We start from the raw sequence: 505,007 nt of genomic DNA, 5'->3' as shown, positions 1-505,007 counted from the left end.
GTGGCATAGAGTGAAGTGGTGTAGAGTGGAGTGATGGTGAGGAGAGTGGAGTGAGGGTGAGGAGAGTGGAGGAGTGCGGGTACAGTGCAGTGGCATAGCGAGGAATGATGCAGTGTAGAGGCATAGAGTGTAGTCGTGTAGAGTGCATTGGCATAGAGTGGTGTAGAGTAGAATGGTGCACATTAGAGTGCAGTGGCGTACAGTGCTGTGGCAGAGAGTTCAGTGCCAGAGAGTCAGGTGGCAGAGTGCAGTGTTGCAGAGTAGGCTGTCGTAGAGTGAGGTGTGTATTGTAGAGTGGCGTAGAATGCATTGGCATGGAGTGCAGTGGTGTAGAGTGGTGCAAAGCAGAATGGCGGCGACAGCAGTGGCGTAAAGTGGTACAGAGTAGAGTAGAGTGGCATACAGTACAGGGACAGAGAGTCCAATGGCGTAGAGTGCAGTCGTGTAAAGTGTTGCAGAGTAGCGCATAATGGCACAGAGTGCAGTGATGCAGAGCAAAGTGCAGTAGCGCAGAGTGGAGAGAAGTGGTGGGGCACCGAATGCAGTGCCGCTGAGTGCAGTGGCATAGAGTTGATTGTTTCAGAATAGAGTGGAGTGGTGCATGGTAGAGTACAGTGCTGCAGAGTGGATTGGCTTAGAGTGGATGGACATAGAGTGCACTGGGGTAGAGTGGAGTGGTGCACAGAAGAGTGCATCTGTGTAGAGTGCAGCGGCAGAGAGTGCAGTGTTGCAGAGTAGAGTGGCGTAGAGTGCAATACGCAGAGTGAAGTGGTGTAAAGTGCAGAGGTGCGTAGTAGAGTAGTGTGGGGTAAAGAGCATTGGCATAGAGTAGTCTGGTGGAGGGTAAAGAGGCATAGAGTGAAGAGGCATAGAGTTTAGTGGTGCAGAGCAGAGTGCAGTGACAGTGTGGAGTGGCATGAGGTTGTGCAGAGTAGGGTGCAGTGGGGTAAAGTGGAGTATGCATGCAGTGGTAGTGCACTGACTGCCATTACAGACACCATATCTTCAATTGAAATGACCATTACATTTCATCAGATATAGAATTTTACTGATAAAAGTATACAGCACACAAATGATAATTTGTGGAAATGTCATCACTTCGTGCACTGATTTACTTTGATCATATTATAATATTTATTTCCACCACACCTTAGAATTACTAAAAAATGTGCTTCATTTGTGCTTTTCTAATTTTGATATATTTTGAAATATCTGCACAGTTCATTTACAGACATTTAACTCAGTGGCGGCTCCTCCGCTAAGGCGGAGGAGCGTCGCCCCACCACTTTCTGTAGTGGTCGAAAGGGAAAAAGAAAATGATAATAAAGTACTGTTATTATTTTATTTTTCCTCAGGGAGCCATATTAGGGTGGGGAGGGGCTGGATGAGGAGGAGGGCTGGAGGCAGAGTGGTAGGTGCACATAACTGCACATGACGCTTTGGCCAGCAGTGTTGGGCCGGGCAAACAGGCATGCGCACTTTTCATTTCTCCACCTGGCTGTATTGAACAGCCGGGAGGAGAAAATGCAAAGGGCCCTACTCCCTGTCTGAGTGCCCAAACAGGGCGCTCACACCAATAACGATGCTGCTGCCATGCTGTTGACAGCAGCATTGTGATTGGAGGTGAGTCTGGAAGCCTTGTGCCTCCGGGAGTCCGAGGAGGACAGAGGGAGAGAAGGAACCGTCTCTCCCAACTTAGAGGTAATTAAAAAAATATATTATTATTTATTTTTTAATACCTCCTCTGCCCTGCCACCGCCGTTGACAAGTGGCCGCCACTGATTTTACTGTTGTCATGCTCGAAAAAAATAACATTGTACAGCCTCCCTCAAGCACATCCCCAGTAGCAAGCATGAATGTCACATAAATTCTTTCACTTTCAAGTCAGAGAAAGAAAAGTAAACACCAAGCTACCTGGAAGAAAGAGCCTGGCATTTCATCTCTGTCTTTGATTGCACAGCAAATGTGACAAGATGAGAACAAGATATAAAGGCCCGTTTACAGAAATCCAGTACTGATGGAAGAATACAGTAAAAAGGATTTGGGGAACAGAAGGGATAAACAAAAGCTGGACAGCCAAAAACAAATAGAGCCAGCATACAGAAAGCAAGGAAATGTGAGTTACAAACCTCAAAGCCAATAGTAACCAATGGGTGGAATGCATTCCAAGGAAGCTTTCCAAATGTTCCTAACATGTTGTTAGCAAACCAGACAGCTGTGTTGTCTGGTAGGCTTCGACCTAAAAATAGTGTAAAATATTACTTTTTTAAAGGCAAATGATTAGAGGTGGGCGTAACTCGCGTAATTCAGTGTAGCATCATGACCCTGAATTTCCATTTTGCACTCAGGAATGCTAAATGCAACAGAACACAAATAGCAAGCATGTGCTTGCTAATATTCTGTTGGGGATGGATTTCCCCACAACTTACTACCAGCATTTAATGATATTTTCTCATTTAGAGAGGGTGCATTTTGGGCTAAGAAACAGTGCTTAATGCAACAGAACACAAATAGCGAAGGGCAAGCTAAATGTGCTCTCATGGTAGGATTCCCCCCCCCAAGTTACTCTTAATTACATGAGCAGGCGAAAATGCAGAATTATAGGTAATTCAGCATCTAAAGATGACACATAATTACCAAAAATATTTCAATTACTCTAGTGTAATCGAAATTCTACCTAGGCCTACAAATTATGCATACAGTGTATGAAAAGGCATAGGGTCAGAAATACTACTGTACTTTCAAGGGATACCAGAAAACCCAATCCTTTGAGCTCTGCAGCAGGTTGGCCACTCCAAGAAAACCTTGAGAAAATAGTGCTGAGACTCTATTTTCAGCAGGTTCCCTGAAAGATGTATATAATAAACAAGTCAATCAATCAATCAATCATAGCATTTGTAAAGTGCACTACTCACCCGTGAGGGTCTCAAGGCGCTCAGGGGGGGTGCTGCTACTGCTCGAGTAGCCATGTCTTGAGGTGTCTCCTAAAGGTTAGTAGGTCCTGTGTCTGTCGCAGGTGGATAGGAAGAGAGTTCCACGTCTTGGCGGCGAGGTGGGAGAACGATCTGCAACTGGCGGTTGTTCTGTGGATGCGTGGAACGGTGGCGAGGGCAAAGTCAACGGGGTGTAGAAGGAGAGCCATCTGTTGGGGTATTCTAGTCCAGTGTTGTGCAGTGCTTTGTGAGAGTGGGTGAGGAGCTTGAATGTGATTCTCTTGTTGACGTGGAGCCAGTGCAGGTCTCTTAGGTAGGCTTGGATGTGGCTGTGGTGGGGGATGTCCAGGATGCGGTGTGTGGTGGCGTTCTGTATACGTTGCAGTCTTTTCTGGAGCTTGGCCGTGGTTCCTGCATAGAGGGCGTTGCCGTAATCCAGTCCGCTGCTTACGAGGGCTTGGGTGACCGTCCTTCTGGTTCCAGTGGGGATCCATTTGTAGATCTTCCGAAGCATGCGGAGGGTGTTGAAGCAGGAGGAAGAGACAGCGTTGACTTACTGGATCATTGAGAGCGATGAGTCCAGGATGAACCCCAGGTTGCGTGCGTGGTCAGTGGGTGTTGGTGCGGTTCCCAGTGTGGCAGGCCACCAGGAGTCATCCCAGGTGGAGGGGGTGGAGCCGAGGATGAGGACCTAAGTTTTGTCAGAATTCAGTTTCAGGCAGCTGTTCTTCACCCATTCGGTGATGACCTTCATTCCTTCATGGAGGTTAGTTTTGGTGGTGGCGGGGTCCTTGGTGAGGGAGAGGATCAGCTGGGTGTCATCGCCGTATGAGACGATGTTGAGGTTGTGACATCGGACGATGTTTGCGAGCGGAGCCATGTAAACGTTAAAGAGGGTCAGGCTGAGGGACGACTCCTGGGGTAAGCCGGAGATGATCTTGGTGGCTTCAGAACAGAATGGAGGGAGGCGGACTCTCTGGGTTCTGCCGGTGAGGAAGGAGGTGATCCAGTCCAGGGCTCTGTTGCAGATCCCTGCGTCGTTGAGGCATGTGTGTAGGGTGTGGTGGCAGACGGTGTCGAAGGCGGGCGAAAGATCCAGGTGGATGAGGGCCGTGGTTTTGCCGTAGTCAAGTAGGGTCCTGATGTCGTCGGTGGCGGCAATGAGACTGGTTTCTGTGCTGTGGTTGCTGCGGAATCCGGATTGGGATGAGTCCAGAGTGTTGTTCTCCTCGAGGAAGCTGGTCAGTTGTTTGTTCACAATTTTCTCAACGACTTTTGCCGGGAAGGGGAGCAGGGAGATGGGCCGGAAGTTCTTGAGGTCCTTTGGGTCTGCCTTGGCTTTCTTGAGGAGGGCGTTGATCTCAGCGTGTCTCTAGCTCTCCGGGAAGGTGGCGGTCTTGAAGGAGCTGTTGATGATCTTCCTGAGTTGTGGTGTGATGATGGAGCTCACTTTGTTGAAGATGTGGTGAGGGTAGGGGTAGGATGGTGAGCCGGAGTGGATGGTGTTCATGATTTTGATTGTGTTGTCGTCATTGACATGGGTCCAGGAGAGCAGGAGGTTGGTGTGGCTGGGGGGCGGCGAGTCTGTTGTGTCTGTGGTTGACGGGGGTTCTGGGTATTGAAGCTGTCATGGATGTCTGCGATCTTGCGGTAGAAGAAGGTGGCTAGGGAGTCGCAGAGGTCTTGCAATGGCGGGATGTAGTTGACATCGGACCCGGGGTTGGAGAGTTCCTTCATGATGTTAAAGAGCTCCTTATAGCTGTGTGCGTTGTTGTCGATGCGTTCTTTGAAGGTGGTTCTTTTGGCGGTTCGGATGAGTTGGTGGTGTCTGCGGATGGCATTGTTGAAGGTTGTGTGGTTGTCCAGTGTCTGTTCTTGGCGCCACTTTTTCTCGAGTCTTCTGCATATTTGCTTGGATTCTTGGAGGTCAGCAGGGAACCAGAAGGCCTTTCTGTTGGTGCATCTGTTTGAAGGTTTCTTGACCGGGGTGAGAGTGTTGGCACAGTAGTCGATCCATTGCCTGAGGTGGCGGGTGGCTGTGTCAGTGTCAGTGGTGTTGATTGGTGGGTTCCGGGAGAGGGTGGTGATCAGCTGGTCTTTGGTGACCTTGTTCCATCTGCAGCGGGGAATCCTCTGTGGGTGGTGGTGCGTTGTGGGTTTCTCAAAGGTGAAGTGGTTGCAGCGGTGGTCGGTCCAGTGGAGTTCGATGGTGTGGATGAAGGAGACGTGTTTGCTGGCGGAGAAGATGAGGTCGAGCTTGTGTCCTGCGGAGTGGGTGGGTGCCGTCGTGAGCTGCTTGAGGCCGAGGTTGTCGAGGTTGTCGAGCAGGGTGGTGGCGTCGTAGTTGTTGTGTTCTCGAGGTGGAAGTTCAGGTCACTGAGGAGTATGTAGTCTGTGGATGCAAGGGCGTGCGTGCTGATGACGTCGGAGATGGAGCTGCTGTCAGGGTCCAGGGGGGTCTGTAAATGAGGGTCCCTCTAAAGGTGGTGTTTGGATCGGTGTGGATCTGGAAGTGCAGGTGTTCTGCGGCGCTGAAGGTGTCTTTGGTGCTGGTCGTGATTCTGAGGGTATTCCTGTGGATGATGGCGATGCCTCCTCCTGGTCTGTTGGTGAGGTCCCTATGGGTGATCTTGTAGCCCTCCGGGATGGCTATGGCGATGTCGTGCGCTGAGGAGGAGTTCATCCAGGTCTCGGTCAGGAAGGCGGCGTCTGGGGAGGCTGAGTCGAATAGGTTCCAGAGTTCGATGGACGTTTGTGGACGGAGCGGGTGTGAGTAGGATGCATCTGAGATGGTTGCGTCCTGCCTTGGCAGGTGGGTCTCTGGCATGGAGGCTGGTGAAGGTGCAGTTCCTGCAGGAGAAGGGTGCGCAGGTGAGCTGCGGGGTGGCATGATGGGAGGTGGATGAGCAGCCGGTGTTGAGTGCGTGGAGGGTGATGGTGTCGTAGCGGAGTCATGTGTCGCAGCAGTGGGGGGAGCGAGAACCAGTGGCCGAACCAAAAATTAGAGAGGGGGAGGAGAGGACAGCTGGGAGCGGGGGCGGAAAACAGTGCGAAAAAAGGGGGCAGGACTGCGTGGGCAGCAGCAGCAGGAATGCAGCTCGAGAGAGAGGAGGGAGGCGGGGCCGCAGGGGCAGCAGTGGCGGGGGAGAGAGAGGGGGAGAGTGAAAGTGAGAGAGAGCAGAGTGAGAGGAGAAAGAAACGAGGAAAGAGTGAAATGCAAAAGAAAAAGGAACACAAAAGGGACAGAACACAGAAGAAAAAGAGCAAAGCAGGAAAAAGGAGAAGAGAGGCAGAGGGCAGCCTAGTAGAAGAGAAGAGCTCTCCCACTAGACACCAGGAATGAGGCACAGGCAGAAGCCTGCGGCTGGAGGAGGGCCTCGAACTCCTGACAGAGGTCAGGAGTTCAGAGGAACAAGGGCTCTACCTGCCGGTGGAGCTACAGGAGGCAAAGCAGTTCACTGACCAGGTCTGACAAGTGATGCAGGCAACTCAGAAGATGTCTTTTGACATGGGCTATCATCTACCATAGCAACTATTTCCACATGTACATTTCAGTTCCTTTTATTGTAATGTCTAGTGTTAGTCAAGATCACCTGATTTTACCAAAATTATATATACAAGATATATTAATAGTGGCTTTCAGCCATCCCTCTTCATTCATTGGTCAACTGTTGTGTCATTCACACTCCCAATGCTTCTTACACCACTAGTGATGGCATTCTGCTCTTTGACAAGAGGACATCTTCACACAAATTAGTTCCCTTCAGTGCTAGGAACTATTGTGGCAATTTGTGCTTTTAGAGGCCAAAATAAAATATGTTTGCTTTTAGCTGATGGTTTTTTTTTAGGTCGAAGCCTACCAGACAGCACAGCTGTCTTGTTTGCTCTAGGCATAATGGGGACATTCAGAAAGTTTCCCTGGGATGCATTCTGCCTGTTGCTTACCATTGGCTTTTTTGTTTGTAATACACATTTTCTGTAGCCACACAGGTAGCCTCAAGAAAATCATTGTATGATTCATGTGTACATTCATATTAGGGTGGTGCCCCTTCAGACACAAGGCACAAGCTGGGACTTATATTTGCTAATATCTCTACTGTTACACACAATGTACCGGCAAAGCTGTATTACTTGATGTTCTAAAAAAAGTCCAGGTGCTGCAGGGGGGAGGGGTCTCCTGAAAAGTAACCAGGCACAACATTGATTGGCTGCTGTCAACTAGTTTTTAAAATGATTCTAGGTAATGTAGATAATGCAAATGGTGAAGTGGATATGTTAGTGATTCCGCAGATACTTCCAATTATGCCTGAAGCAGAAATGGGGAGAGAGTTTCCCAGATTATTATCTCAGGTCTACACTCCCCTTGGAAGATATTCTCTGGGTACATGAAAACCAAAACCTAAGCTGAAGTGTAGAGCAGAACTAAAATGTACCACTAGAGAGGATGGACACAATTGGGGAAAATCCTGAAAAATACATGAAAAATAGAAGCAGATAACCTATGAGGAGATATAAATAACAGGGAGAGTCTAATATAAAGGAATGATAGCAGTTTTACACTCTTTTTGGAACACTTAAATGTTTCTGGTAGTTAGGCCCAAGTTACCCACCGGTTAGTACAGGATTTTAGGAACCACAGTAGAGAGATAACATGCAATTCAAAACTCACATCACAATTTACTCAAGATTAATATTACCTGTAAGAAATATAAAAAAACAATGGCGTGGCAATTGATTTCTTTAGCCAAATGAATCAGAGACACATATTTGACTGAATTCTTTTATGCGGGCTCACACTTGGCGTTCGCTCGTTTGCCTCAAGGTTATAAGGATAGCTTGGTCATGTTTGCATCCAGAATCCTGGAGCTCTTACAAGCGGTCCCAGCAGTAATTTCAAACGTCAATGATATATACAAGAATGCTGATGATGCAGAAGAGCACCTGGTTATGGCAGATAGAATAGTTTAAATTCCTGCTGAAGCAGGATATAAAATCAGTTTTAGAAAATTAAAACCACATTTTCCTATGCAATTTTTTAGTGCATGAATTATTCAGGGAAGGGAAAGGGGTAGTGCCATACTTCCTGGAAAAATGTGTTACACTGTGAACATTAAGCATCCTTTGCAAACATTCATCCATGATAAGAATGTTGAACACCATGTGCATTACAGTACGTCAGAGAGAATATATAAGTTTACTGCACATGAAGGTACACACACTATAGAGAACGATGTTACTGATGCAGCTGTAAAAATGGCAGTAACTATATGTAGAGTGTCTGTAGGAACTAGGCCACAAACTAAAATTGAGCTAGATGTCTCATTAGCAAAACATCAAACGGTAACAAATCAGAACCAACTAAACACCTTTCCAGTCAGATAAACATATATGCTGGAACATAGTGTTGGCATTTAGAACCAATATTTCTTAAACTAGACTGAGAGGGTTCAATTAAGCAAGACAGCACATGAGGGACTGGCATCTGCTCATGATGGTACAACTGCAACACAGTTCGGCTACACAAAGCTTCTGCAAAGACACTGGTGGGTATTGCTGCCGAAGCAGACAAAAAAAGATGTATTTGTGAATGAATTAAAATATCCTCAATAGTCAGATATTTGCAGCCTTTCTAGGTGGTGTATTTAGATCATATTAACCCTTTCCTCCTGTCAAGCAATAGCAGTATATTTTTGTTGCAGTGTCCTCTTGCACCAGATTTATATTGGCCTAGACGCAACACACAGTGTGGCATTGCTGCCTCTTGTAGAGATGGTTAGAGTTTGAGAGGCAACCATTTCATCCTCTCAAGTAAAGGCTTATAATTCTTTTCAGGATGCTTATCCCTACTAGGATACAGAGAAGATATGTTTTGATTTACTACTTTGCATCCATGATGTCCATTTTAACAATGCTTCCCACAAAATCTATAGCAGCAAATAATGGAAACATTGCCCCACACAGTATGAGAGCAATGAAGCTTAATTTACCCACTTTGGTGTTATATGTGTATAACCTCCCGAATCACAGCGAAACCCATCAGGGACTCTAACCCCCCCAACCACAGCGCAACCCATCAGATGCTGTAACTTTCCCAACCTCAGCGCAACCCATCAAGTGCTATAACCTCCCCAACCACAGCTGAACCCATCAGGCTGATCTGTAAGACGTTACTTGTTTTTCTCACTTTACTTCTGGTCACACTGCGGGCACAAAATACCCCTTGCTATGCACTCCCTGGGAATTGTGATATCATAGAGTTACCATTGAAAAGCTTTACATTATGTGTACCCCCTTCACACACTTCTCCACAGAATCACAATTACAATTAGCACATATGTGACTGTCTTCTGTGCGCTCTGCAGAGAGGCCACGTTTTGAATGAGCATCTAATCTGAAAACAATCCACACCCTGAACACATCTAGAATCCTAGAGGTGACTATCTGCACACCATGCACTATAGGAGATATTGCATAAAAAACACAACAAGAAAAACACAACATATCTGAAAAAGAAATTAATTTCATCTTGCTGAAATATTCTCAAACAATGCTAAATATGTTTCTATGAAGTTTTTGGATATAATATTATTATGACTTACTATTTTTGCTGGAAGCTGACGTTTTGCCTATTGTCTTAGATACAAAACAATGAGACTTTATTTATTTACATGTGATAGATTATGCATTTTGGAATGATACAGTTTCACTTACCTGCATTTTGGGAACAGAACCTTGGCCGATATGGGATTCAGAATCCCCTTTTCGCATGCATTCTTTTGACTTCATGTTACTGAACACCACCCCCCAGCAGTCTACTTGGCTAGATTGTAAAACACCTACAGACATGCATACTATCTCAGTGGTTCCCAGCTTGTGGCCCGGGGCCCCCTAGAAATTCACAAAGCCTCCTCTGGGGGTCCACGACTGCTTAGAAAATTAATATTAATAGATTAATAAAGCATATGTAAATCAAGTGGCTAAATGTACAACTGAAAAATTTAAAATATACTGTAAATATCAAGGAATTTGAAATCAGAGGCTAAAACTTAAATTAGCATCCTCAGATTGATTTCTGGGAGCCGTGCAGGTGCATCAAACAGAATATGGTGTGGACGATGTGTGGCTTTAATTTAATTTAGAAAAGATTCAACCTTCCTATTGAAATCAAAATTTTTATTTATTATTTATATTTGTTTGCAAGATAAGTAAAATGTGTTATCATTTGTGTATGTGCTTGATGGAATACTTGTTTCAGTATTTTTTGTGTACTGTTTTGTGGATCAAATCATCAACACTGTTTAGGCCGAGGTCCCCGGCTTCCAGCAATGACTCAGTGAGAGGGATCCCCAGACTCCAATAATGATAAAGTGGGTGTCCTCAGAAGTCAAAAGGAGAAGAACCACTGAACTACTCAATTTATTTCTCAAAAGAACAATTCAGACTTTATTAAATGGTCCTGGTGTCAGGCTCTCAAAGATAAAGACGCAAAGGAATTGGAAGTGAATTAAACCTTTTTGATCTTGAAAGGCATGAGAGCTTGGCCCCATAGAGTCACATAAATGTGCTAGAATCTGCTTCCAATTGAAGGATTGTAGTCAATTAGAGCACAGACCAGAACTGAGGTACACTGCAATAACAATTACCACAGTTTGGTACAGAAGCTTTGTCAAACATGGACACAAAGACAAAAAAAAAACACATGTGCCAAACCATGGACATAAACACTGTCAAATGATGTGTGTGCCAATTTGAAGTTAGTATAGATGTGGACCTGATGAAAAACAACTATTGACTTTCCAACATATTTTCAACATTATCAGCAGCTGACAACAAAGAGTCTGAAATGTAAAGTATTTTGAAATAATGAACACAAAACAGCAACACACAAGTGTCAAGATTCAGGATAAGACACCATTCAAGTGAGTCATGCATCATATCCAGACCTGCCAACTCACACGGTGCCACCGTGTGACACACGATATCGACTCCCAATACATGGTCACTCGGTGAGGAGCCAATATCACACAGTGGCAGAGAAAATGAGCAAAAAAACACTATAAACAGTGGTTTTCAGCTTGTTTTGAGGGGTTTTCAACTGTGGAAGTCCATTAATGGGTGTGAAAACACCTCAGGACATCGGCAAAAGCCTCAGCAAGCTTCTGTTTGTTTTCTTTAGAGGAGCGGGCATGGCCAGGTTGAGAGCAAAAGTGCCTCTTAGGTACTTCTCGGCATGAGGCTCCGCCCCCTCCAAGGTTCCACCCACTTTTCATACAGTGTGATTTCTGTTGAAGTTGGCAGGCCTGCATGTCAAATAGAGGAGATAGAGAACAATGAAAATAACATCTTCCAGGGTGGGGTCTGAAGCACCCTGCCCCAGCCACCAGAGGATGGGTAATTGACTTCCAGGTCAGAGAGGGCAGAGCCTGATAAAAGATTAGTGAAGGCAGAAGACTCCCTTGCTTGATGTTACAGTTCACATCCGTAATTCCATTCCCACACCTTTCTTGTTTTTCCCTTTGACGGATTCCTCGTTTTCTCTTCTCCTACTTCATTGTACTGACCAATGTATTTGTTTTTGGGCAGATCCTAGTATTTTGACTTGCCTGCTTTTTATTTTACCTTACTTCAGTTATCCCCTGTGACCCAGTTTAATCATTTAGGAGCCTTTCCTCATTTGGTGTGGTTACTACGATTCATCTTTCCAGTGGAGTGGAGCGCTACTCATCATTGGTTCTCAGGCAAGTTTCCAGATTTGCCTGGGGACTAGTCACAACAATGCTTCACCTCACACCAGGTGAGCCACCTCAAGTATTTCTATAGTCTTTACCTGTTATTAGAACATTAGAATGTAGAGCGCTCCATTGAAGACAATGAATCAGTACATTGGAATGCTGAGCGCTCCATTGAAGACAATGAATAAGTACCTTGGAATGTTGAGCGCTCCATTGAAAACTATGAATTAGTACATTGGAATGCTGAGTGCTCCATTAAAGACAATGAATTAGTACATTGGAATGCTGAGCGCTCCATTGAAGACTATGAATTAGTACATTGGAATGCTGAGCACTCCATTGAAGACAATGAATTAGTACATTGGAATGCTGAGCGCTCCATTGAAGACAATGAATTAGTACATTGGAATGCTGAGCGCTCCATTGAAGACAATGAATTAGTACATTGGAATGTTGAGCGCTCCATTGAAGACAATGGATGAGCTCCGGGCTTCTAGTGGCTGCTAACATCCCGGAGCCCCAACATTCCAATGTTTGTTGTTTACAGCAACAGGTGTGAACAAAGACCTCACGGAGTCTGAGAGAATTGGCTCCATGAGGCCCTTCTTTTACTAATTATATCATTCTGCCCTGATGAGGACAAATGTTCTAATAGTTTTATAGCGCATCGAAGCTGGGATATACCTGCCATAAAAAGGTCAGCTCCCTTGTTAAAGGGGCCTTCAATGGCCGGTATAGCCCTCACCGGCAGGCTATAAAGCTATATGAGAACCCTTCTGTTTTCACAGTGAGTCGTATTGTGACTCTGTGAAGCAGTGCCAGTCTGTATCTGAGAGAGTCTATACCAGGTTTTCTATCAAGTAGGACCAGCGAAAAGGGAGAATTAAACTTGCATTTCCATTGGCCTGAGTTGCAAGGACTGTGGCAATAAGTTGTTCATGGACGTCATTTAGGGGGCACCAGGGGTCGCAGCTGCGACCCGTAGCTTGCCCTTTGCGACCACTGGCACTGCCTTTGCGACTCCTGGTCTCAGAGGTGACAATTCACTGCCAGGAACACAGGGGCAGCTGGTCCTTAGTGAATAATAACATATTATTCACTATTAGTGTAATAAAAAAGAGCCAATTAGCTTTAATATGCTCTTCCATGGCAGCTAGGGAAAGTAAAAATGCTTTGAAATGTATGGTGTATGCATGCCTGCAGGTGTGGTTGTGTTTATGGGAGAGAGTGTGTGTGTGTGTGAGTGTGAATTTGTGTGCATGTGTAAATATGTGTCTGTGAGTGAAAGTGGAGGTCAAAGGGCACGTGATGTCACTTCTGCTACCCCTGGCATTTTGGTGAATTGACGTCCATGAAGTTATTCCCCACTTATTGTATCAGGCACTTAATCAAGCAAAAAATGTGTACATCTGTTTTCCCTGGGGATTTTATGCAGTGAACTTGAGCACAGTTTCATGAGAGCTAAAATATTTTTAGTTCATATTGTATTGCACTGGAAGCATTTTCTAATAGTAATTTATCCAGTTTCCATCACCCAAGAGCATAAGTCCTCAAAAAAGTCCTGGAACATAGCTTGATACTTTTCAGTGTAATTTTATAAAATTGATCAAAGTTATATCTTCAAACACAAGCCATAGCAGTCTTGTACACAGTTTTGTGCCTATATTAACTGCAAACAAGCTGGAATTTCAAATTCATCATTCTAGACAAAGGGGGTCATTCTGACCCTGGCGGTCATGGACCGCCAGGGCCAACGACCGCGGGAGCACCGCCAACAGGCTGGCGGTGCTCCCATGGGCATTCTGACCGCGGCGGTACAGCCGCGGTCAGAAACGGAAAACCGGCGGTGTCCCGCCGGTTTCCCGCTGCCCTGGGGGATCCTCCATGGCGGCGCTGCAGGCAGTGCCGCCATGGGGATTCCGACCCCCTTACTGCCAGCCTGGCTCTGGCGGTTTTGACCGCCAGAACCTGGCTGGCGGTAACGGGTGTCGCGGGGCCCCCTAACAGGGCCCCACCAAGATTTTCACTGTCTGCCAAGCAGACACTGAAAATCGCGACGGGTGCAACTGCACCCATCGCACCCCTTCCACTCCGCCGGCTCCATTCGGAGCTGGCATCCTCATGGAAGGGGGTTTCCCGCTGGGCTGGCGGGCGGCCTTCTGGCGGTCGCCCGCCAGCCCAGCGGGAAACTCAGAATAACCGCGGCGGTCTTCTGACCGCGCAGCGGTATTCTGACGGCGGGACTTTGGCGGGCGGCCTCCGCCGCCCGCCAAAGTCAGAATGACCGCCAAAATCTATTCTGTGGAAACACAGCTTCTCTGCTGATAGGCACTGTTGTATGTAAGGAAGTCTAGATTTTCTATCCTGAACTCTATATCTATGTACCTATGTGGTACCTATATCTTCAATGGACTTTGATGAGTAGTTAGGAATAGTCAATCTATACTTCTCTATTTGCACTTAGCTTTCAATATTTTATATCTCAATGTTCTGTCCTTGATATTCTTGTACCACAGTATTGTTGGTGTCGATATTCAGTAGTAGAATTGATTTGGCTGTGGTACTGGGCCAGTGTGGCAATGCACAACCACCAATGTGGACAGTACACAGTCTCGCCTGTCTGCGGATCCCACCATTATCGAAGTTACTGATGCCTCTGCAGCCAGCTTTCTATCCTTGAATGACTCTCAGAGAAGTCACAGATGCTTCATCATCAGCTATGGCGGCTGGCTCTCTGCTCTTCACTGAAAGGGAAGCAGCGCTGCTTACCGCCGGGAACTTGGCAGCCCTGGGGAGTGCATGCTTCAGACGTGCTTGAGCTGAGTTTCTTTTAAGGAAGGAAAGCCTGGAAGCCCCTGCAAAGCATTGCTGCGGTCTGGAATGAGGCTTTCCTGGTGCCAAGAATGCACTATGCAACAGCATCCTGCCAATGAACTATAATTCCCAGCTGTATCGGAGCTCTTGCATAGTCTAGAAAGATGGTGACCAACTTGGCTACCTGGGTATGACGCCTACAACATGTTTGCTCGGAAATTGTAATACAATGTTACTGCGGCCAGGCCCTTGCTACATGGCTCTTGGATCCCCTCTGAGATAAACACTTGTTTCCGATGCCTAGTTTGTAAAAAAAACATAAGTGCCAAGGCCACACATTGCACATGTCATGCTGCCAATGATAGCAAAAACTACAGGTGGGTGAAAAATTCCACTCGGCCTGCAGAGTTTGCAGAGTTTTGCCCACTCCCCTTGGAGCGTAGAGTTCTGGCAAAACTCCGCCAACCACTGCGTGGCAGAGTTTTTTTCTTGTGTGCGGCTCACTAACATTAAGTAGGCAAGTGTGAGCGATAATTTGCATCCCCTAGTGTGATTTTCAGGTGCTAGATCGCCTCCTGGAGAGACTCCTCAGCAGGGGTGGTCGCAGCAGGACGAGACCGTTTGTGTTGAGAAACCTGCCGCAGTAGAAAATCAACTCGAGTGGCAGAAAGAAGCAGCGCACTCTGGCGCGTCGAGTGGGCCTGTTCATGTTGCACGGAACAAGCTCCAGACATTTCAAATTTAATTTTTTTTTAAAAACGTACCTGATCTGCTGCCGCGCTGCTCCTCTTTCTCCAGTCGCTGCAGGCACATGCTTCCAGCCTGCCCTGCCGCCAATCCTGATGCTGCTCAGAGCAGCGTTAGGATTGGCTGGGAGCGCCCAGCCAGGATGCTTCATGGCAGACTGGGAGCCTGTGCCTGCTCTCTCCAGCCCGGCAACACAGTGCCGGGCTGGAGAGAGCCTACTGTGCATGTGTGTTCGGCTATCCTGAGACGGGCGGCCAAACATATATGCGCACTGATTGGAGTGCACAGTGCACTCCCCTCATCCTCGTCATCCCCAATACCCCGCTCCTTTAACAGAGAAAACGATAATAGACATGGTTTATTATCGTTTCATTTGTTAAAGGATTTGTAGCACCTGCTGCTGGCGGAGGGGTGACACTCCTCCACCCTAACGGAGGAGCTGCCGCTGCCCCAAAGCTGTAAGAATGGCTTGGCCATAGGCAATAGTCGTTTTTAATAATTAATAATACCTTTTGTTGTGGTCCTCTCTAAATTAGACAGGCAGTGCCACCTTGTGGCAGACTGTCCCAAGCACCGGTGTTGACAATTTAGTGCTGGTGCCTAGCACCGGAAACCACCGGCTCAAATTAGGCACTTCTCATTCCCTTGTCATGTTGAGGGTGGAAACAAACCTTGAACTATTTTTAACATTTATATGAGCTCTTTTAAGACTCTGGCTGATACAGTTCAGTAAGGGTCATCGTACAATGGAACAGGAAGGATTCTTAGGTTGGACTACGTTGTTCATGCTATGTGTTAATGTCAAGTGTAAGGTATGAGAGTTCCGGTGCGTTTATATTAATTGCTAAATTAGGTAAACAGCAGGATTTTATCATTGCCAATTATCTTGCAGTGCTACTCGAGTCATGGAGAAAGTGGAATTCATCTTCTGCAGACAGTGCCTAGTGACAAAACTGGCCATAAAGCGAAGGCTTACAGGACATGTATTTATGGTAGTCATCGTTAAAATAATAGTTCTCAAGAAACTGAAGTTCAGAGTACACAGAGTTAGTTGCACAGAGATATTACTAAGGTCTGTCTATTCACCATTACAGTAAAGCACAGAACCCTTTGTGGTATGTTACTAAAGATATCCTTTGTCTTCAGATACCCACTCTACCCTGCAATCATCCTTGGCCAGCAGAAGTGATGAGTAGGAGTTGTGAAGTCTATTTTCTCTGTTTTCTCTCTTGACCCATTTCTCCTTGTTCGTTTCTACCTGTGGCCCAGTCCCTTTTCCCCTTACATTCTTGTGTACACGGTGACTGGTGGAAGTAGTGAGAGGCGGAACAGTGCATCGCTGCTGCTGGATTCCGAGCACACGGTTAGTGCATCCTGACAATGGTTAATTCATCCTGACAATGGTTAGTGCATCCTGACAATGGTTAGTGCATCCTGACAATGGTTAGTTCATCCTGGTTAATTCATCCTGACAATGGTTAATTCATCCTCACAATGGTTAGTTCACCCTGACAACAGTTAGTGCATCCTGACAACGGTTAATGCATCCTGACAACGTTAGTTCATCCTGACAACAGTTAGTGCATCCTGACAACGGTTAGTTCATCCTGACAACGGTTACTTCATCCAGACAACGGTTAGTGCATCCTGACAATGGTTAGTTCATCCTGACAACGGTTAGTGCATCCTGACAATGGTTAGTTCATCCTGACAACGGTTAATTCATCCTGACAACGGTTAGTGCATCCTGAGAACGGTTAGTTCATCCTGACAACGGTTAGTGCATCCTGACAACGGTTAGTTCATCCTGACAACGGTTAGTTCATCCTGACAACGGTTAGTGCATCCTGACAATGGTTAGTTCATCCTGACAACGGTTAGTGCATCCTGACAGTGGTTAGTTCATCCTGACAACGGTTAATTCATCCTGACAACGGTTAGTTCATCCTGACAATGGTTAGTTCATCCTGACAACGGTTAGTGCATCCTGACAATGGTTAATTCATCCTGACAATGGTTAGTGCATCCTGACAATGGTTAGTTCATCCTGACAACAGTTAGTGCATCCTGACTAGTTACAGTTAGTTGTCTTGAAAAATTCTCATACACCATGATCCTGTTAGGCTGGTACTTTCCTGCCTCTGTTAAATTCTGATATTTATTTTGAGGAGTGCCTGTTAAAGTATTTGGCACACAGTTTGGAAACCTTTCCCTTCGAAGGTCTTGAAACTGGGGGACAGGCCATCCTCTGGGGGCCTGAATTGGTCTGAAAGAAGGGGTGACGCCAGGCTCTGGCCAACATGAGCAATTATTATGTTCCTGGGCAACAGAGACAAACATCCTTACAGCAGTGCTGGACTTTTAGTGAAAAAAACAGAGTGGGAGTGAGTCACTATGTAATGGGCCATCGGTAATGTGGGTGTCAAAGTGGAGGGGGGAGGACTCCAACTAACCTTCAAAGTCCCACCCTCCATTTCTGATAAAGGAACACACTGTGGATTCTATTACAATTTTAGAGAGTCTAGGCTGCCCCAGCATGATGGCAATCAGGTATGTAACTGTATGTTTATAAGCGATCACTCAACATAACCGCAATGTTTTAAATGCTAAATAATGTTCAGAGCTGCTAATTTATAAAATAATTATGAGAGAATATATTTGTCATTCTGTGTGGCTGGTGGAGTAAGTGTTAGAACGGGGGCCTGGTGACGTAAGTGTTAGAACATGGCGAAGTGAATGCAGGTTTAAAATGCAGAGTTTACGGTTACATGCAGAGGAACAAAGATGACGTGTAATGCTTAGGCCCATATTTATACTTTTTTAGCACCGCATTTGCGTTGTTTTTTGACGTAAAATCAGCGCAGTCTTACAAAATACAATTGCATTTTGTAAGTTTGCGCCGATTTTGCGCCAAAAACTACGCAAATGCAGCACTAAAAAAGTATAAATATGGGCATTAGTTCTGTGTGTGGCGTATTCATTGGTGGTCAGCCAGGTTGGGGAGTACGCTACAACTAATGATGCGCTTGGGGATAAGTAACCAGAAGATCAACAGTGCTCTCCCCTAGAGTTTGCCGTGGTCCCAGCAAACTGCTTGTGCATGCCACGGTGCCTTCCTCGAAGTGCAGAATCGACCTTTGGCGTGTGTGGAGTGTGTGAAGCCTTTGAAGATAAAGAAAGCTTCACTGAGAAGTCTACCCATCATTGGCCAAGAAACTACTAGCAAGGCCATACAGAAAGGCAGCCACAAACACATACAGAAGAGAGCGCTGGCTGATAGAACAATTGATAGTCAAGCATACTGTTGTTACACTTACCAGAGCCTCAAGTGGAAGAGCTCTACGACCTCTGCGGTGCGCGAGGAGACCCAAGAAAGGTACAGGGGTTGTGCTTACAGAGCTGTCCAGTACCTGAAGTGGCACACCTTCAAAGGTCCTGGGTGGCGGCTCAGCACAACTCCAGAAATCTCCGAACAGTGAAGGGCTCCAATGGATACCAAGACAGTGGTTACAGTTCCTCAGGATTTGCAAGGTGCTCCAGAGGCCAGCGCATCACAAGACTTCAGAGACTGTGTGCATGAACAAATTCACCATGACCACCAGGTGGAGTTGGAGAGAGCTCAAGTTGCAGTGGCAGCCATTCCTGTGAATATTAGAATGCTGCCACCTTCCTGAAACCACCACCACCCTTCCATACTGCCAGAAAGCAAAAACAATTGGTGATGGATGGACTGCTTGGATAGAGACATTTGATGATTTCATTGATGCATTGGAAGAAACAGATAACAAAAGATTATCAAATACCTCAAGAATCTTGCTAGTGATGTTGTAAAAGAAGTCATAAAGAAAATACTGCAAGCTGATGAAGCTACGTACTGTCAAATTATAGAAGCCTTGAATCTCAAGTCAGTCCAATGCCAAATGTAGATTATGAAAGATACATCTTCAGTCAAGAACGACAAACAGTTGGTGAAACCATAAATAAATTTGTAGAGACTGGATACGCTCATAAAACACTGCAGACTCAATGAATTTAGGCCCATATTTATACTTTTTTAGCGCCGCATTTACATCATTTTTTTACACTAAAGCGGCACAAACTTGCAAAATACAATTGTATTTTGTAAGTTTGCGCCATTTTTGCGTCAAAAAGTGGCGCAAATGCGGCGCTCAAAAAGTATAAATATGGCCCTTAATGGCAATGCGTCTCAGAATTATTGCTGGATGCCTGTCCGATTCATTCAGATGACAAATGCAGAGAGAAAATCTGGGGGCCAGATTTACAAGAAACTGGTGCAGCGTGGTGCTGGTCCAAAAATAGGAGCAGTGTGCCAGTTTTGAAATGTAGTGATGCGACGTATAATAAGAATACGGCACACCCCTGCATTTCCCCTTGCGCTGGCACCAAATTAAGCAGCTTGTGCCAATGCAGGCATCCTTGCACCATAGTGTAGGGGTGTCTGCATTGGGAAGTGTTATTGTTTATGTGAAGAAAGGTATCCCTTCCTGCACATAATCCACAATGGCAATTTGGCACTTCTATGTGTGCTGCAAAATGCAGCACACATAGAAGTACAAAATAGTAATTTTTTAATGATTGTTTATGTGCAGGAAGGGCTTCCTTCCTGCACATATACAATCATTCATGGCCTTTTGCTCTTTCTATGTGAGCTGCAGAATGCAGTACACATGGAGAAAGCAAAAACTAGGAGGAATAAAAGTATTCTTTCTCGTTGTGCCATATTAACACCACCCCTGGGGTGGCATTTGTTTTTGGCGCAGCCACAGATTTTACAACTTCTGGTAAATCTGGGGCAGTGTCAAAAGCAATGGTTGGTGCAGAGGAACGCCCACAGCAACACCCATTGCACGCTCCTCTGACACAGAAAACTGCACTGGAGGGGCCCATATTTACAAGGAGGCGAAAAGCCACAAAAAGTGCTGTTACACCTCCTAGAAAATATGGAGAAGTGGTTAGCGCCACTGGAGCATCGCAAAAAGTGATGCTCCGGTGGCTCTAGGGCCTTGTAAATCTAGCCCTTAGTCTGGAGTGAGTTCTCATGGTTGCCAGAGCCGAAGAATGTGCTGATTGACAAGCTGCTGACATGTAGGCCTGAGGTGCCCAAAGTAAGTCAGTCATGAGCATGAAAAGCACAGAGCTGAAGAACACAACATGATGTCTCCAAAGGAAAAGAAGTTGTGCTTCAGATAGGGATTGTTGTTTCTACATGAAGGTAAATGTCCCATAAGTGGACAGATATGCAAAGGTTGTGGTAAATAGGACAATCTCGTACCAGTTTGTAAGGCGAAGGAAAAAGTAAGTGCGTCACGGCGAGAATCCAAGATGGACGACTGAACGTTCCAGAAGCGACACCCGAAGCATACCCACAAGGCCAAGTGACCACCTCAATTGAGACAAATCTACATCAAACTAAGTCGTTCATCATCTAAATCACTGTATAAAGGTTTGTCAGTATCAGTGTAAAGTGAAAGTGAAGAAGGTGATTGTTCAATGTCAATACTTACCTCAGAGAAATGTGCACATGTTGGACTGGCCGCATGTGAAGAAAAATAACAGTCAAAGAAAAGTCGGCATGAAAAAGCACCAAAGTCAACCAAACATTGTCAGGTTACACTGAAAGTAAATGGTTGTTCCATACTTTTCATCATCAACAGTGGAGCATAGATAAATATTATGCCCGAGGAGAAGTATAATGAACTATCTCCATTGCCACGATTGACGCCATTGAAAACCAAAGTGTACAAACAGGCTGCAATGACACCTTTGAAAAGTAAAGGTTCATTTGTAACGACTATGAAACATCAGAAAATAAAAGTACAAGTGCCCATTCACATACTTCAAGGTACCGTGTCAATTGCCTGTCTACTTAGTTTCAACACAGCTGCTGAGAAGGGAATGATCTCAGTGAACTACAACATGAATGCTCAGCACAAAATAGTAACTCAATTCCCTTCATTATTTTCTGTGTTACGAAAACTTAAGACTATGAAAGTACAATTGCATATTAATGAGGATGTTCATCCTGTTGCTCAGAGACACAAAAATATTGCATTTCACTTACAATAAGTTGTTGAAAAGGAGCTTGAATCATTACTTAAGCATGATATCATTGAGCGTTCTACTGGTCCGACACCTTGGGGTTCTCCCATAGTGGTAGTCTCCAAAAAGGACAGTGAATGAGCTGTACAGACCTGTGTAGATCTGCGTTAAGTGAACAAAACAATTGAAACAAAACGACAACCAGGTCCAAACACTGTTGATATAACCCAATTGAATGGTGCAAACGTCTTTGCTCGCCTTGATTTAAATAAAGGACATCATCTGTTGGAACTCAAGGCAAATTGCAGGCACATTACAACCTTTTCCACACATATTGGTCTGTTTTGGTACAAAAGACTAAGGGCCTGATTTAGATTGTGGCGGACAGGTTACTCCGCCACAATGGTGACAGATAGCCCGTCCGCCGAAATATAAATCCTATATGATTTAATGGGATTTATATGTTGGTGGACGGGCTATCGGCCATCGTTATGATGGAGTAACCCATCCGCCGAAATCTAAATCAGCCCCTACGTTTTGGTGTTTTGGCAGACATTTTTCAACATGTCTTTAGATGTGTCACACAGTCTGTTGTGAATGCCTTCAACTATAGCAGTGACATTCGTTTTTGGAGCTACACAGGAGCACGACAAAGCTCTCAGGCAAGCGTGTTGTTTACTTGCTGATGCAGGTTTACCTCTAAATGCTGAGAAATGTGAATTCAATAAGACAAAATTAAAATTCTTGTGCCATATCTTTTCTGATGGTGGCATCACATGAGATCCAGCCAAAGTGCAAGCATTAGCTACTGCTGGTCTGCCACAAGATGTTTCCATGTTACGTTCATTCCTTGGCATGGTCAGTTACTGTTCCAGATACATACGAGACTTTGCCACTGTGAGTGCTCTATTGAGCGAGTTAACGAAAAAGAATGTTTCATTTCACTGGTCACGTGAATGTGAGCAAAGTTTTAAGGGAATCAAACAAGTTATTGCAACTGAAATGGTATACTTTGATCCAAAGTTACACACAGAAGTTGTTGTTGATGCTAGTCCAATCGTGCTTAGGTGCAATCCTTGCACAGCACAGCAGACAACACAATGCTTGAAGGCATATTGTGGCGTATGCAAGCAAATGTTTGTCCCAGGCTGAAGGTGCTTATTCACAACCTGAAAAAGAAAGTTTAGAAGTGGTGTGCGTGTGTCAACGATTTCATGTCTTCCTGTACGGAACACCTTTTACCCTTGTGACAGATCATGAAGCACTGCTGACCATCTTTGGTAATCCAAAGGCCAAGATGCCTCCACGCATTGAACGTTGGGGTCTACGATTACAAAAATACAATTATATAATTGTGCATCATCCAGGAAAAGATCGAAATCCTACCAACTTCTTCTCCAGTGTGCCTATATAGTATCAAACTATCCCATTTAAGACAGCAGAGGCTTACGTAAACTTTATTGTAAAATCCAACACACAAGCTGCCTTTTAGTTAGAACTAATTGTCACTGCCATGAGTCACTATAATGACATGTTAAAGCTGAAAGGCATTATCACACACCAGTCATGGAACCAACATACTCAACCTCTTAACAGTAGTAGTGAATTCCAGAAGTATAAAAATGTCAGAGATGAACTGTCTGTGACAAAAGAAGGAATTATTCTGAGAGGTTCGAGAATTGTCATTCCGGAAAGTATGCAACAACAGGTAATTGAAGTGGCCCATGAAGGACATCGTGGAATCATTGCCGCTAAAAGAGCCCTGAGAGATAGTCTGTTTCCTGATCTCGATGAACATGTTAAATGAGAATTAAAGACATGTCATCTGTGCAATTGCCTGTCATTAAAAACCACTCAACACCCCTTAAGTATGTGAAGCAAGCTGGCTCTTTATATAGTAGACCAAAATGAGGTTCACTGTGCAAAAAGTCTTGGAAACCCCCAAAGGTATCACCGAGGCACAAATGATTCCCAAAATGCTCTCTTTTGTGGTAGTGTGGTCAAGCAGTTAGGCATTTCAAAGGGTAGTGCTAAGCATGTAAGGCACACACTCATGCAGCAAGCGAGACACACATCTCAATAAAGAAATCTGACACCAGTTTAGAACAATGACACACACTTTTATAAAAAACTTTGATACCAAAATCACCGGAGTCAGGTGAGCACTTTTCAAGATATAGATTTTTAGTTTTCAAAAGTTGACACTTAGTGGCATATTTACAATAACATGGCACAGCGTTGGGCCATAATTGGCAGTGCTATGCAGCATCACTTTAGGAACGCAGGGATGCGCCGTATTGTTTATGTGCAGGAAGGTGCGCATAAACAATCAATAATGGCAATTTGGCACTTCAATTTATGCTGCAGAACGCAGAAAACATAGAAAAAGCAAATCATCATTAATTAATCATTGTTTATGTGCACGAAGGGACACCTTCCTGCGCCTAAACAATCATTCATGGCGTTTTGCTCTTTCTATATGTGCTGCAGAATGTAGCACTCATAGAAAAAGCAAAACCAGGGAGGAATAATATGTACTTCCCCTTGTTGCGACATACTAACGCGAACCCTGGGGCGGCGTTAGTTTTTGGTGCTGCCACAGATTTATGAATTCTTGTAAATCTGGGGCAGCGTCAAAAGCAACGCGTGTTGCAGTGGAACGCTCACAGCAACACCCATCGCACGGCCCTCTGCTGCAGAAAACTGCATCGGAGGGGCCCATATTTCCAAGGAGGCATAACGCCACAAAAAGTGGCTTACGGCCGCCATGTAGATATGGTGCAGTGCACAGCATAACCGGAGCACCTCAAAAAGTGACGCTCCTGTGACGCTTGGAGCTTGTAAATATGCCCCCCAGTGCAATTTTTGGGTGCGGTAATGTTATTCAATCGGAGAAAAAGGCACTGCATTCGGACACTTCACAGCGACTTACGGGACTTTTCTCCAAGACTTAAGGTGAATATGGGGCAGGGTCCAAAGCCACACCAACAGGTCAGAGGTAAGTGACGGCGTCAGGTGACCAATTCGCTTCAATGGGAAACGGTCCTGTCTGAAAGTTGCTGCAGGCTGGGACTGGAAGGGCAGGCTGGGGAAACCTACAGGGGGGCTTGATTCCTGAGGTCCTCGGGCACCTGGGGACACTGTTGAACCACTTCTTCTCGGGCTCTGGGGCTCGGGTACAGTGGTGTCTTTTGGCGTTAGGTCCTGTACTGGAGTTACTCGCGGTTGCAGGGGGCCTGCAGAAAGAGGCTGGAGGTGGTGACTCAGTTCCAAAGGGTCTCAGGACTTAGTGGGCACCGTTGATTCCCCCAGACTCGGGCTGTGGGGCTCAGGTGCAGAGGTGCTTTGAGGCATCAGGTCAGGGACTTGCTCTGGGTCTTGGTCACATGGTGGAGAGGGGTTACATGACAGTCGGGCCACTCTCCTGAATGGCCTTGTGGAGTCTGATGTCCCTCAATGGTAGCTCTGCTTTGATGAGGTTGGAATCCATATTGGACCATCAACAAGCCTTGGTTGCTGTAAAGAGTCCAGTTCATCAGGTTTAGGTGCAGGGATCCTCCTGGTTGGGTCAGCATCTTGGGACTTCAGTGAAGTGGCAAGCTGACCTCCTGGGCTCCAAACAGTCTTCTCCTGGCACGTTGATCCCTCAAAGGGCCCAATGGCCAATGGGGCAGGGTACCGGACTTTACAAGCGGTGCCTGCAGATGTAGGGAAGCAGCTCCTCTGCTCCAACGGAGATTCTACTGGTAATTGGAGAAGCACTGGCAGCCCTCTGTGCTCCTTGGAGGCTACAGTGGCAGGACAGGTCAGTTGCAGTACAAGAGTCAGTTGCAGAAGGCAGTCTGGCAGGGTTGACACCAAGTTTGTTGTGCTTCTTGGACCTTGGGTCAGAGGGCTTCTTGCCCACTCCTTTGTTTGTGCCCAGCGAAGATCTGAGGTTCTGGTATCAGTGGGTCTCCTAAATACTCAATTTAGGGGGCGTTAAGGGGAGTGAAGGGTAGTAGCCAATAGGCTACTTAGCCTTGGCGTCACTAGACCCCCTACATTACCACTTCCTTTGGGGAGTGGGCATCACCCTGTCCCAGAGTTCCTAATTCCACCACACACAAGATGGCAGCATTTCTAAGGCTGTGTTCACTTCAGGCTAGTCACCATAGGAGAGTGTCCAGTCTGCAAATATAACAGACCTCCTGCATAGCTAATTTTCCCACCTGTCCATGTGCCAATTGGGCCCTGGGGCAGGGGGGTCAGCAACTCCCTTCTAAGGGATGTCAGATGTGCATACCAAAGGCGGTGGGCTTCTCTGAAGCCTTCTGACTTGGAATGCAGATTTGCAGGTCATCCTACTGGTAAGGGGGGTGGAACACCCCTGCCAGAGCAGGCTTTTATTCCTGACCTCCGGTGAACAAAGGTCCTCGCCCCTAGGGGTCAGCAACTTGTCAGCTGGTGGCAGGCTGTCTAGAACTCATTAGTGAGCCCACCAGCAGTTTCTAAGTTTTCAGCGGGCACCTCTAAATCAATCACTGGAATCAGTGATGGCTTATTAATATGAAATGTTTTATATCAAACTTCCCTATTGTCAGTGAAGCTATCAAGTAGTTGGGAAACTCGTATTGACCAGTGTCCAGCACATGTACTTAAAATGGCTTCCCTGCTCACTTATTATGTCTGAGAATCGACAAAGACATAGCAGGGGCATATCTGCTCATGCACACATGCTCTCGGCTTTAATATAATACACCCTGCCTTAAGGCTGTAAGGCTTGCTGTAGGGGTGTTTTACAAATATTAGAGGGAGTGTTTAGGTGGCATGGCACACAGGCTGTGCACCATGTCATGTTTTCCATTTTTGGAACAGCTTGTCATGCAGCCTGCAATACCAGTCTGCATGAGTTTGTTGCTGGGTCCCTTTGAGTGGAAGAAGTTGGGCTGCAAGTTAGGGACCTTTATAGTACCTATGCCCTAGATACCAAAGGTACAGTTTACTCTGGACTTACAGAGGAGCTAAAGGGCCTGGCTACTTGGGGATCAAGCTACCAGGTGTCTTGTTTTGGGGAAGGAACACTGGCACTGGGGACCTGGTTGGCAGGAACCCAGGGCACTTCAGTCAAAGTTGCATCAAAAACCAGGCAAAATGTAGGGGGGGGAGTTACTGGAACCTGAACCCAGCTTCCTACAATATGTCAGCGTTGCCAAAGCATGCATGGGAAAGAATTGTTATTGAGCTGTTTGGGCCAATTGACAATGGACATTACCTGATGGTGATTGTGGACGAATACTCTTGCTTTCCATTAACTGAAAATCTCTCGTCTATCACTCAGGAAAGCAACATGGGGAATTCCTTTGATTTTAAAATCTGATATTGGCCCACCTTTAAGTAGTCGAGAATTCAGAGATTCTCTCAATCTACTTACTTTAAAGCATCAGAAGAGCACAACTCTTTGGCCATAAGCTAATGGCCTCTGCCACCTCCAGACTGCCGGAATCCAAGATCCCGGCAGAGCTGGCGGTTCCCTGGTGGTCCAACCACCAGGGTTGCAATGTAGCATTCGGACCGCCTCATTCGCGGTAGTCCAGACCGCCACCGCAAGTGTGCCAGTCAATAGACCGCCACACTTGTAAGGAGGTCCTCTGTCTTTGCCCGATCCTGTTCAGCGCTCTGCTGCGTTTTGCCCGGTTTGCACCATTGAAATCCCAAAGACAAACCTTCAAGAAGCTACATAGAGGACCCCCTGTTGTTGAATATAATTGTACTGCACCGTTTGTGCAGCACCTCATATCGCTGACAAGGCCACAAAGCACTGTGCTTTGTTTTGGGTTCAGTTTTACAGATTAAAGTTTGCATGTTGAGGCACTTTTTTAAATTAAAATATACTTTGCTACCATATCATTGTCAGGATCTTAGAGAAAATGACCCCAGAGTGTACATCTGCTTCAGCCCAGGTGATCTCAGTGAGGTTTACAAACTGTGACCCTACCCCCATTCATGCAATATCTGTTTCAGGCACCGGTGCAACCAGCAATCACACACAGTGGGTCACAGTCCTCGCATCACACTAGAAAAATGCCTTTTGACGAGGCCATAGATGCAAAGAAAAGGTCAAAAATATTCAGAGAAACACAACGTATTATGAGTATTTTTTATGCAGGAAACACCACACTATTTGGCTATCAGGCGCAGAGGCTGAAGCCTGGGTGTTGTTTTTTTAAACACCTAATGCTTTCTTGAAACATCATTTGAAGTATTGAATATTTAAATCAATTTTCTTTAATTACAACAACCCTATTCAGTTTTTTTCAACATGTGGTCACCTTTTCTGTATTATTTGCTTAAAAACAAGAAATATTTGGTTAAACAGGTACAACGATCAGTGTTAACCATATTATTACATTCAACCAATCAGGACATTGTGTATTACACGAACAGGGAATCTGGTGTGAGGTTTATTTCCACTTGCTTCTCGGTTGGACCACATGAACCACATTTTTCATCATCAGTCAAGCGACTCTGGTCGATGCCTGATGACGTCATCAGGAGGGACACCAATATCAGAGTGCAAGAACATTTTCTCTGGAAATAAATGAGTGGGGAGAAAACCATTTTCTCTTACTAAATGTTATCATGCGACTGACATACCGGAGAATGAAAGCTCACAGCGCCACCACTGTTCTGAAGCTGGGCGTCTGATGTGGCATACTTGCCAACCCTGCTGATTTAGGAGATGGGGTACCAAACACTGAACCTGGAGATCTTTTTATTAATATTCCTACCTGTTTTGTGTAAGCCGCAGCTTCCACCTGCTAAGAAGGAGGCGGCGTGTGAGCACCTGAGGAATGACCACCAAGGGCCATATGTGTGGGTTTTTGGGGTAGGACAGCCCCCCAAGTCACTTTGCTGCACAGCCCTGCGTCAAAGACAAAGGGCATAAATGTGCCTTAGTTATGCAATATGGTGCATTCCTGTCCTTTTCCCCTGCTCTGGTGCCGATTTAGCAGTCTAGCGCCATGAAGGCACCCTTGCACCACGGTGCAAGGGTGCCTGTGTTGTCGACCTGATTGTTCTTGTGTAGGAAGGGGCACCTTCCTGCACAAAAACAATCCTGGGAGGGTTTTTCCTCTTCCTCTGTGTGCTGCAGAATGCAGCACACAGAGAAAGAGGGTAAAACGAGGAGAAATAAAGGTTTTTCTCCTTGTTGCACCTCCACTGGGGAGGCGTAAGGTTTTGGTGCATTCCCAGGGTTACAAACTGTTGTATGGGCGTGCATCAAAATCCATGTGTGTTGCATGAGAGCACCCACTGCAATGCCCACTGAATGCCCCTCTTGCGCACAGAAAGGCAACACAGCGATTTGTGCTGCCTTGCATTACTCCATAGCCACGTAAAGTGACTTTGCGTGGCCTCATACATATGATTTCAAGATTTGAGCCTCTGTTGTGTCACAAAAAGTGTGCAAAAGGGCTCACAAATATGCCCCCCAGTGTTTAACACAGACAGTATGGGGTTCTGTAATGTATGCCTGCACAGCGCGGAAGTTACTAACTGAGATCACCGCGGCACACAGGTATGTTTGCTGATGAAGACTTGTACGAGCCAGTGTAAAACTGGCCTCAGTGCACAAAGCTCACACACACATATATCATTATTTTTATTTCTCGCAGCATCAGTTGCCTCAGACGTTACCAAGTCTTCTCCTCTGATCCAGGTTCCATAGTGTGCAGTTTGAATTTCAATGTCATCATCGGAGCAAAGGTCGCACAATGTCATATTAGTGATTTTGTCATCAGGGTAACTAATGTTTTTAAAACTTTGAGCCTGACTAGAGTTTGGTGTACGGGTTACTCTGTGACAAACGTGACAGATATTCCTTCCGCTGTATTATGATTCCCTTAAGACATAATGGGATCGTGATATGGCGGACGGAATATCCGTCATGTTTGCAACAGAGTAACCTATCTGCCAAACTTTAAATCAGACCCTTTGTGTCCTACCTTTTTTGGTTCCAGAATGTTGGTGTGGGTGCAAGGGCCACCCTCCACACATGGCTGGCTTACACACGGCCACCACCAGTGACACGCCATACCAGGAGCCACCCCTTAAAAACACACTGGCATCAGCGACAGAATGTGAATCATTTTCAAACATGACTAAATATTAAAAGGGGCTGCAATATCAAAACAAGCATTTGCAATGCAACGGGTCTCGTGTTTGCTTGAGTTACAGCTGTTAGCACTGAAAATTCCTAACTGGACTTTTCTTGCCACACAAACTGAAAATAAAACGTAAAACAGTTGATATAAGCGAGCCGATTCAAAGCACCACGGCCGCCATGAGCGTGAGCACGAAGGAGAGACACGAAAGGAAAAAGAAATTCGCTCTCAGTCAAAGTTATCGTCAAAAGTGGAATTATCCATGTAACAGGGTCGATGGCCAAGGCGGTAACAAAACTGCCTCAAGAAGGGGCAAACATAAAGTATTTACCAATGAAAACAAAGAATTTTTGAAAGGCAAGCCAATGAACGAGTGATAGTGATGGGCGTGCGGTGGGCGTGGTTAAAAGCCCAGATACATCCCAACATGTTGGAAAAGCAGCGCTTGTGCGCTGCTATGCGCGACCTAAAAAGGGGAAGTAACGGCTCGAGCGTGAGCAGGGAGGTAAAAAGCATCTTGAATTATCAAGAAATTGGGATTTATTTTCCTTTTTTTAAACAGCACCTTTTTTTAATGTGGCGCAAAGCACTTTGTAAATTTGGTGCTGCGATTTTGGCCTCATTGGGCCACATTAGCGCCATAAAAAATGACACTAAGGTGGAACAAGGAGGCGGTAGGGGCTCTTAAATCACCCGTCTAGTGTTTTGAAGATCTGTCCCCTGCAAGCGGATTCATCGATGTAGAGTTTCATCTCCTGCTAAACTCCATCCTCAGTCCTTCATAAATGGATGCAGGAGGCCAGACCGTGGAGGGCTCCAAAACTGGGAACATGAAGAAAATGACAGAAGCCTCCAGTGTTCATGGAAAAATCCACACTGGAGAGATAAGAATGAAGACGAGGCATTGGCAAAGCCAATTGGTCTGGTTTTAGCCACATTTTGGCTTTGTCAATGCTCGTTTGTTCTGTCTTTTTTTTTTTTTACTGTATTGATGTAGGAAAGAAAGGCTGGGCCTTTGCTGCTATAAAAAACATATTGGCTAAACGCAAAAATATTTTTGGCCTCAAAAAGCACATATTGACATAGTTCCTGGCACTGAAGGGAATTACTTTGTGAGTGGAAATCCACCTTGTAAAAGAGCAGAATGCTGTCATTCACATTGAAGCTAGCCAATGACAGAAGAGGGGTGACTCACTGCCCCATGCTGTATGCTGTAGTGGGTGGAAGAAGAAATGTGACTGATACAGCAAAATACCAATGAATGGAGAGGGCTGGCTGAAAGCCCCTGTAAGTAAATGATGGCCCTCATTACGAGTTAGGGCGGATGGGATGGCTGCCACTGTAGTGGTGACCTCCCCGTCTTCCCCGTTATGACTTTCACGCTGGGCTGACAGGCGTATACCATGGTTCCCGCCGGTCAGCCCAGTGGGAAAGTGGCAGCAGCATTGTCGGCGGCTCTTAATCGAGCCGACAGTAGAGCTGCCGCCCGCAGGGGGTACCAGCGCCCTCGTAATGATAGTGTGCATTACGATGGTGCTGTGCAGGAGTACTCCTGTGGCCCCAGGCACCTGTTCTCTGCCAGCCTTTTCATGGCAGGGAAAGAGCCATGAAAAGGATGGGGGAGAACCGGGTTGTAATCAGCAGGGTGGCGCTGCGTGCATGGCCACCCTGTCTGATTGCAACTTGCCATCAACCCGTCGGGATCACCGATCGCAGCGGGGACGATGGTCCTTTGGCGGTAGTCGGACCACCACAGCAGCAGTGGTCCGACTGCCACCACTGGTCTGGCGGTCCTAGGAGCGCCAAACTCGTAATTAGGCACTATCTATGTATAATTGCAATAAAATCAAACGTTTTTGCCTAATGCAGGGCCTAAAAAAAATTAAAACTAAACAAGGCTGGACTCCTGAGCTCTACATGATGGGTGAAAGTTTTAATTGGGGAAAGCTGCATTCACACCAGAAATGTATTTTTGTGCACTCTAAATGCATTTACATAGCGCTTCATACCCCTGCCGGGGGGTCGAAGCACATCTGCAGCAGATGAGGGAATGAAGTAAACGACAAAAATATTACTGGTGTTAAGTGCAGCAGTGGCAGGTAATTTTGCATTTCTGTTCACTAATTTTGAAACAACATCTGCACAGATAAACAAGTGCAAAACGACATTTGCACGGACTCATTACCGAACAGCGACAAAGTACACGAGTGATTAGTGCAAAAATGACATTTGCGCCAACCACGTGCAAAAACAAGAATTAAAGCGAGTGAACAGAGCAAAATTCCATTTTGCACCACTCATTTGTAGAAAACGTTCGTGCAAAATTGCCTGTTATATGTCCTAACTGCTAACGCAGCCAGTAGAAACGCAGCATTCGTGGGAAGGTCTGTGGTCGAGGAGACGCGGCTGTGTTTACCTTGCACACGGCACACAGTGTGTATTGTGTCTGGAATGGCACGCACACATGTGCCAGTGACCTGTGGCATTCCTGCTGCCAGGCCTGCCCTCTCCTGTTGATTTATGGGGGTGCCTGTGTGGCCCTCCTTTCACACTCTCCCTGTGCAATGGATGTGCACAAACAAAGCCCGCACTGTCCTCCCCTGGAGATGCAAGGGGGCAGCGTGAGGGCATCCTGCCAACGGGCACCAGGGGGTGGGAGGGAAGCCTGGAGGACAGAGGGACAGCCAGCATCCTTGCCTATCAACTCCCAAAGGCCAGAAGGGCTGGGGCAGACTCAGGCCCACATTCCCTGCAGGCCGGTTCCTATCTGCGCAGCTCAGGGAGAGCATTGTTTACCATAGAAGGCATTCAAACAAATATATCCTTTAGTTTCGGCACCAGGAACCATGGAAGGATTTCCAGCACTCATGCCAAAACAGATTGTTCCTGTTCCTGTTGGAGCGCTCCCTATGCACTGAAAAGCTCTTATTTCTGGTCTATTGCAGTCATTTTATGCTATGACTAGGTGGCGCCAGTGCTTAATTTGTAAATAAAAACGTGCCGGTGCCCAAAGCCCTTCTCTTAAATATGCGGCTGCTGCAATTAAATGTGCGAACACGGAATACTGAGGCGCCGTAATCCTGAAGCCATCTCGGTCCTCTTCAATCCATTTACAGCCAATCCGTGCCCCTTCAGCTCACTGTTGCAGCTTTCTACTTTCTCCCTTTGTGACGCTCCGTCTTTCCCGTGTGTGCAATGACTGAGCAGAAAAATAAGTGCCTCAAAAATAAGTGCCGGAGCCTCGCACCGGAAACCACAAGCACAAATTAAGCACTGGGTGGCGCCCAAAGAGTGTGTCCTTTCCTTTCTTATCAGCCATGTTGGACACATTTCTATTTTTAACTGCCATACCTGTGTTACATTTCTGTATTCGTTTAAGAGACAAAGCGCAAATGGCACACAAATTGGCCAGCGTAAGTAACACCCACTGAGTTTTCATGTCACTTTTATATTAATGTAAACAAGCATTGGCAAAAGGCCATCAACCTCTTGACTTTTCAATGCTTGTTGTATCACGTGTTTAGCAAAGCCTTATTGTTATAGAAGCAACCGAGCCCTCATAGAAAATGGCTGAAAGAAAAAATATTATTTTGGTCTCAAAAAGCTTACATTGCTGTAGTCGTCCCTAGCACTTTAGGGAACTACTTTGTGTGTGCCTGAGCTCCTCGTGGAAGGGAAGAATGCCATCACTCGCAGTGAAGTTAGCCAATGGCGAAAGTGGGCCGAGCCACGGCCACATGCTGCAGTGGGCCCAGAAAATATAATGATGCAATAACAGACCCCATTGGCTTCGTTTTGTGCTCTGTTCTGAGGTTAGGTTGATTCCATAGACCTTTTTGGGAACAATAGACTGACATAACTTCCTCTCCTTGTTTGTAATGGGTGAAAAAACATACAAGTCTGACAGCAGTGGCACATGGCCTGAATGTATACAACTTAGGATATATGTTTTTGTCAATGTTAATCCATATTAATAAATAACAAGACATTAATTGACGTTAGGAACTGTATTCTTTATAAACTAAAATTGAAATGTCAAATTACACGGTGCTAATACAGAACAGTGTTCACTAGTTCCTTGGCTTCTAGGCACTTTCAGGTTCTCAGGTGAAGAACGAGGCCAGTATTTTGTGGTTTTCCAGCTAGGTCAACGTTGAATGTCACTGTAAGAATAACAGTGGTGTATCCATCATTAGTTCAGCAGGTGCAGTGGCAACGGTTATAGGTGTATCCTCGGCCCACCGAAACACAATTATGACTTTTTTTAACGAGGAGCGGGAAGGCCATTTTTCTCACTTGCATTAGGGTCCGCGCACTATTGTTATCGCACTGGTGATGGGTTTTGGCCCCTTCCATTACAGCTATGCGGGGAGTACCAGTCTTCCTTGGATCATGGCTGAAGGTGGTTTAGGGCCTGATTTAGAATTTGGTGGACAGGATGCTCGGTCACATTATACAAAGGATGTTCCGTCCGCCATATTTCAAGTGCCCGATATCCTATGGCCCATCTAATACGAGGTACAGGATATCATCACAACTGTGGCAGAGTAACCCATCCAACAAACTCTAAATGAGGCCCTTAGCCTCATGGCTCAGATCCTATAAAACATCTGAAGCAACATGAGGCTGAGATGACCATGAATGTACTGAATAGGAAGCAAGAGACATGCATAGAAATTCCTTTCCCCTCTTGTTGGACTGGACACATGAGGAAATTCTTGGAATGGATTATAGGCAATTACTGGGGGAGATGCAAGGCACTTGAATTCATACTTTAAGAGCACTTAAAACTGATTGCATTCACCCCTTCCCCTCCTCCGACCATAAGTCTGAATAAATCACACCGAAATCCTAAGAAAGTTTCTCTGGCTGCTACAGATTGTCCAAATAAATGTCAATTTTTCAGATGGTGTTTGATACCCTGGTATATCTTGTTTCCTTTTTGGAAGATAAGTGGAATGAGGCAAAGAGAGATAAAAGGATCTGCTCAGGATCACACCATTTGATCTACTGGGGAAGCTGAGATAAAACGACACCTAGACCAGGTGACCATATCATATTTTTAAATGAGAGTTAGTATCAGTGGCTTGAGCCACAAGTTGAACTGCTGGTTTTTCATGCTGATGCGAAAAATGAAAGGAAAAAGGCTCTCATGCTGCGTTATTGTCATGTTCCGGCCCAGGTCTCAGAAGGACCTGTGCAATAATCAATGCATGTTTCGCTCACATGTCATCGACAGGTAGGGTGGTATGTTATAGTGTTTGATTTTCTCTGCATAAATTGAATATAGAGATTTGAAAAAAAATGTTGCAAATCTTCTATCATATCTTCAGCAAAACAATGCTTGGGTACTTCATTAAAGAATTTGCCTTTTCCAAAACAAAAAAACAGAAGAGATACAAAATTAAAATCCATGTATTGATGAATTCCTGGGACTTTAGGATTTTGATCCCAGACATCTTTCTGGTTGCTATCTCAAATTTGCACTCAGACTGCACCTTCTTAGAAATGCCACCAAGAAACACACAGCAGTGCTTCAGATGATGTTGGAACGATGGTTGCTAGGGGTCTGGACCTCCAATGCACCCATGTGGACTCTGGCGGAGGATAGAGGCCATATTGATAAAGATGGGGTCCTCAGAATGGGACCATGCCAGCATCTACATTTCAAAGCTGTACGCATCCTCAACCCACCCATTCATCGTTCGCACACAGACCCTTTTAATGCTTCCAGCACTAAACAGACGTCATCATGCATGAGGTGAAGAGTTGGAGAGATGGACAGCTGTGGTCAACACAAACGCTCTCGAAAAAAAATATTTTTCACGTCTTCAAAAAATTTTCATGCTTGAGGCCCAGAATTTCAACTCAGCAGTAATTTACAAAAGTTTGTGCTTGTGATTAGTTCCTTCTCAAATGGTCACGAGATAGCCTTGGGGCTTCCTAATGTTCTGTTAGTGATGTACTGTGGCATCCGGATGAAGGATAGGAACAGTTATGAAACTGTGCCTAATCTAGCCACGCTAAAACCTATTTCTAAAACTTTATAATCTTTGTGAAAAATCATTAAATTAGAGTTCTGCAGGTTTTTTTTCAGCAAAACCTATTATTGGCATTGACATTTTTCCACAGAACCACTTTTTTTCCCCAAGAAAATTCCTCTGCAAAATTGTTTGTAGGCAGTGTTTGTCTTCATAGGGAGCTGGGTGAAGCACACAAACTTGGTACCCTTGTTCAGTGCTAAAGTTGTGCATTAGCATCTTGCAAGAGGGACAAGGGCAAACAGCAACAGTTTGGTAGATTGCAGGAGCAAGGGCTAGATATAAATGTTATTATTTTTATTCAGCTTGTACGTTGACCTCATTCTGGCAATGATAAGGAACATGATGTTTCGATCAGGACCCGTTTAAGGATTCTTCGTCGGGTTTACAGAGTCTCCTCCAGGTGGTTATCTTCGGCCTCGAGTGTAATGGGGTATGCCTGGCTTGGATCCAGGACACTGCTTGTAATTGTTGGGTTCCTACCAGGAACTAGGAGGTTTCAAATAATACACTCAGCCAAAGAGTAACAACAGCTGAGATATGGGTCTTCCCAAAGGCAGTAGGAAGAAAACAAACCTCTACCATATATCAGGGGTCCATGTGGGCTAAATCCATGACACGTTTTCAGGATACACATTGAGGGCCTGATTCACAGAGCTAACATACAGTTTTGAGTACATTTACACTTTTGAGTAAGTCTACTACTTTTCAGAAATCACAAACTGCACTTTTGTAGCAACTTACACTTTTGTAGTAAATTAAATGTGTAATTTACTCTTTGGTAGCAACTAACATTTTTGTAGTAACTTTCACTTTTGTAGTAAGTTCAGCATTACACAGGAAAACAACCACTAGTACTACAACACCCTCCCATTGGAAATTATGGAGATAGAAACTTAAAATAATACTCTGTAGGAAATAATGTTAAATTTAATTAGATTGGTAAAATAGTTACAAATATAAATACATGAAAATTAATATGAAAAATATACACCCAAAAAGCACATATTTATTATTTATGAAATATTTAATAACATATTTTAATTAAAAACATCATATTACGTTACATTATAATACATATATTTATATGAATTTTACTTAAGGCAAAATATCACTTATTTTATTTCAATGAATTAAAGTTTTAATTCAAAATTAATTTAATAGTGTTGTAGCATTTTTCTATTTTGTCCTTTTTTAAAGAAAATAAATAACATTTAGTTTACATTAATATTTAACATAAAAATATATTTAATATTTATTTTCGAGATAAATAATTTATTTTAAATTGTCCTTATACTTTCCCAACTGAAGGTTCCTCAGTTGAGTTGGACATCTCCACATGGTAAAGTATATGGATTTTCTTTTTTAATTATTCAACTCGAAAATAAATATTAAAACGATTTTTATGTTGAATATTAATACATTTTATATATGTATTTTAAATGTAGAACAAAACAGGAAAAATGCCAGAACACTAATATATTTATTCCAGCCGGAAGAAAAAATATTTTAATTGTTTAATGTGTTGATTGTTTCATTCTTAAAAGTGATGTAAAGCATTAATTAAAATATTCGTAATTATTTTTAACATAAGTTAATCTTACAGTATCTTTTAAATTAAAAATAGGTTATTACATATTTCATAATTTAATAATAAATATGTATTATTTTATAAACATATTAACATTAATTTATATTTATTTAAGTTTTTAACTATTTGAAATAATCTGATTGCATTAAACATTATTTCCTTGAGCCTTTATTTTAAGTCCCTACCTCTGTTATTTACTGTGGGAGGATGTTGCACTACAAGTGGTTGTCCATGTGTAGTGCTGGACTTACTACAACTTTGTACGTTTCTACAAAAGTGAAAATTATACAGTACAAGTAAGTTACTCAGAAAGAGTAAGCTAAATGTCTAAGGGCCTCATTTAGAACTCGGCAATCGGTTACTCTGTCACATTGGTGACGGATATCCTGTCTGTCAAAATCTAAATGGATTTAGATTTTGGCGGACGGGATATCCATCACTGTTGTGACGGAGTAAACCATCCGCAAAGTTCTAAATCAGGCCCTCGGTTACCATAAAAGTGTAAGTTACACGCATAAGATACTACAAAGTGTAAGTTACTACAAGAGTGTATGTCACCCATGTAAGTTACTACAAAAGTTAAGTTCTATTTAAATGCTTTTTATGTAAATGTATCTTATGTGGATATGCAGAAACTGGGGCATGGATCTGACCCTCCGGGACTTAAGGTGGATTCCCCTGCTCTAGACTGAGAGAGGGATGAAAGACCTAGTGATTCCATTTGGTAACAGGTCTGGAATCACTATAGGCTAGGCACAAGTTTGCAGATGGCGTCTTGGAAGGAATGGTCTACTCGAATCCATCTGTTCATCGAACTGAAGCGCACTGGAACTAGCAGGTGGCGTAGGCGTTCGCCTTGTTGTGAATGTACTCCAGGAGGCCGGCTGCCTGCTCCTCCAGCTTCTGTAGCTCATCTGTTTTTGTCGAAATTTCCTTCTCGTTGTTTTTAAACGTCTCCTCCAGTCCTAGGGGAAAAAAAAAAAAAAAAGTTACTGTAAGGGGTCTCCCTTCAGCTTCCCTGTGCCTTGGAATCTCTCTAATTCTCTGCATAGGGCTTCTTTGCATTATTTCCCATTATTTCTGTAAGCCCCCCTCTGTCCCCAATGATGAGGGTATTGTATGAAAATCAAAAAAACATTACAAAGAAAATAAAACAAAGAAAGGTTAAAATGAAGAAAAGCTAGAGGGGAGAAACGTATTTCTGAATCTGAGTTATTTTATTGCTGAATAGGTAAGAACATCCCTGAGGGGGTACACAATGTGTACAGAGTAACAAATGGAGGTGTTCTAAAATGTGGTAGTATTTCTTGGGATAAAAAGGAAAAAATTGTTTGTTAGAACATATTCACTGTTAATAGGAAAATGTTGGTTGTAGTATTGAGGAAACCATAACGTGTTGTTGTATTTTTTTTAAATTTTGGTATATGTAATTTTAAGGATGTATATGTATGTTTATTTACAACCCTGATTAAGTCCTCTTAACGACGAAACGTGTTGACTGGGCTGAATTTTTATGTTTTGGAGAATAAGACGAAATCCTTGGAATTTAGCATTATGGCTCCAGTGTTTTTAATGGACTGAAAGAAGAATCATCCATGGACTGTGCAAAATATCAGTCACTATGAACTGATATGAGCCCTGTTAATGTATGCAAGGGTGACAGGTCTGGGGAAGGCCAGCATATGAAGATCTACTAAAGTAGGGTGATCTGGTATTGCCCCAAGTTCTAACAACTAGTGGTGGGGTTCAAGCAAGAGCTTAAGTGGTATACTGGCCAAGGTACCAATGTGTGCTGTGTGTGCTTTATTCTACAACACAAACCTTACACATCTGACGCCTGTGTGGTGGTCTACATTTGTACTAGAGGAATTTGTACCACATGAATTAATACTGGAGGATGTGCCTCTATAGTACAAAGCCTTGGCCAGGCAGTGAAGACTTTCTTTTGTACCACAGCGCAAGGCTTAGGGTCATGCAGAACAGCCAGGTTTAGTGTGAGCGTAGACGTTGACGTCATCAGTGAATGACTCATGCTAAATCTAAAGCTGTACCTTTTTCTGTTTTTTAAACAGTTCAGTGCTACAATTTCTCACACTGTGTTGCACTGCCTGAAGGAAAGTAAACCAGGGCCTTAGATTAGGGTTGGGGATTTGGTGTTTAGGGTAAGAAATAGCATTAGTTTTAGGCTAAGAGTCATGTAATGTTTAAGGAAAGGGTTGCCCTAATTTAGGCTAGGATTGGGAATGGGCTTATTATTACAGCTCTGGTTAGTGTGAGGGTTAAGAATAGCATTACATTAGGTTTAGGGTCATGGGTAGGACAACGACTAGCGAAAGAGTATGGCTGTGTTTAAAGTTAAGGATATGGTTAAGATTTTGAATATGTTTAGGGTAATGTTTAAAATTTGGGTTAGGGTTCAGGTTAAGATTATGGCTAGTTAGGGTGAGTTTTAGGACTGTGTTGTCCCTCAGGGAGCCGAGACCAATGCTGTCGCACATCCAGAACCCTCGGAATGCGCACTGTCTGCATAGCCTTTCCATGGCGGTGCACCCCCATGGAAAGGCTGGTAGAAAGTGAAGTCGTGATCAGCGTGGTGGAGCCGTCATGGGCACCGCTGTGGCTGACCATGACTTCGACCACCGCCAACCTGTCAGGATCTATGATCCTGGCTGTAGTGGTGGTCTCCTGGCAGTCCGACCACCAGGATCATCATCTGACGGTTGGACTGCCAGGAGTGCGGCTGTCCGACCTCCACCCTGAGTTTGGCAGTCTGAAGACCACCAACCTCATAATGAGGTGCTAAGATTTGGGTTAGGCTTTGAGTTAAGATTAGGACTAGTTAGTGTGGGTTTGAGGGCTCTGTTTCACTTTTAAATATAAACGGTGATGGTTAATTTTTGTTTGCAGCTGTACAAACCTCCGATGGATTAATTTTGTAACATTTATTTAGACTTAGGGCCTAATTACAAGTTGCATGGACTGCCAAACTCGTGGTGGTGGTCGGACCACGGCAACCCTGGAGGTCTGAAAGTTGGATTACGATCCTGGTGGTTGGACCGCCAGGAGACCGCTTCCTCCGCTGAGATCAGGGATCCCAATGGGTTGGCGGCAGTCAAAGTCGTGGTCAGCCACGGTAGTGCCAAGTTTGGATCACGACTTTGCTTTATGGGGTCCCCCCCATGAAAAGGCTGGTGAAAAGGCAGTGCTGGGAGTATAGGCGGGCCCCTGCACTGTCCACGACAATGCCGCAGCACTGTTTCCACTGGGCTGACTGGGAGAAATGTTGACTTTTCCGCCAGTCAGCTCGGTGGAAACATCGCAATACGACGGTGGTGAGGCCACTGGCTTGACGGCTGCCTCCCCACCCCCGTGTTGGAGTTGTGGTGGTTCAGCCACCCAACTCGTAATCAGCCCCATAGTGATGACTTCTTTCAGAAACATTACTCAATATATATTTTGTGTTAAATTAAGTTTGTTTATGTTTGAGAAATGATGGCACTAGATCGTCTAAGGCCAACTGGGAAGGAATGGTGGGGTCTGTCTAGTAACGTTCTACTTGTCCATGACTATGACTACGTGATTGTCAATATTTTTATTGTATAGGTAGGGTAGGCAAGGAAGAAGAAGCTAGTGGCTAAAAAGAGTTAGTATGGTGCCTACTCTGCGTGGTAAGATTAGGACCTTTAAGGGGCAGCTTTCTTCTTTATCACTGCACTGGTCAGAGCTAAGATTCCATTTTATATAATGAATATTTTCTTTCTCTTTAAGTGTTTAACTAATTACAGTTTTTCTTTGAATGCATTCATTGAGTGTTAGATTTTCACAATATTTGGAACAAGGAGACGGGAGGTTTCGGAGGTAGAAAAATGTCACCAACTTCACACATGATAAAAAATGTATTTGATAAATCCTTTCAGTTTAGAACTACAACATAAATATTTATATATGAGTAAGCACTCTTTACATTACAATATGCTCTCATACAGTAAATATTTATCGGTGTGTACATAAAAAAGAATGATACAATATAAATATTACTGACTGGCTAGATAATTGATGTCATTAATATGTCATAATTTTGCATCCTTTGTAAGCAATGTTTACCCAGTTCAGTACATCAACCTTCTGGCTTTGTTTGAAGTTCTAATAGAATTGCGGGTTAAAAATTGTGCACAGCCATCACAACATTTTGCAAGCAGAATTACCATTTTGCACACTGTTTACTGAACTATTTGGTGGTTTTTAAAACAAGATGGATCAATCTGTTTAGGTCTACATATTTATAAAGTACATATTTCTAGTTTCCAGATAGATTAGATGCAGAGGTTAGAAACTGAAAAGTCAAGTGAGTTTCTGAAATCTACCAACCATCGAGCTTGTTCTTTGCATCATTGGCCTTCTTCAGGAGTTTTGTTGCCTCGTCCTTCACCTTCTTCATTCTCTCTATGGCACTGATGGACGTGCTGCCCTGGCTGTCGATTTTGTCTGTCAGTTCTGTGTATCTCTGGTTCACTTTCTCCATCTCCTAGACACCCGCGTGGAGGGACAAAAGGAGGGAAGAAAAGGAGAGGTGGAGTATTCCATCATTCATAGAACATCAATGGCACAGTGTGGTTCTAAGGACAAACAAGCTGTAAGTAACATTGTTTCATAATGTTTCATTTTACTCAACCTTTAACAATCTGAAAAAATTTTTAAACTTCAGAGGAATTTCAATATATGTTTGCTTTTATTTTGTATTTTATATATTTGTTTTATATTTTACTGAAGTAGGCAATTAGTGGCTGACTATGAGTCTGGAGGTGACCTGAGGTGGCGGTCTGGCGTCACAGCTGTGGCAGTCCGACTGCCACATTACAAGGTTGGTGGGCAGACCCGCCAACCTAACGCCGTCCCCGCCAGGATCCAAGATCCAAGATCCCGACGGGCTGACGGCGGTCCTAGATCTAATCAGCCAGGGAGGCGATGAATTCAGCGCCGCCCTGCTGATTACATCCTTGTTCTCTGCCACCCTTTTCATGGTTTCTCCACCATGAAAAGGCTGGCGGAGAACAAGTGCAGGGGCCCATGGGGGTCCCCTGCACTGCCCATGCCCCTGCAGTAGCAGGGCCGCCGGCTCAATTACGAGCCAGCGGCAATGCTGCAGCACCCTTACCACAGGGCTGACCGGCGGAACCCTTTGTTCCTGCCGGTCAGCCCAGTGGGAAAGTTGTAATGGGGCCGGTGGGGAGACCGCCAGCACCGCAGCGATCTGCTCGTCAGGAGTTTGAGGGACGGATGTTTCCGTCTGCCAAACTCATAATGACCCCCTAAATGGTTATATGGAAAAAAAAACATCTGAAAATAGGATAAGCACCTAAATAACAAGCTGTCACTACAAACTGGTCTTTGGTTCATTATTTTATGGAACACTACCCCCCAGAAACAACTCAGGGATGGATCCTGATTCTGCGATATGTTCTGTTTGGTCATCAATCACTGCTTCGCACTTTCTTTTACTAGAGGTCTCCAAAATGAATGTGGTGGTCCACAAGCTTATGGATGCTTGTAGGCATATTTCTATCACAGGGGTGTTGAGTGCAGGAAAGTGCCCCTTTTGGCATGGTTGTCCCCCCCCTCCCCACTTTATGCCTGATATTGATGCTAACTTTACTGAGTGTGTGCGGGGGTCCTGCTAACCAGGCCCCAGCAGCTGTGTTCTTTCCCTAAACTGTACCATTGCTTCAGTTGGCACACGTCTGGCACACAGCTCAGTAACCTGTAAAAGGTACCAGTGGTACCAAGAGCCCGGTGGCCAGGGAGGGTCCCTACGGGCTGCAGCGTGTATTATGCCACCCTAGGGGACCCCTCACCAAACACATGCGCACTGCTATTTCAGTTTGAGTGTGCTGGTGGGGAGAAAAAGGCGAAGTCGTCATGGCACCCCTCTCTGGGTACCATTCCCACAAACCACTGCCTGTGGCATAGGTAAGTCACCCCTCTAGCAGGCCTCACAGCCCTAAGGCAGGGTGCACTATTCCACAGGTGAGGGCGTAGCTGCATGAGTAATATCCCCTACAGTGTCTAAGTCCGTCCTTAGACATTGTAAGTGCAGTGTGGCCATATTGAGTACATGGGCTGGCAGTTTGTCATTACAAACTCCACTCCAGGATGGCTTCACTGAAGACTGAGAAGTTTGGCATCAAACTCCTCAGCTCAATAAACCCACACGGATGCCAGCATTGGATTTATTGAAAAATGCACACAGAGATGCCCGCTGTATTTCACCAACCCTTTAGTTCAGCACTGACCAGTCTGTGCCAGCCTGCTACTAACAGAGGAGTTTCTGACCTCATGAGGTGAGAGCCTTTGTGCTCTCTGGGGTCAGGAACAAAGCCTGCTCTGGGTGGAGGTGCTTCACACCTCCCCCCTGCAGGAACTGCAACACTCTGTGGTGAGCCTCAAAGGCTCCTGCCTCATGTTACACTGCCCCAGGGCACTCCAGCTAGTGGAAGATGCCCACCCCCTGGACCAAGCCCCACTTTTGGCATCAGGTCCGGTGGGAAAATTTGTGAACACCAGGAGGTGTGACCATTCCAGCTAGGGCCACCCCTAGGGTGCCCAGAGCTGAGGTGCACCCCTCCTGGGAGAATCCTCCATCTTGCTTTGGAGGATATTAGACAATAGGGTTAGCGATGTGCCCCGTCTCAAAAGGGAGTGGGCACAAGAAGAGCGTAGTCACCCTCAGGGACCGTAGCCATTGGCTACTGCCCTCTGACCCCTGTAACACCCCTAAATCTAGTTTGGGGGCTACCCTGAACCTTGCTCTTCAGATTCCTGGTGACCTAACAAGAAGAAGAAGGACTGAAGAGCCGCACCAGCAGAGAAGACTCCAGATGACAACTGACTTTGTCCCAGCCCTACCGGCCTGTCTAGACTCCTGCTACAAGAAGACAACTCATCCTGCAGGACCAGCGACCTCTACAAACCCCCAGAGAACTACCTACCCAAGGACCAAGATCTCCCAAGGGAAGTGGCCCTGTCCACAAAGAAACCTCCAAGAAGGACTCCAGAACCTCCCGGGCTCCTTGACACCTGCCCACTCTGCAAACGATGGCCACCGGTCCAGTGAAGGCCCCCAGGCGATTCTGACCTGAAGTCCAACCTGGGTTGACCCCCCCTGACCAACACAACGATGCCTGCAGCCTAAATCCAGAGGACCCCCTGACCACGACCGGCAACGGTGCAGATTTCCTGATGCCTAAAGGTACCCCTTCACCCGAGCCTTGTGGCCTAGGGAAGCCCACCTGACAGTCCAGCAACATCCAGTGGGCTTTCTACTTACCTGTTCAGCAGTTGGTTTTCTTCAGTCAAATCCTTGGACAAAGCCTGCAGCATCTTTGCGCTCATTGAAAAGCATTGGGCATTCGAGGCTGTGTTTGCAACCTGCACCAGGCCGCCCCTATGCCTCTGAGGATGTGTGTTTGGTGCTTACCTGTGGGCCACCCCATGCTGATCTAAACCCCCCAGGTCTGTGCCATAAAGTTGCAGGTACTTACCTGCAAACTGCTTCTTTCTGAGTGCCCCTTGTCTTCATAGGATTCCTTTGGGCACTCAACACCAACTTTGACCTTAGCACCTGGCCCGTGTTGCTGGTGGTGCACCTTTGGTGTTCTAAACTTTGCCCAGCGGACACCTTAACGCCCCAAGACTGGGATCATAAGTCAATCAGTTACCTGCAAATTGTGGTGTCATTTTTCCTCCCCTAGGAGTGCACTGCTTTCTATGAGAAATTGCACTGTGTCCACTTTTGAAACTGAAAAGTATTACCTGTTTTACCTGTGAATTCTAAACAGAGTGCATTTGCTACTTGAAAGTGATACATTCTTGAAACTGTACTTACCTGCAACAAAGATCCTTTTGTTTCTAGAAATGAAGTAACAATACATATTTTTTTGATACATAAAACATTGGTCTGGAGTTAAGTCATTGAGTGTGTGCTTCTTTTATTGTCTGTGTGTGTAGAACAAATGCTTTGCACTGCCCTCTGATACCCTAACTCCTCCACCACACTACCACAAAAGTGAGCATTAGTATTATCGACTTTAGCCTCTGTAAAGCCTCTGGGAACCCCTGGACTCTGTGCACACTATAGCTCATCTTGATATAGTATATACAGAGCCAGCTTCCTACATTCAGTAAAAGGAAAATATGTAGTAGAGACTCTCCGTGAAGAAAACTTGAAAGTTGTTCTAGACGAAACGTGGCAGCTTTTCCTGAGTACAAGATTTAAATAGAGTGTTTGTGAAGTAGCAGCTTTTTGCAATCTCCTTTCTTGATTTCCTTTTAAATTCTATTTTTCTTCACTACATTCATTTTGCAGTCCCTGTTACCAATAAAGTGTAGTTTTATTGTCCTGTTTTTTTATACTTGACTTGAAGTCATTGCTGGATTGTCCCAGCGAGGCAGGGCATCTGTTTTGACTTTGAGATGTGATTACAAATCTAAGCTCTTTGTGAACATTTATTAAAGGAACAACTACAAACTCGTTATCATACTTTTCTGAGTAAATTAACGTGCTAAACGTAAATGTAGAAGCAGAAGTGAGTCCCCAATATCTTTGGGTTTATGTTCTATAGCTGCTACTTGGGACAATTTCATATAAATTAATAAGCAGAGCAGCAGAATAGTTTTGTGGAATTATTATTTTTTGAAGGAGCTGGTCGTTGTTATCAATTTTTCTTTATTTATCAATGTATTTATAATTCAGTTACTTTAAGGTAAAACAATGTGCATGGTAGGTAGCTTCTTGCTGTTTAAGAAGTAGAAAAAAAAGTCTTTGGAAAATGTAACAGCATAAATATGTTGTCTCAGCCCTACAGAACTAGTTTCTTGATCTGCTGGCTGTAGAGAGCTGAGTGTGACCTGAATACCAATGATTCAAATGCTGGCAGGGCTGACTCAGCCTTCCATCCTCTGAGGTTGACAAAATGAGATTTGTTTGGCTGGGTATGTTAACCATTGCCCTTTGCAGTATCTAGATAACAAAAAAGGGTTTGGTGTGTTGTTGGTCCAGGAGATCCCCTGTGCCAGGTAAATAAACACGTGATCCAGTGAAATAGACCCCACCTTCTAAATGGACCACTTTTAATCCACCATTACAGGCTCTCAAGAATATTGTTTTTTATTTCTGAGTTTTCTATAATACAGTCATCTGGTGCAGTTAAGGTTCCAGTGGACTACAGTAAAGTTACCAAAACCCATGCAGAGTTATATGGCTAGACTCCAATAAAAAGATGGGCTGAGGTGGTCACCAAGGCAATAACATTGATGGACCAGACCAAACGATCAGGTGAGGATCTGGGAATTTGTTCACAGGAACGAAACAGTTTACTTTGTCAGCGGTAAGGAGAAGTTGGGTAAGTGAAATTTGGAAGGACACACTTCTGGCAGTTATTGATGGGAAGGAGTTTTTCGTGGGAGGATGCGAGATGAGAGGAACCCGGCGGGGTGCAGGGAAGGTGGGTCCCTGTAGAATGGAATCGTTCAGGTAGGAGGGGTGTCCTTTGAGGGTGCATGCTGGCTAAAGGTTTTGCAGGGAATTAGTTTGTAGGCTGACACTTGTGCTGGGGGAGGTAGTTTGTTGACTGGTAGCTTTCAGGGGCAGTTGTTGGGTGGTGCATTGTCAAGTTGAAGACCACTTCAGGTGGAGAATTTGAGGGACACCTCTGAGTGCTTAAAGCCAGAGAAGAGGAACAGTTCAGACATGGGGTGGGATGGATGGAGCCCATTGGCTGGTGCACGCTGGGAGCATCCAATGGTTGAGAAGGCGGGGCTGAAACTTTGTTATCTGGTGCCTGGAATGTGACAGGACCAGTGCAAGTCTATCATATCTTCTTAGACACTGTGTTGTACACATAGAACATAACTGCCCATTTTTACAAGACACAGATTTCGCTACAACCTGAATGAACAAGCTCGCCCTCTTACCTTGTCCAGCTTCCCCGCTGCAGAGAGCGCTTTGGTTGCTTTGTTTAGCGCCTCGGTGGCCTGCCGCCGGTTGGCTTCCATCTTGTTTCGCAAAGATGCCACCTCCCGCGACAGGTTGGATAACCTGTCCATCATCTCCATCTCCCTCCCTTCAATGGACTCGATCTTACTGAGAGACTGGTACACAGGTGAGGGAAGACAGGCAAGAGGGGAAGAAGGGAAGAAAGGGGGGGGGGAATCAAGAAGGCAAAGGAGAGGGGAAAGAGATGAGAGAGGAGATGAGATTTTATTCACCTAGTTTTGAGGTTTTATAAAGCACACACCAGACCCCATGAGCACCAAAATTCTGCACTATGGAAAACATTAGAGACACGTAAAATAGTGGACATAATCAAAATTCAGAAGAAACAAATTACCACAAACGAAAATAAGAAATAAAAGACTGCATGATAAGCAAAGTCAGAATACTAACTAGTAGTACAAAAAATGTATGATTTAAAACAACTCGTTTATGGGCCAGTTACAAACCTGGTTGTGGATACAGCGGTGAATTCTGGTAAATTGGTTACTGCACATGTTTTTGCTGTGCCGTATTACCAACCGAGCCTAACTGTCCCCATCAGCGAGCCTTCAAGTCAAGGTCCAGTCAACAGATATCAAGCACAAAGACCTGCACCCCAGTTTCCTGTGGGAGGGGCAACCAGCATAGAGCGTGATGACGTTCGTGAATGTGGCGCTCATTCAGCTGGTCACAGGGTTCTCAGTACCTGAGCCTGGGGCAGGTAGAGTGGCGCATACATGAATATAGTGCCAGTGATGCTGCTGACTGTAGCGTAACGGCCAGAGCTGCTGACTTTGGAGCTGGGGAACCAGGTTCGAGACTCGCGTCGGCATCACGGCCTGAGCTGCTGACTTTGGAGCTGGGTGAACCAGGTTCGAGTCTCGGCGTCACGGCCTGAGCTGCTGACTTTGGAGCTGGTGAACCAGGTTCGAGTCTCAGCATCATGGCCTGAGCTGCTGACTTTGGAGCTGGTGAACCAGGTTCGAGTCTCGGCGTTTGCATCACGGCCTGAGCTGCTGACTTTGGAACTGGGTGAACCAGGTTCGAGTCTCGGCGTCACGGCCTGAGCTGCTGACTTTGGAGCTGGGGAACCAGGTTCGAGTCTCGGCGTCGGTGTCACGGCCTGAGCTGCTGACTTTGGAGCTGGTGAACCAGGTTTGAGTCTCGGCGTTGGTGTCACGGATTGAGCTGCTGACTTTGGAGCTGGGTGAACCAGGTTTGAGTCTCTGCGTTGGCGTCACGGATTGAGCTGCCGACTTTGGAGCTGGGGAACCAGGTTCGAGTCTCGGCGTCGGCTCAACATCCTGTGATTCTGGGCAAATCATGTTATCTTCCTGTGCCTACAATCCAGTGTCTTGAGATCCTCACAGGTGATTTGCTGTGCTTTAGAATTCTCATAAATATTATTTATTTGGATTAATTTATAGACAGTCAAGGGGTCTTCAGGCCTGAGGCTTTGGTTTAGGCTGCAGGTCCAGGTGCATACACTGACAGCTCATCCAGCCATCCTTTGCATTCTTGTACTTGTAGTCCTGTGTATCCGATGATAAATGCAGATCATCACACACAAGAATACAAAGAAACAGTCCTGACCTGGATCAGCTCACCTTTGGTCCTGGGAAACCTGCGCCCCGTGGGAGACCCTCCCTACAGTTGAGGGTTGGGGAAGGAGATGGAAGAGGGATCTGGGACATTTTAGAAAGATTCAAAACTGTTCTCTCTACCCAGTGTGTACCCAGTGCTTAATTTGACCTGGTGGTTTCCGGGGCTCAGCTCCGGCACTTAACTGTCAACACCAGCATTTATTATGGTCTGCCACATGGTGGAGCTGTTCATCTAATTTTGGGATGAGCATACAACAGCTGTCTATTAATGAAATAAACATTAAATGACTACTACCTGCTGCCCAAGTAATTTTTATAGCTTTGGGGGTCTGGAATAGCCTGATTTGTCTCACGTGTAGGGTGTGATGGTTAGTGGTTGTGTTGGTTCTGTCATGGGTGGTGCAAGCTGTAGTTTCTTCCTGGCGAGTATCCTGGCACATACATTTTTTTTTTCTCCAAACTAATCAGTGGCTGTACCACTAACCATCTCCAATAATAGGCGCTCAAGGCTATTGTTTTGTTTGATGACGTGGCGTGGGGTATTGACATCTATTGTGACATCATTCACAGGATGGCCCCTTTAAAAGTTGGTGGCTACACCCTTGCACTAATCTGAACGGTGTCAACTCATGGAGAGGTGAGAAGCTCATAGATGAATGCTGGCAAATAGTGGAGCAATATTATGGAACAGTTAGAGACACCTAGAGCAATGGTTCTTAACTTTTTGACTTCCGTGGACCCCAACTTAGTCAATACTGGAACCCAGGGACCCCAACAGAAACATTATTGGACTCTGGCCCCCCCACTGAGTCAGTACTGGAAACCTGGGATCCTGGCCTAAGCATTTTCAATGATCTGAACTGCAAAATAATGCACAAAAAAAACAGAAACAAGCATGCATTAAACAAATACAAACGATGAGCCTCACATCGCCCATACTATTTTTTGTTTGATGCTCTTGCACAGCTCCCACGAATCAATCTGAGGGCACTAACCTAATTTTTAGCCTTCTGTTTTAAATTCCTTCACATTTACAGAATGTTTCAACATTTTGAATTGTACATTTTTCTTTTTTATTGATATACACTTTATTAATCTGTTGATATTATTTACTTTTTTAAGCAGGCACAGACCCCCTGTGAGACTGCCAAGTTTCCCAGGTCTATGTGTGAAGTGCTGTTTAAGTTCAGATTTTTTCCTCTGAATTCTGGGACTTGTAGTCCTGTTTTATAATGGAACAAATAAGGCTACAAGTCCCAGAATTCAAAGAAAAAAGCTAGACTGGAGCAGCACACCACGCATGGACCTGGAACACTTGGTAGGGCTGACCCCGAGGTGGATTTCCGCACACCCAGGGGGCCCCAGAACACAGGTTAAGAACGACTGACCTACAGACAGTGAACATTTTTATATGAGCAGGTGCTCCTGGGACATGAGCTGCTGCACGTACAAACATATAATGTGTAGTAAGGGGAGGTAGGGAGCACACTTTGGCAGCATTTCCAGCAACCCCAGATTACTTTTATTTGTTTTCTACTCTCTACCGATGAAGGGCTAAACCTAGAAACACGTGTCTAGATATATACAGCAATGTCCGCACCAACTTTGGTGAAAAACTACAGATAATTTCCAAGTAAGCGCTAACTGTGAACTGTATTTACCAGGATGCAAAGGGGCGAACTGTGCTGGGAAGTGAGGCTGTGTGCTCCCAACCCTCCTTCCTATATAATGTGTAGTGTCTAGTGGAGAGATTGCAGAAACCAGATAAAATGGACAGGAGGCATGGAAGAGCCATAGACAGTCCTAGACAGTACAGTGCACAGTCGGCTTTTCCATCACTTATGATTACAATACAAGCAGAGCTCTGAGGTTTGACGTGCATGCATGAGTGGCCGTTCCAGTCCAGGTCGTTGCTTTGCATTCTGGGATTTGAAGTCCTCTTTTATCACTTTATAAATTCAGCACTGCAAGTCACAGAATGCATAGGTAAACCTCGGCCAGGAGAGGCTACTCACTATGGACCCTGGACACTTAAGAACTCTGCTCTGGAGCGATGAAAGTCATTGCTCAAGACAGCAAGATTTCTGGGGTAAAGTGATGACGCCGAGAACAGATGGTTTCTCAGTCAGCAGATTCGACCCTATATCAGAGCTCCTGAAATGAACATTGACATTTATTTCTATCACTTTAGGACTTTGTCCCAAACATTCTTGAGGCAGCTCCAATTAATGTGCATTAGAGAAAACTATTTTTTGAATGAGAGAAAGTAAAAAATCATGAATTTAGCAAAGAAAGATCTGTCACTATACCACTCCAGTGTGGCAAGCCGGCCGAGATTCCGGGTGAATTACTCGCCCATTCCAGGTTTAGCTTTCCTTCTGGTACTTGCAGTTCTGGTTAGCCCATTATAAATGAGTGACTACAAGTCCCAGAATGCAATGGGGGGGGGGGGGGGCATTCCAAAAATGTGATGGCTCTTCAATCATCAAATCCAACTGGTTCTCAGGTCCTGCTAAACGTAATGAGCTAATATTATTTGGCAAATTAGAGAAAGACCGATTCCGGGTGAGTGCCTCACAAATAAGGTCTGGCAAAGCCGCCCCCCGCTGCCTCCCGCCCCCTCTCTCACACACACCCTTCTGTGTTTCCCACAATTTGAGCTCAGTTGACACAAAAAGATGAAAGGACGGATTAGGAACAAGAACATTTTCTCCACAGAGAGCGGCAAGAAGCAGGAAAGGGCCGGGGCGGAAACGGCCCAGCATGCCCATCCGGGCGGAATGAGCCTCCCACGCCCATTCATTCAGAGATACAGCTTTCCTCTGGAAAGCCGGGTGAAGGGCGCGCATTTTATCCACCCGTTGTTTTCTTTGTAGAAACTCGTTTTTCAGGTGCACACAAGCTCGTCCCAGGTAAGGCTCGACCCCTGGTGAGAAAGGCACCTTCGTCTGATTTTCCGAAGTCTGCAGTCCGCTTCCAAGGACGGATGTTCGACGCCTCGTCAGGGGTAGAAAGCGCTATATTAAGTACAGTTATCGACAGTGCTGGCAAGATAGGGAACATTTTCAGACAACCAATCGTAGAGAGCCCGTGGGGCCGAGCCACACACCTATCGCCTTTTAATAAACTTTTTCATGTGACAGAATTTTCTTTTCTGATGTAGAAAATCATTTCCCTACCCCCTTAACACGAGCTATGTGAGCCCTAATATTTTATATATATTTTATATATGTCCTCTTTGCCCTTTTACACATTTTCCTATCGAAACTTAGGCCATCATACTAGAGCGCCAGACTCGTGGATGGAGGTCGGACTGCAGCCAATGCTGCAGTCCGAACGCCACATTACAATCCTGGCGGTCGGGCTGCCAGGGAACCGCCATTTACGCCAGGATCAGAAAGCGGTAGGTGAAGGTCCTAATCTGCCAGGGCAGCGCTGCCCTGGGAATTACAACCTCATTCTCCACCAGCCATTTGGCATGGGAAGTTCAGGGGCCCCCCTGGCCAGCACCCTCGCAGTGTTCAGTCTGCTTTGCAGACGGTGAACATTGCGAGGATGCTGGTGCACCCTGCGGCCTACAGCATTGCCGCTGGCTCGATTACGAGCCGGAGACAATGCTGTAGGGTGTTTCCCGCTAGGCCAGCGGGCAAAATCTCAGGTTTCCGCCCGTTGACCTAGCGGGAAACTCTTAATGATCCCAGGGGGAGGTAGCCAGTATGGCGGCAACCTCCTCATCGGAAGTTCGGCGGACGGTGAAAACTGTCCACCAAACATAATCAGGCCCTTAGTACTGTGGAAAATCACAGTTCAGAAAGATTCTAAATGGTACGTGGTCCATTTTCTGGTCAGACCTGTGGAGATGCTAGTCTATTATGGAAGCTTAAAGCTCAGAGGCCAAACTTGTAAAGTTACTCCAGTGGTCCACAGTTTTAGTAATATGTGGGTTTTTCTCTTCTTTAGCCGTTCCCTTGCTTTGACCTGCACATTTTTGTTGGTGGGCGGGGGAAGCATTGATATAGCACATCTCTTATTTTTGAAAAAATATTTTTTTCACAGATTTCCTCTTGCCAGGGCCCTAGATTATTCCATGGTTTCTGTTCGACCTGACCCTTTTGGCAGGTTCATCCCCTGACTTTTTGCCTCCTTCCTCCTTTTTTTTCTGACCTCTCGCTGTTGGCTTTAGGACTCTGAGCACTTTATCACTGCTGATCAGTGCTAAAGTGCAGGTGCGCTCCTTTCTAAACTTGGTAAGATTGGCATATACCTAATTGGCATATTTAGTTTCCCTCTGCGTCCCTTGTACAGTGGTATCCCTATACCCAGGGCCTTTAAATTAAATGCTACTGGTGGGCCTGCAGCGCTGCTTGCACCACCCACTGAAGTAGCCTTTCAAACCTGTTTCAGGCCTGCTAGCGCAGGGTCTGCATGCGCAGTTTTCTGCCACAGGGGCCTGGCATCCAAATGTACTTGCCAGGCCCAGAACTCCCCTTTTACTACATGTAAGTCACCCCTAAGGTAGGCCCTAACTAGCCCTATGGGCAGGGTGCCATGTGTGTAGAAGGCAGGACATGTGCCTAGTAGCGTAGCCTGTCCTGGTAGTGACAAACAGCCTGTTTGGTTTCTCACTGCTGTGAGTGTTGTCTTCTCATAGGATTGCATTGGAAATGCCCTGCCTTATATGTAAGGGGTATTGTCTGATCTATGAGGGGTAGCGCAGGTATGGTTGGCATGATTGTAATGGTAGTATAATGGTAGTGGTATGGTAATGGTAGTGAGAAATGCTGCTTACTGGCACCAGCACCCTCGCAATGTTCACTGTCTGCACCGAAGACAGTGAACATTGCGAGGGTGCTGGGCAGGAGAAACCCTGCACTGCCCATGCCATGTGCATGGGCAGTGCAGGGGCCCCCCTGTGGCCCCCTGCACCTGTTCTCTGCCAGCCTTTTCATGGCGGAGAACCAGGTCGTAATCAGCAGGGCAGCGTTGCATGCAGCGCTGCCCTGGCTGATTCCGACCTCTGCCACCGTGATCCCGGCGGAGACGGCGGTACCCTGGCAGTCTGGCCTCCAGGGTCTTAATGTGGCAGTCGGAGTACCACAGCAGTGGCGGTCCTGACCGACACCAGCCACGTAATGAAACCCTATGTGTCATTGCTTGGCATTCGTTGCATTGATCTCCAAGTATTTGAGATTCTGGCCTTTCCACCTGTACTGATGTTCCTGTACGTCTTTTTTTGGATGTGTAAATCAGGATAAAAATAAAGGATACACATATACGGGCTTTGGGTCAGTTCTCATCATCCATTGTTCTGTTCAAGTGTCATTCACTTTTTACTTCTGCCCACCACAGCCTATAGCATGAGGCAAAGGATCAGCCAACTTCTGCCATTGGCTTCCTTCGCTGTGACTTTTGCTCTTGCACATGTGCCCATCTGCCTAGTAAGGGGTCCTTTTCTGTGTGAGGGCAGGAAGGCCAACCTCTGCTTTCATTTCTCCTGTCATTTCATGTTTTTTTTTTTTTGTGATGGGGCATTTATTTTCACTTTCTTTCTTTAGCAAACATATGCATATTTCCTTTAATTGGTAGCATTCTTTTTTTTACATTTACATTTTTCATGTCTTCTCCATATTCTTCCACAAAAAAAAAGAAATAAAAAAGTTGCAGCTTGTCCAGATATATTGACTTTGATGATACTTGTTCTACTTTGTATTTGGAAATTATTGAAAAGAAATAATCATAAACCTACACCAATAAGCCGCTGAAGCCCAGCTGAACCTTTGTGTGGCGAAACCATCTAGCATCAGAAAATTGAAAACCTTCTTGGAGAAACTGACTAAATGGTTGTATGGACTCTCTAAAAATGAATCTGGCACAATGGAATTCATCCTACTCAACGTAAAATACCCACTGTCTCAAGTACAAAAACAGCTACACTCTTTGCATCAAGTTGGCATCTCCTTTTCCTTGGAGCCACACATGAAATCTCTTGGCTTCATCAACAACCAAACTCTGAGACAGCATGACCACATTGCCCAGCTAACCAACTACATTTACTCAGAAAACTAAAGCCTTCAACCCCCCACTCAGACATCAGAAATGAACTACAGTCATTCATTCTCAATCACCTATAGCGATAAAATTCCATCCAAGCACGTCTCATCAAACCTCCCATCGCTTCTCCTAAAGCTTTACTCCATGATGCGTGAGTCAGGCGCCAAAAATCAGGCAAATCACTCCCGTCCTGAAACTACTCTGTTGTCTTCAAGTCAAAGCAAGGGTCAAATTTAAAATGGCAGATACAACCCACAAACTACCCACAAGGGTTTAGACATCTACTGGGAGGAAAAACTGCATCTGATGGGTGGAAAACATAATCCAAGGAACAGAGACAGGCTGACTATAGAATTCTCTAAAACTAAGAAAGAAAAAACTCAAGCCAGGCCTTATGCCTTGCCCCAGGACTATCGAACTCTGGCCCGGACACACATCAGACTTAACCCGGAACTCCTGACATTTCTTTAAGAACTGCAAGATGTCTTCAAAGTATTCTTCCCTAAGGTCCACCCATCAACCCTGCATTTAGTGATGCTGCTATGTTTATCCACCTCTAATGTGTTCTATCCTAATATGTCTTATGTATAGTGCTAAAATCTCTATCTTTGCTGCAAATCTGTTATTTTTAAGGCACACCGCTGCCTTAGGTCTAGGTCTATGCTGCTTGAAGTGTAAAAAGTTGGATGGAATGATTGAATTAATCACGTCCATGGTAGTTACTACGGCCACATCCCAGTCCATCATTATTTTGCACACCGTGCCACCTCACTTTGGACCCCAACATATGCAAATCATTCTTTGGGAACAGTCCATCTTGAACTGCCAGGCCAGGTCCTCTCTGAACCAGAAAGAACGAAACCTGTGACCCGTTTTGCTCTAGTTTGCGCTATCAGTCGGGTACAGCTAGGTTCCGGTGAGATGGTGTGCACCTGACCAACATCTGGGTATACCCATCACACTTACGGAGTCAGCACTGGAGTACACATTCCTACAAATAAATAAATACACCAACAAAACATCTTGGACTGTGTTGATTTAATTTGTAATGATTTAATGATTTTTAATGTATTCTGGTGGTGGACTGAGGACAATGTCGATGATATCATCTGTGTCAAGACTACGGGCCTGATTACGACCTTGACGGATATCCCATCAGCCGTATTACAAGTTCCATTATATCCTATGGAACTTGTAAAACGGCAGGCGGGATATCTGCCACGTTTGTGATGGAGTATCCAATCTGCTGAGGTCGTAATCAGGCCCTCAATTGTTTTATTTCTCCACCTGATGAATTTATACCTCTATCCTCAGTAAAATCTTAGAGCAATGAGAAATTGGACTAAGGCCAGTAGGAACAGCAGAAGCGAGATGGATAAACACTATCAGGTATCACAAACATAACTACTACGGCTGACCTCTGGTGTAGGTAAATAATTTTCTAACATAACCCCATCACTGAATTTGGGACGTATACCAAATATTTGCATAACTTTGGACAAATAATCCCATTTGACCTTGTCAAATGCACTTTCTGCATCCAATACCAGGGTGAGTGCATGGATTAAGTGTTCCATTTCCAGGTAAATCAGGATTAAATTGGTGCTCAATTTGCCTCTTTCTACTTTGCATCATGTGGATGCCGTCTTTAGATTTATATATCATGTGGTGCTCCATCATCGGGCCAGGTCCTCAGACATCTGCTTCATGTCTCTCCTGGATGAGCGAGTTAGGCCTGCAGTTATTGCAGCTGGTGGGATCCCTGCTGGGGCTTGGTATGTCGAGATCAATCCCATGCTATATTTTCATGGAATACCGCCATGTCCCTAAGATTCATGGAACATTCTTTTTTATTAAAAGCTATGACATCACCTCGGATATTTGATTCATCCCTCCTGCGAGAGCATCTTCTCCTGGTGCATTTCGCGAGGACACGTATTTCAAGACTGTTTGTTCCCGCTTCTGAAGGACTGTTTGAGCAAATCACTCAATTTGCAATAGTTTAAAAATTGCTAAGTTGTGAAGAAGTTTATTGCGATTCAGGGGTATGACCCCCCCACCCTTCCAGGACAATGGAAGTATCTCCTATTTCTACAAAGAGCCCATTTGTAATGGATTTCCATTTGGCATCAGTAGGCATGTAAGCAGAGCCTACCAGGAGACCACTGCCCTATTGGACCTTTCACTATTATTACCCCATTCATCTTTCAAAGTTTTACAAGTTCTGAAAGTTACTGACGTCTTGAAAAAACATGATGATTCCTCATTTCTGCCCTTTCCTTCAGCTGCTAATTGCACTGCTCGATTCGTTATCATTTATTCCAGTGGTTCCCAATTTGTGGTCCTGGGACCCCTGGGAGTCCGCAAAGCCTCCTCAGGGGCTCCACGACTGCTTAAAAAATAAAATAAGATTAAAAGATTAGGTCCCCAGCTTTCAGTACTGACTCGATGGGGGTGGAGGGGTCCCCAGATTCCTATAATGATTCAGTCTGGGTCCCCAGGATCCAGTAGATAACATGGTGGTCCACAGAAGTCAAAAGGTTGCGAACCACTGATCTATTCTTCTGCCTTCAAGCAAGTTGTAGGAGAGCAACAATCAGATTCCGCGATTTAGGATGGTGGGGGACATTTGAGGTAAGGAGTCATGTCTTTAACATAGATGGACATAGTTCTCAGGTGAAACATATGGCTCTTGAGTCCGCACTCATGTGCCCACATTTGCATAACTATTGCAAAGAAGTGGGAAAAAACGGCCACAGCACACAGAGAGTAATGTCCAACAATGAAACCAGCAAAGATATTGCTGGTGTGGTACTGTAGGTTCGGAGAGGAATTGTGTTGAAATGAGTCTCAAATCCGGTTTGTAGATGTTGTCTTTATTTGTAGATGCTTAGAAAGCATTAAATCATCGTGTAGATACAGCCAACACGTGTTTCGTCACACAGGTGACTTTATCAAGGCTGGGGCCGTTGGTTTTAGAGTAGGTAAGTGGTGGTGTATGGTGACGAAGTATCTCTGTACTTAATGAATAGGGCTGAGTTGGATGGTACAGAAATGTAATTAGAATGGCTGCGCCAAGCAGCTACAGGTACGTAGGTAAGAGGCTTGTTTGGTAATGAAGATTGGGGAGGCCCTGATAAGCCTGAAAAGTAACCAGTAAGAAGCGAAGCGGTGAGCACTCCAGTATTCGTACGAGCTCGTACGAAACACGTGTTGGCTGTATCTACACGATGATTTAATGCTTTCTAAGCATCTACAAATAAAGACAACATCTACAAACCGGATTTGAGACTCATTTCAACACAATTCCTCTCCGAACCTACAGTACCACACCAGCAATATCTTTGCTGGTTTCATTGTTGGACATTACTCTCTGTGTGCTGTGGCCGTTTTTTCCCATTGTCGTTCTAGGGTACTCCTAGTACCCAATTGGTGCCTACCGGGCAGTAAGGCACCTGGCCGATTTGCACCGGACTTCACTCATATTCAATTTATCTAAACTATCTGTTTACTGCCTGGAAGTGCGGCGCCTCTCACCCTTACTGCCCTTATTTCTTTTCTCATTGCAAAGAAGTGTTAGCACCAGAAGTGACTGACAGGTAATGATCAGCCGTGGAAGTGACCCGTGGATGCTGACCTACCAGACAGGAGAATCCAAGAGGCCCTTGTTTATAGGATAAAAGGCTTGAAAATGCCCACTACAAAAATTAAACAAGGGGTAACGAGCCTCAAATGAACTACAATAAGTCCCTTTCCAGGGTCTTTAAATAGAGAGTTGGGCTGTCTGAATGTCGTGGGGTAGGAGATGTCTGTGTGTCGATCAGGCATCCAGTGTCTCCTCTGATAACTTCAATGAGTCACCTAGTAGTGTACCAACCTCAGTTAGAGGCTGGGAGTGAATGAGGACAACAGAATCTACTCACAAGTTACAGTTACATTGGGTTGTCTGACTTTTTGTACCAAATTTACTAAATGGTACCCAAAATGGGGGACAACAGGAGGGCATGCTCCACTTGAAGGATGGTTTCATCCACAGCAGTGACTGCTTCAGACACGGGCACTGGAGGGAGAGCTATGCTATGAGAGGCGAGAAGCCACGGTACTGAGGCACAAATGACTGGAGGATGCCCCCCGACCCTGTTCATTGTCTGTGCTAAAGCACAATAAAAGGCATATTTAAGAGCCCCTAGCACCACCTTGTGCCATATCAGTGTCATTGTTTTTACGCTAATGTGACCCAACAAGGCCAAAATCCTTGCTCCATATTTACAAAGTGGCGCAATGCATGCACTGCGCCACCCTGTAACCATTTGCGCTACATAATGCCTGCATCAGGCATAATGTGTGCAAAGGGGGGTTCCCCCATTAGGGGGGCTGAAAAATGGCACAAGGAAATCAAACAGATTTTCTTGCATCCTTTTTTACAGTACTTTTAACGCCTGCTCAGAGCAGGCGTTAAAAGGGGGCTTCCGTTATTTATAATGGGCCCCTATGTACTCTGCAGGAGTAGCGCCAATATTGCGGCGCTACTCCTGCAGAGTACATCAATAGCATCACGAAAAATTACGCTATTGTCCCCTACCCTGTGCCATGCTGCACCGTATTTTAAATACGGCGCACATATGGTGGCGGTAGGGAAGCAGTAAAGGGTGCGAGAAAAGTGGTTTAAAACAAGCATTGGCAAAGTCAATAGGTTTTGCTTTTGCAAATTCTTCTGGGTTTGTCAATGTTTACTTAGACATGTTATATGTAATGTAAATTAGCACTTGTATAGCGCACTACTCACCCGTTAGGGTCTCAAGGCGCTGTACTCATACCGCTATGGAACCCCTCCTGGCTTTTCCCTGTGAGGCACCCACTCCTGAGCACCTCCAGGGTGAAGCCAGGCATCCAAGCGCTGTTGGGGCCGTTGTGGAGATTAAGCAAGCTATTGCCCAGAGTTGCAGAGTGGGACCCATGAATTAGATTAGGCACCGAGGCAAGAATTATCTGGTCAAGGGGAATTGAGCCCAAGACCTGCCGAAGCGGGACTTGAACCCTGGTCTTGAGCCAGATATCTGCTTCAGGGTCTGCCGCTCTAACCATTGAGCCACACTTCTCTATACAGCAGTACGATCTGCTGCACAACATGTCTTAAAGTTTTAAAAAAGCACTATGATGTGGCCTGCTTGATTGCATCACAGGGTGTTTCTTTTTTTTACTTTAAACCACAGCAGGTCACACTGCTTGTAACATATTTTTTTTGAAAATGGAAGTTTCCCTGTGTAGTGTAAGTGGTGCGCATGTAAAGCATTCCAATAACCTCGGGTCGACTTTGCGTTATATAAAAGCACCCCCAAAAGTAAATAAATAAAAAACATGTTACATAGCAACACTGTAACATGTTTTTAATTTAATTAATTTTTGGGGCGCTTGTTTTGTATAGCGAAAAACTCGAACAGAAGGTATTGGAGTGCTTTACATGAGCACCAATTACACTACACAGGGAAACGTTCATTTTTGAAAATTTGTTACATAGTAGCATGAGCTGCTGTGGCTTAAAGTAAAAAAATAATCCCTATGAAGAAGTCAACGCCAGTCGCTTCATAGCACTTTAAAAAAAAAACCTGCAGCCATATTGTATAGCAGCTAGCGCCGCTCTGCAACATGTTTTAACAATTAAAGTGTTCCTGTGTAATGCAAGTGGTGGTTATGTAAAGAACTCCAATACCCTTGGGTGGAGTTTGAGCTATCGATATAAAAGTGTCCACAAATGTAAGTTAGCACTTTGCACGCAACCGTATAACAAACGTTCCACACCTACCTCTCACATGCACGCTATTAACATCATTACCGCTTGTAAGGAACCATACAGTTTATTTGAAATTGTCATGAGCCTTTCTTCCTCGAGTGTAGTGATCAAGCTGGAAGTGACATTGCCTGATTTTATGATTAGTCACACCCTATATATATATATATATATATATATATATATATATATATATATATATATATATATATATATATATATATACACACACACACACAGAGGCCCCACTGACAGCGTTCATCATTTAGGAACAGGAGGATATGATAAGCAGATCGGCTACAGGTTCTCACAACATCAAGTAAGTGAGGGGGCTCCTTAAAATCGATCTTTCCCGCAACGTTTCCCACCGCTTTATGCCTATAGCATGGTAAACCCTGTTTATGAGGGGTTCTGAATGTGGTCACTTATTGAAAAAATGGGAGTCTTTGTAACTCTGGCCCGGGAACCTTTGTAACAGCTAATGAACGACGGGCTCCCCCTTCGTAAACAGTCTTCCCTGTTTTCTGTAAAATCGTCCACATGAGGTCTTCATATTGTGGCCCTTTACTGTGGTAAATAAGTAAATATGTGTAGTATTGGCCCGTGAGTACCCAAGACAACTGAAGGAGTGAGGGGCACGACGGTGAAGGGGGATAAAGATCTCCCAGTGTCTAGAAATTGAATGTGACTTATGGAGTGCTGGTCGTAATTGAAAAAAAAGGTACCTGCAAAAGGACAAGTAGCTGGCGGAAGGACACTGGCAGTGACCAGAAGCGGTACTTTGTCCAGACTCCAGATGACAGTGTGGATGGCAAAGCAGAGCAGGAAGTCAAAGCAGACGACGTGCTGTCAAATCAGAAGCCGGTATAATAGAGCATCGTTGGAATGAGCAAATGGTAAGTTCCGGCAAGTAAGGGCGGGTTCAAAGCCTCGTAAAAAAAAAAGTTTGGTTAAGAAAAGACTTTGCAAGCACAGCACACAAGCGCACACCCTGCATGCAAAACCTAAAAAACAAAGGGACAATGTGCAAAAATGTTTTTTGCCCCTGTTTTATGCATGGTATAAAAGTATTTTGAAGTTCTGCCCTGGTTTTCCACCAGATGTGAGATCAGTAACCACAAAACATGACGGAGCACAACTGCTGCAATGCCCCAAATCATGCAGACTCAAAATCATGCAGGCTCAAATCCTGCAGTACTTATAATCATGCAGGCTAAAATACTGCATACACCTGTTTTTCCCAATGTGCAAACCTCTAAATGGGACTTTAAATCTCTACATAAGTGTTGTTATTTGCTCCTTTTGGTGCTCTCTTGGTATCAATAATCAGTCATATAGACACAGGCTGTCCAAAACTAGAGTCGCTGTTGTGAAGTTTGTGTTGCAGTCCCAGGAGTCTCTTTCTTGGACCACTATGTCCTTGGAGATGACGTCTTAGATAAAGGCTGGCAGACTGGATGATGAGTTTAATATGATGGTTTTGGGGAAGGCAGATAAAGAAGGTTCATCACAACAGGTAACGTGGTCTCATCCAGCTGCTTTTTAGCAGCAAAAGCAGTTTTGTTGTTTGCTGATCCAGGCCTTTCAGTTGATCCAGGATACCAAAGCAGCGCATATTGTACCTTCTTGTTCTGTCCTCCACATCTGTTCTGGCTCCTCTGCTTCTCAAAGCCACTCCAGCCATTCCATCGCATCCTTTAGTCTGGCGATTCTGCTTTCAGCATCTGTCAATGTGGCAGACAACTGCTTCATGTGACTCCTTCTGACCCTGAAATCATCGTCCTGCTCTTGTGAAGTGTGATCAGTGTCTGAGTGGCCTGTTGCCCTTCTGTCCACTAATATGAAAGGAAGAGGGAATCCTAAATTTAGTCTGAGATTGTTAGACATGTCTGTGGCACCGGGAAGTGACCAACAAGTAGGTTGTCGAATGCTCTGTTGCATTTCATGATGATGACTTCTGTTGGCTAGCTGTACCTCTGGGGTCAAAAGATGAGGTTTTCACCTGAAATGTGGAAAAATTTGTGGGTAACTTCTTTCTCCTTCTCTTCTTCCTCTTTCTTCTTCTCCTCTCTCTCTTTCTTCTCCTCCTCTTGCTCCTTCTCATCCGGCTGCTCCTTCCCCTTTCCCTTCGCTTTCTCATTACTATTATTTTGTGTTCCGTGTGTTGTTATGTGCAGGGCATGGATTGCAAGGGGGGGTTCTGGTCCCACATTTAGGATGATAGTGAAATTGATTAACAATCAATGAAGGAAAATGGTCTCAAGAAACCTATCTTCCAATCAGCACCATAACACAGAAGGGACCCCAAGCGGCAACGGAGTTAAACTAATATCGACTCTTAAAAGTCACCCAAGCCCTTCCTCAGCTCTGAAGATACATGGAAGGCTACTCCTAGAAAGTTTTTCCCGCTCTTCTAAGTCACATGTTATGCATGACCAGTATCACAAGGGACATCCATGTGTACACAACCAGATGTGGCAATGAGTTGCACACTTCGAGGTGGGCCTACGCGTGTGGCATGGGCATATGATAAACGTGCTCACCCTGGTCCTTACCCCTGCACCTGAAGAGCCCGGGGGTGGAGAGTGGAGAAAGGGTGAGGGGAAAATCAACCTCATACTTCAGTTTTGTCTAATACGGCAACATACATGCACAGTAGGTCTACTGCCGTAGTCATCAAATGGCAACGTGCAAGGGAGGTGCATTTCTGTACTCATCAAAGACCTACATGCATGCACTGCATGTGCATTGCTGCATCCATTCCCACTGTATCTCATTATAAGAGTAAAAATTAAGTGCTACATATTGCAGGGATGTGCTTTTATTTATGCTCCATACAGCCGTGTGACTGGAGGGCCCAGGCACCGCTGGCACTGTGAGGGCCCCATTCCGCCCCCACCTGTATGCAGGGTGGAAAGAGCAATGGAGTTCTTGAACACCAGGTCAGTCTCCTGCCACGGGGTATCTAATGCACATTCTCATTAGTGAACACACAAAACATGCATGGTGCAGACAATATGCGCAGGACGGTAGCCAGTGCTTCATATAGTGGGTCCATGGTTACCACATTCTTTGGGGGGATGGAATGGGGGAACAAGGAGAGCTGCAAACATGAATCAAAGCAAACATTTTCATTTATTATTGTGTGCAAACCAGGCTCTGTAACAGCCTGGCCTTTATGGAGCCCCATGAAAAGAGTAATCAATGGGTACGAACAGCTTGCAAGGTACAGAGATAACAAACACATGGATCACAATGTTTTCCATCCAGTTAGACACTCAGAAGACGTGGTTGGACTGAAAACCACTGTCAAGGTATACAGCATCTTTTTAAAAGAGATAATCCTAGAAATGTGTAAAAGGACCAGCCTTTGCCCCACTAACTTCCCGAAGCTGATGAAGGCAATGTTGCAGATCCTCATGCATTTTACTCCTGAAAAAGTGAGGGAAACATTTTCCAACAGAAAGAAATTGCAACCTCTTTTTCAGCAAATCATTTCAAGCACAGTTTTGAGGGGTTTCATTCACTAATCTCTAAAGTTCCTGCATTAACTTGTAGGAACTTCAGATTGTTACACTAATTACAGCAACTTTTTAGAACATTATTCAAAGTATTGTCCAAAGTTGAGGCTTGCTTGCGAAAATCTTCTAAAAGAACTTCAATATCTTTTTTTAAAATAGGATTGATCATCGAATCATCCTGAAGTTATTGTTTTCAAATGTGCATTGTTTGTTAAATAATTAGGTTTGTTTAAGAAAGCACCCTTTTATGGAAAATGTTTAGCTAATAAAACCTTTACAAGAGATGGTACTACAAAGATTTGTTTGAATAAGAAACCATTTTGTTAGTGGTTTTAACACAAAAAATGTGTACAACTTAGGGGGGCGGCTCCTTCGCTATGGCGAAGGAGCGTCGCCCCCCTGACCAAGAGCCAGGAGGTGAAAAATGAAACAATAGTTCCACTGTTTCATTTACAGGGAGGGGTGGGGCTGGGCCACGGGAGGTGGGATGAGGGAGGAGTGTAGAGTGCACTAAGTGCGCATGTGTGTTTAGATGGCCTAAGACGGCCGTCCAGACACACATGTGCACTTAGGTTTCTCCAGCCCAGCTGTGTACACAGCCTGGCTGGAGAAACTGCACAGGCCACAGGGTTGTGTTTAGCATGTAAGCAGCGCCAAGATTGCTGGGGAGCCTGTGCTGGTGTCCCACGTAGATGAAAGAGGAGCGCGAGGCGGCAAGAGACGGCAGTAAGGTAAGTTTCCCCGTCTCCCCCCTCCGTCTCAGTCCCATTCCCCTCACCCCTCCCCTTGAGATTTGCGGTGGCCGCTGCTGGAACTTAGTAAATTCATTAAACAGTTTTCATGTACACACAATTTCAGATGGTGATAAAAAATATTGCAAAGCTTTGGTGATTCCACAATTAGGCATGGTGTTATGTTACACAGTTTGAGACAAATGGCCTCATTACGAGACTGGTAGCCTTGAGACCGCCAGCCTTGCGTTGGCTGTCAGGACCGCCGCTGCTGTGGTGGTCTGACTGCCACATTAAGACCCTGGTGGTCAGACTGCCAGGGTTCCGCTGTCTCCGCCGAGATCGGTGATCCTGAGGGGTTGACGGAGGGTGACCATCACAATCTGCTAGGGCAGTGGTGCATGCAGCACTGCCCTGCTGATTATGTCCTCGTTCTCCGCCAGCCTTTTCCTGGCGGGTTTACCGCCATGAAAAGGCTGTCGGAGAACAGGTGCCGGGGGTCACAGGAGGGCCCCTGCACTGCCCATTCACTTGGCATGGGCACTGCGGGGTCTCCCTGCCTAGCACCCTCGCAAGGTTCACGGTCTGCTGCACCCGGCAGGCAACAGCATTGCTGCCAGCTCGATTTTGAGCCGGAGACAATGCTGCTGTCTGATTCCCACTTGGCTGACAGGAGGAAACCTCAGCTTCGGCCCCTCAGCCTAGCGGGAAACTCCTAATAGGTCCAGCGGGGTGGATGCCACTACAGCAGCGATTTTGGTGGATGGGTTATCCGGTCCACCAAACTCTTAATTAGGCCCAAAGTGTGTCCAGCTGCCAGACATCTTGTCTCTCATGAACAAATTCCTAGTTGCTCGACCTCCTGATGCTATGGCTCTGCAAGGATATGTGTAAGGGGAAGCTTGCCCATCCTACCTCCGTAATACTGGTTTCCACACTCTTGATACTTTGTCTGGCCTTCTTCAGGGCTTTCTCCGCTGCTGTTGTTTTATTTTTTGCTACTTCCAGGCTTTTCTTGGTCTCTGAGATACTTCCTTCCACTGCTGTCGCTCTGTCCCTATAAAAGAAAATACATGTTTAATTTACAAAAAATACTCACAACCTCAATTATTCAGGAGCGGACAGGGTCTGTTAAACTCAGATGTTGTATGGCTAGGTGTAAAGTGTTAGCGGATCACTGCTCTTTGATTACACAGATCTCTTCAAGCTGAACTCTAAAACTGTGCAGCTGGGTGTGGGTCATCTGAGTCGTAAGAAAATGAGGCACCTGAGAAAAATTAAGGGGCATATTTATACTCTTTTTGGGCCGAATTTGCGTCATTTGTTTTACGCAAATTCAGCGCAAACTCAACTCAACTCAACTCATCTCCTTCTAAATATAGGAGTTTGCACCATTTTTGGGATAAGTGAATCTACCTTGCGTCAATGAGATGCAAGGTAGGCGTTCCCATCCAAAAAATGGAGCTATCCCCATAGCTCCATATTTATGCCTCCATGCTAAAATGACGCATGGGTGGGAGGCAGGGCTAAATAATGGTGCAAAGCTTGCTTAGCACCATTATTTAACACCTGGGTCAGACCAGGCATTAGGGGACCTGTGGAGCCATTTCCATGGTCAGACACCATAGAATGGGTCCACAGGTACCCTCCCCAAACCCCAGGTACACCCCCCACCCTCACCAGAGGGACACCAGAGGATAGGGGGCCCCATCCCAGGTAAGTCCAGGTAAGTATTTTTTTACATTGAGGGCCCTAACTTGGAGCCCCCTACATGGCACAGGGTGCAATGGCCATGTCCCCTGTGATGGCCATTGTGGTGGTGGGCATGACTCCTGTCTTTCCTAAGACAGGAGTCATGTTTATGGTGGTTGTGTGGCAGGAAATGGTGCTAGTCTGGTTAGAGGCATTTTGTTTTTTTTTGCATCTAACCAGGCTAGTATAATTTTTTGAGACACAAGCTCCTCCTTCCCTACCACCACCCCCATCTGGCTAGTGTAGTTTTTCAGGATGCTAGCCGGACCTTACCGCCGACTTGCACCATTTTCTTAGCATGATGCCCAGCATGTGTCTGAGAATGACGCAAGCCGGCGGTAAAGTTTTTGATGCAAAACTGCGTAAGTGCAGTTTTGCACTAAAAACTATAAGTATATGTCTAAGTTCCTTTGTTTAAGTCTTGTGGGTTAAGCCTTGTTTCACATAGGCCATTAGTATGAACAGAGCATGGCCTGTTACCCACCCTATGCTTTACATTTAGATCTAGGTTAGTTGAGTAAATGCAGACTCGGTGCTGGTGTCTATATTATTATTATAGGGAATGAGCGCTAGGTCAGGAAGCTAAACTTCATCGCGTATCGTGCCTCCAGGCAGTGTGGCCCAGAGCACACGCTGCTAGAGGCACGGAGCAGCGATCCTCTTCTATGTAGAGCGACAGGAAGAAGCATGGCGGCCATGTTGGAGCAATCAAAAACAGTGACCATAAAATGTTCTTTCTTCCTACCTCCCTCAAGTCCACATTGCTAATGCCACCCTTAAGCCACGTGCATCCTTGCTGCTTCAGTGTCCTTCCCATCGTTGTAGCATGCAGGAGCCACTCTTGTCCCCATTGCTGTTTCAGAAGTGAGGGACCTGGGCTGTCACTGCTCCACCCAGCATAGGTAGAGACCCACGTTTGGGATGGGGGCAGCAGTTATGGCTGGTGGCTGATCAGCCTGCGGCTCCAAGGTGATTTATGCTGTGCCGAGGCAGCTGCAGTGGTGCTCTTTGCTGTGTGTCTTTCTGTTTCAAACAGGCAGAATCTTTGACACTCCTTCCACAAAGTCAAAACATAGAGCTCGGGGTTAGAATAAATTATGTGTTTTAGTAAGACCTCATAGCATGAGCAGCATGAAAGAATATTTACAAATTCAGTCTCCTGAGTATTGGGGTTTCACCATAAACTTTAATTTATTGTATCATTTTGCCCTGCACTCTCCCAAAAGGATTTCAATTAACTGGCCAATCTATTTTGTAATAAAGTTGCTACTGTTTATTCTACCTTCAATAACTCTACGACACTCATTAATTCAACTACAGAAACAATGGAACCTATAGGGAACATGACCTCTTTTCAGCCTCTGGAGACTAATTCTGTTATGGCTTTATTAAAAACCGTCAAGTCGGGTTCTCCTACCGACCTTGTGCTACCGGATAAGTTATGTTTACTAAGTGCAACGTACACTCCTATTCTCATTGACTTGATAAATACCTCACTAGCCAGTGGTATGGCCCCAAGGCCTTGGAAACACGCTAAAGTATTACCGTTACTTAAAAACCTAATCTGGAAGTTTCTAATTGGGCTAATTTCTGCCCAAATCATTTCAAATTGTTTCAAATCCTTGGAAAGTACACTAATGTCCAGCTTTCTGTTTTTTTGGAATCCCACAATAAGCTCCATTCATGTCAATATCCTTTTTGACCTGAACATAGTACCAAAGCTGCGTTGTTAGGGGTTACTGAACACCTCAGGCCGGAGCTGGACTCGGGAGGCTCTGTGGCCCTTATTCTTTTGGGTGTAAGTGCTGCCTTGATACCAACCATATCCCATCAGGTGCTCCTCAAAAGAGTAGCGGAAGCAGGCGTTCACAGCACTGCTCTCTTATGGTTACAATCAGTGCTTAATTTGTAAATAAAAATGTGCCGGTGCACGAAGCCCTTCTCTTAAACACACAGCCGCTGCAATAAAATGTGTGAACATGGAATACTGAGGCAGCATAATCCTGAAGCCATCTCGGGCCTCTTCAATCCATATAAAGCCACTCCCTGCCCCTTCAGCTCACTCCTGCAGCTTTCTGCTTTCTCCCTTTGTGACGCTTTTTCGTTTTTCCCTTCATCCGTTTTTCCCCATATGTGTCTTTTGCTGGCAGCAAAGGCTTGAGGCAGAAGAATAAGCGCCGGCCCTCAAAAATAAGTGCTGGTGCTCAGCACCGGAAACAACAAGCACAAATTAAGCACCGGTTCCAATCTTCCTGAACGATCACTCTTACCAGCTAATAGCCAAACCTTAGGAACCATTGGTATACAGCTTGTCCTACTGAGTTCCCCAAGGCTCATCACTGAGCCCAACTCTATTTAACATTTATGTTAGTTCATTGGCAGACATAATGGAAAGCCGTGGACTGTCTCCTTACTCTTATGAAAATTATATTCCGATTGCCCTATCGCTTTCACCAATGGACAACAACTCTTATTCCAACTTGGTCTGTTGTTTCAAGGAAGAAGCGAACTGGATGGGTCGTAACTGCCTAAAGTTAACCAGTAGCAAGATGGAAGTCTTACTTTTAGGAAACCTACCCCAACTCTGGGGTCCTCATTGTTGGCCAGAAGAGCTAGATAATTGTCCCATTCCTAGGCAGGTGGTTTAAGGATCTATGGTTTTGGCTGGATGATAAATTGAATATGGAGCAGTGAATCACCAAGGTAGCTTCACGCGGTTTCGGCCTGCTCATATCCCTAAGAAAGATCCAATGGCTCGAACCTCCAGAGGCTCAAAAGACTGTTGTTCAGGCCCTGATAACTTCTAGACTGGTTTATGGCAATGTCCTATATCTGGGCGCTACTGACTCTTGCATGAAGTGATTGCAGATTGTGAAGAATGCAGCTACTCACTTACTTTGCCAAAACCTTCACAGCACCTCTGTCTCTGAATATGTCTGTGCGTTGCATTGGCTTCCTATAGCCAAACTAACCAAGTTTAAGGCGCTATGCCGTGTATTGAAGCCAAGCAGCAGATTGGGCCTATTTGTATTTGTTCCTTAATTCACCCCTGCATTGCCATGTGAGAGCTTCGGCCAGGAGGTGCCAATTTGGCCACTATTACTAGAATAAGACTAGAGAGACAGGGCGGGCGGTCCTTCTCCTTCCTGGGACACACACTATGGAACTCGCTACCTCTTGCACTTCAATTTTTTAATTCCTATCCCTGTGCAGGAAGATGCTTAAGGCCTGGCTCTGCTCGATTAAGTCTCGTCTACCATTGTCCTCGATCCGCTAGGAAGCCTCAGTGGGGTAGCCATGAGCTTTACAAACTGTATTGTATTGTATTTAACTTGTCTTGCTGAACCCCATTTCATTGCAGAGAAGCTGGGTGTTATTGCTCAGTAAACTAATGCATCCACTGCAGGAAACTCTCATGATCATAAAGGTAAACCCTGACAGGACCACTCAGTCTTTCATCCTTCTCGGGATGATGAATTGAGTATCAATGACCTGGGTAAGAATAAACAGCTGTTCTTCAGTGCTGGAGGGAATGTGTGCTTTACAAATACCTGTGTATAATTGTATGCACAGCTGCTGTCAAGTGCAGTGCTGACACTTTGCTGTGTGAGCACACTGTTCCAAGGGAAAGCAGTAGGATACACTTATGCATTCTCCCATTAATCCATCCATCCACCTATTCGCTCCTTCATCCAATTTTTCGTTGAGTGCTGAGATGAACAGGAGGAGTCCATGGTGGCTCAAGTTGATGGGAAGAGGTAGAGTTCAACTGAGTGTGGGGTGAAACATTCTTATTGGGTAATATTTCCGAACTCCTCTGATTGATGCCACAGATCAGATGGGGGCCCATTAAAAGTGTCCAAACTTCAGGAGTGTTTTCAGACTGAAGCCCAAAGCAGTCCAGAGTTCAGGGCCATGGACACCCAATGACCAGCAGCCATGTTTTTGTCATCTGCATATTTTTTGTTCGATGAGCCGCTGATTGGCAAATCATCCTTCCGAGCTGGCCTGTAATAGGGCGCTTCCAGAAGACCCTTAGGATTTTTAATTTATTTATGGATTCCACTGGGACCCAGTGGAGGTCTTTCCTAGAGGCTAAGGGGAAGTTTGGCTGCTTAATTTTGCAGTCTATGCAGACTGTAAACTATCTTTTTTGGAAGCCCTGCTTTGTAGTCAACCAATCAACCTGTTAAACTAGGGTGCTTGTCAATTCTACTTGATGAATGGATTGCACATTGCACAGGATCTTCCTGGACAAGTTCAACTGGAGGTTAAACAGCATTAGCTTGTGGGGGTGAAAAAAAGGTCTGTATTGATGAATATCCCCAGGATTTTTCCTAGGGTTGTGCAAAAGCTCCGTAATTTACTTTCGTGTAATGACATGAAATGTCGAAAAAATGACATGAAATTAGGCGTAATTATGTAAAATGCAAATCTGTCACTAAGCACTATATCTTAGAGTGAAATGTGTCTGGGCATCCATTTTAAATACAAGGACACATTTTCCGGTAAAAAGTAGTGAGAGTGACCAACATCCGTTTGCGTTATTATCACACACTTGCACTAAATTGTCTTTACTGCAAACAGCAGGTAATTATGAGAAGATGTGTAATGGCATAGTTTCAGGAATTTTCCATAACAACCATATGCAATTACCATATTTATCGGCGTATAACACGCACTTTTTCTCCCTGAAAATAGGGGGCAAATGATGTGTGCGTGTTATATGCCGATATAATGTTAAGGACCCATAGTACATACCGAAATTTAAGTTTATGAGGTGCGTGTTATACGCCGATGCGTGTTATACGCCGATAAATACGGTATTTCCTGACCCTGTCGTAACTGGGAAAGTCTAGCCGTAGTGGCCAAGCCATGTCCTCCCTACATATCGTGGCACTTTTGGGGCTTACTGGGAGGCATAATTTGAGCAACTAGATCTATGAAGCTATACTGGCCAGTGTGCCCATCATTCAGAAAATGCAATATGCCTCCCCCTGCCCAGGTGAACAGAAGCTCAGAAGTCATGGTTTTGGACCCCAAAACTGCATCTTCTCAATGAGTACAATTGTATTTATTCCAGCCCTGCCATCCTTACACTAATTTTCACCTCATGATCATGCAGGGAGAAGGGACGGGGACATGAAGTGGCATCTTAGCCAAGGAGGTTGGGACTTTGGATCACCTACACTTGCCAAAAATTACCACCTACCCCCATCCACAGCAAGAACAATAGGGGCAGCTCCTCCATTAGAGCCTAGAAGCGTCACTGCACTAAGTAAAACGTCCCGACACACTGCCCAAAGATGAAAAATAAAATGGTAATAAAGTTGATTTATTACCATTTTATTTTTCATCAACCTGTCCTGAACCGAGTGTCAAGACGAGACGGGCCAGCTGAGTGGGAGCAGCAGGGAGGAGTGGGGGCTGCATGTGCACTTAGGTTTAAATTGCGCATGTCATTTTGTCCGGCTGTCTTGTGACGGCCAGCCAGACATGGGCATTTTAAACCTCTCTAACCCAGCTGTCTTAGAAAGCTGGGTTGAGACAAAGCACAGGCCTCCTGTGCCCTTGGGAGCGCCAAGAGAGGCCACTCCCTCCAATCCTGGTGCTTCTCTCATGTTGGTTAATAGCATGAGAGCAGCACCAGGATTGGTTAAGGGAGTTGGCTGGGGCCCACGCTGGAGCCTGGACGAGAGGAGAAGAATACAGGAGCAGAGCGAAGAGGACGTATCGTGCAGCACACAAGGTAAGTGACTTTTTATTTTATTTATTTTATACCATTGCTGCCTTACATGTAGCACACAGGCATGCACTCACCCACCACCCATTTGTCCACCTCACCACTCCTGGTAGTTGCCAGCAGCCACTGAAGAAAAAAATCATGTGGAGCTACCTCACACCCTGGGGAGGTTTTAAATGGAGCCCGACAGTGCAGAGCGCACACGCATGAGCTGGACACCTGCTCTGGGCAAGGGTTTCCAGATAACTGTGTGATAGTGGTTCTTCACCTAGTCGCCACTGTGCGTCACACACCAGCACCTTGTGAGTTGGTAGGCCTGCCTATTCACTTACTTGGCAGCCACAGCCTGGTTCAGCAGCTCTTTGGCCACTGCCAAGCCCTCGGAGGTGCTGTTGAGGATCTTATCCACTTCGCTGAGGTTGCTGATGCTGTCCTTGATCTCCTTCACGAGCTTCGTGATGTCACCAGGACTGGCTGGTAGCTGGATGTTCAGGACCTGCCGAGCAACCAGCTCAATGCTCTCTGGATCCGCGCCTTCCTCTGCAGACGAACGAGACAAGAAAGGCATGAGTGTCGGAGGGTGCCATACAAGAATACGTATGGGCAACACAAAGCCTGAGTGCTGGCAGGTGATGGGAATAGCGAAGCATATGGAACAAGGGTAGAATAGTTAATGCATTGTATTGCTATTGGCTGATGGGTTGAACACATATTTATAGAATGTTCGGTGTTGCCCTTGACATATGATAGAATTTCTGGTGAATGATACAGCTCATGAGATGGATCAGTGCTGCTATGTGATCGATGCAAAAAGAACAGATAATGGACGGAATATTGAACAATGCAAACATTCACCCCCAGTCAGAGAATCTGGGCTTAAATCCATTGTTTTTTTGCTCGCCATGCCACCCAAGTTGTGAACCAGCCATATGCAAATCAGTCTTGACCCTGCTACTCATGGGAACAGTCCAGCCCGAACTGCCAGGCCAGGTCTTCCCTGAATCAGAAACAAGCATCCTGGGACCGGTTTCAGGGTATCACCCCTCATCAGCCAGGCTAGCTTGAATCCAGTGGCACAGTGAGCACGTGACCCACGTTTGGGCATACCCTGGCCACTTAGGGCTATGCTATGTGATGGGCAGCACACACGCTCTGTGTCAGTCATGGTGGGTGATAGAGAAAAGACGTGTGATATCGAAGTCGTGGTGAGATGAGGGGTAGAGCACACACAGATGAGGTATGGAAGCACTGATAGTGAAGGTGCAGAACACAAGGGGCAGATTCCACAAATTCCCTAGAAGTGCAGTGAGCATTTGCACCTATTTTTTCTGCCCTTACGTATTACAAGACGGGGAAATCTGTAATGCTTTCTTGACATTGTGCAGTTGTGAAATGTGCGCCTGTGCAATGCGGTGTTACAGAAGGGGCCGTGCAAGCGTCTGCAGTACTGTTTATGATACACAAGAGCCACAAAAAGTGGGTGCCGATGCCCACTGTGCCAGTGTGTACGTTTGTAATCTGCTCCCTGGTGGCTGTTGGTTCGGGATGCATTGCTGGTGAACAGAAGTGTTGATGGGCTTCTGAGGGCAACAGAGTTAGGCATTGAAAAGGGTGGCCCTCGTGGATATTGTGTGATGTTTATCAACTTGTCGTGTCTTAAGCACCTTGCAGGGCTCCGAACCTAATTTAAGTACAAATTACACTTCACATTCCTATAACATTCAGGGCCAGATGTACAAAGCCATTTTGCGTTTGCAAATCCTGCAATTTGGAAAGTCACACGGTTTATGACTATAAAATAATTTTTTCTATTTACTAAACCCATTTCGCGAGTGGAAAAAGCTTTTCCAAACTTCCAAAACGAAAGTCTGGTCTCAAAAGTTGGAGGGCAATTTGCTCCTATTGTCTGCTACCGTTCTTGTGCGGAGAGTGCTGCTGAATGTTTACAGCAGCAATGCTCGGGCAGAAGGGGTTACATCTGTGCAGTGAGACAGAAGAGGGGGAGAGGGAGAGGGAAGACACCATCTGAGGACTGAAGGTAGTGTCACTGTAAGGGATGCCAACACAACGATAATTGTCGAACAGGAAAATACTCTGACACAAATATTGAAATAGGGGGAAAATGCCGCCCTCCTGTGGCCACAATGCAGAGCACAAGTATTTATTTGGCCTGTTCGTTTCTTTCCCATTAGTTTAGGCGTGTGCCTTAAATAGTGAATCAACAAGCTCTGCAAAGCCAAAAGGTCTCGCCTTTGGGACCTACTGGCTTTGCCAATGGTTTTTTGTGATGCTGTACACCATGAGTACCCACAAACATTTTCCCAGGGGGCCAAAAAGTGTGTGCTGTGGTGCTGCTGAGGGCTACATTGATGTAAGAGGTTGGGGTCAGGGGACAGGTGGATGGAGGGTGGGTGTGGGTGCAGTGATGGACGTACATGGCGTGGACTTGTGCAGCTAATATGAGGTTTTTATTCTGTAGTGCCCTCTGAATTATGCCTCAGACACTAGAAGAGACAAAGATTTCACAATACTGTGCGATGCTGTATCTAAGTTGCTGTCCTTGTACCATACCAGGGGAAAACCTTTTCTGCCTCGCGTCACAACCTTTAGTGAATCAAGTGCGCAGAGAAAGTAAATTAGTTGTTGATTTGGAATGACGTAGAATCTTAGGCTCCCAGGATCCGTTTTCCTTTAGTTTCTCATCTGTAAACATTAGGAATGCTTGGAAACTGTCTCTGTTGAAGTAGCAAGTGCTATAAACGCACTTTGTTGAGACTTGCACTATAAGTGTTGCTGATAAAGGGAGCATATTGGGTGGTTCATCAAATAGTCGTTTGTAATCTCTGGCACATACTTCCTTCATGTCTCTTGATTATATCACTGGGTAGGTTTTGGATATTTGTGGAATGTGGTCCTGCACCGTTTTCAGCTGATCCTATTAAAACCTGTTATAATGTTTTGTTGAGATGTGAATTACAAATAACACCGTACATATGCTTCATCTTCGAAGACTCGTCGTTTTCAGCCCCAAAATGTTAACACTGAGTACTGAAGTAAAAGCTGAGAAGTGCCTGAGAGATATTTGATCAAAATGTATTTAAATCACAGTAGGCTGTTTCCTTCAGAACTAAGATAGTTGAAAAGGTGTGTACCAACACTACACAAAACCAGACCAGAATACCTCAACAGCTGGCTCTCCTTCTACACCCCAACCTGACAACTTCGCTCCGCTGACCTTGCCCTCGCCACTGCCCCACGCATCCACAGAACGTCTGCCGGTGGCAGATCGTTCTCCCATCTCGCCGCCAAGACGTGGAACACTCTTCCCACCCACCTGCGTCAGACCAAGGACCTCCTTACCTTCAGGAAACATCTCAAGAGATGGCTGTTCGAGCAGTAGCAGCCCCCCCCTTAGCGCCTTGAGACCCTCTCAACAAATACTCCGATTGATTGATTGATTACCAACAGGGGCTCATGCATGAATTGACATTTTGTAATTGGCATGCACCTGCTACGATGGAATAATTTTCAGAGCGGGGGCTGCCAATAATGTTGCATAACTCAAGTTATAGGGATTGTGAAAAATCCATGTGTCACTCAAAAAACAAGAGTAGCCAACGCACTCAGCAGGAGAGTGGTACAGATGTACTTTGTAGCCTGTGGAATATTTTGGATCACACTGCCTCAACTTATCACTAAAGCATGGTCTGGTAGCACACTGCCATTACAGACAATAATTTTCCATTGAAATGACCATTACATTACGTTACATTTGCACAGACATACAGTTTTACTGATAAAACTATACAGCACACACAAGATAATCTGTGAAAATCAGAATCTCCTAGTGTATTGATGTGTTTTGATTGTATTAAAATCTTTGTTTCCACCCTTCTTCAGAATTACAAAAAAATCCTGCTGGCCTAATTTTTATATATTCTGAAATATTTGTACAGTTAATTTACAGGCATTTAACTTTTGTCGATTGCTAGAAAAAAATTACATATAGCCTTTCCTTTCACACTTCCTATAACCAGCAAGATTGTCACAAGCATCTTTTTACTTTGCAGTCAGAGAAATAAAAGTAAACACCAAGCTCCCTTTAAAAAGAATAAACGGCAATTTGTTGGTAAGACAGAACCTGAAATTGGAATTCTGTCTTTGAATGCACAACTCATCTGACAAGATAAAAACAAAGCTTAATGGCCTCTTGATTGCTCATTTAACTTCAAGCACCCTTCTCTCCCCTCGTTCCAGAGCCTATGACCTGGGTGTGAAATTGGGGAAGAGGATTGTTTAAGGTGCACTATTGCTTAAGAGCACTAGCAAAAAATAAACAAGCTGGTAGAGAAAACATTGTTCCTCACAGGCCTGCGAGATTGATGAACTGGCAGTGGCAGAGATAATTACAATCAGTCAAGCAGAAAGATAGGTGACAGGACACCTTTTTAAAAAAATACAGCACGTTTACTGCTTTCTGAGCTAGCATACAAGGGAGTCAACTGAAAATGCATGTACAGTGTGGAGTGCCTCATGAAAAAGAAAAAAAGAGTTCCTATAAAGCGAGCACTCATAGAAGAATACAAGGTGCCAGTCGGAGAGGTGGTAAACAGGCTATGCTCCATGGGAGAGACAAAGACATGCTGGACAGCCTAAAACAAATAAAGCCAGCAAATAGAAAGCAAGCAAACGTGAATGACAAGACATAGAGCCAATGGTAAGCAATAAGAGGATTGCATTCCTTGGGTAGCTTTTAGCTTGTCCCCACAATATATCTTTGCAGCCAGACAGCTGAACTTATTGGTAGGTTCGACCTAAAAATTGCATTTTATGCTTGTAGAATAATCCTGCAGTAACATCATGTGAAAAGGTCCAAGACTGATGAAGGCGGATGGTGGATTGCTTTCTACTGCTCACTGTAATACATGTTTCTGATCGTCATTTTAAAGTTTGAGGTTCACCAAGCCCTTTCACTTTTAATATATACTATAGATACTTACAGAGGCTTTCCATGTGCTCTCTTCATCTATTGGTCTGCTGTAGTGCCATTCACATTAATGCTTATAATCGATATACATGTTTTAAAAAAAAAAAAAAAATCCCTTTATTTATTTTTAAATACACTGCAAATATACAGTGGTTGCATTGGCAATTGGGTGTTTTCCATGAAAGCCTACCAACCCTCCAAATCCCCAAATGCCCGATGTACAACCCCAGGTCTGTCTGATGCTCCCTGACAGCCACAATATATCTCTCCAACCTCAGGACCAGCGGATCAGCCTTGAATGTAGTGAAGAAACCCATGATGGAGAAACAAATGCAGATAAGAAATGATATCTTCCCTCTCATGGGATTTTCACTATAATTCTTTACATTTAGGACAGAAGAGACTGGCGTACCACAACGTGCTAGGAGGGACGGAGTGGCGTGCTCCACTTGATATTCTGCCTTGAATTCTGAATTTACACCACGGTCTCTAGAGCAAGTGTGAACTGGTTTCCAGGTGGCAGCACAATGAATCTCATTGATGGAAAAAATGACTTAGGAAGGTGTTTCATTTGAGTAAAATACAATCTAGGTTTTCATGGAATGGGACACTAAGGATCTTATTCCGACTGTGGTGGTCTTGAGACCTTCACATTCGCAGTAGTGGTCGCACCATCGACAAAGTGGTGGTCCGACTGCCATATTACGACTGTGGTGGAGCCGCCACGGTCAGACCGCCGGCACTGCCAGGTTGCTGCCGGTCGACAGTCTGGCTGTGCCGGCAGTCTTATTCTGCCAGGGATTACGAGCCCCCTCTCCACCGGCTTTTGCATGGTGTTTGTGCCACCATGCAACGGCTGGCGGATATGGGGTGCCAGGGGCCCTATGGGGGCCCCTGCACTGCCCATGTACTTGGCATTGGCAGTGCAGGGGGCCCCATGGACAGCCCTGTTGCGCTTTTCACTGCCTGAATTACAGGCAGTAAAAAGTGCAACGGGTGCTGTTTCACCCGACGCACCGCAACATTGCAGCCGGCTCGATTACAAGCCAGTGTCAATGTTGTGGCCTGTTTCACGCTGGGCCAGCTGGAAACTCGTAATAGGGCCGGCGGGCGGAAAACCGGAGTGGTGGTTTTCCGACCCAAAGAGTTTGGCGGGCGGCCTCTGCCATCCGCAAAACTCTTAATAAGGCCCTCAATATTCTGACAACATAAACATATGCAAGAGACTAAAGAGCATGTTGTAGTCCATTTAGAAACAGAGGCACCTCCATCTGGAGTTGCAGCAGGACCACTGTTTCTTTGAAGGTCTTGTATTTAAGCAATCCATATGTACTATCTCAGTACAATCTAAGTCATATCCGAGCGACATAATGTCTTTGTAAAAATTACTCTTGAGGCACTGTGGGATTAGCTAAAAATATAGGTAAGTAAACAGCTTGATTCAAAGAACATCTGATATAATTCTATGAAGAAATGAAGGGTAAAAGGGCAACTTGCACCTGTGATAAACCATGTATGGCTTTCCTATGAATATAGAATGAATTTCTCTAGCATTCCTAGTCAATGTTATAGCCATGAAAAGACAAAACTTACAAACCATATGCATGGCTTTGCAATGGGGGCAAATTTACTTAGCCAGAAGCAAGCCGTGCACACCTAGAAAAGCTTCATAAAGAGGAAATAGTTTAGGCAGGTATACTAAAAGTCTTTAAGTGCAGAACTGAAGAATTACCATAAATGGGGTTCTATAGTAATTATAGGCAAATCAAATGGAAAAGACTGGGATTGAAGGTTCGGCATTGCAAGCAGGATCATTTAGGATAGATGCTGCAGACGGTTTCCCACCATTAATGCATAATCTCCTCAATTGGAAGGTGTGTGCATCCTTTGTGGCATCTTTCTGGATATTTGTAGGGCTCTGGTAGTAAGACTAGATGTCAGGTTGCCAAAACCAATGAAATTGAGTTCTGGTGAACAGTTTTACTCCACAGCTTAGGTTAAAGGTCCTTTCTACATTGGAATTTCCATTATGGTCATTCTGAAAGCTGTAGAAGGTCTAGTGAGCAAAGTTGGTGGGGATGACTGAGGACAACCAAAATCATCTTAGTCCTGGCACTAATCATTCTCCACCCCACCCAAAAGGACAATGAAACTGGAGGAGAAGTGAAGAATGTTTTAATTAATCAAGAGGTCATTTTCCAATGAATTTCTCAAATCTAATTGCCCTGTAGGGAATTTTCCAATGAGCTTTGCAGTAGAACACTGCATGAAAAGTGTGTCCCGTATGCTTTGTCTGTCTCAGCAAACAAATCGATGTCTAGAAAACAAACCACACCCTTCAAGGACCGTGTTGATGACATCTGATTTAAAGACCCATTTGTTCTCTCCAGAGGCATCCTGCTAAGTGCCTGCTGGTCTGCTGTGGAATATTAGTCACTTTAAGGCCCAATGCCAGATGTTCTGTGTGAATGAGGGAATGATCTCATTCCTCCCTGTTCAATGAATGAATACGTTGCTGTTGTGTTGTCTGTCCAGAGGAGCAATATGGGCTGCATCTGTTTAAATATTTTTATAAGTAACATATTTTCTGCTAGTGACCAAGAGCCCTGGAATGTGGCATCACAAGTATGGGCTTCACCAGACTTTAAAAGATGCATCAGATAGGATCTTTACTTCTTGTTCTTGGAAAGATTATACTATCTCCATTCATGATGTGGGCTGTGTGTAACACTGCCACAAATGCTCTTGAGATTTCCAACTGTCAGTCTTGTCTTCCCTGTGTCCATGGTTTGATGGAACTGGTTTTTTAGTCATTCGTGTTTGAGCCTTGTATGATGTCAGATCCAAGAAATCATGAAAGTGCCAAACAAACTGATTCCAAACACGCATTTTAATGTTCTTGCTGTCAAAACATAATCAACAAGGAATCTACTTGTTCTCTGAAGGAGAGTTAATCTCTTCTCTAAATGAAATACGCTTTTCTGTTTCGGTCCTTCGAAAAGATACTTTCATTGATGTGTTTTGTTTTTTTTTTCTTTTTTAAATATATTTTTTATTGTGTTTCTAAAGTAGTATGACACAAAACAAGAGACAACTCCGACGCATCCGGCAGAGTAGCCAAAGGACAGGGTATAAAAATCACATCAAACATTAGAATCTGATGAGCAGACACATCGTGCCCAGTGGCGATAATACCAACAATACCTTGCCAATGCAAACAAAGTGTAGGCGAACAAGAGGCAAAAAGACCAATTATACATGTCCCATCAGCATCTGGAAACAAAGGGATAAGAAAGAATAGCCAGAGAAGAGAGAAAGAAAAGCAGGAAGATTGAAAGAAGTTCTCGCATCTATCACAGCCAATCCGAGCAAGTCGAGCGTATTCTCATGGTAATAAAGGGGGGAGAAGGGAGGGGATGGGGGGGCACCAAAGCAGGCAATGCTAAACACCAGTTGCCTACACACCATTCTGCTGCCCATGTTCAAGGATGGTCTGCAGAGGGGACCACACATCCTTTGGTCAAGAGATGGGCAGCATCAGCTCCCAGTAAGCTGCTAATTGCTCCTGGCAGTACACAGCATCCCGCAGCTAATCCTGGCAACGAGGGTCCTGCTTTCTATCCGAGCACATCGCCACTCTGCGCTTCACCAGCACCAAAAGCAACCCCACCAATCTCCTGTTCTCAGGGGGAATCTCCCTAATATAGCCCAAAACAGCAAGTGTAGGAGATCTCAGTAATTTGAGCCCAACCATATCCTCCAGCGCACTCAGCACGTCCATCCAGAATCCCACCAGCGCCCCACTGCCCCATGCAAGGTGCAGGAAATCCGCTTCCCGCGCCGCGCATCTATTGCATCGGTCATCAGACCGATCGCCCATCCTCTTGAGGCAGCACGGCGTGTAATGCAAGCGGTGCAGAAATTTAAAATGCAGTAAGCGTAACCTGTAATTGGGGGAGAGCTCCCGCATATGCTCACAGCAATATCTCCATACATCATCCATCAGGGTCTCCCCTACATCCAATTCCCACTGCGCTCTTGCCCTAAATTATGCCACGGGTGCTGTCGCTGCATACACACATGCAAGCTGGTAATAATGCTGCGGGGAGATGAGGAACTATACAGTAACTCCAAGACGCGACTTGCCGGAGGCGCTACAGGGAAAGTAGGGTACCTGGATTGCAGGAATTCCCTGATCTGAAGGTAAGTGAGCCGATACTGCATGGTATCGCATAGCGCGTGAAGTGCAGCTTTGGAAGAGATAAATAAGCTCTCAGGGTACTAGGAGCCCAGAGTCGTCAGCTGAAATTCCGACAGACGCCGTCCAACCGGCCACCTCCTAATATACGCAGGTGCACAACGTCTCTCACCAGCACCGAGGGCATGAATGGCACCCTGGCTCCAGCCCACTGCAGGAGCACCCGCCAGGCCCGCACCATGCATACCACGGTATTCACGCCCCACAGCTCAGAGCGAGGCTTATCATATAACACTCCAGACAGTCGGGCAGACCAAATCGAGTCCTGTTCCGGAGCCAAGTGCGGTAAATATTTTATGTGGTGTGTCCAGAAATTTGCATAATGGGCCTATGTGCAATTCTCACAGAGTTCCAAATCCGGAGCAGCCAATCCGCCCAGCTCGAACGGCAGCATGAGCATCTCCTACAATTTCCTGGGTTGCTTACCAGTCCAAACCAAGGAGATAAGTAAAGACCTAAGCTGGAAGTGAGCACAAGAGGGATGTTGGTAAACAGATAGAGAATTTTGGGCAGGACCACCAACTTCGCAATGGCTATACGGCCAGTCAGCAAGAGTGGTAAGGAGCGCCATCTCCTGACCTTGTCTTCCAGCCATCCAATGGCCCTATGTGTATTGGATGACCATAATTCATCTAGTTCCCTGCACACCCAAATGCCCAGATATCGGACCGTACCTTCGGCCCAGCTCAGAGGATATCTCGAACAATACTGCACCATGACAGCCGACAAAGGCAAGATGATGGACTTAGACCAGTTGATAGTAATCCCAGAATTCCGACCGAAACGTGCGATCGCATCTAGAAATAAATGGAGGTGGGCCCAGGGGTCCCGTACATATAGAGCAACATCATCAGCGTACATAGAAACCAAGATTGGGCGTTGTCTAAATGCCAGACCTCTATGATAATGATGCTGTCTCAACTGCGTGGCTAGTGGCTCCATCGCCACTGCAAAGAGGAGGGACGAGGGGGCAGCCCTGTCGGGTACCCCTAGACACCGCAAAAGGATCCGATGTCATCCCATTAATTCTCAACCGCGCCATTGGAGCTGAGTATAATAGACAAATTAATTGAATACATTTGGGACTCAAACCCATCCGTGCCAGTAGGCCAAACAAATATGGCCATTCTAGAGAGTCAAAAGCCTTAGTGGCGTCCAAAAAAACAACCGCAACTCAGTCCTCTGGAGGCACCATCTACGATATCACAAAGAAGGTGAGAAGATTATACAAGGTCGAGCGACCATTGCATGAAGCCTGATTGATCCGGGAGAACCAAAGACGGGAGAAGAGGCTGCAGACGCATCGCCAGAAGCTTCGCTAAGATCTTGTTATCCAGATTTATAAGTGACAGTGGCCTATATGAATCACAAGAGCACGAGTCCATACCCGGCTTCAGTATAGTACCTATAAGGGCCTCTCACATCGACGGCGGCAGGGTGCCACATTAAAGCGCCTCAGCACACACGTAATAAATGCGGGGCCAACAAATCCACATATTCCCTATAAAAGGCCGCCGTGAGCCCGTCACGGCCCAGAGCCTTATCCCCGGGCAGGCTGCGGATGACCTGTACTATGTCCGCAACAGGGACCGGCAAGTCCAAATATTGCCGGTGCATGTTCTCCAGCCACAGCAGGCTGATATCCTCAAAGTAATCTGTATAGGACTCCGTGCCCGGGCTTTCCGAGGTGGAATAAAGGGAAGCATAGAACTCAGTCAGCACATGCCTGACTTCGTCCACACCCGCCCGACAGTCGCCAGCGGAGTCCAATAGCTCCACAATATAATTTCCAGCTCACGGTCGATGCAGCATTTCCGCCAGCGTTCTACCAGTCCGCTCGCCCTCTCCATACCGTCGCACTTTAGCCTCTTTATCCAGAAAGCAGAGCGCCGCCTCCTCGTACTCCGACAGCCTCTCCCGGAACTCCGCCAGGAGAGCATTCGACATGCCGGCATATAGTTGTTTCTCTTGCGCAATGAGCTGGGCCTCCAAATCTGCCAACTCCCAATGTATCGCCCTGAGCACGCCATTCTGTTTAGCTTAACAAATCCCCCGGATCACCTTAAATGCCTCTCACAAGGCGCCAGCTGACAAAACCGAGCCCTTATTAATCGCAAACTACTCCTTTATAGCCGTCTGCACCTCCTCTCTGAAGACTGAGGCGGTCATTCTGACTCTGGCGGGCGGCGGTTGCCGCCCGCCAGGCGGGAACCTGCCATTTGGCCGCTACGCGGTCAAAAGACTGCTGCCGGCATTTCAACCTTCCCGCTGGGCCGGCGGGCGCTAACCATGTTAGCGCCCGCCGGCCCAGCAGGAAGGAGGCCTGCAACACAGAAGCCGGCTCCGAATGGAGCTGTCGGTGTTGCGGGCGTGCATCGGGTGCAGTTGCACCCGTCGCGCTTTTCACTGTCTGCTAAGCAGACAGTGAAAAGCTTCATGGGGCCCTGTTAGGGGGCCCCTGCACTGCCCATGCCAGTGGCATGGGCAGTGCAGGAGCCCCCAGGGGCCCCAGGACACCCGTTCCCGCCAGCCTCTTCCTGGCAGTGAAAACCGCCAGAAACAGGCTGGCGGGAAGGGGGTCAGAATCCCCAGGGCAGTGCTGCTTGCAGTGCTGCCCTGGCGGATTCGCCCGGCCGGGGGAAAAATGGCGGGAAACCGCCGGCCCCGGTTTTCTGACCGCGGCTTTACCGCCACGGTCAGAATGGGCTTGGAAGCACCGCCAGCCTGTTGGCGGTGCTCCGTCATTCGCGACCCTGGCGGTCTTGCATTACGCAGCAGTTGCCACAAGCAAATCACGCTGCGCGCCCCTGGGAATTCCCAGCTTTAGCAAAACTGGAGAATGATCCAACAATGTTCGAGGCATGTGTTCAATAGCCTCCGTCCAGAGCTCTGCGTCTCTGGTACCAAGCCATCTGTCAATCTGCAACCAGCTGCTATGGACTGTATTAATGCATGTTCCTTCACTATCAGCACCATGTTTTGCCCTCCATAGATCAACCACAGTGCCTTTTTTCATGATTCGAGTGAGCGCCCCGCGGCCGCCACATGTTGAGGTCGCGCCCGGCTCTCACGATCCGCCACCGCATCCAGAACCACGTTGAAGTCGCCACCCCATAATATAGACCTGAGCCCCAAGAAGCATATCAAGCACCACACCTCCTCAAATAACTGCGGGTCATCCACATTGGGACCGTATACGGACACCAGATGAAACGGTCTGTCATGCAGTGTACCATGCAGAAGGACATAACAACCTTGCAGGTCTATAACCACTTTCTCAGTACGCTATTGCAGACCCTTTCAAATCAAAATGGCAACCCCTCGTGCATAGCTCGAATACGCAGCCACATGACACTCCCCAATCCAGCCAGCTCTTAGCCTGTGTTTCATGGCATCTGTCAGGTGAATCTCTTGAAGCACACAAACATCCACCGCATGGCGCTGCATGTATGCAGAGAGCAATCGAATCTTTCGCCTGTCGTTCAGCCCCCGAACATTCCAGGTCATACAATTCACATATGCCACCCCGTTAGGAGCCATCATAGCAAACGCCTCAGCTGAACCACAGCCATTTCACACCTAGTCACAATGCAAACAGCGCTGAGGACAAGGAGATACAGAGATACAAAGGTAAAAAGAAAGCATAGAATGCAATAATCAACAAGACAACAATCACCCCCACCCACGCTGACCCCCTCAATTGAGCCAGCCCTGCAAACCCACCCAGACACATGTCCACCAACATAACAACAAACAACTTGATTGGACTCATCCAGTGGGGCGTCGGCGTGGCCATCTGCTAACCACCCTGATTGGGATGGGTGGGCAGAAGCTCTCACGGCGCCAGTTATACTTCAAGACAGGCTGCACCGGAAGTTGAGCCTCAGTCAAAACCCGACAAGCCCCAAATCGCAGTTCAGGACCACAGGCGTCCCCCAACAGCAAAAGATTTTCAATCATTATCGCTAAGAGTGTCGCCGCCACCACCAGCAGCCTGTGAGCAGTCCAGAGTCGCCTTTTTAGGGACAGTTTTAGCATACTTGATGGCCAGTTTCGGGTCAGTTAAAAAGTGCAGCTTTCCCTTGTGCTGCACTTGCAATTTGGCCGGATAGATGAGGGAATATTTGGCATACATCTGGCTCAAAGTGCATTTAGCCGGTAGGAACGCTCTGCAAGCCACCTGCACCCCAGGGGTGTAGTCCGGGAAGATACTCAGTTCATTGTTGTTATAAATCACGGGACGGCGCTCTCTACCTAACCTAATTATTGTGCCTCTATCCTTATAGTTCAATAAGCGCGCAATGACTGGGCACTCCGGGGTCCCAGGCGGCGGCCTCGGCCCAAGCGACCTGTGGGCCCTCTCCACCACCAGCACCTATGAGAGCTCGCCAGAGAAGAGCGCAGATAACATAGTCTCCACATAGTCCTCCATGCGCCCCATAGCTGTCAACTCCGGGAGACCCAAAATATGGATATTAGTGCGGCGGGAGCAGGCTTCAAGGTCCTCGTTCTTGTTCCGGATTACCTCCAACACGCCTTCCATTTGCAGTAACTTCTCCCCGTCTCCATGTTGACCGTCCTCCAGATCAGAGGTGCAAGATCGAGACCTGCTCGAGGTGAGTATCATGGCCATCCACCCGTTCTATTAAATGATCCATTTGTTCGGTCAAGTGATCTAACTTGGTGTCAATGCTGGCCAAACTGTGCTTAAGATCCAAGAATATAGCCTTCACTGAGGTTGACGGAGTGTCCTCCTCTTGCAGCAGATCATCCACTGACTGGCTGGCCTGACTGCATTTTTTTTCCCCTCAAATGTGAGCTTGGTTGCTTCTGATCCGCCTTCCCCATCTTCTCAAGAACTTACCCCAAAAAAGGGGGAGAGTGAGGGTGGAGAAAGCGCGTCGACCAAAAGATGCTTTTGAAGCACCCCCTTGCGCCCTAATCACCACCCTGCCATGGCCAGCAGCGTGAGTAGGGGGGGGGATGGGGGGGGCGCTCAGCCCTCCCACGCACCCACATGCGCGTACCTGCACACAGCGCTTCTCCCTGTCCACAAGCCCCCAGAGGTCACCGGCCCGCCCTGTCAGCCAAGGCCACAAGCCAGAAGTCAGGGGCAGAAAAAAGGAGGGGAGGCATTCATCTGTCGCCCACCTCGCCTCCCAAAATAGCCACCATGTGAGTAGGGGTCACCAGGAGCTGCAGCAATCCTGCGGCCCCCTCAGTCCGATCGGCCACTCCTACTTCAGGAAGATGGGGGGGGGGGGCACACAGCGCAATGGGCCTAGGACCTTCGTCCACACCGTGCAGGCAGAGCACACCACCTCAGGGCCCACACACCAGCCTCCAGTGCACCGGCTCACTCACCTGCGGGGCTCCGCGGCCCGGCCCGGCCGTCACCGCCGATCAGGCCCCGCAGGCCTCCAACGCCGGGGGTTCCAGCACGGCCCAGGGAATCCAGCCGCAGGGACTCCAGTCATCCCCCTGGGGGGGGCAGCCCTCTCCTCACACACCATCAGCGGGCACCCCCGCCGGGCACCAGGGCACGCCCAACCGTGGCCAGCACAAGCAGCGCAGGGGTGGGCGCCGCCTCTAGGCACCGAACACAGGCCCCGACATGCCAGCAGACGCCCCGCACCCCGAACGCCACCGCCGATCCAGCCCTGCAGGTATCCATAGGGGAGGCTCGGCGCGGCGACACAGCAAACAACCGCAGAGCCTCCGGCCTCCGTTCATGGAGGGGAGAGGGGGCAGCCCCGATCGCCACTCCTCCCGCAGGCCTCCTCGTCGCTCAGCACAATGAGCACCGCCGCGGCCAACGTGAAGTGCGCACGAGGTCAGGCACCCCTCTCATGGGCCACGCATGCCCAGTGCGGCTCCTACCGCTGAGCCGGCTCCATTTCTTCGGTCTGCGGCTCCCTACGGCTTCCCAGTGTGGAGCAAGTATAAAATACCGTCTCGGGCAGCCGATCCACCAGGATTGTGGACGGATTTATGCCCCTGCCCTGCAGAGCCTCACAACGTGACTGCCATCTTGCCCGACGGCCAGGCCACGCCCCCTTCATTGATGTGGCTGGTGATGACATTTCCCAATTCGCAAAAACGATCAGTTGAAGGAGTCGTGCAGTGTGACAGAGTCTTATAATCATTCTAACTTATTTCACCTCCACTGATAATAAGCATGCATGAAACTGTTGTGTTTCCGGATATCAGCAGTTTCCACTTCCCTGCACCTGGAGACAGCCCATCAAACAGACCTCTCCAAAAGTAGGACCTCAAAGTGGTGAAAAGGCATCCAGATTCAAAACCCCAGAATCCTCTGTGTGATGGAGGCATCTGAGTGTGGATGTAGAGGTCCTGAAGGTCTGTGAGCACAGCCACTCCACCGGGTAAATGGAAGGAGTTATCTCATGCAAGGCCAGCTTCAGGAATCTCACTATCTTGATAATTTTATTGGTAAACCTTAACTCCAGCATATGCATTATGATTCTAACTGAAGCTTTTTTCCTCTTTCTGCTGACAACATAAGACTTTTTCTGCTAAATTGCTTTCCAGGCGTGGTGGTGACTTCTTGTGGTAATGGTAGAACGTGAATTAGTTGTTACCAGTGCCAACATGAAGACATCTGTGTTGAGAAGGTGGTGCTTATATTTTGTTACTTATCTCTCTGGATACGACCTACCTGAGGGTCAGGTGAGAAACATATATTGCTAGGTCAAGAATCATTCATCAGTGGAAAACTAATTTTGAGAGCAGAAGAGGAATTCAAATCATTAAAAATTCTAAAACTTCTGGTGTTTCTCAAAAGTGGATGATATAACATGTTCAGCAGCCTTCCTGGCCATGTCCACATCACATACAAAAGATACATCTTCGGGCAAGAAGCCTATGTGGATCTTTCTAGCTCCTCATTTGTGGGGGGCAAAGGCTTAAGGGGTCCCCCGAACAGAGTTAAGGCCCACAGATGCAGTGTGACCTAATACAATAGTCTTCAAGTTGTTTGAAGAGGCTGATGTATGTGGCAAGATTCCAGAAACAAGGATGATAGTTCATAAGAGGCATGAGACAAGGACCCATTATTGGGACCTTGGCCAAGAAAGGTAAATAAGTGATGCTTTTACAGAGTTATACCCTTAATATCTCACCCTAAGTTCTCAAATCAGCTTCCAATTATTAGGGAAATAAAAAAAAACTACATAGGCAACAAAGAACCACCACGTAGCCCATAGGTGGGTGTCTATTTCAAGGTGTTGATTATCGTTACGCCCACATCTTTGTTATTTATAGAGGATAGCTCACTGATAACTGTGTATTAGTGTTCAATGGTGTTAACTGTGAATTAGTGTTCAGTAATGTATTTGAGAAGGTTTGGTAACATAGGGCCAGAAAGAAAAAAAAATGCTTTATTTAAAAAGCAGTCACAGACATGGAGGTCTGCTGACTTCAGCAGGCCACCATCCCTGTGAGCGCAGGGACTCGCTAAGGGGTCGCAAAATGCGACCCACCTCATTAATATTTATGAGGTGGGTCTTTGCGACCCCATAGCGAGTCGCAGACGGTGTCTGAGACACCGTTCTGCATCAGGATTTGCGATTCTGAAACTGCGAGTCGCACCGACTCGCAATTTCAGAATCGCAAATTCTGATCTTGCTACATCTGGCCCATAATACCCACAAATAATATCGTGTTTTTACACACCCCTAATGCCATTTTTAACAGAAACTTATGTTATTCTATTTATGAGGCTGAGTTGGCGTTTGTGAACTCATCATTTGAACTGTTACCACTTATTTCTAGCAACAAACTTTCAGATCACTGAGCTATCCGTCTGGCACAAACTCCAAAGACTGAGGTGTTTGTATAAATACCACAAGGGATTTATTTTTGGTGAAGTTACCATGAAAAAGAAACCTCTTTTTCAAGCAAGAAATTATTATTGAAATATTAAGCTAGTAAGTTAAATACTGCTTTTTTCTTTTCAATTGTTTGTAGTAATATGAAATTAAAATGCCTATTTTGTTCAGGAGGTGGGTATTGTTGAAGACGCTTTGCTGTGTTGAGAAGAATATTTGGTTTGCAGTTAGAGGGTCTTCAAGTTGTTGTCTGCAAAGTGCAGCTAACAATGGGCCCTGATTGCAATTCGAATGTTTAGGATATATTTTCATTTCACGAAGAGCGATGATGATTAAACAAAGAGTATTAATGAAGCTCAGTAGAGAGTCTTTATCTAAATGCATTGTGGCGTTTACAGGCTAAACAGCTGGGAAGGAAGTCCCACGGAGACTAGACATTCTTGTTGTGAAAATCATAATTTAGGGGACTGATGCAATTTCGAATAATTATATAATATATTTGCGGGCATGCCATCATCCCCGTGAAATATGTTTTTTAAACCACTGTTTGCTGTTCAATAAAACCAGCCAGTCATTAAATATTGTTATTTAATGTGCTTTAGTATGTAGAGTATGAATGTACCCTAGAAGGGCTGTAAGAGTAAATGGCGGTGCTATTCAGAAAAAAATACAATTATAAACATAAATCACATTAATTATGAAAAGGGAAAGAGAAAATAGTCAAATGTACACTCTTTGGGCCAGATGTGAGCAAAGGCTCATTCACTGTAGGTAAAACAAAAGAAGGACAAGTGTAGTGAAAAAGTTGAGTCACTGGAATTGTTTGCAGGAGGGGACAGGCCACAGTGTGTGAGCGAAAGGCTACCCTAGCACTTAATAATGTCACAAAGAGGTGCTCCTACCATTCAGGAAGTCTTTAATCTTCTTAATGAACTCTCGAAGCTTCTGGGTGGAGTCCTCCATGCGCCGCTTGGCATCCTGGGCACTGGTGAGTGTTGCCTCGCTCCGGCTCTTCGCTTCTCTGCCGATTCCTTTGATCGCTTGAATCTGGGGAGAAGCAACAGGAAAAAGTTTGTCGCAGTCACTGCTTAATTTCTAACAAAATAAATGCCAGGCCCCTTGTCAGAAGACCACTGCAGTTTGCACCACCCATTGCGCTACTAATGACAATATAGACTTTTTATACACGAAAAATAAATAATACCTTCCCCCAGGCTATTTTTATATCTTTGGGTGGCCGATATTAGTTATTTTTATTGTATATATAATTATTAAACAACGGTTGCTGTGTTCATTACAGAATTAGACAAACAGCACCACCATGTGGCCAGCTGTGATAAGTCCCAGTGTTGACAATTAAGTGCTTGTGGTGAGCACCGAAAACCACCAGCTCAAATTAAGCACTGATCGCAAGCCATCCTGTGTGTTAATGCAACACTAGTCTGAATGGATTTAAATGATAATGCCCTCTACTGAGGCAGGTGACAGTGGTTAATGGCCTCTATTGCAGGACTTAAGCATTTAATTTGACCGACCAGCAACTACAGATTCAGAGAGGATGCATAAGGAGGTGAAAATGTAATTTGCAAGATGTTGACACCTGGCTGAGGGTGATATGACCTGTGCCCCCTATCACACACCCTACAGGCAGATATACTTACCCTCTTTACTTGTCTGGTTCCTAGCTGTATTTGATTATGAATTAAACAACAAATTTCAATGTTTGGGCATTTGTCTGGTATATACTTGTTTTTTCTATTTTTATGTGTACTCTTTTGAGGTTGAAATCACAGAAGTGCTTAGACAGGGGGTCCCTGACTTCCATTAGTGACTCAGTGGCGGTCCCCGGATTCCCGTTAATTATTCAGTGGGGCATTCACGGAAGTTAAAAGGTTAAGAACCGCTGGCCTACTGTTTTTGGAGGAGAGGAAAAAGTTACTCCTCCCAATGTCCAAGAGACTGGGACTTGGTGTCGTGAAGCTCTAGCTACTCTATTTGAAATTAAATGTCTTGACTTTGCTGTGGCTGTTGCCAGATATACTGGTCTCATACAAAGAAAGTATTTTATTGTTTTATAATGAAACGAGTAATGCAATTATATTATAACCTGGGATGGTTGCCTTGTTTGGTATTTTTTTATTTATCCTTGTGGGCGGGTGAATGAAATTTTAAAATGTGGCAATGAAATAAAGAGGCTTTTTGCCTATTTACCAGGATGTATATTCAAAACAATAAAAAAATATGTATTTGTAACAATATGGTGTTTTAAACACTGTTTTGTATTTCCACAAGATTATTACCATACTAGTAAGGACTTATTAGGGTCCCTGGCTTCCAATAACGGTTCAGTGGCAGTGCTTAATTTGCAAATAAAAAGGTGCTGGTGCTCAAAGCCCTCCTTTTAAACACACAGCTGCTGCAATTAAATGTGTGAACATGGAATATTGAAGCAGCGTAATCCTGAAGCCATCGCAGGCCTCTTTAATCCATTTACAGCCACTCCATGCCCCTTCAGCTCACTCTTGCAGCTTCCTGCTTTCTACCATTGTGACGCGTATTCGTTTCTCTCCTCCTCCATCTTTCCCATATGTCTCTTTTGCTCACAGTAAATGCTTGAGGCAGAAAATATAGCATCGGCCCTAAAAAATAAGTGCCGGTGCTCAGCACCGGAAACAACAAGCACAAATTAAACACTGTTCAGTGGAGGTCTCGAGGTTCAACAAATGATTAAGTGGGGGCTGCAAAAGTCAAAAGGTTAAGAACCACTGGTTTAGTCAGTCTCCTCATCCCGCAAAAAGAAGTCATGCCTGGACAGTCATAAGTGGCTACTCGAAACTAAAACAAGCGCTATACTTATCTCACACATACCAGCTCCAGCTGTGTCGCCCGCCCTCCAATTCTTGTGGAAAAACAGGCTTGGCTGTAAACCGGCAACAGAAACGGCCACCTATGCGGCTCACACAAAGAGGACCTTATGCCAGAAATCTGCATTAGCCCTAAAATGGCGGAGGAAGGCAGTGTCTCCTTAAACCTCTGTTACAGGACTAAGGGATCTACACATGTAGGCAGACCGTCACTTCGTGTCTAGAGTATGACGACCTTATACTGAACTGTTGCTTCATAAAAGTTTTAAAAACATTTGAACAAAAACATCTTCTAACTAGTAACTTAGTGCAACAAGGTGTAGCTGGTTCTTGTGTCTAACATTGTGGATCGGCATAAGCCGGGGTTAGGCTGCTAGCCATAGTGGAATCATCCCCGCCACAGATCTGAGGCTATCCTGGCCCGCCAGGGAGCTCTCGACCTCACTCAGGCTGCACACAAGTAATTTGAAGGCTGCTAATTTGCACTTTAATCTTCTTTTAACACAGTGCTCACTGTGGACTAGTCAGAACCTTGAGCTAGGTGGCTAGTCGGAGCGTAAACAACAACTTTAAAACAATGAGCGATCTTGGTACCTTGTGGAACTTGACAAGTTTTAAACAGCGCGTAATGCACTTTAAAGTTGTTAACTGGCATGTTTGTGCTTGATTACTTTTTTCTTGTTTATCTAAATCTTTTCGCTTTTTTAAAATTTTAATTACTGTTCTTCATTTTGTACGACTTTAATTAATCGAAACTAATAAAGTTACTTACTTAACATCTCATGCAAGATGCCCCTATAAATTAATTTGCTGTGCACAATTCCGCCATCTAGTGGTTTAGATCATAAACATCAGTTTGTTCGTTTTGAAACCAAACAGTGACCTAGACCCACTGAAGCCTCGAAAGTTGAGGAGCCCTCAAATTAGCGTGGTAATTCGTCCAGAGTTGTATAGGGGTACCAAGTATGCACACGAGGTGTGTCAAGATTGCCAGATCTGAACCCTTGGCTCAAGCAGTGAGTACACACACTGCACTTGTAATATTAATGGGAAGTTGATGGGAAATGTCCCCAACAATGACTCCGGAACAACGATTACGCGAGCAACGCAAGGGTAACCACGCTTGCTGGAACACCGACTGCCTTTTTCTCTGCCTTAAGCACGCGTGTGCCGAACAACACACATGCGTGGTTAAGGCAGAGAAAAAGGCAGCGTGGATGGGGAGAGGACGCGGTCAGGTAAGTGGGGTTGGGGCAGTGTTGGGGGTAGTTTTTAGGGGTTGGGGTGGATTAAGGGCTTAGAGTGTGGGTGGGGAGATCGGAGTAGTTCTGTTTTTTAGGGGTGTGGTGGGGGGATTAGGGTAGTTTGGTTTTTAGGGTGAGGGGGATCGGGGTAGTTTGGTTTTTAGGGGCAGGGTTGGGGGGATCGGGATAGTGCTGTCTTTAAGGATGGGTATAAGGGTAGTTTTGTTTTGGGGGTGGGGGTTGGGGTAGTTTTGTTTTTAGGGGAGGGGTGGGGGGATCAGGGTAGTTTTGTTTTTAAGGGCAGGGTAGGGGGTCGAGTAGTTTTGTTTTTAGGGGCGGGGATCAGATAGTTTTGTTTTTGCGGGTGAGGGGGTCGGGGTAGTTCTGTTTTTAGGGGCGGGGTGGGGGTTGGGGTAGTTTTGTTTTTGGGGGTGGGGAGGTGTCAGGATAGTTTGGTTTTTGGGGGTGGGGTGGAGGGATCGGCGTAGTTTGGTTTTTGGGGGCGGGGTGGGTGATCGGGTAGTTTTGTTTTTGGGGCAGGGTGTCGGGGTAGTTTTGTTTTTGGGGCGAGGTGGGGGGTTGGATAGTTTTGGTTTTAGGGGTGGGATGGGGGATCGAGGTAGTTATGTTTTTAGGGGTGGGGTGTGAGTCGGGGTATTTTTGTTTTAGGGAGTGGGGGCAGGTAGTTTTGTTTTTGGGGTGGCGTAGATTTGTTTTTAGGGGCGGGGTGGTAGGGTCAGAGTAGTTCTGTTTTTAGGGGGAGATGGGGGGGTCAGGTAGTTTTGTTTTTCGGGCAGGGTCAGGGTAGTTCTGTTTTGAGGGGAAAGGTGGGGGGTCGGGTAGTTTTGTTTTTTGGTGGTGGGGGATCGGGTAGTTTTGTTTTTAGGGGTGGGGGATCGGGGTTGTGTTGTTTTTAGAGGCGGGGTGGGGGGATCGGGGTTGTTTTGTTTTTAGGGGCGAGTGGGGGGGTCGGTTGTTTTTAGGGATGGTGGGGGAGATCAGGAAATGATTTAGGGCTCAGGTTGGGTACGAGGTATCCGGGGTAGTTTTGTTTTTAGGGGTGGGGTTAGTTTAAGTATTAGGGGTGGGGTATTTCTAGGCCTTAGGGCAGGTGGGGGGTGGCATGATAGAACCATGCATGCCGATCCCACACATGCCTTGACGAGGCATGCTTTCACAACAAATAATTGTTGTAAAGGTATGCGTGGTAAAGGCATTCGTGGTAGCAACGCAGTTGTTGTTCCAACCGCATTGTTTAGGCATGCGTGGTTCCAGCATTCGATGTTCCATCATACATTCGAAGTTGATGCACCAGTGTTACCTTCACCTCCGCATCATTCCCTCCTATCTCTCTGTTCCCTCTCCTTCCTCCATGTGGACATCGGTCACCTACCTGCTGTGCCATGTCGGACAGTTCGGCCGCAGTGCTCTCCAGCTCTCTCGAAAGGTTGTGGCTCCTCTCTAGTGCCTTCAGGGAGACAGGCAGGGCACCCTGGCAGCTGTCTCCACCACATTTGCGCTTTCCAAAGTCATCCCTGCAGTTGGCTCCACCGCAGGGTGCAGTGTCGCAGCTCTGGTCCCCGGGGGCACCACAGATCTAGAGGCAATCACAAGCAAAAAACTCCAGAATTAAACTCAAAAAACCTCATCACTTATCTAAACACCAGGCACATCTCACATTTCTGGCTGGTTGTCTGACTTCCGCACCAAGATGCCACTTCACCATTCGACCAAGCCGAGACTCCCTTTACTAATGTTCTCAAGGTTTACTCCCATCAGTGACAGGACAGTTTGAAGGGCCAGAGATACACAGGGGTGCACGCGGAGAGCTTTGACCCTCAGGATGTTCTACTACCATTCTGTAGATGACTGTTCAGGCTTCATCTGGAGTAGAGTCTCAAGAGGCGGAGACCACATCTTCAGTGGCTGAAGGTAGATCCCAGTCCTAAAGATCTGAGGGCTTTTCTCCAAGGTTAGGCTACACTTGGCCATAAACTGGAGCAGAGCCCAAGGTGACCAGGAATGTTGTAGTGGGGTCAGGAAGACTGCTAGGAATGTAGACGGTCTGACCGCTAAGGAATAGCCCTTAACTGAGAAGTTCACTAGAGAGGAAGTGATACAGTTCACTCAGCTGCGCGACCAAGGGTTCAGCACATAAGAACCTCCACCTTCAGAGGAAGAAAGCTTTCTTTAGTGATGTTCAGCATCCCTTCATGGTTAGAAGGGAACATGGTGGGCAAGAAATGTGAATTACACTGAAAACTGAGGTCAGCATAGAAGGATCTGTGGTATGTATAGACTGGTCCAGATGTAAAGAAGAAAAGCACTGAACTCAAGGTACGTGGAGGACGGCAGGTCAGAAGAACATTTGACAATGTCCCAACATACTGTACTCTGATCTCTCATGTAATAAAGGTCAGAGAGTTCAGTACTCTTACATCTCATCTAATACAGGTCATTTAGCATTCTGTACTCTGACGTCTCAGGTAATACAGGACAAAGCATTCTGTAACCTGACGTCTCATGTAATATAGGTCATAGCATCCAGTACTCTGACGTCTCATGTAATGTAGGTCATAGCATTCTGTACTCTGATACCCTAAAACGGGTCCCAGGATGCTTGAATCCTGTCCAGTAAGGACCTGACTTGGCAGTTCGGGCTGGACTGCTCCCATGAACAACAGGGTCAAGACTGATTTGCATATGTCTGGGTCCGAACTGGGGTAACGTGGCAAGCAAAATAACAATGGATCAAACCCAGATCTGTGACTGGGGAGAGTGTTTGAAAAGTTTCAAAACTCTGTCCATCATTTTATTTTGTGACATAGCATTCTGTACTCTGACGACTCAGGTAATTCAGGACATAGCATTCTCTATCCTGACGTCCCGTGTAATATAGGTCATATCATTCAGTACTCTTACCTCTCATACAATATAGGTCATAGCATTCTGTACTCTGACGTCTCATGTAATAAAGGTCATGGAATTTTGTACCCACCTACCTTACATGATAAAGGTTATAGCAATCTCTAATCTGACGACTCATGGAATAAAAGTCATAGCATTCTGATGTCTCATGCAATAAAGGTCTTGTTTTACAAACATCTTTCGTCGAGTGCACAGGTCTTTCATCGAGTGCACATCTCTTTTATTGAGTCTATTTCTTTTTTATCACATCAAATGCACTTCTCTTTCATCATCACTGCACGACTGAGGTTCACCATTGCATTGACAAGCTCAAGGCATAGTATTGCACTCTTCACAAATTTGCATCTTCAGTGAGTGATAAATTCAATAACAACACTCACCCAAGCCACCAGCTGCACACACTTGCCAGTGGAAGCCATATTTCCCCCTGAGTTGTTCACTTTTGGTTTTCCTTGCAGACAAGCTCCCCTGCTCCATCTTACCTTCTCATTGATGGAGAAGACATTCAGTCCTTGGGTCTTCTTCTGCAGCTCCTTGAGGGACTTCCGCTGGGCTGCTGTGTTCATCCTGAAGGTGTCCAGCTTCTCCTTCAGCACACGCTCCGTCTCAAGGCGCATTCTCTTGGACTGTCCGACCGGGCTGTTGGGACCCAGGACGGAGTCGTTGGCCAGCCTCCAAGCTTCGTTGGACTCGAGGTAGGACTTGAGGATGCTGCTGCATGACTCTAAGTGGGAACAGGTAGAGATGTGCCAGTGTCAGTGGAGGCACGAGGTCGATCCACTTTCATGTCTCTCTGACTCCCTCACACAGAATCCAATATCAAACTGAGGGCAAGGGAGTGTCCATATTATGAGAAGTGTGTTTGGACAGTAGTGTCCACCACTGTAAGTGAAGAGATGATTTTTGTCTCTCTTACTAAAAAAGCTGAGGTTAACAAGGGTTCTGTTTCTATAAAGTTGTCTGAGAAAATGCCATATCTAAATAAAAGAGAATGAAACTTACTATTTACTATACTGCTTTTTAAAAAGGGAACTTTTTGGATAAAATAATGTGCTTAAATTGTGATAGGCAGTTTCTTCCACTAAAAGTGAGTGGAAACATGTCTCGTAACACATTATCTTGTGTTTTTTTTTAATAACAACCAAACATATCATGTGGATTGCTGAAAACATTGACATCCAAAGGAGCAAAGGTCTCAAGTTAGTGATCCCCAGGAGTCGCATGGACATACGTATGCATGAATGCACTGCATGCGTGAATCCCTTCGTACAAAGGGTCAGCCTGTGTCTGCAGCAGCACCCCAAGAATCATTTCAAAATCCACTCATACTTCATCACACAATCCATGCATCTCTTCATGGTACCTTAGTTTGCTTTTCTATTTCTTCAGGCACCTGCATCCCTCATAGACTACCTTTTCTCTGGTCATACACACAATCATCTCCCTTTTCCATCTTCCTACACCGGGCAGCTGACGCGAGTCCAAACCTGGACAATTTCTCTTTGACCCAGCATCAGACCCATCGACTATACGGCCATTTTATATTTAGACAGGTCGATCTAAAACTGCCATTGGGGATGTCAACATTACCTCTGCCCCTACAATCATAGTACAATATGTGTTCACTGCCTCCAAACCCTCTTCAAAAAGTATGATTAAAAAGTACCCTCCCTCGCCTGGCCGCAGGTTATCTTATCCGTTCTATAGTGACGAGCTGGACCTCTAGAAGTAGCCGATATATAGAACCATGGGTTACCTAAGCCTCAAACTGAGCTGCTTAGCAACCCCTCTTAAGCTGATAAGCGCATCACCCGATTTACATCTTCAACTGGGCTACGTTCAGCCACAGATCTGTCCTCATGCGTCAAAGAGAAATCAATGTATCACATAAAATAGTTCTGCATATTTTGGAGATGGTGACATCTAGAAATGGCTGCTTAGGAATGCCTCCATTCTGTCCTCTACTGGGCAGTGGTGCAGTATGTCTTTCCATTTCAAGTTGTAACTGAGGGGCGTGTTGAACTCTCAAATAAAAATAAAGCTTGGGCTGGGCCAAGTCAAATTCTGTTGGAGTTCAGTGCAGAGCTTCAACCTGGTACCTCCACCACGTTACCCAGTCTGAGGTGCCAGCGATTTCCTGGTTCCTCTGCCTCCTGCCCAGACCTTCTAACTCACCAACCAAACAACCTTCCACAATGGGCTGACTATTGTGACCTTGCCATTCCATTCTACCATTTTCATTGCCATATCCCAAGCTTTTGTGGCAAAGATCTGACACCCTTTCTCCATTAAGGAAATTAATTTGATCTCATCACTGATGTCCAACCTTTACTCAGAGTGAGGGTTCTTCTAGGGCAGTAGGCTCAGTTATTGTGACTGCCAAGTGAGCTGGAGAGTTTGCGGCCTGCAGACAGGGCACTACCATGCCCACTTCACAGGCTGATTGACACAACTTTACTAACAATATCGGTGGAGAATTACGTCCACAGAATAAAGTCCACAAAGCAGCTTCAACTTTCTGAAGTTACCCATCGACTTTCCATTGTAAGGCTGTAATTAAGATGTAAAGAAAACATAAAGAACATAATCTTGAGTAGAGCTTCTTTCCCCACACATCTTCCCTGATCCTTTCACAACTCTGGTGAGGCCCGCATGGAAAGACCCATGCCATTTTCTATCCCTAGGTATTCACATGGAGCATATGTTGTGCAAGAGAACATTCATACCAGCCCTGTAACGGAACAGGGTGGATTTTGACCAATTAATATTAAACCCAATAGGTACCTGGAATATAAGCAGATTTCTGGGTATTGTGAAGTAAGGATTCTAGAGAAGCATAAGGATGTTGCCTGCATGTCAGCATGTAAGGATATTCAGGTTTAAGTGCTATCCCACCAACAAAACACTAGATGGAGGGGGTTCGCCTAATGCAGGATGCTGGCAGTGCGGGTGCTATGACAAATATGATTGGAGATGGGGCAATCCTGCCTAACCACCGCAGCGGGACAGCCTAAAGAAGGTTAACCGAGAACAGAAGCGAATGTAAAACCCCATGTTCAGAAGAACTATAAGGCCCCGATTGCAAGTTGCATGGGTCCTGCAATTACCATGGCTGGAATCACTGATCCCATGCAGCAATTGCACCCCTGCACTGTGCATTATGGGACTTATTTACAAGAGGCCCGCGGCGCTGGAGCGTCACTTTTTCATACGCTCCGGTGGGTAGGCCTCTCAATCATATCTATGATGCAATGTAAAGCCGTCCTGAGTGGCTGTGCCGGGCCTCATAGATATGGAGTAAGGGAGGCAGTGCAAAGTGCTGCGTTGCCCTACTCTGCGCCAAGGAGGCGTTCCATGGGCGTTATGACCGGTGGTCCCACGCAACACCCATGGAATTTGATGCTGCCCCAGATTTACAAAGTCACATAAACCTGGGGCAGCGACAAAAACTTACGCATCCCAGAGCAGGCGTATCGAGCAGAAATTTTTTCATTTCTCCTAGTTTTTTCAACATCTCCAGGGATTGTTTTTGTGCAGGAAGGTGTCCCTTCCTGCTCAAAAGCAATCCTGCCAGCAACTCAGACACCCTTGCACCATGTTGCAAGGGTGCCTTTGTTGGCGCTAGGCACCAAATTGTGCAGTGGCTGAAAGGACAAGAGTGCATTGTATCTCACAGATACAGTGCATGCGTGTCCTTTTGGTTTGGCGCAGGGCAGCGCTGCAAGAATACCTGCAGATAGATTATTGGTCAATGCAAGGGGGAAGTACCTAGACTTCCGCGGTAATACAATGGCTAAAGTAATTCTATGCGTACGAATAATGTAACATCAATAGAAATTTTGTTTCTTTTGTTTAAAGAAATATATAATGCAATAAATATCTATTGATGTTACATTATTCGTACTCGTAGAATTACTTTAGCCATTGTATTACCGCGGAGGTCTAGGTTACTTCCCCCTTGCATTGACCAATAATCTATCTGCATTTACTACCCTGGTCATAAGGGTTAGAGGGTATTTGCCTCATTGTTTCTTGTAAGAATACCTGCAGCACCGCTCTACGCCAAACCTTTGTAAATGAGGCCCTGTGTGTGTTAATGTCCATACCGTAACCATGCTGACCCAGGAATACCGGGTACTTTCTGCATGGGCTTTTCACTCCCACTTCCCCGGGCAGGTGGTGAATGATAGTGGGGTGGTCAATGAGGGTCTTGGGGTGTGGGGTGAGAAAAGTGTGGGCAGGCAGCACAGACTCCAGGGCTGATGAGGTTTCATGGTCCCCTTGTGTTGGCAGATAGGGGCTAGGTGGGGGCTTGGCTAAGCCTGTGTCCACAGCCTCTTCCCCAGAGTATGAGGCCATTTTACAAGTGCAGAAATGCAACCACCAAAATCAGCTCCGGTGTTTACATACCCAGTATTTTCAGATGCGGGAACAACGTGACGCATTACATTGGGCGCTATTTATGGAGCATCAGTCAATGGAGTCAAACATCTCAGATGATAAAGGGCTCTTTAAAAATCACCATGGTCAACATAATTACTAAAGCGTTGCAGATCCCATCATGTTTATATTTGAGGCATGTATCAGGACTGGATAGAGTGGAGCACTGAAGAAATTGAGGACTGAAACTTAAGTATTGTGTGTGAATCTCAGTTGAGGGAATATCATGTATTCACATAGTAATGAAATACCAGCTGACAAGACTCTCTCCACCTTCACCCCAGGGAACAGCTGGAGCTGCTGAGGACCAAGATAACGAAATAGACATTGAAACAGTTTTACTGGCACCCCATCAGGACCCATCTCCTGGACCAGAACCAAGTCAGGTCTCTATCTGTTTAGAAAGTGAGTAACCACTTCACATATTACTTTACAACTGATCAGAAGAGTTGGATGGTAAGAACGCAAAAGAGGTGTTCATGTGTGTGTGAGAGATAATATATATATATATACATACAGAGAGAGAGAGACAGAGAGAGACAGAGAGAGAGAGAGAGAGAGAGAGAGAGAGAGAGAGACCTTGAAGGTGGCAGGGATGCTCTGTTGTACATCCTAATTCTGTTCCTCAAGGATGCGTGATGTCCAGGTGTGCGGTTCTGAACCAATGTTAGAGCTTTAGAATGGACGAGCACATTCACTTTAAGTCAAAGTCACACTTTTGAGACTGATGGGCAAGAGCTCAGGGACCAGGAAGAAGCTGGGCATGCTAGTGTTTCCATAACAAACCTCTCAATGACAATGTTCTGCAGGTGACACTCTACCTGTCATGCAACAATGACTCCACGCTCTTTAACATCCTTCATACCATTAAATCCAGAAGCCAGGATTGCCTCCAGCTGCTTCCTCAGGTTGGACACAGACGCGTTGAGTTTTCGAACTGCTCCCATTAGCACATCCAACCGGCCTCTCTGTGACTTGTCCTCTGATCTGATCTGGTTGAGACGCTTCTCCAAGGCATCCAGCTGCTTGCACAGTTGGGACATGTCTGCCCTGGTGAGCCGAGAGGGATTGAGAGAGGCTTTACAGGTCTGAAGACTTCAGACAACTCACAGACAGCATTTGAGAACTCCAATGTGTCCAATGGAACCATTACACAATTCACTCAAGGCAAACATGACAATACCAAATTACAAATACAACACTAGTTTGTCTGCAAACATTAAATGCAGCTCAGCCTTAAGTTCAGACATTTCACAACTGACAGCATTGACAGGTTAGATATAAGACTTAAAAATTGCTTCTTTAATGTGTTAGCATCTAAGAAATATGGGCAACCTGTGGGGAAAAATGCTCCGATCCCAGGTGCATATTTGGGGTCTTTGCATCCTTTCCAAGGACTGAGCTGTGGTCTAGTGGCTAGGTTGGTCAACTTATGAAGAGACTTGGGTTATAGTATCTTCTTCTGGACTAACCACACTTTTTGTGAATATGTGAAAATCAATTATTATCTCTGTAGTTCCCTTATCTCCCGAACCTTGAAAATATACAAAGCACTGATTATTTCCATTCAGCCTGGCAGTCCCTGTAGGTGATTCAGTTTACTGTGTTGTGATATTTAAATATATGTCTACATGGTTAGATGTTCAACCCAATGAAATGGGCAATGACAGCATGCTGAGTTAATGATGTGTACACTGTCAATTATCACTATTAATGTCTTGATATATTTAATAAGTAATTACATGATTTTTAAATAAGGAGAACAAAAAAGTAATGGGTGCATTACTTGTATTAAGCTCATGTCACGGGTTATCACTCTCGGCAGCAATGCCGTCCGTTATTTTTTGCAGTCTTAGGGCCTGACTTAGATTTCAGTGGACGGGTTACTCCGTCACAACGGTGATGGATATCCCTTCAGCCAAAATCTAAATCCCATTAAATCCTATGGGTTTAGATTTGGGTGGATGAGATATCAGTCACCGTTGTGACGGAGTAACACGTCCACCAATATCTAAATCAGGCCTTCTGTCTTGGTCCTTCTCCGACAGGAACAGTCCAGCCCAACAGCTAGACGAGGCCCCTTCTGGACAGGAACACAAGCAACCCCAGACCAGATTAAGACTATTTAGGCCACATCAGCGCAGTTTGCACTCAGGACATCTCATTGAGGAATTCAAAAAAGTGATGGTTGGATTGCTGGTATGAATTTCGTCCAGTGGTAATTACTCTACGCTGCAATAGAGTCCAGCTCTTTTTTTGATGAGGTCCAAGTAAGCAAAAGCTGGTCTGGAGTTACTTATGGTCGTGTTCAGGCTGTACTGCTCTTAATGGAGCAGGGTCAAGGCTGATCTGCATATAGCTGATTCTAGTCAGAAGTGGCATGATGGGAAAAAAAAAAGCAGCGGGATGCATTGTGGACCCAAAGTACCAGTAACTGAGAATAATTCAAGCATTCTGTCCATCACGTTTTGGTTTGAGTAACCTTTTGGCACTGCATGCCTTGAGGCGCTACACTGACTGCTACTTTTTTAAAGCACTATAAGTGACCAGTGTCCCTAATAGCCATTTTAAAAAGAATACATTTACTGCCCTTGGACAAATGGAAGGCCTAACTGGCCTTGTTGGGATTTGAACTAGTGACCAGCAGATAGCCGTGTCAGGACCAGGTCTTAACCACTGGTCCACCCTGCTAGATACAGCTGAAGATCTGAATTATTCTACCATGGTTAACCCTTGCAAAGACATCCATCAATACCCAAGGTAACTTGCCTGATCTCGTTCAGCAGTTTTGCCATCTGGTCCAGCATCAGAGTGCCCCGGCTGCGTCCATCTCCAATCAGCTGCTGGATCCTCCGTAGCTTGTCCTCCATGTCTCTGATACGGCTGTTGCTGATTTCTGGAGCTGGGCCGCCTGCCAGCAGGTCCGCCGCCCTCTGTTTCAGCAGGTCCAGCTGCCGCAGCAGCAGAGACACAATGGCATCCCAGTGGGCGAAGCAAGGGTGGCAAGCGGTGCAGGTGGGAAAGTTGTCCTGGAAGCCACGGTTGCATTGGTCACACCGCTGCCCTGTGAATCCTTCGTAGCATAGACAGCGTCCGGTCAGACGGTCACACTGCGGTGTCTCCGAACCGCGACTGTCACAGTTACAGGCTGAGAGACAAAGGGAAAGAGACTTAAGACCATGTGTCACAACCAGAGGAAGCACCATGGGTAGAATCTGACAACAATGTTCTAAGGCATTGTGGGTATTTCTAAAGGAATTGGAGGAGTTTCAGCTAATTCATGGGTTTCCAACCTTTTCTGTGATAAGAGCTACTTATGTTCAATGAAAATCATCCTGTGTTACTTATCTTAGTTTTGTAATCAGCCATGATTACACTACTGGCAACGCCATGCAAGATTGTCTGCAGTGTTCGCCTCAGAGCATCGGGCAGGGTTGCCAGCAGCAATGTAAAAATGTTTTATCAATCTGGAATGTCTCTGCATGGATAACACATAAGAGCCATAGTTGCAATGCCCCTGGTACCAAGGTAATAATATGAGTGATATGTTTCCCTGATACGACATGACTGATCACTCGTTTGGGCTTTAAATATATTTTGCATTTGTAATCATTTTTCACCAAACATCAGTTTCAGAAAATATACAGTTTCATTTCAAATGCATTGCTTTTTAGTTTTTATATACATATAGTAATCAAACCAAGCACAAGCTTCTAATTTAGTAGGCTGGGCTACACACAGGAGAGCTACTTACATGTAGATGGAGAGCTACAGTGGCTCACGAGCTACTCACTGGAGAAACCTCACCTAAGGCATTATGCACTCTATCTTGCAATGTTTTTATGAAGATATGCACAGGAATTTCTTTGGTACAGAGAGCTGTGCATGTCAGTACAGTATGTGAGCCACTGAGGTGTGTGTATAAGTTGGTCTGTCTCTGTGTACTCTATATTTTTCACTCCTTTTGAGTTTACTGTCAATATGAGAAAACTGATGGCACTGAAGCTCTGCCTAAAAGTAGTGCCCCGTTTGTTCCATAGCTTATATCCCAAGGGTCATCTATCTTTCTCTTGTCTTGTGTTGGGCGCCACAAGGGCTCCAGGACATCCAAGAGGGGGAAGCGCTAGTCCTAGCACATGCTATGCTAGAAAGCGGATAGTCTGGCACAGTGCTTAATTTGTAAATAAAAAGGTGCTGGTGTCCAAAGCCCTCCTCAAACACGCGGCTGCTGCAATGCTTGAGGCAGAAGAATAAGCCCCGGCCCTCAAAAATAAGTGCCAGTGCTCAGCACCGGAAACAACAAGCACAAATTAAGCACTGGTCTGGCACCGGCAGTGAAGAGGCAGGGGGCGAGGTCCCTCATTGACTTCCTCAGAAGCCAACACAACTTGGGTTGCTTAATGGATCCTTTTTGTTCACCAGGACCAAGGTGTGTACCCCACTGCTGACCTCATACAGAATGTCAATGTCTCTCTCTCTCTCTCTCTCTCTCTCTTTCTCTATCTCTCTCTCTACAGCTAGAGAGAGAAAGAGTCAAGAAATCGTGTGAAAACAGTGGTTGGTAAATGCAAGAGCTACTTTGCAGGTAGACCTCCACTGGAGTCTAAGAGACACAGATAGCCCTGGTCCTGCTTGTGAGTGATGGAATAATGAGAAGAAACCCTCGCTGAGAAGCTTCTAAGTAATCTTCATTTTTAACTTGCTAACTTGGCCATAACTGATTGGTTTCTCTGGTCTGTTATCCTATGATCAGATATTGTGAGATAACGTGTACCCACTTTTCTGCTGAACGTTTGCTTTTTCATCGGTACAGAGGCCATGCTATGTACTACTAACAACATAGGGTCTATGGTGTGCCACACAAAAATATCCACTCTTTATTTAAAGCACATCATGTACCAGACAAGGACCATCTTGAGGGTTTGGCAGAGCGGAAGGACCTCAGTAAACCAGCAGCCCCCCTGCCCAGCCAGACCTGCAGAATCCTCAAAATGTTGCGATTCAGGGCCAACATCTTGGACACTATTAGCAAAGCCTCCTCTGCAACAACCCTGGACCCAGCCGTCCATCCACTACAGGAATTCTGGTCACAGTGATGGTAGGCCATGCTGAACTGAGAGCAGGACTATTGTCATTCATGTTTTCTCCCCATCTCCACCATGTGAGGCAAGGGCTGAAACAGGCAGGAAAAATATTAAATGTCTCCCACATGCAGGTAAAAAGCTCTTTGTGCATCTGAACAATTTACATTTTCTAAAGAGAACACCCACTCCTGCACTGAGGCTTCAGGACTGAAGATTTTAGCAGTAGAAGTTGGTATATGTGGCCAGCTTCATGCCAGGGCAGCATATTATGTGAGCGTAGTGGGGGCTTCAGCTATGAAGATTATGTACCATATGATTTTAGTGACCGATTTTCAATGTGGTCCCCTTGGCTTTGAGAGATTGCTCTGTCGATCGTGTATGAGAAAGATTAAGACACTGAAACACAACTACTGCAGACCTTGTGAGGAGGGGGAGTGGCTTTGGCGGGGGCGGGGCTTTATGCTGAGAACTACTTTTGAGGCCTGTTGGCCCCCGTGCCCCTCCCCTATCAATCAATCAATCAATCAGGAAGTTTTAAAGCGCACTACTCACCTGTGAGGGTCTCAAGGCCTTCTTCCCCCTCCAATAAAACAAAAACGCAAAGTTTGCTGGGGTGCAGTTGATGTCCTGGGTTGTTTTTGCACCTTTAAACGGGCATCGGCTGCTTACAGCCTCCAAAGAGTAGCTGGAAATAAGCGCTTAATTTGAGCCAGTAGTTGCTGGTAGGGGGCACGGTACTTATTTTGCGTCAGGCATTTACTGACAGCAATAGGCACATGTGGGAAAGACATAGGAAGAGAAAGAAGGAAAAGCATCACAATGGGAGGAAGCAGAAAGCTGCAAGAGTGAGCTGAAGGGGCAGGGAGTGGCTGTAAATGGTTTGAAGAGGCCCGAGATGGCTTCAGGATAACGCTTACTCAGAATTCTCTGCTCACACATTTAATTGCAGCTGTCGCTTGATTCAGGGGAGAGCTTTGAGCACCAGCACATTTTTATATACAAATTAAGCTCTGCTGGAAATCCACACTTTTCAGAGGTTTCCAGCTCGTTTTTTCTGCCACTGTGTTCTTTTGGCTCCTCACCGGGTGACCATGTGAAGTGAGACAAAATTGTGTGACACACGATGGCATTGTGTGAGTTGGCAGGTCTACAACTGGTGTAACATTGTAATGCAATACACCCTCAGAGCTATGCTGCCAGTGATCAGGTTGGTGGGGAGCAGAAGGAAAGGGGTGGTCCCTGCTCTGTGCAGGCTCAGAGATGAAAGGGCTATGGAGGAGAGCAGACATTGCCGAGACCTGCTCCTGCCACGATGTGCTACAAGCAGCTCGACCAGGAGAGGGATTGTTTTAGGACTGGCTTGACAACGGAGGTCTCGGTGGCAGGACATACTAGGCCAGATTTATGAAGATGTGATACAGAGCAATGCAGCAAACAACCTGCTGTGCTGCGCCACAGGGAGAGGGTGGGGATGCGTCTTTTCTCCCAGCACAGGGGCACACAGTGCAGCCAACGCAGGCAGCATGGTGCAAGGATGCCTTCGTTTCAGGCAGGATCGTTTTTGTGTGGGAAGGGACACCGTCCTGCACAAGAACAATCCTTAGAAGCTTTTTCCTCTTTGTACGTGTGCTGCAGAATGGTAAAGAGGAAAAAACAAGGGAAAATAAAGTTATTTCTCCTCATTGCGGCCCCCTTAGGATGGCAAACATTTTTGATACATTCTCAGATGTACTACTGGTAGTATATCTGGAAATGCAGCAGAATCAGTGGCATAACAAAGGCCCCCACAGCCTCCAGAGTGTGGGGCCCTGAGCTCCAAGGGCACTCCTCAGTACAGTACCCTAGCCTGAGAGCTCCGGAGTGAGTCCAGAGTGGGGTCTTATCCATGTACTCTGCATGGGGGGGGGCACCCTCAAGTTTCGTAATGCCACTAGCCAAAATCCAGGGGTGCACGCACGCTCCACCCATGGAACACCTTCCCAGGGCAGAGTAAGGCAAGGCAGAGACTTGTGCTGCGTCGTGTTACTCCAGAGTTACTATGTGACGCATAGTAAATGTCTCTTAAGGGTTGTGTTGCCTTTGCGTCACCATGCATGGCGCAAGGGCAATGCAATACTTTTGTAAATCTGGCCCTTTTTTTCCAATTATTCAAATTATACGTAAAGCCCGCTTTAGTTTCACGCAGACAAGCATCACTTTCTTAACTCATGCTATTGATTATTTCTTGTATAATTTTGCCTTCCAGGAAGTGCTTCCATTGCAATGCACGGATAACTATTTTACATAGGAAAAAGTGCAGACAAGTTTCATGCTGTTTACTACCCTAAGGTATCTCCTTCATGCATTCTGTACAGAGTCCAATCTGGAATGCTCATTTTTCCCTACATTGGCAAAACCGTTAGGGTAGTCTTTATTACAGTAACTACACTATTATGCATAGGTCTCACAGAGTCGCAAGCACAAATACCACGTTCTAAGTGCAATTACTCACTACTATGACGTAGCAACAAAAGTTGTTTCCCTCTGTGCTACGTCATGAAGGAATTGCAGACTCTGAGAGCCCATCAGTGCAGCCTGGCTCTCGCCTCTGATGGGCGGCGAAGGGGATGAATGACAGGAGACCAGGAATTATTTTTATATATTTGGATGGTATGTGAGCGGGTGGGTGGAAGGGCACTACGTTTCATAAAGAAAAAAGGGGTGGTAAATGCAGAGGTAGGTGAGGGTGCGTGGCAGGACATGTATATTCTTTAACAGTGGGGAAGTAATTCGGGTGGCGAGGTGGGAGGGTGGCAGAAAGCCAGGTATTGTTTTCTTGGGTGGGAGTGATGTCCAGTGGGTATCAGGACACCAGGTGTTACATTGGGATTGAATATTTTAGTAACAGAAGTTGTTAGAGGTGGATACCTTTACATGTGGTCCCCCCATGACTCTGATACCCCTGCATAGCTGTTGAATGCAGGGGCATAGGATGTTGGGTGTCATACATATTATAAAATTGTAGATCGGTAACAGTAATTAAAGTGGACGCTTTTCGCCTCAGAGTTCTGAGTGACATCATAAACAACTCTAAATTAACTCTTGTTCTCTACTTGATGTCACTCAGAGCCCGTCTGTAAAAAACATCCCCTGTCTATAATTCTATATTTTACTTGCAGCAGCATTCATGAATGGACATTAAATCTAGGCCATTTAGCTTTACCAATGCTTGTTATAAACATTTACCGTAAAAAATATTGTTTAAATTGTTACAGTAATGGTTGGTTTCCTGTTTGACTGCACTTCTTGTTCTTGTTAGTGTTACTCTACAGAAAAAAAAACTTCAGTTCCTAAAATCTGATGAACTGGAGGCTGAATTAGTTTTAAAGTAAATATAAAAATACAACTGGTGAAATAAAACATGGTCAAGGTAGTCTTCCTTCTATTTCCACTGTGACCAGAGCATGCAGGAGGGGCCAAGGGTCCAGGGGACACTGCAGAGGTTTCCAGGAGGATGAAAAGCCATGGAGAGGGAGGGATTGGTGGTCTAGGCTAGTGTGCTGTGTATAGATGTGCTTGGAGAAGGCAGTGGATTTTTTTTTTTTTTTCTCACTGTGGATTGAAAGGATTGGAAACCAATAGGGTACAGGGCTGGGAGAGGAATGGTGGGGTATGTGGGGTCTTGGAAGAACATGGGACACAAAGAAGAGAGACCTCGCAAGGTCCACGGAAGGGACAGGCGTAGTGGTGGTCAAGGTAGCACATCAAGTAAAAAGAGACCCAGTGGAGGTTGCACCCTGAAAAGGACAGTGGATCAGTGCAACCAGCAGAAGAACAGCCCCGGCAAATCAATTTCCTCATGAAAGCCGCTCGTCAAATTGAATTCAAAGACCTACAAACTGACATTCATGACGAAAATATTGAGGAATTGGTTTGTCGTTTCATATTGACCATATTGAATAGGTAGAGGACTATTGATTCAAAGGCGAAGCAGAAACATTTATATATGTATGGGCTTACCTTGGCACGCCACACTCGGATCGCCCCAGTAGTTCTCCTGGCAGTGGTCGCAGACCCGACCTCCAAACCCAGGGCGACAGTGGCACTGTCCGGTGAACTAGAAGAGAAAAGGAAAAGAAATTTGAACATTCCGTTTATTGAACCGTAGAATATCTTTTTATGTATGTAAGTATGTATGTATGTAAGTGTTAGAAATGGGGTCTTTGGTTGGCAGTAAGGTTACCCCCTGTTCAAGCAAGGACCCTCACTCTAGTCAGGGTAAATGAGAATCACACTCAGTTAACCCCCAGTGACCCCCTTGGTAGCTTGGCACGAGCAGGCAGGCTTAATTTCAGAAGCAATGTGTAAAGTATTTGTACCAATACACACAGTAATACAGTGAAAACACGACAAAATGACACAACACAGGTTTAAAGAAATAGGTACTATTTATCTAAACAAAACAAGACCAAAATGAAAAAAATTCAACATACACATGTCGAGATATGGATTTTCAAAAGAATAAGAGTCTTAATCCTTAGAAAACAGTGAGAATGCTGTTGTTACACAAGGTACCTGGTTAGCGTAAAAAATAAGGTCGCACAGGCGAGCGTGCATCGGAAAAGTCAGCGATGCGTTGATTCCTTACTCGTAAGTAAGGCTGTCAGTCATTTCCTTCTCCGGTTGGGTCGGCGATGCATAGTTTTTCTCCCACGCAAGAGAGTGATGCATCGATTTCCGGATGGGGCACCTCGGATCCGGGCAGCCTTTGCGTCAATCTTTCATGCCCAGCGATGTTGCGTTGAAATCCGGTCACACGGTGTCAGAAAGCCACGCTGTGTGGGGTTTGCATCGTTATCAGCCTCCGTAAGCGTGTGTAGCGTGTCGTTTCTCAAGCCGCAATGCATCGATCTCCCAGCCGCAATGCAGGTGGAATGTCGATTTTAGCCACGAAGCCGGCGGTGCGTCGTTTATCAGCTGCATCGTTTATCAGCTGCGTTGCGGAAGGTGTGTTGAAAATTTCCCTGTACGGCATTCTGTGCGTGGATTTTCAGTTCTTGTCTGCCAACTTCACCTTTCAAGGACCCCAAAACTGGATAGGGCACCACTTGGCAGGGCAGGAGTCTCAGCAGAGAGTCAAGGTGCTGGCAGGGGAACTCTTTGATGGCCTTGAGACTTCAACAACAGGAGGCAAGCTCAGTTCAAGCCCTTGGAGATTCTTCTCAAGCAGGAATGCACAACAAAGTCAAGTCTTTGTCCCCTTTCACAGGCAGAAGCAGCAACTGCAGGATACCCCAAAAAAGCACAGTCTCAGGCAGGGTTAGCACTTCTCCTCAGCTCTTCTCCTTGGCAGAGGTTCCTCTTGATTCCAGAAGTGATCTAATTTTCAGTAGTTTTGGGTCCACTACTTATAATCTTTTCTGCCTTTCAAGTAGGCAAACTTCAAAGGAAATTCTCTCTTGTTTGTAAGATCCTGCCTTCCCCAAGCCAGGCCCCAGACACACACCAGGAGGCTGGAGACTGCATTGTGGGAGGGCAGGTACAGCCCTTCCAGGTGTGAGTGGCCACTACTCCACTCCCTCCCACCCCAGATGGCTCATCAGGATATGCAGGCCACACCCATGCTCCCTTTGTGTCACTGTTTAGAGAGAGGTGCAAACAGCCCAACTGTCAAACTGATCCGGACAGGGAATCCACAAACAGGCAGAGTCAAAGAATGGTTTAATCAAGAACATGCCTACTTTCTAAAAGTGGCATTTTCAAACACACAAGCTAAAAACAAACTTTACTAAAAGATGTATTTTTAAATTGTGAGTTCCAATACCCTAAACTCCATATTTCTATCTGCTCCCAAAGGGAATCTGTACTTTAATAATAGTTAAAAGCTGCCCCATGTTAACCTATGAGAGAGATAGGCCTTGCACAGTGAAAACCACATTTGGCAGTAGTTCACTATTAGGACATATAAAACATATTAGTATATGTCCTACCTTAAACATACACTGCACCCTGTCCATGGGGCTAGCTAAGGCCTACCTTAGGGGTGCCTTACATGTAAGAAAAGGGAAGGTTTACGCTTGGTAAGTGGGTACACTTGCCAAGTCGAATTGGCAGTTTAAAACTGCACTCACAGACACTGCAGTGGCAGGTCTGAGACATGTTTACGGGGCTACTCATGTGGGTGGCACAATCAGTGCTGCAGTACTAGTAGCATTTGATTTACAGGCCCTGGGCACCTCTAGTGCACTGTACTAGGGACTTACTAGTAAATCAAAATGCCAATGATGGAAAGCCAATTACACATACATTTTACATAGGAGCACTTGCACTTTAGCACTGGTTAGCAGTGGTAAAGTGCCCTGAGTATCAAAAACAGCAAAAACAGAGTCTGGCATACATCACATCAACAACCTGGGAAACAGAGGCAAAAAGTTAGGGGAGACCACGGCAAGGATGCCAAGTCTAACAGTAGGTATGTATGTATATAAGAATGTTGTATTTCTATAGTGCGAACGAAGCCAAAGGCAGCGGAGAACTGTACATGGTCAAAGACGAGCATAAAGTCTACGAGTGCTACAAGTTGCTAGTTTTTGGATGGTTAATGCATTGCAGTAAGAAAGCAGGTTATTGGTTGAGGGGGAGAGTACCCACCTCCAGTGATAATCACAGACCTTGTCAGGGTGAACGTTTAAAGTCACTAAATAAACCTGAGCTCAACCCACTGGTAGCTATGGTGAGAGCAGGCAGGCTTAACATACGGCAATGTGTAACGAAACAGTAGTAAAGTAAAAATGCAAAACACAAAAAATCCCAAAACGAATTACAAAAATCGAGAGAATTTAATGAGGGCTTCACAGCTTATAGGCAAACTGAGGGCTGACACTACGCAAGGCCTCCCCTCCCATCCATCCCCATCTGCTGAATCTGAAAGCTCTCACAGACCCATTATCAATAAGATAGGACGGGTCAGTGGGCGCGGACCTTCTGCAGATCTTGTGGGTATTTTAGCACAGGGCAAACACCGACACACTCTCGGCGCCGGTGTGTGCCCCACAGTGATTGCTAGTTTTGTTTTTTTGTATTTTATTTTTACGCAGGGTGCACCCCGTGCCCGGACCCCCTGCCGACTAGCATTTTGCCACCCCAACTACATGCAGTACTGTTTAATTAAGTGCTGTTTAATTAAGTGTTGCAGTGCAGGTGGCGTAAAGTCCATCAGCAAAAAAAAGTGGCGCGAAGAAGTTTGCATACTCGGCTGCAGTAGGCGCTCTGTAACCTGAGAGCCATTTGTTTCAATCCTGCAGGGTCAACTCATATTTTCAGAATTTTCTAAATTAATATTAAAAGTCAGTAATATTAACACCTATGAAAGGCAAGCAGACAATTCAGTTTGTGGTCTGCACTCTATATTTGGTCAGAACTTCCATTCAATGTTTTTATAGATACTCCTCAGTGAGAGAGTTATACATTTAATCTGCAGTCTCCACTCCAGGAATAATTGTAAGCAACTGAGAATGGAGAATTTCCAAGCCCACACCCAGCATGTGCAGGGATACGATGCAAAAAGTGCCAGTGGCGGTTATGGTGGCACCCAGGAGGAAGTACTAGTGAGACATATGGCAGCACCCTGCAGGAAGTGCCAGTGGGACATGTGGTGGCACCCTACAGGAAGTGTCAATGGGACATGTGGTGATATCCTACAGGAAGTGTCAGTGGGGCATGTGGTGGCACCCTACAGGAAGTGTCAATGGGACATGTGGTGATATCCTACAGGAAGTGTCAGTGGGGCATGTGGTGGCACCCTACAGGAAGTGTCAATGGGACATGTGGTGATATCCTACAGGAAGTGTCAGTGGGGCATGTTGTGGAACTATACAGGAAGTGTCAATGGGACATGTGGTGATATCCTACAGGAAGTGTCAGTGGGGCACGTGGTGGCACTCTACAGGAAGTGTCAGCGGGGCACGTGGTGGCACTCTACAGGAAGTGTCAATGGGACATGTGGTGATATCCTACAGGAAGTGTCAGTGGGGCACGTGGTGGCACTCTACAGGCAGTGTCAGCGGGGCATGTGGTGGCACTCTACAGGAAGTGTCAATGGGACATGTGGTGATATCCTACAGGAAGTGTCAGTGAGGCATGTGGTGGCACCCTACAGGAAGTGTCAGTGTGGCATGTGGTGGCACTCTACAGGAAGTGTCAGTGGGACATGTGGTGGCACCCTACAGGAAGTGTCAATGGGACATGTGGTGATATCCTACAGGAAGTGTCAGTGGGGCATGTGATGGCACTCTACAGGAAGTGTCAACGCCTTCACACGCCTCATCCTGGACATCCCCCACCACTGCCACATCACAGCCCACCTAAGAGACCTACACTGGCTCCCTGTCAACAAGAGAATCATGTTCAAACTCCTCACCCACGCTCACAAGGCACTGCACAACACTGGGCCAGAATACCTCAACAGACGGCTCTCCTTCTACACCCCAATCCGACAGCTTCCCTCCATCGCCCTCGCCCTCACCACCGTCCCACGCATCCACAGGACGACCACCGGTGGCAGATCGTTCTCCCACCTCGCCGCCAAGATGTGGAACACTCTTCCCACCCACCTGCGTCAGACACAGGACCTACTTACCTTCAGGAGACATCTCAAGACATGACTGTTCGAGCAGTAGCAACCCCCCCCCCCCTCAGCTCCTTGAGACTCTCACGGGTGAGTAGTGCGCTTTACAAATACTCTAATTGATTGAATGAGACATGTGGTGATATCCTACAGGAAGTGTCAGTAGGACATGTGGTGGCACTCTAGAGGAAGTGCAAGTGGGACATGTGGTGGCATTCTACAGGAAGTGTCAGTGGGGCATGTGGTGGCACTCTACAGGAAGTGAAATGGGACATGTGGTGATATTCTACAGGAAGTGCCAGTGGGATATGTGGAGGCATTATACAGGAAATGCCAGTGGACATGTTGTGGCACTCTACAAGAAGTGAAGTGGGACATGTGGTGGCACTCTACCGGAAGTGAAGAGGGACATTTGGTGGCATTCTACAGGAATTGCCAGTGGGCAATTGGTGTCATTCTACAGGAAATGCCAGTGGGACATGTGGTGGCATGCTACAGGAAGTGCCAGTGGGATATGTGGCAGCACTCTACAGGAAGTGAAGTGGGACATGTGGTGACACTCTTCTGGAAGTGCCAGTGGGACATGTGGTGGCACTCTGCAGGAATCACCAGAGCAAAATGTGGTTGCACTCTACGGAACGTGTCAATGGGATATATGGTGGCACTCTATGGGAAGTGCAGGTTGGACATGTGGTGGCATGTTACAGGAAATGCCTGTGGAACATGTGGTGGCATGCTACAGTAAGTGTCAATGGGACATGTAGTGGCATTCTACAAGAAGTGCCAGTACGGCACATAGTGGCACGCTACAGGAAGTGAACTGGGACATGTAGTGACATTCTACAGGAAGCGCTAGTGGGCATGTGGTGGCGTCCTACAGGAAGTGCCAGTGGGACATGTGGTGGAAGTCTACAGAAAGTGAAGCGGGACATGTGTGACATTCTACAGGAAGTGCCAGTGGGACATGTGGCGGCACTCTACACAAAGTGCCAGTGGAACAAGCGGTGGAACTCTACAGAAAGTGAAGTGGAAATATGGTGACATTATATTGGAAGTGCCGGTGGGACATGTGCTGACACTCTATGGGAAGTGCCAGTGCAAAATGTGTTGGCACTCTACAGAAAGTGTCAGTCGGACATGTGGTGGCACTCTACAGGAAGTGCTAGTTGGTCAAGCGGTGGCATTCTACAAGAAGTGCCAGTAGGGCACACTGTGGCATGCTACAGGAAGTGCCAGTGGGACATGTGGTGGCACTCTACAAGAAGTGCCAGTGGGACATGTGGTAGCACTCTACAGCAGTGGTTCCCAACCTGTGGTCTGGGGACCCCTGGGGGTCTGTGAAGCCTCCTTAGGGGGTCCGTGACTGCTCAGAAAATGAAATAATATTAACAGATTAGGTCCCACGCTTTCAGTAGTGACTTAGTGGAAGGTCCCCGGCTTCCAATAATGATTCAGTGGGGGTCCTCGGGTTCCAGTAATGATAAAGAGGGGGTCCACAGAAGTCAAAAGGATGGGAACCACTGCTCTACAGGAAGTGAAGTGGGACCTGTGGTGACATTCTACAGGAAGTGCCAGTGGGACATGTGGTGGCACTCTAAAGGAAGTTCCAGAGGGACATGTCGTGGCACTCTACAAGAAGTGCCAGTGGGGCATGTGGCGGCATTCTACAGGAATTTCCAGTGGGACGTGGCAGAATTCCTCAGGGAGTGAATTGGGACATGTGGTGTCATTCTACAGGAAGTGTCATTGGGACATGTGGTGGCAGTCTACAGGAAGTGCCAGTAGAATATGTGGTGGCACTCTACAGGAACTGCCAGTGGGACCTGTGGTGGCACTCTATAGGAAGTGTCAGTGGGACATGTGGTGGCACTCAACAGAAACTGCCAGTGGGACCCGTGGTGGCACTCCACGGGAAGTGCCAGTGGGATACCTGGTGGCGCCTTACTGTAAAATTGAAGGATGCCCAATGTGGATTTTACAAATTCCTTAGGAGGAGATGTGGCCTTCTTTACTATATATACATTAAAAAAAAAAAAAAAAACGTTGAGACCCTTTTAATCATGTAAGTGTTTGATACCAACTCTAATGAATAGAGAAAAAAATAAACCATGGGTGTTTGGTAATCCCACAGCGGCATCAGGTGAAAAGAAGGTAGAAAAAGGTGCTCGGCTTTCACGACTACAATTCTTGGCCATGCGCGAGAGCACTATAAGTGATACCAAGGCACATGAAAGGTGCCCCTTCACTCACCATGTTACAGTCTCTCCGCAGCGAATGCGTAGGGTTGCAGGAACACGGCTCACACCCAAGGATGGCTCCAAAGTTCCAGAAATTGGGGGCACACTGGTCACAGTTCTTCCCGACAACGTTGGCACGGCACGGGCAGTGCCCGGTCACCCTATCACAGTAGCAGGTATCGGTGGTGCAGTGGGAGGGGAGTGTGCCCTGCTCATTGCATGTACACCCTGTAGAAACAAAATTAAAATGAAATATTTGATATGGCCTTTCTCTGTCAGTCAAACCTCTACTTAGATGCATTTGGTATCACATATGAAGCCCCGGTGTATCCTGGTGCCAGAGGCGCCCTGCGGCTGACATTCTGCATTCATAGGAATGGTTCACTTCTTCAATGTGTCAAGCTCCAGAAGTCACCATCACTAAGGGGCAACCAATGCCAGATCTGTAACCCCTAAATCCCCGACAGGCACCGCCCATATCTACCACCATACACAAATTCAACCACATCTCAGAAATATCTAGAAGTATTGAGTCCTCTCAGTTGCAGAACTATAGAGTAAAACAATTTAAAGTAACCAAGATTAGGATAACTCAAAATTTCCTGAAATAAAGATGTATTTATACTTTTAAAGAAAGTTCAAAAGTTAGCATATATTCCTTGATGGGTCCTTGCAGAGTTAACCAGCTGGAAGCCATAAATATAAAATAAAAACATAAGGTTGTAATTGTTTGTGGCAAAAATGTCATTTTGAACACAAAAGAGATTCTTAAAGTCAGAGGGAAACACAGAGATCTGAAGGTACATAGGGTTAAACATAAACATGCTCTAACAATGTGGGAATTGTTTATGAAAAGGGGCAATTTTTGGCAAATACTGTTTGAAACATTTTTTGAAAGCGGGAAAGACCATTATATATAAGTGAATACAAACCGCTAGTAAACACTTAGACATGCAGCTCAGTTCTGTAGTGGATGCTTTTGGCTTTTCAGTGTTGAAGTACAAAGTTCATGTTAGTTAGTCGATGTATTTCACTCAATGTTTTCACAACTCATATTTTTGCAGCAGATATTTTAACATAGATCCAAGGTTATTTTGTAATCTGGAAAGGCTTGGAGACATTACTTGTCATATGATGGTGGAAAAAACGTACCCTACAGACCTCACAGGCCAAGGGACTGATTAAGATATTGGCAGACGAGTTTCTCTGTCACCACTGTGACGGATATCCCGCCTGTTGAAATCTAAGTTTTATTATATCCTATGGGATTTGGATTTCGGCAGACGGGATATCCGTCACAGTTGTGATGGAGTAACTCGTTCTCCATGAGCAAAATCAGGCCCCAAGAGTGACATAGCAATAGAGGGCTTCTTGAGACCTTGACACAGGTGCCAGGGGCCCTTGTTCCTGCAAGGACCATGCCCCTCCCAGCTGCTGCCCCTGTGTTCACAGTCTTCATGCACAGTTTGATACATGGTATAAGCAGCACCTCTCACCCCCTGTGGATGAGGGGTGTTGAGGCTTTACAGCTTTGTCTCGGCTTCAAACATTTCCTTCTTCTGTAAGAAGAAATTTCTCTTAAGGCCTCGTGCCGCAGGGGGGCCACCATGTCGTTGGAATTTTCCAGGCGCCTTCAGGACCAGAGCATCAGCAAACAACCGGGGAGCCATTTCTTCATTGATAACTTTAATTCCTTGACTGCCATTTTGAAAAATGCACTAACTACAAAGAGGAAAAAAAGGCTAGCTTGCCATTATGCACCGCCTTGAGACCCTCACAGGAGATTTGCTGCGCTTTATAAATACTGATTGATTGATTATGCAGTATCGTTTGTCATTATATACAGGATAGTGTTCCCCCAGTATGAGGATACTGCATGGCACCGGGGAGCTCCACCACTGTACACGAGGCCGCAGGCGGAATGATATTAGTAGGTCATGGAACTCCAAGGTGACTTGCAATACCTTATAAAGTCCTTAACTAGGCCACTCCTGTTTTTTCTTTGCATCCCATGTCTTGTAGTTGTGTTTTTAGGCTCATATAATCAGGACTACAAGACCCACAGGCTAAGCTAAGTCAAGGGCTGGAAGCACTGCTCAGTCCTGACCTGAGACCACCAGAGAGCAGTGGGAATGTTCTTGCTCCCAGGACACTCACATGTGGCCCAAACCATGCTGTGTATTTTGAAAGCTCCTCCGCTGTATTACAAAAGGGTCACTGTGGCCATGGCAGATTTGGAATAGACTGTCTTATGGGCAGGTGCCTGTGGCTGTAGGAGGTGGTGTGGCCCGTCCGCTAGAGTCAGCAGCTCCACAGGTCATTTTCTGTCTGTGAGCAGATGAGGGAGAGGCACAGAGAAGCGTGGCCTGTGGGTGGGCAGGAAAGCATGCACCAGCCTGAACAGCCTTCCCACTCTGTAATTCTACATGTGCTCCTGACATGGCGCTCACTCCTTTGGGTGCATTCATATAATCAAGGCCAGTTTTTGATTGTAATATTTTATTACTAGTGAGTGGTGAGGTCATTTTATTATTAGAACTGAAATCTGATGCTGGAATATGCCTATTGTAAGGAAATGCCATTTTTTGCGTGATCACCCAATTTTTGGACTGGTGCTGTTGGTCTTCCGACTCTGAAGGTGTATTGAGTCATGCCAAACAGGCCTCAGTGCCATTGCTCTGACCCTTGGAAAGGTATATATCTAATTGGTTCAGCCACAATTTGCATATGTTAACTTACTTATAAGTCCCTCATATATGGTACCAGGGTTACCCATGGCCCATAAGTTAAAGTGTCTCTCATGGGCTCCAGCACTCATTGTGCCACCACGAGTGTGACAAAGAAAATCATTACTCCCAGCCCGCTGTTGCTGACTGGCAGTGCAGTTTGTACACTACTAACTCGACTTTGCCATTTAAACTGAAAGGAAAGCTCAAACCTTCCTTTTAATATCTTAAGGCACCCCTAAGGCAGGGCTACTGAGCCCTAAAAGCAGGGTGCATTATATTATTGAAAATGGATGAATTTTAGTAACTTTACATGTCAGGGCAGTAAAGATTCAACGTTGTTTTTACTGTCGAAAGGCTAGGAGCCCTCTTGACAAGTACAGAGTTACTTTCTGCCAACTCAGCAGTGCTCACACATTGGACTAATAAAAATTATACTTCAAGGTATCAAAAGAATTGTTGCATTAAACCTGACTTGCTGTTCAAGTCAAATTTAATGTAACTTTTGCACACATGGCAACTTTAGAGAGTTGCCACTCTGTTGCCCAAAGTTGCGGTAACAGTTGCACACCAAATTTTGCCCTCGGGACAGCCTTCTGCCCTCCTGCAGAGAGGGGTGAACGACTCCAGGAAGAAACACTAAGGTCCTGCCAAGGGGAGAGTTGTGACATCCTCCTGGCGGGGTGGCCGAACAGTGTGAAGCCATCTTTGAAGGACAATTGGTAGTCACACACGAGAGGGGCTGCTCTTTTGTTTGTTGCAGACCGGCTGGCATCTCAGGCAGAGAAGGGGAAGCTGTTGCCAAACTGGAAGATTTCATGGGTGTGTAGCTCCCAGGTAGCCACAACTCTGGGATAGAACTGGGAGCTCCACACACCAAAAGAAGGGTTCAAAGTGAGGAGAATGGTGCAAATATCTAGGCTAACTAGATGCCACACTTTACAGGAAGTCGTCACTTGGTAGGGGGCCTGGGGGCCTATGAGCTAGTAGTCACTGCACCCCCAAAGATCAAGAAATGGGCATACAAGTGGTACCCCTGACACCCGGACCTCAGATCACATCTAACCTGGCAAGAGGACCGAAGAAGGACTACCCTGCCATTCCCTGGTCTCAGCAAAGAGAGGCTTCACGAAAGACTGGACTGTACCTGCTGTTCCTTGGGATAGCAAAGAGAGGTCTGTGCCTGTGGTGCCCTGTTCGAAAAAAAGTCGCCCCAAGCACAGGAGGAAACTCCAAGGGTCGGTTGGTGGACTCTCTGTTGCAGGGTCATAATAACTGAAGAAACCTGCATTAGTGAGTTGGTAGCCAAAAAACACCTGATCGCCGCTGACTACCGAAGTGCAGCCTGGGAGACTATGTCCCAACCAATCAAAAGTTGAACTTAAAGCTGCTGGACCCAGAAGAGTCATCAGCGTATAATTTGGTTATCCAGCCCGAATGTTACTTCAAATTAAAGTGAACCACTAGTTTTGTTGTAACCGCAGACCAGTAGACCAGTGGCAATTTGTGTTTGGCTAAAATTCACACAGACATCGAGGGACCAAGGGCCAAGGGATTTGTGGAACGAGGGATGGCCACAAGAAGAACCCTGAACTCAGCTCAGCATCCTCAGCATCCTTGAGCATCTGCAGCATCCTCTATCCCTTGCATCAGGACCACTCCAATGATTCCAGACCCTGGCACTGGACAGGAGACTACTTTACTTGAGAGGTAACTATTTTGTTGGACATTATTGGTTCCTGTGACTGGCTTCTTTCTGGGGCTGTTGGTAACCCTAAACCACAAGAGGTAGATTACGATGATTTATTGCACTGACTGAAACTCTGTGATTCATTTCTTCTTTAAAAAATCATATCTCTGGAACCATCTGGTGGATTTTTGTCTTTGCGTTGTCTATTTAAAGATAAAAAATATGACCTATTTTCATAAATTGGTGTTGGATTTTTGTTGTGTTGCGTTTTCTTCTTATCCAACTGTTTTCGTAGTTCTTAATGCTTTACACTTGCTTCTTTGACAAAGTGTGATTGCTCTGAGCCACAGCTGCCCAGGACTGAGATAAGGTTTTACAAACAAACCCGACTAGACTGGATTGGATATGGAATTGTGTCTTTTTTTACACTGTGAGGGCGCACCACCACATAATATAATAAACCACTTTCTTCACACTTGTAATAAGAAAAATAGCTAGAGTAGTACACGGAGAAATCAGTTGTCACTACATTACGTCTGATCATCTGTCCGGTTAGGCATTGATACCAGATGCTCTGGGGGTGAAGATTATAATGTGGGAGTGTTGGGGTCCTCGCTAATAATGCTCTGTACCCTTCCATGAGAGCGGTCTCTGGAACAGGCCTACAGACCCATCCTCAGCTTGTTTGACTCTGATATCCTTGATATCAAACAGCTGAGTAAAATACACTTCCCACCATTTATAGATGTAAACTATTGCCAAAATGCTCCACCATCCAGCTACACTCTTTTTCAGGCTTGACATTTTCCAGGAGCCCTGTGCTGCTTCTAACCAGCTGAAGAAACAGAAGAGTATTTAACTTTTGTTGGTGTAGGGGAGTTTACACCTCTACTTACACAGTGGAGGATCGCCACCGTATTTAGTGATCCCACATGCTTGGTTGGGATCGTTTGCAGAAAGTGCGCCTGCTATCATATCCTGGTAACCAGTCGCCATTTTTTTTTATTTTATCAAGAATCCATGGCACTGATAGACAGATATTTTTCTTCCTGCATGTGATGGCCATTGTTAAATTTCTGTGCTGGGGTCCTCTGTGCCTTCCATGTGAACCCAGTAAGCTGTCCTGAATGGGGCAGGCCTTCCGACAGTGTGACCCTGAGGCATTGTGGTTCATGGTTTTTGATGATGATGCAAGATGATGCTTTGCTGATAGAAGTGTCCAACACTCTAAAGGAGAGAACGGAAAAACAAGCTTGGTGGAGCAGATGAACCACCATTTTACAGGGGTTCTCTCATTGCACCGAGCACTAAAGGAACCCCAAGATCTTGCCTTCGGAATAAATAATTTTGCCCTTGGCAAACCATGGACTGAATACTGAGTTCAGTCTTCTTTCAACAGCTTCAAAGTTTGAGGTTGGGAAAGATAACCACGTTCCGTAAATTATGTTTCACCTCCTTCTTAATCACAGACTCAGTCAAGATTTAAGGCCTGATTGAGATCTTGGCGGATGAGTTACTCCCGCACAACGGTGACGGATATCCCGTCTGCCGAAATATAAATCCCATTATATCCGTTGGAATTTATATTTCGGTGGACATGGTATCTGTCGCGATGGAGTAACCTGTCAGCCAATATCTAAATTATGCCCAAAATCTCTCATGCTTGGGTCCCGTGCTGTGCCTCAAATGTGATCCCTCTTTTTATCACAGGCATCCAGAGGGATTAGCAAACAGAAAGCTTCATTAATATTAATCTTATGAATGCCACTTTTGCACTGTGACATATTAGTACATGCACTGCAGTGCAAAAACACTGAGGATCTCATCGCCAATGTTGTACAAAAACTGCATCGGTGATGTGACACAAGACTAGTGGATCCGGCTGTATATGTACTTTTAATGAAACTCTTTGGGGCAGGGTTACTAAGCCTTTGCAAAGTCACACAAAGTGACACAATGTGACTGAAAAAGTGGAGAGTTATTTACTTTCCAATACAAAGGCTTTTTTTGTGCTGGAATTGGGTCTTTTTATTTGTTCTGCTTTCTTTTAGGGGGTGCTACATGGGTGCTATTGCGACAGATCAGTGCAAGCGCTCATCATTTTTTATGCAAAATCTGATCGGCTACGCTAATCAGACTGAGCTTTGCATAAAAAGTAATGTCCCTTTCAAGCAGGTTCAAAGTTAGAAATATTTTTCAATTTTTCCAGACATTCAACATCTTGCACGTCTGCCGCGCTGTACAGCACACATCCATCAACATCTTGCACGTTTGCTGCGCTCTACAGCACACATCCATCAACATCTTGCATGCTTTCTGCGCTGTACTGTACACATCTATCAACATCTTGCATGCTTGCTGCGCTGTACAGCACACATCCATCAACATCTTGCATGCCTGCTGCGCTGTACAGCACACATCCATCAACATCCTGCATGCTTGCTGCGCTGTACAGCACACATCCATCAACATCATGCATGTCTGCTGCGCTCTACAGCACACATCCATCGACATCTTGCATGTCTGCTGCACTCTACAGCACACATCCATCAACATCTTGCATGTCTGCTGCACTGTACAGCACACATCTATCAACATCTTGCATGCTTGCTGGGCTGTACAACACATCCATCCACATCTTGCATGTCTGCTGCGTTGTACAGCACACATCCATCAACATCTTGCATATCTGCTGCGCTGTACGGCACACATCTATCAACATCTTGCATGCTTGCTGCGCTGTACCGCCCACATCCATCAACATCTCTTGCATGTCTGCTGCACTGTACAGCACACATCCATCAACATCTTGCATGTCTGCTGCGCTGTACAGCACACATCTATCAACATCTTGCATGTCTGCTGTGCTGTACAACACATCTATCAACATCTTGCATGTCTGCTGCACTGTACAGCACACATCCATTAATATCTTGCATGTCTGCTGCGCTGTACAACACATCCATCAACATCTTGCATGCCTGCTGAGCTGCACACATCTTTCAAAATCTTGCATGCTTGCTGCACTGTACAGCACACATCCATCAACATCTTGCATGTTTGCTGTGCTGAACAGCACGCATCCATCAACATCTTGCATGTCTGATGCGCTGTACAGCACACGTTCATCACATCTTGCACGTCTGCTGCGCTGTACAGCACACATCCATCGACATCTTGCATGTCTGCTGCGCTGTACAGCACAAGTCCATCGACCTCCATCGACATCTTGCATGTCTGCTACGCTGTACAGCACACATCAATCGACATCTTGAATGTCTGCTGCGCTGTACAGCACACGTCCATCGACATCTTGCATGCTTGCTGCGCTCTACAGCATACATCCATCGACACCTTGCATATCTGTTGTGCTGTACAGCACACATCCATCAACATCTTGCATGCTTGCTGCGCTGTACAGCACACATCCATCGACATCTTGCATGTTTGCTGCGCTGTAAAGCACACATCCATCAACATCTTGCATGTCTGCTGCACTGTACTGCACACATCCATCAACGTCTTGCATGCTTGCTGCGCTGTACAACACATCCATAATCATCTTGCATGTCTGCTGCGCTGCACAGCACACATCCATCAACGTCTTGCATGCTTGCTGTGCTGTAGAACACATCCATCATCATCATGCATGTCTGCTGCGCTGTACAGAACGCATCCATCAACATCGTGCATGTCTGAGGCGCTGTACAGCACACCAGTATAATCATTTTGCATGTTTGCTACGCTGTACAGCACACATCCATCAACATCTTGCACGTCTGCCGCATTGTACAGCACACATCCATCAACATCTTGCACATCTGCTGCACTGTACAGCACACATCCATCAACATCTTGCATGCTTGCTGCGCTGTACAACACATCTATCAACATCTTGCTAGTCTGCTGTGCTGTACAGCACACATCCATCAACATTTTGCACGTCTGCTGCATTGTGCAGCACACATCCATCAACATCTTGCACGTCTGCTGTGCTATACAGCACACAACCATCAACATCTTGCACGTCTGCTGCACTCTACAGAACACATTGAATGCGTGGAATGTTACAGAAACTAATTAGGTATAGAACTTTATACTGGAATACTACCTTTCCAGAACACATCCTATGCTAGACATTACGCATACAGCTTTGCACCATGATGCAAAGGTTGCACGTCGTGGTAGGCAGTGAGTTAGTATGCCAATGAAGAAGCAGGTCTAGCACAACACAGGACAGCAACTTCGGTTGTTGCTCTGTGTTGTGCAAAAAATGAGTAAATCTGCAATAAAGGAGATACCTCATCTCATTTCAGATTTGAACACCATCATTTATCTTTCAATGGTTTCTAAGATTGTTTTAAATAAAGTCTACTTACGTCGACAGTTACGCTGTAAGGCATTTCCATAGAAGCCCGGCTTGCACTCGCCGCAGTTTGGTCCATCGGTGTGGTAGAGGCACCTCAAGCACTGCCCACTCTGGGGGTCACAGGACTCGGGATCACTTGGATCGATATTATTATTACATTGGCAGGGCCGACATTCACCGCCATCCAGGTCTGGGGTTCCGAAGTAGCCAGGAGCACATCGGTCGCAGCGCGTACCTGTAGGAAGGAGGAGAGGGCAGGGATGATGACTTGACCCAGGGATGAAGGCCTGACCCCGGGACGAAGGCCTGACCAAAGGATGATGGTTTGACCTAAGAATGAAGTCTTGACCCAGGGATGAAAGCCTGACCCAGGGATGAAGGCTTGACCTAAGAATGAAGGCCTGACCCAGGGATGAAGGCTTGACCCAAGGATGAAGGGCTGACCGAGAGATGAAGGCTTGACCCAGGGATGAAGACTTGACCAAGGGATGAAGGTCTGACTTAGGGTTGAGGGTTGACCCCGAGACAAAGGCTTGACCCAGGGATGAAGGCTTGACACTGGTATGAAGTCTTGACCCAGGGATGAAGGCTTGACACTGGGATGAAGTTCTGACCCAGGGATGAAGGACTGACTGAGGGATTAAGGCTTGACCAAGGGATAAAGTCCTGACCCAGGGATGAAGGCGTGACCTGATGATGAAGGCCTGACCCAGGGATGAAGGCGTGACCCAGGGACGAAGACCTGACTCAGGGGTGAAGACGTGACTCAGGGATGAAGGCTTGACAGTGGGATAAAGGCCTGACCCAGGGATAGTGGCTTGACCTAAAGATGAAGGACTGACTGAGGGATTAAGGCTTGACCAAGGGATGAAGGCCTGACGCAGGGATGAAGGCGTGACCCAGGGATGAAGACGTGACCTAGGGATGAAGGCTTGACCTAAAGATGAAGGACTGACTGAGGGATTAAGGCTTGACAAAGGGATGAAGGCCTGACCCAGGGATGAAGCCCTGACCCGGGATTAAGGCGTGACCTAGCAATGAAGGCGTGACCTGGGGATGAAAACCTGACCCAGGGATGAAGGCCTGACCATGGGATGAAGGCCTGTCCCAGGGATGAAGGCTTGACCTAAGGATGAAGGACTGACTGAGGGATTAAGTCTTGACACAGGGATGAAGGCCTGACCCAAGGATGAAGACCTGGCCCAGGGAGGAAGGCGTGACCTAGGAATGAAGGCGTGACATAGGGTTGAAGACCTGACCCAGGGATGAAGACCTGACTCAGGAATGAAGGCGTGACCCAGGGATGAAGGCGTGACCCAGGGATGAAGGCGTGACCCAGGGATGAAGGCTTGACCATGGGGTGAAGGCTTGACCCAGGGATGAAGGCATGACCCAGGGATGAAGGCTTTACCACGGGGTAAAGGCTTGACTATGGGGTGAAGGCCTGACCAGGGACGAAGGCCTGACCCAGGGATGAAGGCATGATCCAGGGATAAAGTCTTGACCTAGGGATGAATGCTTGACCCTGGGATGAAAGTCTGACCCAGGGATGAAGACTTGACACAGGAATGAAATCTTGACCCAGGGATGAAGGCATGGCCCAGGGATGAAGGCTTGAACTAAGGATGAAAGCCTGATTGAGGGATGAAGGCTTGACCCAGGGATGAAGACTTCACCCAAGGATGAAGGCTTGACCCAGGGATGAAGACTTGACACAGGGATGAAGACTTGACACAGGGATGAAAGCCTGGCCCAGGGATGAAGTCCTGACACAGGGATAAAGACCTGACCCAGAGATGAAGGCTTGACCCAGGGATGAAGACCTGACACAGGGATGAAGGCTTAGCCCAGGGATGAAGGTTAACCCTGTGATTAAAGTCTGACCCAGGGATGAAGGGCTGGCCCAAGGATGCTCTACCAGGTGAAGATATTACCACTGAAGGTCCCACATACAAGAACCAGAACAGCCTTCAGTAAACAAAGTCACTGCATTAACTGTAGTGTAACTCCCCTGCTCTTGCAGCCATACTGTATGCCAGTTACTACAGGGTGATTCCAATGCAACCATGAATTATGGGAACAAAACACCTCGCTCCAACGTTTGCGTGCGCTGTACCCTATTTGCATTTAGTTTACTGACTGGGGTAAGCATGGGGAATAACTCATGCATGTTTTGCAAACATTATTACTATCCTGTTTTCATGGACAAGCACCACCAGTTATAACCGGTGGCATGTGGCTGCAAAGACACAGGAGATAAATCAGGCCAAAATGACATCTGCGCTGCTTTAGCACTAGTACACGGGTCTCAAAGACCCCAGTCTCTCTGCTTCTTGATTTAAAGGGCACAGTTCTGTCTTCGCTCTTTCTTGTCTGAATCAGTTAGTGGCATGAGGTTTGCATCATATCTGCCATGTTATCCTCTGAGGACATATTAGTGTTTATTAAACACCAACGTTAATAGTTTGACACATGTTGGTATATCTACCTCCTTCATTTGCGCTCCATCTTTCTCTTGCTTTCTCTCTGCATCTTTGTGACTCTTACTCTCTATGGCCCAGATCCAATCCTCTCTTTTACTCTCTATGGCCCAGATTTAAGAGGGCCTAGCGCCACATTAGCTTTATTATTTTTTAAGCTAATGTGGCCCAACGAGGCCAAAATTACTGCGCCATATTTACAAAGTGGCGTAATGCATGCATTGCAGAACTTTGTAACCCCTTGCGCCACATTATGCCTGCGCCAGGGATAATGTATGCAAGGGGCGCTCCCCTGTTAGGGGGACTGCAAAAATGACGCAGTGGATGTCATTTTTTGAGGCTACGTTTAACACCTGCACAGAGCAGGCATTAAAAGGGGGCACACCATTGCTTTCAATGGGGCTCTATGTACGTGCAAGATTAGCGCCAAAAACACAGTACATCAATACCGTAAAAAAAGTCAATGCTATTGCCCCTGCTCTGTGCCATGGTGCACCGTATATTAGATACGACGCACACATGGTGGCAGTAGGGGGGTGCTAAGGGGCGCATGAAAAGTGGCGCTCATTCTCACTCCACATTACCTCCCTTGTCTGGTGCTCATACCTGCACCTTTCGCCTCTGTCTCTTACCTGAATAGCCTGGCGCGCAGATGCACATGATCTGATTGGTGTGTCTATCAGCATGGCAGGAGCTGCCATGATAATTCCGGCTTCCGGGATAGCCAGGGCATGGGCACGGACGACACTGCTGGCCAGAGCCCAACACCGGGTCTCCGTAGTAACCATCCAAGCACCTAGAGGAAGGAAAAGACAGACAGGGTTGGTCAGGAGGCAGTCTGAGGGATGGCAGCCCCTCTTCACCTGTGCCAACCACTCAGCAGAGCTTGAAACCTGGCAGTAGACCGGTGTACTACTGAACCACCAAGGGGGTTCAGGGTGCCCAGAAAACCGCATGACCTGCAGCAGTCCAGAGTTAAAGTAGATAGAGTAAAACACACCCGTTCAACTCACAAACATGAAGTCATAAATAATATTATTAGCCCTGATGCCTCTGTGCCCCCCTTCTTCTTGGGGGGGATCTTCATATGCTAAAGTATAGGAAAAAGTAAAAAAGGTTATTAAACTTGAAGAAATGTAAACTATTGTTATGTCAATATGTTTATTCTAAATGAAGGACAAAATAAAATAAATGTTACAGCACTGTTAATTTAATTTTAATTTAACATTTATTTGTTTTGAATGGATTAAATTAAGTTAAAAGTATTTTTCTGGTGATAAATTAAAAGAAAATCCCACCTTAAAATACATTTCTTTTTGGATGAAAAATATTAAAAGTGATGCGCGGAGTTAATTTAAATTGATGTAATTATATTTTAACAAAATTAATTTTGTGTGAAAGTTCAAATTGAAAAAAGGTTATTAAAATATCTTAAATCAGAATATTAAAAAATGTATTATGTTAGCTATTTAGCACTAAATTAAAATTATTTATATTTTTAACTAGTTTAAATATTGTACTTTAACTGTGTTTCCTATCGGGTTTTGTTAAGTCCCTTCCTCCATTAGTTTCTATGGGAGGGTGTTGCAGTACCTGTGGTTGGCCATGTGTGGTGCTATACTCCACACATCTGAGCTGAAGTACATTTACCCCTGTTTTGGGTCACTTTGTCTGTAGTAACTTTAGAGGTGCAGCTTGTGAATAGCAATGGGCTTGCTCTTTTGGTGGTGGTGCATATCCCTCCGTAAACCCATCCTTACTCCTCCATAAACCCCTTTTACTCCTCCATAAACCCCTCCCATTTAGTAGTAAGTGTCACTCTTTTCCCAACCACTCCCACTGGTCCCTCCCACATTTATTACTAAGTGTTAAACTTTCATGTCTTAGGATCTCCCAATAGCAGAGACAGGAGAGGTGGGAGGTGGAGATTTAAACTCGCAGGTGTGCGAAATGTATTTTGTAGTAAGTAGAACAACTGTAGTAATATTATACTCACAAAAAAAAAGTAGTTTGTGAATCTGGCCATAAGTGTGAACCCTTCCCCCGCATTACACCCACCACAGACAGAGTGCACACATCCCACTGTGTTGTCTTGTCGAGTTATGACGTGCTATTGCAGTACACAATAATACATTGTTCACCGACCGCCGAAGGAGAAAACGTTGTTTAGACCCTGCCATAATTTGGCCATATTACCTGCAGTTTATATTCATGAACCCACAGCACAATCTTAGAAGCTTACACAACACTCACTTTTCGCAGTGACGGCCTGTCGTGTAGTCTCGACAGCCAATGCAGGCTCCAGTCCTCCGCTCGCACACCTCAGAGTGCCCGTTGCATTGGCATGGTCGGCAGTGTGGGAAGCCCCATTGCCCCGGCAGGCACTGGTCGCACTGGCGGCCAGTGGCGCTATGCTGGCACGGGCACTGGCCGGTAGAAGGGTTGCAGAATTTGGAGGCTGATCCCTGGGGGTGGCAGTTGCACTCTGCAGGTACAAGCAGAAGCATAAATTATGTCACAATCTGTCTTAAAACCCAAGCAGACATCATTGATCAAAGGAACATTCTAGAATTCTTAGACCCATATTTATACTTTTTTAGTGCCGCGTTTGCGTCATTTTTTGACACAAAAGCGGCGCACACTCACAAAATACAATTATATTGTGTAGGTTTGTGCAACTTTTGCGTCAAAAAATGACACAAATGCGGTGCTAAAAAACTATAAATATGGGACTTTGTATTTTTGTGATATTGCCCACACCTGCAAGCAATCACAGCTGTTAATTACTCTCGGAGCCCTCTTGCTCTGCCACTTACTTTTGCTGAGAGAAGTCCAATCAGTGAAAGAAAAGTAGAAACGCTTTATTGATGTTTCTGTACTTTTCTATGGCAGATTGGGCTTCTCCTCACCAATGCTAGGTGAGGATCCTAGGCAGCCATCCGTGAACGAGCTGCTCTTCAGGAGCAGCTGAGGGAGCGCTGAGGGCGAATAGTGCTGTGTTTTTACCCAAACATTCAGGGAAGATGCTGCTTGTGTTCCTTCAGTGCTCCATATTTGCCACCAGCACACAAAACTTGTATTTGAAAAGCGCACATTCACTCAGAAGGGTATCTTGGCACTATATAACAGATGTTTGTTGTTATCCAACTCAATGGTACTCATTTTATCGACCTCAGAAGGATAAGTGGACCTGTTGGGATCTGAACCTGTGACCATGAGGCCAAACTTCAGCAAAAGCAGCAACACAAGAAACAAATCCTGCTGGCTATCAGGCCTAGGACCTGCACCCACTCCCACCGATCATGCCAGAAACCTTGAAATCGTCATTGGCAACAAGCTCACCATGAAATCACAGATCAACACCATTTCCTCTGCTTGCTTCCTCACTTTGTGCATTAGTCTTAGTGGATGCATTAGTCCACGAAGCCACCAGACCCGTCTCACACGGGATGGGTGCTGGGCACTGCCAGCCACAGAATGCTCCCTTTTCAGGCATGCAAGTTCAATATAGCCTGCAAAGAGAGTATTCTGATTGGCCGGGTAGCTAATGGTAATTGGTGCTAATAGTAATTGTTGGAGTCAATAATAAAAACTGTTATTCTTTCTTTCTGATGGAAAGCCTCTTTAACAATCTGTCAAACTGAGAGTCAGACAGGTTTAGGCAGTGCTTAATTTGTAAATAAAAAGGTGGCGGTGCCCAAAGCCCTCCTCTTAAACACGCGACTGCTGCAATTAAATGTGCAAACACAGAATACCGAGGTGGCATAATCCTGAAGCCATCTCGGGCCTCTTTAATCCATTAATAGCCACTCCCTGCCCCTTCAGCCAACTCCTGCAGCTTCCTACTTTCTCCCTTCGTGACGCTTTTCCGTTTTTCCCTTACTCCGTCAATCCCATATGTGCCTTTTGCTCTCAGCAAATGCTTAAGGCAGAAGAATAAGCCCCGGCCCTCAAAAATAAGTGCTGGTGCTCAGCACCAGAAACAACAAGCACAAATTAAGCACTGGGTTTACGCTGTGACTGTGAGATTGCCTGACAGGCCACTGCCACCTGCAGGCCAGAAGAGCTGTGAGGAGATTTTCCCATGTTACAAGTAGGCGTTCCGTACGAATGTCATTTCTACCACCTTACTGCATCTAAATGAAGATTAGAAAATTGGAATGTTTTGAGCTCCATGGAAGACAATGAATTAGAACATTGGAATGTTGAGAGTTCCATTGAAGGCAATGGATTAAAACGTTAGATTGCTGAGAGCTCCATTGAAGACAATTAATTAGAACATTGGAATGCTGAGAGCTCCATTGAAGACAATGGATTAGAACATTGGATTGCTGAGAGCTCCATTGAAGACAATTAATTAGAACACTGGAGTGTTGAGAGCTCCACTGAAGACAATGGAGTAGCTCCGGGGTTATAATGACTGATGTGGTATAAGCCCGGAGCCCCAACTTTGTAATGTTTGAGGTTCTGTTTATCCCTTTTTAATTTAGAACATTCTACAGTTAGTGGCTCATCAAAGGCTCAAGGTGAGTGGATCTGAGTTTGGGTAGCACGGTGCTGTTAGCGCTTTAAATACTGTCTGATGATGCTGGTGGACTGTCAGGAGCTCGCCTTGTTTCCCTGAAGGCCGTTCTAGCGCAAGGATTTTAGGACTGCCAATAAAAGTACGTTTTAGTGCTCCAGTTGCCCTAGCAAAAGGCAATGTTGGAGGTAATTTGCTGCAACTGAGTGCCCTCTTGTGGCCATCTGTGGTAGAGACATAAGGCAGGTGGCCACAGTGGCCACAATGTTTTACCAGCCTCGCCCGTAGACCAGTCTGCCTTGGCGCTCTGCTGCATTGTGGGTACACACCAGATTACACACAGCCTCGTTCTCAAGATCAAGGCAAGAGGCGCACGCCCACAAGCTCAAGAAAAGATCAGTTTGAAGAACTCTCTTTCACACAACCATCAGAATCAGGTGTCATCCCGTGAATGATGTCACAAAATATCTCAAACCCCAAGCTGACGTCATCAAACGCCGCAGCATTCTGGGGTGAGTATGGGTGGCGTCTTTTAATGACTCAGGATTGAGGGGGAGAACCGTGTGTCTCTCTTCCCTGGCTCCCCTCTTTAAAGTAAAGGGGCGCACTGCTTTACAGCAACAGCACTGGCGTTAGCAAGAAACGCTTCTGGGTAACTGGTTTACAGCTGCCACCTTTGCAAGAGAAAAATACCGGTCATTTGTTGTTGTTTTTTACGAGTCTGCAAAGGACCGGACAAGGATCAAATGTAATTATTTGTAACATGACTTTTCTACTTTGGTTTATTTTCATTATTAGTCAGGGGTCGTTAACACTGCTCTAGAACAGATTTAAAAGGGTTTTCTATATATATTTGCTGTTTGAAGTTCGTAGAGATAAAAGCTAAAAATACCTCGGGTTCAGGTGATTTTTGGCTTATTTTTGTACCGGCCAGGTGGCAACTCTAAGCTGGTTGTGTAATAAGCCTCTATAATCAATCATAAACAGGCCGACTTGCAGAATTTTGCCCCCTGCTCAAGCTCTAAGGAACGCTCTAAATATTAAACATTGCTTGTAAAGGGGAGACATCTAGTGGTCATGTTGGGAAGCTCTCTCACTTTAGATACTTGGGTTTATAGCACACAGCACAAGTGTTACATACAGCATGTATCAATAAGCACTGGCACAACTAATAGCTTTATGTTTCATGTAGTACCCGCACAATCTAAATCATGCACCACAGAGGAACAGAACAATGCAACAAAAAGTTCCATACACACAGGACAACACGCATAGAGACAGCAGTACACAAACTGCAATATTAATACAAACACAGCATGTGCAGGGACAACACGTGCAGGCACCGAGGAGCAGAGAGACTATCTCACGCTCAGACACCTATGTACACAGCAACATGGATACAGGCCATTCGGAGCACAGACTGACGTACACACAGGCACATATATACAGGTGCCCATGCACACAGAGACCAACAACAATACCGACATCCAAGCACACACTGCAACATCAATTCAGTTACATAGAAGACATATAATGCACCGTGAAGAAACATACATGCATTGGGGCACATAGAAAGCAACACACATGCACATACCTGTGCACATAGGGCAGCAGGGCTACATGCAACCATGCATAGATGCCAAATGACATACATGAAGGTACACATGCAGCACACATAAATCTTTGCACAGAGACAACAACAGGCATTCACCAAAATGCACACACAGGAAAGTATTTAGCTCCCATGCTGAAAGGTCAACATACATACAATCGCACAGGCACACAGAAAACAAATATACAGCCATCCACACAGGCCTGCACACACCTGCTTTAGTAAAGCTCACTTTCTAACAATTTGAACTGATCTATCACTCAACGACAACATGAAAGTATCTGTGCACTTCTCTAGGGAGGAAGACAGGATCTTCCAAAAAAGTTGAGAGTCATCAGCATAAGTGACAAATACAATCCCTAAAGTGATTACTAACCTCCGGAGGCACGGGTGATAGTTCTGTGCCAGAAACACACTGTTGGCTCTCTCTGAACTCCAAACCTACTGAGGGTGATGACCTGGAAGCTGGATGCTGTTTCATCATTTTTGGAAGGTTTTCTACTCAAATGGTTGCAGGGACAGACCTTGGAGTTCTGGGTGGAATCAAAGCCACACAGTCTTTTCAAATATGTCCTCCAAAAGTTGATAAGCACCAGACACATTTCACCTGCTTTCAATAACAATCGAGGCCCACCGAGCATCCCACCAACACAGCTGTGATCACCCATACAACCACATTTAATTCCTAACTATCTGATCATTATCTCAATTAGCCAGAGTTGCACCACTCAGTAGGTGGGGGTGCAGGCCAGCTCCTAAATCGCAGGAGCATCTGTCTCAGGGTGTTGCAGTTCTCCTGGGGGTGGAGGCGTTTGCAGGTTTTGGTCTTGCCTGCGGGTCTACGGACTGCATAACAACAGTTGAATTGATTACCTATTTTTCTTTCTAGTGCATGGCCAAGACTGTGAATGCTATTGGTCCTTCTCACTCACCCTATTTTTTTTATAAGGCTGTGTGAGGGCAAATCACTTCTATCCACTCGCTCCCTAACACTGCAAACTTCATTTGGGGATTCTGGGTCCACACATGTACACAACTTGGCTCCATTTTCTGTTTGCACCGTCCATGAAACAGGAAGAGTCACAATGCGTCTTTTCCAATCCAATATGGTCTCACCTGCAAATACCTTGTACATGGGTATTCCTATCCATCATGGTGGATCACTTCCTGCTTCTTCTCAGTCTTCGTTTCCTGTTTCTCCCTATGTAAATAGCAGGATCCTTCAGCCATTGGTCTGCAAATACCCTGGTAACTTTGATGACGTTTTCCCCTCCAGGCTATGCTTGCTCCTTGTTTTTTCTATTTCTCCTGCCCGCAGACCATGGTTCTATTCAGGGAGCTCCTTTAGCTGTGTCTCTTGGGATCCTGCTCCAGCTGAATCCAGTTTTCATCTACTCCAGTCCGGGGTTTTGTGGGTGCCAGGTTCCTCCTCTACTTTCTCCTTGGATTCTCCTGCCTGCCTGGAGACTTTTTATGCTGCCTTGCTTTTCCCTCCATTCAGTGTCTCTCCAGAGAGAGACCCCTTCCAAGAGACACCCAGAAGGGTCACTCGACGAAGTGGCTACAGGAAGGAGCCATCCTATGTGTGGCAGCCCTGATGAGAGAAGGAGGACCGACCATTGCGTCCAGTAGTTGACAGTCGGTCCGGTCAAGGCTCCATGTGTGTCCTGGACTCCTCCAGACCCCTCACCAAGCTCACTGCAACCTCTCCCGCTCAGCTTCCCTGCATGGTTCTTACTTCTTCTCAGAAGAAACAGCAACTTCTGAGCTCAGACTAGTGCCAATACAGAGCTCCGTTTATTCCCAGTGGCGTAACAAAGACTCCTGCAGCCCCAGCGGTACGGGGAGGGGGGCCCAAACTCCATAGGCTCCCTCAGCACAGTACTCTGTGCACAGTCTGCAGGCCCCTGACTGGGTCCAGGGCAGGGGTGGCTCCTACTTAAGGGCGGGGGAGCGTCGCCCTCCCCGCCAGCAGCTGCAAATCCTTTAAAAGAAAAGGATAAAAAAAACTTTGCCTTATCTCCTTTGTTTATTATCCCTTTCTTTTAAAGGGGTGGAGCCACAGGCTGTGACGTGCACTGAGGGGGAGTGCTCAGCACTCCCCCTCAGAGCGCATGTATGTTTGGCCGGCTGTCTCGGGCCGGCCAAACTTACACGTGCAGTGTGCTCTCTGCAGCCCAGCAACACAGTTGCCGGGCTGCAGAGAGCCTGCACAGGCTCCCAGCCAATCCTGACGTTGCTTTGAGCAGCGTCAGGATTGGCCAGAGGGCAGGCTGGGATCCTGTGCCTGCGTGCAGCCAGCCAGCAGGGAAGAGGAGCGCGGCAGGGGATGGCATTGAAAAGGGAAGTGTTTTTTTTTTTAAATTTAATTTATTTTAAAGTTCATTACCACCTCCACCCTAACCCCTCCCTGCGCGCGCCCCGCCCCCTTCCACAACCCGTGAGCCGCTCCTGGTCCAGGGGGGAGGGGGCCCCCCTTGCAGTCCTTTGCAGGGGGGAGGGGTCTCTCAAGTTTCATTACGCCACTATTTCTACCCCGCAATACCTGAACTACAACTTCAAATATGAACATAAACAAATCTGCACCTCATTATCTCCCGGTGAAGGAAGACAAACAAGATTAAACCGGTGCCACATATTGTTTATGCTTCAGCTCCCTCTAGTGGCCAATCAATCAATCAATCATTTAAAAAAATGTATATAGCGCACTACTCACCCGTGAGGGTCTCAAGGCGCTGGTGGGGGGGGAAGATCACTGTTCGAATAGCCATGTCTTGAAGTTTTTTCTGAAGAGCAGGAGGTCTTGGGTCTTGCAGAGGTTGGTGGGGAGGGAGTTCCAGGCCTTGGGGGCGAAATAGGAGAAGGATCTGCCTCCTGTGGTGGTGTGTTGGATGCGGGGGACTGTGACGAGTGTGAGGTCGGCTGATCGAAGGTGGCGGGTGGGAGTGTGGAAGTTTACTCTTTCGTTGAGGTAGGTTGGGCTGGTGTTGTGGAGGGATTTGTGTGCGTAGATGAGGATTTTGAAGGTGATCCTTTTGTCTATGGGGAGCCAGTGAAGGGATTTGAGGTGTGGTGATATGTGTTCATGGCGGGGGAGGTCCATGATGAGGCGCGCTGCTGTGTTCTGGATTCTCTGGAGTTTGCGCTTTAGTTTGAGTGTGGTGCCGGCGTAGAGGGCGTTACCGTAGTCTAGCCTGCTGCTGATGAGTGCGTGCGTGATGGTCTTTTTGGTCTCTGTGGGAATCCATTTGAAGGTTTTTTTCAGCATGCGAGTGTGTTGAAACAGGAGGAGGAGACTGCATTGATTTGCTGGGTCATTGAGAGGGAGGGGTCCAGGATGATGCCAAGGTTGCGTGCGTGGTTTGCAGGGGTAGGTGCGGGGCATAGGGCGGTGGGCCACCAGGAGGTGTCCCATATGGTATTGTGGGGGCCGAAAATGATGATCTCGGTTTTGTTGGAGTTGAGTTTGAGGTGGTTAGTTGTCATCCAGGCGGAGGTGTCAAGGAGTGCAGCGTAGAGGTTGGTTTTGGCGGTAGTAGGGTTGCGGGTGAGGGAGAAGATGAGTTGGGTGTTGTCTGCGTAGGAGAGGATGGTGATTCCGTGTGGTTGGAGGATGTTGGCTAGTGGGATCATGTAAATGTTGAAGAGTGTGGGGCGGAGGGAGGATCCTTGGGGGACTCCACAGATGATTTTGGTGGCAGTGGATTGGAAGAGTGGGAGGCGGACTTTTTGGGTTCTATCGGTGAGGAAGGAGGTGAGCAAGTCTAGGGCTTTGGGTCAAATCCCAGAGTTGTGGAGGCGTGTACGAAGTGTTTGGTGGCAGACAGTGTCAAAGGCTGCGGAGAGGTCCAGGAGTATGAGTGCGACGGTCTCGCCCTTGTCGACTTTGGTTCTGATGTCGTCAGTGCATGCGATGAGGGCGGTTTCCGTACTATGGTTCTTGCGGAACCCAGATTGGGAGGGGTAGAGTGTTTGGTTTTCCTAGAGGAAGTGGGATAGACGGGCGTTCACTAGTTTCTCAGCAACCTTGGCGGGGAAAGGGAGGAGAGAGATGGGGCGGTAGTTGGAGAGGTCGCCTGGGTCGGCTTTGTTTTTTTTTAGGAGTGCAGTGACTTCCGCGTACTTCCAGGGGTCCGGGAAGGTGGCGGCGACGGCGAATGAGCTGTTGATTATGTCTCGAAGTTTGGGGCGATGGTTGGGCTGGCTTTGTTGTAGATCCGATGGGGGCAGGGGTCGGAGGGTGATCTAGAGTGGATGGAATTCATTGTTTTTTCAGTTTCTTCGTTGGTGGTTGGGGCCCAGGTGGTGAGTAGGCTGTGGGGGGTGTGAAGGCGGTCTGTCTTGGACGGGTGGGAGGTGTGTGTGGTGGGTGTATGTGGTATGAAGCTGTTGTGTATGTCCAGGATTTTGCTTTGTTAAGTGGTTTGAGAGGGAGTTGCAGAGGGTTTGTGTGTGCATGGGGCCTAGGTTGCTGGATTGGGTTTGGAGAGCTCTTTGATGACGGTAAAGAGTTCTTTGCTGTTTTGGGAGTTGTTGTCTATGCGTTCCTTGTAGTGTGCTCTTTTGGTGGTGTGTATGAGTTGGTGGTGGTTGGGAGTGGAGGTTTTGAGGGTGGAGAAGTTTGTGGTGGAGGGTTCTTGTCGCTAGGCTTTCTCCACTTTGCAGCATTTGTGCTTGGAATCTTGGAGTTCAACAGTGAACCATGGGGCGTTCTTGATGTTGCGGATGGTAATGTTTTTTCTGAGGGGGGCAAGTGAATCTGCGCAGGTGGTGATCCATTTTGTGAGGTTATGTGCCGCAGTGTTGGGGTCGTTGGTGTTGGGGGGGGTTCCGTGCCAGTTGGGAGTTCAGGCGTTTTGTGGGGATCTTGTCCCACATGTGGTAGGGGGTGGTGGGTTGGTGGTGGTATGTGGGGGGTTTGGCGAAGGAGAAGTGGACGCAGTGGTGGTCGGTCCAGTGGAGTTCGGTGGTGTGGGTGTAGGTTATGTGTTGGCTCGAAGTGAAGATTGCATCAAGTGTGTGTCCTGCTGAGTGAGTGGGTGCTGTGACCAGCTGCTTGAGTCCGAGGTTGGTGAGGTCGTCTAGGAGGAAGTTGTGGTCGTGGCGGTTCTCCAGGTGTAAGTTGAAATCGCTGAGGAGGATGTAGTCTGTGGAGATGAGGGCGTGCGGGCTGATGGTGTCAGCGAAGGTGTCACTGAAGGGGAGGTGTGGCCCTGGGGGTCTGTATACGAGTGTACCTCTGAGGGTGTTGTTGTTGTTCATGTGGATTAGGAAGTGCATGTGTTCTGCGTTGTTGAGGGTGTCGTGGGTGTTGGTTGTGACCTTGATGGTGTCTTTGTGCAGGATTGCGATGCCACCTCCTGGTTTGTTAAGGCGGTCTTTGTGTTGGAGTTTGTAGCCCTCAGGGGTGGCTGTAGCTATGTTGGGCTCCGATGAGTGGTTTGTCCAGGTTTCCGTGAGGAAGACGATGTCAGGTGAGTGTGATGTGAAGAGGTCCCAGAGTTCAATGGCATGTTTGTGTAGGGAGCGGGTGTTTAGGAGCAAGCAGTTGAGATGGTTGTGTGGGGTGTTGTTGTGTCGAGCGATTGTGTTGGAGTGAGTGCTCGTGGTGTCGCTGTGGGTCGTGGTGGTGTTGACGTGGGGTGTGTTCAGGTTATGGGTTTGTTTGTGGTGGGGACGATTGGTGGGTGCGGTGGCTGTGCGGGAGTTAGTTGCGTTGAGGTTGTAGTGTTTGGTGTTGGGGGTGCTCGGGTTGGTGTGGGGCGTGTGGGTGTTGGCGGGTGTGAGAGGTAGAGCAGGAGAATAGGCAGGCGTAGCAGGTGAAGGGAACCAGTGTGTGTGTGGGGCTGGTTTGGGTGGAGGCGGGCGTGGTGCTGGGTTGAGGGAGTGGAGTGTATGTGAGGAGTAGTGTTGTCTGTGGGGGTCTTGGCTAGAGGGGCCAGGGGGACTGGTGCTGGGCGTGGTCCAGGCGTGGACGGCCGCAGACGGGCACAGACCGGCTTGCCTCTGGTGCGCCTCTGGTGCACCAGCGGCGCGGTCGCACATAGACCGCCATTAAGAGGGGGAGGTTGTAGGGAGGAGCAGCTGGGAGGTGGGAGAGGAAAGCGAATGGGGGCACGAGGGGGGCGGGGCCGCAGGGACGCAGCAGCAGGGTAAAAAGGCACAAAATGGGCAGAGAAATACAGCGAAACAGACACAATAAGAACAAGGCACAATAAAAAAACGATATAAACAGTAAAGACAGGGCACAATAAAAGTGATGGAAACAGACACACTGGTACACAGTCTGATTAGCTATCTTCAGTACGTAGGCTTTTCATTTCCGCCAATACATAATCTACATTACACTTCAAACCATCTGCAAAAGCGATCCTCATCTTTCCTTCTCTGAGCACTGATTTCCACGAGCTTACAAGGGTGACTCTCACAGCCACCTCTCTATCCATCATTAAGAATTTCACCTTCCAAACTGTTGCGTTTCTCATATTTAGCATCCAACGCCCTGCCCTGAGAGTTTCACTACAGCTCTATCAGTCAGGGCTCCTCAGTCTCACTCACTGAAACTGACAGGTGATCTACAAGCATGACTGACTCTCTTTCCTCAGGTCTCACCCTATCACTCAGTGTTATGTTTTATTGATTTGCATAGCACACTAATCAGCTGAGAGGGTATCCTGGCGTGTGGGCATCGGTGTAGTTATGTGGTCTTCAGCTGCTTGTTGAACTCAGGAAGTGAGGAGGACGCTCTTTTGTGTTGAGGGAGTTCATTCCATATCTTGAATGCAATGTGGGAGAATAAGCGACCTCCAGTTTTGATTTTGTGGATGTGGGGAGTGTGTGCAAATGAGAGTGATGCACAGCATACTTGTCTGGTGGTTTTGTGAAAGTGAATGAGGCTGTTCAGCTATTCTGGTCCTGTGTTGTGTAGGGCTTTGTATGTGTGCGTGAGAAATCTGAATTGACTACACTTGTGAATGGGGATCCTGTGATGCATCCTGAGGTGTGGTGTGATGTGAGTGAGGTATGGGAGGTCGAGTATGAGTCTTGCAGCGGAGTTCTGGATGATCTGGAGGCTGTGAAGGCATTGTTTGGAGATTCTGGCATAGAGAGTGTTTCCCCAGTGCGGTCTGCTGGTGATGAGAGCTTGGTGTAGGGTGGGGGTGAAGGCGTTGATCGGACCAGGGTTCCTTGTGCTGGGTGCGGTACAGGCCTGGACGGTCGCCGACGGGCTTGCCTTTGGGTCACACATGGCGTGCCAGTGGTGTGCCCTCTGCACGTCCATGTGGCAGCTGTCATTAAGTAGGTCCTGGGAGGGGGTGAAGTGCAGGGTGCCATGGTGTCATTTCCTGTGCTGATGGGTGGTGGGAAATGACCCACACTGGACACCTCCTGAACAGATGTATGTTTTGAAAATCCCAAAATTTGTATCCATTCATTTCTACAAGAAATGTAACTCTTCTGACACACTACTACATGCCCAACACAGCTCTGACGCCAACACGTACATATGTATCAACTTCCCCAGTACAAACACCTGTCAGTGATGGTGCGGTATCCAAGAAGGCCGACAACAGGGTGGAGTAAATGTCTTCTATAAAGACACGCCACATTGCAAGTTAGCCCTAATAATGTTCTACCCACTTTAGATTGTCGTAAAGTTGCTCTTCCACTCCCTACACCAAAGACAACATGTTTTCATGTATTATGTTATCAATCTAAACTAATGGACAATTTTACTGTACATTTATTATTTTATGTCTGCAGTTTTCTACAGCCCGAATGTGACCTTAAGGAAGTAAAGTGCTGTACTTTGTAACAAAACAGGTTGCAAAGAACAACTTATCAAAAGAAATAAAACAAAAACACTAATTTGTAGACAGCAACGTCAAAGAGAAAGTCAATAAAAACATGTGAATCAAGAAAAATCAAAGAGTGGGGCTTTCATTGGGTACTATCTGACTTGTAGAGATACAGGTTCTATCAGCTAAGAGAGCGGTGAGTAAGGGCAGTGAGATGGAGGATAAAGCTAGTGGGCAGTAGGTACAGGGGATCCCGGGCAGAGGCAGGAGGTTCCTGAGAAGTGAAATGCCCAGGGGCATGTCAAGTCATCTAAACAGCTTAGCTTGGTGCCTTGTCTGGCACTAATGCCGGCCTTTGTGCCTCAATACGTTTGGGCAGAGGGTCTTCTTCTTGGGGAAAGTTCGCATGTGGATGGGTTTCAAACTAAATCCAGGTTTCTCATTGGCTAAATCCTAGTCTCTCTCCTCACATTGAGGATCTACGTGAGAGAAAACCTGGGTCGAAATGTTTTCCTGGTCCACTGCAAGTGATGACTTATCCGGTGGGTCCTGATTTCAGATCTTAGCGGGCAAAACAATGGACCTCAAGATGCTGACCGCCGTGTGGGAAGGAACACAAAGAAGGGGGTGGAGCCTTTCCTCTAATATAGGCTTGGCCTTGATCTGCCACAGGCCAATCAAGAATGAAAGAGAGAGGAAAACAGGAGGGTCAGAACATGTACTCGACTAGCTAACACAAGGGCTAGGTAGGATGTGAAGTCTTCATGCCCTACATAACAATTTTTATCCTAAGTCTAGAGGGACATACACTAGTGCCCTGATCCTGCCCTGATGAGAGTACATTCTTCTTTTCAGGAGAAGGAAATGGGGAGAGTGGGGGTAAATGATTCGGGAGGGGTGTATGCTGTCAACCTGGATCTTGACATGATGAGAATACCTTCCGCCTTCCAGTAGGAAGGACGCAGCCCAGGTAACTGTCACTTTAATGCTCAAGAGGAAACAGACCATATGGACACCTAGGGCCTGATTTAAAGTTTGGCAGATTGGGTGCTCTGTTCCAAACATAACAGAATATCCCGCCACCAAATCCTTTGTCCACAAGGTCTATTCTGAGTTGGGCGAAACATCAGTTGTATGCCGTAGGCCCTGCCATTGGAAAACCTACTATGACGGCCGATTTAGTATGGGTCTTAGGAGTTAACACATCAGACCATCCACTATATTTAGTACAGCTGGTGTGATGTCCTTTCTTCTGTCCTCTTTTGAACAACAACAAAGTTTGGTGTGAGGCTGCCTAGAAGACAGTTACCAGCACCACATTTTCATTGCCTTCACGGCTGCAGCTCCTGTGAATACACAGAAATCAATGCTGGGCTGCTGATGATCTCTGAATATGACAGTCCTCTGTCTGTCAGGGTGGCCGATGAACTGTCCTCTGTCACCCTTGACAGACGCACTAAATACCACCATATACTAAGGGTCTGATTTAGATCTTGGCGGAGGGGAATACTCTGTCACAAACGTGATGGATATCCTATGCGCCGTATTACGATCCCATTATAGCCTATGGAGATCGTAATATGGCAGACGGTATATCCGTCATATTTGTGGCGGAGTATTCCATCTGCCGAGATCTAATTCAGGCCCTTTCTCTCAAGCCATGAGAAGTTAAAAGAAGGAGTTGGGCCAAAAGTACTTTCCTCTAAGCCTGAGGATGCCAAGGTTAAAGCTTTTGTTCAAATCCAATGGTTTGTGACTAGAAAAAGCGAAGTCGTGTTTTTGTTTACTGATTCCCATCTGTGTTTGACAGCTAAGCGAAATTCCTTGACAGAGCCCAGCTGGGAAGGGAGGAGAACCGTAAAGTGATTTGTCTGGTGGTCAGACAACACATAGAGGCCTGTGTACAAATACACAGACAAAAATCAGAGATGCCCATATAGTGGCAGATACAACAATCAAAATATCCAGAAGGAATAGATATATGACCAACTATCTAAGCGAAAACCTCAATTTTTCACTGAAAAATATTTTCTTTATTTCCATTAAGCCAATTTAATCATAGTGTCCACAAATTACCTGTGCACCCAAAAATCTAATACACAAAATATATATAACAATAAAACTCTAATTATATACAAGTACTACATATAAAGAAATCAGCCAACACTTCAGTTCGAGCACTGTAGTACATAAGACATAGGCTGCTTAGCCATCCAGAGGCAAGCAGTCACAAAGAAAGGTAGTGGCAGTTGTCCAAGGAAAGTATCTAGCCTCAGTGAGAGGAAACGGTCTCTGGAAAATTGTCCGATACAGTCCACAGATTATTAAATCCAACAATTCGGGAATTCCAACAGTCACTCCTTAGAAGTTACAGTCAATGCGTTTCCGCCTTAACAAATCCGGCCTCCTCAGGACAATGGAAACAGTGCCTTAGGGCAGTAAATTCATAAACTGCAGAGGCGATAAATAAGTAGTATATCGCAACAAAACTCATACTATTTATAGACACCAACCCGGCCGACTTTTTTTCCGGGATTACAGCTTGTAGGCATCTTGATTGTTGTACTGTTCTTGTCCCTGATCCAGTGGGGTAATAGGAACTCCCCCTCCCTCTGTCTGTTACTCATATAGTGGCAGATAACAAGCCTAACACGCACAATGATGTGGAGTGACGCATACTTAGGTGTGTGAGTGTATAGATGAATGGGTTACGCGTGGTTGGATACATTGATGGCTTTGGTTGCTTACACCGCTAGGTTGAGGGAGTGGACATGCCGATAAAAAGTATTGAAAAACAATGATTTTGTGTTTATGATATTCACAATTTGACTTGTAGGTTCTATGTTGACACTTTACTACAGTCTATGTATCAATAACAGTTATAATCTACAGGTCACTGGTCTGTAATGTTTCTGTGAACTACATCAACACTTACGACTGCAGCCAAATGGGCCGAACCCATAGGTGCCTGGGGCACACTGGTCACAGCGGCGTCCAATGACATTGGGTTTACATTTGCACTGCCCACCCAAGCGATCACAGACAGCACTGGTGGATCCCTGCAGGTCGCACTGGCATGCTGCAAGAAATCAACATTACAACATATTTTCAGTATTCAGTACGTACCAAATTATGTTAGCTGCATATATGTACAAACAAATATCTGTTACAAAGAGCATGCACAAATGTGTTCAAACATTTGTCTTCCTATACATAAATAGCTGACAATTGCACAGGGTGTAGTAAAGTCTTGGCTTGGTGTTGGCAGATTCTGACTCCATTTTGTACACTAAGGCCCTGATTTATACTTTTTGACGCTAAACTGCGCTAACGTAGTTTAGCGTCAAAAAGTATACCGCCGGCTAGCGCCATCCCAAGACACCGACCGGGCATCATATTTATGGTATGACGTTAGCTGGCGGTAAGGCGCAGTTCGCGTCAAAATATTTGATGCTAACCGGGTGGGGACGGCATAGGGAAAACTGGAGGTTGTGCATCAAAGAATGGCGCTAGTCAGGTTAGAGTCAAGAAAATTTTAGTGCACAACCCCCATGGACATGACTCCTGTCTAAGTAAAGACAGGAGTCATGCCCCCTAGCCCAATGGCCATGTCAGGGGATTTGTGTCCCCTGGCATGGCCATTTGGCCCTGTGCCATGTAGGGGGGCCCAAGTTAGGCCCCCCTTTAGCACTTACATTTTTTTTGTATTTACTCACCTCTACTTACCTCTACTTACCTGGGATGGGGCCAGGGAAGGGCACCTGTGGGCTCTTTGCATGGTCTCTGACCATGGAAAAAGGCCCACAGGTCCCCTAACGCCTGCCCTGACCCAGGCATTAAATAATGGCGTTAAGCAAGCTTAGCGCCATTATTTAGGCCCGCCTCCCTCCCGTGCACCACTTTTGCATGGGAGGATAAATAAGACTAAACATTTCATTGAATTCCAACATACACCTGACGACCTGAGATGGGTTGTATTGGAACGCATTACAAACACTAGAGACTGTACCAAGAGACTCTTTGAGAAAGAACAACGCTGGGTGTTTAGGTTAGGAACACATCGGACTGGACTAAATGATGATATACCCTGGTTGGAATTTACTAATCGATAGTCACAGGGTTCGATCTTTTCACTATGGAGATTTCACAATCAATATATAGTTTTTTTTTTTTCTTTTTTTTTTTAATGGCAGCCTCCATTATACTTGGATCTACGAATATATAGAACCATTTCTGAGGTTCGACATCATTTTATGATTGTGTTACCACAACTGATTCTATTATGACTCCCTCTGTCGTCAATGGTTGCATAGTGCACCCTCCTACACTGTTTATGCCCCCTTGATGGCAACTTTCATTTCAGTATGATTGGGATATTTTCTATTTTCTATTATCTTTCTACAGACAGTCCTTTGGGATTACCATTTTGGGGGTACAGCTATTGGTTGCCACCCTTGTTTGACCACAGGTCACCCTCTGTATTGGTATTCCACTACAATATGGCTGCCATTTTTTTGTTACAAAAACATCTCTACAATATGGCTGCCACTATTTCCTATTCCTAACCCCATTACAAAATGGCCGCCACTCTTTTACTGTTAGGGAATTCCTTCAAGATGGCCGCCACTATTTCCTATTCCTAACCCCATTACAAAATGGCCGCCACTCTTTTACTCTTGGGGAATTCCTTCAAGATGGCCGCCGTTTTTCCCCAGTCCTCTTTCTAGCTTGATGCCCCACCACCATTTATAAACCCCTCTCCAGCTATGTCTCACTTTTTCTGGGACGCGGAGCAGGGGTAGGTTATCCACCCGGTGGCCACACCAGCGGGGTAAGTCCTATGTTACCTTTCTTCAAGGAGCAGAAGAGTAACTATCTATATTGTAGACCACTTTCTTTGCCCCTTCTTGATCCTTGGTGGGAGCTGTCATTAAACATTGGACACTACTATGACCCTGTGTCCTTATTATTAATAGTATTGATGTACATTATTGGACTGGCGATTATCTACACTATACACATTTTTTGGACATGTTTGACTCGTGATTTAAGATTATTTTGACAATTTGAATTGATCACAATATTCCACATAGTTATGGTGATTACCTGTGTCCTCATACTTAGGACTTTCTGCTATTGGACATGTTTGAGCCATAATTTAAGTTTGTCCTGAATAGTTTGAATGGATTTATAATCCTTGAGATATTTATACTTGTTATGTATGACATGTCATCTATATCTATACTTAGTTGACTATACAAGCCTGGACCACTGATGCTTATCGCTATCCCGATGGGGCCCATCCTGTAATACAAGGAGGGTAAGGATTCATCCTCTGAATTGAGAGGAGTCTGTTTGATTTATATTTCACCGTGTGAAACACTGCACATTAGGGTTTCTCACCGGAATGAGCTCACTGTGCACATGGTTATATTTGTATTTTGAGTCTGTTTTTTTGCTCTTTGTAGGTTTTTGTGGTACGAAGAAATCCCGTATTGGGTTATAACATGTGGATTAGGTACGTTTTTTGGTCCTGACGAATCACACCGATCTTAACAGACATTTATTGCGAGAAACATGTTGACCCCGATGATAGAAGTATAGTTAGTTCTGTACTCTAACTCTCCACATTACCCTAATTCAGGGACAGACAGTTTTTTTGTTTCTGAGGGTGGACTAGACATTACTTCTAATCCTTACCCACACTCTGTTTTTAATCATGACAGGGGTCTGGGTTGATTAAATACGATATTTCCAGACCTCTAGCCCTTTTTATTTTCACATACCCATATACAAATCCCACATACTAGCACTCAGCTACTGGCATTCTTTACACTCAAAAGATCTTCGGCAAAGAGCCCCCACGAGGGGCCCGTTAGGCATTGCAGTGCCGGCCTGACGAGGAGCAAAAGTCCGATGATGAAGCATGTCACCATTTGATGAGTGAGGGCTCTTGTTCTAATAAGAGCAGACTCAAAGACTCTATTACTTACTGTATACATTTATACTAGTCTATTGGCTGGAACTGTGTACTTTTGGTTTTTAGGATAAATAACCTGGGCCTTAGAGTCATTTTTTGCCTGGGAAGGCCTACCTTGCATCTCATTGACACAAGGTAGTTTCCACAGGCAAAAAATTACCTTAGCTCCAATATTTTGACACTAGACGGGTCTAGCATCAAAATATAAATATGGAGTTAAGTTTGCGCTGAAATAGCGTAAAAAAATGACGCTTTTTCAGTGCAAACAGAGTATAAATATGACCCCAAGTAGGCAGGATATTTGCAGTGCTGTTGCAGCCTGTGTAGTGGTACAACATAGCTTATCTCCTCAGAGACCATACTAAACTTGTACGCAGAGGATATATAAAACATACAATTATGACAGGTATGCCACATTGGACTCCATAATCAATATTCTGCCATGCTTGTCACATATGTGGGCATGAAATGGGCGGGTGCACTAGCCCATGGTTCTCAGCGTGTCCATTCTGGCTGTGGTTACTGAATGAAACAAAGGGCCTGATTTAGAGCTTGGTGGATGGGTTACTCCATCACAAACGTGACAGATATCCCGTCTGTCGTATTTCGATTCCAATAGGTTATAATGGGAACGTAATATGGACAACGGGATATCTGCCACGTTTGTGACAGAGTAACCCCATCCACCAAACTCTATATCAGGACTATAGTTGTTTGTTAGGAAAGTAACTAGTCTCTACTGAGCACCCATGGTGCTGTCCCAGTTTGACGTGAAACTTCCATCACATCAGGGTTGTTTCTGATGGAAGCGACGTGTGGCCACGGTGTTTAAGAGGTGAAAAGAATTGACTCCTGCAAATCTTGCGAATCACCCTTTAATCGCCAGAAGGCCAACACTCCCGTCAAGCAAACCACCAATGTATCTTGCTTCAGCGATTCCCTGTTCAATTCCCCGTTCAATTTTCCACAACTCCCTATGCCTTTGTTTTGTTTTGCTTTATCACCTCTGCTACATGAATACTGCCACACCAGATCCCTCGGTCCTGGCAGTGTAACAGAGACATTCATGATGTGAGAAAAATGTGAATCACTGGGATATATGTTGTGTCCTTCAAAACTGTACATCTGTCAATCCATGGCAAAACCAGACTAAGCTAGAAACTTCATCGGGAATGCCCCGGGTGACCCCTGAAGTCTGTATTCCATATGACTGCACATGGGTTGTTTGCAAATTCATAGAAAAACAATTTCATGGAATACCATTACTGAGAAGCTAATTCATCTAAACTGTTTAATGGAAATTTTCAGAATGAATTTCATTCACCTTTTCGTTGAAAGCAATTTATAGAATGTCTTTTTGTCAAAATTTACTCCTCAATGCTTACTTTTTAGGTATAAATGCAATGGCTGCAGGGCCTACTTTCAGAAACAGTTTTGTTGCAAATATTTATTTCAGTGCTTTTCTGCAGGGGACATTATTTCATATTTATATATTTAAAATTCTCAAACAATTACTCTGGATGCTTTTAATTCCCTGACCCATCACCACCCGTAAACACCATCTATCGGTGAACCCTCACAACTCCTAAACGCCATCAATCCCGACCCTTAAAATCCACCCCTCACCACAGCCAAACTACACCCATCCCTTGAACCCTAAAAAACGCTCACTGCCCTACAAACCAGCCATCGTTGACCCATAAGAACTCCTCAACACCCTAAACTACTCATCCCTGAACCCTAAAAAACTCTTCCTACATCTAAACTCCACTCATCCCTGAATTCTTAAAACCCCTTACCAGCCAAAACGCCAGCCCATCCGGAACCCTAAAAACTCTTCACTATCCCAGCCGCTACCCATAATGAAACCTTAAAAACCCTTACCAGTCCTAAACTCCACCCATCCATGAACCCTAAAACTACTCAACCCCTCAACCCCCGTACACTCTCCCATGCCTGAAACCTAAAAACACCTCACACACCTAACCAACCATCTGTGAACCCTAAAAACATCATATTATGCCCCAACTGCAATTACACCTTACCCGTAAAATCCCTCATCACCCCAAACATTGCCCATCCCTGAACCCTAAAACCCCACTATAGTTCTAAACTCCACCCAAGTTTAATTTAATTTTGGACTTTTCCTTAAAATTGTCTTTCCTTTAAAATGTCTCCTTTAATTTGTCAATTGTCAAGTTAAAACTGATAAATGCAACACTGCAGGAATGACCCGGCACCACTATCCCTGAGGCTGCAATCTCCTGTGCCAGCAACCAGGAGCACCAAACACCAAACACAAGCGGATTGTGATGCTGTTAAGGAATTGCCATGTAATTCGATGCAATGATTATCAGTTTTGACACAAATCAATACATAAATATACTAACAAGTTTATAAAATTAGACAAAGTAAAGCAAGGAAAACATTATTAAATTTCCAAAATATTAAAATACATGCATTATATAATGTATCATCCCTTGTAATTACTGTAAATTATTGTTGGACAAATTAACTATTTTTGATGTCATACAAGAAGCCGTAGGTTATGCCTTTCTCAACCATTATTAACAGAAGAGCCGTCTGCATCGGGCACAGTTCATATGGGTACTTACGAAGCGCCCCTTCATGAATGATGGCAGAGATGCTGCACACGAGTTTGATGCACATCTCGGCGAGCGCGGGCATGGTGGCCATCTTGAAGGAATCCAAGCACTTGTAGCGTTCCATCTCCTCCCGGTGGTGCACAGAGATAGGGTCATTCCCATGGAAACCTGGCAGTTCTGAAAACCTTGGCAGTAGGACCAGCTGCAAGAATAAAGGACAGAGGCTCCATGAAGGTGTTCATAACAAGGGAAGATGTAGAAGAATGGCAAACAAAAAACAGCAAATATTTAATATGAGACTCTAATGCCTAAAGATCCCATGCCCAAGTCCAGTGCAGGCGAGAGGCGTGTGCTGCAAAACACAGGTCTCGGATTTGTTGCAAAGTCAAGGACCCAAGCATGTGACCCAAAACCCAAGACCACACATTACTTTGAATTCAGCAACCCAGAGAGTCTGTGACATGACCTTTGCTTATTAAAACCAATTGTGGGAGTGAGCACGATATGCACAACACATAGGACATGATTTAGAGTTTGGCAGATGGGTTACTGCATCACAAACATGGCAGATACCCTGTCCGCTGTATTATGATCTCCATAGACTATTATAGGTTTGTATGCGGCACACAGGATATCCGTCACATTTTGCCAGACTCTAAATCAGGCCCATAAAGGGGTGAATTAGAGATGGAAACAAGACAGAAAGAAACACAAATGCAGAAATGACTTCAGGGCAACTGTGAACATTCAAAGAGATTCTCAAACACCAAGATGAAAATATAGGTCCATATCCATAATTCACTTATTACCAGATGCATTTCCATATAAATAGCGCAGGCTTCTGAAATATTTGTCGTTGTCTCCACTGTTACAATTATGTATTTACCAAATGTCTGAGCTCAAAGTGCATCCGCAGGCAGAGGGACAAGTAAGATAATGAGGGGAAATGCCACTGATAGCAAATGTTGTGGTACCTCAATGTTTGAATGAAATACTCAACAGAAGTATAAAGGATACCTATTAAAACACATCAATCCAAAGAAATTTAAGAACATAAAATTGAAGACCTCATAGGCAACACATACGGCATGTACAGTTATAATTCTGGTCTTTTGAGATATATTCAATGTTATTTTCAACGATATCCCTAAGACATTTATAATGTTTCAGGGAAGGAGCTGAGAAAAGTCTCCATTGCAAATAACTGGTAGTGGAGTACGAATTACAGAGGATTTCCTCTGCAAAAGTCCTACGTATTTTTTCAAAACTCTGCTTTGTCAAGTTTCTTATGGCTTAAAAAATATTGCCAGGAAACATCTCAAATAAGCCCAGGTTTTACAGCAAACAATTATTGCACAGCTCCTCTTTTCGAAGGAACACTTGCAGCTAGCAAATTTTATTAAAAACACTTATTTTATGCAACAAATGTTATTTGCAAGGGTCTGCAGGCTGGAAAACTTTGGAATCCTTTCCTGGCAAAAATGAAAATTTTACCCACCTGATTGGAACATCTGATTAATAGAGAGGGGTTAATTTGTGGGCAGTCATAATGAGGGAGATGAATATACCCTGGGTAATTTTTTTCAGATTCACAGGGTTGTTAGCTCCAACAACAAGTGACAACTCGTACATCCTTGTAACATTTTTTATAAAGTTTTGCTTCAGCGATTCCCTGTTCAGTGATAAGGGATCAAACGCTGTCTTGTATTATTTAGGCATTGGGTTATGTATTGATAACCCCTTCTCCTTAGGCACATTCCTTTTGTCCTGAAGATGATCCTAGCATTGGAGTAAGGGATCGAAATGTCATCGACTGCAGCACAGTTTCCGTTTATTCACATTTAGTAGCGATGAGCGTGAGCACTGGTGGAATGTGACCGCATCTCTTAAGTTTCCTTGTGTCACATGTTCAATGCCTGAGTAGCTTCTCTACTGTACATTGTATGTTCCTTCCCTGTGTGCGTGTGCTTCCCCACTACATTGTTTAGTTTGTCAATAAATGTGCCAATTTTTGCATCTTCAATTTTGTAAATAGTACATAGACTTCATTTGGTTTCTATTGTTATTTGCTGTTCATTGTTTTCCTTGAGGGACCTATGTCCCTTTATAGTATAATGAGGATTAGGGGCACACTAATCATTCCACAGGGACTACTGTCCATGGATTGGGCTTCTATCTAGCGAGAGTAGTAGCGCTGTTGTGGTAAATGGTTCGCAGCTCATAGATTGAGGGCTCGATTCTCAAAGAGCCTCTGCAGTCGTGGCAGATTCTCGGCACTCGTGGCAGAATCTCCAAAAAATTAGAATTTGCATTGCAAGGATTCAGCCACGACTGCAGAACCTCCACCACGAATGCGGATCCACCACCATGACTGTGGAGCTTCTATCACGACTGCGGAGTCTTTGCCATGACCGTGGACCCTTCGCCTCGACTGCCAAGCCTCCGACACGACTGCGTAGGCTCTTTGTGTCTCCGGCCCTGTGTTTCTGTCAGATGTAGGATGTGTTTTCTTGTATCATCGGTGTATAGTTTTGAAAGGATAAAGGTTAGGGACAGGTATCCTCTCTTGGTCGGAGGGAGTCAAAATATGGCTGTGAATCTGCAATGTATTGTCAAGGGAGGTTATGAGTGCTCTAACAACAAAACAAAGAGACCCCTGTAAGGTCTTTTCCTCAGTTTCAGAGGATACGGGGCCTTGCCACGTGGAACAAAGTCATTTACCAATGGGACGAGGGGCCATAATACTTCTGCACTCCACTTGCAATGGGCAGACACTCCCTTTTGGAGTTGATTCTTTAGGGGTAGTGGGGTCAAGATCTCAAGGTTTACTCCAGGAGGAGCTAGCTGTTAGAAGCTCAAAATGCAGTGTACTACAATTGACAGCACTTTAGAACTTGACTGTCCAGTGAGCTAATAGTACAAGGCACGTTATGATACCTAAACGTTTAGGTTTGGGCCAAAGACCCAAACCCAAATGTGATTATAGCTCCCTCACGTTAGGAGCCACAAGAGTTTGTAACACTGGGGCTCAGGGTTGTTGTGATTATGCTGTGAATGATTTAGCTTCACTCGGCTAAACTCGAAGAGCCTGGGACTCCTCTCTAAAACAGGAGTGTGAGCAACGGTGTACAGAGATACTGACACAGAGCTAAAGATATATTATATTGTAGCCTTATAGCCCTTCGTAGCAGGCTATACCAGCCATTAGAGGTCCGCTCCAGTGTTAAAGGCCTGAGCTAAAGGCGAGGCCTATTAACAAGTGAGCGGAACTTTAATGGCCGGTATAGCCCTCTATGAAGGGCTATAACGCTATTAGAACATTCCGCCACTAGAGGACAGAATGTTCTAATAAACGGAACAAAGGCCTCACGGGGCCCAAGGGGGCTGAACCGCACCGACCCCCTCAGACCACGCCCGCAACCTCGGCTTCATCTTGGACCCTCTTCTCACCATGACCAAACAAGTCAACACCGTGTCCTCCGCCTGCTTCCTCACCCTCCGCATGCTCCGCAAGATCTTCGGCTGGATCCCTGCCGACACTAGAAAAACCGTGACCCACGCCCTCGTCACGAGCCGCCTGGACTACGGCAACACCCTCTATGCTGGGACCACCGCTAAACTCCAAAAACGCCTGCAACGTATTCAAAACGCCTCGGCCCGCCTCATCCTCGACGTACCCCGCAACAGCCACATTTCCGCACACCTGAGACACCTGCATTGGCTCCCAGTCAGCAAAAGGATCACCTTCCGTCTCCTCACCCACGCACACAAAGCCCTCCACAACAAGGGACCAGAATACCTCAACCGTCGCCTCAGCTTCTACGCCCCCACCCGTCTCCTCCGTTCCTCTGGCCTCGCGCTCGCTGCCGTCCCTCGCATCCGCCGCTCCACGGCGGGTGGGAGGTCCTTCTCCTACCTGGCAACCAAGACCTGGAACACCCTCCCCACCAGCCTCAGGACCACCCAGGACCACTCCGCATTCCGGAGACTCCTCAAGGCCTGGCTTTTCGAGCAGCAGTAACCCCCTCTCTCCCCTAGCGCCTTGAGACCCGCACGGGTGAGTAGCGCGCTTTATAAATGTTAATGATTTGATTTGATTTGATTTGAAATCCTCTCAGGTTCCATGAGGCTTTTGTTTACAGGCGTTGCGGTGTGAAAAATATTGGAATGTTGTACTCCGGGCTTCTACCAGCCATTACAATACCAGAGCTAATCCAATGTCTCCAATGGCGCTCCCAACATTCCGATGTTCCAATAAAAGTAGGACCATCAAAAAAATAGGTTATCCCTAACTTTAAAAAATGGCTCCCAAAAACATATCACCTAAGCATCAGCATGCCCACCTTTGGGAATCCTTAGCCCTTCTCCTTCTGTCCTAGTAGCCAGACGGCTTGGCATTGGTGACCACTGTGGATCACTAGGACTTGACACTAGAGCCCTGAATCCCACTGGACCCTGAGTTTGAGATTGCATGCAAACTAGTGAGCCACCATCCACATTTGTCCCATAGATGCCCCTATTTAGTGCCTATATTTTGAAAACTACGTCTTGCAGCAGAGTAATAGCTGCAGCCACAGACGGCTTTGGTTTGCTACCACCAACAAGGTAGAACTCGTTTTGGTGAGGGGCAGGCATAGCATAATTACTTACGTGTCATTTTTATAGTTTCAGTGTGCTTATGAGAGACATTCAATGACTAAATGGGTGACAACTTCGAGTGACACTTTCTCGTGAGCAAAATCAAGCAATGGAGTCCATGAAAAAAGGTGCATATCAGAAATTACACCCATTTGCTCAACGAAGAATTCTACGAAGATCTTGAAACTGGTGCAAAGTACCTGATCTTTGCAGCAGGCACTTTAACCCTCTGTGCTACTTGATGCTGAGCTGCAACAGCCCCTTAACAAAACCCTGATCTCTCTCCAGCAGGAACATTACTCATCAGTTAACTTTGATGTTTTTTTGATTGTTGTCTGAAAACTGCCGGATACACAGGTAACTCTCCAGCAGGAGCTTTCATTCCTATGAGTTATGTCTGAGCACAGCACCTTCTCCCACAGCCCAGCCAAAGGTCTGGCTGAACCATAAGTAACAGAGGGTCTCTGTGGCAAAAGCAGTAACTCACTGAGCTATCTACATAACATACAGTTTTGTGATATTATGGTACACGTTCTTTGCAGCAGGAATATTACCGTGCTGCGCTTCTTCATGGTAAGCCAACTCAAAAACGCCACCAGACAAAACTCTGATCTCTCTCCAGCAGGTCTTTGACTTATTATGCCAGAGTCACTGTCTGTGCTGGGAAAAATGCCTGGCGCCTCGAGCTGGTGGTGCCAATGTCTGGAGTCTGGTCTAAAGAAGGCACCCTTACATTAGAACACTGGGTCAGAATTCCATGGTTTGTGCATTACATTTTTTTTGCTGGAAAGTATAAATCTGGATTCAAATCTAGACGATCCCGGTATCATTCTTCAATTCAGCAAAAAATAATTGAAAAATCAATTAACGGAATGGAGGGAAAGTGACAGAGCAAACAGAGAATGTAGGAAATCGACAGTAGCACTTTATATGACTGAAGCCATTTGAGACAATTCAAAACTATTTATTAATAGTTTTAAATACTCAAGAAATATTTTACTGAACTTGAATGCATTTTAGGACATTGCATTTCTTAGTGGCTTTGGAGTACAAATTTACTGAAGTGTCCCTGTGGGGATGATTTGCACAATCCACAATGCATTTTAATATATCTTGCAGATTTTATCATGATATTAGGAAATGTTTCTTAAAACCTCTATTTGTCATCAACAAATTATTTTATTGTGGAGAAGCTTTTAATTATTTATGTAAATTGGATACTAAAGGGCAATGTCATGCAGTACTAAAATTTATTTTATATGCTATAGAACAAAGGAAAAAATAATTCACCTAGAAACTCTCCGCTATGAGAATCAATAATGGCCACATTTGTTGAAATAAAAGATTTTAACTATTTATTATTAATGCTTAGTAAATATTTGATTGTATGGTATCTTAGTTTTTTGTTTTTTAAAGGAATTGTATATCTTTTATGGAGTAAAACCCGAATAAAGATTGATTTGATTGATTGATTGAGTCACACAGCAGGCGGCTGCTCTGCTGCTCAGATAGTGTCACTGTGATGTGGTTGGCACTGACAGCCAGGCACAAAGAAGACCGGCACCTAATGCTGCTCACACATGTGAAGTCCAAACGACTCCAGCTTTACATGTGAAACCCCTCCCACACATGCGTGTAGACAGCCAGTCCCAGAAGGCAAAAGGCCCCAGTAATTGGGGACTGAATTGAAGTTTTATGGGGGTGCCCGTAGGCATTCCTCCTTCATGGGTAAATGTAAAAAAGTCTTTGCCCCTGATTAGAATAGACGCTGCCCCAGAGTCAGCCCCACGTAGCCTGTTTGAGAGGGAAGTTGTGTCTCTCAAAAGTGAGCTTCACATTGTGTGACCCCTGACACCAGGGCCCGGCTCTGATGTCTAAAACATTTAGCGGCATATTTATGAGCCCCTTGCGCTGCTGGGGCATCACTTTTTGTGACACTCCGGTAGCGCTAACTACAAAATTATATCTATGAGGCACTGCAAAGCCACTTTGCGTGGCACTGAATAGCCTCATAGATACGGAGTAAGGCAAGGCAGCGTAAATCGCTACGCTTGCGTACTCTGCTTTAGGGAGGTGTTCCATGGACATTGCAGTGAGTGTTCTCATGCAACATGCGTGGATTATGACGCTTTCTCAGATTTACAAAACCATGTAAACCTGGGGATGTGCAAAAACCTTACGCCTCCCACAGGAGGCGTAACGAGGAGAAGTAACCTAACTTCTCTTTGTTTTCTCCTCTTTCCATGTGTACTGTATTCTGCAGCACACACGGGAAGAGGAACATACCTCTCAGGATTGTGTTTGTGCAGGAAGGTGTCCCTTCCTGCACTTAAACAATCCCACCAGCAACACAGGGATCCTTGTCCCATGGTGCAAGGGTGCCTGCATTGGCGCTCGCCTGCCAAAATGGGAAAAGACAGGAATACACTGTATAGTATATTTATAAATACGGTGCATTCCTGCCCTTTCACTTTGGCGTAGGGCAGTGCAGCAAGGCGATTTGCTGAGCTGCCCTACGGCAAGTCCCCATAAATGAGGACCTTACTGTTAAAGGGAGAACCACCAGCGTGGCCGTGGGATTTTGAGTTTATGTGGCAAAACGCATACCCGTCCAGAAAACATACAAAGTGTGGGTGGCACGGGTGCTCAAAGGCATGCAGAGGACTTTCATTCCTTATCAGTTCTTTTACAGCATTTTGGTTGCAGATCATTCCATCCAAAACTGGGAAAGAATTATACACGCCTTGTGGCATGATTCATGCAGGAATGTGACCTTTTATGGTGCATCAAAAAGCTTGTTCCACCTCAGCCTATATGATGCTTGACAGAGTCGGGGCATGTCACGTTCTGTCATTAATATACTGAGGCTCTGCACTGACAGAATGGGAGGTTAGTTGAAAGAAGCCATCTTGTCTTCTAGGCACTGTGGACATGTCATTGTTTGCAGTCTTGTGAACCCAGTTGTGGCTGCTGCCAGGAAGGGGTGGGGGCAGTGCACGGAGCGGGGGGTGGGGTAAAATAAATGAAAATAAACTTACCTGCCCCTCATGATCCACTGCTTCTGCTCCAGCGATTGCCCTGAGTGGGCAGAAATGCCGCTCAGGGAGGAAGTGGGGCACTGTGCTTGGTCTTCACCCGGATGTTAAATACAGCCGGGTGGAGAGTTTCTCAGCCCGCATGTCAGTTTGGCATGCCTCGGAGGGCCGGCCAAACTGACATGCGCACTTAAAAGCGCACCACTACTCCTCCTCCACTCGCTGACGTGGAAGAGGCTGGCCCCGCCCTGCCCTATGAAAGCATAATAATAAAGGGATAATCAAATACTTTCATTATCCCTTTGTTTTTCTGCTGTCAGCAGCGGGGAGATGCTCCTCCGCCATAGTGGGGGGGCCGTCCCTGTGTGAACCTGGTAGGTGCAGGGAATCGAAATGTTAGGCTATTGGTGGGTGACTTGCATATGATAGGGCGCCTCTCAAAGGGGACAGTGGTGTGCATAAAAAGTGGTGGAATGCAAACCAGAGCCAGTGCCATTGCAACGTTGTATTCGTAAAACCAATATAGCCACTGTTAAATATTTCAAAACCTAGATAACCCTTAGCAAGTAGTAAGTCGGAGATTTGATGGACTCGGGAAATACATTCCTGGAAAGTAAAGGCACCGCTCTGTAAATGATCCCTTGTAGTAATCATAGGGTAATAAATTGTTTTTTTTACACAACGCATGCTATTGCAGTTGTACAGCTAATTAAAGCAGCAAATAACATGATACAGTTGCATAGGCGATCGGCCCCAATGGAATTCTAATTTGTGACCTGCACTTGGAAACATATTTCTGCAGGAGATGCATAAACCCATTAAGCTACCTTGCAGGTGTTTGACTGTGATGATGATGACAAAAGGCTCTAAGAAGGATACCTACATTTGGTACATGTCGCTGGACTGGGTGACATAATCAGCTAGACCAAGAATGCACATGAAGAGTTGTGTTTCATAGTCGAAACTAGGAGCGGGCAACAAATTCCACTCAGTCGGCGGTGTTGGTGGAATTTGGCCAGTCCGCACTAAGCTTGTAACGGGGAGTTCCGTCAAAATACCACTAATCGCCACACTGCAGGGTGTTTTTTTTTTAGCACAGCTCACTATCATAAGTTGACGAGTGTGAGCGAGAATTGGCATCCCCTAGCATGATTTTCGGGCTCTTAGAAGGCACCTGACGAGATTTTCTCTTTGCGAACAGTAGCGGATGGTCGCAACCGTTTGCAGTGAAAAAGCTTCTGCTAGAGTAGAAAATCTACTTAAGCGGCAGCAAAATCTACTCGAGCAGCAGCGCCATCTGGCACGCCATGTGGTGCCTGATTTTTCAGTTCTGAACGAGCTCCCAGCACTAAAAATCAGAACGAGCAGTGCAATGTGATGATTTTCATCCGTTCACAGAACTCCGCGGAATGTCATGGTGTTTTCATGTAACTCCACGGAATTCCATGGAGTGAAACTCCGTGAGTTCCACCCACCGCTAGTGGAAACCCCTTCAATAAGGATTACTCTGCTGCCACAATATGTATGTTCACCTCTCCCAGCCACTGCCAGCCACTAGACACACATATTGGCACAGGCCTACTTACCGAATCGACTGAAATAAAAGCTGCCATGTGACGGTGCTGCACGCCAAAGCGCTGGAAGCGAATCGCAATCTCATACTGGTTACCGGGTTCGAAGCAGAAAGGCCGGGATAGGACGATGTACCTGGGAGAGGAGTGAGCAGAAGAGAGACAGCGAGAGAGAGAGACGGAGAGAGAGAAAAAGAGAGAGAGGGAGACGCAGACATAGAAAAAGGGAGAGAGACCAAGAGAGAGAGAGAGAGAGAGGAGGAGTGCAAAAAAAGAGAGAGAGGGAGGCGGAGAGAGAGAGAGGGAGAGACAGACATAGAAACAGGGAGAGAGACCAAGAGAGAGCAATAGAGAGACAGATAGAAAGAGACCGAGAGAGAGAGAAAGAGAGAAAGAGTAGGAGAGAGAGAAGGGGAGAGATGACATGTCACTTTACATAATACATTGTTACCAAGGAGTGGAGCATTACACAGCTACAGGAAATAACCATGGATCTCAACCAGGGGTAGCCAGGGGTATCTGTTGCTACCCCTGGGCTACCCTTTGCCACCCCTGGCTCTGCCATTACCCCTCTGCGTTCAGGGGTCATGCAGGCAGCAACCGGAAGGTAAACTAGGGATGTGGGTAGTATTCACCCCTTGTCCCTCCACTACGCGGTTTTTAGCAAACCTGAGGCTGTTGAGGGCTTCGGGTGAGACAAGTGGCCAAATGTGTGTTGTCACTGGGATAAGAGTGTGTGTGTGCTTCCTTAAGCTTCCACAGGCTTTTTGCTTAATTAATGTCCATGGAAATAACCCTAAATGTATGCTTAACTAATCAAGCTCCTTTAGGACACTGAATTAGCAGTGAGGCAACAGTTTTCTTTTGCTGCTTTTTAAAATGAATGTGACCTATACCACAATAGTGTATGACACACTTATGGAATATTTAAGGCAGCTCTCTGCATGGCTATGGCTGGCACTACAGTTTGGAATCCGATGCTGTGCTGCAGATAAACCCCAAATGTGAATATGGTTTTAAACCCACACAACCATGCCCTGAAGTTTGCACTGTTGCACTGTTATCTTGGGTTTTGATAGCTCATACTTGCAGGAGTGTTTGTGTGATGGCTCCTCTTGTGAAGTTGAACTCTCCCAACAATGGCAGCCCTAATGTTATTGCTTTCCCAGCATTCCTTACTCCCCTGACATCCTCCCCTCCCTGATGCATCTCATTCACAGTCTGGGATATGATCCAGACGCCCCCTTTCACACTTGCAGTAGGTACATCTATGCATGATTACTAGGAGCACTAGGGCCTAAAACTATTTAATTTCCAAACATCAGCTTTAGGTTTTAGTTGGCAGGAATCAGGGTTGGAGGGGCTGTAGTGGTTGTGGTTTTCGGACACAGTACCATGAACCCATCTGCGTTGAGTGTGTTTAAGTGAAGGAAAGGCCGGCAGTCTTTATGCACTGCAGGTGCTGATTGGATTTGGGATGCATGCATGGGGAGAACATGCTCCGTAGCAGAGCACCTGCAGAGCACCACTTTCCCCAGTAGACCACAAACCCTTGTGTGGCTAGAGACATGGCAGCCATCTTGGATCTTCAAGGCAGCCATCTTTTATCTTCAGGTAGAACACCTCTTATGGTGCCCTGTGTCTTAGGATGGCAATTGTGCTACAATGTTGCTGCAGCCAGGACCTTGCTACATGGATGATGAAGCTCAAGTGGCAATACCTCTTACTTTCTAAAGGAGTGTTAATTGACACTTGCATCACAAAGAAAGAAACTTTGAATTATTTCTTGCACATTCATTTTGAACTCAAGACATGCTATGCTATGAGTTCTTGTGAAGGAACTCTTCTTAAGAGGACTTTGCACACGTACATACATATTTATCTATGTTTTGTAAATGGTATCTATCTATCTATCTATCTATCTATCTATCTATCTATCTATCTATCTATCTATCTATCTATCTACTACCTACTGGCAGTCGCAAGCAGGTGGTTATAGTTAGGATCATGTTTCCATTGAAAAATAGTTTTTTGACTTGCCTATATCTTTGGCGCCGTTTGACAGATCTTCATGAAAATTTCCCCAAAAAGTGTGCAGGTAATTTTTGGTGCACATGGAAAGTTTTGGGGTGATCTGTAAAGCAGGGGCGGAGAAAAGGGGATGGGGGCTTAAATAAAAATGCATTTCCCATTTTAATTCCCATAGGGAATCTAGACACGACTATAGCCCAAACCGCTGGTCGGAATTTACACCAAATGTGACAGAATGTAGCTGTTGGTCCAGAAAGAGTGATGTTTGTTATTTGGTGTAAATCTGTTAAGTAGTTTTTGAGATATTCAAAGCAAAACAAATATTGATATCTAGAGGCGCAAAGGCTTCACAATTGTTCCTGATCTCATGCAGACATCTGATTGGCTGCCAACACGATAACCAAGAAGTGTTGGCAGCCATCTTGGGACTCGTCTTCAGCCCTGGGGACCATCACCTCACCGGGGCTATTGTTTCTAAATAAGGGGGACCAAGCACCCCTCCCACTGCCCTGGGGACCACCACCTTCCCAAGGCTGGAATAAAATAAGATTGGGGGTTCTTGCGGACCCCTGGCCCCAGGGACCACCACCTCACACCTTCGCCATGCATTGCGAATTACCTTAGAAATTTCAGCACTCATGACAACTTTTATAGCGTCAGTAAAAATATCAATGACACATTAGAAGTCAAATTGTTAAAGAAAAAACTGTGCCTGGTGAGGGCGTGAGTTATATTTACTTTACACTGCGAGTTATAGTCACGTAAAATAACTCTAACTATAACTGCCGAATTTTTCTGGTTTGTGCGAGCAAATTCGGAACCTAACTATAATGACCCTGTAAACTGTGTAACCTTTGTTTTTCACGAAAATTCCCCCAAAAAATTAGACGCTCAAGCGTGGGCCAAGAAAAAAGGGGTGGGGGTGGTCACAAAACACTTTTTTCCCTCTGCATCTTTACATAGGGATTTTGAACAGCAATAGTGCCCGAACCACTGGAAGGATTTACACCAAATTTGGCATAAAGTTAGGTCCTGGTCCAGAAAGTGAACTTTTTGTGATTTGGTGTGAATCTGTTCAGTGGTTTTCCTGTAATTAAGTGAAAAAACAAATTTGTAAATATAGGGACGTGGATCCGTCGCGACTCCTGCGCGGAGAGCCGCAGCTCAACGCACCAAAAGCAGTACTGTGATTGGCTGACAGCAAGCTGTGAAGAAAGTTACGTCTACCATTTTATGAAATGGTGCACGGTCCCGGGGGATGAAAATAGAGGAAGAAAACGATAGAAGGAGTCAGGGTAGAAGTACTCTGATCCCATAGGGGCACTGAATGGGTGAATGCATGACCCCTTTTTTGGTCAAAAAATGTAAAAGCTCAGTCGAGGCCCTCAGCACAACTCTCCCATGTAACGTTGCAACAGAGTTGCAAACCCTGCAGATAAAATGTTTTATTAAATATACATTTACACACTCATTCACAGCCTGAGTCAGTCACACACCCACTCACAGACGCACACAGAGCGTGGTACACCCAATCATACACTCATGCATCCATTCAAAGATACCGTAACACACACACACAGCAAGTCACAGACCAACTCACAGTCACACATCCACTCACAGACCCACACAGACAATTGTACACCCACACAGACACTTACACACCCACTCACATACCCACTCAAATACTCACACACTATTCACAGATCTAACCACACTCATGCACCCACTCACAGACCCACTGAAGCTCATACACCCACTCAAAGACCCACTCAGACTCTCATACACCCACTCAGACACACTGACATTCATATAGCCACTCACAGATGCACACAGACATTGGTACACCTACTCACAGATCCACTGACACTCATGCACCCACTCACAGACCCACTGACACTCATACACCCACTCAAAGACCCACTCAGACTCTCATACACCCACTCACAGACATAATGACAATCATATAGCCACTCATACATGCACAAATATACTGGTACACCCACTCAAAGACCCACTCACACACTCATGCACTCCCAGACCCAGTCACAACCTCATGCACCCACTCACAGACCCACTTAGATACTCATGCACCCACACACAAACCCAGTCAGGCCTTCATGCACCCACTCACAGACCTACTCAGACACTCATGCACCCACTCACAGACCCACTCAGACCATCACACACCCACTCACACACCTACTCAGACACTCACACACACTCTCAGACCCACTCACATCCTCATGCACTCGCTCACAGACTCACTCAGACACTGACACACTCACTCACAGATCCACTCAAACCATCACACATCCACTCACAGAACCACTCAGACTCTCATGCATCAACTCTCACACCCAGAGACATCCTCTAACACATATTCTCACACCCACAGAGACAGAACCAGTGTGTGGTTGGGTGTTTATGGGGGTTGGATGCATGGCTTGGCCTGCGGCCAGGCCCTGTGGCCAACCCTCGCCACACACAGCCAAAGGCTGGCCGTGAGCGGTGTGGGGTTGGGTGGTTATCGGGGGCTGGCTGCATGGCCTGGACGCAGGCCCTGCAGCTAACCCCACCAGACATGATCAAAGGCTGTGTGCAGCAGAAGTTGGATTAACGTATAGTAATTAAAATTACTTTACATTAAAAAAAATAGAAATTCACTGAATAAACCGAAGGTTACAGGGACGTTGTAGTAGGTTCTGAATTTACTCATACAAAACAATAGAAATTTAGCAGTTATAGTTAGAGTTATAACTATAACTCACACCCTAAGGTAACTATAACTTGCGCCCTTGCCATGCACAGCTAATTTCCCCGGATATTACAGCACTCATGACAACATCTATAACATAATTAAAAATATAGATGAAACATTAGCAGTCAAATTATTGAAGACAAAACTGTGCATGGCAGGAGCTAAAAGTTTAGAACCACAGAGGGTTAATGGTGTTCCTTGTTTTTGCAGCTCTACAAAGTCATGAGGAAACTATACTTAACTGGGCGAACAAGGAGTTTGCCCAGCACAACAGTGAAACAACGGACTTCCCATCCTCACAGGACCTCTGTGATAGACTCAACACTTACTTTCACCACAAAATCAAGACCATCTATGACAGTTTCAGCAAGGACAACCTACCTGCAGAACCCCATCTACCAAAACCCGACACCAACAAACCAACAATCACCACCTGGACCCCCCCTCACCACCGAAGATAATCTGAGAACAATGAGGTCCATACACTACGGAGCCCCCACGGACCCATGCCCCCACAACATTTTCAACAGATCTGCAGACACCATCGTCCCCAAGCTCTGCCTCGCCCTCAACCACTCACTAGCTGCTGCCACCTTCCCCGACAATTGGAAACACGCAGAGATCAGCCCCCTCCTCAAGAAACCCTCAGCAGACCCCACCGACCTCAAAAACTTCAGGCCCATCTCCCTACTCCCTTTTCCTGCGAAAGTCATCGAAAAAGCAGTCAACAGCCAACTCGCCACGTTTTTAGAAGACTACAACATCCTCAACATCTCCCAATCTGGATTCAGGAAAAACCACAGCACCGAAACAGCCCTCCTGGCCGCAACAGACGACATCCGCTTCCTGCTGGACAAGGGAGAGACGGCAGCACTCATCCTGCTAGATCTCTCGGCGGCCTTCGACACAGTCTCCCATTACACCCTGATACGAAGATTCCACGAAGCCGGCATCAGAGACAAGGTCCTCGACTGGATCCAATCCTTCCTCTTCAGCAGAACTCAACGAATGAGACTCACCCCCTTCCTCCCAGATCCCACACCCACCACCAGCAGAGTTCTCCAGGGATCTTCCCTCAGCCCCACGCTGTTTAAAGTCTACATGGGCCTGCTAGTCACCATCATCAGAAGCTACGGAATCAACATCATCTCCTACACCAAAAACACCCAACTCATCCTCTCCCTCTCCAACAAACCCGACAAGGCCAGACACAATTTCCACAAAGGCATATAAGCAGTTGCCAACTGGATGAGAAGCAGCTGCCTTCAACTCAACGCAAACAAGACAGAAGTACTCATCTTGGGCCCTCAACCAAGCGCGTCGAACAACTTCTGGTCCCCCTCGGAAACCCGCCCACCCCCATCAGCCAAGCCCGCAACCTCAGGATCATCCTGGACTCCAATCTGAGCATGAACCATCAAATCAACTCAGTCACCTCCACCTGCGTCTGCACCCTCTGCCTCCTCCGCAAGTCCTTCAAATAGATCCCCCTCGAACACATAAAGACTGTCACACACGCCCTCATCACCAGCAGACTGGACTATGGCAATGCACTCTATGCCGGTATCAAAAAGAAACTCGTCCGCAAACTACAAAACATCCAGAACGCCGCCGCCAGACTGGTGTGGAGACCTCTGACTCTGGTTTCTCTCTCACTCCATTCCCATTCCCTCCTTCTCCTGTTGACCCTCGTATATGAGCCTACATGGTTGTTGGTGGGATTGGTGAGACAAGGGAAAGGACACTGCTTTCATTGGATTAAGTGCACAAGATTAGTCCAAACCGGACACTAATATCCATGAGTGTGGGCAGCACTGAATAGCATGTGGAAAATACCTAATGAGCGTACACCATGCACAACCGTAGATGTTGCTGTGGAAGAGTTATGTAGCATGTAAATCCTACATGTAATTTGTGCCGTGCACACCTAGTGAGAGCTCAGTGCACAGGACCCCTTAGTTATGCTTTAGCTGAATCCCACTTTTGACTTGGATTGAACACAACCGTGAGCAGCTCTACACTTGGTGGATCAGGCTCATGCACTATTTAAACCTTCTTTGTGCTACACTTCAGTGACTCACACACAAGTTTGTGAACACTTTCAGGGGAAGTGGGTATCACTGTTGTTTGTAAAAGCCTCCCCTTCCCATCCACCTCAGGCAGTCCCCCACCCTGTCACAGTTCTGGAGGGACCTCAAGACCTGGCTATTCGACTGATCCTAACACCCCCCCCCCACCTCCAGTAGCGCCTTGAGATACCCATGGGTGAGTAGCCGCGCTTTACAAATCCCTGATTGATTGACTGATTGAAAGCCAATTTTCAGTACAGCAAACACTTAAAGTAAAGCAGCGGTCTGTGCACCTTTAAAGCCTGAAGGGTGCGGCTGTAAGCAAATGCATTAGAAAGTGTCACTGTTTTCTTGCAATAGTGCGTTAGGTAATATGTTGTCCCAGAGCACAACTGAAGCACTAACTGTGATCTCAGCCATCCGTAGGCGGCAGCACAATAAGGACTTTCTTGCAGAGTCAGCTACAGCATTAGTCATAACAAGTTAATGCATAAATTGATGTTTAACAAACAATGCTAAGATAATGCAACTTCACTGATGATTAATAGAAGTAAATCATATTCTGTGTGATGTATAATGTGACACATAATGCGTTAATCTGATATTCATGAAACAATGCTAAAGTAACATGATTCAACAATGTTTAAAATAAGACCAGCAACAACAATAGAGTATTTCTCCCTCCCCCTGCAATGACTCATGCAGTGTATCTGTTACCTGCCGCCTAAGCTGCTTTGGCACTAGACTTTTATAAACTTAGGGCCTCATTTATGAGGTTTTGGCGCAGGGCAGTGCCGCAAGGATTCTTGCTGCAGTGTCCTGCGTCAAAAGAAAAGGGTAGGAATGTGCAGTATCTATGAGATACAGCGTATTCTGGTCCTTTCGCCTTGCGCTGGCGCATAATGCGCTGCCATGCACCAACACAGGCACCCTTTCACCATGGTGCAAGGGTCTCTGCATTGCAGGGATAGTTGTTTTTGTGCAGGAAGGGGCACATTCCTGCACAAAAACAATCACGAGATGTGTGCTGCAGAGTGCAGCACACATAGAAAAAGGAAAAACGAGGTGAAATGAAGGTATTTCTGTTCATTTCCCCTCCCGAGGCGTAGACATTTGACACATTCCCAGGTTTACGAAATCTCATAAGTGTCCCCACGTAACACCCATGGCATGCCTCCCTATCACAGGGTGAGGGAATGCGGCGTCTTGCTCTGCGTTGCCTCCGTCCATATCTACAAGGCCATGAAAAGCCATGCAGGGTGGCTTTACGTGGCCTTGTAGATATGGCCATGCAGTGTGCGCTGCCAGATGTGACGTTGTGACGGCACACAGGAGCTTGTAAATAGACTCCTCAGAGAATAACCCCATTCGCTATTGTGGACAGCTTTATGTGCTTATATCTACTTCATCTCGGCTCCTCCGTGTTGACTTTTGTATGACGTTGCCTTTCATCGTGAAAGTAATACTGCTGCAGGGTAAACCTTCAGACCCCTTTGTTAAGTAAGATCATTTGACATAGATGCTGAAACCTGATTTGGTGACTTCGGCATTTGGCTCTCATATTGTCCACAATGTGTATGTATGCCTTTGTATTATCCAGGGGCGCCTCCTCCATGAGGTTGGAGGAGGATGCCCCCCGGCCAGTAGTGGCAGCTGCAAAACCTTTACAGGGAAACGAAACCAAACAGTGTTTGTTATCGTTTCCTTGTAAAGGGGCAGGGCCACGGGGGTGACGAGTGTGAGGGGGAGTGCTAAGCACTCCCCCTCAGATCCCCCTCAGAGCGCATGTGTGTTTGGCCAGCCGTCTCGGGCCAGCCAAACACACATGCGCACAGGGCACTCTCCAGCCCAGCAACACTGTTACTGGGCTGGAGAGAGCCTGAACAGGCTCCAGGTCTGCCTGGGAGCGCCCTGGCTCGGCGCTCCCAGCCAATACTCACGCTGCTTTGAGCAGCGTCAGGATTGGCCGCAGGTCAGGCTGGGAGCCTGCGCATGCAGCCAGCAGAGGTCCGGGCACAGCGCAGCAGTGCGTACTGGTAAGTTGTTTGTTTTTTAAAATTTTATTAATATTTCCCCCCCCCGTCTCCCCTCTGCGCGCCATACCGCCCCCTTCAACACCAGAGAGCTGCGACTGGTATTATCTCAGGTAAAGCCAATCCCTGCACACAGTGCTTTGTCATGTAGTCTACAGAATTCTACTCCGTTCACCTCTTGATAAAATACTGTACTTTCGTATGCAGAACCTTCATTTTCAATTCACGGATAACACTAGGCTCATCCTCTCCATGTCAGAGAAATCCCCCATGACCAGATCCAACTTTACCGAATGCATGATCCACGTATCAGAACGGATGAGAACCAACTGCGTGAAACTCAACACAGATAAGACTGAAGTGCTGATCTTTGGGGCCAAAATCTTCCCCTGGGACGTCACCTGGTGGCCATCAGAGCTCAGTCCTGCCCCATCACTCACCAACTGCGCACACAACAAGGGGATCATATTAGATGACAAACACAACATGGCCTCTCTGGTGAACCAGTCAGCTCGTTCTGCTTCCACATGCTACGCATCCTTTTCAAAATCTTCAGATGGATTCCCAAGAGCACAAGAGGCCCTAATCACCAGCACATTTGACGAAAACAATGCACTCTATGCCAGAATCCTTAACCACCTCCTCCACCATCTTCAGACCATCCAGAATGCTGCTGCTAGACCCGTCCTGGACCTCCCTCGGCTCACCCACATCACGCCGCATCTCAGAGATCTCCACTGGCTGCTGATACACAAAAGCTCCCTATTGAAACTCCTCACTCACAAAAAACTGGACCAGCAACCTCAACGGCCGCCTCCACTTCCACCAGCCCACCAGACACCTATGCTCTGCCTCACTCTCTCTCCCACACACTCTGCATCTGTAAAACCAGAGAAGGAGGCCTAGCCTTCTCATACCTCACATTCACAACATGGAATGACCTCCTGCTACACCCAAGGGCCTTCTCCTCGCTTCTGGAGTTTTGTAAGAAGCTAAAGATCAGACTCTTCAACCAAGACCCTGCAGACGACCTTCACACCTGCCCCAGCGCCTGGATGACTCTTGTGTGATTAGTCACTCTTTACAAAACCACAGAACGTATAACACAAAGGCATCTTCACTTCAGAGTTCTTTGTAAATTGTCAACAGTGCCTTCCACGATTATAAATGGACTTCCAGGGGTAATGCGCACAAAGAACACAACAGTTAATAGAATTGTTGAGCTAAAACACCTTGGCCACGGGGAATATCTCTATTGTTTATTATTTCTTAACCTGTCTGGCCATTTCCTGCCTAAACCACACACAAAGACATGGTTGAATTAAACCTTACAATATATCTCCCCTTTCTTTTTTACATTGAGTGTTGGCAGCAAATGCATTTGTGCTTCGGAGCTTGAAGTGTAGCGGTAGTGTGCTCCTGGAACTGCTTTACTGGAACTCAAAAAAATCATTACAGTTACCTCCAGCACCTCTCATGTTGTTGCAAAGTGAATACCATTTAATTCTCTATGACTCATGCATAAGCACACTATTAAATGGACCATTCCATCCCCTGCCATCAATGGCCGTCTTCCTCCACAACCTTATCCACTTAACCAACTACAATGGTTCAAGTCAGCAGTCAGGGTTCTTTATTTCAGGCTGCCCTTCTTTGTAAATTCTCTACATATTCAGGTGTTGTCAAACCCATCTTCTCACGTTTACAGGACAGTAAACACATAGGGGCATATGTACAATGCATTGGCATAGGGCAGTGCCGCAAGTCTTTTTTCTGCGCTGCCCTACGCCAATTCGAAAGGACAGAAGTGCACCGTATTTACAAGATATGGTCCATTGTTGGCCTTTCCTTCTGCGCTGGTGCACAATTTGCTGCCTAGCGCCAATGCAGGCACCCGTGCATCATGGTGCAATGGACTCGGGTTGTTGGCAAAATTGTTTTTGTGCAGGGGCACCTTCTTACACAAAAACAATCCCAAGAGGAGAATGCAGCACACATAGAAAGAAGAAACAAAGAGGACAACTAAAGATATTTCTCCTCGTTGCACCTGCCCTGTGGAGGCGTACAGTTTTGACGCATTCCCAGGTTTAAATATACGTATAAATCCTGGAATGCAACAAAATCCATGGGTGTTGTGTGGGAACACCCACTGCAAAGCCAATGGAATGCCTCCCTACCACAGTGTAACGCAACACAACGACTTGCGCTGCCTTGCCTTGCACCAGATGTACAAGGCCATTAAAAGCCACGCAAAGTGACTTTGCGTGGCCTCGAAGATATGGGTCTGCACTCTGCACCGCCGGAGCGTCAAAAAAAGTGATGCATCTGCAGCGCAAGGAGCTTGTAAATATGCCCCTTAGTTCTTTACTTCTCGAAAGAAAGATGTGCCAGATTAAGGTGGTACAAAATGCATTCAGATCACAACATAACAACAAAAAACGTAACATTCGGTCCAAGAAAGAAGCCTAAACACTGCTTTCTGGTGGGTGAAGTACCTGATGGCAATGTTGCTTCAGCCCTCTTCCGCCCCTAGAGTACATATAGTTCCACTGGTTCACCTCAATGGTGCATCATGTGTTCCCTATACTGGCCAGCGTGTGGCTTGGGTCTCCACTCTTACCTTTCAGTATGAGGCAGCTTCTCGCTGTACAACTGTTCGGAGGGCAGCACATTCCCGCAGCGGGCACTCATGGACAGCATCTGAGAAGCGACACTCACCAGGGCCTCCCAATCTTCAGTAGACTGCAGCAGGTGGGTGCAAGGGAAGAGACATGTCCATAAACATAGACTGGCGGCAGGTAAGAGACAGACATCAAACACAGTGCATGTCTTATCCCAAGGATCCAACCCACAATGCATAACAATATTGCATTTAATCAAAGACACACCAGGAGAGATGGGGAAAATGGTACAGCAGCTCAAATTCCCAACGTGATTGAATGCAGTGGTGTAACAAGGCATTTTAGTGAAACTAATGCTAGGAATGGAGACCAATATATAAGATCAGTAGTAATAATCAAAAGTTCTGTCCTCACCACACACTTTAGGAATTGAAAACTCAAACCTCTTTCTCTTGATTTTATAAAGGCATTGGATATTTGATGTTATTGAATTTACTTCTGTAATCTTTGTTTCAGCAGAGGTCACCTTGAAGGCACTTAAACTCTCCTCCAGTTCTCTGGTTTCAGCTCCTGACTTCCTATCCAGTTTTTATGTCTAGACCCACCCTTTACTTTCAGGTAACACATCACAGCACGCACTTGTTTTTGTCACTTTTGTTCCATGACAAGTTGATAAGAAGTTGTGGAGGGCAGCAACTTCAGGAAACAACAAGGCACCCTGATTCCAACCAGTTTGGAGTTTTCTGACCCCAGTGCAAACCTCTGTTTCAAATTCAGTGGTATCTACCTGAGAATATCTGTCACAAGTGAGCTGGGCAGTCTCAGGTCTTTTCTGTTTTTTTTCTCAACAGGGAAACCATGGCCCCATTCATAAAGGTAAACTTGGACCAAAAGTCTAAACCAACAGGTGAGTACACCTTGTCACACTCAAAAAAGTAAAGTCTAAACTTTAGAAAGCCTGTATCCTGGCATGGCCTCTGAAAGATGTGTTGCTTTCCCTCAAGCAGAGCATGGCATATGACATGTTTACCTTCCGATGCTTCTGCTGAACCTGCACAACTTTTTGTTGAGTCTCCTGTACTGGAACAGTGAAATATAGGTATATACCAACATTTCTATGCCCTCAAAAGACAGTTTCTGTTTCTTTCTGGTGAGGCACAGAGCCATGTTACTGAAGGTTCAGTAAGCTAGCTATGATAGGACGGGCAGGGGCCTCCAGTGGGGGGTGCACCATAAGGGATCTAAGGGGTTGTTTCAACCACAAGAAGGCACAAGAAAGCATCCACCCCAAACAGTTTTTCATAGTCATCAAGTTGTTCCCTGTTTGTGGATTTTGGAACTCCCAAAATGTGTATGTTATTCCTGCAGGAGTACATTCTGATTTGCGATGACATGGAGTACCTTTTCCATGTAGAGAAGGTCTTGCTTTTTGTGGACCGATTGTCTTTGGTTGCTGAGATTCTGTGCTCGGCCTCCATTAGTTTATCCTCCTACATCTCCAATTTACTGGAGATGGGGTCCATGCATGAAGTGAGGGGTTCTGGTATCTATTGACACCAGCCCTTTCTGCATCACTTTTAGTAATACCTTCATGTCCTCCTCTCCATCACCTGTGACTGGAAAACAGGCAGCATAAAAAAACTGCTTTATTTGAAATCAGTGAGAGATATGCTGGTCTCCAGACCCCAGCAGGCCACCATCCCTGTGAGTGCGGCCATTCCCAATTGGGTCGTAAATTGCGACCCACCTCATGAATATTGATGAGGTAGGTCTTTGCAGCCCCATTGGGATTCGCTAAATGTGTTTGAGACACATTTGTACATTTCATTTTGCGAGTCTCTAATTGCGAGTCGCAAAAAGTCAGAATTAGAAATTGCAAAATGAAATAGGCATACATCTGACCCTAGGTTGCTAAATCTACATTCAAAAGCTAGTTACTTCCTGTTAACGTTTCAATGTATGTTGGCGATGGTGAGCAAAATGTTTTAACAGATGACAGTAACTCTACCCGACTCCTACCTTCAAAGAAAGAGTTAAAGATGGACTGTTCCCTGGGTGCCAGTTTGTCTACCATTGGGCACAGCCTTAAGATAGCCATATCTCAGTTACACACAAACAGCATAAAGGCAGCAGTGATTTGCGACTTCATGTCGGTGCTTGACGGCTGCCCTGGAATTTCATAACATGACATTTATGGAGGCCCATTTGGTGTTTCTTGTCAAATCATAAAGAGTTACTTCCTGTAAGGTAACCTGATGGGGTAAGTTTTCCTGTCTGAGGACAGTGATTACATTATTATAATATAGTTGGAAGGGAACCAAGACAATAGACTTTGGTTAGAATAATCTTTCACAGCATACCTTGTCCATTGAACACTCACATAATGGTCTCATGGCATAGTTGTTAAAATATTTTAAATGCAGCAAAGCCAAATAATAAAAAAGGGATAACTGCAGTATGAAAAATCCCATGTATTATGTATTCTGTTTGTTCTCCCTCTTTACCTCTGGCTGGTACCGAATCATGATGTCGTACTCCATAGCGTAGGGAATGTTGCTGATGTGGAATAACAAGCCGGCTCCATCCTTGACGCGGGCGAACCCAAGGCCTGTCCATGTTATCCTCTGGCCCAGCTCATGCTCTTTGCGAATAATCTCCACATCTGGCTGCAAACACAAGTAGCAAGAAGCAAGTTAGCGTTAAGGGCCTGATTTAGATATTGATGGACGCGTCACTCCGTCACAACGGTGACAGATATCCCGTCTGCCGAAATCTAAATCCTGTTAAATCCTATGAGATTTCGATTTTGATGGACAGAATATCCGACACCGTTGGGATGGCGTAACCCGTCCGCCAATATCTAAATCAGGCACTAAGCCAGAAAAGGGTAAAGCTCCAGGACAGATGGTTTAAGGGTCATGGTTACTGGAGATTTGCTTTGGCGGACAAGTAAAGATAAATCAATGCAGCCACCTCAGGGTACTTGTAAACCAGGGGTGATGGTCGACACTCTCTAGGAGGCGCTCACTGCCTTTGAGGTCCCACAAGTTGGGGTGCCTGCCTAGTTTTATGGGACTCAATGCAGTATGGGTTTATCACACTGACTAGGGCACACCCAACCATTTTGCCTGTTATTGCCAGCGTGAGTAGACAGAGAACAGATACTCTGTGCACACCGTGGACAAAGTGGACATAGTATTTATCAAAGAATAGAGTCATATTTAAATATAGCTAAGAGAAGTGATAGGGACGCATCTGACATGCGTTAGTCTTTGAGAGGCGTCAGACTCCACCCCAAACCAGGGGAGCTACCTAGAATCGGAATGGGACCAGCCTGCACCTGCATACGGGGTCATTCCATTCAGAGTAATATATTTGAACCATTCGTGAGGCAAGGCACTTTCAAAACAACACAAATAATCAATTTTAGCAGATTTCTTACAAAACTGTTTCACAAAGAACGTGAGAACGGTTAGGGACTCTACAGTGCCTATTCACAAAGGTAAATTACACATGAGTAAATCTATGCACATAAGTTTACTCTCACACTTTTTGAGTAACTTTACTGCTTTTTGATATTCACCATTTACAGGTGTAAAGTTACTCCAGAGTGTAGACCGGGAGTGCAGCCTAATTTACCAGTGTTAGGTTACTACTTCTAGCTTTTCACACATAAGTGGAGATCTTCGCCACTGGGGCAGAGAGATCCCTATAGTAAAATATAGGGAAAAGTTTAAAAGTTTATTGAACTAAAACATAAATTAGCAAAAACAGATGTTAAATATTAATGTAAATTCAATTTAAATTGTGTATTTTAAAATCACAGTAAAATAAACACCTGCTACAGCATTAACTCAATGTTTTTTTTTTTTTTTAATACACTTAAAATAAAATTATTTTTCCTGAGATTTAAACAAAAAAAACTCAACACAAGTATAACATGTAGATTTCTTATTTCTTATGCAGTAAAAATTATGTGAATGTTATGTATGAAACTAATTTAAAATTATTTCTTTTTTTAATTTAAAATATTGTTATTTACATATTTTATAATTAACTAAAATGTACGTTTTTTAAATATATTATTTTGTTTACATTACATGTATTTTTATATAAAAATATGTTTAATTAATTCAACATTATTTCATATGAGTTTTTATTTTAAGTCCACGCCGCCACTATTTTCTATGGGAGGGTGTTGCAGCACCTGTGGTTGGCCATGTGTGGTGCTGGACTTATTCCAGCTCTGAACGGCGGTACATTTATATTTGTTTCGTCTGTTTCGTCTGTAGTACCTTTAGAAATACAGTTTGTGAATATCAATGGCCTTACTCTTTTGCGGGTGGGTACATGTCCCTCCCTAAACTCCGGTTAACCCCTCCCTACTCCTTCCTAAACCCTTCCCATTTATTCTCAGATATTCCCTATTTTCCAGCCACTCCCCCGGCACACATACATTTATTACTAAAATGTATACCTATGTATGTGAAGATCTAAGCACATAAAAGATAGGCGGGCGGAGCCCTAAATCTTCGCACATAGGTTAGTGAATAGCATTTTGTAGACTTAGTAGCACAATATGTGCCACAAAATGCAGTTTGTGGACAGACCCTTACCCCCTCCTCCTTAGCATTCTGCCAGACACCAATGGACGCAACAACTTTACCTTCTGCTGAAGCTGGCGAATGCGTCGCAGGGCTGCCCGCTGCTGAAGGACGCGGATAGTTCTGCGATGGCGCCGCAGCCTCGCTTTTCGTCCGTTCTGTATGGCATTGTAATACTCCAGGCAGTCTGTGGGTGACTCTGGTCGGGGGGATCCCTGTGAAGAAGAGAAGAGATTGATCATCAAGGGTGCCGCTGCCACTGAGTACAATGTGGCATCTATGCTGCAGCAGACTCCTGACACATACACTTAAGCTGGCATCATGCTCATTAAAAGGGACTTTGGATTTTCAGTATATAGAAACAATGTTAATGCCACCATGCAGAGATGAAAATGTATAACATACATCTTTTGGATGAAAGCTAAATCATGGCTCGCAGCAAGGCAAACAGTAATGAACCTGGTTTATTCCTAAAAAAACTGAGGCCTTCATTATGAGTTTGGCGGTTTTTGGGCCGGACTGCTGTGCTAAAACCTGCCACCAGACCGCTAGTGGTGGCGGTACAGTGACTGCTGCATTACGCGTCACCATGCGAAAACTGCCGTAAAACAGCCCGAAACTCAACACCTCCAGGCCAAACGAGGGCGTGAGAGAGGCTGTCCTACCACCAGCACCGCCACGACATCAAGACTCTCACTTCCATATTATGTGCAAACTTTTGTGCAAGGCGGTGAACCCGTGGTAGTTCGCACCGCCACGCACTGTCCAATAGGATCGCGTTGCTGCAATGGGGGACTGGGGCACATGACGATCATCGCCGGCAGTGACAGTCAGGTATGCAGAGACTGTTACCGCCGGCATCTCCCCCCTCCCACATGATCCTATCGCCGTGGGCTGCAGTGTGGCCCTGTTAGGTAGGTGGGACTACTGTCAGGGGGGAGGTGTGCCTGCTGAGCATGTGTGTAGGGGGTGTGTGTGTGTGTGTCTGTGCGGGTGTGTGTAGGTGTGGAGGGGCGAGTGGGGGCAACAGGAATGTATATTCCTGTCACCGGGTGCGTTACCGCCAGGGTTTTTGTGGCGGGGTGACCGCCACGAAATCCCTGGCAGTAAGCACGCTCGTAATATGGCCGGCGGTGTTTGGGCATGCCGCTGGGCTGGAGAAGGCCCACGCCGGCTGCAGCAGTCCACCCGCACTGGCGGGCCTGGTGGCGTTGTGGCTGTTTAGTGTTGGCCACACCGGCGTGCCCCAAATACGACAGTCTGCACCGCCAGCCCTGTGGCGGTGAGACTCCACTGTGTCTTTGGACCGCTGTGGTCATAATGAGGGTATGAGTGTCGCACAATGGTTGCCCTCACTGGTAAATATCATGACATATTGACATATCCCACAACCCTAGGCATGTATTTGTTTATAGATGCAGTCTTTATGCATCTAGATCAGAGTAACACGAAGAATAAATAAATAAATATATTCATATTGTGATTATATGATAATTAGTGCTGGTTTCTTTCGTAAGCCATTTGATTTCAGTAAATGAACGTACAGTATGTTCAACTTGCATGTCTACTTATGCACAGGGTGTGATGTGTGATAGGCCACTCATTAGTCAGTAGGATGGGATTTTGTTCCAGGTGAAGATTTTTTCCATTTTAAATTGCTTTTCAGAAGGCATGTTTTCCTTGCAGTAGTGAAAGGTTTTGACAGCTGTTTACAGTTCAGGAGAAATGGAATGCTGAACTGACAGATACTATCAAGTCAATAGAACATTCTTGTGTTCTGGTTAGTAAAGAAAACTTTGAAAAAAAGCACTTCATTAAGTGAAAGCATGCAGTTTTACACTTCAGTGGAATGGAATGTGAGCCAATAAAAGGAAATAAGGGAGTTTTGAGTACGGAATCCAGACTGAAGCCTTGCTTACAAGTATCCCGAAGGTGGTGTACTCTTTATTGCAACCAAAACACCCAATACCTAAGAGACTGGAATTTATTGGGTGTGGTAAATAGCACCTATTAAATGTTTTACCCCAAGAATTGGGAATAAGAAGGAGATTGTGGTGCTTTCTGCACCAAAGTTGCACTCTCCTTACATTTTCCTGACCTTTTTCGCCCATTTCTTTTGGTGAATTCATCTTAAAAATGTAACAGGTGAAAACTTTTGGGTTGCAGAATTTATTGTGCCCAGCAATTACCAAGGTCTATAAGATGGATTCAGTGTGCTTTACACACTAAGGCCCTCATTACAACCCTGGCGGATGGTGTTAAGTTGTCGGTAGCACCGCCAACAGGCTGGCGGTAATTACCGCCAAATTATGACATTGACGGTTTGGCACATGCCAAACCTCCAATGTACCACAGCGTCCGCCACGGCGGTAATGACCGCCAGGCTGGAGACAATGGTCTCCAGCCCGGCGGCCATCACTAGTCCGCCTGCAGGATCATAACCCCGCATACCGCCATGGATTTCGTGGTTTTTTAACTGCCAAGAAAACCATGGCGTTAGGCACTATCAGTGCCAGGGAATTCCTTCCCTGACACTGATAGGGGTCTCCCCTGCCCCTCTTCCCCTCCCCAGAGTCCACCCCCAACAGCCACGACCCCCCTACCACCCCGCAAAGGTGGTAGGGCCCCCTTCCCCAACCCGCCGACCTCCACGGACCCCCCCAGACATACCTCCCACCCCCCCAACTCACACACGCACACACCACTCACACACATACACGCGCACATACATGCACACATACATACAAGATACGTCCCCACTACACACATCACACCCCGGCATAGATACACGCACCCACACCCCCCCTCTAAACACTCACACTGACACCCCCATTCACGCCGACACCACACAACATTCCCCCACCCCCCTCCCCTGTCAGACGATCACCTTACCTGCCTCGGTGGTCGTCCGGGAGGGAAAGGGTTCCATGGGGGCTGCTCCGCCCCCAGCAACCCTTCACCAGAACACCGCCACGCCGAATACTGAAGTGTAATTCTGTAGGCTGTGTTCTGATGATGTGGTGGTGACGGAGGAGCAATCTCCACTGCACCGCCGACCGCCAGTATGGCTGCTGGCGGCTCTCCGACCAAAAAATGGCAGAGGGCCACCAACAGTCATAATATGGTTGGTGGAAGACCGCCAACACTTGCGGTCTTCGGTCCGGCGGGACCTCATCGGTCTTCGGTGAAGACCGCCGAGGTCATAATGAGGGCCTAAGTCTGTGCTCTGATCAGAATGGGGCAGTGCGCCTTCTCACAACAACTGACCTGTCCCCAGTGCAGGCAGGAGCAGTGCAATAGTGAAAGTTAGACCAGCTGCTCAAAGCCGCTGGCCTGCTTTTCACTGTGCAGGTGGCAAAACAGCCAGCATTTGAAAGTAGGACAGAAATCTCACCTCTACATCTGTGTAGTGAATGACTGCCCCCCGCCTGAAGGGGGATGACTTCGGGGGGGGGACTTGGGACCTTCTTAACCCCATCTGAGGGGCAAGCTGACTTTGCCCACCCTTTTGTGGTGCGCAGTCAGTGAGCTACCTGATAAGCTTATTTGACTCTTGGTCTATAATACGATGCAGGTGCAGTGTTTCCTCATTTGCATGGAGTCACTTCTTCATGCAAATGAGGGCATGCCCCCCTTGAGTTTCTGTTGCCATTCATATAGTGCAAGCTGTTTTACTGCGGCTTCTGTAACATTAAAGTGCTTCCTGGGGCTCAGAACGCAGGTGCACATGCCTGTGGTGCCCCCAGGGCAATTAGTGTAACACGGCCCCAGATTTGGTGGACTCCACACCCCCATGTAATGGATCCGTACACAAAAAGGGATTTGTACAGGGATCATGAAATAACAAGACACTCGTAATCGAAGCTGGAGGAATTTGGAAGAGTGGAACAATACAGGATTCAGGGAGATCTTTGGCTGATGACAGAATGCAGGGCATCAGGGAAACGCGAAAATCACAAGTGCAAGATTTTTGCGCCCTCTTGTTTGCTGAAGAGATTCCACATACTCATGCTCCTTTGCAAGGGCGATGACAGAACGAAAACCGGATAGCATCAATCAGGTAAAAATACTTTTTAAAGGGATCTCATCCTCACTGTTGGAAATGGCCTTTCTGCAGGGTCACCCCCAAACTTTTTGCCTTCCTCCTTCTCTTTTTCTGACCTAATTTGTACTGGCTTTAGAACTCTGCGCACTTTACCACTGCTTATCAGTGCTAAAGTGCATATGCTCTCTACTTAAAACATGGTGCCATTGGCTCATACCCAATTGGCTTATTTAATTTACTTGTAAGTCTCATGTGCCCAGGGCCTGTAAATTAAATGCTACTAGTGGACTGCAGCACTGGTTGTGCCACCCACTTAAGTACCCCCCTAACCATGTCTCAGGCCTGCCATTGCAAGGCCTGTGTATACAGTTTCACTGCCACTTCGACTTGGCATTCAACAGTTATTGCCAAGCCTTAAACTCTCCTTTTTCTACATATAAGTCACCCCTAAATAAGGCCCTAGGTAGCCCATAGGGCAGGGTGCTATGCAGGTAAAAGGCAGGACATGAACATTTATAGTTTATATGTCCTGGTAGTGTAAAACTCCTAAATTCGTTTTTACGCTGCTGTGAGGCCTGCTCCTTTCTTAGGCTAGCATTGGGGCTGCCCTCATATACCGTTTGAGTGGTAGATCCTGATCTGAAAGGAGTAACAAGGTCATATTTAGTAGGGCCAGAATGGTAATAGAAAGTCCTGCTTATTGGTGAAGTTGGATTTCATATTGCTATTCTAGAAATGCCACTTCTAGAAAGTGAGCATTTCTCTACACTCATATCCTTCTGTGCCTTTCAATCCACGTCTGGCTAGGTTTAGTTGACAGCTCCCTTGTGCATTCACTCAGACAACCCCAAACACAGGATGCTCAGTCACACTTGCACACACCTGCTTACTGAATGGGTCTTCCTGGGCTGGGAGGGTGGAGGGCCTGACACTTACATGTCAAAGGACAGTGGGCTGCTCTCACACAATGGACTGCCACACCCCCTACTGGGACCCTGGCAGACAGGATGGAACTGAAAGGGGAACCTGTGCACTTCTAAGCCACTCTTTCAAGTATCCCCCACTTCAAAGGCACATTTGGGTATTTAAGCAGGGTCCCTGACCCTACCAACTTAGACACTTCCTAGGAAAGAAACTCTGCACCAGAACCTGCAACCTGCCAAGCAGAACTGCCTGGCTGTCCAAAGGACTCACCTGACTGCTTTTCTGCAAAGGACTGCTGCCCTGCTGTTGCCTTGCTGCCTTGCTGTCTTCTGGCTTTGTTGAGAAGTGCTCTTCAAGGGTTTGGATAGAGCTTGCCTCCTGTTCCTTGAAGTCTCAGGGTCAAAAAGACTTCATCTCTGCAAAGAACTCCATGTGCGGCAAAAATTTGACGCACAGCCTTGCAAAAACGACACACAGCCTGCATCGCGGTGAGAAAATCATCGCACACCGAACCAGAACAACGCAGCCTGACTTCCCGATTGGAGATTGACACAGCGCCAGCATTGCGACCGGAACATCGACGCATGGCCCACTGGATCAACGCATAGCTGAGCCGGAACAACGCAGCCCGACTTCCTGGGAAGAATAGATGCACCGCCTGCCGTACAAAAGAAATTCCGCCCCATTGCCCACTGGATCGACGCAGCTCCTGTGACTTTGTTCTGCACCAGCAGGATTTCTCCACATCATCCCCAGGGTGTCTGAAAACCCCACAACCCGAAGAGGATTCAAGTCAGTGCGCCGGAAATCGACGCAAAGCTTTCCCTGCATGGAAAATCATTGAGGCATCGTCTATGTGCGCCCAGAGAAACCGACGCACACCTCCCCGTTTTCAACGCATGTCCTCCTCTGCGGTCCCTTGCGGTGAATCTGAAAGCAAACCAGGTACTTTGTTGCTTTTTAAGGACTAAAAATTCTTTATATCATTTTCTAAGTGATATCTCAATGTGTACTTATTGAATCTTGATTGTTATGACCTACATTTAACCAGATAAATATCCTATATTTTTCTAAACACTGTGTGGTGTATTTTTGTGGTGCTATACTGTGTTATTGCATGATTTATTGCACAAATACTTTACACATTGCCTTCTAAGTTAAGCCTGACTGCTCAGTGCCAAGCTACCAGAGGGTGGGCACAGGATAATTTGGATTGTGTGTGACTTACCCTGACTAAAGAGAGGGCCCTTGCTTGGACAGGGGGCAACCTGACTGCCAACCAAAGACTCAATTTCTAACACTCACTTTTTTATTGCAGGTATTAGTCAAAGTAGGACACATCTCAAATTCTCATTCTGCTATTGAATCGCAATTCTTGCTTTTATACATTTTAAAAAAACATTTTGCAGTTCAAAACGGCTGCATTCAGGGAATGAAACTGTTTACAACTGCAAAAATGCTTAGTACATCTGGCCCCAAGAGGCTACATTTGAAATTGATTTGTTTCTGGTCTTCTGAATGCTTGATTAGGGTGGAAACCTATTGTTCCAAAAACAAAATCCTGTAAAAAATCTAGAGCCCTAACAAGATCACAAAGGGAGGAATTTATATTTTTCGAAGAACACCAAATCTCAAAGTTATGCCAGTAACAAGAATAGGACGTGCTCAAGGATGTCTAGATTGGTGAATGATTGAAACCACTTCAGCTGAACAACCCTCAGCAATCAGATTTAGCCTTTCAACTCCAGGGTCCTAGCTGAAGTAGACTGAGGGCCATGTGAGGAGGAGGGGAGTTCTGAGGGAGTTCGGGCTGGACTGTTCCCATGAGGAACAGGGTCAAGACTGATTTGCATTTGGCTGGGTCCAAACTGGGGTGGCATGGTGAGCAAAAGAACAATAAGTTAAACCCAGATCTGTGACTGTGGGTGAATGTTTGAAAAGTTTCAGTACTCCGGCCATCATCCTTTTGTATTTCTAAAGTTGCTTTAAGTGGCAAGGGTATGCCCAGACATGGGTACTGAGCTTACTGTGCCACTGAATTCAAGTTAGCCTGGCTGATGAGGGGTGATACCTCCGAAACTGGTCCAGGATGCTTGTTTCTGGTACAGGGAGGACCTGGCTTGGCAGTTCGGGCTGGACTGCTCCCATGGGGAACAGGGTCAAGACTGATTTGCATATGGCTAAGTCCAAACTGGGGTAGCATGGTGAGCAAAAGAACAATGGATTAAACCCAGATCTGTGACTGGGGGTGAGTGTTTGAAAAGGTTCAGCACTCCGCTCACCATCCTTTTGAGGTGACCAATGAGGACAGACAGCTGTAAGACAATGACAAACCATGGATATCTGACCAGAAAGTGAATATCAAAAGCACTCCTGTGTGATCCTCATGAATCTGCTTTACGGATTTGGGGATCAGTTGAAAAGGAGGGAATGCAAACTGGTGCCCAAAAAACTAGGGAATGGAAATAGAATCTCTCACTTGGGCTGTTTGATCAGGTGTCAGATTGTAAAAATTCAGAAGCTAGGTGGTCTCTGCGAGGCAAAGTGGTTTAGCCAAGTGTGCCCGAACCTCTCCAAGATATCCAAAAACAGGGTTGGACTAAGACAGAGGGCTATCAGAGGGCAACTCAGATGGTTCAAAGCCCCATTTCACCCACTCAAGCCGGGAGATACACTGTGGTTAGAGAATAAAATATTTCTTTCACCCAAAGACAAATCTCCTGAGGCTGCCCCGGGCAGAGTTGGCACTCTTGTTCTTCCATGGTGATTTATATAGGGTCTGACAGCATGATTGTCAGTCTAATACAAACCAAAATGATGGATTAGAAACAGAGCAAACTGAAGGAGAGCTCTTTGTATGGCTGCCAACCTCGTTCACTTAGATGACATATTTTTCTGTGTTTCATTCGAAAGATCCTGAATCTACGAATCTCGCTCACCAATCCTGTTTTCTTGCATCGTACAACCCCTTTGGAGTGGGTGGAAGCCAACTGGAACCTCGGCTCAGGTTTTCTGTGACTAGTCTGCAGTGCAAGTCTCAGTGCACTTCTGGAGACACAGACACTTGAGTCTCATACTCCTGAGATATTGTCTTCCAAAACTAAAGCATATTTGATACTCAAGGCAGACGATGAAGTCAGGTCCAAAGAAGGATCACCAAACAGGCCATCAATTCATTCACTCTCAACCTTCTCTCACTGCGTGGTTAGAAGAGGCAAGAAAAAAACCGCTCTTTGTTTTCCACAAAAAATATGTTCCAGGGCTGTACGGAATCCTCCACCTATTTTTGGAGTGGATGAAGCCGATATTTCTTGAGGTTCAGGAGAAAACTGTGACTCTGAAGGGCTTCTAAAGGTGCTGGACTTTCTTGCATCCCTTGGAAAAGAAAAAGCAGTTAGACAGTCGCCCACGTAAGGGTACACCTGAATACCCAGAGAATGAATGTTATCCATCAGGCTCACCAGGAGGATTGATAACACTTTGGTGTGGATGACCGGTCAAAAGAATAACCTGGAACTGGAAATGTTGATCTAACACTTCTGAGAGTCTCTGTGAATGGGGGCATGAAAATAAGCATCATGCCCTATCTAAGAAAACTGAAACACCTGTGACTTTTCAAAGGAAGAAGGTTCTGAAGTACCATCATCCTGAATGATTGGACGGGGTATAAAGCGGTTTATCCCCTTTTGGTCTACCATGGGACAAAATTCTCCTGACACCTTCTGAACAAAAATAAAAAGGACTAAAAGCCCCGATAATTCTCTGGATCTCAAACAGGAATGATTTCTGATTTGTCAAACCCGTAGCCCCCTTAGGAATGGCCTCTTGTCTCCTTTCACATCATGGAAAGGGAGTAGCTGAAAAAGATTGAGTAGGACTGTCCAGAAAAGGAATTAAACATCCATGCCCTATGATGTCTAATGCCCAAAGTTCTGAGACATAGGACACCCAAGGGTCCAGAAACCACTGAGCCATGCCTCTCACTGGCAGATCTGGACAAATGTTGCCATAGTCATGCTTTGGGAGGGGCTAGGGTGGTTTAGGGGGAGGAAGGCTGGAACTTGCAAGTATTAGAGGCCTGGCCATCAGCACTATCTTGGAAGGGCTGGTTAGATAATTCTGTTCATTGTTTCTGGGCTAAAGACTGTTTTGCCTCAAAGGCATGACTCTTTTTGTCTCATACGGCTGAACCTGCACCATTATTGCTCTAACTGAGGCCCAAACCGATTGGATTCCTAGAAGAATAGGTGCCTAAGCAGAGACTTTGTGCTGTAACCACCTTCCAGGAATGCAACCATATGTGCCTTCTGGCAGCATTAGATGACTCTACATCTGATGTTGCTGCAGATAATGAATTATAACACACAAGTGAAAGGAAATACATCTGTTGCTCCAGAGGGCAATCTCCTGCTGCATTTGTCCGACTAGCAATTTAATGACTTAGCAGTGACCGTATTGTGTAGGTTCCCTAAGTGTTTGCCTAGGCACCAAAGTTAGAAGCCGAAAAGGAATGCTTAATAGCCATCCCCATCTTTCTTTAGAAATAACCGGGCCTTGAGATGATAACACAGCCATTACCGAATCAACTTTCATGACTGAATGGAATTCCTCAGCAACATTTCCCAAAGGGTAAGTCCGGCCTAGTAATGAATATGCGTAAGAATTGCATCTCCACCTCCTTCCTCTCATGTGCTAGTCCTTTCTGAAATGCACCATGAAGGACCAAGGATTTAATTTTTTTCCTTATGTACTGCATGCAGATGTCCTCCTCTTGCTCATGTTGATATGGACCGTGGAAGGACAAGTTATCCGTAAGATGCAGAAGACGCTTTGAAAGCTCAGCACCTTGAACAAAGTGATCCCTTACATTGTCATCGTCAAGATCAAATGTCATGTCCTCATTTGGATCCCTATAAGAGCTTGTGGGTCAGGAGAAGGGCCTGTGGGCTAAAAAGCAGCTATTACTGAGGACTCAGTAATTTTCTGAATCACCTGCATTGATTGGACAGCCTTTGGCACAGCAGCCTGCTTCTCCAAGGAAGCATCATTATGGGAATCCCAGTGAAGATCCACAACTGCACACACAGAACCAGTGCTGGAGAAAGATGCTGCAGTAACCAGCTAGAATTTCCTTTATTCAATGGCTATCGTGGGAGAGTTTTGTGGCCCTCTCAAACTCTTGTAAGACCTGCCATTACAAGGCCAGCCTTGCAGGAGAATGTGAGACCAAAAAAACCATCTCTGTCTTCACTGAAAATCTTCACAGGAGACAGGTGCCTGACAGCATGTCCTAATTGGCTGCTGTAGGGGACCAGGCAGTGGCGTAACGAAACTTGAGGGGGCCCCTACAAATTGCCTGGAGGGGGCCCCCTCCCCTCTGGACCAAGTCAGGGGCCTTCTGCCCATGCATAGTGTACTGTGCTTAGGGGGCTCCCTGGAGCTCGGGGGCCTCCCGCACTGTGGGGGCTGCGGGTGCCTTTGTTACGCCACTGGGATTGGGATCGAGCCACTCTGTATGTGACTTACTGTGCTTACCACACCAGGGTGAAATATAATTCCAGGATGCTAAAAAGAAAAGATAAAGGAGACCTCAAGGGAAATTCAAGAAAATAGCATACAATCAGTAATAAAGTAATACAACTATACATATAGCAGGAACTACAGAATAAAACATGAAGTGTTTGTGACTGCTTCCTGTCTTTGTATGCTTGGGGTGGCAGCAGGGATGGCTCAATGTTGGAAGAGGACTGGCTTCAGCCTGTGCATCGTGAGTGGCCCTAACCTGTCCAGCCTGGGAAGTTCAGACCCGCAGTTGGTTAGGATGAAAGAGATGTCTTCCCCTGCAATCACAAATTACCCTGCAACCACCATCTTGCAGGGATCCCCTGAGAATAAAATCACTTAGTGATTCAATGCCTTGATCTCTAGAGATGTGAGACACAGATGTGGTCACAACATCTTTTCTTAGAAGCTGGGAAAATAGTGAGGTTTGTCTGAGCTTTGCTAGTGGTGTCAGAGACCAGAGCCACAGTGAGTGCAAACATGCAACTTCATGCTGTGGTTTCTTCCGAAGCTGTGTAATCTTTTGGAGATTAAATATACTTGTTTTTACAGTTCATTTCTGGCTACAGGTTTTGTGGAGTAAAGAATATGGCCCTCATTCTGACCCTGGCGGTCGGCGGAGAGACGGCGGTCGGACCGCGAACAGACCGGCGGTATTAAAAATGGCATTCTGACCGCGGCGGTCCCCGCCGCGACCGACCGCTACTTCTCCACTCCGACCGCCGCGGCGGTCATGACCGCGGGGCTGGAGTTTGCGCACTCCGGCCCGGCGGTCGTCCCAAGACCGCCAAGGGTATTATGACCCTGCCTACCGCCGCGGTTTCTTGCGGGCGGGAACCGCCGTGCGAACCATGGCGGTAAGCACTATCGGGGCCAGGGAATTCCTTCCCTGGCACTGATAGGGGTCTCCCCCACCCCCCACTACCCACCCGAGTCCTCCCCCCACACCCTCCACCCCCCTGCCACCCCCCAGAGGTGGTACGAACCCCCTCCCCACCCCCACCCCGACATGCACATACATGTACCGCGACATGCACACACCCCCAACATGCACATATACACACCCCCTACACACACATACACAACGGGGACACATACCCGCACACATACATGCCGACATGCGCACCTGCCGAACAGCACACATTACCCATAGACACAGCAGCACCCCCCGCCCGCATACACGCACTCACACACCCCCTCTACACACTCACACGCACACCCCCATGCACGCCCACATCACACAACACCCCCCCACCCCCTCCCCTCACGGACGATCAACTTACCTTGTGCGTTGGTCCTCCGGGAGGCGACGGGAGCCATAGGGACGTGACCGCCAACAGAAGACCGCCAACAGAAGACCGCCACACAGAAATGTGGGTCGTAATTCTGTGGGCGGTGTTATGCTGGCGTGGCGGTGGAGGTTGACCAGTCTCCACTTTCCCGCCGACCGCCAGTGTGGCTGCTGGCGGTTTTCCGGCGGAACGCTCCCAGCGGTCAGAATGCGCACAGCGGCACACCGCCGCGGTCGGCGGTCTTCACCGCGGCGGTAACTCAGCGGTCTTGCGAAAAGACCGCCAAGGTCAGAATGAGGGCCTATGTGTTTATATTATTCAACATAATGGTCTAAAAGCCAGCTTTGGAAGGTTGGCAGGCTGGAACAGGGACCCAAAGATATGATCAAATCGATTTGCAAACAGGATTTACAAAGTGTGACTAATCACCCACGAGGGTATCTAGGCTCTGAGAATTCTCGCTGCTTTGGGTGTTCAGTTGAACAGCCAGGTCTTGAGTGAGTTCCTGAATTCCAGAAGAGAGGATGAGGTTCTAAGGTGAAGGGAGAGGTTGTTCTAGAACATTTAGGTGAGGTAGGTGAAGCAGCGTCCTCCATTATTACTTTGGTGGATGGAGGGGTGAGCAAGGGAGGTTGGGCACAGGTGTCTGGAGGGTTGGTGGAAGGTGACACAGTGGTTGATGAATACAGGTCCTTGATTGTGAAGAGGTTTGTAGGTGTAGATCAGCATCTCATATTGACATCTTTTCTGGATGGGGAGCCTGTGGAGCTTCTTAAGGTGGAGGGTAATGTGTGTCTGTATGGGGAGGTCGAGGGTGAGTCTGGCTGCTGAATTCTGAATGGTTTGAAGCCTCTTCAGGAGGTGCCTGGTGGTTCCTACGTAGAGGGTATTTCCGTAGTCCAACTGGCTGGTGTCCAGGACTTGAGTGACAGTTTGTCTGGTGTTCATGGGGAGCCTTTTGAAGATCTTGCGGAGTATGCAGAGGGTGAGGAAGCAGGTGTTGATCTGGCTCTTCATGGGGAACTTGCTGTCCAGGATGATGCTGAGGTTGCAGGCGTGGTCTATCGGGGTGCGTGAGGGTCCTAGTTTGGAGGGCCACTGGGAGTTGTTCCATGGAGAGGTGTTATTCCCCAAGATCAGCACTTCCGTTTTGTCTCTATTGAGTTATAGGCAATTGTCCTACATCCAGCCTGTGACACTTGTCATGCATCTGCGGAATGTGGCCATCTTGGTGGAGGGGTCCTCTGATAGCGAGAGGATGAGCTGGGTGTCATCTGTGAAGGATATGGTGTTGAGTCCATGTTTAGTCCATGGGTTCAGATGATGTTGGCCAAAGGGGTCAAGTAGATGTTGTACAGTGTAGGGCTGGTGGATGAGCCTTGAAGAATGCCACAGATGATGCTTTTAGGATCAGAGGTGAAAGGTGGCAGGCTGACTCTCTAGGTTCTTCCAGTGAGAAAGGAGATGATCCATTTGAGTGCTTCTCCTTGGATACTAATATGAGGAAGCCCCTTGATAAGGGTGTAGTGAGATACGGTGTTGAACTCTGCTGAGAGGTCCAGGAAGATTAGGGCTGCCGTTTCCCCCTGGTCAAGGAGGGTTCTGATGTCGTCAGTGGTGGCGATCAGGGTGGTTTTGGTGCTGTGGTTGGTGCAGAATCGGGACTGGGAGGAGTCCAGAAGATTGTTGTTCTCCAGGTGATCCATGAGTTGGCGGCTGATGGTCTTCTCCAAGTCTTTGGCGGGAAATGGGAGCAGGGAGATAGAGCGGTAATTCTTGGGTTTGTTGGGGTTGGCGGTCAGTGTCTTGAGAAGGGGTTTGACTTTTGCATGTTTCCATTCTTCGGGGGAGGTGGCCATGGTGATGGAGGTCTTGGTTATGGTCATGAGCTCATTGCTGATCATCTTGCTTCCGAGATTGAAAATGTGGTGGGGACAGGGGTCTGTGGGAGCTCCTGAATGGATGGTGTTCATGATGACTGTGGTATGTTGTGTGGTGAGATGGTCCCAGGTAGTGAACAGGTGGGTCAGGGTTTTCCTCCATGGGTGCGAGGAGGCTGAGGATGTCGGCGGCGGTGGGTTAGGGTTCGAAGTTGTTTTAGAAGGTGGAGATCTTGTTGTAGAACAAGTCCACCAGACAGTCGCAGAGTTCCTGGGAAGGGGTCATGATGTTTTTGGTGGCTGTGGGGTTGGATAACCCTGGAACAATGTTGAAGAGTTCTTTGCTGTGGTTGGCATTGGCTTTGATGCGGTTGGCTAGGGTGTTACTTTTTATCTTTTTCAGGACTTGGTTGTACTGGTTGAGGGAGGGCTTGAAGGTGGCTCGGTCTGTGGGCTCTTTGCTGATGTGGCATTTCCTTTCTAGTCACTTGCAGCTGGGTTTGGGGGTTCCCAGTTCAGTTGTGTACCAACCGGCCTGTCTGGTGGATCTCTTGAGTTTGGTGGGCTTGACAGGGGGGACTCTTTTGGCACTGTCTGTGCTCCAGGTGGAGATGTTCTTGACCGCCTGTTCTAGGTTGGTTGGGGTGTCAGGGTGGAAGGTGTTGAGGGTGTTGTTGCACTCCCTCTATGATGCTTTGCTCCAGCTACGGTGTGGGGTGCGGGGAGGTTTGGTAGAGGTGCTGGGGAGTGCTGAGATGGCGAAACTGACAATGGCGTGGTCTGTCCAGGTGAGCTCCGTGACATGGCTGTACCTGACTCTGTTGCTGGCCGTGAAGATGGGGTTGAGCGTATGTCCTGCGTTGTGCCTGAGGTTGGTGACTTGTTGGGTGAGGCTGATGCTGTTCATGCTTTTGAACAGGTTTGTGGTGTTGGTATCATTAAAGTCGCTGCAGTGAAAATTGAGGTCTCCAAGAAGGATGTAGCATTTGGAGTCAATGGTGAGCGTGGTGATGAATTCATGGATAGCATTGCAGAAGCAGGGGCGAGTTCCTGGGGCCTGTAGGAGAGGGTGTCTCTAAGGGTGGTTTTGCAGTTGGTTTGGAGTTGGAAATCGAGGTGTTCCATGATTGGGGTGGTATCATCTGCGGTGGTAGTGCAGTGGATGGTGTCTTTCCACCTTTGTGTTTGTTGATGGGGTGTCGGTGTGCCATTGTGTAGCCGTCTGGGCTTGCTTCAGCGATGTTGGTCGCAGATGCAGGGTTGAGCCAGGTTTCAGTAAGGAAGAGGATGTCAGCGGTGAGGGAGGTGATGGTGTCCCAGATGTCGGTGGCGGTCTTGCAGAGAGATTGTGCATTGAGTAGGAGGCAGTGGTGTTCTGATGTAGTCGTGGTCAGTATGGTGGTGGTTTTCAAGAGTGAGGGTCCTTCAGTGTTTCAGGAGACGAGGCAGTGCTGGCAGGAAAAAGGTACTACCGTAGATCTTGGCACGGTGCACCAGCAGTTGTGGTTGTGGAGTCTGGGGTCCAGGGCTCAGAGATTGGTGCCGGTGTATCTTCGAAGTGGTGGGACAGCAAGCATTCCAGGCGTGGATGGCCGGAGATGACTTACCTCTGGCACACTTTTGGGGGAGAGAAAAATAGCAGTAATGGTGGTGAAATGAAATGTTATTAAAGGCCACAGCCAGTAAATGACAGCAGCAGTGGACAAGAATTAAAGTAAAGGATTAGTGGATATTAATAACATCAAAGACAATAAAACAATGATTGACAACAGCAGAAAGAACTAAAGTAACAAGCTGAAAACAGATATTAACAACAGCAGAGACAATTAAACAAGGAATTGACAACAACAGAAAGTACGAATATCTGGCTTAGGGATAGCGATGCAGCAGGAGCAAGAAGCGGGGGCAGAGGCAGCAGGGGAGCTGGCACGAGGGAGTCACACAGATTGTAGCAGCAGATGCATTTACACTCTGAGCTGTCTTATTACATACATTAGTGTGTACATACTTGATGATTATTGGGTGGCCTTTAAGCGTGGTGGTCTTCTAATGACTCTAGCGCTGAACTTGCTCTAAACTCCCATCAAAGTGCACCCTAGTCCCAGACATGCTAGGCTTGTGCGCAGGAGCCATTCAGGGCTCACCAAACACAGGAATAGGACCCAATGTCCGTACGTCTGAGTCATGCTGGTTGCATTGTCTACCCAGGAACTGGAGGAATCAGGGCAGAAAATACTCTCAAGTATCCTGACCTTAGCAGCAGCCTCTCAATGCCAGGTTTGCTTCCTCCTCTGGAAGCTTACAAGGGGTACATGTCAGAAACTTTCCATAGCAGGAGCTGTGAAGGTTCTTCAAAGGACAGTCCACATGGCCCCCTTCCAAAATATCCAGAATCCCTTGTGCACCAAAGCACCACACATCCTTAATACCTTGCAGATCTACTGGGGTGCAAGACACATCTACCTCACCACCACTGGGCTCCTGAAGTCCCTCTTCTTCTCCTCTGTGTTACATGTCTACATCTGCCTGTTGAACCCACTTTTCCATACTCAGTCTCCAGGCCTTGTTCTTTATCTTCACCTTCCACCTCTGCTCCAGTTAGCACCCATCCACCGCCCATCCACCAGATGCCACTACATGCACCCATCCACCGCCCATGCACTAGATGCCACTACATGCACCTATCCACCACTCATCCACCAGATGCCACTACATGCACCCATCCACCGCCAATCCACCAGATGCCACTATATGCACCCATCCACCACCCATCCACTAGATGCCACTACATGCAACTATCCACCACTCCTCCACCAGATGCCACTACATGCACTCAGCCACGCTCCTCCACCAGATGCCAGTACATGCACCCATCCACCACTCACCCACCAGATGCCACTACATACACCCATCCACCGCTCCTCCACCAGAAGCCAATACATGCATCCGTCCACCACTCATCCACCAGATGCCACTACATGCACCCATTCACCGCCCATCCACCAGATGCCACTACATGCACCCATCCACCACATGCCACTACATGCACCCATCCACCCCCATCCACCAGATGCCACTACATGCATCTATCCACTGCCCATCCACCAGCTGCCACTACATGCACCCATCCACCGCTCCTCCACAGATGCCACCACAAGCACCCATCCACTGCCCATCCACCAGATGCCACTACATGCACCCGTCCACCGTTCCTCCACCATATGCCACTACATGCACCCATCCACTGCCTATCCACCAGATGCCACTACATGCACCCGTCCACCGCTCCTCCACCAGATGCCACTACAAGCACCCGTCCAGCACTCCTCCACCAGATACCACTCCGTGCACCGATCCACCATTCCTCCACCAGGTGCCACTACATGCACCCGTCCACCACTCCTCCACTCTTCCACCAGATGCCATTACATGCGCCCATCCACCAGATGCCACTGCATGCACCCATCCACCACTCCTCCACCAGATGCCACTACATGCACCTATCCACTGCTCATTCAGCAGATTCCACCACATGCACCCATCTACTACTCACCCACCAGATGCCACTACATGCACCCATCCACCGCCAACCACCAGATGCCACTACATGCACCCATCTACCACTCCTCCACCAGATGCCAGTACATGCACCCATCCACCAGTTGCCACTACATGCACCCATGCACCGCCCATCCACTAGATGCCACTGCATGAACCCATCCACCACGCATGCCCCTGCATGCACCCTTCCACCACTCCTCCACCAGATGCCACTACATGCACCTATCCACCGCCCATCCACCAGGTGCCATTACATACACCTGTCCACCACTCCTCCACCAGATGCCACTGCATGCACCCTTCCACCACTCCTCCACCAGATGCCACTACATGCACCGATCCACCGCCCAACCACCAGATGCCACTACATGCACCGATCCACCGCCCAACCACCAGATGCCACTACATGCACCCATCTACCACTCATCCACCAGATGTCACTACATGCACCTATCCATCCCTCATCCACCAGATGCCACTACATGCACCTATCCATCCCTCATCCACCAGATGCCACTACATGCACCCATGCACCGCCCATCCACCAGATGCCATTACATACACCTGTCCACCACTCCTCCACCAGATGCCCCTTCATGCACCCATCTACCACTCATCCACCAGATGACACTACATGCGCCCATCCACCGCCCAACCACCAGATGCCATTACATGCACCCATCTACCACTCATCCACCAGATGCCACTACATGCACCTATCCACCACTCATTCACCAGATGCCACTACATGCACCCATCCACCACTCCTCCACCAGATGCCCCTTTATGCTACCACTCATCCACCAGATGCCACTACATGCCTCAGTCCTACTTATCTCCACACCCTCTGTTTCCTTTGCACACTTGAATTACCTGCTCACATGACACATCTCACCACTGTCTAATTTCACAGAGTTACGAAACACTACTTAACCCTTCCAAGGGCTCAAAAACATAGTTGTCATAACAAAAAAATGTCTGTTTGTTTGTACGTATGTGGTATTTCTACAGCACAAACCTCGCCGGAGGGCAGTGGAGTGCTGAAGTGGGTTAAAGGCGTGCTTAAGTCAACGAATGATAGGAGAGGCAGCTGGCTGATGGACTGTTAATGCATTGTGATGTAGCACTCTTAAAAAAGTGAGTCTTCAAATCATTCTTAAATTGGAGCAGTTGTGACAAGAACCACCAGCGATATCATCATTGATGTCATAAATGATGTCATAGAACATTTCATGAGTGATGTAATATGTGAGATCATAAGCAGTGCATGGGGAAGCGCAAGTTATAGTTAGCTTTGGTAACTATAACTGGTGAATTTCTGTGTTTTTTTGTTCAAAATGTTGATGTTCGTGACATAATTCACCTAACTATAATGTTACTTTAACCTTTGGTTTCTGCAGTGAATTTATAGGGTTCAAAAAAACTGATCTTTTTCTCACACATAACGTTTAACCTTTTCTTTCAGTGAATTTCTAGTTTTAAAAAAAATGTAAATAATATTTTCTTACCATGCCTCGATATGCCTCAAACCCCACGTCTTATTAGGCCCTGGGGACCCAATCCCCAGGCCCTTTTTTTAAAGGGGAGGGGGGGCAAGGGGTCACTATCCCTGAGCCTTTTTAGGTCCTGGGGACCCCATCCAACAGGGCCTTTTAGTTATAAGAAGGGAGGGGGACACACGGGCCCCCTCTCTGAGCCCTAGTAGGCCCTTGGGACCCCATCCCCAGGGGCCTTTTTATATTAAAGGGGAGGAGGTGCTGTGTGGCCCCTACTCAACAAGCCTTATTAGACCCTGGGGACTCCATCCCCCAGGGCCATTATTTTTCAAATAAAGGGGAGGGGCCACATGGCCACTATCCCGAGCATTTTTAGGCACTGGGGATCCCATCACTCGTGGTCACTACTACAATTAAAAGGAAGGGGGACTATGTGAACACTCTCCCTGAAGCTTTTCTGGCCCCGGGTACACCATCGCCCAGGTCCTGTACTATTACAGGTGGGAGCCGTGGCGCCACATTTTTACTTTATGAGTGGGCTCCCGAGAGTCTTTAATGGCTCGAGGAGGGGGACCATGCGGTCTCCCACCCAAAATTGAATACGGCCCTGGGATGGACTCTCCTGGACTTATAACCAGTGCTTAATTTGTGCTTGTTGTTTCCGGTGCAGAGAACCAGCACTTATTTTGAGGGCTGGGGCTTATTCTTCTGCCTCAAGCATTTCCTGTGAGCAAAAGACACATATGAGAAAGACGGAGGAAGAGAGAAACGAAAAAGTGTCACAAAGGGAGGAAGCAGAAAGCTGCAAGAGTGAGCTGAAGGGGCAGGGAGTGGCTGTAAATGGATTGAAGAGGCAGGAGATGGCTTAAGGATTGCGCTGTCAGTGTTTGCACATTTAAATGCAGCCGCCGCGTTTTTCAGAGGAGAGCTTTGGGCACCGGCACATTTTTATTTACAAATTAAGCACTGCTTATAACTAAGCAATGCGGCCTGGCTGCCATTTTTTTTTCTTTTTTATCCCGTGGGATCACTGCAATTTTTGTAGACTTTTTTTTTCATTAGCCCGGGGTGGGAGGGTCCCCCTTATGGCGCCTAGGAGGTCAGGGTATCCCTACCCTGACCCCTTATATTACTTTTTTATTTTTTACGTCAGGACAGGGGACTATGTCTCTGAGTCCTGCAATGGCTGGCAGCAACATTTTCCTGATGCTGCTGGCAGCCAATCAGAGTGCTCGCTCCTACAGGAGTCTGACTCTCACAGAAGCAAGATGGCTTGGGGGAAATAAAGCTCGCTGGGCCAAACAGAACTCTCTATTTTTAAATTGGCCCTCCTGCAAGACTCTCTTGAGCCTATCACAGACCCAACAATCCAGATATACAAGTATTACGGATTTACACCAAATCACAAAAAGTGCACTCTGCAGACCAAGATCTAGCTTCCTGGTAAATTTGGTGTAATTATGTTGATGTTTTTGCTGTAGCCCTCCTTAAAAAAGTCCCCAAAAAATGCTTGGGGATTTTGTGTTTGGTACTCCCCATTTTATCTTGGCCAGCCTAACGGATCACCCTTAAACTTTACATGCGCAAACTAGTCAAAAAGTAGCACCTTTTGGAATGTTTTGTGGACATTCGTCAAACAGGGCCAATGTGATTAGCAACACAAAAGGCACTTTTCCTATGGAACAGCTGACCTAACTAGAACTAGCTGGTGGCAACCGCCCCTGGGCAGAGATGTTTTAATGCATAGTCAAAGTGGGCTCTGGCCCAGGGCCCCAGCCTTTCAGTGGGGACCTTGATAGAGACAGCTCTATTCTGCAGAGCCTTGTCCTGGTGACTTTGAATAATTCTTAAACAGATTGTTTTAAATAGCATTTTTCTTTCATTTATTTTTAATGTGGGTGATGTGTGAAAGTCCATTACAGATATTTTTCAGACAAATGTGTTTGTTTCATGAAACATCCACAAAAAACTTTCATATAGATAAAACAGGACCTCATGTGTTAGAATTGAGAGGGTGTTAAGGAGATGCTGTTTTCCAATATTGAAAACATACATTATCATTCCTGAATATTAGATACAAACACAATTAGAATTTGGACGAGTGTGCCTGTGCCCTGTAAGAAGGCATGAAAAAACTGAAACTGGATCATAAATTTAATACTGTTCTGAACAGGGCCCCCAAATACGTTTGGCCCAGGGCGCCCAAAATCCCTAAGATTTTCATGCTGCTGGGCGATATATATAATATTATTAGAAAGCAAAGGGTTGAGGGGAACTAAAGCTTTCTTTAAGCCAGACCTAAATAGGGCAGATTGCCCCACAAAAGATTCCACCTCGCTGGAGAATCGAAAAACAGGGCAGATTGGTTTATATTTCAATAAAACAATTCTCCCACCCCTACCTGAGTAGCTAAAACAAAATGCTGCCAACTGATACTAAAAGGGGTGGAAGCTTCAGTGGGGTGTTTGGGGTGTACCCCCCCACCCCCCAATAAATGTATTTTCTGATAAATAGTTGGGTACAGAAGCTTTCATTTGGTATTGTGGGATATCAGTCGGATTTTAGCAAGTATTTTTACATACATACAGACCACAAACGTGCACACCCAGTGTGAACGTCCTCAAAAAATTTGGTTATTTTACAGAATATTGTGTTTCTTTTTTAGTACTCCTACAAAACCGCCTTCCTCGAACTTTCCACTGCCCCTTAGACCTCACTCATGCACCCTGCCTGTCATACAATGCATTTAAACATTATATGCCAGCCTAATTGTCGGAAAATCTGAAGCTCACCCCCGCCAATCTTAGTGACCAAGCTATGCCCCTGGGTACTATGGGCCTGATTTACAAGCCCCGTGGCACAGGGCAAGCCCTGTGGCACAGCTGTGCCGCCCTGCACCACCAGGGAAGGGCAGAACTGCACTGTATCTACAAGAGACTGCGCATTCCTGTCCTTGTCCCCGGCTCTGGTGCACAAATTGCTGCCTAGCGCCAACGCAGACAGCCTTGCACCATGGTGCAAGGGGGCCTGCGTTGTGGGGCTGATTGCTTTAGTGCAGGAAGGGGCACCTTCCTGCACAAAAACAATCAAAGGAGGTGTTTTCCTCTGTGTATGTGTGCTGCAGGATGCAGCACACAGGGAGCAATACGGATATTTCTCCCAGTTGCGTCACTCTTACACCACCTCTGAGGTTGCATAGGAATCTGACGCATTCCCAGACTTGTAAATCTGGGAATGAGTCACGTTCCTCTCTGCTCCATGGATGTTGCATGGGACCACCCCAAACATCACCCGTGGAACACCCCTTTCATACCCCTTTCATGCAGTGTTATGCGTGAAAGGAGTCTATATTTACAAAGCCATGTAAAGCCACGCAAGGTTGCTTTGCGTGGCCTTGTAAATATGGACCGGCACACTGCGCCACCGGAGCGTAAAAACATTACACTCCGGTGGCGCAGTGTGCCGCGAGGGCCTTGTGAATGTGGCCCTAGATTACCCAGATATTTATTTCTCCTCCTTTTACAGAAGGCCCTGATTGGCGCACACCTCTAATTTCTTGAACTCTCAGTGCATCTCCGGACCCTCTTGCTAATATCTTTTGATTGACGGCCATATATTCATATTTTTCACTGTCTTAAATAGCTTGTATTGATATAGTTGAGTGTGTCACCTTTGAAATGGCAGCTGCTTCTTCCCAGGTCGCATCACCACCACCATCACGGATATTCTTGCGCGTCCAGGGACTATTTTATTATTTTCTAAAGAGCACGTTGTAGTGGTGTAATCGTCGACAGATGAACCAAGGAACCGAGGTGAGTACTAATTATTTTATTTAGATAGCCAGTACACCGAAAGGGAACAGGTCCGTACAGACGAACATCCTGGCTCAACTGCCGACAAGAGAATTCCAACGTCGTGGACATTGGAACTCCCTCGCGTCATTAGCCACACATTCCATTAAGGAATGTGCTCACACACAACACACGTCCACCCGAACGGCTTCCTGGCGCTAAATGCTGAGTAACACTATAATGAAAATATACTGCCTGAGAAGGAAATAAAAATATACCTTGGCTGTTGGCACTGTTTAGGTTGTGGTGTAGTGCAGTTCACGTGTGTCCTCGCTGGTGATGGGTAGAGGTGGGAGGTGGATCCGTCCTTGCTGGGGTAGTGTCACAGTTCCTGGTGGCAGTGTACCTTTCTCTCCTCTGGGCCAACCCCTGCACTGCCTGAAACTCCTGGGTGGACTGATGGACGAGCACAATGTGTCTTTATCCCTAGGTGGGGTCTCTCGTGCCCTCTCGGGCAGGTTATTGGGGTCCCCTCTGATCCCAGCTGCACCCTGCAGACTCCATGTGTTGCACCCACTAGTGGACACGGAGGTGGAGCAGTGCCAGGCCTGCGGGGGCGATGGCACTCTTCTATAGACTGCAGGGGCAGCTGACGTCACAATCCAAAGGATGGTCAGCCAATCAAGACCTCCAACTTCCAAGCAAGGGGTAGAAGTGACATCACAATACCCTAGGTAAGCAGCCAATCAAAGACCCCTGCACAAATGACCCTTTTGGGTTTCACTATCCGTGCACAGGAAGAAATGACATCACAATCTCCCAGGTAACCAACCAATCAGACTATTAAGAAATGACCGAAAGGTTCCAAATAGAAATGCATGATGAAAGGATGGAGAAGGGACTCCTAGCTCGGGAAATAAACATGGCGTGGCCCGGAGTCATATGGTAGCCATGGGGTAGCGCGGCATGTCATTCATCCGAATTGTGATTGTCACTGAATCGCATGCGCCCCTCAGTTTGTCTTACTCTGAAACAGGATACAGATTTTACCATCTTTTTTCTACTCTTACATTTTAAAGATACATTGAACCATACATTGCTAAAAAGTAGCCTCTGTGTTACCTTTTGTGAAAACCGTGCAATCACAACAAAACGCTGCCTCTCGGAACGGATGACGTCACTCCCAGAGTTCCATGTTAGTGGGTTTACCCAGTCCCCATTATGACACTTGAAAAGTTGGGGAAATGTGAAAGTGAAATTGCATTCTTGAAGGTTCTGAATACCCTTCCCTCTCTGCAATGAAGGTGGTGGTGGGGGGTGGGGGCTAAGTGGGGGGGAAGCCGACTGCAGGACAAAGGTCCTGAGGGCCGGTATTACACGGTGCTCATGAAGTGGTGCCCATAAAGATATTTGTGGAAATGGTGACAGATGGGAGTACCGCTATAGCCGTCTTCTCTGTTTGTGGCTATCATAGTTTGCTGGGCATGAGGTCATCAAAGCCCATGTCTTGTCTCATTGGCCTGGGGCAGGACTTCTACCGCACCACAGAGCTCTTGGCTACCACCAGTTCCGTCATTTTGAGAAGAGCAATATAGACATTTATGTGTTTATAATATCTTAGAAGGCTTACTCTTATCTTTCAGCCATCTGCCACCCACTGCCATGCATCATATGCATGCCAATAATTGAGTTCAAGTGCCCAGGTTGGATGCAAGACTCCACAAAGAGTGAGCGTGCAGAGACCATAGAGAGGGAGTTGCAGTGCGCACAGACGTATCTTGCACCTCTTCAGGGTCAGCTATCGCGCCTTTCGGAGAGAGCAGATAACTGAAAAACTAAAAGCTCAGCTTCAGAAATGTAACTTTTTTGCAATGCAAGTTAACACATATCGGGACATGTCATTGGAGTATGGCACGGAGTCTCGTGTAGCGTTCCCTTCTGATGAGCACTTAGATCCGTGTGTCATTAGTCATGTTGCTCAGACCAGGCACGCCTAGTTATAGCTTGTGTGTGACATTTTGGAAAGCGTCAGCCACTGATGAGATGTCTGAAGACCCACCTGAGTGGAGAAGGGAGCTTCACATGAGTGGAGAAGAGAGCTTCACCTGAGTGGAGAAGGGAGCTTCACATGAGTGGAGTAGGGAGCCCCACATGAGTGAAGAAGGGAGCCCAACATGAGTGGAGTAGGGAGCCCAACATGAGTGGAGTAGGGAGCTTCACATGAGTGGAGAAGAGAGCTTCATATGAGTGGAGTAGGGAGCTTCACATGAGTGGAGTAGGGAGCTTCACCTGAGTGGAGAAGGGAGCTTCACATGAGTGGAGAAGAGAGCTTCACCTGAGTGGAGAAGGGAGCTTCACATGAGTGGAGAAGGGAGCTTCACATGAGTGGAGAAGGGAGCCCCACATGAGTGAAGAAGGGAGCTTCACATGAGTGGAGAAGAGAGCTTCACATGAGTGGAGTAGGGAGCTTCACATGAGTGGAGTAGGGAGCTTCACATGAGTGGAGTAGGGAGCTTCACATGAGTGGAGAAGGGAGCTTCACATGAGTGGAGAAGGGAGCTTCACATGAGTGGAGAAGGGAGCTTCACATGAGTGGAGTAAGGAGCTTCACATGAGTGGAGAAGGGAGCTTCACATGAGTGGAGAAGGGAGCCCCACATGAGTGAAGAAGGGAGCCCAACATGAGTGAAGAAGGAAGTTACACACCAACAGCCTTAGTGGTGTTCCATCTGGTGGCAGTCGGAATTCAGATATAGTTTTGAGAACCATTTCACCCAACTGCAATAAGCTAATATATTACTAATTTATCTTTGGTGCTTGATGGCTTAATTGAGTAGGCGGGTGTCTATACATAAGCACACCTTCCCATGCTATTTGGTCTTCTTGGTAACAACAGTTGCAGGCAACCAGACAGTGAGCCCTGAACCTTCTCTACTTTTCCCTGATCCACCTGCTTTTGATCCTCCTATTCCACCTACTTTTACTTTGGAACAGAAAGTGCCAAAGCTGATGGGTTCATGGGGCAGGGCATAAAGAGGTGACTGTGCAGCCTTTCCCTGGTCTTCTCCAGTTAGACCATTCCATGGAACAGTGAGGTGAACTTGGCCACAATATTTTCAACTGTGCATAAACTAATAATGCAAACGGTACTAGTGGGAGCTCTCACAAAGTGTGGCAGCTCAGCAGTGACACTGTGCCCGGCTCTTCAACAAACTCTGCCTCAGCTTCTATGTGGCTATGAGCGACTCACCTTGTTGAGTACCACGGTGACGGTGCCCGATCTCTGGCATGTCTCATGGGCATACTGGGGAATGCGTCTATGCGGTTTCTCACTTCGATCCTGTTCACCGTTTACATTTATTGCAGCGTAGCCCTTCTTCTTGTGCCAAACTCAGACAGTCGTGGGAGCCAGAGAGCAACCAATTTCTAGCATTCTCTAGAGTGGTGGGTACTGATTCCTAAATGTGAGCAGTAACAGTTCTGAGGGCTGCATAACCTAATCTCTGCTGTCTTCCGGAACATTCAACTTTACCAGAGCTCACCATGATCCTCAATCACGTGTAGCAAGAATCCAAGGGATCACCTGGTCCTCATCGGGCCACCTCTTCAGGTGACCTTGCTGCACCTCTAAAGGTGACCTTGCTGCAGGTTCACCAGTCGCCAGGGATTTTGGGAGGCCACGTAGAAGTGAGTAGACCAGTGCTTAATTTGTGCATATTGTTCCCTGTGCTGAGCACCAGCACTTATTTTTGAGGGCCGGAGCTTATTTTTCTACTTCAAGCATTTGCTGCGAGCAAAAGACACATATGGGACAGACTGAGGAAGAGAAAAACGAAAAAGCGTCACAAAGGTAGAAAGCAGAAAGCTGCAAGAGTGAGCTGAAGGGGCAGGGAGTGGCTGTAAATGGATTAAAGAGGCCCGAGATGGCTTCAGGATTACGCTGCCTCGGTATTCCGTGCTCACACATTTAATTGCAGCAGCCGTGGGTTTAAGAGAAGAGATTTGGGCACCGGCACGTTTTTATTTACAAATTAAGCACTGGAGTAGACTGTCCCTTGCCTGGAAAGGCACCACAATAGTGATTCAGCGACACAATGGTCTGTGTCCTGAACCACTGTCCAGGGGTTAGAGTCACGGTTTACTACAAAACCTTGGGAGCCATGCATCTTTCTTAAAGGGGCCACAAGCACCTGGCACTCAACACACTTAGCAAGACTTTTTTCAAAGGGAGAAGTCTGACCGAGTCTATACTGTACCTTTTTTTTGTTTTGTAAGAAAACAGAGGTTTAGAGGCCGTAAATCTGCAGCAGAGAGAGGGGTGCTGTGTGCACAATGGTCCATTCACAGTGAAATGGATCTTTTTTTGGGTTGGGCGCGGGGGTGCGGCTCTCTGAACTCTCAGAGCTCAGGTAAAGGCCCCAGAGTGAAGCATTTCTTTATTCAGACACAAGATCCCACAGGCCCTAGCTCTGGCACGGAGACTCCCTGATGGTATCTACAGCACTGGGCACCTGCGAGGCCTCCATCTTTTGCTCTTCTGAGTCCTCTCCCTCTGCTTCCTCCTTTACCCTCACCCCATCTCTCTCCTCCTCCCTCTCTTACCTGTCCCTTCCTTCCCTCTTTACCGTCTGCCTTAAATCATCTCTTCTCTCTCTCCTCCACCACACACCTGTCTTCACTCTTCTCTCCTTACCTGACCTGTTTCCTCCCTCCCTCCCATCTTCCTCCTTTCTTCATTTCAGCTTTTCTTCATCTCTTTCTTCTTCCTTCTCTCCTCCCCCACACACCTGCCTTCACTCTTCTCTCCTTACCTGACTTGTTTCCTCCCTCCCTCCCATCTTCCTCCAGCCCACCCCTTCCCCCTTTCTTCCTTTCAGCTTTCCTTCATCTCTTTCTTCTCTCCTCTCCACACACCTGCCTTCACTCCACTCTCCTTACCTGACTTGTTTCCTTCCTCCCTTCCATCTTTCTCCTGCCCACCCCTTCCTCCTTTCTTCCTTCCAGCTTTCCTTCATCTCTTCCTTCTCTCCTCCCCCGCACACCTGCCTCCACTCTTCTCTCCTTACCTGACTTGTTTCCTTCCTCCATTCCTCCCTCCCTCCCAACTTCTTCCTTTCTTCCTTCCAGATTTCCTTCATCTCTTCCTTCTTTCCTCTCCCATACACTCCTCTCTCCTTATCTGACTTGTTTCCTTACTCCCTTACTCCCTCCCATATTCCTCCTGCCCACCCCATCCTCCTTTCAGCTTTCCGTCATCTCTTTCTTCTTCCTTCTTTCGTCCCCCACAATCATGCCTTCACTCTTCACTCCTTCCCTGACTTGTTTCCTTCCCCCTCCCTCCCATCCTCCTCCTTTCTTCCTTCCAGATTTCCTTCATCTCTTCCTTCTTTCCTCTCCCATACACTCCTCTCTCCTTACTTGACTTGTTTCCTTACTCCCTCCCATCTTCCTCCAGCCCACTTCTCCTTTCTTCCTTCCAGCTTTCCTTCATCTCTTCATTCTTCCTTCTTTCCTCTCCCATACATTCCTCTCTCCTTACCTGACTTTTTTCCTGCCTACCTTACTCCCTCCCATCTTCCTCCTGCCCACCCCTTCCTCCTTTCTTTGTTTCAGCTTTCCTTCATCTCTTTCTTCTTCCTTCTTTCCTCCTCACACACCTGCCTTCACTCCTCTCTCCTTACCTGACCTGTTTCCTCCCTCCCTCCCATCATCCTCCTGCCCACCCCTTCCTCCTTTCTTCCTTCCAGCTTTCCTTCATCTCTTTCTTTCTCCTTCTCTCCTCCCCACACACCTGCCTTCACTCTTCTCTCTTTACCTGACCTGTTTCCTCCCTCCCTCCCATCTTCCTCCTTTCTTCATTTCAGCTTTCCTTCATCTCTTTCTTCTTCCTTCTCTCCTCCCCCACACACCTGCCTTCACTCCACTCTCCTTACCTGACTTGTTTCCTTCCTCCCTTCCATCTTCCTCCTGCCCACCCCTTCCTCCTTTCTTCCTTCCAGCTTTCCTTCATCTCTTTCTTCTCTCCTCCCTCACACACCTGCCTTCACTCCTCTCTCCTTACCTGACTTGTTTCCTTTCTCCCTCCTCCCATCTTCCTCCTTTCTTCCTTCCAGCTTTCCTTCATCTCTTCCTTCTTCCTTCTTTCCTCCCCATACACTCTTCTCTTCTTACCTGACTTGTTTCCTTCCTCCCTCCCTCCCATCTTCCTCCTGCCCACCTCTTCCTCCTTTCTTCCTTCCAGCTTTCCTTTATCTTTTATTCTTTCCCTCTCCCTCAAACATTTCCTTTTACTTTCTTTTGTTCATTAGCTGAACTTTCTTCCTCTTTTCCTTTCATTGTCCTCTTTCTTTCATTCCATTTATTTCCATTCCTTTATCCAACCCCTCTCCCTCCATCCTTTAATTAATTTTGTTTTATTCCTCCCATCCATTCTATCCCTCTGTTATTCTGCCCACCTGCCTGTCTTTCTTCTTACCTTCTGTCTATATTCCTTCTTTCCATAGTTCCTCCCTCCCTTCCTTTCTCACTTTGTTTCCCACCCTTCCTTGCTGTCCCTATCTTCATCCCTGCGTACTTTACCATTTTACTTTACTCCTTTTGCATTTCCTCCCTTTCTTTCCCTTCCACCCTTACATATTCCTCGTTTACTTCATTTCCCATCCTTATTCCTCCTATTCCTTCTCCTTGCTCCTTTCTTGTTTACATTTCTTTTACACCTCCCTTCCTTTTTTTCCCTACTCCTCCCTTCCTTAATTTTACTCCTTCCTCCTTTCAATCCTCCCTTCTTTCTCCTCCTTTCCACTTTTGTTCCTTTCCATTCACTTTCTGTCCATCCCTTTATCCCCCTTCTCCTTTCTTAATTCATTCCCGTTCTTTGTTTCCCTTCCATCCTCCTTCCCTCGTTCACTTAATTTGGTCCCTCCCCCATCCTTTATTTCCCTCCATTATTCTGCCGCCGCCTTTCTTTCTTCTTCCTTCCCATCTTTCTTCCTCCTTTTGAGTATTTCTCATTTCCTTTTTTCTTTTCTCTCCAGCCTCCCTTCCTTCATCTTCCTTCATCCTTTCTTCCTTTCATTCCTTCCTTTTGCATTTCCTTCCAGTCCTTCGCCCCTTCCATATTCCTCTTTTATGTCCTTCCCCATCAATATCCCCTCATTCTCTTCCTTGCTCCTTTCCCTTCTTTTTCTTTCTTGCTCTTTTTTCCTTCCTTTACTTTATTTTTTCCTTCCTTTCTCTTCTCCTCCCTCCCTTAATTCTGCTCCTCCCCACACTTCAGTCCTCCCTTCTTTCTCTTCCTGTCCCCTTTTATCTTCCTCTATTCCTTTTGGTTCCTTTCATTGCATTCCTTTCCCTTCTCTCCTCCCTTGTTATTCAACCCTCCTTTTACTCCTTTATTTTCCCTTCCTTCCTTCTCTTTCTCTCTCCCTAATTTTTACTCCCACCCCCTCCCTCTTCCCTCACTCCAGTGCTCCCTCCTCCATCTCTTTCTTTCCAACCCTCCTACCTTTTTTGTACCATCTTTTCATTCACTCTTTTCTTCATTTCTATTTCTGGTACTTCCTAATGTCCCCTACTCTGTTCATTCCTTCATTTAACATTCCCTTTCATTAAGTCCTTTCCCGGATTTCGCCTTCTCTCCCAAAACCAACTGCTGTTTTCCCCTCTCATCCTCCTGCCTCACCCATTGGTTTTAAAGACTGAAAGGTATGCACCATTATTACAGACAAGCACTGGAAAAGTCGATAAGTCTGGCATTGGCTTTTTTGGTTTTGTCAATGCTTGTTTTGTTTTCTTTTCATTTTTGCAAAACGGCAGCTAAAAGCAAACAATTTTCGTCCCAAAAAGCATGAATTCCCATGGTAGCCCATGCTCTGAAATGAACTATTTTGTGTGCGGATGTGCTCCCTGTAAATGGGAGAGAATGCTGTCACTCAAAGTTGAATCTGCCAATTATATGAAGGACACAATTACAGACCAATGAATGAAGAGAGCTGGCTTTAAGCCCCTACAAGTATATTGTACTTATAATTTTAGTGAGATCACATGTTTTCAGCTCATGCCAAACCTAAAAAACACACTATCTCCTCGTAAAGTCAGTATTTTTGCCTCTGCCTAATGTAGCGGTAACAATGTCAAAGAGGTCCAGTTTTCCTGACGATCCGGCCATCACTAGAAGGCAATAAATTGCAATGTTGTTATCTGTTACTTATGCCTGTTTCTGATAAAACTATGAAACAATATGAGATGGGCACAAAGTTCTACTTGAACTGCGCTTTTTCATAAATTCAGGGCTTTTTGTCATTCTTAAGATCATACAATTCCCAGGTTCAACATTTTTTACTCCAGTGTAATTTAATGCACCCTTTCCCAATTGAGTACTTATCACATTACTTGTGGAAATAAGACTTAAACAGATTGAGTACCAACTAACACTCTCAAGAGATGATCCCCAGTTGGGCACATTTGAGGTGGACTGGGTACCACGCCCAACAATGTACAGACCGGTATAATAGGGAACCAGGTGAAACTTTGCCACATATTAAAACTTCGAGCACCCTCTATTCGCTGCCTGCCACTACCTGGTATTGCTAGACAGAAGTCTCTCTAATGAGCAGAGGGCAGCTGTGGAGTTTATGTGACCACTTAAGTGTGGATGCAGTCCCCAGAAACACCCACACACAGCAGCAGATCTCCTGGAGACCCCCAATGACCATGCGCACGCCTGTCACACGTGAAGCAGTCAAAACGTTTTCCAAATCAGGACTTTTTATCGGTAACCCCGATTTAGCATCCCTAACTGCTCCTGGAAGTGGGTATGCACTGATCTGAGTGATTTGCATGAAGCTGCCAATGCAAATCTTGTTTCACTCTTCAGCTGGTGATGAGGGGCAGCATCCCCATTGGAGGGATTTGTCACCTGCGAGTCCCCTATCACCCTGATTGGCTCCTGTCATGGGACAGTAGCTCCCCCCATAAGTAGGCCCGCCCCCACCAAGCGTACTCAGACAGAACAGCTTCTTACTGGTAGGTCCGGGTCTGTGATGGATAGGCCCCGCGCGTTCTCAGCCTCGTAGGTGTAGTAGTCCAGGGGCATGCAGAAGTAACCGGGACGAACGTCTTCACACTGGCGGCCAATGATGTGGGGTCTGCAGTCACACTGACCGCTCTCCATCGAGCACCTGAGGGGAGACAGACCAAGAGACTGAGGTGAGGCTTGGGGTGTACACACCTGTGCTTGTGGTCTCTGTACATACAACCAGCAGGGATAGGAGAAGCAATGAGAACAGAGCTTGAGTTCACTTTCTGGAAGAAGATATCACATAAGTGTACAACTAATTATTCAATTTTCTTGGAAGTCTAAGTGTTCCCATGCTTACAATTTTGGAAATAGAGGGGCTTGTGCTTAAAGTCCTTTTGCTTTTGCAAAACCTTCAATTCACAAAATGATAGGTTTTCCAGCCACCAAGGGCAAGTCTTAATGTACAAAGGGCACATTGTGAGCCAGAAATCAGTTTTCGACACACAAAATGTTCTTTGTGACTGACTGCTGTTCGGCACGAAGAGGCGTGTCATTAAAGGGGCGTCACCTTCCTCCTTCTGAATGATTATGGAATGAATCAGGGGCTTGAGTCTACACCTACCACCCAAAGCCACTGGCATGATATGAACTCCCTAAAGTCAATCGTATCTCATTCACAAAATGGAAGCTGTCCCTGAGGGGCAGCGCCCGCCTTGGGAATGCGCACATTTGGCTTTTGCTGGAACACACCTTGGTCCAAGGGACCGCTCCAACCGCGTGCTACCTTGATGTCATTCACTGAACGTCAACCTTTTTTTTAAAGCAGCCCCTATTCCGGTATGGTAAGGCAGTGGTCTTCAAATACCGTGCCACCCCCCTGTGTAAAAAAAATAAAAATAAAGCCCACCCTCAATTTTTCACATGTATTCTGTTTAAATGAGTCTAAACATATTTAAGCTTTGCAGTTAAGTTCTGTTACCCCTTTTACACACACCCCTGTCAGGATATACATTGCAAAAGCTGTTAGTGGTGCCCATTACAAAGTGGCCACAGCTGCTCATATTTTAACCACTTAAAACAAAGCATGATGCTTCTCAGGACCAGAGCCTGGCCTTCCCCAGTCCCCCCAGGATCACTTAAGACTGCCCAGGGGGGCCCACTCCTCAGTTTGAAGACCTCTGCGGTAGGGGGACCAGATGGCCCAGATTTCCCGAATAGTGGCATGTTTTTTAAGGACTGTCCCAACACATTTTAGTTAAATTAATATATGTCCTGGTTTTTCAGAGAAGGTGCGGTGAGTGAGCACTTTAATTACTTGCTCAGGTATCCAGGGCCCTCTCATCACACCAGGAACAGGAGCTGCTTCTTCTAAGAGTCACCTGATGTGCCACCCTTCACTCGCACAGCTCATCCAATGACGTCTTTTAGGGGTCGCAGCTGCAACCCCTGGCTTGCCCTTTGCGACCCCTGACATTGCCTCTGCGACCCCTGGCCTCAAAGATGGCAAATTCAGTGCCAGGGGCACAGTGGCATGATGTCAGTTGGGGCTCCACTCTCTTTCTTTTCTGTCAATTTTTTATTACACTAATAGTGAATAATAACATATTACACACTATTAGCGTAGTAAAAATGGGGTATAGTTTCACGGAATATGCCCTCATATGGCAGCTGAGCTAAGTAAAATATCCTTTTAAATGTATGTTGTCTCTGTGCTTGTGGGGGTGTGTTTATGTGACAGTGTGTGTGTAAGAGTAAATTTGTGTGTATGTGTAAGTATGTGTGTGTGAGTGAAAGTGGAGGTCAAAGGGCATGTGATGTCACTTCCGCTACCCCTGGCATTTTGATGAATTGACGTCCATGAACACATCTGGTTCTAACAGGGGAGAATCAGTGCCACATGCCCCCATCAGGCAAAGCTAAGCCTGGCCCTGGGGCTCATCACAACAAGGGATTTATTTCTGAATAGTTTCATCTGACAGAGGTTTTCACAATTCTATATATGAACTCTGAAAATGCCCCCTTCGCTTCTTTTTGAATCCCACTGTGAATTGAAAAGAAATTATCACAGGTCCCTGGCCACCCATCTGCCCTCACTAAAGCCCCGCCCCCGCAGAAAGAGACCCAGAAGCTTTCACAGTTCCCTCTTTCATGTGCTTTCTTCTACTTGGCATCCTATTTTACCATTATGATTAAGGCTCCCATTTTTCAGTTTTTACTGATTTTCGCAGATAAATTCAGACAGAAAACAAAGAGTTTCCTGTCTGTATTTATTTTTAGAAGTGGAAAAATACAGAAAATTGGGCTGCTTGTAAGTGAATCTCCATGCTGTCTTTTGTAAATTCCAGGCCAGCAGCTGAGCGGCCGGACAGCATAGGGCACTTGTTCCCAACCTGTGGTCCGGAGACCCCTGGGGGTCCGCAAAGCCTTCTCACGGGGTCCGTGACTGCTTAGAAAATTAAAACATATTAACAAATATTGACAAATTAGGTCCACAGCTTCCAGTAATGACTCAGGCGGGGGTCCCCGGATTCCAATGATGATTCAGTGGGGGGTCCCTGGGTTCCATTAATGTTAAAATGGGGGCCCACATAAATCAAAAGGTTGGGAACCACTGGCATAGGGAGTTCAAAAACAGGATAAGATCTCCTTAAATACAAGGAAATGTCATCATATATTTGTAGCATAATCAGTCCACTGGAATTATGCGATTCTTTGGCTGTGGCTTATTTTTCTGCATAATTATGGATTTGTCGCATTTGCCACATAATCTGTCAGATGCTCAATAATCTGCAGATTTTGACAAAAAAAAATCTTTTTCTAGCTCAAATGGACCGAAAATTCCCAAAAAGATGGCAACGTGTCAGCGTGCAGTGGAAGGCCCTACGCAAAGACTGAATGGGTCTTTTTGTTTCATATTTCTGTATTTGGTTGTAAAATTGCTACTAATGAGGTAGTATTACCATGTGAAAAATTACAAAATAATAAAGTAATATTATAAAAAAGTGCCGCATTATGCCACATAATTTGCCTTTTCTTGTTGCATAATTTAGTAAACCCTGCTGCATAATTTGGTGCTCCTGTGCTGCATAATTCCTGTGTCCCTGAGTATAATGCTAATATTTACTTGTGTGTTTTATTTTATTTGGCTGCTTACTTTGCTAAAACAAGATAGGCATTGAAGTGTAAGTGCATAATTATTAGTTAAATAAATGTGGAAATATACCATTTTACAACCTAGTTTACTCACAAAAATATAAACTAAACAAGGGCAAATATCAACAAGATGGGCAAAAAATAAATATGCCTAAAATACAGATAGAAATGTTAACAAAAATACCAGGAGACGGTGTGCCCTTATTATTATATAGAACTACGTGTCCCAGAATGCAAAGGAAACTAGACGAAATGAATTGCTTATATGTGATGTGGGCAACTTAAGATCTCCTTTTTTCCCTTGGTTGGTCAAAGTGTTTTGAAGTGGAACTAGGTGCTTAAACGCTAGTCTGGTTTTGTCTCTATCTGTAGACTTTTTTTATAAGTTTGTGAGATATGGCAGTCTAGTTCTACGTTGGTGGATGCTGAGTTCTAGTCATCCTTCTATGTCTATGCCCTCCAAGTCTTGGGTTCTGAAAATATGGCCACACTAAGTTAGGGAACCGGGGCTACATTAAACAAGCATTTGCAATGCAGTGGGTCTCATGTTTGCTCAAGTTAGAGCTATTGGTGTTGTAAATTCCTAACTGGACTTTTCTTGCCACATAAATTGAAAATGAAAAGTAAAACAGTTGACATAAGTTAGCCGATTCAAAGCGCCACGGCCTCCAGGAGCGCGAAGGAGCTACAAAAGGAAAAATAAGTTCGCTCGCAGTCAAATGTGTCGGCAGACATGCAATTATCCATGTAACAGGGTCAATGGCCAAGGCGGTAAGAAAACTGCCCCAAGGAGGGACAAACGTAAAGCATTACCAATGATAACAAAGGATTTTTGAAAGGCAAGCCCATGAACGAGTGATAGTGATGTCTGAGCGGTGGGTGTGGTTAAAAGCCCGCAGATAGATTACAACAAGCCAGAGCGCTCGCCACACGACCTAAAAATGTTGGCACTCCATGTGATGGACCAACAGAGGTCTGCTGTCCCTGGCAGGTCCTTTGGCAGGCCTCCCTGTATTTGTAGACACTCACAGGAAATGGCAGTAGGACTCCTACCTCATGAATAGTAATGAGGCAGGAATGTTGCAACTCCCTGCACAAGGACAGTTGCAGTGCAACTAATTAGTACGTCAGGTGCAGTGTAAAGTGAACGAGGGGTTGCAAACTAATTGGTGTCCTCAAGAAACATACACGTTGCAAACTCTACAGCTGTTAAAAATGTGCCTTTTCCATCTCTTCCTGATCTAATAATACAGATATTCCTTCTGTAGTTTGTTAGGGACTTTTAAACCAGAGTATCCACGGTTTGCTTTCAACCAAGATGTGTAAATCTCCTTTCACTTGTTGCAGTTTCTACTCATACCACCCAGTTGTAATCTTTTTCTATTCCTCGTAATCTACAGATGACTCTATAAAGTGTCCTATCTGTTTCTTGTAATCTATAGAGTACTGTGTGAAATGCCCTAACACAAGCCATGGTGTGAGCACTACATCAAAATGTGAAATAAATACAAAATAAAGACAGTGTCAAAAACAAAAATGTGGAAATCAATGGGATTCGTAGGAATCTACCGATGGGCACAAGGGCTCAGGGAGAGAGAGGCACGTGCGAGGGACTGAGGTTCCCCTGCTGGAAGGTATGTTTTAAACACCCTGCACCCCCATTCTTGCAACGTTGATAAACCGCCTTTAAAGTGGTTTCCCCATAGATGACCCATGTTCCTGAGCTCGCCCCCCACGACAGCAGCACCAACCTGCTGCCTCCTGCCTCTGTCCCCCGACCACGCTGCTGTTTGCGTGTTCGAGGCCCTCCTCCACCCGCAGGCATCCTCCTGCGCCTCATCCCTGGTGTCTAGTGGGCTCTGCCTAGCTCCACTTGACCCGTGTGCCGCTTCCGACGTCCTGTAAGTTGTTTTTCTGATTGTTTTTCCGATTTTTCTGCGCCTCGCCGCCGGCGCTTCTGCCCCCGTTGTGCCCCCCTGATTGCTGTCTCCCCGATTGTGTACTGTGCCATTACTGTATTTCATACTGTGTGTTTTTCTATTGTGATTGCCTTTAATTTTGCTCGTTTTTTGTGCTTTTTGCCCCTTGTGCGCTCCCCCAAGCGTTCCGATCCCTGCCGCTGCCTCCCTGCGGCCCCGCCCCCCTCGCGCCCCCATTCGCCGCTCCCTCCCGCCTCCCAGCTGCTCCTCCCTCCCCCCTCCCTTCTTAATGGCTGGCGCTGCGCGTCTGTGCAGCGGGCGCGCCAGAGGCAAGCCCGTCTGCGCCCGTCTGCGCCTGGACCGCGCCAGGCGCCACCCCCCCTGGTCCTCACGCCCCCCGCATCACCCGCGTCCGCTACTCAACCAACGAACTCCGCGCACTCAACCCCGGCCCCTCAGCAGAGTGCTTCCTTGCAACCCCGAAGCACACAAAAGGACCTTTCTCCTGCCGCACCTGCAACTTCTCCTACGACAGAACGGCGAAGCCAACAACAAGAACTCCCAACACCAACCACCTGAACTGCATCCTCATCAACACACGCTCCGCACGAAAACACGCCATCGAACTCTGGGACTTACTCGACACCACCGCCCCTGACGTGGCCTTCCTGACCTAAACCTGGTGGAACGACTCCTCGGCCCCGGACATCGCAATCGCCATACCGGAGGGATACAAAATCACCAGAAGAAATCGAACCAACGGAATCGGCGGCGGAATAGCCATCGCCCACAAATCTACCCTCAAAATCCACACCCACACGGACGACACCCTCAAGACAGCCGAACACCTCCACTTCCAGATCCACACGGACCCCAACACGACCCTCAGAGGAACCCTCATATACCGCCCTCCAGGACCAAGAGCCCCCTTCAGCGACACCGTCGCCGACCATGCGAGCACCCACGCCCTCGCGTCCCCAGACTACATCCTCCTGGGAGATCTAAACTACCACCTGGAAAATAACAACAACGTCAACACCGCATCTCTGACCTCCAACCTCCTCAACCTCGGACTCCGTCAACTGGTCAACACTCCCACCCACATCGCCGGACACACTCTTGACCCCCTCTTCACCTCAAGCAACCACATCTCTTTCAGCCACACCTCCGAACTCCACTGGACCGACCATCACTGCGTCCACTTCTCTTATACGAAAATCACCGAACACCACCGCATCCCTCGACCTCCTCACCGCCGCTGGGGAAAAATCACCCAAGACCAACTAACCAGCACCCTCGTCAAAGACCCTCCACCCGGCTCAACCGACCCAAGCACTGCCGCCATCAACCTCCATCAATGGATCCTCGACTGCGCCAACACCTTAGCCCCACTCAAGAAACCCACCGCCAACCAAGGAAAGAAAAAACCAGCCTGGTTCACAGACGAACTGACCGCCTCCAAAAGCCTCTGCCAGAAGCTCAAGAAGAAGTGGATCTTAGAGCGCACACCCGACAACCTCGCCTCCCTCAAAAATGCCAACCGTGAACACCACCAACGGATCCGAGTCGCCAAGCGCGCCCACTTCACTGAACGCATCAACAACAACGCCCACGTCTGCAAAGAACTCTTCGGCATCGTGAAGGAACTCTCAAACCCCAACGCCAACTCCAACGACATCCCGCCCTCCCAGAAACTCTGCGACGACCTCTCCACCTTCTTCCACCAGAAAATCACAACCATCCACGACAGCTTCAACGCCATTCCGCCGCCAGACCCCACCCCTGACATCTCCACAGACGCCTGCCGCCTCACCGCCTGGACCCACGTGGACGACACCGAAACAATAACAACCATGAACACCATCCACTCAGGCTCCCCCACGGACCCATGTCCTCATCACGTGTTCAACAAAGCCAACGCCATCATCGCCCCCAAACTCCGCGAGATCATCAACCTCTCCTTCGACTCCGCCACCTTCCCAGACAGCTGGAAACACGCAGAAATCCAACCCCTCCTCAAGAAACCCAAGGCTGACCCCAACGACCTCAAAAACTTCCGACCGATCTCTCTCCTCCCTTTTCCAGCAAAAGTCATCGAGAAGATCGTCAACACACAGCTCGCCCACTTCCTCGAAGACAACTCCATCCTAGACCCCTCTCAATCCGGTTTCAGACGAAACCACAGCACCGAGACTGCTCTCCTCACCGCCACAGATGACATCAGAACCCAAATGGACAACGGCGAAACCTCGGCCCTCATCCTCCTCGACCTATCAGCCGCTTTTGACACAGTCTGCCACCGCACCCTACTGACCCGCCTCCATGGAGCCGGCATCCAGGATAAAGCCCTAAACTGGATCTCATCCTTCCTCACCGACAGAACCCAGAGAGTCCGACTCTCCTCTTTCCGCTCCAAAGCCACCAACCTCATCTGCGGCGTCCCCCAAGGATCCTCCCTCAGCCCTACGTTGTTCAACGTCTACATGACCCCCCTCGCCAAACTGGCCCGCCAACATCACCTCAGCATCATCTCCTACGCCGACGACACCCAGCTCGTCCTCTCCCTGACCAAAGACCCGCTCACCGCCAAAACCAACCTCCACGAGGGACTAAAAGCCATCGCCGAGTGGATGAACGACAGCCGCCTGAAGCTCAACTCCGACAAGACGGAAGTCCTCATCCTCGGGCGCACCCCTTCGGCCTGGAACGACTCCTGGTGGCCCACCGGTTTCGGACCCCCACCCACCCCAGCCAGCCACGCAAGAAACCTCGGCTTCATCCTGGACTCAGCCCTCACCATGTCCAAACAGGTCAGCGCCGTCTCTTCTTCCTGCTTCAACACCCTTCGAATGCTCCGCAGAATTTTCAAGTGGATCCCAACAGGAACCAGAAAGACGGTGACCCAAGCCCTCGTCAGTAGCAGACTTGACTACGGCAACGCACTCTACACAGGCATCCCAACAAAAGACATCAAACGACTCCAGCGTATCCAAAATGCATCCGCCCGCCTGATCCTTGACATACCCCGCCGATGTCACATCTCTCCTCACCTGAAGGACCTCCACTGGCTCCCCGTGGACAAGAGGATCACCTTTAAACTCCTCACCCACGCTCACAAGGCTCTACACAACACCGGACCTACCTACCTCAACTCCAGACTCAACTTTTACGCCCCCACTCGTCAACTCCGCTCTGCCAATCTCGCCCTCGCCATCGTCCCCAGGATCCAGCGCAAGACCGCCGGCGGCAGATCCTTCTCCTTCCTCGCCGCCAAGACCTGGAACTCTCTCCCCACCTCACTGCGCCAGACCCAGGACCTCCTCGCCTTCAGGAGACTCCTCAAGACCTGGCTCTTCGACCGCTAACAGCTCACCACCCCCCATCCACCCCCCCCCCAGCGCCTCGAAACCCTGACGGGTACATAGTGCGCTTTACAAATGTTATGATTGATTGATTGATTGATGTTTGACCATGATATGACCTCTGCCTGTCACTAGGTTATATGTGGATGGTATTACCTTCCTGGCTCTTACTGGAGTTGGCTTTTTGTGGCCTTTAAAATAAATAAAACGAATTTAGATGTGGAAGGAGCCGCCAGTGCATCAGGCCCTAAGACTTTAGCTCGTCTTTGAGATTCCTTGTGGTCACCCCTGCATTTACCTGAGGGCAGATGTGCAGCCAGTCTTGAAGCACAGATGTTACATTAATGAACAAGTAGTTTTAGTGCCTTTTACGAGCATTGAGGAGTCTCACTTCCTGAGGGACTGAAGCCACAGTCTTCGATAGGGTGCCCACTAACCACCGGATGCCGGCAGAGGTAGGTAGCAGTGTTAGGCCAGACCATAAACTAACCCTGCAGTGGATACGTGCATCCCCACCCCCAATGTGGTGTAATGATTGTGGGAAACTATATAATGCAGTGGTTCCCAACTTGTGGTCCGGGGACCCCTGGGGGTCCGCGAAGCCCCCTCAGGGCGTCCGCGGCTGCTTAGCAAATTAAATAATATTAACAGATTAGGTCCCCAGTTTTCAGTAATGACTCAGTTGGGGGACCCTGGATTTGAATTATGATTCAGTAGGGGTCCCCGAGTTCCAGTAATGATAAAGTGGGGGTCCACAGAAGTCAAAAGGTTGGGAACCACTGAAGTGAGTTATTTAAGGCCATGCACCCTCTCTATCTGGTGGGGTCCAGACTGCCTCTGGGGGTTCCATCCTCTCAGTGATAGTCTGACGCCCAGTATTTAGCAGAAGAAACACCAGCGGTGACGTCACAGACCACATATGATAAGTAAACCACTGTACTTCAAAGCGCTACCTGGAGTTGTTTATACACAATTTCATAGCTTGCATATTTTGACCTTTGTGCGTCGTGTTTGGAATAAAAGTGCAAAGGAAGACCCCCCCCCAAATTTAAAGGGCTCTGATCCTACCTGTTGTGGTAAGCACCCCCAAAGTCACAGGCACATGGACGGCAGCCGGCGATGTCGTGGCTGAGTCCCCAGAACTCAGGCTGTTGGAGAAGAAAAGGCAACAATGTATGAGAGACTGAAAAACAACAACAGAAAGTGATGGGTGGAATCCATGGTTAATCCCAACCACGGTAGCTGCTGGTAGCCACACTCATGGCCACGCCCCGGGGCCACATGACATAGGTTGTTCCTTAGTGATAGGGCCCTACACAGCAGAAACATCTGTGGAGGAACTTATGTTCCCCAGTAAGGGGGTCCTGGCCTAACAGTTGGGGCAGGACTGTCCTCTGTGGGATGAAAGGCTACCTTGCGTATGGTTGCCCCTTGGTGTGACAGCACAGTGAGCAAAAAGCAGTGGATTGGAATAACACCCAGTGGTTAACATCAGTTCATGCATTCCATTTATCATCTCTTTGTTTTTCTTTTCTGGGTATTGAAGTGGTGTTACTGAATAAGGGGACAGGTGTTAGGGGCCCAGCCACTGCCCTATAGGTGGGCCCTGGGTTGGACAGCTGGGTGGCTTGGGGGGATGTGTGAAGAGTGTATTGTCTTGTTTCGTTGCGTGAAAGCTACCCCAAGGAAAATTTACTAAGGGGTGACCAGCTTAGGATGTGAAGGGCCGGAGCCAACATATAGATTTAATGCACGTAAATATGTCTTATCTGGATAGCCTGAGCCTCAGTCATTGACACAGTTTATTACTGAATGCACACAATGCAGGCAAGAAGGTTCTAACACCGACCTCCAATATACATCACGTCTACTCATTAGATAGGCCTTGCACCTTGCCCATTCTCCATTTTAGGCCCATTGAATTCAATAGAGTCTTTCACCCAGAATTAATAAGTGATTTTCTACAAAATTATTACAAATTTTACTCCACTCAAATCAGTGACACAGTTATAGAGCACCCCAACACCTCTCGGTCAGCCTCCGCTCCTGTGGTGCCTGCGGTGTTACAAGCACATCCCTTACACGGACACCACAAGCAGGCACACCTGGGACAGGAACACCTGCACGGAGCGGAAATTAATCAAAGATGCATCTGACTGGGTCTGGGCCCAGTTTCTGTCTTCTCAACTTCATGTATTTCTTGCAAAACATGCATAAATGCATAAAATACACATGGTCATGCCAGTTGACCTCTCTTGTGAAAACCAGGACGGTGTGCATGTGTGATTTGTGTGGTGTCACTCCCAAGTTAAACCCAAGTAGCATAGACACTCACTCAAAGAATGTGAAACAGTTACAAGACAGGTAAGTAATGTATGCAGTTACATATACAATGCTCGTGAGTTGTCAGTGTCAGCTTGTACCCATGTACGTAGGTGTACGCAAAGCACCATCTTCAGAAGTTCACGAGATCCCCCTCAAGCACGAAATGGGCCACAAGAGAGCATGCAGTGATCGACCAGGCAGGGTCGGTGACGCGCAGGCTCAAGGTGGTTGACGTGGTGAGTATGGAAGTGTTGGGGAGCCTGGAAAGGTAACCTAGAGTAAGGTCAACAAGCACCTAGGGGTGGGTGGTAAACTCCACTCAGCCGGCGGAGTTCACAAAGTTTTGCCACTCTGCTTGGAGCACGGTGTTCGGCAAAAACTCAGCCAACCAACACGTGGCAGAGTTTACTGGCGCCACCCCTACAAGTACCCACTTGTGTACCAAGAATGGTTCCTGGATCAACCCTCACAACTCTCCGACCGACTCTCACTGTTACTAAAGCCAAGAGAACAGAAACAATAGGATAGGAGATAGCTCACCACACACTGGTTGCAGAACCTTCCGGTCACAAAGCGCTTGCAGTAGCAGTCACCGCTGATGTGGTCACAGGGTGTGTTTCCTGTGACAATTCCTCGAGGATCACAACTGCAGGCTGTCGAAAGAGTAAACGAGAGTGAGAAGCTAAGCAGATGAAAGCACTTCTATTGCGCCCATGTTTGGAGGACCACACCGTCCTTCTGAGTGAACAATCAGATTATCTGTTAAGGGCCTTGAATGGATGGGGGTTTTATGAAAAGAGATGTCCCAGATATCTTCATGTAGGGGACCCATGAGCTTTATCACTTCTGGAGATATATTGGAAAGGGGTTGAACTCATTAGACAAAAGGTTATCAAGCCTGAAGCTCATTGGTAAGCTGAAATTATGTCTGGAGCTCTTTGGTAAGGTGGTATCATGTCTGGAGCATTTTGGTAAGGCACTAACATGTCCTGAGCTCTTCAGTAAGGTGTTTTCATGCCTGGAGCTCACTGGTAAGATGCTATCATGTCTGGAGCTTTTTGGTAAGGCACTAACATGTCCTGAGCTCTGCGGTAAGGTGCTCTCATGTCTGGAGCTCATTGGTCAGATGCTGTTGTGCCTGGAGCTCTTTAGTAAGGAGCTAACACGTCCTGAGCTCTTCGGTGAGGTGCTCTCACGTCTAGAGCTCATTGGTAAGATCCTACCATGTTTGGAGCTCTTTGGTAAGATGCTACCATGTCTGGAGCACTTTGGTAAGATCCTACCATGTCTGGAGCTCTTTGGTAAGATGCTACCATGTCTGGAGCACTTTGGTAAGATCCTACCATGTCTGGAGCTCTTTGGTAAGGTGCTACCATGTCTGGAGCTCTTCCATATCTGGAGCTCTTTGTTAAGGTGCTACCATGTCTGGAGCTCTTTGGTAAGGTGCTACCATTTCTGGAGCTCTCTGTTAAGGTGCTACCATGTCTGGAGCTCTTTGGTATGATGCTACCATGTCTGGAGCTCTTTGGTAAGATGCTACCATGTCTGGAGCACTTTAGCTTGGCTCTATCATGTTTGGAGCTCTTTGGTAAGGTGCTACCATATCTGGAGCTCTCTGTTAAGGTGCTACCATGTCTGGAGCTCTTTGGTAAGATGCTACCATGTCTGGAGCTCTTTGGTAAGATGCTACCATGTCTGGAGCACTTTAGTATGGCTCTATCATGTTTGGAGCTCTTTGGTAAGGTGCTACCATATCTGACGTTCTTTGCTAATGTGCTACAATGTCTGGAGCTCTTAAGGTAATACCATGTCTGGAGCTCTTTGGTAAGGTGCTACCATATGTGGATGTCTTTGGTATGGTGCTACCATTTCTGCAGTTCTTTGCTAAGGTGCTCTCATGTCTGGAGCTCATTGTTAAGATTCTACCATGTCTGGAGATTTTTGGTAAGATGCTATCATGTCTGGAGCTCTTTGGTGAGGTACAACGCTGTCTGGAGCTCTTTGGTATAGTTCTATCATGTCTGGAGCTCTTTAGTTAGGAGCTAACATGTCCTGAGCTCTTCTGTAAGGTGCTCTCGTGTCTGGAGCTCATTGGTAAGATCCTACCATGTCTGGAGCTCTTTGGTAAGGTGTTACCATGCCAGGAGCTCTTTAGTAAGGTGCTACCATTCCTGGAGCTCTTTGGTAAGGTGCTACCCTGTCTGGAGCTCCTTGGTAAGGTGCTACCATGTCTGGAGCTATTTGGTAAGGTGCTACCATGTTTGGAACTCGTTGGTAAGTTTCTACCACATCTGGAGCTCTTTATTAAGGTTCTACCATGTCTGGAGCTCCTTAGTAAGGTGCTATCATGCTGAGAACTCCTTTGATAAAGGCTATCATGACTAGAGTCCTCAAGGTGAGGCGTTGTCTTATCAGAGGTCATTACTAAGGTGCTATAATGCCGGAGCACATTGATAAGGTTCCATTTCTGGATCTCTTTTGAAAGGTGGCCTTGGCATGTCTGAGGTATTTTGGTACAGTGCCGTCACATCTGGAGTGCTTTCAAATCAAATCAAATCGAAATCAAACCAAATCAAATCAGGATTTATAGAGCACAACTACTAACTCGTAAGGATCTCAAGTCGCTGTAAGGTGCTATCTGTCCTGAGCCCTTGATTAAGGTGTTAACTTTCCTAAGGAATTTGGTAAGGTGCTATCATGCTTGGGGATCATCGGGTAAGGTGTAATCCAGTCTGGAGCTTGTTGGTAAGGTCCTGTCTTGTCTAGAGCACTTTAGAAAAGAGCAGTCCTGTCTGGAGCCCTGTGGTCAGGTGCTGTGATCTCTGGAGCTCTTTGATAAGATTCTATCATGTCTGGGTTCCATGGTAAGGTGGTTTTGGCATGTCTGAGCTGGGCTATTTTGGGACAATGCAATCACAGCTGCAACTCTTTGGTAAGGTGCTATCTCTCCTCAGCTCTTTGGTGAGGTGGGACTTTCTTGGGCTCCTTGGTGAGGTGATATAATTTCTGGAGCACTTTTGTGAGAAGGTGGTATCATGTTTAGAGCTCTTTTGTAAGGTTCCAAGATATCTAGAGCTCTTTGATAAGGCAAGATCACGTCTGGGGTTCTATCATGAATGCTGTTTGGTTGTTGTCTTTGTTTACTGTACTAGCAGATGTTTAAGGAAGGAAATCAAAAGCTGGCAACTGTGAGTGGCACTGCTCTGTGGTATGACCTGACCAGGTGTAGATTGTTCAAAACTGTAGGCCACAGCTGCCATACTTACGCTGGCACCCAGCGGGATCATTTCTGCTCAGGCCGTAGAAGTTCTCTTTGCAGCTGTCACAGCGCTCGCCTTTCACGTTCTCCTTGCACCGGCACTGCCCGGCGATCATGCCCAGGTTTACGTCAGTGTGGCTGTCACAAACACCCCCTTCCAGGGATCCAACCGGGTCACAGTCACATTCTGAAAAACGTAAAGGCAGCACATTTACTCCATGTCCTGGTATTTCAGCAGATTCTCTGGGCCTTACAAGGGTGTCCTGACGTTGGGACCCCAAGGCTCTTTGAACTAAGGTTAAAGTGACATTATAGTCAGGTGAAACTTCAGTTAAAATTTAACATTTTTTGATAACCATAAAAAGCAACATTTTAAGCTAAAAAAAAACTCTGAAATTCACAGGGCATGGTTAACTTGTAACTATAACTTGCATCCTCATCATGCACTGCTTATGACCTCACATGTTACATCACTCAAGACATGTTCAATGACATCATTGATTACCTCTGATAACATCTGAAATTACATAATTGATGACATCACTACGCATGGTGGGGACACACCTTATAGTTACTTGAGTTAACTATTCAGTGTTTTCTTTAGTTTGAAATGTTACGTTTTAACTGAAATCTTTACCTAACTACAAGAGAGAGAGTGTGTGTGTGTGTGTGTGTGTGTGTGTGTGCGTACGTGAATGTGATCAGGAGAAAGGAGCTGTGGACTCACGTATACACGCGTTCTCTGCCCGGATGTCCGCGCGGGGGTTCAGGTAGTAGAAAGGTTTGCACAACTCGCAGTTGCGGCCCATGGTGTTGTGCTGGCAGTTGTCGCACACCCCGCCGCTCACGCGCCCCGTTGCCAGGTACACGGCCATGTCGAAGTGGCAGCGGTGCGAGTGGTTGTTGCAGTTACACTCTGAAAGAGAACCCGAATGATCAAGGATTAGGAGCTTTCTATTGGGGAGCATCTTGACGTCATAGGTTAAAGAGATGTCCAAGGCCTAACACGCGCCACACTGCACCTTTCATAACGTCACTTGACGCTCACTTACACCTGCACTCAGTCTTGCGACGATCCAACACTCCATGTTACACTGGTTTATCATGACCATGCACAAGTCAAGGGACTGACTATTCATGAATGTAAAGTTTACTGAATGAATGCAACCATCAACCCTAAACTTGCTTCTGATGGCAGGCCTTGTGACCTACCTCCTCTGGTAATTTCCTCTTGACCCCTGGGTGTTTGGGTAGGGCGTGGCTCATCAGATACTGCTGTATTCAGGGCCACTGGAATTATGCGGCATTAGAGGGTCAAATTATATAGCAGGGCTGAGTAAATTACGCAGCAAGAAAAGGCAAATTATGCGGCATAATGCGGGGACATTTTGTAATAGTATTAATTCATTCTTTCATCATTTTTAAACTTGGTAACCCTGTCTGGGCATTGGTTGAACCTCATTAGTACACTTTTAATACCCAAATATAACAATAAGCAACAAAAAGGTGACCAGTCCAGCTTTGTGAAGGGCCTTTCACTGCGCATTAACCAGTGTTGCTGCATTTTTAATAACTGTTGAACCGTTTGAGCAAGAAACATTTGTTTGGGTTAAAATTGGCAAATTATGCGGCTAATGAAGGTTTATGATTGCAAATCTACACTTATGTGAGAATCGCCAAGGCCGCACAATCGCATAGTTCCGGGGGCGCTGCCTATACTCTCTACTTCCTGGTTCCTGTTACCCCTTTGACACTCAGCGTTTCTACAATTGGTTTGATAGCTCGGTTGGTTGAGAACCTGCTGTTAAGGTCTGTGTGGCACCTGAGGGTCAGAGGACCAGGGGTCAGGTAAATCAACTCACACTTTCATGCCTGCACTGTGAACTCTTAGTTGAGTTTGAGATCACAGACACTTCTAGGCAGTGCTTGAAATGGAAAAATTAAAGTGCTGGTACTCTGTGCCAGAGAAGTTGCTTGTTTGTGAGAAGTGCCGGTACCCTCAAATTAAAAGTATTACGTTTTTCTTGAGATGTGCCGGTACTCTCCCGCTCAAAATAAAAAAGTGCCGGTACTCAGTACCGGGCGGTACCGGCCCAATTACAGCACTGCTTCTAGGCTTCAAGGCGCTAGAGCTAAGCACTTTATAAAAGGGCCACACTGCACCATGCCCTTGTCCATCAGTTTCAGGAGTCTTAAGCATCGTGACGACTCCTGCACTGTGCTGTGACAGGCGTGATGGCACGTTTTTCAGATCTTCAGCGGCATGAGTGCCAGAGCCTGGCACAATGACAAACAATGCAATATCTAAAGATTACCAGGTCACCGGACGAGGGCGCTGCAACGTGTATTAGCTTCATTATCAAATCAAATCAAATCATTAATATTTATAAAGCGCGCTACTCACCCGTACGGGTCTCAAGGCGCTAGGGGAAAAAAGTGGTGGGGGTTACTGCTGCTCGAAGAGCCAGGTTTTTAGGAGTCTCCGGAATGCGGAGTGGTGCTGAGTGGTCCTGAGGCTGGTGGGGAGGGAGTTCCAGGTCTTGGCTGCCAGGAAGGAGAAGGACCTCCCACCCGTCGTTGAGCGGCGGATGCGAGGGACGGCAGCGAGCGCGAGGCCCGAGGAACGGAGGAGACGGGTGGGGGCGTAGAAGCTGAGGTGACGGTTGAGGTAATCCGGTCCCTTGTGTGCGTGGGTGAGAAGTCGGAAGGTGATCCTTTTGCTGACTGGGAGCCAATGCAGGTGTCTCCGGTGTGCGGAGATGTGGCTGTTGCGGGGTACGTTGAGGATGAGGCAGGCCGAGGCGTTTTGAATACGTTGCAGGCATTTTTGGAGCTTGGCGGTGGTCCCAGCATAGAGGGTGTTGCCGTAGTCCAGGCGGCTCGTGACGAGGGCGTGGGTCACGGTTTTTCTAGTGTCCAGCGGGGATCCAGCGGAAGATCTTGCGGAGCATGCGGAGGGTGAGGAAGCAGGCTGAGGACACGGCGTTGAATTGCTTGGTCATGGTGAGAAGAGGGTCCAAGATGAAGCCGAGGTTGCGGGTGTGGTTTGCGGGGGTCGGTGCGGTGCCGAGGGCCGTGGGCCACCAGGAGTCGTCCCAAGCGGACGGGGTGTTGCTGAGGATGAGGACTTCCGTTTTGTCAGAGTTCAGCTTTAGGCGGCTGAGCCTCATCCAATCTGCGACGTCCTTCATGCCCTCTTGTAGGTTGGTCTTGGCGCTGGTGGGGTCCTTGGTGAGGGAGAGTATAAGTTGGGTGTCGTCGGCGTAGGAGGTGATGATGATGTTGTGCTTGCGTACGATGTCGGCGAGGGGGCTCATGTAGACATTGAAGAGTGTCGGGCTGAGTGATGAGCCTTGAGGTACGCCGCAGATGATCTCGGTAGGGTCTGAGCGAAACGGAGGGAGGTAGACTCTTTGGGATCGGTTTGAGAGGAAGGAGGCGATCCAGTCCAGGGCCTGGCCTTGGATCCCGGTGGAGCTGAGGCGGGTGATTAGGGTGCGGTGGCAGACGGTGTCGAAGGCAGCCGAGAGGTCGAGGAGGATGAGGGCGACTGTTTCACCGTTGTCCATCAGGGTTCTGATGTCGTCTGTGACTGAGATGAGGGCGGTTTCAGTGCTGTGGTTGGTTCGGAATCTGGTTTGTGAAGGGTCGAGCAGGTTGTTGTCTTCCAGGAAGGTGGTCAGCTGTTTGTTAACGGCCTTCTCTATTACCTTGGCGGGGAAGGGGAGGAGCGAGATGGGGCGGAAGTTTTTCAGGTCGCTCGGGTCAGCTGTAGGTTTCTTTAGTAGTGCGTTGACTTCGGTGTGTTTCCAGAATTCGGGGAAGGTGGCAGAAGAAAAAGAGGAGTTGATGACGGCCTGGAGGTGCGGGGTGATGATGTCGTCGGCTTTATTGAAGATGAAGTGAGGGCAGGGGTCCGATGGAGCGCCGGAGTGGATCGAGTTCATGGTGGTTTTGGTTTCTTCGGTGTTGATGTGGGTCCAGTCGTTGAGGGTGATGGTCGGAGGTGTGGGTTCGGTGATGCTTGGTTGGGTCTGGTGTCCGAAGCTGTCGTGGAGGTCGCTGATCTTGCGATGGAAGAAGATGGCGAGGGAGTTGCACAGATCTTGTGAGGGCGTGACGGCGTTGGGGTTGGAGAACTCCTTGACGATGCAAAAAAGTTCTCTGCTGTTGTGGCTGTTTTTGTCCAGTCTGTAGGTAAAAAAGTTCCTTTTGGCAGCGCGGATCAGGTGGTGGTGTTCGCGGGTAGCGTTCTTGAGGGCGGTCATGTTGTCAGCGGTGTGGTCCTTGCGCCAGGCCTTCTCGAGGGCGCGACAAGTTTTCTTCGATTCTTTGAGGGTGTCAGAGAACCAGAGAGGTTTTTTGGTGTTGGCCTGTCGATGCGTGAGTTTGAGGGGAGCAAGGTTGTCTGCGCAGTTGGAGATCCAGTTTGTGAGGCTGAGGGCTGCGTCGTTGGGGTCGGTGGTGAGGGTGGGTTGGTTGGCGGCGAGTGCGGAGAAGAGTTGCTCTTCGGGGATTTTGTTCCACTGTCGACGAGGGATGGGTTGAGTGCGGAGGTGGCGGGTCTCGCGTCGGAATGTGAAATGTACACAGCTGTGGTCGGTCCAGTGTAGAGCGGAGGTGTGGCTGAAGAAGACGTGTTTGCTGGCGGAGAAGATGGGGTCAAGCGTGTGTCCGGCGATGTGGGTGGCGGTGTTCACCAGTTGCTTGAGGCCGAGGTTGGCGAGGTTGTCGAGCAGGGTGGTGGTGTTGGGGTCGTTGTTTTGTTCCAGATGGAAGTTGAGGTCGCCTAGGAGGATGTAGTCCGGCGAGGCGAGGGCGTGCGGGGAGATGAAGTCGGCGATGGTGTCGCTGAAAGGGGCGCGCGGTCCGGGAGGACGGTTGACGAGGGATCCTCTGAGGGTAGTCCTGGGGTCGGTGCGAATCTGAAAATGCAGGTGTTCAGCGGCGAGAGGGATGTCTTCGGTGGAGGTGGTGACGCTGATGGAGTCTTTGAAGACGATGGCGATACCTCCTCCTACTTGGTTGGTGCGGTCTTTTCTGGAGATCTTGTAGCCTTCGGGGATGGCGGTGGCGATGTCTGGAGCAGAGGAGGCGTTCATCCAGGTCTCCGTGATGAAGGCGATGTCCGGTGCTGTGGAGTCCAGGAGGTCCCAGAGTTCAACGGCGTGCTTGTGGACGGAACGAGCGTTGACCAGGATGCACTTGAGGTGGTTGATGGCGCGTGGGCTTGTGGTCGTGGTAGTTGCGTGGTGGAAGATGCGTTTGCAGGAGTTGCAGGCGAAGGGTCCATGGGTGCGTTTGGGGTGAGCTTGGAAGCAGGTGTTGGAGCGCCCTGAGTTGAGGGCGTCGAGGGTGGTGGGGTTTATGCGTTCTCTGTAAAACTTTATGTAACAAGGAGTTTGCTGGTGTTGTTTAAAGGAGCCCTCCAGTGAGGAGAAAACAGTCTAACCGCTTTTAAATCATATTTTCCCCATTAAAACACAAATTAGTTAATTATAAAAGAGGGTACCAAGTATTAGTCATGCCTGGGTAAACCCACATATGACGTCAGATCCTCCCGCTTGCCTTTTAAACAAAATATATTTCTGAAACTGCAGGTTGTAGTTTATTTTTTGCCACTGCTTTACGCAGAGTTAAACTTTCTTGATATCTTTTAAACAAAATACATTTCTCAAACTGCAGGTTGTAGTTTAGCTTTTGCCACTGCTTTACGCAGAGCTAAACTTTCTTGGTATCTTTTAAACAAAATACATTTCTCAAACTGCAGGTTGTAGTTTATTTTTTGCCACTGCTTTACGCAGAGCTAAACTTTCTTGGTATCTTTTAAACAAGATACATTTCCCAAACTGCAGGTTGTAGTTTATTTTTTGCCACTGCTTTACGCAGAGGTAAACTTTCTTGGTATCTTTTAAACAAAATACATTTCTCAAACTGCAGATTGTAGTTTTTTTTTTTTTACTGCTTTACGCAGAGTTAAACTTTGTTGGTATCTTTTAAACAAGATACACTTCTCAAGCAGGTTGTAGTTTTTTTTTTTTTTTTTACTGCTTTACTCAGAGTTAAACTTTGTTGGTGTCCCGCCAGACCTCACTTGTCATTTCCTAGCTCGGAGGGCGGTGCCGCGTGTCCAACACCTCAAGCGGTGCTATTAGCTGGTTTGGCAGCCAGACATCTTGCATTTGTTAGTAACAGTTGTGTCGCGCCCTGGGCCTTCCTACCCCAGGCTCCCCAGCTGAAATATAATTTCCTACAGGACTCTTTAATGAGTCTGACATTCATAAGACAGATGCCTCACTAGCATGCAGCAAGCGCTTAAAATGAACACGCGGGCCACTGATTGAAAATTAATTAACGAAAACTGGGGGAGTTCGGCCGGGGCTACAATTCCATCAACGCATATCCCCTCGTTTCCAAAATACACAACATTTTTGCCCTTCACATCATACCACTTGCACTGGAATGACCCAATGGTTTGCAATGTCGAGAAGGGAATTTGTACAGTTTATACACATCCCACACCCCACGCTCAGTCGCCTTAGGCCAACAAAGAACTGGAGTCCTTCAACTGCAGAGCCAGTGGTACACTCCACATTTTGTATTCCAAACACCACCCACACCCGCAATCTGACTTCCTTATCTTTCAAGCACGTTCCACACCCCACACTCCACCCGGCAATGTGCCTAGGTGTTCTCTGGTTGTTCCACCCCAGAGTCAACCCCGAACCAAGCCTGGCCATCCTCTCGTAGGTCCACCACAGAGTCCACTCCAAACCACACCTGACCATCCTCTGGTAGGTCCACCACAAAGCCAACCTTGAACCAATCCTGGCCATCCTCCGGTTGGTCCACCACAGAGTGCACCCCAAACCAAGCCTGTCCATCCTCTGGTAGGTCCACCAAAGAGTCCACCCCAAACCAAGCCTGGCCATCCTCCAGTAGGTCCACCACAGAGTCCGCCCCAAACCAAGCCTGGCCATCCTCCGGTAGGTCCACCACAAAGCCATCCACGATCCAGTCCTGGCTACCCTCTCATTGGTCCATCACAGAGTCCACTCTAAACCAATCCTAGCCATCCTCCAGTAGGTCCACCACAGAGGCCACCCCCAAACCAAGCCTGGCCATCCTCCGGTAGGTGCACCACAAAGTCCACCCCAAACCAAGTCTTGCCATCCTCCTGTAGGTTCACCACAAAGCCAACCTTGAACCAATCCTGGCTATCCTCTCGTTGGTCCATCACAGAGTCCACTCCGAACCAAGCCTGGCCATCCTCCAGTAGGTTCACTACAGAGTCCACCCCAAACCAAGCCTGGCCATCCTCCGGTAGGTCCACCACAGAGTCCACCCCAAACCAATCCTGGCCATCCTCCGATAGGTCAACCACAAAGTCCACCTCAAACCAATCCTGGCCATCCTCCAGTAGGTCCACCACAGAGTCAACCCCAAACAAAGCCTGGCCATCCTCCAGTAGGTCCACCACAGAGTCCACTCCGAACCAATCCTGGCCATCCTCAGGTAGGTCCACCACAAAGTCCACCTTAGACCAATCCTGGCTATCCTCTTGTTGGTCCACCACAGAGTCCACTCCGAACCAAGCCTGGCCATCCTCAGGTAGGTCCACCACAAAGTCCACCTTAGACCAATCCTGGCTATCCTCTTGTTGGTCCACCACAGAGTCCACCCCAAACCAAGCCTGGCCATCCTCCGGTAGGTCCACCACAGAGTCCACCCCAAACCAAGCCTGGCCATCCTCCGGTAGGTCAACCACAGAGTCCACCCCAAACCAAGCCTGGCCATCCTCTTGTAGGTCCACCACAAAGCCAACCTCGAAACAATCCTGGCTATCCTCTTGTTGGTCCATCACAGAGTCCACTCTGAACCAAGCCTGGCCATCCTCTGGTTGGTCCATCACAGAGTCCACCCCAAACCAAGCCTGGCCATCCTCCGGTTGGCCCACCACAGAGTCCACTCTGGACCAAGCCTGGCCATCCTCCGGTAGGTCCACCACAGAGTCCACCCCAAACCAAGCCTGGCCATCCTCTGGTAGGTCCACCACAAAGCCAACCTCCAATCAAGCCTGGCCATCCTCCGGTTGGTCCACCATAGAGTGCACCCCGAACCAAGCCTGACATCTCCTGGTTGGTCCACCACACACTCCACTTCAAGCTAAACCTAGATATTCTCTGTATTGTCCGCGAGATACAGAATTTGATTGTTAGTCAGCAGGACTCTACTTTCAAGGAACTACTCCTTCAACAGAACCTCCTCTTCCATCAAATCTTAGAGTGATAATGAAGCCAACCACGATCACCAAGTAGCGTCTGGTGATGTGTAAACCAAAATCCCAAATGGCACACGCCTACCAACAAACTGAAACTTTCTGTTCCTATTGCGCAATGCATCCATCCATACATCCAGCACCAGGCCCATCTAGAGGAAGATATTCCCATGTATAGCCTTCCCAGCTCCTACACACATTCCTCTGGTCTTCTAAAAGATAGATTACTGTAATGCGATCTTGTAATGCGATCTACCTTGAGACCAACAAGTCAACACTTGCAAAGTTGCAACCTGTGGAAAATACAATGTCAAGGCTTGTGCTGGACGTTCCCAAGCGGCATTCGGTGTCGAATGACTCTAATCGCTTCATGGGCTTCCGATAGAGAACTGTGTCCAGTTTAAGACAATATACACAGTACATTAAACATTCTATGCAGAAGGTGCAGCTGATATCAAAACGATGTTTAAATGGGTTATTCCCGCCAAAAATCTCCGTCCCGCGCACCAAAACTGGGTATCAGTCCCTAGAGTCTGGAAGAAGAAATGGGGAAAGAGGGCTTTTTCAGTTGCAGGGTGAAGGCCCTGGAGTACTCTTCCAGGCTATCTTACATCCTCGAAGTTTTAGGAAAGCCTTAAAAACTTGGCTGTTTACTCTATAAATTAGGCACAGTATTATTTGAAGCACTCTTTCAGTTCACTACGCTGCTTTGCAGTACTACAGCACCTAGATGCCCATGAGCCTTTGTACGCTCTTTAAATCTTGGTCATTTCATTTCATCTCAGGCTGAGACTGGTGCATTCAGATGCGAAACCTGTTGCTTATTCGCATCGATTCCACCAATCACTTCAACCGATCAATGGACGCATCCTTAACAACTGAACCTCAGTGCCACTGGACTGCAGATGTCACACTCAATATGCAACAACCCCTAGAGCAGTGTTTTTCTAACTTTTCAATTCCTCGCCCCCCCCCCCTCCCCAGCAGAAAGAAATTAATTATCGGGCCCCCTCAAAATTTTCCACAATTATTCTATTAAGTTGGCAATGTTTAATTATGGCTAGACTTATTTAGGTATTGTAGTTAAGTTCTGTTATCTTTTTAAAAAATATAATACATTTGTTTCTCCTTAAACTAAGCACTGTTATCTGCATAATGCTTCTTTTGGCCAGAGTCTGGTGCCCCCCCCGGGAATCTCTGAGGCCCCCCAGTTTGAAGACCCCTGCCCTAGAGGGACATCTTCTCATGCACAATGACCTAGAAGTGGCCACGACGAATCACCAACATGCTCCAGCACAGAAATCTTGTAAGGAGCCTTGCACGCACGCAAACCTCATCGTATGGCAACACGCAGCACGCGTACATCAGCGGCTCAATGTCATCTGGGCCTAAAAGACATTGCAAGGTTCTGCCACCAGTGTCCACCCACAAGCTCTAAGACACAATATCTGTGTCGTTTCTAGTGGTGGTGTCGTGTACCACACACCCATGAGTCCTGCCCATGCCCTTTGAACTTATGTGGCTGCCCTCCGCCCTGGCCAAGGACACCTGGCTGATGGCACTGTCTACAGCAGACCACGGCACTCTCTTACGTTTGCAGGTGTGTGGGTTATCCGGCTCTGCTGGCCTCCAGGGCAGGTCGTGGTAGAAATCTTTGCAGAGCTCGCAGTTTAGGCCTTTAGTGTGGTGTTTACACACACACCTGCCATGAATCTGGAAAAGAGACATCATCTTGTCAGACAGATAGCACACTTTTAATTACAGCTCACCCAACCTTCGCCCAGATGTGAGAATCACTTGTCTTGACAGAATTTAGCCAGAATTCACTGGCTTCTCCAGTGCTTAATTTGAGCCGGTGGTGTTGTTGCTCGGCACTTATTTGCCAACATCAGCACTTATGATGGTCTGCCACATGGTGGCGCTGTTTGTGTAATTTAGATATGAGCACAACAGCAGTTGTTTATTAATTCAATGTACATTAAAAATTACTAATACCTGGAGCCCAAGCCATTTGTATATGGTTTGAGGGCCCTGAATAGCCTGAATTATCACACTTGTAGGAGAGTAGTGGTTAGTAGTTGTGTCTGTACTGTCATTGGCAGCAGCAATGTGTGGTGCAAGCCGCAAATGGTCTCCTGATGAGGGCTCTGACACTTTTTTTTTTTTTAACAAATTAAGCACTGCTGGAGATATTTTGATATTTCTAGCCAGAGCGGTACATTTGATAGATTAGCAGACTGGGAGTAGATTCAGTCCCATGCGTGCCTGATATGCAAGTGACCGAACCCAGCCCTTCTGGCTTTGCCACTATTGATAATACCACTTGACTTTCCAGATTGAAGCAGTCCACACGGTGCCTGGCCTCTCTGAACCCAGGGGCTGTCATGAGGCTGCCGGGGAATGTCTGGGAGCTCGGTCGAGCTCACACTGTGAACGACTCTCAGGCACATTACACCTGATATTATAATCCGTTTATTTCTGACGAGTTGTTCCCAGTTATGTATTTAACCCCATTCTCTGAGTCATGCGCTTTTAATTAAACAAGCCCTTTCCGCACCCAAAATGTTCTCCCTGACATGGGGCGCTCGTACCTAAGGCGCGCAGGTCAACACACAAGGACTGGCCTATGGGGTTGAGGGGTTACAAAGGACTGGCCTATGGGGTGGGGGCTACAAAGGACTGACCCATGGGGTGGCGGATTACAAAGGACTGGTCTAAGGATGGGGGGGGGGGTGGGGGCTACAAAGGATTGGCCTATAAGTGGGGTGGGGGGCTACAAAGGACTGGCCTATGGGGTGGGGGGTTACAAAATGGCCTTGTGCCACCTGAACACCATATTTCATTTTCCAATCTTTGTAATTTCATGTTCTAGTTGAATCTGATGAGTCTGTGTTAATTGCAGTGTTTTCGCCATGCACTGAATCATTTCCTGCAGTTTATGTCTCCAAGAGCGGGACTTCCAGCTGCTGGGAACTATCCCGGCACTTGTCCTTCAAAAGCCGCTGTGGTTATAATTTATCCTTCTAACTCCAGCCTTAAAAAGTGTAGATTTACCCCAAAAGCAGGATTGCTGAAACACTTTTCAGAGAGGGGTGCTGCCATAAGTTTTACACAATTTATCTAAAAAAAATGTAATTTATAGATTTATAAAGCACAGAAAAGCAAAAGGCATCAAAGCGCTAAGCCGAAAAGTGGTAAATGTGTACTACGTAGCTGGTGTGCATTTTGGAACACACTGTCACAGATATATTTCCAATGCACAGTGTGATAGTACACTGTCATTTACAGAGAGCACATTTTTCATCGAATTGGTCACAAAATTTGCTAGCACATCTATATAGTGCACAAACGACATTGGCCCTCATTTTGACTTTGGCGGACAATTTCTCTGACGAGTGCTGGCAGCCGTCCGCCGTCTTTGTGGTGGAAAGTCGCCTGCTTTTGTGATGCCGGCCCACGGTGCAGAGGTGAGTGCATCTCCAGCACCGCCACACCAGCAGGGCTCCGCCCGCCGTATTACAAGCCGCAATACGGCTTGGCGGAGTCCTGCTGGCGTGGTGGTGCTGGCGATGCAAGACCGCCAGGAACCATCCCCCCGACGTACTCCTCGACAGAGAAGGTAAGTGGGTGTCCGAAAGGAGGGAAGGGAGCCCGTGTGTGTGGGTGTGTGTCTGCGGAGGGGAAGCGGGGTGGTGAATGCGTGCGTGAATGCGAATGAATGTGAATGTGTGTGTGTGCGTGTATGGGGATGTCTGTGTTGTTGAATGCGAGTGAGTGAGTGGGGGTGTCTATGTTGCTCAATGTGAGTGAGTAGGGGTGTCTGTGTTGAATGTGAGAGGGCAGGGGTGTCTGAGTGCATGTATGCATATGCTGAATAGGTGTGTACGTGAATGAATGCATGCATGCGTGACTGGGTGGGGGTGTTTGTGAGTGTGTGGATGGGTGGAGGGAGATGTGTGCATGTGTGGGGACATGTGTGCATGTGTGTGTGCCGGTGACAGGAATGGAGATTCTTGTCACCGGGTGCATGACTGCCAGGGTTTTTGTGGCGGGGTGACCGCCACGGAAAGCCTGGAGGTGCAGCCTCGTAAACCGGATGGCAGGCTGAGGCCTGCCGCCGGGCTGGAGGTGCAGCCGCACCGGCGGGCCAGGTGGGGTTGTGGATGCTTGGTGACTGCCAAGCCCCACAACTCGTAATGTGGTGGTCCTTACCACCGGCTCCGTGGCAGTAGGACAGCCACAACGAGGCTGGCGGTCAAGAGACCGCCAGCCTCGTAAAGAGGCCCATAGTGTGGAAATCAGGTTTACAGCAAATAATTATCATTTGCACCAATGTCTTGATTTGTTCTGATGCTATAAAAATATTGGTTTCTTTCACAATTTAGAATTACAAAAATGATTAATTTGTGCCTTCTTAACTGCTAATATATTATTAAACATGTATACAGCCCATTTGAGGGTATTTAAATGTTGTTTTAGAAAAAATTGACAAATTACGGCCTTTTCTTTCACGTTTCCTTTACTTCAGCAAGATTGCCAAATAGTTCACTTTACAAAATTCTCTCACTCTGTATTCAGAGAAAGAAAAGTAAACACCAATCTCCATGTTAGAGGAATAAGTAGGAATTTGGCTAAAAACAGCTGACCTCTGTCTTTGAATGCACAGCACACCAGGCAAGATGAAGACAAAATGTAAAGCCATCTTTATCGCTCATCACCTTCTGAACTCCAGCATGGTTATTTTGGGGGTGCTCCAGCACCTACAGCACCACTATTTCCAGTGCTCAAAGATGGGTAAAACTATATTATGCTTCTAACTCCAGTCCTATGATATTTGGAAAAAGTGTAAAGTTCCCCAAAGTCAGATTCAAGGCTAACTCACTATTCTAACTCGAGTTCCTGAATATTCGGGGGAAGTGTATACTTGCTAAAGTTACTTTTCTAAGTCTGTTGTAGAATATCCTGGCAAGGTTTCACATTCTGCACATATTGTAGGGTTTTCGTTGCACTAACAAGAATCCAGCCTCCCAGTGCCAAGACTGCCTCTAGTGCTCTGAAGATGTAACTGAAGGTAAAAATATAGAAATACTGTCTTACCATGCCCTCCACCCCGCCTGCCACGCCCTCGACAGGCGAGCATTCAGAGGCGTGGCCGTAGCAGAAGCAGCTGCCCCGCACCACCAGCTCGTACACCGAGTAGTAATACTTTTGGAGCACTTCCACCCGCTGGTCCAGCAGGTTGTCACCCAGCGTGTGCAGCTTGGTGAAGTTTATCCTCAGGTTGGTGATCTGGAGAAGCTCTGGTGTGAAGATGAGAGAAAGAGCCATGTTACTGTCCGGCAGAGGCAAAGCAGACCAAGGGTGAGCAGGAAGAGAGAGATACACAGATACATAAACATAGATAATAGATATACGGAACAATCACGGATAATCACTGAAGGTGTATTAAGTTAAAATTCTGCCTGTGACGTTTGCTGAAGTCTTACGGAGTTTGCGTACTGGTGGATGCTGCTGGGCCAGAGCGTATTCCAGAAGTAGAGTACTTACTACACGCCACAACTTTTTTGCAAAGTCAGTATGTCTGTTTTTTTGTTAGGGTAAGTGTTTGGTAATATCAACTATCCTAAAAAGTGATGTCATAATGAAGCAATATCTTGGGCGACAATATTATAGGGCCCTTTTGTTAAATAGACTGCATTAGCAGAGTTAAGCTTTACCTTCAAAGAAGAGCTTTATGGAAAGGAGTCAGAGATGATGTGTGTGTTGTAAGTGGTGAACTAAAAATGTGAGAGCATTAAAATATTGTGTTGTAGATACATTTGACAACTGAGTCATATTCCGACCCACCTGCATGCATGTCTTTGCATTGTGAGCAAAAAAAACAACAGCATGTTATCATGTCAGCAAATTAAAAGAAATGAACATGCTCGGGCTTTTAACGCTGGAGTGGGCCTTTAATGGCTGGTATAGCCTGCTGTAACGGGCCATGAGGCTGTATTGAACAATCCAAGTACTGCCTCATTTTTTTATTTTTATGCTGGGGCATAAGTGAAAAAAGTGAGCTTTTGCAAACCGCTTTGGTGATGACTTGCTATAATTTTGGGTTCACCATGTTCTCAACTCATTACTGGACCCGTTTAGACTGGAATCTCCCAGGAAGCAGCCCAGGGTACACACCTAGTGCGCATGCATGCACTTGCATGACATGCACCATACCACACACAAGTCGCGTCTCGCGGTGCGTGAAAGGGGTGGGGTGGTGCGGGGGGGGGGAAGAGGGAGGGAATAAACAATAAAGATTTAATTAATTAGAAACAACACTCACCTGCACGCTGCCACGCTTCTCCGCTCCTCCGTCTCCTCCTCTGCTGCAGGCAGGCACAGGCTGCCAGCCTGCCCTGCGGCCAATCCTAATGCTGCTCAGAGCAGCGTTAGGATTGGCTGGGAGCGCCCAGGGATACTGGGAGCCTGTTCTCTCCAGCCCGACCACTGCGTTGCTGGGCTAGGGAGAGCCTACTGTGCATGTGCATTTGGCCGGCCTGAGACGACTGGCCAAACACACATGCGCTCTGAGGAGAGTGCACAGTGCACTCCCCATCACTGCTCGTCACCCCCGTGGCTCCGCCCCTTTACAAGAAAACGATAATAAACTCAGTTTATTATCGTTTTCTTGTAAAGGTTTTGCAGCCGCCGCTGCTGGTGGGGGGTGGCGTTCGTCCGCCCTATCGGAGGAGCCGCCCCTGCCACACACGCATCTGACAGACTTTCACGGAGCTCGTCACCGCCTCGCGCAGAGGATTATGGCTGGTGATGAAGCCGCAATAGGTGGCAATACCACTACACCCCTTGATGAAGTAGGTCTTGTGAGACCTTGCTTGGCCACAATTCTAGTTGTGGCAGCAGCCCCCAGTGGCTCATTATTAGGCTTAATATGTAAGCACAACAAAAAACTGGGGTACCCTGTAGCCCCAGAACAAGGGTTATACAATACATATGAGAAGAATGTTTTGCCAGGAATTATAGAGAAAGAACACCTTGTAACTGTTAATGGGTCAATCACAATACATTCATATGATCCAAAGCAAAAAGAAGGTCAGGCATCAGTAAGACTGGTGAGAGTTGATTTATATTTCAGCAATCAAATGTGAGGATTGTACCCTGGTCATCCAGTGTAGGCAAACGTAGGTGCTCCGAGTGATGGCGCAATGCAAGTGCGATGCAGTGAGCCATGCAAAATAACAAAAAGTTGTGAGGAGTAAATGTTTACAAGATATACATTGGGTCATTCCCTGTGGTCTACCCATCTCTTTAATTGTAGGATTTCCAAACTCAAATGCCCATATCATTGGGTTTGGTATTGATGTATTCATGTAAGTGCTGTATAATCTCCATACAATGAGAAGGGCCACTGGAATTATGCAGCAGGAGAGCACCAAATTATATCGCAGGGTTGAACCAATTATCTGGTGTGAAAAGACAAGTTATGTGGCACAATGCAGCACATTTTTTGATATAATTACCTCATGATTTTGTAATTTGTACACTTGGTAATACTGTCTAGGCAGAGGTATCCCCTCATTAGTACCAAATAAAAAAATAAGCAACTGAAAAATGACCAGTTAATCTTTGCAAAGGGCCTTCTATATCACACTAACACATATCACAATGTTTTAGTAACTTTTGATCCACTTGAGCTATAAACAACATTTTTTGTTGAAATCTGCAGCTAACGTAGCAGTTGATGGATTGTGTGGCAAATGCGGCAAATCCGTATTTATGTGAAAACATCTGCAGAATTGCACAATACCAGTGGCCCTGACTATGGGTGATCTCTATGCAAAGGGCTTATAGTGGAATGTCCTGTCCTATGAGCATCACTTTGGGTACCTTAGTCGACTCAGGGATATTGGTGGTAGAGTGATCTTAAGAATGTGTGTAATTGTTAAATATAGTCAGTAGGTTTCTACAAGGTGAGGATATTTGTACCACCGCCATCAATGAGTAGTAACTGTTAGTTTTATATCAAATAAATTGCCAATGTGTGAATATACTCTCCGGTGCTGGTGAGGCAGGAATTCATACATACGCTGAAAATCTTTATGCCCTTGGGTTGCATAGCAAGGTTTCAATCTGAGTGAATGACAGTATGGTGTATATACCATTAACACATTGTAACTTATATCTTACTATCAATGTCCGACAACTAGTGTGTGCCAAGAGGGAGTGCCTACCACCCACTAGACCATTAGGTGTTCAATAATCTAAAGTTAGACTAGGTGTCAAGATGTATACGTGTGTCCAACCTTCACTAATCACGCGTGGAGTGTTACTGTTTGCTGGGCTGTGGTACGTGTATGTCACTATTGTGCATGTTTTTTAGAGTGCATGATACATAGAACTATTTACGTGCTAGCCATACACATCAAAAACTCCAGTATCAGTCCCAATGGTAAGGGTACAGGGTAGAAAGGGTTTTTCAGGTTTGTGGGTAAGGATACAGAGTTGTAAGGGTTTTTAAGGTTCGCGGGTGGGTAAGGATATGGGTAGAAAAGTGTTTTTAGGGTACAGGGATGTGTAAGGAATAGTAAAAGGTTTTTAGAGTTCATAAATGGGCTTAGGTACAGGGTAGTAAAGAGATTTATGGTTTAGGGAACTGGGTACTAAAGGTTGTTTTGGGTTCCAGAATGGGTAAATTGGTTTTAGGATTAAGTGATGGGTAAGGGTATGGATTATAAGGGTTTGTAGGGTGCATGGATGGGTAAAGGTATGGGTTAGTAAATGGTTTTTAGGGTTTTATTGTTTCAGGAATGGGTAAGGGTTACTGAGGAGATTTAAAGATTTAAATGAGTTAAATGATATGTGTGTGTGTATAGTCTAGTCAAAGGCGTTAGCTGAAACGCGTTGGTCTTGCCTTGTGATATTGCTGTGTTTTTTTTAATTTCTTGCAATTAATCCTGCTGTGTCGGGGATTTCCTGCCCTGTTGGAGTTCACGGATGTTGTGGAGTGGGTTGCAGCTGCAGTCGTTGGCGTTCCCTTTAAAGTTGTGGATTAGTGGAGATATATATATATATATATATATATATATATATATATATATATATATATATATATATATATTGGGGGTCTTGGAGGTTCCCCCCAAAAACAAATATATATGTGTGTGTACACATATATCACAATGAGTTGTAAAGACCTACAATTTAATATTACATGTTGTAAAGGTCAACATGTTGTATCACATACATAGTCAAGGAATGTGTGGTAAACGCATGTGTGGTAACAACTAAGATTCCTTTAAAGGCAACACCATGTCAACGTACCTTGGATTTCAGTGCTGTACGGATCATCGACCTTGATTGCCGGGTCCAGGACCTTGAAAATTACCTAGACACAAGGAAAAATATAAAATACTTCTTTATACAGGATAGCTGTCTCTCTAGATAATATGTGTCCAGGTGGGATCTGTTAGACAGATACATATCAGAATGTCAGGTTAACCACTGTCTGGTCACTTTCTTTCCATACAGATTAATTGTACCTACTTGTATCTTACATGAATACCCTGAAAATGCTTCTTGAATACTTCCTCTTAGACCTAGCTCTCACATCCTTGTTCTGGAAAGAGGTTGGAGGCAGACAAGGCAATGCTGGACAGGAGACACTAGGAAGTGCCTATGATGAATGAGGTGACAATAGTTTACAAAAAGCTCACAAACACTGATGGGATCTAGAATCCAAATGACTTAAGAATGACTTAAAGTTTGCACTGGTAGCAAACCAGATCAAACATTTTTGCTCCATTTTTTACTGCTTGCGTTGCAGGTATTTGAGCAAAATGGGTTTCGTCATGTCAAATGAAGACTTTTGTATCAGGCAATTGAGTTGGCTCTACTTTGGCTGTAGTATATAAAAAGGAGTGGAGAAAATACATTTTATTCACTTATATTACGTGTTGATAGTGCAGAATCTGGTACCAGGTGTTGTACATCTGAAATGGGAGTCAGACATCTGACAGGAAGATGTGTCTGCAATGCCTAAAAGTTGGGGAAATGTTAGTTACAAGCCAGAGAAGTAAGCAGGAAAGAGAAGAAGAAATACATCAAATTAGTTTCCATGTCTGGAAAACTGGAGTGTTTTCTATGGCGACTGAGTTTAGATGCCACAAAAGAGATCTGTACTAAAACTCAGACTGCAATAAGCTGTTGGTGGTGATATTATATTTTGGACCAATAAAACACATATACAATTTGTATAGTATATTTCCTTTTTAAAGTACAACAATTATTTCCATTAGGTGTATGTTTTATTTAAAGAAGGGACCACTTTGAAACAGACAGCAGATGTACTCCACCATCTGTGACCTCATGACGATACTCTGATAAAATGTGATAAACGTGAAACAATTCAGAAGATGCAGTCCCATTATTTTCAAAATATTACTTCTATGTACCCAGTGCTTTAAGTGTAATGAAAATGTCTCAGGGTCCTACAACGGGCACAGGGAGAGGGGCGTCCTTAAGAAACCTTTACAATGGGGTATAACATATAACTCATAGCACATGTGAAATAGAAGGGTGTGCTTCATAAATTCATAAATGGAGACTTACTGGACAGGGCACAGTGTTAAAAACCAGCAAAATATTTTAATGAACAGTTTATGTAACACCTTTAGCTTTGGCCACAAGCATTGAAAAAGCTGACAAAGTGAATAAAAGAATTAGTGCATCGAACCAACGGATGCCTCCCGTACTGGGTCTGCTAGGCTTGAGGAGAAAATTTTGAATACCTTGCATCAGGTCGACATACCCATTAAGCATACCCTCCACACTAGCACTACTTAAACAGTTGAAAAATGTATCTGTATGGGTCAAAAGAATCAACCTTAGGCCATCAGCGAGATGACACATGCTGGTTTTGTGGGGCGGATATGCCTGTCCATCTGGAGTAAGCCCCTAACTAAGAGGGCATTATGATCCCCCCACTCATTCATAACCACCTCCCCTTCAGAAAACTAAGGCACAAAAATTATGATTTACAAATATATATTCAATGACTGAACTCACACCCAGCCTCTCAAAGACAGTCTAATCAATGTATCTGCTCTAAAGTTGTTTATAATATCGACCGGCTCTAGTTTGGCGATATGAACTGCTAGCTCTTCACCCTTACCCTCTTTACCCAGGCCAGCAAGCTGATCCCTCAAATGGGGTTCCAATATCCACATTACTGTGTTGTATGTTTTATGTTTATTTTTTGTGCTTTTATGGTTGAACATTTGACCGAATAAAGATTATTGATTGATTGATTTATTGATTAAAAAATTAGTGAAAATGACTTGGTTATTCAATTGGAATGAAATAGTGCTTTAAACACTGGGAAACCAAAGAAGTGTGGCAGGGAGGCGGGCTGTTTTTAATTCCTTCAACCAGTAAATGATAGAAATTAAGGGTCTCAAAGCACACTGGTTCAGCGTCCATTTTATGGCTTTGTCAAGGCCCGGTCCAGGCAGGCCTAGCCCACGTAAAGCAGAGTACATGCTATTACTTTGACTTACACCATTACTTCAACTTCCATTATTTAGAAATACCATTCCTCTGACAACAATAGCCGGAATTTGACTTTTAAGGTGAGTAAATAAATAATTCAAAAGATAATTTAAATGAAAAAGAAATGAAAATGATCAAATAAATATTTTAAGATGAGTATTTGGGACAATATTAAAAAGTATTTAAAATAAATTGCTGGAAATTATTTGGGTGATCAATTAACTTTTTTTCTAAATAGAAAAATGTTTTTTTTTAAATCAAAAATATTTTATTATATTGATGTATTATGGAAAACATTCATCATGGGAAAGCACCTCCAACTTGTAGTTTAATTTAATTTAATCAATATTTATATAATTAAATATCTAAATGTTCTAAAGGTTATTGCTTCCTTTCAAATGTTATCTAATTTAGAGTAATATAATGAACGTAGTATGAATATAATGAAGTAGTCCCATTTCCCAATGAAGCTTTACCAGTTTTTGAACTGAATTAACCTGCATTGAAATTCATTTGATTAATGTAAATATAATTTAATATTTAACATGAGTTAAGTTTACGTCTAATATAAGCAGTAAGTAACTGTTTTGATCTAGTTAAACTAATAGAAATATAGTTTAATATTTGTTTGGTTTAAGAGCGCGAGTAGGGTTAGAGGTCAGGAGTGGGTCAGGACTACGGTTGGGTTTGGGGTAAGGTTATGGTGAAGGTTTGGTTTAGGATTAAGGTCTGGGTTAGGGTAGGAGACATGGGTTCCAAATAAGTAATGGCAGGTTGAAAAGACTGTTGAAGTAACGATATGTAGAACTGCTGGTGGCCAAAGTAACGACATACTTCTTTACAGAATAGTTTCTTCAGCTGAAACCTTTAGACTGAAAGGTGCAAAGACAGATTAAAGGAACAACATATATCTGGAAAGTATTGTCTATAAATCTGAGATTCATGAGAAGAGCCCAGGACGTATCATCTTGTGAGACTATAGGACTATATGCTAGTCATTCTCTTCTTCATGACATTTAGAATAAGGGGGGACATGCTCTTTGTTCACATCCATTTCATTGCCATGTCATTTTTTGTTTCTCAGCATTTTCTCATGGACTACAGTTTTATTATAGCCCATTTTGTTTGTTATTTGATTGTATGTAATATAACAAAATAATGTAGAATTATTATACTGTAGGGTAGGGTAGCAGTTAAGGGATAATCAGTTATGGGAGTAAACTGAATGAGGTAGGGGGTTAAGTGGAGGGGGAAGGAAGTACGGGCTCAGGATAAAGAGAAGAAGTAAAGGGGTAATTGTAGGAGGATAAGACACAAGGGGCCTGATTTAGATTTTGGTGGACAAGTTACTCCGTCACAACATTGACGGATATCCCATCTGCCGAAATCCCATAGGATATAATGGGATTTCAATTTCGGCGGGCGGGATATCCGTCACCGTTGTGACAGAGTAACTCGTCGGCCAATATCTAAATCAGGCCCTAAGTCTGTAAAGGTTGGAAAATAAGGTGCCTGACTCAAGACAAGAGGATAAGGTTAAGGGTGATTAAGGGGACAAGTGTAGGAGCGTAAGAGTCTAAATGGAAGAGAATAGGGGTAAGGGATTAAAGGTATGTGTAAAGTGATAAGGTTAAGGTTGATTAAGGGGACAAGTGTAAGAGGGTAAGAGTCTAAGTGGAAGGGAATAGGGGTAAGGGATTAAAGGTACGTGTAGAGTGGTAAGGTTAAGGGTAACAACTTAGAGGTCAGGGTAAGATGTTAAGTGGGGTAATAGGTTAAGGGCAAGGGGATAAGGGGCAGTGGCAAGAGGTTAAAAGGTATAAAATTAAGGAGCACGTGTAAGAAGTTAAGCACAAGGGGTTAGGGATAAAATTAATGATAAATGGTTACAGGTAAAGGGGCCGGATGGTATGAGGTTAAGGGGTTTAAGGTAAGGGGGTAAGTGTAAGACGTGATAATGAAATAATAAAAAATAGGGTTACCCGCAGAATGGCAAGAAAAGAGCTAAAAAGGTACAAGAAAACCATCGGCAACCAAACCAGAGCCAAGGAAGTGATATACTTCTATAATCAGGGTGTGTGATATTGGCAAAGTCAGTTCAGCTGACTTGTTTTCTTTTTAATTAGACACTTCCTAAAGTTGATGTTGACAAATTAACAAAAAATGTGGGTGAAAACCATGAAGGTAAGTATGTTTTGCCACATAAAAACATGCACAGCTTACTTATTATGGTAAAGTCATCTTCGCAGGGAATACCTCCCAAAACCTGCACACTCGCAAGCAGACTTGAATAAAAGGGACAAGGTTCAGCTTTACAAAACTTTGCCTGCAATATTTGAATTTTGCACAACCCTTCTCCAGAATTAAATAATAATGAATAAAAAGTGTATAATTATGTAGTATCTAGAGTTGCCTGACTTTCACACTCCAAGAGTGATACAATTATGTGATATCTAGAGTTGCCTGACTTTCTCACTCCAGGAGTGATACAGTTATGTGATATCTAGAGTTGCCTGACTTTCTCACTCCAGGAGCGAGGTGGGGACAGGAATACATTCCTATGGAGTGGAACCTGCATTGGTAGGACATGCTCTTCCAAAAGGTTCCTCACCTCCCCCTCGCTTGAGGGCTCAATGTCCGAATAGCGCTGATCACAGATGACGTCGTCGACCTTCCTTTGGGTCTGGATAGGGACTCCTGGGAACATCTTGGTGCAGTTGTATGAGAAGTACCTATACACTTTCCAGCTGCGGCCGAAGTCCACAGATCTTTCAATCAGCATCGCTGCAGGACGGAATGTCTGGAAAACAGAAGGGGACAGACGGTGGGCTGTCAAACAAATTACCTTCTTTGATACCTAGACCTTTCTGATTGGTCTAGTCTGTGTGTGTAATATTCAGTGGATGGTAATATCTTTACTTCTGTGAGGGTACTGGTTAGACATAGTCCCCCTTACTTCAAGGAAGCACACTACACTTCCAGGTCAGTTTGTGCTCATCCTTCTATTGCTAGTTTCTAGCGAGTTGTTTACATCATCAGTGCAAGAGAATTTAAACTACTTGACTGTGACCACAAGTCACTTGATTTCTTCATTATTCAAATTAACTCAACAACAATACTGTCTGCTGTACACTTGTAAGGGACATCTGGGTGAGTTATGAAAGCCCATAAAACACAAGGCCATTTTCTTCCTTTTTAAGTACCTTGGCGGGATACCTTTGAGGCCCTAAATTCACCTAGTTGGCTGGTAGAAGAACAATCCTCCCATGTAACCTAAGATTGGTAACCACTCTGTCTTATCATTTACTTTCTTATTTTTGTGTTTCACATGGTACCTAAATTTCACTTTGTGAATGTGATATAGAGACAAACATGGGAAGGAATAGTTTAGGGCACAAGGGAGGTTTTTAAAGGACATGTAGTGGTTGTTGAAGAATGGAAAAAGAGACAGATAAGGAGCAAGGAAGGGGAGAGGTCAAGCCTAAAATCAGAGAGTGTCAAGGAGAAGAAATTGGATATGGTGATAAGCACAGGAGAAGACCCATGAACTGAATTTAGAGTTGAGGGAGGGAGAGACAGCATCTGACAAGTACTCTCTATCTAATTTCCCTATATTCTCAAGGCTAGTGTGAGGTCAGAGACATGAGAGCATCTGTGGGGTAAAGGGACAGTCTCTGACACTGTCCGTAGGGGTGGCTAGACCTAGGGTGCCAGGACTGGAAACCTGACTAATAGTTGCCTGTGTGGTTACTTTGTTGATCTCAGTGGTTTAGGTCCCATAAGGGTTATGTGGGGAGATGGCCATGGCTATGTTGACCGTGCATTAATAACATTCTAGAAGATGCTGGGAGGCAGATGGGCACAGATGGCAGTAGCAGAAGATATGGAACTATTGTGCAGCTCACCTGTAGCCAAGATGCCGACCCCTAGAACTACAATTCTCCAGGACCTGAGTGAAATGACCTCCTGTCTAAACGCTGTGCAGGTCAGGTACCTGCCCTACATACCTGCCTGTGAAATGCCAGCATGGAATGAAATCCTTCCCAGATCAACTGGTTTTTCAGAGACAACAACCTGTCTGCCAATTTCCAGATTTTCATACAGGCCAGTTGGGCTTTGCCTATAAACTTCTCTCATCTTGTTAATATCTTTCTAGGGTACTGTGTATGGGCTGCATGACTTGGGTGTCATGGAACTTTCTCACTGGAGAACCTCATGCTTTAAAAGACACTTGTGATTTATGATTTTAGGAAGAGCAATTTTAGCTTCTAAAAAGGCAAGACAGCCACCCATGCACAATGCAACTTGGTAGATGGATAGCATGAAATACAGTAAAGGAACTTTAACCAGTTACAAAAAAATAAAGTACTAGAGCTGAGTGTCCTGCATCAGGCCACCTATCCAACGGTGGAAATGATCCTGGAATCAAATGCCTACTTAGAAATTACCTTAAACTTCATGATCAGGTGAGTAAAATGAAACTCTGCTTCCAGGTCAAGGCGCACGCTCACAGACTCCAGACCTGTAAAGGTGAATCACAGAGGCACTGAACGTTACTCACAGTTCAAGACAGGTACATGAATCCATCTGTGTAGAGATGCGGTTATGAATCTTGATCACCTCAAAACACATCCAACTTTGGGCCTATCATCTGTGTGCATTGCTGAGGCACTGGGGGGGGGGGTTCAATTTACTTTTGCTCTTGAAGATGTGTCATTTGCACATTTTGGCCCTCAGTACGCGCTGCCTTTTAATTGCGAAGGGATTGGTAACAGCAGTTAACACCCTATTGGTATTATAAGATCTTTACTTCCACAAGGAGATTTTGATTGCTAAAACATCAGAAATCTTTGTGAGAAATCAAGGGAAGAATGAGGAATTACTGGGAGAATCGGATGCAGAATTAATGATTCCCCCAGTAATTCCTCATTTCTTAAGGGATCCTCAGGGTGCAACTCTTACGGGACTGGATTTTCCTACCCGCAGGAATTATTGTACCCCAGTATCGCTAACACCAGGATGGGGAAATACTGGACCATATTCCAGGCAGCTCGTAATGAAGGCCTCAAAGTACTAGGTCAGGCTTCTCCAACAAGCAGCTCAGGAGCTACTGGTAGCTCTCCAGCTACCTGTAAGTAGCTTTCCTGTGTGCAGCCCGGGCTACTTAGGTGCAGATTTATGAGCAGCTTAAACCATGCTTCTACCATGCAATGTTGTATATGCGTGGTGCAAACCACTAAGCCATATTTTTGAAGCCACGCAAAGCCACTTTTTGTGGCATTGAATGGCATCAAAAATATGGAGTAAAGCAAGGCAGTGAAAAATGCTGCGTTTCCTTACTCTGCACCAGGGAGGCATTCCATGGGCACTGTGTGAGTGTTCCCAGGCACCAGCCATGGTTTTTGATGCATTTCCAGATTTACCAAACCAGGTAAACCTGGGGATATGCCTCCGAAGGAGAGGCGTAAAGAGTAGAAATATTTGTATTCCTCGTTGTTGCTTCCTCTCTCTATGTGAGCTGCATCTTGCATAGGGAGAGGACAGGAGTGCGTCGTATGCCGTAAATATGGTGCATTCCTGCCCTTTCCTAGTGACGCATTGCAGCGCAGAAAGATGACATTCTGTGCTGCATTTCGCCACTTTCCCATTACTATGGTGCTAAATTTGAAGCTTTTGCTTTGTTAAATTCATACATATATACCAAAAATACAAAGGATGTATTCAAGAATTAATTGTGTACATTTTCAAAACTCATATACAGATATTTGAAGAAAAATTAGTGAGTTTCCAGTTATTTGAGTGATAAATCAAGCAGCATTGGGAAGAATGATTGCTAATATTATAACTTTGGTGCAAGGGGCTTTGCATTTTTGGCTGTTATATGTCAATGCTGCGGGCAATCATGCCTGGAGCACTGAGGTGATCACATCTGGTAATCTTGCATAGTGTGGCCACTAATGTAATTTTTTCTGATGTAATATGTATTACACCACATATAATATTTGTTAGTAGCTCGGGTGATTTTTATTGAACCATAAGTAGACCTTATTACAGAAAAGTTTGGAGACACTCCTATAGGGGTGGCTCCTCCATTAAAGCGGAGGAGTGTTGCCCTACTTAAATGCCCCCCAAAAAAACCAGAGACGCAAAATAAAATGGTAAAGAAGTTAATTCGTTACGATTTTATTTTTCGCTGGCCCGTCCTGAACCGAGTGTCAGGACGTGGTGGGGCCTGCTGAGTGGCAGCATTGGTGGGCTGCCTGTGCACTAGTGTTTAATGTTCATGTCACTTTGGCTGGCCATCCTGTGACAACTCGCCTGACATGCGCACTATAAAACCACTCAACCCAGCTGTTTTAGACAGCTGGGTTGAGAGCCTGCACAGGCCTCCAGCATCCTCAAGAGCGCAGAGACTGGCCGCTCCCTCCAATACTGGCGCTTCTCTCATGCTGCTTAACAGCATACAACGATGGAGGAAGGGAGACAATCAACCCTTGGAGTATGTATCCAGGGCACCAAAAGTTTGGACTTCTGTCCACCAAACAAAAGAACAAACATTCTGTAGATTTATAGATGCTGTGATCCAGCCGTGGGCATGGGTGGGAGTTTTCAGAAGGAGAGATTTGTGGTGTGAAGGTGAATTCAAGAAAATTTACAGCAGTGAGGGTAATTAATTTCGTGCCATTGAGAAACTAGTAAACATACTATTGATGTTTAATAAGCTTTATTATGACTGAGTGAGATTAAAATTTTCCCACCAGGGTTTTTTTCCACTTTTTGAATTTTTTGAGGCATATTGACTTACCAAACGCTTGCTGTGGAAAATATTGCAAAAAGGTTTTAGCTCAGAATTTTAGGGCAAACCTGTGACAGCATTCCCCACAAGAAATTATTTTTGCAAAACATACTTTTAGCTCTTTTTTTTCTCTTGTTTATAGTTTCTTTTGTTCCAAAAATTTGCAAACTTTATCAAGGTAATGATGATTTCAAAATTAAAAACAACAACATACAAATGACATATCATTGAAACTCTTCCCAGGTTTGCTGTATGTCTGCAGCTCCCAGTGAAGAAAAGTCACTTCTTCTGATACTCACCGTTCTCCGCCTGCCACCAGGTCATCTCCCCATCCTGCCCCGTCAGGTAGATCACGTTCTCAATCCGGTGGCTGCCCTTGATTCCAGGCACCCGGGAGTCGCAGTAAAAGCATTTCTCTGAGTCCTGCAGTGCACAAGGAGACCTGGTGAGATGTCTGACCACTGAGGGCTAGAGTAATGACCAAAGATAAGTGCACATGTGCTTCCAAATTCACCACAGCAGTGAAAATGATGAATAGAATCCTAAAAGCAAAACCCTCAGGGCCAGATGTACAAAAGGTTTTAGTGGTCGCAAACAGTGAACAGGGCTGTTCGTGACCGCTAAATCGCTTTTTGCCTTGTACCAAGCCCATTTTCCGATTCGTTAACCTATTACTGAATCGCAAAATAGGCTTTGCGAATCGCATTTGGAAAGGGCGCATTAAGGGCGTCCCTTCCTAATTGCGAACGGGCAACGGTATGTATGAATGCTTTGTGACGCAATGACGTCACAAAATATTCATATTTTACCGACTCAAAGAAGGAGGTGGTAACCCATTTGCAAACGGAAAAGGGACCACCAAGGGACCCCTTCTCCTTAGTGAATGTGGGCATCAGCATTTTCCAAGAGCAGGCAGTGGTCCCATGGACCACCGCCCACTCTTAAAAAATTCAAAGAAAACTTTTCATTTTTATATTTGAAATGTATCCTGTTTTCCTTTAAGGAAAATGGGCTGCATCACACAAAAAATTGCTTTACTTAAAAAGCAGTCACCTGACCACAGCAGGCCACCAACACTGTGAAATTAGGTCGACCTCCATCATGACGTAGGCCTATTTGCGACCCATTGCGAATCGCAAACAGCACCTGAGAACCGTTGCACATCGCAGTTTGTGATTTCCTAATAGCAAATCGTTAAAATGTGCTATTAGGAAATCGCAAACCTGCAATGTCATCCATCTGGCCAATACTCCATTGTGTTCCTTCAGAAATTATTTTCACAAGTTTGTCACTGAAGCTACAAGTTTCTTCTTGTTTATCATCTATTGGGTTATGTTGATTAAAAAGTGGGTTTTTATATTTTTTATTTGATATTCTGTGTCCTCGTTCACTCCTTGAGGGTATGTTGACTCCAGCAATATAATCCACACAGCAAACTGGACAAGCGAACAACATTTCATGCTGTTTAGAATATTGGAGCAGAGGAGGTTGATCAGAGCCACCCAAGGGATACTAGGAAAGCACAACACAAAAGCCAAAACATGAAAGGAGAAAGCACTTTTGTAATGCGCAGCGCTGGGAAGGTTAGCTACGCTCTGGGCATTAGGCCCACGTAAGATCATTGTTTTCAGCACCAAAGTGTTACTGGCGCGGGTCTTTTTTTATTTAACTGCAACTGTCAAACCCTCAACTTTTTTTATCAAGCAGTTAGAAGTTTTCATCTGCTCATCCATTTAGGCCCATATGTACGAAGTCATTTAGCATTTCTTAAGGACCGAATCGCTAGTTTGGCCTGTTAAGAAATGCTATATAGGTTTTCCATATACACAGACGGCTCTGTGGCCTCGCAAATTGCGTTTTCTGGCCTGTAGAAATCGCATTTTGCGATTACCAAAATAGGAAGTTGCAAATAGGGATTTCCGATTTCCTAAGCGCATATATAAAGCATTTCCTAAATGTGAAATGGGCATTTAGGAAATGCTATTACCGTCGGATCCAAATCAATGGTAACCATGTGCAAATTCCAAAAAAGCACAACAATGCACTTATTCCAGTGCCTTGAATCGCACATAGCCCCGAGGGGATAGGAACGCTTTACAAAAGCACCACTTTTTTTACAACTTACATTTAAAGTGGGTCCTAGCCCTATGGGTAGTGAATGTTTTGCATTTCAAAAATTGTGATTTCTTAATAGGAAATGTGACTCCATAGGAATTGCTATTAGGAAATCAATTTTTTTACATTGCATTTTGCATTTCCTAAATAGCAATTTCTTATGATTCACTATTTAGGAAATGCAAAATGGAACTTTCGTACATATGGCCCTTAGTTTTTTTTCCCCACATGGTGAAAGGAGTGGTAGTAATTTACCTCCATTTTCATGATAACATTGTCCTCATCATCACCAATCCAGTATTAGGGACTATTTAGTGTCTCGCTTACTGGACTACATGGATCTAAGGCCCATATTTATACTTTTTAGCACCGCATTTGCGTCATTTTTTTTTTACACAAAAGCGGCGCAAACATGCACAATACATTTGTATTTTGTAAGTTTGCACCGTTTTTGCGTCAAAAAGCGGCGCTAAAAAAGTATAAATATGGGCCCAAGTGTCTATGAACCTGCCCTAACAATAGTTCACTTCAGGTATCAGAGCAGCTACCGGTACCTGACGCTGCACCTGAAATGACTTTATCCACTTGAAATGAAGGCCTGCAGGGTACAAAAAGTGTGCGTGGTACAATAATCCTGCCAGACTTCCTACTGGAGCCGGGCTCATTCTCTATGTCTGGAGATGGCACGCGAGGCTCCATGGCAGGGCGGGTCGACTACACACCAGTCCAGGCTTGCGGAGAAGCTCCTTCAATGTAATACCTTATTACTGCCTGCTCTACACCATGCTGGTGTGTAATTACATTCTCTTCACTTACCGTAACATGTCTTTGCCTAATCCTCAAAAGCCTCTTTGTCACACAATGGAAGGGTTCAGCCTCCTTGACTGTTTACACCACCCACAAAGCCGAAGAGACATTTCTCCGGCCTGTACTATACTCATGCCTTGCGGCTGGTGTAACGCACAGTGGTGGGACCCGGCTATGAACAGTGCAAGGATTTCCAGTAAGTAGTGAGTAAATATCTATTTAATAAGGAGGTCTCCCCCTTCTCCAAAGATGGCACTTGTTTGCCTTTTGCATTAATCTGTTGCCGCCACATGGTGGTGCCCTATCACTCCTGCCTTACCTTGTGGTCACCAAGTGGGGAAACCTGGCTCCACCTGATTTCACCTCCGCTCATAGAAACAGAAAGGCCAAAAAGGATTTCTTCTGAGTAAAGGTACAACACTTTCTAATTTACTCAAAATCAAAATGTTTCCACAGTGCCAAAAAGTATAATTTAGAAAGTTACATATTTCTCACATTATTTAATTATTACAGAAAGTTGCACTCAGGCCTTCTGCAGGGGCGTAGCTTGGTCCAGTAAGACTGAGGGGGGGTGAGCTTCAGATTTCACAACAATCACTCCGGCATAGGGGGCCTGATTACGACCCTGGCGGAGGGGATTACTCCCTCCCAGATGTGACGCATATGCGCCAGCCGTATTAAAAAGTTCCATTATACCCTATGGAACTTGTAATACGGCGGACGGGATATCCATCACATACGGGACAGAGTAATCCCCTCCGCAAAGGTCGTAATTAGGCCCAGAATGTTAAAATACATTATATGACAAACAGGCGTATGATGTTAAAATATGTAATATGACAAAGAGGCATATAATGTTTAAATACATTATAGGCAAGCAGGGCCCAAGAGAGAGGCTTTAGGGGCAGTGGAAAGGGAGAAGAATACGGATTGGTAGGGGTACTAAGTGAGAGAAAATACAATCTTTGGTAAAATAGACAACATTTTTGAGGACTTTCAGAAAAGGAGATTTAGAGTGTGTTTGCTTTTGTCTGTATGTATGGAGAAATGCCTTGTGAAATCCGTCAGACCCCTCATCATATCCGACTGAAAGCACATGCACCCAACTATTTACCAGAAAATAAATGTATTAGGAGGGTTTAACGCCCCACATACCCCCCACCCCGAACCTTTGTCCCTGGCCTTCTGGTAAGGAAGCTCCTTAGATCCACATACTACCTGATTGTGCTAGAGGAGAGTGGAACATTCCATCAAGCATCAGACAGGAAGTCCCGCCCAAAACAAGATGGTGGATTCCACAAGTAGAACTGAATGTTTAATAAAGTACATTTGACGCTGACCAGGGACTTTAAATATTTAGAAAAAAAGCATGGCAATTGCGAAGGTCAGATAGAAATGGAATTTTTGGCAGAGGGCTTCCTTTTGGAGGAGTTGTGGAGGGAAGAGTGCTCTTCTTGCCAGCTGTCTTGCAGGGAAGGGAGTGGGGCACTGGAGTATTGACATATGCCCTGAGGTAGGACGTGTACCAGCTTCTCGGACTATCCATCACTGTTCTTCAGATCTGCTTGGGGAGAAGGGGAGGCGAGGGAATGTGGCAGAGGGAACATATCAAGTGCAAGGAAGAATACTGCCTGTGGTTCTTTTAACTGGGTGAAATTACAGGACCATATACACACTTAAAATCTATATGCAGGGCCACTGGAATTATGCGGCAGGAGAGGGCCAAGTTATGTGGCAGGGTTAAGTAAATTATGCGGTAAGGAAAGGCAAATTATGTGGCATTATGGGGCACTTTTTGTGATAGTATTACTTCATTATTTTGTTATCTTGAAACTTATTACAACTGACTGGGCATTGGTTGCACTTCATTAGTACCAGTTTAACACCTAAATACAGCAATAAACTACAAAAGGAGACCAGCCAATCTTTGCAAAGGACCTTCCACTGCGCAGCAACACGTGTCACTGCATTATTAGTAACTTTTGAACCGTTAGAGCTAGAAACAAATTTTATTTTTCATTAAAACCTGCAAATTATGCAGCAGATGATGGATTAGGTGACAAATGCGGCAAATATACGATTATGCAAAAATTGGTGCAGCAGCACAATCGCATAATTTGAGTGGTCCTGCCTTTATGCGTCACTCTTTCGATATGTGTTCTTGTATCCATTTCCCTTTTTCTCTAAATGTGTTTTTTTACTACATCTGGGCGTTTTAGGGGAAATAGGTGTCCATCTTTGGTTCTTTACTCAGGTACAGCATTCAAAACGTTCCACCACTGAGCACCTTAATCACAGTGCACAGTAGAGTGTTCACGTGTGGGAGGCTTTACGTTGTCATGGACATGCCCACCACACCCTGTGGTGTCGTGACTTTAGACAATGGGTACAAGAGCCAAGCAGAAGAAAAATGTGTCTATCTGTGCCGTGACTAAGGGCCAGATGTAGGTATATTCCAATTTGCGACTTGCAAATTGCGAGACAGAATGACTCGCAATTTGCGAGTCGCAAATTGGAATGTTGGATGGTGTCCCTGACACCATCTGCGACTCTCAAGGGGGTAGCAAAGGCCCACCTCATGAATATTCATGAGGGGGGTCGCAATTTGCGACCCCCTTGCGAATGGCGGCCCTCACAGGGATGGTGGCCTTCTGCAGACAGCCGACCACCATGTCCGTGACTGCTTTTAAATGAAGCAGATTTTTTTCTTTTTGTAATGCAGCCCGCTTTCCTTAAAGAAAAACGAGATGCATTATAAAACTACAAAATGAAACATTTTTGTTTCATTTTTTCAGAGCAGGCAGTGGTCCACTAGGACCACTGCCTGCTCTGGAAAAATGTTTTTAATGCCATTCACAAAGGGGAAGGGGTCCTGTGGGGAACCCTTCCCTTTTGCGAATCGGTTAGCACCCATTTGAAATGGCTGCTAACTGCAATTGCTTTGCGACCGCGAATCCGGCATTGCACTGCGGCTCGCAATTAGGAAGGGGACTCCCTTTCCTAACTGCGACTCGCAAACCTGTTTTGCGATTCGGTAACCAGGTTACCGAATCGCAAAAGGGGTTTTGTGCATTGCCAAGTGCAGTTTGCATGTCGCAAACAACGAAATTTGCTGTTTGCGACGTGCAAACTGTTTGCTACATCTGGCCCTATGTCACAATATAGTGTAAATTCATAACAATGTTGGTTGATGCCCCCCCCCTCCCTACCCCACCACCCCTCCTCCCAACCCCTTGAGACCCTTACGGGTGAGTAGCGCGCTCTATAAATGTTTTTGATTGATTTTTTTTGATTGATTGTATATTTGAGTTCCGTCTTACGTGTTCCATTAGATTTTAATGTATGGCATGTCACGATAGAAGATGCTGTTGTGAGCATCGTGACAGCCAAAAATTTGACCTATTCTGGCATCAGCAGAAAACCCTATTTGGGCACAAACTGGAGTCTGTACCCGTGGTATTGGTAATTCCGAGTGTGGTATTGCTGCATTGGGTTACCACGTCTACAGTAGCCCCTATGCGGCCGTGCTGTGCTCCCACAGAAGTTGGGGTAATGTGATTGGCACAGGCAGCAGGCACTGTGCCCACTCAATGACAATGTTGGGGTTGTGGTGAATCATTCAGCTTGCCCCAGAGGGGTCCTGCTGTTATGATTGGCATCCATCGCCAGCTTCTAACTTCATTGTAGAAATGTTGCCATGGAGATGCTTCTGGACGAATTTTAATAATATTAATAATAATAATGTACAACATACGCTGCTTGCTTAGCAAACGAACAAAATCAATTATCTTTAGGTTCATCACAGATGCTACTGTTGCCAAGCTCGATAACACTCCATTAGTCGACTTCAGAGGGATGAAAGGCTGAGTTCTCTTTGCAGAACTGCAACTTAAAACAAAACCTGGATGTTAAACACCAGTCTCTGCAAGGAGGAGCTGGTCCGCCTAGATATCTAAGCCGATCCGTTAAACAAAAGTTGTACATGTATTTTTAAAGCATTTATGACGTTTTCATGATGCAAATTCTACCTGTCTGTTATCAAGTGCCTTCTGGCAACAAGTGGCACTAACCAGGTCTATGCCCATCTCTGGATATCTGTGTCCATTGGCCTGGCCCACGTGCTGCCCTTGGCACATAAGAATCAAGAAATTAGAAATAATGTAAATAAATACTTATAATCAGGTATTCCTTGACCTGTTAATATAACTGATTGAGTAACCGTTTCGCATTCCTAAATAGAACTGAGGTGCGCAAAAAACACATTTCCTGACAACAAAAGCCTGTGTGATTTGCCCCCCACACATGGAAATTATTTGCACGGTAAATACAGAAGTCTCTGGGTTTTCAACGCGAGCGCTTTTCCTATCATTGCCCGGTTTATAGGGTGGGCACTTCTTAAAGGCGCTGAACCCAGAATCTGGCAAGTTTAGGGGTATTCACCAACAATCTGCATGTAGTTCCATCTCGAAAACATTAATAATTCCATCCCGCCGGGGCAGCAGAGAACGTCGGATCAGTACGGAAACTGAGGGGAGAACTCAGTCCTCGCCCCCCAAAAACGTTACATGCCCAAGAAGTGGTTCCTTCAATGTGCAATCTCTGTTCCCTTGTTTGTTTTTTATGTTTCGGAGTAATGCATGTATGTATGTATATTTTACATACATTCACAGCAAAAACGGGATTAAATTCCTTCAAATGCCCCAAATGAAGGAATAACCCTGCGGGTCGAAATGTCTGTCTTTTTTAAACTTTGTGAGTCGGGCCCAGGCCCTTCCCTCTTTTTGTACGCGCCATCTTACATTCTTTGCTGGCCCTGGTGGTTCTTGGCACAATCTCCGGCCTCCTTCTCCCTTAGAATGATCCCTCCCGCCGCACAAACCCCCTTTGTACATTATTTCATCGCACCCCCGTTTTTGTTTCCAAGTTCCCCCAAGTTCTCATGTCGATCACTGCCTCCTCCCCTTCCGGACGTCTTGGGCGGGCGTCGCGCCAAAGGCCCTCGCACCACGTGAGCAGAGCATGGGATTTGTAAAGCTGCCTGGCGGGGGCTCACCGTCGCCCGTGGTAACGCTGGAGGGTGGGGAGGGAGGCGTCCAACTCAAGAGTCCACTGCTTGGGTCATTGATGGGGATTCAAGTGCACTGAAGCGGCTGTGGGACAGGGGCCCGATGCTTGCCGCCCAGTGGCCACCATCACACTGAGCCAGTTATGTTCTTGATTGCGGTAACAAACACCTGGTGGGCCAAGGCAGGCGTAAAACGAGGCCAGCCTTTGCCTTCTGTTCGACATGGCATGGCTCAGTAGCAACGCAGGCCTGTGCACATCCCTAAATTCTGTGTCGCCTCCTAATGTGTTCTCTAACTGCCAGTGGTGTAACAAAACGCGAGGGGGCCCTCCTGCAAGATATGCTGAAGGCCCACCCCCCCACATCAGTAGTGTTGCAGTATGGGTAAGCCTAGGGGCCCCCACACTACGGGGGCCTCTACTACACCCCTGCTTGCTGTCGCTTCACTTGTGCAGCACGCCACTCTGGTCATGTGACGTAAATGCCCAACACAACCTGTGGCAGGGGTTGCGTAAGGGGATTTGCAGCTCCTTTGCTAAGTCACAATGTTTGGGTGCCCTGTGTGATCCATCGCTCTGGTGTGAACCACCCCGACCATCGGCTCTGCCTTGTGCATTTTTAGATGCAACTTGACAAGAAGCCTCATTTAGAGTTTGGCGGAGTGGGAGCACCGATATGAATCACCCGAGCCCCAGCCCCAGCGAGCTAATGGATCCCCCACTCTATTTATAATTGGGGAACAGGTGGGTTAACGCAGCTGGCCCGACTGGCGTAAACCTCTGACCTGGTGGCAGGTCTAGTGTGCCATATTGATGCTGTATGCACTAGGACCCTTGTAGTTCTGGGCGGACTCTGAACAGGAACTACGTGATATGCGGGGGAGGCGTCAGGGTGTGGTTTTGGGAAGTATGACTAGTGGGCAGTGAGTGAGAGGGTGTTGGAGAATAGAGACACGCTCCACCGCTGCTCCTGTGTGTGGCGTAATCTGTCTGAATGCTCCAGGGCTGGGAAGACACTACACCCATCATCAGGAATCAGATGACAGGGATGGTCTTCTCACTGCCACTCATTTCCCCTGACCCTGTCTGCCACGTGTGGCATGCGCATATGTCCTACAAAAATGTAGGATGCCCTCCATGCTCAGGGAGAAAACTCCCTGTGTGTCGAGTGATTTATTTTTTGTTTAGTGAAAACTGCTTTGGGAGTTTGCTGTCTCCAAACAGTAAAAGATTACCTTGCAGGCACTTTAAACATGGGGCTGGTTTGGCAAGCATTGAGTGCTATGAGATTCGCCTCCACCTCTCCACCTCTCCCTCCACACCAAAGATGGGTCCCTACGTAGGGTGGACTGCCAAAAGTTTCGCAAATCTATAAACTCATGCCAGTGGCAGACAGTCAAGGAGTCACCTGCTGGGGACTGATCAATTCATTGTACATATCAAACGATTTAACAAATATTAAAAATGGAGACCGCCATGAAACTGACAGCTCAAATTTGGCCCTGCGCCCAAACCCTCCACGGGCAGCCATCCCCCCTTGTGCACGACCTCTGGATTTCGGGCTCTGCTCGGGACCTGCAGCCAACTATGCTAGCCAACCCCCGCTGCGTTTGGCTTACCGCTGTGCACAGCAGGAGGGCGGTCACTGGGCCTAGCCCCCGCAAACCACGCCACCGGAAGCCTTCTCCACATAGACACACAACCCACATTTTGTTAGTTTAAAAAAAAATTGTTTTGTTATTGCCGCAGTACTCCTGCGGAAGTGGTGCTAAAGATTTCCCCTGCAAGGTACCATAGTACCTCACAAGAGGACCGCGCTGGGTGCCACAGTAGTGTCACATTACCAGCAGCACAATTTTTTGTAACTTTTTGGCCCCGTGGCTGGGTGGGAGTTCTCTAGGGATCTCCCCAACATGTGCATGGGGGTCAGAGTGTTCCTACACTGTCCCCTTGTACTCTATTTTTTTTTTACATTTTCAAGACACAGGGACCGGGATCAGAGTCCTGTAATGGTGGCTGCAACATTCTTATATGAATTTCAGTCACCTAATGGGACCGGGAGAAAAAGCTCCATTGGTCAATTTAAGGGGCCTATTTTCACTACGGGGCAGACCATCCAGAAATACCTAACTTTGAATACCTTCAAGCACACCCAAGTCCCTCTTCAAACACAAATTTATTGAAAAAGGTTGAACATATTGACATCAAATAATGAAAAGCATGCTTTCTGAGTGAAGTTTTAACTTTCTGTCAGATTTGGTGTAATTTTGTTCAGCCCTTTTTTTCTGTATCAGGGAGCAACTTTTGCTTTTTGAATTAACACGTTAAATCAATGCTTTTGTACCTCCCTTTTTCTCTGCCCCATCTTGACAGATCAGCGCAAAACTTTCCAGGAAGAAGCTGAGGTGGATGAACTCTTTCTTGGAAGTTTTTGTGCAAATTTTTCAAATGGCTCCAATGTAATAAGCTAAACCAAAATGCTCTTTCTATGGAGATTCTGTCCTGACTAAAACTACACTGTGGCAACCGTCATTGTGTAATGAATAAATAATGATATGCATTGCATGCATCAATATAAATTATAAATATATATATAAAACAGTGCGTCTCGCGTTCTTTGGCAGCTATTTAAAGATCTTGATTAGCCTGCGTAGGGTGTGGAAGCAGGAGCAGCACATTGTGTTGACTTGCATGTCACGTTGATTCTATCATCCAGGATGATTCCCAGGTTTCTGCCATGGCCGATGGGTCCTGGTGTGGATCCTAGTCTGGCAGTCACCAGGTTGAGTCCCAGGGAGAGTTTTTGCTTCTGAAGACAAGCATTTCGATCTGGTTGGAGTTCAGATTCAGGCTGTTGGTGAAATTGTTCCTTGTGATAGAAGTCTTTTCTGACAGGGAGAAGGTTGGTTGGGTGTCGTTGGCGGAGGATATGATGGTTGTGCCATGGGATCTGATGATGTTGGTGAGCAAGTCATTGAGATGTTGAAGAAGTTGAACTCTATTAGACCTGTGCTTGGCAGCAAGGAAGGAGTGGGCATGAAGACCTATCGGCACCCTGCACTTGTTGACATTTCAGTCAACTCACGATTAAGTTATACAAACGAGCAACAAGACAGAATCCCCAATAACTCTTGCAGAGATGGAGCCTCGAGTCCCAATGGGCTTCGACAGTCATTATTTAAAACAAACACGGGACACAGGACTGACACCCTTCTCTCATTGTACCATCATATACTGATCACTCACAAACACATCTGCCATGCAGTTTTCTCATCAATAATTTCATTGCAAATGTTGCAGTGATATTATCAATGATGTCGTAGAAGACCTCACCTACCACGGTTGGATACAGACCTCACCTACCACAGTTAGATGAAGACCTCACCTACCACGGGTGGACACAGACCTCAGCTACCACAGTTGGATACAGACCTCACCTACCATAGTTGGATACAGACCTCACCTACAACAGTCGGATAAAGACCTCACCTACCACGGGTGGACACAGACCTCAGCTACCACAGTTGGATACAGACCTCACCTACCATAGTTGGATACAGACCTCACCTACAACAGTCGGATAAAGACCTCACCTACCACAGGTGGACACAGACCTCAGCTACCACAGTTGGATACAGACCTCACCTACCACAGTTGGATACGGACCTCACCTACAACAGTCGGATAAAGACCTCACCTACCACGGGTGGACACAGACCTCAGCTACCACAGTTGGATACAGACCTCACCTACCATAGTTGGATACAGACCTCACCTACAACAGTCGGATAAAGACCTCAGCTACCACAGGTGGACACAGACCTCAGCTACCACAGTTGGATACAGACCTCACCTACCACAGTTGGATACGGACCTCACCTACCACAGTTGGATACGGACCTCACCTACAACAGTCGGATAAAGACCTCACCTACCACAGTTGGATACGGACCTCACCTACCGCAGTTGGATACGGACCTCACCTACAACAGTCGGATAAAGACCTCACCTACCACAGTTGGATACGGACCTCACATACCACAGTTGGATATGGACCGCCCCTACCGCAGTTGGATAGAGTCCTCACACACCACAGTTGGATGCAGACTCCTGAGTGATGTAATATGTGATGGAATTAGCAGAGCATGATGAGGGTGTGAGCTACAGTTACCTTAGGGCGTGATTTACAGTTACTTCACACAACTATAACTGGTAAATTTCTGTGTTTCTTTAGTTTAAGGACTTATGTTGTTACTGAACATTTCACTTAACTATAACATTACTTTAACCTTTGTTTTTTTCAGTTGATTTCTATATTTTTTTTAAACAGAAAGTAATATTTTGTTACCATTCATAAAGCTAACCCCACCCCGCCTATGGCCAGGCCCTGCTACAAACCCCTTGCAGCCAGCCAACACCATGCTGCGAGGTTGACTGCAGGCAGCCAAGTCCACGATGCGCACAGTCGTGCGCAGCAGGGGGTTAGCCACAGGGCATGGCAGTGCACACTCATCGTGAGTGGCATGGGGTTGGCCGCAGGGCCTGACTTGCATGCAGGCTGAGTTCAACCCCCTGCATGCAGCCACTCCGAGGCAGCCAACCCCATGGTGTGCATGGCCTTTGGTTGTGCATGGGGTTGACCGCGGGCCTCGCTTGTAGCCTGCATCCATCTCCCCGCAAGCAGCCAACCCCATGCTACACACAGCCTTAGACCCTGCCCAAGGGGGCGTTAGCCATAGGGCTTAGCCTGCCACAAGGCCTTGTGGCCAGGCCCCAGCAGGCCTGGCGTGGAGTTGGTCTTGGGGCCCCATAGACGCCATCCCCTGGGTTCAAAACATATATATTAAGGGGAGGGGGCATGCAGACCCCCTATCCTGAGCCTTCTTGGGGACCGGGAACCCTAGAAACCAGAGTCAAAGTTCATGGGGAGTGGGGTGTGTGGCCAAACCACCCTGAATCTTAATAGGCCCCACAAATCACATCCCTTATGGCCAAATATAATAAAAAAGGACAGGGGGACACTCGCCACCCCTCCCCAAGCCACTTTTTGGCTCGGAGACCCCTGGGGGTACATAAAATTAAACAGGGGATGGTGGCATGTGGCCCCCTCCCCAAGCCTTCCTGCACCCCCAGGACCTCATCCACCGGGGCAGATTTAAAATATAGGTGGGTGCCCAGGTGCCACCATGTTGGGCGGTATGGGGGGAGCCCCAAGGCCCCCACAACCCCAGCTGGCTCCTCTCATGGGGCAGAAGCTGGCATTGCCCCCGACCGAAAGGAGCAGCAATGTAAGCTTGCTCCCTCTGGACGGGAGAAATATCTCTTCTGTGTTTCTCTGGGTGGTGAGGTCTATAACCACCTCTGGTGGATGAGATCTGTAGCTAGTCATGGTAGGTGACGGCTGGGTCCAGCCTTGGGGGTTATCCGGGAGGAGAGTTCTGTATCCAGCCCTGGTAAGTGAGGTGTGTGTCTAGTTCTGGTAGGTGAGGTCTCTATTCAGCCTTGGGGGGGAGGGTGTCTTGGGAGGTTAGGTCTGTATCCAGCCCTGGTAAGTGAGGTGTGTGTCTAGTTCTGGTAGGTGAGGTCTGTATTCAGCCTTGGGGGGGAGGGTGTCTTGGGAGGTTAGGTCTGTATCCAGCCCTGGTAAGTGAGGTGTGTGTCTAGTTCTGGTAGGTGAGGTCTGTATTGAGCCTTGGGGAGGAGGGTGCATTGGGAGGTTAGGTCTGTGTCCAGCCCTGGTAAGTGAGGTGTGTGTCTAGTTCTGGTAGGTGAGGTCTCTAATCAGCCTTGGGGGGGAGGGTGTCTTGGGAGGTTAGGTCTGTGTCCAGCCCTGGTAAGTGAGGTGTGTGTCTAGTTCTGGTAGTTGAGGTCTGTATTGAGCCTTGGGAAGGAGGGTGCATTGGGAGGTTAGGTCTGTGTCCAGCCCTGGTAAGTGAGGTGTGTGTCTAGTTCTGGTAGGTGAGGTCTCTATTCAGCCTTGGGGGGGAGGGTGTCTTGGGAGGTTAGGTCTGTGTCCAGCCCTGGTAAGTGAGGTGTGTGTCTAGTTCTGGTAGGTGAGGTCTGTATTGAGTGTTGGGGAGGAGGGTGCATTGGGAGGTTAGGTCTGTGTCCAGCCCTGGTAAGTGAGGTGTGTGTCTAGTTCTGGTAGGTGAGGTCTCTATTCAGCCTTGGGGGGGAGGGTGTCTTGGGAGGTTAGGTCTGTGTCCAGCCCTGGTAAGTGAGGTGTGTGTCTAGTTCTGGTAGGTGAGGTCTGTATTGAGTGTTGGGGAGGAGGGTGCATTGGGAGGTTAGGTCTGTGTCCAGCCCTGGTAAGTGAGGTGTGTGTCTAGTTCTGGTAGGTGAGGTCTCTATTCAGCCTTGGGGGGGAGGGTGTCTTGGGAGGTTAGGTCTGTGTCCAGCCCTGGTAAGTGAGGTGTGTGTCTAGTTCTGGTAGGTGAGGTCTGTATTGAGCCTTGGGGAGGAGGGTGCATTGGGAGGTTAGGTCTGTGTCCAGCCCTGGTAAGTGAGGTGTGTGTCTAGTTCTGGTAGGTGAGGTCTGTATTGAGCCTTGGGGAGGAGGGTGCATTGGGAGGTTAGGTCTGTGTCCAGCCCTGGTAAGTGAGGTGTGTGTCTAGTTCTGGTAGGTGAGGTCTGTATTGAGCCTTGGGGAGGAGGGTGCATTGGGAGGTTAGGTCTGTGTCCAGCCCTGGTAAGTGAGGTGTGTGTCTAGTTCTGGTAGGTGAGGTCTCTATTGAGCCTTGGGGGGGGGGGAGGGTGTCTTGGGAGGTTATGTCTGTGTCCAGCCCTGGTAAGTGAGGTGTGTGTGTCTAGTTCTGGTAGGTGAGGTCTGTATCCAGCCTTGGGGGGGGGGGGGGGTGAGGGGACGCTGCCGTGGGAGGTTAGGTTTGTATCCAGCCCTAGTAGGTGGAGACTGAATCTAGTCTTGGTTGGTGAGGTCTTTATCCAGCCGAGAGATGGGAGGTGATGTTTGTATCCATCCCTATCCCTGGTAGCTAAGGTCTGTATCTAGGCTTGGAGGACAGACCTGTATCCAGACCCAGTAAGGGAGGGCTGTGTCTGCCCTGGGGGGAGAGGGCCCTGCTTTGTATTCTGAATGCCTGGAAAGAGCTGAGCGCACAGCTCCTGGGAGGGAAAGATCCGCTCTGTGCGCTGTAGAATACACTCTGGGATTAAGGTATTATCAGAGATCAAAGGGGAATGCTTGCCGGTGCTTAACCCATTCACTGCCTCAGCCTGAATGAATCCTGTCTGGCTGCCCGGCCTGGTGTGCAGACACAACAGCACAGCGCCTTGTCTTTCAAAGCTTTGCGGCCATCACGCGTCAGTGATTCACCAGAGCCACTGAGGGCCAAGGTCATTATTCTTAAAGGAGGTTACCTTAATCTAAGCATTCATTTTTCACAGTGAAAATCTATTTCCGTGTCCAGAGACGTTTTTTTAGTCATGGGCAAAGTGGGCTCTGGCCCAGGCCCCCAGCTTTTCAGGGGGGCCCTAATAGAGCCAGCTCTGTCCTGCAGTCTTGCCCTGATGACTGAACAATTCTTAAACAAATTGTTTTAAATACCGTTTTACTTTAATTTCTGTTTAATGTGGGTGATGTGTGAAAGTCTATACAAGACATTTTGCAGACAAATGTTCTGTTTATGTTTCATGTAATATCCATAAAAAAGTTTATTTTAGATCAAAATAGGACCTCACATGAGAAATGCGAGGGAATCCCAGAGATTATTTGCAGTAATATTAATTAGTGAACTCCTCCTGTGTTACAATATTGAAAATACACCACAGCTGTGGTGGAGAAGCATCGCCCAACTGCTGAAAGCAGAAAAATAAAATAATAATAAAACTATTTTATTATCATTTTATTTTTTGCTTCCTCTGCCAGTCTGTTGAGTGTAGGGTGGAGCGGAGCCATCCTCTGCGTCAGCCGAGGGAGGAGGAGTTATCGGTGCACTCTAAGTGCGCATGTCAGTTTGGCTGGCCGTCTTAGGCTGGCTAAACCCACATGCGCACTTAGAACTCTCCACCTGGGCTGTGTTGCACAGACTGGTGGAAAACCAGTGCAGGCTCCCGGTCCCAAACTGAGCGTCATTTCAGTCCGCCTAGACCAATCCCAGCACTTCTCTCATGCCGGGTAATAGGATGAGAGAAGCATCTGGAATGTGTGGGGAGGGGAGCAAGCACAGAAGCACAGAGGCGGAGGGAGCAGAGGAACACCGAGGCGGCCGGTAAGTGTTTATTTCTTTATTATCATTACCGCCCCCATTCCTCACTTCCTCCCTCCCCTCTGCGCATGGTCCCACAAAGCGATACTGGCAGCAGCCGCCACTGAAACACACGGCACTATCCCTGAAAACTAGATGTGAGGACATTTAGGGGCATATTTATACTCTGTTTGCGCCGGATTTGCAGCATTTTTTTTTTTTTACACAAATGCGGCGCAAACTTAACTCCATATTTATATTTTTGCGCTAGACATGTCTAGCTCCAAAATATTGGAGATAAAATCATTTTTTGCCTGCGGAAAACTACCTTGTGTCAATAAGAGGCAAGGTAGGCGTTCTCAGGCAAAAAATGACTCTAAGACACTTGCGCCTTGTTTATCCTCCCGTGCAAAAATTGTGCACGGGAGGGACGCAGGCCTAAATAATGGCGCTATGGTTCCTTAGCGCCATTATTTAACGCCTGGGTCAGGGCAGGCGTTAGGGGACCTGTGGGCTCATTTCCATGGTAGAACACCATGGAATGAGTCCACAGGTGCCCTCCCCAGGTCCCAAGGACACCCCACCCCACCAGAGGGACAGCAGAGGATGGTGGACCCATCCCAGGTAAGTACAGGTAAGTAAAGGTAAGTATTTACCTTTTTTTTTTTAATGCCTTAGGGGGCCCAGATATGGGCCCACATACATGGCACAGGGTGCAATGGCCATGCCCAGGGGACCCTTGTCCCCTGTTTTGGCCATTGGGGTGGTGGGCATGACTCCTGCCTTTTCTAAGGCAGGAGTCATGTGGCATGGTAGGTTTAGCGCCATAAATTGACGCTAATCTGGTTAGAGTCATCTTTTTTTACTCTAACCAGCCTAGCGTCATTTTTAGGTGCTAAACACCCATCTCCCATACCCGGCTAACGTCAATATTTTTCACCCTAGCCCACCCTTTGCGCCGGATTGCGCCATTCCATTAACATGGCGCCCAGCTGGCATCCTGGAATGACGCAAGCCAGCGCTATACTTTTTGACGCAAACCTGCGTTAGCACAGGTTTGCGTCAAAAAGTATAAATTAGGGCCTTAGAGTTTGGACCAGTGTGCCTCTGCACTGTCAGTGACCTGGCCAAAGAGGGTATGAAAAACCTGAAATTGGATCATAAATTCAAAGCTGTTCTGAACAAGGAACCCCAAAACACTTTTTGCCCAGGGCCCCGAAAATCCTTAAGATGTCCCTGTCCGTGTCATTAACCTTGCTGCCCTGAGCCACCGACCCCCCCCCACACAGAAGAGACATTGGGTTCTATGGTCCCCAAATGTTTATTATTTTTTAATTCTGCCCCAGCTTCATTGTGTCCTGGTTTATTTAAATCAGAATACTCCTTAGCTTGTGACCCTTAAGTAACTTATTCAATTGCATTTCTATGTGCAGGCCGTTCAATGTCCCAAAACCACCGCTAAATACTTCGTTAAATTTGCTAACAAACTCATTTTTTCCTTCTTCTTTGTCATTCACCCTCAACACTTGCTTTTCAGCATGCGGATTAACTTCAATATGGAACCGTTTCTGGACACTACAACTTAAAACTGACCGTCATTACTTAGGTACATACGGGTTTATGTCACACATTCTGCACTTAAAATCAAATTTCAACATTTCTTAACCCATCGTTCTGATGGACAATTGGGGCTGTATGGCTGGACATAATACACCGAAAGATGCTAAATCGGGAGGGAAATCCACCGGTGAAATGGTTCCTGTCGCACTATCTCTGCAGGAGGGGAGAATCCACCAATTAAATGTTTACTGTCGCACAATATCTGCAGGAGACGAGAATCCACCAGTTAAATATTTCCTGTCGCACTATCTCCGCAGGAGCGGATAATCCACCAGTGAAATGTTTCCTGTTGCACTATCTCTGCAGGAGCGGATAATCCAGCAGTGAAATGTTTCCTGTTGCACTATCTCTGTAGGAGAGCAGAACCAACAGTGAAATGTTTCCTGTCACACTATCTCTACAGGAGAGGAGAATCCACCAGTGAAATGTTTCCGCTCGCACTATTTCTACAGTAGAGGCGAACCCACCAGTGAATATTTTCCGCTCGCACTATCTCTGTAGGAGAGGAGATTCCATCAATGAAATGTTTTCTGTCACACTATCTCTACAGAAGAGGAGAATCCACCAGAGAAATGTTTCCTGTTGCACTATCTCTACAGAAGAAGAAAATCCACCAGTGAAATGTTTCCTTTTACTCTAGCACTACAGGAGAGGAGAATCCACCAGGGAAATGCTTCCTGTCGCTCTCTCCCTACAGATCATGAGAATCCACCAGTGAAATGTTTCCTGTAGCACTATCTTTACAAGAGAGGAGAATACACCAGTGAAATGATTCCTTTTGCACTATCTTTACAGAAGAGGCAATCCACTGGTTAAATGTTTCCGCTCTCACTCTCTGCAGGAGAGGAGATTCCACTAGTGAAATGTTTCCTGTCACACTGTCTCAACAGAAGAAGAGAATCCACCAGTGAAATGTTTCCTGTCGCACTCTCTCTACAGGAGACAAGACTCCATCAGTTAAATATTTCCTGTTGCACTAGCTCTACAGGAGAGGAGAATCCACCAGTGAGATGTTTCCTGTCGCACTATCTCCACAGGAGAGGAGAATCTACCAGTGATATGTTTCCTGTTGCACTTTCTCTGCAGGAGAGGAGAATCCACCAGTGAAATGTTTCCTGTCACACTATCTCTACAGAAGAGGAGAATCCACCAGTGAAATGTTTCCTGTCGCACTATCTCTACAGGAGAGGAGACTCCATCAGTGAAATGTTTCCTGTTGCACTTGCTCTACAGGAGAAGAGAATCCACCAGTGAAATGTTTCTCGTCACACTATCTCTACAGGCAAGGAGAATCCACCAGTGAGACGTCACACCCTCTCTACAGAAGAAGAGAATCAACTAGTAAAATATTTCCTGCTACACTATCTCTACAGAAGAGGGGAATCCACCAGTGAAATGTTTCCTGCTACACTATCTCTACAGAAGAGGGGAATCCACCAGTGAAATGTTTCCTGCCGTACTATCTCTACAGAAGAGGGGAATCCACCAGTGAAATATTTCTTGCCGTACTATCTCTAAAGGAGAGGAGATTCCACTGGTTCATTCTTCTCTGGACTTTCAAAATGGTTTCCTGCCAGATGTTGTACCGGACAGAAATCACTTGTATAAATGTCTTTGGAGCCCTTGCGTACAATACCTGGAGGTGGCTGACAATACAGTACTCCTGGACGTCCTCAAGCCCACACGTGGATGTGGCACTGAGGCTCTGGGCCCGACCAATGAGAAGGTTCCCCGTCGCTGGGTAGCAGCTCCCATCTGTGCAGCCATGTTGCAGAAGGTCCGGGTCCTCTTGAAGATCCGGGTAGTCTTCGGTTGTGGATCCCAAAACATGAACTGGGAAGAAACCATAAAGGATGTTAGAATTAGGGAACATAATCAACCCTGTGCACACCTGAAGCAAGGGCTCCACCTGAAGCTACATAATTATTCTTTTGGTTAATATTGTTTTGGATCTTTGTAACAAAAAATGGGAACAATTTCCTGCAGCTGGTGCCACCACATTCTACAGATATTTCATGGTAAGGAAAAGACACACAATTTACAAATAAATTGAGTGGTCCTCCAACTAAACTCCTCTGTTGATTCCTGCGAGAGATAAAAATAGCCTGCCCTATAATGCATTTATTATTTATTCTTGTATTTGACATATTTCTATAGTGTGGACCTACCCACATTGCAAGAAAGCATTTTCCAGGCAACGTAGGTGAAAAAAGAACCATTACATAAGAACAGTTTGTAAAGGCAAAGGAAAGTCTGGGGGATGAGTTCAGGAGGTAAAGTTTAAAGATATTAAGTCTTCCAGAACGTGCGAAGATCCGGATTTTGCCTGATGTAGTCTGGAAGATTCTTGGAGGGAGGCACAAGAATGCCTGTTTTGCTGTTTTAGATTTCTTGGTTCTGAGAGTTTCTAGATTGAGGTGTCTCAATCCTCATGTCCTCGTGTGAACCGGTGCTTGTTCTTTGGATGGTGTGCATGTGTAGTGTGAATTGCTTTATGCATGATGCAAGCAATGGTGAACTCAAGTCTTGCTTCGAGTGGCAGCCCGTGAAGATGTTTCACAATGGGGAAGGTCTGGTTGGATTCTTTTGCCCCATCAATAGATGGAAAGCTGCATGTAGTATGGCACATGGGGTGCGTAGTAGGTTTTGAAGGGGTCTAGGATAGCATTTTCTCAATCCAGATTGGTTAGAACCTTTTCATGTACTGCAGATGTAAAGTCTGTATGATGGGTGTTGTTTTTAGCTTCCTGAGCAGAAGGAGTTGGTAGGAAGCAGACATTCTTGGTTTGGCAATGTGATAGTTTAAGATGATATTTTGGCCGATCATGAAACTGAACCACTTTGCTTGTGGTACCAATGATGGGTAGATGCCCAGTGGTTATACAGTGGTTTGCTTTTTTGTATTGACAGTGGGGAGTCTGGAGAGAATAGTAGCAGGAATTCAGGGTCAGATGTACAAAGCATTTTTGTAGTCGCAAACGCTCTGATGCACCTAAACCGACATTGCTGCCCATCTAATATGTAACTGCCACATGTCATCTAACATGAAACGACCAGCTGTCCATCTACCATGACATCGTCACCCGCCCTTCTAACATGACACTGCCACCCGTCCATCAAACACGACACTGCCACCCGTCCGTCTAACACGACACTGCCACCCGTCAATCAGACACGACACTGCCACCCGTCCGTCTAACACGACATTGCCACCTGTTCATCTAACACGACACTGCCACCCATCCATCAGTCCATCAAACATGACACTGCCACCCGTCCATCTAACACGACACTGCCACCTGCCCATCTAACACGACACTGCCACCCACCCATCTAACACTACACTGCCACCCGCCCATCTAACACGACACTGCCACCCATCCATCTAACACGACACTGCCACCTATCCATCTAACATGACACTGCCTCCCGCCCATCTCACAGGACACTGTCACCCATCCATATAACACAACACTGCCACCCGTCCATCTAACACAACACTGCCACCCGCCCATCTAACAAGACACTGCCACTTGTCCATTGACAATAACACTGCTATGCGTCCAACAAAAATGACACCACCACCCGTCCATCCAACACGACACCGCCACCCGTCCATCCAACAAGACACTGCCACCTGTCCATCTAACAAGACACTGCCGCCTGTCCATCAAACATGACACTGCCGCCTGTCCATCAAACATGACACTGCCACCCGTCCGTCTAACACGACACTGCCACCCGTCCGTCTAACACGACACTGCCACCCATCCGTCTAACACGACACTGCCAGCCGTCCGTCTAACACGACACTGCCAGCCGTCCGTCTAACACGACACTGCCAGCCGTCCGTCTAACACGACACTGCCACCCGTCCGTCTAACACGACACTGCCACCCGTCCGTCGAACACGACACTGCCAGCCGTCCGTCTAACACGACACTGCCAGCCGTCCGTCTAACACGACACTGCCAGCCGTCCGTCTAACATGACACTGCCACCCGTCCGTCTAACAAGACACTGCCACCCGTCCATCTAACACGACACTGCCAGCCGTCCGTCTAACATGACACTGCCACCCGTCCATCTAACACGACACTGCCACCCATCCGTCTGTCATGACACTGCTACCCGTCCATCAGTCCATCAAACACGACACTGCCACCCGCCCATCTAACATGACACTGCCACCCGCCCATCTAACATGACACTGCCACTGCCACCCGCCCATCTAACATGACACTGCCACCCGCCCATCTAACACGAAACTGCCATCCATCCATCTAACACGACACTGCCACCTGTCCATCTAACACGACACTGCCACCCGCCCATCTAACACGACACTGCCACCCGCCCATCTCACAGGACACTGTCACCCGTCCATCTAACAGGACACTGTCACCCGTCCATCTAACAAGACACTGCCACCTGTCCATTGACAATAACACTTCCACCCGTCCAACTAACACGACACTTTCACCCTTCCATCTAACAAGACACTGCCACCTGTCCATTGACAATAACACTGCCACCCGTCCATCTAACACGACACTGCCACGTGTACTTATAACACGACACTGCCCCGCGTCCATCTAACAGGACCTGCTGTGGTCCTCCTTCAACTAAGCTCAATACTCAACATTCACATCACTTATTGGGACACAACACAGAATTAGGGACACAATATCAAAAAGCTGTCATCATATGACGACTCAGACTCTGGCCTACAAGGAACAAGCACTGGCAGATGTACACCACACAAATGCTCCTACCATGATGCAACATAACATGACGTACCCTGACATACAATAACATGACATACCATAATATGACATGAAATGAGTATTTTCACTTTATCTACGGGTATTAACATCTGTACTTCAATGGAATAATGACAGAGAGTGGATGGCACAATACTGAGCTCTACTGGACAAGAAATGTTTGGCCCCAAACTCCACCAGCTCTCCTACAGAGGGCACCTCAGGTCATGCCAGCTCAGGCAGAGGGCGAGGGCTGGTGGTTCATGAGCAGGGATCTCCTCGGCAGCGGCAGTGCACTTTGCCATTTAACACAACAGTCAGCCCTGGCACTGGATGGCATGGGATGCCATGCGCGCCAGCGTGGGTTAGACTTAACTAGATAGTTCATTTCTTTGGGGAGAAAATGTGCACACATATTACTCTCCAGAAATTCGTACATTATGAGCTGATAAGAATTATGAAGTGATAAGATAACATCTAAAAAAGCAAGCTCTGGGTAACTTTCCACTCGTTCGGGGCCAGCTGGCTGCCAGCAGGAGTGCCCTCTCGGAGGAGTGCCTTGCTGTGCACACTCCCTCAGCAGGGCCTGGCATTCCGGGCATATTTGGCTGTGTGGAAGGGTTCCTCCCCTGTTGGCAGGCAGTGAGAGGAAACCCAGGGGCACCCTACACGTAAAGCGTAAGGACAGGGCGAGAATGAACCTACAAGCCAGTCCGACCATCGCCCAGTGACGTCTCTCATGCAGCCAATGAAAAGTTTCGAGTTATACCCTTGGCTGTGCCCACCGCAGCCTGGTCTCCACGCTTTCTGGGGCTGTGAATCTCCCCACTTCTGTGCACAGTTCATTGAAGGAGCATGTGTGCACAGATCCTTGATGCACAGATGTTTATGACACGGGCTGCTGAACCCCATGCCGGCTAAAACACCACAAGGCCTTCATGTAGGACTCTGATGCTAGAGATTAAAAGCAGTGGCGAAGCAAAACTTGAGGCTCCCCCATGACCCCCCGGAAAGTATATGGAGGGGCCCCCTCTGGACTTATTCTGGAGCTCTCTGGCCCGGTTACTTTGCTGAGGGGATCCACTGGATCTCTCCCCCATCCACATGGGAGCTGCAGGGGGGCTTTGTTACACCACTGATTAAATGTCATCACTTGGGATTTCCACGCATTCAGGCCCATATTCATGAGGATCTGGTGTAGCGCCGCGCTGTCGGTCTTCTTGCTGCACAAGGTCAAAAGGAAAGGGCAGGAATGCGCTGTATCTCTGCAATAGGGGACGTTCCTGTCCTTTTCCCTCTGCGCTGTTTTGGCTGCTAGCGCCAACGCAGGAACCTGCGTTGTAAGCAGGTGTGTTTTTGTACCGGACAAAACAATCCTGGGAGGCCTTGTCCTCTTTCTATGTGTGATACAGAATGCAGAAACAAGGAGAAATAAAGCTATGCCCGGGGTAGGTGTACGATTTTGGCTCATCCCCAGGTTGGCAAGGTCTTGTAAATCTGGGGATGAGTCAAACTCCATGAGTGTTGCGTGGGAGCACCCACCACACCCACGGAACGCCTCCCTGACGCAGAGTAAGGCAATGAATCAATTTGCGCTGCCGTACTCCGTATATATGAGGACATTTACAGCTAAGCAAAGTGGCTTTGCATAGTCTCATAAATGTGATTTCAACGCTTACGATGCCTTCGTGTCACAAAAAGTGATGCAAAAGCAGCGCAAGGGGCTTGTAAATATGGCCCTCATTATGACTTTGGCGGTCTCAAAGTGAGACCGCCAAAGCCATGGGTGCCAGAAGACCGCCAGTGCTGGTGGTCTTCTGCCCGCTATAATATGGTTACTGCTGGATTTACGCCACATTTAGGGTGGAAATCCGGCAGTAGCCATGCTGGCGGTCGAGGCGCCTGGGTGGTGCTACCACCTGCACCGCCCGCCAGTAGGATGCCACAAGCCGTATTTTGACCATACAGGCGCCCTAGCGGTGTCCTGCTGGCGGAGCACCCCTATATGTTCCCTGCCAGACGACCTCCTCGTCGGACAAGGTAAGACAGGTGTCCGACAGGGGAGGGGGGTGGGGTGTGTTGTGTGTGCGTGTCTGTGTGTGTGGTGTCTGCGTGTGAGTATGCATGTGAGTGAATGCGTGTATGAATGTCACATTGAGTGTGTGTCTGCATGTCAGTGTGTATGCATGTGAGTATGTGTGAGTAAATGCGTGAATGGATGAGTGTGAGTGAATGCGTGTATGGAACTGGTAGTGAATGGGTGAATGCGTGGTGCGTGTGGGTGTGCATGATTGCAGGGAGGGGGGTAAGGGGGGTGAGGGTTGGGGAGCGCTGTCACTCTTGGGTGGGGCTGTCACTCTATCATTTTCCTGTATGCCACTTGAAAGGACCAGGTGAATGTGGATGGTGAGAGAAGGGATGGGTGTTGCCATGCAGGGGGGGCTTACATACTTCTCCATGCCCTGGCAGAGGGTCGGCTGGGCATCAGGGCCAGGTTGAACTACAGACCATTCCAGATACGGTTTTACTGTCTGGGTTTTCCATCCAGTACATCCAGGTTCAGTGATCCTATACTGGGGGAATCTGGGAGTGGGAACACCGGCCATCAGTTGGTCCTGTATCGGAAAGTGGAGAGTTTTTATAATACTGCCACACTCTAAATCAGATCCTTAAGGGGTCCATTAGGATTTGGAGAAGCTAAATTAGTGTAGCATTAAATGTGTGGTGACTATGCCTCTTTAAAGTGGGGGGACCACCAGATTTCCTCTGGTGGCCACAGGTCCCATCACATAGAAAGGTTTGTCCAAGCTGCTCATCTGCCACAAGAGCACAAGGCGCAGAGACAGAGACCTATTTGGGGCGGGGAATCTAGCATTGATTTTTCCTGGCAAGGTCTGCCACACCAGGCACAGACCTCCCAGGAAGGGAATAGCAAACTGACCTAGAGGCACACAGAGAAACTTAGGCGCTGGAGGTAGGAGTTCAGGGGTTGCTGTAGCACCCCCAAAACAACCACGCTGGAGTTCAGAATGTGAATGAGCAATGAATTTGCCACAGATTTTTGTTTCTAGCTTGTCACATCTGTTGTGCTTCAAAGAGCTAGGTCAAATATCAGGCTATAAGCACTGACAAATTGCTGCTTAGTCTTTGAACATAGAAATTGGTGTTTTCTCTCTCTGACTGCAAAAATGAGAGGATTTTGTCAAGTTAGCTAGGTGACAATCTTGTTTTTTCATTTAATGTGGCAAGAAAAGTCCGGTTAGGAGTTTACATCGCTAATAGCTCTAACTCAACGTAATGCGAGACCCGTTGCATTGCAAATGCTTGTTTAAACATACTAATAATAAACTTACCCATAGTAACTTCACTTTGTGAATACCAAAAAGTAGTAAAGTTAGACTTTCGGTCTAAGTTAGACTATTAGTCTAACTTTTCCTTTGTGAATCAGGCCCAGTTTATCTGTTCAACAGCCATTTTCAGATGAGCAGAAATCCAGTAATCCTTATGCGTGGTAGGAACTGAAGTGCATACCTCATGGCAGTGGGTACCACAGGGTTTTTGTTTCACTGCTTGAAGTTTGGCAGCTTTTAAGATTGGCATTTCCGCATCCATACCAGTTTTATCACAAGGGCTGGCACTTGGGGGTACTGGCCAGCCGAGAGGATGCTGCAATAACCTGTGTTCTTCCCTATCCTGTGAATACCAGTGAGCTTGGCGAACGTCTTTGGACAGCCCTGGTCCTGTGATGTATGTGTGATGTTGCATGGTTGTGAGTGGAGGTAGATTCTGTCTCTGATCTCAATCAGTTATACTACATCAGTGGTCCCCAACCTTTTGGCTTCTGTAGACCCCCATTTTATCATTACTGGAACCCTGGGAACCCCACTGAATCATTATTGGAATCCGGGGACCCTACCCATTAAGTCATTACTGAAAGCTGGGGACCTAATCTGTTAATAATATTTAAGTTTCTAAGCAGTCACGGACCCCCCCTAGGAGGCTTCACTGACTTTCCTGAAAAAACTGTAGTTGTGTCGGAGTGCTCCAGCTAACGTGTTCTGTTTTGTCCCTCGAAAAAAACTACTTTTAGTGCACTTTTTCTCACTCTATTTCTCTTAAACTGTGGCAAATTTCTTGGACTTCACAAAGATCGCAAAATGCATTTTTCTGTCAAATATGAGGCATATTTAGAAGCCCCTAGCACCACCGCAGCATAACTTTTTGTGATGCTTTGTGCACTGCGCCATATTTACAAGGCGGCACTAAGCCTGTTTTTGTGGCTTAATGCGGCCTCGTAAATATGGGCCCCTCCGATGCAGTTTTCTGCGTCAGAGGGGCGTGCAATGTGTGTTGCTGTGGGCGTTCCACCGCAACACCCGTTGCTTTTGATGCTCCCCAGATTTACAAGGAAACGTAAATCTGAGGCAGCGCCAAAAACTAGCGCTACCCCAAGGATGAAGTTAGCATGGCGCTATGAAGAGAAATACTTTTATTTCTCCTCGTTTTTGCTTTTACAATGTGTGCTGCATTCTGCAGCACACATAGAAAGAGCAGAACACCATGAATGATTGCTTATGTGCAGGAAGGTTGCCCTTCCTGCACATAAACAATCATTCAATAATGACGCTTTGCTACTTCTATGCGTGCTGCATTCTGCAGCAGAGACAGAAGTGCCAAATCTCCATTGCAGTTTGTTTGTGTGCAGGAAGGGAGACCTTCCTGCACATAAACTATCATTCCCTGCAATGCAGACACCCTTGCACTATAGTGCGCGGGGCCTGCTTTGGCGCTAGGCAACGCTAGGGAACACACAGAGGTGCACCTTATTGTTCTAATATGGCGCATCCCTGCATTGCTGAAGTGAGGCGGCCCAGCGCTGCAGCACTTCTATGTAAATATGCCTCCTTGTTTTACAAGCGGACGCTCCAATTACATTATTATGTATGGTTATTATCATTATTATTAATAATATTACCGTTATCATTATTACCGTTATTATTATTACTGTTATTGTTGTTATTATTATTGTTATTATTATTATGCTAGATTCACTGTCAGTGGATGTTTTCTCGTACTATTTGGTTTGTAAAAAAAAAAATGGCAAAGTATCCAAAAACTTGACAAGACCGCACAAAAAGCACTTCGACGCTTCGTCAGGAGTAGTAAGCGCTATACAAATACAATTACATTTGAAAAAAAAAGATTTTGCATTTTAGCTCACCCCTAATTTGCATGTGCACGCCTGGTGTGATTATTACAGCTCCTTGTTCCAGCTTCTAGGCGCAGCTCAGTGGAGGAGGATCGGGCCTCGGGCACTGGGAAGCGAGGGCGTTGCCACGAGAGGGCATGGGTTTGGGTAGCGTCCCTCGGGTTGATGCCAGGGCCCGCCAGGAGCCAGCTGGTGCTCCACAGCCCATTATGGGCCCGCTGGCAGATGCAGCTGGCACAGCATCCTCACGGGGGAGGTCTCGTTTGTGTATGAGTGTTTTTACCAGTGCTTAATTTGTGCTTGTTGTTTCAGGTGTGGAGCACTGGTACTTATTTTTGAAGCCCGGTGCTTAGTTTTCTGTATCAGGCATTTACTGCGAGCAAAAGACATATGGGAAAGGTGTGGGAAGAGAAAAACAAAAAAGCGTTCAAAAGGAGAGAGCAGAAACCTGCAAGAGTGAGCTGAAGAGGCAGGGATTGGCTGTAAATGGATTAAAGAGGCCAGTGCTTAATTTGTAAATAAAAACGTGCAGGTGCCCAAATCCCTCCTCTTAAACACGCGGCTGCTGCAATTAAATGTGGGAACACGGAATACTGAGGAAGCGTAAACTAGAAGCCATCACGGGCCTCTTCAATCCATATAAAGCCACTCCCTGCCCCTTCAGCTCACTCTTGCAGCTTTCTACTTTTTCCCTTTGTGACGCTTTTTTGTTTTTCCCTTCTTCCGTCTTTCCCATATGTGTCTTTTGCTCGCAGCAAATGCTTGAGACAGAAGAATAAGCCCGGGCCCTCAAAAATAAGTCGGCCGCCACGGTCCGACCACCGACACCGGCAGGCTGCCGGCAGCCTGGCGGTCCCCGCAGTTGTAATCCGCCTGGGGATTACGAGTCCCCACACAGCCATGGAAAGGCTGGTGGAATGGGGGTTCTGGGGGCCCCTGGGGGCCCCTGCACTGCCCATGCACTTGGCATGAGCAGTGCAGGGGACCCCATGCACAGCCCCGTTGCGCATTCCACTGCCTGAATTACGGGAGGTGGAATGTGCGACGGGTGCTGCTGCACCTACCGCACTGCCACATTGAGCTGGCTCCATTAGCAGCGGGCGTCAATGTTATGGCCTTGTTCACCGCAGGGCCAGTGGGCGGAAACAGTGAACTCTTAATAGGGCCGGTGGTGTTCAGGCCGCACAGGCGACCTGATGGAGGAGCCGCCCGCCAAATTCGTAATGAGGCTCTATGTCCTTATGTTCCACCACGTTTATCCTGCCTGCCTTGTAAAACCCGAGCCCCTCTCTGTTCACTCCCTTCCCTGCCTTGTAGATCACTGCTAGCATCCTGCCACCTCTTCATACCCCACTGAGCAACAACGGTTTCCATACCCAGGCCACCCACTCCCATCCGTCTCTTATTGGCCACAAGTCCTTCTTATCAATTCTTATCAATTCCAGCCCCAAGATGCTTTCTCACAGGTGAATCAGGATCACATCTGGAGATGGCCTTTGTTCCTCCATTCCCAAAATGTTAGCATTAAGTGACCCCTCTGCGTCCTCCTTCACCATACCACCACACTGCCACTCTGTCAAAGTCCAGCTCTAATTGGTGTCCATGGCACCACCTTCTTGCCTGGGCCCTGGCCAATTTCATGAAGAAATTGATGCAAATACATCCCTCTTTCTTCCTACCGTCCATCCCTATTGGACCTGGCAATAAAACCAGCAGCATCAACACTGCATTGCAACTCCCGCCCCTGTGGCCACGCATCATCCAACATACAATCACTCCTACGTCTGCCCAAGTTCCTCAATTCTCTTTCCTTCAGATCCAGTCTAAAGCCCTTGATATCCACCCCTATCCGAAAGGAATGGGTGAAACATCATTTACTGCACCCCCCTCCCCCCACTGCCCTCGCTCAAACATATTCTCAAACACCCCCAGCTCCTGTCTGGCTGTCTCACACATCATCTGCATGAGCGAACAAGGCTCGCCCTTCTCCCTTTCTTTGTTGTGGCAACTTCCTGTGGCTCTCAACAGGCATATCGCTTCCACTCCTGATGTTCCTGTTCTCACTCTCCCCTCTGATCCACCTTCAATTTCCGTAAACAGATCTACTTCGCATCCCCTTTCACCAGAACTGCATCCCCCATACAGCTCAGATTCTCTGTATGCTCCTAAAAACATCACCAGGAATATCTCCCTGAAAGGTTTAATCTAAATACCATTGTTTCCTATAAGATTTAGATCTCTGCGGACGGGATATCCATCACCATTGTGTCAGAGTAACCCATCCGCCAATATCTAAATCAGGCCCTAAGATGTCCACTGTAACTGGCATACTAACCCCCCCACTCTTTCTTTTCTCCCTGGCCTAACCCTACAATTCTAACAGTGCCCCATCACCCCCAACTAGTACTCCCAGAAGCATCTCCACTAAAAGGCTGTGTCCACCAACTTTCCTGCTGTTGTTGCTGGTGCCAACCCTCTCTGTGCCTGGCTCATCAGGAAGTTAACCATGTCCTCCATCCTGCTCTTTAATCTGCTCTCACTCCTGTCCCAACCCCCAGCCCCTACTGGGTACCTGCGTCTATAAACACCCTCCATGTTTGGTGGTACTAAGTCCTCGTTGATGCTGCTAGTGAATACTCAACCAGTTGCCATGCCCTTACCATCGAATCTCCTCCACCCCGGTGGCACTGTCAGGTCTGCTTCGGAAGCCAGACCATGGAACCTCACCTACTGTGAATGAGATAACAAGTCAACCCCTCTGTTGTCATGTCCTGGAGTGTGTCCTGCCTGATACAAGATGTTCCATTGTAAGCATGGCAATACCAGCTCACACAACACACACTGACCATTCATTGATAACTTGTTCACAATCCGAACCCTTGCCTCATTCTTGACTAGAAAAGCCACCAGTTTGTCCTGCAGCTCTTCATCCCACAACCTCGCTACCAGTGCCACTGGAATGAACTCCAGAAATGCAATGCTATGCTGCGTTCTCTTCTATTCCTCTCGCCGCATCCCCACACACCAGTGTTCTTTACAGTGAAGCTAAAACCACCCGTGCTGGATGCGACAGAAAACAGCTCCATCATCTAGACTACTGCCACATCCTGCAACCACAAAGTCATAGCAGTGTGCTGTCCCAAAAATCTCAGCCATAACTGTCAGTCCATACTAACTCTGTGCTTCATTCACAAAAGGGCCCGCAGTCATGGCGGAGGCCCCACAGTTGCGGCAGGGCCCCCGCAGTTGTGGCAGGACCCCTCTTCTGCCTGCAAATGACCACCCCCCTCTGGGGTGGGCCAACTGCTTCTACCAGGGGGTCATTAATGCGCTGTGTACCATCAGCTGGCAACTGCCCACTCCTGGCATCAACCTGAGGGATGCTACCCATGCCGGCGCCCTCTCATAGTGAGGCCCTCGCTGCCCAGTGCCTCCACTGAGAGGTCCCCTGAAGCTGGCATGGGGAGCTGTAATAATCAAACAAATGTTGCATGAACATCAAGATGCAGTTTTGTCTGCCCCCTGCCTCTTCCAATGGTTCTCTCAGTCTCTTTAATTTGTCCATTGGCAGGCGTAAAGCCAACCACACTGAATCTAACCCAACATCTTGGAAGGTTATGCATAAGGTAGGATCCTTGGTCTTCCCTTCTGCCAACTGCATCCCAAAGTACCTTGTCAACTCCTTACAAGTCATCATCAGTCTCCCACACTCCTTAATTCCTGCCCTGCCCACCATCTAGATACTGCATCACTTGCTCAATTCTGAGATCTTCCTCACCACTCATTCTACAAGTATACTGAACTTCTCGAATGCTCAGCATGCCAGGGTGCAGACCATGAGCATGTCTTTGCCAATGAGTAGTTGTTTTTTAAATCAATATGACCAGGAGTTATATGTCTTGTGGCAGCTAGTATGCTGATTTAATGTCTGACTTTTCCATTTTATTCCACTTCCACCTCCATCGCTTCATCAGTGCTTGTGTATGACACCGATCATTTGTTCTGCTCAATGTATTCGCCACTGAGCCTACTTCTGGCCAAGACAGGTGGTAAAAGATGTTTAACACCAGGTGCTTGACCCCACATTTTAAACAATTGTGTCTAAACTTGGGCTGGTCCTGGTGGCATGAGCCTTTGTCTTGCATCCAGCAGGTTCCAAAGGGGTCTGGTGTCCCCACGTACCTCAATCGTATAGGACACTCTGGAAATAATTGTAATTGGTAGCAGTGCCCTCTGGCCTTGTGCAATGGTGGCAGTGGTCATGTGGCTATGTGACCTGCATTCCACATCCTAGTGTAACCATGCCAACCCACCAAAGCTAATACTGGCCTTTCGTAGGTCAGTTAATCTTTTAATAGCCTTAGTGTCTTTTCACAACTAATGCTTTTAGAATTTGTGCATATCACCAGCCAAATGGCTATTCATTGGGCCCCAGGCCCAGCTCTACCATGCTGTTGCACCGCCCTGCTTCCTCCCTGTTTTTCTGAGTACTTTCTTCTTAGTTTCCCCCATTTTCTGAGTGCTTTCTCCTGCTTTTCCCTAGTTTTTCACTGCTTCTCCTTCCTTTCTCCTCGTTTTCTGATTGCTTACTCCTGCTTTTCCCTCATTTTTTACTGCTTTCTCCTTAATTTCCCCCATTTTCTGAGTGCTTTCTTCTGCTTTCCCCCCATTTTTTTACTGCTTCCTCCTTCCCTTGCCCTTGTTTTCTTTGTGTTTCTTCCCCTTTTCCATGTTTTTCACTGCTTCTCCTTGTTTTTTTCTCATTTACTGCTCATGCCTGCTGCCTGTTTTCCCACCTCCCACCCACTGCCTCCCAGTGCCCCTCCCTCATCCTTCGGCCCACTTAACAGAGGCTGCAGTGCGGCCACACCGCCAGCACGCCAAAGGCTAACCTGTCTGCGCACATCTGTGCCTGGACCATGCCCAGTGCCAGGAACCCTAGTTCTTCCACCCTGTGCAGCTACACCGCCACAGACGTCCGAGCCCTGGACCCTGAGTGCATCAAGAACTGCTGCAATACATCTCCACACACCACCAGAGAACCGTTCTTCTGCAAGCACTGCCACTTTACCTGCAACACCGGAGCAACTAACAATGCAGGAGACACCACAAACACTACTGTGCCCACCACGCCAACCAAGACTGCCATAGCATAATTCCAGTTCATACTACTCAATGCACGATCGCTCAGCAAACACACCACAGAGATCTGGGACATGATCACATCCCTCATCCTGGATGTCATCTTTCTCAGAGAGAGAGAGCTGAACCCCCCTCTACACCAGACATCGCCACACCCGAAGGCTACAAGATAGGATACTGGGACCGATTCAACAAACACGGAGGTGGAATTGCCATCATCTACAAGGACATCATCCACGGCACAACCTCCTCAGACAACCCTACCCTGATAATGGGGCATCTGAATTTCCAACTTCACATAGACAGAAAAAGCATCATTAGAGACACCTTTGCATCATGCCCCAGCTTCAGTAATGACATCCCTCACCTCGTCGCCCCAATCCCCATTGACTATGAGCACCACATCTTTCTAAGACACCTTAACTTCCATCTCAACAACCCCCGATGACAGCAACATAACTGTCTTCCATGAAAGCATGGGCAACATTACCCTCCAACAACTTGTCACTGACCCAACCCACATTGTAGAACACACCCTCAAATCCATTTTTACGTCCAGCAACAGAGTCAAGTACAACCACATCTCACATCTCACCTGGACCAACCACTACAGTGACCACTTCACCATCTCAGGATCTACCAACACTGGCACCACACCGCACAGCTCCACAGTGGTACAACACTCTCAACTGTCATCTCCCATACACATCACCGACCCAGAACATGCTGCGAAGAACTTATCCCCATTGGTTATGGAATGCGCCAACACAATTGCCCCCGCCAAGCCAGCCAAACCCAAAGTACTGGCCCTAAGAGCCAACTGGTTCACCATAGAGCTGAAATCCTCCAAACGCAACTGCCGGCAACTAGCAAGGAAGTGGCATCCTAATGAAAAGACAGAATAACATACCACCTTCAGAACAGCACTTAACCAGTACCACTGCTTCCTGAGAGAAACAAAGAAGAACACTCTAGCAGATAGCATAGAAGTCAGCACAAACCACAGCAAGGAGCTCTGCTCTTCACCATTAAGAAGTTCTCCAACCCCGCAGCCACAGGGACCAACATCACCCTCTCCCAGGAACTGTGTGACACCCTGGCGGACTTCTTCCACAACAAGATCTCAGCCACTTACAAAAACTTCAAACCCCAACACCCCTACCACCAAAAGCATCAGCCTACTCATACCCACGTATGCAAATCCAGAACATCTGCTCACCCGTTGAGGCCCTTTTATAACTCAAGCCAAAACCATCTTCATGAACTCCGTACACTCAGGAGTACCCAAGGACCCATGTCCCCACCACATCTTCAACCTCGGTAGCAAGCCGATTGGTGACAAGCTCTAGAAAGTCCTGAACACCTCCATCATCATGGCCTCCTTTCCAGAGGACTGGAAACATGTTGAGGTGAGGCCCCTCCTGAAGAAACCATCCACTGACCCAGCACGTCTGAGGAACTACCGGCCCATTTCTCTGCTCTCCTTTCCAACAAAGGTTTTCAAAAAGGCAATCAACCAGAAACTCCCCAAAACTTGGAACACTACAACTTCCTGGACCCCTCTCAATCCAGATTCCGAGCTAACCACAGCACCAGTGACATCAGGGCCCTCCTAGACCACAGTGTAACAGCAGCGCTCAACCTCCTGGCCTGTCAGCTGCCTTCGACACGTCTCCCACCACATCTTGATCAACAGACTCCACCAAACCGTAATCCAGGGAGATGCCCTCAAATGGGTCGCATCATACCTCACAGGAAGAACCCAGAGAATACATCTCCCAACATTCATCTCAGAACCCAAGAAGATCATCTGCTGTGTCCCACAAAGATCATCCCTGAGCCCCACCCTCTTCAGCAGGTACATGGCCCCCTTGGCCAACACCATTAGATCGCACAGGCTCACTGTCATCTCTTATGCCAACGACACACAGCTCATCCTCTTGCTGTTGAAAGACACCTCCACCACCAGAGCCAACTTCCACAGATGTATGATAAATGTTGCAGATTGGACAACTGTCTCAAGCTCAACATGGAGAAGACGGAAGTCCTCATCATTGGGAACAACACCTCACCATGGAACGACACTTGGTGGCCTGCTGGATTCGGCCCTTCCACCTCCTGACAGACCACGCCTGCAACTTCGGCATCATCTTGGACAGCAAGTTACCTATGCATAAACAGGTAATTGAAGTCTTGACTGCCTAATTCCACACCCTACGCATGCTCCGTAAGATCTTCAGGTGGGTACCAATCACCATCAGAATGACCGTCACTGAATCCCTATTCACTAGCATGCTGAACTACCGTAACACTCCCTGCACGCCTCCTTAAGAGACTACAGACAATACAAAACTCAGCGGCAAGACTCATCCTTGACCTCTCCAGATAGACTCACATCACCGTACACCTCAAGAAGCTACACTGGCTTTCAGAACAGAAGAGATGCCAATTCAAGATGGTCACCCACCCATACAAAGCCCAGCACTGCACAACGAAGAACCAGCATACATCAACAAATGAATGACCTTCCACCAACTGACCAGACACCTGCAAACCCACTCCCTTTTCCTCGCAGACACCCCCCGCCCTCGGATCCACAATGCAACAGCAGAGGATGCTCCTTTTCTCACCTGGTGGTCAAAGCCTGGCACTACCTTCCCCTGCACCACAGGAACCCCACATCTCTCTAGGAATTCAGAAAAGGACTCAAGACATAGCTGTTCAAATGAACAGAGCACCCCAGCGCCTAGGGACACTCAAGGGTGATTTGCAGCGCATTTTAAATCTTGATTGATTGATTCTAGGGTGCTTAGCCAGGTCCCTCTCCTCCAATTTTCATCCTTCCTTGCACCTCATCTGCCTGTGCAATATCTTGAGCAATTCTATATATTCATTGGCCCTAATCTGCTTCATGCTCAAAAGGAATTGTCCCCAAGCATGTCTCCCACCACTGTGTATGGCAGCTTCACCACAGTCTCCTTCTCTTTCCTTGTCTCATGTCCTGTGGTGCCTGCTGACCTCATCATCTCTGGGGTTGTCTAACTTTTCCTGTCCCTTCTTCACCCTGCCATTGCTCCATGCTCCTCCATCTCTCATCTCAGCACCCAAGTCTACTTCTGCCCCACTTGTCCCTCATCTATGACTTACGTTGCCCTGGCTCTATGACTCCTTTTCACCAAGAGTTTTACCCAAGACATGAATAATGTTATCTGAAACTGCGTAGACTCCTCCCTGTTACAGGATCCGGGAATAGGTGCTTGGAGTAGCAGGAGCCTCCCGCCCTCTTGCAGAAGCGTGAAGTTGCCGTCCAAGGGTCTGTGTGTTAGCCTCTTGTTCCTCCAAGAGAAGTTGGTCAGTCCATGTAGTCGTCAAGGTTGTATCTGCCCTCAATGGTGTACTTTCCTTCCTTCTGCCTCTGGGAGTTCCATGGTTCCTTCCAGGCCCCACATTGTCCTTTGGCCATCCTCCCATTGTCTGCTCCCTGGTCACTATCTCCTCTGTGCGGCTCCATCGGGTCTCCTAGCAGACGCCTTTCACTCCCTTCTTCAGGGTCATCTCTGCTGTCTCTTGGGATGTTCCCACAGGTGTACCTACCAGCCATTGCCCCGCGACACTCACCACTTGCAAGAGGGGGGGTCACACCAGCTACCTGATTTCTCACATTCAGGCTACTTGCACTTTTCTGATCCCACTGCTCCTGGGGGAGTCCAGGCCTCTGGATCAAGGCCACTACATTTCTCTGCCTACATGGGGGGGGGGGGGGCAAAAAAAAAAAGACAGTACCCTCCCCTCTGCGTGCAATGTCACCAAAACATAACTGCATATTGTTAGAAAATGGAAGGCAGCTTATACCAATGGTGTGCAAGATGTTTAAACCCAAAAATGTATTTCCAAAAGTACTCTAAGACATGCAAGGACAAGTCAGGTCTCTACAGCATGCTGAATTGGGTTTTTTGCTGATGCAACATGAGTACGGAAAATGATATATTTTTCCATGTGATGTTTATTTGCACATTTTAGCTGAAAACAGTCCTGCGTAAAATGCACAAAAATGAATGAACACAGCTGGCCAGGGGTTGCAGGGGCGGTGCCAGGGGTACCAAAGGGCAAATCAGGTGGAGGTGCTGCCTCCTCTGTGACCTCTTATTGATGTCCATGCTCTCCTTCCTCTTGTAAATAAGCACAGGGGTGAGGACTGCTCCAAGAGACTTCATGGTCACACCAAGAGAACTTACAGTAAAGTGTCCATTATAAATGTACCAAATGAATCAATCCATCATGAAAACCACTAGTAAATCTGCCACCAAACGTCTTTCCAGATGCACCATTTCCTTGACCTTCATAGGTCCCTGTTCCTCATATGATTGGTTGACTGCAACATCATCTGCACCCTAGGAGCAGAGCTTAAAACTCCAGAGCAGGTGTAACAAATTTGTCAAGCTAGGCTTCACCTTCGAGAAACATGACCATGGAAAGCCTTCTCTGAAACCTTTGCTGGCACCCAGAAAAGCAAGATTTAACTTCCACAAATCAAATAAAGACTTCTGGGGAAAGTTCAGAGTTCCTACAGAATTTGACTCCCCTTCTATGGTCTGTCCAAAACTCTCAGGTCCAGTCAATCCACCCTGATTGACTGACACATGGTGAAATCAAGGGAGGAGGAACAACTCTACAAACCTAGAGAACAGCACTGAAATAAACTCAATCACTACTCAAGGTTCACACAAAGTACCACAAGTTTAGGAACATTCTGAAAACAGGACTCTTCAGGGAACAGCTCTATCAAGAATCCTGGTGGCCCAGTGCCGTTCCACCCTCTTCACAAGGGTTAAGGCCCACCAGGGAAGATAGTACACACCTGGCCAAAATATCTTCCCAAGCATCCCTCTTTCTGATCACACCATTCATCCACTGAGTGAGCCCCATCAACGTTTGCTATTTCATGGATCCTGGGAGCAGACCCGTATCATAGGAGCTGTAAAGGTTGAGTGCTGCACCCAGCACTTGTCTTCTAATCATGAGGTACTAGCACTTATCAGAACTGTAAAAATGTAGTGGTCGAGTACCAGCTCTTCTCAGAAGAGACGTAAAGATTCTGGGGGCAGAAGTGTCAGCACTTCTCAGACATGCAAACACTCAAGTGGAAGGGAACCAGCACTTCTCAGAGGAACTTAAAGAGTTGAGTGGCGCTGTCCAGCTTAACTCAGAAGAACTGTAAAGATTCTAGTGCTGCAGTGATAACACTTCTCAGAAGAACTGTAAATAGGTAAGCAGCATAGTGCCTGCAATTCTGAAAGAAATTAAAAGATTCTATAATACTAGCATGGGTCCGAAGAATTGTGAAGTTTACAGCCAGCACCACCAGCACCCCTCAGTAAAACTGTAATGAGATTAGTTGTGCAGATAAGGTACTTTTCAGTAGAACTCTGACTCATTTAGTGGGTTAGCAATGACACTGTTTGGCAGGATGCCAGCTGATACTTTATGACACCACATAGTAACACTTTATCAAGTTGTTTACTCTTGTATTGCCAACCTGATGATTCACTCCACTCTCTTCTCCATGCCTACTGTGAAACTTTCTACTGTTGTGGACTATTTTCACTCGAACTCTCTCTTTCTCTGCCACACATATTTAACTTATTTTAATTAGATTTCTTTGGACTTGGCCCCGTCTGCAGGGTCACCTCAGAGTTTTGCTTTCCTTTGCTGAACCTGTTTTTATTGGCTTTTAGGATTCTGTGCAATTTACGCATGCTAATCATTGGTAAAATGCTTTTGCTCACCCTTGAAAACATGGCAAAATTGATTTACACCCGATTGGATTATTTAATTTACTTACAAGTCCCTAACGTTTGTACTAAATACACCCATGATCTGTAACTTAAATGATACTAGTGGGCAGCAAGACTCACTGTGCCACCCACTGAAGTAGCCCTGTACAGCATGTCTCAGGCCTGGCACTGCAGCCTGTAGTGCAGTTTTAAACTACCATTTCGACTTGTCAACATAACATTTGTGCAAGGCCTACACCTTCCTTTTTGATACTTAAAAGTTAACCCTCTAGTAGGCCCTAAAGGCTCATAGGGCAGGGAACATGGTATTTAAAACGTAGGACATGTGTATTTAAGTTTTACATGTCCTGACAGTGAAAAACTCCTAAAGAAATGTTTCACATTAGCAAGGCTGTCTTTCTCATAAACCAACACTGGGTTACCGTATAACACTTAATAAATGATAACTTCAGTTTGGGAGCAGACAGAGACATTATTTTCCACTTATTTGAATTGTAATTTAAAATCCTCTTTAATGGTAAAGTCCATTTTTAAGTTACTATTCTGAAAATGCCCACACTTAGCAAGTTGACATTTTTCTGCCTAAAGCAAATGTGTCTTTCTGCCAGAATCCAGTGGCACATGGCTGTAATAGCCCTACCATGGAGTAATGTGTATTTCTTCCAGACATGGGGACAAAAGGGCCTTGGGTGTGGGGCAGTGTGCTCCTCTCCTGACTATGATGGCCTGGGGGAGTTGTACTGAGCACTCCCTGAGCTTCAAAAGGTAGCCTGAGGGCTGTGCAACCCCCTTCTTACTTCTGAAGGCTGCTTTCCCTTCCACTAACAAATGCAGCTCACACCTAGGCCTGTCTGACTTTGTGCCCCTAGACAGACTGAGCTAAACCCAGGAAAGGGGCAAGGTTAGACAAAGCAGATGTACCCTTCTCACCTACAGGCACTGGGTATAAGACTAGTACCAGAGAACCTCTCATCAGAACACCATTGGTTTGAGTAAGGTCCAGAAGGGCTACCCTGCTGCCTGAATAAATTAGATTGGATCTGTGTGCCTAGAACCCGGGATCCCAAGGAGTGTCTCCAAGGGTCAGTTGCCTGAGCTCTTTTAGCTATATCGACACAATAAGCTTTCAGAGGCCACCCCTCCAACTGTCCAACTGAGCAGCACTAACTGGACATGTGCTAGCCCTTCTGCTGGCCTCTGCTGGAGTGAATCCTGATCCCCAAGAGGTGCACTCCAGGCCCTGGTGCCTTGACTGACAGTTTATACTCTTCCTACTTATTACTGCAACTACAGGTGAAAATCAAGAGGTTTTGGGCTCCTCACAACCACGAGCGAACTGTTTGCATCAACAAATGACAGTCTGCATCATCCACAGACACAAAGCTCCTGTGACGACCTGCTCTTTGCATCAACTTCGACAGACCTCATCAGCAACGATTGCCACATCTCCCATCAATGCGAATTTCTAACTGTGACCGGCTCTACGCACCCAACAACGACCGCTGCATCCCCTATCAATGCAAAGCTCCAACAACAACCTGCGTCTCTCACCAATGATCATCTCGGAGCCCCTGCCAACGGGAAGCTCCAACTGAGGATCCTCTCATGGACTTGGACTTTGAGAAGGTAATCTCATCACTGGGACAAATCTGGTTACTCTATTTGACCCACGCTCCATCATGGTTGGCCTGAACTTGTTACTTTGACCCAGTCCAGTGCGACCAGGTACCTGCTAGAGGTGCTTTGTGCTTTTCTGGTGATATTGTCACCTCATAGTTTAAAAATGCATAACTTCGGTTCAACTTATTCGATTTTTGTTGTTTTGGTGTCACTTTATTCATTGAATTTCACTCTATGTTTCTAAATTGGTTTGGGATTTTTCTGGTGTTGTGTTTTCACTTTACTACTAGTAGAGTGCTGCAAAAATACTTTACGCATTGCCTCTATATTACGCTTGACTGCTTTTGTGCCAAGCTAGCAGAGGATCAAGCCCAGGATTATATAGTGACTTTTGTTGTTCACTCTGACAAGGAATTTGTTTATTATTTGAGTGGGTCTCTCATCCCTCTCAACTAATGCCCGATTTCTTACAGATTTAATTTGACATTTCTAGAGCACAGCACCTAAAGTGGACACAGTTCTGTCCACGTGCACACACAGCCACAGTAAATTCCACACCCAGACGGTTTACCTCTAACAATACTTGCCCATTATATACATTTATTTCATTTTACGTTTTGTAGGGCACTACTCTAGCAAACGCAGTGATGTCTGTTCACTTTCTAATAATGGTAGAGCTCCAGGTTTCAGTGCAACATAACTGTTCCTACTTTCACCAGGCAGCCTATTGTCCCTGCTGCCCCCTCAGAGTCAGACCTCCATGCGCCTCAGTCCTGCTGACCCAGCATCGAAGCACTGACCCAGAAACTGTCAGAACAGCAGTTCTTGCTGACTCCACTGCTGTGCAAAGCACAAGTAAGGACAACATGTTCATCAAAGGCATTCTTCCAGCAAGGCCTGCAATGCAGGACCTTCTCTCTCTTTTTGTCTACTGTTGTCTCTGGAAGCCTGCTAGGGTTGAGACCAGTGCTTAATTTGTAAATAAAAACGTGCCGGTGCCCAAAACCCTCCTCTTAAACACGCGGCTGCTGCAATTAAATGTGGGAACACGGAATAGTGATGCAGGGTAATCCTGAAGCCATCTCAGGCCTCTTTAATCCATTTACAACCACTCCCTGACCCTTTAACTCACTCTTGCAGCTTTCTGCTTTCTCCCATTGTGACGCTTTTACGTTTTTCTCTTCCTCCGTCTTTCCCAAGTGTGTCTTTTGCTCACAATAAATACTTGAGGCAGAAGAATAAATGCCGGCCTTCAAAAGTAAGTGCTGGGGCTCAGCACCGGAAACAACCAGCACAAATTAAGCACTGGTTGAGACAGTCACTTTCCTCTCCTTCTAATTTTTAACATTTATTAGGTACTCATCAAGAATGTATTGGATCCCAGCGCCCACAAGAATCACAGAGCGAGACCAAGAAAAATTAGAGTTTTTAATATTTGCACACAGGGGTTCTTGCCTCCTACATTCACCCTGATGTAAAAGTCTTCAGCTTCCCACGGTGGAGCTCTTACAAGGTATTTATGACTGGTAACACATGTAACCCTGGTAAGGGTGACAATTCTAGTGTTGGCAAGGTAGTAACTGTCCGAGGAGTAATAGAGGCATCCTTGTGAGTCTGCCAGTTTTATTTAGTGTGAACTGCTTTTGCTGCAAAATTGTGTTGTTTGAAAGAAGGATTTGGGTACCTCTAGCTTTCTTTACTTCTTTGTGCATTCTGGTGTACAACAGATGTCTGTGTGTCCGGTAGGGCAGGAGGTCTGGATCAGCATCACTGAAGCGCCTGTGATGCAGTGGCGGCCGGCAGCTTTAGGAGGGAGGGGGCGGGCGGGGCACACACACACACACACACACACGTACATCCATTAACAACATTCATACCATTCAAACATGCACGCACGCACCAAACATTCGATTTGTAACATCACACACATACACACACACACTTACCTTCGGCCTCCAGGTCCCAGGAGGGTTGGGACTGCTGCCTTCCCTCACTGGCTGACCTAAGGGAAGGCAGCAGTCCCAGCCTCGTCACAGAGTGGGATGGGGTCAGTGAGACTGCTGACCCCATCCCACTCTGTGAGAAAGTGTCACTGATTGACACTCGCCCTGGGCGCTTCAGGGCTTAAACTGAAGCTCCCAGGGAGAGTGTCAATTGGTGATGCTTCCCTCGTCACCCAGGGGTGGGCCTCGAGGCATCTTTGCTGGGCTGCGGAGGTCACGCCCATAGGAGCTGTGACCTCCTCAGCCCAGCAAAGTTCAGCTCAGGCAGCCAGGAGTCTGCGCAAATCATGCATGTCTGCTCCTGGCTGCCTGACCTGAACATGAAGAGTGTCTGTCAGGCTGACCTTTGTTCTTCATGGGGGGCAAAAGATGGGGGGGCGTGGCCCCTCCGCCCTAAAGGACGGGCCGCCACTGCTGTGATGTCATCAATTGAATGCGGATGCTGAGATGCAGGGAATGTGGTCCAGTCGGATGTAGGAGACCAGAGACATAGGACAGAGGCGTGAAGCAGAGAAGATGCCGAAAGGTAGCCATTGATGTTCACAAGTAGCCCTGATAGAAGCCTCCATGGGGATAGCCCCTGAGGCACATTTGGAACTAACCTGGGGCCTCGCGCAGGCTTAACTTGAGGGAGGCCTCTGGCTTCTTAAACTCTAGGGGGCATATTTACAAGGAAGTGGTGCAAGGAGGCACAGCAAATCACCTTGCTGCGCTGTGCTGCACCACAGGGAACGGGCAGAAATGCACCCTCTTTACAACATTTTGTGCATTTTGTGTTCTTTCCCCCTGAGATGGGGCCTTTTTGGCTGCCGAGCGCTGACGCAGGCACTCTTGCTCCATGGTGCAAGGGTGCCTGTGTTGCATGTAGGATTGTTTTTTTGCAGGAAGGGAGACCTTCCTGCACAAAAGCAATCCATGGAGGTGTTTTCCTCTTTCTATGTGTGCTGCAGAATGCAGAAAAAAGGAAAGAGGAAAAAACGAGGGATAGAGCCATTTCCCCTCGTTACAGTTTCGATGCATTCCCAGGATTTCACTTCCTTGTAAATCTGGGAATGGGTCAGAATCCATGGGTGCTGCGTGCGGAAACCCACCGCAATGCCCCTGAAATGCCCCAAGATGCAGAGTAAGGCATCCCAGCAACTTGCATTGCCTTACACCATATCGTGGCCATGAAAAGCCATGGGAAGTGGCTTTGTTTGCCCTCGTAGCTATGGATCTGCACTCTGCGTCACCGGAGCGTCATAAAAAGTGATGCACGATCGGCGCACGGGGCTTGTAAATACGCCCCTGATGTGTTTCCGTGAGTCAACCTTCTCTCCTCACTAGGAGAGCTGCGTGTGAGAGGGATCCCCTGAGGTAAAGAGTGTTTCAGGAGAACTGCCAGGATTTTATCAATTATGCAGAATTAAGATACTGGAGCCATTCCCTTGTCCGCCTGGGGCCTCAGCAGTGAACTGGCGGATCTGACTGCAGGAATGTTGGGGGATGTGCGTAAAGAAGCTCAGAGCTGGGAGTTGAGAAGACCTCATCTGTGCATTTCTATGCAAAGATTTATCATAGTCATAAGGAAAAACACTTGTGCATACTGACCAGTTGAAGTCACAAAGATCTGATAACCTAAACTTATTACCCAGCAGATCCAAGAGTTGACAATGAACTCACAACACGTCTAATCCAGAGTTTCATGTATAGATGTAAAGTGCCTCCCTTATCATCGTAGCAGCGGCTGCAACTGGGGGGGAGCACAGGGCATGATGAGGGTGACGGAGGAAACAAACTAAAAAAAAGAACTTACCATTGCCGTCTCTGAAGTCTCCTGCCACGTTGCTCCTCTGCTAGTTTGTTGTCCTACCATTCATTGGGACACCAGTACAGGCTCCCCAGCAATCCTGGTGCCACTCTCATGCTAAACCAATCATGAGAGCAGCATCAGGATTGGTCTGAGTGGGTTGGTCTGCCACTCAGACACTGCAGGGGAGTCTGTGCAGTTTTTCCAATCTGGCTGTTCAACACAGCTGGGCTGGAGAAACCTAAGTGATCACGTGTGTTTGGCCGGCCTGATACGGCACTTAGGTGCACTCTCTCCTCTCCCCCTCCTCCCCACTCCCATGGCCCAGCCAAGCTCCTCCCTTCACATGCCCATTCAGCCAGCAGCAGAAAAATAAAACGATAATGAAATCTTGTTTTATTTTTCTGCTGCTGGCTCCGCCATTGCGAGGGGGCGGCCCCAGCATTGTAGGACTATGAGGCAAGAGAAGTAAGTTCTCCTTGGGTCCACTCCTGGCTTGTGGTCCCAAGGTGGGTCCACAAGTCAGGGCCCTGTCATGTTTCAGTTCCCTGTTACAGTTCAAGTAAACAAATAATATTTCCACCAAAAAGAAATGGTTTGCACAAATATTTCTGCAGCTCACTGTGCTCGCTATGTTTTCTGTGATGTCTTTGCATCATTGGGCCCTTTCTGGAGTAGGCTAGGGATCCTCAGTAAAGGTTTCTGGATACTAGATTCTGGTTTGGTCTAATTCATCACATGTTCTCATAGCCAAAGGGTTAGATTCCTCCTTGTTCTATGCCCTGCCTTCAGTCTTCCCAACAGACTGGCATGCCTTTCATTTTTCAGCAAATTCTTTTTATTACTCAGAAGGGAACTTAACATTCCACTGTTACAATCCTACAGTTGGGGTGCTTTACAGCTCTAACATCTACACACCCCACTTGTTTCCCACTGTATTGGAAGATTCCTGGTGTCAGCACTGAAATACTATATAGAAATAGGATCCCTGTTCTTCACCCTCAATAATCTATAGGTTTGGGGGCAGGGGGTGACCTTGTTAATTCTAATACCTTTCTCAAGTGGGATTTTTAAAAACTTTTGTTATGATCTGCTTGTGTTGATTATTATTGTGACTGTTTTTATGGTTTTAAAATTTAACCACAATAAACGTATTTGATTGACTGACTGAATTGCATTCCCAATAACTGTATGGTCTCAAAGTGCTTTTGGAATCTGGGCACCCTTTATGGTCCTGAAATTCTCACTGACCAGAGTCAAAGTGGTCTGTTATTGCTATTGTGTTCAGTTGTGTTTCTTAGTCCTTGGAGGCGAGTCCTGTTGGACAGTGGCCGGTAGGGCTGAAGTATGGGGGATAGTGCCTTGTGTGGGGCATCTGTGCATCGACACGGGTGCCGAGGGACAGTGACGTTTGTTTAATTTTGCCATGGTACACAGTTGTCCATTGCTTGTCGCAGGGTGGTTGTGGTACTTCCTGGCATTTTTGCAAAAATTGAAACTTGTTTGTAAACAAAACTTTTTAAGAGCTGAAGGTGTATGCAAGTAAAACTCCAATAACCAAAGGAGTGTCAGCATTTTACATGACATTCACTATTTTATGGTACCCCCATAATCCTGCTCTTTTTTCTACGCCCTTCCGGACCACTTAAGATCATAACTTCATGAACACTGTTCTTTTCCATTTCAAAACAACAGCCCAGACCAATAGCATAGCCACATCTGCAGCAAAATTCTTCAGTCAAACATAGCAAGCACACTAAGCATCTGTCAAACAGCTCTCCCTTCATCGGAGCAGAGGTTTCCTTAATTAGGCCATGCCCCGGGGGATGGGGCACCCGGGGTCAAGATCAGCCTGGGGAGGGGGGCCATATGCCCCCCCCAAAATAATTAGGCCATGCCCTGGGGGATGTGGTCCATGGAACTAAGATCGAGTTGGGAGGGGGCCTTGTGGGGTGTGTTATTATAGGGGTTGGGAGCAGGGCCTGGCCAGAGGCCAGGTTCTGCAGGCCACCACCGCCACGCACGGCCAAAGGGCATACTGGGTGGTGATTGGATTAACGTATAATAATGAAAATTACTGTACGTAAAAAAAAAACGTAGAAATTCATTGAAAAATCCAAAGGTTACAGGGACATTTTAGTTAGGCGATAGAATTTAAAAAACCTTAGAAATTCTCTGAAGAAAACAAAGGTTGCAGGGACGTTATAGTCCGGTTCTGAATTTACTCATAAAAAACAACAGAACTTCAGCCCTCGCCATGCACTGCTAATTACCCCATATATAACAGCACTCATGACAACTGCTATAATATCATTAAAAATATAAATGAAACAATATCACTCAAATTATTGAAGAACAAACTGTGCATGGCGAGAGCGCGAGTTATAGTTACCTTAAGGCATGAGTTATAGTTGCTTGAAAGAACTCTTAACTATATCTGCTGAATTTCTATGGTTTGTACAAGTAAATTTAGAACTTAACTATAACGTCCCTGTAAACTTTTTTTTTTTTCTGTGAATTTCTAAGGTTTTTTAAATTCTATTTCCTAACTATAACGTCCTTGTAACCTTTGTTTTTTTTTCAGTGAAATTATATATATAATTATATATTATTTATAGTACATTTACAGATAAACTTTTACCAAGCATGTACCTTTACCAAACATGCTTCTACAACAAACTTTTCGTTGTCAAGGCATGCGTGGTGAAGCCATATTAGTGCTAAAAATTATCATGTAAAGACATGAGTGGTAGTGTTGCAGTCGTAATGACCACGGACTAGAGGCATGCGTGGTAAAGGCATGTGTTGTTCGATCACGCACCGAGATGGCAAGAAGCAGGGCTTTTCTGCTCTGCCATACAAACTGGCAAAACCTTCTGTGTTATTGCTCATGGATCTACATTACACATCAGTGCCTGCATACAGCATTCTGGGTAGTACGTTTGTCCCACAGCTGCTACATGTCCCCACCATGAGACATCTCTCTAAATCTGATCTAATGTCTTCCAGTGCTGCATCATGTCCATTAAACTATCTAAACTTGGGGGTCACCTTGATACGCAAGCACCCAATGGATATCCAATGAAATGAAATCTTGCTGCTCATCGGTGTCGACTTGGGGCCTTTAATTGGCTTTGATGCCATTCTAGATGTATGTGGTAGTTATAGTTGGAGGTAACTTGTTAATCTATGTAGGTGGTTGAAAATAATAAAAGAGTTTATAATCTATGCTAAACTTTGTCTCTCTATGGACGTGTCTCACTGCATGCTTAAAAAAAGAATTCTTAAGTGCATGCTCTAGGGAAGGGGGGGCTGGGACAAGAAGATCTGCACATTTTATTTCGAGCATTTCTGACATTCCTCGTCTGAGGTCACTCTCCAGGTGTGTGCATGTTATCCGTGCACTGCATGTCTGAGGCTGACAGCTTCCTCAATAGAAGGGCCAGGATGTGGCACCATGTGCCATGCAGACATCTTGGAGTGGTATGAAGGGCATGTGAGAGCAGGACTTGACTAGTGTTGTTTTCCAAATTTAAGACAATATGAAATATGGTGCGGGGGAAATGCATTTTACCTGGGTTTTATACTCATGGAACGATTTAAGGCCAGATGTACAAAGCTAACGGCCCAATTAGAAAGATTCAGGCCGATTGCAACCACAAAAAAAGCTTTTCCTTATGTATAAATATCAAACATATCACTGACTCCCAATTTGTTTTTGCAGCTAAATACCGTATCGGTATTTGGATGAGGTGCCTCTTTAAAATACCGAATTGGAATGGTATGTATTAGTGTTTTGTGACTGAATTCCAGTTGGAAAACATTCCTCTTCACAGTGCAAACCTGCAGTGACCCATTCCTTTGGGATCGCTTCCTCTGTGTGAATGTAAAAAAAGAAGTTTGCTTAAAAGGAGCGGGGGTCCACGAGACCACTCCGTCTTCTTACACAAAAAAAGAAATAATCTTTCCTTATTAAAAGCAGTCTCATTTCCTTTAAGGTAAACTGGCTGCATTTTAAAACGAAAAAAGACTGTTTTATTAAAAAAACAATCACAAACATGGTAGTCTGCTGACCCAAGCGGGCCACCATACTTGTAATGGCAGCAATTCCTAGAGAGTCACAAATTGGAACCTACCCCATTAATATTCATGAGGTTGGTTGATTTGCGACCCACTGGAAATCACTATTCTAAAATCAAAAGTTTCATGCATTAGGAAATTGCTATTCCTAATGTCAGTATATCTGGCCTTAAGTTACATATTGTATTACCCCAGTATGGTGCAATATAAGGAAGTAGTGAAAGTTGTCCCATGTATGAGGAGTGAGCATTCAAAGGCTGAGATGCATTAAATTCTTTGTGTACAGCCACAAACCAAAGAGTTTTGGGGTATTTAGTTACATTTTTCCAGCCACCCTCCTTTACCCGGAAGAGCACTCTTACAATTACGCCTGTCTAGGACAAGAGTAAATTCCTTTCCAGGGTAAAATGTCAAATTGCAAACCTCCCAAACTAGTGGGAGTTTTGGTGACTGGGATTTTGCTGGTGGGAAAATGAATAAATAAAAGTGAATTTCCACTACTTAAAAAGCTATTTTGTGCACGAGTGATCATGCACATGCACAACTAAACATGCAGACAAAGCTTTGCATTAACGTAAAGGAAATTTGCAAAGGTTTTACAGGGGGGCTGTCAGTGTTTTTAGGGAGTACTCTGGGAATCCCTGGTGAATACTAGAGAAACAGCTAAACAGAATCACACCACATTTGACAAAAAAGAAGAACTTTACTTAAGGAAGTGACTTTGCTTGGTTTGGTGTACAGCTGTTCAGCAGTTTTGAAGAAATTCGTGTTTAAAAAGGTTTAGGTTGGGCATGAAGAGGTAATATTGTATAGCTATTGTCACCATTAACTTGTGGTTCCTTTACTGATTCATGAGTCGAAGAGGATTTATGCCTTTGTTTAAAAAAATAAAAGGTACTCTGTTGGACAAAGGAGATTTTCCTCCTATCCCACAATGCAGATTTACGTATCCAGCGCCAGATCCGCAAATCCACTGTGTACTGATGGGCTGGCCATCACAGAATCATTTCTGTGTGGCTGCCATTATCCAACATGGTACCACAAGCACTATATGCAAAAAAAGAAACGAAAAGGGGCATAACAAGGAGGGTCAGTACACTCTGCTCCCAGGTCTGTGATTTCCAAAGGAGCACCCAAGCAGTAAACTATATATTTAAAAAAAAAATTATCATGGGATTCACTGATCGAGTGTTAGCGTCACCAATCCTGAACCCTCACTGAGTCCTAGGGGCGCAGGGATTGGCCAAGTTTCAAGAATTCAACATTCAATCCACAAATCCAAAGAAATAACTAATAAGGAAGAAAGTATTTTGTGCCCCACTGCTGTGCTTGGCCAGTGACCACACGTGGTCATTCATTGCACACAGCAGGTTAGGAGCAGGGCCAAAGGTGCAGGGCCGGAGACCAGGCCCTGTTTCCATACCCTGCTGTGCATGGCTGAAAGCCCTACACTTTGGGGATTTGGCACTAGCAGCAGGTTTGGAGGCGGGCCCCTATGGGCAGATCCCGTTACAGGAGGCCAGGCCCTCTGGCCAGCCCCCGATACACATGGCCAAAGACAGTGCGCCGTTGGGTTTGGCTGCATGGTGTGGGTAGAATGCAGGGCTTGGCCAGAGACTAGACCTTGCAGCTAATCCCTGCAGAGGGAGGTCAGGAACTCTGGCTAAAGCCCGCTGCAACAGGCTAGGCTTTACGGCTAACCCCGCTGTACATGAATGTAGGGTTGGGTGCACAGAACTTTTGGATGTGGTATATGATAAAAAACATTCACTGCAAAAAAACTAGAGGTTTTGGAGACTTCACTCTCTCCCAGGAGGGGGTGGGTGTTCCTATGTTCACATCCAGTTGTTGCACTCCACATGGCAATGCCCAATTCCATCCATGGGGAGATGTATGCCTAGGTGTACCTTAAGTTTACATGAGGAGATTCTGCACACATAAAATGACCTTTGTGAATAGGCTTCTCAATCTCTTTAAGTAACTCTTCTATATTTTTCATTTTTTTCTGAGGGTTTTTTTAAAGTTTGAAAACAAATATAAACATTTCTGAAATATGTACCTAATACAGTTTAAAATAAACTTACTACAATATAGCTTATGATAAGAAGGTTAAAACACCTGTAGAAGAAAACCAAGTAACTTGAAAGACAAAAAACAAAACTCAAAAGCAAGAAAATGCAGAAACTTACATAGGCATCTCATATAAATTACACTAATATATAAACTATAAGCTAATAACACCTTAATCAAAAATAATCAATGATTTTTAGTATTGCAATGCAGCAATATATCAACCGGATCCAGTATCTACCAAAGAGAAGCTACAATATGTTCCATGGAGGCACACAAACTTCCCTAGATACACATAATACACAAATATTACAGCTATCAGAAAGATAATCAGCGAAGGGGGGACTATAAATCATATATTATACCATTTATGGACAGGGTCTGGTGACAAAATCTAGGTGCTATCAGTTTTATGATCACCAGTCATGGCATTCGTCCAAGCTCTAAGGACAACACCGAATTGTCCTTTTGACTCATTGCCTTCTGTTAAATTACAATTCTCGCTTTAGCTGGTAGGAATCCCATTCATAGAGAACACTACCAAAAAGGATATTAGAAACATGGAAGGAGTTTGCATATATATAATACAATTGAATTTTCCGTACTGACAACCAGAACGACTTGACATTAGACAAATCAAAACATATATGAAAATGTGTTAAATGATCAATACAAATTGGAACCATAAGCATTCACTTAGCGTAAGGTGCAATAAAGCTTCTAATAAATATATTTTTTTATTATTCTGAGGCAGATGAGCTTAAACATTTTTTTTTAATTGCACAACATGCCTTGGTGGCCTAATTGACCTGTAGATCAATTTCCCAATTTAACTCAGGCTTAGATGTGGACACAGACCTTCCAGCTGAAGAAAGGTGAAAGTGAATCTTTGATGGTCTAAGGGAAGTAAAATTATAGTTTATCTATGTGCTCATATCTCACCATTAGTAGAGGAGTTTGAAAAATCCTCTAGTGCACATCTGAGTTTATGTCTTCACATATGACATCACGCATGACATGTTCTATGGCATCATTTATGACATCACTGATGTCATCTCAAACGACATCATTGCGCCACCACTAATACCATCACTGATGACATCATCCAATGAGTGTTCATGTTTGCTTTTTTGTTTTACATACTGGCGAGTAACTACAATTTTAACTCCAATTTTACTTTTCTACGTAATTTTGTACAGCTTGGGTGTAGCTAATGGGTGTAAGTGTTAATAAAATGTGTGTGCTTCTAATGCACCATCGCTGTGTACAGGTATTGAAAACTTTATAAGTATTTACATTCAAGAGTAACCCTGTGTGCAAGTGACAGTTGGCTTGTTTTCATTATGTTCCACACAATGTTTGAGTTATGCAGAAAAAGTTTCCAAAAGGCGAAAGATTCTGCGTAATGGGGACTACCTTTTGTAAGCTGCCTTGAGTTATTAGAGAGAATTTTGTCGGCGTGATAATTTATTCTCAACATGGAAAAGTGTATGCATTGGATACCAACGTATGTATACGTGCTTGTTTTGCTTCAGAAGATGAGCTAACTGTAAAGTGTTTGCTACAATATGAAGGGTGCTGGTGGTATGATCTTTAGCACCTTCAGAGCTTGGTTATTTTTAGTAAATAGTGTATTTTACTAAATGGTTGCATAGAGTGTACACTGTTCTTTCTAGATTCTTTTGAATACTCTGTGTTGTTATTTTGCATTTGAGTTACAGCATTTATAATAGTGTGGTATAAATTTAACTCTCTCCAGACAGTAAAAACTGTTTACAGTACTCAGCTCTCTACTGAGATGAACTTCATGGTGTGTGTCACGGGTTTGGTATAGATAAAAGCTGTCCATAGTAGGCCATAGTAGGGCATTTGTTATGAAATTGCCATTCACTATTCTGGCTTTCTCTGAACAGGTGAATACAGATTGAACATCATACTCAATGAGGGTTTCCCACATATCTGTGGTTGATTGTTACTGTGAACTACGCTGTGTGTAAATTCATAGCAATTTATACAGCAATATGCGGAAAATGAAATTGGATGATGTCATCCGTGATTTCACCAATTATGTCATTTGAGATTTCATCAGTGATGTCATAAATTATGTCATAGAACATGTCATCTTTGATGTCATGTGCAAGGTCATAATCAGTGCATGGCGGGGTACAAGTTATAGTTATTGGTGCTAACTATAACTGCTGAATTTCTCAGGCTTTTTTAGTTCAAAAAGTTAACGCTGTCAATGAGAAATTCACCTAACTATAATGCTACTTTATCCTTTGTTTTTTCCTGAATTTCTAAGGTTTTTTTAAAAATGAAAACAGATATTTTCATTATACCTAGCTATAGCGTTACTTTAACTTTTGGATTTTTCAGTAAATTTCTAGGTTTTTTAAAAGTCAATTCATTTGTTATTTAACGCTAAACTAGAAAAGAGTAGTGAACAAAACATGATTGAATATTATTATTTTTTTTTTAAGTGATGGCTCTTGCAAGACCCTCGTGAGAGCGGGATGCACAATCCCCTGCAAGGAGGTGCTGTCCTACCTGTTTGTCTCTTGCGAACCACTGCAAGATTATACATTTTAGAATTAAGTTAATTACAGTGTTTTACAATAACTTTGAACAAAATAGAGCATTACACATTTTGTTTAAGGAACACAAATGAAATGTGTACTATTCTGTAGAAGATATAAAGGAAGTATGTTTATACTGTCTCGCAAGATGCCCGCGAGACACTCTTGCGAGAGGTCCAGGATAGGAAGCACATCCTAAGGAAGGGTTCTAGTTGGTTCAAGTGGGTGTCTTTCTTTAAAAGAAGTAGATTCCCAAATTGTTGGTTTATTTCACTATTGAACTTTGGTGAGAAAAGAAACATTTGGCTTTCTCTCCTTTCCTGCTTAACTTCGAAGAGAAAGATGCCAAGACAGTCACCCACGCACTCGTCACTAGAAAACTGGACTACAGCAACGCACTCTATGCTGGAATCACCAAAAAACTACAATCAAGACTACAAAGAATCCAGAATGCAGCAGCCAGACTCATCCTGGACATACCCCAACACAGTCACATCTCCTCCTACCTCAGAGACCTACACTGGCTCCCAGTCAACAAGCGCATCACATACAAACGCCTGATCCACACCTGCAAGGCACTGCACAACATAGAACCAGCATACCTCAACCACCGACTCACCTTCTATGTACCTAACAGACATTTTCGTTCTTCCCAGCTCACCCTTGCAGCCATTTCCAAGATCCGGAAAAGCACAACAGAAGGAGGAAGATCCTTCTCCTGCGTAGCAGCCCGGACATGGAATGCGCTACCCGCAAGCTCAGGCAGACCGCGTCACTGAAGCAGTTCAGGAAGGACCTCAAGTCCTGACTCTTCAATTGAGCAGCACGCCCACAAACAGCGCCTTGAGACCCTACGGGTGATTAGCTGCACTTTAAAAATCACTGATTGATTGATTGCTTCATCTGATTCAGATGAACAGCTAGTGGCTTCTGCACCAAAGACAAGCAGGTCTGCCCACGACAAGCTTGTTCAAGAGCACAAGTGCTCCCCTAGGCAGCAGTTTTTTTTACCAGTTTTTTGTAAATTGTTCTCCTTTTTTAGGCGATGCTGTTGATGTTTGTTTCACACCGCAAGTTATGTTCTTGTTCTATCCTTTTCAAGCATTTTTTAAATACCCCAAAATATTTAAAATGTTTGAAAACACAATTTTTTGAAGTTGTTGAAAACTGTTTAAAAATAGCTCTTTTCAGAGCTACTCTATAGTTTCATGATCTATGTTATATGTACTGTTCCCCTTTTTTTCCTTCTTAAACTCTCGCGAAACTCTCGCAAAAGCGGGAACACCAGAATGCTAGCTCTCACCCATATATTTTGCAAGCTCTCAGGGGAGTCTCACAAGATTGTAACTTTTTTTTTTTTTAAATCAGAATTAACTATCTACACATCACACTACTTATCTCTTGCAAACTTTCAAAAACAAGCATCACAAGATCCATTCCTACTAGTAGAATGTATCCACTCATTTTTACTGCTCATGATCCCGCAAGATCATAATAATTAGTTAAAAACAATATACATTTATAATCTTCATACTAGTTTTCCCTTAGACACCTACTCTCTAAATCTAGGAGGACAGCATGCCTTTCTGCTGCCCCCAATATAGCTTTTTTTTTACTTCATTTCCACAACACCTCCAATTTTCACAGTAAACAGTAACGGTGGGCATTTAATTTCTAACATTCCAATAGCCAGCTAATCACACTGCACGCTCTTGCGAGACTCACAGGAGCTTCTCGCTCTCACAAAAGCGTGAAGGCTCACAGGAAAAGTGGGCCTCTCGACCAATCACTTGCCTCCATTGTTAAATTTGTGTTCTTACGAGATTCCCTGGGACTCTCACGAGCCCAGCCGTTCAAATATACAATTGTTTTGGTCCCTCAATTTCTCAAAAACTACTGAACAGACTTAAAACAAATCACAGAAAGTACAGTCTGTGGACCAAGATCTAGCTTCCCGCTGAATTTAGTGTAATTCTGTTAAGCAGGTTTTGATGTAGCCATGTCTAAAGAAGTCTATGGAAAATGCATGGGGATTTTATATTTTTGGACCTCACTTTTTTCTCAGCTGCCACTTTCTGGATCACCTCAAAACTTTACAGGAAGTAGCTGAAGTGGGTGAACTTTGTTTTTCGAAAGATTTGTGAAGACTCATCAAACGGGGCCAAAGTTATTAGCAAACCAAAAAACACCCCATCTATGGAAAAGCAGACCTAACTGTAGCTACCTACTGGCAAGTCAGGTTGGATTGGCAATAGTATGTGTACTAACGTCAAAGTACAACATTTTTCCTACTGTTGCTCTGGTTGGATTGGAGCGGTAAATATGAACCCTCCAAAGTTTTGTGTGTATCCAACAGCTTTTAGGCAACAATAAAATTACCAAGACAACTAACTTTGGTGATTAGTGTACCTGCTGGAAAGAGATTAGAGTTTTGTCAATTGGCAGTTTTGAGTCTAAAGCACTGCTAAGGGTTAATATGCCTGAAGCAAAGAACATGTACTGTGCAGATCAAAGAACAGGATTTCATGTGCATAGCTCAGTGGGATACTGCGTTGGTCACAGAGATCCTTTTGTTACTGTGCAGTTCATACATTACAATCATAATCCAGCACAGCGAGCTATGAACAGCCATCAAAGAGCTGCATGCAAACTGCATGGTGCAGGTTAGAAAGTTATGTTTTTTTCCCAGTCTTTGATTGTCCTAATTTTACTAAAAAAGGATTTGTTTGGATAGAAATAAATCGTTGTTATTAAAGTCAACCCTATCCACTGTGTTACATTCTGAATCCTGAGTTTATGCTTCCCCAGACCAAGCACTCTTAGAAAATGCCACCAGTATAGATGACATGTGAATCCTACACCTTGTAGTTCCCTTTGTGTTATGTAACATTTTCTATAAACTGATTTACACATCTATGATTCATTGTCCCTGCATGTGTATGTATGATATAAAGTGCTCCAACACCCGACGCTGGTAAGAGAGGTGCTATAAAACAAATGAAGTACATGTGCGAATGAGGGGCAATGGAGAGATGAGAGGCACTGTTAGAGGGTGATGGTAAGGGAATCATTGAAGAACCCCAATAAAGACTGTCGTATGCTGGTGCACTGTAAGGTCATCATTTACTATGCTTTAAAAACGAATACAATTAAATAATGAAAAATGTGTCATAGAATGCAATGTTTTTGCCATATTCCCCAAATTTTCTTGGTGGAAGAACGCTCCCAAGCCCCATTGTAGGTGGTCAGGTTCACTCACTGTGCACCCTATGGGGGTTGGTCTGACAAAATTTGTCAGGGCCGCTTTGGGTTCCCAAACCAGCCCTGCCAACAATTTCCCTAGTCGTGCTCAGTTTGGAGTGGGAATAGTAGGTCTTACCAGTCAAAGTCCAACACATTCCTTACTGTTGCTCCAGTTGGGGTGGGAATAGCAACTCTGACCCTTCCAAAGTACAACCCTACTGATGCTCAGACTGGAGTGGGAATAGGAAATGTTATCCCCCCCTCTATTCCCCCAAAGACCTACTGTTGCTCAGGTTGGAATGGAAATAGTATACCCACATTTATACCAAAATTCAGTACCTGAACTGTGGAATAAAGGAGAATTATCCCCAGGAGTGCCAGCTTGCATGCTTCTTGTTGGGATGACCGTTTCATGTAGAACAGGAACTGCACCCACTGAAAGGCACCAGTGTAGCTAGGTGGAAGCTGACACATTTTCAGAAAACTGTTTGGATATATGTTTTGCTTAGGACATTTCTAATTGGTATTGGTTTAATTTTATTCAATTATAATTTTTTTATTTAATATTTAGATTTAATTTTTATTTTTAAAAATTGTCAAACGATATTTAAAGTTAAAGGTTTTTATATTGTTTGTAAGCTATTAAATGTATCCTCACATTTTATTTCATATATTTTAAATGTAATCTTTTTTTTAAAAAAATGTTATGGTATTAAAATGTAATATATTTTAAATATATGTACTTACCTAGGTAATCTCGATATTTTTGCAGTCAATGTTTTTTAAATTTACATTCTTAGCTTGTACCGTAGATATTTTTGATCTCAATATTTTTGCAGCAATCTTTTTGTACTAAAATATTTTTGATCTTGCTGTTATGTCATAGAAGCATTGGATGTTTCGCTGTTTTACATCTACGATCAACAGATGTAAAGATTGGATCCCAGCTTAGAATTATTCTGGTAAAACAGTTAGGAACTAGTAACCGCCACATATCGAAGCAGCATGGTAGAAAGTAAAATAATGATATATTATGGACAATACCATACCAAGATGGTCACCCAGTTTAGAACTATGGCTGCAGGAGATGTAGCAAACTGCAGAAGAACTGAGTGGCAAATTAGCTACCACATAGGACTGTTTGTGGAGCTGCAGGACATTGTTAAAAAAAAGTAAAGGAGTCAAAGGGGACCTATAGGAACAACAAGTGGAAAACTAAGGAAGTGGCCACCAGCCCAGAGACTGAAGCACACTTATTTTAAGCCGGGTGTGCACTTGCGTTTATGCAAAATACTTTTACCCATGTGGCAAGAGAGTCAAAGGCAGGAACGGATTAACCCATTCCCTAATGCAGTCTGCCGTCACGAGGAGAAGCGGCCTGTGAATGACAACAAACAGATAGAAGGCTGACCCGAGAGCCTCTTGTATGTATCTATACTACAGGTTTTTATGGGCGAGCGCAAGGCGCTCCGTCCATTCTGTAATTTTTCTTTGGGCTTCAAACCACGCCCATGTCACGTCAGTCACTTACATTGGTTCTTGGGCTTGCTTTTTAAAATACGCCTGCTTTCATTTGTGAAAGGCACGCATACGTCACGCCTTTTCCGGTGTTTAGCCCACCTACACAGCACCGGTAAACTACTAAAAACATACATACGAGGCTCAGTGTTTTCAGCCTTTAGTCCGGACTACTTTATCTGTATATTTTCCACGCACCGTGATCACGCTGCATTTTACATAGCGCGATCGCGCTGCGTTTTTTTCTCTTTACAGTGCTAATAGCTCTAACTCAAGCAAATGCGAGACCCGTTGCATTGAAAATGTTTGTTAATGATTTTTTATCACAAGTGCTTGCAGACACCGACCTGCCAGTCCTCTTGGGAAGGTCTAGCAAGGATTTTCACAGCGCAAATCTCTTATCCAAGGGTTTGTCAATGAAAGTCACCGACACCAAATCCTCACTTATTACAGAAATGTGTGGGATTCCATGTAACAAAAAGGCCAATTACAAGTATTAACACAGTCCAAAATCAATCTACCTTTAAAGGCGGATTGTTTTGTAACATATGCTTTCCACAATAAATACATCAGACCTATTTACTTTGTCATAGTTTTTCATAACACACAGATCAGTTCTCTACTATCTGACATAACGTTCATCAAATGAAACAATCAGGCTTATATATTCTTTATTGCTGGCTTGTCAACTAAATTACACAGACGTATACAATTTCATTTGACAAAACAATATACACCCCCTCTCAAGAAGGCCTAGCAAGGATTAGCCCGGTGCAAATCTTCTCTCCCAAGTGTTTATCTAAGGGGTAACCAGCACCAAACCCCTTGCTTGCCAAGCTAATCTGTGAGATTCCATGTAACAAAATTTTAATTTAATTTGATAATAATAATTTACATTTAAATGCCTATGGCATTAACAAACACATTTCCAACAAGTAATCAGATCAGATCTATGGCATCAGACATAACGTTTCCCAGTGACCCAAGCAGGCCTGAGGCCTTCATCGCTGGCTTGTCCATTACCACAACCTATGCAATGACAATCCAGTCTCAAAGGAATGTTGGCTTTAACAAATGTTTTTTTACAATCAATTGTTGAGCAATACTGCCTTTGTTGTAACTTTTCATAATAAACTAATTGAACCTATGGCATCGGACGTAAATTGTCCCAAAGAACAAATCAGGCCTATGGCCTTTATCAGTGTCCTGTGACCATCAGCATCTCAGACCTACTAAATTCTGCATAAGCGTTCCCACAAGGCCACCATCACGCATACAGTCGAACAATTATAAATATACACAAAATTACAATATTCAGCCTGTTTTAAGAGTGTTAACGAGGACATTCAGAGCGCAAATCTGCCTGCAGTGTTTGTCCGAAGGGGAAAACAGGTAGTTTTTAATGAAGGTCTATTGGCTTTTACTTATGATTTTCACAATAAGCCAGGACGGCGGCCTTTACCATAAATCATAATAAACAAATCAGAATTATGTCATCGGACATAACTTTCCCAAAGAAACAGTCAGACCTATAGCTTTTATAACTAGTTTATCACTGTATTCATCTCAGGCGTACAGTATTTTGCATACGCTTACCCACAAGGCAACCTATGGACCTACAATCATAAATGTACAAATGTGCACAAGATTACAGTTAGCAAAGGAGTTCACAACCTTTACTAAATCTGCCTAATAAAGATTCTCAAAGTGGGAATCTTCTAGAGTATTTGCCACAGGGCTTAGCCAACACCAAACCCCTTGCCTACTATGGCAGTCTGGGAGATTCCCTCTTACACAATGCCTGTCTACAAGCTGTAACACAGTGTAATGACATTCCACCCTTAACGTCCCAATTTTTGTAACCTATTCTTTTCATTATAAATAAGTCAGGTCTGTTGTCTTTGTCATAGTGTTTCACAACAAACAGACCAGGCCTATAGTGTTGATAAATGGTTTGTCACCATAACTCAGTCCTGCCGTATTGAGCATGCATTTTCCCACAAGGGAAAAGTGCAATACAAGCACTCTTTTTTTGTGGAAGCACACAACTTCTTTGCCCAATCAAAATCTGTACTTAAGGTAATCAACATTTTGGCAAAGATAAAGGCCCTTCTCAATAGTGCTTCTTAAAGCTCTTTTTATGTTGTTCACATGAGGTCAGGAGAGAATTGCGCTGTCAAGTCAGACCTAAAAAGATGCTACTAAAATAAAATCTTAAGAAATATAGAATATTAAAAACTTAAAACATAAATACTATACTTGTTCACTTAATTAGAGAAAAAGGGAGTTTAATAAATATACATTAGGAAAGGCCTTAGGGGTTCTCTAGAATTTAAGTAGGCCTGGAAACATTTGTGTCACACCGAAACAATTAGTATCATTTGTTACATGAAATTCCTTAAATTTCTGTTTTACACCACATCGTGTAATTACGAGCCATTTGCAGTAAAAATTACAGTGAAAGCGCTGTTTGCAAGAAAATATTACTGCGCGTACAAGCGAACAACACAAACAACAGATTGTGAGCTGGTGCTGTTTGCTGTGCTTTTGTTTACTTATGCATTTTTTTTATTTAAAAAATATCTACTTCATGCTAAAATATAGGTCAAACTCGGCGTAATTATGAGTATTTTTGTGTGCCTTTGACAAATTTTGTGGACTTACACAAAAGCAAATTACACAAATTTAGCACACCCCTAAATAAAAGGGAGGTTACAAGGTGGTCAAAACAGGGTAGGAAAGTTGTTAGAGAATTATTTAAAATATAAATAGAGATAGATCTGTAGACCAGGGACCTGCTGACACTGAGTGTGTTTCAATAGGCCTCTTCCTTGATGCAGTATTCTCTGTAAACAGACCAACACCTTCTGTTATACCTACACATCTTAGTATCTATATAACAGAAGATTTTAGTGTGTTAACCACGAACACAAGAAACAAAATGCAGGACGCCAAGCAAGCTTACTTTGCCTTGTGGGCTGGACTTTCCAGCAAGGCATAGAGCCCTCTCCTGTAGGGCCTGACTTCCACTGCAGGCCGTAATAAAATCAAGGAATGTCCAATTTAATGCAGGATTGTGTACGCCTCTGCGGTACCTGAAAAACAAACTTTGATGGACTTAAGAAAGTTTTCTGGGACAACCAAACTCTGACTCATATCAAACTTACGCCCAAGTTTATTAAGATTTTGTGTCGCTCTTGCGCCACGCAAGGGGACGCAGAACGACGCAAAACCTAGAATGACATTTACCAAGCCATGTGTGGCCTGCGTGACTGGGTAAATCTGGAGTAAGGCAAGGCAGCGCAGAGTGTCGTGGGGGTGTTAGATGGGTGGAGCATGGGTGTTCTGACGTTTTCACAGATTTGTCAGCATTGGTAGACCTGGGAATGTGCCAGAATTGTACGCCTTCCCTCCAGGGGTGCAACACGTTATTTCTCCTCGTTGTTTCCTCTTTCTAAGTATGCTACATTCTGCAACGCACTTAGAAGTAAGAAAATACCTCTAAGAATTGTTTTTGTGCAGGAAATTGCTGGCGCAAGCATGGTTGCATTGGCGCAAGACAGCACGCTGTGCGCCAGTGCAGGCAGAGAGGAGGAATGCGCCATTTCTAATATGGCGCATTCCTGCCCTCTCCGTTTCACGGAGCTCCGCGCAGCAGGTTGTCATGCGATGCCGCGTTCCGTGGAAGTTTGATAAATCAGCCCCCTCGTCTCATTGAACGTTCCGCCAGACACATTTGCCCAGGCAATTAACATGTTATTCCAGATAGGAAGACTTCACGTATGTAAATGTGGTGCGAGAAGTGATGTGTTTCGGTACCAGCAGAACCCAACGCAAACACGTAAAGAAAAATCAGAGAGAGAGTTGCCTCATACAGGTGCCTGAAGCAAGTGTTAAGGAATGCAGAAAAAAGAATATGTAAGTGGGTAGTTCTGGGACTCAATCTATCTTCTCCTTATTAAATAAAGGCAGTTCTTGAAAATCCTATACATCTTCAAGCACCGAAGGGTCCCTTTAACCAATTACGTACAGCCCTGCCAATCAATCAATAAAACAAGGATTTATAAAGCACGATAATACGCTTGTTACATTCACAAAGCGCTGGTACGCAAAAAATTGCAGAAAAAGCCAGGACAAAGCAGTGAAAATGGGGGAAAAAGCAAGGAGAAAGCAATGAAAACGGGGGAAAAAGCAAGGAGAAAGCAGTGAAAACTGGGGGAAAAGCAAGGAGAAAGCAGTGAAAACGGGGGGAAAAGCAAGGAGAAAGCAGTGAAAACGGGGGGAAAAGCAAGGAGAAAGCAGTCAAAAAACAGAGCGAGAGCGATGGAGCAGCAGGAGGAGAGCTGGACCTGGGACCTGCAGACCCTTAGGCACCGCTTTATGGTAATTGATCTTACTGGAAGTACTTGTTTCTCAGAAGAGTGAACCTTAGGTTGCACTAGTCAGTCCAGTGGCATCTGGAGGAGTTTCCTGGAAACATAAGCTTCCTTCTCAGAAATGTACAGAGCTCTGGCCAGAAGTTGGCACATCCCTCTTTCCATCTAGCTGTGGAATTCCAGATCGTATGGAATCTCGTTGACCATTAACTAACCCTGTGGAAACTCTTCATGCATGGTCAACAAAGCGGAATGCAACAAGCAGTTGTTGGTTAACAGTGTCTGGTTTATTTAACCCATGCGGAAGATACAGTTTTCTTTCCTTCTCGCCCACATCTCAGCTCCCTGGTGACACCTCGCACCGTCCAGTCCACGCTGCCCTTCCAGATCCCCGAATACCGATCAAGACCTTGGGTGAGGGTGACATATAGAAGACAAACCAAAATACCATGGGTACCCCAAAGTGAAAAGCAGTTCACAGACACAGAAATGTGGAGTTCATGCCCCTCACTCTACAAGAAAAATCCTATAGGATCCCCTCAGTCTTACTGCCCGGCCCACAATGAAAGTTCCCAATAACACCAGATGGATACGTCCCTGGTGGTGACCAGGACATCCCTCGAACAAGTGGACAAAAGGCAGCTATCAAGGTGTAAGCGCTTCGTGACAGCAGAAATCTGTTTGAGCCGACTTTAGAAATTAGAAAAGAAAATTGACTGTTCAACCCTTGAGTTCAAGAGTTGTTTGTCAACTAGTGCCTTCCAAGTGATGGAAAATGGAGGCCTCTTGAAGTTCTCAAGCATTCACCCTGGCTTTCTGCAGGTGGAGTCCTTAAGCTGCTTTAAACAACACATATCTAAAGAAAACTGATACTGTCATGGTGAATCGGAGCCTCTAAGTCCAGATAAGGTTACACTAAAGATTGAAATAAATATTATGTATTAAAATTATTTTGGCAGGACGGAGGAAAAAAATGTAGGAATGTTAGCTTTGCCCTGGTGCGCCTTCAATGTGTGTAAACTCTCCGAGAGACTATGGGTCCATAGTCATTGATCACACAGGTTTCTTTATTGCCCATATTTTATGTTTTCCCTTTAAACTTAAGTCAATAACTCCAATACATTCAACGATCAGCTAGCAACAGATATCACCAATGTGTTCTACAGTGAACATGACCTCGGGGATACTTTACTCGTTCAGAACAGATATTTGGAGAATTCAATGGGGTTTCATTTTGATTAGGGCTTTCATGTCCCTTTAAAATATTGTACTTAAAACCATAGGTATCTCGAGGTTTCTAACCCAAGTGAAAGTTGTTTAGTATTTTCTGAAACGTTTGGGTTCAGTGGGAAAACATGTACACTTTATATATAACTAGAATATTTTTAAAAGGCTAGAAGTGGGTGCTTTACTTTCTAAATAGCTTATTCGACTGTTTAGAAAGGGTAATTGTTTACCAACCAAAACATCTGAGTTTGGGTGCTAAACGCTATATATATTACATTTGTAATGACCTTACCTGTTCGTTGGGATTGGTTATTTAAAATGAAGATGCTTTTTTAACGTGAACTCACTCAGCAAACATTGGTTTAATATGGGTTTAAACGTAACACAACACTTATAGGACCGGTATATTAACAGGTGTGTGTCTAAGAGACATAAGGAACAATTCAAACCACAAAACATGCATATATCCCATCTGAATCCTGTTTTTTAATACATTTGTAATGGCTACTGTATAGTTTGTTTAAAGGAGTCAAGCTGTGGACATAAGGAGGAGGACTGTGCTATCGTCTCCCAAGCTGTCACCGATGGGAGAGATGTGGCGAAGTTCACGATCCGATGTGGGCTGGACACGACCGACTCTCTGGGCAGATCAGTTGCTACAACGGTGACCTTGAGGCGCCACGCCTGGTTGCGTACTTATGTTTTTTTTGGGAATGTCCAACAGTCTATTGTGGACATGCCCTTTGATGGCTCCCGTCTCTTTGAAGACAAGGGGGACCCGGCCTTAGAGAGATTCAAGGACTCCCGGGCTACGGCTCAGTCCCTTGGCGTTTCCACTGCCCCTCGCCTCCAACACTCCACCTTTTGCCCCTTGCCTCCCTGTTGTGTCCTCAACCCAGCCACCGTGTCACCCATGCTGTTCAGCTGCTGCATGGCCGGGGATGCGGAATCTCACGTGGGCATGGGACAGGGAACCAGAGGTCTGCCCAGTCCCCCCCCTGCCCGCTGCATCCTCCAAACCCTCCAAACTGTCTTTCTGGGTGCCATCACTCCAGCTCGCAGAGTAAGTGAGCTTCAAGCTCTTTTTTCAAAGCCTCCATTCTTGTCTGTGCACCCTGACTAAGTGGTGTTACACACTTTAACTTCAGGAACTTTTCCTGCAGACCTGAAAAAGGCATACATATGACCATTATTAAAGAAAACAAACCTAGACCCGCAAGACCCCAACAACTACAGACCAATCACAAATGGACCTTTCCTGGGCAAATTGATAGAAAGAGCAGCATTCGCTCAGATGTCACAATTCATTGAAGACAATTCTATACTTTCAGACTTCCAAACTGGATTCCGCCCAGGAAGAAGCACTGAATCGGCACTCATGGCAATCTGGGACGATCTTAAAAACACAGTCGACCGAAATGGAGTTGCTGCACTACTTCTCTTGGACCTCTCAGCTGCCTTTGATACGGTTGACCATGACACCCTAACTCAAAGACTCCACGAAGCAGGCATACAAGGGATTGCTCTCGACTGGATTACTTCCTATCTTCAAAAAAGAGCAAATATCATCCACTCACCCCCCTTCTCGTCCGAACCCTACTTCACAAAAGCAGGGGTCCCTCAAGGGTCAATCATCTCACCTTTGCTTTTCAACATCTACATGATATCTTTACCAGAACTGATCAATGATTTCCATCTCACATGCTACAACTATGCAGATGACACACAGATACTACTTAAATTAGAAGACCCCAATTATGACCCTCTGTGCGTCTGGCCTGACGATCTTGGACCACCTCCTCAATTATCGAAGGAAGTTAAAAACCTAGGAATCACCATGGATTCCGAGCTAACTATGAATGCCCAAGTAGACAAATTAGCACGCACAAGCTTCATCACCTTAAAGACTTTACGACGCATCTTCCCCCACCTCGGATTTCCACACAAGGTGCAAGCTACTATCTCGCTTGTACTATCCAAACTGGATTATGCCAATAGCCTCTACCATGGATCATCTCTATCTGTTATGAAAAAACTACAACGTATCCAGAATTCCGCAGCCAGGCTACTACTACATATAAAGCAGCAAGCCCACATCTCCCCTGCCTTGAGAGCACTACACTGGTTACCCGTTGCCAGAAGATGCACTTTCAAGCTGCTTTGTATCACCCACAAAGCTATACATGGAACAGGACCGCTTTTTATCAGAAAGAAAATTACCAAATACATCCAACAAAGAATCCTCCGCTCAAGATTGCCACCCCGCCTTAGAACACCACCATACAAGAAAAAGACTATAGGTGGTACATCCTTCTCCGTCCAAGCAGCCAAACTATGGAATTCATTACCCCCAACTATAAGAGCCACAGATAACTTTCTTGTCTTCAGAAAACTACTCAAGAGTTGGCTCTTTCCTTCATAACCACCTTTTTCAAACAACTATGAACTGCATATGCCTATGTGGATAAATATTTTTTTCAGATTATATGTATATTTCTATTTATTTATAGTTTCTTTGGAAAATATGTATTGCTACTATGTCATAACAATAAAATACACACACACTCTTTAAACCTGTCTGACTAAGTATTTTTTACCCATGATTCTAATTATGTATTGTATGTGCATATGTGTGTGTATTCATGTGTGTGTGTGTGTGTGTGTATATATATATGTATGTGTATATGTTGTTTCTGTGCTTGGCATGTTCGTGGATCATTGCATGGCTCCTGGTTCTTTGGGTTGTTATACTAGATATCTATGAATTCCTGCTCTGATCTTATCACACTTTTCTACTCATCACTCTTATGTCATGTCTCTATCAAACTATCCTCCATTCTCACTCTGACTCATCCCAAATCCCTTCTACCACTTTCATCTCCTAAATATCTCTGCCTAAGCTCTTCCCTCGACCTCCACATCTAACTCACCAAACCTCACTCTACCTCTGTGACCTCCCACACAACCCTACTAAATTCTCCTGCATTCATCTCACCCTGCTACTATGCTCTCCCTAACCCTTCCACATACTCTTCCCTCTCCGCCCCCCTTTACTCATCCCAAGCCTTTGGGTTGAGTAAATGAAGGATATACTCCTAATTAACACTTCTGGATTTCTTTCCTCCTCCACCCCTCCATTACTCCAGTCAATCTAACTAACAAACTCTCATATCCGCGGCTCAAATTAACTCATAATAATACTAAAACTGTACTCATTATTTAATGATACTAATCCATCACTAATTCTTGTTGGGTTCCAGAGTAGCGTGCTACTCATCGAAAAGCGCTTTGACGCCTCGTCAGGGGTAGTAAGCGCTATATAAATACGATTACAATACAATACAATAAGTAACGCTGTAAACACTGAAAAGGTCAACTATAAAGACAACAGTTAAGCAGGCATGGACATCATTTAGGGGTCACCACGGGTCGCAGCTGTGTCCCCTGGCTTGCCCTTTGCGACCCCTGCTGGCACAACCTCTGCGACCCCTTTCCTCAGAGGTGATAAAATCAGTGCCAGGGGCACAGTGGCACCTGCTCCTTATACAGGACTTTATTTGTTTTCTGTCATTTTTTTTAACATACTGATAGCGAATAATAAAATAATATATTACTCATTATTAGTGTAGTAAAAATGGGGTACAATTTGCTGGAATATGCCCCTCCATGGCAGCTGCGGCAAGTAAGAGATGCGTTTAAGTGTATGTTGTGTGCGTGCTTGTGGGTGAGGGTGTGTCTATGTGAGAGAGTGTGTTAGTATAAATTTGTGTGTATGTCAAGTATGTGTGTGAGTGAAAGTGAAGGTCAAAGGGCGTGTGATGTCACTTCCGCTACCCTTGGCATTTCGGTGAATTGACGGCCATGTATAGGACACGTTTAAAGGGCGGGGTAGTCAGTCACGGCAATTAACTTGCACGCGAGAGGTGAACTCGCTCACTGTCAGTGCACAGGACTACTGGGGGCCAGGTGACCCCGAAAATGGCTTCTTGTCAGGGAAACAGGCTTCTAAGTAGCAAATAAATCGGTTTGCCTGCGGTCCTTGCAACTGGTGCAATGCCTGTTTCCTACTGAGGCCCAAAGACGCACCTGAAGGGAAACTGACTGCCACATAGGGTACGTGACGTAAGGCGACTGACTCTGCCCCCGCCCCTCCGGCCTTTCAGGTGCCTCGCCTTGCTTGGAAAGATCAGCTCCCACCTGCGGATGGTAAAAATGAAAATGAAAGGGCGCCCCCGCCCCTTGTGTACAAGAGTGGGGTGCGTGCCAAAACGTGGCGTATAAACAGAAATGCCTTGTCTCATTGGTGCAGAGGTGGGGGGTGCTCTGGGGGTTGCCTAGGGCTGGCAGTGGGGCAGTGCTCCGCAGGCCTGTGCTGGAGCCCCCCCCCCCCCTCACTGGGGGGTCCGGCAGGTGAAGCGTTACCTGCAGTCATGCCCTTACCTGCACAGAGGGCTGTGCGTCAGAGCTCTGCTATGCCAGGAATGTCGGGGCCTGGATACAGGCTGAACATCGGAGGTAAATATTACCTGACAGTGCCCTCAGTGGAGGGAGGGAGTGCCCCGTGGTCCATGGGGAGGGAGAGATGGAGAAGGGAAGACTGCACAGTGCCCCCTCAGTGGAGGGAGGGAGTGCCCCGTGGTCCATGGAGAGGAAGAGATGGGAAAGTGAAGACTGCACAGTGCCCCCTCAGTGGAGGGAGGGAGTGCCCCGTGGTCCATGGAGAAGGAGAGAATGGAAGACTGCACAGTGTACCCTCAGTGGAGGGAGGGAGTGACCCGTGGTCCATGGAGAGGAAGAGATGGGAAAGTGAAGACTGCACAGTGCCCCCTCAGTGGAGGGAGGGAGTGCCCCGTGGTCCATGGAGAAGGAGAGAATGGAAGACTGCACAGTGTACCCTCAGTGGAGGGAGGGAGTGACCCGTGGTCCATGGAGAGGTAGAGATGGAGAAGGGAAGGGAAGACTGCACAGTGCCCCCTCAGTGGAGGGAGGGAGTGCCCCGTGGTCCATGGAGAAGGAGAGAATGGAAGACTGCACAGTGTACCCTCAGTGGAGGGAGGGAGTGCCCCGTGGTCCATGGAGAGGGAGAAGGGAAGGGAAGACTGCACTGTGCCCCCTCAGTGGAGGGAGGGAGTGCCCCGTGGTCCATGGAGAGGTAGAGGTGGAGAAGGGAAGACTGCACAGTGCCCTCAGTGGAGGGAGGGAGTGCCCCGTGGTCCATGGAGAGGAAGAGATGGGAAAGTGAAGACTGCACAGTGCCCCCTCAGTGGAGGGAGGGAGTGCCCCGTGGTCCATGGAGAAGGAGAGAATGGAAGACTGCACAGTGTACCCTCAGTGGAGGGAGGGAGGGAGTGACCCATAGTCCATTGAGAGATGGAGGAGGGAAGACTGCACAGTGCCCCCTCAATGGAGGGAGGGAGTGACCCATGGTCCATGGAGAGATGGAGGAGGGAAGACTGCACAGTGCCCCCTCAGAGGAGGGAGGGACGGAGTGCCCCATGGAGAGGGAGGGGAAGATGGAGAGAAAACTAGAAAAAGGGAGGCAGGGACGAAAGAGAGGAGAACCGGGGGGACGGGAAGAGAAGACAAGAGAAAGTGGGGCTTTAAGTGGGCTGAAAAAACTGTGGGGTTTCTGAAAGGGGCGTGGCCGGTGTAATTTAGGGCGTGGCTTAAAAATACAAACTAGAAATCTGTGTTTAGCATAGCGAGCCGTCGACTGATATTTTGTTATCTGTTTCTGTTTTTGCATCAAGATATATAATACAACAAATATCATTACACAAACAACACGCCAGGACTATTGGCTTTGTCAATAGAGTTGTTAGTTGCATAAGATAAATAACAACAATGGCTTCGGTGCATATAATATTGAAAATGCTTCACTTGTGAGATGATGAGACTGTGAAAGAGCTCTGACGCGTGTGAGGGCATTAATAGCCCGATAGGGACTCGTCTCTGCACCTGCTTGTTAGAACTGCACCGGCAGGACCCGGCCCGCTTAAAGCCCCGGAGAAAGAAAAATGAAAAGGAGAGCGAGGAAGTGGAGAATGAAATTAGAGAGCAGTCGGGGGGGGGGTGGGGTGGGGGGCAATTAATAACCCGGGGCATTTTGCACAGCGCTACAAAAACACCTTTGAACCATTAGCGCCTACTCCCCAGAATATCAGGTGTAGCGGAAGTGACATCACTCTGGTGGCTGCTGACATTATCTGTTTGACCCTCCTCCCGCCCTTTGACCTTCAATGACTTCCTGTATGCTGATGAGGGCTCATGGGAATGCAAGGAACGAAAAATCTAGAAAACAAACAAGGCTGTTGGAGATCTGTTTACTTTCTGTCCCTGACGCTGATCCTGGAGACCAGGGCTAGCAGGGACAGTACCAGGGCTACAAAATGATAGGCCTGGGATAGAGACTGCTACCCCCAGCTATCCCTAATGGACATCTATGTGCTTCGAAGCAATCGCAGAGCACTAGCCAGTAAACGTATATAGTGGGGGGTGGGAGGGAGTGTCTGAGGGAGAGGGATAGAAAGATAGAGGGAGCAGGACATGGAAGGACAGAGAAAGGGAAGGGAGTGGTTGATCGTTCCTACTGGACCCAAAAGAAGAATCGCTCACCGCACATTATGGCCTGTAGTGTCTAGTTATGGAGGATAGACGCATGGATGTTATGTTATCTTATCTTATGTTATGCAGATCTGTAGATCGCACTATCACCAGGGAGGGTATCCTGGCGCTGACCAGGTGTGACTCTAGCCAAACCTAGGGCCTAGTGGGACTACTCAAAAAAACATGTCTTCAGCTTCTTTCGGAATTCAAGACGTGAGGAGGAGGCTCTTATGCGTAGCAGCAGGTCGTAACACGCATTAGGAGTGATGTAGGAGAAGGCTTACGATATGCAGATTTGTAGAGCGCACTATCACCCGCGAGGGTATCCTGGCACTGACCAGATGTGACTCTAGCTAAAGCTAGGGAATACTAAAAAAACAGGTCTTCAGCTTCTTGCAGAATTCAAGACGTGAGGAGGAGGCTCTTATGCGTAGCAGCAGGTCGTACTACGCGTTAGGAGCGATGTAGGAGAAGGCTTAAGTTATGCAGATTTGTAGAGTGCACTATCACCCGGGAGGGTATCCTGGCACTGGCCAGGTGTGACTCTAGCCAAACCTAGGGCCTAGTGGGACTACTAAAAAACCAGGACTTCAGCTTCTTGCGGAATTCAAGACGTGAGGAGGAAGCGTTTATGAATAGCAGCAGGTCGTACTACAAGTTAGAAGCGATGTAGGAGAAGGCTTACGTTATGCAGATTTGTAGAGCGCACTATCACCAAGGAGGGTATCTTGGCACTGGCCAGGTGTGACTCTAGCCAAACCTAGAGCCTAGTGGGACTACTCATAAACCAGGATTTCAGCTTCTTGCGGAATTCAAGATGTGAAGAGGAGGCTCTTATGCGTAGCAGCAGGTCGTACCGCGCGTTAGCAGCGATGTAGGAGGATGCTCGACCTCCAGTTCTGTTTTTCCATTTGCGTGGGAGGTGCGCAAGTAGGAGTCCGGACCAGCGGCGGTGTCTGGAAGGTCTGTGAAAAATGGATGTGATTGTTGAGGTATGCTGGGCCGGTGTTATGTAGCACCTGGATTGTGGGTGAGGAGTTTGAATTGTGCTCGTTTGTGAATTAAGAGCCAGTGGAGCTCCTGCAGGTATGATGTGATTTGAGTGAGTTTATTAATTATGACCAATGGCTTTACAAGGCACTATGACACATATGCCATAACATTGCTAACATGTAGTTATCAGCTTGGTGAGTGTGACTCTACAAGAGTGGCAAGCAGGATTAATTGCTGTAGAGAGGATGTCGCCAACCCCACGTGCAGAGTGATGGGGTTTGTCAACCTGCACGTTAAAGCCCCACCCTCTAACAGTTGTTTGACTGACATGCCAGCTCTCTGAATATGACGAACAGGCCTCATCCTGCCAAAAGCCACTAAACTCACCAATAATCTAGGGTAGCATGCTACTCCCCATAAATCGCTTCAGTGCCTCGTCAGGGTAGTAGGTGCAACGTAAATAAAGTGATAACAATTATTAGAATGGGTGGCAGAGCGGCAGCTTCAAAGAGCACCCAGGGTGAGGCAGAGGAAGACAGGATGAATACCAGGGTTAGAGTGATGGATAGCAAACAGGAAGAGGGAAAGAAACATGGCCAAAAAGTAGGAGATGAAGGGGAATAAAGAGAGGAAAGGAAGAGAGAGACAGAGAAAGAAAGAGTGGAAAACACAAATGGAGAACTAGAAAGCTATGGAGAGAGAAAGAGGACTGAAGCAGGTTAAGCCAAATTGAATGTGTGACAAAAAGGAAGGCAGGCACAAACTGAAAGGGAAAGAAACAGTAGAATGGAAATGTAATTATGAGGAAACTTAGAGCAAGCGAGTGGGTGAGCGACAGGGTACAAGTGAGCGCAAGAGAGAGGCACAGAAAGAAAGGTAGAGGCAAACAGAGTGGCTGTGAGTTCATTGGCGAGATAGCAAGAGGGTTAACACTTTAGAAGAGATGAAATGTCTGAGGTTGAAAATAGAGAGAGGAAAGAGAACACTAAATAAGGACTATAAAGAGAGAAAGCTCTGCAGTAAATGTCAGAGTGTGAGCACATAGAGGTATCTATCCAAGCTGCACAATTATGATCATCATCCGCAGAATAAAGACCAGGCAGAGAGGAACAATGACATCTTTGTTGAATTCTTTCTTCAGTAACTGACATATAATTTGTGAAATTATTTCAGTGATGATCAAATTGCTTTTTTTTTTTACAGAAGAAGCTCAGTCAGACAGGAGAAAAAGAATCACGGAAGAAGAAAGTCTGAGGGGGAGAGAGGAGTGGCATGAATAAGAGGAAGGAAAGCAAGACAAAGTGTGAGAAAAATATGAAAGGATAGGGTCAGAAGGACAGGTGGTAGAATGTGATGCCTTTCTGTGTTCATCAGTAAAAACAATGTCAATTGGAACAACAAAAATAAAAACAACCCAGTTAATATTGGCACATGGATAATACACTTTTAATGTGGATTATGTTCTCTTGTCACACTCAACGTGTTCTCTAAGGACTAAATATGTTTCATTATATCCTGTACTCTTTCAATATATGTCCAGGAATGATATATGAGAATTAAATGGAAAAACTAAAAATGAGAAACCACATTGGAGGAAACCAAATCATGAAAAAAAAAACAATTAAGGAAAGACAATCTTAAAAAAATGCAAAAAAGTGAAAATTAAAGAAGACATTTCAAAAGAAAGATCATTTTCAGGACACATCCAAAATCGCACGCTTGGGTGAAGTTTAGTGCTAGTGAGGGTTTTTGGGTCCAGGTATCGGTGATGTTTAAAGGCAATGAGGGATTTTTAGGGTTCAGGGATGGGTGGAGATTAGGGGTAGTGAGGGTTTTTGAGGTTTCACAGATGAGTGGAGTGTAGGGGTAGTGAAGGTATATTAGGTTTCAGGGATGGGTGGAGTGATGGGGTGTTGAGGGTTTTGGGGTTTTACGGATGGGTGCAGTTTAGTGCTGATGAGTGTTTTTAAGTTTCAGTGATGGGTTGAGTTCTGGGATGGTAAAGAGTTTTTAGTGTTCAGGAATGGGTGGAGTTTAGTGTGGTGTAGGGTATTAAGGGTTCCGGAATAGGTGGCGTGTATTTTTAGAAAGGGTTTTTAAGGTTGAGAGATGGGTGGAGTTTAGGGGTAGCGAGGGGTATTTACGTTAAGAGATGGGTAGAAATTAGGAGTAAAAAGGCTTTAAGGATTCAGGGATGAGTGGAGTTTAGGGGGGTCGGGGATGGGTGGCGGTTAGCTGCGGTGTAGGTTTTTCTTTAGTTCAGGGATGGGTGGAATTTAGGGTTAAAAGGGGATTTTAGGATTCAGGGATCATTGGAGTTTAGGGGTCAGAGATGGGTGAAGTTCATGCATGACGAAGCATTTTTAGATGGCAGATATGGATGGTGTTTAAGAGTGGTGAGGGTTCAATTAATTAAAAGCATCCAAAGTAATTGTTAGACAATGTAAAATATATAAATCAAAAATAATGTGCTCTGTAATGTTCCCAACAACAAAAATGTTTCTGAAAGTAATACATGCAAACATTTAATCTACACTTTAAAAAATAAGTATGCTGAAGCCAACTTTGGAAACAAATGACATTTTATGAATTCATTTCTATGAAATGGTAAAGTCCATAAGATGAAATGTTTTCTCACTAATGGTATTTCATTAAATTGTTTTTCTATGAAATCACAAGCAGCCATTGAGGAAGCAGTAGAAGGCAGAGGTCACTTAATTGCTGTTAGTAAAGTGTTTATTTGACCCGAGAGTAGATGAGTGAGGATGACTGTGTTTCTTCAGAAAATTATTAAAAACTTGCCCTTTCGGTGATTAAGACTTAATGAGTGATCTGGTGAACTACTGGTGGGAGGGTTCTGGAGGGCAGCCATGCTCTATACAAGCACGTTTGAACTGAACTGAACTGAACTGAAGAGTAACAAATTGTTAAACACAGTAACACAGAATATGATGGCAAATCCTTTGAGCAAGAGCAATTTTAATTTGGCTTGCCTAACCCTGTCATTGTGAGGTCATAAATGAGATAAAATAATCTGCTTTCTTGATAACAAAAAGGTCTTGGACATCAATATATGCAGTGCACATATCACTACAACCTGAGCATATAATCAAAGATGCCAAAGATACAAGAATATCTGACAGCTTGACTGGGAGATAGAGGTAGGCAGTTAATTTAAGACAGAATTCTGAAACACATTTAGTTTACATTTAAAAAACAACAAACTCTGCATATGTCATAGTAACTTTTTTCTTAATTAATGCATTTTTAAGGACTTCAAAGCGTTTCAATTAACCCTATCGTGGGTTCGTAATAATGCTGGAATTGTTAAACCCACAATGGTACATCAGTACATATTCTGGTTTATTGGCCCTAAAATGTAGTTCCTTGCTGCCAGGCTTTCCTGACAAAATGAATCTTAGAAAGACTTATTTTTAAACCCTGGGATATCCCTTTTCCCTGGTCCTCTCTGTCTCTTGATAGTTCTGTATGTAGTCTGCAGTTTCTTGATCCCACCTCAATTTCCTTATTCCACCATCTGCATGTCCATCTTCAGTATCTATGGGTGTGAAGTTTCTGATTTACCTTCCTGTTGAAGTCTGTAAAGATTTCCATTTTACCCTTTCAGATTTTGGCGCAGCAAAAACATACAGTGGGCTTTGAGCCCGCCCATTGTTTCCCATTGGTTGATATAATCGTCAGCTCATTTGCTCGCTTTTTACTCCATCACTTGTCTTTCTCTTCTTGTATTTTTCCCTCCCCTGGAGCACAGCCTGTAAACTGGCTTACTGATATCCTTCCACTGCTCTCATTTACAGAACTACTTGTTCTTTTTAGTTTAGCACACCACAAGAGTGCATTTATTTTCTGTCTCTTTTTCTCTTGTGTGTGCTGCTTATTCCCCCCCCCAATAAACCCTCAGGCTCCATGTCGCTTCCTCTACCCCCACTTGCTCTCTGCCTCGACTGCTGCTTTGCCCGTTGGATACCTGCCCCCACCCCACATACACTGTGTTGCTCTCTTTACCAATCACCCTGACTTTTTTAAATTTCAATTTATTCCCCCACAACATCTGTTGCTCCCACACTTACTTCCCATAACTTTCACCCATATTCTCCCCAACCACATCTTTATTGCTCCCCCAGCCCCCCACAGTCCTTCATATACTCATTTTAAATTTTTTGGGGGGCTGCTGCCAGGTCACTTCACTTCCAGAAATATGCTTTTTCATAAGTGACCATTTATATTTTTTATTTACTGCTCATGTTATGTCATGTTATGCTATGCCATGACATGTCATTTCACATCGTGTGTCCTTGTGCTGAAGAAGACAATTCAAACAATGCTCAGCCTACCAAACTTCCCCAACAAGTCACCAATGTGACATTAAGGTGAGCTGTGTGGACGCGCTCCTGCCTGCTTGATACAAGCTTTGCGTATGCAGCGCATCTAAAGGCTAAAAAATTCTGTGTGTGATAAGTCTGTGTAACTTTGAGATGTAAAATAGACCCCCATGTGTTTAAAACAAGCATTCCATAGAACAGGAATGATACAGCAAACATCCAACTGCATGAGGCGAGAGGGTACTAATCCTCTAGGTCAGTGGTTCCCAACCTTTTGACTTCTGTGGACCCCCACTTTATCATTAGTGGAACCCGGGGACCCCCACTGAGTCAATATTGGAGTCTGTGGACAGCCCTACTGAGTCATTACTTAAAGCTGGGGACGTAATCTGTTAATATAATTTAATTTTCTAAGCAGTCGCGGACCCCTTGTGGTGGCTTCGCGGACCCCCTGTGGTGGCTTCGCGGACCCCCAGGGGTCCCCGTACCACAGGGTGGGAACCACTGCTCTAGGTGAAACCAAAGGTCACTCCCTATAGATTTTAGTCAAACAGTTTTTATTGAGTTTTCAAGTTATAACAGTGGCAGTGTTATCATGCATCACATACAAACATTAGCATCTCTTTCCGAGTGCTAGTATAGCTTACAGTTTCAACAGGACACCCTGTTTATCAAATGAGTTGATAGTACATTTCTAATTCACTGCCTTTTCTCGCCCCCCCCACCAAATCCAAATAAACAAAATTAACACACGTAACCAAACCCATGAGTGAAGAGTATATGGGTGCATATTGTGTGTAGTGTGAGGGTACCCCAATCAAACTTGCTCCCCCCTAGGCGCGGACTCTCCCGGGCCAAACTCCGCCTCCACAGTGGAGTTATATTTGAAAGAGGTGAGCGCTCTGGTGCACGTGGGACAGGTAGTAAGTGCGAGCCTACTGGACATGAAAAACCCCAGGTGTATTCAAAATGTATAAATTGGTCCTGGAATATATCCTCCAGGCGTTCAATAGTCAGAGCATGCCAGAGCATGGCATGACATTGAGCTATCGAGGGAGCAGCAGGCTTCTTCCATGCTGCCACTAGTCCCAATGTTGCCACTCCCAGGCATAACCAGAGGATGGAACGATCGCTCGAGGTTTGATGTTTAAGGGACTTGTCTCTTAATCCCAAGCGAACACATCCTGGAGTTGCCAGTATCAATCAATCAATCAATCATTAAACTTGTAAAGCGCACTACATACCCGCAAGGGTCCCAAGGCGCTGGGTAAAAAAGGGAGGTGGGGGTGCTGCCACTGCTCAAAGAGCCAGGTCTTGAGGTGTCTTCTGAAGGTGAGCAGGTCTTGGATCTTTCTTAGGTCGGGAGGGAGGGTGTTCCAGGTCTTGGCGGCGAGGTAGGAGAAAGATCTGCTGCCAGAGGATTTTCGTTGGATGCGGGGGATGGAGGTGAGGGCGAGGTTGGAAGAGCGGAGCTGTCGCGTGGGGGTGTAGAAGCTGAGTCTGTTGTTCAGGTAGGCTGGTCCGGTGTTGTGGAGTGCTTTGTGTGCGTGGGTGAGGAGCTTGAAGGTGATCCTCTTGTCGACGGGGAGCCTGTGTAGGTCTCATAGGTGGGGGGTGATGTGGCTGTGGCGAGGGATGTTGAGGATGAGTCGGGCGGAGGCGTTTTGGATGCGTTGGAGGCGTTGCAGGTGCTTGGACGGGATGCCTGGGAGAGTACGTTGCCGTAGTCGAGCCTGCTGCTGACGAGGGCCTGTGTTACTGTTTTTCTTGTTTCGGTTGGGATCCATTTGTAGATCCTGCGAAGCATGCGGAGAGTGTTGTAGCAGGAGGAGGAGATGGCGTTGACCTGTTTTGACATGGAGAGGGATGAGTCGAGGATGAAGCCACGGTTGCGTGCGTGGTCAGTTGGTGTCGGTGGGGTCCCCCAGCGAGGCTGGCAACCACGAGTCGTCCCAGGCGGAGGGGGTGGGCCCAAGAATGAGGACCTCCGTCTTGTCAGAGTTCAGTTTCAGCCGGCTGCCTCTCATCGAGTTGGCGACTGCCTTCATGCCCTCGTGGAGGTTGGTTTTGGCGGTGTGTGGGTCCTTGGTGAGGAAGAGGATGAGTTGGGTGTCGTCGGTGTAGGAGATGATGTTGAGGTTGTGTTGGCGGGCCACTTGTGCAAGGGGGGCCATGTAGATATTGAACAGCGTCGGGCTGAGGGTTGAACCTTGGGGTACGCCGCAGATGATGTTGGTGGCTTTGGATTGGAAGGGGGGGAGGCGGACTCTCTGGGTTCTGCCGGAGAGGAAGGATGTGGTCCAGTCGAAGGCTTTCTCTTGGATCCCAGCTTCGTGGAGGCAGATTTTCAGAGTGTGGTGGCAGACTGTGTCGAAGGCGGCTGACAGGTCTAGGAGGATGAGGGCTGATGTTTCTCCGTTGTCGAGTTGGCTTCTGATGTCGTCTGTGGCGGCGAGGAGGGCGGTCTTGGTGCTGTGGTGCCGTCTGAATCTGGACTGGGAGGGGTCGAGGATGTTGTTGTCTTAGAGGAAGCGGGTCAGTTGTGTTTTAACAATTTTCTCAATGACCTTTGCCGGGAATGGGAGCAGGGAGATGGGCCGGAAATTCTTGAGGTCCTTGGGGTCCGCTTCGGTTTCTTGAGAAGGGTGTTGATTTCAGCGTGTTTCCAGCTTTCCGGGAATCTTGCTGTTTCAAAGGAGATGTTGATGACCTTCCATAGGTGGGTGCGATGGCTGTGTCTGTTTTGTTGTATATGTGGTGTGGGCACGGGTCTGACGGTGATCCTGAGTGGATGGAATTCATGGTCTTGCGTGTCTCATCGTCATTGATGCTGGTCCATGAGGTCAGGCGGTTGGTGCGGGTGGAGTTCGTGGAGGAGGAGATTGGCGTGGTTGAGGTAGTTGGGGTGTTGAAGCTGTCGTGGATGTCGGCGATCTTTTGGTGGAAAGCGGTGGCTAGTGCGGCGCACAGTTCTTGGGAGGGTGGGATGTCGTTGACGGTGGTTCTGGGGTTGGAGAGTTCCTTCACGATGTTGAAGAGTTCTTTGCTGTCGTGAGCGTTGTTTTCCAGGCGAGTTTTGAAGGAGGATCTCTTTGCTAGCCTGAGGAGTTGGTGATGTCTGTGTGTGGCGTTCTTGAGAGCTGTGTGGCTGTCGGGTGTGCTTTCGTGGAGCCATTTCTTCTTGAGGTTGCGGCAATTGCGCTTGGAGGTCGTTGGTGAACCAGGTGGCTTTCTTGCTGGTTTGGTTGTTGGTGGGCTTTTGGAGTGGTGCGAGGCGGTTGGCGCAGTCGTTGATCCATAGCCTGAGGTTGTGGGCGGCAATGTCAGGGTCGGTGGGGTCGGTGGGCGGGTTCTGCGATAGGGCGTTGGTCAGCTGATCTTCGGTGACTTTGCTCCAGCCTCTACGGGGTGGTCGCTTGGTGTGGTGGTGTTTGGTTTGTTTCTTGAAGGTGAAGTGGATGCAGTGGTGGTCGGTCCAGTAGTGGGTGGGTGCGTTGACAAGATGTCTGAGACCGAAGTTGGCAAGGTTGTCAATCAGGGTGGTGGAGTTGACGTCGTTATTGTTTTCGAGGTGGAAGTTTAGGTCCCCAAGGAGGATGTAATCCGTGGAGGCGAGTGCGTGGGTGCTGGCGAGGTCGGCGATGGCGTTGCTGAACAGTGCCCTGGGTCCGGGGGGTCTGTAGACGAGCGTTCCGCTGAGGGTGGTGTTGGGGTCGGTGTGGATTTGGAAGTGTAGGAGTTCGGCGGAGTTGAGGGTGTCGTCCAGGTGGTGTGAACTTCGAGGTTGGCCTTGTGGACTATGGTTATGCCTCCTCCGAATCCGCTGATGCGGTCTCTTCAGGAGATCTTGTACCCGTCCGGAAAGGCTATGGCGATGTCAGGAGCCGAGGAGTCGTTCCACCAGGTTTCGGTCAGGAAGGCTACGTCGGGGGTGGTGGTGTCGAGCAGGTCCCAGAGCTCAATGGCATGCTTGTGTGCGGAGCAAGTGTTGAGGAGTATGCAGTGGAGGTGGTGAACGGAGAGGGAGAGCGGGAAGAAAGGCGCAATAACGAAATAAAGGAAATAAACAGGAGAGCAGCAGGCAGAAATAAAAGTGAAAAGGCAAAGAGACCAGAACAAAGAATGCAAGAAAGACAGGAAAAGAACAAAGAAATAGAAAAGCACTCTAGCACTTACCACTAGGCACCAGGGAGGATCGGGTCCAGGAGGGCCTCGATCCCTTGGAGCAGCGAGGGTGGGGAGGGGGAGACACGGGCACGGCTCGCTGGTGCTGTGGGCGCGGGGAGTGTTCACCTGGCCAAAACAGGTCAGGGGACACTCACCTTAGCGCGCAGTGACTGCCATTAAGAAGGAGAGGGGGGAGGGAGGAGCAGCTGGGAGGCGTGGGCGATTGGGGGTGCGGCGGCGGGGAGAACGGAGAGAGAGAGCAGAGAAAAAAGGCGCAATAACGAAATAAAGGAAATAAACAGGAGAGCAGCAGGCAGAAATAACAGGTCAGGGGACACAGTATGGGGTAGCCCAGAATTTCTTTAATTTGCTCCAAAATCTCAGCCCAATATGGATGGATCATGGGACAGTCCCACCATATATGGCGAAAATCTCCCAGCAACCTGCATCCCTCCAGCATACATCTGACATGTTAGGGAATATTCTCTTGAGTTTCGTGGGGTAAAGATACCAGTCAGATAGTGGGCCTCTCTCATCCCCATGGAATGATTGAACCCTGGGATATCTCTCCACAGTGGTCGCCGTTGATCAACAGAAAGGTCCTCCCCCAGTTGCGTGGACCAGAATCCTATATGCCGAGGGGGGGCATAAAGAGAGGTATCCATTAATAGTGCACATAAAGAAGAAATAACCCCCTTCGTTCTCCTTGGGTTTTTTAACAAACTTTTCAATGAAGGAATGATCCCTCATGGCCGCCTCCTGCATCTCAGGTTGGAGTACTGAATGTCTTCGTTGTGTGTAATGGTATCTCTCTGTTGTTGATAGCCCAAAATTCCTTTGACATTTGTCAAAGGTGCGGATGTCCCACCCGTGAAACAAATCAGATACCATTAGGCAGCCCCCTCCCCTCCAACGATCAAAGGGTCCTAGGGTAACTGCCAGTGGAAAGGCCAGTTTAAAGTTGATGGGTGTGAATGGAGATGGAAACTTGGCCCAGGCCATGGAGCGATTCATGCCATCCCATATATTGAGAGTCATTTTTATAGGCATGCTTAAGTACGCGTTTATAGGCTGATCGGCCTTGGGTTCCCATAAAAGATCCCAGGTGTAGTGGGCGACCACTGCACAATCCATATGGAGCCAGTGTTCATCTGACTTGCGGAGCGACCACTCCATGATCACTCTCAATTGTGCTGCCTTGCAGTCGGAGGGGAAATCCAGAAGGACTAGTCCTCCTGCTTCTTTCCGCAGCCCGAGCACTCTCTATGGGAGTCAGGCTCGGTGTTTTTCCAGATGAATTTAATCAGGAGAATGCGCAATGCTGAGAAGAAGGCTCTCTCCACTGGAATAGGAAGGCCTTGAAATATATATAAGAAACAAGGTAATACAGTCTTCTTTATGGTGTGGATACGCCCTAAGCACGATAGATTAAGGGGAGACCAGCGCTTACGGTTTTCCATGAGTTGCTGTATTAGCGGGGATAGTTGGCTTTATAGAGATCGGAAGTTGTTGGGGTGATCCTGATGCCCAGGTAAGTTCTTTCTTGAACCAGAGGAAGTGGTATGGGCGAGCGCCTCCATCTCAGTTGGTGGGAAAATTAGATTAAGAAGGTATGATTTGGAAAGATCGGTGCAGTATTCTGCCACCCTCTCAAACCTGACCAGTTCCACCTGCAAAGTCACAAGGGAAGTTGTCGGAGATGTCATGGACAGTAGCACGTCATCTGCGAACAATGAGATCTTGTGGGCATGAAACCCAAAGGGGATTCCCTGGATCTCCCCATCCTGCCGCACCCTTGCTGCTAAGGGTTCTATGCTGACAGCAAAAATAAGCGGGGAGAGCGGGCACCCCTGGCGTGTGCCTCTCTCTAAGTGAAAATGATCAGTGAAAATGATCTGAGCTGACTCCATTTACCAAGGCTCGTGACCCGGGGCTGATGTAATTGGCTTGGACCATGGTGTTAAATTGGTCACTTATTCTGAAACTTTTCATGGTCGGGAAAAGGAAAGACCAATCCACTCAGTCAAACAACTTTTCGATGTCCAGTGCTACTAAAACTGGCAGTAACTGCTTTTTAGTGACTTTTTCCACTAAGTGAATCACCCAATGTAAATTGTTGTGAGTTTGCCTCCCCTTGATAAACCCAGACTGATCCGGGTGGATCAAGTCCAGTAGGATGTCCTCCAGTCTGCTGGCTAATATCTTAATGTACAGTTTGACACCTAAATGTAGAAGGGCATTGGGTCTAAAGGAAGGACAGTAATTTGGGTCTTTCCCTGGTTTAGGGAGAACAGATATCAAGGCTTCACTCATAGACCCACCCATCCCATTGCTAAGTGATTATACAGTTAAGTGGGGTACCAAGTCTGAGCTAAGGGTTTTGTAGAATTCAGCCATGAGGCCATCTGGGCCTGGTGATTTGTGAAGTGTGAGGGGGGTTATGGCTACCTGACTTTATCTTCTGTTAAGGGGCCACTTAAGGTTTCATTTTGGTCATCAGTGACTTGTGAAAGGTGGACTTCCTCGAGGTAGTGTAGGTGATCTGCTGCTACTGACTTATCGGCTGTGTAGAGTCATTTATAAACTTTTTTGAAGGCATTTGCTTTATCTGCTCCTGTCCTTGCCACTCGCCCCCTTCTATATCTGTGTGGGTTATATAGTCTTTTTTTTGCTTTATTCTCAGCTGGCATGCTAAATGTGTTCCTATCTTGTTACCTTGGGTGGACGCCCCATGTTTAAGTCACAGCATAGCAAACTCCGCCCTATTAGTGTGAAGGGCGTTCAATGTCCCCCTGAGGGCTGTTACCTTTCCTTGGCCTTGTAAAGTAGGAGATTCTTTATGCGCCTGTACTGCTAGCTTAAAGTCTCTCTCTAATGTCAGTCGTTCTTGGGTTTTTTGCTTAGATACGGTGGACATAAGGGAAATGCATTTCCCCTATTACCCGCCTTGAAGGTGTCACAATTGTTGGAGATATCAGTGTCCTGGGAATTGTTAAAGTTAAAATATTACCTAATGGTTTTGCGCATCTTGTCCCTAAATAGCCGGTCTCTGACTCTGACCACAGGACTGGGGAAATCCATCTATAGTATTTAGACTTGAGCAAAGACCAGTCAAGTGTCAACCCTATAGGGGCATGGTCGGAAAGAGTGAAAGGGAGAACTCCAATGCCAGGATGGAGTGTGTGAGAGACTGACTGACAAATATGTAATCAAGCCTGGAATAGGTTTGATGGGAGTGTGAAAGAAAGGTGTAATATCATGTTTCTGGCTGTACGCGTCTCCGTGCATCTACAAGCCCTATCTCTCATACTGATCTTTTCAGGGCCCTAGAGAAGTTCCCGGTGTACGCCCGTGACGGGTGTGAGCTGTCAATGTTTGGGTCCCAGGTAAGACAAAAATCCCCCATCAGAATGATCTCTCCTTCAGCAAATTCCCCTACTTGAGTAAGACATGATTGTACGGAGATCGCCTGCGCTGTGTTTGGGGCGTAGACATTTGCTACAGTGCAAGTGCATCCTCCTATGGCCCCCTTGACTATTAGAAATCTGCCTTCTTTCTCTGATTTATAACCTGATGGTTGGAACTTGAGGGAAGAATGAACGAGCAGGGCCACCCCGTTGTGTTTAGTGGTGCGTGAGGTTTTGTAGATCGTGGAGTAGGAATTATGACACAATCTATGATCTTCACTATGTTCAAGATGAGTCTCTTGTAGTGCCACTATATGGTACCTGGCATCCATCACATATTTCCATAGTTTATGATGCTTGGCAGGTGAGTACAAGCCTCTCACATTCCATCTCAATGTTGTCAACAAGATAGTGCACAGCTGTTGTATCTCCCATTCTTTGACATCTCCCTCTAGGCCTGCTCGCCTGCCCCCCAAATCACTATAGACCGGGGAGGGTGTTACCCCCCCTAACAAATGTATCTTGTGATAAATAGTTGGGTACAAGGGCTTTTTTTCAGGTATGGTGAGGTGTCATGTTGGATTTGCCCAGGAATTTTACACACACAAACCCACACACACTCTCCCTCAGTCTGTTTGGGAATACTTTAAAACTGTTGGTTATTTTACTAAATAAAGTGTTTCTTTCACTTAGTGCACATACCAATCTGCATTCCTCTCCCTTTCCCCTGCTCCTAAACCCCTCTTGTGCGCAAGCTTGTCGTATAATGTATTTCAACATATATTGTTGGGAAATCTGGAGCTCACACCCCCCAATCTTACAGGCGAAGCTACGCCCCTGACTATAGACATCAGACTTCACCCTCCACCATTCCATTCTCAAACGCTCCCTTGAAGGGACACTCATGGATAATAACTGCAAATAATAAGGTTGAACTGATGGGGATTCCAGTTCCCTAAAATGATATACCTGGTCATAATGTTGTATTATTGCAGGTGATCAGGTCAATTCCCTCCAAAGCATTCGTAACAAAAGCTATTACAGTTGAGGCTTCATTGTGGCACCCTGTGAGCAAGACCTGTCTAGACCCAGTTCCACCTAGCAATAGGCTGTCTCACAGTGCATTTTAAATATATGGTAGGGGTCCCCAAGCCTGGGAGAAACCCCTACATTATTCATAGCTTAAGAGGCCCATGCGGGCAAGTTCTGTAAAGGATATTATAAGAATACACGGGTAGTGGGAGTCAGTCACAAGTTATTTAGAGGGGCCAGATTTTCCCCGGACACATTTCTTTCCCTGCTTCCTTGGACGCCCCTGAGGGATCCATGATCCTTTGTCTGATCCCCCTGAGGTTCCATCGCCAAAGGACTCCTGGGGCCCACACGCACCACTACAGGCTGAAGGTGATAGACCCAAAATGTTTGCTGCTTCCTTCATATCCGTAAAGTGGTGCAGCTTATTCTGGTAGGTGAAGGCAAGGCCAAATGAAAAGTCCATCTGTATTTGACTTTGTCCTTTCGAAGTTTGTCCGTGATTGGTCTGAACTGAAGTTGTCTTTCTAATGTGGCAGTTGCAATGTCCTGGTAAAGAGAACCAGTTGCCCACTGAAGGAGACTGTGTCAGCTTACCGAGCTGCTTGAAAGATGGCATCTTTGAACTCAAGATTGCAGCTTCACCAGGACATCTTGGGGCCACCGTCCTTTGTTCAGCACTTGTGGGCCCACAAGATGAGCCCGCTGTAATTTAATATTAACCTGCTGGACTCCCAAAAGTTCCGCAAATAGCCCAATCACAAATGTGTCAAGATCGTTTCCCTCGGCTGCCTCCTCCAGATTCTGGATGCAAATATTGTATTGTCTAGACTGATTTTCGAGATCTTCACGATTGTAGCTTGAAGATTCCTCCAATGTCCCTCAACGTTGTTCTAGGGATTGGTATTTTGATTCCAGATCTAACATGCATCCTCCCACTGAGTCCACATCTTGCTGTAGTGTCGTAGGTCTGGTCGTGAGATCCAATCGAAGGGCATCCAAAGAGGTGGACATGTCAGATTTCAATTTTTCCCTAAGTTCCTTTTTGAAGTCCTGTAACAATGTTAGGAGATCCTCCTTCGTCAGTGCCATAGTGCCATCTGTTGGGTGGTCGTTTCGTGTTTCCCTAGGTTCCGCAGGTTGAAAGTAGCTGGATACCCTGTTATGTTGCGTTTATTTGGGTGACATGTAGGGCACAAGCAGAGGTTCGAGTGCAGACTATCGGGCATAATGAGGTGGTGGGAGGAAAGATATGGGACGTTGTATAAAGATCACAAGTGCCGTCCTTGCCGCTTCGACACTATGTCAGGTAGGCTCTTGTCATCCCAAATGCCTGTTACCTTCAATTTCCAGGGGAAACCACTGCTTTGCGTGGGTGGTCAGCTGTTTCTTATGGCATCAGTAGGAGCGGGCCGGGGCACTACTGTAATGGAGTCTGCATAGGTGTTTGTACCCCATCTCCCAGGAGACTCTTCTCAGACTTAAATGTAGAGGCATTACCAGCCTCCCTAAAACCAAGAAGGCTCTATTTTATTTGGTGTCATCTTTTGAGGGAGATACGGACATTACGATTGCCACAGGGTTTCGGGCAGAGCAGGCGTCGGAGGCATCGTAAGGATAACTAAAAGCCTGGTGGTTTATCATCCTGACAGGCACCCCTGAGGAGCCCTAGTGGGGTTCTGAATGGAGCTTGACCTGGGATTTGTTGAAGCAGACAGACTCATTCAGCCTCCCTTGGCCAGAACGTACCCGTCCCCGCCATCTTAACGTCGGGAACATTTTCAAGAGTTGCCAGTGAGACCTGGAAGGGGATCAGCGCGAGCGCGCCACACCCTGGGGGCACAGCCACTCCCTCGATGTCTAACGAGGATGGGGGGAGCACCTCTCACGTCAGCCGTCCCTCTGCACTCCCACTCACGGGGTGCCGCAAAGAGTGAGTAACGGCGGTTGCCACTCGGTGCCCTGTGCTCCACAGGCCTCAGTCAGATCTGACAGCTTCCACTCACCACTCGGCCTAGTTCAGGCTACTCCCCCAGGTCCCATGTGAGCTCCGGCCCCACCGCATCCTCAATCCAGTGCCTCAGGTGGCTGGCATGTCCTGCTGCCCTGATTTTCAAAAATCATGCGGCGGAGCTCGGGTGGATTAGTTCCGCACAGCCATGATGGCTGGCCACCTCTATATACATTTTAAAGGCATTGTAATTGTGGGTGGCAGACAGCTGCTCTGCCAAGTAGGGCCTAATAGAAAGGAATATGATGAACCATTGGGCCCAATTAATTTTTGGATTACTGTATGCTCAGCTTACGGACATGTTACCCAGGTGGAGACCACAAAGTGTAGAATGGGTCATCCATTATGGGTAAAAAGAACTTGACGATTTAACATCTCTAAGGGCCTTTGGTCTTTCTTTTCTACTTTCTCACATGGTGTCACACAGAACACTCTTCAGTTTACAAGCACGCCAGGAAGGACGAAAATAGAAACCAGGACAGCCGCTAATGAGCATAAACGAAATAATGGTCTAAGTGCTCCCCAAGCGTACCTTCAATAAAACGTCCACGGGCTGTGGTTGCTCTGACGCACGCTAACAGTGTTAGATTGGAGAAGGTAGTAATTGTGACTGCCTTAGAAGGCTCTTTAAAGCACCACCTATTGGCAGATCGGGGATCCTGGGTGTGGAGACAGGGTCAAAGACACACCCACCTCTGAACTGCCAGAGACTGTAGGCGTGAGCAGGCACCCACGAGCTCCCACAACAGTGGAGAAGGACATCTGAGTCTACCCTGTTCGAATAGGAAAAAATTCTAGCTTTATAATGAAAAATACCTCTCCTTGAAATATCCCATTTACTTCACACATCCATTTCTCTATCTTGAATATATTCAAATTTATTAGACCGTGAACTGAAGTTGTCATGCATCTATTTCCTTAAAAGGATTCTCTGTGGCACTGTACAATACTTGTTTGCAATTTCTGCCTGTGTCATGCAAAAGATGACACACATAGGGCCCGATTTAGAGTTTGGCGGATGGGGTTACTTCATCACAAATGTGACGGATATCCCATCCACCGTTTAATGATTCCATAAAATGCTATAGAAATTGTAATACGGCGGACAGAATATCCGTCATGTTTGTGACAGAGTAACCTGTCCACCAAACTCTAAATAAGGTTTGGAGTCACTCTTGCTGAGTAACCATACTTGCTTTGTGTTTGTCACTCTTCAAATCAGCTCACATGCACATTCATCTTTGACTAGGTGTGTTACCAAATTAACATTCCTGAAAAACGACTTCCCTCAAAGGGGCCATCCAGTGAAGACAAAAGAACAATGCTCCTTTCCCAGTCCAGCATCACTAAGTTCACCAGTATCATTCCAGAATATTCCTTTGTTTGATGAGGGCAGCTTGAGTTATTTTGAGTCCTAATAAAGGTTGCATAAGTGCAACTTTTTTCTGCAAAATTGCCTGTTTTTTTTTTTTTTAAATCCCCTTTGGCGCCAGAAGCTCTGAATAATATAAATGCTTGCATTACCCCCCACTACATTTTTCTGCCTTCCTGTTTTGCCCCAGTAAAGAAACAGGAGTCTTTTCTTGCACCCTTGTCACTAAGGGCATTCGACACAGACATAAAAAAACAAAAACTAATCACAAAGCCCTCCAAAGCAAAACCCCCTTATTAAGGGCAAGCAGATACAACACTCTACCCTGTACTGTATGAAAGTCTGGGGCATTCCTTTCTAAGTAGCAGACAGGTAATAGAGGTACCTTCCATTATATTTACTGATCCAATATGGATTTGTAAAAAAAAAAAAAAAAAGTAGTGGAAATTTACTTTATTTAAATGATGCCCAAAAGCATTTCTTTAAAATGTAGCCCAAAAGTGTTTTTAAAAGTAATGAAAGTGGATGAGTGGATTGCGGAAGGTGTTGGGATAAAGCAACATGTGGGTGGGGGAGGGACAAGAACATGGGGCAGAGGGGCAACACACAAGTGAAAAAGAGCAAAGTGGAGCGTGAGGGGGGAGTACATGGGTGTGAGAGAGCAACCCGAGTGCAGGTGGAGGGAAAGAAACACAGGCAAAGGAGAGTAATGTGGAGGGGGGAGAAAAACACAAACACTGACGGTGGCTAAATAATTTTTTTAAAGCCTTTTGACAGGGTTGGCCACATAATTTTGTAGTTGCAAGCACCACACATGTCAGCGCCTACAAAATGACACAGATATTTTTTTACGTTTTTTTTTAGTTACCAATTCCAGTTGCACCTGTAACAGAAAATAAAAAACACCAGAGAAGGAAGGAAAACGGAGTACGCAAAAGGGGGCACACAGATGGTGGTGAAGCACCATAGGGTATGGAAATAACATGGAGGGCAGAGAAGCACATGTTGAGATAGAACCTCATACACAGAGGGCTAGGAGATGGGGAGCACAGAAGCACACGGTGTGACAGAGAAACATAGAGATGGCGCTGCGAAGCTAACAGCAAGACCGAGCAGAGTAGTGCTCAGGGGAGACAGCTGGAAAACACATGTACTCCTGTAGTGTACTTAGCTAAAAAAGAAAAAGTAACACCAAAAAAGCGAGCATTATAAGGACACAGTAATGAATCCATGTTCCAGGGCAGAGACAAACTCATGACAAGGAAGTAAAGCCTGCATTAACCATCCAATAAGAAACAAGCAAATGAGAATGAAAACGAGGTCAACCAATGGTAAGCAATGGGTGGGCTCTAAGCCCACTTTAAGCTAACAAAATGTCTCACCACAGACAGTGCACGCACTGCCTTGGGCTGGAGCTAAAAAGTAGTTCCCTAAAATTGAACAGTGAAAGAATAGAAATCAGCGAGAGTGACAGTACAGAGGCTGTGCTCCATGCGAGGGACAAACATAAGATTGTCATGCCGAGACACGAGAAACTATCCAATAAGAAGCAGGCAAATGAGAGTGACAATAGAGTCAACCAGTGCTAATCAATGGGCTGGCTGCAAGGCCCTGTATGATCTTGGAAGGCCTACAGTATGTCTTTTGCAACCACTAAGATGGACCTAAAAAATTAAGATGGTAAGGGCTGCCTTCCCGGGATCTATCCCCCTCTCACTCAGACTCCTAAGAAAGTTTTTGGGGACCAACACCTATTATGTTTTTTTTTTACAAATTAAGCAGGGCCTCACTATATCAGGAAAGTATGATGTGTCAAAAACCATTTGCACAAAAACCGTTCTGTTTTTTGCCACAAAATTTGATTATTCGCCAATCCTGGTTTCCCTCAGTGGGAACACGGAACGGGTATGGATGAGAAGAGCCCTAAGGGGAAAACTTGTGCAGCAATCAGGATTTCAAAGGGGAAAGTATTAGGAATTACAGATCTTGGCCAATCAGACAAGCAGCAAAGATGTAATACTTCTGCCTTGACTACGAAGGTGCTGGGAGTCTGAAAAGCAGGAGAGCATTTGAAAATATTTTATGAAAGATCAAATTAAAACAAAAAGAAACAACTAAAAAAGATTGAAGGCCCCGGGTCTCGAAGAGACGTGAAAGGCAGAGCCGGAGGGTGAGAATCTAAGAGTGAGTCCATGTTGGTTCTTTTTCAGTCTGATAAGCATCGCTCGACCCGACCGCGCCTTCTTGTGAGTGTTTTGTCCTTTTTCCCTCAGATTCTGGAGCTGGGCGGACCCTGCTCGATCCCTGGACCAGGGCCAGGCACTCTAGGTGTTGTGTTTTGAGTTTCTCTGTTGACTGTGTCCAGGTACAGCTCTGTGTCTGTGAATTATTAACCTTACAGTGTGTTCTGCAGCCCAGGCTGAGCTGTGAGCCAACCTCCCACATTCCAGGTGCACCTGGCCCGGCCTCTCCCGCCTCCTCGTAGCTCCTCGAAGCCAAGGCAGCCTCCTTTCATTCTAGGAGCTTCCAGACTACTTGTCGTCAACGAGCCGCAGACGGTCAGACACACCCGGAAGGGATATCCGAGGTTAAGCATCACCCAATGTCCTGCGCACAAACAGGATACTGACACCTACGAGTTTTGTGACCAGGGAGAGGCTGCCATGCAAGATGTGGGCGCCCTGGTTTTTTTGGGAAGGTGGGGGCAGTTCAGTCCTTATGGTGCGCTGAGAGGAGGGAAGACATGAAAAATTGACTATCTATACCTTGACAATTTTATTTTAAAATGACTGGCAACCCGAAGATTTTCACGAAGTTTTGAAAGTTTAAAAAGTCTAAAAGCAATTGAAGAAAACAGTACACAATACACAGTATTTGCAACTTCGTGAAATGCAAAAGTTGTGTAGTATGCACAGTTTAGCAGCCAAAGTGACAACCTACCTAGCCACCCAGCCAAAAATATTGTTTAGGATCATGGTGGCCTGCTCGCCACCCAGTTCCCAACCAAAACATATCTAGCATTGAGCATCCCACTCCACACTCAAAATACACCTGGTGCCTCTATTCCACTCAAAACCAAAACATCCCTTGTATTCTGCCACCCACTCCACACTCAAAATATACCTAGCATTGAGCCTCCCACTCCACACTCAAAATATACCTAGCATTGAGCCTCCCACTCCACACTCAAAATATACCTAGCATTGAGCCTCCCACTCCACACTCAAAATATACCTAGCATTGAGCCTCCCACTCCACACCCAAAACATACATAGCATTGAGCCTCCCACTCCACACCCAAAACATACCTAGCATTGAGCCCCCCACTCCACACCCAAAACATACCTAGCATTGAGCCACCCACTCCACACCCAAAACATAGCTAGCATTGAGCCACCCACTCCACACTCAAAATATACCTAGCATTGAGCCACCCACTCCACACTCAAAACATACCTAGCATTGAGCCACCCACTCCACACTCAAAATATACCTAGCATTGAGCCACCCACTCCACACCCAAAACATACCTAGCATTGAGCCTCCCACTCCACACCCAAAACATACCTAGCATTGAGCCACCCACTCCACACCCAAAACATACCTAGCATTGAGCCACCCACTCCACACCCAAAACATACCTAGCATTGAGCCACCCACTCCACACCCAAAACATAGCTAGCATTGGCCACCCACTCCACACTCAAAATATACCTAGCATTGAGCCACCCACTCCACACTCAAAATATACCTAGCATTGAGCCTCCCACTCCACACCCAAAACATACCTAGCATTGAGCCTCCCACTCCACACCCAAAACATACCTAGCATTGAGCCACCCACTCCACACCCAAAACATAGCTAGCATTGAGCCACCCACTCCACACTCAAAATATACCTAGCATTGAGCCTCCCACTCCACACCCAAAACATACCTAGCATTGAGCCTCCCACTCCACACCCAAAACATACCTAGCATTGAGCCACCCACTCCACACCCAAAACATACCTAGCATTGAGCCACCCACTCCACACCCAAAACATACCTAGCATTGAGCCACCCACTCCACACCCAAAACATAGCTAGCATTGAGCCACCCACTCCACACCCAAAACATACCTAGCATTGAGCCACCCACTCCACCCCAAAACATAGCTAGCATTGAGCCTCCCACTCCACACCAAAAACATACCTAGCATTGAGCCTCCCACTCCACACCCAAAACATAGCTAGCATTGAGCCACCCACTCCACACCCAAAACATACCTAGCATTGAGCCTCCCACTCCACACCCAAAACATAGCTAGCATTGAGCCTCCCACTCCACACTCAAAATATACCTTGTGCCCTGACTGATCTCAAAACCAAAACAAACCTTGTATCCTGCCACCTAATCCACACCCAAAACATACTTGGCATGCATCCACCCAAAACATGCCAAGCATCCTGCCGCTCACTCTCATCCCCACCCAAAACATACCTGACACCTTGACCCCCACCCAAAATATTCCTCGTGCACCGCCTCCCTTGCCCCACCAATAACATACCTCACTTCTAAACCCCCATGTCTGCCCAAAATATTCCTCGTGCACCGCCTCCCTCTCCCCACCAAAAGCATACCTGACTTCTCACTTCACCCAAAATATGCCAGGAGCCCTGCCACGCCCACAACACAACACACCACACCATGTGTCGAGGTTTTGTGCACTCAGGATCAACAAGCCACCAGGACTCACCTCACCCCTGTTTAGTCACAGGGTCTGATTTAGAGTTTGGTGAACGGGTTACTCAGTCACAAGCGTGAGGAATATCCCCCGCCCGTCGTATTGTGACGGAGGAACCCCATCCGCGAAACTCTAAATCTGGTCCATCATCTTAGCTGCATCATTAAAGGAAGTGAGCAGCCAATGGAAGTGCAGTGCAGTGGGAATATGCCATTAAAGCACACAGAATGGCACCAGTAACCAGTACCACCATATCCCACCAGCATGGCTGCATCCAGACACCAGTGCCACCATATCCCACCAGCATGGCTGCATCCAGACACCAGTACCACCATATCCCACCAGCATGGCTGCATCCAGACACCAGTACCACCATATCCCACCAGCACGGCTGCATCCAGACACCAGTGCCACCACATCCCACCAGCATAGCTGCATCCAGACACCAGTGCCACCATATCCCACCAGCACGGCTGCATCCAGACACCAGTGCCACCATATCCCACCAGCATGGCTGCATCCAGACACCAGTACCACCATATCCCACCAGCACGGCTGCATCCAGACACCAGTGCCACCACATCCCACCAGCATAGCTGCATCCAGACACCAGTGCCACCATATCCCACCAGCACGGCTGCATCCAGACACCAGTGCCACCATATCCCACCAGCATGGCTGCATCCAGACACCAGTGCCACCATATCCCACCAGCATAGCTGCATCCAGACACCAGTGCCACCATATCCCACCAGCACGGCTGCATCCAGACACCAGTACCACCACATCCCACCAGCACGGCTGCATCCAGACACCAGTGCCACCACATCCCACCAGCACGGCTGCATCCAGACACCAGTGCCACCACATCCCACCAGCATGGCTGCATCCAGACACCGTGCCACCATATCCCACCAGCATAGCTGCATCCAGACACCGTGCCACCATATCCCACCAGCATAGCTGCATCCAGACACCAGTGCCACCACATCCCACCAGCACGGCTGCATCCAGACACCAGTGCCACCACATCCCACCAGCACGGCTGCATCCAGACACCGTGCCACCACATCCCACCAGCATGGCTGCATCCAGACACCGTGCCACCATATCCCACCAGCATAGCTGCATCCAGACACCGTGCCACCATATCCCACCAGCACAGCTGCATCCAGACACCAGTGCCAACACATCCCACCAGCACGGCTGCATCCAGACACCGGTACCACCATATCCCACCAGCACGGCTGCATCCAGACACCAGTGCCACCACATCCCACCAGCACGGCTGCATCCAGACACCAGTGCCACCACATCCCACCAGCACGGCTGCATCCAGACACCAGTACCACCACATCCCACCAGCACGGCTGCATCCAGACACCAGTGCCACCACATCCCACCAGCACAGCTGCATCCAGACACCAGTGCCACCACATCCCACCAGCAGAGCTGCATCCAGACACCAGTGCCACCACATCCCACCAGCACGGCTGCATCCAGACACCAGTGCCACCACATCCCACCAGCACGGCTGCATCCAGACACCAGTGCCACCACATCCCACCAGCATGGCTGCATCCAGACACCAGTGCCACCATATCCCACCAGCATGGCTGCATCCAGACACCAGTACCACCATATCCCACCAGCATGGCTGCATCCAGACACCAGTACCACCACATCCCACCAGCATGGCTGCATCCAGACACCAGACACCAGTGCCACCATGGGAAATGGGAAGTCGAATTTAGGAGCAAACAGCAGGGACGCGGAATGCTTAGGTGTATCAACGAGATGCCGCCTTCAGAGTAAGTGTGACTATAAGGGGCAACTCCCCTCTGCACGTTCCCAGACATGAGGCTAACCGCGTTGTCTCCATAGGGCCCTACCTCTACTCTAACCAGGTAGGCCTCGTGTGCCTTTTAAATTATCTGCTCACTGTCTAGCATATCTATCTAGCCCCTTATATATTCGGGATTCTAGACCCTGAAGAATGCCCCAGACCGCTTTGGCTCTTAGAGAGGGCAGAAATATGTTGGTCCCCATTTTATGTCAGACATTTTGAATCATTATATTCAAATTTGTCCCTACTGTTCTTTTAATCCTACCTACAAACACCTCCATTAAAATATTATATGTAATAGGTGATTTGTAAGGTAATTTTATTATCTATCTCACTTTTCAATTGGATCACTTGACTTATCCAGGAAGATAAAATGTCCGCACTCCCTCAGAGTTCATTTAACAACCCGGTTGAGTCCGCCCAGGTAGTATTATCTTACCTGGGTGGGGCTACGTGGTCATATGATGAAGCATGACACTATAATGTGTGTGAGACCACCTAGTCCGTAAAGGGAACTCCCTCATACACCTAACTGCCACTTTCACTTCCCATGCTCATGAAGGAGATCGCCTAACTGGCGAACTCTCAGCCTAAATAGGCCACAAGAGACCTGTCCTTGATATCCCCCACACACTTTGTGTTCTAGTAAGACAAATTTGATCATCAATTGAAACAAAGAAATGCTTAAAGCATCACTTTCAAGAATATTTAGAAACAAGGACTAAACATCAACAAAAATATCATTCCTTGGACCCGTTTATGTCTCTCCTACTAGACACTGCATGTGCTGTTTGTTGCAAAACATACTGTGGGCTTTCCACGAACATACAGGGGATTGGAGCCTGTCTGTTGCTTACCTTCAGTTGGATTTCTTGTCACTTTTCTTTGCCTGCTTATTATTTGTGTACCAACCTGTCAATCTTGTGTTTGTCCCTCCCATGGAGCATGACATATTCACCATCTCTTTTGATTGGCTGGCTATTATGCTTCCACTGCTTACTTTTCAAGCACTTTTTTCCCTTATTGGTTAAACACTCTACAAGACTGCATATGTTTTCCAGTTGTCTTCCTCATGTACTTCTTTCCCCCTGTACTATGTGTTGGTGTCTGTCACTCATGTGCTTCTCCCTGCCCCCTCCATGTTGTGCTCCCTCTTGTGCCCTCCCCCCTGTTTTCTCACCCATGTGTTTCTTCTCCACCGCTCCACGTTACTCTCTCACCTGTTGCTTCTCTTACCCCACCCCATTCTTGGCATTGCTTCTCCACATCCACGCCCTCTTCCCTCACCTGTTGCTTCTCCTCCCAACCCATTCTCTCCTTATTTCTTCGCCCCCACCTGTGCCCTCCTCTCTCGCCTGTTGCTTCTGCATCCCTCCTCTGCCCTCTGTGTTTCTTCTGTGCCTCCCTGTGCTCACCACTCAGTGTTGTTTCCCCCCACCCGCACCTTCTGTGTTGCTTCCTCCCACCCTGGTATATTTTACATAAAAAATTGTGTGTATCATTTTGTAGGCATGCATGTTGTGATCAACTACAAAAACGCATGACTGCTATGTCATAAAGCCTTTTTTTTTTGCCATGCAGCATTGGGGATGCTGTATAGCAGAGGTTCCCAATCTGTGGTCGGGGAACCCGTGGGGGTCCGCAAAGCCTCTTCAGGGTGTCCGTGACTGCTTAGGAAATTAAATAATATTAATAGATTAGGTCCCAAACCTTCAGTAATGACTCAATGGGGGGTCCCCGGATTCCAGTAATGATTCAGTGGGGGTCTCTGGGTTCCACTAATGATAAAGTGGGGGTTCACAGAAGTCAAAAGGTTGGGAACCACTACTGTATAGCATGCTTTAAAAGCATACACAAAGCCAACAGTTTCCAACAGGAAGGCCTGTTGGCTTTGCAAATGCTTGTTTTATTTTAGTTTGGGATCAGATTTGCTCAGTTTCCTGTAAATGTTCCTGACCGCATTGCATGCAGAGTGACAAATTGCCACACAGCGCATTGGCATGATGTCACAACTCCAAGGAACCCCCCACATATCCTTCCCCACCCATCCTGGGCAGGAGAATTCAGGGCGTTGCAGGGACTGGTGAGGCCATGCACCCAGGTACACCGCTTATGGGAGGGGATGGTGGGAGGGCGGATAGTTGAACCCTGAGCCACTTGCCTCTTTTGGCACATACTTAACAAACACACCTACTTCTAACCCTTATCTAATCTGTTGTACAAAGAATGCAACGTTGATGCATGTGGCTTGTATAATGCCTCATTACGCTTATTCTGAAAGTTTCATGCGGAGTCACCGGGCGATCCAAAGGACTTTGGCGCAGAAGGTATACAGAAGAAACCCAGAAAAGGGAAGTGCAAGCCAATACCCTGTGTGCCCCTACGGCAAGACCAGGGATGAATGTGATGAAGCCCCTTATTCCGCAAGGCAGTTGGTTGCATTTCTGTGGGCTACGGGTCTAGAAGTTGGATGAACCCTAAAATGTTTCAGTGCCGGATAATAGGCACTCCACATGAGTGTTGGTGGGCAGTCAGTTCGGAGCTTATCATCGCTCTCTGTCCTTGGATCGCCTGTAAATTAATCAGTTACCATGGACATCATTTAGGGATAGTCTGCAGTGCCCCCCCCACCCCTACCCTCCCCTGCCAGCAGCAGAACCTGCAAACCTTTCACAAGGAAGAGACAATAAACTATGTTTTTTGTCCCTTCCTTGTGAAAAGGGCGGGGCCATGGGGTGACGAGCAGTGAGGGGAGTGCACTGTGCACTCCCCTCACTGCGCATGTCTATTTGGCTGGCCGACACGGGCCGTCCAAACACACATGCGCAGTGCTGGAGAGAGCCTGCACAGGCTCCCAGTCTGCCTGGGAGCGCCCTGGCTGTGCGTTCCCAGCCAATCCTGATGCTGCTTTGAGCAGCGTCAGGATTGGCGCAGGGCAGGTTGGGAGCCTGTGCCTTCACTGCAGGATGGAAGAGAGCAGTGGTGTGGCAAGGAGCGGTGCAGAGGTAAGTTTATTATTATTTTTTTTTAATTAAAATTTAATTCTACGGGCTTTGCGGTGGATGTTCCTACGCAACACCCATGGATTTTGACGCATCCCCAGATTTACAAGACATTGAAAACCTCGGAATACCTCAAAATCTTGAACCTCCCCAGGGCAGGCGCAACAAGGAGAAATATTCTCATTTCTCCTTGTTTTTTAGCTCTTTCTGTGTGTGCTGCGTTATGCAGCACACAAAGAAAGAGGAAAAAGCCTCCCAGGATTGTTTTTGTGCAGGAAGGTGCCCCTTCCTGCACAGACACAATCCTGCATGCAACAAACGCGCCCTTGCACCATGGTGCAAGGATGCCTGCGTTGGCTCTAGGCAGCAAATTGTGCATCAGTGCAGGGGGAAAGGACAGAAATGCACCCTATCCTGTAACTACAGTGCATTCTGCCTGTGGCGCAGGGCAGTGCCGCAAGGTCATTGGCTGCACTGCCCTGTGCCACTTTCTTGTAAATATGCCCCAGAGTAAGTAACTTAAAGACCTGCAAACAGTTTTGCTATCAATCAACTAATGAGTTTCACAGTCCAGGGGATAAGACATTGTTATCACACTGGCCATCAGACCCAAAAGATTGGACAAGCATTGACAAAGGCAGTAGGTTTGGTTTTTGTAGAGTGAATGTCCACTTTGACACGCAACATTCATGCACACGTAGTTCCTCTGACCTGCACATACCTATACATAGACAAACAGATCTGCAGGCACCTACTATACACAGAGACCAACAGATGCAGAGACGCTCATTCACACATCCCAAGAGGAACACAGCTGCCTAGGCAGAGAGGCCATCAGACATAAAGGCATCATTGAACACAGAGCATCAGACAATAAGATATGTGCGCATAGAAAAACACGTACAATAATCCAGGCACACATAAACAACACTATATTTGCACATATAGAGGTGTTCACATGGACATCATTCCAAGACAACAAACATGCAGACATACGCATGGTGAGGCAGATAGATGGACAGTGGGCAGGACATGATGGGCAAATGGATGTGAGATAAATGCATGGGTGCATAATTGGTGCAGTGATAATGCAAGTACATGCCCACCAACTGCATACACACTCTGTTGAGTAAATCACATTTGATTTGGGGAACCGTATGGAATGTCAATTACTATGGAATTTTAGGCCTCTTGATAAGGTGATGGAATACTTCTGACCCCGCTGGAATGATCACATAGAGGCAGGGTGACTGGGAATCATGCGGCAGGGTTGAGTAAATTATGCGGCAACAAAAGGCAAATTATGCTGCATATTGCGGCAGATTTTGTAATAGTATTACTTCATTATTTCACCATTTTTAAACTGGGTAAAACTGTCTAGGCATTATTTGCACCTCATTAGTACCAGTATAACACCCAAAGATAGCAATAAGTGATAGAAAGGTAACCAGTCCAGTTTTGCAAAGGGCCTTCCACCGCACCACAATATGTGCTGCTGCATTTTTCGTAACTTTTTAACAGTTTGTGCTAGAGGCAATTTTTGTTTGTTAAAATCTGCGGATTATTGGCAGGTGATGGATTATGTAGCACATCTATAATTATATGAAAATTGCTGCAGCCACACAATCACATAATTCCAGTGACTCTGCCTATAGGTCACAACACATCACACTCCTCCATTCACATATGTGCTGTAATCATGAGTACACAGCAAAGCAATTACAGATCTGTATCTGCATTTCTGAAGTGCTGACATATAATAAACGCAGGCGTGTCTGACTGCCCCATGTCAACTGAGCACGTTCTCAGTCGTGGACTTTCGCTTTAGGAATCACTGATGTGGGACACAGTCCAGCTGCTTCAACTAAATCAGTGGTTCTTAACCTTTTGACTTCTGTGGACCCCCACTTTATCACAACTGGCACCTTGGGACCCCCACTGAGTCATTACTGGAAGCCGTGAACCCTGGCCTAACAATTGTTGATGATTTTGAACCGCAAAACAATACACAAAAAATACAGAAACAAGCATTTATCAAACACATACACAAATGATAACACATTATTTAATTTGCAAACAAATATAAATGGGGAAAAAAAAAAATAATAGGACGGTTGGAGTTTTTCTAAATTTATTTGAAGCCAAATACTGTCCATATTCTATTTGGTTTGATGCACCCGCACTGCTCCCATAAGTCAATCTGAGGATACTAATTTAATTTTTAGCCTCCAATTTAAAATTCTAAGACATTTGTAGTACGTTTTAAAATGTTCAATTGTACCTTTAGCCACTTTATTTAAATACACTTTGTTAATCTATTAATATTATTTATTTTCTATGCAGCCGCGGACCCCCAGGGTACCCAAACTTCAGGTTGGGAACCACTGAACTTAGGCAAACGAAGACTGCATCTTCCAGGATGCACAGCTTTAATAAGGGAAAGCCCAGGATTAGAAGCATTCAGTTTGCAGAGACTGTGGAGTGCTCCAGCCCTGCCTGGGGCCTGTGGTTTCTGTGTGTTTGTACCAGGATCTCCCAGCCTCTGGCTGCCTTCTTAAAAGCACTGCACGGCTTTCCTCTGGCCACAAAGCACTGTACTTAGTTGAAATAAAGACATAATCCCTGTTTGCCCAGCTCTTACTGTAATGTTTGTTATTCGAAAGCAGGCACTTCCTTGTGCCGAAGCGTAAATAGTGTTTAGTGCTAATTGTTGGTGTATTGTATTGTGTTTGTCCTTTTGTATTGTGTGCCAACTGGAAATGCAGTCAGTGTATCTATCACGAGATGGTGCAAACCAAGCGGGTGGAAAGAAGTAATGCCTCGGCGACCTTGCACCACGGCAAGCTCTGTGTGGAAAGGTTTTACTCTGGGAACCCATAAATTGGGGGTTAAGGTGTGGCAGAGGAAAGGGGGTGGAGTCACGAGGGGTGGAGCTTGAAAAGCAGAGTATGACAGTCAACTTATACATTTATCTAAAGAAAATCTGTTGCAAAGAAATTGGCAACAAGGAGATGTGAGACAGTAAATTTGTTCTTGATTCCTTAATTGGTCACACAGTTGCTGCATATTACAATATCCTACAGGGTTAAGACACCTGCCACAGAGGTCATTGTGTGCCCAGCAATTGTGAGGGGATTGTAATAGAGGTGAGATTACTCTAGTGGTTAACACAGTTCTGGGAGTTTTCTGTGTTTTGTCTAATCATAGTTTTAACTCATAAAGTTGCATGTAGGGTTAATATGCCTGATGCAAAGCACATCATGTAACATGCAGATCAAAGATTTGTTTTCTTAAGAGAGACTACTGCTTTTGACACTGAGATCATTTTGCTATTTCCAGTTCCTGAACTGTAATCTTTCTAATATACCACAGTGATCTATTTACCAGAATCAAGGAGTTGCATGCAAACTGTAAGTCATCATGAGTTTAGATCCTTAGGGGCACCACCACTTGTCTTAAATCTGGCCCTTATTGTTTTCTTTATCAATCCTTTTTTATTCTGAGATTGCAAAGAAGGCTCCTTTGTGAAGTTATCAATCTCTTGTTAGTACAGACAACCACAATCACTGCATTAAGCTTTACATCCTAACATTGTTTTTCTCCTGACTAGTCACTCTTAACATATAATGACATATAACATTTACAAAAATGGAGGATATGTGATTCCTAGACTTATAATAATCATTGTCTTATGTGACATGTCCTATACATTGTTTTATACGCTAGCAGGATATATTGCACCTGTGTTTATGATGTAAAGCGCTGTGGCATCCTACTCTGGGATGAGTAGCGCCATGAAAGAATTAAATATAAAAAAATAGTAGCTGCCTTTAAAATCAAAATGTGTGTAATTACTTATACTGACAACTACATCTTGCTTATAGTATAAGCACATCTCTAGATCAGGAAGTGACCAAAGTTAAGCACCCGCCTCCAATAGTTTCTCTAAAGCACTTCGAAGTGATAACAAGCTGTGCACCTTGGATGGTTCCTACCTTGGATCATACACGACACTTGAACAAAGGAGGGCTGATGAACCTTTAAATTAGGGGTGTGCAGGGAGCTCCGCTCTGTTGGCGGAGCTGACGGAGTTTTTGGAACTCCATGCTCCGCCTGGAGCACAAAGTTAACCAAAAACTCTGCAAGCCCCGCCAGCAGGCGGAGCTCATCCGGTGCGCGCTGCATCCCAGGATGGGCTGCACAGTGCAAGCGCAGACAGTCTGCACTTGTGCTGTGTGGCCCATAACTGGCCTGCAGTGTGCACCGGAGCAGAGGAGAGAGGCATCCACTGGAGAAGACTCGTCGTCGGATGACGAGGAGAGGAGGATCCCCAGGAAGACCCAGGTAAGTCTTCATCTCTTTCTTTGTTTTGTCATTGTTTGTGCACACCTGTACACAAACAAGGGCAGAAACGGCAGCTTTTGCTGCCTACGGCCTTGGACTGAATTCATGGGACATGGGACAGGCTGGTGCACAAGAGGCCTGGAACTGCAGCTTTCACTGCCTACGGCTCTGGACTGAATTCATGGGACGTGGGACAGGCTGGTGCACAAGAGGCCTGAAACGGCAGCTTTCACTGCCTAGGGCCCTGGACTGAATTCATGGGACATGGGACAGGCCGGTGCACAAGAGGCCTGAAACAGCAGCTTTAACTGCCTAAGGCCCTGGACTGAATTCATGGGACATGGGACAGGCCGGTGCACAAGAGGCCTGAAAATGCAGCTTTCACTGCCTAGGGCCCTGGCCTGAATTCATGGACATGGGACAGGCCGGTGCACAAGAGGCCTGAAACGGCAGCTTTCACTGCCTAGGGCCCTGGCCGGAATTCATGGGACATGGGACAGGCCGGTGCACAAGAGGCCTGAAACTGCAGCTTTCACTGCCTAGGGCCCTGGACTGAATTCATGGGACATGGGACAGGCCGGTGCACAAGAGGCCTGATGGCAGCTTTCACTGCCTAAGGCCCTCCTGAATGCGCCCATCTCGGAAGCGCAAAGGAGGGTCCCTGCTTAGTGCTTCCAAGATGGGCGCATTCAGGAGGACTCCACGGGGCACAGAACTCCAGCTTCACGGAATTCCAGAGTTGTTTTTTTAACTCCGGAATTCCGTGAAGCTGGACTCCGTTCACTCCACCCAGGCCTACTTTAAATCAGGCCATTGTGCCTGGCTGGATGTTAAAATAAGAAAGGCGCCTGGTCTAGTGGTGTAGCAAAGGCCCACACAACCCCCACAGTGCGGATGGGGGCCTGAACTCCAGGGGTGCCCTCAGCACAGTGCCCTAACCTGAGGGGTCCTGAGTGGGTCCAGAGGGGCCCCTCTATGTACTTTAGAGGGGTCCCCTCAAGTTTTGTTACGCCACTGCCATGGCCCATGCAGGTTGCTACTCCAGACTGAATGTAGACAACATGTGGGCGTTGCTGAATTAAATCCCAATGTCTGAAAATGACACCAGGAATTTAGCATGTTTTTCTGGGTTGGCTGGATCACACATCCAGCCCAGAAATAGCTGCTGGACCTGGGATCTGGTGGGACCCCGATACTTTCCAGCACCGCAGGTAAGGGCTGTCAATCCTGGCCAGGCTGCTCATGTCATGCGTGACACGGATGAGCCCAGTGAAGTTACCTCCAGCATAGAAAAATGTTATATTTGTAGGCCTGGGCAAAATTTTAATTATGCCGGATTAATTGGAGTAAATTTAGCAATTATGCAGTACTCTTGTAAATTACCAAAATTATGCCAGTTTGAGTAATGCTGGATTACAGTTCTCACATAACTGCACATAATTACGAGTAATTCTGTTGTAAGTGTGAGTAATTAGCCTAGAGAGAATTACGCCAATTAACGCCCACCCCTCGTTTTTAAGGGTTTTATAGCGCACAGAATAAACCACTGTGCACCGGAGCGCTTTAGAGAAAGGCCCCCAGCTAGGATAAATGCAGAAATACATATGGCAGGGCAGAGGCCAACAAACCACTCTCATAGGTAAAGAAGCGTTTCCTCTTCCAGAATGAGCCGGTTGCTTCACAAGAAAGACTGATGGACCCAATTGCTCACATGAACCTTCAGAAACGAGACCTCGAAAAGATGCCCCGTCGCATCAGCCCTGCAGCCACAGAAGCAGTGAGAGACGCCGGGTTTCAACTCACCAGAGAGCAGAAGGCAGAGAAACAGCTTCATCTCCGGTATCTGGGTCCAGCCGCGCCTGGTCACACCTGGAAACAGCAAGGGAAGAGCCGTGAGCACAGGGCACGCAGCAGACACACCCCTTCCCGTCAACGTGCAGTTATTTACATAGTGCTGGTGTTACACTGCTCCAAGCAGACCTGCTGCTGAGAGATGAGAACTGAGGCACAGACACACACCTGTGTATCTCCACGCTGGAGACCAGAAAATACAGGAAGGAGACAACAAGAGGACAGGCCTGGGCTGCTATGAAAGGAGACAAGAGGAAAGGCCTGAGGACGGGCCTTGTGCTGCTATGACAGGAGACAGGACAGCCCTTGTGCTGCTATGACAGGAGACAAGAGGACAGGCCTGGTGCTGCTAGGAAAGGAGACAAGAGGACAGGCCTTGTGCTGCTATGAAAGGAGACAAGAGGAAAGGCCTGAGGACGGGCCTTGTGCTGCTATGACAGGAGGCAAGAGGACAGGCCTTGTGCTGCTAGGAAAGGAGACAAGAGGACAGGCCTTGTGCTGCTATGAAAGGAGACAAGAGGAAAGGCCGGAGGACGGGCCTTGTGCTGCTATGAAAGGAGGCAAGAGGACAGGCCTTGTGCTGCTATGACCTATCGATTTACAACTATGCAGCCCTGAATAGTTTGCCAGGTCCATGCGTGATGTGCTGCTCCAGTCCAGGTCTTTCCTTTGAATTCTGAGACTTGTAGTCTATTATGAAAACAGGACTACAAGACCCAGAATTCAAAGGGGACCCCCTGGACTGGAGCAGCACATCATGCTTGGACCTGGGAAACTTGGCAGCTATGATTGCTGTCTATTGAGAGCTCTGCAGCCCCAAGCGTGGTGGTGTGCAGTTTGTTACAATCACAGATTAGACAGCATTTACATTAAACCTATCGCCCTTGCAGTAAAGTGACTGCCATTTGGTCTCCAATCACTCGTTTCTTGGATCAAAGTGCACTCACTTGCCCAGCAGGCGTTCTTAAAGCCCCCCTGACTTCCCCACGTTCATAAATAGCAGTACTTTATATGCATTTATGCTGCTTTCCATATTTTATTTAGCATTTTTGTGTTTTATATAAATTGACAAACTTATTCTATATACTCTTCCTTTTAGAAATATTTCCTTTAGAAATAATCTCTATTTAGAAATATTTTTATCCCATGTTTTATAACCCCACCCCTTTCTCCCTCACCCTTTCTTACTTTACAGTTTAATTGTATATTGATATAGTCGTTTTTTCGTTGTTTTCCATTATGCCATGTAGTGTTATTTTTCAATGGTTGTGTTTTAACGTGAATAAACTCTTTCTTAAACTGAAAGCTCTTCAGCAGCTTTCGAGCATCTCCCCTTTCTATAGTTCTCTTCCACAGGGACATTTTAAGGATTTTTGGGGCCTGGGACCAAATTTTAAGGGCCCTTGTTCAGAACAGCTTTGCATTTATGATCCAGTTCCAGCTCTTTCATGCCCTCTTTGGTCAGGTCGCTGACAGTGACAGACACATGGGTCCGAACTCTAAGGCCCATATTTATACTTTTTTTTGCACCACATTTGCGTCATTTTTTGACGCGAAAGCGGCGCAAACTTACAAAATACAATTATGTGTTCATGTTTAATGCAACATCCATAAAAAAGTTTCACATTAGTTCAAAACAGGGAATCTCACAGAGGAGAAACTGAAGGGTGTCACAGAGATTATTTGCAGTAATACTAGTGATCTGCTGCTGTGCTACAATATTAATGTCACACGTCACTTTCCCTGAATATTAGATGTGAACACATTTAGAATTTGTCAGTGACCTGGACAAAGAGGGCATCAAACAGCTAAAATTGGATCATAAATTCAAAGCTGTTGGGAACAAAGGCCCCCAAAACACCTTTGGCCCAGGGCCCACAAAATCCTTAAACTGTCCCTGTGTGTTAGTGAATGACTCAGTGAGCGCAGAGTGAGCCCCCGAGTCAGTGTGTATGGGTGACCAGGTGTGGGTGAGTGGGTTGTGCAGCTCACGAGTGAGTGGTCGGATGAACAGGAGAGTGCGTCCCTGGAAGAGCCTCTTTGGAGAGGGCGGTACTCATGTTTCTGGGGAGGAGTACAGGCTGTAGGTGTTTGTTACCGCCCTGGTAGGTGTGTTTTTACTCTGCATGGTTCGTGCTCCATTAACCATGAGTGTTCAACAGGGCCAGAGAGCAACAACACACCTGGGCCAGCAGGGGTGGCCACTTCTTACCCACGCGAGAAAGGTGTGTGCAAACTTCTGAGAGAACACAGCCACTGGGATTCAGTGTCCTCCCTCCTACTGGGCTCTCCGGCAAACAAACACACCTCTATATCTGTTTCTCTATTTCATATCTGGTATGTACCAAAGAGTGCTGCCAATGTATAATGTGACCAGAGACGTTTTAAGGCATGGGTAAAGTGGGCTCTGGAGATTTGCAATAATATTAGTGAGCTGTTGCTGTGTTATAATATTGAAAACACACATCACTATCCCTGAATATTAGATGTGAACACATTTAGAATTTGGCCCAGTGTCCTGTGCACTGTCAGTGACCTCCAAAGAAGACATGAAAGAGCTGAAACTGAGCATAAATTTAAAGCTGTTTCGAACAGGGGCCCCTAAATACGTATGGCCCAGGGCCCCCCAAATCCTTAAAGGGTCCCTGAATATGACATGAAAGGGGGAAAAGGGTGCTCTTTTTATAGAGCACTCACTGAGCTAAATATCACCTCAGCACTTGAACTTCAATGTCCAGGAGTGATGAGGACTCGAGGAAGGGTCAGGTAAAACTCCTCCCAGGTGGCGAGAGACCCTCAGACACCCTCACCCTCTGCTCGCACCTCCTCATACCCACTGTCCCTGTGCCAACGCCCTACATGGGTGCCTCGTGAGTTGTAATACTCGCACTCTTTGTCCCACCTCTTCACTCTTTCCACAAGCCCCGCTCCCTACACTTTCATGCCATCCGTGTGCCTCAAGATCCTCAGATAGACTGCCCTAGTACCACAAAACTGGTACATGGTCGGGCATGGTGCCCTTCCAGCACCAGCAACTGGCTGTATAAACAAGAAGTCCTTGTCTTTGGGTCATGTGCCCTGAGCTCCTCACATTGTCCATGTGCCCAACTCTTCACACTGGCTCTCCAAGTAACCAAACCCTTCACACTGTCTGTCCAGGTGCCCAAACTCTTCACACTGGATGCCCATATGCCCAAGCTAATTACTCACACTGTGGCTGTCCATGTGCCCAAGCTAACTCTTCACACTGTCTGTCCAGGCATCCAAACTCTTCACACTGGATGCCCATGTGCTCAAATTAACTCTTCACATTTGCTGCCCAAGTGCCCAGACTAACTCTTCACACTGGTTGTCAAGGAACCCAAACTGTACACTCTATGTTCAGCTGCCCAAATTCTTCTCACTGCCTTTCCGGGTGCTCAGACTGTTCACACTGGCTGTCCATGTGCAAAAACTAACTCTTCACGCTGGTTGTCCAGGTGCCCAAACTAACTTTTCACACTGTCTGTCCCGGTGCCCAAACTCTTCACACTCTCAGTCCCGGTGCCCAAACTAACTCTTCACACTGTCTGTCCATGTGCCTCAACTCTTCACACTGGCTGCCAAGGTGCCCAAACTAACTCCTCACACTGGTTGTCCAGGTGCCCAAACTCTTCACACTCTCTGTCCCGGTGCCCAAACTCTTCACACTCTCAGTCCTGGTGCCCAAACTCTTCTCATTGGCTGTCGAGGTGATTACACTCCTCACACTGTCTGTCCATGTGCCCAAACTCTTCACACTGGCTGACCATGTGCCCAAACTAACTCTTCACACTGTCTGTCCAGGAGCCCAAACTATCTCTTCACACTGCTTGTCCAAGTGGCCCAACTCTTACACTGTCTGTCTATGTACCCAAACTCTTCACACTCTCTTTCCCGGTGCCCAAACTAACTCTTCACACTGTCTGTCCAGGTGCTCAGACTCTTCACACTGGTTGCCCAGGTGCCCATACTCTTCACACAGTGGCTGACCAGGTGGCCACACTCTTCACACTGGTTGTGCAGGTGCCCACACTCTTCTCACTGTCTGTCCCGGTGCCCAAACTAACTCTTCACACTGGCTGTCCAAGTGCCCAGACTCTTCACACTGACTGTCCAAGTGCCTAGACTAACTATTCACACTGTCTGTCATTGTGCCCAGACTCTTCACACCATCTGCCCAGGTGCCTTAACTCTTCACACTGTCTGTCCAGGTGCTCAGACGTTTCACACTGGTTGCCCATGTGCCCAGACTCTTCACACAGAGGCTGTCCAGGTGCCAACACTCTTCACACTGGTTGTGCAGGTGCCCACACTCTTCTCACTGTCTGTCCAGGAGCCCAAACTACCTCTTCACACTGCTTGTACAAGTGGCCCAACTCTTACACTGGCTGTCCATGTGCCCAAAGTCTTCACACCCTCTTTCCCGGTGCCCAAATTAACTCTTCACACAGAGGCTGTCCAGGTGCTCAAACTCTTCACACTGGCTGTCCATGTGCCCAGACTCTTCACACTGGCTGTCCATGTGCCCAAACTAACTATTCACACTGGCTGTCATTGTGCCCAGACTCTTCACACTGTCTGTCCAAGTGCCCAAACTCACTGTTCACAACAGCTGCCCAGGTGCCCTAACTCTTCACACTGTCTGTCCAGGTGCTCAGACGTTTCACACTGGTTGCCCATGTGCCCAGACTCTTCACACAGAGGCTGTCCAGGTGCCCACACTCTTCACACTGGTTGTGCAGTTGCCCACACTCTTCTCACTGTCTGCCAATGTGCGCAAACTAACTCTTCATACTGTATGTTCAGGAGCCCAGACTCTACACTCTGTCCAAGTGCCCAGACTCTTCACACTGTCTGTCCATGTGCCAAGACTCTTCAAAACTGTCTGTCCAGGTGCCCAGACTAACTCTTCACACTGGTTGCCCAAGTGCCCAGACTCTTCTCACTGTCTGTCCAGTTGCCCAGACTAACTCTTCACACTGGCTGCCCATGTGCCCAAACTAACTCTTCATACTGTCTGTCCAGGACTCTGTCCAAGTGCCCAGACTCTTCACACTGGCTGTCCAGGTGCCTAGACTAACTCTTCACACTGTCTGTCCAGGTGCCCAGACTAACTCTTCACACTGTCTGTCCAGGTGCCCAAACTAACTCTTCACACTTTCTGTCCAGGTGCCCAAACTAACTCTTCACACTGGTTGCCCATGTGCCCAACTCTTCACACTGGATGCCCATGTGCTCAGCTCTTCACACTGGCTGCCCATGTGCCCAACTCTTCACGCTGGCTGCCCTTGTGCCCAAACTCTTCACACTGGCTGTCCATGTGCCCAACTCTTCACACTGGATACCCATGTGCTCAGCTCTTCACACTGGCTGTCCATGTGCCCAACTCTTCACGCTGGCTGCCCTTGTGCCCAAACTCTTCACGCTGGCTGCCCATGTGCCCAACTCTTCACACTGGATGCCCATGTGCCCAGCTCTTCACACTGGCTGTCCAAGTGCCCAACTCTTCACACTGGATGCCCATGTGCCCAAACTAACTCTTCACACTGGCTGCCCATGTGCAAAAACTAACTCTTCATACTGTCTGTCCAGGACTCTGTCCAGGTGCCCAGACTCTTCACATGCTCAGTCCCGATGCCCAAACTAACTCTTCACACTGGCTGCCCATGTGCCCAGACTCTTCACACTCTCTGTCCAGGTTCCCAAACTTATCACACTGTCTGTCCGGGAGCACAAACTCTTCACATCTTGCCCCTTGCCCACCCAGGGTCTTATATATCATGTCTGCCCCTATACACCGTATACGTTAAGGCCCAGCCTCCCAGCGCTTCGGAGACAGTGCTGTGAGATAACGCCCCTGATGCACCTACAGCCCCCCCACCAAAAAAAACTTACAGACAGTAAGTGAAAAGTCCTCTAGAATTCAGTAGCAACGGCGGCGAGGGGTTCTTACCACTTAGCACATTATAACTCAAAAACACACTAGCCTCAAGGCGCTAGTGGGGATCTAGGGCAGCGATGCCCGTGAACTGCATTGGAGTGACAGCTCTGGGCAGGTAGTACTGAAGCCAGACTCACTCTGTCCACCACAGCAATTCTCAAACACTGAAGACTAAAGAGGGGGGGGGGGGAGGGCGAGCGTATCAGGGGGTCGACAACCCTTCGGGGGTCCCATTCTGCCAAGACTAATGAATATCTGTGAGATATAGGGAAATCAGGGGTCCTTGTTACATACTGCACAAGTTCAGTCATCTTGCGTTATGGCGTTGCTCTGCCCACAGCTGTACTCTCCTACTTTGCCCACCAGTGCCAGCTCCTCACACTGCCCACCAGTGCCAGCTCCTCACACTGCCCAACCAGTACCAGCTACACACACTGACCACCAGTGCCAGCTACACACACTGACCACCAGTGCCAGCTCCTCACATTGCTCACCGGTGCCTGCTTCTCCCACCAGTGCCAGCTCCTCACAGTGCCCACCAGGGCCAACTCCACACACTGCCCACCAGAACCAGCTCCTCACACTGCCCACCAGTGCCAGCTCCTCCCATTGCCCACTAGTGCCTGCTTCTCCCACCAGTGCCAGCTCCTCACACTGCCTACAAATGCCAGCTCCACACACTACCTACCAGTGCCAGCTCCACACACTGTCCACCAGTGCCAGCTCCACACTCTACACCAGTGCCAGCTAAACACACTGCCCACCAGTGCCAGCTATGCCCACTGCCCACCAGTGCCAGCTATGCCCACTGCCCACCAGTGCCAGCTCCTCGCACTGCCCATAACAGCCAGCTCCTCGCACTGCCCACCAGCTCCACGCACTGCCCACCAGTGCCTGCTCATCGCAAAGCCCACCAGTGCCAGCTCCACACACCACCCACCAGTGCCAGCTTCACACACCGACCACCAGTGCCAGATCCAGAAGCAGTCGACCAGTGCCAGCTTCTCACACTGCCCACCAGTGCCAGCTATGCCCACTGCCCATCAGTGCCAGCTCCTCGCACTGCCCATCACAGCCAGCTCCTCGCACTGCCCACCAGCTCCACGCACTGCCCACCAGTGCCTGCTCATCGCACAGCCCACCAGTGCCAGCTCCACACACCACCAACCAGTGCCAGCTTCACACACTGCCCACCAGTGCCAGCTTCACACACAGCCTACCCGTACCAGGCACAGACGCAGTTCACCAGTGCTAGATTTTCACGCTGCCTCCAGTGCCAGCTTGTGTCTAATTCGTGACAGAAGAAGTGCCAGATCCCATCGCTTTGCTCAGGAGCCCGCGGCTGGCACAGTTGAACCGCGGGATGCCAATCCCAAGGCTGTGTGGTCTTGATTCCACCTCAGGCCTCTTCCATTCACCAGACACTCCCTGCCCTTTCATCTCACTCTTTCAGGTTCTTTCCAGCCCGTTTTTTTTCTTTGCCGCAATGTTTCACTTTTCCTTCTTCCCCGCCGTTTGTGTTGTCTCACTTCTGGTCTGGGTCAGTCTAATGAGAAAAGTATGTGCCACTGGGCCCCACCTGCAACCACCGGACAGAAGTGTCCTCCGCAGCAGGTGCTCTGCCCACCAGGCTGCACCTGATACTTCTGCGTGGAGGCGGAGTGGGCTGGTAGCGTTCGGGGTCACAAGCTTTAGGTCTCTCCTGGTCATCACTACAGCTCCAAGAAGCCTTGCCGCTGCCAGCTAGCGCCTCGGCGCGCCCTCCATCAGCGAGCGCTCTTACCTCTGAGGTCCCAGTCGTCGAACTTCTAATAAGGATGAAAAGCAGGAATATGCCCTAAAATCGGCTGCTTTCCATACTCGGCTCCTGCAGCTCGGCTCCGGGGAGATGGTGCGACCACTCGGTGCCAACCCAAAGCCTGAGAACTCTGGGCGCGTAAAGCTGGCAGCTGGAGGGGTAAAACTAACAGGGCTGCGCCCCCTCCCTCCGTCCCAGGCCCCGGAGGAGAGCCCGAGCGATTCTTATTCAAATGCGGCCGTCAATCCGCGGAGCCGAGCATGAAAGGCGCACGGGGGTCTCCAGGCTGCCGGAATGTGGGGGCCGATTCTCTGTGCTCCGTGGGGCGAGCGCTGAACAAGCAGCCCGGGGCCTGGGGGCCGGCAGAGGGTGCTGGGAGCCGGCCGGTGGTCACGTGCCTGGGTGGGGGCAGGAGCTGCGGGGCTGGGGTCATAGGAGGCACTGGCACTGCCCAGGGCAGACCTGGTCTCGTGGAGGTCACTGGGCACTGCCCTCGCCACTACTGGTGCCATGGAGGTCACCGGGCACTGCCCTCATCATCACTGGTCTCATGCAGGTCACTGGGCACTGCCCTCGCCTGCCATGGTCTCACGGAGGTCACCGGCACTGCCCTCGCCTGCCATGGTCTCACGGAGGTCACCGGCACTGCCCTTCTCATCACTGGTCTCATGGAGGTCACTGGGCACTGCCCTCATCATCACTGGTCTCATGGAGGTCACTGGGCACTGCCCTCGCCACTACTGGTCCCATGGAGGTCACCGGGCACTGCCCTCATCATCACTGGTCTCATGGAGGTCACTGGGCACTGCCCTCGCCTGCCATGGTCTCACGGAGGTCACCGGGCACTGCCCTTCTCATCACTGGTCTCATGGAGGTCACTGGGCACTGCCCTCGTCACTACTGGTCCCATGGAGGTCACCGGGCACTGCCCTCATCATCACTGGTCTCATGGAGGTCACTGGGCACTGCCCTCGCCTGCCATGGTCTCACGGAGGTCACCGGGCACTGCCCTTCTCATCACTGGTCTCATGGAGGTCACTGGGCACTGCCCTCGTCACTACTGGTCCCATGGAGGTCACCGGGCACTGCCCTCATCATCACTGGTCTCATGGAGGTCACTGGGCACTGCCCTCGCCTGCCATGGTCTCACGGAGGTCACCGGGCACTGCCCTTCTCATCACTGGTCTCATGGAGGTCACCAGCACTGCCCTCGTCACTACTGGTCTCATGGAGGTCACCAGCACTGCCCTCGTCACTACTGGTCTCACGGAGATCACTGGTCTCATGGAGGTCACTGGGCACTGCCCTTGTCACTACTGGTCTCACGGAGGTCACCGGGCACTGCCCTCATCATCACTGGTCTCATGGAGGGCACTGGCACCGTCCTCGCCATCCCTGGTCTCATGGAGGTCACCAGCACTGCCCTCGCCTGCCATGGTCTCACGGAGGTCACCGGGCACTGCCCTTCTCATCACTGGTCTCATGGAGGTCACTGGGCACTGCCCTCGTCACTACTGGTCTCACGGAGGTCACCGGGCACTGCCCTCATCATCACTGGTCTCATGGAGGGCACTGGCACCGTCCTCGCCATCCCTGGTCTCATGGAGGTCACCAGCACTGCCCTCGCCTGCCATGGTCTCACGGAGGTCACTGGGCACTGCCCTCATCATCACTGGTCTCATGGAAGTCACTGGCACTGCTCACATGAGGATCCCTGGCACTGCCCTCACCACCCCAGGTCTCCTGGGGGTCACTGGCACCGTCCTTAGCACCACCCCTTTTCTCACAGAGGTCACTGGCATTGCCATCTGCACCCCTGCTCTCACGGGAGTTAGTGGCAGTGACCTAGCCACTCCTGGTCTCATGGTCACATGCACTGCCCTCTCCACCCCTGTTCCTTGGAGGTCACTGGCACCGCCCTCGCCATCCCTGTTTCATGGGTGTTACTGGCACTGCCCTCATCTCACCTAGTTTCTAGGAGGTGACAGGCACTGCGCTCACCCCCCTTGGCCTCAAGGGAGTCACTCAACACTGTCATCACCATCCCTGGTTTCCCAGGTCACTGGCACTGCTCTTGCCGCCCTGGTCCCACAGGTGACTGGCACTGCCCTCACCACCCCTGCTCTCTTAGGACGTGCAGTGCCTTTGTAGCCCTCGTCTCCGGATTCACCTGGTAAACGTGGCCCTTGAGGGCTGAGTGTGAGTAGGGACTCGATTGATACACAGAGCTGTGTGAGATGCTCCTGGAGTGGGAGACACAGAACCGGAGTCAGGCGTGATGGAGTGAGCTGCGAGAGGTGGGCACACTGGGACATGGGGCTGGAGTGAGACATGGGACTGGTATGAGACCTGGTGCTGGAGTGAGGTGCGAGAGGTGGGCACACTGGGACATGGGGCTGGAGTGAGACATGGGACTAGTATGAGACCTGGTGCTGGAGTGAGGTGGGCACACTGGGCCATGGGGCTGGAGTGAGACATGGAACTGGTATGAGACATAGGGCTGGAGTGAGACGTGGGGCTGGAGTGAGACCTAGCCCTGGTGATAGACATGGAGCTGGGGTCAGACAGCTCTAGTTTGAGACATGGGGAAGGCATGAGCCAGGAGGCTGGAGTGAGACGTGGGGCTGGAGTGAGACATAGGTCTGGTGAGTGACAGTGAGCTGGTGTCAGACAGTGCTAGTCTGAGACATGGGGAAGGAGGCAGGAGTGAGACATGGGCCTGGGGGAGACATAGGCCTGACCATAGACAGTGAGCTGGTGTCAGGCAGTACTAGTCTGAGACATGGGGAAGGCGTGAGACAGGAGTGAGACATGTTGCTTCAGAGGACTGGGGTCTAGAATCAGGAATGTGCCAGCAGGAGTGGGATATGTCTCTGGATGGTGCCACGGGACAGGCATGAGATACTGGGCTGGGGGGAGACGTGGGCATGCTGTGAAGTGTTCGAGAAATGGGGTAGGTGTGAGACGCGCTGTGTGAGTGATGGAAGGTGCGTTGAAACTGGGAGGCGTGGCCACAGCCACAGGACAGTAGGACACACTCGCCCGACTGGCTGGTGGACCTAAGGTTGGCACAGCCTCGTGTCACAGCACCCTTCAGGCAGTGTGGGCTCGCTGCCAGCCGTGCGCTAGACGTGGGCATTAAACTCTGCTGCGCTGGCGGAGTTTGAGGAACTTTGGCCACTCGGTGTTACGCATGCAATGCAGACTTCCGTCCAGTTTCCGCTGACTGGCACGTGGCAGAGTTTTTCTCCAGCGTGGCTCGCCAATGGGCAGTTGGAGAGCGCAAGCGAGAATTGGCGTCCCCTAGCACGATTTTTGGGTGCTAGGAGGGCACCCGGCGAGATTTTCACAACACGGGCAGTGGCAAAACCAACTTGAGCAGCCGTGCCCTCTGGCACCCCGTGTGGTGCTGTTCACGCTGTTTTCTCAGCGCGGAACAAGTTCCTGGTGCTAAAAGTCAGCACGGGCAGCACCACATACCAATTTCTACCCGGTCGCGGAACTCTGTGGAATCTTGCAGTATTTATGTAACTCTGGGGAGCTCCACAGAGTAAAACTCTGCGAGTTCTGCCCACCCTACTCTGCCCACCTTACCGTGTCCCGGTAGCCTCTTACCATAAAACCCAGGAACAGTCAAATTCCACCCCTTGTATAAGGACCCACAAAACCAACCAGGAAAACGACTGCAAAGATTTTAGGATAAACCCAAAGACTTCTGATGCCACTCTCCACAAACCCTACAACATGCACGACACAAACACAAAGGTCTTTAAAAAGGGTGGTGCACACCACGTGAGAGAGAATAGTGCATTTGCTTATGAAGCTTCACGGTGACACACACCCTCCTGCCCCGAATTGCACCCAGCAGCCCCCACTACTGGGACCTTAGCTGCTGGCTCCATAGTGGAACCACAACAACAACACAAGGCTTCACACAAAGGTCCTTCAAGATGCAACCCTTCTGCACCACTCCAGGTAGTCAACATAAAAGCAGAGCAAGCAGGAGTACACAAAATGTGTGCAACATTTTCATTTGGAGATTTGACTGGTCACCAAGTGGACAGGCAAATCTGAGGAAAAGCACTTGAGGTCTGAGGAGCCCCAAATACTATGTGCAACCAGTAGCGGTCTACTAGCCCAACCTGAGGAGAAGGCTGGATGTCCTCAAGCTTCACATGTCCCTCATCTGTACATATGCTGTCCTCCTGCTGTCCTCTGCAGGCACCTCCTTTGTCCACCTCTCACCTGGACCTTCTTGTTCATGTCCACCACTGTCCATCACTCCCACAGACCGCGCCCACCCAGCCTGGATGACCACACAAACCGCACCTGCGTTCTTTAACCAATGGACCTGACCACCCACACCACCGTCTCCTTCACTCACATTCTAGCCTTATTGTCTCTTAGTTTCAGTTTGGTCATTAACTATTTGCAAGTACCAGACCTCATATTTATATTTTAGCCATAGGCTCTACCATGTGGGCCTCCTTTAAAATCAAGAAAAAATACTTCTCTTAAAAAGTATTAGGAGCAGTATTCAGCCCAAGAGTAGGTTCATTAATCACAATGCAAAGCCTCACCCACTCCCCAAACCTAGAAACTTTGGAAATTGCGGGAAAGTTTTTTTTTGTGAAAAAAATCCTGAAAATGAGGACAGCAATTGATATTAGTATTATGTGCCCATCCACACCATTGGCCCCCACACAATACAACAACGGCAAACCATGTCAGGTTTGAGTTCAAGCCAGAGCATCCTGACTATGGCCTGCCCTTCTTCAAGGGCCCTGGACTAGGAAAAGAAGCAGAGGACCCCTGACCCTATTGCGACCACCCACATGGGTTTAATACCTACCTAAGTGACCATCAGCCTCACCGACGGCAAAGACACGAGTGGTCTCAAACATTGCTCATGACCACCTCTCAAGAAAGCCGACTCTAAGCCCCATAGACCCTACTGCCCTGTTTCAGATCATCTATGGATCTCTAAACTACTAGAAAAATAATTGTGCTACTGAATATCGACCCACAGAAAACTGTGCTAAAAGAAAATCGAGGACAGAATATCGAGAGACAAGATGTCGAAAAGTAAGTGCATATAAGGAAGTATATATCTCCTATTCATAGCTCAACATCTCCATTCCTTGATGCTATATATATATATATATATATATATATATATATAGACAACATTTCAATATTAATTTTTTCACTATTTTGTCCTCAATATTGTGTCCCATAGATATTCTGGGATCAATATTCAGAATGCACAACTAGAAAAGCTAGTTATCAGCCAACTCCAACAATGCATGGAGTCTTTTAATATCCTTGATACACACCGACTTGGGTTCAGGCCAAAAAGAACACAGAGACAGCAGTGGTGAATGAGTGGGACAATCTAGTCCAGCTTGTGGTCCAGGGATCACTCATGATCCCATTAGATCTCCCATGCATATTCTAAACTCTAGGGGCCAGATGTAGGTAGGTTTCATATTGCGACTTGCAATTTGCGAGTCATAGCGACTCGCAAATTGCAACTCGCAATATGAAATGCAAAAAGGTGTCTCAGACACCTTCTGCGACTCGCTATGGGGTCGCAAAGACCCACCTCATGAATATTTATGAGGTGGGTCGCAGTTTGCGACCCCATAGCGAGTCTAGGCACTCACAGGGATGGTGGCCTGCTGGAGACAGCAGACCACCATGTCTGTGACTGCTTTTAAATAAAGCAGTTTTTTTTTTCTTTTTGCAGCCCGTTTTCCTTAAAGGAAAACGAGCTGCAGAAAGAAAAAATACCGAAACCATTTAGTGCGTTTTTTTCAGAGCAGGCAGTGGTCCATAGGACCACTGCCTGCTCTGAAAAATATTTTTTGTGGCATTCACAAAGGGGAAGGGGTCCCATTGGGACCCCTTTCCTTTTGCGAATGAGTTACCATCCACTTCAAGTTTTCGCGGTCAAAAAGCAACTCAACATCGCGATGCGGTCGCAAATAGGAAGGGAACACCCCTTCCTATTTGCGAGTCGGAATCACATTTTGCGAGTCGGTACCGACTCGCAAAATGTGACTCTGCATCGCGTAAGGCCTTTTGCGCCTCGCAAACTGCGTTTTTCGCCGTTTGCGAGGCGCAAAAGCCTTCCTACATCTGGCCCTAGGTCACAATACCCCTCCCCAAAGACTCAAAACAGTGGCCAACAAATCAACAGAAGCCAATAGATGGGTTACGTCATTTCTTGACGAACGCAATAAAGTGTGTGGGAGGACTCCTCTCCCCAACTCACAAAGACTTCTGCAGACTCTAGCAAGGTCCCTTCTTATTTTCCCTCCTTTTAACATATACATAAAGCTCCTTATGGACCAGCTCCACACCCCTTACCACTTCCTTCCCTAAGCAGATGCCTAACAATTATTCTCCAAAGTCACTGGCCTTCCCAAGCAATCTCAATCCATGAACAGAGACCTCAAGAGCTTTGAGGTGTAGATGGAACACAACAGTCTGGTAAAATGAGTGAATTACAGCAATCATGGTCACAGGCCCAGCATACTTCCTCAAAAACCTTATCACCATCTTCCAACTGCCTATGTTATTCAGAGAGTGTACCTCAATCCACACCAAAGTATGAAACCTGGGGGTGCTATAGGATGCTGATTTCAGTTTGAATTTACAAGTTGGAGTAATAATCAAAGCATCCATCCATCAAAATAAGGCCCTGATTTAGATATTGGTGGATGGGTTACTCCTTCACAACAATGACGGATATCCCATCCCCCGAAATGTAAATCCCATAGAAAATAATGGAATTTAGATTTCAGCGGATCGGGTATCCGTCACTGTTGTAGTGGAATATATTGTCCACCCAGATCTAAATCAGACCCTATATTTCTAAGTACAACTCACTCCTTCTATATCCAGCCAACACCACCGGATAGTGAAAAGGGTGGTAGCGAACTCAAGATCTGACGATATTACCTCTTTGCATCTAGAGCCATAGCCTGCAGAATAAGAGGCTACAAAAATGTGAAATGTAGCAGGAGGACTACCATTTGGAGTAAAAATAAATTAATAAATAGCAACCCATCTTATTGGCTCCCAGTAAAAGAGAGAATCATATACAGGATCCTGTGCCTCACATGTGAGAGTTTTAAGCCACATCACTCAAATGCCTGCAAAAAGCAAATATTCAAACACAGTACAAGGCCACATGCAATACTTGACTTACAATTGCACTGAGCCCTTAGTACCCAAATACCTGCAAAATATTGTCCAATATAACCCCACGAAACATACGTTCATCAAAAGAACATCTACAAGTTATTCCCAGAACCACATGCAAACACAGGGATAACCAATGCTTCTCGGTGGAAGCTCTGCGCTTCTGGAATAATTTGCCTAGGGAAATGTGACAGGGCACATCACTGATGCAGTTCAGAACAAACGTAACATATTATGGGCCTGATTTACAAGAAACTAACACAGCGCGGTGCTGCGCCATAATTAGCAGCTCCGTGCCAGTTTCAAAAAGTTTCAATTATTTACAAGAATACAGTGCACCCCTGCGTTCCCCCCTGTGCCTGCATTAAATTAAGCATGCTGCGCCAATGCAAGCATCCTTAAACCATATTGCAAGGGTGTCTGTGTTGAGTTGTGTGATTATGTGCAGGAAGGTGTCCCTTCCTGCACATACACAATCAGCCATGACATTTTGCTTCTTCTATTTGTGCTGCAGAATGCAGCACACATAGAAAAAGCAAAATATGAGAAGGAATAAAAGTATTTCTCCTCAGTGTGCTATGCTAACGCCACCCCTGGTGTGGCGTTATATTTTGGTGCTGCCTCAGATTTACACCTACGTATAAATCTGGGGCAGCGTTAAAAGCAATGAGTGTTGGGGTGGAACGCCCACTGCAACACCCACTGCACACCCCTCTAAAGCCGAAAACTGCATTGGAGGGGCTCACATTTAGAAGGAGGCGTAAAGCCACAAAAAGTGGTGTTACGCCTCCTTGTAAATACGGAGAAGTGGTTAGCGCCACTGTAGTGTCACAAAAAGTGAGGCTTCGGTGGCACTAGGGCCTTGGATATCCGGCCCTGTGTTCTTATCCCTGTAATATGTACTGTCTATGGTTGTGGTCCAGAAGAATATTACGGTTGTGGTAGTCTGCAATGTGCACACCCATTCTTGAGCCTGATACTCTCACTTCTATACATCCCCACAGGTTGTGCCATGCTAGGTATGTCTACAGAGATAGGGATCTACCCCGTACCCCTTAACATCATTCTGCACAGCAGGCCCTGGAATAAGAATGCATCATGTCAAGAACATGGAGATTACACATAACACTAATTAAGCTTTTCTACAGATGTTGGGAACATGGACAAAAATTAGAGGCATTTGTGCACAGTGGTCTGCGAGGGGACTACAAGTAGTACAGAACTTCACGATTAAATCAACACACACAAGTCCTCAATTCCAAGCATCATGAAACTCTCTCAGGCCAAAGCATACCAATGTGATTGCAGTGTGCCCCTTGAAAAACTTGCCCCAATATTCAAAATGCCGTGAAATGCTCCCTGGACAGTTTTATGCAATTCTTCCATGAACAAAAGACAGAAAAATATGTTCGACCTGGCTTGTTGTGCTTGATACAAATGCTAGTATGTTAAGAAACAGTGGCTCACGAGGAGATGAATTCCATATCAATTTACCACAGCAATGGAGAAACAGGCACATCACCTATAATGTATAGCAATTTGTTTATTCATTGAATACTTTCATTAATCTAATGATTTTTTAAAGTGTTATAATGAAGATCCCGGGCTCAGACGAGGGGTGAGGATAGATGATAGAAGAAAATGTGCACCAAACATAAAAATTATGACTCCTTAAGGTTTAATTTCTATAATATAAGAGGAGTCTGTATAGTTCTATTGTCGACGGGATTTTTGACCACTGACACTGTGAGCCATCATCAGGGCGGGGCTTGAGCACCTATCTCTAGAATGTGGAATCAATCCAGATGAATGAAAATATGCAATGAATAATTGCTATACATTATTGGTTACCTGCCTCTTTCTCCCTTGCCATGGTAAACTGATAATGTTATGTCTTCAGTTTCTGAAGACATATCATTGATCTTTTGGAATTCTTACCCTTGTGTACCATTGTTTTTCTTAATATATTTTACTATCCCAAGTTCTCTAAAGTTTTGGGGCTATCCTTGTTCGTAATACACTGATACAAATGCCAGAGCGTACTTGTGGTCCTTGTCAGGTGGAGGCAATACTACGTCTAAAACCACAGGGCACCAACATCTGTTCACTACATACCATTGAGGTATATGGAACAAATGCAGTGTACAAGTCCAAGTATTACAAGCCAGAATCAAATAACATCTACCTTCGATCACCTGCTAACGGTTACTTCCTTCTTAACTAACTCCTTTAATTGTCTTGTTTTTGTGACTAATCTCTGTTAAAACCTCATGCAACACTTTCCACATAGCCTAAAAGAAATTAATTGATCTCTGGATTCTGACCACCACACCTGGTTCGGGAAGCAGGTTGACAATGGTGATCAAGTAGTCAGGGTACTCAGTTTGTCTGCATACAAAACGCACAGATCTTGTCTGACAGTTCAGCTCTCACTGAACAAAATCTGACAAACACTAAGTAAGGCTTCATTGTATCCTTTATCACCATAGAATACCTACCACCACATTCACAACAAAATGTGCATATTCTGCTGAAAGATAGTCGAGAGAGATGCAAGATCAAATGGCACTTCCTGCAAGGCAACACCCTCATTTTGAGATTATGAATATTTTGAGGGTCTGTAACTCCTGATGCAGCTCGATGTAATGGCCAGCAGGCTTAAGATCTAATGCAAAAAAAATCCTGACCTTTTAAACTTCACACTTTCTTGTGGATGTACACAAGTGGATAGCACTGTACCAAATATGAGGAACAAGTCAGCATAAGTCTACACAAAACCATATCTCTTCATTGCATTTCCACACAATTATCATAGGGGAACCCAAAAAACTTGTTCATTGTGGTCAATGATACAATTTTGAAAGGATAAACGGTTTCCCACTTTGCCCTTTACAAAAATAATTATTGCCTTTCTGGTACCTACCAAGTACAGTTACCTGTCTCATGCTGGCTTTAGACTGGAAACCCATGGGATTTCAGGGCAGCATGAACACAACCTCATACCTTTTAAACGTAACACGAACATCTTGATTTTCCCCAATGCATACAACTTTGTGTGGCAGAGTCAGTTGATGCCTCAATCGTAGGATATCTATGACAGTACATACTAGGTAGAATTTACCTTTTCTATGACTGCTGTTAAATGCCATATGCCCCAAAATACCCATTTTATTTTAAATAAGTTGTAGTGAGAACTGTGTCTGTTCACTCAATTAAGGAAGATACCTGTGAAACAATTGTTATGCATGAAACCAGATCTGCTAAGTAAGAAGCTTCATGGCACTGTTACACAAACGTGTGTCAGTTTGGCTGTCATCTGCTACCAAAACCAAACTAACTTGATGGACACAACTGATTCATTTTTTTAACATTACCCAATTATGTTTGTTACCTCTGCAAACTCTCGAGAAATGTCCCCTTTTGCCACTCTCGAGAAATGTCCCCTTTTGCCATTCTGCAGACAAAGAACCACATTTGTTAAATCTTTTCTTTTTGGTCACCAATAGACATCTGTAACAAGAATACCTGGCAGATGCGATGCGGTATTCAGAGCATCCTGCAAACAACTTTTCTGGTAACCTTCCATTCTCGGTGCCTTTAAGTAGCTCCCACAATGCACCATCACATCCCTTCACGCACCCTCACTTGCATCTGGACTGCCCAGAACATTAGGAGGTTCATGTGTTTGCTCATTCTTAGAGCTATAGACACACATCGGTCCAATGAAAGATTTGTGCTGCACAATATAATGCCCTCAATGTTTTAGCTGCAGCAAGGCAAAATTAATTAGCCCCTTATGTACTCATCAGCGCCTTGCCAAAACTCACTTTACTCTGCCAACATCTGAAAGTTGATGCAGATGAGCCAAGAAATTGCTGTTGATGTTTCCGGTGCTATTGAGCGCTTACAATGAACAGATGGTGGGGCCACGTGGCTATCTCAGCAGCACCATAGGGTAGACCTGGATTTACCTGGACATCTCTTCTATCAGGGGCACAATGGACACACTATCTAAAGTGTCCTTACCTACCTCCGGGAGCGGGTGGGAACACGTACCTGAGCTCTAGACACTCAAGGACAGATGTTCTCGTGATTCCCCCAAAATTAACCTTTCCTTTGACAACTTACTCTCTGAACCTTAAGCTAATGGCTTCCCCACATCACCAAACATCCAGATAAGTATTTCTGACTTGATGCATTACTTTTGTCATCATGTATGTTCTGCAGCACACACAGCACTACCCTCTGGCTCTGCATCTTTGCCCAGTCCTTACTCTCTGTCATCCATTAAGGACCCTGATGGGTAAGGGTAGGATTTGGAGGAATGGAAGGTGCCAGTAAGTAATTGAAAAACTAAGTTGGCCCAACACCACCTCCGCCTGTTCTGAAGAGTCAAGCCCCTCACTTCAGCACTACACCGGAGAACCACAGACCTTGTGATCTCTAAATAGAACAAGAACCATGCTTCATAATTTAAGTCTTTCATCATTCCAGTGTGGTACTCCTGCTGCTTCAATCTCACCATGCCCACCCTTATCAGGGTCCAGTCCCCCATTTATAAAGGTGGTCATCAGATACAAGGTATAGCAGAGCCAACAGCCAACGTCCCTGTTCATAAACTGCTACAGACATTGCTTCATTTGCACCGGGTGTTGCAGGTGGTGGGCATTTTTTACCGGATGGGACTTAATTTGGAGTATGAGACTTTGATCTAGAGCAAGAAAGAGAAAGTCAGAAAAGTACAAAAAACGGGAGACGAGAAAGGTGGGAAGTCCATGTCAAAAGGAGAAAGTATGGATGCCAAAAGAACTGCAAAACTTTGAAAAAGAGATCGGAAGTGTAGGGCAGTTGTAGAAAGAGGCATGAGATAGAATCAACTCTAGACAAGCCTCAGAATTCATGAGATAAAGATATGTGATGTGTAGGGTGGTGGAAGAGGATGAGGCATGAGATGGAACCGCTCATAGGCAGCTATTCATAAGATAAACAGACAGGAATTGTAGGACGGTGGAAGAAAGAGACATGAGATGGAATCAACTCTAGTCAAGCCTCTGTAGTCATGAGATAAAGATACCTGAAGCATAGGCTGGTGGAAGAGAAAAAGGCATGAGATGGAATCACACATACGCAGCTGTTCATGAGATAAAGTAAAAGAAATTGAAGGGCGATGGAAGAAAGAGACATGAGATGGAATCAACTTTAGACAAGCCTCTGTATTCATGAGATAAAGATACCTGAAGTGTAGGGTGGTGAAAGAGGACAAGGCATGAGATAGAATCAAGACTAGCCACCAAGTGGTACAGGAACAAATGGTGCTGCCATTCATGTTAAGTTACTGAAGTTATAGGGATTCTGAACAATCAAAGCATTACAAAGAACAAGTGTAACAAATGAGCCACGCCCATTCAGCAGCGAGTGGTGATGCTGAGGAATGTAGTTGGTGGTGTATGTTAGAGCACACTGTCACAAATACTTCACTAAAGCATGGTGTGGTAGCGCACCGTCATTTACAGGCAGCACATTTTCCATCGAAGTGGCCACTAAATTTGCACGGACATAAACCTTTACTGATAAAACTGTATAGCAGGCAAATGATAATATGTGGAAACTGGGTTTCAGTGAATATTTGTAATTTCCGCATCACTAAGTAAAGTCTTTTGATTTGTTTTCATCCTGTCAAAATCTTTGTTTCCATCAGACTTTAGGATTATGTAAAAGTGCTTAATTTGTGCTTTTCGAACCACTGATACATTTTGAAATATTTGTACGGCTAATTTGTATGTATTTAAATTCTGTTGCATGTTTGAAAAATGACGTCCTGCAGCCTTTCCTTTCATGCCAGCAAGATTGTCGCTAAGTTTACTTTACAAAATCCTTCCACTTTGCAATCAGAAAAAAAAAGTAAACAGCAATCCACGTTAAAGAATAAGCAGCAATTTGTAAGAAGACTTAACATGACATTTGGCCTCTGCGTTGGAACAGGCCAGATAAAAATGTGTACAGGCATCTCTATTACTCATGCGCCTTCATTACTCCCGCATGGTTAGTCCAGGAGAGACTGCAGCAGCCCTCGCACCGCTAATTACAGCGCCTATGTATAAGTACCCTTAGGCCCATATTTATGGGCTTTTGGAGCAGGCCAGCGCTCCTGTGTCAAAGGGAAAGGGCAGGAACGCACTGTATTTAAGCAATACGGTGCAAACCTGTCCTTTCCCCCTGCGCTGGTGCCGTTTCGGCAGCCTAGCACCAACGTAGGCACCCTTGAGCCACGGTGTAAGGGGCTCTGTATTGTAGGAGGAATTTTCTGCACAAAAACAATCCCCTGAAGATGTTTTTTTTGTGTGCTGCAGAATGCAGCACACATAGGAAGAGGAAAAACATACTACAGATATTTTTCTTTGTTGCACCTCCACTAGGGAGGCATAAGGTTTTGACGCATCCCCAGGTTTACAAGGTCTTGTAAATCTGGGGATGCGTCAAAATCCACAGGGGTTGTGTGGGAACACAGAGAGCAACTCCCATGGGACGCCTCCCTAATGCAGAGTAAGGCAACGCAGCGATTTGCACTGCGTTGCCCTACTCCATATCTTTGAGCCTACTCAAAGCCACGCAAAGTGGTTTAGCGTGGCCTCATAGATATGGTTGAGAGGCTTACGCCACTAGAGCGTCACAAAACGTGATGCAACGATGGCGCAAGGGGCTTGTAAATATTCAACTTAGTTTTGGCAACACCAGCTGCAGGCTCTTAAGAAAGCCTCTGCACTTATGATGTTTTCAGACTAAGCACTGCACATGGGAATACTGCCCACCAGATGGGAGGTGAGCCCAGATCGGCCACTTACCACAAGCACTTCATCAGTCCAGCACACAGAAGCCGCCAGCTCCTAGACTCACAGACCCATCAAACACTTTACCACCCACTGTGCCCCAACTCAGGGCACATCCTCCACCTCCCCCACATACCCTCCTGATCAGCCCACATGGTCGTGGTCACCGAGACTGACCGCCCCCCCCCTACCCGGGGCCTGCTACAGCAAATTAAACTACCGTCTCCTGTACGCTGCCTCAAAATAGTTTAGTGCCGCGATGCCTTTCTGCTCCGCCCACCACAAGGTCTGCTCAGGTGCTTCAATCCCACCTGCCCCACTGGGGACCCACAGCACAGGGAAGCGCCTTCTGGCTGCCACCACTATCACAAGCGCTACATTTATCAGTGGAGGTGACCGTGCCCTTGAAATGACGCTCGTTCCCTCCTCCCTGTCAGTATCCTTCTGCTCAGGTTACTATGCCTACCCGTAGATTTCGGAGTTATTGCTCTTTTGTTGCCAATAAAAACTGTTCACAGGATTGGGGGGGGGTTTGGGCACTTTTCAAACATTCCCAGGGGAAGCGTCTCTGTCCTGCAGCCCCAATGTTGTCTCCCAGCGCCCCTTTCCCCCTCAGGTGTCATCAGAGGCACACCAAGAAATGTTTTGAAGTTATTCGAGTTATTTCTCCGATGATGGCCATCGGTGCGTTTCTTCCTCACTTGTCTTATTGCTCCAGTGCTTAATTTGTGTTTGTTGTTTCCGGTGCGGAGCATCGGCACTTATTTTTCTGCCTCAAGCATTTACTGCGAGCAAAAGACAGAAATGGGAAACACAGAGGAAGAGAAAAACGAAAAAGGCTCACATTGGGAGAAAGCAGAAAGCTGCAAGAGTGAGCTGACGGGGCAGGGAGTGGCTGTAAATGGATTAAAGAGGCCCGAGATGGCTTCAGGATTACGCTGCCTCAGTATCCCCTGCTCGCACATTTTTCAAGTGCAGTAGCCGCGTGTTTCAGAGGAGAGCTTTAGGCACCGGCACCTTTTTATTTACAAATTAAGCACTGTGATGCTAACAATAGGGCCAACTGTATAAAAGAGGGTGGGTGAGTGGGCTGGACTCTCAAGTAGATCCCTGGCTCACATGCACTGGAGTGGGGCGCTACACACAACCACTGCCTGCTTTATCCAACATGGCACATTTTTGTCCTTTTCCCCTGCCAGGAGGCATAGCACTAGTGTGCATGCAGGACTGTTTTTGTGCAGGAGGGGAAACCTTCCTGCACAAAAGCAATCCTGACTTTTTCCTCTTTATATGTGTGCTGCAGAATGCAGAAACAGGAAAAAATGAGGAGAAACATAGATATTATTCCTTGTTACGCCTCTCCTGGGGAGGCGTATATTTTTGGCGCATTCCCACATTTACCAGCTTTAGTAAATCTGGAAAGGCATCAAAAACCATGGGAGTTGCATGGGTGGGAACACCCAAGAAACGACCATGGAACGCCTCCTTGTTGCAGAGTAATGCAACGCAGCAATTTGCAAAGCAGCTTTGCGTGGCTTCAATAATCTGATTTAAGGTTTGCGTCGCTCTTCCACGACATTGCATGGTGCAAGAATGCCGCAAACCGGGGCATAAATATGCCCTGAATTCTGCAGTAGATGAGGCTCTTGCACGTGCCCAAGGGTCCTCGTCACCCTGGATGTTTACCATATACATACGACCTCTGGACAGGGTTTTGGGTGAACCCACATTGAGATTCTGATGCCCATGAAGGTGTGTGCCAGGGGTAAGGCGGGGGGGGGCTGCAGACCAATCTAATACTCGAAAATGATCCCCGGATTCCTGGTGCTGGTGGGACGGTGATGAATAAGACATGTCCAAGCAGATGGACCTTGGCTTGAGAGCAGCTCCCGTCCCTTCTCTGGAAGGTGAGTGTGATCTCTGACTCCAGAATAAGCTTCTTCCCTCCAACAAGCACTTCTCAAAGCACCTCTACCTGACTGTGCGCCCCAAGATCAAGCTACTAACTCAAACGAACCACCGGACCACCAACTGTGGCAGCTCAGAGGTCTGTGATGTCAATTCACAAAAGTAACAGGGGTAATAGAACTTTGATCACTCACCCTTTGACCTCAATGACATCACATGGTAGGCCCATTGCCCCTCCCTTGATTCCATCAACAGCATCCTGTTTGGTGCTGAAGGGCTGAAGGAAAGGCTTGGAGTAGAAATTGAAAAGTAAACGTATTGCTGCCTTCAGAACTGCTGAGACCAGGAGTAGTAAGGGCAGTGCCAGGGTAACCAGCGGGCATGATAGCAGTGGCAGCAGCTACCCTGGCTACTCGTAATTGACACCCCAAGCACCAGTACTCCCCTGAAACTGTCATCTAAATAACACAAGTGTGAACTCAAGGTACATCCCTTACAGAGAAGGTCTTTAAACTGTGGTGGGGGGGCTAAAAAGGGGGGCACAAATGCCTTTGCAAGTACTTGTAAATAAAAATGGCCACAAGGCAAGACTTTGTTTATTTGTCACATTTGTAGGTGTGGGGTTTTCATCCCTTTTTTTTTCTTTTCTACAGAAAGGGGCAGGCAGACGGCTTTGGGCCAGCAGAGTGGACAAAGTGCATGTTACCCAGCTCTCGGCAAGAGGTCCTGCCCCTTCCAAAGCCCTGTCCTCTCTTCACAATGTGACATTTATTTATAAGTTGACAGGCCTGTTTGCATGCTGGGATTTTTTAACCTACACCTCCAAAGCTAATATGAAACACACAATTTCCAGAATATAGGACCACATGTATCAAGCGTTTTTGTATTCGCTAATGGTGCGAATCGCAAAATTCGGCCGTTTGCGAATGCAAAAATGCCTTTCACAATGTATGAAAGGCATTCGCTGTGCAATTTTAAGGAATCGCTAAAATACTGATTCCTTAAAATTGCGACCCCATTCAGAGAATCGCAAATTGTGATTCTCTAAATAGGAAATCGCAAATAGAGAATTTCTATTTGCGATTTCCAAAGCACATGTATCAAGCGTTTCCTAAATGCGAATTGGGCATTTAGGAAATGCAATTACCACCAATTTGGTGGTTAGCATTTGCAAATTTTAAAAATGCATCATAAATGAAAAAAATAATTGGGGGTGCATCAAAGGGGGCCTTAGGCCCTCAGCACCCTGGGATTTGCATTTCCTAATTAGAAAATTTCTAACTGGAATTCGCAAATTGGGAAATGCAAAACCATTCGCACATATGGGCCTACAGGCCCATAGGGTTGAATGGGGTCGCATTCTCTATTTGCAATTTGGTAATAGCATTTGCGAATTTTAAGAAATCGCTATTACCAAATCGCAAAATTCATACATACCATTTTGCATTTCTTAAATTCGCTATTTAAGAAATGCAAATCGTTTTTTTGATACATCTGGCCCATAGTTTTCTCATACGACATAGCCCAACATGGCAACCATGGAGACTGCGTCTTCGTCCTCTCCAGCTGGGCATCTGTGGAGTTCGCCTTTTAGGGTGTATTAATGAACCTGCAGGTTCTAGAGAGTGGAAGTGGCCTGCAGTATAATGGGAGGTTCTGCAGCTCTCCCTAAACTGGAACTGGGCTGGCACAGGCCTGATGGATCCATTCCAGACCCTCCTGGCTACTCCACCTCTTGTCTACAGATATCCAGTTCCATCTCTTCCTGCACACAGAGACGTTTTAAGGCATGGGCAAAGTGGTCAATGGCCCAGGGCTCCCACCTTCCAAGTGGCCTCCTGGGAAAGTAAACTTTCTTCTTATCTAGCTGACCTCTGCAGATTTCCATATCTCAGACTCTCTCCTCTCTGCCCTCCCCTACCTGAGAGTGTCTCTCTCTCTGCCCAAAGGCATCTGAAGTACTTATGGAGGGCCTGGAAAGACACATTTCAACTGTCTGTATGTGAGGTCTGTGTCTCTCAGTTTGTCACTATGGGGAGTTCAAGTTGCAGAAAATTGGCATTAAAATGATGAACAGGGAGCCTCAAAATATGTGTTGCTCAGGGCCCAAAAAATCCTTCAGAAGACACTGCATGCACTCAGACCCAGGTAGTCACCATCAACAGCAACCACCATGAAGGCTGATCTCTCTCTCTCTTCCCTGGCAGGCAAGAACCTGGAGTCCTGCAACCTGTGCTCTGCCTCCGAGGACCACTTCACCCCTCTGACATCCCCCCCCCCCCCGTACCCACCAGGAGTAAACAAGAGAGCAGGAATTTATTCCATATCATCAGGCCCTTGTGAGGCAGATTACAAGGTCACATGGATGTGTCTGCTCTGGGAAACGAGCGGTTTGTTTCTATTTCTTGGCCCACAGTGACCGATGGTGAAAAGTTTTAGAGTGAGAAATATTGTTTGTGGCACACTGTGTTTCCATCTTCGTTCCAGCTCTCCCCAGCAATGTCACCAGTCAGAGCCCGGGGGTAAAGGTACGTTCATCTCTCAAAACATCCATCTCCGAGGTCTAGAAACTTCCACGCAAGCTCTTCTCGTCACACCACTTCCGATCTACCCACAGGCGGCGGTCACTGTTACCCGGGGTGACTGGAATGATGCGATTGTGAGGCTGCAACGTTTCCCACATAATGATAGATTCCCCGCACTTGCCACATAAGCCATCGTCTGCCGCATGATCTCCAGACTTTAACAAAAAAATTGTTCCTGGCTCAAACGGTTCAAAAGTGACGAAAAATGCAGCAACACTAGTTGCTGCACACTGTGAGCCCTTTTGCAAAGATTAAAAGGTCATCTTTCAGTTGTTTATTCCTATATTTTGGTGTTAATCTGGTACTAATGAGGTGCAGCAAATGCACCAGCTAATGTTCACAAATGTAAAAATAACAAAACAGTGAGGTAAATCTATCGCAAAATGCGCCGCATTACGCCGCATGATTTGCCTAATTACTCAACTCCGACACATAAATTGGCCCTCCCATGCCGCACGATTCCAGTGGCCCTGCTGTTACCCCACAGAGCCAGTCAGTCCAGTGACACTGGTGAGCATGAAATCTGCTCCATAAGGACCTGATGGAGTCCTTTGCTGTCAGGGCATCTGCTGCCTCCATGGGAATACCCGTTTGCCCCCAGAATTCTGCTCTTGTACTCAATTTCAAATCCGTGAGTTCGGAGATGGTCTGAGCGGAGGCCTCAAAGTGGGTTCAGCACTGTCCAGGAAATGGCACTCTTCCATGACAGGAGTCGGTATAACACATGGTCTTGATTTCTTTCCTTTACATTCCACTACATAAAGTTGGCCATTTTTAATGAAAAAGCAAAACTACAAGTATGAAAATTTAAATAAAAAGCTACGGCTTGAGAATCAACTCAGGGGCTAGCCACATATATTTCATCCTTGTTTTCGGTGAGTTTCGAGGCAGAAAAGGAACTTAAAAGCAAAATACCTCAATATTGAAAAAAGAGAAGCTGAACAAGTGCACACAAAAATCGGAGTTGCAACACGGATGACGAAAAAAGAAATTGCAACCAGCCTATGTTTCCATAAACATGCATTCCTGGTTTTCCCTGAGCAAATGCTTGTCTGATCTGTTGCACCAAGGTGCATATTTAGCCTTAGCGCCACCTTGAATCATTTGTTTACGCTAATGTGGCATTAAGGAGGCAGTTTTCCCGTGCCATATTTACAAAGTGGCGCAATGAATGCATTGCACCACTTTGTAAACCTTTGCACCACATTACATCTGCGCCAGGCATACTGTATGCAAGGGGGGCGTTACTACGCAAGGAGGCCTAAATAAATTGGTGCAGTGAAATGTACTAGATTTCACTGTGCCATTTTTGGCATCATTTTTAATGCCTTCTCAGGAGCAGGCGTTAAAATGACACACCCATTGTAAATACGGTGCACCCATGGTGCCATTAGGCAGGGTGCGGGGGGGGTCAAAAAAAGTGGTGCATCAATGCTAATGCGCCACTTTCTTGTAAATATGTCGCAAAGTATTTCCCTCCCTTTGCTACCCTTATACGGGGTTGCATTCTGATAATTCGCAACTGCTGTAATGTTCTGCCCAAGGGCCAGCTTCAGTGCTGGTGGCCTCCGGTGCGACAGTCTATTTTGGTTGCCCCCCCATCATGCAGTGGCATAACAAATCTTGAGGGCCCCCCCCCCTGCAAAGTACCTGGAGGTGGGCCTCTCCCCCATGGATCCAGTCAGAGGCCTGCTGCCCTTGCACAGTGTACTGTGCTGAGGGGGCCCCCGGAAGATCGCTCCCCCGTACTGTGGGGGCCTTTGTTATGCCACTGCCCCCATGACCTCCTCCTCAGATTCCCTCACTACCACCCAACAAATAGCCCCCCATCTCTCCATAGCCCCTCGCTCACATACATTTAATTTGTCCCAAAGCACTGGTAAAGGCTGGCTTTACTAATGCACTCAGCTAGCCATATAAAATACAGATCAGTTCTTTGTAGCAGGCACATTAACCCTCTGTGCTACTTTATGGCGAGTCAAAGCTGCCACTGAACAGAACTCTGATCGCTCTTTCTCTAGCAGGAACATTAAACACAAGAGTTATCTGACATTTTTTATTGCAACCAGAAAGCTGGATGCACAAGGAACTCTGCAGCAGGTGTTTTAAGATCTTATGTTATTGCTAAACACAGTGCCCCGCCCAGAGTCAGTGTCCTCCTTTCCAGTCATCGCCCTAACGCTGGCCCTGTTCTGCCCTTAGTTCATCTATTAAAAAGTCACAGAATGCAAAGAGTTGTTGTCTAAAAAGCCAGGTGTGGCTAACAATGCCACATGTGCAGGCTCAGAGGTAGTCCACGCCATGGGCAGATTTAAGAGCCTTCTAACGACACATTAGCATAATTCTTTTTTCTAACGCTAATGTGGCATTGGCCAAAAATGCCACGCCAGATTTACAAAGTGGCGCAATGCATGCAATGTGCCATTTTGTAACCTTTTCCGCTACATCATGCATGCGCCATGGATAATGTATGCAAAGGGGGCGTTCCCCCATTAGCGGGGCTGAGAAAATGGTGCAAAGAAATCTAAGTGATTTCTTTGCATCATTTTTTTGGGCACTTTTAATGACTGCTCAGAGCCGGCATTAGAAGGAGGCGCACCATTATAAATAATGGGCCTCAATGGGCTTTGCAGGATTAGCGCCCACTTTTTTGACGCTAATCCTGCAAAGCTCCGAACCAGCTTCAACAATTTTGACACTAGTTCCCTAACTAACGCCATGGTGCGCCATATCTTAAATACGGCGCACACATGGTGGTGTTAGGAGGGCGCAAGAAAAGTGCGGTCCACTGGGGGCAGCGCCACTTTTCTTGAATCTGCCCCCAAGTGTTTTAACTGAAGCAAACAAGGCAATGATAACGATAGCTCGTTGAGTTGATTTCTTGTTGCTGAACTCGGCTTGCAGGTTCGGATTCTTGCAAGGCTTACTCAGCTTTTCATCCTTCACTGGTAGATACAATGAGCATCAAATAAGAGTATTTACTATTAATTGTACATAAGATGTTCTACTATTGTGTGCTGTATTCCAAATATTAGTACTTACTGCATGTTGCTGAACTGTTTCTGTGTTTGTTCTAGTCTTCAAATGGATTAAAAAACACTCAGCAACTGAAAAGTGCTGACAGCGCAACATAAATAACGGGTAGTTATTATAACGAGACGGGATTTGTCATTGACCCCATTTCACGAAGAACACGTGCCTTGCACGAGGGGAGCGTGGTTTATTATTTCCAAACTTCTCGTTCTATGTAGCGTCTACATGCCCCAGAAAGGAGAGAGGCGCTCTGCTCTGTGCTTCCCACAGTGCAGCGACGCTTTACAGGAAGGCCCACGCCTGGAAATGTGGAGCGGCCACATCTGAAGGGTCCTGGGATGAGGAGATGCTCCGTGGATGTGTAAGATGCGCAGATCTCCATGGCAACGACGGCCGCCATTGCTGTGTGAAAGAAAACCCGGAAACAATGGAGGTTAAAGACTGAAAGAGGGTAGTTAACGCAACAATACCCCCTGTTAGGGTAATTAGGGGTGGCTGCAAAGGGCGGGTAGCCAGGGTTCAGAAACAGGGCCATTTGACCTTGTGACTTAGTGACCTCCCTGGGAAGAGGCCCATCCCTGACTGGGACGAGAGAGGGCCCCAGTGAAAGGGCTCGCACAAAGGAGCAGCTGACACACAGCTCGGCACACACACATGCACCGCTCCCTGAGCACAGGTCTCGGCCGGGGGTGGGGTGGGCCACATTGTCTGAGGCCACCCTCCCTGAAACAACACGCCATCGGCTGCCTCTGTGAGCAGAGCTCGGCCCCAGCCAGGCCTGTGGCTCTGGGAGAGGCACAAAGCGCCCTTTGTTGTGGGCCTCTCGGCGCCTCACTTATTCTGCAGGTGCAGCACAATTGCATCCAGTGGTCCCCCCTCCCACCCCCCTCTCCGAGACAGTTCCTGCACCACTCTCATGCCTGTATCCTGCAGAAAAGTGTCACCTGCTCGTGCCCCCTGGAACCAACCACACCAGTTTACACATGAGGGCTTATTTCCAAGGCCTATATGCCACCGGTGACTCGTTGTGACACACCGTGGCGCATAGTGCAGGACCGCATCTACAGAGTCAGGTAAAGCCACTCTGTGACGCTTTTCACGGCCTTGTAGATATGGTGTAAGGCAGCGCAGTGCAAGTCGTTGTGTTGTCTTCCACTGCATCAGGGAGGCGTTCCATGGGTGTGGGGTGGGTTTTCCCAAGCAACATCCATGGATTTTGATGTATTCCCAGATCTCCAAGAATCTCTAAACCTGGTTATGCGTCAAAATCTTGGCATTCCATGGGGGTGAGGTGGGTTTTCCCAAGCAACATCCATGGATTTTGATGTACTCCTAGATTTACAAAATCTTGGCGTTCCATGGGTGTGCAGTGGGTTTTCCCAAGCAACATCCATGGATTTTGATGTATTCCCAGATTTCCAAGAATCTCTAAACCTGGTTATGTGTCAAAATCTTGGCATTCCATGGGGGTGCGGTGGGTTTTCCCAAGCAACATCCATGGAATTTTATGTACTCCCAGATTTTGAAAATCTTGGCATTCCATGGGTGTGCAGTGGGTTTTCCCAAGCAACATCCATGGATTTTGGTGTATTCCCAGATTTACAAGAATCTCTATACCTGGTAATGTGTCAAAATCTTACGCCCCCCCACGGGACTGGCAACAAGGGGAATGAACGCCTCCATGGATTGTTTGTTTGTAGGAATGTGTCCCTTCCTGCACAGAAACAATCCTGCATGCCTAACAGGCCCCCTAGTACCGCAGTGCAAGGGTGCCTGCATCGGCGCTAGACAGCCCATTGTGCGCCAGCACAGGGGGAGAGGACAGAAATGCATTGTATCTTGTAAATACAACGCATTTCTGCCCTTTCGCTGTGGCGCGAGGCAGCGCAGCACATCACTTGCTGCCCTGCCCTGAGCCACGGGCCTCGTAAGCAAGCCCCCGTGGTTTCTACCGGATCCATGTGAGATTTGGACCATGTGCAACGAAATAAAATAGGAACATTCTATTGCTAAATGTATCAACTTAGACAATAGACACTAATAACCGGTTTCAAGACTCCACATCATTTTCACCATTGCTCACCAGGACAATCAAGAGTGAGTTTGCCAGCAACTGGATCCAGTACAAACCATTTCTAACTTGCCAGCTGATGTTACCCAACCTGCCTTTCTCTTTTCAGCTACTGCTTTTTTTTTGTTGCTGTACACACCTATTCTGCTAAATTCTTTTTTCAGACTGTTTTCTTGTCTCTTTCCATTTGGTTCACCTTAAGAGGCCTGGACCACTTCCAGCCCTTAGGGCCTTAACTCTAGATTTATCAAATGACAAAAAGCAAGAGTCTAAATCCGAGCTCCCCACCCTCCTTTGAACTTGTTTGAGACCCAGGGCAAATAATACAGCCCTACTGGGCCAAACAACAAATGGGTTGTGGTCTGCCTCCTGCCCCCTGATTTGAAGTCCCCAGATGTTAGAGGTTAATCAAAACGGACTTTAGTGCTCTCTGCTCTTTTATGTAAATTTAATCGAGACATACTTGCAGGAGCTGTTGTGAAGGTTGCCGCCCGGTGCAGTATAGCACTACGAGTGGGCGAAAAATTCTGCTCCGCTGGCAGATAAGGCGGAATTTTGTCCACTTCGCGTTACGCTTGTAATGTGGAGTTCCGGCTAAATTCTGGCAATCGCCACATGCAGAGTTTTTTCTCTCACGTGGCTCGCAAGCGATAAGTTGGTGTGTGAGAATTAGCGTACCCTAGCTTGATTTTCGGGTGCTAGGAGCACACCAAGCGAGATTTATCTAATGTGGGAGGTCGTGGGTGGTTGTGACCATTCCTGGTGAGAAAGCTGCTGCTTAAGTAGAAAACCTACTCAAGTTGCAGCAAAATCAATTCGAGCAGTAGCACCCTCTGACGCCCCGTGTTGTGTTATTCATGCTAGTTTTTCAGTGCAGAACAAGCTCCTGGTTCTAAAAATCAAGATGAGCAGAGCGATGTGCCGATATCCCCCATTTGCAGAACTCAGCGGAATCCCGTGGAGTTTTCATGTCATGCAGGGTGAAACTCCGCAAGTTCTGCCCACCCCTATATAACGCCTAAATTATATCAATAAAGGCGTTATCCACCCAATTGAGCTTCTTTTCAGCATAACATGCTTTTAATATACACATCGATGGATTTAGCAGTAAAAATTAAAACAATTATGAAAAACCAGCTGTCTCCAACCCTTTGGATTGTAGCAAACATGGAGGCTACGACTTAGGACACTACTGGGATAATTCAAACCTAGGTGCTGGCTCTAGTGTCTTGTTGGTATGTTATGTGTATTTGTAAAGCACACTATCACCCGCAAGGGTGTGCCTAGCCTTGGGTAGGTTGGTTAACTGAAAAGCCAGGCCTTCGGCTTCTTGTGGAATTCAGTAAGGGAGAGGAGGCCCTGATGTGGAGTGGAAGGTCGTTCCACGCTTAAGGAGCGATGTGACAGAACTCCTGGCCTCTGATCTGGTTCTGTATATGTGTGTGAGTAGGAATCCTATGGAGTGGAGGTGTCTGGTTGGTTGGTGGAAGGATGTGCAACTGTTCAGGTCAGTCAGTAGTGCATTGAATATGTGACGAGTTGGAATTGAGCTTGTTTTTGTATCAGTAGCCAGTGTATTTCCCTGAGGTATGGTGTGATGTGAGTTCTGTGTGTGAGGTTGAGTCTGGCAGCTGAGTTCTCGATGGTTTTAATCATCTAGTGAGTTACTTGGTGATTCCAGTGTAGGGGGTGTCCCTGCAGTCCAACTTGTTGGTGGCAAGAGTGAAAGTTTTTCTTGTGTTGCTTTGGAGCCATATGAAGATCTTCCTTAGCTTGCTGAGAGTGAGGAAGTAGAATGCAGTGACAACGTTGACTTGTGCGGTCATGTCCGGTTTGCAGCAATGATTATTAAGAGATTACTGGCGTGGGTTTGGGTGTCAGCCTGAGTTCAGCTGGCCACCAGCTGGATTCCCATGGTGAGGTGGTCTTGCCAGTGATCACTGCTTCTGTCTTGTCAGCGTTAAAATTGAGAGAGTTGGTTTTCATTCAGTTAGAACTTCGGCCAGGCAGGCAGTGAACTTGTTTCTTGTGTTGGGGGTCTTGTCCGAGAGGGAGAATATGAGTTGCACGTCATCTTTGTAGCAGAGGACGTTGATGTTATGTGCGTGGATGACGGTGGCCAGAGGGATCATGTACGCACTGAAGAGGGTTGGGCTGAGCATGAGCCTTGACGCACTCTGCAGGTGAGTATGCAGGCTTCCGAGGAGTAAGGTGCTATGCTAACAGTTTGTGTTCTGTTTAAAAGGAGCAGATCCAGGGTAGTGAGGGTGTCTGCATGTCAATTTCGTGCAGGAGCCTGGTGAGGATGGGGTGTGAGACCATGTCAAATGCTTCACAGAAGTTCAGGAGAATGAGGGCTGCCATGTCTCTTCTGTCAAAGATCATCGGATGTCTTCTGTGGAGGCAATAAGTGTTGTTTCTGTAATGTGGCTGGGCCAGAATCTGGACTATGTGGCATAGAGAGGCTGGTGGTTGCTGAGGTGGTTAGTAAAGCATTGGTTGATTATTTTCCCCAAGACTTTTGGGTGGTACGGTTGGAGATAGATGGGGTTGTAGTTGGAAAGCGTGGTTGGGTCAGCAGATGGTTTCTTGAGCATGGGCATGACAGTGACATGTTTCCAGGTGTCAAGAAATGTGGCTGAGTCAATGGATGCACTGACGATGGGTGTTAGTGCTTCACTGATTGGTAGGAGTCCTTTTGTGAAGGTATGGTGAGGGCAAGGACCAGATGGAGCCGCTGAATGGATGGTCTTTATGGTAGCAGCGATTTTGACAGAGGTGATGGCAAGCCAGAAAGTCAGGATATGTTCATTGGACCTAATGGGAGGGGAGTTGTGACAGAGACAGGATCCATTTGAAGGTCAAAGTTGCTGTTAATGTAGGTAATTTTGTTACAGAAGAATTCAGAGAGTTTGTTGCACAAGTTCTGTGAGGGCGGTGATGTTGCTGGAAGCAGCAGGAGTTTCAGTGAAATATTTGATGATGGTGAAAGTTTCCCTACTGCTGGCATCGATGCGATCCGCAGGAGCTGTGTGTTTGGTGTTTCGTATATCTGCTGGTTGTATCGTCTTAGGGCTGATTTGAACATGTCTTTATTTGTGGTGTCTTGACTTGTACTCCGTTTGCACTTCAATTGCTTGCAGTGGCGTTTCGTCTTTCTTAGTTCCTCTGTGTACCAGCTGGCCTATGGTCAGGCTTTTGCCGTTGATCTGTGCTTGAGGTGAGCCAGGTGTTGTTGTGATCTTTAATGGCCTTCAGTAAGTAGTTGGTGTGCTTGGGCCAGTGCTGGGAAAGGCTTGTCGACTGTGATGTTGCTGATTGAGGAGAAAATTGGGGCCAAAAGGTATCTGGCGGTGTGGTTGGGTTCGCTAATGTACTAGGTGAGGCCAAGGTTTCTGCGGTTTTCTAGGGGGGTCACAGAATATGGATCGGTGAGGTCTTCTAGGTGAAAGTTAAAGTCTCTGAGAAGGACGAAGGTACTGGTGTTGAATATGAGGGGTGCGACAAAGTCTGTGATGTTGCTGGCAAAATTACTGTGGGGTCCAGAAGGTCTGTATACGAGGGTCCCAACCAGGGAGAAGTTGTCTGTGATGCATTTCTCGAATGTGAGGTGTTCCATGTAACTGGTGGGAGTGTCCATGTAGATGGTGCAGCTGACTGTGCCTTTGAATATGATGGCAACTCCACCTCGGGGCTTCTGCTGACAACCTTACCTAATGGATCTTGTAGCCGGCAGGGATGGCCGTAGCGAAGTCTGATGCAGAGGTTGGGTTTAGCCATGTTTCCACGAGAAAGAGCAGGTCCAGAGCACGCTCGTGTAGTAGGTCCAATATCTCCGTGGGGGTGTTTGGTGAACGAGCGGGTGTTGAGGACGTGCATGCAAGCGTGGCATGTTCTATGGGTGGTGTTTGCCCTGTGTGAGTGCGAGGTGGTGGCTGGATTGTGAGTTTGAATGAATGGGTTGCTTGGTGCTATTGGTGCATGAATGGTAGATGTAGGGTCTGGGGAAGTGTACAAGTACTTGCAGGAGGTGCATGCGAACCCTCCTGCGTTGTGTGGCAGAAGAGCAGCGAACAGTGGCTGAGGTAAGCAGCATGGAGGAGCGCAGTAGAGTATCGATGGGTAGGTGGAGAAACAGAGTGCCTGGTGCTTAATACAGTTCAGGTGTGGACAGGCACAGATGGGCTTGATTTTGTGCTGCGGTCACCATTAAATATGTCCTTAGAGGTGGGAGGAGTGCAGGGTATCATGGGCAGGAAAACTGTGATGTCACTTCCTGTGCAGATGGATGACGGGAACTCCAGTGATGTCCTTTCCTGTGCAGATAGATGATGGAAAATCCAGTGATGTCACTTCCCGTGAAGATGGATGACAGGAAGTCCAATGATGTCACTTCCTGTGCAAGTGGATGATGGAAAATCCACTGTCACTTCCAGTACATGTAGGTAATGGCAAGTCCAGTGATGTCATTTCTTGTGCAAATGGGCAATGGGAAAAAACACCCCAGTCTTCGGATAGATTACTGCTGATTCTAGGTAGACTGGTAACAAGTCAGAGTTTCAATGGGGAAACAGAAGAGGACATGAGACGCAATCAGTCTATCACAAATGTGACACTGGCTGAACTAATGAGTGCTATTAAGTGGTAGCCTTGGGCAGTTGCCCCTGGCTGTCCTTACTGTCTCAGAAGTCGTGAAAGCAATTGCACACAGTGATTATTTCTAAAACTTGTCTTCCTCCAAGTTCTTCACTAGTAATTATGTGATTATAGAATGGACTCTGGTGTCCTGGGATGAAAGTCCTCTGCACAGCTTGGAGAAGCTCAGCCAACCTGCACAGTCACTTTTAATGATTAGCTCTCTGTCTTTGGCACGCCTTGGTGGTGCAGCTGTCCGTGAGACCTATAGTTACCAGTTCTTCAAAATGTACATATTGCTTTGACTCTGCCCAAAGGAGTATTACTCTTTCATACTACTAGATGGTGTATAATGGGACCATTTTACACCTCAAAAGTACACTGAATCATTACACAACAAAACTTTACGTCATAGACACTTTGAATAGAGAAATCAATTGTTTTTAGGTTGAACCAACTGGTAATGTATGTTTGTACTCGGTTTGGAGGTTGCCAGGCTGCATATGTTTGCACTTGGTGGGTGGTTGAAGGTTGCCAGGCTGCATATGTTTGCACTTGGTGGGTGGTTGAAGGTTGCCAGGCTGTGTGTGTTTGTGCTTGGAGGGTGGGTGGAGGTTGCTGGGCTATGTATGTTTTCACTTGGTGGGTGGATGGGGGTTGCCAGTCTGCATATGTTTGTAGTTGGAATGTTAGGGGAGGCCATCAGGATGTGTATGTTAATACATGGTAGGTAGATGGAGGCTGCCGGGTTGTGGAAGTTTGTACTTGACAGGAGGATGGAGGCTGCCTGGTTGCATATGTTTCTTCTTGGTGGGTTATTGGAGTCTGCTTGACTGTGTATGTTTGTACTTGGAGGGTGGGGAGATGCTGCCAGTCTGGGAATGTTTGTACTTGGTGAGGTAAGAGAGGCTGCCAAGCTGTGTATGTTTGTGCTGTGTGGGTGAAAGGAGGTTGCGAATGTTTGTACTTGGTGGTATAAGGGAGGTTCCCTGGCTTGCTGTGTTTGTGCTTGACGGGCTAAAGGAGAATGGCAGGCTGTTTGTGCTAGGTGGGTTGGGGTGAAGGGGATGCCAGGCCTTGTATGTTTGTACTTGGTGGGTTGGGGGTGGGTTGGGGGTGGAGGGGCTGCCAGGCTGTGTATGTTTGTACTTGGTGGGTGAAGGGAGGCTGCATTGGTGTGTATTTAGTTGGTGAGTAGAGGCTGCTAGGCTGTGTATGTTTGTATTTGGTGGGTGGGTAGAGGCTGCCAGGCTGTGTATGTTTGTGCTTGGTGGGTGAAAGGAGTCTGCATACGTTTGTACTTGGTGGGATAAGGGAGGTTGCCCGGCTTTCTGTGTTTGTGCTTGGTGGGTTAAAGGAGAATGCCCGGCTGTGTATGTTTGTGCTTGGTGGGTTGGGGGTGGAGGGGATGCCAGGATGTGTATGTTTGTACTTGGTGGGTTGGGGGGTGGAGGGGATGCCAGGCTGTGTATGTTTGTACTAGGTGGGTGAAGGGAGGCTGCATTGATGTGTATTTAGTGGGTGAGTAGAGGCTGCTAGGCTGTGTATGTTTGTATTTGGTGGGTGGGTAGAGGCTGCCAGGCTGTGTATGTTTGCGCTTGGTGGGTGAAAGGAGTCTGCCTGTGTTTGTACTTGGTGGGATAAGGGAGGTTGCCTGGCTCGCTGTGTTTGTGCTTGACGGGTTAAAGGAGAATGCCCGGCTGTGTATGTTTGTGCTAGGTGGGTTGGGGTGAAGGGGATGCCAGGCCTTGTATGTTTGTACTTGGTGGGTTGGGGGTGGAGGGGCTGCCAGGCTGTGTATGTTTGTACTTGGTGGGTGAAGGGAGGCTGCATTGGTGTGTGTTTGGTGGGTGGGTAGAGGCTGCCAGGCTGCATATGTTTGTATTTGGTGGGTGGGTAGAGGCTGCCAGGCTGTGTATGTTTGTACTTGGTAGGTGAAGGGAGGCTGCATTGCTGTGTGTTTGGTGGGTGGGTAGAGGCTGCCAGGCTGTGTATGTTTGCACTTGGTGGGTGAAGGGAGGCTACATTGGTGTTTGTTTGGTGGGTGGGTAGAGGCTGCCAGGCTGTGTTTGTTTGTACTTCGTAGGTGAAGGGAGGCTGTATATGTGTGTATTTATTTGGTGGGTGGATAAAGGCTGTCTGGCTGCATACTTGGTGGATGTTTAGTGGCTGCCAGCTCATTCCCTTTCTTAGTACCACAACAGGAAGTTGCTTGTTCCAGGCATGAAGGAGTGTTGGAATATTTGAAACACAGGCAGGTCTCTGGTTGGCTCTGCCTTGACCACCAGAGGAGGCTCTTATGAAGTCCTCATGTGAGTAATTCTTAGATCACTTGTACTCTGTGGAACCCCTGTCACCAGTGTCAGGTTCTTGTGGGGACAACTGGAAGGTGTTTCCCCCAGGGCAAATTTGCCCCACATGAATAATAAGCTTCATCTTGTGATGTTAATTTTGTCAGATATGTACACATGCACAATTTTCCTCATGGCAGTACTCCAGGAGATTTAACCTGTGCCAGAGTTTGAGACCAGTATTTGTTCAAATATATGGTGTCCAACTGGCCTATTGGGCAACCAGGCAGTGCCTGACAAGCTGGTCTGAGAGGTCAGTGTGTGGGCCATAGTTCTGGCTCTTTCTGGGACTGTTTTATGGCCTGCCAGGCCGATTTGTACAGTTGATTCTCCTGATCTAAAACAAACATTGCATGCAGCAACCTCAAATTCATGCAGTCTTCAATATCTAGCAAAACCATTATCCAGCGTGTCTTTACAGGTTCAGAACTGCCTCAATTTGCATACATGGGCCACATTTTTAGCTATCTAATCCATTAATGAAGGGAAATTTTCTTTTGGTGCCTGGGACTATTTTCTGTCCCAGTCTGACCCTGCGAACATGTAAGTAACTGCGGGAGCAGAGTTCCAACTTTTCTTGACACAGAACACACATTAACAATTGTTGCCACAGTAAAAGACTTAAGTGTCACCTGGCCAGACCCAAAAGCTCTGACTCCACTCCCTAGTGTCACAGAGGCCTGCACGAGGACCATACCTCATTAACAGTCACAACCCCTACCTGACCAATTGTGGAACCACAAAATGCTAACCCTTGAAGGAGTCAGATTTCAGTGTAAACCGGGACTGTGACTTGTCCATAAGGTGGCATGCCGGTGGTATTCAAAACATGGTTAATAAGTACAGTCCAGGAGCAGGGGTCTGTGACATTTTCGTAATTTGCTTTTGTATAATTATGGGAAATTTCAGAAAAGTCTGTCAAATGTAAAACAGGCATTTGGCACTATATTTGTGTGCGAAATGTGTTGTCTCCCTCATTTGGAAAACAAGGATGCATTTCACACTAAAAAATAGCACAAAAAACACAAGTGCTGCCGCTAGCGTTCTGGTTGCTTGAGGTGTTTCTGTGCACGTGCTAAACATTTGCTTTGAATGGTGCATAACTATGCAATGCAGATTAATAGTGTAGTTTTGGAAATCTCGCCTAACAATGCCGATTATACTGGATTAACAGAAATTACAATATTGAATGTTATGTAACCAAATAATACATTTATTTACACAAAACAAACTTTTTAAAATAAACATAAATGATGGTGGTGTAGGTGAAAAACATACTCCGTGCTCTTTAATTAGTGATATTCCATTGCACAATAGTGACCACAATGCGTACCTAAACAGAAGAATAGCATGGCCTACTACTCAATTATAACCAATGTGGAGACGGTCCATGGTTAAAGTTGGTGTTTCGATCCCAAAACCAATACCTTGATCTTCATCAGGACTCTAGACATAACCGAGCCCAAAATCATAATTTGTACAAGGGTCTTGGAAGGAACTCTAGGAAGAATTACACTCTGTGTCTGTGTAATAATGAAGGGTTTCCACGGGTGTGTAATCTGAATATGAATTTGTCTTTGTAAAATTACTCAACAGCTGTTGAGTGTACCAGGAGTAGTGTCCACACTGAACAGAACCTCAAAGGCCGGGAGAATCATGTCAACCCACGTTGCAGTGGTGGGACCTACATAGAAGGAGCGCTTCCAGCGTATGCGCAGATTCCCAGCGATTGACTCGTAAGCTTACGACCCAGCGATGATTCCTTGCTGGAGGGTAAACCGTGTCACCTCATGCGTCAAAACTTCACGGTTTTGGTTTTTGGCTCGAAACGTTGACTTTAACCGTGGGCCTCGCTATTCTTGTTTTTATAGATATGCACACTGATCACTATTGTCACATGTGTGTATCCCTCATGAGAGAGCACCAAGCATGTTTTTCACCTACACTGACCACGCAGTCATTTATGCTTATTGTGAAAAGTGTTTTTGTTTAGTGTAAATAAATGTATTATTTGGTTACAATATTATTATAAAATTTGCTTAACAGCATCAGGGTGCCAAGGCGTGGTCCTATTCTGTTGGTAATATTGGTTATGGATGAGCGTATAGTTTAGAGTGTATAATTTAGGTGATGAAGAGGGAGTCTGGTTCCTTCACATTGAGGATGATCCCTAAGGTGTGAGTAGGGCTGGCTTTAGGAAGGTGCGACTGGTGTTGCAGCACTGGACACTGACCTGGAGGGGGGCAGTCACCTCAAGGGGATGCTGTGCTTAGCAATAACTTACCATTGCACCTGCTCCAGAGTTGCTTGAGTATCCAGTTTTCAGGCAGCAATAAAAATGTCAAGATAATAACTCTTGTGATTCGTGTTCCTGCTAGAGAGAGAGATGGAGTTTTGTCCAGTAGCAGTTTTGACTCGCCATAAAGTAGCACAGAGGGTTAATGTGCCTGCTGCACACAACAGATCTGTATTGTATGTCGATAGCCAAGTGGATTAGTAAAGCCAGCCTTTACAAAGGCTTTAAAACAAATGAAATGTATGTGAAAGAGGGGCTATGGAGAGATGAGGAGCACTTTTGCCAGGTGGTAGTGAGGGAATCCGAGGAGGAGGTCCTATGGTAAGGTGGGGGTGGGGCAAAACAAGTTTGTCGCACCAGGCGTCCCTACTTCTAAAGCCGGCCCTGAGTGTGAGTGAGTAGGGCGCCTCCTGTGATTAGACCCCGTAGACCTGAACCAACTGTAAACCCCAGCTACTCTGTTACATGCAATGCTGATTAGGTATTTGGAAAGCCTCAAAGAGTTCCCTTCATAAACTTGATTTCTTTTGCATAATTTGCAGGAAAAAAATCTTAGTCATCCAAGAATTAAAATGTGCACAAAATGATTTTTTTTGCAGGAATGTCATTTCACGTAAAAATTTTGTGGGATCTTTTATGCATCATGTAATCTCTGAGAGCTCTGTTAAAGTCAACGCAGAGCCACGTGAGGATTGTGGAACAGATAAACTACCCCTATAACCGTGAGTTGGTTTGGGATCTGTCTGGGTCTTTGTGGGATTCTGCAAGTGAAGGCCCTATTCCAGGTCATTATAAAATGCTGATTAATCGTAGTGACTAAATCGCCTATGTAGATCCTTCAGTGTTTGCCGGTATACTATTCTCTGGGGTAGAAAGAGCTGGGGAAGTGTAATTTGCATACCACTGACCCTACACCACACATCCAGATTTTCAGAGTTTCCAGCATTTTAGGAATTTTCCAATAGCTGGTCTGCCTGTGCTCTAATGCATACATTTTAGAGCAAGCACGTGGGAGATTTTAAAAAAATAGTCGGGAGAATGTATTTTCCCCACTGATTTACATTAAAGCAGAGGCAATCTGCCTGAATCGGGTCTAATGGTACATTTGGTAACAGACAGTCAGCATTTTTTGCATTTCAATAGCATAGGGCAAACAAAAACAGAGTTCTGAATTTTCTTTTGTTTGAAATGGCCGAAGGTAAAATGTTGAAGTCTGTCACATGCTCTAATCCTCCAGGAATAAATGACAACGAATTAACCTTTGATGTCAGAGGTAATTCTTGGAGGGGGAGATTGGGGCCTGCGTGACAAACATTGTATTTTTGACAGTTTCACAAAACTCTGAATCGGGTTTCCGCATGCAGGGATCGGGAGGCCAGCCGGCAGTCTCCCGCCTGAATCGGGCATGCATTGATGTGTAAAATTTAACTACAAAATGCTGTCCTCAGATCCCCTTCATTCTGGTTTCCAAGGGCTACCTTGGCTCTGAGCTGCAGTTGCTGGTCCACCTCTGTCGGCCGGGTTCTTGCAGTACAGAAACTTCCCGCTTCACGAGCGCCTGCCTGCAAATCTCGCGAGAGTTTATCAATGTGAGCCTTGACTCCAAGGCCTTCTTTCCTGCCCCCGGGACCTTGTATCTCAGCGCCTACAAGACATATAATTTACTTCTATAGTTTCCATAAGCTGAGCTTTAATTATGGGACCTAATTACACATAAAATGGTTAATTGATCATGGCTGACATACAATAGGATATCAGCTTTCTGGTGGGTTACTGACTACAAAAGGGAGGCTTTTGTATGTACTGCTACCTGTACAGGGTAAACCTGTTCGGAAAGCAATAGAAATCCTGCATGATACGTATAAGGGGTCAACAAGCTGGTTATGCTGTTGAGATTGGGGGGGAGGGTGGAAAGGGGGTGCACATAGGGTCGCACACTGAGCACTCCAAGTTGTGGAGTTCCTAGCACCTATGTTTATCCCCAACCATAGCATGTCCTCGGCATGTTGTTATGTTATGTTATTCATCATTCTACAGTAGTGGTTCCCAACCTGTGGTCCGGGGATCCCTGGGGGTCCACAAAGCCTCCTCAGGCGGTCCGTGACTAATATTAACAGATTAAGATGGCGTATATAAAGTGGTTAAATGTACAACTGAAAATTTTAAAACATACTGTAAATGTCAAAGAATTTTAAATTGGAGCCTACTCATTAAATTCCTATCCTCAGAAAGATTTGTGGGAGCACTGCAGGTGCATCAAACAGAATATAGTGTGGACGATGTGTGGCTTCAATTTAATTTAGAAAAGCTCCAACCTTCCTATTACTTTTTAATTTGTTTTTAATTTATTTGTTTGCAAATTAAATAAAATGTGTTATCATTTGTGTATGTGTTCGATGGAATGCTTGTTTATTTTTGTGTGTATTGTTTTGTGGTTTCAGTAATGACTCAGTAGGTGGTCTGGATTCCAATAATAATTCAGTGGGGGTCCCCAGGTTACAGTAATGATAAAGGTGGGGTCCACAGATGTCAGAAGGTTGGGAACCACTGATCTACAGAATGCAGTTGGAATTACTGTTGCTTCGTGTCATCTGAGTGTTCGAGCCAGAACAAGAGGTCAGGTGTGCTGGGGAGGTATGTGGTTATACTATCACCTATGTAGCAAGGTTGGGGCGAGGGGTGCGTAAGTGGTCTAGTTGTTTTGAGGCAAAAATGACTTTGGCGGTATGTGTGGAAATGTTTATCAATGTATGTGAGATGATTTTGGGAATAATTCATGCAACATTTGCTGTACATCTCCGATTGAACAATATTGTAATGAACTCATGAGTTGGTCCAGGCACAATTTAAATGGTTACGTGAAATTCTCGAAATTGTGCCATTTTGCAAATCACGTAATTAAGCCGCTGTTCACAGTAAAAATATAATGTGAGGTGCAGGACCAACATAAACAACCAGAAAGTAAGAGCCTATTGTTTGCAGCAAAATTGACACAATCACATAATATAACCTTAAATATTCAAATAATTATGTGTAATTTCATGTAATTTCCTGAAAATGTCACGTAATTACGCAAAAACAAAGTACTCAAATTTCACACCTGCTCGTTAATGGCTGCTAGAACATATATATAGGAGAAGTTTGTTGAATGTAGATGATAAAAAGAATGACTGGTATGAAAGATTTTTCAAAACAAATGTTGAGTGTTCAAAAGTAAAAAAGGAAACAATTTTGTTATTTTTATAAAAAAATGACCTTTCTTTTTCGAATTAACCCATAAACATATTATTAATCAAATATCATTTATTATGCAGACAAAAATAAAATCAACCTTGACTTTTTACACATTTGAAGCATTTAAAAATATAAAAAGTTACTATCCTCATAGATTTATGTAAAAGCATATTTCTAGTTCCCTAACTGTGAGGGACCTGTGATTCTCCCACATTTAAAGAAAATAGCTAAAAGCAGTGCAGAGAGGTACGTTTCTGTGTGATTACCTCTGTGTTTATGTTAGTTGGGAGTAGGGTTCCTTTGCTAAAAAGTGGCCTGAACAGAACAAAGGCATCTTACGAAAAGGAGTCAGAAGATGAAGTTTGCATTGTAATTCGTGAACTTAAAAAGTACTTACAACATTATATTGCATAGTAGATATTTTCACACAAAGATGGTATTTTTGTTGCATCTTTAAGAAAACCTATGCGCAGATACATCTTTACCCCCAGACAAAAATATAAATCTAATAACATGTTCTCATGACAGCAAAGTAAGCAAATAAAAATGTCAGAGTGATTAGTGAATACAACTGTCTCCTTATGACAGGTTAAGGCATCCAAACTGCACTCAGTTCCTAAACAAAAGTGGTCATGTCAGCAAAGTACATAAATCAAACCCTACATGCTTTTACTCGCCCAACAAAAGGACTTGGTGATGCCTGGCAACCAAAATTGAATTGGAACTCAAATGGAACAATGCAACCACCCAGTAAAAACTATGGCCATCATGCCTAGCCCATACGAACCATTCAAAACCATGAAAAAATGGAAGCCAGTGGCTGACTGAAGAGGACAAAGGCTCACTGTCAACATTTCATCTTGGACGTCTTTGAAGAACTAATGAATTGATATCTTCCACACAGGTAAAGCTCTCTGTAACCAGAATTAGGACTGAGACAGAAAAAAACATACCCGAAGCCATTCAACATTTTGCAGTCACTCACAGGTTGTAATGTATCCATTGCAGGTATTTTTTTGCGCTTTGGTCAGCCTTCAGGGGTCTCACTTTCACTGCTTCACTGGGTACATTACAAATTCAATATAGAGCGGGGAGCCGGTGCCAAGTGGGTCCCACAAGAGACACGTGGTAGAGCCCGGCATCACAAGGGGGGGGTCACTATACAAATGTGAGGGAAATGTCAGAGGAGAGAAATAGCATAGTGTAGACTAGCACAGAAGGGGGTGCACTCGATGACACTGTAGGAGTTCACTGCGGGTGAATTCTAGTATTTGTAGCAGGACACTTATACACTACGAGTACCAGAATGCAATGTTTTGAGTGGGCCCAGCTGTGATTGCTTTTAAAAAACATCGACCTTGGGATGATAACACATCAAGCAGAGGACGGCATTCAGAGCTACCCTCCCCTTCACGATGGGCAATATCCCATTGCTGTGCAAGCCCATTAGAAATACAAACAAACAAAACTACATTTCACCTAAAAGATAGACTTAAAAAAATTACCATAAAAATAAGACTTAACAGTTTTAAACAAATGTAAACAATTTGTTAATTCACACATTCTACTGTTCCACTGAAGACAGGTTAAAAGCTAATTTACAAAAATCAGGTGTTACAGACACATATGAGAGGAGACTCCAGAAGTCGAAAGTTGAAAAGGCAGAGAATCCCATAGTCAAGGTAATGCTACAGAGAGTTGATGGGAGAATGTTTTGCAATAAGAGTAAGAACGTTTAAGCAGAGAATGGCCCTGCTACCTGTAACTGGAAGGGCTATTTCCTATGAAAGGTTTTTGCATTAAATCGACATTAACATGTAAACACACAAATGTTATTAACTGCGTTTTATTCATTTACAGCGACCATAGCTAATGCTGTCCCGCATTTTAATATGGCTAAGTAGGTTGGCATCTTCCTCCATGACTCGTGAACTTTTACTTCTAAGGGAAGCTGAAGTCCACATTAAGAAACTCAGGGGTATATTTACTAACATTTTACGCTGTGTTTCCGTCACAAAAGTGATGCAAATAGACACAAAATCTTTTTTTACCTATTTACTTTCGAGCGCAAAAGTTGTTTTGTGCTGGAAAGTACCCTAAAAGTAGCACAAAGCAACGCGAAGCACTGCTTTGCGTTACTTAGCACCAAGGGGGCATTACATGGGTGATGATACTAACCCATCACTAATTCTTGTTGGGTTCCAGAGTAGCGTGCTACTCATCGAAAAGCGCTTCGACGCCTCATCAGGGGTAGTAAGCGCTATATAAATATGATTACAGTACAGTACAGTACATGGGCGTTGCCATGTAACTACCTATCTACTAACATTAGTACACAGATTTTAGCACCAAAAATTACCGGCAGTGAAAAGCAAGCTTTAAAAGGAGAAATGTTTTCATTTCTCTTTTCTTCTCCTACTTTGCATGTGTGCGGCACTGTGCAGCACTATACAATGTAGGAAACGTTTTCAAGTGTGTCTACGCATAGTATTTTGTATTGGAATGGTGCCCTTCCAGTACACAACCTATGGTAGACTCACGCACATACCCCAGCACTAAGCGGTACGGATGCCACTTTAGCCCTGGCGGTCTCAGACCGCCAGGGTCGTAATGACCACCATAGTATTTTGTATTGGAATGGTGCCCTTCCAGTACACAACCTATGCTAGACTCACGCACATACCCCAGCACTAAGGTGTGTATGCGGTGCTCAGCAGCTAAAACCAGCAAAGGCGCTAGGGAGAGGGGCGGAGCGAACCATATTTCTGTAAATATGACGCTGTCCTGCTCTCCCCTTTTCAAAACAGCGCAGATTTTTTGGCTGCTGCACAGGAATCTGGTAAATAGGGGCCTCAATGTTCTTTTGCTTTCTTTCCTCAGTGAAATGTTTTCCTTCACCGTGATCCTCATGGAATGTTATAATTGGTTGCAACAATACACCTGCAGGGTACATTCTGGTGCGATCTAGCTCATTTTGTTTCGGGTAAATGTAAGTTGGAATGATGCTAAGAGAGCTTTGTGCTGGAGGATCCCGAGAAGCTAGCGAGCCCAAGACTGTCTCTATTCACTCTAACCTGATTGGGTTGTTTTATGGGAACTATGTGTATCACATGTCAGAAGTGTGTGATTTAAGCTAGTGCAGCGTAGATTTCTGTTCAGGAATGCTTTGTCCACTTCCGAGACAGCTTAGTGCAGAGTAGGCCTGGGTGGAGTTCATGGAGTCCAACGCCGCAGAATTCTGCGGAGTAAAAAAAAAAAAAAACTCAGTGATATTCCGCGGAGGCAGAGTTCCATGACCCACGGGGTCCTGACTGCGCCCAATCTCTGAAGTGCTAAACAGGGTCGGGCCTGGTCAGCTTCTGAGATCAGGCGCATTCAGGAGAGGGCCTCGGCAGTGAAAACTGCAGTTTCAGACCTCTTGTGCACTGGCCTAACGGCAGCTTTCTTTCTCTAGCTCAGGCCAGGACCGTAGGCAGTGAAAGCTGCCAGGACTTTTGTGCACCAGCCTGCCCCCTGTGCACTGCACACAGGACTGGCCGGTGCAAAAGAGGCCTCAAACATTAGCTTTCACTGCCTACGGCCCTGATTTGAATTCAGGCCAGGGCCATAGTCAGCGAAATCTGCTGTTTCAGTCCTTTGTGCACAGTGTGCACAAACAACAACAAAAAAAGAGTAGAGGACTTAGCTGGGTCTTCTCTTGGGGGGGGGGGTCCTCGTCTCCGATGAGTCCTCCTCAGCTTGGCTGCCTCTCGCTTCTGCTCCTGTGCACGCTGTAGCCCGGTTATAGGCTGCTCAGCACAAGCGCAGTCTGTCTGTGCTTGCGCTGTGCAGCCCATACTGACCTGCAGCGCGCACCGGGTGCGCTCTGCTCCGCTGGTGGGGCTAACGCAGCGCAGAGTTCCAAAACGTCCGTTAGCTCCGCCAGCGGAGCGGAGCTCCCTGCACACCCCTAGTGCAGAGTAGGTTACTCTCTTTACTGGAGGTCTGATTTTCTAAACCTTTCCCTTTTGAGGCAACTCTGTGTTAGCTCATCCTCCTGTTTCATAACTTTGATTTTTCATATTGATTGATGCATTCATATATTCACTATTGATTGAAACTAATTTGATGATTTTGCTCTCTGTAAACATTGTAACCTTTAATAAACCATTACAGAATGAAAGTGTAATCATTCTCTGCCTTCCTTGTGGAGTCTAATGTGCTTTGCGTTATTTGAATGTACTGACTTGTTGACCAGCCTCAGTTATGAACTTCGATTCATCAGATAGCGCTTTATAGACCCAAAATTTACACTAAGAAAAGCGCTAACACAACCCTGACACTGCGGTCTACCAGATAGTTCCGATTAGGGACACTGGATTGGACAGGAGTCTTGCAGGTTATGCCACAGACCCTTTAATCAATTGTATAATGAAGGGGTAAAATCAATTGTATAATGAAGGGGTAAGCAGTATTTTTTATACTAAATAGTGGTAACGTGGCCCTATTTGTGTGCACCAACCACCAATCGTGGTCCAGAATGAACAATTATCTTAGTGGCCCGGAGTGGAGATGCAGTAAAAAGATTAAAACATCCTCATTGGCTGGACTCACAGATTGGGCCCTAATACGTTGTTATGTTAAGTTACATTACGTTATGTTGCATTATGTTGTAAGGTTTTTATAAATCACTCACAAACACATTGGGGGAAGATTTATGAAAGGTGGCGCTGCACCTTGTGCAGTGCCAATTTTCTTGCGCCCCTTAGCACCCTCCCCTAATGCCACCATGCGTGCGCTGTATTTAAAATATAGCGCAACATGCAGGTAGTCAGGGGTACTAGCGTCGTCATTTTTTACACTAGTCCGGTGCTTTGCAGGATTAGTGTCAAACATTTTGCTGCTAATCCTGCAAAGCACCCAGAGGCCCATTGAAACCAATGGAAGCATCATTTTAACGCCTGGTCTTAGATTTATTTGCGCCATTTTTTAGGCCCCCGTAATGGGGGAACGCCCCCTTTGTATACATTATGTCTGGCGCAGGCATAATGTGGCGCAAAGGGATACAAAGTGGCGCAATGCATGCACTGCACCACTTTGTAAATATGGCGCAGCATTTTTGGCCTTCTAACGCCACATTAGCATTAAAAAAATGACGCTAAAGTGGCGTTAGAATGGCGCAAGGCCCTCTTAAATCTGGGCCACAGAGTTTCTTGGGACTGGCGGAAGTAAGGGACTCAGCAAAGGTCAGGGCTTCCCAGTAAAGAGTCTTCCAAATGGTCAAGAAGTCAGTGCTAGGATGCAAACGCAGGACAGGCTATTTGTAGGAAAGTATCATCTTGCCTGGCATTTTACCCCCATTTTTCACTGTATATATGTTGTTTTAGTTGTATGTGTCACTGGGACCCTGCCAGCCAGGGCCCCAGTGCTCATAAGTGTGCCCTGTATGTTTTCCCTGTGTGATGACTAACTGTCTCACTGAGGCCCTGCTAACCAGAACCTCAGTGGTTATGCTCTCTCTGCTTTCTAAATTGTCACTAACAGGCTAGTGACCAATTTTACCAATTTACATTGGCATACTGGAACACCCTTATAATTCCCTAGTATATGGTACTGAGGTACCCAGGGTATTGGGGTTCCAGGAGATCCCTATGGGCTGCAGCATTTCTTTTGCCACCCATAGGGAGCTCTGACAATTCGTACACAGGCCTGCCACTGCAAGGTGCAAGTACCCCTAGGTACTCACTACAAGCCAGTCCAGCCTTCTACACTATTCCACGAGAAAGGGACAAGCGGACGAAGGGTCCGCCTCCTTTTTGTTGTCTGCAAAAGGGAGGAGCCTTGAGTATGTAGTGAGGGGCACCACAGGTTAGCAGAATGTCCACCGTCCATGAAGGAATGTGGCCAAACCTTCCTTCAGACCCATGACAGATGATGGGAGTGTTTCATGCTTTAACCAGCTCCCTTGATCTAAAATAGAAAACATCAAAGCAATTTGTAGCTCAGAAATATGAGGACTGTACATTGTCAAATGATTATTAGAGAAAATCAAACTGAAAAGCTGTGCTATGCTGACAACTGCAATGGCACTGAAAAGACAACAACTTTGCTGTTGTTTACAACCTGAACTTTGACACTTGTAGGCAATTTTATTATTTTATTGATTTAGATTTTTTTCCATTTGTACATTTAGAAACTCTCATAGATCCATAAGATTTCTGCAGATGAGTGGATCTGCTCTAGTATTCACGACTGGCCGTAGGTGAGTGAAAATGCCAACTGTAAAGAACAGGAGATTTCAGACACCGATAACCATCTCCATGGTGCAACTGGAATCAACTGGATTTTTTTCAGAATTTGCCCAAAACCCCTCTTCCAGCTGCCGTAGTCAGCAGACCGCCTTCCTAACTTCCAAAGGGAAGTTGCACCGAGGCTTCCTTAATAATCAATTTCGGGAACTCATTCCAGTATGGCTATAAGTTTCCTCAAATGTTTCATCCTGGAAGGAAAACACCAAGGAAATCAAATTACTTGTCCCCTTCGAAATGTAGCAAGATTAGGGAAAACAGGAGGTCAGAACCGATCAATTCTCCTTCATTCAAAATGCAGAATTTGAACTTGAAATAGGATGTATGAAGCGCTACTTATGCCCCTGACAGGGCTTTAAGGAGCTAATATTGCAGGCAGCCATAAAAAAAGACAAATTAGCTGGAAGGACGAGCAGAGATTAGTTGATCAGGTGAAGCCAACCTAAGTCTCAGGGTTCTCAGAGAACCGGGCTCTCTTGGATTGACAAAGGAGAGGTAAAGGAAGTGAATTCCAGAGTTTAGCTCCCACAACTATTTCAGAGCCGCCTCCTAGCCACGAAGAGCGGTATCTAGGGGGAAGAATCAAAAAAGTATTAGAGGGTCTAAGAGATTGGGACAGAACACACTTTAAACGATCCCTAGAGGCTAATAGGACCAGACCGATAGATAACGCCATGGAACCAATTAGCCACTCTAGTGCCTTGAGACTCTCATGGGTGATTTGCTGCGCTTTATAAATCTTTGAATGATATGTATGTGTGTCAGAATTTTGATGTAGTGGAGAGGATTTAATGCCAAAGACATTGAAAACGGTCCAGGAAGATGGCGGAGAATCCTCGCGGCAGCATTTTGAGCATGCTGAAGTTTTATTGAGTTTTTTAGTAAGGCCCAGGTATAAAGCTTTGGATTAATCCAGCCGAGACATTATCAGCACAAAGTCTTTCTTGCCTAAAGAGGAAGAAACCCTGACACCTTACTCAGAGCTTTAAATAGTCCAAAACAAGTGGCTGAGACTGAGAAGATTTAAAAAAAAATTACACCGAGCCACTGGTGTAACAAAATGTGCAGTACCGTGAGGGGTCGCTTCTGAACCCAATCAGGGGCCTGCCGCCTGTGCACACTGTACTCTGCAGCTTAGGCCCCCCTCCCCCGCACGGCTGCGGGGGCCTTTGTTACACCTCTGTACCCAGGGGTTTCTTCAAGTGCATGCAAATTAAGGACCTTTTCAACTCTAAGACCCAGTTTAATAGACGTTCATCCATTATTTCATATAATTATAGGCTCCACCATACTATCAATTTCCTACTTGTAAACTCTGGGCCAGATTTATTAAAGTTTTGAGTCTAAGTAATAGTTATCAAACCACTCAAGGTCACTTTGTGTAGTCCTGCGTGGCTTGATAAATCTAGAGTAATGCAAGGCAGCGCAAATCACTGCCTTGTGGCACTGTGCCCCAGGGAGGTGTTCTATGGGTGCAGCGTGAGTGCTCCCGCGCATCTACCCATGCGTTTTGGGGCATTCCAAGATTTACCATTAGTGGTAGGCCTGGGAATGCATCAAAATCCTACGCCTCCTCTGGGGAGGAGTATTGAGGAGAAATAGGTTTATTTCTGCTAGTTTTTTACTCTTTCCACCTGCGCTTATATAGTGCAACGATGCCTGCATTGGCGCTAGACAGTCAAAAGTGCGCCAGCACTAGAAAAGGCGCACTAGAAAAGGACAGGAATGATGTTAAATTTGGAACTTTCCTGCCCTTTCACGCAGGGCAGCAAGATAGTTGTGCGTCAAAGTAAGATAAATACGTCCCTTTATTTTTGGGGAATACAAGAGGATGGTTTGAATAACTGACCTGACAAACGTTCTTGCTGCACTGAGGGCCTGATTAGGATCTTGGCGGATGGGATACTCGGTCACGAATGTGACGGATATCCCGCCCGACGTTTTACAAGTTCCATAGGATATAATGAAACTTGTATTATGGCTGACGTTACTTTTGTGACAAACTACCCAATCCGCCAAGGTCGTAATCAGGCCCTGAGTCTTGAATAATCCTGGGAGTTATCACCCAATACTTAATAGGCCCGCGTGTCCTCTCTCCTCCCCCCTGGCCTACTCCCCCCACCGAATCCCCATACCCCAGGTCCCCCTCCCCATTATGGAATTTTTAAAGAAGGACATCTTATTCGAACTCTCTTAGTGCTGCTTGGAAACCACATCAGTGATGTTGTGCACTTATGCACCGCCAGAAACTGAAATTCCAGGTTGCAGGATGACGAGTAGTTACCTGCAGCCAAAACAAGATTTACTCTCAAATTAGAATAAAGACCTGGGTGATTGACAGATGCCAAATTTGGTGATACTGGGCAGACATGCAATCTGAAAGGATGTTGTTCTGCATGAGCTTTTTCCACTGAAACTACTGTCAAATCCACACCATATGTGGAAAAAGGTGTCTGCAGCTGACACTCACCTGACAGATCTGTCTCACTGAAAGACTGGAACCTGAGGAAACACTGGGGGTCTCTCAGACTGCTTTGGCTGATCTTGTAATTGTCTTCATTGTGCTGCTGGCCTCTCCTGAAATATTTTTGGTGTTAAGATAAATACCATATTTTCCCTTTGCACCATTGAGAAGAGCACAGGTGCACTTTAATCTAGTTAACACCCTAGATTGCTTATAACTTCCAAATATTCATTTTCCTTTCAGACTTAATCATGTTGACTTTTTTCTTCAAGTACTTTAATAATATCACAGAGCTCTAGCAAGGGAGGCTGGTGACCTTTAAAAGTGGTGGGGCGCAATCCTTGGCTCGAACGCCAATTAGCTTCTTCTTGCAGGGTCCTCTCACACTTTCTTGCACTAAGGGCCTCATTTACAAAGATTTGGCGTAGGGCAGCGCTGTAAGTCTTTTTGTTGCACCGGCGCACAATTTGGCGCTTAGCGCCATCACAGGCACCCCTACACCATGGTGCAAGGGTGTCTGTGTTGTTGGCAGGATTGTTTTCATTCAAATACGAAGGGTCACCTTCCTGCACAAAAACAATCCATGGAGGCGCTTTTCTCATTCTACGTGTGCTGCAGACAGAGAAAGAGGAAGTAACGCCACCAGCGGCCTCAGTTTGTTACTGGACCTGACGCGGGTCTGCATTTTATTTTTATTATATCAGGAGTGAGTAATTACTCTCTCTTAATACAATAAAAGTGGAGCACAAAACAAGAGGGTGTAGTGTAGCTGTAGAGGCCAAAGAGGGTAGCCACTACCGGTCCAGTGACACCCATCCACAAAACCAATCCATCCATTCAATCATCCATCCTTTCACTTACCCACCCTCCTTTCATTCATCCATTAATCCGTCCTTTCACTCCATCCATCTATCATCCTCCCTCTGGCTCATCCATCTATCCACCCTTTCAATCAGCCATCCATCCTTACACCCATCCATCCAAACTTCATCAAATCCATCAATCCATCAACTCATACATACCTCCATTTACACTTTCACTCAGCAATCCATACTTTCACTCACTCATCCATCTATCCATCTATTCATCCATCCATCAATTCACTCTTACTCATCCATCCATCCTATCCTCCCTTTCACTCATCCATCCATTGTTTTACTCATCCATCTTTACATACATCCGTTTATACATCCATCATTTTGCTCAACCATCCATCTTTTCACTCCATCCACTTATCAACTCATTCATCCTTTTACACTTCCACTCACCCATCCATCCGTTCACTGATTAATCATTCCATCCATCCATTCTTTCTCTCATCATCCATCCTTTCACTCCTCGATCCATTCACCCTTCCATCCATTCATTCATCCATCATTCCATCCATCCACCTTACCTTTCACTCAAAGACCCTCTCTCCGTTTCACTGTTCCATTCTTACATTAATCCTTTCACCCATCCATCGATCCATCCATTCATCCATCAATCCACCCACCCATCCTTACTTTCACTCACTCACCCTCCAAAGTTAATTATGAGCTGTTGTCTGTCCATCCGCAGACAGAAGAGGCTCATCAAGAACCCCATCCTTTCCCGTAGCTGCTACTGCAGAGAGTGGAATGGGGTGAGGTGCTGGGGGAGGGTGACGATACCCCTGATGCAGAAAGGTATCTGCACACTTATCTCCTAGTCCACTAGTGCAGTTGTTGTCGGCAGCTGGTTCCTTCCTTCTCCTGGGCCTCTACATAGTGGAGATAAGGAGCCCTCCCTCATGCTCAGCTCCATTCAAAGTGAAACCAAATGCAGCACTAAACAGGTGTTACTGCCAGGAGAGGAGCCCCTGCATCCTTCCTACAGCTGCCCCTCTGTGATGATCAACAAGTTGTTGCCACCCACTCCCACCTTCTCCTCATCGGCCTGCCCCACCCCCAGCCATTGGAGTGAATACAGCTTTGTAACTCCTCCCAGGGCCACTGTTCATGCGCCCCAAAAGGAACCGGATCCGTGGCTTTCTAATTCAGCCCTCCCTCCCTCTCCTGTGATTTCACTGCTTTAGCTTGTGCTGCAGGTCTAAGAAAACCTGGGCCAGCTGGTGCTTGTGTGGCAGGACATCAACAGATTCAGCACTGTCTTGGAGCATGATTTCTTTTCTGTTGCTCCGTGTTTGTTTCCCTGTTCTTGCCTCTCCCCTGAGAGTAGCAGGGCAGCGCCCCTTCTGCCCATGAATACCACTTGCCCCTGGCTGTAGCATGGGCATAATTTCACCAAAATGCCAGGGGTAGCGGAAGTGACATCACAGGTCACACCATTTGACCTTTACACTGACTCACACACACATACTTACACATACACACACATTCACACACACACTCTGTCTCTCACATAAGCACACACTCACCCTCAAGAATGCATACCACATATATTTGAAAGCATTTTTTACTTACCTTAGCTGCCAGATAGGGTCATATTCCAGTTAACAGTTCTCCATTTTTCATTACACAAATAGTGAATAATATTCACTATTTGGGTAATAAAAATCTAGCAGAAAACCAGGAAAGTGGAGACCCCACCAGTGTCCATGAGGACCAGCTGTCTCTTATGTAGACACTCATTTTGCCACCTCTGAGAACAGGGGTCGCAAAGGCAGTGCCAGGGGTCACAGCTGGAACCCCTAAATGACGTCCCCTAAAGGACGTCCTCTACAGCTCATAACCACAGGTATCTGCAGTGTTGTGCTGCACAAATGGGTAAGAGCTGTGAGGAGCACAGTATATTGTGCGTATTGTGCGCCAATGAGGTCATTGGCCACACTCACTCTCATAAAATGCCTTGTGCTTTTTGTTTAAGATGGTAAACTTGATTTAGTGATGTGCCATGGCACAGAGAAAAGTGACTGGTGATTAATCTGTTTTAAAAAAAATGAGTGCCAGGAGCCAAGATATTTCTGAGGAAGTCACTGCAGTTTGCAAGACCTACAGTCCTTGACAGCACTGACAAGTACCAGTACTATCATCACCTACTAACCATCACACTCCTACAAATGTGACACTTTGGATAATACCAGGTGACCCAAAGATATAAGAGTGGGCTGGGCGTGCTGGTATGATTTATTTTTATTGCGAATAATTAAACACTCTGCTCATGTGCTCTTTTAAAAATAGATTCACAGTGCCACCATGTGGTGGACTGCTATAAATATGTGCTGGTGTTAAAAAAAAAATGTGCTGGTCACTGGCAAACACCAGCACAAATTAAGCACTGCTATGAGAGATTTGTACTTAAGGCACACCGCCATTCCAACTTTCTGCATACAGATTTATGAGAAAGGGCACATATTACATATACAAACATCACAAAATATACTTTTGCCCATTGTCTGCACCTATTTTCATTTGATGCTAGTATTTCCTGCAACACCAGGTTGGGTTCTTTGTGGTCTTCAGCTGATCTGGATTCGTGTGAAATTCTAGGGGGAGCTTGTTATGCCCAGTTGGCATAGATTACCAGGAGTTTTGCTCTATGTAGCAATATTCTGCTTTGGTGCTGCAGTTGCAAGTTTTGGCATGAAATAGTGATTGACTGTGGCACGGGTGCCACTTTGCATGCTGTATCACCACCTTTGTAATGCGCAAGCACACGCGCAAAACTTTAGTAAATCTGAGCCTGCATTAGTACTTGAAATGCAGTTAAATTAAAAGCATTGTGTTTTTTGTAGGTGAACTGGAGAGAGAAGGAGACATTGTCCATTGGCTGCATTACACACTGTGGTACCAGAAAACCTGGCTACAATCCTTATGCGTCGTTTGTTATCATAGCTGAGCATGGGGGTACGGAGAGGGTGATCCACATCTGTGGTTTGTGCCATGCTGTACTGTCACATGTGCCAGTTATAAACAAAATTATTTATGCAGAAGCAGGACACAAGGGGTTAAAGATGTGCAGTAACATAAAAACCACTTAACAGACCTTCTGAGTATTGGCCCAATTATGTTTGAAGTGTAAGGGGAATGAGACATTGAGTTGTGAGGCATTAAGCAGCGTTTTCACAAGACAGTTGAACTGTAGTGAATTAATAAAATGGAATTAATTTGGCGTTTACACAGTTATAATAAACATGTGAGCATACTTTAAACAGTACACGTCTTTCAAGTCATGTGTTTTATTTGCCCGTCACATTTATTGTCACTGGTATGGTATAAGTTCATGTATGCACACACAGAGATACTCGCACATTCCAAAACTGAATTGTCTCATCACTCATGGCAATGGAAGTGGCATTTGTGAGGTGGGACTCTTGTAATTTAAATAAAAAATCACACACACACATATATACACTAACCAGCCAGCCAGGGCAAAAATCTGGATCCCAAAGGATACGATGAGTCAGCAAAAAAATGAAATATCCAAGAAAGAAGTGACTCAAACATATGGTCTCGCCAAAGAACAAAAATATATTTCCACTATAGCGTTTCAGCTTCCGTCTTCGAAATGTTATAGTGGAAATATATTTTTGTTCTTTGGCGAGACCATCTGTTTGAGTCACTTCTTTCACATATATATATATAGACATAAGAGATAGATAGATCATGGCAGAACTAGAATCTTTTAAACTAAAACTCAGGTAAAGCTTCTGAGCTCTAAGGAACCTTTCAATATTTTGACATCATCTTGATTATGATTCACATCACCGGTCTTTCAATTGCTTACTTATTCCTGTTGGCCAGACCTAAGGCCCGTCTCTGTTTATGCTGGCCAGACCTAGGCAGCTATCTCTGTGCTAGTCAGTCCTATAGCCCGGTTCTCCCTATGCTGGCTTTTCCATGGCCCGGCTCCCCCTATGCTAGCCAGACCCACTGCCTGGCTCTCCCTAATCTGGCCAGACCCACTGCCTGGCTCTCCCTAATCTGGCCAGACACCTGGCCCGGCTCTCTCTATGCTGGCCAGACCCATGGGCCGGCTCTCTCTATGCTGGCCAGACCCATGGCCCGACTCTCCCTTTGCTGGCCAGACCCATGGCCCAACTCTCCCTGTGCCAGCCAGACCCATGGCCCGGCTCTCCCTGTGCTGGCCAGACCCATGGCCCAGCTCTCCCTGTGCCTGCCAGACTCATTGCCCGGCTCTCCCTATGCTGGCCAGACTCACTGCCCGGCTCTCCCTATGCTGGCCAGACCCATGGCCCGGCTCTCCCTATGCTGGCCAGACTCACTGCCCGGCTCTCCCTATGCTGGCCAGACCCATGGCCCGCCTCTCCCTATGCTAGCCAGACCCATGTCCCAGCTCTCCCTATGCAGGCTTACAATGGCCCGGCTCTCCCTGTGCTAGCCAGACCCATGGCCCGGCTCTCCCTATGGTGGCCTGACCCATGGCCCGGCTCTCCCTATGGTGGTGGCCTGACCCATGGCCCGGCTCTCCCTATGCTGGCCAGACTCATTGCCCGGCTCTCCCTATGCTGGCCAGACCCAGTGCCTGGCTCTCCCTAATCTGGCCAGACACATGGCCCGGCTCTCTCTATGATGGCCAGACCCATGGGCCGGCTCTCTCTATGCTGGCCAGACCCATGGCCCGACTCTCCCTTTTCTGGCCAGACCCTTGGCCCAACTCTCGCTGTGCCGGCCAGACCCATGGCCCTGCTCTCCCTGTGCTGGCCAGACCCATGGCCCAGCTCTCCCTGTGCCGGCCAGACTCATTGCCCGGCTCTCCCTATGCTGGCCAGACTCACTGCCCGGCTCTCCCTATGCTGGCCAGACCCATGGCCCGGCTCTCCCTATGCTGGCCAGACTCACTGCCCGGCTCTCCCTATGCTGGCCAGGCCCATGGCCCGGCTCTCCCTATGCTGGCCAGACCCATGGCCCGGCTCTCTCTATGCTGGCCAGACCCATTGGCCGGCTCTCTCTATGCTGGCCAGACCCATGGCCCCACCTTCCCTATGCTGGCTTACTCACCATGATGTACAAAGAGCTTGAGCAGCCCCCTCGCCAGCCCCGCTTACTACCTGCACCCACCTGCCTCTGCACTCTCACCCGTGCAGCTCCTCGTAGTGATACCTATTCATTCAACCATTACTTAATCATTCACTCAAACCATTACCACACCCACCCAATCCAATCCCACCCCCTACCTGCCCAGCGCATGTGTCCTTCTGCCCACTCCTACTGGTTACTCACCCCTCCACCCCCTCATCTGGCTACCCACACCCACATCACACCTGTACCCTGTCACCTGCCTAGCGTCCTTCCTCTCTACCTGCCAGTCACCCCCACAGCTGTTTACCTTCTGCCCACTTCTAATGGTACCTCACCCCTCTACCCCCCTCCCCTGGCCACCCACACCAGCATCACACCTATACCTGCCACCTGCCCAGCTTCCTTCCTCTCTGCCTGCCAGCCTCCCCAGCTGTTTACCTTCTGACCTCACCGCTGGGTCACATCCTCATGTGCCCACCTGAGCAGTGCCCTGGCTCTCTGCCTCTGCCCGCATGCCTCCCTCCCTGCCCTTCCCACCTCCTTCCCACTCGCCTCGGAGCATCCCCAAGGGTCTCCAAACAAACCCGAACTTCATGCTGTTGTATTAACAGCGAATCACACAACCCAAGGCTTTACGCTGCATGTAACTGCACTGTACGAAACTGCGCTGCACTGCATCCAACTGTGCTTCTAGAAACTGCACTGCATGTAAATGCACTGCATGTAACTGCACTGTACGAAACTGCGCTGCACTGCATCCAACTGTGCTTCTAGAAACTGCACTGCATGTAAATGCACTGCATGTAACTGCACTGTACGAACTGCGCTGCACTGCATCCAACTGTGCTTCTAGAAGCTGCACTGCATGTAACTGCTCTGCATGCAACTGTGCTGCATGTAACTGTGCTGCATGTAACTGCGCTGTACAAAACTGTGCTGCACTGTATCCCAATGTGCTTCTTGAAACTGCACTGCATGTAACTGCTCTGCATGTAACTGCACTGCGTGAAACTGTACTGCATGTAACTGCACTATACTGCACTGTGCCCAACTGTGCTTCTTGAAACTGCACTGCATGTAACTGCACTGCATATAACTGCACAGTACAAAACTTTGCTGCACTGCATCCAACTGTGCTTCTTGAAACTGCACTGCATGTAACTGCTCCACATGTAACTGTACTGCAGTGTAACTGCTCTGCATGTAACTGTACTCAGCGACAACCAACCCACCTTCTCCACCGACCCCAACGACGCAGCCCTCAGCCTCACGCATTGGATCACCAACTGCGCAGACAACCTCGCTCCCCTCAGACGCCTCCCAAGACAGACCAACACCAAAAAACCGCTCTCGTTCACTGATACCCTCAAGGAATCAAAGAAAACCTGCCGCACCCTCGAGAAAGCCTGGCGCAAGGACCACACCGCAGACAACATGACTGCCCTCAAGAACGCTACCCGCGAACACCACCAACTGATCCTCGCCACCAAAAGAAATTCCTACACAGACAGACTGGACAAAAACAGTCACAACAGCAGAGAACTCTTCAACATCGTCAAAGAGCTCTCCAACCCTAACGCCAACGCCAACGCCATCACGCCCTCACAAGACCTCTGCAACTCCCTCGCCACCTTCTTCCATCGTAAGATCACCGACCTACACGACAGCTTCGGACACCAAACCCAGCCAACCACCACAGAACCTACAACCCCAGCCATCACCCTCAACGCCTGGACTCACATCAACACGGAAGAGACCAAAGCCACCATGAACTCCATCCACTCCGGTGCCCCCTCGGACCCCTGCCCACACTTCATCTTCAACAAAGCCGACGACATCATCGCCCGCATCTCCAGACCATCATCAATAGCTCGTTTTCTTCTGCCACCTTCCCCGAGAGCTGGAAACACGCTGAAGTCAACGCCCTACTGAAGAAACCTACGGCGGACCCAAGCGACCTGAAGAACTTCCGCCCCATCTCGCTCCTCCCATTCCCTGCCAAAGTCATAGAGAAGACTGTCAACAAGCAACTTACCAACTTCCTTGAAGACAACAACCTACTCGACCCCTCTCAGTCCGGATTCCGAGCCAATCACAGCACAGAAACTGCCCCCATCTCAGTCACAGACGACATCAGAACCCTGATGGACAACAGAGAAACAGTCGCCCTCATCCTCCTCGACCTCTCGGCTGCCTTCGACACCGTCTGCCACCGCACCCTAATAACCCGCCTCCGCTCCTCCGGGATCCAAGGACAGGCCCTGGACTGGATCACCTCCTTCCTCTCCAACCGCTCCCAAAGAGTCTACCTCCCACCTTTCCGCTCAGACCCCACCGAGATCATCTGCGGCGTCCCACAAGGCTCCTCGCTCAGCCCGACTCTCTTCAATGTCTACATGAGCCCCCTCGCCGACATCTTATGCAAACACAGCATCATCATCACCTCCTACGCCGACGACACTCAGCTGATACTTTCCCTCACCAAGGACCCCACCAGTGCCAAGACCAACCTGCAAGATGGAATGAAAGACGTCGCAGATTGGATGAAACTCAGCCGTCTGAAACTGAACTCAGACAAAACGGAAGTCCTCATCCTCGGAAACACCCCGACCGCCTGGGACTACTCCTGGTGGCCCACGGCCCTTGGCACCGCACCAACCCCCTCAGACCACGCATGCAACCTCGGTGTCATCCTGGACCCACTTCTCACCATGACCAAACAAGTCAACGCCGTATCATCCTCCTGCTTCCTCACCCTCCGCATGCTCCGAAAGATCTTCCGTTGGATCCCCGCCGACACCAGAAAGACCGTGACCCACGCCCTCGTCACGAGCCGCCTGGACTACGGCAACACCCTATACGCAGGAACCACTGCTAAACTCCAGAAACGTCTGCAACGAATTCAAAACGCCTCCGCCCGCCTCATCCTCAACATACCCCGCAACAGCCACATCTCCGCCCACCTGAGACACCTGCACTGGCTTCCCGTCAACAAAAGGATCACCTTCAGACTCCTCACCCACGCACACAAAGCCCTCCACAACAAGGGACCCGAATACCTCAACCGCCGCCTCAGTTTCTACACTCCCACCCGCCAACTTCGCTCCGCCAACCTCGCTCTCGCCGCCGTCCCTCGCATCCGCCGCACTACCGCAGGTTGGAGGTCCTTTTCTACCTGGCGGCCAAGACATGGAATTCCCTCCCCACCAACCTCAGGACCACCCAGGACCACGCCGCATTCCGGAGGCAACTCAAGACCTGGCTCTTCGAGCAGCAGTAACCCCATCCCCCTAGCGCCTTGAGACCCGCATGGGTGAGTAGCGTGCTTTATAAATGTTTATGATTTGATTTACTGCATGTAACTGCGCCACATGTAACTGTACTGCATGTAACTGCACTGTACTGCACTGCATCTAACTATGCTTCTTGAAACTGCACTGCATGTAACTGCTCTGCATGTAACTGTATTGCATGTAATTGTGCTGCATGTAACTGCTCTGTACAAAACTGTGCTGCACTGCATCCAACTGTGCTACTTGAAACTGCACTGCATGTAACTGTACTGCATGTAACTGCACTGTACGAAACTTTGCAGCACTGCTTCCAACTGTGCTTCTTGAAACTGCACTGCATGTAACTGCTCTGCATGTAACTGCACTGCATGAAACTGTACTGCATGTAACTGCACTGTAGTGCACTGCATCTAACTGTGCTTCTTGAAACCGCACTGCATGTAACTTCTCTACGTGTAACTGTATTGCACATAACTGCGCTGCATGTAACTGCACTGCCAGTAACTGCTCAGTTATGTACCTGTACTGTACGTAACTGCTCTGCACTGCATCCAACTGTGCTTTATGAAACTGCACTGCAGTGCATGTAACTGCCGTGCATGTAACTGTGCTGCATATAACTGTTTTGCATGTAACTGCACTGCTTGTAAATGTATTGCATCTAAGTGCGCTGCATGTAACTGCGCCGTATGTAACTGCTTTGCATCTAACTCCTCTGCATGTAACTGCACATCATATAACATCACTATAGTACATGTAACTGCAATACATGTAAGTGTGCTGCATGTAAATGCACTGCATGTAACTGCGCTGCATGCAACTGCAATATACTGAGGGGCATATTTATTATAGGTGTTGCGTCCTATGCCATGCAAGGCGACGCAGGACAGCGAATAACCTACAATAAGATTTACCAAGCCATGCACGGTCTCCCGGCACGGCGCGGCTTGGAAAAGCTAGTGTAACGAAAGGTAGCGTACGCCGCTTCCTTGAGTTACAGTCTGTGCTGAGGTCGTTACATGAGTGAAGCGTGGGTGGTCCCATGTATTCTGCAGAGTTCCAAATTTACCAAGAGTGATAGACCTGGGAATGTGTCAGAATCGGACGCCCTCCCCGAGGTGCAACAAGGGCTCTTTCCACATGTGCTGCATTCTGTAGCACCCCTAGAAAGAGGAAATTGCCTCCAAGAATTGTTTTTGTGCAGGAAGGTGCCACCTCCTGCACCAAAACAAGCCTGCCTACAACGCAGGCACCCGTGCGCCTTGACACAAGGATGCCTGTGTTGGCGCTAGGCTGCGGGGAAGGGGCAGGCAGTGCTTGAAATGGAAAATACAAGTGCAGGGACTCGGTAACAGAGTACCTGCTTATTGGTGAGAAGTGCCGGTACTCTCGAATTAAATGTACTACGTTTTTCTTTAGAAGTGCAGGTACTCTCCCTCTCCAAATAAAATAGTGCCGGTACTCCGTACAGGCCCGTACCGGCCAGGGATCCCCATAGATACGGTGCCTTCCTGCCCTCTCCGTGCACGCAGCGCTGCGGGAAAGTTTGTTAACTACCCCTGAATGTACCTGCGCCGCACGGAGCTGCACACTGCATCGTGCATGTGAGTGACAGACAGGTGAGAGGCAAGGAGGGCGCAGAAACCCTGGACCCGGAGAGCAAACACCAGCCAGCAAGAATGTCCCAGGTACAAAGGGCGCCTGTCCCGGAAGACAATCCACCGCCTCAGGAGTAGAGCGGAGCAGCTCTGTAGAGAGTAAATGCAGGGCCGAGTGCCCACTCACCTCACACTTGTGCACCTTGTGTCAACAATGCTCCGCCTTTCAACAGCTCCTGCTGGGAGTGCCCAGTGTCAGCACCAAATAGAAATGCTCCTCATCCTTTCACCGGTGCCCAGAGAGGGCTTCTCTTTCCAGCAGTGCCCAGAGGGGACTCCCGCTGGCACTGTCGGGGCGCACTCCTTCAGCAGCGCGTGCTCAAGGCTCCCCCTTTTAGCAGAGGATCCTCCTTTCATCAGTGGCCAGTGAGGGATTCTCTTTCCAGCAATCCCTCGCGATGACTCCCTCAGGCACTGTGGGGGCGCACTCTCCCTTCAGCAGCGCGTGCTCAGGGTTCCCCCCTTTTTGCAGTTCTTGTTCAGGACTTGTTCGCACTGCAGGGTCTGGGGGTTCTCTCGTCACTTCTCCTCTGTCTAGGCACCCCTCTTCCTTCCTTCAGCAGTGAGTGCCCAGTGCGCCTCCTTTCATCACTGCCCTTTGAATTAAGTCCCGCGGTACTACCGGGTGAGGCACGCGGAGGAGCTCAGTCCTGTCACTCGCTCCATCGCAGCCTCTCAGTCCTCCCACCACCCGGCCTCCACCTCTCACCCTCCGCCTCCTCCAAGCAGCAGGAGCCGTGCCAGGGTGGGAGGGTCCGCGGAGCCTCACCCTCTGTGTGCACTCCCAGGTACACACAGGCACACACAGGTATTGTGTGTCCGTGCCCCGCTCGGCCCGGCGCCCACAGCCAGGTCGGGTTTCACCAAAGACCCTGGGCTGCCGCTCCTGGCACCAAAGTGGCAGAAATGAAAGGTGCATTGTGTTTATTCGGCTGTTTCCAAGGACAAAATGTCACACGGTGAAAAGGATTAACACGTGACTGCCCTCAGCGGTCCAACTACCATCAAGGACGGCCGTGCATGAAGCTAGTCCTGCTGGGTCATGCACCTGTCACAAGGGGTGTGAACCACGGGGATGACGTGCAATGAAGAGGTAATGTGGGAGACAAGCATTCCTACTAGAGGGATAGTATTTGTGACAGGCAATAGTGCACCAGAGAGGTAACGTGTGACTGAAGTACTGCACAGGTGATATGAATGATCACTCGTGCACCAGAGAGGTCATGTCAATTACTGAGGCCCAGATTTATACTTTTTGACGCAAAGCTGCGTTTGCGCAGGTTGCGTCAAAAAGTATAGCGCCAACTTATGCCATTCAAGGACGCCAGCTGGGTGTCAAATTTATGGAATGGCGCCAAGGGTGGGCTAACGTCATGGAAAATGGCGTTAGCTGGGTGGGGGTGGCGGTATGGGCGAATGGTGCTTTGCACCAAAAAATGGCGTTAGGCTGGTTAGAGTAAAAAAGATGACTCCAGCCAGCCTAGCGTCATTTCTTGACGCAAACCCATCCATACCACATGACTCCTGTCTTGTAGAAGACAGGAGTCATGCCGACCACCCCAATGGCCAGCACAGTGGACAAGGGTACCCTGGGCATGGCCATGCCACCCTGTGCCCTGTAGGGGGGCATTTCAGGGCCCCCAGTGTCACTTTAAAATAGTTACCTTACCTGGGATGGGGTCCCCCATCCTGTGGTGTCCCTCCGGTGTGGGTGGGGGTGTTCCTGGGGCTTTGGGAGGGCACCTGTGGGCTCTTTCCATGGTGTTTGACCATGGAAATGGGTCCACAGGTCTCCTAATGCCTGCCCAGACCCAGGTGTTAAATAATGGTGCTAAGCAGGCTTAGCACCATTATTTAGGCCCGCCTCCCTCCCGTGCACCATTTTTGCATAGGAGGATAAATAAGGCGCTAGGGCCTTAGAGTTGTTTTTTGGATGCCCACCTTGCATCTCATTGACGCAAGGTGGTTTCACACAACCAAAAAATGACTTTAACTCCAATATTTTGGCGCTAGACTAGTCTATCGGTCAAAATATAAAAATGGAGTTAAGTTTGCGTTGAATTAGCATTAAAAAAATGACACTAATTCAGCGCAAACCGAGTATAAATCTAGCCCTTAGTGTTTCCATTCTGCAGCACACACAGAAAGAGGAACGTGCCTTTCAGGATTGTTTTTATGCAAAAAAAAAAAAGTGGCCCTTACTGCACAGAAACAATCTTGCCTCTAACGTAGCCACCCTTTCACTATCTTGCAAGGGTGCCTCTGTTGGCACTAGGCAGCCACAAGGGCACCAGCACAGGCAGAGAGCTGAAGGGTGCCACATCTTGGCAGATATGGACCCAGATTTACAAACTGTTCACACTGTGTTTGTGTCACAAAAGTGACACAAACCAGCACAAAGTGCTTTTTTTTTAATTTACGTTCCAGTGCAAACCTTGTTTTGTGCAGGAAAGATGCTTGAACGTAACAGAAAGAGCTGCTCTGCATTAGTCTGCATCGAGGAGGCATTCCATGTGTGGTACATGGGCGTTCCCATAAGAGTAGACATGGTTTCGCACCATAAAATACCCCCACTTTGAAACAGATGTTAACAGGAGAAATGCTTCTATTCCTCCTAACGTTTCCCACTTTGCATGTGTTTTGCACTGTACAGCACACATCCGAAGAAGGAAAAGTTTTAAACTTAGGGCCTGATTTAGATCTTAGCAGTGTTATTGCCAATCCGCGGCGGCGGTGAGCCCCAAAAAGACCGTCAAGTCCATAGCATCCCACCCGCCATGTTTAGATGTATTGCGGCTGAGCCACTGACTGCCTCGATGGAATGCTCTTTCAAGCTGTCAGGCAGGTGGGCTATCGCTGCCCTATTTAGTTGCACAGTTGTACAGGTGGTGTACTGCTGCAGTTTGCTGACAGAGGGAGGACAACGCTGGACCCCAATAGGCATCGGACAATGGCCATGGAATACAGAGGTCACACACACACTCTACCATATGCATCCCTCTGTTTCACAAACACAACACACCACATACACACCATTATCCATTGCCATTCCACCACAACACAACACATGCAACACACATTGACGTACATCCATCACACAAAATACACAACATTCACACCATGTGCAAGTGGGACACATACTGACACAACCACATCACCCCCTACATCTTCTTCCACCTCACCCAGCCAATCACATCACACACACATACATGTACTGACTCACACAACCAACTCGAAGCATAACATAACAGGTACAGATCCCATTGCAATGTGCACCTATGGGCACAGTTGACAAGTGTGATTGTACCGTCATTGTGGTGCCAGCATTCAGTTGGCAATGAATACTGGCACCCTAATGACGGTTGTGTATGTGTTCGATATGTGTTGTATACCAGTGTCCCCCCATCCATGTCTGGCGCACTTGTGTCCCCAACATATGCATGTCGCAGTAATTAAAAAAATTACAGTGACATGTATATGTCTGTAGTGGTCCCGTGCTCATGTGCAGTGATCTCCCAACGTACACAGCCAGTGCAGGTTCCCTACCTTTGTGTCAAATGACGGGGGAGGGATCCTGTTTTCTCTGTGTTCCTGTTGCAGCAGCAAGGGAGGGTCCTGTCCAGTCGTGTCCATCCGGAAACAGAGGTTGAATCGGGAGAAAAGGTGAGTTTTCACCCCTTCTCCCCCAATCTGCCAAGTCAGAAGTGGAGGTCACGCCGCCGCTTTTTGCTTGGCGGTAAGGCACAACCAAATCTGCGCAGTGGGAAGTGTGACTCGAGTCCAGCCACTTTTTCCTATGGAGCCGTGACGCCAGATAGGAATCCCTGGCAGAGTCAGTGGGATGCCGGTGGGTTAATGTCAATATGACCACCAACATCTAAATCGGGCAGACAGACCACCAAGGCAGCCGGCGGATTTTCTGTCGGAAAACCGATGACAGGACCGTTACTGTCAAGTTCTAAATCAGTTTCTAAGTGATCTCCCGGAATCACAGGATGTTGATCCGATGCTGATCTTTTGATTCGTTTATCGCATGGGTTCAGCATCTGGATACCCTCTTGAGTGACAAGTTGTGCTCTACAAATCGACTGATTGATTAATTGATGGGTTTAGTTGATAAGTTCTCTTTATAGGATCTGGAAATTAAAAACCCTATTACAGAACTATGGCCCTCATTACAACCCTGGTGGTGAGTGATAAAGCGGCAGTAATACAACCAACAGGCCGGCGGTAAAAAAAATGGAATTATGACCACAGCGGAAACCGCCAACACAGACAGCCACTTTAACACACCGACCACCACGGCGGTAGCAACAAGCACCGCGGCGGTAACTGCCAACAGCCAGACAGAAGACAATGTTCCACCCACTGTATTACGAGACACCAATCCGCCACCTTTTCCGGGGCGGTACCAATGCCATCAAAAGCACGGTGGAAACAGTACACAGAAGGGAAACGACTCACCATTGGACACCAAGGGAACAACCACAATGCCATGGAGCCCGAACTACAGGTGCTACCCATGCTGGTCTACCTCCTCCTACACCAGGAATGCCAACACCGACAGACGACCACAGTGAGTACCGCCACTAGCACACAGTGGAGGGGGAAGAAAAAGAGAGTGACACACACAAGCAACACGCAACACCCCCACCCCCAACACCATACACACAAACAGATGCAGTAACATAACATATCCACCCCGTACCCCTCAGGAATAATGCAAGGACAAAAGGAAGTGATTGAAGTGAACGTAATAAGATCAAAATCCTGAAAAAAGTCCTTAAATTATAAACAGTATTTACAGATATACAAATGGAGGGATACTGCCCAGTCCATAGTGTCCGTGGGCCGCAGGGCCATATCACATAGGCCAAGGCCCCACTTGTCTCCTGCCTCAATATGGAGAGATCACTGCAGGGGCATCAGCTCGTAAATCCACAGGCACCTCAGGGGGATGGGGAACAGGGGGCACCTCAGCCAGAAGATGGTACTACACCACTGCTCCTGGAGGGGGCTACATGCCCATTACTCTTTCCTGGGGAGTGCAAGGCCACAGTCTCTCAAGTGGGTGGTTTGCCCACTGCTTGGTCCTGGGGAGTGCAAAGCCGCAGCCTCTCAGGTGGGTGGTTTGCCCACTGCTTGGTCCTGGGGAGTGTAGGGCTACAGTCTCTCTAGTGGATGGCTTCTCCACTGGTTCTGGAGGGGGTTTTGTGCCCAGTGTGCTTCATCCTGGCAAAGAGGGGGTGAGTGGATGGCTTTTTCCACTGGTTCTGGAGGGGGATCTGTGCCCAGTGTGCTTCATCCTGGCAAGGAGGGGGTGAGTGGATGGCTTCTTCCACTGGTTCTGGAGGGAGATCTGTGCCCAGTGGTGCAGAGCTTGGGGAGTGCAAGGTCACAGTCTCTCACCTGGGTGTCAGACCCACGAGATTTGCAGTGGGCAGGATGCATGACACTCCATGGAGGCAGGACTACAGTCCATCCGCCGGCGGTGACGGCTTCACAGTGGTGGCAGTGCCGGTGCTGGTGGCGGTGCTGTCAGTGGTGGGGGGAGGCTCCAGCCCTTCCCCAGCAGCCTCGTACAGCTGCCCACTGGGGCTGCTGCCAGTGATGCTGGTGGCGGTGCTATCAGTGGTGGGGGGAGGCTCCAGCCCTACCCCTGCAGCCTCGGACGGCTGAAGTGCCATGATTGGTGTTGTTGGCTCAGATTCTGCTCCAGCACCAGGCCTACTATCCTTCCTGCCTGCAGTGGACGGCCCTTTGTCCTTGCCCTTGGCAGCTGGTGGTCCTTTCTTGCCCTTGGCAGCTGCTGGTGCCTCCTTGCCCTTGGCAGCTGCTGGTGCCTCCTTGTCCTTGTCAGCTGGTGGTCCCTTCTTGCCCTTGGCAGCTGGTGCAGACACACTGGCAGTGCTGACGGGTGTCTCATTGGAGCCTCTCACACCTGCAGTAGCTGCCGAAACTACAGTGGCTGTGGACTGGATGGCTGAGGTGCTGGCCTGGGTTCTGGCCACCCTGGCCTGAAGTGAAGGACAGGGGGTGGAAGGTGGGGGAGGGAAGAGGTCAAGGGTGGAGAGGAAAAGCTTCTTAGGGACACTGGGGCGGGAAGAGGGTGAAGGTTTGAGAGTGGAGGAAGAGGGGGTTTTGGTTGGAGGTGTCTGTCTGCTGTGTTTGGGTGCAGGTGCATGGGCTGGATGCTGTTGTGAGGTGGATGGCTGTTGGGTGTCTGAGTGCTTGCGTTTGGGTACTTTGGGAGGAGGGAGCACAGGCACAGTGGGAGAGGACACAGGGGACGTGTGCATGAGTGTGGGGGTAGTGACTGCCAGTGAGGAGTATGTACTGATAGGCGTGTCGGTGATGGAGGTAGTGGATGAGGATGTAGTGCATGCAGGTGTGAGTGGAGACGCTACTGGGAGGGAGGTGGATGACGAGGAGGAGGGGGACACAGTGGAGGCTGTGGATGTTGGCATGTCTGATTCTGGATGGTGTTTGGGTGAGTGCCTGTGTGATGATGTGTGGTGCTTGTATTTGTCTGAGCCACTCCTGTGTGTTGTCTTGGGTGTATGCTGGTCTGATGGTGTGCTTGGGATAGGTTGGGGTTGAGGGGAATAGGACTGGGTAGAGAAAGTTGGAGGGGGAGGCTAGAGACAGGAACAATGGCTTCCATCAGGGAGGAGGCCAGAGCCTGGAATGATCTCTGTTGGGCCGCCATGCCAGAGTGAATGCCCTCCAGGAATGCATTTGTTTATTTCAAATGCCCTGCCAGCCCCTGGATGGCATTCACTATGGTTGACTGCCCAACAGAGATGGATCTCAGGAGGTCAATAGACTCCTCACTCAGGGCAGCAGGGCTGAGGTGGCTGGGGCGAAGGAGTTGCCCACCCACCTGGGTGAGCGGGCACGGGAACCACGCTGAGGGGCTGCTGAGAGGGCGGTGCTGGTATGGGGGTGGCAGCTGTACCTGTAGTTGGGGTGGGCACAGAGGTGTCCGCCACCACCAGGGAGCTTCCATCGGAAGAGGTATCACTGTTAGAATTGTCCCCTCCAGTCTCCGCCGTGGTGCTCCCCTCGCCCTCCGTCCCATTGGTGCCCTCACTGTCGGTGGATTCGGCCTCATGGGCCATGTGGGATGCAGCTCCCTCCGTAGCTGGTGCCTCTGCTCCTCCGCCAGATGATGCAGAGTGACAAAACAAAAAGGGGGGAGAAGAGACAGAGGATACACTTGGTCAATGCCAGCAACACCACCACCGTTGACGTACACAACACACAGGGAACAGCCCTATGCACTAGGCAATGCACTACCAGTCACAATGCTAGTCACCAGGCCATAGAGAATAATGCCTAATGTCAATAGCAGCATATCTGAAACCCACAGATCCCTGCCCAGAATTAGATGCCCACTAGCATGTTTGGGGGTGGAGTGCAACAGACCCTGCCCAACATGGAACCTACCCTACAATGTCTGACCTGTCCTAGGGGCACCCACAGGCCCACATCCCCCACCCAGAGAACACCCCACCACGCGCAATTTGCAGAATTGGAAACTGTACTCACCCCTTTGTGGCTGCTGTGATGCCCTCAAGCGCCCATCCAACTCCGGATTGGCCACCGCCAGTATGCGGAACATCAGGGGGGTCAGGGTTCGACAGGCACCCCTTCCTCATTGGGAGGCCATCCCCAGCTGGGCCTCCGCCGTCTTCCTTGCCCAGCGTCTCAGGTCCTCCCACCGTTTGCAACAGTGGGTGCTCCGCCTGCCGTAGACCCCCAAGGTCCACACATCCTTGGCGATGGCACGCCATATACCCTTTTTCTGATGGGCGCTGGCCTGCAGAAAAAAGAACATATAAGAAGGGATCAGTCATACCGTCTGGCCTATTACACCCATGGCCCACCATACCCCTCCCATCCCGTAACGCACATACATTGACCACCATACATGGTGCACTCTGCCCAGGACCCCTCAACCACCCCCCCTTGCACGAGGCCTTCACACACAGCACTCCATGCATTCATGCCCCATGCATCGTGCACACAGTGTACACACCTGTTGGTCTGGAGGCCCATAAAGCAATCGGTACTGGGGTAGGACCCCATCCACCAGTCTCTCCAACTCTGCAGCGGTGAAGGCAGGGGCCCTTTCCCCAATGACACAAGCCATGGTCGGTTCCAGACACAGGTCACAGCAGCACTTGCAGTGTAGGTCCTGTTGAAGGTCACGTAGCAAGTGAGTGAACAGATAGAAAATGCAGTCACATCCGTGGCGGTGTGTACTGTCACCACCGGCGTACATCACCATTGGCCACTGTAACCCATAGGGCCCAATGATAACCAAGGAGGAGTTGCACAGCTGTCCTCGACCGCCTCCCGCAACGGTGCACAACTTCAGCGGAATTACCTCATTTCCACCTGTCCCTCCACACAGGACAGGCATCTGCCATTTTAGGGGGGGGCAGGCCATGGCACATAACTGCGTCACAGCAGACATGAGCACATTTAGGGACTACACGTAAACATACTGTTTTTGTCACAACATGCAATGCATTTTACTCTGAGGCTATTTATGAAAATGACTAGCTGCTCACCATTTTGCCCCCTAGATTACAACCGCTGCGGATGATTAGGAGATGGAGACATCCCCCAGTGTACAGGCCCCTGGTGGACTTGGCAACAATGGAGGACAGGCACATTATCCTCACCTACAGACTTAATAGGGCCACAATCCAAGAGCTGTGTGCCCAGTTGGAGCCAGACCTGATCTCAGCTATCAGTCAGTCCACTGGGATCCCCCCTCTTGTGCAAGTGCTATCCTTGCTACATTTCTTGGCATCTGGCTCCTTCCAAGCGACAGTGGCCATGGCGGTAGGGGTGTCACAACCAATGTTCTCAATAGTGCTGACCGGAGTGTTGTCTGCCGTGATTAAACACATGCGCAGCTACATCGTTTTCCCCCAGGTGGAGGATTTGGCCACAGTGAAAGCTGACTTCTATGCAATGGGACATATCCTCAACATCATTGGAGCAATTGATGGTACACATATTGCCTTTGTCCCCCGCAGGAGAAATGAACAGGTGTTCTGAAATCGAAAGAGTTTTCACTCCATGAATGTGCAGATAGTGTGCCTGGCAGACCAGTACATCTCCCATGTCAATGCAAATTATCCAGGGTCGGTGCATGATGCCTTTATCCTGAGGAATAGCAGCATCCCATATGTGATGGCTCAACTCCAGAGGCACCGGGTGTGGCTAATAGGTGAGCCGATGGTCCCCACCCTGTGTATGTTGGTATATGGGTGTGGGCTTGGCCCTAAGGGTGAGTGTGTGGCTAACAGAAATCCCTCGATATTTGCAGGTGACTCTGGTTACCCCAACCTCTGAGGAATGCCAGGACAAGGGCAAAGGAACGTTACAATGAGGCACATGGGCGAACAAGAAGAATTATTGAGCGCACCTTTAGCCTCCTGAAGGGCAGGTTCAGGTGCCTCCATGTGACAGGTGGATCCCTGTGCTACTCACCAAAGAAGGTGTGCCAGATAATCGTGGCATGTTGCATGTTGCACAACCTGGCCTTGAGACGCCAGGTGCCTTTTCTGCAGGAGGATGGGGCTGGTGATGGGCGTGTGGCAGCAGTGGAGTCTGTGGACAGTGACGAAGAGGAGGCAGAGGATGAGGACGTGGACAACAGAACAACTATCATTCGACAGTACATCCAGTGACACACAGGTAAGACACCGTAACTTCACCTTCCATTGCTGTTTTGTGTAGTGAATTTTCTCTGGCAGGCTGCTGTTCCCACTACTATGGCCACTTACTGTACTCTTTGACATGTCTATTCACACATATTTGTGCCCTACTCTGGCTCCTGGTGTATTGACTGCAGCACATTACAGGTCATACCTATGTATACATAACTGTACAGTCTAATTGCAATGTCTACAGATTGTTAAACAAATGCATCCTTAAATCATTTGACAGACTCCATACTTTTTTCAAAGGGTGTTTATTTAGGTGCTGAGAAGTAAATGGGGATGTGCTATGGGCTGGGGTGATGGTAGAGGAATGTCCAGTTAGAGTCCAGTCTCTGTATCACAGGTGCATTGTCCAATGGGGCATAGGAAGGGGAGCAATGGAGGTTCAAGGTGGACAGGGTGACAGAGTGGGACAGAAGGGTGACAATCAGGAGAGTCTTATTTCCTGGTGGGGGTCTTGGCAATGTTCTCTGGCTTCTGCCTGGATCGCAGGGACCGGATGTGTGGTGGTTCTCCTTCTGCAGGGGGTGGGGTGCTGGTGGCCTGTTGTTCCTGTGACGGGGCCTCCTGTCCACTAGCGTTGGTGGAGGTGGAGGGCTGTTCATCGGTGTGGCTAGTGTCAGGGGCCCAAAGTGTGCCACTGCCTCCCTCATGGTGTTCGCCATGTCTGCCAGCACCCCTGCAATGGTGACCAGGGTGGTGTTTATGTCCTTCAGGTCCTCCCTGATCCCAAGGCACTGTCCCTCCTGCAGCTGCTGGGTCTCCTGCAACGTGGCCAGTATCTGGCCCATCGTGTCCTGGGAATGGTGGTATGCTCCCAGGACCCCTGCAAGTGCCTAGTGGAGAGTCGGTTCCCTGGGCCTGTCCTCCCCTTGTCACACAGCAGTCCTCCCAGCTTCCCTGTTGTCCTGTGCCTCTGTCCCCTGAACTGTGTGCCCACTGCCACTGACCCCAGGTCCCTGCTCGTCCAGTGTTTGTGGGGTGTCCTGGGGTCCCTGTAGTGGTGGACACACTGCTGATTGACGTGTCCTGGGGACAGTGGTATAGGCCTGCTGGGGGGGTGGTGTTTCCTGAGGGGGGAGGGTCGGTGGTGGGATGGGACTGTGCCTGGGTAACCGACTGTCCGGAGGTCCCAGATGGGCCAGGTTGGTTATCCTGATCCAGGCGTGCAGAGCTGCTGTCATCACTGTGGGCCTCTTCTGTGGGGGGACTGGATGTTGCTTACACCTCCTCTCCGGTGACGTTGGGTGGGGGACCTGTGGGGATGTAAATGCAGTGTTATTGTTTCTGCGTGTGACATCTTGTGCATGGGTGTGTTGCCCTGTAAGGTTGTGCTTGCCCTGGCAGCTTAGGCTTGTGTGAGTGGTGATTTGGTTGGCTAGGTGATTGTCTCAGGTGTGCATGCTTAGGTGATGGGTGTCCATGCAGGTCTGTGATGGGTGTCCATGCATTGGTGTTGCATCCAGGGTTTGGTAGTGGGAGGGGTGGGTTGTGATGGTGGGATGTATGTGAGGTGGTGGAATGATGGGAGTGAGGGTACGGGTGGGGGTATGTGATGGCATGCAGGTAGGGGGGTGATAGTAATAGAGAGTTGACTTACCAGAGTCCAGTCCTCCTGCTACTCCTGCCAGGCCCTCAGGGTGCATGATTGCCAAGACTTGCTCCTCCCATGTTGTTAGTTGTGGGGAGAATGTGGAGGTCCACCTCCCAGTCCTCTGTATAGCTATCTGGTGTCTTGCTACCACGGAATGCACCTTCCCCCATAGGTCATTCCACCTCTCCCTGATGTCATCTCTTGTTCTTGGGTGCTGTCCCACGGCGTTGACCCTGTCCACGATTCTCCGCCATAGCTCCATCTTCCTAGCAATGGATGTCTGCTGCACCTGTGATCTGAATATCTGTGGCTCTACCCGGATGATTTCCTCCACCATGACCCTTAGCTCCTCCTCTGAGAACCTAGGGTGTTGTTGTGGTGCCATGGGTGTAGTGTGAGTGGTGTGTGTGAGGGTGTGTGGGGTGATGTGTTGGGGTGTGTGCTGTGAGGTGCGTGGATGGTGTATGGGTGATGGTGTTCTGTGGCTCTGGTTCTGTGGGTTCTCTTGGTGTCTTTCTCTCTCAGTAATAAACATTTTTTTAAGTCGTAAAGGGTTGTGGGTATTGTGTGTTTTATAGTGTTGTGGGTGTGTGGGTGTGGTGTGTGTATGTGTGTCAGGTGTGTGTAGTTTGAATTGTCCAATGTGGTGTTGTTTTGTTTGAGTGTGTGTATTTTGAGTGCAGCAGTATGTACCGCCAATGGTACCGCCATTGAATGTCCGCCGCAGTGATTCGTGGGTCATAATGCTGTGGGCATAGTTCTGTTGGCGTAACGGTGTGGATTTTGGTACCGCCAGTTTATCACTGACCTTTGGTCTGGCGGACTTGTGCGTGTGTCTGTATAGGGACGGAATTCTATGTGTGGGTCATAATACAGGTAGCAGAATACCGCCACGGTCGCGGTACGTTGGCGGCAGTCAGCATGGCGGTAAGCGGCACTTACCGCCAATGTCATAATGAGGGCCTATATTCTTTGTTTTTTCTCACTGTGATCCTACAGAGTTCATCTGCCCTATGTAGTTTAGTTTCTCTTCTAAGAGCTTGTAGAATAGTTGAGCTTATAAGTAAAAGGCCTTTTCATTGTGTTCAAGATATACAATTTAATAGTGAAGTGGGCATTCCAAAACAAGCACAAAAGGGTGAATATTTTCTAGGACTTCATCGCATCTGAAGGTGGCACCTTGGCCGTGCCTTGCCCAATGTGCCCAGACAGTGACAGGTGTAGAGCTCCTGTGTGTTCGTCTGTGGAATATGTAGTAGATTTGTTGAACTGAACCAGGAATTGAAATCTCTGTAGGGTCAGGACTTGGTAATTGATGGCACTTAAGGAAACATCACTGTTTAGACTATAAATCAACTAAAGTTAAGACTTTGCAGTCTGCCCCGATTATCAAGGTCAGCACATAATTGGTAAAATCTACTGATTTGTCACCTAGTAGCTCGAAAAACAAGTCTAATTCAACTCATGAACAGGTGTTATCCAGTTACTACAAGTTTAGTAGGACTGTGTATAATTTCAACAAGAACTTCACAATTTAGAGAGTTAGGGCCGGATTTAAATCTCGTAGATGGGTTACTCCGTCACAACAGTGATGGATAGCCCGCCCACTGAAATATAAATCCCTTAATACCCAATGGGATTTATATTTCAGAGGACGGGCTATTTGTCACCATCGTGACGGAGTTACATGTCTGCCAAAATCTAAATCAGGCCCTTATTCTACTTATATCATCAGTATATTCTACATATCTCATCAGTAAATGTTTGTTTGTTTTGTTAGGCTAGTCACAGTCCCACACACACACAGTCCTTAAACCACTAACCTGACCAGGGTAAAACATGCCATTGGTAACCGCTAACATGATGACTCTCATTCCCAAGGAATTTGTAGAAACAGATCTAACCCTTTTGTTCCTTACTTTTACATGCCCAAGGTATAAACGAGAAAGATACTAAAATGCATTTTCAAAACATTTCTTGAAAATATCGTATTCTCACAACAAAAGTATGAGCTGCGATAATTAAGCAGATGAGACACATCACTGTAATAAGCATTATTAGAATGGTGAAAAATACTAACAATTCAACCTTATTTATTGTTTCTAATGTTACTCTACTCTTATCCGTTACCAATACGTATACTTACAAGAGCATAGCGGGAGTACCCTCTGCCAGATCCATTGGGATAGTCTAACCTCCGTACCTTGGTATTATGAGTCAGGAAGCCCGTCTAAGTGTGCAGGCTATCTTCCTGCACAGAATGAAGGTCTGAGTCAGCAGGGCTGAATCTCCCTCGCCGTGCACAGTGCTTCCATGATAACCTCAGCATGAAGTGCTCCTCTCACCAGCTTAGCCTGTATGCTGTTTATATAATAAAACACTGTCCTGTTGCACTGTGGCAGAGACGCAGAACAGCTTTGTTGGTTTGTCTAGAGTAAGAGAGTTGTCTTCTGACAAGCACAGAGAAACAAAACATAGGCATTGCGTCGTCCTGTTGGAGAAAAACATGTAAAAAAAAAACATCAGAAAAATACGTGAAGCTAAAATAGAGACTAAGCCCTGGCGCTACAACACAGGAGTGTGTATACAGCGTGAATCCTGATAGGTATCTTTCATCGGAATCTTAACAGAGGCTTGGGCACAAACCATTTTCAAGGGAATCTCAGAAAATCAGCAATTCCTCATATCTTGGTAAGCTGAAACATTCTCCTCTTCTGAAAAAATGCTTACAGCAATAGTTCTTGGACAGAGAAACCTCTTGCCTCTGTCACCAACAAGATCCATAGGTTCAAGGAACAGAACTCACCCTTGTCACCGCCATAGTGGACTCTCCTCTTCCTACCTTTTGAGACATTGTGCGCCGCATAATTGTACAGCAGTCCATCGATGTACAGTGAGGGTTGCACTATTTATCCACATAAAAACACCCATACCTCATCTAAGTCACACCACATTTTATCAGTTTTTTCAACCAGAAATTATGGATGGATAGATGGTTTGAAGAAGGAAGAAAGTGTGACTGAGTCCCTTCTAAGGAGGGTTGGGCTTGCTGGCTTTGCTTGATCAGTCTGACTAGAGGTTTGGTTCAAAGTGGGGGTATTTTAGTTTTCTGGCTACTCCTTTGCGACTGGACACTATCATTGTGGGTCATGTGTGCTCCCACATGCGTCATCAAAGAGTTTTCAATGAGGGGTAAGAAAATATTGATACAGTGACAACAGATGAACTGTAATTCCATCCAGGTTGTGTACTCTTTATCCTGCCCACCTTATCTTTCATATGGAGATGGCAATAGATATGGCTAAAATGAGGATGCAGGAACACTCTAGCAGTCTAAAACTGCAGAAGGACCGCTCATCTCATATGAAGATGTCCCTCGTAGAGAAGTAAGCTGCTGGATCTTTCCTCAGCGGACTGACAAAGAACTACTTATGGCCACATGTACAAAAGGTTTCAGCGGTTGCAAACCGAGAATTGGGCTGTTTGCATTAAATAGCCTTTTAACATGCACTAACCCTATTTTATGAGTCGGTAACCTATTTCAAATTGCAAAAATAGGGTTTGCTAGTTGGTATTAGAAACCCCATGGACCACTGTATAGTATTAAAAAATGAAAAGAAAATCTTTCATTTTTGTTTTTGTAATGCACTCATTTTCCAATAGGGAAAACTAGCTGCATTACAAAAAGAAACCTTGTTTTAAATAGCAATCACAGACGTGGTGGTCTGCTGAACCCGGCAGGCCACCATCCCTGTGATTTTGGCCATGCCCAGTAGGTCTCAAATTGCGATCTGCCTTATGAATATTTATGAGGCAGGTCCATTTGCGACTCACTGGGAATCGCAAATAATGTCAAACACACTGTTGTACATCGTATTTTGCGACTTCCTAATTGCGAGTCGCAATTAGAAGCTCTCAAAATGTAGCGATCGCACATGTGGCCCTTGATGTTGCACGAGAGTTTAGCGTGTTGGGGATTTAATCCAATCCTTTTACTGACCTCTTGATGTGGTTCACCTGTTGCTTATGTGAGGTTTTCCGCTCTCCAACATCACAATTCTACCTGTTTTGAAGCTCACCTTCAGTCCTTGTTTTCTTATAAATTTCTTAAGGTGCGTTGACGTCAGTATCTTTACGCAGGGTCGTTTTTTCGATTAACGTTCCCTTTCCTTCTTCATTAAAGGACACCATTATTGGGTGAGTGCTTTTCAATATTTTTGGTATCCGCCTTTCAAATGGTAATAGTCAATATTTGTCACCAGTTTCAAGGATTAACATAGGTTCCTTGTTCCATATATAGTTTACAGATCAGATTATGTGCTGTTGCCTTCACACTGTATTTGGGGTGCATAGTTCCTCCAGGAACTTGAGTGCTTGGAATGCACAGAAAAGAACATTGTGCTAGGCATACATATTTCTCAGGGATCTAGCTGAGTTCAGGACAAGTCTAGCTAACAGAGGTTGCTTTCTCTCATCATGGAGAAGAGAACTCAGGAGAAGGAGTTTACCATACACAAGTACGAAAACATGAGGGTACAAGGATGAAAGATAGAGACTATCTTGAAAGATAGTTTGTGTGCTTCTAGGAAAGTGATCTCACTGTGAGGTGAAAGGTTCTCAGAAGGAAGCAAGGAGCAGATGAATCTCACAGAGTTCAGGGCGGCACACAGCAGCTCTCCTAGTGAAAAAGTTCTGAGTGGGCCTCTGGCACAGACCTAGGAATATGGAATAGAATTGGCACCCCGGGTAGCACTGATAATCAAGATCTTAACAGAAACACAAGAAAGGAGGGCAGGGAACAGAACAGGGAACACATGGACAGGGCTCGGGGAAAAACAGGACTGGAATCATTACCTGAAACAAAATCAGTAACAGGACTGGAATACGTAGAACTGATGCACCAGATTTCTTGCACCCCGCCCCACCACCTAACACCACCATGGGTGTGCTATATTGTAAATACGGCGGACCATGGCGCACGTTAGGCCAATAGCGTCAAAAATTTTTACTCTATTGTGGCGCTTTGATCCACTAGTGTCAAAAAGTTTGATGCTAGTGCAGCAAAGTGCAAGGAGGCCCCTTGACTTCAATGAGTGCTTTCAGCAGGTGTTACAAATGATGCCAAAAATAGCGCAATGAAATCTTGTAGATTTCATTGCACTATTTTTGTGAGCCTCCTAACGCTGGACCACCCCCCTTGCATACATTAGGCCTGGCGCAGGCATATTGTGACACAAAGGGTCGCAAAGTGGTACAATGCATGCATTGCGCCACTTTGTTAATGTGGCACAGTGATTTTTGCCCCATTGAGCCACATTAGCGTGAAATAAATTATGCTAATGTGGCACAAGGGGTTGCAAAGTGGTGCTGCAGTTTTTGCCTCATTGGGCCACATTAGCGTAAACAAAATAATAATGCTAATGTGGTGCAAGGAGGCGCTAGGGCCTTGTAAATCTGGCCCTTAATATTTCCAAGACCCATGTTGTTCTTTTGATACCCTGTTGATCATGTAGGACATTCAAACACAGGAATATTGTGTTCATTTCTACAACATTGATTCATTGGTTTTGTGATTCCATAGCGTGAAGCAGTTTTATTGCAAATTCTCCTCCTGCTTCAGAGACACCATTACTCACTAGCGGTTGTCTATTAGTTCATTAGTCTACCCTTTTTAATTAGTCACGATGAATCTGTGCTAAAATCTTTATAACAGTGGAACATATCGACCCAAATAATTCTACCCATGTGTTTTTACAATTCTCCCTTTCACCTAATGTTCTATAATGCCATGGACTGAGTTAGTTTTGAAGCCATGCACCACTTTTACTAATGCAGTACAGATAAGCACAGGGCTTTAAATGGGATGAAAAAACTGGGGGTCTCTCAAAGGGGCTTGTCCGATATAATGAAGGGCGTGGCTTAAAAACACATAAGCTAAAAACCTGTGCTTAAGATAGTGTGCCTCCGACTGGTATTTTGCTGCTTCTTTCTGTCATTGCATCCAGATATGTAAGCCAGGACTATTGAATTTGTCAATGGTTGTTAGTTGCGTAAGATAAATAACAACAATGGTTTCATTGCATAAAATACTGAAAATGCTTCAGTTCTGAAATAATGAGACTGTGTAAGAACTATGACAAGTCTCTTTGGAGTTAGACCAAAGGTGGTGAAGGGTTGTTCTGCTGCAGGTAAGATTTATTTTTCACCCTGAAGGTGAGGGCGAAAATGGAGCACCTGATAGGGACCTGTTTCAGTTCCTGCTTTTTAGCGGCAGTCCCGGCCCACTTAAAGCCCTGGATAAGCAGCACGCTTTAGATCAAGGGCAAATTCTCCCTCCATTCAGTTTGACAATTGCTCGGATTCACCAATAATGAGAAGCATGGGAGGTGTTCTTGGAGCCCCCTGTCAGTGTTCACGGGTGGTGTCTCTTACCCTTCCTCTTATTTGAGTGTTCTGCTGGTTCTGTTGTTCTATGAAGCTGATATCATGGTCAGTGATACCCCTGCAAGGTATACAATTGGAAATCTATTTTTTTATGTCATGCACTTCCCATAGAATAGGTATAGGATTAATGCAGAAGTCATTTGGGGTGTGTCTTCTCAGAATCAGTGTGTTTTTTGGAGTGCTGTTATAGGAGAGTGACCCTGGGTTTCATACTCCTCTTCCTGTTTACGTCTTGGCCACAGAGAGCCTTAGCAGTATACAGGCAGACCTACTGATTCCAAAATATAACATATACTTACAGTAGGCTTTGAGACAGCCCCTTAAGCAACACTGGATGGCATGGTTGGCTAAGTTGGCTACTCTTGATTCAGTGGCTTTCCTCCCTTTTCTTGTGTGTGTCTGGCCCAAAAACATGTTATTCTCACTGTGGTTTGATTGGATGAGTAGTTCCCTTCTGCTTGTGAAAGATAGCACCTTTTTAAAATTTGCATTTAGCACTGTGGTAGACTCCCGCTGTAGTAACGAGGCTGCTGGATTTTCAGCGGCTGACAGCCTAACCCTTCCGGCTAGCTAGCAGCACCTCACCAATACCAAAGGTAAGAGTGATTTGTGGAAGCCGTGGTGGAACAGATCGAACCCCTTTCTCTCAGTTATACAAGTCTCATACATGCAAAGACAACCAGAAGCAGGATCTTGGTTCAATATACATTTAATTGAAGCAACTGCGTTCTATGTAAAAAGGCATGTATTGCGATTATGAGGATAATCAAACACAGCGTTATCACAACAGTGACCAGGAAAGTGAAACACATGAAGAGTCCCACCATCTCGTCACAATAGTGTATCTATTATCCCTACCTACACTACTTAGGGCCTCATTTACAAGCCCCTTGTGCCACCGGAGTCACAATTAGAGATGCGCTGTGGCGCAATGCCCTGCGCCATATTTACAAGGCGTCGTTAAGCCACTTTTTGTGGCTTAACGCCAGCTTGTAAAAACGGCCCCTTCACACGCACCACTTAGAATGGAAGGGGCATGCAATCAGTGTTGCTGTGAGCGTTCCACCTCCACACTCTTAGCATTTTGACACTGTCCCAGATTTACAAGGAATCGTAAATTTGAGACAGCGGCAAAAACTGATGCCACCCCAAGGGTTGCATTAGCATGGCGCAACGAGCAGAAATACTTTTATTTCTCCTCGTTTTTGCTTTTTCTATGTGTGCTGCATTTTGCAGCACACACAGAAAGAGGAATACACCATTAATGATTGTTTGCATGCAGGAAGTTGTCCATTCCTGCACATAAACAATCATTAAATAATGACGATTTGCTACTTCTATATCTGCTGCTATTGATTGTTTATGTGCAGGAAGGGACTCCTTCCTGCACATAAACAATCATTCCCTGCAACTGTTGTGCAAGGGTGCCTCCATTGGTGCTAGGCACCTAATTTTAGCGCCAGCACCAGGGAGAACACAGGGGTGTGCCGTATTTTCATAAATTCAGTGCATCCCTGTGTTTCTGAAGTGACGCAGCGTGGCACTGCCAATTTGGCTCAGTGCCACGCAGTGCCACTTCCTCGTAAATGAGGCCGTTAGTTTCTACATCAGAGCAATTAGCAGTGTTAGCCCTAATCTGCCCTTCTGGTCTTGGGAAGGAACCCCAACCCGCATACCTGCGTTCAGAGGTGAAGAACAGGTCAGTTAGTCTGCTGGGGGATCCTACCACGTAGATGAAGAGGAACTAAAAGATTTCGGCAGAAACTGCAACGACGTGCAGCATGAGATGGCAAGCTGGCTGGAATGTCCCCTCTACCATGCTGTGGGCTGTGTGATGTATTCTAATAACATACATGTTATTTTAAGAGCTGCCCATATGTGACAACACATGTTCTTCCTTGTAGGGTAGACAATGTACTCTTTGGACTGGCAATACCCGGTAAACATCGTGTACAGCCTCGGGTTCAGCGCAGGATGAAAATGTCATGCAAAGAAATGAATAACAAATTCTGCGTGGAAGGGCAACTGAGAAAAGAATGAAAAACATCTCCATTAAAATGAAGCTTTGCTAAATAATAAAAGTAACAAAAGCAAAATGTAACTAGGTGAGAGGGCACAGGCCTAAGGCCCAGGACTCAATAATGTGCCTGTGTAAATGCTGAAATTACCTCATGACTGCACTCCGGGTATGCACGTGCTTCCTTCCTCACTCTCTTCCCTGGGTCATGGTGTGCTCTCTTTTTACTCCCCTTCTCCTCCCTCACTCATCGATATCCCTTCTAACTTCACATTTACCTCCCCATTTAATGTAATTTTGTTTGTATTTTTTTGATTATTTGTTCATTTTTATGAGCGGTCTAGCAGCTGCAAAATCATCTGGGCTGTTTGCTTATTTTTTATTGTGCTCACATGCACTTTTCATATTTTTTGTTTAATTTACTGTTATAAAATGGCCAACCATCATGTTAGAATGGTATTTTTTTTTTTAAATGGCTGCCTTTGTGTCACAATGCACTCAAGCACATGAGGCACGGAGCAGGCATGCACATACATTATGATCTTCACATACACAGTGGCAGCCATCTTGGAATGGGTTTTCTTATATAGGCAGAAGAACACTCTTATATTTCTTTAAAGCGAAGAACTCACCCATGCCCACTGAATGTAAAGTTAACAGGCACCACAGGTAACACCTCAGAATGGAGTCAGGCACAGCACAATTGTTTTCACAACAAAATAGCTCTTCACTGTGGTAGGAAATATTCCTTTTTCTTTTGAGCCTTAATCGATGATTACAGGTTCCGTCTATTGACTCTTAGCTGAACAAGGTACTATAGACTGCTGGTATCGCTTACAATGTGATCATATCTTTGGTCAGCTGCTTTTCCTCTAAAGAAAACTTTGAGCCAGTAAGTCTTTAATTTCTTTCATTCATTTGGTTACTTGAATTTTTGCCAGTTCTCTAATATTATTTTTAGGGTCGAGCCTTCTCGCTTGTGTTCAGTAAAGGGCTTGGAGCCCGCCTGTCGCTCACCATTTGTTGGTTTGCCTGGCACTCTTCTTTACAGCCTCTTAATTCATCAAGGCACGCCTGGCATCATTTCCGTTCCTCTGTGTGGAGCAGGGATCAACCCCTGATTGATTCAATTTAATTAGTGCCTGTCCGGTGTTTTTGACGTGATCAAGGTACTATTTTGTTCTTTTTAACTTCCAGTGCCCTGCAAACAGAAGGCTTCTGACTGGCAAAAACATGCCCAGCGGGGCAAACAAAATTGCAAAGTTTTATTTTTTAAAGCTAAATATCTTTTATTTTGCCAAGTCTTCTTTTCTCACTTTCCTCTCGTGCTTTCTTTTGTTTTTGCTCCTGGGTGCTCTTTTCAAAAGATGACAATTAACTTGTTTGGAATATTGCAAAGTGACAGTATTTCTTTATTATGTGTAATCTCCAAGGCAATCTGCCCCACTCCATTCCAAGGCAATCTGCCTCACTGCAATCCAAAACAATCAGCCCCACTCCAATCTGCCCCCCTCTAATCCAAAACATTCTGCCCATTCCCATTGGTCCCTCCAATCCAAAACAACCTGCCCCACTTCAATCTGCCCCCCTCCAATCCAAAACAGTCTGCCCCATTCTAATCCGGCCCTCTCCATTCCAAAACAATCTGCCCCACTACAATCCCAAACAACCCACTCCAGTCCAAACCAATCTGCCTCACTCCAATCCAATCCACCTCACCCCAATCCAACCCACTCCATCCCAATTCAGCCACTCCAATCATCCACAATCCACCCCGCTACAACCCAGTCTATCCCACCCATTCCAATCCACCCCAATCCAGATCAGTCCAAATTTACCCCACTCCAATCCAATACACCTCACCACAATCCACCACACCCCAATCCACTCCAGTCCAGACCAACCCACTCAAGACCACCCACTCCAGTCCACCCTACTCCAGTCCAATCCACCTCACTCCAATCCAACCCACACTACCCCACTTCACTCCAATCCAACCCACCCCAATCCAACCCACCACCCTCCAATCATCCCAGGACACTACACACATCCCACTCTACCCCAATCCAACCCAGCCTCTCTAGTGACATCCACCTCACTCCAATACCGTCCACTTTAATACACCCCAGTCAGTCCGGTCTACATTAATGCACCCTACACCGTCAAATCCACCCCACTACAAAACCACCTTAATCTACCCCACTTCAATCCAGTACATCCATCTCCAATCCAATTACCTCAAACGATAGTTAGACATCTAAGGGTGGTCCAACAGTGGTTGCCATTGACATTCAAAATTATTGGGGAACCCACTGATCTCCCAAGACAATTACTCCATTGCCATTTATATCTATAACTTTCCTGCCCAATCTTGCATTGTTGGGATTGTCTGGGAGTTCCTTTTCTGTCCCAGAAGTTGCTTTGCCACAAGAAACATATTAGTTATGACCCACTGTGTAATAATTGAATAGCTCTTCAATCCCTGGAGGCCGGGCACCCAGGATAACTTGCTGCAGGGCTAAATGCTTATAAGGTCTCAAAGGCGAGACCTGTTGGCTATGTCAATGCTTGTTAGATCTTGTCTACAGACAGCTTTAGCTGACTGGTGAGAGCTTCTGTCATCACACACACTCACAAGTACTACACACAACACACTAAGATGCAGAAAGGAGCTTTTGGATAATCCCTTTCAGCCGCTGGCTTCAGTTGGCTTTGGCCATTGGCTAATAGAGGTGTCCATCTTTGCTGGTATCAGCCCACAGCATTTTGCATATGTGAAAACTTTTAAAAATAGTTTAAAAATGCAATTATTTAATTCCATTATTTATTATTTATTATTTTATTTGTTTTGAACGTCCCCTGCCACCCATGTATTGACACGGTACTAGGCCAACCCTCTACAAGCTCTTTCTCGGCTCCCACTTGGCCTTCTCTGTCCGGTGCTTCCCTGCACTACACATTTACGTTTCGATTTACATTGGTTTTTCTTCGAAGCCTAGTAGCAAACATGCAATTATCCATGTAACAGGGGCAGTCTGCAAGGCGCCCCAAGGAGGGACAAACGTAAAGCATTTACCAATGATGATAAAGGATTTTTGAAAGGCAAGCCCATGAGCGAGTGAAAGTGAAGGGCGTGCATTGGGTGTGGCTAAAAGCCCACAATACTTACAAAATGTCAAAGTGCTTGCGCACTCGACCTAAAAATGGCCTCCAGTGCATTGTGGTGAATGTGTGCACACGTGCAAACTTGTAAATGTTTATAGAATGTCCACTGTGTGCGCATGTGTGTACATGCATCACAAGACATACACACAAATGCATCCTGATCCATGTGCCATGCATTGGAGAGACTCGGTACACTGGTAAAGCCAAAAGGTCAGCCTTCACCTTCTAGAAGTGAGACCTATTGGCTTTACCAACTGTATTTTGACTGAAAGGTTGAAGATGAAGTGAAATTGTGATAGCTGTGGAAACTAAGCAAGTTAAATATGAATATGTTTATTTTTAATTATTTGTTTTGTATAGTGCTACAGACCACGAGGTAAAAGAGGGCTTTACCAGCAGCTAGTAGACAGCATTCAGGAGGGCGAATCTTCACAAATAAACCACTGGGGCAGAACAATAGTGCGGATACAGGGATGGGAGGAAAAAACCCAAGGGCAGAAAACGGATCTATCACTAAGGGTTCTACAGAAGAAGAAACTGTTTGTCCAGAAGGAGAGTGAGGGTTGAGTGCACAGTATCAAAGCTGGGTTTTGACAGCTGCACCTGCGACTGACCTGAAACTCACTTGGGTCCAAACCTGGGATGCTGCAGTCAATGATGTCTTACCAGTGAGACCTGTACGGTCACTGTAGAGGAAGCCAGAGTGTTGGTGTGAGCGTGTTAGAGTCCTAACATGAGATGGACATTACAGGTATGATATATATTTCGAGTACTGATGTGACATCTAGAGCACTGATGTGAGATGCACAGTAATGATGTGGGATAAAAAGATCTTGCATGACTTCTAGAGTACTGATACGGGATCCATCATACTAGTGTGATGTTTAGAATACAGTCATGCGGTCTGGAATACTATTGTAACATCTGGAACACTGATGTGAGATTTAGAGTAAAGACCTGCGTTTTAGAGCCCTTGCATAAGATGTTGAGAAACAATATGAGGTGTATATGCACGTGACAGAGCTGATGCAAGATCTAGTGTACTTAAGTGACATATAGACCAGGGGTGGGTGAAATATTCCAGTCCGCCGGCGGAGTTTGAGGAGTTTTTCTCACTCCACGCTCCCCTTAGAGCGTGGAGTTCCGGCAAAAATTCCACCAACCGCCGTATGGTGGAATTTTTTCTTGCATACAGCTCACCAACGTGAAGTTGGCGAGCGAGAATTGGCATCCCCTAGTGTGATTTTTGGGTGCTCAAATGCCTCCCGGTGGCATTTCTCAATGGGGGCAGTTGCAGCAGGTTGTGACAGTTCGTTTTGAGAAAGCTGCTGCTCGAGTAGAAAATCTACTGATGTGGCAAAGAGAAGCAGCGCCCCCTTGCACCACACCCTGTGGTGCAGTTCGTGCTGATTTTACAGTGCAAAAAAAACTCCCGGAGCTAAAAATCAGCATGCATAGCCCACATTCCGCCCGCTCACAAAACTCCACAGAATCCAATGGAGTTTTTATGTAACTGAGCAGAATTCCGCGGAGTGAAACTCGAAGAGTTCCGCCCAGGCCAATATAGACTACAGATTTGAGATCTAAAGTACTTATGTGGCATCTAGAACACTGATGTGACATTTGCAGTAAATATGTGACTTCTAGATTACTGATGTAAGATTAAGATCACTCAAGTAAGATCTGGAATATGGATACGGTATCTAGAACAGTGGCGCCTGATAAACTGTACTGATGCATGATCTAGCTTACTGATGTAAGATCTAGAACACTGATGAAAATTCTAAACACCTGATTTAGAGGAAATGAATTTGCAATCATCTTATTCTCTTTCTACAGTAAGGAAATAGTGAAAATAAGACAGGGTCTCACAAAATTGCTAAAGATTTGCCTCTGGCAAATATACCCCTGATCCAGGCAATCAGGAGACCAAATGGCCAGGTGAAAACAGCAACTACTGTTCTCACTGTTACAAGCTGCTTGTGTAATATGACCAGAGGTGGTTTAACATATTTGGACTTTTACAAGCTCCTTCGCGATATTCTCTAACTTATAGATCAAGCTGCCAATAGGCCAATGAAGACTGCATTAGAAACATTTACTCTAGATATGCTATGAGAAGTAATTGCCTTCTGTATATTATCCAGCTAACGCAGAAGGTTCTCATTTTCCACAATGAACATAAAGTCAAATTTCACACCTAGACATTTGACTTTCAGGCACATTGAACTTTTTGTTTTGCCTTTTGCTTCCGGAAGGATTTTCATCACTGGGGCGTGGATTGTAGAAGGCGGTGAACAGGGGGGAGGCTCATCTTATTAGACTCCACCTCCCACGTCACGCTATTGGATGTACTGGATGTAGATGAACTAGAAATGAATAGACAGAAAAAAACTTTTGTTTTTGGAAATACTAAGAAGAATGGAAGGTAGTATCTACATAGTAGAAAATTGGAAATGGTCCACGAATATAAATACACAGGGTTACTTTCCTGAGATCTCTGAAGTAGGAGTCACATAGCAAGCAACACTTACCGAAGTGGAGCCTGCTATCTATCAAGATTTAATTAATAATATGAGGGGGTTGTTCTGACTCAGTTTTCGAGTTCATGTAGGGCAAAAACAGTGTATGTTGTGATTAATGTACGCGGGTCCTTGGTTGTGTAGAGCCTTGTGTGCGTGGGTCAGCAGATTGAATTGGCATCTCTTCTGCACGCGGAGCCAGTGAAGTTGCCTGAGGTGGGGTGTGATGTGGGATCTTCAGGGAAGGCCGAGGTTGAGTCTAGCTGTGGAGTTCTGTATGGGCTGAAGTCTCTGTAGGAGGTGTGCGGCGATTCCTACAAAGAGGGCGCTGCCGTAGTCCAGATGGCCGGTGATGAGGGCCTGTGTCACGGTGCATCTCATGTGATGGGGTAGGCACTTGAATACCTTATGAAGCATTATTATTATTTTTTTTCATCACAATGCGGCCACACGCCGCGACGCGCTCAACAGTTGGTGCAATGCGAGAAAGCTGCCCGAGCTTTCAATAGCTATGTAAAACAAGGAATTTTAGCATTGCACTCCGTTAAAGAGAATCTTCCTATTTTATTGGTACAGTGAACAAACAAAACAACGTGTTTTGACTAAACAGTCTTCATCATGGTTTAAAAGTCCTTTTTTACTGCTGTTATTTATACTTTTAAGATTAGTGAGCTTTTACAATGCATTCTGGATATTGCAGTACATTGTTTTTTTCAAAATACAACACTGTTCTTTTTATACCTCTTCATAATAATTACAAGATCTATACTATAACAGATTTCTTACATGTGCCTCAATGCATTTACTGAAATATCAAAACACTTTTTTTACAAGAAACAAACAACTCACTAAAATAATGCAAATAGGAAGATTCTCTTTAACGGAGTGCGCTGCTAAAATTCCTTGTTTTGCACATATATATATATATATATATATATATAAATATATATAAATATATATATATATATATATATATATATAAATATATATTAAGGTACATATGTGAGGACCAGAGTGCTAATGGATTTAAAGTTGTAATGTATAAATGCAGACTTTCAAGTGTAACAGTACTTAAAGGTAATTTATTTGGGTTTTGTTTATAACTGTTTTTTTATTTTTTACATTTTATCTTTTCCTCAACATTTCAATAGCAAAGTGCTTGTAGATAAGGAGTTATGATAATATTTACCTATTGTGATAGTTAGATAAAGCAGAGACCCAAAAGTATGTAATCAAACAACTTATATGAAAACTATGCAATGATCCATAAACATGTTAAGCATAGGATAATATATATATTTACAATAACAACTACAATGTGAGATGGAGAGCCCTGATTACTGATCCAGAGTGCAGATGTGAAGGTGCAGCTAGCTCCATCTGATTGAGAAGGATCACCGGTGCCAGACATCACCCATGAACTGAGTGAGACAAAGGAGAGTTGTTTCAAATGGAACGTTGTATCAGCCTTTCTCCATGACAATCCTGCAAAAAAGACGTACAGTCGTGAATTTTGTAGAAGATGCAGATAGAGTATGCGTCTATGGATTGTTTCTGTGCAGGGCCCCATCCAGCACAACAACAATCCTTTTTGAAGGGCTCTGCTACATTTTCACAGAAGGATTTCATAGAACATGAAAAAAGAGTCTCTTGTTAAGTTACAAAGCTCATTGCTACATCTCTCAGTACAGTTACTCACCGTTGACTCTACAGTGTCCCAGAGAAGAACTTGGCCGGGAAGTCCTCCTCACAGCTCTCAGGTAGAGCAGGACAGGTGTTATTGGCTATCAGGAGACTGGTCCTGTCCTGCTGCCGCTGAGCAGACCGTCCAATCAATCGTATGAGGTGTCTCCTCTCGGCCGACTTTTCCATCCATTGACTTTGGCCAACAGGATCCAGGAGAAAGGCCTTCTGGGAGAAAGAACCAGAGAAGACAGAACAGAAAGAGCTTGAACTGGGACTGCATTCAAGTTTGTCATTACTGAACACAGCCCCTGCTTGAAAGTGCCATGAGGAAGGGCTGATTGTTACCCGATGAGAAGCAATGTGTTAATATGATTTATTTTAAGTTTTTCTAAGCCCTACAAGAGTCTGGAGAGGATTCACATTTACAGTTGAACAGATAATGATAATGAGTAATGACAAATGTTCAAATCCTCTCCTATTTCTTGTAGATGAGGTTCAGAAGGATCAACACTCAGGTGTCTACCACAGTACATCCCCTTCAGACCCTGATATTCAATAGTAGCTTTGTCCAACCCTGGCACTGCTCTGGTTAGTAGAGTGTAGGCTAAGATGCTAACCACGCTCTAAATGATGTGAATGGCAGAGTAGCAGAACACAGGTAAGGGGCTTATTTATATGCCATGCCACGCTGTAACTGATTTCAATGGTGGCGTGGCAGAACACAGGTAAGGGGCTTATTTATATGCCATGCCACGCTGTAACTGATTTCAATGGTGGTGTGGCAGAACACAGGAAAGGGGCTTATTTATATGCCATACCACACTTTAAATGATTTCAATGGGGGCGTGGTATAATAGAGGTAAAGAATAGGTTTATATGCCATAACACACTATAAATGATGTCAATATAGGCGTGGTAGAATGCATGTAAAGAACAGGTTTATATACCATTCCACATTGTAAATGATTTCAATAAAGGCGTGGTAGAATGCAGGTAAAGAATAGGTTTTTATGCCACACCACACTGTGAATGATTTCAATGGAGGCGTGGTAGAATGCAAATAAACAATAGGTTTATACGAGAAGCGTGTTGTATATGCCTTGTAGAATACAATTAAAGAACAGGTTCATATGCTAATCAGATTGCAAATGATTTGAAAGAATGCATTGTAGAAAGAAGGAAAAAAATAGGTTCATATGCCATACACTGTTTTAAATTATTTGAAAGGGGGCTCAGCCGAGTGTGGAAGGGGAGTAGACAGGATACCCGCTGGAAAGCTCTGACTTGAGGAGTCAAAGGCTCCTTTAACATACACATGGCGACCATTGGGCTTCCTTCTGTGATGAGGCCTGTTCATGTGCCTCGATCCCTAAACATGACATGTGCCAGCCAAGTGACAGCACTGGTACCATAAAGAAGAACCAACCACCAACAACAATGCTAAGATTGCTTTAAGATGGTGGCAAAAATGACATCAGTCTGTTATAATTCTTGCTAAGCATCCATCCACAACATATAGAGCATTCAACATTAGTCATGATACATCCAGGGGGAAGGCACTCTGTTTGTCTATCCAGACATGGTCTTATAGGAACAGGAATACTTCTGGGGTTTTCCTGGAGTTCAAGAGGGACAGATGAAGTTCCTATTTTGAAAGGTAGCTTGACCCAGAGTTCAGTTCCTGGACACATTGCAGGAGAAGACAGTTGTTTGGTATTTGGCAGAGAGAGCACCAAGTAACTAGGGGTGGGCGAAAGATTCGACTCTGCAGGTGGATTTCGCAGAGTTTTGCCCACTTGAGTTCCAGCAAAACTTTGCCAGCCGCTGCGTGGCTGAACTTTTTCTTGTGTATGGCTCTTCAGCGTTAAGTTGGCGAGCGCAAGTGAGAATTTGTGTGCCCTAGCACGATTTTCAGGCTCTAGAATGCTTCTTGGCAAGACTTCTCTACACGCAGTCACGAGAGGTCACAACTGTTTCCGTTGAGAAAGCTGCTGCTTACGTAGAAAATCTACTCGAGCAGCAGAAAGAAGCAGCACCCTCTGGTGCACCGTGTGGTGCTGTTTGCACTGATCTTACAGCGCAGAAGGTGCTCCCGGTGCTAAAAATCAGCGCAAACAGCGCAACGTGCCCAAATCCGCCTGCTCGTGGAACCCACCGGAATCTTACAGAGTTTTGGTGTAAGTACCTGGAATTCCGTGGAGTGAAACTGCACGAGTTCCATGCAGCCTACAAGTAAGCCCTCCTTTTCCAATATTATCCACTTGGAAACACCCTCCTCTCCCCAGTTTTCTGCATGATATTGGTACAGATGAATCCACACTCCATACAGGTTGTTGAAATGTTACGCCAATCCATGATTACTGTGGGATTGTTATATTTCTTCTATCGGTTTCAGTGTCAAAAAGCTTCAGCTGACGTGTTTCGCTCAGGTCTATCTGCCAATTACTTTCTTTCGAGCCTCCCTGGAGGTGGGCTGAAGTCATGGTTCAATTAGCAATAGAAAGGGTTTCAGGCGTAATGAGCAGGTTCACCAACTGTCCTGAAAGTTAATCGCATTGTTGTGTCAGTCACCCCACAGTAAAATGGTGGTCGGAATGAAGCACAGAGTGTAAGGAGCTGCTTCGAATTAGGATGTCGTAGATAGTAAGGAACACTTCCATGAATTCTTATTGAACAGCTCACATAAGGCTGCAGCCTGGTTTCTCTTCCATGATGTTAAATATGGCGCTCTCCTGCCCTTTCCCTTTCACATAGCGCAGTAAGGTGGCTTGCTGTGTTGCACTGCGTGAAAGTATGATAAATGTGGGCACCGGTATTCCCAAGGACATGTAGTTATTCCCCAGTCTTGGGACAAAATCTGAATTATCAGGAATCGGTGTGGGAATAATAACCAGAATCTGGGGTTACAGCTTTCCGGTATCCCTGCGGCAAACTCCAGTACATGCCTCTGTGTCGTCACTTCCTTCTGAGGAACCGCTCCTATATTTAAATCGTTGGTGTTCCTTCATCTTATTTCTTCAGAGATCCACCCTTCTGCACCTGAAAGAGACCAATTTGTCCCAAAATTGACTATTACCTTCTAAAATGATCTCAGCCCATAAAAGACACTTCATCAGATATGGATTATAAATGTGGTCTTATTTTCTCAGTCTGTACTTAGCTTTGGCATTATCGACCTGATTGTGTTTATCACTGATTAATATTCAAATATATTCACAGCCAGGACTCACCTGGTCCTTTTCAGCTTTGTCTAGAACCGTGAAACCGTGTCCTCTACTCTTTAACTAAGTGATTTATACTTCTTTCCTTGGGACTGTTCTGCATCATTATTCTTTTGAGCTTCCACAGTCAAGGTTGACTGAGAGTTGGATTTAGCTGTGACTAGTACTGACTTGCGTGCACAGTTTTTCTAAGGTTGATAACCTGGATGCTCCTCTCGTTGTCTGTTGATCCAGGGACTTGTACTCACAGAGGTGGCCATTATTATCAGTGCATTTACACTCCAATCCCTGGCAACTCTCTTTAAGGGCCTGATCACAACCGCTCTGTTAAATTCTGACCACTCCGCAAATCCCTGTTTGCTCAGGTGTTGGAATTCCAAAAGGTGCAAACTTTATTGCACCCGATAATTATCATATTTAGAGGGAGGAAAGGCCCAACATTTACAGGGACATTGAGCGTTTGGTACAGTAAGCATCAACATACCACCTCCTGTTCCTCATCACTTCTCAGCCAGGTAATATTTCTCCTACTGGAGTTGCCCTGAGGTTCTTCCAGGCCACCACAAAGAACACATGCTGGGCCCTCATCTTACACTGGAGGGTCACTTTGGGTCGCTACTGGGTTGCGACTGGACTACTGCCCAACTGGTAATGGAAAACTGGAGAGTTCTTATTAAGTCCTCAGGTGCACTTCATGATCTCTGGACGTGGTTCACTCAAGGACCACCACAAGAATTTATCGATTTTTCTTGATCCTGGTTATTTTCCTATTTTGGGAACTTGTTGAGGTGCCTTTTAATTCTGTACTTATAGTCATGAGAGATTGAAGATATTTTCATCTTACAGTCCCTAGCACAGCTCAGACTGCAGTGGTGGTTCGTCCACCTGGGCGTAAGGGCACAGTCCTGTCTCCTGCAAGCCGCCACTAATTCACTCGGCACATACCAACATTTCCAAAATATGTCATTTAGCAGGGTTAATACAAACAAAATGTTTGATCAATACTGACAAAGTGGGAGTCAGGCCTTTTGGCCTGTTCAGGATCCTCATAACCGATGGAGGAGGAGGATGAGGGGCCTCAGCCACGGCCCCTTCGCAAAGTTCTGATTAAGAACATAGCACTCATCACTCATCTGACTGAGCATGTGTGAGGGTGTACTTCAGCTGCACCCCCTCACTCAGGTACAATTCTTATTATTTAGTAGACATACTGCGCATGTCCGAGGCAGAGACCAGATCTGCTAAGATGGGACTGTCAGGGCTCTAATTAATGCATCTCTGTGGCCAAGTGAAATCTACCCAGAGCTTCTGGGATATATATCGGTCCCCATCTAATTTTCCGATAGGGCTGCACCTCATCCCTTTGGAAACCCAAGAGAGAGCTAGAGGCAGGGCTTTCTCACATTTATTATGCTCCTGCTGCCCTGTCTGGGTCCTAATTTGCAGCAAAGGAATCCTGGCCTGCTGGATCCTATATACAGCAGCACCAGATTCCTGCCCTGCGGTTGTCATGGAGGAACGCAGGTCCCCTTAAATAGAAGCCACCACCAGCAGAGGATGAGGCCCAAGCGGTTGCCGGTGGCTGTGATTAATTGAAGCATTCCATCCATCAACTCGTCGTTTTTGCATTTGCCGACCTAAGTGTGCAGGGTACGCCCAGAGGTAGGTCTTGGACTAACTGTGCCACTGGATTCAAGCTAGCCTGACTGATGAGGGGTGATACTCCGAAACATCAGGATGCTTGTTTTCAGACCAGGAAGGACCTAGCCTGGCTGGACTGTTTCCTTGGGAGCAAGGTCAAGACTAATTTGCATATGGCTGGGTCCAAACTGGGGTGGTGTGGTGGGCAAAACAACGATAGATTGGGATGTGGCCCGAGCCATTGCCATTGACAGTGGCTGAGATTAATTCAAGCGTTCCATCCATCACCTTGACGTTTTTGGATGCCACCAGCAGAGGGAGCATGGTAAGTAAAAACAAAGTTCACAGTGTTGTCCTGAGTAAGTAAGAGACAGTGAGTGTGAATGAGAATTACTGAGAGTGAGTGAGAGTAAATGAGGAAGGAAGATGGTGAGTGTATTTGTATGTATGAATGAGCGACAATGAGTGAGAAAATCCGTGAGAGAGTGAAAGAGAGAGTGAATGTGAGTGAATTACAGAGTGAGAGTGTAAGTAAGGGAATTACTTTTAGAGTGTGAGTTTGAGTAAATGCCCTGGAATTATGGAGGGTATTCTTGATATTTGGGGCAACCTGAAGGATTTGGGAGCTCCCATTCCAAAATCCTGTGTCTGCCGTACTGGAGGTATTTCTTGGCATACATGTCAAAAAGTGGAGTCAACTCCTGGGGATCACAGGCTTTCCTGCACATAAAGAATCTACTGGAATATCTTCTGAGTGTCCCTTCAGAGGCTGTGGTTTATTATCAAGTTTGTATGAAAACTGTGCCTTAAAATGAACTATTTGACCTGATTTTGTTCAAACCTAGGACCCATAAACCTGCTGGAGCGAGTATAATGCCCTACCACTTTCAAAGATCACCAGCCGCCACTGTTCCAAGGGGCACCTTGTGACAGGTGAACCTTGAGCAGTGGTTTCTTGTCAATGTCTGTATATGAATGGCAGATCTTCAGGACATTCCCTGAGGGACTGCAAGCTACCCTCCATGTGTTTTACTTTATTTTTAAAAGTTTATGCATTGGCTATTAACCTTTCATCAGTAGGGCCACCAGGCTGAAGATGAAAACATGTGGCCATGTTGACCAGGCCGTATCTGGTGCTTCTTTTTCCATTTAATGCAAAGGGTCTTGTTTCAATATCTCCGCATTAAAAGTTGAACAATCACTGACCTTCTCACCCACCGGCTCAATCGCCTGCAGTCGCTGGTGAGACTCTGCACGAATTGTTGTCCAAAGGAGCTCTGCGCCAACAAAGTCTGGAAACAGGGGGAATGATGCAAAAGGAAATAAGTTTACAATTAGAATACAACACACTCCTGTACTGAGCAACAGATTCTCACATTTGAAATGTAGCTCATAATGTGGGTTTATGGACTGGGGATTGGTAGTACTAGGCCGATGGGTAAGGGGCTGGTTTCTGGCCCTATGGGGTCATGGAGCAACCTCCACGATTATTTATCACTGATCCTTGTTTCTTTCAATCCTACTCTTATCATCCTAGTCCTTTTTATAGAAGGTGGGGGGTCCCACCTCCAAGACAGGAACAATGTTTATACCATTAATTGTTGGATAATTTGTCAATATGATGCTATAAGATTGGCGGCAGATTCATTAACCTTTCTGAGAATATCCAGGGGCCATCAAACGCGAAGGGCAAGATATACCAAAGGAGGAAGACATAAGGACCATGACCAGATCAAAGAATAATGAACATTATCTGCAAGCAATCTAGGCATTTGCACTATGTCCCTCTCCTGCATTGCAAATCCCTATCACCTAGGTAATGCCTCAGTGATAGACACTCCAAAGAATAAATCGTTCAACAAATGTAGAAAGCCATGTACTGATGCTTCAGTCCATGCCATTGATGACCTGCTACATTCTAGATGGATACCAACCTCATTCCTACTATGGTCGCCCCTGCCGAGATGTAGTACACGGTGTTAACTGATACCTCTGCTACAGGGGCATTGTGCATCTAGGCCAAAGAGGATGCTATGCTCATCGAAGAAATGCCTTGAACACGGAAAGACAAAGATATATTCAATTATATGCATGGACAATAATGGATGGGATCCAACAGGTCTGTGGGAGGGCTTTGCCTTTGACCTAATTCGACAAATTGCCTGCATTGCCAACCATGCATGATGCGGGTAGTTCACGCTACAACCCATCAGTCAGATGTTAGCACGGGGTTGCATTCTGATTGGTTGAGCAGATGGCCTATCAGATTGCAGAAACAAAATGCTCTTTCAGCAGTTTTGACTCAAACAGATGTGGGTAGCTTGCATCTCCCTGGATAACATTTTAGAGTCCACAGGGGAGCGGGGCAGCCTGAAAACAAGCCGTTTTCTGTGTTCGTGTAGCCCGTTGCTTTTGTCTGCCTATGGCGTATATTTGGGTAGTTTTACCAAAAAATTTTGCTCCAAGATGGACTAAAACATAAAACTGAAAAAAGCCAGATGCATTTTGGTGTATATTCAACCCTACCAGTTAAGAAGGTTAATTTGTGAGTATTTTGTTGGAAAAGTGTGATTTGTAAAAAAAAAAAAGGATGGGACAGAAACTGTCCCAATATTTATGTTGGCTTGAAGGTGAAAAGTTTTTTGGCAACCATCACTATATATTTCTAAAAATGAACTGTCTATTAGCCCCTCTTACCTCCCATGGCCTTCATCATTTTCTGGATCTCTGGTCTCGGCCGGATCTCCAGAGGTGGGGGGTTCAGAAAATATTCTGCTGTCTCAGGACCCAACATGCTGGAGAGAAAAGAGTGCGATTAAGACACTGCCCATCAATGAAGAAGACAAAAGTGATATTGGAATGCCACATTACTTAGGTACAAGTCATGTTCCTTCAGATATGTTGTAGATAAGGAACCATACCTTGTAGTACTACTACAGTAGTAAAACTCGCGTACTACCAAATGCCATACACAAACCTACAGCAAGGACCTCCTCTGGACTTTTCTTTGTGCGGAAAACTCATTCAAGGCAGCAGGAATCTCTGGGAGGGAACCGGGGAGTGGTGGGACAATGTATACTGGAGGTGTTTAAGGAAATGTTGGGAGGGTTCTATGGATAGAGACGCTACTACAAACACACACCCACAAAAGAGAAAGACCATTGCTATTCACAAACTACGCTTTTTGCTTTACTCCAGCCCTAACAGTGCCAACACAGGTGTAAATGTATTGCAGCCCCTCCTTGGAGTTTTAGAGTAAGTCACATGGACAGCCACTGGTACTACAACACACTCCCACAGAAATCAATGGAAGCAAGAAAATAAAATAACATCCCATGGAAACTAACGCTGCAAAAATTAAATTAGTTTTACACTGAAAGAACTTGTGTAGTCTGTCAGGGCTTCATCTCATCCCTCTTAGCCAGCAAAGTTAGAAAGAGAGTGTCCCGCTCTGTAATTGATATCCCACCCACCTTTGATATTGCAAGAGTGTCATAACATTCATCTCGACAATGGCTCATTTTCCCAGTTCTTGAGGCCATTCAACAAGGTCAGGAGCCACTGGTGTCTTCAAGCGCATAGCAATATGAGTTCATGTGTCGTATCATTTTATTAGTTCAAGATTAATGATAAAAGTTTTAAAATAATTGGCATTTTGTATGTTATAATATTTATAATAACTATTTAAAGACTAATAAATGTAATTCATTTCCCCTCTTCTTTCCTTTAGGTGGAAGGTTACTTGTCGAAAGTTGAAACTTCTAAATTCTGTCTCCTGATCTGAGGATGTGCAGACATGTAAGTACACCCTTAGGTGCAAATCTCCACCCAGAAATGGTGAATAAGAAAAACATGGAGAGTTACACTTAGGTGTAGTAGTAAATATACACTTGTATATTTAAGCTTGAGAATTGGGCCCCATGAATTTAACTTTGCAAACTTGATTGTCATTATTTGAGAATTCCAAACTTAGAAGTGATTTCTCAACTGCATGATTTTCATAGCTAATAATGCATATTGAATTCCCAACTTGTGACCATCCAACACGTATGAGCCAGATTCCAGAAGAAAGTAGTAAATCTACAGTCACAGATTTAACTACGGCTGGTAAATATCTACCTTTACTAAGGTTATGCGACATTCCCAATAAGATCATGTTCCTGCTGTGCCGAAGTCTCCATAGTGGAGAACTCCACACATGTGGAATAGGATCCTTTGTGTGAACACAATTTTTTTATATCCACGTAGGAATAATTTTTTCCATAGGGAAAGCCTTTCTCTTACACCTCCACCAATCTAGGGTGATGCGTTCCTCTTCCCACTCTGGAAATGGATTTACAACAGCCCTTGGCTGGAGTTAAAATCCAACCCCTTCCAACTTCTTAAGAGGGAGGAGAAGTTTTTGTAAATGCCAACAAACAGCCATGTTTGTTAGTGTTCACCAACTTCCAAGGCTATCCATGCCTTGGAACACTAATTTTCTCACCCATTGGGTGGGATTTAAAGATGTGGAGAACTTCGCACTCTTGGCGGTAATCTCTACACATGTAAATGATATTGTGCCTAAGAATCTCCTTGTGAATGTCTTTCAGTCTTTCAAAAAGGTGAATTTGGTCATAGACATAAGTTAACAACAGAAATTCCCCTTGTAGACAGGGCTAGTTGTTGGCCATTGCCTGACTTATGGACCCCAGTGTTGAGTGAAAATTCACAGAAGAGTAAAGGGCAATTACTGGTGTTATTACCATACTACAAAGTCCTTAATGCAATTACCACTCTGATGTGCAGCATTGCTCTTCCATCCAACCCCTTCTGTTTCTCCACCAATTAGTTTGCTGTTAGAGAAAGCTTGATGAACACCAGTTCTGGTAGATAAAGTCTGAAGCGGGGTCAACCTGGCTGTACCTCCTAGTAAATGCAATAATAAAAGGCAAGAAGTACTTAGTACTTGCATAAAGCTATGCGTTCACTAACTTTAGCTGTAAATAGAATATGTAGGATTCCACAGCTAACAACATATTTGAGAAACATCCTATCTGATAAATGCACTAACCTGAAGAGGTGGACCTGACTGGAGGGACTTCATAGCCCCTTCCCGGAGTACATGAACCCATTAGAACATTCTGGTGCCGTTGTTCAATTAGCAGCAGCTCGACAGCTCATCCCTGCAGAAGTTTCCAGCCTCCTGGACACCTTGAAGTGGCAAAGTCTGTAAGGTTGTAGTCTTAAACTTGACCTGCTGTCTTTTATGGTCTTCAAAGAAGAAGTATTCTGAATGATCTGCTGATGTGTGCAGACAAGTACTGACATGCAGGTGGCCATCTTAGACTTGTTTTTATATTTTATTTCTTATTTTACCATTCCAAGATGGCCTATTGTTCTTTTGATCAGTAAATTTAAAAGTAAAGTATCTGTAAGATGTTGCACAAATATAGAGAGGAAAGTGGCTGAGTAACTAGGGGCGGCTGTCTGGCCCTCTCAAAAACACTTTACAAAATAAAAACACAAAAATAAAGAAAGCGTGAAGAGCAAAGGCAGGAGATAATTGGATGAATATGGGGCAATGGAAAGAGAAGACAAGGACAAAAAAAGTAAAACATAAAAATAAAGGGAGCAGGGCCTGGAAGAAGAGGCCCAGGAGATGATCAGACAAGCTGAGGGGATGTGAGGGACAAGGCAGAGGGGCAGTGAATGAATAAAGTGCTGTGCACCTATGGAGTGCGGTGGAGGAAGCAGATGGATAAATGTACTGCAATCTGAAACTATGACAAAAAGAAAATATGCATTGCTGATTGTTTATTCCTTGAATATGGACTCCGAATTCCATGGTTGCAATTTGTACAAGAAGGGTTTGATTGGATTGGGAAACCAGGTTTTTTTCTGTTCTTGCCTCAGGTAAATCACCTACAAAAGCTCAGTTGAAAGTTGTATTTTAATTTAGAGCCATTGAAGACAGGATTTGTTCTGAGGTATCAAAGCCCTGTGTAAATTCCTACCTTGAAATGTCTCCGTCTGTAAATATCACACCATATCTTGTATTTATAACTAACTCTCATCATAGATTTATTTTAACTTGATTTAGGAATAATCTTGTGCACTTTTAATTATATTTCCTCTGAGGTGCCAATGGAAGAATTTGCCCCATTTCCCTGTGACAATCAGTTATCACAAACAACCATTCATTTTATTTTGTTTTGTTGTTTCTATAAAGCACAAAGGAACATTTTCCAGTATTTTACGTAACAACAACCTTACATATCACAGACCTGCTTTTGTATTTTTACAACTTTCTTCAGAACTTTTGTGATTTTGAATTTGAAACATAGGGCCTTATTATGACTTTGACGGACAGAAAAGTCAGTCCGCCGAAGTCCTGATGGGTAGGTTGCCACTAGTGCGGCTGCCTCCCCGTTAGGCCCATTACGAGTTTCCCACTGGGACAGCAAGCGGAAACTCAGTTTCCGCCTACTGGCCCAGTGGAAATGGCCTACAGCATTGTCTCTGGCTCATAGTAGAGCCGGCGGCAATGCTGTAGTGCGTAGGGTGCACCAGCACCCGCCGCAATGTTCACTTTCTGCAAAGGACAAGGCTAGCCAGGGGGGCCCCTGCACTGCCTATGCACAAGGGCATTGGCAGTGCAGGGGGCTCCTAGGGAGCCCCCTGCACCCTGTATCCACCAGCTGTTTCATGGCGGTGCTACCGCCATGAAACCACTGGTGGAGAATGGAGTCGTAATCCCCAGGGCAGCACTGCCCTGGAAGATTAGGACCACGAGCACCGCCAGACCGTTGTGCAGATGAAAAGTGGCAGTGCATTGGTGGCGGTCAAACCGCCACCGCAACCCTGTCGGTCATTGATCGCTAGGGTCGTAACGAGGCCCATAATGTTCTATTTCTTGAAATGTTTTGAATTTTTGTTTTTAAATGCCAAATGGTTTTGAAATACAAGTATGTTAATGCATTTTGATATTTTAATTATATTCTTACATTTCTTGATGATACTTTCATATTTTTTGTATTTTACAGCAATTTTGGTGAATAAACACTATCTGATTGCTTGTTCGATTGAAAAATATTCCAGCAGTGGGACAAACACAGGAATATGGATTAAAGCCATTGAATAAGGATCAGGGAACTGAGACAGACAAGAAAGCCATCCAATCATGAGCCTGGGGCTGACTCCAAGCCCACGCTAAAGATATGTTAAAGTGTGGGAAACAATGCTGTCTGTCAAAGTCGTCAAATAATCAAATAAACAAACATTAATGCCATGCTGGCAATCCATAGCAGGCCTTGCCCGCTAGTATGGAATACCCCAAAGGCCCACATCCAACAAGGAGAACATCTTCTGCAGTTCCACCAGTCTCAACTGTAATATGCCTTCTCACACCTGCCCACTCCACCTGGTTCTTGCAATGCATTAAATCCCAAGTGGCACGGAAGGAGCCCTATGACGCCCCTTGGGGAAGATAGGACTTTGCAATAAAACTTCAATGAGTGAAATGATCACCAGGCTGAGTCCAGGCCTCCCCGGGCCGTCGAAGACTTCTACAATAAAAATAATATAATCGCATATTCTTTCACAGTTTGAGATTGTGCCATGGATCAAGTTGGCCTTATGAAGCATATGTATTGTGTGTGTGCACAGTGCTTAATTTGAGCCGGTGTTTTCTGATGCTCGGCACTGACATTTAACTGTCAACACAGGGACTGAGGACAGCCAGCCACATGGTGGTGCTGTTTGTCGCATTTTGTGATGAACACAACAACAGCTTGTTTAATAATTATATTAAAAATGACTACACATATAGCTTGGGTGGCATATATTAGTCATTTATACTTGTATAAAAAGTCTAAATTGTCATTAGTAGTGGTGTGGGTGGTGCAAGCTGGAGTGGTCTCTCGACAAGGGTCATGGCACTTATTTCTTTACAAATTAAGTACTGGGCATGCACCAATGCCCTGGCACAAGGTGGCATCAAGGACAGGACCTGATAAAAAGAACAAGGGTGGGGAAGGGCAGCAGGAACTGGCTTTTAGTAAACATAAGAGATCCGGAATGACAAGACGCAACACTGGGAAGTACCAGACACGAGAGACAATGTATCTTCAGGTACGAAGTCTTGAGACAACGAAAGTAGCTCAGACCCAAAAGAGGGAGGTCGCCGTTGCGTGGCAGGTCTATCATAGGGGGACACTGGGTGTGGTCTGAGTTATTGATACTTGGCAGAGCTGGCCCTAGGCAGAAACTAACGGAAACTTTGACAGGCTTCATGCCCACTGGTAGTGAAATACTGTGGACATACCAAGATCTATGATCAATGCCTTTCTGACCAAAACAGCAATATTAGTGAGTTTGCAACAGTGACATCTTAAGGATTTTGGGGTCCCAGGGCGGAACGTATTTTGGGGGCGCCTGTTCAGAACAGCTTTGAATTTATGATCCAATTTCAGGTCTTCTATGCCCTCTTTGTCCAGGTCACTGACAGTGACAGGCACGCTCTCTAAATTCTAAATGTGTTTACATCTAATATTCAGGGACAGTGATGTGTGTTTTCAATATTATAATACAGCAGCAACTCACTAACATTTTGCAAATAATATGTGTGACCCCCTCCGATTTCTCATATGTGAGGTCCTGTTTTGATCAAAGAGAAACATTTCAATGGATTTTGCATGAAACATAAACACAGCATTTCTCTGCAAAATGTCTGTAAAAGACTCTCATACATCACCCACATTACAAATAAAATAAAGAACATTATTTAGAATATTCTGTTAAGGAAGTGTTTAATGTCATTAGGGCAAGACTCTCTGCAGAACAGAGCTGGCTCTTTCAAGGGCCCCCTGTAAGGCTGGGGCCCTGGGCCAGAGCTCACTGTGCCCATGCCTTAAAGCAGCTCTGGTTTGCAAGGCTCTACAATCTGTGTTTTACATAGAATGCCTCTTGATAACAGCTTCAAAGTCAGGTGTTGTTGAGTGCACTCCCTGAGGGTTGGGCCTATAACTCCTCAAAAAATTAATACGTTAGGAGTAGAGTTCTATACACCTGTGACTAGTGTTTACAGTCTCCTTGCTTATCAATACTTATCTAGCAATGTTGGTAATTCGTATACTGTCTTTGCTTACCAATATTCAGAAAGCAGGAAAGTACATTATATTTTATTCTTGTACACCCCGAAGTGCTAAGATTTAATTGACAGGTTTTTAACTGTTTTTTCACACTGACCACGCTCTTGAAGCTTCCTTTTACTTGGAGTTGCAGCACTTCATAAGAGTGCATGTATTTGCAGGCCATTATCCAACCAATCCCGATCCACGTTTTAATTTTTTTATAGCACAAAATCCACCCAAGGGCATTGGAGTGCTTTATTTTTGCACCAGATTACATTACACAAGATCAGATTCATTTTATGTTGCATTGTTGTTTGTCCCATCCCCTGTATTGTTGCTTGCACCTGTTGCTGCTTGTCCCATCCCACCCTCCCATTGTTTTTTGTCCCATCCCCTGCATTGTTGCTTGCACCTGTTGCTGCTTGTCCCATCCCACCCTCCCATTGTTGCTTGTCCCATCCCTTGCATTGCTGCTTACACCTGTTGATGCTCGTCCCGTCCCACCCTCCCATTGTTGCTTGACCCATCCCCTGCACTGTTGCTTGCACCTGTTGCTGCTTCTCCCATCCCACCCTCCCATTGTTGCTTGACCCATCCCCTGCATTGTTGCTTGCACCTGTTGCTGCTTGCCCCATCCCACCCTCCCATTGTTGCTTGTCCCATCCGACTGTTGATTCTAACAATCCCACACTCCCTTTGTTGCACCCACCCTGCCCAAAAAAAAAGCATTGGCAAAACCATTAGTTCTTGTATAAACTACCTATTGACTTTGTCTTTTTTAAACAACTGTTATTGTTTTACAGAAAATAAAACATTGGAAAACCATTACTGTGTACAATTCACAGTAATCACATAACCGTTTAGCAGTATCGGATCTCGAGCAAATGAACCATACTTGGCAATCCCAACATTCCCAATCCACCCCTATTCACCCTGAACCCCTCCCACCATGTGCAGTTTGGTACGGTAACATGGCTCAAGTTTCCCTGCACATCAAATTAATAAACAATTTCGCCTGTAAGGTGACAAGCTCCAAGGTGTTAGATCTCCGGTGGTATTCACCCCGCACTGACTCTATGTAGAATGGGTCGGGGAACTTGTAGAAGGTGAGATTACCTGTTTAAGCTCTTCCACCAGTGCAGCCCATGCCATCGCCCCATTTGAAGGACGACCATTCCGGCAGGCTTCGTGGAATAATGTTTGCCCCTCATAATCTGCTCATCCCAGGAGTTCCTTTTGCCATGCTTTCAGCGCTCACCATGGCAAGACAGGTCAACTCCTTCGCCTTCACCTGTTTACACGCCCACCGACTCCTACTGAAGATTTTCAGATGGATCCCTAGTGACTGCTGCAAAACCGTGACACACACCGTGATCACAAGCAGACTTGAGTACGGCAATGCCCTCTATGCTGGAACCACCAAGAAGAACCTGAGCATGCTACAACAAATCCAGAACGCCTCTACCAGACTCGTCCTGAACATTCCCCGTCGAGAACACATCACAGGACACCTGGGAGATCTCCACTGGCTCCCTGTCAAGAAGAGGATCCATTTCAAGCTCCTCGTACACGCTTACTTTGCTTATCGCAGCCACCCTGAGTCGGTAAAGCCTTGCCAATTATTTCCATGAAGAAAAATTGTTAAATAGTCAAGAAGGAGATCTTGGGAATATGGATCTTTGGTTCTGGGTTTTTGCAGACATCGTTGCCAGCAATACGCCAACACGTCATGTTCCATCCTTACATGTTACCGTGGATCTCTCAGCCCCAAAATGAGACGGAGCAGCAGGGGGCCATCCGGTGTACGTAGTCTCCCGTCATAGGCCGGACTCTGGCAGTTTCTCACCGACTGCCTGAAGTATTGCAATTCAGCCGCGATATAGTAGACTTCAAAGTTCGGAGCTGCTAAGCCTCCCAGTGCGGTAGGCCTTTGCAATGTAGAAAGCGCCACTTGTTTCCGACCCGATCCGCATATAAAGGATATGGTCAGCGAGTCTAGTTCCCTAAAGAGAGCACAAGGGACATTTATGGGCAGAGCTGTGAAATAATAAAGAAGTTGGGGCAGCACAACCATTTTTACCAGTGCTACCCTCCCCATCACTGAGAGAGAGAGTGCTCCAGAAGTCCATGTTCCACTTCAGGGAAGTAACCACTCGTTGGATACTGCCCTCCAAAACGTCCGAGGGGTATGGTAAATTCTCGTCCCCAAATATGTTATGCAATTAGGTTCCCAGTATAGAGTGTCCATCTCTGGAGGAGGAGGGAGACCCCAGCAGACCGGGAACAAACTGGATTTCATCTAGTTAACCATAGCACGGTCTATATCATAGCTCTGCGAGATGTGTTTGCTAGTTTTAACTCTAGTGCCAGAGTACGCATAGAGCAATTGGATCCAGTGTAGGAACCCATCACCCAGTTGGAAATACCTATTGGCTTTGACAATGTTTGTAGAGAAGTTGCACAGTAGTGCAGCTGCTTTGAAGCATGGCTGAAAGTTTTATTTAAAAAAGGTGCTATGTTGTGCCTATCACTGGCCACCTGTAGAATTTTTTTTTGCTAGATTTGCATGTATTGCATGCCCTACCTCCCTCTGAGATGCCGCCCACCCACCCTTCTGCCAGCGCTATGACAAGACCAGCCCGAGCCTCATCACAGCTTTAAAAACATTCAGCCATACTGCACAGCAATCATGCTGCACAGAGGCTGTGCTGCTGTGCAACCTGGCTAAAACATTGACAAAGGCAATAGCTTGCATAGGCAAGACCTCATGCAAGTTAACATCATGAGTTATGAAATATATCAGGTCAGAAGCAGTACATAACCAGGAGCAAGTTGTAGCCAGATTACTAAACTACAACAATTACATTTAAGAGTTTTTTCAGTTTTTAATCATTCGTTCTCATTTCAACATCTAACTATAACAACACTAACATTTGTGTTTTTTCTGTTAATGTGTTTTTAATATATTCTAAGATGAGCATACACCTGTGCACAGAGGGGTTGGCTGCAGGGTATGGCCTCCTGCTGGTCCCTGTGCCCAACCTTCTGCAGGTGCCCAAAGTCCTGCTGCGCCTGACCTTTGGCTATGTGCAGTGAATGATGGGCCCTCAAAGGAGCCCAATCCCACCCCTGGGCACACGCTTTGACACTGTGCCCAAACTCCGCCCCCACCCATAGGCAACCAACCACTGCTGGCTCCCAACCTCCATTGGTGCTGGACGCTGCAGTGCCTCAGCCATGCACTGCACCCAGCTCCACGTAGAACCCCAACCCACAGCTGTGCACGGCTTCGGGCCTGCACAGCAGAGGTTTGTTTGGAGAACTTGGCCTCAGGCTAGGCTCTAAACCCAACTGCTGATAGGCGGCCAAAAACCAGTATGTGGCCAACTGGCCTCTACACTCAGCCTTCTACTGCACCTGCAAATAGCCTTCAGCATTGGGCAGCGGTGGGTAGACGTCACGCCCAAACCCCAGCATGCAGCCAACCCTCTCTGCACACTCCATATCGCCTGTACAATAGTAGTTGTAGTTGTATGACCAGACTCCTATCATTTTTTATTTTTAAATATTTAAATATTTGTTTCGCTTTTCTGACCTGAAATACTATTTTGAACTGTTGACCTAAGAGAAGGTCATTTTACGACTCCTCCCCCTTATGTGGCCTTCAATTACAAGAGTGACCGAGTCCTGTAATGAACTCGGGGACTTTTCCTGCAGTGGCTGCTGCAACATATTCTCCATGTTGTGGCCAGCCAATCAGAGTCCACCAATCCACTTTGAATGGGCCAGTCAGAGCATATCTGTACACCAACGACCCAGTTATCCCTAACGTTTTACCAGTATTAACCCCTTCATGTCCAAACTGAGCACTTCTTTAAATGCTAATTTCTCAAAAATGGCTGATAGGATTTACACCCTATCTCAAACAACATACTTTCTGAGTAAATTTCTAACTTTGTGTCAAAGATGGTGTAATTCTATTTTGTTGTTTTTTTCTGTAATAGAGAATAAGGTTTCCTAGGGGACTGACATGGGAAATTACACTTTTGGCCCCCTTTATACCTCTTGGTGGATCAGAGCAAAAGTTTCCATGAAGGAGCAAAAGTTGCTCATTTTATTTTAAGGTTTTGTGAAGATTTGTCAAACAGTGCCAAAGTTATTAGCAAGACAAAAAATGTATTCTAATGGAAACTCTGACCTAACTGTAACAACACAGTGGTGACAGTATTGTGTAATATATATATATGACAACTAAGACTGTCGGGCCTTCCAAAGGGATTCTAGCAAGAAGCATTACACTGCAAATCTTCAGCACCTATGGGTTATCAAATGAGGTTATCGGCATTAAAATCCTTGCCTACAAAGCTAGTTTGTGAGATTCGTGTAACAAAATGCATGTCTGAAGCCTTTAATATGGTGCAAAACCAACCCACCTTCAAAGGTCTATAGACTTTAACATATTCCATTGATGATAAATAAATAACCCTACTGTCTGTATTTTACCCTTTTATAATAAACAGAGCAGACCTGTGCCATTTGAAATGCCTTTCCCTAGTGAACCAATCAGGCTTATAGCCATGATCATTGTCTTGCCACCCCAACCAACTCAGACCTACTGTATTGAGCATACGCTTCCCTACAAGGCAACAATCAGGTATAATTAAATAGAATTTCAATTGTGTACAAAATCACAGTTGTCAAAATAGTATAAAAACCTTCTAAAACAACCTAAAAATGAATATCACAGTGCAAATTTTGCATCCTAACAGTTTGTTCAGGTCGGTCATCAACACCAGAACCCTTACCTACTCTGGTAATTTGGGAGGTTCTGTGTTACAAAATGCCTACTTACTGGCTTTAGCACAGCGTAACCGCAATCCCCCCTTAAAGGCCTGTTGCATTTAGCAAGTACTTTTCATTATAAGTAAATTAGGCCTACTGGCTTTGCCACAACGTTTCCTAATAGACAGATTAAAATAACAGAATCAGTTAAAAGGCCTCTCACCTTTACTTATGGCCTGACACCGTAATCAACAAAGGCCTACTGAAGTGCGTGTAGGCTGGCAACCATCATGCACACAGACACAAAATTAGGACTGTGTGTAAAATGACATTTGGCTAAGGAAAATACTATGTCACCTAAGAAGGCCCAAGTGGAGTTTATCACAGTGCATATCTTTGTAAGCCAAAGGTAAGCAATCCCAAAACCCTTGCCTACTACGGAATCTGTGAGATACCATGTAACAAAAAACCTCTCTGCAAGCATTATTATACAGAAGTAACAAGCCACCTCTATATCCCTATTTTGTTTAACATATGCTTTTCATATTAAATACACATAGACCTACTGCCTTTATCATATCTTTTTGTAGTAAACAGAAAAGGCCCATAGCCTTGAGCACTGACTTGCCACCAAAACCGACACAGTTCTGTTGTATCGAGCATGAGCTTTCCTCCAAGGCATAAAGTGCAAGGCAGGCACTCTTTTTTCAGGGAAGCATACAACTACTGCCCAATCAGATGCTGTATTCATTGGCGCCAACAGGTGGGCGGAGCCTGAGTCCCTCTCTCAGTGGTGCCTCTGAAAGCTCTTTTTCTGTTGATCAGGTAAAGTATAACCAAACCAGACCAAAAAAAAAAAAGTAAATCGGTCTGATGACACTTGCAGGGTCAAGGGTCATGTGCAGGGCTTTAGACCTGCGTGTCAGAGGCAAGCGGGGAAGGGGTCGTGGAGAATCGGACGGTTAGCGAGGGATGGGAACGAGTCAGTCACATGTTACTTCCAGTAGCGAGTCTCCTTTGTTTATGGGCCGTGACTATAGGGGTGAACAATAAACGCCCCCCACTCCTTCATGGTGGTGCCTGTACCAGCTGGGACTGGCCTGTTGCGAATGCACCTTTTCACACGTCACATGCTGCAGATGACATTCACTACCACTGCTTCTAATGACAGGCAAACCCCTCAGTAGGGCGCGCACGACCGGGTGATTGGTCGAGACAGTAACAAACACGGTTCCAGGATGGGCCAAAGGTGTGTTTGGGCGGCCAATGCGGGCCCAATTTATGGAAAATCTGGAGGCAACCGACAAGGCCTGGATTTGCACATGGAAGTCATTCACCAAAATGCCAGTGGTGTGGTGGAAATGACATCGCACATCTTTGGCCTTAATGACATCATAGGAAGTGACATCACATGACCTTTGACTTTCGATCTTCCTACGAAGTGATGTCACATGACCTTCATCCTGATGACATCATCACTGAAGTTATAATAAAAGCTGTAACAAAAGCATGACTATTATAATAACACATCACACAGAAATGTCTGTTTTAGATAGCACTTGTATTAGGTGGCTGACGTCATATGCGAGATCATTAATCCTTCCTGATAGTATTACATGAAGAATGATGTATTCATCTGAAGAGGATGGTCTGAGCATAGGTCGCACCTCTTTCATACAAGTTTAACACCGAAGAATAGCGAGAAGCAGCAGAAAGGTGACCCCGCAACCTTTGCAACGGGCCTTCACCTGCGGGCCAACACAAGTTGCAGCATTTTTAGTAACTTTTTATCGGTTTGAGCTACAAACATTTCTTTAATCTGCAGAGTATGCTGCGAAGCAGATGATGGATTATGTGGCAAATGTGGCAAATCCATAATTAGGTGGAAAACACCACAGAAGCAGAATTACTCAATTCCAATGGCCCTGACTACAGCCCGTGAATGTGCAACGTACTGGAATGACATATCACAATATGAAATGCTCAAATTTGTAACCCTGCTGTACTGGTGAGAGTGAATTAAGCCCAGCATAATATTTGTAATGAGATAAACCGGTTATTTAGTTTAGCACAGCATCTGGCAGAGAACAGACAGACACGCATACTCTAGCAGACATTGTAATTCCACATTTACTAATGGTCAGACGTTTATGATTCCCTTGTGGCTGCTCATGAAGAATGCACAGCCACCATTTTGGATAGTATAATGTCTGCCCCATCCTATAGTATATAACTGCATGAACACTCCCAGAACCTCCACACGGAAAGCAGGCATGATTGAGCTTCAGAAGGAGGCTCATAGCCCTGGGCCCTGGTGCCGCTGCACCTGCTGCATCCTTGGTGGGTAACACCCTGTCCCCGATCCCCTAATACCGACTGCCCATCTGCAGCTTGCCTCAGACAGGAGCTAGGGTTCCTACAGGGCCATTTGTTTCTGATGTGAAAATCACTCAAAGCTGGCATTTTTACCCTTTTCATTGCCTGGGTAAAACAGTATTTATAAAACAACGCACTTTAATACGTGATCTAGGGGTTCCTTAATGCCCCTGCCTAGGGTTACCACCTGGCCAGTTCTAACCGGAGGCTCCGCCGGTAAAAATCAGCCCTTTGTACATATTTCAATCAGAACATATAAATAGAAAATACTTTTAAATGTATCCCAGAGGTGAAAAGATTCCTGAAAAATAAACTAAATACAGACAGAAAAGACGTGTTACAAATCAAAACATTCGAGTTTATTCATCGTCCTGTTTAGTTTCATGGCCAGGCCTGGGCACACTCCTAGAACTACAACAAATGGCCGGCATCTTTCTTTTTGAAGGTGGCAACCCTAACCCTGACGACAATTGATGTAAACAGTGTGCCAAACCATCAGAAGGTTTGGCCGTCCACATGGACGGAGCACTTCGCAGGTGCGTTCACCAGGGCCTCTTCTGGCGATTGGGAGGGCCAGAGGTCATGTCTGGGTGGGCACGGCCCACCCACTAGAACCGGGCTGGGCAGGAGCCCTGGGTGGGCACAGTGATCCTTGACGGATCCCAGTCCAAGCCTCAGTCCCTTCCCCAGCCCCTCCATCCACCCCCCACCCCACCCATGCCACCCCGAACACCTTGCCCCACACCCCCTCACCTGTAGAGCTGACGCACGTATTCCGGTCTCGGCTCCTCGGTTAGCACCGTGTTCTCCTCGGCTGCCTCCGGCTCCTCTTTGATGACCTCCCACGACCCTCCAGTGGCCCGCCGAGGGCTGGCGCGTAGGTCCCCCTCACGGATGCCAGCCTTTGCATGCCCGGCCCGGGGACCCGACATTGGCAGCCTTTCACGATGGCTCTGTTTTCAACAGGTTATCCCCAGAATGGAGACAGACAGAGCACAGACAGTGAGAGGACGGGGGTTGTAGCATTTTACTCCTGTTTGCATCTTTGAAACACCCCACACTGCTCCATCTTAACATTGCAGACGGGCACACGTAACTCCAAGATCACTCATAGCGCTCGGGTGTAGCTGGGAGTGAATCTCGTTTTATCTTTACCACTCCCCCCGCCACCCCCAATCACCATTCCCTCCTCCATCCTGGCAGACACAAGATCTCAGTGGGCAAGTCTACTTTCACAAGTGAACCCCAAAATACCCCTCTCCCCTTCCCTCCCGTGACCTGTGGCACTCCCACAAACTAAGGGCCCTTTCTGGTAACATCTCCCACTCCATAGTCCCGCCTCCCCCCAGCGGTCCTTGCTCCCGTTCGGCTCCCAGGGGATGGAAAGTCTTCCTTAAATTCAACTTTGTCTTAATTCGCATTTTTGATAATATGTATTATTAATCTTGAGCCAAGTTCAGTAAAAACCTGTGAATAAAAGAAATGATCTACCTCGTCTCCCCAGATGTGTGTGCCTCCTCCGAGATCTCTTCTTCACGGTGTTTAAAGGGGGGAGGGGTTTCCAGGGAGATGCCCCCAGCTGACACGCTCGCGCATCTTTCCGGTAATTATTAATGGGACAAGTGTGGAGGTCACTGGAGAGTTCCTGGTACCGCTGTCCGTGGGAAGAAGAGGAACTGTCAAGATTGAGGCCAAAGCACTACTTCCGGTCTGCAGACCGCCGTAATATCGCCGACATGTAGTATAGCGCTCACAGCTCATGGAATTCAACCAAAGCGCTTTAATAAATTAATCAGTATTAATAATACTAATCTACCCTTAGACTGTGCTAAGTAAGCAGCGGCCCCATGCCTTGATTCATAGCTCCCAGGGAGTTTGGGGGGGACCCAAGTCACACTGTGACTATTAACACAGTGTCCAGTCCGGCTCAATGGAGTCAATAGCGCTGTAGGTGTGTGAGTAGAGCCATCTAACAGCCATACATCGTAACTGAGGTAAATCTAAGTGAAGGCTTCCTGCTGCACAGCAGAGTAAGCCAGCACTTGTTTGGTGCCATGATGAGGAAGAAGGTAGTGATAGTAACTCTGTGGCAGAGTGTGTGGGAATCCAGGTTTAGTAATGTGGACAGACATCAGCTTATGTAAGCGTTTCTAAAAACAAAACAATTGAATGTCCCGTGTGCATGCATGAGTGCTTGTAAGTGACTGTGCGTTTTCTTGTATGTGAGTGTTGTCTGCAGTGTCCAGCACAGTAACTCTATAGCTGCCAGCCCGACAAGCCCTGCATTCACACAGTTTGGCTGTGAAGCAAACGTAAAAATGTTCGATTGTAGCAAGTGCAACGTCACTCTCTCTCTCAAGTGCAAATATGTTTTTTTCTGCAGTGCCGCAACACCACTGTACTTTGTTTTTAATAGTCCGTTTTCTCTTGGGTTAATGGAGTAGCTGGGAGAGGCAGAGATGGGCACCCAACAAATTAACAAGGAGAGCCCAGTCAGAGCCGAACTAAGGGGGTCATTCTGACCGCCGCCCGCCAAAGTCCCGCCGTCAGAATACCGCTGCGCGGTCAGAAGACCGCCGCAGTAATTCTGAGTTTCCCGCTGGGCTGGCGGGCGACCGCCAGAAGGCCGCCCGCCAGCCCAGCGGGAAACACCCTTCCATGAGGATGCCGGCTCCGAATGGAGCCGGCGGAGTGGAAAGGGTGCGACGGGTGCAGTTGCACCCGTCGCGATTTTCAGTGTCTGCTTGGCAGACACTGAAAATCTTGGTGGGGCCCTGTTAGGGGGCCCCTGCAGTGCCCATGCCATAGGCATGGGCACTGCAGGGGCCCCCAGGGGCCCCACGACACCCGTTACCGCCAGCCAGGTTCTGGCGGTCAAAACCGCCAGAACTAGGCTGGCGGTAAGGGGGTTGGAATCCCCATGGCGGCGCTGCCTGCAGCGCCGCCATGGAGGATTCCCTAGGGCAGTAGGAAACCTGCGGGACACCGCCGGTTTCCTGTTACTGACCGCGGCGGTACAGAATGCCCATGGATGCACCGCCAGCCTGTTGGCGGTGCATCCGCGGTCCCCGGCCCTGGCGGTAGACAACCGCTACGGTCGGAATGACTCCCTAAGAGTCTGGCTTGGCTTTAAGAGAAGTGCAGAAGTCGAGCCTTGAAAACATTAACATTTTAAATACAATTGTAATTTTTAACATGTGGGAGCGTTTCACCTTGGTACACAGGCTTATATCCTACCATTGACAGGAGTTTATTAAAAGTGATAGTGAAGTTAGAAATGGTTGTGCTCCCATCATGATGTCAATCCCACTATTAAAATAAGAAGCAAGTCAATTTTCATGTGTACATTATATATGGCCTGTTTTATTTCCATGAATGAAACAACATTATAGTGTATTAATTCTAACACAAGATGTGATTGTACGGCGTACATCGTGAATTTGCGTATTTGAATATACCAGCATGTGTGATAATGAAGAAAAAGGAGGTTTGGTGACATGAAATATTTGCCTAGGATCACACCAATTGGGCAAGTGGGGAAGCTGGGATTGATCCCAGAATTTCTGGCTTCACACCGTGAAACTCAGTCACCAGATGGCTAGATTTGAATTACCCTCATGTTTTACAACAAAGGTCACTGTTTTGTCTTTATAGTTTACATTAAGATTAGAGTTTGAGTGGCAGGCAGGTTTTACAGTAGCTAAGGAGCTTTGAAGCAAAGAGATACCATTTAGGAGCAACTGGGTGATGTCTGCTAGGAGGCAGTGAGACAATAGGTTTTACTATAGATAAACTTTTCCAAAAAATGTTATGAAAAATAGCTTGTGCAAGTTATATGTAATGTAAGTGTTGTACCATGGGAAGCCCACTTCTATTGTGTTATGCAGCCGTAAGAAAGAAAAATATCTGGAAAATCCAAAGAAGTTCCCATAATAAGGGCCTCTGTTGCCTGCAGATTTGGGGATGTATTTGCTGACATGTATGCTTGGCTTTTTTAAAAAGATGATGGTGCTTCCTTTCATTGTAGCGCTCATTTTCATGCCCAGACAATATCGCTAAAGGATTTTTCCCTCAATAACAAAATGAACCATGTCAACATTGGGTGATGCCAAGCTTTCAAAGCTAGGATGTGGTTACATTCATGCAGTGTCCTGAGTAGGCATATCTTTGAAGGCTAAAAGTTGGCTCATGGGATCTGGAACCCGCAGGAGTGAAGGTCGGGCGTGAATTCAGTCACAGGCATGTTTTCTTTTTCAATCTGCAATCTAGAAGTAATGTAATAGGAGTTTTCATCAGGCATCCCTTTAAATGTGTACATTTCGTTGTTTAATGTCCCCTAGAAGTTCGTTCAAAACCAAGGTCTCTTTACTGGAATCTACAACTTCTATGAAAAAACATCCGTTGCCATACTTTGTCAAGGGTGTGATGCTGGTGGGTGTGCAAGAATGAAATTACATTTCATCTTAATGCCAAAAGAGAGACAATGCCACTGGCTAATGTAAGGGTCATAGAGTGGAGTAACTTGCTGAAAGACATCGTGGTTTATGTAAGGTGGTTTGAAGTTTTTGAGCACTGAGTACTATAGATCTATTATAATGCTATTAACAGATAAGGCTGTTTTTAAATAGAATGTGATTATGGAGTCTAATTTTCAAGGTTTCTTTCTTAAAAGTGACCAGTGGCGGCTGCCATGTATTTAGATTGGGGGGGACGGGCAAAATACATGTAGCATTCAAATAATAATAATAAAAAAAAAGGAAATGGCACTTACCTTCCTCACTTCCAATAAACGTCCTCCTCGCTCCGGTGTCTTTTCTCCTTGAAGCTCTGGACCCAGGAAAGTACACTACTCAGTCCTGGTGCTGCTTTCATGCTGTTAAGCAGCATGAGAGAAGTGTCAGGATTGGAGGGAGTGGCCTCTCTCAGCACTCTTAAGAGCACTGGAGGCATGTGCTTTCTCTAACTCAGCATCTTAAGGCAGCTTGATTAGAGAAGTTTAAAATGCCCATGTCAAACTGTCTGTTGCAAGATTGCCGGCCAAAGGGACATGCGCACTTTAAGCATAAGTGCAGAGCTCCCTGCTGCCACTCCGCAGCAATTGCCCTGCCCCGTCCTGAAACTCGATTCAGGATGGGTTGTTGAAAAATAAAATGTTGATAAATAAACTTTATTACCATTTTATTTTTCAGCTGCTCTGGTGCATTTTTACAGTGGGGTGACGCTCCTCCGCTTTCATGGAGGTGCCGCTCCTGAAAGTGACCATACTATACATTACTCCACATAATGTAAACATTCAAAATGTCCTTCATGTGCCTAGCACAGAAGCAATCTATCCACATGTAAAATTCTAAAGATAATATTAAATGCACCCTTTTGTATAAAAAAAAGGACAAATGAAATACTCAAAAGATACCAAAAATGCATCTGTATAATTATGCTCATCTGCACACCAAGAAAATCGCAATCAAATTAAATATGTGCTTCTGGCCACGCCCCTTAGCACCACATATAGCCCCGCCCCCAAGCCCCACCCCTAACACACAACTCAATTTGGTGAGTACCTGCACTTATTTTTTCCCATTTAAAGCACTGAGTATTATCAAAAAATTATGCGCCTGAGAGAAGGTCTGTGCTTAATGAGGGGAGAGGGCGATTAACAGCAGTTAAGGCCCACCGCCATATGGTGAAGCAGCTTATTAGGCCTCCTATTAACCACTCATCAGTCAAGGATTTATAAAGCGCAGCAAATCACCCATGAGGGTCTCAAGGCACTGAAGTAAAGAGAAGACAGGAGCAAGAGCGATGCAGCAGAGCGGGGAGAGCTGGGCCTGGGACCTGGTCTATAGGTTGCGGCCTACATTAAGTAGGTCCTGGGAGGTGGGAGGGGCATCAGGTGACGATGGGTGGGGCTAGGCGGCAGGCGCGAAATAACAGGCAGCATGTGGGAGCAGCAAGGGAAAAGCAAGGAGAAAGCAGTGAAAATGAGGGAAAAGCAAGGAGACGGCACATGAAAAACTGAGGAATACGCAAGGAAAAAGCAGTGAAAACGAGGGAAAAGCAAGGAGAAAGCACACAAAAAACCAGGGGGAAAAGCAAGGAGAAAACAATGAGAATGAAGGAAATGCAAGGAGAAGTCGCACAAAAAACAGGAGGAAGCAAGAGAAAGGCACACAAAAATTAAGGGAAAAGCAAGGAGAACACAATCAAAATACGGGAAAAAGCAAGGAGAAAGCAGTGAAAATGAGGAAAAAGCAAGGAGAAGACACAAAAAACACCAGAAAAAGCAAGGCGAAATCAGAGAAAACGTGGGAAAAGCAAGGAGAGGGCACAGAAAAAAGTGGGAAAAGCATGGAGAAAGTAGTGAGAACAAGTGAAAGTGACCCAAGGGTAGGTCGCTCCCCCTGCCGCTGCAGCTCCACCAGCCCAGGCTCCTGAGACCTCCTAGCAAGCCCAGCGAATTCACAGTAAGTACCCCCCCCACCGCCCAGCCCCTCGCCCTGCCCCGCGCTACTCACCTCCTCTCCTGCTTCTCTCCCTCATCTCTGATCTTCCTCTGTGCTCTTCTGTATTCTTCATCTGTACTCTTCTTTCTTCCCTGCTCCCCGTCTTCTGTCTTCATCTGTGTTCTTCTCCTGTGTGCTTCTTTCTCTCTCCTCTGCACCGCGACCTGCGTGTGCTTTCTTCTTCTGTGTCCCTCTTCTTGGCTCTTCTCTCTGCTGCTCGTCGCTCCTCTTCTTCTTTACCTTTTTCTGTGATCTTCCCTCTTCTGCTCCTCTTCTTCTTTACCTTCTTCTGTGATCTTCTCTCTTCTGATCTTCCACTCCTCTTCTTCTTTACCTTCTTCTGTGATCTTCCCTCTTCTGCTCCTCTTCTTCTTTACCTTCTTCTGTGATCTTCTCTCTTCTGCTCTTCTCTCTTCTGCTCTTCTTCTTCTTTCACCTTCTTCTTGGATCTTCCAGCATCTGCCCTCCTGCTCCTGACTCATCTCTCTGACCTCCCACACTCGCCACCCCCTCTGTAACGCCCCTATCTACCTATCTTTCTATCTTTCTCCCGCACTCGCCACCTCCTCTGTAACCCCCCCTATCTTCCTATCCTTTTACCCTTCTATCTCTCACCCTCACTCACCTCCACCTCCACCTCTGTAACCCCCTATCTTCTATCTCTCACCTCCACCTCTGTAACCCCCCCTCCCCTATCTTCCTAACTTTCCTCCTAAACTTTCTTCCTAAACTCCCCGCCACCCTTAACCCCCCTCCCCCATCTTTTCTCCCCTCTACCTGTCCCCCCTCCCTCCGCTTTCCCGCCACCACCTCCTGCACGCCCCCGCCCCCCCAGCTCCCATTCGTCGCCCCACTCCCTTCCCCCACCCCCAGTTGACCCCTCCCCCCTCCTCCCTCTTATGGTGGCTGCGAACGCGCCGCTGGCGCGCCAAAGGCAAGCCCATCTGCGCCCATCCGCGCTTGGCCCACACCCAGCGCCACGACCCCTGGCCCTCAGCACTCCCAAACCCCGCTGCACCGCTACGACCCCATCACCCTCCACGCCCTCAACCCAGGGCGTTCCAGCACCTGCTTCCAAGCCAATCCGAAACGTACCCACGGACCCTTCGCATGTCACACCTGCAAAGTTACCTTCCACCACGAAACCACCACGAGCACCAGCCCACGCGCCATCAACCACCTCAAATGCATCCTGATCAACGCACAATCCGTCCACAAGCACGCCATTGAACTCTGGGACCTCCTGGACTCCACCGCACCAGACGTCGCCTTCATCACTGAGACCTAGATGAACGCCTCCTCGGCCCCCGACATCACCATAGCCATCCCCGAAGGCTACAAGATTTCCAGGAAAGACCGCACCAACCAAGTAGGAGGAGGAATCGCCATCGTCTTCAAAGACTCCATCAACGTCACCACCTCCACCGAAGACACCCCCCTCGCCGCCGAACACCTGCACTGCCAGATCCGCACAGACCCCAGGACCACCCTCAGAGGATCCCTCATCTACCATCCCCCCGGACCGCGCGCCCTCTTCAGCGACTCCATCACCGACTTCATCTCCCCGCACGCCCTCGCCTCGCCGGACTACATCCTCCTCGGCGACCTCAACTTCCATCTGGAACAGAACAACGACCCCAACACCACCGCCCTGCTCGACAGCCTCGCCAACCTCGGCCTCAAGCAACTGGTGAACGCCCCCACCCACATCGCCGGACACACGCTCGACCCCATCTTCTCCTCCAGCGAACACGTATCCTTCAGCCACGCCTCCGCTCTACACTGGACCGACCACAGATGTGTCCACTTCACCTTCCGACGCGAGACTAGCCACCTCCGCACACAACTCATCCCACGTCGACAGTGGAACAAAATCCCAGAAGAACAGCTTCTCTCCACTCTCATCGACAACCAACCCACCTTCTCCGCCGACCCCAACGACGCAGCCCTCAGCCTCACGAACTGGATCACCAACTGCGCAGACAACCTCGCTCCCCTCAGACGCCCTCCAAGACAATCCAACACCAAAAAACCTCTCTGGTTCTCTGACACCCTTAAGGAATCAAAGAAAACTTGTCGCACCCTCGAGAAAGCCTGGCGTAAGGACCACACCGCAGACAACATGACTGCCCTCAAGAATGCTACCCGCGAACACCATCACCTGATCCGCGCAGCCAAAAGGAATTTCTTCACAGACAGACTGGACAAAAACAGCCACAACAGCAGAGAACTCTTCAACATCGTAAAAGAGCTCTCCAACGCCAACGCCATCACGCCCTCACAAGTCCTTTGCAACTCCTTCGCCACCTTCTTCCATCGTAAGATTACCGACCTACACAACAGCTTCGGACACCAGACCCAGCCGACCACCACAGAACCCACACCCCCAGCTACCACCCTCAACGCCTGGACCCACATCAACACAGAAGAGACCAAAGCCACCATGAACTCCATCCACTCCGGTGCCCCCTCGGACCCCTGCCCACACTTCATCTTCAATAAAGCCGACAACATCATCGCCCGCACCTCCAGACCATCATCAACACTTCGTTTTCGTCTGCTACCTTCCCCGAGAGCTGGAAACACGCTGAAGTCAACGCCCTGCTGAAAAAACCTACGGCTGACCCAAGCGACCTGAAGAACTTCTGCCCCATCTCGCTCCTCCCCTTCCCTGCCAAAGTCATAGAGAAGACCGTCAACAAGCAGCTTACCAACTTCCTTGAAGACAACAACCTTCTCGACCCCTCTCAGTCCGGATTCAGAGCCAACCACAGCACAGAAACCGCCCTCATCTCAGTCACAGACGACATCAGAACCCTGATGGACAACGGAGAAACAGTCGCCCTCATCCTCCTCGACCTCTCGGCTGCCTTCGACACCGTCTGTCACCGCACCCTAATAACCCGCCTCCGCTCCACCGGGATCCAAGGCCAGGCCCTGGACTGCATTGCCTCCTTCCTCTCCAACCGCTCTCAAAGAGTCTACCTCCCACCTTTTCGCTCAGACCCCACCGAGATCATTTGCGGCGTCCCACAAGGCTCCTCGCTCAGCCCGACACTCTTCAATGTCTACATGAGCCCCCTCGCCGACATCGTACACAAACACAGCATCATCATCACCTCCTACGCCGACGACACTCAACTGATACTTTCCCTCACCAAGGACCCCACCAGCGCCAACACCAACCTGCAAGATGGAATGAAGGACGTTGCAGATTGGATGAAACTCAGCCGTCTGAAACTGAACTCAGACAAAACGGAAGTCCTCATCCTCGGTAACACCCCGACCGCCTGGGACGACTCCTGGTGGCCCACGGCCCTGGGCACCGCACCGACCCCCTCAGACCACGCACGCAACCTCGGCTTCATCTTGGACCCTCTTCTCACCATGACAAAACAAGTCAACGCCGTATCATCCTCCTGCTTCCTCACCCTCCGCAAGCTCCGAAAGATCTTCCGCTGGATCCCCGCTGACACCAGAAAGACCGTTACCCACGCCCTCGTCACGAGCCGCCTGGACTACGGCAACACCCTTTACGCTGGAACCACCGCTAAACTCCAGAAACGTCTGCAACGAATTCAAAACGCCTCCGCCCGCCTCATCCTCAACATACCCCGCAACAACCACATCTCCGCACACCTGAGACACCTGCACTGGCTTCCCGTCAGCAAAAGGATCACCTTCTGTCTCCTCACCCACGCACACAAAGCCCTCCACAACAAGGGACCAGAATACCTCAACCGCCGCCTCAGCTTCTACGCTCCCACCCGTCTTCTCCGCTCCACCAGCCTCGCTCTCACCACCGTCCCTCGCATCCGCCGCTCCACGGCGGGTGGGAGGTCCTTCTCCTACCTGGCGGCCAAGACTTGGAACACCCTCCCCACCATCCTCAGGACCACCCAGGACCACTCCGCATTCCGGAGACTTCTCAAGACCTGGCTCTTTGAGCAGCAGTAACCCCTTCCCCCTAGCGCCTTGAGACCCGCACGGGTGAGTAGCGCGCTTTATAAATGTTAATGATTTGATTTGATAAGGGGAAGCATTCGAAAAAGGAGGGGATACAGCAAGGAGAAGACAGGAAGAAGAGCGGTGCAGCTGCACATGGAGAACTGCGGCTCATCCTCACCTGGGCATCACATCGCCACTTCACCGTATGTTACATGCACTTTCATTCAGCTAAGGAAGATATCTCCACTTCACCGTATGCTACATGCACTTTCACTCAGCTAAGGAAGATATCTCCACTTTACCATATGTTACATGCACTTTCACTTACCATATGTGTAGGAAAGTACCATCTTGCCTGGCATGTTACCCCCATTTTTCACTGTATATATGTTGTTTTAGTTGTATGTGTCACTGGGACCCTGTTCTCCAGGGCCCCAGTGCTCATAAGTGTGCCTGAATGTGTTACCTGTGTAGTGACTAACTGTCTCACTGAGGCTCTGCTAATCAGAACCTCAGTGGTTATGCTCTCTCATTTCTTTCAAATTGTCACTGACAGGCTAGTGACCAATTTTACCAATTTACATTGGCTTTCTGGAACACCCTTATAATTCCCTAGTATATGGTACTGAGGTACCCAGGGTATTGGGGTTCCAGGAGATCCCTATGGGCTGCAGCATTTCTTTTGCCACCCATAGGGAGCTCTGACAAATCTTACACAGGCCTGCCACTGCAGCCTGAGTGAAATAACGTCCACGTTATTTCACAGCCATTTTTCACTGCACTTAAGTAACTTATAAGTCACCTATATGTCTAACCTTTACCTAGTAAAGGTTGGGTGCTAAGTTAATTAGTGTGTGGGCAACCTGGCACTAGCCAAGGTGCCCCCACATTGTTCAGGGCCAATTCCCCGGACTTTGTGAGTGCGGGGACACCATTACACGCGTGCACTACATATAGGTCACTACCTATATGTAGCTTCACAATGGTAACTCCGAATATGGCCATGTAATATGTCTATGATCATGGAATTGCCCCCTCTATACCATCCTGGCATAGTTGGCACAATCCCATGATCCCAGTGGTCTGTAGCACAGACCCTGGTACTGCCAAACTGCCTTTCCCGGGGTTTCACTGCAGCTGCTGCTGCTGCCAACCCCTCAGACAGGCATCTGCCCTCCTGGGGTCCAGCCAGGCCTGGCCCAGGATGGCAGAACAAAGGACTTCCTCTGAGAGAGGGTGTTACACCCTCTCCCTTTGGAAAATGGTGTGAAGGCAGAGGAGGAGTAGCCTCCTCCAGCCTCTGGAAATGCTTTCTTGGGCACAGATGTGCCCAATTCTGCATAAGCCAGTCTACACCGGTTCAGGGGACCCCTTAGCCCTGCTCTGGCGCGAAACTGGACAAAGGAAAGGGGAATGACCACTCCCCTGACCTGTACCTCCCCTGGGAGGTGCCCAGAGCTCCTCCAGTGTGCTCTAGACCTCTGCCATCTTGGAAACAGAGGTGCTGCTGGCACACTGGACTGCTCTGAGTGGCCAGTGCCACCAGGTGACGTCAGAGACTCCTTGTGATAGGCTCCTTCAGGTGTTGCTAGCCTATCCTCTCTCCTAAGTAGCCAAACCCTCTTTTCTGGCTATTTAGGGTCTCTGTCTCTTGGGATTCCTTAGATAACGAATGCAAGAGCTCATCCGAGTTCCTCTGCATCTCTCTCTTCACCTTCTGCCAAGGAATCGACTGCTGACCGCGCTGGAAGCCTGCAAAACTGCAACATAGTAGCTAAGACGACTACTGCAACTCTGTAACGCTGATCCTGCCGCCTTCTCAACTGTTTTCCTGGTGGTGCATGCTGTGGGGGTAGTCTGCCTCCTCTCTGCACTAGAAGCTCTGAAGAAATCTCCCGTGGGTCGACGGAATCTTCCCCCTGCAACTGCAGGCACCAAAAAGCTGCATTACCGGTCCCTTGGGTCTCCTCTCAGCACGACGAGCGAGGTCCCTCGAATCCAGCAACTCTGTCCAAGTGACTCCCACAGTCCAGTGACTCTTCAGTCCAAGTTTGGTGGAGGTAAGTCCTTGCCTCACCTCGCTAAACTGCATTGCTGGGAACCGCGACTTTTGCAGCTACTCCGGCCCCTGTGCACTTCCGGCGGAAATCCTTTGTGCACAGCCAAGCCTGGGTCCACGGCACTCTAACCTGCATTGCACGACTTTCTAAGTTGGTCTCCGGCGACGTGGAACTCCTTTGTGCGACTTCGGGTGAGCACCATTTCATGCATCCTTGTAGGGCCTGTTTCTGGCACTTCTCTGGGTGCTACCTGCTGCTAAGAGGGATCCTTGTCTTGCTCGACGTCCCCTCTACCTCCTGGTCCAATTTGCGACCTCCTGGTCCCTCCTGGGCTATAGCAGCATCCAAAAACGCTGACCGCACGATTTGCAGCTAGCAAGGCTTGTTGGCGTTCTTTCGGCAGGAAAACACTTCTGCACAACTCTACAAGGCGAGAGGGATCCGTCCTCCAAAGGGGAAGTCTCTAGCCCTTTGCGTTCCTGCAGAAACCGCAGCTTCTTCTGTCCAGTAGAAGCTTCTTTGCATCCGCAGCTGGCATTTCCTGGGCATCTGCTCATCTCCGACTTGCTTGTGACTTTTGGACTTGGTCCCCTTGTTCCACAGGTACCCCAGATTGGAAATCCAGCGTTGTTGCATTGTTGGTTTGTGTCTTTCCTGCCTTATTCCCCTATCACGACTTCTTTGTCCTTTGGGGAACTTTAGTGCACTTTGCACTCACTTTTCAGGGTCTGGGGGTGGGCTATTTTTCTAACCGTCACTATTTTCTAATAGTCCCAGCGACCCTCTACAAGGTCACATAGGTTTGGGGTCCATTCGTGGTTCGCATTCCACTTCTAGAGTATATGGTTTGTGTTGCCCCTATCCCTATGTGTCCCCATTGCATCCTATTGTAACTATACATTGTTTGCACTGTTTTCTAAGACTATACTGCATATTTTTGGTATTGTGTATATATATCTTGTGTATATTTCCTATCCTCTCACTGAGGGTACACTCTGAGATACTTTGGCATATTGTCATAAAAATAAAGTACCTTTATTTTTAGTATAACTGTGTATTGTGTTTTCTTATGATATTGTGCATATGACACTAAGTGGTACTGTAGTAGCTTCACACGTCTCCTAGTTCAGCCTAAGCTGCTCTGCTAAGATACCATTATCTATCAGCCTAAGCTGCTAGACATCCTATACACTAATAAGGGATAACTGGGCCTGGTGCAAGGTACAAGTACCCCTTGGTACTCACTACAAGCCAGTCCAGCCTCCTACATTGGTTGTGCAGCGGTGGGATAAGTGCTTTGAGACTACTTACCACTCTTGTCATTGTACTTTTCATAAGAGAAAAATATACAAAACAAGTTCAGTGTATATACACATTGCCAAAAAGTTTTGCATTTCCTCTTTTCACTCTTTTCTAAGTGCTGAAAAGTACTTCTAACTTTCTAAAAAGTTCTAAAAAGTTTAAAAAGTTTTTTTTCTCTGTCTTTCAAAAAGCTCTGACAAACTTTTTTCTCTTTTTCTATCACTTTAACTCTCTCTAAAAATGTCTGGCACAGGCCAAAATGTTGATCTGTCCAAACTTGCATATGATCACCTTAGCTGGAAAGGAGCAAGGAGTCTCTGCATAGAGAGAGGTTTGAGTGTAGGGAAGAATCCTTCCTTGGAATTGTTACTTAACATGTTTAAAGAACAAGATAAGGCAAGAAGTGCCCCATCTGTTGAAAAAGTAGCTAATGGTTCCCAATCTGATCCAGGGACTCCCCCAGGAAAAGATTCAGGAAAGAAACTTCCTAGCCTGCCCATTACTAGACAGTCTAGCATAGTTGGTAATGATGTTGAGTCACACCATACAAATAGTGTTGTCTCACATCATAGCAAAAGCATTTATTCTCACCACAGTGGTACTGATGTTTCTGTTAGCCAAGCTGTTAGGGTGCCCTCTGTAAGGGACAGGTCTCCTTCTGTCCATTCTCACCATACTTCTGTTTTAAGGCATGTCCCTCCCACCCACCCTGATGACAGATTGTTAGAAAGGGAGCTCAATAGATTGAGAGTGGAACAAACCAGACTGAAGCTCAAGAAGCAACAGCTGGATTTGGATAGACAGACTTTAGAAGTAGAGAAGGAGAGACAGAAACTGGGTTTAGAAACCCATGGTGGCAGCAGCAGTATTCCCCATAGTCATCCTGCAAAAGAGCATGATTCCAGGAATCTGCATAAGATAGTTCCCCCTTATAAGGAGGGGGATGACATTAACAAGTGGTTTGCTGCACTTGAGAGGGCCTGTGCTGTACAGGATGTCCCTCAAAGGCAGTGGGCTGCTATCCTATGGCTATCATTTAGTGGAAAAGGTAGGGATAGACTCCTTACTGTAGAAGAAAATGAAGCTAATGATTACAAAGTTCTTAAGAATGCACTCCTGGATGGTTATGGCTTAACCACTGAACAATACAGGATAAAGTTCAGAGAGACCAAAAAGGAGTCTTCACAAGACTGGGTTGATTTCATTGACCATTCAGTGAAGGCCTTGGAGGGGTGGTTACATGGCAGTAAAGTTACTGATTATGACAGCCTGTATAACTTGATCCTGAGAGAGCATATTCTTAATAATTGTGTGTCTGATTTGTTGCACCAGTACTTGGTGGACTCAGATCTGACCTCTCCCCAAGAATTGGGAAAGAAGGCAGACAAATGGGTCAGAACAAGGGTGAACAGAAAAGTTTATACAGGGGGTGACAAAGATGGCAACAAGAAGAAGGATGGTAAGTCTTCTGACAAGGGTGGGGACAAATCTAAAAATGAGTCTTCATCAGGCCCACAAAAACACTCTGGTGGGGGTGGTGGGCCCAAATCCTCTTCTAATCAAAACAAGGAAATGAAACCATGGTGCTATTTATGTAAAATAAAAGGCCATTGGACAACAGATCCCAGTTGTCCAAAGAAAAGCACCAAGCCTCCTACCACTACAACCCCTACTGCTACACCTAGTGTCCCTACTAATAGCAGTGGTGGTGGGAGCAAACCTACTAATAGCCAATCCAAGGGAGTAGCTGGGCTCACTATTGGTAACTTAGTTGGGGTTGGTCTTGTTAGGGAGACCACAGAGGCTATATTAGTCTCTGAGGGGGCTATTGATTTAGCCACCTTAGTTGCTTGTCCCCTTAATATGGATAAGTACAAGCAGCTACCCCTAATAAATGGTGTTGAGGTTCAGGCCTACAGGGACACTGGAGCCAGTGTAACTATGGTCATAGAGAAACTGGTCCACCCTGAACAACACCTACTTGGTCACCAGTACCAAGTAACCGATGCTCACAACAACACACTTAGCCACCCCATGGCTGTTGTAAATCTCAACTGGGGGGGGGGGTTACTGGTCCAAAGAAAGTTGTGGTAGCTTCAGATTTACCTGTAGACTGTCTATTAGGGAATGATTTGGAGACATCAGCTTGGTCAGATGTGGAGTTGGAGGCCCATGCAGCAATGCTGGGCATCCCAGGGCATATTTTTGCTTTAACAAGGGCTCAGGCTGAAAAGCAAAAAGGACAGGGAAGCTTGGATCCTGGAACAATGGACCAAGTGCTCCCTAAAGCCAGGGCTAGTAGAAGCAAACCACTTCCTACTATCCCTCCCTCTACAGTGGATTCTACTTCTGAGGAAGAAGAATTCCCTCCCTGTGCAGAACCTACACCAGAGGAGATTCAAGCAGACACTGCTGAGCTTTTGGGTGAAGGGGGGCCTGCCAGGGAGGAGCTGAGTGTGGCACAGCAAACCTGTCCCACATTAGAGGGTCTAAGACAGCAAGCTGTCAAACAGGCTAATGGGGATGTCAGTGACTCTCACAGAGTTTACTGGGAGGACAACCTCTTGTACACTGAGGCAAGGGATCCTAAACCTGGAACTGCCAGGAGATTAGTGATCCCTCGGGAGTACAGAAAGTTCCTCCTAACTCTTGCACACGACATTCCCCTAGCTGGGCACCTGGGACAAATGAAAACTTGGGACAGACTGGTTCCCTTGTTTCATTGGCCTAGGATGTCTGAGGACACAAATTTTTTTTGTAAGTCCTGTGAAACCTGTCAAGCCAGTGGCAAGACAGGTGGCAGTCCAAAGGCACCCCTTATTCCACTGCCTGTGGTTGGGGTACCCTTTGAAAGGGTAGGGGTTGACATAGTTGGCCCCCTTGACCCTCCTACTGCTTCAGGCAATAGGTTTATCTTGGTGGTAGTAGACCATGCCACAAGATATCCTGAAGCAATTCCTTTAAGGACCACTACAGCACCTGCAGTGGCAAAGGCCCTCCTGGGAATATTTTCCAGAGTGGGCTTCCCAAAGGAAGTAGTATCAGACAGGGGAAGCAATTTCATGTCTGCATACTTAAAGGCCATGTGGAAAGAGTGTGGTGTGACTTACAAGTTCACTACACCCTATCATCCACAAACAAATGGACTGGTGGAGAGATTTAATAAAACTCTCAAAGGCATGATTATGGGTCTCCCTGAAAAACTCCGCAGGAGATGGGATATCCTGTTACCATGCCTCCTTTTTGCCTACAGGGAGGTACCCCAAAAAGGAGTGGGCTTCTGCCCCTTTGAACTTCTTTTTGGACACCCTGTTAGGGGTCCACTCACTCTTGTAAAGGAGGGTTGGGAACAACCTTTAAAAGCTCCAAAGCAAGATATTGTGGATTATGTACTTGGCCTCAGATCAAGGATGGCTGAGTATCTGAAAAAGGCCAGTAAAAACCTTCAGGCCAGCCAAGAGCTCCAGAAGCAATGGCATGATCAGAAGGCTGTTTTGGTTCAGTACAAACCAGGGCAGAAAGTGTGGGTCTTGGAGCCTGTGGCCCCAAGAGCACTCCAAGATAAATGGAGTGGACCCCACACAATTGTTGAAAAGAAGGGTGAAGTCACCTACTTAGTTGACTTAGGTACTGCCAGGAGTCCCCTTAGGGTGCTCCATGTCAATCGCCTGAAACCCTACTATGACAGGGCTGATCTCACCCTGCTCATGGCAACTGATGAGGGACAGGAAGAAGACAGTGATCCTCTACCTGATCTCTTCTCTTCCACAGAACAAGATGCTCTTGTGGAAGGTGTAGTTTTGGCTGATTGTCTTACTGCTGAGCAGAAAGACCATTGCATAAATCTCCTAGATCAATTCTCTGAACTCTTCTCTACTGTGCCAGGTACCACTTCTTGGTGTGAGCACACTATAGATACTGGAGACAGTTTACCTGTCAAAAGTAAGATCTATAGGCAGCCTGACCATGTCAGGGACTGCATAAAGCAAGAGGTGCAGAAAATGTTAGAACTAGGAGTGGTTGAGCACTCTGAAAGTCCATGGGCTTCTCCTGTGGTACTTGTACCAAAACCCCATTCCAAAGATGGAAAGAAGGAAATGCGGTTTTGTGTAGACTATAGAGGTCTCAACCTGGTAACCAAAACTGATGCTCACCCTATACCCAGGGCAGATGAGCTCATAGATACACTGGCATCTGCCAAGTATCTAAGCACTTTTGATTTGACTGCAGGGTATTGGCAGATCAAATTGTCAGAAGATGCTAAACCTAAAACTGCATTTTCAACCATTGGAGGCCATTATCAATTTACAGTAATGCCTTTTGGTTTGAAAAATGCACCTGCCACTTTTCAAAGGTTGGTGAACACAGTCCTGCAAGGGCTGGAAGCTTTCAGTGCAGCATATTTGGACGATATAGCTGTCTTTAGCTCCAGCTGGGATGATCACCTGGTCCACCTATGGAAAGTTTTAGAGGCCCTGCAAAAGGCAGGCCTCACTATCAAGGCTTCAAAGTGCCAGATAGGGCAGGGGAAGGTGGTTTATCTGGGACACCTTGTTGGTGGGGAACAGATTGCACCACTTCAGGGGAAAATCCAAACAATTATTGATTGGGTTCCCCCTACCACTCAGACTCAGGTGAGAGCCTTCCTAGGCCTCACTGGGTATTACAGGAGGTTCATTAAGAACTATGGCTCCATTGCAGCCCCTCTTAATGACCTCACATCCAAGAAAATGCCTAAAAAGGTATTATGGACAGCAAACTGTCAGAAAGCTTTTGAGGAGCTGAAGCAGGCCATGTGCTCTGCACCTGTCCTGAAAAGCCCTTGTTACTCTAAAAAATTCTATGTCCAAACTGATGCATCTGAATTAGGAGTAGGGGCAGTCCTATCACAACTTAATTCTGAGGGCCAGGATCAACCTGTTGCTTTTATTAGTAGGAGGTTGACCCCTAGAGAAAAGCGTTGGTCTGCCATTGAGAGGGAGGCCTTTGCTGTGGTCTGGGCTCTGAAGAAGTTGAGGCCATACCTGTTTGGCACTCACTTCATTGTTCAGACAGACCACAAACCTCTACTTTGGCTAAAACAAATGAAAGGTGAAAATCCTAAATTGTTGAGGTGGTCCATATCCCTACAGGGAATGAACTATACAGTGGAACATAGACCTGGGAGTAGCCACTCCAATGCAGATGGACTCTCCAGATATTTCCACTTAGACAATGAAGACTCATCAGGTCATGGCTAGTCTTATTGTCCTTTGTTTGGGGGGGGGGGGTTGTGTAGGAAAGTACCATCTTGCCTGGCATGTTACCCCCATTTTTCACTGTATACAGGGAGTGCAGAATTATTAGGCAAATGAGTATTTTGACCACATCATCCTCTTTATGCATGTTGTCTTACTCCAAGCTGTATAGGCTCGAAAGCCTACTACCAATTAAGCATATTAGGTGATGTGCATCTCTGTAATGAGAAGGGGTGTGGTCTAATGACATCAACACCCTATATCAGGTGTGCATAATTATTAGGCAACTTCCTTTCCTTTGGCAAAATGGGTCAAAAGAAGGACTTGACAGGCTCAGAAAAGTCAAAAATAGTGAGATATCTTGCAGAGGGATGCAGCACTCTTAAAATTGCAAAGCTTCTGAAGCTTGATCATCGAACAATCAAGCGTTTCATTCAAAATAGTCAACAGGGTCGCAAGAAGCGTGTGGAAAAACCAAGGCGCAAAATAACTGCCCATGAACTGAGAAAAGTCAAGCGTGCAGCTGCCACGATGCCACTTGCCACCAGTTTGGCCATATTTCAGAGCTGCAACATCACTGGAGTGCCCAAAAGCACAAGGTGTGCAATACTCAGAGACATGGCCAAGGTAAGAAAGGCTGAAAGACGACCACCACTGAACAAGACACACAAGCTGAAACGTCAAGACTGGGCCAAGAAATATCTCAAGACTGATTTTTCTAAGGTTTTATGGACTGATGAAATGAGAGTGAGTCTTGATGGGCCAGATGGATGGGCCCGTGGCTGGATTGGTAAAGGGCAGAGAGCTCCAGTCCGACTCAGACGCCAGCAAGGTGGAGGTGGAGTACTGGTTTGGGCTGGTATCATCAAAGATGAGCTTGTGGGGCCTTTTCGGGTTGAGGATGGAGTCAAGCTCAACTCCCAGTCCTACTGCCAGTTCCTGGAAGACACCTTCTTCAAGCAGTGGTACAGGAAGAAGTCTGCATCCTTCAAGAAAAACATGATTTTCATGCAGGACAATGCTCCATCACACGCGTCCAAGTACTCCACAGCGTGGCTGGCAAGAAAGGGTATAAAAGAAGGAAATCTAATGACATGGCCTCCTTGTTCACCTGATCTGAACCCCATTGAGAACCTGTGGTCCATCATCAAATGTGAGATTTACAAGGAGGGAAAACAGTACACCTCTCTGAACAGTGTCTGGGAGGCTGTGGTTGCTGCTGCACGCAATGTTGATGGTGAACAGATCAAAACACTGACAGAATCCATGGATGGCAGGCTTTTGAGTGTCCTTGCAAAGAAAGGTGGCTATATTGGTCACTGATTTGTTTTTGTTTTGTTTTTGAATGTCAGAAATGTATATTTGTGAATGTTGAGATGTTATATTGGTTTCACTGGTAATAATAAATAATTGAAATGGGTATATATTTTTTTTTGTTAATTTGCCTAATAATTATGCACAGTGATAGTCACCTGCACATACAGATATCCCCCTAACATAGCTAAAACTAAAAACAAACTAAAAACTACTTCCAAAAATATTCAGCTTTGATATTAATGAGTTTTTTGGGTTCATTGAGAACATGGTTGTTGTTCAATAATAAAATTAATCCTCAAAAATACAACTTGCCTAATAATTCTGCACTCCCTGTATATGTTGTTTTAGTTGTATGTGTCACTGGGACCCTGTTCTCCAGGGCCCCAGTGCTCATAAGTGTGCCTGAATGTGTTACCTGTGTAGTGACTAACTGTCTCACTGAGGCTCTGTTAATCAGAACCTCAGTGGTTATGCTCTCTCATTTCTTTCAAATTGTCACTGACAGGCTAGTGACCAATTTTACCAATTTACATTGGCTTTCTGGAACACCCTTATAATTCCCTAGTATATGGTACTGAGGTACCCAGGGTATTGGGGTTCCAGGAGATCCCTATGGGCTGCAGCATTTCTTTTGCCACCCATAGGGAGCTCTGACAAATCTTACATAGGCCTGCCACTGCAGCCTGAGTGAAATAACGTCCACGTTATTTCACAGCCATTTTTCACTGCACTTAAGTAACTTATAAGTCACCTATATGTCTAACCATTACCTAGAAAAGGTTGGGTGCTAAGTTACTTAGTGTGTGGGCACCCTGGCACTAGCCAAGGTGCCCCCACATTGTTCAGGGCCAATTCCCCGGACTTTGTGAGTGCGGGGACACCATTACACGCGTGCACTACATATAGGTCACTACCTATATGTAGCTTCACAATGGTAACTCTGAATATGGCCATGTAATATGTCTATGATCATGGAATTGCCCCCTCTATACCATCCTGGCATAGTTGGCACAATCCCATGATCCCAGTGGTCTGTAGCACAGACCCTGGTACTGCCAAACTGCCTTTCCCGGGGTTTCACTGCAGCTGCTGCTGCTGCCAACCCCTCAGACAGGCATCTGCCCTCCTGGGGTCCAGCCAGGCCTGGCCCAGGATGGCATAACAAAGGACTTCCTCTGAGAGAGGGTGTTACACCCTCTCCCTTTGGAAAATGGTGTGAAGGCAGAGGAGGAGTAACCTCCCCCAGCCTCTGGAAATGCTTTCTTGGGCACAGATGTGCCCAATTCTGCATAAGCCAGTCTACACCGGTTCAGGGGACCCCTTAGCCCTGCTCTGGCGCGAAACTGGACAAAGGAAAGGGGAGTGACCACTCCCCTGACCTGTACCTCCCCTGGGAGGTGCCCAGAGCTCCTCCAGTGTGCTCCAGACCTCTGCCATCTTGGAAACAGAGGTGCTGCTGGCACATTGGACTGCTCTGAATGGCCAGTGCCACCAGGTGACGTCAGAGACTCCTTGTGATAGGCTCCTTCAGGTGTTGCTAGCCTATCCTCTCTCCTAAGTAGCCAAACCCTCTTTTCTGGCTATTTAGGGTCTCTGTCTCTTGGGATTCCTTAGATAACGAATGCAAGAGCTCATCCGAGTTCCTCTGCATCTCTCTCTTCACCTTCTGCCAAGGAATCGACTGCTGACCGCGCTGGAAGCCTGCAAAACTGCAACATAGTAGCTAAGACGACTACTGTAACCCTGTAACGCTGATCCTGCCGCCTTCTCGACTGTTTTCCTGGTGGTGCATGCTGTGGGGGTAGTCTGCCTCCTCTCTGCACTAGAAGCTCCGAAGAAATCTCCCGTGGGTCGACGGAATCTTCCCCCTGCAACCGCAGGCACCAAAAAGCTGCATTACCGGTCCCTTGGGTCTCCTCTCAGCACGACGAGCGAGGTCCCTCGAATCCAGCAACTCTGTCCAAGTGACTCCCACAGTCCAGTGACTCTTCAGTCCAAGTTTGGTGGAGGTAAGTCCTTGCCTCACCTCGCTAGACTGCATTGCTGGGAACCGCGACTTTTGCAGCTACTCCGGCCCCTGTGCACTTCCGGCGGAAATCCTTCGTGCACAGCAAAGCCTGGGTCCACGGCACTCTAACCTGCATTGCACGACTTTCTAAGTTGGTCTCCGGCGACGTGGGACTCCTTTGTGCGACTTCGGGTGAGCACCATTTCACGCATCCTCGTAGTGCCTGTTTCTGGCACTTCTCCGGGTGCTACCTGCTGCTAAGAGGGCTCCTTGTCTTGCTCGACGTTCCCTCTACCTCCTGGTCCAATTTGCCACCTCCTGGTCCCTCCTGGGCTACAGCAGCATCCAAAAACTCTGACCGCACGATTTGCAACTAGCAAGGCTTGTTGGCGTTCTTTCGGCAGGAAAACACTTCTGCACGACTTTACAAGGCAAGAGGGATCCGTCCTCCAAAGGGGAAGTCTCTAGCCCTTTGCGTTCCTGCAGAAACCGCAGCTTCTTCTGTCCAGTAGAAGCTTCTGTGCACCCGCAGCTGGCATTTCCTGGGCATCTGCCCATCTCCGACTTGCTTGTGACTTTTGGACTTGGTCCCCTTGTTCCACAGGTACCCCAGATTGGAAATCCAGCGTTGTTGCATTGTTGGTTTGTGTCTTTCCTGCCTTATTCCCCTATCACGACTTCTTTGTCCTTTGGGGAACTTTAGTGCACTTTGCACTCACTTTTCAGGGTCTTGGGGTGGGCTATTTTTCTAACCCTCACTATTTTCTAATAGTCCCAGCTACCCTCTACAAGGTCACATAGGTTTGGGGTCCATTCGTGGTTCGCATTCCACTTCTAGAGTATATGGTTTGTGTTGCCCCTATCCCTATGTGTCCCCATTGCATCCTATTGTAACTATACATTGTTTGCACTGTTTTCTAAGACTATACTGCATATTTTTGGTATTGTGTATATATATCTTGTGTATATTTCCTATCCTCTCACTGAGGGTACACTCTGAGATACTTTGGCATATTGTCATAAAAATAAAGTACCTTTATTTTTAGTATAACCTTGTATTGTGTTTTCTTATGATATTGTGCATATGACACTAAGTGGTACTGTAGTAGCTTTACACATCTCCTAGTTCAGCCTATGCTGCTCTGCTAAGCTACCATTATCTATCAGCCTAAGCTGCTAGACACCCTATACACTAATAAGGGATAACTGGGCCTGGTGCAAGGTACAAGTACCCCTTGGTACTCACTACAAGCCAGTCCAGCCTCCTACATTGGTTGTGCAGCGGTGGGATAAGTGCTTTGAGACTACTTACCACTCTTGTCATTGTACTTTTCATAAGAGAAAAATATACAAAACAAGTTCAGTGTATATACACATTGCCAAAAAGTTTTGCATTTCCTCTTTTCACTCTTTTCTAAGTGCTGAAAGTACTTCTAACTTTCTAAAAAGTTCTAAAAAGTTTTTAAAGTTTTTTTTCTCTGTCTTTCAAAAAGCTCTGACAAACTTTTTTCTCTTTTTCTATCACTTTAACTCTCTCTAAAAATGTCTGGCACAGGCCAAAATGTTGATCTGTCCAAACTTGCATATGATCACCTTAGCTGGAAAGGAGCAAGGAGTCTCTGCATAGAGAGAGGTTTGAGTGTAGGGAAGAATCCTTCCTTGGAATTGTTACTTAACATGCTTAAAGAACAAGATAAGGCAAGAAGTGCCCCATCTGTTGAAAAAGTAGCTAATGGTTCCCAATCTGATCCAGGGACTCCCCCAGGAAAAGATTCAGGAAAGAAACTTCCTAGCCTGCCCATTACTAGACAGTCTAGCATAGTTGGTAATGATGTTGAGTCACACCATACAAATAGTGTTGTCTCACATCATAGCAAAAGCATTTATTCTCACCACAGTGGTACTGATGTTTCTGTTAGCCAACCTGTTAGGGTGCCCTCTGTAAGGGACAGGTCTCCTTCTGTCCATTCTCACCATACTTCTGTTTCAAGGCATGTCCCTCCCACCCACCCTGATGACAGATTGTTAGAAAGGGAGCTCAATAGATTGAGAGTGGAACAAACCAGACTGAAGCTCAAGAAGCAACAGCTGGATTTGGATAGACAGACTTTAGAAGTAGAGAAGGAGAGACAGAAACTGGGTTTAGAAACCCATGGTGGCAGCAGCAGTATTCCCCATAGTCATCCTGCAAAAGAGCATGATTCCAGGAATCTGCATAAGACAGTTCCCCCTTATAAGGAGGGGGATGACATTAACAAGTGGTTTGCTGCACTTGAGAAGGCCTGTGCTGTACAGGATGTCCCTCAAAGGCAGTGGGCTGCTATCCTATGGCTATCATTTAGTGGAAAAGGTAGGGATAGACTCCTTACTGTAGAAGAAAATGAAGCTAATGATTACAAAGTTCTTAAGAATGCACTCCTGGATGGTTATGGCTTAACCACTGAACAATACAGGATAAAGTTCAGAGAGACCAAAAAGGAGTCTTCACAAGACTGGGTTGATTTCATTGACCATTCAGTGAAGGCCTTGGAGGGGTGGTTACATGGCAGTAAAGTTACTGATTATGACAGCCTGTATAACTTGATCCTGAGAGAGCATATTCTTAATAATTGTGTGTCTGATTTGTTGCACCAGTACTTGGTGGACTCAGATCTGACCTCTCCCCAAGAATTGGGAAAGAAGGCAGACAAATGGGTCAGAACAAGGGTGAACAGAAAAGTTTATACAGGGGGTGACAAAGATGGCAACAAGAAGAAGGATGGTAAGTCTTCTGACAAGGGTGGGGACAAATCTAAAAATGAGTCTTCATCAGGCCCACAAAAACACTCTGGTGGGGGTGGTGGGCCCAAATCCTCTTCTAATCAAAACAAGGAAAAGAAACCATGGTGCTATTTATGTAAAATAAAAGGCCATTGGACAACAGATCCCAGTTGTCCAAAGAAAAGCACCAAGCCTCCTACCACTACAACCCCTACTGCTACACCTAGTGTCCCTACTAATAGCAGTGGTGGTGGGAGCAAACCTACTAATAGCCAATCCAAGGGAGTAGCTGGGCTCACTATTGGTAACTTAGTTGGGGTTGGTCTTGTTAGGGAGACCACAGAGGCTATATTAGTCTCTGAGGGGGCTATTGATTTAGCCACCTTAGTTGCTTGTCCCCTTAATATGGATAAGTACAAGCAGCTACCCCTAATAAATGGTGTTGAGGTTCAGGCCTACAGGGACACTGGAGCCAGTGTAACTATGGTCATAGAGAAACTGGTCCACCCTGAACAACACCTACTTGGTCACCAGTACCAAGTAACCGATGCTCACAACAACACACTTAGCCACCCCATGGCTGTTGTAAATCTCAACTGGGGGGGGGGGGTTACTGGTCCAAAGAAAGTTGTGGTAGCTTCAGATTTACCTATAGACTGTCTATTAGGGAATGATTTGGAGACATCAGCTTGGTCAGATGTGGAGTTGGAGGCCCATGCAGCAATGCTGGGCATCCCAGGGCATATTTTTGCTTTAACAAGGGCTCAGGCTGAAAAGCAAAAAGGACAGGGAAGCTTGGATCCTGGAACAATGGACCAAGTGCTCCCTAAAGCTAGGGCTAGTAGAAGCAAACCACTTCCTACTATCCCTCCCTCTACAGTGGATTCTACTTCTGAGGAAGAAGAATTCCCTCCCTGTGCAGAACCTACACCAGAGGAGATTCAAGCAGACACTGCTGAGCTTTTGGGTGAAGGGGGGCCTGCCAGGGAGGAGCTGAGTGTGGCACAGCAAACCTGTCCCACATTAGAGGGTCTAAGACAGCAAGCTGTCAAACAGGCTAATGGGGATGTCAGTGACTCTCACAGAGTTTACTGGGAGGACAACCTCTTGTACACTGAGGCAAGGGATCCTAAACCTGGAACTGCCAGGAGATTAGTGATCCCTCGGGAGTACAGAAAGTTCCTCCTAACTCTTGCACACGACATTCCCCTAGCTGGGCACCTGGGACAAATGAAAACTTGGGACAGACTGGTTCCCTTGTTTCATTGGCCTAGGATGTCTGAGGACACAAAACATGTTTGTAAGTCCTGTGAAACCTGTCAAGCCAGTGGCAAGACAGGTGGCACTCCAAAGGCACCCCTTATTCCACTGCCTGTGGTTGGGGTACCCTTTGAAAGGGTAGGGGTTGACATAGTTGGCCCCCTTGACCCTCCTACTGCTTCAGGCAATAGGTTTATCTTGGTGGTAGTGGACCATGCCACAAGATATCCTGAAGCAATTCCTTTAAGGACCACTACAGCACCTGCAGTGGCAAAGGCCCTCCTGGGAATATTTTCCAGAGTGGGCTTCCCAAAGGAAGTAGTATCAGACAGGGGAAGCAATTTCATGTCTGCATACTTAAAGGCCATGTGGAAAGAGTGTGGTGTGACTTACAAGTTCACTACACCCTATCATCCACAAACAAATGGACTGGTGGAGAGATTTAATAAAACTCTCAAAGGCATGATTATGGGTCTCCCTGAAAAACTCTGCAGGAGATGGGATATCCTGTTACCATGCCTCCTTTTTGCCTACAGGGAGGTTCCCCAGTAAGGAGTGGGCTTCAGCCCCTTTGAACTTCTTTTTGGACACCCTGTTAGGGGTCCACTCACTCTTGTAAAGGAGGGTTGGGAACAACCTTTAAAAGCTCCAAAGCAAGATATTGTGGATTATGTACTTGGCCCCAGATCAAGGATGGCTGAGTATATGAAAAAGGCCAGTAAAAACCTTCAGGCCAGCCAAGAGCTCCAGAAGCAATGGCATGATCAGAAGGCTGTTTTGGTTCAGTACAAACCAGGGCAGAAAGTGTGGGTCTTGGTGGACCCCACACAATTGTTGAAAAGAAGGGTGAAGTCACCTACTTAGTTGACTTAGGTACTGCCAGGAGTCCCCTTAGGGTGCTCCATGTCAATCGCCTGAAACCCTACTATGACAGGGCTGATCTCACCCTGCTCATGGCAACTGATGAGGGACAGGAAGAAGACAGTGATCCTCTACCTGATCTCTTCTCTTCCACAGAACAAGATGCTCTTGTGGAAGGTGTAGTTTTGGCTGATTGTCTTACTGCTGAGCAGAAAGACCATTGCATAAATCTCCTAGATCAATTCTCTGAACTCTTCTCTACTGTGCCAGGTACCACTTCTTGGTGTGAGCACACTATAGATACTGGAGACAGTTTACCTGTCAAAAGTAAGATCTATAGGCAGCCTGACCATGTCAGGGACTGCATAAAGCAAGAGGTGCAGAAAATGTTAGAACTAGGAGTGGTTGAGCACTCTGAAAGTCCATGGGCTTCTCCTGTGGTACTTGTACCAAAACCCCATTCCAAAGATGGAAAGAAGGAAATGCGGTTTTGTGTAGACTATAGAGGTCTCAACCTGGTAACCAAAACTGATGCTCACCCTATACCCAGGGCAGATGAGCTCATAGATACACTGGCATCTGCCAAGTATCTAAGCACCTTTGATTTGACTGCAGGGTATTGGCAGATCAAATTGTCAGAAGATGCTAAACCTAAAACTGCATTTTCAACCATTGGAGGCCATTATCAATTTACAGTAATGCCTTTTGGTTTGAAAAATGCACCTGCCACTTTTCAAAGGTTGGTGAACACAGTCCTGCAAGGGCTGGAAGCTTTCAGTGCAGCATATTTGGACGATATAGCTGTCTTTAGCTCCAGCTGGGATGATCACCTGGTCCACCTATGGAAAGTTTTAGAGGCCCTGCAAAAGGGCAGGGGAAGGTGGTTTATCTGGGACACCTTGTTGGTGGGGAACAGATTGCACCACTTCAGGGGAAAATCCAAACAATTATTGATTGGGTTCCCCCTACCACTCGGACTCAGGTGAGAGCCTTCCTAGGCCTCACTGGGTATTACAGGAGGTTTATTAAGAACTATGGCTCCATTGCAGCCCCTCTTAATGACCTCACATCCAAGAAAATGCCTAAAAAGGTATTATGGACAGCAAACTGTCAGAAAGCTTTTGAGGAGCTGAAGCAGGCCATGTGCTCTGCACCTGTCCGGAAAAGCCCTTGTTACTCTAAAAAATTCTATGTCCAAACTGATGCATCTGAATTAGGAGTAGGGGCAGTCCTATCACAACTTAATTCTGAGGGCCAGGATCAACCTGTTGCTTTTATTAGTAGGAGGTTGACCCCTAGAGAAAAGCGTTGGTCTGCCATTGAGAGGGAGGCCTTTGCTGTGGTCTGGGCTCTGAAGAAGTTGAGGCCATACCTGTTTGGCACTCACTTCATTGTTCAGACAGACCACAAACCTCTACTTTGGCTAAAACAAATGAAAGGTGAAAATCCTAAATTGTTGAGGTGGTCCATATCCCTACAGGGAATGAACTATACAGTGGAACATAGACCTGGGAGTAGCCACTCCAATGCAGATGGACTCTCCAGATATTTCCACTTAGACAATGAAGACTCATCAGGTCATGGCTAGTCTTATTGTCCTTTGTTTGGGGGGGGGGTTGTGTAGGAAAGTACCATCTTGCCTGGCATGTTACCCCCATTTTTCACTGTATATATGTTGTTTTAGTTGTATGTGTCACTGGGACCCTGTTCTCCAGGGCCCCAGTGCTCATAAGTGTGCCTGAATGTGTTACCTGTGTAGTGACTAACTGTCTCACTGAGGCTCTGCTAATCAGAACCTCAGTGGTTATGCTCTCTCATTGCTTTCAAATTGTCACTGACAGGCTAGTGACCAATTTTACCAATTTACATTGGCTTTCTGGAACACCCTTATAATTCCCTAGTATAGGGTACTGAGGTACCCAGGGTATTGGGGTTCCAGGAGATCCCTATGGGCTGCAGCATTTCTTTTGCCACCCATAGGGAGCTCTGACAAATCTTACACAGGCCTGCCACTGCAGCCTGAGTGAAATAACGTCCACGTTATTTCACAGCAATTTTTCACTGCACTTAAGTAACTTATAAGTCACCTATATGTCTAACCTTTACCTAGTAAAGGTTGGGTGCTAAGTTACTTAGTGTGTGGGCACCCTGGCACTAGCCAAGGTGCCCCCACATTGTTCAGGGCCAATTCCCCGGACTTTAAGCGTGCGGGGACACCATTACACGCGTGCACTACATATAGGTCACTACCTATATGTAGCTTCACAATGGTAACTCCGAATATGGCCATGTAATATGTCTATGATCATTGAATTGCCCCCTCTATACCATCCTGGCATAGTTGGCACAATCCCATGATCCCAGTGGTCTGTAGCACAGACCCTGGTACTGCCAAACTGCCTTTCCCGGGGTTTCACTGCAGCTGCTGCTGCTGCCAACCCCTCAGACAGGCATCTGCCCTCCTGGGGTCCAGCCAGGCCTGGCCCAGGATGGCAGAACAAAGGACTTCCTCTGAGAGAGGGTGTTACACCCTCTCCCTTTGGAAAATGGTGTGAAGGCAGAGGAGGAGTAGCCTCCCCCAGCCTCTGGAAATGCTTTCTTGGGCACAGATGTGCCCAATTCTGCATAAGCCAGTCTACACCGGTTCAGGGGACCCCTTAGCCCTGCTCTGGCACGAAACTGGACAAAGGAAAGGGGAGTGACCACTCCCCTGACCTGTACCTCCCCTGGGAGGGGTCCAGAGCTCCTCCAGTGTGCTCCAGACCTCTGCCATCTTGGAAACAGAGGTGCTGCTGGCACACTGGACTGCTCTGAGTGGCCAGTGCCACCAGGTGACGTCAGAGACTCCTTGTGATAGGCTCCTTCAGGTGTTGCTAGCCTATCCTCTCTCCTAAGTAGCCAAACCCTCTTTTCTGGCTATTTAGGGTCTCTGTCTCTTGGGATTCCTTAGATAATGAATGCAAGAGCTCATCCGAGTTCCTCTGCATCTCTCTCTTCACCTTCTGCCAAGGAATCGACTGCTGACCGCGCTGGAAGCCTGCAAAACTGCAACATAGTAGCTAAGACGACTACTGCAACTCTGTAACGCTGATCCTGCCGCCTTCTCGACTGTTTTCCTGGTGGTGCATGCTGTGGGGGTAGTCTGCCTCCTCTCTGCACTAGAAGCTCCGAAGAAATCTCCCGTGGGTCGACGGAATCTTCCCCCTGCAACCGCAGGCACCAAAAAGCTGCATTACCGGTCCCTTGGGTCTCCTCTCAGCACGACGAGCGAGGTCCCTCGAATCCAGCAACTCTGTCCAAGTGACTCCCACAGTCCAGTGACTCTTCAGTCCAAGTTTGGTGGAGGTAAGTCCTTGCCTCACCTCGCTAGACTGCATTGCTGGGAAACATGACTTTTGCAGCTACTCCGGCCCCTGTGCACTTCCGGCGGAAATCCTTTGTGCACAGCCAAGCCTGGGTCCACGGCACTCTAACCTGCATTGCACGACTTTCTAAGTTGGTCTCCGGCGACGTGGGACTCCTTTGTGCGACTTCGGGTGAGCACCGTTTCACGCATCCTCGTAGTGCCTTTTTCTGGCACTTCTCTGGGTGCTACCTGCCGCTAAGAGAGCTCCTTGTCTTGCTCGATGTCCCCTCTACCTCCTGGTCCAATTTGCGACCTCCTGGGCCCTCCTGGGCCATAGCAGCATCCAAAAACGCTGACCGCACAATTTGCAGCTAGCAAGGCTTGTTGGCGTTCTTTCGGATGGAAAACACTTCTGCACGACTCTACAAGGCGAGAGGAATCCGTCTTCCAAAGGAGAAGTCTCTAGCCCGTTGCGTTCCTGCAGAAACCGCAGCTTCTTCTGTCCAGTAGAAGCTTCTTTGCACCCGCAGCTGGCATTTCCTGGGCATCTGCCCATCTCCGACTTGCTTGTGACTTTTGGACTTGGTCCCCTTGTTCCACAGGTACCCCAGATTGGAAATCCAGCGTTGTTGCATTGTTGGTTTGTGTCTTTCCTGCCTTATTCCCCTATCACGACTTCTTTGTCCTTTGGGGAACTTTAGTGCACTTTGCACTCACTTTTCAGGGTCTTGGGGTGGGCTATTTTTCTAACCCTCACTATTTTCTAATAGTCCCAGCGACCCTCTACAAGGTCACATAGGTTTGGGGTCCATTCGTGGTTCGCATTCCACTTCTAGAGTATATGGTTTGTGTTGCCCCTATACCTATGTGTCCCCTTTGCATCCTATTGTAACTATACATTGTTTGCACTGTTTTCTAAGACTATACTGCATATTTTTGGTATTGTGTATATATATCTTGTGTATATTTCCTATCCTCTCACTGAGGGTACACTCTGAGATACTTTGGCATATTGTCATAAAAATAAAGTATCTTTATTTTTAGTATAACTGTGTATTGTGTTTTCTTATGATATTGTGCATATGACACTAAGTGGTACTGTAGTAGCTTCGCACGTCTCCTAGTTCAGCCTAAGCTGCTCTGCTAAGCTACCATTATCTATCAGCCTAAGCTGCTAGACACCCTATACACTAATAAGGGATAACTGGGCCTGGTGCAAGGTACAAGTACCCCTTGGTACTCACTACAAGCCAGTCCAGCCTCCTACAATATGTTACATGCACTTTCACTCCGCTAAGGAAGATATCTCCACTTTACCATATGTTACATGCACTTTCACTCAGCTAAGGAAGACATCTCCACTTTACCATATGTCACATGCACTTTCACTTAGCTAAGGAAGATATCTCCACTTTACCATATGTTACATGCACTTTCACTTAGGTTAGGAAATATATCTCCACTTTACCGTATGTAACATGCACTTTCACTCAGCTAAGGAAGATATCTCCACTTTACCATATGTTACATGCACTTTCACTTACCATATGTTACATGCACTTTCACTCAGCTAAGGAAGATATCTCCACTTTACCATATGTTACATGCACTTTCACTCAGCTAAGGAAGACATCTCCACTTTACCATATGTCACATGCACTTTCACTTAGCTAAGGAAGATATCTCCACTTTACCATATGTTACATGCACTTTCACTTAGGTAAGGAAATATATCTCCCCTTTACCGTATGTTACATGCACTTTCACTCAGCTAAGGAAGATATCTCCACTTTACCATATGTTACATGCACTTTCACTTACCATATGTTACATGCACTTTCACTCAGCTAAGGAAGATATCTCCACTTTACCATATGTTACATGCACTTTCACTCAGCTAAGGAAGACATCTCCACTTTACCATATGTTACATGCACTTTCACTTAGCTAAGGAAGATATCTCCACTTTACCATATGTTACATGCACTTTCACTTAGGTAAGGAAATATATTTCCACTTTACCGTATGTTGCATGCACTTTCACTCAGCTAAGCAAGATATCTCCACTTTACCATATGTTACATGCACTTGCACTCAGCTAAGGAAGACATCTCCACTTTACCATATGTTACATGCACTTTCACTTAGCTAAGGAAGATATCTCCACTTTACCATATGTTACATGCACTTTCACTTAGGTAAGGAAATATATCTCCAATTTACCGTATGTTGCATGCACTTTCACTCAGCTAAGGAAGATATCTCCACTTTACCATATGTTACATGCACTTCCACTCAGCTAAGGAAGACTCAGAATGCAGGCCATTAACAGTAATTAATGACATGCTGGACAATTTGGCATAAATTAAGTACCACAAAACGAAAAACCAGCACATTCAATGAGATGCCAGTCCATCATAAAACCACAGTAAGATACAAATGCTTCTAGCAGGTGGTAATTGGTAAGTGAGAGCAAGGCAGTGCTTAATTTGAGACAGTGGGCGCAGGTAGGTTCCACCTGCACTCATTTTTGGGGACCAGTCCTTTTTCCCCTCATCAGACTCTGAGACAGAGCAAGACAGAGAAAGACATGAAAAGGTGAAAAGAATAAGACAGATAAACAGTGACAAAGAGGCCCTAAAAGTGAGATAAACAGTGGCGTAGCTTATTTAGCAACATTTGGTGGTGGGGTGTGCAGAGGGGGGGTGGTGTAAGTTTCAAACTTTCAAAAAATCACGCAGGCTAAAATACATTATTTGAGAAGCAGGGCATGGGGGGGGGGGGGTTAAGGAGCAGTGCGAAGGGGGAGGAGTGTGGGTTGTTAGCGGTACTTAAAAATCAACAATTTTGTAAAATAAACCATTTCAAACCCTTTGAATCAGAGCCAGAGACTGTGTGTGCTTTTGTCTTTGTGTATAGGTAAAATCTCGCGTAAAATCCCACAAACAACTCCGAATACCCGAGTTAAAGCACCTGTACCCAACTGTGTACTCGGGAATACATTTATTAGGAGGGTGAATTGCCCCAGACACCCACCCTGAAGCTACACCCCTGAGATAAAGAGGCAGGAAATGTCTAGGGGTGTGTGAAAGAGACCTGAGGTGGAATCAGGGCTACGCAGCCTTGGTATTCTGCACCCAAACAAACTTGGGGCCCGGCACATCTTTTACAAATTAAGCACTGGAGGTAGGGGGTCACTGCAGGAGAGGCCAGGGCACTGGGTGGGAGAGGGTGTCAGGGGAGGGTGGGTTCAGCTTGGGGAAACTGTGCCTACTCCTCCATGCCGTAGAAGGGGGCAGGCGGGAGCTGGACTGCCTTTCTGCCCCCAGACCCCCTGCTTGATTTTACCGGGGGTGGTTCTGCCCAGAAAAACCAAGCCTGGTGTCCCTGTAAAATCGGGTGCAGAAACACCAGGCAATTCCTGAGTGGTATCTTCCTGGGCACGACACTTTGGCCAACTTCTAATCGGTTCCTAATTGTATTAACCTCAGAAGGATGAAAGGCCGAGCAGGCTCTGCTGGGACATGTATCTGTGTCGGGTACGTGGCACAGTTCCATCCTGGAAACAGTTGCAGTCTCCTGTGTCAGGGGCAGAAGTAAGTCTGTTTCCTGGGATCAAACAAGAGATCTGTCCCCAAAGTACTATGCATGAGTAGGAAGTGGAGTTTTCCACCAGGAAATTAATTTTTTCACCAGGAAATTACTTTTCCTGAGAAAACAAAGTGTAATCTCACTTCCATGCTGGGGGTGATGCTGCACTTTAGTTCCTGGAGCGTATTGATAAAGCTATGTCAGTGTACAACCATCACACACTGATAAAACCACAACATAAAAGCAAGAATCAACAAAACATTATTTCAATGTAGTTGTTGTGAAACAAAGTAAAACTTGCATGCATACATTCTCAGAGGGGCGAGCTTCTGTGATCCTGTTACCCTACAAAGGATGTACCTACTCTGGAGAAAAACGAGGAATGAAAAATATGTCAAAATGCACTTCACATTAAGAAACAGCTGGGCGTTTTTTAGAGGCAGGTACTCACAAATACCAAGCCACATAGCAGGACAAGCCCCAGGAATTCACCTAATGAAAGGGGGCACTTACAACCAAGCAGCAAAACAGTCATTTACTGGCTCCATCTACCAGCTACAGAGAAACTGGATTTCCTGGAGGATGACAAAAAGTTATAAAAGTGAAGAATTTGTTTCAAATGACAGCAAAGACCCCGAAAAAACAACAACACTGTTTACTCCACTAAAGAACATTGACTTGTTTTTAAAATAAAGTGTGAATTGCAGGAATGTCTAATTTAATTATGACAGCAATAAGCCTTTCACAGGTATTTCCAAAAACCTTTAGCACTACACATGTATGCAGTACTCCTGAAAAGCTAACGCGTAACAAGTTATAACAACAAGCAACCGCTGGAATCTCCAAACAACTCCTCCACCGACTCCAGACCATCCAGAACGCAGCAGCCAGACTCATCCTTGACCTCTCACGCGGCACCCACATCACCAGACACCTCAGGGCGCTGCACCGGCGGCCGACACAAACGCTGCTAATTCAAACCCCTCACACACGTCACACACCTTAACAACCGCCTTCATTTCCACCAACCCACCAGACACCTGCGCTCAGCCTCTCTCTCACTCCCACACAGGCACTGCATCTGCCAAAGCAAAACTGGAGGTCTAGCATTGTCCTACATTGCGCCCAACGCCTGGAAGGACCTTCCTCTGCACATCAGGGCCTCCTCTCCTTTCTTCTCGAATTCCACAAGAATCTGATGACCTGGCTTTTCAGCTAACTCTAAGAGGCTGACTCACTCACTTCACCCTTAGCCTCGCACCTATAAACCTGCTGCAGCGCCTGGATACCGTACCGGCTGATAAGCCACCCTACCGAAATCTACATAGAATAACATAACGTAATATAATGCAACGTAACATAACAAAATTGAACTTCAACCCAATTTAATGTACAGAGCTTAGATGGACTGCAAAATACAAGTGATCAAACCCAATAAAAGCCATATACTTTGTCCCAAATAGGAGGTGGTTGTTCCCATCTTGGAGAAAGTCTTTGTTGAAAACTCCAGAAAAGTGTGTTGGAGTACAAGCCAACATGACAAAATCAGAACTTTGAGATATAATAAACATGTGTGTACTCTGGCCCAAATTCTCAAAGCTAATTACCCAACTAAGTGACAGTTCTGTACACTAAAACTAGCATTTACAGGGGCAAATTAAATACTGTTACTCACAAAACTTCACGTTGAACTTTTCATGTGTAAAATTACAACAGGATGGTGTAATTTTATTTCAAAGTAAAATCTCACAGGCGTAGGTTTGTGCATTCTTAAATATGGACTCACCAGCAAAAGGTGGTAAATGCCCACAACCTCACAAAGTTGTAGAATAAACAAAAAGTTGAGCTCTCATGAATTAGCAATGACCTTGGAAATCTGGGTCTGCTCCATGAAGTGGTGTGGGAAATTTGTGAGACAGCCACGTAAGATTGCCTGTAGCGATTTGGGCACCAAGACTAAATGGGGGCGGTAAACTCCACTCCTCTGGTGGATTTTGCAGAGTTTTGCACACTCTGTGCAAAAACTCAACCAACTTTTGTGTACCAGAGTTTTTTTCTCATATGCAGGTTGCCAACATTAGGTTGGTGAGTGCAGGTGAGAAAATGGAGTGCTAGACCGCCTCCCAGTGAGATATCTCAACACAAGTGGTGGTGGCGAGTTGGTACTGCTCGCGTTAAGAAAGCTGCCGCTCGCGTTGTGGAAGCTGCCGCTTGAGTAGAGAATCTACTCGAGCGGCAGAAAGAAGTAGTGCCCTCTGGCATACTGGGTGGTGCCTTTCACACTGATTGTATAGTGCGGGAGAAGCTCCTGGCGCTAAACATCAGCACGAACAGCGCAGTGCCCCGAATTCCGTCGCTCGTGGAAATCTGCTGAATTTCACAGTTTTTAGATAACTCCGCAGAATTCCCCAAAATGAAAATCCGCGAGTTCCGTCCAGGCCTAACCAAGACTACCAGAGGCTAAAAAAGGTCAAGTGTTACGACTTTCAGGAAGCTGCTACTTAAGAGGTAAACTTTCCTTGGGGGAGGTGCCTGGCAACTTTCTGTGCAGCATTAGCAATTGTCGAATTAGTTTGTTCACCTTTGCTTCGTCCCCACCTTCACCTTCCTGTATCCATTCTCCTGCTCACCAGACTCATTTAATCCATTTTGACTCTGAGCAGAGAGCCTCTCTGGCTTTGTTTTTGGGCTTTGCCTTTCTTTCCTCTTTCACCTTGATCCCAGGATTGCTAGGGCCCTGGTCTGTTCGTATTGTCACACCGGATTGCACTCATGTTAAATCTGATAAGCACAACCTTCTGTACTGTCAGGGTGTTGCAGAATTGTTGATGTCTGTTAATGGTGCTAAATATACCTGTGCTTATTTATATTTAGTGCATGCCTAACCTGCTGGAGAGTGCCAGCCTGCAAAAATCATAGTAGGAAAGATCCGAACCAAGAGAGAGTCATGGTTCACAAGACTGGGATGGACAGGCTGTCTCTTTCCTCTCTCACTCCCATCCCCCTTCCCTTTTAGCATTTCACCTTGTACCACCAAAGCCATTTTCTGAGGAGTGGGGTGGATTGTCATCAGACTCTGCCATAATGCATTATGAATCCTGTCACTAGGTTGACAGATCAAGCTTAAAAGTTGGAAAGCAAAAGGTTTGAAATAGAAAGCGAGAAACTAATAGTTTGCAAACAAAGAGAGTCTATGGTATTATTCATGACGTTTTCTGTTTTTTCAAACAACAAATGTTTTGTTAAAACTACTTGCTCCTGCCACAAGCTATCGTATTTCTAATTTCTATCCCTGGACACATTCCTGAACCCAATCTCTTATGACATATCATAACATTCCCAAATCAAAGCCAAGAACGCTACGGTAACCCTCTTGCATACCCCATCCCTAACACTAAACCGCGCCCTCACACTAACCCTAGTCCTTGCCCACGACTCAAGTCTTACTCAAACTCTGGGCCATATTTACAAGGACTTGGCGTATGGCAGCGCAGCAAGTCACCTTGTTGAGATGTCCTACTCCAAAGTGAAAGGACAGGAATGCACCATGCAATACGGTGCATTTCTGTCCTTTCCTCCTGCGCTGGCTCAGTTTTGGCAGTCTAGCGCCAATGTAATCACCCTTTCACCATGTTGCAAGGGTGCGTGTGTTGTTAGCAGGATTGTTTTTGTGCAGGAAGGGCACTTTTATTCTCGGAAACAATCCAGAGATGCGATTTCCTCCTTCTATGTGTGCTGCAGAATGCACATGGATAGAGATAAAAACAATGAGAAATACAAATATTTATCTTCATTAAGCCTTCCCTGGGGAGGAGTAAGGTTTTGGTGCTGACCCAGGTTTACAGCCTCTCATAAATCTGGGGATGTGTTAAAATCTCTGGATGTTTTACATGGGAAAACCCACCGCTGTCACCATGGAACACCTCCCTGTGACTTGCGCCGCCTTGTCTTACTCAATATGTGTGAGGCCATACAAAGTTATGCAAAGTGGCTTTGCGTGGCCTCACAGATATGATTATGTAGTCTGCGCCACCGGAGAGTAAAAAAAAAAGTGATGTTCTGGTGGCACAAAGGGCTCACAAATAAGCCCCTTTAACTCTTAGATGTCAAACCATTGAGTATCACACAGCATTCTATAAAGATGGATCAGCGCGACCTGTAGTAGCACAAAACAATAAGCTTATTTAGAGACCCAACCCAGAGGGGAAAAACTTCCACAGAAAAAAAGATTTTTGTTAAAAAAAACCCTCACCCACCAGGGTTACCCCTTTGTGGCATGCTTCTTCATTGGGTTTCTTCCTGTTCTGCTGCAGAACGAGGCGTGCTGCGACCAACGGAATATGTGGGAGCACTGTTGGTATCAGCAATGCGGATGCTAGAGAAGGATAGCAGTAGTGGGGTCTTGGTAAATTAAAAATACCCCCCCTCTGGATGATATTACTAGTTTAATATGTCTCACAGGGGTGGTATGAATAAAAAGGTGTGTGAGGAGGGTGGGTATATTATGTACTTGTCCTCCTTAGTGGTCTACATGTTTCGGAGTTTACCCCTAAACTCTTCAGGACCAAAGTATCACTCCTTGTGCGCCTAGCACTAGTGGAAGTACTTTTACTATTTACTGGGGTAAGGTGATATATACCAATGAAATACTACCCATCAGTGTCAATGCTCTGCTGGGCAAAGTTTCATTGTTTATGCTAATTGCATCATAGCTCCTCCAGGAGGGGGGTATGCTTATAGTCACACGTTCCTCAAAGCGACACTCCTGCCTTAAAACCTACTCCTCACCTCGTCGTGGCCAGAAATAAGAACGTCTTATGTAAGGAGGACAGGGACATAATATACCCACCCTCCTGACACCCCCTTTTTAATCATACCACCCCTGTGAGACATATTAAACTAGTAATATCATCCAGAGTGGGGTGTTTTTAATTTACCAAGACCCCACCACTCCTATCCTTTTCTAGCATCCACATCGAGGATACCAACAGTGCTCCCACGTAGTCCGTCGGTCGCGGCACGCCTCGTTCTGCAGCAGAACAGGAAGAAACCCGATGATGAAGCATGCCACCAAGGGGTAACCCTGGTGGGTGAGGGTTTTTCTAACAAAAAAAACTTTTTTTTCGGTGGAAGTTTTTCCCCTCTGGGTTGGGTCTCTAAATACGTTTACTGAAGGTTCATGGAGGATGGACCCTCCCCTTTAACCCTCCTTCTCCCCCTTTGTTTAGCACAAAACAACAATACTCAGCTGTGTGTGCAGTGGTAGAAGGGGCATTTTACGTATGGAGTTTAAATCAAAATACGTATGAACGTATGAAGATCTTAGGAAATCTCAGGCACACACTGAAGAATGGCATGCATTACCTCTAGCCTTAAAAACGGACACTTCAGTCTCAGCTTGGATAGTCTGTGGTTTGTCAGTCTGCGATCAGAGATATAACATTTAATTAAAAGATTGGGAACTCCTAGACTCATGCGGGAAAGTGATCAATGCTAAACGATTCTGGGTCTGGCTAGCTGCTTTCAAAAGACCGCTCTCACGGGGGAGTGTGTCGCACATGCTCCCCCATCACAGTGAGGGAACCTAACCTAAAGGTAATTCTGCCTCTGACCGAGCTACGAAATCTGCTGGTCAGATCCTTAAAGAAGCAGCGGGGACGAGGTCACAAACTAACATCAACATAGAAATAGCCTCAGCTATAAAGTCATCTTGCAATAAAACTGCCCGGCCCCAGGCTTCCCAGTGCAGCATGTTTACTAAATAAATCTGGCACACATGATTTAAGTGCCTGGATACCCTTACGGGTGACAAGAAGCGCTGTACAAACCTACTGATTGATTGATTGAAGCAGAGCAGCACATGAAGGGGTAGGTTTGGCACACGCCAGAGCCTCAGCACAGCTATGCACCATCATAAATTGTTACAGGAGCCTGATTGGCGGAAGCTGAAGCCAAAAGCAACAAGGAAGTTTACATTAGAATGCACAGTTTGTCCGCTGACCAAACTTTCGACAGTAACACGGTCTCTACAAATATCCCTTACAAATGCAGCACAAACGTTCGAGATTATCAAATCAAATCAGATTTATAGAGCGAGGCTAATCTCCCACGAGGGTATCCAGGCGCTGAAATCAATCCATATCAATCGATGATCAATCCATGCTGGTGTCAGTAGATTCCTGTAGTTGCCTCATATGGGCGTGGTCACAGTGCAAGGCCAAGGGTCTTGGAGATGCAAAAGGCTTGTGCTTAATAGCAATGAGTAGAGTGGACATCATCCAGTGGGATTGGCGACCAAGTTTTACTTAAAAAGTAATAGCATAGGAGCTTATCAACATAAGACCTTGGTCAAATCAACTATGCATATCACAGACAGCATTAAATACTTTACTGCGGCACATGCTGCTGAACCATAGAGTATGAAATATTGTTTGGCATTAAGACGTTTGTTCCAGAATATTTGGAGAGAGGGGCGCCAAAGTCGTCTTGAGAGGTTATTCCTTTATCTATGACAGAATACGCAGCAGACGCAACAAGGTTTCTTTGAAAGGAAGGCTGCATCTCTCTCCAGTTTCGTTTCGATTGTTCGATCGATGAGGCCTGGAGAAACCAGGGTAGAGAACTTTGTTAAAAATGGAGGCATTTGAACCTGTTGACAGAAAGCATATGGCAGGCCAGAGATAGTCGTGGAAGGTGGACAAACTAAGGCCCAGATTCATACTTTTTGACGCAAACCTGCGCTAGCACAGGTGCGCGTCAAAAAGTTTACCGCCAACTACCGCCATTCTTAGACGCCAGGCGTCAAATTTAAGGAATGACACTAGCTGGCGCTAAGGCCCGGTTAGCGTCAAAATAAATTACACTAACCGGGCAGGGAAGGCGTAGGGAAGACTGGGGGTTGTGCGTCAAAGAATTGTGCAAGTCAGGACAGCGTCAAAAATATTGGCGCTAACCTGACTAGCGTAATTTTTTGACGCACAACCCCCATGGACATGACTCCTGTCTCCCAGCCCAATGGCCATGCCCAGGGGACTTCAGAAGTCCCCTGGGCATGGCCATTGGGAACAGTGCCATGTAGGGGGGCCCAACATTCGACTATGTTCGGAGTGCTCCTAGGTGCCCTCGTGTGGCTTCTCCCCTGTAAGTGCATTGGTTTCAATGGGTTGGGGGGGGGGGTGTTTTGGAATTTTTTTAGGGTGAGTTGGAGTGAAGCTACGGTTTGGGGATTTTGTGTGCCAGTAGGGGAGGAGTGGGAAAAGGTGTGTCTCCAATTTTGGCGACGATCGGTCCAGGGGATGGGGTGGAAAAGCATTTTTGAAGTTCGGGGTTGGGTTCCAATGTTATCCTATGGCAGCGGTTTGGCATGTTTTGGGGGTGCGATTCGAGGGTGTTGCGGGTGGCCCGGGTGTTGTTCTTTGGTGTGCGAGGAGCTGAGATCTATTGCGGGTTTTGGCAAGTTATTTGGAGTGGATTGGTTCAGGAAAAGGTATGTTTTGGGACGAGTTCCTAGGTGCGACTTCGGCACAACTGGAGGCCTAGTGAAGTAGTCGACGTGGCATGTTTTTGGGGTGGAAAATATCGGGATTTTGCCTGGTGAGGGGTGCATTTGAGGGCATGGGATCACTGGTGGGAATGTGTAGTTGTGGCTAAAACTGGAATTTTGAGCCCAGGTGTGCAAAATGGCTGAAGTTTTGATTGCTTTGCTCTGTGAAGTCCCACCATGTGGCCCACCCTTCGCCTTCATACAGTTCTGATGTTACAAAACCCACAGCCTCTGCCAAGCCATAGAACTGTCCCTATGAGGATAAGTTGCAGTTCAACAAGCAGTAAGTACTGTGGTGACTCAAAGTGAAAGACCATATGAGCGTGATTTACAGTGTA

At 46.6% G+C, this 505,007-nt stretch overlaps 1 protein-coding gene across 2 annotated transcripts; it reads right to left on the bottom strand.

Annotated features, from left to right (window-relative positions):
- Positions 1–33,425: 33,425 nt before the first annotated feature.
- LOC138258878 (laminin subunit beta-1-like) lies at positions 33,426–415,538 on the bottom strand. Of its 2 annotated transcripts, none has more exons than XM_069206183.1 (35): positions 414,757–415,538; positions 351,008–351,073; positions 267,581–267,777; positions 248,434–248,557; positions 245,787–245,860; positions 243,950–244,138; positions 239,113–239,176; positions 234,889–235,091; positions 231,384–231,504; positions 222,241–222,429; positions 221,521–221,700; positions 218,795–218,907; positions 216,998–217,077; positions 207,499–207,655; positions 175,989–176,141; positions 173,827–173,988; positions 171,322–171,443; positions 159,826–159,946; positions 150,576–150,768; positions 144,916–145,059; positions 130,301–130,532; positions 128,680–128,843; positions 125,578–125,802; positions 116,796–117,010; positions 109,940–110,036; positions 103,626–104,004; positions 101,722–101,906; positions 96,899–97,140; positions 94,882–95,085; positions 90,283–90,427; positions 72,618–72,825; positions 65,706–65,847; positions 47,035–47,211; positions 41,434–41,590; positions 33,426–38,030 (listed from the first exon to the last, which is right to left on the bottom strand). In XM_069206183.1, the coding sequence occupies exons 2-35, from the start codon at positions 351,036–351,038 to the stop codon at positions 37,897–37,899; spliced, it is 5,523 nt and encodes a 1,840-aa protein (XP_069062284.1). In that variant the 5' UTR covers positions 351,039–351,073; positions 414,757–415,538; the 3' UTR covers positions 33,426–37,896. The 2 variants fall into 2 exon arrangements, with proteins under 2 accessions (XP_069062284.1, XP_069062285.1); XM_069206184.1 differs by lacking the exon at positions 414,757–415,538 and adding an exon at positions 358,801–358,947.
- Between the last annotated feature and the right edge of the window lie 89,469 nt (positions 415,539–505,007).

The sequence above is a fragment of the Pleurodeles waltl genome, chromosome 9 (assembly GCF_031143425.1).
Source record: "Pleurodeles waltl isolate 20211129_DDA chromosome 9, aPleWal1.hap1.20221129, whole genome shotgun sequence".
Taxonomy (NCBI): domain Eukaryota; kingdom Metazoa; phylum Chordata; class Amphibia; order Caudata; family Salamandridae; genus Pleurodeles; species Pleurodeles waltl.
The sequence above is the reverse complement of the archived record's forward strand: the minus strand, read 5'-3'. Positions and strand labels throughout refer to the sequence as shown.

Excerpts from the sequence above, each read along its gene's own strand:
- LOC138258878 (XM_069206183.1), bottom strand. The coding sequence starts at position 351,038 with ATGAAGCTGTTTCTCTGCCTTCTGCTCTCTG. Across the intron at positions 171,444-173,826 it reads TGATTCGGTACCAGCCAGAG|TCTACTGAAGATTGGGAGGC; the intron begins GTAAAGAGGGAG and ends CACCTGCTGCAG. Across the intron at positions 117,011-125,577 it reads CTTACAGCGTAACTGTCGAC|GGTGTACATGCAATGAGCAG; the intron begins GTAAGTAGACTT and ends TTGTTTCTACAG.